At 39.8% G+C, this 576,716-nt stretch overlaps 4 protein-coding genes, 1 non-coding gene and 1 pseudogene across 11 annotated transcripts in view; 5 read left to right on the forward strand and 1 right to left on the reverse strand.

Annotated features, from left to right (window-relative positions):
* Window positions 1-7,637: 7,637 nt before the first annotated feature.
* LOC121151402 lies at window positions 7,638-7,744 on the forward strand. Its single transcript, XR_005883164.1, has one exon. It is a non-coding gene; the product is annotated as a U6 spliceosomal RNA (small nuclear RNA).
* Window positions 7,745-13,320: 5,576 nt separating this feature from the next.
* Window positions 13,321-309,292, forward strand: TOX (thymocyte selection associated high mobility group box). 2 transcript variants are annotated; one of them, XM_040972532.1, is made up of 9 exons: window positions 13,321-13,571; window positions 163,759-163,824; window positions 183,233-183,475; window positions 260,460-260,741; window positions 274,525-274,755; window positions 286,183-286,263; window positions 297,936-298,322; window positions 306,495-306,646; window positions 307,003-309,292. In XM_040972532.1, exons 1-9 carry the CDS (start codon window positions 13,470-13,472, stop codon window positions 307,037-307,039), a joined length of 1,581 nt encoding a protein of 526 aa, XP_040828466.1. In that variant the 5' UTR covers window positions 13,321-13,469; the 3' UTR covers window positions 307,040-309,292. The 2 variants fall into 2 exon arrangements, with proteins under 2 accessions (XP_040828466.1, XP_040828467.1); XM_040972533.1 differs by lacking the exon at window positions 13,321-13,571 and adding an exon at window positions 14,616-14,928.
* A 133,604-nt stretch (window positions 309,293-442,896) lies between these two features.
* NSMAF (neutral sphingomyelinase activation associated factor) lies at window positions 442,897-507,179 on the forward strand. The gene is made up of 31 exons (XM_040972534.1): window positions 442,897-443,018; window positions 460,249-460,338; window positions 467,216-467,294; window positions 467,389-467,456; window positions 467,533-467,569; window positions 472,810-472,860; window positions 475,797-475,868; window positions 476,147-476,194; window positions 476,303-476,355; window positions 483,454-483,583; window positions 486,066-486,137; window positions 488,109-488,217; window positions 490,306-490,482; window positions 491,467-491,546; window positions 492,082-492,172; window positions 492,270-492,333; window positions 493,113-493,164; window positions 493,261-493,381; window positions 493,715-493,846; window positions 494,704-494,746; window positions 495,045-495,208; window positions 497,053-497,152; window positions 498,867-498,925; window positions 501,468-501,535; window positions 502,273-502,340; window positions 502,723-502,846; window positions 503,571-503,654; window positions 504,510-504,660; window positions 505,352-505,454; window positions 505,571-505,680; window positions 506,490-507,179. The coding sequence occupies exons 1-31, from the start codon at window positions 442,960-442,962 to the stop codon at window positions 506,582-506,584; spliced, it is 2,754 nt and encodes a 917-aa protein (XP_040828468.1). The 5' UTR covers window positions 442,897-442,959; the 3' UTR covers window positions 506,585-507,179.
* LOC121151260 lies at window positions 485,061-485,964 on the forward strand (annotated as a pseudogene).
* Window positions 507,180-507,758: 579 nt separating the features above from the next.
* LOC121151259 (syndecan binding protein) lies at window positions 507,759-531,366 on the reverse strand. 6 transcript variants are annotated; one of them, XM_040972539.1, is made up of 9 exons: window positions 531,284-531,366; window positions 522,807-522,876; window positions 518,510-518,588; window positions 517,067-517,176; window positions 514,377-514,538; window positions 512,535-512,710; window positions 511,558-511,729; window positions 509,635-509,726; window positions 507,759-508,890 (listed from the first exon to the last, which is right to left on the reverse strand). In XM_040972539.1, exons 2-9 carry the CDS (start codon window positions 522,855-522,857, stop codon window positions 508,836-508,838), a joined length of 897 nt encoding a protein of 298 aa, XP_040828473.1. In that variant the 5' UTR covers window positions 522,858-522,876; window positions 531,284-531,366; the 3' UTR covers window positions 507,759-508,835. The 6 variants fall into 6 exon arrangements, with proteins under 6 accessions (XP_040828473.1, XP_040828475.1, XP_040828470.1 ...); XM_040972541.1 differs by having other exon boundaries at window positions 522,807-522,871; window positions 531,278-531,347; XM_040972536.1 differs by lacking the exon at window positions 531,284-531,366 and adding an exon at window positions 523,953-523,976 and having other exon boundaries at window positions 522,807-522,871.
* Window positions 531,367-573,904: 42,538 nt separating this feature from the next.
* The window catches only part of LOC121151355 (cytochrome P450 7A1), an 11,430-nt gene continuing 8,618 nt past the window's right edge, over window positions 573,905-576,716 (forward strand). Inside the window, exon 1 of the mRNA XM_040972697.1 lies at window positions 573,905-573,984. Within this exon, the coding sequence (XP_040828631.1) occupies window positions 573,905-573,984 (80 nt within the window). The remainder of the gene's footprint in view (window positions 573,985-576,716) is intronic.

Consider the following 576,716-nt stretch of genomic DNA (forward strand, 5'->3'; position numbering starts at 1 on the left):
AGTTGCATGTCATTTTTGTAGTGTGCAAATATTTTCTTCCATTCTATTGGTTGCTTCTTCAGTTTGCTAATAGCTTCCTTTGCTATACAGGAGCTGTTTAGTTTGATGGAGTCCCATTTGTTTATTTGGACTTTGACTGCCTGTGCTTTTGGTGTCTTCCAAGAAATCTTTCCCCATTACTTATGTTGGAAAGTGCTTCCTATGTTTTTCTTTAATAGTTTGATGGTTTCTGGGTGCACATTTAGATCACTGATCCATTTGGAGCTGATCTTTGTATAATGTGACAGGTGTGGGTCTTTCCTCTTACCTCTACAAACATAAAGCAGCCTTCATGTAAATTTTAAGATCAATAACTTTTCCATACTGTTTTTGTGGAAACCCATGGGTTTTGATATTTGTGGTTTTTGTTTTCATTTCTTCCAAATGGTTTCTTTTCTCTTACCAAATTATCTGCTGACTCATAGATCACACAGTAACATCATTTTACCCAATAAGCTTTTGTGTTAGTTCATCATTTCTTCATTTATTCACCAGTTATTCAGTAACATGTTGTTTAACTCCATGGTGCTGTAATTTTTTTTTTAACTTCATTCCTGTTGCTGACTTAGTTTCACGGCTTCTCAGTTAAGGGAACATACAGTGATGGTGTAATAGATACTGATATACAGATATGAAGATACAGTGCAGTATGCATCTCCTCTTCCAAATCAAAGATAGACTCTCAATGAAACTGTTGGATGTATCTTGACAATAGGATGCTGGAATGTCTGGCATTGTCTGTTCCAGCAATGTCAGCAAACACTTAAATAACAGACTGATGGACATATGACTATTTATGAAGGACTATACTACTGTAATAATATGGGGAAAATCAATCAGGGAGTAGGAATTTGGGGAGGGAGTAGGGAAATCACAGACCCAATGGAATTATACCATATTTTTTTTTAAGTTTAATAAAAGAAAAAGAAACCAGAATCATAAAAGAAAGAAAAAACACCGTTTGGGCTACTCCTGCCATGTTGATGTGCTTGGGTTTGGGGACTGGCTCCACTCCAGAAGTTCCAGCTTCTTGTTAATGTGCTTCCAGGGATGATGTCCACCCTATCTAATCTTTCCAAATTAGATTGGAGAGGGAACTGCTTCCTGTCTCGTCTTAGGCTGCCCATATTCCTATCATCATGTCATACTACTGCATCTATAGTACCTCCAGCCATGTTTTTACATCAGGTAAGTCTTATCTATCTCTAAAAGTGAAACTTAATTTATGTCATCTTGGACAGTTCCCTATTGCAGAATAATTCACCATTTTGTGGAGTACTTCATATGATTTCGTTTCTTAGAACAATAGTCACTTTATAGTACATCTTGTCTCCTTTTCTTAGAGAGTGAGCCTCTTAGAAAACAAATGAACAAACAAGCTTGCTATAACAAAAAAGACAAAGATAGTGATAAGATTTCATTGACTTTATAAGTTGTTTTTAACAGAAGGATGGAAGGGATGTAACTCTACATTTATCTTGATATTCCTGAGCTAATCCCAGCAACTGTTTCACAGCATGTAGCACGCATGCCTTGTATATATTTTTGTGGAATTTATACTTATGTATTTGATGCTATAATAAGTGATGTTTAGAACGGTCCAATTAGTATATTTGCATATTGACCTTATATCTTGTGATTTTGCATTTTGATAAATGACTTATAATGGACCATATAAAGAATGCAAACAACGCAGTAATAAGTGGAAAAATGACATAATTCTAAGGATCCAAAAATTTTAATAGATTCTTCTTCAAAGAAGATTTGCTAATATGAAAATATCATTAGTACTTACAGATACGTAAATTAATATATATGAAAATAAATCCACTGAAATATCTAATGTTGAATGAATTATTGCCACAAACCAACCAGAGTGGCTAAATGTAAAAAGTCTGCTAATACCAAGTGCTGACAAGAATTAAGAACAAAAGTATTATTCATTCTTATTTTTTCAATGATTTTTTTATTTAATTGTTAGGCAGATTTTTGGAGATGATCAGAAATAACCATTTGCTCTTCCATTAGTTAAATAAACAAAACTGTTTTATGTTCATAATGGAATACTGCTCATAATAAAGAGGGATTAATAAAGACACACTCTGGGGGAATTTCAGACACGTTACACTGATGGAATGAAACTTGACATAAAAGACCAGTTATTTCATGGTCACTTTTACATGATGTTTTGAGAAGACAGGAGTTAGAACAAACAGGTCAGTTGTTGCTGGGGACTGGTTATTGACAGGGAGCACTGACTGCTCAAAGAGCAGTCAAAGAGGACTTGGGGGACATTTTTTAATTAATGTTTTTAGTGTGATTAAAGCAATAGTTCTTGACTCCATACAGTTCTCAAAAATCAAATTTTAGTATTTGGTGTCAGTAGCTTTTTATATGAATCATTGCTTGATGAAATGCTTTACTAAAATTTACAATGAGTTCTGATTAAAACAAGCAAATTCTATAGATAATCCTTATGTTTTAAAATTCACAATTTTTTTAAGTTTTGGAAGATTTTATAAAATATTATCATATAATAACCCATTCAAAACAAGAGTTTGAGACAGAACTCCATAATCAAGCATAACACTCATACAGCAAAAAAAAAAAAAAAAAAAAAGAGAATCTTCATTTAGTAGTACTGGTAAATTCTATCAACTGTCTCACTAGCACAAATTCAATGCTGGTTCTAGGTTTTGCTGCTAACATATGACGAAGCAGTTTTTAGGTCTTCAGATCTCATTGAGTTTCAGAATTGTGATTAAGGGGCTGTAGTCCTGTCCAAATGTCTGTAATAATTTGAAATACTAAGATTGATGCCGAAGGAAAGGATTTCTAAAAGGTATGGAGGTATGTGGCTGAAAAGAGAGGTATATCACACAGGGTCAGTTAAATATTATCAAATATAGATTATATATATATGTGTGTGTGTGTGTTTGATTTCCTATTTTTCTGGCGATATGTTAAATTGTACATTTACCGGAACTGCTGCAAGGATAGTAGACAAAATCTAAGATAAAGAAACATCTGGTCTCAAAGATGGACTCCCAATGAAACCATTAAATACATATTGACAATAGGATGCTGGACTGTCTGTCATTGTCTGTACCCACAATGCAAGGATACACGTAGACAGCAGAATGATGGACTTAGGACTGCGTATGAAGGATTTTACTATTGTTTAAATATGGAGGGAATCAGTCGGGGGAGGAGAGCTAGTTTGGGGAGGGGGCAAGGGAAATCCCAGAGTCTATGGAATTGTATCATAAAATAAAAAAGAAAATTAAAAAAGAAAAAAAAAACCAGAAAATTGAAAAAGAAAACACAAGTATCTGATTTCCCCATCTAGAGAAAGAATTTCCCAAAATTGCTTTTGTAATCTACACTATAATAGAAATAATGTTTGGAAATTTTACTGTGTTTGAAATATAATACAAAGCTACCAAACTCAAGACACCCCAACCCTTACAGACATGATTAAAATAAGCACATTGGTTAAATGAACTAAGTTTCAATTATGAGAACTGCCTTTCTACCACTTTTCTTGTTGTTCTTGTACTAATTCTCTTTAAAATCTTCTTTGCATATAAACTGTGCTCAGTTTGACTGCTGCTTTCTCCATTCATTCTCTGGCCAACTCTTATTCTAGAGATTACCGATGTTTAGAGATATCACATGAAAAACATAAATGAGCAACTCAGTCTATGGGAGAATAGAAAGGCAGGAACACGAGCATTATCAGCAACAACAGTTAACACGTGAGACTTCATCAAAAGTTCATGTAAAAGGATGGAATCGAAAAGTAAGTTCAGTTATGGTCGCATAATGGCTCAAACCACCACTTGAGAGATCCACCTTCTATGTAGGAGTGATTGGGTGAAATTCTGCCTCTGTTTCCAACCTACCTTTCTGCTAACATACTTAGAAAGATGTACTTGAGCCCCAGCTGCCCACCGGGGCGACTCAGATGGAATTCTCTGCTTCTGGCCTCAGTCCTGAACCAGTGCTGACCACTGCAGGCAGTTGAGATGTGCAGATGGGAATGTGCCACTTTTCTCTTCATGTCTTTCTTCTTTAATTAATTTGTAAGTTTTGTAAACATAAAAAAATAAGTATGGTTCAAAAATTATTTTTTATTTTTTTTAAATATTATTTTTGTAAAATGTTTGTTGATTTGAAAATCAGAATGACAAGGGGATGTAGGAAGAAAGAAAGAAAGCAACAGTGATCTTCCACCCCTGGTTTCTGCCCTCAGACGCGGGGAACAGCCCTGACTAGGTCAGACGATGTTGGGAGACCTAGACTTGCCCAAAGCCACTCGCTGCAGGCATTTGGGGAGTTTGGGAGTATCACAGCAAACTGGGATTTCTCTCTCCCTCTTTCCTGCCTCTCAAATAAGCATATAAATAAAAAGTTTTAAAAAGAAATTTAAAAATCAACTGCAACTAGGTCTGTCATATGACCTACTCTCTTCTTGCCTCGGAGCGAGAGACAAGATTCTCTAGTGTCTTCTTTGCCGGGCTCAAATCCTCTTAGGCGGGTCCCAGCCTTATGACTTCATGTACGTCTCATTATCTAACAAGGGCCTCATCTGCAAATAACACGATGTTGGAGGTTAGGACAGGAATGTGTGAACTGAATTTTGGGGAAGCACAGGTAAACATATGGCAGTTGTATTCTTGCAAAAAGGACTTTGACTTTTTTTAATAAATCAGTGCTAAATGGGGACTGAAAGTCCTATCACTGAGACTTACTCTCTTCCCTATTGAAGCTTGTAATTAGCTTCCAGCACATTAATACAAATAGACATGCTCAAAAGCCACTAGAAACAAGCCAGAAATGTTAAAGCAATATATGAGTAGACTAATAGCTAATCATGTTATGCAAAGGTCAAGTGTAAGTGCACTTTCAGTGGAAACAGTGGGTACCTCTTCCTAGGGGCAGGAGAAGAAAGGAGGCATGTTGACCTAATCAACTCTAGAAGATTTCGTGGGAGGAGTGGGAATTTGGTAGGAACTATTTGCCAAAGTGTGAAGCTGGTGGTCTCTTGATATCTTAAAAATACATGACTGTGAATTACTGAAATGAAGGTTACTCATTGAAACACACTATAGTCAGGCAGGAGGACTCCTTTTCTTTTACCTTTGGCTGTGAAATCATCCTAAAAGACCATCCTGGTCATGAGACTGACCTCTCACAAAAGTGACAGTCCAAATATGTATTCATTATTGCAATTCCTTGTGATATATCATATTTTGCCTATAAACTCAGATTTTTAAATTCTTATTACAGCAATTACTTTATTTTACTTTTATTTTTTGGTTCATAAAGTCTTTGAAAATATTTAGGGTGAAAGCTAATTTTCTATTTTTAAAGAGCATTTTTTGAGCTTCAAAGAGCTGTAAGAGGACCAGGAACGATGGCTCAATTTGCTAATCCTCCTCTTCAAGAGCCAGAATCCCATGTGGGCACCAGTTCACGTCCTCGCCACTGTGTTTCCCATCCAGCTGTGCTTCCCTTCCAGCTTCTTCCCAGTGGCCTGGGAAACCGGTGGAGGATGATCCAAAGCCTGGGGACCTTGTACCCACATGGGAGACCCAAAAAAGGCTCCTGGTTCCTGGCTTCGGACTGGCTCAGTTCCAGCCATTGCAGCCACAGAATGACAAGATACTCTGGCTCATTACCTAAATGTACTTCACTGTATGCTATCCAAAATTTGTGAGAACAGGAGCCGATGCTGTGGCTTAGTGAATTAAGCTCCTGCCTGCAGCATCAGTATCCTGCAAGGGCACCAGTTCCAATTCCAGCTTGTCCCTTTCTAATTCAGATCCCTGCTAATGTGCCTGGGAAATCACTAGAGGATGGTTCAAGTTCTTGGGCCCCTTTACCTATGTAGGAGACCTGGAATAAGCTCTTGGCTGCTGGCTTTGACCTTGTCCAATGCATAGGGTGTGGCCATTTGAGGAGTGAACCAGCAGATGGAAGAATTTCTCTCGTTCTGTCTCTATGTAATTGTGCCTTAAGAAGTATTTTTTCTTTTAAATTTTGAGCACAGAATCTCTTTAAGATGATTAAATAAGTTCAAACTCTGTCCTTTCCATTTTAATAAGGAAGGTGTATTTCACAAAGGGTGTCAGTAGGGACACATGTGATGACAAACTGTCATTCATTGGTTGCAGTGATTTTAAAAGCAGTGCTTGTGGGAAGCTCACAGCTCTGCTTTGGTGGTATGGTCAAGATCGTACAGATGGGGGAGGGAGGATTCTTTAAACTTTTGACTAAATCATTCATGCTCCAGCTTTACATTCGATTCCTCAGGAGTGTCATTTGCAAGTTTTTTTTTTAAAAAAGACTTGATGTGCACGGTTTGAAGACATTGCTCTCTAGACAGATCATCTCTCCTGATGCTTTAGTCATCTCTATGGTAAAAGGGTTTTGCTCTGTTACTTTGTTTTGTTTTAAAACAACAACAACAAACTCCCATCCCAGTTTGTCTCATTCTGGATATAGTTACTAATTTGTGTATGTACTGCGAGTTATGCTTTATATTTTCCTACTGAGGTTCAATGGGCTTAAAAACGGTAGAACATGGAAATAAAAGTGTACTTTTCCCACAAGCTCTTTGAAGCCTCATCGTATTACCTTTCCTGTCTAAATTGAAATGTTGCTGCTGATTCATCATCTGTTTTGGAAAAAAACAATAACAAAATATAGCAATGAATAGATCTCAAAATAAGATACAGAGTGCACACATAAAACAGAATTACCCTCCTCTTCTTTGTATTACTCTGGTTCCTGTTGAGGCCACCATTTCGCAGAAAAATATGAGCCTTGATTGTCCATTTTCCCCCAAAATAGCATTTACTAAGGCAGGAATATCAACTCAGGTAAGCATAATGATTGTTCCTTTCATCTCAGAAATTCCACACCTACTCACCTTCCAATTGACCTTTTATAGATTATTAGTTTGTGTTTTTTTAAAAAAAAATCCAGTTAATTGCGTTGGAAAAACACTTCACTGCTATGCGCCAGCCGGTCCCATGATGCAGCTGCTCCTATTTAAAGGATAATTGTAGCCTCACTCCCCTGCAAGGAACTAATTCTGATTTTGAAAGGATTTGTCTTTACAGTTTATCCTGATGAGAGAGGACTGGATTATTGCCATGTAAAATAGCTGAATAGTCCTATTACAGTTATTATGCCACAAATGTTGTATATTGTTGAAGATCAAAGTACTGTACCACACTCAGTGGTGAGATGCGCAAGCATGGCTCCCTCCCAATATATTTGTAAAAAAAGAAGAAAAAGTGCTGCATTTTATGAGTCATTTAGTACCATGTGAGGTATCTGTGCACCCTGTATCATTTCCTTCAAACTATTCTCATCATTCTAAAATCCTTTATTTTCTGGCTGAAACACTTACAATCCAGTCATTTTTCACTAGTTTCCCTAGGAAATAAACTTCAGCACTCTAGGTTCTCTCATTGTATGATTGCATTTATTGTGTATTATTCTATTTTATATTAAGATTATTTCAACAAAATATTGAATGACCCTGCACACCGATAATTCCTAACGGGTAATGATATGCACATCTGCTGCTCGCTTCGGCAGCACACATACTAAAATTGGAGTGATACAGAGAAGATTAGCATGGCCCCTGTGCAAGGATGATATGTAAACTTGTATGTATGTAGTTGTGCATAAACATATCATTAATCATTAATGACTAATCACACGATATAAATATTATATAGTGAATATATGTATGCAAATTATTAATGACATTCATAGATATAAATATCATCAATGATTTTGAGATAACATACATGTGTACATGTGATATATATATGTATATATATTCTCTAAAACATGTAGAACTCAGTGTCAGTTACCTTCTAAATGAACAAGTAGCTTTTTTACCCCAAAATCTCATTGGAACCACATACATAAAAATGCCTCATGATGTAAGGTGACTCAGAAGTGCCAATGAATGAGATTATCTTCAGTTAAAGATTGTGGCTTCAACTATAGTTAAAATAGAGATAGATTTGCTGAATAATAATTTTGTTCGGTAACATGATTTTAGTTTTAATATTGGGTATTTCAAAATAAATTCCTCTAAATTCAATTTCATCAGCATAGTCAATCTAGAGAAGGCCTGAACCTTTGGAAGAAAAACTCAAAAATCAAACAAACAAAAAAAAAAACTTGTCAAGAAGTGCCATTTTTTGTTGAGTGGCCTTTACGAGACTCTCCTAAATCACAGATAGGATTAGCTGTCTAGCAGATATTTGCCTCAAAGTAACACATTCTGTGAATGTGACTTGGAGACAATTACTGCAAGATTTAGGACTTAACCACAGAATACAAAGAATCCCTAAACACAAAGTGTGTTCAATGAAAACAGCTGAAAGTTTGAAAACACAACGTTTTTGGAAACCATAGTTAAAGATGACCACTCTTGAGGGGACAACAAAAAAAGGAATTGTTTGTAACTTATGGTTGGGTTTTGCAATGTAATGCATAACATTAAATGAGATGACAATATTCAATATAAAGAAAGTAGGACCAGTGCAGGCATTCACAACGTGTGAGTCTTCATGTTATTGCATTAGTGCTGGTACAGACAGGCTTGATTCACAGACACACGACGTTTGCTAATTAGAATATGGAGAGTTTGCTACAGTGGTACAGCAAGCTACTCCTTCATCCTGTGGAGCTGGCATAATATACGGAAGCCAGTTCCAGTCCAGACTGTTTCACTTTTGATCCATCTCTCTGTTTATATATAGCCTGAGAAAGCAGTAGGGGATGGCCCAAGTCCCTAGAATCCTGCACCTATGGGGGAGACTTGAAACAAATTCCTGGCTCCCAGCTTTGAATAAGCTCGGCTGTAGCCATTGCAGCCATTTGGGGAGTTATGAGCAGATGGAAGACATTATCCCATCTCTCTGTAACATCTGCCTTTCAAATCAATCAATCAATAAAACTTAAAGAAAAAAATGTGAAATTCCCAATAAATCCTAATCTGCACCTATATTGAAAAAAAAGGGGGGGTGAGTATTGTCAAACTCCTTCTGTCAAAGAGCACAGCGGACAATGCCATCCTGGGTGTGATGATCTTCACTGTACCCTCGTTAGCATCAGCACAAAATGACAGTCTGGCCTATTTACTAAAATTTCATAATATTATTTTTTCTTTTTGCTCATTTTATCTTTTATGAACCAGTAGCTCTCAATCTTTCCTGAAAATTAAAACCAATTAAAAATTGTTGTGATCAGACACTATCCAAAATGAATGGAATCTGTGAAGATGGAACCCAGGTATAACTACATAAATCGGGCCCGGTGTGGTCGCCTAGTGGCTAAAGTCCTTGCCTTGCACATGCTGGGATCCCATATGGGCGCCAGTATATATCCTAGCTGCTCCACTTCTCTTCTCACTCCATGCCTGTGGCCTGGGAAAGTAGTCAAGGACAACTCAAAGCCTTGGGACCCTGCACCTGCATGGGAGACCCAGAAGAACCTTCTGGCTCTTGGCTTCAGACTGGCACAGCACCAACCATTGCGGCTACTTGGGGAGTGAACCAGCAGATGGAAGATCTTTCTGTTTTTCCTTCACTCTGTAAATCTGTCTTGCCAATAAAAATAACTAAATCTTAAAAGAAAAAATAATTACATAAATGACTCCATGAATCAGACAAGCCTGAAGAAGGGTAGGAGGGGTGGTGCTCCAAATTAAACTGCCACTTCAGTCACCCTCATCTCACACAGAATGCACATTCAAATCCAACCTACTCATGTACAACTCCACTTTGTGCCAATTGCCTAGGAAGGCAGCTGATGAATTCCCACGTGCTTGGGTCCATGTCACCCACATGGGAGACCCTTGGCCAGGTGCAGTTCTGGTTGTTGGGGCAACCTGGAGGGTGGAGGAGCAAATGAGAATCTTTGTCTCTTTCTTTCTCTCTGATGTTGTACCATTCAAGTAAGTACACTGAATACATTTTTTTAAGTTGGAGAAGATTAGAAGACTATAAACTCATCTAAAGTGTGAATTGTATTAAATTGTTTGTGTACTCTCATTTCAAACAGGTACACTCTGCAGAGCATGAGCTTTGCACAGCTACCTGTTTTGCTTTGTTGATGATACAAATGAATGAATGAATGAATGAATGAATGAGTAAGTTCATCCACTCTATGGACTTGAATGTCTTAGAGATTGAAAAGTAATACAGTGTCTCTCTATTCATTTATTTCACAAATTACACTTTATTCTGAGGTTTACTTAATCAGCCCTTCCTAAGTTTTCCTAGAAATATGTGACAGGCCTTGGGAAGAACATTATATACACACAGCATTGGTTTGGTTATACTGAGATGACTGTCCAAGTCTATTTGCTTGTCTCAGTGATTGGGCCGACAGGTTTGTTTCCAACAGCTTCTGCTCCCCTTTACACCATGCCATGCACACACACACTGGCTTCATTTCCTATACATCACATGGAAGAAACCAGATCATTCATTGAGCAGTGGCATGTACAGGTCCCAGACACTGGGGTTTTCTGGGAAGACAGTAGAGAATATTTATAATGGGGAGCAAAGGGGGAGACTTGATTATGTTCTTGGTGTCAGCACGTTGGTTGAAACATTGTCTAGCCCTGAACCTCTTTGTTTCACTTTCCTGCTACTCACAGGATCCTCAGGCAGAAATCAAACATGATGCTTAGAAAGTTTCTAAAAAATCTAGCTTGGACATGATGTCCTAAGTTGTTAGAAAGCATTGAATTAACAGCATTTATGCTTTTAAAAAGTTACATTTGGGACTGGCACGGTAGCCTAGTGGCTAAAGTCCTCATCTTGCATGTGCCAGGATCCTGTATGGGTGTTGGTTTGTACTCTGTATGCTCCACTTCCCATTCAGGTCCCTGCTTGTGGCCTGGGAAGGCAGTCACGGATGGCCTAAGACTTTGGGACTCTGCACCCCCATGGGAGACCTGGAAGAAGCTCCTGGCCTCAGCATTGGCTCAACTCCAGCTGTTGTGGCCACTTGGGGAGTGAACAAGTAGAGGAAGATCTTTCTGTGTCTCTCCTTCTCTCTGTAAGTCTGACTTTGAAATAAAAATAAATCTTTAAAATAATGTTTAATTTGAACCCAAATATTTGAAATCATTATTATGAAGGAAAACACATATGGCCACATTTTAGAATTTACAATTGGATTTTTGAAGTGGATATTAAAAGTTACAAAACTTTATTTACCTTTTATCACAAACATTTTTTTATTATGAGAGTGAGTACATCTGTTAGTTCGTACTTTATTCTGGGTATGGAAAGGAATTCTTTTTCTTACTGATCGCTCTTCCCACACCAAAGTGCACTGTGTCAGTGTGGAAGAAGCGCAGCCTTATTTTTGCTATTTAGAAAATTATTAACTGGAACAAACAAAAAGTAATGAGAGAAAGAGAATGTAAAGAACAAAAAGCAATGTTTAACAAAAGAGTTCTGGAAAAAAAGAAAAAGACTGCCACGTAGAGATGTCCAGTGATATAAATTTGATCAGCTCTTCCTGACTTCACAGCCCCGGCCATGCCCCAAAGGTCTGCTTGTATTTGTCAGCACTGTCCACTGCAGAAGGCGAAGAGACAAAGCTTTGGTCAAGTTGCACAGAGTTAACTTGCAACCCACTTGTGTTAGTGTAGGATACTCTCTGGCTCCCAGGACAAGCAGGACAGGCCAAGAACTTGCAGTTTCCATTCTAGAACCTTCTGCACTCTTGGGTCCTGCGGCACGGGGCCACTCTCTCCACGTAAAGCAATTATCCTTCGCCTCTATTTGGTCTTTTCCACCGAGGACACCGGTGCACGGGATAAGTGTCAGATAGCAACCAAGAGAAGACAAACTATCCCAGCCATCCGGAGACCCGAAGTTGCAAAAGGCCAAGTTGGAAAGCTACAATGGGAAGATTTGGCAGGCTGGATCCTCCTCTCATTTACCTACCAGAAAAATGGGAAGGTGGACTCCGGGTCTTTCGTGGACTGACAGCCAAGAGTGCCACAGGGAGACTAGATGGACAGAGGAGAAACCCACACACCCTTGCTTGCTCATCTGGGCATGTGCTGCTAAATGTGTCCTTCGTAATCCCGCAAATCACTTCTGTGGTCTTTTTTGAGTCCCTAGAGCAGTCCTGCCTCAGCTGGCCTTCTCCAACCCTCCAGTGGGACACCAATCCATCGCTCAGAGGTGCGTGGTACAAGAGGGACAGAGCAACGGAAGCGGGGCGAATCCCACAGGCCATCCGGCAGGTTGGGAGAACTCCTCACCCTGCCATCACCTGCGGTCCTCGGAGAGCTGGTTGCCCACTCACAGCGCACACAGATGTCGCGCTCCCTGCGGGTTCTCTGCCCATCCCCAGGAGCGGTGCTGCGCAGAGAAAGCGCCTCCACCACGGGGCCCGGAATATGGGGTGGGACGCAGGGACGGGGACTGGGATACCAGCCACTGGGTAGGGGGTGTAGAGGGGCACGGAGAAAAAGAGGTGGAGTCGGCGGCGGAGGGGGTGGAGGGCGGGGTGGGGCTGGCCGGGCCCGGGGGCGGGGCGGCGGGCTGTGCCAACAGCGCCCTCTCGCTGCGCCCTCCCCGCCGCGCCCGCAGGCAGCCCCGGGCTCCGGCTCGCAAAGCCCCTTTGTGTGCATCGCACCGGCCCGGAGGAGCGAGGCTCCCGCACCGGGCAGGCTCCCCGGAGTCCCGCCGCCCCTGCCCGGGCCGGGTCGAGCTCTCCACCTCCAGCCGCCGCCGCCTCCTCCTCCTCCACTCTTCCCTCCTCCAGCCCCGACTCCGAGCCGCAGCCATTGGGCCGCCAGCAGCCCGCGTCCCGCGCGCACCCCACCCCGCCCGACCTGGGGCGCTCGTCCCCCCCCTCCTGCCCTGTCCCTCTCTTGAGTTCTCCCCCCCCACCACCCCACCCCTCACCCCGTCTCCAATCCCGGGCCTCCAAGGTGGAGAAATAAACTCAAAGCAGAACAACTCAGAGTCTCCAATAAAACGCCCAGTACCTAGAGCCCGCGCGCGTGGACCAGGCGGCACGGGGCGCGGGAGGCGGGGATGGGGGGCGGGGGACCATGAGCGCATGAAGTTACCTGCCCGGCAGCGGCGGGGCCGGGAGGCGGCGGAGCAGGATGCGCGCTCGGCGCCGACGGGTGCGCGCCGCGGCTTGGGGGAGAGTTGAGCGCTTTTTCCCCCCTCTTTTTTTTTTTTTCTTTTCTCCTCTTCTTCTTAAACAAACCACAAACGGATGTGAGGGAAGGAAGGTGTTTCTTTTACTCCTGAGCCCAGACACCTCTCTCTGTTCCGTCTAAGCTTGTTTTGCTGAACACTTTTTTTTTTTCAAAAAGGAGAAGAAAAGGAGTTACTTGATGTAAGAGTGAAATGGACGTAAGATTTTATCCACCTCCAGCCCAGCCCGCAGCTGCGCCCGACGCGCCTTGTCTGGGACCTTCTCCCTGCCTGGACCCCTACTATTGCAACAAGGTGAACGCTCTGCTTTTGTTTCCACTGTGTCTGGCTGCTCGGTCCCGGGAGGGGGGCGGCGGCTGCGGCCGGCTGGCTCAGCGAACGGGCCCGGAGCGGCGGACCGGGCCAGCGCGGCGGAGGCCGATCCGGGCGCGCTCGGCTCGCAGACCGCTGCAACTCTGCGTGCGCGTGGGGAGTAAATATTATGGAACAGGTCCGCGGGTTTGGTAAACACCGTGGTGGTGCAGAAAAGTGACACGATTTGCTCGGATTCTTTCCTTCCTGCTGTTTGCGATTTAGGATCCCAGTCTAGGCTTGATTCGGGGAGGTTATTTATTTATTTAAATAAATAGCGGTAAGCCATGGAATACTTTGGGGGTGTGTCGGGGTTCCGGAACCGAGGCACAGTAAGAGAATTCTGTGTACCTCCCAGTTCCCGCTCTGCCTCCTTCTCTGTGTACAGCGAAGCTGGGGGGCTCGTGGCACCGCTTTTCCTGCCCAGTGAGAGTTGCTTGGGAGCAGCTGGAGTCGGGGTGCCAGAACCTGAAAGGGTCCCAGCCTCCGCCCCCTCTCCCCCTGCGCAGGGAAGATCGCCCCCGGAACTCTTGGTTTCTCTGACCAGTTGGGCATCTGAGCCCCCGAGTTGGGACGCTGGTCTGCCGACCCGACGCGCAGCAGGCCACCCGAAGCGTAGTTTGAGGGGGCAGATCCCCGTTTGGACGTGCGCGTGAAAATTACCAGTTTGTTGCTAGTTTGGCTAGTGGGTCATATTTAGGTTCAAAGTTCCTGCACTGAGTACAGGGCTGAAGAGGGATTCCAGGTTGCTCCGTACCCACACGGTTCGCTGATTCCGGGCCTTGGGATGGCAGGGACCCGGGGGCAGGAAGATCGGCCGTGACCCGGTGGAGGAATGCCAGCCCTGGTTGCTGCGGAGCCGGGACCGGGCCAGGCGTAGACTGTGAGAGGTTCCTTTTAACTTCCAGCCTGAAGAGGGAGGACAGGAAGGGACAGGCCCCCAAAGCAGCTCAGGGGCCACCGCTGTCCCAGCCTCGGGCTTACTGGATGTGTCTAAGCGTTCTGCCGGGTGACATTTGCCGCAGAGAACTGAGTACTCTGAAATGGAGCGGGACCGGCTAGGTGATGAACCGGCCCGATCCTCAAAACCCTGCAGGCACTTACGGGTCGCTCCCTCTGTGAATTCCCTGGGCGGTGGGGGAAATCAACGGGTCACTCCCCTCCAAAGAGCTTTTTCTTCTTCTTCTTCCTTTTACGCGGTATGGAGGTATTTAGCTGGCTGCGTCTCCAGCACCACGCGACAGACTCGCAGCTCCAAGTTTCGGTCACTTGGGACGCACTCGCGCGTGCACACACAGCGGTGAGTGGAGTGAACCCCACAAAAACATCCACTCCGCGGGGAATCAGTCGTGTGCGACCCGCTGGAAAGGCTGTCCTGTGCGCTGGTGATGCTCAGGCGAGTTGGAAAGAGGGAGATCTTGTGCTAGGCAAGGCAGAAAGGCATTCATCACGGGGCACTCTAACGCGAGGGGCTGGTGGAAAGCAAGGGGGGACTTTGGCAAGCACCGAGGAGTTTATGTGTTGAAGTTTCATTGTTTGCTGGTAGCAGTTCTTGCACTCTCCAACCTCTGTTGCTTCCACATGCAAGGATTGACTGTTTCCCTTCACTCTGCTTGTCACACGAATGCTATTACCACCACTATTACTAATAAAAAATGTCAGCTCTGTCTTAAAGAGTAAAGGGTACCAACAGTAGGTACCACAACCGTTTTGGCAATGAAACTGGACAAGTCTTATTAAGTTTATCAGCGATGTTAAGCTCCGAAAAGAAGCTAATGGGTTGGATACATGTTTCACTTGTCATTCTTGGGATTGTAGGGTCAGATCTAATGTAAAAGTTAAATGCTTTGGAAAATCAGGAATTACTTCAATATATTAAATCATTTTCCAATTAAGTGCTTTAAGTAATGTTAGTGAGTTGTGCTGCGAGTTGAATAAATTAATTTAGAAAGTCCTCAGAATTTCTTTACTATCTTATTGAAGTTCCTTTTAAGTCATCCCAAGTATAAGAAGCAAACTGTTCTTTTTAAATGCAAATGAACCACCCTTTCTATAGACTAGTTGCAAGTCCTCTATTTAACTTACCCAGGGAATAATGGATTTTAAAAATGCAAAGTCATAAGACATGCTTCTAATAGTAGCAAAAGACTTCATGGAAATGTTTCTCCTGGGACCCCTTCTCTTGCCCAACCCTGTGTATAGCAGTCCATCAAATATATTTGTCACTGATCGCGGTAGTATTAAATGTTTCTAGGACCCACAAAACTCAGGCACTTGTGTTTGCTACACCAGCAGGATCAGCATGGGAAAAAAAAATCTCTGGCCTGCCCCCACTGTTTTAGTTGCTTAGAGGGTAGTCAGCCAGCACTCATTTTCTTGATGACTCAAATGGTTTGGTAGGGAGAGAGAAGGAAGGGAGAAGTTTGGAAAAGATGTAGGAAGAAATCAGGACCTCCATTTAGTAAAAAGAAGTTGCCCCAAACTTCCTGGAAACAGAGGACCGCAGAGTGAGGCTTGTCTGCTTCAGAGGTGTGCCGAGTATGTAGTTTATCACAAAGAGCAGTCACTTTGTCAGCCCATTTGTTTTACATGGGGTGATAAGATTGAAAGTTACTAATTATCTTTATTTTAAACCTGTCAACACTCTCCCAAAGTTGGTGGGCTCACTCCCAGTGGCACCAGTGTCTTTCAGTGTTTCAGTACCATGAGACTGTAACTCTAGTTTCCCAGTGATATTTTTTCAACGTCAGAGGAGATCCTAATTGAGGTCAATTGCCTTTGTATAGCTTGCAATCTTTAGGAAAGATTTGGAATCTGGGCAAGAGAGGATATGTTATAACAGATAGGAGATATGTAGAATTGTATTTGAGTTTTGGTAAAGCTAATCAGGACACACTGTATTTTTAGTGTAAAATGACGTTAATAAATACACAAATGCTTAGTGCTTGGAAAAATGACTTCTCAGTTATAACATAAAGGTCAAAGATTCTTTTTTTTGCTGTCATTTCTTGGCCAACATGTCATGGTGGTGATGGCCCGTGTGTCGTATTGAGATGTCTGAAACGCAGTCAATAGCTGAACAATTGGAAAATGAAGTAGAACTTTCTTGATAAGATAATGTTGGCCACAGTAGCCCTAGCCTGATCAGGAACATCTTCGTGTAAGAACAGAAATAAATATTATACTAAACATGTATGCTGGTGGTTTGCAAATTTGGCACATAGCTATTTCTGTATGTCATTTTCAATAGGTAAGGAAAAAATTAGTGCCTGGATTGTTTTAAATATAGGCATAATAATAATTGAGGTTATGGAGAAGGGATGGTGACTTAATAATGGCTTTAGGTGATCCCATGGGGACTTGACTTTGTTCTGGGCACTAATATGTTATCTCAAAAGATTTGAGAGCATGCCAATTTGCAGGCTGGTGATTCCCCCTCATTATGACAAGCAATACAGGGTGATTGCTATATGAAAGTACTACTGTACCTTTAAAATGCTAAGAAAGAAAAATCTATTTTATTTTAAAAATTCAGCTTTATGTATGGGTGACATTTTTCTAATGTTATGGAAGACTATTTTGTACTTTATACTGAGAGTTCAGGCAAGGAAAAAAATCTATTTACAAAATGAAAAAAGTGCTCAGCTGAATGCATTTCACTTTTAAAAATGATATTCTGGTAATGAACTTCATCAAGCAGAGAACATTTCAGTAAAAGTATTAAAGTAGTTCTTATTTCAGTTGCTTCACTTAAAGCTGTGTCACGGTTTCCATTATAAGTTCTTATTTTCAGGTAGCTCCAGTGCAGTCTTCATACAAATATTTGCCAAGGGATAAAAATGAGAATATTTTAGCTTAACAAGTAGACTTTTAAAAACTGGAAAGCACTTGTTAAGAAGCATTGAGCTTATTAATAAAGCACATTTAGTTCATTTTTAGAACTCAAAAGGCAGTTACTGCATACCAGCTGGGTGCAGAACTTTATTCTGAGTGTTAAGAGGGGCAGAGAGAGGAACAGAAATGAGTAAGATCTGGACCCTGACTCTACATGGCTAATCAAGAGAGCAACACACAGACTCACCATGCAGCTGTGTCATTATTGTTGGGACATGTAATCAAGCCAGTGTTCTGGGAATACAGTAGGAGAAGGAACGGGATGAAGCTAGAGGAATCTCCGTTGCTTCTTCAAGTAAATGGCATTTCACTTGACCTTGTAAGTGGACAATAAGGAAAGGGAATATTACTCTTAGGTTCTTGAATTTTCTTTTTTTAACTTCCCATTTCTTTTTATCAAAATAACGTGAGACAGCACAAAATAAGCAGCACATGCATGTGAGAACTTTAGAAAGATTGTGATAAAAATGACATTGAGAGGCATGTTCCTTTTGGTCAAAAATGGTAGCATGTATCCTTACAGAATTTTGAAAAGGTTCATGGAATTGTCTAGTAAGGACAAATGAGGCATGAATTTCGTATTCATGTGGAATGTGATAGCCAGTGAGGACCACGACACACTTTTTTGGCATACTGATTAATTAAGCTATTATTAAACATCTTAAGTTAGGCTCTCACCCCTGCCCTCTCTCCTTCCAGGTGGAGCTAAACTACAAATGCAGTGAGTAACCAAATTCTCACTCTGCGCCACATGGCAATACTGATTCTTCATGAGTAAGAAGTTCTCTCCAGTGACAGCCAGAAGACTTTAGTGAAAGGCTGCAAAAAGCAGGAAATGAGGAACTAAGTGAAGGTGTGACATCACATGCCTGCTGTCTGAGCAGGAACCTGCTGTGGTGGCGAAGGCGAGGAAGAAGGCCTCCCCAGAATAACTAGAGTAGGGAGAATCAGGAACAGTTCAGGGACAAGAGGAATGGAAAGATCAAGCCCGTGTTTAGAACAATCACTTGTCATTTTACAGAATGGGTTGGAGGAAGTTTGAGTGGAATTCAAGATGCGATTGTTAGCAAGTGGGTTAAATGTTCATTCCCAATGAGAATTTACCAAAGAGGACTTTCGTGGCGGTAGTCACATGTTAAAATGAACAATTGAGTATGTATTTTTTTTCTAGTGACTTCTAATTACGGATGAATTATAGTGTACTTTCACCAAAAGGCTGAGTTATGTCAAAATCTAATTTCATAGAGCATGCTGTAGTATATTAATGTACATGTACATTATTTCTTTCATTGATAAGGCATCCATAGGAATGCTTTATGTGTGGTATTAGAAGTATACCTGTTGAGTTAACATCTAATCTGTTATAATTTGATGCAATATTTACTGAAGCCAATAGTAATTGCTTCCCTGAAATTTCTTGCTCAGTGATAGATATGCGTAGTATTAGCAAATTTGTGAAACCTAGTCAACCCTTTGTATCTGTGAGTTACCAGCCAGAGAAAATGTGTTTTGGGTCTTACGTTGCCTGAATTTCCAAATATCAAAACAGGGAACCCAGAGCATTTGTTTAAGGGACTTGGGCATCCTAGGATGTTTGTATCTCTGAGTAGTTGGAGTCATTTCCCCAGAGATACTGAAAGTGCAGGCATATTCAGAGGTCTCTATCAGAACTTTTCTAGATTATCTGTAATCTCTCAAGAGGTCACATAGCAATATTCTTAAAGTTTTCCACAAAAATTCCCTAATGAATAACAGGGACTTTTTTTTACCTCAGGAGTTTTCCCGGGGGGTGGGAGGAGGGAGCTGAGGTGCCTCTGTAATCTATATAAGTTCACATATACTAACATTTCATCTTTAAGAAATACGTAGATTCTGCATTCTGTGGCAAAACACACCCATGTGTGTTTTACTGTAAATATGATAGTCTAAATCACAGCTGAGTCAACTCTGTATCCGGGAAGACAGATCATGATGTTCTGTAGTTCCACTATCTTGCTATGATCTTCTTGGTACCTAGTGGGGAGTTTGAGATTCTGGAAATTACATAGTAGTCTTTGTAATTATTGAAAGTTAGATTGGAGGCCTCGAAGGAATTCCTCTGCTAGGGTGTTTCTTTCATAGGGAATGGAATATTTTGTTCAATCTCAGTCTTTCCCTTTTGATAAAGAATCTAAGGAAAGTACTTGGTGTTAGTCTAAACTGAAAGACAGTTAGCTGCCTCTCACTCGTTGCTCTTACCGTAGGCAGAGTGATATTATGCTCTGTGCTTTGAAAGGAGGTGGTGGTGGAGAAAAAAGAAGATCACATGTCCCCTGTGTAGATGAAAGAAAAATTCTTTAGTTTCTGCCACAAACTGGTGGTGGTAAGGAATGGAAGCAGGCAGTCAAATCAACGTGTTTGAATTTGTTAGCCGTTAGTAGACAGCCCAACCTGGTGAGGATTTGGGAAAAATCTAAGGAAAAAAAGGCACCAGGAGGGAACAAACGAGTAGGGTGTTAACTTGGAGGTAGAGTTGGCTCAGGTGTAGGACATAATGAGGCCTGTTACATAACCCTTGGATATGGGTTCCTTCCTGCCTGCCTCTCGTGGGAGACACACTTTTAAGATAATTGACTTTAAGATCCCTTTAAATTCCTTTCTTCAATGCCTTTTCGCCAGATCGCTCCCATCCCCCTCACTGTCTGTCTGCAGTGTGCTTCTGTTTCAGGGCAGAACCCTCTGCTGCTTACTCCATCAAAAGGACACACTTGGGTGGGCCTAAACCTGTCCGTGAGTGGCTTGATGGGTCTCAGGTGTGTGTGTGTATGTGTGCGTGTCTCTGTGTATGTAAGGATTATCCAGTAAATGCCAATCTACTTGCCCTCCACAGGACACCATTCAGTCATGGGTTTGTTTGGACTCATCTTTATCCCTCAACCCCTTAACCTATCCCTACAACATTTAAGCCTGAATCTCTTTTTGAAATGGGTTCTTTGAAAACAGGCATGTGTAAAGATAGGAAATTGTTTCAGTGGCAAGATTTTTTTCATCTTCTGGAAACTCATCTTAGAAGATAAACATATTACATATTGCCTTTACCTAAACCAAGATTATTTCCTCATCCTTAATATATTTTAAACATTCATCTGAAATGGCACAGGAGGAGGAGGGGATGAATAGGATAAATGTGTAATTTACATACATTATTTCAAAGATTCTCCTAAAGGTGGAACAAAATGCTAATGATAAAGATAGGCAGACTTCATATATTGGATTATAAATCCTGTATTTCTAAGGGTGTAAGAGCACAAACTTCAGGATTCTCTTAGATTCTTGTGTCCTATGGTACTTGTAAATATAGTCATGCATTGCTTGAAGATGGAACTTGCTCTGTAAAATGGGTATTAGGGATTTGTAAAGATATAGACTGTGCTTATACAATCTAAGGTGACTGCAGTGTCATTTAGTGATGCAGTCTTGTAGACCCGCTCCTGTATATAAGCTTGATCATTGGTCCAGACATTGGCATACAGCATCTTGACGGTATTGGCTATCACTAAATATATTTGAACGGTTGCTTTGTGTCAGGAACCACACTAACTTCAAAAAGCTTACAGAAAAATCAAATTGGGAATTTAAATGATGGGACAAGCATTTGGCATCAAGATGTCTATACCCCCTTAGAATGACTGAGTTCAAAACTCACCTCTGGCTCCTGGCTGTGTGCATCCTACATCTCAGCAGGAGATGCCTCAGATGCTTAGGTCCTGGCCAGCCAGTTAGGAGACCTGGAATGCGCTGCAAGCTTTGCCTGTGGCCTGGCCCAGACCTTGCCATGGGCAACAGCAGCTCTGCCTTTTTCGGTTAAACAAATATATTTTAAAAATTCAAAAAATGATCTGTAATTTTTTTTAAAATCAGTGTAATTGTAGTACAGAAAATTTTGAGATACATGCTGAAGTTTTTTTCTGCTATACATTTCCCATGAGCTTTCCCTGGATGCTTTGTGTATGTACTGATTATGGTAATGACCTTAGCGTTGAGGATCAAATAGGCAATCCGATTGTTGAATCTAACCATGATTCTTGAGAGGCTGAGCCTGTCCCTGTGCTCACTCTTCCATCATCTTCTGTGTGGAGGATGTGTCTGTGCCTGAGATCCATGTGCCTCGCCTCTGCTCTAGTCTTGCTTCTGCAGCTACTGATAGCCTAAAGAATGTGGTCACTTGTAACTTTCGTCTTTAGTGATTGTCCATGTAACAGCCAAAAGAATGAGTCTTTTAACATGGAGATGTTAGTCATGCAAATATTTGAATGTTTGGATATTTCATCTAGATGTCATTGAAAAATAAACAATGGGACTCAGTCCTCTCCGTTGTTTGACATTATTCAAAACTGTTTTTACATCTGAAGCTGTTCATAAGTTGAGGATATTTTTAGAATGGTAAATAATCAAAGTTCATTTTATTCAGGTTCATCATAATGGCTCTCTAAAGGTGAACACCACTGCACATTTTAAAGTTGTTTTTCTGAGAACATTTTATGTATTCTGAGGGACCATCATTGCAGGAATGGCAAAGCAATCCTGTGAATCTCGTATTTTCTGACCATCTCATTCCTTATCCTAATATGGTATGGAGCCAGACTGCAATTACACTTTCACAATTACTTTATTATATGGGCTGAAATATACTCCTAGAGCTCTTATTACCTTTTCCATACACCATTTGAACAGATCTGCTGAAGGCTGTCAGCAGCGCTTCCTCGGGACAATCACCCATTCTTAGCGGGCTGTGTTTAAATTCAGAATACCCCAGATAGAAAGCACCTCTCTTGTTGCTGGTGCATTTTTAATGTTTGGGTATTTATAATAATTCAAAGGATTTCATTATTACAGCTTGTGGAATTAAATCCGTGTGTTTTAGGATATTGGATATTTATTTGTGATCTTTGCCAAAGGGAAAAAACAGTGAAAAAAAAAATCTCACTATCTTAGTTGTACATGTTTGTGTCCGAATCAACCTCAGAATTATGATGTCACCTGGTGTTAGAGTTCCTTTTTCCTGAAAGATTGTTTAAGGTTTTCCTCGCTCAACTAATTCACTCAAAAGCTCTTCTATTCTCCATAATTGCATTTTCGGGGGGGGAGGGGAGTGGAACTCCACTTCGTGTCTTTTAATAGAAATTGGAATGCCATATATTGAAATGTGGAATACATTTACATTAAATAACAAAATCAAGAAGCTTTCTTTGACATTGCAAAAGAGAAATATTCTCTCTCTCTCTCTCTCTCTCTCTCTCTCTTTTTTTTAAAATCCATTTCTTAAGGACTTTGAAAGTTTTCCAAAAAGAGATTTGGTTGATTTCTGAGAGCCATATGGTATAAGCGTTTATCTTCCTTGTGGGATTTTTTTCTTTACCATTTTATTTCACTCCCAAATTTTATTTACAACTGAACAATCACATATTAGACTAGTCTTTATAAATGTAGGCCATTTCAACTAAAATAATAAGAATAGCTAAAGTATAATCACCTTACATATTTCCTACTACTAAATGGCAACATAGAATTACTGCTTCCTCTTTGAAAACCTAAATGTGATTCAAACATTAATATGCTATAATTAGGCTTATTCCTGTACATCTATAATGTTAGATACTTAGACAACTGATGGTGTAAGCTTTTTACCCTAGAAAGCTTAAATGAATCAACATACTTGCTTGAAATAATAGTTATTAATTTATGTGGAGACAAACAGTTTGGTGTCAGTTCTTAAGATAACCTCTTAGGTGTTTTGATGGCTTATGATGACAGTGAAGTCAATTCATTTAGCGGTCTTGTTTGTAACTTGATGTGGTATTAAGAGGACAAATATGGAGCCACAGGAGTAGGTGTCAGATATAGAACTAACTCACATTGTATGGAGCAGGTTAGTCACTCTTTATTTCTAAAATGAGGGTCTCCAAGAAACAAGGGGTGTTCATTGGTTTGTTATGTAGCTAAGTAAGTAAACTTCATAATGTCAAGAGTAGTGAACTTTATCTTGTCTGAAAGCTGAAAGCAACAAGACACTGCATTCAAAACTTATTTATTATATAGCACAAAGACAGCATAGCATCCAGCATTACACAAGCACTAAAATGTATAAAGCACAGCCAAGCAGGATTCCAAGAAGTAAAACTTAGCTTCTGAATTTGGTTGTAACATCTTCACCGTTAACATCTTTGTAGAAAACTGCGCCTTGGGGACTGAGGTACACCAGAACCATTTTTGGGTTGATCTGGTGGAAGTGGTAAATGACCATTTTCCCTATGTTTCCTTGGACTGATTGGGCAAGTCAAAAAGCATTTGGGAATCAGAGATCAAGAGGCTGTTCCAGGACAAAGATAGCTGGAGGTCCCAGAGAGCTGATAAAGCATCCTAAGATTTAGCAGGACCAGGAGGAGCAAGCCAAGCAACCAGATCCAGGCATCTTCTTAGAACATGTTCCTGCTCTGCTCACAGATTTATTAGCATCATTACTAGGACGCCTGCATTGGCTGTTGATCAGGCAGCTTGAAAGGCCCTGTTTTAAGTGGAGTGTGTGCAGGCTTCCAAAATGCACCTGCCTTCTATTAGTCTGCTCTATCTTTCACACTTAAAATATCATCAGGATTCAACGACCCTGAGTTTTCAACTTTAAACTTAATTAAAAAAAAACTATTCTATTTGAAAAAAATTCAAAAGGTATAGACATAATAGCATAAAGCAAAAAATGTATTCTTACTGCTGGGTTTTCAGTGAGTTTTTGGCCTTTTTGGGTCACATGTGCAAGTGAGTTCTCTAGCGTTTCTGATATTGTACTTGAAGGAATTAATATGTCAGTTCCTTAGAAACAATTTCAGAAGGTGTGAAAGGGTGTCTTTCACAGTTACCCTGCCATCCCTGAGTTTATCATGCAGCTGGTCCTGGCCACTGATGCCCCTTTGGACACCCAGTAGGTTATTTTGCTTAAGCGTTCCCATTGTTATCCTTTTTGTTTTTGACGTCAACTCATTATTGCTCTCACATTTTTGTATCTGTACTGGCTACTTCACATTTCACTCACTGTTCCCTCTGACCAGATACTGTATACATAATTTATCTCAAAATATGAAAAGTTTAGGAAAAATGATCATTTATCTCAGTTATGGCAACACTTTGGTCATAATTAAGGGACTCACCATGAGAAATTAGAAAATAACAATGTTCTTTCTTGAACTGGTTTGACCATCACTTATTGAAGTAATACCAAAGACATCCTTATGTTTATAATAACATGGAAACCAAATATTAACAAAATACATTCTTACCATATAATTTTGAAAAAAATATTAAACTTATCCATTAGCTTATTTTCAACTCCCAAGAAGACATTGAAATTTTCCCAGATCATTCAATAGACTTACTCAGACAAGACAAAAGCATTGTTCACTCACCTGCTCTTGAGTTATCCGTGCTGTAGAGATGGATTTTGTCCAGTAGCTTTGGTGAAGAATGTGCAATAAATGACACAAAGGATCCTATTCATGAAGGAAGTAGAGGAATTAGAGGAAGCCATGGGTGAGTGTATTTACTTTTGGGAGTGTCAGTTGACCATCTGGAAAATGGAAATAATGGTAGCATGTATATCATGTATAGGATTTCTGAAGGAGGATTAAGTGGCAAAGATTGCATGGGGTCCCATCCAGGTTGCCTGGAGCATCAGTGTCTAGTGAACATTTACTGCAGCAAGTGCTGCAAGACCACTCTACCTGGAACAAACCCTTCAAATTGAGACTGGCTCTCTATAAATTTTAACTCTTGAAATTCATCAGGGAGGGTTGCTGGGAGACTCTCACACTGGTGTGGAAGCCACTAACTCTGTAAAAGTGCACAGTCACAAGTCTGGTTAGGCCATCGCCTCAGAGCAGTGGTCAGCACATTCCAAGGGATCACAGCACATCAGGGACACGCAACCTGCAGGAGCCACCAGAATTCCTGATTAGATGGACCTCACAAATGTTCATGGGCAGCTTCAGCTACTTATGAGCTGAAGTATTGTCTATGGTTGGCCATTATGAAATGTGCCTGTTGCCTGGTAATGCTGTCTGGCCTGAATTCTTTTGGGCACCTACTCAGAATGATGTATCACATCAGTAAACTCACCATGACTTAGGGCTCAACAGGAACATGATAATGAACATCCAACCCAAGATACCTTTAGAGTTTTGTCCAAAAATACAGCATTTGAGTACAGGATCAGAAAGACCGGGACATAATGTGAGTCATCTTTGAACCTTCTCCCAAATTTCTTGACCATTTTATTATGACCATTGTGGATGAAGCAGCAGTCCAGTTGCCTTTGTTATGGGATTCCAGCTTGGGTTTTAATCTTTTAATCTACATTGTGTACTCTCAATTTTTGTGTTTGTATTTTAAAAGCAGTTTGTAAAATATTACAAGATAATCTGGCTTGCTTTGAACATGGCGTCATTACTTTGTGTTCCAGAAAACAAGAGACAATTCACTTTCAAATTGGAAATATATGTTGGCTGAACTGATTCAAACCTTGAGCCTTGCTGTGCAATTAGTTAAAAAGTAAATTGTCACAGCGCAAAGAAGTTAAGGTGCATTGGTAATTCCCTGTGTGTTGGAAATTGGGCAAAGCTCATCAAATAGCCACTAATATTCTTAGGAGTGCTAATGGGTATTAGAAAATTAAACTAATCAATGTCACTTTTGAAACCATGTTAGTCTATTTCACCAGGTGATAATGAGAATGTGAAAAAGATATTATCATTGCACTTATGCTTTTATTAGTAGTTTGATAAGGAGCAATTATCCCTTAATTATAGTTTTCAATATCCTTACAGATTTCAGGGCATTTGTACCTACATTTGAAATAGATCTCAGTGCTGTAAGGGAAGGGCATGTGGATATCCATTTGCAACAAAGAAGACTGAGGTTCATGCTGTGGTTTCAGTGAATTATTTAAAATTATGGGCTCTGCAAGTGATAGAAAGACAGCTATGCTAGATGAGTGAGCTGGAACAAATACCTTTCCACAGTGCATTCCACTGTCTCTCACTTCTTCTGAATCCTTGAAGCCATTGATATTCCCAACATGCCTGCCTTGAATGCTTGTTTAAATCATTGGCTCCTTGAGGGTTTCCAGCCATGCTAAATGATTTCGCCTTCAGCCTTATTTTAAAAGAATATTTATTTATCATAATTGCTAAAATGATGATGGTGATGACAATGACAAAGATGATACTGATGGTTTGGGAAGCAGAGAGACAAAGAAAGCTAGTCACCCCGCTGGTTCACTGAACAATTGCATATCATGCCACCGAGTTCCCCTCCATTCTCCTCACTGTGGGTTGGCAAGAACTCAATTACTTGAGCGATCACCCTTACCAGGCATCTGTTTTGGCAGGAAGATGTAGATGGGAGCTGGTGCCAGGATTTGACCATGAATACCCCATGTGGGACATGGTTGTCTGTCAGGCTGAACAGTGGATTCCTATTATTATTATTAATAATTATTTTAGTATGATTTTTCTATTGGAAGTTGCTTTTATTTTTAAGGTTTATTTATTTGTTGTAGGGCAAGAGTGACGAGGATGAGGAAACAGGGAGGCACATTGTTCAATCCCCAAATGGCCTCAGTAAGAACTCTGTTCTTTAGTCAAAGGTGCTAAAACCTGAAGCATATCACAAGTTCTCCTGTCTCACCACTCATGCCACTTGCTGATCTGAAATGTTAAGCCTTGGAGGATAATCTTTGAAACTCAGTTGTGAATATTACTTACAATGATAACAATAAACACAATAATTAAAACCTCAATTAGTAGTACAAATTCTTCAACCTCAATAGTAAGATAATGCTTTATTATGATTATGTTGTACTATAGTATGTTACACTACAATAGTATGCTGTTATACTGTTACAACTTACATTTGAATTATATATTATATCATATAATAATTCATTTGTGTGTTTATAAATACTAATATATTTGTTATGATTTAAATAATTTAGAAATAAGCAAAATTAAAAGTCTAAAGCATTATCACTCTCCCTCTAATTCCTTCTCCAAATGCTCTCTGTTGCTGCGGCTATTGCTTCATTCTTTTTGTTATTTTTACTTAACTTGAGTATATATGTTATTAGAGATACCCTTAATGTAGATTATTACAGAACCTGCAAAGCACGTGGCATTTTATCCAGATAAGAATCATGCTATATGTCATATTCTTCTCATTTATGGTAACTTTTTAGTAAGTAATAATTCAATGTTGTTTCTGCCTTCACAAAATATTGCTCTTTGGATATCCTGATTTGTTAGTGAATATTTGTCTTGTGTAATGCGACGGGCCAGTGGGTACATGCAAATGATTTGAAATTCCCTGCAGGAAACCTTGTTATTGGCAGTTACCAACATGCCAATAAAAGTTGATCTAGTCTAGAATTAATTCCTGCTGGTTTATTTTTAAAAGGTTGAATTATTATGGGGAAAATGATCATTTATAGCTTACCAGTTAAGTTACCAGTAACTGTAAGTGCTTAATTAAGATCTTCTGGGTGCAAATGAATATGAGCCAAAAAGTTTGTACTGTATGGGAGAAGTAGACTTCAGGCACCTTTTCTAAATAGGCGTTTCCCTTAAGATGCAGGTATAAAGATAGCTGCAAATATTTAGTTATTTTACTGGATTGAGGAGAACACGACTTGATCCAAGAATTTTTATAGTAGCCAAAATATTCCAAATAAAAGTAATGCACTCAGCACTTAGAATTTGTCTGGACATAGTGATCATTCAATCGATATTAAACTGTGCTTGGTTCCATTGGAAACAGAGGACAGACATAGTTTGTTCAAGGACTTCACCATCCTCTAGATGTGTTCTTTTTTAAAATATTTATTTATTTTTATTGAAAGGTGGATATACAGAGAGGAGGAGAGACAGAGAGGAAGATCTTCTGTCCTATGGTTCACTCCCCAAGTGAATGCAGTGGCTGGAGCTGAGCCCATCCAAAGCCAGGAGCCCAGGAGCTCTTCCGGATCTCCCACACGAGTACAGGGTCCCAAGGATTTGGGCCGTCCTAGATGGATGGATGGGAAGCAGGACTGTCAGGATTAGAACCGGTGACCATTTGGGATCGCGAGCGTGCAAGACGAGGACTTTAGCCACTACGCTATCATGCTGGGCCCTAGATGTGTTCTCATATGCTGTTTCTCAGTGGTTCTTATGAGAATGAGCACTACTGTAGAGAAATGAAGATTGGGCATAACAAACAACCCACAACCAGTAAGTGAGGAAGTCAGAATTGAAAGGAGGTTCTCACCTCAGAGTCTGTGTGTGTAGGAAGTATACAAAACTCTCAGCTACAGTAGCTCTACCATAACCTCATTCTATGCCCATAGAGAACGTACTAATAGAACTGTCAGTTTTTCTCGTTCTACTCCACTAGAGTCTCAGATTACACTTTCAGACATTTGCTACTTGGGTTCATCTTTTTGTCAGTCCTGTATGGCATTGTTTCCCCCTGTACTTTCATACACTATAATTTACATAAGAATACCATGTATTCTGTTCTAGGCATAGGGGATTAAAGGATGCAGTCAACATGCAGAAAGGGTCGTAGTCTGATATGTAAGCATACATCACAATATATCTTGGAAGGTGCTTAGGTAAGATGGCATGCAAGCAGTGTAAAACAGCACCCTCACATGGCTTGGATTGTTTAAAAAGTTTTACTTAAGAGGAAGGGATAGAGAAAATGAGAGCATCAGTAAAAATTAACCAGCAGAAAAGTGGTAAACTTTTCCCATGTCAGTAGATCAGAATAGTTCTGGAAGTAGGTGTGAATCCTTAGGAACCTTTGAATTGCTTCTTGGAGGTTGTCTGCTAGAACACGAGAGATGGGATAATGTGGAGCTAGACTCTTTCTTCATGAGTTAAGGCATTTGGAAGTGGATTGCTAATATCCATAACAAATCATTCAGAGGTTTATTGCGTACATGAGATGCCAGTTGTAGAATTTAGAGAGATTACTTTTGCTTCTGTTATGATTTGTGAGTTTGGGATAGAAATCAGGATAACCAGTTAGAAATCCTAGCCATGAACTAGGATTGCTATTCAGATCTCCCACATGGGTAGCAAGAGCCCCAACATTTGTATTGTCATCTGCCACCTTCTCGCGTGCATCAGTAAGAAACTGCTTTGGATGCCTGAGTATCCAGTAATAGAACTGGCACTCTCATTTGAGATAACAATGCCACAGTGGTTTCTCAACTCACTGTTCTGTAGAATTAGTCCCAAACTCACTGATCTTGGTGAATATGTGGGGAGAAAAGGGTGGAATCACTGATATAGCAGGGAAGAGATTAATGGAATGATTTCTGATGTTTGTAGGAGGGAAGATCAGATGTGGGTCATTAGTTGGATTCCAGTCATTGAGAAAGAAAATCATTTCCAATATAACAATTTTTAATGATAAACACATAGCAGGAATGTAGGAAGCTATAAGTAGATACTCTACATGGATTACTACAGTGATCTTTTAAAATTTATTTTTTATTGGAAAGGCTGATTTACAGACAGAAGGAGATACAAAGAGGAAGATCTTCTGTCCACTGGTTCACCCTGGCTGCAACGGCCAGCGCTGAGCTGATTTTAAGTCAGGAGCTAGAAGCTTTTTCTGGGTCTTCCACATGAGTGCAGGGTCCCAAGGCTTTGGTTCATCCTCTACTGCTTTCGCAGAAATAAGCAGGAAACTAGAAGGTGAGTGGAACAGCCAGGACATGAACCAGTGTACATAATGGATCCGGGTAATTTGAATGTAAGGATTGAGGCCCTGAGCCATTGTGCCCGGTCCCACAAAGTTTTTTTTTTTTAATAATAATTATAATCTCATGAGACTTGTGCTGCTCTGGACTGCATTTTATATATGAGAAAATGGTTGTTTGCCTGTTGAGTTCAGAATAACTCTAATATCTGCCTGGTTGTGTATTTCAATGAGAGCTTCTTGGGGATGAATCCTAACTGATCAGGAATGGAATCCTGGGATAGACCAAATCTGAAGAAGTAAGTAAAGGCAGAAACCCTGGAAAGGAAATAGAAAGGAACTAGCAGAGAGAACCAAAATAGAGTGGTGTCCTGGACGCCTTGGGAGTGTGTCATCAACAGGGACTATTATTATAACATAAGGACTGAAAGATAGCCATGGAATTTGCTAATGCAAACATCACGGTCTCCTTGTTGAAAATAGTTTTGTTGAGTGCTGAGGCTTTTAGTCACACAGTGGATAGCTCTTTGTGTATTTGAGATGATAAGGAAAAGTGAGCAGTAGACAGGGAAAGCATTACTTCAGTGGTTATTTCTGGATAGGAGAGACTGAGCAGATTTACATGTGAAGGATCAATGTCACTAGAGAAGGAACAAATAGAGTAACCCATGTTGGTGGAGACAACCTCAGAACCCCTTGGGAATGGAACGGGGCTGCCCTCATTAAGGTGAATGCCTGGCAACTATGGGGTGGTGAGGAAAATAAGAACAGATGTTAAGGCAGACTGATTTGCAGTATGGGTTTTGAAGACCCTTTTCAAACCACTGTACATGGTTATGCTGTGATGTAAGGACTGGAAGTACGGGCTCAGAGTAATGAGATGCAGTTGATTAGTGACCTTGAAGAGATGGAATTGGAGCAGGTGCTGTAAGATGAGGAATAAAAAGCAAACAAAGAACAAAAATAAAATAGTGTGAGGAGTGTTTAGAACCCAGCTGTAGGAAGGAACTGTTGACACTTGAGGTCTTCTCTGAAGAACCCTTTTCCCCAGCATCCTGGATTGCTCCTTTTTCTGGAGATGGTGATATCAGTAACATCTGTAACACTGTTTGGTTTGCGTTTGGAAACACACAAACAATACATGGATACATGAGGTGCATCATGCCTATCTCCTGATGTTAGGTGATGTCTGGTCATGTGATGAGATTAATGGGAGGGCTCCTAGATTTAAGTAAAACTTACAGCATTACAGGGCTATTTGTGTGTATAATTTAATTCAATTCAGTTATCTCACCAAGATTTTCCAGACTCTGTAGGCAAAGATGTGTTTTTTTATGAAACTACTAATAGTTGTGCTAGAGACAAGCTTTCTATGTCAAAGAAATTAAAACATTACCACATTCAATATTCTCCTCACTGAGACACTATGTACTAACTTAATAAAGGCTCTGAGAAGATCTTTATCATTACCACTTTTTATTTTGCGTATTCCAGTAGAGCATAAAAAACTGATTAAGTACCTGACCATAGGAAATTACACACACCCAATCTCATTAATTGTCAGCGTATTGAGACTGGTGGGGAATTCAGCCAGAGTGGCCATCACTGGAGAATGCTCTCAAAGGAACCCTAGATCACCAGGGTGGATGGTAGGGTGAACTTAAAGGATTTCCAATTTAATGATTCTCGCTTCTCTCAGGCTTACATGCCATGAAAAAGTGAATGGTATTCCGTGGAAGTTACTGAAAATGGGAAGGCACTTCCAGTGCACACCACTGTAAAATGGGAGCCAGTTGAAGGACCTGACAGAACTCTGCACGCATCATCTAGACAGCTGAAGAACTCGAAGAGTTCACTGGGATGATTCTCAACCAAGTGATCTTGAACCATTACCCTGTGGAGAGCAAGTTGACTAAAACATAATGATTATTGCATGCAGCATTAAATACTTACACTATTTGATCATATATCCTGACTACATTCTCTGTGTCAGGAATGTACATGTTTATGTCAGAATCACATATCCAACCTCATATCTCATATGCTATACCCTAGATACATATACCACGTGTATGATCAGCATGAAGCTCTCAGCAGGCTTTTTCATTATGAGTCAAAAGGGAATTCAGTTATATTATGATTTTGTTTTCCAGGCATGGAGTGTGGCTCTGGCATCCTATATGAATATGGGTTCAAATCTAGGTTGCTCTACATGTGATCCATGTTCCTGTTAATGGGCAGGCAGCAAAAGATGGAGAAGAAAGTTCATGTGTTTAGGTTCCCGTCACCCCTGTTAAAGGCCTAGATAAAGCCCCTGCCTTCTGGCTTTGGCCTGGCTCAGTTCTGGCCTTGAGGCCATTGGAGGAGTGGTTGGAAGATCTCTCTCACACTCTTTTTCTCCTTTCTGCAGCTGTGATTCTTAAATAAATGAATAAATCTCTAAAAAAAAATTCTTGATTTTGATTTTCAATGTTTCATGAAACACAGTATTTGTTATATCTAAATAAACTTGGATGCTGATGTAGTTTATAATCTGTTTAGGTCTTTATAAGTGTCCTGTTGCAAAAATTGCAAATAATACTAAGATCTGTATTCATTTTAGTAAATAAAAGGTCATTAGTATGAACTGTAAGTGGTAGCTGCTAAAACAGTGTGTAATCATGTCACTGTGCAGGGGTACCAAATGTCATCAGTTTGTTTTGATTTGCAAGCGGTGATGCATTGTCTGTGAATACTCCAGCTTTTCTTACACCACAGCTACCTCATTTGCCAAATATGGGAATGATGCTTTGTTCATGTTAATTGAAAATGACGTCCTTATTCATCATATGCAATTTTTTCGTCATTAAAATTCTGTTCAAAGCCTATGCAACTAAGGGGAATAGCTGAGTAATACCCGGGGCTTGTTCCTCTATTGTTATCAGCCTTCTGTTTCATTCCCCTGACATAAATAGAAACAGAAGAATGATGCCAAACTTTGCCTCTGATTCTGCACCCACAGTATAAGGTTGAGGATACCACAGTTGTGATTTAGACATATTTGGGCCTGACTCATCGAGACAAATGCTGAAGTCTTTCATTTTACTTGGAGATTGAAACACTCAGATGGAGATAGAAATTTGAAATACAAATATTGGTCATAAATTTTCCTTATATTATTCCTTTTATCTGCATAAGTTTAAAACATATAATGATATAATTGAGGAGAATGGAAAGATGAACTCTTGAAAGATACTTTTAAAATACACGTCTGAGTTGAAATTACACCACTAATCATTCGTCACACAAATTAAGAATCAGCCACAGGCTGTGTCTGTTTAATGTCTTATTTTTCCCTGTGACCTTCTGAAAAGTAGTGAAAAAAACACATTAAAATAATTTATATGAGATGCCAAAATAGTGTTTATTTTTTTATAATAAAGGTTTCCATCCCTTTGATTAAATTTATGTTTATATTTGACACTTTCTGGAGATACATAAATTCACGTGACAGTGGGAGTCCACACACTCACAGTACCCAGGGCCAGGTTGAGTTGAATTCGGACACACGACATAAATAAAAGTGGTTTTATGTTTCACCTTCATCTGGTAGGTGAGCTCTCCACCTTTTCTTGTGAAACATAATCGGTTGTGACATGGCAAAATTAGATCCTGGCTGTTTATTATCTTCTGAAATCAAACCCCATAACTGGGAAAGCATGTGGTAGGTCTGCTGGGGCAGCTTGCATGTAGAAACAGAAGGGGCTTGCAGGTTGGTAAGCTCAAGGTGATTTTCTCCAACATCACGAGCATTTTCATTAATTACCCTGAAAGACTGAGTAAATTATTATTTGAATACTTTATGGCGTTACATGTTAACATTTCAAGGACAAAGTGCTGTACTTGGCTTTTCAACAATGCTTCATCTGTCAGAATCTATCTGGGAAATTTATGTGGTTTGCTACTAAGTAAAGGAGGGACAGACTGGGAGTCCTATGAATTATAAGGAGACACCGGAGTCAGATGGGATCTATCTCCTAGTAAAAGGAATATTTATTAGTATCTAATTTCAAGCTAGAATTAATAAAATTAATGGCAAATTGGATTAGTGGGATTTCCTCCAAACACACAGGGGACAAAATTTGATTTTTTTGGAGGATGTTCTTCTGTTATGCGTCTGAAACCTTTGGCAAAGCCAAAAGGCTAAGCAAATGCCTTCAAATCAAAAACAACAGAATGCAGGGCAATGCTGTGGCCCCAGCTGCAGCCTGCGTGCCGTGCTTCACGGACTGTGGATGTGCTTGCTCTGGTTTATGTTTACAGATCAAGAAGTGTTTTGGCTTAGATATTGACATCTCTAGAAATATATATTTCCTTTTCAAAGCCTCCTTCAGCCTGCAGAAAGTCTTGCATGCTGGGTTTGACAAAGTCTGTTTAAATGCAGAAAGTGCATAATATGTCATAGGCTGTTTAGTTGATCTTGGTGACCAATAACAAGCCTCCATTTACAGATATAATCTTTCTTTCTCCATAAGGGCACTCAACCTTTTACTAACTTCATCCTACCATCAGTAGATTAGATTAAATCCCCATTTACTGCATTATATTAATATTTTCAATGGCACACTAATCCAAGAAATAAATGTGTCAGTTTCTATGGCTACATTGTAATGGGCACAGCCATCAAAGAGTGCCTTAAGGCCACATAAAAGACTTAATGTACAGATTGAATAGAAGCACATTATTTATTACGAAGCTATCAAGCCAAGAAATTTAGCAATCTCATTTTTTTAGATTCGCTCATTTGACCTGGGCCAATTTGCCTGACTGATGATATTGGATATTTAGTATCACAATGTTTTTTCAGTTTCAGGAGTAAAGTGTGCACACTAATTCGATTCAGAACAGTTTGTGGACCTGAATGGTTTTCTATCCTGAGATGTTCATAGGTAACTTCCTTTTTTAGTTTTAGTCACTTCAAACTTGGGTGGCACTAACCAATAGGACTATTTAATAGAAGTAGTGACAGAGAAGAGGAAACAAACCATGAGCTGGCTTTTTCCCTTGAGTATGAATGGACTTAGGGGTGGACAGAAGTGGAGATGGAGGTGAAGAGTGAGAGGATTGTGCTTCCATGGACCAAACACCCAAGAGTCAGATGAGGCTTTCTGCTTTCTCTGTAGGTTTGGGTGGGGTGATTGGCTTAAACCTGAACATTTGGAGTAAGAGTTTCAGATGAACAGACATTTGCAAAGAATCTGATCTCTCCCTCTCTAAGCCTCATATCCTCCCTTCCCTTTCCACAAAAATGAGAAAAATCCTGGGACTGTTTGCTACCCAGCAAGCTGCCAACACATAGCCAAGTGGACACCTGCCTTCAGGGTATTAAGCTTTGAACCAAAACTGAAATTCAAAATGACAATTTCAGATCAGTGATTAGGCATCATATGATTAGCAAAAAAATGTGTTTGTGTGCATTCACTTTTTCTTAAAAAGAAATGCAGATGAAACAATTATTTAAAAGTTGAACGCAGCTTGTGGTTGGTTAGTAGATAAAATTGTGCTATTAGACTCTGACTAAGTTATTGTTCCTTTGTTTGGTGAACTGAACGTAAAATTCAAAGAGAATGCTTTTCCTAAAATTGGGTAACAGAATCTCTCTCAGATCACAGGCTGTTTTTTTTACCAATGCTGAAGTGTAGGACCTGGAGGCTAGTGAAATTTTTTTGGACAGATGCATGGTTCCTATTGCTCTCTGTTTTTTGTATCTCTTTCTGTGGCTTGTTTCTTTATTATTGGTATAATTTATCGTTTAAGCAGGCATAGGATACAGAATTACTGCTACCGAACACTCCTGGATATACTTGACTACATTTTTACTCAGCATTACGTTTGGAAAATTCTTTTAGTTTGGGTTTCGGAGAGAGAATGTTTAAAATTCATGGATATTGTATTGTATTCTACAAATCTGTTGAAGCACAAAATAATTCCTTTCTAATATTTCTTTACTCTTCCTAAGTGAGCTACTAACAAAAAGTATAAACAGTACCACTGCCAAAAATGGACATTTCTAGAATTTCACATGTCAGTAAAACTGTAAAACAATGCAAGGAGCCAGTGTGAAGACAAGAGAGACTTAACAGAGCATCTCTCTGGCTTTAAATAAGCCTTCCCGATCTACTGAAGTCTTAAAATTTATGTTCTGGAAAAGTCTATTTCCAGTAAGCCAAAATAATCCTCATGACAACATTTCATCAGCATTAATGTTAGGGAAAAGTCAAAGATACTGAGAGTAGGTATCTGAAGTAGAGACTAGGCAGAGTTGTCACCTAAGAAATAGTTTAAAATAACCTGTATTTGCAAGAATTTGATATCCTTTTCATTTCATCAAAGAGTAATGCTTGTCCTACAGTTAAAAAGTGACCCATAGAGGCTTCTGTGGCTATTTCACAGCACAAATTCGTCCCTTCATTTTTCTAAGAAGTGAATTAAGGTGTCTTTATTCTTGAAGAAACATGTATCCTTATTTTTCCTTAGCCCTGCAGTATCTGGATTATATTTGACTAATGAAATCATAGTATACACACATATTTACTATATATATATACATTTATATATATGGTAAATGGAGTAAGCATTTTAGTAAGCACATTCTGTGGTGTGGTCATATGGAGAGTTATTTCAGCCAGTGTATAAAGAAACTTAATGTTTCCTAACATAATGTTTCTTTACAGCCTGGATATTTAAAAGATTGTATATACTGGGATTCCCTCAAGTACTGAGTATAGCATTATGATAAAATTTAACATTCCAATATCAACAAGTGCTCCCTGTACTAACAATATTTTGAAGTCCAAGTTTAAACAAAAGTGTTTTCTTTCATTTTATTTCTAGTCTGCTACCAAGGGTTCTTTATAGATTTAGAAAGGATAAATGTAAGGATTCTTTCAGTAAAAAACGTGCAAGGAAATTTCTGCAGCATTTTAGCCTCATGGTTTCTGAAAGAGTGAGTTACTGTCTCTCTCTCCCATGGTCATTAATAATGACTGATGTGCACGGCGCAGAGTTCACGTACATTATTGTCAGTAGCAGGGCTGGCAAGAGAATATTTATTGTAGAAGGAGGAGGGACAGAGAGACATGATGTTGAAACAGAAGACAAGACCAGAGTTCAATTGGTTTTTTTTTTCTGTTGAAATAAAATATAATCATTTTCTCTATTTTCTTAGTAGAATTTATTTTGAAGTATTCTTGCTGCAAATATATTTTGTCTCCATAAATGTTCTTTGTGCTGCTGACTTAAAAACTGAAATAACAAGGCACTTATTTTATTTTTCTAGTAAACTGCTTTAATAGCCAAATATATTTGAATGACTATTATACTATTTTTAGAATTGGCATTGGGAGGTTCATTTTGAATGTTGGGGTCCCCTTCCCCCCCATGATGTTCAGGAGTCAAGAGCAAGGCCAAGACAGCTATCATTTACATAGCAATTAGAAATTTTGCTTAAGTAAATATTATAATGTGAGGAAGAAATTACAAAATATATTTATGAAGTCTTTCCTCCACTCTGTCCCTCACTTCCGTACCCTTTCTTCCTCTGCCCTTTCCCCCTTCTAATTTTAGCCTATTAACACAAACTCACTAGGAATTCCTTTCCTGGGTTGGTCTGTTGATTGTCCATGGAGGTACAAAGGCAAGTCTGTCCTTGGGCTTTCTCTGCCTGCCCACACGTCCCCACCCCCCCCCCCCCCCACAACAGCCCAGAAAAAGCCTGCTCAGTGAAAATACCTGACCCACTGTGAATTCATTCTAACAAAAAGTGATGAAGGGCCAGTGTAGGGTGAAATGAAATTGGAGAAAAGTGAAGTTCTTGTCCTCTCTCATTTCAGGATAAAGGAAAGGAAGGAATGAGAGACACAGCTTCTGCCTCTGATTAAAATACAGATAATTTACAACTGCAGACAATTAAAGATATATTAAAACAGAGCTTAAAAGCCATTCTGCCTCTTACCTTACCATGGTGTTTCTAACAAAGATACAATATAGAGGGCCTGGCACATGGAAGGCATTCTAATACTGGTTTCCTTTTCTTGCAAGAATCCACATCTTGTTCATTCCCCAGCTTGGAGCATTGTGCCCACTTCAAGAAGTCATTTAACAAATATGTATTTAGCTTGTGAAGATTCGAGATTGAAAACATATATGAGCATTAATTAATTAAAATTCATATCTATTAAATATGTTAGGATAGTTCTAGCAGTACAGTCATAATGTTTGCATGCAACCTAAGGAGATTCCACATCACAGTTTAGCACAGGAGACCCCTACATCCTGCCTTCCAGGCCTGTAGCTCCTTGACATTATGGGTTTCAATGGCCACACCAATTCATTGAAGAGTGATTTGTTAATTCCCAAATCTCCATGGAAGATTTTCTTTAAAAACAGTCTCTAAGGGTCCAGCGTGGTGGCGCTAGTGGTTAAGGTCCTCGCCTTGCACGCCCGGGATCCCATATGGGCGCCGGTTCTAATCCCTGCGGCCCCGCTTCCCATCCAGCTCCCTGCTTTTGGCCTGGGAAAGCAGTCGAGGACGGCCCAAGGCTTTGGGAACCTGCACCCGCGTGGGAGACCCGGAAGAGGCTCCTGGCTTCGGATCGGCATAGTATCGGCCATTGCACTCACTTGGGGAGTGAATCATAGGATGGAAGATCTTCCTCTCTGTCTCTCCTCTCTATATATCCGCCTTTCCAATTAACAAACAAACAAACAAACAAACAAAAAACAGTCTCTAAGTCAATGGTGATCTAGCTCAAATTTTAAAGAAAGAGAATGTAAGCTTTTTCCAAATTAAAAACATGTTACCCACATAAAGAAAAAAATCTTAGGAAACAAAATCAAACCAATATATAAATGTCACTAGTTATAATTCCATCACAGGGCATTAACAAGGTGAGACTGACTCCAAGCTAAAGGGATGCTACAATATCAGAAATGAACTAAGAGACAGAATAAATTAAGCTCTTGTATTAGTTAACTGGAGACATACAGATCAGAGCACCAAATTAAGACAGATCTCTGATTATTATGGCTCAAGGTAAAACAATTGTTATCTTTATTCCATTTCATAACTATTTAATGATCAAACTTCAGTTGCGTGAAAATGGAAAAATATCTACACACCCTTTTTAAATAAAAGTGTAGTGTTTTAATCGTTAGGGAGTGTCCATCATGCAGCATTTGCCTTCTGAAAATTGTTTCCATTGTCAGTCATCTGTGGAATTACCTTACAACAAGTGGAATTACCTGTTCTTTGCTGGAGTTTCATCCACTGCCTCACTGTTGCTTTGAACATGATGCCAGAGGAAGCTGGTGCTTCATCCTGCCTGACAAGGCATAGTTTTAGAGCTTTTTTTCTAAGTAGTATGATCAATATCTTTGAAAGTGCTTTATTCTACTTTTACGAGCACTGAATGATGCTCTGAACATGCAATCAAAACGTGAAACATACAGCCATCAACACTTGGAGCCCCTCTTGCATTGCACAGTAGCTGAAATTAAGCAAAAAAATATCCTGAAGCAATTGAGTTTCTCTGGAGTCACACCTCTCAATTCATTTGTATACTATGAACCTAAATTCACTTGAAAACTCCTTTCTAATAGAATTAAATTCTTCCCAATTACAAACCATTGATGTGCAATGTCAGATAGGTGAAACATGTAATATTTCTGATTTCCACCAACTTAGCTACTCGAGAAACCAACTAGTATGAAAGGCTGCTGTTCCAGGCTTTTCTAGAAGGACTGATGGCTGGCACGTGTATCTATACCCCTGTAGAAATGATGACAGCTCAAGCTATTTGTGTTCCATATTGACTCTGTTGCAACATTCATAAGACTGTACTTGTTCTAAGTTTGGGATTTAAAAGCAAGAATTGAAGTGGATGGTTTATAATGATATTACTAACATCTTTCATTATGCTGTTGTGTTTGTATAATACTTTTTGCTTACTTTCTTTTTTTTTTCGTGTTTAATTTTCATTCACCTTCTCCCTGTGCCAGGGCATGCATTGCCTTATGCAATCAAAGCCTTAATAAGAAGCAAGGAATTGCCTCTTATTACATTTAACATTTGTCTTACCATGATTAAGGGACAAAATGATTGTTCCATATATAAGGTTGCCAGTCTTTGAATTGCTTCTATTCTTTATAGTCCAATAAATAAATTTTCCTCTTTTAATAGCACATTTTCTACACTATAGCCCTTAGCAAACAAGCATGAATCAATAAATATTGAACTTCATTCAGTATCAACCATGTGAATAAAATGTCAGTTGGTTACACTCCTTGTCTGGAAAAGTTTTAGTCTTTCATCAGGGCTACCTGGAATATTAGGACTCTCACCAGAAGGAACTGGTGCTGTAACAGATCTCTATACCAGAATAATGGCAGGTGTATGCATGTGGAGATGCTGTATCATTCAGAAAGTTCTTTGCGAGGGACTTCAGAGACCGAGGGATGAGAACCATGGGACACACATTCTTACAGAGCATCATCATTCTCCAGATCATGTTCCATTTTAGAAGTGAATGGTCTCACTTCTACGAAGGCTTAATGATAAAAATAACTGAATAAAATACTCAACTTGCAGTGCCTCCAGAATACAGGGAATGTTTGCTTCCACTCTTACAGGGAGGAAAGAGAGTTTCAGTCAGAACATGAATACTTGGTGTCTGAAGCAGTGCTAGAAAACAGCGCATTGTCATGGCAGAGCTCATACTCCCATGGTTGTGGATTTGAAATTACAGGGCAAACACAATGTAGTGAGAAGTGGTTCTATGATTGCCTAATATTGTCTCAGAGATGCTTATCTGAGGCTGGAGCTGCTCTGAGCAGCCAGTGGGATTCTAATACAGTGCGAAAGAACTGCCAGAAACAGGCATTCAGGAACCATGGCTCTGCTGGTTCTGACTCTCTCTGCCTTCGATATTCTTTTCTCCTTAAAGGTTTATTTTCGTTTTATTTGAAAGGCAAAGTTACAGAAAGAGGAAGGAAGCAAGAAAAGAAGGAAGGGAGGGAGGGAAGGAGGTAGAGAGAGAGATCTTGCATTCACTGGCTCACTCTTCAAATAGCTGCAATGGCCAGAGCTGGGACAGACCAAAGCTAGGAGCTTAGATGTCTATCCGAGTCTCCCACGTGAGTGGGCAGGGACCCAAGCACTGGAATCATTTTCCACTGCTTTCCTCGTGCACGTTAGCAGGGAGCTGGACTGAAACCAGAGCAGCTGTGACTTGAATTGACATTCATAGAGGATGCCAGCGTCATTGACGATGTCAACCATATGCCTTTAGTATTCTTTGTAAAGTGAGAAAGTACTACTGGTCCCTTTCGGTAATTGCTTGGGACCTGAAGTTTTTTCCAAACTCAGATTATTCAGATTTAGAAGTATTTGCACAGATTTATTGTCAGATGTCTTGGGTATAAAACCCAATTCTGGACGTAGGATTCATGTGTTTGATATATACTTTATAGGATTTGTCTGAACGTAATTTAACACAGTACATTTAGTTGTTTAGGGTATGAAACAGCATTTGTGTAATATTGGACCATAATCAAATGTGTGTCATTCTTATAAAGCTTTAGATTTTGTATCATTTTGGGTTTCAGAGTTTTGGGTTAGGGGTGCTCAATTTGTACTGTTTTGGCTGTTGAAATTAAGTTAAAGCATGAAGTTAGGTCTGTGAAACTGCTGTGTACTATGTGTTACACAAATGATACTCTAGTCTTGCTATTGAGTGCATCATGACTGTTAGCTGTTCAAGTTTTTCCTGACTTTAAGTATTTAGCATTTGATACATTATATAGTGGAGAACATGCAAGGCAGAATATACTTAAATGTGGTCTGAAATTTTGAATGCTATATCATTTGAGCTAACAAGCTAAAATGTAGAGTGTGTGTTTTTTAATTAGAAATGTTCTCCTTTAAAACACACTTGAGAGGGATGATCACTTGTCCTGAGTGTTAATGTATGACTCAAGTTCTCTGAGACCAGATTTCAGAGTGCCTGATTTTGATACTTGTGTTCCTGAGTGTCTTTCTGCTAGGATGGGCCCTTGGAGGCAGCAGGTGATGGTCCAAGTATTCAGTTCCTTCTACCCACATGACATAGGCTACCCTACCTGAACTCTCAGCTCCTGGCTTGTACCCTGTCAATCCAAGTGAGTGGGAGATCTCCCTCTGTGTGTGTATCATGCTATCTCCTAAAAAGTGGTGACATTAATATAGAAGAATATTTTTAAGAACAATTAGCTACCCTCACAGCAAAAAAATTATCAGCCTGAAAAATAACCATTATGTTAATGAAATAGTGTGTTATTTCTCCTGTAAGGAGTAGAACTATCCACATGGGAAGAGTCTAAAAGCCTGGGTGTTGAGTTTAAAACATCAACATTATCTCTTTCGGGTTGGGCAATTGTCTTAGCAAGAGTCTAATTGGGACTCTTGAATCCTGAATCAGAATGTTAATATTTTAGTCTCGGGCTTTGGTTCCAATTTCAGTTTCCTGCTACTGCAAACCCTTGTAGACAACAAGCAACGGCCCAAATACCTGGGTTTTTCTTACCCACATGACAGATCAGGATTAAATTTCCAGTTCCCAAAACTAGACTGGCCTGTGCCTGGCTGTTTATAACAGTCACCCTGCAGATGGGGGCTCCATCAATCTATGCTTCTCTGTTTTTGTCTCTTAAATAAATAAATTTAGAAAAGTTATCTCTGGCTTTATTATTTTTTTAAACCTAAATTTGAAGCTAGATTAGATTCTAATTTCATGATGTGAAAATTCATGTTGTGCATTGTAGGTGCAGATAGAGCCAAAAGAAATACCATTCAGAGCGCCTCCCACATCTCTAGTTGATCTGATATTTCCATGTAGTGAGAAGTTCTTTATATCCTTGCACAGTTAAGTTTAAGTTAACCTGATTTCTACCTCCCATTTCACTTCTTCCCTAGCCTAATTTTAATCAACTTCTTGAGGCACAACTTTCATTGAAACCTTTTTGCTAGTAAGCACTTTGGGAAACTTCTGTGAAAATCTTGCAGTTAGGCTATTTTATCCTAACTGGATTTTCTTGAGTGCTGATTGCCTAGACGTCTCTGCTTCTCTTGAAAGAGTCTCTCACTTGGTCTGCAGTGCCTTGCAGTGGGTTGGCTTGCCTGACACTACAGCCATGCTCTCTTTTCCCTTGGCCCATACCCTGCTTGGCCGCTTCATGATGGTAAGCACTTTGACCTGAGCTTTCCATGCCCACCTTCATCTATTTTGTTTTGCTACTCTGGTGAGCACAGATATAACCAAAATTTGGCACATTGGCATAAGTTGTAGTTAGGCAGAAGTGGAAGTTTTCTAAATTCTAAACTTTCAGGAATGCTTATAGTGAGACTTTTGCATTTTCAAGTTTTCTGTTGGGATCCTTGTAGCAAACAAGACAAACGCACACAGATGTGTTTAGTGATCATTTAATATAGGAATCTCCATAAGGAACTGAAAACATGAAGATTTGGTTAAGCCTGAGTGCTTGGGGCTGGGTTTGATGGAACAGCCGTGAGTGGTGGGAAGGCACGATAGCACAAAGGAGTATCAGTTGAGGTATAAACTGCAACAACAACAAAGAAGAGGCCAAGGTCTTTTCCTCTGAGTCTCTCCCTGTCCTCCCACAAGAACAAGGATAACCATGGGAGGGCATATCTCACATGAGGCCGAACAATCCTCCCTGTAGCTGCGGTTTGTTAAATCCTTTCAGCGTCAATTACTCAGTATGCCAATTCTTCATGTTTTACAGTTAGTGCAATCTGAACTGTATTTACAGATAGTTTTAGGCCAACATTTCTATTATTCCTTTACCACTTTTGTCATTAACATTTTTGTTTTTCTGGATAAAAAATCTGAGAATCTTTTTGGCCACACCCCTTTCTTCATCCTGTTAATGAACTTTACCAATTTGTGTTATTGGATTGTATCTGAATTCTTCTTTTCCCCTGTATTGTCACATGATTGTGTCACCACAGGAGCTTCCTCTGTAGTCCCTGCTTTCTGCTCTACTTACAGAAACAAACTAAGAGGTAGTCCGATCTTTCTTAGTCACAATTTAATTTTCTCACTCCTCTAGAGGCTGCTTGTTTTGTCTTGCATGAAATCTTAACCCTTGCTTGGCGTCCACGTTAGGCTAGCCCTCTGTTTGCAAAATCTGCACTCCCACCCTCCCTCTGAGCATTTAGCATTCTCATGTCCATGTCCTTTTTGTGCTGCTGTGTCCCTCAGGTCGCCACATTAGTTTTTCTTCTGTTTGCTTCTTAGGTGGTACACAGCATCAAGGGCCACATCTCCCAAACTTTTCCTGAGATTTTAGTTTACTTGGTTGTTTCCTCTTATTTCAGTCACTGTCTCTAACATTCTTGAAGCAATCCACTGTATCTCCTGTACTCAAAATTATACTATTTTCACACTAAATTTTATTGTTATTTCAGTGTGTGTGTATGTGTGTGTGTGTGTGTGTGAAGAAGTGGTGTCTCAGCGATTTGGTTCATCCCTTAGGGGTTCTTCTGGATATATCAGAGTATTTTACGAGAAATTTGGAAGATGAATACTAATCTATATTCATTTCTTTTATTTGAATATATAAGTATCTATATATTTATTAATTAATTTATTTATTTATTTGAAAGGCAGAGTAAAAGAAATAGAGGCAGGTACAGAGAAGAAGACCTTCCAACTACTGATTCATTCTGCAAATCGTTCAGGCTGAAGCCAGGAAATTGGAACTGTATCCAAATCTCCCACATGCGACTGGGGTCAAGTACTGAAGGTATCCTCTGCTGCTGTCCTAGGTACATGACCAGGGATCTGGACTGGAAATGGAATCGTTGGAACTTGAACTATCGCTCATATATGATGCGAGTGATGCAGGCAGTGGCTTAACTCACTGTACCACAATGCTGGCCCCATCCACATGTAAGCAGTTGATCAGGATGATTAGCAGGGAAGGGAACATGAGTTCCTTGCTCCTCTGCAAAAATTTGCAAGGTGTTTGTTTGGGCAGGTTACACAGCATTGTTGAAAATGGGTCTACTGTTGGAAGAGTAAAGATTGAGAGGTTGGGCTACTGCCCAGGATGACTCCATCAATGACTGATTCTTACCATGGATTATGGTGGGAAATTGAAGTGATCTGTAAGAGGCAAGCCTCAAAACAAAGCAAAGCCAAAACAAAAGCCCAGAGACCATCAGAAAATTTGTGGAAAATGCGCTTGAGAGTTAAGTTTATTTGATATAAAACATTTCTATGGGGCTGGCACTCTGGTGTAGTAGGCTGAGCCTCGGTCTGCAGTACCGGCATTCCATATGGGCTGCTGTAATGCCTGAGCTACTCCACTTTGGATCCTGCTCCCTGCTAATGAACCCAGGAAAGCAGCAGAAGATGGCCCAAATATTTGGGCCCTTGCCACCCATATGGAAAACCTGGATGGAATTTCAGTTTCCTGACTTTCCTGGCCTGGTTCTGGCCATTGCAGCCATTTGGGGAATGAAATAGTGATATCTCTCCATTGCTCCTTCTCTCTGTAAATCTGATTTTCAAATAAAAAATAAAAAATATTTTTTGTAATACTCATTTTCACCAGCTTTTGAGGACCTCTTAGATAAACAGATTTCAATATTTTTTTACTATCAAATAACAATGCTCTAAGCACTCAAGTTCTATAATAGAAAAGCAAGACAAAAAATCTTCTACCCCTATGTGGTTGCCTTACAAATAATCAAACTCTATGACCAAGATCCCCACACTCCATTAACCTGCTGTCTGTTTTTTAAATGGAGTGTATTTAATGTGGTTTTGTGTAATAACATCCTGGATATTTGTTGTTACTATTTTGTTCTCATTTATCTGTGCAAGGTTTTACTAATAGTTTCTTGTGGCACAAGTTTTATTTAATAAATTGCAAAAAGTATACTGGATATAGTGTCTTAGTAAAGCTCATATGATGCTAATATCCAAGATGTTTCTAATCCCTCCTAAGAGAATAAATACAATTATAGAGAGGTTTATGCATTCCCAGTTAACAGTTATGTGTGCTATTTGTTAGTACTTGAAGCACTGATTTAGAATTTCAACTCGTTTGTCACAGTGAAGGTGTAAATCAGACATTCATAAAAGGGGTACTTAATTTTAATGTTCCATTGAGCTTCAACCTTCTTAAACATTCAGAGGAAAATCAAAATGTGGGAGAATCATTTAATTCTGAGATTATTTTTACATATATTGACATGATATGTCATGCAATTTTATGTAAATCAGCCTAATTTCAGAATGGTGCACAAAATGCAAATATTTGAGTTAAATAGTAGTCTTAAATCATTGCAAAAAAGTTTTTAAAAATTCTTGGCAATTTGAATGAAAATGGAAAAATGCAAATGAAATCCCTAGCATCTCTTCTTACATGTTGCCGATAACAGATTTTGTTGCTGCCTAACAATATTAAAAATAAAGTATAGTTCTTAAAATAATGATAGTGTAGGAGAACCAGTGATAATAGAAGTGACAAAAAATGACTGTTTTGTTACATTTCTAAATATATGGCAGGGTATTTAGTTTCAAAATTTTGTGGATGTGTTTAGAACAAGATATTAAACAACCAGGCCCTTCATTTCTGACTCATATATGGGAGTGCTGCACCCAGTCCTGACTACTCCACTTCCAATGCAACTGCCTACTAGTGTTCCTGCCAGACAGTGGAAGTTGGCCAAGTGCTTGGGCCCTTGCCACCCCTGTAGGAGGCATGGTTAGACTTTCTGTTGCTGGCTTCAATCTGGCCTTGGCCAGGCAGCAGTTGTTTGAGAAGTGAACCAAGTGAGGGAAAACTTCTCTTTCTGCTTCTCTTCTCATTCTGTCACTCTGCCTTTCAAATAAATATTTTTTTTTTTTTTAATAAATTTTATTTTGACATTCTTTACATAGTTAATTAGGGTAAGAAGGTTCAAGGGCTACAGGAAAGTGGATAATACTAATATGTTTTCCATATTGTTACCTTCATGTTTAAAAGGGGGGTTTTAAGGGAGAAGGCCCACCCAATTTCCCACCCTCCCCAAGTCCCGGGTGTAGGGCATGCTCTGAGGTTCTTGCTCAAGTGGTTTTGATATTGCAACAGTTATGAATCGCTGTCAATCTTGCCGCTCCAAGCACTATGAGGTCTTTGAAAAATCCACTGATTGACATAGTCCATCATAGCTTAGATGGTTGGTTGACCCGGTCTGTCTTCGCTCTTTTCTTTGTTATGGTTCTGAGTCCAGCATTTAGATTAGGAAGATCTCCAAAGAAACTTCTTGTATGTGCTAACAAGTACAGGGCCTGGCACCGTCCATCGCTCCAATCAGCTGGTGGTTGCAATTCCTGGGTTGGTTCTGTGTTCACTCCCGTCTTCCACTGGAGCCAATGGGTGTTGCAGTCCAGTCTGGTTCTGCCCAGCACATACTTGGCCCTCACATAAACCAGCGGGAGCTGTAGCCTAGGTTGGAGCGACCCACAATAACCCCAACCAGGCCCACCCCCTACCCTGGTTTGCCAGTAAGTGTAGCAGTAATCCAGTCTGTCCCACATCCCATTCCACCCCAGCCGCTGTCTTAGTTTTATGTCCTCCCGTGGAAGTGGTAACCCAAGAGGGATGAGCCCACTATTTCCCTCCCAGGCCTCTCCCACTCCCAGATTCCAGTTGATGCTGCCCAAACAAACCTCGCCCACTTTAATTTTGTTTGCACCAGTAGGAATAATCCGCCCAGCCTGGCTTTTCCCTGATCTAGTCCACATGAGGCGCACAGGTGTGGTAGCTCTGCCTAGTCTGGTCTGCCCCCATCCCAGCCCATGCTCTCCTGCGGAAGTAGCTGTCCAGCAAAGGAACCCTCCCTTATTCCCCTGCCAGCTCTGCCCACTTCCTTTCTTGTTCTCAGGCTGGTTGGGCGCTGCGGTCCCTTCTGGTACAGGCAACCTCACCTCGGCATTCCATAATGTGCACTAGTCTTTGTTGCGACCGACCCTGGGTCGACCCACACTGGTGCCTGGATTTGCCAGTGGATGATGTGGACAGATTCAGCCTGGTCTTGCCCCCACGTCTGCCAACTGTATGCCAGTGGGTAGGTTTCCATGGCCTTTTCTGGGCTGTTTCCTATCATGTTTCTTGCGTTTACCTGCTGGGTCTGTGTCCTGCCAGAGGAGTTGCCCAGGCTCCTCCATCAGAACCTCTCCCAATGCCAGGTTTCACGCTTACCAGTGGGTCCATGAGCCAACCCTACTCAGTCCACCTCCTGTCATAGCAGGAACTGTGGCTTTTCCTGACTGGCCTTCAACCCAATCTGGTGCTTGCTGTTGGATGTTCCAGCCCAGCCATGGTTTGTCCATACCCACGTATGGCTCACACATGGCTCAGTAGGGGTTTGAGACCCTGCCTAGTCCATCCCACATCTGCCCTGGTCCTCCAGAACACCAGGGGGAGTCGGGGTCCGGCCCAGTTCGGTGCATCCAATCCCAGTCCACACTTGTGCCAAGGGAGACTACAACTGTTTCCAGATCAGAACGCAGCCCCCTTCCAGGCCACGCGCCTCTTGGTGGGAACCTCAGCCCAGCTAGGGTTGTCCCCTTTGCTCCCCAACCGGGTCCGTTCCCAGGCATAGATCACATGCCTGCCAATGGATGCTCTGACTCAGCTTGGCATAACCCCTCCCCTGTCCCGAACTCTGCCTTAGACACTGTGACTCAGCGTCCCAGGCTCCCACAGACCAGCAGGTACAAGAGCCTAGCTCGGCATGACCTCTGCTCCCTCCTGGTTTCTAGTTTTACTTGTGGGCTAAGGTTTGCTCAGTCGTGCCTAATCTACTCTGTTCCATTACCAGTTGACACATTGGCCAACTGTTGGAGCTACTTGTGCAGGGCAAGCCCCAAGCCATAGCTTCTGCATGACTGGTATTTGGTGCTCAGAATTATTACTGATTACAAGTTTTGCTAAGGAAGAGTTACTGCCTCTTTCAGGTCCAAGAAGCACAATGGGTTCAGCCTGGAGCTAATTAAGCAGCAACTCAAAGAACCAAATCCCCAGAGCTCCCCAGCCGGGCGGCCAGCAGGCGGAGCCTGGCACCAATGGCGCACTGGCCGCCCGAGAACGGCTCACCATGTGCCCATGGCGGCCGTCCGGAATCCAGGCATGAGACGCCCCGTCCTGAGACCCACCAGCTGCCAGGAGGCAGCTGGAGGTTTAAAATTCCCAGGCCCAAGGTCGCGCCCCTCCCAAATCCCCTTCACCGCCCAATGAGGGCGGTGGCTGGGTGCCGGACCTGCCCAGTCCCGGAGGCCTCCCCCCCTCGGTCTACTCACCCCGAAGGAAGCGGCCCCCGAAACCCAGCAGGCCCGGGGAGGACGGCTCACCATGTGCCCATGGCGGCCGTCCGGAATCCAGGCATGAGACGCCCCGTCCTGAGACCCACCAGCTGCCAGGAGGCAGCTGGAGGTTTAAAATTCCCAGGCCCAAGGTCGCGCCCCTCCCAAATCCCCTTCACCGCCCAATGAGGGCGGTGGCTGGGTGCCGGACCTGCCCAGTCCCGGAGGCCTCCCCCCCTCGGTCTACTCACCCCGAAGGAAGCGGCCCCCGAAACCCAGCAGGCCCGGGGAGGACGGCTCACCATGTGCCCATGGCGGCCGTCCGGAATCCAGGCATGAGACGCCCCGTCCTGAGACCCACCAGCTGCCAGGAGGCAGCTGGAGGTTTAAAATTCCCAGGCCCAAGGTCGCGCCCCTCCCAAATCCCCTTCACCGCCCAATGAGGGCGGTGGCTGGGTGCCGGACCTGCCCAGTCCCGGAGGCCTCCCCCCCTCGGTCTACTCACCCCGAAGGAAGCGGCCCCCGAAACCCAGCAGGCCCGGGGAGGACGGCTCACCATGTGCCCATGGCGGCCGTCCGGAATCCAGGCATGAGACGCCCCGTCCTGAGACCCACCAGCTGCCAGGAGGCAGCTGGAGGTTTAAAATTCCCAGGCCCAAGGTCGCGCCCCTCCCAAATCCCCTTCACCGCCCAATGAGGGCGGTGGCTGGGTGCCGGACCTGCCCAGTCCCGGAGGCCTCCCCCCCTCGGTCTACTCACCCCGAAGGAAGCGGCCCCCGAAACCCAGCAGGCCCGGGGAGGACGGCTCACCATGTGCCCATGGCGGCCGTCCGGAATCCAGGCATGAGACGCCCCGTCCTGAGACCCACCAGCTGCCAGGAGGCAGCTGGAGGTTTAAAATTCCCAGGCCCAAGGTCGCGCCCCTCCCAAATCCCCTTCACCGCCCAATGAGGGCGGTGGCTGGGTGCCGGACCTGCCCAGTCCCGGAGGCCTCCCCCCCTCGGTCTACTCACCCCGAAGGAAGCGGCCCCCGAAACCCAGCAGGCCCGGGGAGGACGGCTCACCATGTGCCCATGGCGGCCGTCCGGAATCCAGGCATGAGACGCCCCGTCCTGAGACCCACCAGCTGCCAGGAGGCAGCTGGAGGTTTAAAATTCCCAGGCCCAAGGTCGCGCCCCTCCCAAATCCCCTTCACCGCCCAATGAGGGCGGTGGCTGGGTGCCGGACCTGCCCAGTCCCGGAGGCCTCCCCCCCTCGGTCTACTCACCCCGAAGGAAGCGGCCCCCGAAACCCAGCAGGCCCGGGGAGGACGGCTCACCATGTGCCCATGGCGGCCGTCCGGAATCCAGGCATGAGACGCCCCGTCCTGAGACCCACCAGCTGCCAGGAGGCAGCTGGAGGTTTAAAATTCCCAGGCCCAAGGTCGCGCCCCTCCCAAATCCCCTTCACCGCCCAATGAGGGCGGTGGCTGGGTGCCGGACCTGCCCAGTCCCGGAGGCCTCCCCCCCTCGGTCTACTCACCCCGAAGGAAGCGGCCCCCGAAACCCAGCAGGCCCGGGGAGGACGGCTCACCATGTGCCCATGGCGGCCGTCCGGAATCCAGGCATGAGACGCCCCGTCCTGAGACCCACCAGCTGCCAGGAGGCAGCTGGAGGTTTAAAATTCCCAGGCCCAAGGTCGCGCCCCTCCCAAATCCCCTTCACCGCCCAATGAGGGCGGTGGCTGGGTGCCGGACCTGCCCAGTCCCGGAGGCCTCCCCCCTCGGTCTACTCACCCCGAAGGAAGCGGCCCCCGAAACCCAGCAGGCCCGGGGAGGACGGCTCACCATGTGCCCATGGCGGCCGTCCGGAATCCAGGCATGAGACGCCCCGTCCTGAGACCCACCAGCTGCCAGGAGGCAGCTGGAGGTTTAAAATTCCCAGGCCCAAGGTCGCGCCCCTCCCAAATCCCCTTCACCGCCCAATGAGGGCGGTGGCTGGGTGCCGGACCTGCCCAGTCCCGGAGGCCTCCCCCCCTCGGTCTACTCACCCCGAAGGAAGCGGCCCCCGAAACCCAGCAGGCCCGGGGAGGACGGCTCACCATGTGCCCATGGCGGCCGTCCGGAATCCAGGCATGAGACGCCCCGTCCTGAGACCCACCAGCTGCCAGGAGGCAGCTGGAGGTTTAAAATTCCCAGGCCCAAGGTCGCGCCCCTCCCAAATCCCCTTCACCGCCCAATGAGGGCGGTGGCTGGGTGCCGGACCTGCCCAGTCCCGGAGGCCTCCCCCCTCGGTCTACTCACCCCGAAGGAAGCGGCCCCCGAAACCCAGCAGGCCCGGGGAGGACGGCTCACCATGTGCCCATGGCGGCCGTCCGGAATCCAGGCATGAGACGCCCCGTCCTGAGACCCACCAGCTGCCAGGAGGCAGCTGGAGGTTTAAAATTCCCAGGCCCAAGGTCGCGCCCCTCCCAAATCCCCTTCACCGCCCAATGAGGGCGGTGGCTGGGTGCCGGACCTGCCCAGTCCCGGAGGCCTCCCCCCCTCGGTCTACTCACCCCGAAGGAAGCGGCCCCCGAAACCCAGCAGGCCCGGGGAGGACGGCTCACCATGTGCCCATGGCGGCCGTCCGGAATCCAGGCATGAGACGCCCCGTCCTGAGACCCACCAGCTGCCAGGAGGCAGCTGGAGGTTTAAAATTCCCAGGCCCAAGGTCGCGCCCCTCCCAAATCCCCTTCACCGCCCAATGAGGGCGGTGGCTGGGTGCCGGACCTGCCCAGTCCCGGAGGCCTCCCCCCTCGGTCTACTCACCCCGAAGGAAGCGGCCCCCGAAACCCAGCAGGCCCGGGGAGGACGGCTCACCATGTGCCCATGGCGGCCGTCCGGAATCCAGGCATGAGACGCCCCGTCCTGAGACCCACCAGCTGCCAGGAGGCAGCTGGAGGTTTAAAATTCCCAGGCCCAAGGTCGCGCCCCTCCCAAATCCCCTTCACCGCCCAATGAGGGCGGTGGCTGGGTGCCGGACCTGCCCAGTCCCGGAGGCCTCCCCCCTCGGTCTACTCACCCCGAAGGAAGCGGCCCCCGAAACCCAGCAGGCCCGGGGAGGACGGCTCACCATGTGCCCATGGCGGCCGTCCGGAATCCAGGCATGAGACGCCCCGTCCTGAGACCCACCAGCTGCCAGGAGGCAGCTGGAGGTTTAAAATTCCCAGGCCCAAGGTCGCGCCCCTCCCAAATCCCCTTCACCGCCCAATGAGGGCGGTGGCTGGGTGCCGGACCTGCCCAGTCCCGGAGGCCTCCCCCCTCGGTCTACTCACCCCGAAGGAAGCGGCCCCCGAAACCCAGCAGGCCCGGGGAGGACGGCTCACCATGTGCCCATGGCGGCCGTCCGGAATCCAGGCATGAGACGCCCCGTCCTGAGACCCACCAGCTGCCAGGAGGCAGCTGGAGGTTTAAAATTCCCAGGCCCAAGGTCGCGCCCCTCCCAAATCCCCTTCACCGCCCAATGAGGGCGGTGGCTGGGTGCCGGACCTGCCCAGTCCCGGAGGCCTCCCCCCCTCGATCTACTCACCCCGAAGGAAGCGGCCCCCGAAACCCAGCAGGCCCGGGGAGGACGGCTCACCATGTGCCCATGGCGGCCGTCCGGAATCCAGGCATGAGACGCCCCGTCCTGAGACCCACCCTCAAATAAATATTTAAAAATAGAATTATTAAATTATTTGAAAATCAGAGAAAGAGAAAGGTTACGCTCTTATTTTCACAGGTTCACTCCCCAAATAGCTCATAACAAGGTTGGTTCAGGCTAGGCTCATGAGCCACTCAGTCATGGTCACCTGTAAGGGTGGACAGCTACTTGGGCCATCCTGCACTGCTTTGCCATGTGCCTAACCAGAATCTCGGGTCTTATTCTTGAACAGAAACTCTTCCCAAGTGTGTGATTTATAATGTTATCATTGATCTATTGGAGGCCAGCAGTGGCAAAACACAGAAAAGAAAGAGAAATTCAACACTGTTGCTATCCATTTGACTTATATTTTGGGATATTGTATGCAAGCTGATTTCTTTTTTGTGTGTGATCATGGGGGGATATGATGTAAATTGATATTCATACATAGATCAAAAATAAAGTTGTGCTTCCTTTTTATTAGAATGTTAATTTGTTTATATGATCACACATTAAAAGAAAAAATGAACTAAAATGAATTTCAGCTGCTTGAACTATTGCTTGAACATGCAGCTAATTGATCTCTGGAAATTTGATGGAGAAAGAGAAAGAATATGAGAAAAGTCGAAGCCTAGACCTTCTGAGAGTTTGAAAGCTGATCATGAGTCTACACCAGCTCGTTTACCTGCATGACAGTTCTAGGTTCCTTTCCCCTTTGTGTTTTCATGTACTACACTGATTTAATACTTTAAAGCGTTGTTGTCACCAAATATAAGAAAATGTGACTTTCTCCTCATTCTAAGATGAATGCACCTCAATCCAGCTGCAGCTGTTTCCTTTTGATTGTAGATATGGTATTCTTATATTAAAAGATACAAGAGCAAGAGCTGCTATTCAACTTGATCACTGAGCCATGATTTTTTGTTTCTGAGGATTAAAATCAGAGGTGGGAAAAGGACCAGCCTGGAGGACATCTCACATAAATCCTTGTAAAGGACTTCATAAAAGTGTGGCAGGTGTCTGGCACTTGGGCCATGGAGGAAGGATGGAAAGTATGTGGACTGTGGGTGCCCTGAGCATTGAGACTCACTGTCTGTCCTGTTGCTGCAAAGTCCTCCACCTTCCCCTTCCTCTTCCTGTCTGTGCGTCAAGTGTAACGTAGTCATTCAGACACCAAACGTGCCTTTGTCCTGAGGCTCTTCCCATATGTCTGGACTTCCAATGATTATTATAAAACAAAAAATTAATATCCATCAAAAGTGTTTACCAAATTGCAATTTCTAATATAGCTAGTGATTATCTGCCTGTGTAAGTGCAATTCTTGTCTGAAAAATCAGAAACTGTTTGGTTTTCTGATTTTGAAAGAATAAATCTGTGATTAATTTTTATCTTACAAGTTTTTTAAAAAATCACTTTTATTTGTACGCGGTTAGGTGATAGCATCACCAACCTTTCCCATTACCCTCAGACTTAAGTATTTTAACTTCTTTTTCAAAATTTCCATTCCATTAACCTCAACACCTTTCCTAGACAGGTGTCAGAGAAATGGATACCACTCACTCATGAACAAATAACTTCTTGCCACAACATCCAAACATCTGCCTGCACATACTTTATATCCTCCCATGATGCTTTTACTTTAGCTGGGAGGCACAGCTCCAGTCGATGGCACATTATGTTGAGCTGCTGCCTCCAATGCCAGCATTCTGTGTGAGCACTTGTTTGAGTCCTAGCTGCTCTGCCTCCTCTGTATCTCCATGCCATGTGCCTAGGAAAGCAACTCATGATTGTGCAAATATTTGGATCCCTCCCACCTGTGTAGGAGACCCAAATTGGGTCCCAAGTATCTGAGTTACCATGGTTTAGCTCCAGTCATTACAGCCACTTGGAACACAAACCAGCAGATGGAAAAATCTTCCTTTCACTCTGTTTTCCCCTCCCAGTCTCTGTAACTATTCTTTTCAAATACAACCTTAATTCATACAAAAACATTCATACAACTTTATAAAACTTGTGTGAAAGTATTACATGAATATGTAAGAAAGTGGAATATTTGAAACAGTTTTTGTAATGTAAGGTTCTCCTGTTTTTGTAATGAAAGAAGCCCAAGTATTTATTAACCAAGCTTGGTAATAACAGGGCCCACTAGAAACTAGCTAACAAGTCCATTGGCAATCTAGTCTGAATCGAAACCTCAAGAGGAACAAATGGTCATTACTATGAAACCCATCCATTATTCTGAAGACCTATATTCCAGCTTCCCCAGCAATGTAAGTTATCCTGAGAGACACACAGTGAATGACTTGGACAGTTAGAAAGCTGCAAACATTCACCTTTTCCTGGCTTCTCTATCCATATTCCATTACTGCTAATCCTCACCTTTCCTGGAAATCTTGAAAGTACACAAATTACAAAGCATCTTAGCATGAACATCTTCACTGTCCCACCTGAGCAGTAAACAGAGGATGAGGAATACACACATCCAGGGGCCATGTTCAGAGGCTACCTGTCCTTGGAATTTGTCCATGGGAAGCCAGAGAGCAAGCAGGTACTGGGGAGGACAGGAGTCGGAGAACCAGAGCAAAGGAAGCACAGGACCAAGACAGAAAGCCCCTCCCCATGCTGGATCTTTGGGGGGCTTGCCAGGGGAGTGTTTATGTAACAATACTGCCCCCCTTCAGGTTCCACATGAGCATCACAGGTGGGCAGAAAGGATTTTGTGGGTGGGGAAGGTGTGGCTTCCAAGCTCCTGACCCTGAACTAGCTGCCTATGACCACAACCTCCCTTCTTGTTCAAATGCTCCTGTTTTCCCCTACGCGCATTTCAATGATTTGGCAAGGTTTAGTCTTTCCGGAGGATTTCGGCATTTAGGATTGGGTGTTGGCTTTATTTCCTGGAAAGTTTTGTTCTCACCCCCAGCAAATCATGGAAACAGGTTGTTTGCTGATGGATTTTGCCAATGTATGAGGCCCAAATGTGATTCTTAGAGAAATTTTTCTTCTTTTGGAACAAGAACTTTGGTTCTGGTGTGAACTTCTGAAAGGAGGGAACTGAGAGGGAAAGAAATTCCATTTTGGCTTGGAGAGGCTTTTGTTGTTCTTGTGTTTGCTTGTCTGTGAAGTGCAACAGTGCTAGGCTGTGCAGTGCATGGCTACAGAGTTCCAGAACTAGTCCTGCCAAGGAGCTAAGTACTAGACAACAAATTGGCCAACTTTCCTGGGCCTCAGTATCTTCCCTTGTAAATAGAAGAAGCCAGATCAGATTACCTTTAGCCTAAAAAGATATTCTGCGATTCTGCTATGCAGTAATGAAAATGAAGATATAAAAGTTGTGCTAAGTAACTTCCTTTAGGAAAGCATTAATAACAAAGCTGGCTATCCACTTAATATTAGCATTACATGGAAACGGAATAAAGGCTTCTGAACTGCTAAAAACCATTGAGTTAATGTGTAATTGTAATCCTGATCAATCACATTTAATAATCCTTTTACTCCTTTTTCCATTTTTACTCTGATGACTCTTTGCTACCTCTTTGGGAGAAATGGGATTTTTTTGGGTTGTTGTCTAATTATGAAAATTATTTCAGTAGATAATTTAATTAAAATGAAAATGTCTGTCAACTGTTCAAAAATAAATGCAGTTTTCTTATATTGGTGTGAAAGAGTTACTATTTGCTGTCTCATTTCCTCACTTATAAGCTGGGGTGTTTAGCTTGAACCTGAGCTTCTGGAAGTTTATTCTTAACCAAAGCAGTTCCTTTTTCATGTAAGTAGGTTAAATGTGAATTGGGCACTTTTTTGTTCACTTTTAAAAAGTCCCCTTAAGTGGGCCCCTTTCAGAACCCTAGAATCATATGTTTGGAAGATTGATTCAAATTAACATTAGAATGGCACTTTCATTTTTAAGAAATTATACAGACTTTAAAATATGCTAAATTGACATGGGCTGAAGTAAAACTCAATAAGGGAAGTAACATTTCTTGCCTGATTCTACTTCTCTGATGAAAGAACTGAAATTAGAGAGAAAATGTTGAGTATGTTTGAGCATAATTTCTGCCCTCCGCATGCAGGAGGAAATGTATTTGTACAAAAGGAAGAAAGAAATGTCATTCATTTACTTGTGACTTAATATGCCCCAGGATGTGTAAGCAGAGCAGGTGTTTATGTATGTTTCAACTTCAGAAAAGCTTGTTTATGTATTTTAAAAGAAATATTCCATTAATAGATTTTTAGAATTGCATGTTAAATTATCTTGTTCATAGAGAGGTTGGCACTTGATGAAGTATGTTAATGTGCTTTCTCATTTGCAAGTTACGTAGCAATTTTGTCCAGAGTTAAGACAATGCAAACATTTTAATTTATTGGAAAAAACTGAGCCATTACGTATGTGGAAAATTGCTTGAACTGATTTTTGAAAATATACTGGAAAACTGCAGGACCACAAATTACGTGTTGGCTCCAATTCAGGACCATACAATAACCCAGGTCCCTGAAGGTCTCCCAAGAATGACAGAGAAGCCATGATATTTCAGACATGTGCATTATATATGCTAATAGCTTTGCAGTGAGAAAGGTCTATATCCTTGTAATAGAGGAAACATTCATTTTTAGCATTTCAGACCACAGGGAACATAGTAATTACAACAGCACTAATATATGGCCCCTTTATTCCCTGCTTTCACCTTCCCCCAACCCCCACCCCAGGCTCTTGAACAATCCCAGTGGAATCAGGCAAGACCTTTGAATCTATGTCATTTCCAAAGTCTTTTATTCTTTTCTTAGTACCTTACAACAACCTTAGTCCTCCAGGAATGCATAGTATGCCACACTGCCAAAAGAATTAAAACTGTTTTCTTTACTTAAATATGTCTATGCACATTTCCTTTTATTTGATTTACAGTAATAATTTTTAGAAACACAAAGCTGGAATATTCTTTTATAGTTTATATTAATGCTAAAGCTATAAGTCTGTATCCTTAGTAAAATTATCCCAGTTAGACTGATTGGCTAATTTCATTTTTTTGAAACCAAATAAATTTGCAAATTTTATTTCTGGATGAATGAAAGATACAAAACTAACCAATTCTCAGCAATTAATATAGAGTCTTTGAATTACTTATTTATATATATATTTTTATTTATTTATTTATTTAGGTTCACAACAAATTCTTGTGTCTTACTTTCTATCAGATGAACATCAGTGGACAATGTACAATATTTGATTGAGATTCTTTCTTTTAAAGATTTTTATTTATTTTTATTGGAAAGTCAGATTTACAGAGAGAAGGAGACAGAGAGAAAGACCCTCCATCCACTGGTCTACTCCCCAAGTGGCCACAATGACTGGAGCTGAGCTGACCCGAAGCCAGGAGCCAGGAGCCTCCCATGGACCTCCCATGTGGGTGCAGGGGGCCAAGGTCCTAGGCCGTTCTCTACTGATTTCCCAAAACACAAACAGGGAGCTGAGTGGGAAGTGGAGCAGCTGGGACTAGAACGAGTACCTACATGGGATCTGGCACATGCAAGGTGATGACTCCAGCCACCAGGCTACTGTGCCAAGCCCTTGGTTGAGAGTCTTTAAAAAAATTTTAATGACTTAATTGCTAGTTAGTGTGCATGAGGAAAGGGACTCAGTAGCCAGAACCCTGTAATAATATCAGCTAAAAACATGCATTTGCAGAGTTTTTAAAAACCACCTTTTTGCATTTGGATTTCTTGCAAGATTATTTTTATTCAAAACAGAGCTGAAATAAAAATATAGAACAAATTCTTAAGCTTTTTAACTGTGAAGGATTTATACAGGTTTACTTCCTTGTTAAAAGTATTAAATTAGAGCATTTAAAGGAGTTAATCCATATTATCAGGGGGGAAAAAGCTGGGTTAAAGCTTAATGATAGATCTGCCTTCCATTGAGTCTGTAATTTTAACTCTGTCTTTCTAGAAGCACACATTGCACATACACACACACACACCCTTTCTTGCAAATAATTGTCATAGATCATATAGTTGTTAAGGAAACAAAGTATATAGGTGGCCTTGACTTGACCAGTGAGAAGTAAAAGAGAGAAGACTTTTATGATTGTTTCAATCTGTCACCAGGAGCAACTGTAAAACAACACCTGGTCTTGAATATTTTTTTAAGTGGCATGGTTGATCCATCAGCCATAACTCTTAAAGTGCTCTGTTTAGAACAGGCTAGAACCATCATCCTGAAGAAGCATTCTTATGAGGAACATTTATGTAAAGGTTTGAGGTAGAAATGATCTCTTCCATTCTGCTCATGTATCCTCCAATCTTCATTTTTCCTTAATTCGTCTAGTTAAAATGTATCTATGCATGAAATGATCGTGTTTTTCTGACTGCTCAGTCTTTCAGCCCTGCTGTGTCGTTGCTGTTTTCTTTGAACAGTGCCTTATTGGACCTAACTCGCCCCTGTCTACATGGCGGCAGCGTTCTTCCTTTCCATCTCCCTTAAGCAGTCCCTTCCACAGAAGGCCTCCCTAATACCTTCTTTTCAACGCTGGCCATCCCCAACCTCCATTAGAACACATAATCACATTGCCTCGCAATTTTTAGCCAATTTATTAATTTCATCACCTTGGCTTTAGTTCTCAAGGCAGAACATCTTTATTCCCAGATTCATCAAGGTACTGGGTGAATGGCATGTACTCAGTGAGTGTTTATGGAAGTCCAAAGAACGATTTCAGGTCATATGAAGAGAGATAGACATAGACAGAATCAATGAAGGTAATATTACACATAGATATTTGTTATCCTCTTTCTATTTGGCTCAGATTACTTTTTAAAAAGTATTTATTTAGTTATTTAAAAGGTGGAGTGACACAGAGAGATCTTCCATCCGCTGATACATTCCCACCCACACGAATCCACATAGCAACTGAGATTGGACCAGGCCAGAAGCAGGAGCCAAAAGCTCCTCCACTCATGTCTCCCATGTGGCGGTCAGGATTCAGGCACTGCAGGCTCTATCTGCTGCCTTCTCGGGCACCATAGCAAGACGCTGGATGAGAAACAGACTAGCGAGGACTAGAAGCAGGCACTCCTGTGTGTAATGAGTACATCTCAAGTGGTGGTGACGTCTGTTGCCCCACAGCACTAGGCTGAGTTTAGATTTTGAACATAAAACTTTAGGCCTATTCTAGAAACTTCTCTGGTTGCCGCAGCCAAGTTTACAGCAATTGGAGACATATTGGAAATCTCAAAATGCTATGGTGGGCCCTCTTCTTGAAGTACTTAGCTTAGGAAATGAAGTGTTCCCTCAAAATAAGATTTTGCATTTCTAAAAGTGATTGAAAATAGATAAAAAAAAAAAAATTAAAAGTAAGTAGATGAACTCCGAGTCTGATGACAAGCACAGCTGCAAAGAAGGGTGGAGAAATGACACTCATTTTCTCCTTGCCTTGTGTCCTCGGCACAGGTGGAGTCTGCTGATTTCTTAAGCTCTGTCTTCCCCTCATTGAGTGATGTCCTGGAGCCTTGAATTCCAGGCCTCCTGTGCTGCTTGTTGCTTAGACTTTCATAGTAAATGGCCAGGGGTGGAATGACGGAAGGATAGGAAAGGGCTTGATTCAGACCTACTGTCTTCTTGTCCCGAGCTTTGGTCACCTACTGTGAAACCGGTGAACAGTTGAAAGGCCAGGTGGGGGTTTCAGTAATAGTGAAGGATTCTGGGGTGGGGGAAGAGTGGGGATTTTTATCAGATAAACACTTTAAAAATATATTTAAAAATTGTGGTAAAGGAAATTACAGAAGGGTAGACTATCAAAGAGAGGAAATGCCAGGTAATTACTAAACCTTTACTGAAGCTATTTTGTAGAGATACAGGCAGTATCGCCATTCACAGGGGGTAAACTACTTCATGTCAATGCTTTTCATCAGATCTTTTTATCAAGCGCCTTTAATCATTGCAGTCAGTACCAATTGCTTTGGTTGCATTTGTTGTCTGGGACTCACACTGATTAATTAGAAGCTGAAGCACTGCCACTCACAACCACCTTGATCCTGCCATCTAATAGCATGTTTTAGGGCACCAATGCACTCGCACGCACACACACAGTCACACACAGATTTGTTCTGTAATTCAGAAAATATCTTCTGTTTTCATCTTTTGTTCTGCATTGTATACAATCTATCATCGTTACCGTACGTTCTCTTGGTAATTTCCTGTAATCTTTGCTGACTCATTTCTGAGTAAATCCAAAATGATGCAGCTTTATGGAAGGTTTTGAAGAGGGAGTGACAAAAGGGAAAGATAATCAGTATAAAAAATTCTTAGTGCATTTTTCGGTTTAGCTTCCCGGCTACCCCCTCCCACCCCAGGAATAGTTATTCCACAGCTAGCTTTGATTGGTTATGAGTAGTTTAATTTCTCACACTTAATATAAACTATCAAGGACACTAAACAATGAGATTCTGTTGGCAAGTTATCAGTCTTTCTGAGTCCTGGTTTCCTTATTTGTAGCCCGAGCTCATGTTGTTACTTAATTTATGGTGCCACTAACATTTGTTTGGCATAACATGTAGAGAATACTTTAGAAAGTTGCTGTCACTCCAAACCCAGACCTATTATTACAATTGTATGTATTTTTATCAACATAAAGAGAACAGATTCTTTTTTTTTTTAAAGATTTTTTTTTTTTTGATTGGAAAGGCAGATATACAGAGAGGAAGATCTTCCGTCCGATGATTCACTCCCCAAGTGAGCGCAACGGGCCGATACTATGCCAATCCGAAGCCAGGAGCCTCTTCCGGGTCTCCCACGCGGGTGCAGGGTCCCAAAGCTTTGGGCCGTCCTCGACTGCTTTCCCGGGCCACAGGCAGGGAGCTGGAAGGGAAGTGGGGCTGCCGGGATTAGAACCGGCGCCCATATGGGATGCCGGGCGTGCAAGGCGAGGACCTTTAACCACTTGCGCCACCGCGCCGGGCCCAAGAGAACAGATTCTAAGAATATAATGATACCTTCTTTTCTTCCTCCCCTCCTCTTCTATCCTCTCTCTTTTTCCTTTCAAATTTTTATAATAACATACTTGAAATTTACTTTATAATCACAGGCCTAATGCTCCTCTAAATATAAGGTTCTGTGAGTACGAAGCAGAAAGGCAACTGTTCCACACGAACATAGACAAGGGTTAGAAACAATAATCAAAACACAAGATGTCGATTTTGTAATATACACACACACATATATTTTGTACTGTCTATACTAGTTACTAGTTACAAGTGGAAAAAAAAACATGACATTTGTCTTTTTGGGCCTAGCTAATTACACTAACATAACATGTTATTATGAGCAGTAGTAGAATTGGAAGCAAGAAGGATAAGAATGAAGAGAAGAGATAAATAAACCAATTAGGATAGCTTTGACTAGTCTATAGATAAAAATGTGTTGATCCATGAGGATACAAATTTTACCTTGACAAAACTAAACACTTATCAATGATTATTAAAATGGGCATAATTGGAATGACAAGGTTTTAACATCCAAATCAAATGCGAATAGTTAGCCAATTTGTAATTTTGTCAAAGAATAAATGCTGACTTCAATTTCAGCTTTGTTTCTGATTAAAAAAAAAACTTGTGGTTAATCAGGGGAAAATGATTAAAAGATAAACGTAAGTTAAGTCAGGACCAATTTATTACCAAAACCCAGATGATTTTCCTTCTAGAAAATTTTTTTCTATTGTTTATCATAAAGGGTGGAAATACCAATTCAGTCACTTCCCAACACCACTGCAAACTATTTTCTAGATGTTCTCTGCTCATTTCTGGCCACAATAACAAGAGTTCTTTTGAAACATTGCCACAAAGCACTAAAAATGTGCTCTCCTACATGTTGCATATAAGGGAAATCAAGTAGAGAACAATTTCACTAACAGTGTGCCAAGGTCAACTTCTCTGTTTTTCAAAGAGTAATGTGTTTTCCTTGACAAATAATGTAATCCTTTCTGCATTGAAATATGGGCCTCCTGATATGAAATTCTTAAATGATAATATAAATCCATGTTATCTGAGTTGACATAAGACCACTGTCTGGATACTTAAGAAACAATATTAGTATTAATGTTAAGAGGAGGTATAATTTGTACTAATCCTTTTTTTGTCTTATCCCAGTCAGCATCATAAGCTAAGAGATATTGCTTATGAAAATATTTTTTAAAGCAGTAAAATGTCTGTTTCTACTTTCTAGTTAGATTGTTTTTTTCCCATATCTGGAATCCATAGGCTGTAGGAACCCATCTAATCTTCAGTTAAATATCATCCCAGGCTCTTTGCATGGAGCTACGTTGCATTTTAATTGTGATGAAGTGGAGGAAGAGGCATGAGGACACCTCAAGGATTGGAAGCTCTCCTCCCTTTAGAGAACACAGCAGCTCCAGCATTTGGGTAGCCGTTAAGTTGTCGCTTGGGACACCTGCTTCTCGTATTTGAGTGCCTGCGTCAAATCTCAGCTTTGCTTCCTGTTGTTCTGCACACTGAGAGACAGCACGTGATGAGTTAAGTACTTGGGTTCCTGCCACCCAAGTGGGAAACCTAGATTGGGTGTTTACCTTCCAATTCTGGCTTGACCTTACCTTTTTGTTACATGCATTTGGGGAATGAATCAGTGGATGAATGATCTCTTTCTCCTTTACCCACCTCTCTTTCAAATAACTGAAATTTTAAAAACTATAGCAATTCGGCCATGACATCCTTAGTCATGCTTATTTGTTGTCTACCTCTCTCTTGCCCCTTGCAAATGTATAAAGAAGTTGGTGGCACACTTGAATATACTAAGAGTTCAGCTTCTTCTTAGCCAGGTTGATCTTATAGTTCTCCAAGAAAGTTGGCCCAGATCCAGCCTTCTCCGTTTGCTCAGTGGATAGGCCTGCCTTGGCTCAATGAGAAAGACTAAAGAGCAGATCTGTTTTTCACTGAGGATACTCTGATGTCTGTGTTTAGTTTCTTTATTGAGGAAAATTCTGTCCTTTTTTCATGAACATCTTTAGAAATAGCCTGGGTTTTTGGCTGGTTTGTTACTGAGGCACCATTGGTGCAGGAGGATCTTGCTAGGCGGGGCTATGGAAGAAGCAGTTTTGGGTGGTGAAAGGCACTATGGAGTGTGCCACTCTACTTGGAAGTTGGTGTGTAGCATGCAGCATGTCAGAGACCACAAAACGAATAGGAAGCAGGGTAGCTGGTCCTCAAACCGGAACTCTATTGTGCAATGCTGGCGTTCTAAGCAGCTTAACTTATTGTGCTACAACACTGCCCCCAAACCAAAAATGCTTAGAACAAGGCAATGCTGTGTGCCTTTCATTTACAAAACACATCCACACTCTGTCTTCTGCCCAAACAGCAAACAATGACTGACTCATGGTCAACATGAATGTCTGGCTCTTCCCAGATAGCATTGAGCATCACTGGTATGCTGCTGGTTCAGGAATCAGGAACACTTCGAGAGTGCATCACATGCTCTCTTTGCTCAAAAGAGACCCTATTAGCACTGAAAGGAATGATTTACTATAAGTTACAGAAAAAGGGAACTTCCTGGTAGCATAGTAAATAGTGAGAGGTATCCAAACTTCTGTTCTCCAAAGATCTTTGTAAAGCAGTTGATTTTTAAAGCAATATATGTTCCTTGTAGAAGAGATGGAAAGTGATATAAAAATACAGAATTCTGGGCCTACTGCAATGGCTAAGTGGTCTGATCTTCCCCTTTCAAGCACCAGGATCCCATATGGTCACTGGTTTATGTCTCAGCTGCTCCACTTCCCATTCAGCTGCTTGCTTGTGGCTCACAAAAGCAGCAGAGGATGGCTCAAAGCCTTGGAACCCTGCACCTACATGGGAGACTCAGAAGAAGCCCCTGGCTCCTGGCTTTGGATCGGCTCAACTCCAGCCATTGAAGCCACTTGGGGAGTGAGCCAGTAGATGAAAGATCTTTTATTCCATCTCCCTCTCTCTCTGTAGATTCGCCCTTCAAATAAAAATACATAAATCTTTTTTAAATATTCAGAATTCTGCCACTCAGCATTTACATTTGTACATACTCTACTGTTCATATATTTATACCACATAAATATAACGTTCATACACATAGTGATTTGATTCTGTTGACGGAGATGGAGAACTAAACTACAAAGAGAGACAGAGATGAGAGAATCTGCTTATTTTATTTTATTTTTTTTTTTAAAGAATACAGTTGCAAACTTGGGCTCTGGAGCTGCCCAGTGCCCCCTGTGTAAGTTACTTAGTATCTATGAACTTCCTGTGTTTAGTGTACAAGTTAAATGAGATACTGCGAACTAATACTTGTTGAATGATTTTCCTACAAATAATAACTATCTTGAATTCTCACAATGAGCCAACAGATTATATCCTACGGAACTTTGCATCCTATGTTTGTAAAGACATCTGTGCCACGTGAGAGGTACAGTTAAGCCTAGCAATTTATTTGTGATTTTTTTTTTCTTTTACAGGATGAGACTGGTTTGTAATATAAAATTTTGTGACGTCTTTTTTCATTTTATGTTTAGATATTTGATCCAAATGGCGTTTTTATTTAAGTATAAAGTCATTAGTGCCTTTAAACAGACATCGAAATCTATCTTTCATATTCTCTTTTCAGGATAAAATTGAGAGCTTTACATAAGAAAAGGGTAAGGGTGCCTTGGGTTTTCTTGTACTTTCTTTTGTTTGAATCAGTATAGAGTTTTTCCAGACATATCAAGACATATCAACTCTTCCAAGTGATTAAAATGGAGAGAATGAACTTGTTACCAATCAAGAATTCATGTTTTTGCAACTTGTCTTGTTGTCTCTTCCACCAGACTTGAGAGTAGAATGTATTTATTTAGTTAGTTAGTTTTTTCCGTAACTAACAGATTCTTCAGTGGGTAGAAAGGTACCTCAAAAATTTCATAAAAATACCATTAAAATAAACATGTTTTGTTGCAAAACAGTTTGAAGTATATAGTTTCTTTGTTGTAAGCGTTTTTCGCAAACTTTGTTTGAAGACCCCTTGTCCCACATGGACTGGGGATTTTTGCGTTGACAGACAGGCTTGTCTTCCCTGTAATGAATGGCACACGCCACCAGTTATTTTTCCTTGAGTTTCTGCAGGGATCAAATTCAGCCCTGGAAGCAAGAAGCACTATTAATATTCCCATTTTTTAATTCTTTTCAACAAGAGGATCATGATAACCACTGTTGCAAGAATATTATAAAGAAACCAAGCAGTATGAGTCTCAAATATTTGACTAATGGGTCATTTTGTCAGTTTTAATGTAACGTGATTGGTATCATTTTGGGGGCACTTAATTTGGAAAAACTTCAAAGAAAGTTTCAAAATGATTTGTTTTTACTAATTTTAAGAGAAAGGTTAGCAAACTGATCTCTTTGGTAAGAGAAATGTTTATGAGCCATCTCATGGTGGCATTCTGTAATTACTTTAAGTTATTCTAGGGCTTAATAAGGGTAACATAAACTATGGCATTTGGTTGCCCATGTCTTCTAGAAAATCGGGAAGGTTACTGTTCTCTTATCATGGGTTGTAGCTGTGTGCAGTTTGGCTAGAGATAGCTGCAGGTTAGGGCATGCAGGACTTAATCATTAGACTTTTCCAAAACGTGAGTAGTACTAGAAGTTCAGATAGATATTGGCAGTTTTAGGAAAACAGTTTAAAACTTTGAGGAGAGTTTGGTGTTATACCCTGAAAGTCATCCCACATGTTGAAAAAAGAATTAAGTTCTTTTCTTAAAGATTTATTTGCTATTTTTATGGAAAGAGATTACAGAGGCAAAAAAAGACACAGAGAAAAATGTTCTGTCTACTGATCACTTCTCAGATGGCCTCCCCAAAGTGGCTGAGCCCCAGTGGCTGTATCAGCAAAATTAACATATTTTCTACTTTGTTTTAATTTTTTTAAACTTTTTCAATATTTGATCCTTCCAGTTTGACAAAGGTGTGAGGCAGGGAAATCTCACATTTCCCCTTAATGGCTCCCCAATGACACCTTTATCATGAATGAATTTTCCCCTATGGAGTAAGATCTGCTTCTGCCTTTTTTCTAGGATTCTGTTCATTATGTGCACTCCCGTATGGTGACCATGCTGCACTTCCCATTTGCTCACTAGTGCTTCTCAGCTGCTTCCTGTCTTATTACCTTGAACTGCAGTAGGTAAAAAGCTAACAGGCTGAAAACAAGGGGCGATATGCGCTTGGGCCCTTTCTCTTTCCCTCCCAGCTGAAGCATGAGAAAACATTTTTTTGTGCAGAAGGCAAGAATAGGCTTCCTCTGGGTTTACAATAGGGCATGTCTCCTGGGACCTGTTTGCAGCAGATCTGCGCATTGGTGTCCCTTTGATGTCACAGCATGCTAAGCCCTGAATCAGCTCTAGCAATGTAGAACGAAAGAAGACAGCTAACACTGATCAGTGACACAAGGTGAAATCCCAGAAAAGTCCCTGGAAAACTGAGCCATTACAGTGAAGCCCAGGAGATGGGCTGAACTTGCTTTCTCTCTCCTCGCTGAGCTCGTGGTGGCTGGTACATGGTGAACATTTCTATAATTTATGAGAATGTACATTTAGAGGAACATGTTTGGTTTGTGGTGAGGAAACTTCCTTTTTCAAATTTATAACGAGCCACAGTCTTTAATATAATTCTCAGAACTATGCTTTTTTTTGTTGTTGTTGTTCCTGGAAATGTTGCTAAACATATTTCTGAAATATTATATTTGTATCAAATTTTTAATGCCAACCCCCAACCTTTCAACCCTTTTATTGACTGGATCTTGACAATTTTGAATTATGCAAGCAAATCAGAGAAGCCATTTCCAGTAAATTGGAAATTGTAAGGATAGATTAGAAGGATAAAAGAAAACATTTAGTAATCTTGGAGTTTTGGAAGTAGTGGACAGTGTTTTGAAATTGTCATGTAGTTCGGTATGCTTCTCCTGTTCTGTTTCTGCCAGAGGAGAGACTGCACGGTGATTGGAAGGGCGCCTACCTGCTCAGGACCCCCATACTCATGTCTATTTATGAGCTGCTCATAATAGAGCTAATTATAGCATCAATTATTAATTGATATTATAGTGTAAGCATTTGATTAATAATTAAAATAAATTGATATTGTGCATATGTAGCTCTAAAATTCTGTGGACTATCTTAGATCATTTTAGTCATTTATTATCTCATGTGCAACCATCAACACTGAGTAGCAGATCAAATTTCAAATTAGTTACAAGTGATTAATCTGACCATTCTTCCTTCATTTACTGCTTTTTTTTTCTAATATGGTTAAAATGAATCCTAGATTCTAGATGCAAAGTTGGGAAAAGGTACTTAATAAAGTACACTTAGTTTTCTTTTTGGAAACAGTGTGTACACTTCTTCAGACTTGGGAATGTTTTCACTTTACATAGGAGTAGACAAGACTCTTGCTCTGGAATTACTGTAATTCTAAGAAAAGATACTTTATCATTACTGAGTCTTTTATTTTCATTTTCAATAGAGATTGATTGAGCATTTGGATATTACAGGGCCAAAAATAAGGTCCAGCTCTTAAACAGCATACATGTGCTCTCAATTCCACTTAACTCATTGATTCAAATTCCCTGGATTCCATAAGGAAGGCAGCGACTCTTGAGCAATAATTCTTACTGTAAGCCCGTTTGAAATGCCTGACACTTAAAGAAAAATGGTATAAAACTGTCACTCTGAATAGAACATGTTATAAAGACTATGTTTCTGGATGTAAGACAACTGAATTATTGGTCTTATAAAGGGAATGAAACAATAGTCAAGATTATGTTTTATGCTTTTTGTAGTTGAGGCAGACCAATATATTTCTCAGACAAACCTGCTGAGATGCTGGAGGCTGTTCAGTGCCAGTGATCAACCACTGTAGAATGCGGGCAAACACGAACCATGTGTGTGTTGATTCCTTCCCTGGTCATAGCAAGCCCTTAGAGCTATGTGAGAGATTTTTTTTTCATTGTAGCATATTAGCAAAGGCAATAGGTTTCCACAATTTAGTGAACATTGGGAGTGGTTTTATTTTAATACTGAATGACTTACTCAATAGGATTATATGTTTCTGCATTGAGCAAAACATGTTTGAACACTTTTACCATTGACTCAGAGGGTGATTACTTTGGTAGTATCAATGATTTCTCTTCATTCATAAAATACCAAGGACATTCATTGAAAGTAATAATTATCAATTTTATTGCTATGTGGATTTCAAAAGAATAGCCAGACTTATTTAAGCCTTGAACTATTTTGGTGTATGTTTGTCATTTTGGGGGCTCATATTTAGTTCTAAGTAAGCAAACCTAAAAAAGGAAGATCTTTAAAATTTTATTTTCAAAGTTTAGAACATTTTCTAAGAATTTTGCAAAGTTACTTCATTTAGTCTTCATGGTATCTTCCTTGCATTTTGGCGGCAAGTTGCATTACTGACAATTTCAGGCATGCTTTATTAATCCTGTGAGGTGCAAGAGAAGAAACTGAGGAACAGAGATGTTAGGTGATTTGTTGAGACACCCACCTAATGAATGGCAGAGCCAGGTTTCAATACAGGTAGATCCTGATGCCTCTTATAAAAATATAACAGCATATAGGGAAATATTTAATTCAAGTAATATCATTGCTAGAGGAAACCCTTAAAGTTCTCTAGAAAAACTGGGATTTTTGTTTTGTTTTGTTTTAAAAATAGTCAGCTAAAATCCCAAATTGAATTAATTCTGAAGATTAAATCTCAAAATTATTGATGCCATGCATGTCATTTTAAGGCCAAGTTGTCATAATATTCAGTAGAGAAAATATGATTCATAAATAATGTGATTTATCTCCACATCGTACGTGACATTTGATTTTATTAAAGTGATCTGTTCCTTAGCCTAGAATTTCAATGCATGCTTTGTAAATATACTAAATATTCATTGGAAGATGTAGTAAATTGCAAGTCAGTATGTGGGGATACAGTTTTGGCGTGATTGCAGGTTTGATGGCATAAAGATATTTATACTATAAGATAATACTACAAAGTTACATTAATGTGTTCCAATTACATTTTCTAAATATACCACTGTCTCATCTATATCAAAGTATATAGCAAAAATGTTTTCTGCAATGATTCTTCACCTATTTAGATTTCATATAAAACAAAGTCTTCTTTTTAAGTATAGCATCATATAGCTTTTTTTTGCATATAATTTCTAAACAGGCTTGGAATTTTTGAAAGGATTTATTTGTTTGAAAGGTGAAGTTATAAACAAAGAGGCGGGGAGAGAGAGAGCAAGCTTTGATTTTCTGGTTTACTTCAAAAATGGCTGCAACAGCTAGGTCTGGGCCAGTTTGAAACCAGGAACCAAAAATTCCATGTTGATCACCCATGAATGGCAGGGGCCCAAGTACTTCTGCTGCTTTTCCAGTACCAGAGCAGAAAACTGGATTGTGCTCAAATGAGATGCATATCTCACATAAGCAACTTAACCCATTGACCGCAGTACTGGTCCCAGGTTTATGAATTTTAAAGGAAAAGTAAAATACAGCGTTAGAACTGTTTGCATTGGACCAATTTTGACACAGTTCAGATTCTGCTTGGGGATCCACATCCTGTATCCCAGTGCCTGGACACTACTCCAAATCTGCCTTTAATTCTACCTTTTCGTGGACACCCTAAAAGGTAGTTGGAGACAGCTAAAGTAATTTGGTTTTGTCACCCACATGGGGCACTTGAATTGATTTCTGGGTCTTGATATCATTTTGGGCTAGCCCTGCCTGTGACTGGTATATGGGAAGCAAACCAGTTGATAAAAAGATCTGTCTCTACTTCAAATAGGTGAAAATAAATATATAAAAATTTAAGAGGGTCCAGCATTGTAGCACAGCATGTTAGCTGGCTTTCTGACACATCAGCATCCCAAACAGGATCATTGTTTTGAGTCCAGGATTCTTTGCTTCTGATATATCTTCTTGCTAATGTGCTTGAGAAGGCAAGTGGAAGATGTCCAAGTACTTGGGTCCCTGCCACATCTGTGCTCAGAATGGAGTTCCTGGCTGCTAGCTTTGGCCTGGCCTAGATCTGCCTATTGCAGTTCTCTGGGGGTGTGAACTAGCAGCAGTGTCTCTCTCTGTCCCTGTCTCTGCCTTTCAAACAAATGAACAGATACATTTTAAAACGTTGGGGAAAAGACTTTGGCAAACACACCTGCTGGTGAGGCAAATACATTTAAGATTATCCAGATGAGCTCATTACATGCATTCACTAAACAGAGCTGATAAGCGTCTGCATTTAATTTCAGAAAAGAGACAGACAAACCAAAAGAGAGTATGTTGCTGGAAGTTTGATAATCTTTTCTTCTATCACCTTCATGATTTTCTAACTTTGGTGAGAAACCCAAGGATTCAGTTTCATCCAAGTTTTTTCAAGTCATTCTCTAGAGATTCAGATTATTTACAGAAGTCTTAATAATTCAGAATGGACATTCTTTGTTAAGACAGACTGTGTAGAAGCAATGTTTATAATAAATATGTTTTCATTTTAAATTGAAATGCAAAGTATTGTAGCTTATATTGCTGTCTGAGATATGCTATGCCCCAAAGTTTATATGGATTGTTTCAGACTTACTCATTGGCTTTGATATGTTATTAAACTTTGTACTGTTTTCTGCTTTATTACACATTAACTAAAGGAATTACGTCCTTATCACAACAGTGGGAAATTTGCTCCTTTACAAAAGCAGTTAAAAGAGCTCCCATTTTTTTCCCAGTTTTCTCCCAGTAAGGACTGTAATTTATTATTTCCTATCTGACCACTGTCATCCATATGTTGATGTCAAACATGTTGGATACAGCCTCAGCAAATTTCCCCTTTCGTTCTCAAAGTCATCTAAAATCTTCCTGGCATAACTAATAACTTTATGCTATTGACCATGAGAAAATTATATTTTCATTTTATTTTTTTTTATTTTACAAATATCCATCATGTCTTTCTCAAGTTAGATTCCAATGTATGTTTAGTGATTTGGAAATGATCCTTAAAGAATGAGGGCTTGGCACAGTGGTGTAATGGCCAAAGTTCTTGCCTTGCATGCGCCGAGATCCCATATGGGCAACAGTTTGTGTCCCAATTGTTCCACTTGCTATCCAGCTCCTTGCTTGTCACCGGTGGATGCAATCGAGGATGGCCCAATGTCTTGGGACCCTGCACCTGCATGGGAAACCTGGAAGAATCTCCTGGCTGCTGGCTTTGGTTGGGCTCGGTCAGTTTTGGCAGTTGTTGCCACTTGGGGAGTGAATCAGCAGATGGAATATCTTTCTATCTCTCCTTCTATCTGTAAATATGGCTAATCAACAAATTTAAATAATTCTTTTTAAAAAAATCAAAGAATGGCTTAGTCCCTTTATCAGGTTTAGCATAAAGATTTCTATCTTGGTGAAATACTACAAAGGGCAACAGGTGCTTTTTTCAGTTTTGTTCTTACGCATGTTTTGCATCAAAAATAAAGACAATTCAAATCTATCTAAACAAAGTTACATGGGATGAAGAAAAGTTGACCCCAAATGGGAGCTGAACAAATATAGGGTCCAGAAATGTAACTTGAGCTTAACATTTAAGACATACAGAGATTTTTATGTTCAAAGAGTTTGGTTGAAGTAGAAGGGTAGGATTTTCCTCTTTATGTTAGTATTTTAAAGTCTGTGGTTCACAAAGTTCTTTCAAACTGTATATACTTGTTCAAACTACATATATTTGTAAGTTGAAAGTTTGTAAGTTGAAAGTTTGAAATATCATATTTATTATACATAGTTACAAATATAGCTATTTGTCGTTTCAACTATGAATACAGTTCAAACTATAAAGTTTAGACTTTATAATAGGAAAAAAAGCCTTAATATTATACAACTTTCACTTTACTTAATAGTCTAAAGGCTCTTTAAACACTGGATCAAAGAAATAGAAAGTGTTTGCTGATAGCATATGTCGGTGCTTCAGTTTCTGGCTTATCGTTTTCAATATTTGAGTAGTGTCATGCAGTGCCTGCAACATCATCACAAGCGTGCTTTTTACAACAATCTTGTAAAGGGGAACAAAACTTCTCTGGGATTCCAACTCCAGGTTTCATTCCCTTGTCAACTGAGCTGTGGCTTCATTAAATCTGCCTTTCTTATGCACTGGCATTAATCCTGACTGTATAATAAACTTGACAATGGGACCAAAGTTACAATAAATTGTCACGAAACTTCAACTTCCAAGCTTTCCTATATTTAGCACAAGAGTGCCATGATGGAAAATGCACAAGGGAACTGGTTACGGCAAAAGCAAACTCACTTGAAAAGAATCCAGAGGTCGATTGCAGGCTTATGAAATTGTTCATGTCAGGCATCCCCTGGATGTGTTTTATTGCTTTATTAGTGTGACTATATAACACAAGAACATATACTTCTGTGCTTTTAATTTTCAAAGAATGCTTAGTATAGAAACCCCCGCCACTCCACTCTTCTCTCTTTGACTTCATTCCAAAAGAGGAGCGAACTTTCTAAATACTCATATATCAAACAGATTCACTTTCTTTTGGGAAAGTATAAAGCACTCTGTGATCCATAGAAGTGGTTCAACTCAGGAGTTCATAAAGGTATCAGTAACCAGCAGAAATGGTCTTTTACCTCAGTGTTTGAAAACCATTGTTTGAAATCCTATTGAAAACTCTTTAGAAGGAATTTAAAATAATTTATAGATTAGAAAAATAGAGAGCCAGTCAGGTTCACCACACTGGTGTTTGCAGCTGATTGAATAATTGCTTGATTATTGGTCTGTTCTGGTTATCTTATTCAGGAAAGGGATTTGTTTTCTAAATCCAGCTTATAGCACCTAATATTTTCATGTATCATTGATATGATCATCAATACATTGCATTTAACTTATATATATGTGTGTGTGTATATATATGCACATATATATATACACATATAAATAGAACAAGATGCTTAAGTTTCAAGTCTTTTCAACTCAGTATGCTGATAAAAAAATGTTTCCTGCAGCAGCTTATTTAAAATAACATAAAGTTAAAACTTTGGAATCTTTCTTACCCATTGAAGAAGAGAGCTTATTGATCATTTGCTTAACTGTCATTGAATTTCCACATAATTGCTAATTGAAGTACGGTTTACATGTGTTAGCAACTGAGTGATTTCTTAACTTTTTATGATCCTTAAATTGAGAGCAATCAGGTTTCTGATTGACGGATCTAAGTAGAGTATATATTCTGTAAGCATATGTCTTATAAATTTTCTACATTTTTAATCTCATTACTTAATCAAGTAATAATTTATAGGTAATTTCTTTATATAAACAATGAAAATATGTCAACAGAATAGTTTGCAAACAAGCTGGAAAAAGCTTATGATATGTTCTCAAGACACTTTTGATAATAAAATATACTTTAGTCTAACATATGTATTGATGTGAATTATGTTTGCATTCATCTATATAAACATAAATATTATTAAACATGTTCTAAATACAAAGGATGTTGAATAAAAATGTCACATCAAGATTAAATAATGTCTCTGGTGAAAATCAGCAGTAGGTTCCCTTTAAATTATTTTTGGCTTAATTCACTTATGATAATTTTTAAAATGAGAACAATTCCAAGGAAAGTGCTTGCTTTGCCTGCTTCTTAGGGGAAGGCATATTAACTTGAAGTCAGATGTCCACAAATTTTGCTCTGCCTGAAGTTCTGTTTTGGGAGATAGGCTGTGTTTCTGGTGTCAGGGTCTTCAGAGAAAACAGGAATAAATAGCCACAGTGTTTAAATGCTGAGTGTTGAAATGAGGGGTGTGAGTGGGAATATTTCTGGCTGTGCACAGGTTTCTGACAATTTGGAAGATACAGACAGAGAATTACTGCACCAGACACTCGAATAAATTTGTTAGTCCAGCTGCTGCCTTGTTATAGCTACAGATCATGACAAAGAACAAAATTTGCCAGTTAACTTTAGAACCAAACCTGCTGCTGTATAAAGATACTGTCAAAACCTCATAGTGTATAAAGATATTGTCACTGGTCTAAAAGAGAAGACTTTAAAATGAAAGCAAATCTTGAGATTCTGAATTGTTGTCTCTGACTACAGGCTTTCAGACCACAGTCACGTTCATTTCATGAACAGGAGAAAAAGGACACAATTACTTTTAGAAAAGCAGTGATTAGTTTCTGTAATGGTTAATTTCATATTATATCTAGAAGTTACACCATCACCATAATATCAGTATCTATTCAGAATTAAACACTATTAAATTCATTTCTGTTTTGAATATTATTCCAAATGTTTTATGCTAGATTTTTAAAATCCTTGTTCCTAAGCTTGCAATGGCATGGTATACTTAAATAGTAGTATTTAAAACTTGTAATGGTTACTAAATGACTATTATGCTGTAATAATATGAGGGGAAACGGTGGGAAGGGAAAATGGGGAAAGAGAAAAGGGAGGGGGAGATGAAATCTTTATACCTAGAAAACTGTGTCATGGAAAATAAAAATAACAGAAAAAAAAAAGAAAAACAGAAAAAAGAAAAGTAGAAAAAAGAAACTGTATTGTAAGACTTTCTATTAAAAAAAAACATTCTTTTTACTCATTGAGGAAAACAGGAATTTTGAATAAAGTGTTATCACTAAATCATGACAGTTACTTTCTGATAATTTAACATTATTATCGCATTTTGTGGTGCTTGGATATTAGTGTCAACGGTAGTTTTTCTATGATTTATTTATTTTTATTGCAAAGTCAGATATACAGAGAGGAGGAGAAACAGAGAGGAAGATTTCCCGTCCATTGATTCACTCCCCAAGTAGCCACAACGGCTAGAGCTGAGCCAATCTGAAGCCTGGAGCCACTTTCAGGTCTCCCATATGGATGTAGGGTCCCAAGGCTTTGGGCCTTCCTTGACTGCTTTCCTAAGCCACAAGCAAGGAGCTGGATGGGGAGTGGAGCTGCTGGGATTAGAACTGGCGCCCATATGGGATCCCAACACGTTCAAGGCGAGGACTTCAGCTGTTAGGCTATCTTGCTGCGCCTGAAGGTGTTTTTTAATGGCTTTCTATACTTAAAATTCTTGAAATTGTCTCTAAGGGGCTAGCTGTGTTTGCAAAACAATTTTCAGTTTTATACTAGATTAATTATGAAACTATCCCATCAAAACAAATGTAGTTTTAAAAGACTTCACATGATGAATTTGTGCAGTTATTGTGTGTAGGTGTTGCTGCTAGTTGTAGGCAGGCATAGGGGAGAGCTGGAACCTTTGCTTCTTCCCTTTGTTGATGCACACATCCTCCTCTGGCAGGGTCAAGCCCTGGCACAGGCCTTGCTTACTGGGAAGCAGCCTTGGACTATATGCTGTGCCATTTGCAATTTTAAAACCATGTTAGTGACTTATGGATGATGATGCAGAGCACTCGGACCTATGGCTCAGAGTTATTTTCCAACAGGAAGATGATGTTTGTTCCTTCAGTGCCTCAATTGCTCCCAGTTTGTGAATTATGAACCCCTGGCAATCCCGAGTTTCATTAACACCTGGGTTATTATTTAGTTCCCTGAAATTGCAGCTCATGCAATAAGACCCTCCGGACTGAAAATGTTGATACAGCATGGGCGCTAGCAAAATGTGGTTGTCTTAAAGAGCAGGGTAAAACAAAATTGAGTAAGAGAATTTAAACAAAGCTTCTGCAGTGAAATTTTTAATTCCTACTAAAGGAATTTCCAAGTTGTATGAATATTAATTATAGAGTTACCTGCTATATGGTATTGCCAATGTGGAATTTATGTTCCTATAGGTTTGTTTTGCTGTTGCCAAATAAGTGATTGGATTCCTGCAACATGGAGGTTAACAACATGCTAGCATCATGTTGCTCTAAATGTGTAGAGTCAGTATACACAAATGTGTTTATTGATGAGATGGAAAGAGAACTAAAGAGTCACACAGGCAAACAAACGGATTCATTCCCCAAACTTCTGAGATGGCTTAAGGTGGGCCGGACTGAAGCTGAGAGCTGGAAATTCAATCCAAATCTCCCACGTGGGAAACAGGGACTCGAGTGCTAGAGCATCACCCGCGACCTCAGAAGAAGCTCAGGAGTTTAGGGCTGAGAGCATAATCAGAACTCAAACGCAGGTACTCCAACCCTGGGTGCAGGGGGCGAAGCAGTATCTCATCTGCTAAGTCGAACACTCATGTCTGGAGCCCTATTTTACTTCTAACTTTCTGGTAAAATCTTTCTGAAGTCAAGAGCAGAAAAACACTCTTTGAATGTTTGGTCTCATTTCAAGATAACCACAGTGAATCAATTTAAAAGGAGAAAAACACACACACGCACACACATTACAATCCTTTAAAAGCCAGGTGGTTTTGTTGTTGTTTTTTGTTTGTTTGTTTGTTTAGTTAAATTATTTGTTGATCTTTTGCCATGTTAGCAGAGAACCTAGTTTATTCCAGACAGGAGTGAGAATAAAGCATACGATCTGATAGAGGTGGGTTTTGAATGCTCATTGTATCTTGTCACCAACGTGATTGGGATACATCTTAAGATGATAAGTGTTCTGCAATTGATCAAGAGCTTCTGTGGATTTAACTACAATGCATCTAGACTGTCCCCTTATTCAAATAACAACTATGGGTAGAAAATAGAATCCTGGGTTTTAAACATCAAACACAATTCCATGCATCTCAGTCAGTAGCAGAATTATTTTTCACACTAGTTACAAGTCTTTCCTATGAATTATTTAAAAAATAAAATCTTGAGCTCTGAAGCATTTTGAAAAACCTTTTATTACTGCATCGTATGAACATAGAAAAGAACAGATGTGTGCTAGCAAAGGTGAAACCCTTTCATATTTTAAGAGGAACACAGTGCATTTGCTTCTAAATATAGTTCATTTAAATAATAACTAAGAATATATGTATTTGCAGGTAATTGAGGAAGTAAAATTTAAGGAGAATCTTGTAATAGAAACAAAGAAAAGGTAACTATGTGATAAAAGAATTATATTATGGAGGAAAAACCTCAGTCTGATTTTCACCTAAAAAACCTGGCACATAATAAAAATCCCATCCTTATATCACTTTAAATACAATTCTGCATAAACTTGTCTATACTTTTTGATTGGAGGGATATCAGGTATAGAAGTAAACGAATCAGTGACCCAAACTTCCTAACCAATTCACAAGTGATATTCTAATTATATTTATTTTTTAAAGACAGCATATTTCTAATCTATATTATAGCCAGAGGTTTAGTGGCTCCATTCAATAAATAGTTCAACTAATAAAAACTAAAAAGACCATAGTCTAGAACCAGTGGATGGAAGACTTCTCCCTGTCTCTGATAGCCTAGCAAGTAAAGTCCTCACCTTGCATGTGTCAAGATCCCATATGAGCTCCAATCTGTGTCCCAGCTGCTCTACTTCCCATCCAGCTCCCTGCTTGTGGCCCAGGAAAGCAGTTGAGGATGGCCCAAAGTCTTGGGTCCCTGCACCCGTGTGTAAGACCTGGAGGAAGCTCCTGTCTCCTGGCTTCGGTTGGGCTCAGCTCTGAAAGTTGCCACCACTTGGGGACTGAATCAGCAGCAGATGGAAGATCTTTCTCTCTGTAAAACTGATTTTCCAAGAAAAATAAATAAATCTTTAAACAAACAAATATGAAAAGATATTTAATTTCAATCACGTAAAGTCAGTTCTTAAAACGGTCACAAAACCATCAAAATTATTCACATTGTATGTTGATGCTAAAATATTTAAAAAGGAGAAATGCCAGTATGTTTCAGCTTTTCTACAAATATAATATGTTGCAAAACTGTTATAAAGTTGTCAAGTAAATTGATAGGAATTGCAAAATGAATATATGAGATCAGTAAACATGAGGCTTATCAATTACTCATAATACTAATATGCTAGTTTTCATTTCATATCTTCTTGGTGTATAGGTAGATATTTTGTCTGAAGAAGATATTTGACTGATGTCAGATATCCTTAAAATACATTGTCTAGTCTCTATTTATATATGAGCAGGAAACAGGATACATTTAAAACATTCCTGCTGTGGGACTTTAAAACATTCTATTATAATAACATAAAAGTAAAATTTAGGATTTTTTAATTACGTGTACTAGGTAAAAAAGACTATATATCTGGGAAATAAACTGACCTATTTTAGTTTATAATAAATTCTTTACAGAAAACTATCTAAACCACTTTGAATATAAAATGCTCTAAATATCTTATTATCTCCTCTAGGATTTCAAAAATATCATTATAGAGTATGGAAATACGGACAAGGGATGAACTCTCTGTACTTAGCGGGGGACAGGTGGGAAATCCTGTTTTTGAGGAGGGCACTTGTGGAAGCAAGTTACCATGATCAACTTTCACCTCTGCCAAATGTGTGATTGGCTTAAGCTTCTTACAGATTCAGATCTGTTAATTATTCACAGTTGCTTCACATAGTGTTGGTGGCTGTCATCCACACTCTGTTCTTTTCTTTGATGAGCATCATGAAATAGAAAATGGGATTTTATTTTTCCTTCTAAAGCTTTTCATGATACTACTATGTCTTTTCTGAATTTTAAAGCATTTTACAGTTTTATTATGGAATGAGTGCTAGCTTCCAATCCTAATTCCGTAGGGCTTTTGATTAAAGATTTGTGTCTATGTCTGCCAAGTGTCTGTCATGCAAGAAGAGTCACGGTGAGAAACAAATCTTCCATCTGCTGATTCACTCCCAGAATGACCATAAGAGCCAGGTTTGGGCCAGACTGAAGTCAAGAAAAGGAACTTTTTCCTGGCCAAGGGTCCAAGTCCTTGCGGCAGCACCTACTGCCCTTTCCAAGCACGTTACCAGGAAGCTGGATCAGAAATGGAGGGACTTGGATTTGAACCTGCACTCTGGAAGGGGACGTTGAAGTGGTTACCCAGTAGATTAACCCGCTGCACCACAATGCCAACTCTAATTCTGTGGTCTATAAGTGTTAGACCAAGCTGGCTCCGGGAAACATCTATATACAGAGGATCTGATGAGCTCGAAAGAGAAAAAGGAACAGAAAAAAGGAAGAGTAGATTTTGTGGTTGCAGGACTGATGGTGTAGGACTCCCCTTGAGGTTGAATGCCACGCAGAGACAGGAAGTCTCCATTCATAAGTCTTGATCTCTCTCTACTGTATTTGGTATCATAATTTAAATCAATTCAGGGCTGAATGGCAGTGTCAGCCGGTTCCACATGTTTGATCAAGTCTCATTTCTTTCTTCCATCACCCTCTCAAAAACATGTTGTGGTAATATGGGTGGTAGCAATCTAGCATTTTTGGCAAGTAGAAAAAAGTCATAAAGTTGCTTCTAAATGCAGTAAAGAATATAACTGCAGGGATTATGGATCCACATATATAGTATTCCTTCAAAAGGCTCACAGTTAATCCAAAGTATTGCTGTTGATTGTTGTAAACATGTTTGGAACACTTACTAGAGAAAAAGAACTTATGAGTCATAATACATGTTGTAATTAATTCTGTTATTTAGTTCATGTTCTTGTATAGGGCCAGTCTATTACTCAAAAGATTGCTTCTCATTTTTTTCTATAGCTGAATAAAGTGAAAATATTCAAACATACAGAAAATTTTGAAATTTTTGTTTATGTAGCTATGTATTTATGTACTTTATGGTAGTTATTTGAAAGAGACATAAATCTTCTATCCAATGGTTCATCCTCTTAAGGGCTAGAGTGGCTGGGGCTGGCACAACTGAACGCAGCAACCAGCAACTCCATCCTCATCTGGTGGCAGAGGCTTGGAGACTTGGTCCATCCTCTGCTGCTTTCCCTGATATGTTAGCAGGGAGCTGCTTCAGGAGTGAAGCACCCAAGAATGCAACCAGCAACTATACGGGATGGCAGTGTTAGAGACAGGGTCTTAATCCTCTGTGCCACAATGCCAGGCCAAGGTTGAAAGATTTTTTAAATGAAGCTACATTATAGCACAAAAATTTTACCATGCTTTTCCTAACACATATCTGATTGACTTTTTGGGTAGTTTCTTCAAGTTTAATTCACCGTACACACACACACACACACACAGAGGAATTTAGATAATTCCAAAGTAAGAGTTTGAGATAAAGAAGGATTTGGTACAATACTATAAAGATAACTACAGATTACTTTAAAAAGGATTAACTAATGTCTGTGGTTATGTTTTAATACATTTGTTTAAACATGAGCTATATTAGTTAACTGCTACTGTATTTGTAGAAAAGCATGGGAAAACTTCAAAACTAATATTAGGTATGAATGGCTTCTCATACATGGAATTCAATTTAGAATGTTTGGAACCAGGTATGTAGATTTGATAATCAGTAAAGGTGGATTTATTGAATATGTGTTGTGCGATGCTTTTGGTCCTCCAGGCTTTCCCAGAGTAATAAAATTTCAAGTAGTTCCTGTAGAGAAGCAAATCATCTTCGCTGTTCTTCTGTTAATATTAAGGATTAATATATAAAGGTGGCATGTCTCATAAATGGAAAGTATGCGTGTTTGAAGTGCAGAAGTTTCCTCTGACTCTTACATTTGGTAAGCTCTGAAGTGACTTCACAACTTTAGGATCTGGTATTTGAAGAACAGCAATGGAGATGTAAATGACAGGAGAGGATATTTGGCTGACCAACTTCTGATCCTTGACAGGTAATTCTGTGGGTTCCTTGACATGTAAGACAAACACCCATAAATATCAAATTCCTGTAATCTTGGATTTGTTGGGTTCCTAACCATTTCCTATTAGCGGTCAGAATCCTTTAATACTTGAACACAGCTTGGATTTTATTGAAAATCCCTTTGGCTGAAGTATAAGTCCTCTTTACTGAAGGAGGCATACCATGCAGAAAGGAAAATTAAAGAGAATTTTATTTTTGGTAGTATTTGATTTGGCAAGCCATTAAGAGATTCTATGGGCATTTTGATGAGAGAAGAATTTACATAAATATTTCTTAAGGATTATAAACAGATTAAAGGCAAATCTTAAAATTTTAAGCATAAGCATTAGAGACAACCTAGACTCCTTTGTTCATTCCCACTCACTTTGCCTAGAGCATAATGGCTGGTCACCCAGTAAGACAGTCAGTGTTGATTTCCTCAATTTGCTTGAGTTTCTTCATGGATTAAGGGGTAGAACCAACAACTGCCTTTGCATTTCACTTTCCCTACAATCTGTCAAATACTCCTATATGTCAAATAGAGTCTTCACCTGTATTTTGCCACTAAATGCACAAGGCCACAGAGATTAAATAACCTGAATCTTTACTGCTAGTGAGTAGGCATAATGAGGTTCGAGTAGAGCTGCTGGCTACCCACTCCATGCCTCTAGTCTTTAAGTAGAGCTGCTCTCAGCAAATGAATGGAGTGAATGAATGGATAGCTAGGCTACAAGGGCAGGCAGGAGGTGTGACTTCTGGAAGCTAAGGAAGACACAGAAGCTGATATTAAATGAATAGATGTTTTCAAGGGAGAAGGCATGGCAATGACCCCTCCTATGTTTGGAGCTAAGACTCCTGCCAGTGTGTGGTATGTTTGGGAACACAGATGTTCCTGAAATGGGGTTGGAGATGGGGTACAGAAAGAAGATGGCAGAGCTGTGCAGTTTGGTTCAGATGGTGAGAGCTGGGAATGCCACGTTAAGATATCTGATATCAATCCTGCCATCAAAATGAGAAAGAGAAAAAGATACAATTTGTATTTTATAATTGCTATTAAATAAAAATGAAAAAAAGATGACTAAATGCTTCCTTCACAAATCCTCTCTTAGAAGGATGGCCAGAATTCTCATTGCCAAAAAGAGATGGGGGTAGCATTGTGTCCAGTTGCCCTAATGCCAAAGTCTGGAACTCATGTGGATGCAAGGGGCCAATGGAAATTTTGAAGCAAGGATGTGTTCTGCATACATGTTTATGCTTTCCAGCACCTGCAAAGGATCCAGGGAAGGTAGATTAGTGATAACAAGGGAGGGGGTCAGGGACCAGCAAAGCAGTAGTAGTGCAGACTCACGAAGACATTTTTGATTTCCAGTTCTTTCCAAAATACCTTTAGACCAGGTGGTCAAGGTGTGGTTTGCCTGTTCTGTGTTCACATGCCTTGGCGATCCAGCCGCTCTGTGTAATCGGGTGAATGGCACTTTAGTCATTGGCGAGGCCATGAAGTCCATCCATCTTGGGAGCAGATTCTGGTTCTGTTGACAGTTTGTACACTCAGTGGTTTGTTTATTTAACTAATGATTAGTGCCTTTAGCACAGAATATTAGCACTCAACTTAGTATTTGTTGAGCTTAATGTTTCTCACTGGTAGGCTGGGAGGTTACTGCAAAGTCTAATTTAAGGGACTCTAGACTTTAAATGGCTGCTGGTGTAGAACATTCGAATTTTCTGAAATGAAATGTACATCTCCCAGAGTTCTGTTTTAACTAAATCACTTTTTGTACTTGAAAATCTCTGTGAATTTCTTTAAATAAGCAGTACTTTCATGGAAATTTTAAGTTTTCTCTTAAATTAGTGTAAAATTTTCAATGAACCACAATAGTGTTAATCCATTAAAGAAAATATTATTTGATTTTTGAGGTCATGATTTTGTAAGTTTAAATATTTATTTTCTTATTTGGGAAGCATCAGGAGACACGCAGACCTAGAGAGAAACAGAATGCTCCCATTTGCTGCCTCATTCCTCAACTGCTCAAAATGGCCCCTGCGAGGCCAAGCGTCAGCCAAGAACTAGGAAGTCAACCCAGCTCTCCCATGTGGATGCAGGCGTCAAATCACTTGAAACATCCACCAAGGCCTCCTGAAGTAGCGAGAAGCCGGATTTAGGAGATAGTACGGGGACTTGAACCTAGATACTCCTTAAGGGTCTGACTGTTTAAGGTGCATCTTAATCACTAGGCCATCTACCTCCTCCCTCCTCAAGAGCATTTAAATCAGTTCTTCGCTGTCCAAAACTAGAAAGTAAATTTCTCAAGGCCTTACTAAATATTTTTTTCTGTTGGAAAAAAAAACTTTTCAGCAATTTATAGAAATGTCTTAAATTTGTCAGGGTTTAGCATAGAAAGAATTTAGTGTTATGTCAGAATGAAATATTTAGAATAATAATAAAAGAAAAGAGACAAAGGGAGAAAGGACACTGGCATCACTGTCTTGTTGGAAAGATAATCACAGAGAATAAGAAGTTTTAAAAAGGAAAATGAATGAGGACATGAATTATATAAGAAAATTAAGAAATACACACACAAAAAAATCTAAAATCTTTAGTCCTTCAGCCATGTTCTTATTTTTCACTGTATAAGCAATTAAAGAACACTGTTGAACAGGAGGAAATCCAAAGCAACTATGGTAAGGAAAAGGAAAGAAAAGAAGTATAATAAAAATCCTTTCCACTCTATGAAAACTTTTAGATTCATTAAAAGACAATTTGGAAAATATTTGATAATTGCTATTTGCAGTCATAACAGATATGTGAACAATATACTTGCAATTCATATTAAGTTCATTTGATTAAGGTTGGTTGAGTTTGACATTCCTAGCTTAATCAAACTTCCTCTTACTCTTTAGGTAAGTCCCACTAATGAATGATTGATGTGAATTGACATATGTGACTTCAGTGAATTTTTGCAATGTTTTTGTAATTCCAAAGTAGGAAAAAAAAGAGCAGAGGTCATTTGGGCCAACAGCATTTCATAGGTGAAAAAAACAAAATCCTGAAGAATCTAAGTGCCAGTGTCTAAGGCTGAAAATGGGTTGGGACAGCAACAACCTTAACCCCACTCCTCCTGCTACTCTGGGGAGCAGAAGAGCCTGGATAGCTTCCCCTTGGGTTGTCATTTGACCATTCAACTTGTTGTTAGCTTCCTGTGGAGCCAACACAAATGAAAAATGAGTGAAAAAATTAAAAAGAACAAGATATAGCTGCCCATGAGGGAAGAAGCACATGGTAGAGGGGGGTGAGGCTAACTCAGAAGTAGGCATCTTGTCTCCAGGGTCCCTGTTAAGTAGGAACTCAGGGAAGTAGCAAAAAGCTTCCTCCGTGGGAGAAAATGGCTGAATTCAAATCGCAGTTTTCCTCCAGCTTTAAAATATCACTATCACTGGTGCCAATGATAACCTTAACTGTGTGGCTTATACCTTATCAAAATCAGGAAAAATAAGACCTGTAATCTCCCTAAAGTGGCTATTGCTATTGAAAAATGATACTTTCGCTGACTATCTCAGTAGGACTCTGAGAAAAATGCTGGTAGCTCAGCTCTACATAAGAGAGAAGATAGCACCAGTGAAGACACATTTTTGATTATTAAAGGGGAAGCAGAACAGAACAGCCTGATCTTGTTGCTGTTTAATCATCATCTATCTCTTTGGTGTTGCATGGACTTCTGTTTGAGTCAAATGGAAGTTTAGGAAAATTCGCCTCCACTTGGTGCTCAGGCAGCCATAGCACATGAAAGTATTGAAACAGTTTTCTTTTTTATAGTCAAATGATAGATTCACTGTTATGACAGGTGAGATTCAATATTTTAAAGGCTTCAGTTAAAATAAATGCTGGGTTTGCCATGAGAACTGTAGTATATAGTTAAGGCAGGTGCATATAAAAATACCACTGATTTGTATTGAATACCTGTTTTGTTAACCCAGTCATGTCATTGTCTGGAAATTCTTCCACAGGAAAGTCTGAAATTGCACTAGTCATGGTCCCCAGAATGCCCTGGAGACTTTAGAGTTTATGATTATCTTGTGTTAAGTTATTATTTGTGATGCCTTTTCAACATTAAGAAAAGTAAGCATGCAAATATGATATCCTCAGAAAGTTTTTTCAAAAAGTTTTATTTATCTAATTGAGCAGCGGAGAGACAGAGACCACACTTAACAAGCACAGCTGCCATTTGCTGTCTCATTCCCCAAATGATCACATTAGCTGGAAGTGAGCCTAGGCCAACATTGGGAACCAAAAGTTCAACCCAAAGTCCTCATATGGAATTCACAGGTTCAGCCACTTGAACCATTGCTGCTGTGTCTCAGCACTCGCATTAGTAGGAAGCTGGAATTAGAAGCCTAAACCAAACCTTGAACCCATCTGTTTGATAGAGGAGTCAGGCATGCATGCTGAAGTCATTCCTTTGTTAGGATCTAAAGAAAGGAAAAATGGCATGTTAGGATAACAGTTCAGGAAGAAAAAAAGATTAGTAGGAAATTCTTACCATAGAGCATAAAGAAATCTTTAGTTTCAAAGAGTGGGAAAAGAGTTTTATTTTACATTAGCCTAGCTTGTTTCAAGCACAGAATTGTGTATATAGTGGAAACAGTTCATAGGAAGACAGTGCAAGCTTGTAGACTCACAATGAGACTCTATTTTGAAATATAACAAGAACTTCAGAAAGTGTAAAGTGGGGATAGGGGAAATTCTTTGACACAAAATTTAAAAATAGATTATAAAATACTGCACATTCATAAAAAAAATAAAAAAGGAATGTGAACATGTTTGAGAAACTATGAAAAAAGCTAGCAGTCATGTGAACAGCAGAGAAGCCAAGGTTGCAAAGGCAAAATCAACAAAGGACATGGAAACTTTGGGGCTTCTGATAATTGGGTCCTAAAGCTTGAAAATTTATTTATTTATTATCTGAGGAAGAGGCAGAGAGAGGAAGACACACACACACACACGCACGCACGCACGCACACACACACAGAGTGAGTGAGAGAGAGAGAGAGACAGGGAGAGAGGGAGAGAGAGAGAGAGAGAGAGAGAGAGAGAGAGAGAGAGAGTAATAGGAAATCCCTATCCGTTGATTTGCTCTTGGAATGCTTTTAGCAGCCAAGGCTGGGCCAGAAGAGAACAGGAACTAGTAAGTCAAAACAAGTCTCCCACGTGCATGGCAGGAAGTTAGGATCAGAAGCAGAGCCAAGAGTTATACCAGGATGGAACTCCATCCAATAGAGAACACCAGTGTCTTAACTGTTAGGTTCAGCATCCATTGAAATAAAAAAAAAGTTTTGAATGTTCTAATTCAAAGATTATCTATGATTACACATTCGCACTGTGAGATATTTCCTACTGCATGTGAACCCAGAATCCTTGTAAACCTGCCTTCCATGTAGGAGTCTTAGATTCAGTTTCTCAATCCTGGCTTGGACTGGTCTAGATTTGGCTATTAGTGGGCATTTGGGGAGTGAATTGGTGAATAGGAGTTGCCTCTCTGCTTTTCAAAAATAAATAAATACGTGAATATTTAACTAGCTAGGTAACTAATAAATAAATACAGAGAGAAAAAGTAATGTAAGTATAGTAATCCATTGCCAAATGATAATTTTTTCCAGGGGGTATTAGTTGTTTTCAGAAGCAATAGCACTCTTTTGACACCTTTAGATAAGTCATTCCCTTTCTACAAGTGCAGACTGTCCCATGTCATAGTTTGTTCACCTCATTTCTCTTATTTTGACTCAAAAATCAGCTCAAAGAGCACTTCCTCTTGGAAGCTCTTCAAATACTTCCTTACCCCAACTCCCATGGAAGATTAACCTGCACCATGTGCCGGGTAGGAACAGAGGTGAGAGCAAGGGTGTTGTCAAGAATGGCAGCCAGCACAATGGCACAATGGCTGAATTCTCACCTTGCATGTGTCAGGCTCCCATTTGGGTGCCAATTTATGTCCTGGCTGCTCCATTTCCCTTCCAGCTCCCTGCTTATGGCCTGGGAAAGCAGTAGAGGGTGGCCCAAAGACTTGGGACCCTGTGGAAGACTGGGAGGAAGCTCCTGGCTCCTGGCTTTAGACTGGCCTAGCTGAGGCTATTGTGACCATTTGGGGAGTGAAATAGCAGGTAGGTGGAGGATCTTTCTCTCTCTCTCTCCTTCTCTTTGTAAATCTGATCTGTCTTTCCAATAAAAACAGATAAATTAAGGGAAAAACAAACTAAAAAAGAAAAACAGCCTGACCTGTTGCTAGCTGAATGGCTAGCTGCGTGACTGAGTTTTCTGCTCACTGGACTGCTTCTTCATGAGAGATAAAACAGGGCCCTTTTTGTGATTACAGTGCCTTAGGGAGCCCATGCATGTCAGGTTGTCAAGAGTCGATCTCTATGGCACACTATATGGCTGTGAGTATGAGGTGTGCACTCTTCCCCGATTTCTTGCCTGTATCATCGCCTTCACACCATCAACATCATTATGATTATTTGTCACTCATAGATTATGACTGGCAATGATCTCAAAAACAAGGCAAGATTTCCAGCCCTAGGATCCTAATACATCATCAGGACACAATCTTTTTCACCTGATGCCTTGTTGAGTAAATGAAAGCGGATGGCTATTTATGGGCTCTTGGAGATTATGTCAGCAATGGAATGCATTACTTTTGTTTTCATGATTAAGTCAACAAAAAAATAGGAATGGAAGTTAGGGGTAATCCGAGAATTACAGTTTTATTGCATCCATCATAACTTGCATTAAGTTATTGCTTCTAATTTTACATCTACACTCACTTTTTTTGCTTAGCAAAAGAAATCTATTGTTTTATTAGATATGTGGGCTCATATTTTTATGGTCAGTACTAAGCTGCTGGCAACTCTAGAGGACAGAACAACAGTGACAGTGCCATGGACGGGAACCCTTCCATAACACACAGTGCCTGCCATTGCTTTAATGAGTGTTCAGATCTGTGGGCCAGAGGATATATGAGAAAACACCCATCAAGACTTGCTTTAGCAGGGGTTTTAGGAGAGCAAAAGCCTGGTTTTCCTGTAATACAGTCTGAAATCCCACAATGTGCTTAGCTCTGTGTGTTTCTTATGAGAAAGTTTACATACATTCTTATGAGAAAGTTTAATTTCCAAATAAGGCATAGGAAGAGGTCAGCAATACTAGCTAGTAATAAAACAGGTAATTATAGTAATGTACCATCATAAAAGATTTTTTAAATTTATTAATTGCTTCTTTCTGAAATTTTTGTTGAATGATTTCAAACTGCATTTGACCATAGCTATCTATAAACACGGGATGTGAAACTGAGCCTAAAGGGGGGATTACTGCACATGCGTTAGTTCTCTTTGTTTAAACTTAGTGATTATATTTTCTACCAAAATCTTGTTATTCAAATAATTAATAAATGAATGTTGTAGTAGGATAATAAAGAAGTATGTGAAAAATGCTGCTCTTGATAGGCTGGGGTAGAGGGTGATGTTGGTGGTGACGTTGAGCCTCACTTTTACTTGTGGCTCTTCGACTCTTCCCCAAGATGTGGGAAGGTCAGAGCACTCCTTTGCTTCCTCCCAGGATCCCTGCTAACTCCTTCTCCCTTCCTTCCCCCTTACACTTGCTCTGCTTCTTGCCTGACTTCTACATATCTAGACTGGCTCATCTACAGCATGAGGATGATACTCGTTCCTGCACACAGTTATTATGTGATTAAAGTGAGTTGATCTTTGGAAGCCCTCAAACAACGTGTAATGTATTGAGAGCTGTGCAAGCAATTATTCTAATTCTTATTTCCTGTTTTTTCTTTTATTTTTGTTTTCTTCTTTTGCTCTGAAAATCCAAATGTGAAGTGGGAAGATGCTGATGTGATGGGGTATAGGTGGGAAGCTGAGGAGAAATTCAGTTCATCTGTAGATTTGCTTATGGTAAGAATGCAGGGACTTTTTCCATCTCCTTTACCTTCTGCCCTTAATAGCAGGGCCTACCTCTTACACTACAATGTCACACATGCAGAGACACAAGCCATTCTGATGTAATTTGCAAGGAAATAGGGAACTGAGTAAAGTACCAATGTCACCTGCATTGTATTGCAAGCACTATCTGTCGCTCTTCATGGCAGTGGAGGGTAAGGACCAGGGAAGGGTGCAGAGATAAGCCATCCACTCCAGTTAAGCCAGGAGTGGACAGACAGACTCACCTCCTCCTCTCTGGTTGCAGTTTGCATTTCGGCAGCAGATTGTGTAGCAATTATAGAAGAGATTACTTTAAAATAGGACTGGCGTAGATTTCAATCTTATCTGGTCACAGTTAACTTATTAATAATTCTTGTGGCCCGTTGGCAGCCCTTCTGTCTTTAAACTGTGAGAAAGATACAATCTCTCACTCTGTGAGGGATAAGTAATTGCATAGGAGACCATGAAGAACTCCTGGTTTGTGCAAGAGGCGTGTTCAAGAAGCTGGCCTCTGCCAGTCAGCTCAACTACAGTAGTCTGGAAGGTCCCTTACAGTCATTACATGTGCAAATGTCAAACTCTGGGCTACTTTCATGTTTGTATTTGCACATCTTTTCTCAATGTACTTCTCTTAGGGTTCAAAGGATTTTTTGAGTCTGAAAGTACATGAGAAATTCACAAATTACTACAGAAATACATGTTCACAAGGAGAATTCTGCCATAGCAAAATGGCAGGAACAAGCCCACCCTGATCTTCATACTGCCAGAAAGCATGTTCTCTGTAAAAGATCATTGTAAAGGTTATATAGTCAGATTGATGCACAATATTTAGATATGAAAAGATTCTCAATAAGTTCATGGAAAATAAGTATTAGAAATAAACTGTGCATAGATTTAAAAAAGTACACCAAATAAACTTAGTTTTAATGCATTTTTCATGAATTCTTTAAACAATTATATCATATGTATTTGCTTTCAGAGAGCACGCCCATCATCTGGTTCACTCACCAAAGACAGGAAGAATCTCAAGCCAGGTCCCTAAGTGAGTGGCCGAGATCCAGCTCTCTGAGTTGTCACCTATTGCATCCCAGGGCCTGCATACCAGGAAGCTGGCATTGAAGCAAATCTGGAAATGGAGCCTAGGCAATCCTACATGAGACATAAAAGTCTACCCCTCCAAGAACTCGTTGATAAATCCTAATAGTTATCCCATGATTGGTTCTATCATAAAGACTTTTTTTCCCACTCACCTAATGGAAGCATTTTGTAGCTCTACAACCACTATCTGTCCCAATTTTTTAACACTTTTTTTTATGATAGATTCTCCATATGCATGGGTTAATAGTTATTTATTTACCTGTGTATCTGAAATAAGTTCCCACTCACTTCTGCTGCCTTGCAGTAGTGGTGACTGGATACTGATAACTTACTATCATTATATTATTATTATCCCGTTAAAATATACGTAATATGTGTTGTGTTAAAATGTACGTAATACAGAACTTACAAGTTTTGCACTTTCACGTTGCGCAATCATCACCACCAACTCTCCAGAAAGCTTTCATTATCCCAAATGAAATTGTATCCATTAAACAAGAACTCCCATTCTTCCCTCTGCATCCCTTGTAGCCACTGAAGATATTTTTATCAAGTGTTTTGTACTGAGAGTCTATTGTGTGGTTGGACCCTCAACCTGGTAATGGGAAGATAAGTTGTGTGTGATCACTACCCTCAAGGCTGAGAATTTGGAAGCCATATCTTTAGTTGTTTTCTGATTTATAAGGGGAGAAACATGTCCAAAGTACTTGGAGGGTAAGGGGTCTAGCGTAGCCCTGACAATCAGAGAAAATTTCTTAGGAGAGACATCCAAACTGAAACTTAACATCTGTTACATTGATATCTCCTTATACAAAATTGAAATCATCTTTATCTTACAGAGTTTCTTTTAGTGCAGGCATGTCATTTAAGCACTTAACGCCACCCTCCTTCAGGGCTGGGGAACAGTCATCCTATATCAGGACAGTAAAATCCTTTGTTCTGACCATGTCAAGACAATAGCAGGTGAAACTCAAAATTCATTGAATCTATAGCAGGCTAATTTTTTTTTTACCTGGTAGTTTTCTGTGCCCTGAGAATGATACTATAAATAATACAAATGGCCCTTTGGCAGGAAAAAGGTCCCCCACTCTTGCCGCAATTGAAGTATCAGCTTTCACTATTATTTGAGAAAACATAAATACTAGCTAGAGGAATGAGCATAGGGAGGCATTGAGCCTTCAGAAGCAATGGCACAAGCAACGATCTGGAGGATTCATACTGTGGGATGTGCTAAGAAATTACAAGAAACTAATCCTAGCAAAAGCTAATTGTTTTTTGTATAATCACTGATTATGATAAACATAAAATAAGTGACTTGATAATAAGTATAATCAGATATTAAAATATGGAACAATTTTTATTTTATTTTACTGTGTCCCAGTTCCACCTGTAAGCTTCAAGCAGTCTAAAAGAACTCCATGTGTTCCCTCTGCACTGTTCCAGCTTGTGACTTAGGACAACATCCTTGCCGTCAACCTGCTCCCTCACTGCTTCCCCTTCACTCTTGCCATTTTTCTCCCTATCTACCTTTCCAGCCAGTTCCCAGTGAAGTTCCTGGGATTGCTGTGAGAGATAGCTAACATAGTTTTCCCCTTTATTCCTCTTTCACTTTCCCACCAAGGTGATGGAGAGGAAACTATGAGTGAGTGAAAGTCACTGTTTCACATACAGCCCTCCAGTTCCCTCCGTTGCACTTGGGAGAAACAATCCAGTTACTTTTCGTGAACACAGGACAGTGTAGTTTCCAGCCTTTCTCTTTCTCTCCAACATTCTATGTGGTTATTTATTCACTTACTTTGAATGTTCCTCTCTCTCACCATGGCTGGTCCAACCAGCTGGCCTCAGTTCTCAGCATATTGTCACTGTGTACCCTGTCCACTACATACAAGATGTCCCTACCATTTAGTCTGTATCTTCGCATCTAACTCTGTATTCTTCATAGACTGATATGACCGAAAATTATCCCACCTCTCTGTTATCTTTTAAAGTCATCTGTCTTTTCACATTTTGGTTTAAACTTCTTCAAAGCTGGGACAGGCCTTGCTTTTTTGTTCATAGGTTGATTTTTCCATGATTAGACCAATCCCTGGAACATTGCAAGTGCTTCGATAAGTATTTGAAGAATGAGTACATAAATCTTATTATAAGTAGTAAAAGCCTGAATTGAGCCCAGTCTGTGGGACCCCAGCTGCGTGGTGGCTTGAAGATGAGAGATTGTGGATCTTGTGCTAGAAGTCTCCAAATCCAATGAAGTAGCGAACATAGATATGATTCCATTGTACTCTTCAAAGAGATGAATAAAGTCTTAGAACTTTAGCTATGGACTTATCTCTAATAATGCCTCACCCCAAACTCTTTCCTGCACTGTGGTTTTTCTCTTTATTGCACTTTTCACACCCATTGCACCTGTGCCTACTTGTCCTGCCTGACCCAAATGTGTCCCCAATCCTGTGGGAGCGTGTAAGTGGACAATCCCCTGTTTTTTGCATCTCAAATAATTTCTTCTTTTACTGTGGATAATAAATTCTACGCACTTAATTAATCCTTCCATTGATTGGTAACTAATATGAGTGTGATATTTCATATCCAATAGCTACTGTCTATGATGCTTCTCATCCAACAACTGAGCAGGTAAAATGGCTCTCTAAGGGCAAGGAGTGGTGATTCTGATTCTTATTTTAAACACACGCACAGGTAATGCTTGCCTTTTCAGGAGTTAACAGAGGAAATCCTGTGGCCATAGTGTAAACATTGTAAATAAGCAATCTGTTATCAATCATGTTTTATTGCCTTTGGAACATGTTGAGTGCTTTGATAATGACCTTGGGAGCCAATAGGCTCAGTCATCTAGATGTTACCAAGGAACTCTAGAACAGCTCTGAGCCTAAAACGTTGACCTTCAACCTGCCTGGAAGCAGATGGAACACTTTGTGAACAACTGGCCATGTGTAAATGTTAACCTGTTTACTTTGTGACGTGAGAAGCAGCAAACGAACAGTGCATGCTTATGTTTTTCCATTGCTAAGAGCTCCGGTGGCTTTTGTTAAAAAAAAAAGAAACAAAAAAAAAAACTTCTTCAAATGCTAAGAAAAAGGCTGTGAGATATTAGACGCATTAGAAATGTGCAACTTACTACTGTTGGTTTAGCAGCAACTGCGCAGCATGTTTCAGAAAAGTAACATTAACAAACATTACTTATTTCTGTGGTTGTCAACATTTAATTAAGCAGGGCCCCTACATCTTAAGATGTCACTGTTTTGTATATGTGCAATAAAAGGTTCAAATTAAAATACTGTACAATTAGTTTGCATAGAAAAATGACTTTTGCAGACCTTGACAATAGACAGTTTAGAGAAATAAGCATTTTGTGTTTAAATTGTGCTCCTTAGTATTTTAAACAGATGGCAATGGTTTTCCTCTTGATTATAACTTTGAGGCATGCTTTACTAAATGGAATCAGCGGGGTTCATTAAGGTCCCATTTGATGTATCAGTATTATAAAAATACCATGTTAATTATCCTCAAACGTTGCAAGTTACCTCCATTTTCCTGCAATCAGAAGATGAGAGAAACCCTGTGAAGCAAATTAGTCCTAATTGAAAGAGGACTGATTAATATTTAAATAAGGCATTGTGTGAGGGATTCTGCCATGAGAAAAATAGGCTGAACATCTGAATTAATTGCATAGCAGGTTAAATTAAATTTCATATAATGGGTTGGAAGATGAGTTGGCACAGTGCTTTAGCAGTGAGCACAATGGCAGAAATACCAGTCTTTTCTTTCACTCTTGGCTGGATTCCATCGAGGTCCTTGTAGCCATTACCTCTTTGTTGTCTCTCTTTCAATGCAAACAAAGGTACTAACAGAAAATTGCTACCACATTTTAAAAAATGTTAATCCTTTTTGGGAGACAGCACCTGTCTACATTTTCTCCATTTCTCTTCCACCTTAGCTGTAAAATTGGGAAACATTAGTATCTTTTTCCTTGCCAGGTTTAATGAGGATTGATGTCATAAAATGCTAATGGCTGGAATATAGTTAGAATTGTGCTATTAGTGGGTTATCACTGTCTGACATTTTCAGTACGCAGGAGCATGCATGTGGAGCCTGTTTAAAGTGATTGGGTTACTTAAGGGTCCCTGTAAGGGATATTTAATCCAACATAAATTACTTATGCACTTTGTTAGTGTTCAAAGGAAGAGTGTCACGTTGTCCATGCTGGCAGTCTTCCAGTCAAGAGCTGTTAATTACTGTACAGTGAGTGAATACATTTTGTGGCAGTGTAAGATGTGGGGGTGGGGGGACCATATCTCTATTCCATCGAACTAAAAATGAATAGATGAGACTGTAGAGCAGAAGAGACAGACTGAAGTCATCTTTGCCTGCAGGAATTAGAGTATCATTTGTTTTCATATTGAAAATAAAAACAAGTGACAGTGCCATTCCCTCCAGGGGAAAACTATTTTAGTAATCAAACGTACCAGCCACACTCCCCTCCCCCTCCCAGCAATGCTCTGTGAGTTATTGATAATCAAGTAAACTTTGGCGTACCTCAATTTAGAACACTAGAACTTGGGGAACCTCAAGGTGTGCTAACATACCAGTTAATCAAACCCAAAACTGCAGCAATGATAAAAAGACATTAAAAAGAATAACTTATGGTTCACCTGGTGCTTCTGAAGTTACCTTCTGGCAAGTTTGTGTAGATCAGGAACTATCCATCTAATGTAATTTTGGATGACCAAGCAGCCTGTTTATATGATTGTTATAAAATGTGCTATTGTTAAAAAGCTTGGGGCCCGGCGCGGTGGCGCAAGTGGTTAAAGGTCCTCGCCTTGCACGCCCGGGATCCCATATGGGCACCGGTTCTAATCCCGGCAGCCCCGCTTCCCTTCCAGCTCCCTGCCTGTGGCCTGGGAAAGCAGTCGAGGACAGCCCAAAGCTTTGGGAACCTGCACCCGCGTGGGAGACCTGGAAGAGGCTCCTGGCTTCGGATCAGCATAGTATCGGCCCGTTGCGCTCACTTGGGGAGTGAATCATCGGACGGAAGACCTTCCTCTCTGTCTCTCCTCTCTGTATATCCGCCTTTCCAATGAAAAAATAATAAAAATAAATCTTTAAAAAAGCTTAAGTATGAAAAAGAAATATTTTTGAAAGGCTTATTTTTTTTAATTGGTTTTGGTTGACAGTGTGGACAAATGAAAGAAATGACCTAATTTGCATTTCTGGATTTGAACCACTGAAGTTGTCGACAAAAGTGTCCTCGGGTCTTGATGTGTGGTTAACTCTCTCCGTTACTATCCCTGAATTAAAATTATGGGAAGGTTGAATTTTTTTGTTTATTTTTGCAATCCATTTTCTGTATCTAAGAAGATAGAAAATATGTGGTATCCAATGCTTTGTACAATTACCATCTTTCTCAATTATGGCTCACAAAGAAAAATGTTTCATTTTTGTAGTTCTTGTAATGGTCATCAGTTTTAAATTAAGAGTTATAAATATAGGCTTAGCATGTTTAAAAGTTTCCCTTGAGAAAGAAAATAAAAGCCCTTTGTTAGTGAGGAATGGTAAGCTAGGCACTATTGATTCTAACAGGTGCTACTATTTTAACAACAATCTACATTTTCATTGGTGAAATTAAAAGGAAATTGTTACTGAGGGAAGCACATTGTTGTCTTATACAAATTTCTGATACAGATACAATCTCTTACAGTTAATTCTAAGGATTAGTATAGCACCTGTTAATGAAGACATGCCTTGAAGGATTTGAATAGATCATTGAAAGGCCTGCTGTTGGGAGTTCATACCTAATAATTCACTTGGGACAGCAGTGAAATGTGAGGCTCTCCTAAATTCAACTGGCTAATAACTCACGTGATCCAAGAGCGACAGATCACAGTTATACAAGAAAGGATCCATTACCAAGTCCAAATATATAGAAGTCTATCTTCATCTTTTGGTGAGGATCATATATACTCAGGTAACTCCTCATAAGGAAAATGTGATTTCATCAGAAACATCCTTTGTGCACTTCTGGGCAACGAACCAATATCGAGTGTGCTCTGAGTGAGGAAACTATTTCAGTGAAGTCCATGAAAAACTCATATTGAGCAATGTTAATAATTCCTTCATAATTGGCTTAATGATGAAAGGGGACATGAAGGGATATAAATCTGTGCAACAAATCAAGAATGTTTTAGAAAGGGATTAAAACCTGTTGATACTGTCAGTGAGAAAGGCTAGTTATTTTTCTTTTTAATTTCCATGTTCTAACTCATCTTTAAGTCATTAAAAATTAAAACAAACTTATTTCTACTATATAAGGAGGTAGCTTCAGGTAGCTAAATAGAAACCCGGTGACTAAACTATAATAGTGTCTTCTGTTCTCAAAGATGACATTTTTGGTCTAAAGTATAATTGAAGAATGATTTGCGCTTTGAAATTCTAATATATCACATACATATTTATACACATTTTTATTTCAAAACATTCATGAAACATGTCATTGAATCATACCTTGATATAAATATTTTTCAAAATCCATGTATGGTTTTCTCATAATACACAATTTTTCATGATCTATTTAAAATCATGTGCATGGATTTTAACATATTTTGTCCCACAATAAGCTTATCTGCTAATGTCACTTTCTGTGAACTCTTTTGAGGTATTCATAATTTGCAGCCTTCTCTGTAGCCTTGCGTTTTCCCAGTTAGCATAGCGCAGGGCCTAGGATTTGGTCATGGGGACTCTTTCTAGCACCAAATCATGAACTAGGAGCATTTCCTTTGTAGACTGGACTCACTCTCTTTTTCTTAGTAGAATGTAACTTGTATAGTGAGATTGCATGCAAACAGGGCTAGACTAGTAAGTGGATTCGCAATCACCCCCTGCCTCTGAACTCACCTCCCAGGCGTTCCTCTTCTCCTTCTGTTCTAAATAATAGGGATGCTAGTTTTCTATTCACCTTTATAAAAAAAGACAAATTTATATAAGTGAAAGGTAGAGTTAAAAAGAGATACAGAGATGCTATCTTTCCCTTAAATATATAGGTCTCCACTCAAATAAATAGGTCTCTCTTTTAATGAGAAAGAGAGAGAGAGAGAGAGAAGATAGAAAATGAATTATTTCACTTTCTCTGCTTCATTCCCAAATGACCACAATGGGCAGAGCTGGGGCAGACCTAAGTTGAGAGCCAGGAGCTTCTTCTGAGTCTCTCATAAAAGCTCAGGGACCCAAGCACCTGTGCCAGCTTCTGCTGCTTTCCCAGGCATATCAGCAGAAGCCAGATTGGAAATGGAACAGCTGAGACTTAAACCAGTGCCCACAAGGTATGCTCAAACTCTGGCTGTGGCTTGACGCACTATGTTATGGTGCTGGCTTGTGTTGCTGTTTTTTTTTTTCCCTCTAACAGATTCTTTCCCTCTGTTAAATTGCCTCACACTATCATGGAAATTTTGTCTGTAAATATTTTATGCTCTTGAAACACAGGTGATAGAGAGCTAACATTTGTTAAATATCAGGTCTTAAGTGAAATATTTCTATCCAGTACCTTGAAAATTTTTGAGAAGTTGACTGATACAATTGCCCTTATCCAGAACATGGTGCCTGAGTGTCACTGAAGGGGCAAGGCAAGCGCTGTTAATTTCATTTCTTGGTGTCCAAGGGTCACAAACTTATGGGACTGACAGTTACAGTGGATTCTAGACCTTTTAAGCTTTCTCATTCAAAACTAGTTTATTCAAGGGAGCAGTTCATTTATGAGATTCAAATAAGTCTTTGCAAAATATTTACCTTGATGTAGTCATGTGTATGCACAGGTAGTCTAGAAAAGTGACCAGCGGGTTTCCATTTTTCTCTTTTTATTGATTTGATAGGCAAATGTATCAAGTGTCAGAGAGAAAAAGAGAGAGAGGAAAACTCCTGTAAATTGGTTCACTTTCCATAGACACCTATGACGAATAAAGGACAGCAGCTGAGAGCCAAGGAACCAGAAACACAATGCAGGTTTCCTGTGTGTGTGGCTGGTCTCTTACTGGAGCCATCGCCACTGTCTCCCAAGGCCTGCATTAGCAGGAAACTGGAATCATGAGCCCAGCTGGCACACTAATGTGGGATAGAAGCATCCTAACTGGTGTTTTAATTCCTCTGCCAAATTCTCATTTCTCTATCCCCTTCTTTCTTGGTTATAGTCACATTCTTGGTTTGCTAAATTTCATTTCTCTATTGTGTTTTTTACATATTCCTCTCGAACTCTTCTATTGTGTTTCTTTTATATTCCTCTCAGACTTATCGATATGTAGATGACTTGAATGGTCACTAAATCCTCTTTGACATGTGAAGTCATCAATGACATAGACCCAAGGACTATATGTATATAGAAAAAAGACATGCCAAAATGTGCAAGGAGAGTTCACTGTTACGGCATAGGCAATGAAGCCACTGCCTGTGGCGTGAGCATACCGTGTGGTATGGTAGCTATTTTTATCCCTGCTGCTCCATTTATAATTATGGTCCCTGCTAATATGTTGGAAAAGCAGCAGAAAATGGGCCAAGTGCTTGAGCTCCTACACTCATGTGGGAGACCTGCAAGAAACTCCTGGCTCCAGACCAGACCAGCTCTTGCCATTGTGTCCTTTTGGAGAGTGAACCAGTAGCAGAAAGACTTTTCTCTCTTTCATCAACTCTGCCTTTCAAACAAATAAATAAATCTTTAAGGAAAACAAAGTGTGCAAGGTTACTTAGCAATCTGTGTATTGCACATTGATGACATAGGGGTCAGCTTCTTGAATGAATAAAATTAATTGAAATCTGAAGCTCATTGATGAACTTGAATGAGTGAGGATAATTTGTAAAATCTTGTGTCTTTTCCTTCCCTCTTTAAAATAACTCTATGATGAAAGGCTGAAGTTCTTGACATCTGCTCTCATTTCTCACCACCAACTAATTTTTATTTGTTCAAGCTTTCTGTAACACCTGTTCCATGCATGGGACCCCCATATTCCTAGAGGTAAAAATGGAGTGAGATGAAGGGTCTGTCATTGACATGGCCTCCCACTGGAGGAAGTGGGCATGTGAACAAACGATGCCACTCTGGTTGGAAAGTGCAGGATGATGTTAAGGAGTGAGTGTGAGGGGAACACAACGAATGAAAAATCTTGCCTGTGGAAAAGCAAGTTGGTGTGTGAGTTGGGCCTAGAAGAGGGAAAATTGGGGAAGGGGACAAAGAGGGAATAAAGAGTGTGCCTTGGCAAGAGTGATCAGATTGGTACGTTTAACAGGTAGCATTTCTAGGGCTAGGATGATTATAGAAGTGGTTAGGAAGGTAGATTGGGATGAGATTACAAAAGTTTTGTGTGCCTGGCTAGGATTATAGGTGTTGATACTCTCTTTGGACTCTGTGTTACCTTCTTGCCTGGATAATTATGAACATCTAGGGTTGAACTTCAGTCTCAGATTGACTTTACAATAGATGCTTAGTGACTGTCCAGTGAAGTTAATTTCATAAACAGCTGCTGAATTTATTGATTATAAGAAAATAACTTCCTTCCTTTACTTCCTTCTTCTGTCCCTGCCTCACTAATTTATCTAATTTCCTTCCTTCCTCTCTAGTCCCATACACACACCCTAGAAATCATAAAAAGTCTTCACTTAAGAAATGGGGAGCAGAATCAGACAGTTTCACTCGGGGAAAGACTTTTATGGTCATCTTACCCAAGATATAAATGTTTTATTTAAGTTTTTATTTACACATTTCAAAGTGCATGCCGAGAGAGCTTTCATCTGCTCATTCATTCTACAGATGTTCACAATAGACAGGGCCAAGGCCAAGCTAAAGATGGGAGCCAAGAATTCAACCCATGTTTCCAACACATACAGCCTTCCAGAGGCTATGTGCATGGGAAGTTAGAGATGGGGAACTGGAGTCCAGGAATTGAATCCATGCACTCTGAAATGGGACAAGAACATCTTAACCACTGGGCCAAATGCCCACTCTCAGGGAGTGAATCTTCTAGACAACCTTAGTGACGTGCATGGAATTTAGTAGCAGGGATTGCTAGGTCTGTGGCTTAGGGCTTCTATGCGTTTTCCCACCCTGCCATGTGCCACAAATATTGTCAGCGCTATCACTAAGAACCAAGTGGATTAATTTTTTCTGGTGGAACATGTATTTGTATATCCAGGATTATGAAGATGATTTCATAGTGGGTAAAGAACATTATGGTAGAAGTCTGAGAATTGCAGGCAACCCTTGTTCTGTGAATATTGGTGTTTAAAATCACTTTATTATTATCTGTATAGCCCCATGCACTGAAAATGTGGCTGAATTAGACTGTCTTTGGACTTCATACCTGAATATTTTCAGTTTTAAAAGAAAATCAGACAGACATGTTGCTGTTACTCTAGTTCTATGGAATGACAGGATTGCCATTCGCTAGAGCTCAGATTCTTTCTCTCTTTTTGGGGCGGACAAATTAAGTCATATAGAGAGAAGATAGTCTTTAAACAGTAGAAACTAAAAGAGAGAATCCAGATTATCTGAAACTCACATTCCGTGTGCCATCAACCTGGCGTGGTGACAGGGTTTTTGAGGCCACTGTGTTTAGAAATAGCAAGTTCTAAAGAGGGCTGATGGTTGCCAGTGTCAGCCTTCAGCTGACCACAGAAACATGACAACCTGTCAGGTATGTAGGATCCTCAAAAACTGTTTTAAAAATACCCAGTTCTGAGAACCAAAGAAGCTTTAAGGACTTGGGGCCTTTTGCTATATCCCTGAACACAGACTTAGTAAATCTCGCAAATGGCGTTCTTAAATAGCAAATTAAAGTAATTATTGTCCAAATAAAAAATTCTGGCTCAACAGGAAGAAGACCTAAGCATTTTAATACTGTAGTGGTTCTGTGGTTTAGTTTCACAGTAATTCCACCCAAAAATATTCCAAGTGTTACAAAATGTCTGTTCATTTGAGTGAATAAGTGAAGGACAGAGATTGGGATGGTGTGTCTGTTAATGTCGACAAGCCGGTGTTGGATGCTTTTCGAATGTCAGATGCTGTGTTAACAACTGGAAAATTGCAAGATTAACAGGTCTTAATGTTGCTTTCAAAAGTTAATAATCTAATGGAAGACACCTAAAGGTAAGGTAGGAAGTATCGCAGGGAGAAGGTCCAAGGACAGCTTTGTCCAGAGGGCTCCATATAGCATGCTCATTCCTTGTCTCTTCCTCTTATCCTACTGCTGCTCTCTCTCTCTCTCTCTCTCTCTCTCTCTCTCTCTCTCTCTCTCTCTTTCATTCATTGTGATGATTTGAAGTGTTACATCTGAAACTATAACCTCACTTTTCCAACTTGAAACCCTCCTCTCTGGTTTTCCAGTACTTAACTGACATGCGAAGTTTGATAAATGCAAGAAAATTTCATTACTTCTTTTTAAACTTAAGGATAGCTATCATCACTTTGGGATGGGACATGTTTTTAGAAAGGCAACAACCTGTTAATGTTACACTGTCATGCTCCATGTTGCAGTCCATATTATTATTTCTGTTTTGTGGATTAAAAAACCAGATTCAAAGAAGTCAATTTGTTTGATTTCATAGAAATAATTAGTTGGATTGTTGTATAGCAAAACCCTCAAAAAAAAAAAAAAAAGAGTTCTGGGTGCTCTTCCAAGGTGTCACAGTAGTCACCAAGGAGAGAATAATAGAGCTGTTTATTTGGATATAGTAGAAAGAGCCCTGGGCTGCGGCTGCTGGGACAAATTCTTTTACTAAATGGTTGTGGGCCTGAGCAAGTTACTTATGTTCCCTGAGTGGATTTCTCCAACTTTAAAGTTAAGGAACTGACTCTACAATGGCTGTTATTTTTGTAATCTGCTATAAGATTATCAACTATTGAAGATTGTATTTGGAAATATTGAAAACCAGAGCTTTAGAGAATCTGTAGAGGTTTGTTTTTTTTTTTAATAAAAATGCTCCATCAGGTACTTTCATAAGTTGTAGGCAAAGAAGGATTCATGTAACAACATTCCTGAGTTTATAAAATTATGAGAGTAACAGGTGGTAGGAGTAGAGGGCAGTAGGACGTTAGCTGTGTACTACGCTAGATTCATACGTTATATTCATAGAGGTATAAAATGCCGTGGACACCTAAGCCATGCTACGAGTGCAGACGTTTTCTCAAAGACCTCTGTTTCTCAGCATCATGGGATCTCACTTAAAGCAAATTTGCTGAACATGATTTACATGAGCTTCAGCAGTCGCACTGTGAGCTTGTCATCATTTCAGTGTAACTGCAGCTAAAGGAGTTGATGCTCTTGGTTGAGAGTAGTTTCACCTGCACCACAGTCACTAAGATCTCGGTTTCAGCCTTCAACAAGTAAGGCTCTGCTGTCATCCCTCAAGACCGTGCCCCCTGGAGCCCAGTGGGCCTGTGATCATGACCACTGCCATCTCCTCTTCAGTTTCTTTGCCTTTCATGGCTAACCCTAGGTTGCTCACCTGCCAGTTTCTACTTTCCAAGTCATCTGTCATCCTCGTTAAAGTCTCACCGTGTGATCTGCCCCCAAATTCTAGATATCCTGAATGATACCTCCCACACAAGGAGCGGTTTCAAGAAATAGAAGTAACGTGTAATGACGCAGATAGACTACGCTGCACTCTCAAAAACAGGTTTATGGAATTTGGGAACCTGTGTAACTGCACTGGAACAGAATATATTAAAAGGAAAAAGCAAGAATTGTGGAGCTAGGTGCGGGTGGGCTGGAAGGCTGGCTTTTCTGTCACTGGCTCTTTGGAGTCAGGGACCCTGCTCCAAGTCCTTAGTTCCTTCATTTGTAAATGGGATTGAGAGAGAAACCCCACAGCATTGCTGTGTGAACTCAACAGCATCGTGGGTAAAGCCCTCCCACCCCTGTCAGAGTTGTGACACTGCTCCTCCCCATCCGTTAGCAAGATAATTATTGCTGACTGAAATGATAATCAGAAATGTAAGTCCTGGAAACATAGGATGGAATTCACCAAACTCGCAAACTTAAGCTTAATTCCATGTATTCTATGATTAGAGTTTCAAATTTGTAGTTAAAATATTCAGTCTAAATTAGAGCATCTAAATTAATACGCTGATCGCTCATAAACACCTTCTCCATTTAATGTGGGGTGCAACCTAAATTTTCTAATTACAAATGGTGAAACTTCAAAGGGCAGTAGGTGACAAATGGCTTCTCTAAGGATCCTTTATCAGGAAACATGAATTACTGCAAAACACAAAATAATGGCTTACATGGAGACTTAGCATATCTGGCTCATGAGGTCCGAACAGAGGCTACTTGCGACATGTTTTTTTCCTTTCTCTCTCTCTCTCTTTTGTTATACATCTATTTTGAATTTTTAAATTTTGTGGTACAATTTTGTATAGACTGGGATTTCTCCCCCAAGCTCCCACCCCTGACAGATTTTCCTCTTTCTCTTTATTAGGGATTGCAAGTAATACTGTAGTATTTATCACATAACAAAATTTAATGGAAAGTTTAGGAAAAGTTACTAAGACGCTTGCAATGTTAATTATAATCTTGGCTCTTTGCATATGAAGAGTTTGTATATGTGAAGATTCTGAAGGTGCCTACAGTAGCATCAGAAGCTAGTGTTAGGGTCTGCTACTCGGAGTCCACCAGTCTGTATTTGTTCCTTTATCAGCTGGCGAATTGTGGTCCTCATGGAGACCCTTTCCCCCTGGAGGATGAGCCACTAAGATCAGAATCAGTGTCACGTATGTTTTTTCTTCCTTTGTGGAAAACCTGTTGCCTGGTAAAGTTTAACAAGTGACCTTTTTCTTCTGACGACAGATGGCAGTGTTTTCAGAGACAACAGCCCTGTGCTTTAGTTACCAAAGAATCTTGCGCTACATTTGTCTCCAACCTTCGCTGTTTTCTCCCTATCCCCTCATCAAGAGCTTGTACCCAAGAGAGTACAGTCAGAGCTTGACATCACTGGGCATGTTTTCAATAAGAAAATAGTGGTTTGAATGTACTGTCCAGTGTTAAACAGTTTTTGATGCATTTTCTGCCTTATATGTGTTTTTGAAGTTACATTTTCAAACTACTCATAACATGAGGGAAAGTTTCTTGGTAAAGAAGAATGGCTATTAAACCATATTCTATAAGTACAGCAAATGAAAGTGAAGTTTATCACTATCAGAACACATGTTTGTAGTGGGAATTTTGCTACTCTTGTGGCACTTTCAGAAGGAACTTAAAAATAAGTCCTAATACGTCTGATGGTCCAACTAGTTGACACTGTCTTTTTGCTCTGTTGCATTTGTTTAGTGCATGTTCATGCATCATAGCCTTGGACATGGGGAAACACTGACCCTGACCTGCATTAGACAGTAGGGTACATTTTGGGCGTGCGGAAAAGAAAGAGATAACATTCCCAGTGAAAAGGAGCCATACAAGACCCAACAGGGAGGTGAGAAATTACGGAAGTAGCACAGTTCACGTGTTACATCACTGGTTTTCCAAGTTGTTAAGACCCAGCCAGCCAGCTGCTTTCACATGAAAAAGTGAAGCTGTGATTCCTCTTAAGGGAAGCAATCTTGAATGGAATCTCAATTTAGTTTATGAAACGAAGCAGTTGCTTTTGAAGGCGCAGTGAGAATGGTCACTGTACAAATAACTCATATGCAAGATATGCATTTGTTTGTCTGTTCATTCCATTATTATGCTGAATACCTACTACATGCCGTGCAGTTATTCTAAAAGTATATTTTGTTTAATATTTACATTAACTGGGAAATAAGAGTACCTGAAGAAGTTAGTAGAAATGGGATTTTAATGAGCGGGCACTGTGATGGCTAGGTTAAGCCACTTCCTGTTATCCAGCATCCCAAAAAGGTATGGGCATAAGTCCTAGATGATCTACTTCCGTAGTAGCTTCTGGCTGTGACCTGGCCAGTCCTGGCTGTTGCGGGTGTTTGGGGAGTAAAACGTGGATGGAAAGTCCTCTCTGTCTCTCCTCTTGCTTTCCCGCTCTCTGCTTTTCAAATAATTAAATAATTTTATTATTTTATAAAAATTATTTTAAATCCATGTATACAAGGATTTTCAAGAAGGTTGTATATTATGAAAAAGACTAGGTATGGGTTTCAAAAAATTTCGCACCAAAATAAACTTCCTTTTTAATTTGATTTTTCTGTGGACTTTTTGAATGCCCCTTACACAAACAAATTTTGTCAGGAAAAATATTTTGCATCAAAAATCGATGCTTTTATCTTACATAGCCAATTTGTAGGATATGCTAAATATACTGTCCACATAGCAAAATAATCTGTAACAATTCCAAAATAAAAAAAGAAACAAACCATGTGTTTTCTCATTGCATTTCCTGTACTTCAATATAAATGTCACACACATGCCTACATATGTACATACATGCATGGAAATAAATATACACTTTTGATCTAAATGATTTTGAACTATATGAAAAGATTCGAGTAAGCCCTGCTAAGTTACAGCTTGTTTTTATTTTACTGAGAAATGTTTTCTTAACATTTTTTTCAATTGAGATACAAATTAAATTTTTGTCTTTGGCTAAGTAATCATTTTTGTATGCTTTTCAACTTTTGACAGTAGTTTGTTTCTGCTGTGTAAAAAGTAGAATGGTTGTCCTATTTCTGTCTGTTTCCATTACGTTCCCTTTCTGTGCTGCATGTTTTTTCTCTGTGCCTCATGGGACATTAAAGGCTTTGTAATTATTTCAATAAGATCAGGGTTGTAGATTCTTTTTGGTTCCACTTAGCTGTTCGCTAATAATCAGACGTCACTGCTAAAGGCTAGCCGGTTTCTTATTTAACAATGTGTATGTAAAATACAGTCCATTGAAAAATACTGTAGTCATTAATCTGTTGCATTTCTATTTTCTAGGTTATTCTGAGTTTAGGAGATACGCTTTAAAAATATGTATTTGTTTGAAAGGCATGCAGAGAGAGAGAGAAAGAAAGAGAAAAAAGAAGGGAAAGAGAGAGGGGGAGACAAATAGAAAGAGATCTCCCATCTGCTGTTTCACTCTCAAATGACTACCAACCCCATGCTGGACCAGGTGGAAGCTAGAAACCAGGAACTTAATCCAGGTCTCCCATGTGGTTGACAGTGACCCAGATATCTAACACCATCATTGCTACCTAGGAAAAAGCATATTAATAAAAGAGGGATTATGAAATAATACTGTTTCATATTAAGAAACTAAAACAAGGGGCCGGTGCTGCAGTATATAGCAGTTTAAGTCTCTGACTGCCAGTTTGTGTTGCAGCTATTCCAAATCTCATCCATCTCCCTGCTTATGGTCTGGGAGAACAGTGGCTGATGGTTCAAGTCCATGGGTCCCTGCACTCATTGGCAGCCTGGAAGAAGCTTCTGGCTCCTGGCATCAGATTCACCCAACTCTGATGTTTGTGTCTGTTTGGGAGTGAGCCAGCTCATGAATGGAAGACCTTACTCTCTTTCTGTGAAGACCTCTCTCTCCTTCTCTATGTAACTCTGCTTTTCAAATAATGCCAAACTAAATCTTAAAAAATAAAAGAAACTGAAGCAAGATAAAAATGGATATTACCTGGGCCACTATAGAAACAGAACTCTTAGAAGCCTACTGATCGATCTCGACAAAGTAATTCATTTAGAATAGCCTATAAATCATGGCAACAAAAATCATCTTTGCATATATTACTAGTTATAATTATTATTATGCTTCCAGTCCTGATTAGTTACAGTGAGACAGGTGTTTGTACCCTGAAATTTAGTTGTTTTTAATTCAACAAGAAAGGCATTACTTAGGAATGCATTTAAAAATCAAGAACCAAAACCAGAATTTCAGGTCCCCAGTTAGAGAATTCATCCTATGGATCCACAGTAGGCCTCAGGCTGGACCAGGCTTGAGTACTGCAGCAGCAGGAGCAAAGTAATTCATATTTAGGAGGTCCAGAGGCAGAAAAGCAAGTGGAATGTATGGATTTATAATCCTTTCACGTGACTTAGCACACTTGGAAAATCTTTCAGTGAAAACATTGGCCTTTTTGTGAACTAATATGTCCCAACTTATTTAACCTGCTTGAACACAACGTAGTATCATTCCAGGGAACCTACTTCAGAAACACTGCTGAAGAATATTCTTGGTCCTGAGGAAATACAAGGATTCCTTTCTACTGCTCAGCCCAACTGCCAGAGCCAAAGGGAGAAGGGGCAGGAAGGTTAGAGCACCAATTCCCCACAACCTTCCCAATTCTCCACCCTCTCTGATGACCACACTTCAGTCGTCTCTTTTCTATCTGGGCTCTTGTCTACAAAAAATTCAATTATGCTTCTCTGAGAAGCTGCTGTGAAACTACCACACTGTGTCATCAACCAAGAACACTGCTGATTTCCTTTAAGATGTTACCGTTTTAACAGATTTTGTTGAACAGTTTGTCTTGCTGAATTCACTGCATATTTGCTTGAAACTTGATGTCCTAGATACAACTAAAAGTCAGATTATTCATAAAATTGTAAGAAATAAAGGCCCTTTGTTGCCATCAGGGAGTTCCAAACAATATTCTGTGTTGATCGTTTACCATTGTGGTTTTTGGTATAATGGAGAACATACACTCTCTCTCTTTCTCTTTTTGACTTAACACATCAAGGTGAGCAGTTGGTTAGACGGAAACCAACTGTTTTTCCATTCACCTTATTATTGAGCTGTGGTTATAGAACTTCCGTTTTTGTTATCAAAAGATCTTAACTAAAGCTTCGGTTATGCAGGGAGAAAGAGTTAACATTTAAAAGTGGAGGGAAATAGCTCTAGACACCTGCTCCGTGTTTATAATGTGAAATTCATAATAATATTATTTGATAAAGTAAAGTTTAAAAATGGTGTAAGAAACTCATCCTGTTATATTGTCTATCATGTATTTCATGTCCTTATCCTTGCTCATTCCTGGCACTTAAACCTTACTGAATGTGTTCTTCAGAGATCTAGCCCCTGAGCAGGGATCTGATCTTGACCCGTCTCCATGAAAATGATCTCTAAGGTACCCTCAGCAAAGACTGAAGGAGTCATGAAATACTACTTTAAAACTGACCCCGAGGCTTCACAATTAACCAAAAAGGCACACTTGTTAAGCTGTCTTCCTCCAGGCAATGATATGATGCCTGGGGTAGCATTTTGAATGGGACAAGGGAAAGCTGAAGGTGTTCAGGAAAATTTCTCTGATGCACAGTCTTATTTAAAAAGAAAGGTAAAAGAGAGAGACAGGAAAAGGTGAAGTGGAAAAAGGAGCAATTTGGCATAATCTATCCTAGACATACACTCTCCAAGATAATGTGGTAAGCAGTGTGTTTATTACAGCTGATCAGAACCTGAGCCTCTAACTGGTGTAAGATGGACCCTCTGTCCGAAGCCACTTGGTGGAGGCACCTCACCTTCGGGAGGTACCATGTGAGCTCTTCATGGAGGAAGGATGCTTTGAACCCTGGTGAAAGTGTTCATGTCTGTGAAGGGTAGAGAAGCAGGAGGTATGTCCAAAGAGACATCTTCACGACTGAGGGGGAGACACAATTTTTGGTTTGGGGGCCTGGTTCAAAAGTCCACAGAGCTATGAAAGTCATAAACAGAAATATGTTATTGAAAGCTCAGCATCTTGGACAGATAAAGCAAATGCAAAGATATCATAAGATAAAAAATAATTTATTCATATAAACATAGCTTATTTTGTTACACAAGCTTAAATTGCCTTTCCCTCTACAGCTAGTTTGGATCCAATTTAACAAAATGAATGTCTTATGACAGGGCTTGCATTTTTTTTTTTTGCTTTGTGATTTTTGAGCCAATACAAAAAGATAACGGATGCATTTCTAGGAGAGAAATATGATCTCTATTGATTGAGTTGACATGATAAGCAATGGTTTTACATATTAATATTTATTTAAAGACGTGATTGCATCTATTATAAAAATAAGTGCTTATAGGACCATTTGTTTGTTGCCATTCAGTTTCAGTAGGGCCATAGTCATCATTAGTGCTCTTTCCATGAACAGACATTTGATACTTGAACACAATGTATACTAATTGCCTTTCGCCTATATAAAGAAGTATAAAATTGTTTTGTTTGTGTAATAGATCATCCCAGTTTGGGATGTAAAGGTGAGTTTACAAATAACTGTACTTAAGGAAATATATAATTTATTGTGCCTGATTATTTTTTAAAGCCCTGTCTTTATTATTTTAACCAGCAGTGAGTAAACCCAGAGATACATATTTTCTGGTGTACAGTCTAGCATCCAGTACAATTCTTGGTAGGCTCTTAAGTATTGGACATATGTAGCAGATTATTTTGAGAATACAAATTCCATGACTACATTCCACTAAAAGTGGATATCTTATAAATATGGATTTCTTTAAACTTAATTTGTTATTTAGGTCATCAATATTAAACAGTCTGACAATGGCTGACTAGAGATTATCTTTTAAGAGCATAAAACTGAAAGCTGGAGGAAAAAAAAAAGATTAGTAGGACCCAAGTATTTTTTGTATTATTTTTAATGCTAACATCTCAAGGAGCTGTGGCAATAGAAAACATCTCAAAAGACTAGCCATTAAAGCTCAGCCTCATCATGAATAAATGTGTATGTTCTAGCACTTCTTTGAGCCAAAGAATCACTGTATATATTGCATTAGAAGAGTTGATTCTTTTATTGTCTTCCTGGCTTTCATTCGGCATTTTTGCAGTTGTCTTTACTGTTTGTTTTTATTTCAGGGTTAGTCAGCTATTTACTTCATTAGTATCAAGCTAAGCAAACCAACAGAGAAAGCCCTGTCTTTTAAATCTATGTCTTTTATAATCACTTCTTTTTAAAGAAATACATTTACATTTTATAATCATAATCATGAAATTGCAAATGAAATCAGTTCTAGAAAGATTAATTCAGTCATGCTCACAGCTGTGAAGATTGTGGAAATAAATATCATTTTGCAATAATGTATTCTTGACAAAGGGCATAACAAAAGAATGATTTCTATTCAGAGATAGTGGGGATATTTATTTTGCATGTTGGGGGAGGGGCATGCAGCTCTAGCTTTTCGACCCTGACCTAGTTTTGTAGCTGCTTATTATTCAGCTATATGTTTGAGAAATCTCTGTAATTTAATTTGGCATCCTCTTCTGCATGTCTGCACCCAACAGTGGGGGCTCATGATATTAGCAGTGTCCCATGCTGAATTGTATTTATTTTAAAATATACAAATGCACTTATAACTCAGAAAGAAAGTGTTAATTGTTACCAGAGAACTGCCTGATTACAGACTGGCTGTCCCGTCCAGGGCCCTGCCATAATTAGTAACCACTGTTGACATTTAGATTTAAATTGAATTTCCTTCTAATTAAACCCGGAGGGGGTTGATCCTCTCAGATGTACAGGTTAATAAAATTAGTCAGAAACTGTTAAACAGTAAGCTGAATTCTCCAAGAGAGCTGTCCCAATGTATTGTTAAGAATTCTGTAATTAATATTAAAGGCATTCATTAAATTTGAATTGTCTTTTTCTGGTTTGAGTTGCATATGGTTTTGTAGCAGTTATTTCTTTAATTAGGCCTGTTTCCTTTGATAACTATAGTATTACTAATTTCTCTCATGTTTATAAATTTAGCATCATAAACACTATTCCCCTTCCGTTCTGCTGTGCATAATCACATCACCATTATCCTAGGAATACCCAATGAATAATAAAAAATGCTAAAAATAAATACATTGTGGAATGAGAGGTTGGGATAGCAGAGGACTCCTGACTGCTCTGTCTCTCTTTGTCACTGTCATTGCAAAAAAAAATAAATAAATAAAATAAAATAAATAAAGTAAAATGAGTGAGCTTTGGAGCAGGTCATCAGTGTTCCCATTTGTGGGTGTTTACACCTGCTCTCCTCAAATTTGGACATACTGGCAGCTTAGATTTGGATTGTTTTATGTGCCCAAAGGGAGCATTGCCAGTTTCTGGCTACTCTGTAGATTCTACATATCAAGGTTAGCTTTGATTCTGCCTTCCTTCCAGAAATTTGGAGAAAAGGGAAAAGCTGAATACTCAGGATGAAAAGATGACAACACAATGTTGAAAGATGGTTCATGAGAGAGCAGGTAAACTAGATCATTTTATAAGGGGATGTCTAAACATTGACGAGCATCTGGATTTGAAGGGATTTGGGAGAAGAGCAGTTTCAGGGGCTGCTACCAGCATTTAGTTTCTGAACGCATTGATGACTTTCTGGCATACTGCATGGAGTAAGAGCATCTGTCCACTTCGCCATTGTGCAGTCTTGTTTCCAATCCACTGCTAAGAGTTTTGTGCATTAATTCTTGATAAACAGCACTTTGTAAATAGGCTGCGTGACTCCAGTTTCTTTCTTACATTATTCATTTCTAAAACAATGACTTTTCCCTTCTCCAGCCTCCATAATAAAAACCTCTAGTCAGAGGACAACCAGTCCCTTGGGATAATGGGTTTTGGGAATAGATTAACGAAGCGTCTGTCATGGCACTTTCATGTTATACTTACTTCTCAAACATAGACATGATTGTTCTGTAAAATGCTTCTTAATTTTCTAATCAAAATAAACAGAAGGAAACAACATGACTCCATTTATCTTGCTCAATCTCCTTAGCCAAATTGAATTAAATAAAAATGCTTCTAGTCACACTTGAGTTCCGATGGGAGAAATTTCAGGACAGAAAATGCTCAGCACCAAGTAGCCTGTTGGATCATTAGAACTTAAAAAGCCTTTCACGTTTTACATTATGGAGTGAGATCTTTAACATCGTCAGAAACCTCAGGCCTCTGTCTTTTCAGATGGAGTCTATCATATGGAAATAATTGCTGATAGCCTTGTGCAATCAAATCCAAAGTAGATTGGGGCTGGAGAGTTCTGTTAGAATCCAGAATGAGAAACATGCCTGTGACTGCGTGGTTTCACAATCCAGATAAGTAATAGTCAGTTCATGAGACAGATTGTTCTCACCTAGGAGCCTGCTAAAAATCCAAGGATTGAGAGCCCAGTGTGGTGACCTAGCAGCTAAAGTCCTCACCTTGCACACACCGGGATCCCATATGGGCGTCAGTTCTAATCCTGGTGGCCCCACTTCTCATCCAGCTTCCCACTTGGGGAGAGAATTATCAGTTGGAAGATCTTCCTCTCTGTCTCTCTTCCTATCTGTAATATCTGTCTTTCCAATAAAAATAAATAAATCTTTAAAAAAAAAGAAATCCCAGGATTAAGAAAACGTTGCTCCACAGAGGTTCTATGAGCAAAAATGTAAAAATGAGGAGAGGGTTGTATGCTATAAGCAGCAACTAGTGGAGCACGGGAGGAATGTTACAAAGGGATGACTAGACTGGTATTAACCACCAATTTCATTTATTTGTCACCAGGGTTTCCTCGGTGACTTTAGGGTGTTTGTTAACCTCTGGGACAAAGGTGGTTGGGCATAAGGAGCAATGCAAGTGTTCTGCTGGCCAGCTGAGCAAAGGAGGGTGAATCATTCCACTCTGTGTCTCACTTTCCATCTTGGTAAGTTTCAGGGACAGTGAGCCTCTTCCAGCCTCACCCTGGTTCTGTCATTTTTAAAGTCAAAATGAAAGTGATGCATTTGCAAAAAAAAAAGAGAGAGAGAGAGAGAGAGAGAGACTTTTAAAGATGTGATATGACCTCTACTTTCTTAATGAAATATAATGTTATGAGGATAACTAAGAATTACTTTCCTAATTTAGGTGCTGTCTTTTAGAAGTTCAGAAGCCTTTTCAAGAAAGGAAAACAATCTGATTCTGGATTTATGGTGGAATAGTAACTGTATTTTTTTTTAAATATGTGATTTCTTGTAAAGTTTGGGGTTGAAACTTGTGTTGTCCACCAGCCATGGATGAAGCACAAAATTAGATCAGGTTTTCTGGGGCCATCCCCATGTGGTAGAGCCTTAACTCATACTCCCCAAATGCAGCTTAACCTTGGGCCTTTTGGCCCAGTTGCAGCTCTCTAATATCTCTTGTTAATATCCTCAATGTGCTCTAGACTTACTGCTGAATGTCCATTGCTTCCACACATGGAATTTGCTTCTAGTTCTACTGTAACAATCAGTTTCTCCTATATTTTTAGCACCAAATATCAGATTGATCACTGGCTTCATTCACCATCCAACCCAACCAGTTCTCCCACTTGAATAGCAAAGATCCAAATATTTGGGCCATCATCTGCTTTCTTTCTGGCTATCTGATATGGGATGCTGGCATCATAAATAACTGCTTAGCATCTCCTAATCCTGACCTTCACCTTTAATTAACTCCATTCTGTAGCATTTGTGTTTCGATCACGGCACAGCAAATTTTCCTTTGAGGAGTGTCATTAGGTTGTTCGTTGTATCACGGTGGTCTACAAGAGAAGGCTAGTACAGAAGCTAGAATGTTTTGTTGTAGGGTGCTGAGGCTTGTCAAAGAATAGGAACCCAAGCTTCTCATCACACTCGGCTTTCAGGCAAATCCGAGAGAGAGAGGTGCAGCATAATAATTAGTGTTATGATTCCCATCTTTACCAATGAGAAGACTGACAGTGAAAGGGAAAGTTCAATTCCTTGATGAAAGTTCCAGACAATAAGGCATAGAGGTAGTTACCCTGCAGCCCAGGGTTTCCTTGCTTTGAAAGACAGAATGAGCAAATATAGATATTAGTAAGAAGAAATCAGGAGGCTTCAAATTTGCTGAGTGTTGCTAACACCGACTGGGGTGCCAGAAGAGCTTAAGTTTATTGAAAAGAAAACATGTAAGCAACCATGCTTCTTTTTCCTTTACTCCCATGCCAAGGCTTTTCAGAGAGAACAAGCCTGAGGCTATGGTTTCTGCCAGGTAAATTGAGGCTACTTTCAGCAGACTGTGTCATGGGTAAGTCTGCCTCTCACCGGGTGGGTTGGGGGTGGGGAGGTCAGGGATACTTCTCCACTGAAAAGCTGCTCATTGTGCTTAGGAGATAGAGTAGAAATAAATAGGATTTTCCTCCAAGAGAAAGAGTTTTTGATGGATTGAAATCACATTGGTGGCAGCCTAATCCTTGGTCTCTTTGTTCACTAGGCTTTTGTTAAACAATGTCCAGTTACTACCTATATCTTTATGTTCTTTAGATAAATTATGTGTAATTGTCAATCTTGACATGTTCCATGAGCCAAGTGAAAGGAGATCTAAGAAATACAATATATCTGAAATTAACTTCAGGTTTTCCGTTTACTCGGCAAACTTCTTTGCTGGATGACACTGGCTTGAAATTTCATTTCCCAAAGCAATAATGAGAAACACCCTTTCTGACTCTCACAACTGTTAGAATTGTGATTCAGCTATGCAAATGGGTAAAGTACCAGCAGTGGCAACTATATCAAAGAGGGCAATGGAGGGGACATGAACAATGATCCTTTGTCAACAACCCTGCTGGTCCTTTCAGTTAGCACTCATCTGTTTTTAATAGAGGTTGTGGCTATAGGAGAAATATACTTGTGTTATTTTGGTACAGAGAATGTGAGTGATAATGGTTCGCTCATTAAGCAGCATTGTCACATCCATTACTAGAACTGATCCTCACAATAACATGATGTGGTAGTTATGATCCCAGTTTTGTTGATGAGGTCTGTTAAGGACTGAGATTCAAAAAGGTTAGGGGGCTTATGGAATTTCAAGTGGTAGTCCAGGGATGCCCCTAGGATCACAGTCCCGTCCAAACATTTGCACTCTGGGGGAGTTCAGCATGATGATGGCAGGCCAAGAGGCAGATGGATATAAAATCTTCACAAATTCTGTATTTCCACTTTGGTGGACCTCTTCACTCTTAGAAATTTTATGTAACATTTTAATATTATCTTGTCAGTGATTCCCAGCCCAAGATAGGTATAACAGCTAACTCTCATGAACTGCTTCTTTTGAAAGTAGGCCACTTGCTAGCCATTTATGTACACTATGTCATCAGACATTTCCAATGATCCTTTGATTAAGTTCCTTTGATATCCTAATTTTATTCTTGAGGAAACTCAGGTTACCAGATAATTAACAAAGTCATCCAAGAATTCACAACTGGTTCAGTATTAGAAGCAGGCCCTTATACTCATAAATTCTATACCATTTTGTATTGTAACTTCAAACTTGGAAGATTGTTTTTATCTATTTATTTATCTGCTTATTTATTTAGTTTGAAAGTAAAAGAATTAGAGGGAGAGCATCTATCAAATGGTTCACTCTCCAAATGCCTGAATCAACTGGGCTGGCCTAAGTTGAAGCTGGGAGCTGAGAACTCAGTCTGGGTTTCCTATGTGGGTTGCTGAGACCCAAGGACTTGAGCCAATGTCACTATTTTCCAATGTGCACATTAGCAGGAAATTGGCATTGGAAGCAGAGCTAGGACTAAGTTTGAGCCATCAGACCATTTTAAAGTTGAGAATCTATTTTCTCCAATAGAAACTCCAAATTTAAACACATTTGACCCTCTTCTTCCATATTTATTCCAAAACTTGGCTACAAGGTGGTCAGTTTTTTTTGTTTTGTTTTGTTTTTGTTTAATACAGTTTTGTTTTACATATTTTTTGCTTACTTTCCACCTGCCTTTTTTAGCGCAATACAGCCAGTGAGATGTAATGGCAGTGTAGATGCAATATTAGGAGTCATTTACCATTTATTTAAATACTCTGAGGTTGTGGGCAGAGCTTATGTTAGAAAAGGAGGAGATGTAACAGGAGGAAAAATGGAATGTGCATGAAAGAGAGGAGGTGAAAAAAAGAGATGAGATATAAGAATTGAGGAAGTATAAAGCTGAAGATGAGAGCAGGTGCTACTACCAGGCCTGCATTTATTAAGAAAGAGAAAGGAGGGGAAGGAAAATGTAGGAATGAAGTAGGGAAAGAAGAATGGATGAAGCTGGAAGATGGAAAGAAGAGAGAAAGATGGAGAAGGGAGAGAGAAAAGAATGCAAGTAGGAGAGAGAAAGAAGAAAGGAAGGTGGCTTTGAGGGAAGGAATAAAAAAGAGTCAAAGGAAATGAAGACAGAGGGGAGTGATAAAGGGAGACAAAGACAGAAAGGGATCAGGAGAAGGAGAGGAAAACAATTTTTTTAAGAACTAGATGAAATATCTACTGGAAATCTTCCTGAATCCACTCCTACTGTCATGTTCCCTAGGACATCATTTATAACCTTAAAGCAGGTACTGTCAACTTGTAATGTGTCAAAATCTATTAAGAAATTAATTTATTGATGGCCCTAACTTGAAGTTATCTTGTTAGCCTGCCTATGTGATTTGCTGACTAGTCTTCCATGGGATAATGTCACAAGACAGACGTCTAGAGTGATTTGGTTGCCATCTCAGAGGCTACTACTTACAGAGATTCATGTTGGCATGGGTCATTCCTATCAATCCCAGCAGGACTTATGACTGGTTATTCTAATTATTGTTTCAGAGAGAGAGAGAAAGAGAGAAAGAGAGAGAGAGACTGCTAGAGTTTCCATCTGCTGGTTCAGCCCAAAGCCAGCCCAAAGCCAGATGAAAGAAACTCAATTTAGGTCTCCGATGTGGGTGACAGGAACCCAAACATTTGAGCAGCTAACATACATTAGCAAAAGCTGGAAATGGGAACAGAGTGAGAATGTGAATGCACTTTAATATGACAATCAGGTGTCCCAATTAGTAATCTACCTACTGGGGCAGTTGCCCAACCGAGATGTGAATTTGAGAGCAATGATCCTTTCTTGTCTATAGGAATGTTTTTCCATACAGAAGGCTTTCTAATATAAAGGAAATGTAGACACACAGTAGGCTGTCCCTAAGTCCTGCTTTCCCTTGCAGGCTGAGGCCAAGTCCATTTCATAAAGCAGTTCAGCAGTCTTCTTCCCACAGAGCCTGGCTTAAGTAAGCGCAGACGTTTCTCCCTTAATTGAAAGGTGAGTCCATACAATAAAATGCCTATAATTTCTTTTTTTTTTTTAAGATTTTTTTGTATTTATTGGAAAGTCAGATCAGATTTACAGAGAGAAGGAAAGAAACAAATCTTCCATACACCGGTTCACTCTCCAGGTGACCACAATGGCCAGAGCTGAGCCAATTCAAAGCCGGGAGCCAGGATCCTCTTCCGGGTTTCCCACATGGATGCTGGGCCCCAAGACTTTGGACCATCCTACATTGTTTACCCAGGCCACAAGCAGGGAGCTGGATGGGAAGTGGAGCAGCTGGGACATGAACTGGTGCTCATATGAAATCCCAGTGCATGCAAGTTGAGGATTTAGCCTGAACCATCACGCTGGACCAAATGCCTAATATTTCTCACTTATGTTTTATCCATTCAAAATCTTGTCTTATAGGAAGAAACTTTTAGCTTCTGCGGTTTCTTCAAGAATTCATCCTACAACAACATTACCGTCAAAGTAGGCACAGAAAAGATACTTTATAAATCTGGGCAGAGTTGGGTCTTCTCATCCAAACAAACATACAGATAATTTAATGGCTATTTAACCACAGACCAGTGGAAAATATAAGTCACACCAATAAAAGCCGTTTTATTTAGAAAGTAACAGGAACGAAAGGGGAGAATTTTTATCTATGAAAGCGATAAAAATGCATAGCCTATTTTATGTTGACTTCAAATTTAAATTCTGTGGAAGTGATACAGATGACAGGTAAATGCGCAGAAAAATAATTATGTAAGTAACTAGTATCTGCTTTGAAAATAAACTTTGTCTTCAATTATGTTGAAGCTGATCATCCAACGTTTCAGACAAGCTGTCCCAAAGTCTATTTCTTCCATATTGGCAGAAGACGTTAGAATTGCTGTTGCTCATCAAATTTATTATCTTTGGAGAATGTCAAATAATATCAACATATCACACAATGTCCTAGAATGATTAATAAATTTAACAACTTGGAAAACAAAACTTTTTGATATCTGTCTTCCCTTACACACACATACACATACTTCCAGAAGTCCTTGGAGTAGGCCAGTTGTTCATTCAATAATAGATACACTTCTGAAAGAATGATATGGTAGTGAATAAATCAGATTACTCTGGTATCATTGTTAACCCCCCCCCCCTTTTTTTATTCCTAATCTAAGTTGAAATTCTAGATCTTTTCACATTTTACATATTTATTTTTTGAACATTAAGTGCTTATATTTTTGATGTGTTCTCTTTGTCCTTCTTTTACCTGTTTATTTTAGATACAGAGAATGAGCTTCTCTGTTGATTCACTTTCTAAATGCCTTCAATGATTGGCCATGGATCAGGTCAAAACTGGGCTCCAGGAACTAAATCCACGTCTGCCCTGTGGGGAAAGCTCAACTACCTGAGCTTTCATGGTTGCCTCTCAGTGTCTTTATTAGCAGAAAGCTAGAGTCAGAGAGCAGAGCTGGCTGGTGAACCCAGATACTCCAGCACGGGATGCAGGCATCAACCAAGTTAGCTATTAAGCAAACACCTGCTGTGGAGATCTTATTCTTATACCCTAGGAGCTAGTTTACAGCCACAATATGCTACAAAAAGTTATAGTACTGCCTTCATTTGAGTGCTTCAACATTCAAACACCACTGTTTTGGCAGTACAATGTGTCTTTCTTTCTGACAAAACCTACATATCCTCAGTAGGTTAAATTAATTTTTCAGTGCAGAATTTTATTGCACTTTGTCAAAGTACATAAAAGGAGTTTGTATAATTGAAGAAAATGATGTCAACCATATATTTTCCAGCACAGCAATAGTGATACTGACAGTTATGAGACTGCTGGAGAAGTTGTGGTTTGTTTTGTGTAGAAGAGGCTGAGAAATGCACTAGTGCTAGGCGTACGATGATGGCATAAGAAACTTGTAGCTTCTCTTAGCCTCAGAGCCCAGCGATTTGCTGACCTGTTCCAACATGATTTGTCCATCAGCAAGTGTGTATTTACTGAATCCATGCCTGTGTTCAGCATTATTCTTTATGGACATTATGAAAAGAAAGGCATTTGTTCATTCTGGAGTTAAGAAGGAAGCTTCAGGAAAGAACCAGAACTGAGCTTTGGGAGACACTATTACCGTTCATTTGTAGTGCTTATTTTTAAAGAGGTATTTTTTCATCTGTGGGTCTGTGGGCCAAAATATCTCATTTATTGCTAATTTTGTTTAGATTGCTGCAAATAGCTCTTTACAGTTAGCAGCTCAAGAATGAACAGCCAGTGCTGCACCCAAGGCCCACGTTGATGCTGTGCTGGAAATAAGGTCTGTGGTCTTGCTGTCAGATGAAATCTGTATTAGACGTTTGGTGATATCTATAAAGAATGGAAAAGATTGGGCTACTGTATTGGGTTAGCTTGCAATCTAGTAATCCTTGGGAGTGGTGGTAGAATTAACTTATTCAAAAACACCTAAGCATAGAACTAATCACAACTTTGCCTCCTGTCTCCTGTTCCTTCTCCCAGTGAAAGCAGACATCACAATAGCACAACAGTTTTCTTAAAGAGGAAGTAAATTGTTCAGCACAGAGAATTACTATAAAAGCTAGCGATGGAACCTAGCTGGTGACGACATAGCCTCTCAATTTTTCTGAAATGCTCTCTTGTGTTCATTCTCAGGAACTTCATTGTACATGTTCCTGCAGATGTGTGTAAAGACTGGGGGCTTAGGAGTAATTTTCAAAACCCTCTTTTCAGAAAACAGACAGAATGAACCTAAAACATGAATGTTCAGAGAACATTTGCTTTTCTGATAAATGAAAGTGAAATGCATTGCTAGGCTTATGTGAGCATTAGGGAATCTGGAATTCATACAAAATGTGTCTGTAAGCAGGAGCATATGACAGAGATTGCTTTACACCAGCGCTCTGTGCACATTTGGCAAACTGAGGCATGGAGGGCAGCCAAAGGCTGTGCCTATAATGGTCTGACAAGCGCAGACCCTGGAGTGTGCTGCTTTACTCATAAAAAGGTTTGAGAAAGAAAATGCATCAGAACCGCTAAACTAATGGCTTTAAATCCACCCAGGATAGCAGTTTTCTTTCAGCCTCAGCCAAGGGGCTGGTGGATACCAAGAGGTTGGGCTTTGAGCTTCGCTGCAGTAGGGTGGAGAAAAATAAAAGGCACTGTGTTTCAATTCCAAGAAGGTTGTCAAAGAACAAGTCCATCGTTCCCGAAACCAAGTTGATTAGTAGATCTTTCCTCATTGTTTCATGCTCTTTTTTAAAAAAAACAGTTACTAAGAATTGGTGATGAATGGCTGCAAATGTAATAAATTCTACTGAAAACTATATAGTTAAACTGATTATGAAAATCCTTACTTTTTGATGTTGTTAATATAGTATTCTAAAAATGCAACATTTATCTATCTGGTTTCATTTATATACAACTGTTACTTCTATGTAGATCAATTCTTTCTCTTGGATGTGTCTTGTATTTAAAATGTTTAAACAAATGATACATAAGTGGCAATCCATGCTATCATCCTTTTATTGATTATTTATTAAAAGCTGCTTATTATATATTCATGCTAAGATTCACTCAATACATTAAGATGTTTAAATATTAGTATGGCTTGCAAAATTAAATCAAAATCATACGTATTCCAGGCATAGGCGATTATGTTGGATTTCTTCCAGTGCTGGAATAACTAAAGAAACATTGTTATTTTCTACAGGTACTATAAACTGTAATCCTTTAATATTCCAAAATTCATAACAACATATAACCCAGCATTAATAAGAATAGTCAGTACATCCTAAGTTATCCAGAGTATATGCCAAGACTGTACTTATATTAGATATCCATGTGGTTTCAATCTGTAAAACTGTCTCTGAAATATAGAGATTTTTATGTGCTTTTTCAGAAAACTTACTTGACTCCCATAGAGGTTAAATAACGTGGTTCAGTTTTCACAGTTAATATGTAGTAGAACCAGGCATTTTACACAAAGGCCATGCTGTTCCTACTCAAATAAATTTTCCCCCAATGCAATATGAATCTTTACTTATTGCAAGACATACTAATGCTAATTCCTCTTTTTATTAAAAGTAAATTTCATTTATGGGTTAATACCATGTTAGCCATTGGAATTACGGCTCAAAAGGTTGACATACTTTGGCAACAACCAAAATTGAGAGAGGGTTTGTGGATATTCCTAAAAAGTCACCTATGTCCGAGGAAAGATAAAGCTATAGAAAATCGCAGTTGACTTGAATCAAAATACACCAGTTGCTTACAATTGATTGTGTGTTGTTCAACCACAAAGATAAATTAGAACATGGAATCCTGCAATAGAAAAGTGGTTTAGATGTCACAGAGCCAGTATGACTGTTTTTATCTCTCAGTTGTAAACCATAGCTTACAGTGGCTGAAATGCCATTGAACTGTTTTTCTCTTTGATGATTTACAGCCTGTAGAGTGCATTTGTAAGAGCAGATGTCACATTTTATGTATTTGAAAGTGTCAACTGTGCTGACTTATGCCTGAAGATTCTGTTCTTGAATCAATAGAATGCAGTCATTTCCATTCCTTACAAATGATTTCCCTAACATCATAAAAACACAGAGTGAATATTGGTCATTATAATATCACAGTTAAACTCTTATGTTTGGTCTTGTATTTTACACAAATTATAATGTTAACCTTTATTTGTTAAAAATCTGACTTGAATATGCAAGGAAACTTCTAGTAAGCTGGCTATGTTTGTGCTTAAATAAATTTAAAATTGTTTGCATTTCATCCCAGACATAGCTGTCCAAAGTCTAAGATGGATGAAGCAAAGAAAAATACATCAGGGTTTTCATAATAAAAAATTATTCCCAGAAAATCCACATATACTTTATCCAACCCATATTTCAAATTGATTTTCATTTTACTATTTAGGGTGCAGCTACTGGTAGTCCCATCTTTTAAAAAGTCAAATTTGCATTTAAATAGAAACTGTTTCAATCATTTAACATCCGAAAATCTGAACATTTTATTCATTCTTTTTTTTCTGCCTTTCACTGTTGAGAAAAAAAAAATCTTATGTTGTACTTTTCCATAACCATCATGAATTCTGACCTTCCATAAAGAATGAAGCACAGTTTCTCTTACATCACTCATTAAAATTCCATTGTTAATGGATCTTTGGGAATAGGCTGGGTTCAGGTAACATTAGACTATGTAGGATACAATAAAGAATTTCAGAGCTGACAAGTCCTAGTAACAATATTCCCTTCAATCCTGTCTGAGAAATAAAATGAATTAATGAATAGAAATTATACAGCTAAGTAAACAAACAGTAAAAAGATACCGAAAGTTATTTTAAAAAAACATTGAAATAGAACTAACTTGATAGCCAGAGACTAACAATATTATTACATTCATTAAAATGCAGATGCTTCAAACTAATGTGATATTTGGTGTATTTACATAAAATGAATCCAAAGCATTTATTTTTGCAAAAAGATGACACCAAATATTAGATGTATCAACATGTAATTATTCAGAACATTCAAGTCAGAGATATGAAAAGACACTGATGCTTAGCTATAGAGGTAACACATGTTTCAATGTAAAGTGACCAAATTTTCCTCATCAGCATTCACAAGCATATGTCCCTTTTCATTCAACTGAGACACCATTTCCAAAAATTTAGGAATACCAAGAAACGGCACTAGTTGACTTGAAATTTAACACATTCCTTCTGCAAATAAATCAATGACAGATTTATTCCTGGCAGAAAGATCATTCCAAGAAAGATTATTTCATTAAAAAATAAGAGTTTTATTTTATTGACTTTTTTAAATAAATATACAAAAGAAAGGCATACTAATTTTAATTTACTTAGTGATAGCATAAGCATACTAAATAATTATATTTTAAAATGCTGTTATTTTATTATATTATATGCCTGCATTTTAAAAGTATTTTAGTGCTATAAGTTGTACCAATTTCAATATTTTCTTGATAAACAGTAAGTTAACATGTCTATTACTTATAAAGCCATGTTTGTTCTATGAGTAATTTATCATTGATTTTGCCTTTTGGATTGGTATTTATTTTACAACTGATCAATTGATCAATGAAACCATGTCGTTTTTGTCATCTGACTAAAGGTATAAGTTATTTGTTACTTTTTGAATATGATAAACATTTTGAATAATGTTTAAAATACATATATTTTAATCTTTTTGTTTTGTTATTTTGCTTTGTTCCGTTAATGACGTATTGTCTCTATAAGTCTGTATTGTTTTGCTCAAATTCAGGACTATCTTGAGAACCCACAACCCCAATTACTGGTAATCCTGTGTGTTCGTGTAACTGAATAAGGCACGCAAAATACCACACACTCAGCTGTTCTTGGTCCTGTCATTACATCCCATCAAAACTGATGATTGATTGTGATGAGTAGCTAACACCAGTTTTCCATTACTAGATGTTTGCTTAGTTATAACTATAGTTTACTAGGTGGCAGTGGCTGGTGTGTATCAGAGAGGTGAGTGAACTTGAAGCTCACGTGTTTAATACCACTTAAGTCAGTCAAACTATCAGTATAAAATTAGAAGAGAAAAAACAAACAAACAGGATTGAGTGGCTCTTATTGCTTCTTTGATTTATCAACATCTTAGCCTGCAAACAAGAGATCCTAAATTCAACACTCAGGCTAAGTGTAAGTAACCTGGGTAAGGTCCCCTAGGCTGTGTCACAGCTAATAAAAGGAGGCAAGAGAGTAATCTCTGTCCTGCAGATATCTGGCTGACAATTGGACCATGTCTGATGGAGAAATTATTACAGAAATTTCTATTGGGCATAGATGACTATAATTACCAATTTTACTATCCTCGCTATCATAATTCTGTTATGAGTCCATATTCTCTTTTCAAATTAGAGAATATAGATTAATTGGTGGGAAAATAGATGAATATAAAGACAGATACACAAATGAGTTAAGCAAGCACCTTTAAATTTCCTAACTGAATTGCTTGGCTTGAATTTAGTGTCAATATATTCTCAATGTTCTGAATTTTTACTATAACTGACAACATATGACAAAAAGAATGATGGCCTTCATGGCATGTTTTTATCTCTGTAATTTGTGTCTGTGTTTCTGATTACTGATCTAACATTATTATCCAAACATCAAACATTACAGAAATCTCAACTCTCAATTTCTGCATATGATTATATGAAATGAAACAACAATTATTTTTATTGTCTACTAACAACAATGCTAAAATATTCAAGTCAAGTTGATTATACATGCTGGTGGTGAAGTTCAATGATTTTCACAGAAATAGAATCTGCCTGGACAAAATTCTGGCACTGTTGGGTTGATCTACATGATGTTTACAGTGAACACTTTGGGGTCAATTATAGATCCATCACTTAGGACATCACCTAACTACATTTTCCTGTTGCATCCAGCTCTTTTTTTCCAATGAACTTTAAATAATATTCATCTAGCCTCTAGCACCTCCTTTATACAAGCTGGGTATTCCCATAGTGTCTTCACCATAATTACTTTATTATTTCTAGAGTATATAACCATAGACACAATTTCCCTTTCTTATCACTGTCTATTTAATATCATTTTTCCCTTGCTGCCAATCAACTTGATTTAGTTTTATTTTATATAACCCCTCAGCTATTATCTTTAAGAATTGAATATACACACCCATTCATTTCATTTCCTCCACAGGATTTTCTACTATTTTACCCTGAACATTGTAGATGCCTTTAAGTCAAATTCTTTTCCATATAAAGACATGATGTATTTTAACAAAGTAAGGGAATCCAAAGGTTTCTGTTTGTTTTTGATCAATTCATAGCTCTACTAGTATTTTGACTAAGTGTCCGGAATCCTGATTATTTACTTTGTTCTTCCTGTCTTGATTTCTGTGACTACAGAAACTCAAAAAGCATCAATTTCACACTATTTTAAGTTTTAAATCTATATTTTAAAACTGCCCCAGCACCTCCATGTCTATTATGTAAGTTCCTGTGTGGATCACACAGAATGGCGTGGTATCTCTTCTTCCACATATGACAGGATAGAAACCCATTCAGGTTAGTAAATCTAATTTTCTCCATAAATCCCTAGAGTCACCCTGTGACTCAATAGCTCCCTACATCTCTTTCTACGAAGTTGATATCACCTCGACACTCTATCTAACGTGCATTCACTACCAATGATTTGCTGTAATGGGGCATTGTCACGCAAGAGTCATTCTGCTGCAGAAGCCCATGCATGTATCTTGTTTCTTACTGCACAGTCATCCAACATGTGTTTAGTTCATAATTCATATTTCACATTAAAATATGCCTTATATAATATCCAACCGAGCAAGTCCACACCCTTTATTCATTGCTGCTATCTGGTCTACAAGTTGAGCTTCTGTAATCTGACATCTTAAGTGTTCCACAAGTGGAAAATTCCACACCAGGAAACTTAGTCTCATGTACAAAATTATTGAAAGCAATGTATTAAATTACCTCAGGCTGTAAACCAATGGCATATATGAAATGTGAATAGAAGTTCGGTACCTGAGATCTGCAGCCTGTATTTCCACAACAGTCTTTGACAATCTTTCAACTCGTATTTTTAGCTTTCATAAGCTATGTCAAACTAGAATTTTATCTATTCCTTTTCTCTTTTGACCATGTTGTAGCTTATTGTCTTTAGGTCTTAGTTCTTCAGTTTCCTGTATTTTCCTGAAATTATTTCCTTATGTCACAAAGATTAAAAAAGTATATACAGTTTTCATTGACGTTGGGGCTTTTTTTTTACCAGACTTATTTTAAATGGACAGACTATTGGAGTTGTCTTTGAATCAGTGTTTCTTCACTCATGTCCATAATATCAAAAGCAACAATATTTTAATATTCTTTTATGCTAGTTAGGTTACCAATGAAAATTACCAAAAAATTTCAGAACAATTTAAATTTAGTTTCTTTTCAATTATTGAGAATTTCAACTAGCCTTGGAAACTCACGTCACCAAAACAAATGTCTTAATTTTAAGGAAAACATATTCATTATAAATGTGATGCCAGTTAAAACATTTGGTAGCTCTATAAAGCAACAGATTGCACAGAATTAATAAAATGAACTAGTAGCTACTGATTTTGTAGTACTGTTGGAAGGTTTCAGGAGGTTTAGAAAACTCACCTTTTTTTTCTTAACTATGAGATCATGTTCAGTCTTTGAACTTTCATTCCCAAAATAAGAAAATTATCTGAATAAATTTTTCAGTAGACTCCGTAGGCAATACATTTTCATCGTGTATTCCTAATTTTTTTGGGTAGCCAGATACAATTTAACAGATTTGAACTCCATGCATATGAGGAATTATGAAAAGTATGTCCACATCTTTCAAAACTTTTCTTTTGACAAACTAATGTAAGTAAATATTGTGAGCTATGTGAATTCACTTTCCTAAATGGGCTAAGAAAAAGCAATTTCCTGATATATAATCTCAGTATCAATGATAAGTCTATATTTTGGAGACATATTGATTGGCTTGAATGGCAGGAAGAGATGGAGAGATAAGAGAGAGAGATAGTAGAAGAGAGAGAGAGAAAGAGAGAGATGTCTTCCACATGACCACAGTGACTATGAGTAGGCTAGGAACCTAGAGTCCCAGCTGTTTCCCCCCTGGGTGGCCGGGGTCCAGATTCTTGGGCCATCCTGTCTTGTTTTTCTAGGAGCATTAGTGAGAGGCTGGATGGAAACTGGAAACAAATTAAACCCCAAGTACAGCTCACGCATTTGAGTTACAAATGCAGACATCTGTCTCTCATGTTTGAGTCCTGGTTCTATTCTAATTCAAATTCCCTGCTAATGTGCACCCTGGTATGCAACAGATTGTGGCCCAAGTAATTGGGCTCCTGCAGCCTACCAGGCCTGGACTTCTAGCTCTGGCCTGGCCCAAGCCATCCACTGCAGGCATCTGAGGAATGAATTAGTGGGGGTGCGGGGAAGGGGGGAGGAGTGCGGGGGGGGGGGAGGGTTGCTCCCTGTCTAGATTGGTGTCTCCCTGCCTCTCAAAAATAAATAGCAAATTTTAGAAATTATATCCCAAACATACAAAATTGGCGTCTTGAGATATGTTTTGGACATGCCCAGCATTTTCCAGGAAAGATGCACTTTTTTTTTTTTTTTTGCATTCTCCCTGGCTCAAAAGAGAGAAGAAATATGCTTGTCAGAGAGAGTAAAACTGCTATAAAAATTACAATGTTCGAACTGGTCGAGGAATAGATTTCCATATTTATTGAGTAAGGGGAGAGAAGCCCAGGAACGGAGGGAATACCAACAAGATGAGATGTGGCATCTGGGACAAGTAAATTAAAATGATTCCCAGCCCCAGGAAAAACCCACTAAAAACAACTGCTTTTTACTCTATCTCATTACTGAGTGAGTCACCTCAGTTTTGAAATGGCACAACGTAATCGAAATGATATTTTACTTGTTGGTAAAGGATTCATTCAAGCAAGTGCATCAGTCACCGAGGTACAAAATGCTCCAGTCTATTTTTCCTGATGGAAAAGATGACCAGTGTATGAAGGGATAGATTTGATTGCTGTCCTCCATTTCCCTGTGTTCCAACAACATAAAATAAACACATTTATTTTTCCATTTTGGAGGTAATCACTTTGTGTGTTTCTAGCTTTATTGTCACATCATGCATTCTTAGTCATCTTTGCTATCCAGAGCGATGTAGAAATATTGATAAATACTTCCCGTGTGCTCCGTGCATTAGCCCAATTGGATAGGAATAATAAGGAAACTCATGGTGACATTAAAATGAAAGAAGATGATTGTCATTTTAGCAATCTTTATTTTGCTTTCCAGCTTGTTGGCTATTTTCAGTTTGTTCTCTTAAGGATAAAATCAGAAGATAGTTGGGATTCAACAACAGGAATTTGTTATTCAACTTTAAACAATCTCATGTTTGTTTTTAAGAAATTGAAATAGAAATTTATCTTTGGAAAATAAATCTGTAGCTTCCATATTAGGAGAGAGTTACTTGTTGGTACTTAGCTTACGGAATTAAAAAAACCACATCAGGGGCTAAAATGGGATTTGCAATAAACGCTGCACTCTTACTCCTATGCCCTCATTACCGTGACAGTTCCTTAAGCGAGGTTTAAATAAAGTTAGTGGCAGAGGATGATAGACGGTAATGGGAGGTTTTAAAATTTAGCTTTGCTTGTTAAGTAAGCTATAGAGAAGCAAGAACATGTTCAATACCACGGAGGAGCTCATGGTCCAATATGAGACTATTGTATGAAAGAAAGTATGGGCTGTTACTGCTATGTGTACAATGATGTAAAGATGCATAATATGTAAAGGTATGGTGATATGAAAGTGGATAGAACGTGACAAAGACTTTGAAGTGACCAGAAAATACTGAGGAATCATCAGCTGTCTCCAGTGTTAAGGCATTGGCCAGCATGTCATCCTGGATAGTAAGCTATTCTTATCATAACCTCTAATATGGAAGTCAGAAGAGGGGATAAAGGTGAACAGTTACAGAAAAGCCAGGGTTTTAGGCCATCTCTGAGAGTTAAGGAAACTTCAAAATTTTGTTTTATTTTATACACCTTTAAAATACAATGAGCTTGTTTCCCATGTATTCTCTTATAAATGTTACATGATTGTACCATAAAACTTCTGTCATTGGGTGCGCTTAGGGTTTGGCAACTGGAAATCGGCAGTCATGCTAAGACATAAATTTGGTATTCTAGAGTATAAGACTCTGCTGCTACAGGGATGTGATGTTCCAACATTGTAGAGATTTCATCTTTTATAAAAATAAAAGTTTTGTATATATAATTTTGTGTATTTCATATACATATATAAGTTTTATGGATATTTGAATACTCTATGTGGATTATATTTTATGTATCATTTGCTTTTATCTTTTATTGATTCTTTGTATTTTTTAATTTTTGTTTTTCATAATACAGTTCCATAAGCTCAGGGATTTCACTTTTGGTGGAAATGTAGGCTAGTACAGCTACTTTATGTATGATTTGTAAGCCACATGTGTACATACTTGGTACTTTGAAAGCTAGGGTCTTTCTTCCTTAATAGAAATGTGTGTGTGTGTGTGTGTGTCCATTTGTCTGCTGCATTTATTCATTCCTTGTAGAAATGTGAATGAATTCATCTACATTCTTTTCTTCATGACAGTTTGTGATTATTTCTCTAGCTTACCTTCTCTCTAGCATTGTTATACCACTCAAGTACTTTTTCACCAGAAATGAAGACATGCCTAGACTTAAGTTTTCACCAACTATTACCTTGAATAATCATTTAACATGGGTCTTCATGGAAGGATAGAGGGACAAAGAAAGTCATGTCCACTTAACCATTTTTGGATCTTCTAGCTCTTTTGACTAAGCTCGGGTTACTGGAAAGTCTGTCTGAAAACTGTCAGAACATATTTAGTTCTGGATACAATAAGCTATATTGTATTTTGACATTGTTGCTCACAGGTAGAAATTTTCACAGTGTTTGTAATTTGGCCAAACTTTATCCTACCATGGTACTGGTTGCCCAGCTGTGCAGAAAATGCTTTTCTCTGTGCTCTCAACACAGTAAGATGAGATGTACCCTTCTCCCTTAGGTCATAAGAGGATGCATGAATTTCCAGAAGTTCTATTATTAGCAAGCTGTGGATGTAAACCATGTAAAAGATGAAATTAATGATTCAGGCAACGTATTGTGATCTGGATTTAAAGGGATAATTCAGATTATGCCCTCACTTTGCTTAATAGCAAGAGACTGGAAAGTGAATGACATGACTGAAAGCTAAATTCAGATGGTCCTAAAACTCCAGCTTGGTCTTGCCTCTCTGAGTGTCGCCCCACTCCCCCCTTGAGATATTGTGGCCTCAGGTTGTGGGACATCCTATGCCTACTGGTGGCTTCCCCCTGATGTGTTTCATAGTGGTAGCCTACAGCATCAATTTTCCTAATCCTGGTCAGTCAGTGTGTCTCTTGATGAGGGAGCTGGTGTAAACATTCCTGGGCTAGGAAGTCTCATCTAACCTTAATCAAAACAGTGGCTTTGTTATGAAAGTGTAGTTGAGAGACAACGAACTTAGAGAAATTCTGGAGTCCACATTTTTCTGTCAACCTCCAGAGCAAGGCAGGTGACTCGCCTGAGTTCAGAGCAGTGCTCCCTGGCCTTGTGGTTACTCTTGCTCCTCAGGCTGCCTACAGAGCAGAGATACCAAGCACTTCCCCAGTCCCATGGCCAACTGAGCCTTTTGTGGCAAAAATCCCATACTCACCTACCCACTTCTCCACTCCCATTTTATTGTAGTTCCCCTGATTGCTGACTTCATTCTGTAACTGGGAAACAGCCCATTCTGACTTGCATTACTCGAATTTTACAAAAGGACAATGTCGAAAAGGGAACCAATAAAACAAGAATAAGACCACTTGCAAGTTAGAGAAAAACAGTTTCTTCACATTTTTATCAGGTCTCTACTTTCATACTTTGTAAGTAAAAAAAAAGAGAATTGAAATGAAACATACTGACCCAATTTGAGTTCTATTTAAGAGTTACATTTAGTTGACTTCAAAAAGAGATAAGCGTTACCAATTAAAAATGGTGTTTTTGCTTAGCGAAAGTCCTTTGTAACTTGAATGAGCATGATTGATTTGGAAATGGTGTATATTCTTCACATGAAGAGATGACTGATATTCTAAGTGAAAGACTAATGAATGTCAAAGATTCTTAATTTAAGTCCAGAAACTGACAAATAGGAGGAGCCTCCAAAATGTTTTCATGAAACGGAATTAAAAGATAAATCTATTTTAGTACAAAACAAATGAAACCCACACATCATTTTTTCATAGTATGCATTTTCATGAACTTCTTGAGACCTCCTCATGTGTGGATTTCAAAGATGTTTTGCATCAACATGAACATTTGAAATTCCATTTCTATGAACTTCTGGAAGTTCCCTCCTTCTGTTGATGATGACTCCGCTCAGGAGGAGGCAGGAGTCTGCTACCCATGTGAAACGTTGTCAGGGCTCTAAAATGTGCATGCGATTTTAAAAGAAAAATCCATTTAGGAATATATAGGTATGATTAGAGTGTGCACTGTAAAAGCAGACATCCAGTGCCAGTGGAACATAGAGAAAAAAAAAATTCCACGCAGTATCTTGGCATTTGCATTTTTGAAACGCTGTTACATTTTCACCTGTAGTAACCATATCTGTATATCCACAGACCCAGACCTAAAGCAGAACAAAGTCATGGGGCTGCCTCACTGCTCTCAGTGGCCGCTAAGTAACTTGCCCTTCAGGATTCCTGCAGATGAAGGCTTGTGTTTCAACTTCTTTCTCAGTTGCAGTCTCAGCTTGCTACTCTTTGCTTGGCTTTCATTCCATTTCAGAAAACAACTATTTTTACATAAACTACAAAGTCACAGCCAGCAGCCTGTGCAGCTGAGACAGATAGCCTGAGGTTGCTCAGGGACTTTTTATTTTATCTTTTCACGGAGCCAGTGCAGCCTGCCAGGTACAACTAGCATAACGAGGGCTCCAAAATCTCCCCCACGCTGTCAACCCTGAGATCCACATGCTGACGACTGGTGGACTGACAGTCAGGGCAGAGTCTGTAGAGCTGCTGCTCCGGTTGATGACAGTCTGCAGGAGCATTAACCTGCCGCACAGGCTGCAGATAAGGTAACTGCTCCACAAGTGTCTGTAACATCCATGTATTACGGAGCTTTTAGAAGATGAAGTCATTGGTGGAGATAAAACTCTTTCACAGAAGGTGGAAATAGGGAGGCAAGCCTAAGAATAGTCTAACATTCTCTTGTGGAACAATTGCTAGTTACGAATCTTATTTGTTTTGTGTTACTGGGCCAGAAGGCTGTTTTGAAACACATTGGATTTTAGTGTGAGGCCAAGACATTTTTAAAAAGCTAAATATCAGGAAAGATTTAGGTTTCAAAGAAATACTTCAAAAAGGTATTTATTTGAGAGAGTAAGAGAGAGAACGCATCCCCTGGTTCACCTCATGTGCGCAATAGTCAGATTTGGACCAGGCAAAAGGGCAAAAGCAGGGCTGAGCTCCATCTGTGTCTCTGCCATGGGTGGTAGGATACCAAGCGCTCGAGCCATAACCTGCTGCCTTGCAGGGTGCGCATTAGCAGGAAACAGGAACACAATGGAAGCAGGACTCATCCAAGCATTTCAATAAAGGTGTAAGTATGCCAAGTGGCATCTCTTTCACCGTATCAGATGCCTGCTGCTTAAAAAGTGCGTTTTAACTAGACATTCATTGTCAGGAAAAAGTTCTGAACAGTAAACTGATCAGAATAATTGTATTCTGAGTAAGAATCCTTCACCCTCCAGCCCTCTGCCTCAAACTTACTGAAGTTGTTCTTCTCAATTTATCAGCTATCCACATGGTATCTGTGTGATCATTGTGAAACTTTCCTAAATACTGCTATGGCTTGGGAAAATGAGACTATATCCAGTGGTTGGGGAAGAAAGCAAATCACTCTTCCTTTTTCTAGCTTGAAGGCCAGTGCTTAACTTTCTTGTTAATCACATCATAAATGAGCAATTCCCTTCAGCTTCACTCACTAGGATAATTTGGATTGAACAATTATAGATCATTGGTTTTATCCCTATTGTCATTTGTGTTTGTCATCCCCTTTCTCTATTCGTGTCCACCTGCTGTGGGGCAGAATGCTGATATGGCTGACAGTTCTGGGAGTCACCTGAGTTTCATCCAAGTGGCTCCTTCCTTTTTACCTTAATTTCCCTTGTCTGTGTATTTCCTGCAGTTGTTACCATGCTTGTAAGATTATTGCGGGAAAAGTGATTCCAAGAGTGCACAGTTTTGTAACAGCTCAATAAATATTAGATTAGAAGCAAAATGAAAGCTGTTAGACAATGGAACAATTTTTGAGAAACTAAAATATAGATACTTATTGCTCCAGAGGAAATTGCCACCAAAAGACATGTTTGGTTTAACTGTGGGCCTCATTGTAGGAAAATTCCGAATGCCCACGCAGATGCAAGCCATGACTCTGCTCATGTGCAGAATAACCTGTTCAACAGCAGCACAGTGATGTGTTTCCCAGGAAGCTTCCCACAGGAAAGGCTTCCATGTCAGGCAGCAAGTATGCACCAATACATGGTCTCAACTTTGTGTTGTGGCATCTCGGCACTGAAGGTGGGTCTCATGGCAGCCTTCCAAGGTTTTGTGTAAGTTTCCTTGGGAAAACAGTGAGTCATTTCTTCCATGTTCTGCAGGTTGCAATGCACAGAAACCAACTCTGCCACAACTTTAATAGAAGGATTCAGGAAAATCTCATGAATTCAAAGTACTGAAACGACACATCTGAAAAGGATAAGAGGACACACAAACCTCAAGGCCACTAGAGCAGGCCAAAAATCTCAAACCCTGGAGACTAATCCTGTCTGACTTCATATTTTAGCTGTTGATCTACTGAGTTGTGCAATCACAGTCAAGTTCTATACCTCAATTTCTACAACTGAAATAAAAAATGGTAATGGTATCCATGTTACTTATAGTGCGGTTAAGTGAATTCCATGCTGTCTGAAGGGACTTGCACATAGCAGGGCATAAGTGTTGCGTGTGATCTGGTCAGGTTGAAACCATGGGTACTCTTGGGTCCTCCCAATGGAACACAGCATTTCTGAGACTCAGCATCAGTCAATTTGTGTCTCTGAGTCTATCTGTTTGGTCCTCTTGTGTCCAGCTTCAATTCCAGATCAAACTGAAGTGGTTATCATGTGAGAGGACCGGTGTGTTTGAGTCAGGTCGCAGTAGCTGGGAGTGGGACAGGGAAGGGGTGGGGTTGTGTCCCAAGTGGGGGATTTATTTATCTTGATATCCATGTTGAATTTTCACCCTTCTGAATTGCAAAGGAAGAATATCCCCTAGAATATTTTATGTAGTAATAGTTTACATTAATAACTAACACACTGTCAAGTAAAGCTAATGGGAATACACTTAATTTTTTTTCCTGTGGAAATACAGACTCTCCAACAAATCTAATATTTGAAGAGCTTAATGAGATGCAAGTGCAATAACATATGTTCTTTTGTTAACACGAAAGAAGAAACAATTACTCAAGCAGACATTTAGCTCCTAGATAATGGGAACAAAACACTCAAGGCCAAATGTGTAAAGCTGCTGCAAAAATACACCAAATGCAGGTCCATCCTTACTTAGAGGAATGTTCCCTTAACCTACAGATACTCTGCCTCTCAACACCACTTGATTTCTAGGGAAACTCAAGTTTATAGTGAAGAGATATTTATAAAACTGTAGACTAATCATAGCTATAAGAACATGTGTTTCCTAATGTTTTGCAATAGTTGATCTCCACTAGTTCTTGGTGCACATTTTGAATATTTCTATATTACATATTGGAAATCCAGTGAGCAAGCAAGGAGGTATATGACTGTTCTTGACAGTTTTTCCCCTCCTCTTTCTCGAGATCCCACTGTTGCAGGATCAACAAAACTGGGTGATCATTATGAGACTGTTGGCTTGGTTGTGGGTGCACCCATCACTGGTGAATTAAGGGAAATATTGCATACAATGACATACTTCTTCTGACCTTGGAGTGCATACGGTCATCTTGAAGACTGAAAAATCCTATAGTAAGCTTTTCAGAATTAGTGTTCTTAGTCACTTTGTTAGCCTTCCCTAAATTAGTTAATAAAGATTTACTTTATTTTGATTTGAAAGGCAGAGTTACAGAAAGAAGGAGAGAAAGAGAGAGAGAGATTGTCCATCTGCCAACTCACTCCCCAAATAGCCTTAATGGCTAGAGCTGAGCCATTCCAAATCCATGAGCCAGAAACTTCTTCTGGATCTACCAACTGAGTGCAGGGGCCGAAGGACTTGAGTCATCCTCCATTGCTTTCCCAGGATTGAAAGTGGAGCAGTTAGTACTTGAACCAATGCCTATATATGCTGCCAGTGCCAAAGACAAAAGCTTAGCCTAATAAAGCCACAATACCAGCTCCAACCTTTCTAAGATGATCGATTTATTAAAATAATTTTAAGAAATTATATATAAAAAGGCTTAGTTCTGTGGGTCCCAGTTGGAGAATCATCCATTTTGCAGAAGAAATATTACTAGCTGACTTCATCTTTCCTGTGTTGTAATTTCATTGTGACTTAGCTCGGGGGCTGGGAGGTTTCTCTATAAAGGGCCTATTGGTAGAATGTTTTGCCTCACTAGCCAGCTAATCTTTGTGACAAGTACTGAGCTCTACTCCTGTAGCACAAAAGCAATAGAAGGCAATAAATAAACTGATTAGCATGGCTGTGTTCCCATACAACTTTACAGAGGCCAGAGCTGTGGCATGATAGGAATTAAGCCACTGCCTGTGATACTGATATCCCTTATGGAAGCTGATTCATATCCTAGATGCTCCACTTCTGATCCAACTCCTCAACTTTCAATTAACCATCCTGGTTTTTTTAAGCAGATTTGGTATATTTTAAGAAACTGAAAAAAATAATATTAATTAAAACTCTTGGGCTCAGTACAATGGCTTAATAGTTAAATCCTTGCCCTGAATCCAGCAGGATCCCATATGGGCACTGGTTTGTTCCCTGGCTGCTTCCCTTCCCAGCCAGCTCCTGCTTCTGGCCTGGGAAAGCAGTCAAGGATGGTGCAAAGACTTGGGACCCTGCACCCATGTGAGATATGTGGGAGAAACTCCTGGAACCTGGTTTCAGCTCAGCTCAGCTTTGGCCTTTGTGGCTACTTGGGGAATGAACCAGCAGATGGGAGATCTTTCTCTCTCTGTCTTTGCTTCTCTCTAGATGTCTGCCTTTCCAACAAAAATAAATAATTCTTTTTTAAAAATCATCTTTATGTATAAAAGCAGGTAGGTGGTCAGGTTTGGTTTGTAGATTTAGTTTTTGGATCTCTCAGTTCAATGGACAAGTTTCATTTCCAAAACTTTCCATTTCTCTGGTTGCTCTTGAATCAGTCTTAATAGTTGCCTCATTTTAGTTTGAATAGTTACAATGTTACCTTAGCTCTCATTCAAAGTTCCAGATCACTCTTTATCCAAAGGATGCTTTGGAGACAGCATTTCTCCAACACTATGTTGCAGTTACCTGGCTCTTCTAGGCAACAGCAGAGAGTAACAGGCTTATCTGAGGCTTAGGGGTACAGAAGACCTGACTTCTTATGTCTGAGTATTTCCAGCTTATTTGGTGATTTGAACTAAATTCTTATTTTCTGAGAATTAGTTTCTGTAGCTTTGAGTCTCCCTCTGAACAAGTAGGTGTGGGGAACCACACAAGGTGTGACATGAGAGATACGAGTTTGCCATCACCTCTGCCAACTGCAATCCACCACACCATGACTCTTTCAGTGCCTGTGGTAAATCAGCCTGTTGACTGGTTGGACTTATCAAGTCTTGCACAGTCAGTTGCTAAACACAAGCTATTGATTTTATTTGATACCAACCTGGAGGCATAGGTGGTGATACTTGCTATCCAGCATTTAGCTGAGTCTCCTCTGCCTGACAGCATAGTGATATGTGGCAAGTTGCATTCTAGGACTCCATAGCCTTGGCACACAAATGCCCAATCCCTTTGGTTCACAGATGCTCCTGGAGCACCAGTGGAAGGGGCAGAATCACCACAATGTGCATCCCAAACTACCGGAAACCTTAGTGATTTTTCTACTGTCATTTGAAAAGCCCCAATTTCTACCTTGTCCTCACATTAAGAACCCAGCTCCCACAGAACAGCAAGCTCTCCCAGACTGAAAGAGAGCACAGTTTCTCTAAATGGATTAATGTAAAATGTTAAAGTGTTTGAAACTGATAGGAAGTTCAGAATATAAGCATCTGTCTTATATGCCATTCACTTTTCCATCCTAAAACTTAGGCCTTTCCTCTCCACGGCAGAATAGGCAAAGAGGGAAGCCCCAAAGTTTGGACAGTGACTGGATCACCTGTATTTTTCTTAGTCTGTCTTTTTGTTTTCTTCATGCCTTTTCTTTCTGTACTGAAGACATCAGGTACTTCTATCATTTATCGACTAATAAGTTGTCGGAAAAGTTAGCTACTTTGTACCTAATTGTTCAGCTTTTTTATGTTTTATTGATGAGCCTTGACTTGAACTCTGTTTTCCTTGAAGGTTGCTTAATAAATCTCTTTGCTAATCCCGAAATGCTAAATTACCTGTTAGGGCATAATGTATGACATTGCTTTTACTTTGCCCTGGAGATAGATATATAGATTAGATAGATAGATAGATAGATAGATAGATAGATAGATAGATAGATAGATAGATAGACAGACAGACATATGTATTGGTGTATATGTATATGCATATGTATATGTATATATATATTTCAACATGTTTAATAGCAAGAAATAGAATAGGATGTATAATTCATATTGCTTTCTGAGCTTAAATCAAAAAATGTATAAAACACATGCTTCACATCACTTTCTGATATGGAGGCTTAGTCCATCCACAGGGCTCAAGTTATTTGGAATTGCATGTACCAAGCACTGACTTCTGCAGTTACAGTTGCAACTGGTAGGCCTGTGAGTTGTTAAACTTGGAGATTTGGAATTTGAATTCTATGTCTAAAACCTGTGGTCATATCAGCAGATAGCTTGGCAAACATTAGAGCATGGCTCTAAGTATTGTAAAGTTTTCCTTCATTGTCACAATGCTTTCTCTTTTTAAATTTTTAAAATGTTAAGATTCAACAGTTCTTAACATTTTTATCATATTCAATGCACAGGGATGTATTAGATGCATACACATATACTATTTTGTCTGAAAACAAGGGTATTCATACCACAAAATGTTGGATTTATGACAGATTGTAAATTGGGGAAAGAAGTGTCCACCATTACATAACCAGTGGCTCTGAACTGCAACTTGTGCAGCTGTCTGATTAGGCAGCTGTGAGTGCTTCCCTGAAGTACTCTCTCTGTCCTGTTTCTCCATCGGTGAATTTAAGTGACAACTCTTCAGCTCCATGTTTTAAAAAGCAGGGAGGACTCTTAAAGTATCTTAGCCAAGTGCACTGATGTTGCATCATTCCATTTATTATGTAAGGCTTAACATTTGCAATAATCAGAGAACATTTGTATTAGATGGACAAGGAGAATCTTTTGTCCCTTTACTGATGAATCCACAGTGCCCTTTATGCTGTCATAGGGTAAGGAAATATGGGCTTCTTTCCAGCTTCCAATACATCCCTACCTAGGAAGACCCAACAAGCAAAAGATTCTTTCTGGAGGCGCTAGAACACCAATCATCTACCCTTGGGAAAACAGCAGGATAGCTCTGTGGGTTGAACCAGAAAAACCTATCAAAGCATTCACATTGATCCTGCTTTTTTTTTTAACATTTTGATCATTGTTAATAAAGGATGTCTAGGCTAGTTATTTAAGAAAAAAGTGTGGAGAAAGTCACACACAAACATTAAATCATCTTAACCATTTTAAGTGCCCAGTTCAGTAGTCTTCGTCATTGTGCAATGATGTTCCAGACATGTTACATCCTGTACAACTGAAACTCTGTGTCTATCAAACAGTAACCACCCCCTCACCATTCTCCCTCTTCCTGGGAACTGCCATTCTACTTCTTGAATCTATGAATTTGCTGAGTCTGCACATATGGAAGGAGAATAATGCAGCATTTGTCTTTTCTTCCTCTGGCTTATTTCACTCAGCATAAAAATTTTCAAGTTTCAGCCACATTGTGGTGCGTATCCTTTTTGAAGCCAGGTAATTTTCCTTCTATAATTGTGCCACATTTTGAGTGCACACGCATCTGTACACAAACAACTGGATTGATTTGAGCTGTGCTGCTATGGATGATTCTGTGTATGTGTATATAGAATCTTACATACAATGCCTTTGGAAAAGAACTCAGAAGTGAGATTGTTGAACCACATATTAATTCTATTTACAGTTTGTCGGGAGCCACCATAGTGTTTTCAACAACAAATACATCATTTTACATTCTCACCAACAGTGCAAAAGCATTCCAGTTTCTCAGCTTTCTTGTCAGCATCTATTAATGTCTAGTGTTAATTTTTAAATAACAGCCATTCTGTTATATATATGTGTGTGTGTGTGTATTCTTACATACATATGTATATACATATATACACTAATATATGTATACATAGAAGTATATATATTCTTTTTCCTTTCAGCTGATGATGGACATACTGGCTAATCCCATATCTTGATTATTGTGAATAATTCTACAATAAACATGAGGTAGCTGGTATTATTTTTTTTACAACGATTTCATGTCTTTTGAGTGTATGACCTATAGTAGAGTTGCTAGATCATACAGCAATCTATTTCAAGCTTTTTATGCTATCTCCATACTATTTTCCACAGTGGGTGTACTAATTTTCATTCTTACCTGCAGCATAGGCGTTTTCTCCACACCATCACCAGTATTTCTTAATTTCTGTCTTTTAATGGTAGCTATGCTGATAGGGATAAGGTGATATTGCATTGAAGTTTCAATTTGCACTTCACTAACGGCTAGTGATATTTTATTTTTTAACTTATATGTTGGCCATTTGAAGCTGTCTATTCCTGTCTATTGCCCATTTTTTAGCTGGATTAGCTTTTTTGTGTTGTAGAGGGTTTTTTGTTGTTGTTGTTGTTAACTTCCTCATGTATTTTGGATATTAATTCTTTGTCAGATAAATACTTACTAGTATATAATCCAGCTCTCTCAGATGTCTTCTCACTCCATCCATTCTTTTGCTGTGCTGAAGCTCCTGAGTTTGCTATAATAACATTTGTCTAGTTCTGTTTCTTTCTGGGCTGCAGCTTTGGAGTTTTATCCACAAAATCAATAGCTAGCCTACTAATTTGTATTTCTTCTTTTCTTTGCTTAGTTTCATAGTTTCACATCTTATATTTACATAGTTTGTCATTGCTGATTTGCCAGTCTCCCCATAGCTGTAGTTCTGAATCCAGTGGTTTAGTTGGGGAGAACCTCAAAGAAATCTTGTCTGTGGTGATCTCAGACCTGTCTCTTGCATGTGCGCCCACCTGTATGGGATCCAGTGCATTCTGTCACCCGCATCAGCCTGTGTCCACACTGATAATTACAGTTGCCCTGTATTTCTACAGGCGCGCGCGCACACACACACACACACACACACACACACACACACTCACTTCATCCAGTGCCATGTATGGGTCCTTCTGTTGTATGTGTTTCCTTCTTTGTCAGAAATCAACTGCGTGCATGTAATAGACAAATATTTGGATTCTCTAGTTTGTTCATTGATCTACATGTTGGTTTTTATGCTGATGATCTTTCAACTACTATAGTTTTTAAACATGCATTGAACTCAGGAATTGTGATGCCTCTAGCTTTATTCATTTATTTGGACATTGAATTTTCTGTTCTGCACTCTGGATTTTGTAGATTTTTTGTTGTTTCTATTTGAAATTTAGGATTTTGTTTCTGATTTTGTAAGCAATGCTTGATATTTTGGTAGAGATTGCATTTAATCTGCAGTTTGCATTAAGTAGTGCAAAGATCTTAGACATATCGATTCTTCTAACACATGCACAAGAAAAACCTTTCCATTTATTGGTGTTCTTGATACTTTCTTGCAAATGTTTAATAATTTTCACTGTACAGTACTTTCACTTTTTTGTTAACTTTATTCTCCCCTTTTTAGCAGCTATTGGTAACAGTATTCCTTTATTGGTTTTTCTTTAGGTAATATTGTTATCAATGCCTAAAAATGCTGTTTAAAAATATTAACTTTGGGGCCCGGCGCGGTGGCGCAAGTGGTTAAGGTCCTCGCCTAGCACGCCCGGGATCCCATATGGGCGCCGGTTCTAATCCCGGCAGCCCCGCTTCCCTTCCAGCTCCCTGCCTGTGGCCTGGGAAAGCAGTCGAGGACAGCCCAAAGCTTTGGGACCCTGCACCCGCGTGGGAGACCCGGAAGAGGCTCCTGGCTTCGGATCGGCATAGCATCGGCCCGTTGCGCTCACTTGGGGAGTGAATCATCGGACGGAAGATCTTCCTCTCTGTCTCTCCTCTCTGTATATCCGCCTTTCCAATAAAAAAATAATAAAAATAAATCTTTAAAAAAAAAAAAATAAAATAAATACATCTTTTAAAAAAAAAAAATATTAACTTTGTATATGGCAAATTTACTGAATTGGCTTATTTATTTTAATACTTCCTTGATGGAGTGTTTAAGTTCTCTCATACACAAAATCATGCCATTCCAAGTGAAAGTATTTTTGCTTCCTTCTTTTAAATTTCAATATTGTTTGTTTGTTTCTATTCTCTAAGTCCTCTTGCTAATACTTCTAGGCTTGTTCCACATCTAAGATTAGCTATAAGTTTGATGCATATTGCCTTTTTCATTTGAAATAGATTCTTTCTAATATCAAATTTGCTGAGAGGTTATAATGAAGGGATGTTGAATGTTATCAAATGCTTCTACTTTATCTCTTGAGAAGATGGTGTATTTTTTCTATTAATGTGATTTATTACACTTATTGACTTGCAAATGTTGAAGCATTCCTTGCATCTCGGAAATAAATCCCACTTGATCATTACATATGATATTTTATGATGTAGTATTGAATTCCATTTGCTAATATTTTGTTGAGAATTTTTGCATGTGTGCTCATCAGTAATATTGGTTTGTGTTTTTCTCTGTGTGTTATACATTCATTTATATATTATCTGAGTAGTGCTGGCCTCATAAAAATAATTTGGCAGTGTTTCATCAATTTCCACAGCTTGAAAACATTTGAAAAGTATTACAATTATTCTCACATTCATCTCATGTTCAGTGCTTTGTAGGACTCAGTAGTAAAGTCATCATTTTGGACTTTTCTTTAATGGGAGACTTTTTTTCTTTTTAAAAATTTATATAAAGGGAACACATTTCATACATTTCACACATGCACTTTTAAGAGCATAATGCTTCCCATTTAACCTGATGAGAGATTTTTTAATTACTGCTCCAATCTCATTACTCATTATTAGTCTGTTGAGATTTTCTATTATATTCTTGATGTAATTTGGTAGGTTGTGGGGACTTCAGCTTTCCATTCGATGAGTATATAGTTATTCATAGTAGTCTTATGTTCCTTTACATTCCTGTTGTATTGGCTTCAGTGTGTCCTTCTCCAGCTCTATTTTCACTTACTTGAGGTTTCCTTTTTATTCTTTGTCAATCTGACTAAAGTTTTCCCTCTTATTACTTATCTTTTTTAAAAAATCAACTATTTATTGATCTTTTGTAGGTTATTTTAATATTGATTTCCTATATTTCTGTCCTGATCCTTAGTATTTTTTCTCTAGATACTTTTATTAGATTCATTGAAATATTCTATGTATGCATTTACTCACATACACTTTTTTTTAGTAATGCTTTTTTATATTCCATAAGTTTGCATTCATTTGTGTCAAGGAGTTTTTAATTTTTTCACTTTAAAAAGTATTATTTCATTAATGTAGACAGAACAGATTGTATGTGTTCTATAGTTATAATTCTAAAAAGACAACCACATCTTCCTCATTCCCATGTTCTCAAGTATTCCTTCCTCACCCCCTGTTTCCATCAGCTTTTGTAAAGACATAATGTTAATCCACTCTAAATCCACAGGCTCAATTTGCCATTAATCATAATATTCGACATGTAAAACATGTAAAATTTAGGAGGGTCACAGTTCCCCTGGAGTGTAAACACAGGCCACTGGAGAGTAAAGATGGGCTTAAAATGACTATCATATCCAAAAGTAATGATGTTATTGCTATACAGCTTCTATAGTCTATGTTAGCTGTCACAAATCAGAGAAAATGCATATTTGACTTTTGGAGACTGGCTTATTTCTCTAAGCTTGATGGCTTCAATGTTAATTCAAGGATTTGTGGATCATTCTGTAGCATGTTGTTCAATTTTTTTGTATTTGCAGATTTTCTATTTGTCTTGTTGATTTCTAGTTTTATTCCTTTATGGTATGAGAATATACAAGCTACAGTTTTCGGATTTTTCAAAAAAAAATTGAGATTTCATTGGTAGACAAATTAATGGTCCATATTGGATGATATTTTATGTGTTAAGGAGAAAAATACACATTCTGTAACTGTTGGATGAAATGTCTGTGAGGGGTCATTTGCTTGAAAGTATGGTTCAACTGATGTATCTTTGTCAATTTCCTGTTTAAATGGTCTACCCTTTATGACGATCAGCTGTTGAGATCCCTCACTTGTACTGAAAACTATCTTGCTATTTAGGTTTATATTTACTTAATATATTTGGATGGTTTGTGATAGATACATAATATATCTATGATTGTTGCATTGTATTATTGAATTTGTCCTGAACATATAAAGTCCTTCTTTGTCTGTGTCTACAATTCTGATATCTATTGTATTTCATATAAGTACAGCACCTCCTGCTCATTTTTGGTTTCCATTTGCATGGTATATCTTTTTTCCAATTCTTCACTTTCAGTCTATGTGTGAAGTTAGTCTTAGGCAGCATATAGATCAGTTATTTTTAAGAATTCATTCAGCTAATGTATACCTCTTGTGTTAATCTATTTATATTCAAAATTCACATTAGTAAAGAACATCTTTTGTTGATTGATTACTAATTATTTTATATATTGTTTCTCCTCATTGTTGCTCTTTGTTCTTTAATACATTTCTATCATGATAAACTTGGATTCTCTTTCTCTTGTGTGTCTACTGTGTTGCTGAGTTTTGTATCGTCTTCTCTTTTCATGTTGATTACTTCTGTTATAGCACTCCCTTCAGGAGTTCTCATGTGGCTTGTTTGGTGGTGATGAATTTTCTGGTTTTGCTTGTCTTGGAAATGCTTTATCTCCTTTCCCTCGCTTCTAAAGGATAACTTTGCTAACTATATTATTCTTGGTTGGAAGTTTGTTTTCTTCTTTTTCTTCTTTCCAGACCTTAAATATATCATCCCATTCTCTTTTACCCTTTGGAATTTCTGCTGAGAAATGTGCTTTTTATCGAATGACATTCCCTTTTTATGCAGCTTTAAACATATTTTCTCTTTGTCTTCAAGCTTTTCTTCTTGTCTTTAATTATATACTGGATTTTAATTCATTATCTGATATATGACTAAGAAATTTCTCTCGTTTTGTGGTTAGCTCTTCACTCTGCTGAATACAATTTTTCATGCATAGATATAGTCTTATTTATCTAATTTTTCTTTTGTTGTCTGTACTTTTGCTGTCTCAAGTAAACTGCCAGATGTGATATCATGAAACTTTTCTCTATCAGGATTTTTTTGTTGTTGCGTGTGTTGACTTTGATTTCAAAAATACTGTATCAAAATTAGTTTATCTTGGACAATTAGTGTTTTGATCACTTTCGCATTTTCAACTGAGTCAAATTTGCCTCATCCTACTGCCTAACTTTCATCAATAAAGCCATAATGACCTGAATCTCCTAATGCAATGGAGGGACCTGTCCATCAGATGAGTCAAACTGCTTCCATTTTACCTTGCAATACCTATTGGCAATCAAAAGGTAAAATATAGATTTAGCCTCAGAACTTTTAAACTTTTGCCAGTCATTATCAGTGTGCAGTGTTTGGATAAGCAGTATTATCATCACTTGAGAACCCATTAGACAAATTCTAAGGTCCCTTATTTGTCCTACAGAATCATGGGGAGAACAATAGTCTTTAATATGGAAATTCTGTGTGTGTTGCAAATAGTAACCATCATTCCCCCCAAAGGTGAGCGTGTAAAGCACTGAACCAGACTCAAGTCCTGCTTTCACTGAATCTGTGAGCTGATGGAGAAAGGAAAGCGTGTGCACATGTATTTCAGGCAGGTGGTGATACCCATGTCAGAAATACAAATGGAGTGCCTTCTCATTCAGACTAGTGTTGAAGATCATGGAAGGATACGGAAGCATAGTGGAATCTGGGTATTTGTGGCAAGAAAAAAAAAAAAACAAAAAAACAAAAACAGACATTGCAGCCAGAAGAACTACATGTATAAATACAGAGATAAGGAGAATGTTTGTCTTCAAGTTCAGTTTGGCAATTGTATTGGCTTTACTAAGTTGAAAGCAGATGGCAAAAACACCTTGGATATCAAAATAAAATGAATGTACTTTATTAAATGGGTGTTACATAATTTTTAAAGGGAGAAGATCCATGATCAAAGTTTTAATTTAAAGAAATTTTTCTAATTATATCAGAGGTACATCATTAAAAGTAGCTAATCAATAGAAGACCAATTGGGTGATGATGGAAACAGTTTGGACAAATGGCAAGAAGGACATAGATTGGGAGTGAACTCCAGAAACAGGAATTTAACATCTGCAATCTGTAAAATTTTCTCTACAAAAAGCAGAAAGTGACACATGAAATATTTAAATTATGAGCCTCGGTGACTAAGGAGCACGAGTTGTACTGTGTAAATAAAAATAGAGGAAAATTGTTAGAAGTAAAAAAAAATACTGTGTCTATGTTTGGAAGCATAAAGAATAATCTGAGCCTCTTCATAAACTAGGGGGATGAAGGAAAATGAAAAATAACTCAGGCAAGCTGGTAGAAGGGTTACAGTTAAAAATGAGAGGGGAGAGATATTCTTGCAAAGGGTGGAAAAGATACATCTCTGAAGTTAAAAAAGAGGAAAGAAAAGAATTTAATATCAAGCAAAAGATTAGCAATGAAGAGAAAGGAAATATGTCAGGTTGGCAGTTCTGTATGATTAGAGACAAGGTCATTGCCAGAGAAAGTTGTTGAATATTTGAAGATCAGAAAAGGGGGTAGAATAAACAAAGTGGGGGGATGCAATGGAAATTCATTGGGAAATTTGAGCAATAAAATTAGAACCCAGGTTGGAAAATGTGATTTCATGATGGAATTAATCAGCTCAAATTCATTACTATGTTTAGCAGCATTGTGTGGCTTTGAACCAAGAACTAATACAGTAAGAGAGTGGGATTTCCCCAGGATTGAAGAAGTGTAACACAGGCCAGGGGGCAATGAAGATGTCAAAGATGTGAAAAGACATATGTATATAAAAAAGCTTACCTGAAATGGTCAAGTGTCAAATATTGCCAATGGAAAAAACTAGAGAGAGGAAGAATGTTTTAAAGTAATGGAAAGGACAGATAAAAGACAGCAGGAAGTTAAAGAATGGAAGAAATGGGAACGTGGAAAGTTTTAGTTACAGCAAGGAATCTTACAGCTTGGTACCCACAAGGGTTTGTTCTGCATGATGACTAGCCGATGCTCCTAACAATGCCTACGGGGCAATAAATTGCATTCATAGTGAAAAATGCAACATCAACAAAAAAGTGAAGCTAAATTTGAAAAGGTCTTTGAGGGAGATATGGAAATCAGAAAAGGTAAATGTTAATGCAGATACAAGTAGGAAGTAGCCTAGAAAATGAGAAATGACGTTTGTTAGGTTTAATAAAACATGTGGAACAGGAAAATGGTGTAGATTCCAAAAGAAGAGAGGTCGGAAATGGCAGTGGGATGATGCCTGATTTAAATTTTTACTTCTTGACCTATGAAATAATGGGTGGGGGGGATTATCTACATTGGAGAAGTGGAAGCAGCTTCAGAGAATATGTAAGCTAATGAGTAAACTTGAAGAGGTATAGATCTTTCTGGTAGTCACCAAAACTCGAAGGGCAGAGGCCACACTATCTTGGCTTTTCTTGTCCCCTTCTAATCTTGGAATACTATCTTATATGGAGGTAGTGACACAAAGGTTTGAGTTAATGAGTAAATCAGTGAATGAGTTTTAAAAATCATCTATCAGAGTGAAGTGACACCTAGGGTGCTGTTAGTTTCTCCAAGATTTTAAAGAACAGAATTGAAAAGAAATGGAGGTTTAGTAGTATATTACCAGCATGTTCTAAATAGAACAGTAATCTATGGGGCTTTAAAACATCAACTTCTTAGGCTGGGCAGATCATAAATGCAAGTTCTTGGCAGTGGGAGTAGAAGCTAAGGTACAAGTCTAAGGGAAAGCTAGTGAGATACTGTTTGTTAAATACACCGTGGTTAATAGATCAATAACACTGTCCATGGCCCACATCAGAGAATGTGGTCTTAGTATCCTATTCCAAATCTTGTCTCCAGGTTTTTGCTCAGTTAGCCCATGTGAGACAGCAATGATGGCTCAGTAACTGGGTTCCTACTGTCTACATGAGAAACATGAATTGAGTTCCTGGCTCCCTCTCCCGCGCAGTGGGGCAGAAAAGAGGAGATAAACATTAGTGCCACCAGACTGTCTCTCATCCTTCAGGTGTTTCTCAGTTTTTACTGTCAGGTTAGCTAGAGCCTAATGCTATTGATTTAATAAAATCACTAGTCTTCATTAAATATCAGCCTTACTAAAGTAATTGAGGTAATTATCACAAAATCCCTTTGTGTCATATGACAGATCATTTTTATAATCAAATTTACACTTACACAAGCATCTTGAAAGCCAGTTTTAGAGCATTATCTTAGCCACCATGCTCTAAAATTATTAATATATTACGGCTATAAGAGAAACCAGACAAAAATCACTGTAAATATCTTCCATCTTAGCTTCATTTTACTTCATCAATATGGAGTGAGAAATGCAACGTTAATGCAAAAATATACATACATTTACATACATTTCCCTTAGGTAGCTGCTACAGAAAATACTGAGGAATTGCGAATAATTTCATTCAGAACAAAATGAAGTTATCAAATCATATCTGGTTAACAAATTGTATCACTGAGACAAAAAAATTCCAGTTAGTGGTTTGAAATGACCATCCATATTCAACAAAGTAATAGGATAATTGTCAACTGTTTATTTTATTCTGTTTCAACCTGGCCTGAAACACAAATGGAGTTTTATTTAAATAATATAAATTTAGTCACTTGTAAACATTTCTGGTCATGAACCTGGAAAGACTGTTGGGGATAGTTGGAAATATTTCCAGAAATTAAGTTTGAACATGAAATAGTGCAAGAGGAATAATTGTGACATTGACTATGAAATCAATGCTTGACATTTAAATCCATCTAAAACCCTGTGTCTAGTTATAAATATTTCTGCAAGGTATCATGTCAAATGAGCAAGCATTAACTAAGCATATCATTTTCTATAACCCTTCTTTAATGTTAATTTAAGAAAAAATCCAGTTAATACTCAGTGTGGTAGGGGCTGCAAGTGGGAGTTTAGAGCAGAGGTTTTATTTTTAGCAACAATATTTTTGGAGATGAATAAAGGTAGCATTGACTGAAAAGAAATTTTCCATGCATGATTTGTGTAGACAGAATATACTTTAAAAAAAAAAAAAACGGGCCTGGAGTGATGGTTCAGTGCCTAAATGCTCACCTTGTACTTGCTGGGATCCCACATGGGTGCTAGTTCATGTGCCAGCTGCTCTACTTCCTATCTAGCTCCCTGTTTGAAGCCTTGGAAATCAGTAGAGGATGGCCCAAAAACATGGGAAGCTATGCCCACATGGGAGAAACAGAAGTTTCTGACTCCTGGCTTCAGATCGCTAATCTCTGGCAGTTGTGATCATTTGGAGAGTAAACCAATGGACAGAAGATCTTTCTCTCTATGTTTCTTTCTCTCTATAAATCTGCCTTTCCAATAAAAATTAAATAAACAAAAAAAATTAACCCTGAGCACAGCTCTTTTTCTCCCTGATACCTATGTGGTAGATACAATGTGACTATACATTTGTCAAAACGCATAGAATAAACAGCATCAAAAGTTTGAATGGTTTTAGATACCTGTGTAGATTACTCCACTCCAGTTAACCTCCCCTCACCAACGAGGCTTTTGATAATAACAGAGATTAGAATAGAAGATACATGGGAATTCCTTTCCTTCCACTCAGCATTGCTTGGCATCTAAAATTGCTCTTAAGAATAAAAGTTATTAACTTTTTCAAAGGCTAAGCAACATAGTATTTTTAAAAGTGAAATTTATTAATCATTTTCTTTCTGGTGTTTACATTCTTGTAAATATTAGTTTATGTTTTATTAGATTATGAGAACAGTTTGCACGCACATTTCTTGCCTTTTTCATGAACATAACTGGCCAAATTTTGAAAGTGGGTCCTGGCTGGAGAGTTCCATGTAGTGTCTTGGAGGAGAACCCAGGCCAGATTTTGAAGTATGTAGAATTTCTTGTTCCGTAGATACTTCTGATGCACTGACTCTCTCTTCTGATTCCACTGAAAATGAGATGTCTCCAGGTTCTTTTCCTCCCTTCTCGGAAAGGACCCCGGGAATCTTCTATTTAGTTGTTGCCAGGTGTACTTTGAACTTCTGTTGGTTCCCTGGCTCCTTTCTGCGCTCAGTAGTCTTCTGGCACACCCTTGCTGTGCCTGGCCACTGACTATTGAGTCATACTCCTAATGTCAGTGATCAATCAAATCACAATCAGGGCGACAGATGTCACTCCTACGCAGTGTGGAATTCACTCCTAATCATGGCTTTCATCGATTTTACATTACTTTCTGGTTTATAAAATGAGCTGTCCACAGACTCTCCTTCCTTAAAAAAATTGAAATGCTGACTCTATATTGATTTAAAGTTGTGCTTATCCTATGATCGTGTTTATACATATTTCTATATAATTTTATATGTAGATATTCATATTCATGTTGGAGTAATATATGTATATATTCACACATGTATCTAGTAATATTTCTGGAAAAAATAGCAGATACTATGAATGAGGTGCGTTAACCTTGGACTACAAGAACAGTCCAAGGAAAAAAGTAGCATCATCTTGTGAAATATTTCACTTTTTCATGAAGCTATTTGAAACATGACAGTGAAATCCAACTGCATTGATAAAATTAGTATTTCCAGCTACTTAGAATATTAATGAAGATGTGGCATTTACAAATAAATAATTAGCTTTGTGCATTAATGGATAAATAAAATCCTAATTAACAAATCACTGATTTAGGTGAAAAATCACTGTTAGGTTTAACCATAAAAATTGGTAGTTTTTATGTGTAATTGGAAGAATTTGTTATTTCGTATTTAATGAGAAACTGTAACTCTTAAGTTTGTAGAATACAGTGTACATTTATTCTGAATTAAGAAATTGAAAGTTTGTCATCAACAGACCATTTTTCTTCTTCGGAACACTACAGTCAAACCAACTGTAATAGTGATAATAGGATATATGTATATACATATATCCTATGTATCTATATATCTATATTATCTATCTCTATATATCTATATTCTATAGATATTCTATAGATATATAGAATAATCTATCAATATAGAGAGATAGATAGATATCCATAGATATAGATAGATAGAGATATAAATATATAGATATAGATATAGATAGGAGAGACTTGAGTAATCACATTGCATTAGAGAAACCATAAGTGATATTTTTAACAGGTAGAATCATTTTGGTTTTGAGCCACCTCTATGAGTAAAGTTGATCTCAGCTCTTGTCTCACATAGTTCATCATTAAAGTGACCAAAGCTATAAATTTGCATATGTTACAGAGTAAGCACGGCTCTGTTGGCCTGGTGCTGGTTTGTGCTCTTCCTGGGGGCTATCCTGGGTATTGTACAATGTATGGGAGTAACTCTGGGCTCTACCTACAGGTGCCAGAAGTATTCCTCTACCTTAACAATTGATATTTCTCCAAAAACAGTAAAATATCAAATGGCCTTCTTCATGGTGGAATAAAGTGTCTCTAATTAAAAAGCACTTCTATAGATGACATGGCATCTATCTTGGCATAATTAAATTAGAGTGCCAAAAGCGATAGACTAGCAAGAAACAGAATCAAAACAAAACTGTGAATTTAGAAAGAACCAAAGAAATTCTAATAACCATCTAAATAATGGAATTGCTTAATGTACAGTAGGTACTATGCAAGCTTTTCATGAAGTAAGCCTCACATCTCAAAGAACAGTTAGTGGAAAGCAGTGTTCAGCAGCTGTTAATGGACAAAATACACAGAGGAGTCTTGGAGAAAAGAGCAGATGCTTGGTGCATCATAGATTTTTCTAGAAGAGAATATCAGCTGTAAGCCTGATTCTTTTCAATTATCTGACAGTGAGAAAACACACTAGCTTTAAAAGCATAGTTTACAATCTACATGAAGATTGGAAAGTACATGTTTTGAGAAACTACATTAGCTTTTGAAACCACTAATACAAATGGACTGTTACAAATGCGGTTCATTGCCTGAAAATGGCATGCAGTGGAATATTATAAAATATAGATTTTAAATATTACATGTTTGGTATTTCCTATCATGTGGCCTAAATTAGGTATAGTGGGGAATAGATGCTATATCTTGCTGGGAAAAGTAATATTAGTGCTATAGAAAATGCAACATTGTTATGCTCTTTAAATACAAATTCATTTTCGGTAATTTAATATTTTTTCAATATTTAGTTTCCACACTCTACTTACTTCAATACATATATAAGTTATTGGTTTCAGGTTTAATGTCCTAAATGACACTGAAAGATATCTTAGAGACAAGACTCATGAGATGCATTTAAGTATGGATATTCTGTTCAGCACTCCGCAGAAGACATTTCAAGCAAAAAGTTCTTAGATCCACTTAATCTAACATTAATATTAATTTGCTTAATGGTTATCAAAATACATTGTTCCTGATATTTTCCTAGCAAATATGAAATGTGAAAAAATATTAATAATGTAATGTTTCTTTCAGAGTCTGTATAATGGAAAACTATATGGTTGAAATTACAGAATTTGTTTGGTGTGAACATTTAAGGAACATTAATCAATTACTAAAAGAGCTTAGGGAGCCATCTAGGTTATGTGATTGGTCAACTGGAACAAAAATTGTTATACAGTTCAATGAAACACAATGTTATCTTATGGCTAATTCAAATCATAAAACTAATAATCCATGGAAAATAAAATAATATAGGATGCTTATATCACACTACTATATTTAACAACAACCTTCCATTTTTCATGCAAATTTACTTGACACCTTCATTTTATGATAGTAAATTAGCCTGAGGCAGTTTTAGTGAATATGGCATGATGCAGTTTGCTATGACTGGGTCATATTTTCTGTATGAATTGAAAATAGTGCTTTCTATATTCACATAGCTTTTCTTGCAGTTTTGTATAGCAGCTTCTCATATTATGTAAGTAGCTGCTCCCCTAGATAATCTAAACTAGCCTAAACATTAGCCATATGCAAATATGATGAGAGAAAATATTTTGTACATAAATATTGGATAAATATGTACATATTTGGAGAATATATATAAAGAACAAAATTGCATCACAAAGTTCATGGAAAATGAAACTAAAAGTTATTTATTTTGGCACAACTAATATTTTGAGCTGCGTGCTTATCAGGTTTTTCAAAAAGTTCATGGACAATGTGTAACATGAATAAACTATAAGTGGATTTCAAAATGTTTTGCCACAAAATCAAGTTATCTTTAAATTCTACTTCCCACAAACTTGATAAATAACCTAATATATATACATATAGATAAGTGTATCATGATCTAGACAACGTTCATTGATTTGGTCATTTTACTGTAATTTTTCTTTTATCGCTTCTATTAGTTTCCTCCTATCACCTTACATTTGAGCTGTGTTCTTTTACATACCTAGAATTTTAGAAACGATGCCTGCATATCATTTTCCATATTGAAGTCTTCTTCACAGGCAACTTTGAGGCACATTGAGGCTGATTCTTTCCACCTCTTTCCGTCTTTTGACCTTTCCAATTAATGATGGAAACACACAAACTTACTATGAAGGGGAAGCACCATACTTTTTAGAATGCAGCACTGCATTGATAGGTGGGGTGTATTACACTGTCCAATTTATAAGGGAGTGCTATTTCACATATCTCATTTGAATGTCACACAACTGCAAAAACAAAAAGTAATATGAAATCTCTTTCCCAAATGCAATCTGCTAGCAAATGTTAAACCCAAACTCGTTAGCTCAGTCTTCTTGTTTCAAACCTCTCATGATGGAATTTCTACTTATTTCTGGCTTATTATCCCTTACCTACAAGGAACAACAGTTCTGAATTAACTACAAACCCTGTAAGGGAAGGGAAAGCGTGCCCTGCTCTGTATTTGTCACTCCACCCAACATTTCCTTAGCCTCTGGGTACAGATTGCCGCAACCCAGAACTGGCTGAAAATATAAACTGTGCGTGGATTGTCTCCTTGCTGAAATAGACTGCCAAGACTGAGGGGACTTACTCTCCAGTTCCATGAAACGATCAGCTATTATCAAAACTCTCATAAAATGAGCTGTTTCAAATTATTCAAACCTAGAAGAACTGAAAAAATTTCAGTCCCTGTAGAACAGGAATGAAATGGGAAACTGGAGTGTGATCTGGTTCACAGAAGCTTTTGTCCAATGCCCTCTGGAGCACGAGTTATTTTCAGGGGCAGAAATTGATTTAGAAATGAAAGCAAGTGGAATAAATGTTACTGCAGAATAATGGAATGGTGAGATATCTGAAATGGCGCTTGGTTCTCACATTATTGCATTGAGTTCACTTAGTCGTTTGCTGATTGTCACCGAGTAAATAAAATGTGCTAGGCATATGCTAAGTGCAAGCGACAGGAAGGTAAGTAGGCCAGTACCTGCCCTCCAAATGCCCATAATTCAGTGTAGAAGAGAGATCCGGAGCTAATGACAGTGCATTGAGATATGACATGTGCACACATAGATGCCATAGGGAAGTAACGTGGAGGTACACAGAATGGATTGGCTGTTATCCATGGTGTCGGGGAAGGTTTACCTTCTTATGAGAAGATTCTCCTAGCCCGAAGTTCAGTCGTGGTTAGAATATTTCCTCCTTTCATTCTCCAGGGTGTTCTGAGTTTGATGATGTTTCTCTTATCAACAGAGCAGTATCAGGAAGTTGGAGCCTGGAAAGTATTTGATGGAGAACAGATATTGGTAAGGCACCAAAGGCGAGGACTATCTGGCCACATGCAGTGCACTTAGCAAGGAAAAAATACTAAGTAATGTGAGAAAGTAGAGGGGCAGGTGCAGAAAGCAGCAACATTAAATATGTTACCCAGTGGGTCTAAATATAAATCCTTTGTTACTTAGGCTTATACATCTGTCATTCAATTCCCATAGCTTTCTCATGCCCTGAAATTCTTCTAGTCTTAGATTTCCCTTGTTTTAAATTTGTTAGAATGGATCATGCCCAACCAGACTAGAATTGTACAGAAAAATAGTCTTACCTTTTTCCTCTACTTGTCAAATACTGACAAATGTTCCCTGTGCTTACAAAGGAATGCCAGCAATAAGGAAGCTACCCCCCTGCCGAAGTAATTGCTTCATACTTTTCATTCCACATCTGGGTAAGATTCAGGTACTGTGGTAAGTGGAGGTGAGAACTGACATGATGTGGAAATAAGTGAGCTTAGGGAAGGATTGCCAACAAGTTCGAATGCACTTCTCAAATTGTTCCCTTCATAAATGGTTTCAGAAAATGTATCTAAGACATGACAAGTCAAAGAAATGTTCAAAACCGATCATTTGAAGCTGTGAGAAGTTGTGACTATTCAGCATGGTCTTACAGCTTTCAGTGTTATATAATCTCAGACATTCCTTGCAAATTCAGTTTAAAAAGCAGGGCTTCTGTATGGATCCAGAAATCTTTACACTTGACTTTCTGATGTAAGGCAGTTTGTGCATATCTTCTAGTAAAAAACAATGAGTGCATTATGCATGATTTGATTATTTAAATTATTTCCATCAAAGTCACCAGAGTGGTTCACTAGGCTTTCATCCACACAACCATCATTTGTTACTTTCAAATGAAGATATGTTTTCATGACATAGGATAATGTGTTTATTGCAATTTTTAAAAATAATACAATGAATCATATCTAAGATGGCATGCAGTTAGTGAGGCTTTGAAGTTAAGAAGGCTGCCACCGCCCAGTAACATTGGGTACCGTCAAGTTCTTCAGAGAGCAAAACCTGCAGTGAAAGCTCTGGGTATGTATGTCAGGAAACCCAGAGTGAGGGGAAAGAAGCTAGGAAGAGAGTCAGCAAGAACAAAGCTCACTGTGCATATTTCCAAGTAGCCACAATGTTACAACACGTCATCGCTGGTTGCTGGACATTGGGAACAAATCCAAAGAGGTCAGAGCAGATACCCTGGGGAAGCCCTTTTCATTGGAAAACAAGTTACCTTCCTACATGTAGATACCGGGGAAGTGGAACCTTCTCACATCTGACCCCAGTTCAGTTTTTCTAAACTGCTACCATAATGAGAACCCCTTGGGCTATAGCTTGATGGTAGCAGACATGGGACCCAGGGGATCCATGGTGCTGATTATGGTGTAAGCTATTCTTGGAAGCAATGTCAGAGGACAAGGCCTCCTGGACATCAGACCTAGCAAATCTGGAGAACATGTGATTGACTCACTATGGTAAAGTTACCAAACTCCTTTGTGACTAAGTTTTGCCATCTACAAAGCATGAAGAATAATAGTCACCTTAGTATAAGGTGGATACTAAATCAAAAGGCTTAATATATATAATAGAATTAGAAAGGAGAAAATTAAAGGCAGTTTGAGCCTTAATGGCCACATGACCATGTATGTGCAGGTTGTTGACATGAATACAATGTTTGTGTGAATCACTGTCCTGTATGTCAAACATTAACCCCCAAATAAGCAGCATTTCATAATGGGCAATGTCCACAAAGTCTGGAGAAACCTGTGTTTCCTTTGTTAGGATTCATACCACTGAACCACACTGAGGAAAGCATCGACAAGGACAGACTTAAGAGAAATGCACAGCATGATTATGGCTGAGAACTTAACTTTTTAGAGTTTGCATAGGGAATTGATATACAATCCTTTCCCAAATAAAGATAGCACAGGACAGAAGTGAGAATCTAAATTCAGGCCTGCAAGAGTGGATTAAGACTGAGTTTTGAGTGCAGTATCCTCTCTCCACCCCACTTTACTCGGAGCGCCTCCTACATACTCTGCAACCCCCCTCCTGACTTAACACACACTTTCTACTTCCTCCTGTCTCCCATGCCTGTGGCAGAATCTTCCAAACAGATGTGTGCGCCCAGACTTTACTTCCTCTTCATCCCATTCAGATCTGTAACGATATATTTTTTACCCAAGTTGAAGTGACAGGAGCCCTATCCAGAGGGACATCTCTTGCTTAATTCTACTCTGTGGTCTCCCACCCCTGGGTGGGAGCACACATCAGTACAAAGTACTAAAAGAGGAACTCCACTTTACTTCTTTGGGTGTGGGTAGCATTGGCTCTGCCTGATTGTTTTTCCTTTCCACAGGAAGCACCTCTGCTGGTCCTCTGGGCTCGGTATCAACTTTGTTTGGTCACCCTTGGAGTCTTGGAGTAGACACGGTTGTTTTCCATTTATGTTACGTCCATACATTCAATTTTCACATTGGGAAATAAATAATTAACGATCCCTCTCCAGTGCCTCCTAAGTTTCTCTTCAGATGATCAAGAGGGGGATGTAAAAATGGGGAGCTTGCTTGCTCTTGATTTGATCCTTCGTCTAATATGTGTAACATAACAACTATACTTGGCTGTACATTGTCAGCCTCATTCTATGCTTTGCTTTAAAAATGCTTTGCACTCTATGAAATACAAAAAGTGTTTGACTTTGTTGCACAAATAGTACTTTTTCCATTACAAAAAAGAAAAGAGAGAGAGAGAAAGGAAAATAGATGTCCTGTAATCTTATATTGAGCCAAGCAATACAGAAATTTTATTCCTGCATAGTGACTTCTAACAATACGTCTTCTAAGAAATGTCAAATTAATTGTTATAAACATTTCCATTTTTAGTTCTTTTTTAAAAACTTAAAGTATCAAATACGCCAGCAAAAAAACACTCACAAATGCAAGATTTTTTCCTTTATAGGCAATACAATTTGGTACTGTTTCACGAATGCCATGGATTTTATTTTCCCCTTCAACAGCTGTTCAGCTGCTTTTTTGTTTGTTTTCTTCTAATAGTCTCCCTAAAAAGATACCATTTTCTGTACTAGTGCCAATGGTTAATTTATCTGTCACATGCTATCTTTGATTTATCTTGTTTTAGTGGTTTTGGTAGCCTGATATTGCCCATTGTTGCTCATCATTCGTAAGTTCAGACAGTGCTTCTGGTCTGCTTTTGGTTCTTAAATAGAAGAAATAACAACTACCTGGTTTGAAAAGCTCTTCGGGATTATAGGTTTGGTTAATATCCTCTAAAAACAATTTTAAAAAACCACTGCACTAGGATTATAAATGACTTTTTATGTGATTGCATCCGCTGGTGCTTGGAAATAAAAACACAACAGAGTATGAAAGCACTTGGTCAGAAGGACTAATCCTGAGTTGACACTATTTACATTTAGATTTAAATAAGTCGGTCTATTTATTCCTCCACACTTCACTTCAGGTTTTAAATGCAGAATACATAGATACTAAACGAACCTTAGTATGCTTAGATTATATTTTTAAAAATTATGGTGCCTAAATTCAGTTGACTCCCCAAAAATAATGAGAAACACAAAATGAATCGAATCTCAGTCATTTAAGTTAATGAAATAATTTTATTATAAAAATTATCAATACAATTTATGTAGTATGTGATTCAGATATAGTACATTAGGGTCATTAGAGTATAATTATGTCAAAACTGCTGTGCTTTTGATTCTGCAGGGGGTGCAAGCATGCTGTATATGCACCGATACTGACAGCTCCCACTTACAACGGTTCAACTTATGACTAATGAACTTGACTATGATGCTAAAGCAAGACACATTCAAAAGAGACTATATCTGGAATTTTAAACTGGAATCTTTTTGGGGAACTGGCATAGTACCACCTCATTCTCTTTGGTGATGCTGAGTAGTGGCAGTGCACATAGCTCCCAGTCAGTCCCAGGCAAGCAACCCACATTCTTCATGTACTGCTATGTATAGAGTTAGGATGGCCAATGAATTAGGTGGGGTCAATGCATTTTTCGCTTTGAAGGTATTTTCAACTTTCAGTGAACTTATTGGGGGTGTTGCCCTTTATTTATTGAGAAGTATCTGTGGCCCTTGAGTCTAACCCTTTCTTTTTATGGTGACAGTGTAAGAAGTGTGTTATAGTGGAAAATGTTTCTATTAGATATCCAGACTTCATTTGCACTTCCAGATACATTGTTGGACCAATAAAGTCAGTTTCTTCAAACATGACAAGAGATATTCAGATACGATATCTTCAGAAAATTTCCCCAAAATGGAATTCTAGGACTCTATGAGATCTGGTTCTGTTTCAGCTACTCATAAGCCAGTGTATGAGATGCATTGTGAGACTTTTGGGTCATCAGAAGGCCTGCTGCTGTCCTTGGCACACGTTCCTGAACAGTATGTGATTGGTTAAGCCCAGTGATGACATTAACCTGATCCTGGGATCCCATGCTGGTCTCTTGGCTGACTATTCCCTGGGCTCAGGAGCTTGACCAGCTATAAGCTTTCATCTGCAAAGGAATGATGACATCTCTCTGACATATACATAGCTTTTGTTTTTTGTTTTTTGTTTTGTTGTTGTTTCTGCAAGCCCAACATTGTTCAGAGAACATTCACTTTTTTTTATATCTAGATCTTTCGATTTGTGGCTTATCTGCACCTTTAATGTTAAATAAAGTCCTAAAGTAAAAATCGAATGGAAAAACTGGCTGTAACACCCTGACCATTTCTGTTCTTAACTTTCTCTTCAGGGTTTATTCCTGTGTCACTCCGTTTAACCCACCATTGGACTTTGAGTAACATTCTTTTTAAATCTGAATCTTGTGTACTTCGCAAATCACTGCCTTCTCTAGGAAAATCACCTATTTACTTGAACAAATAGGCTTACAAAACAACTAACATTTCATAAAGAATTATTGCATGCTGCACTTAAACTAAGTAGACACTCCAGAGAGTCAGGATGGATTCTGCTCTGTGGCAGCTCATAGTCCCATGCCATGAATCCCTTGTTAACACCCAGCACAGCAACAAGAGTTGTCTCTGAAAGCTCAGAGGTTAGAGAAACTGCCCATCCCTCCCTGAGTGTAGCTGGGGGAAGTGGGCCTTGGAAACTTCCCAGGGAGTAAACAGGAAGGGAGGTATCCGGAAAAAGTGGTAAGGCTGAAGCAAAGAATATAGCCATGGTGGAAAATGAGAACAGAGACACCCAAAGAAAAACCAACATGGCTCTTCTATTCTGGAAGGCAATTGATAGCATGAAACAGCTGCTGCCACATTGGAAGCTCTGTAGAAATATTCTTTAGAGGATTTAGAACATCCTGAATAGCAATATGGGAATTCTTTTGAGTCAGGGTTTTCTAGAGAAATTAAACTTTAAAAAGTGAAAAAGACTTGCTTTTAAAAGTTTGTGGAAAATGTAATAAAGTGATGCATTTATTTTGGTATAAAAATTTTTGAAATCTGTGCGAAATCTTTTATAATGCATGTTTTCCATGAGCCTTTAATGCTCCTCCACATGCATCAAGTCCAAAACTTTTTACACCAAGAAAAATGTAGGTTTTAATTCCTCTTTCCACCAATATTGGTGGATAGGTTTTGTAGTACCATATGCATATATATATATATATATATATGATAGTATATATAGTATATATGGTATATATATAACATAATTATATTCATATTTTATATTATACACATGTATAATATGAGGATCTTACATAGCATGATTTAAGAAGCTTCAAAATCTACCGTCAGCAAGATGGAGACCTGGGAGAACTGGTGCTGTGACTGTGAACTAAAATCTGGCAGGCTTGATAGGCATGAAAAAGCAATCTGTTGAACCCAAATACAGGACAGGATGAATGCCTCTGCCCAAGACTTAGGCAGAAGGAATTTCCTTATTTTGGATATAGTCAGTTCTTCTGTTCCATGCAAGCCTTGTGCTAGTACAGTGGTGCTCACTTCTACTGGGGAACGCTATCTCTTTAACTCTGTCTACCAATTTAAATGTGACTCTCACCCACAATCACCTGTTACATAGGCATGCTATGGCCAAGTCAAATTGACACACAAAGGCACACAAAAAAACTAAACATATTCTCTCAGGCATTTAGACATTCAGTGACATTCTGCATAGCTGAATTGTAAGTTGACAGCTCACCATGGTTCTTCTTTTTTAAAATCTTGCAATACCACAGAAATGCTGGAAGATATGGCAGTGCTACTGGAATATTAACATTGCTTTACTTAGGCAACTTGATAATATTATTATGAATCAGAACATATTGCTATTCTATGATGGTTAGATGTGTACTATAAAGTCAGTCTACCTAAGTTTGGATCACAGTCCTGCCTCTTATGAGCTATATAACTCGGAAAACACAGTTCATTGTCTTCTATCTTTATTTATAAAGTGTAGGTAACAGTAGCACTGAACTCTTGGCTGCTGTGTAGATCAAATCAGGTCATTCAAGTAAGGGTACAGCTTGGCAGAGACATGGAATACACAGCAAAGTTATAAATCTTATAGTCATGTAAGAATTATTGCAAAATGTTGTTTCAGACTCAATTCAGCATTATTTAAGTGTTGGTAAGACTTTAGGGAAAAGTTCTTATCTGAAGCAGTAACATTGAATGTACTCAATCAGTATACACTTCAGACAGACTAAAACCAAAACTTCAAAGCCTTAGTTGGCTTAAGAACGAAACCAGATTTAGAAAATGAGTTTGAGAACATGAAATAGAAAGTAACACATTTATAGAATATGCATAGGCAATGGAGCATTTGATTCACTTCACCATTTCTGTTCAGTTTAGTTTGTTACATTCGGAGAAGCTGTCCATATTTTAAATGGTTCTTTGGCATCTTAGCATTAAAAACATTTGCAAACAAACCAGTGCACTCCAATTGTGGATGAGGAAACAGAAATATTGGAGGATATATTCTTTGTCAGGTCCTGAGTTTCAGGAATAGCAAGCGAATAGATTGGGGCTGGACAACATTTGGGTTGAAGCCTACCTGACTGATGGAAAAACTCACTTTGGTAAGTCACTGGGTTTTGGGGCCCATGGCCTTGTTGACAACACCAAAAATAGCCATCTCTGCTTGTCTAGTTATGTTACTTTTGATTGGCATCCACATCATTGAATAACCAACTTTCAAAGTTGAATCATTGAGCAACCACAACATTGAATAAGCAACTTTATATCTCTTTGTAAGAACTAGCCCCTTTGTGTAAAATGGATTTACAAAGTGATGTGTGAAGAATGGCTTTGATCATATGAACTTAACCTTGGGTATGCTTCATTGTCTTTAGGGAGGTTCTCTACTTTTACAGCTTGTGTCTATGTGGATTGTCAGGGTATCTGCTGCAGTTGCCACAGTTTAGAAACCTTGGTGCTTCCCTAGAATTTGTGTTTATATTCCTTCCGTACACCAGCAACTTACAGGTGGTGGAATGTGGCATCTGTCACACCTATTTTTCTGAGGCAATTTTTCATTGTTGTTGTTTTGACGGTATGCGTTGTTTTGCCTGTAATGTGCTTGCTTCTCTATCAATAGCACTGGTTTGGTTTTTTAAAAGCAATTTTTCAGAATTTTTAGGTGTCCACGTCTAGCATTATTCCATCTGCAAGAGTATAATAAAACCCAGTTCTTTGAAGTTGCTTGTATTTGTCCATTTGATTATTATTCTGAGAGATTGCTTCCTCTTACTAAAAAGGAATATTTTTCCTGTTTATCAAGTCACTAAAGATAGGCAAGATTACATTTGAATGGAATGATTACTCTTTCAAAAACTCAAAAAAATGAAAAGTATTCTGTTGTTGCTGTGTTTGACTTGAACTATTTGCTAGGCCTGCAGGTGTGCTGCCCCTGAATTTCCTCCTTCCAGCTTGTTCCTACCTTGAAAATTCATGTATGAATTTCTATGCATTTGTAATAATTCCATGAATGCTATGTCTTAGAAACATTTCAAAAAGGAAAGTCAATCAAGGCACCTGCATATTTTATTGTTATTCATTTTATTAGCATTTTTAGACATGCTTCTACTTTCACCAGTTATTTTCAAATATTATTATGAAGTTAAAATTTTTAAAATCATAAATCCATTCTATTAAAACTAGTTTGAGCCTATTATGAAAACTCTGCATTTTCTCTTTTGAGAGCTAGATTCAGAATGCACTGAGCTGTGCCTTCTCGTGTTTCCCATTATTCTTTTCTTTCAAAAATCATGCCATTCATTTAATACTTCATTACAGACGAACAGCAATATGTATACATGGTGTGCAAAATGAGCCATTTTGTTTCTAAACAGATTGCAGATGAAAGGAAACCATTCATTTCTTGCTTGCTTGCTGTAATTACTAGAACACTAATTACTCCGAATCATCGACATCCAGGGTCAGGAAGGATGACAACAGAAACATCAAAGAAAAGATGTGGCTCGCTTGCTATGACAGATTGTCCATATTCCCAAACATAATTTTTTTAATGGCTACTGTTTTCCAGTTTGATGGTGAAAAAGAAAAGAAAAACACAAAACATACACACAGTCAAGATTACTGAATGTTTACTGTTATTTCATTCACAGTTTGACGGTGAGAACATGTATATGAGCATGACAGAGCCGAGCCAGGACTATGTGCCAGCCAGCCAGGTGGGTTAATTAATCTTCTCTGCCTTGTTTCAAATTGTAATTAAACAAATTCAAAGAGTTGCATTGCAAATGAGTAGCACTATCAGTAACTGCCGCAATCAGGAATAATCATAATTTATAAACAAAGCATTTAAGCCTTGTTTCCAGTTAATGAGATAGAGCTGATAAAATACCAGAGTTGGCATTTGTTGGAAGATTCTACTTGCTTCCTCTCCAGGATGACAAGCAGCTGTTTTGCCAGCATGATCTTTCCTAAACAGTTGTTTTACCTTTAGGAAATAAAGTCTTTACAGGTGCAGTTTGTTTGAGCTCCTGACTATAGACGAGTTAATCATTATCAGCTACACATGTCACAAATAGCTTTAATTATCAACGGTTGGGGCCACGTTCAACAAAATGGGATGTTCCCAACCCAAATTGCATGGCCCTTAGCCATTACTAGAAACCACTTTCATGGTCTTCATGTGGGGGGAGGAAAAATGAAGGAGTTGATTTCAGGCCAAAAACTGAGATGTGACTGACAGCTTTCAAGGGCACCTTTGTAGCCATTTCACTAGGAAGGGCTGACAAGGTGTTTAATCATGAGCAGTGACAACAAAAGTCCAATGAGAATGTACATGGCTACATTTATAAAAGTGAAATGCTTAGCTATTTATTTTTAGGTACTTAAGACCAGACCTTATAAACCAGAGAGGGTTTAAGGCAAAATTATCACTGCTCTAGGGTGCCAGGATAGCATAAAATATAAGAACCGTGTAAGCAAAAATAAATAAGAAAATAAATGAGGGTGAGGAAGGGTTCAGGGGAGGATTTTGTGGATGTGAACTTATTTTTCCAGGAATAGTTAGAGAAAGGTAGCTTTGAATTTCCTACATCGGTAACTGTGCTGTAGACTTGAACAGAATATTTTTGAAGATTGCCCACATGTCTGCCCTAATGGATTTGATAACTGGGAGCAAGAGGAGAAGAAGGGAGAAGGGGACAAGAGAGCTTCCATTTTTCTACATTGCAGTGGTCAATGAATTGAATCTGCTGTATATGAGAGTACTTTAAAAGCTCATAGAGAATGAAATTAAGAGAAAAATGTTTGTTTTGCTACAAAAATGTTTGAAATGTATGCATATGAGGGATCTTCAAAAGGTGAGTGTCAGGGCAAAGTGTGCGTGAAGTTCCAATTTCTTGTGACCAAATAAAGTTATCTTTAACTTCCTTTTCACAAGCCTTTAGAAGGGCCCTTGTGGGTCAGGGGTGCACTCTGTAAACACATGTCACCAGCTTGACCCGGACCTGAGACAGACTCACACCGCTATGAACTTGGTGTATAGTTATCACAACCATGACTTCTCTCGGAAGTATTCTGGAACCTACCCTGCGTGCTTCAACATAAAAGGTCATCTTGGGGTTCAGAGTCTCTGCCTACATTTCCTCCCATTCAGCTGAGTAGATTCCTTCAAGAATCCCTGTGGAAGGCTGAGCTTTGCATTTAGCGTTTTTGCTGAACTGAATTCAGTCAGCTAAGTAGCCTCCAAGATCCATAGGTAGTTCTGAATAGGACTGTTTGATTAAAAAATGAAAAATGTTACTATTAATTTTCTTCTAACCATCAATCCCAAAACTGTACTGACAAGTTTAGTATTACTATTAGATTAAACCAAGCCGGTATCATCTCTTTGGTGCCTTTAGGGTTTTGAAGTGTAAGAGCTAATTGAATTTGTTTGAAACAGTAGAAACACAAACTCAATAAATGATTGCTGTTATAAAGCAGCTGCTCCCTTTCAGAGAATCATTATGTCGGTCTTAAAGAGTTTTGGATAAAGGATTGGAAATCCAGAGTCTATACATCATAACAGCTTGGTGCCTTAGATTTTTAAATTCAAATACAATGGATAAAGTTGTGCCCCAACTGAAATCAAACAGCCAACATTATTTTTCTTAATATTTCAATCAAGAGTAAGAACTTTTTGGGGAAATTACTTTTATTTATTTGAAAGGCAGAGGCACAGGAGGAGAGGCAGAGAATCAAGGAGGGACAGAGAGAGAGAGAGCACCTACTTAATGGTTTATTTTTCAAATGCCTGCCACAGCCCCAGCTGGGCCAAGCCAAAGCCAGGAGCTTAGAAATTAAGTCATGTCTCCCATGTAGGTGGCAGGAACCTCAGCACTTGAGGAATTATCTGCTTCCTTCTTGGCTGGGCATTAGTAGGTTGCTGGAACTGCGAGCCGAGCTGGGACTCCAACAAAGGCACTCGAATATAGAAGGCTGGTGTCCCAAGTCACATCTTAATCACTATGCCAGATGCCCTCTTCCCCACAAATGTTTTAAATAACAATGATAATGTACAAGGAGGGAGTAAAAAGCTCCATATATTTTTATGCTTTATAAAGATATGATAGGTTTGTGAGCCAGAAGTACTAATTTTTAAATAATAGAGTATGTATGAAAATGTTTTTAGAATGTTCTGTTTTAAATATTAGGCTCATGGAAGATATAACACCTATCCTAGGGGGACATAAACTTCACAAATTACATAAGTTGAATGGCCTTAGCTAAATTTTACATGTAAGATTCCTTTTGTTTACTGTAATATAATGTGCTCAGGAATTCATTACCTGATATTCTTTTAAGGAAATTTAATCAGTTTACCCCTTTAGGCGACCATAAATAAGATTTTAGTCATCCTGCAGGAAAAAAAAATAGTTTAGCTCCTTTTCCTACATAACATCAAGCATCTGCATAGTTTAGTAATCCAAGACAACTTGCCTCTTAGCATCACTCAACAATTATAATTCCTGTTCAATTTTCAAATCAGTACATGCTTTGGGACTTATAGACTAAGTTGCTAAGTAGCAACATATGGTGCACTACTGCTCCTGTGATGTTGCTGCAAGCATATAGCATAATTCTAAACTTGAAATGATTTTTATAGAAAGCCAATACTGGAACTGCTCCAGGAATGGAAGTACACTGTAAAAATTAATGATATTCTTTTGGATAGTCCCAAAGGGTCTTTGGCACTGTATACTGTGTGCTTTCTTTACCTCTTAAGCCAGTATACACAAGTCCCTGAATTTTTTGCATGTATCTTCGTAATTGATAGACAACTTTTAAGTTGAATATGTTGCCCTATAATAAGTCTGACAAGGACATTGCAAAAGCCCTTCACATTTCACACGTCACTCTGGTGCTCTTCTTGGATTATGAATTATTTTCTTTCATAGTAGCTATCACTGTGCTGGTCAAAAAGTACTTTCAAATAAGCACCATTAACTTTTTCTCTCTCTGGATAGAACTCCATCCTTGCACTGCAAGGTTTCTTTGTGTGTTTCCAAACCCTGGCTAAAGGGGGCATACTGCTTGATAGCTCCTGGATACCAAGGACCCCTTCTGTCGACTTGATACAAGCGTGTGGGTGGCTCAAGAAAGAAAAGCCAGAGAAGGGGGCCTGTGCTCCTCAGCAGCTCCCTGGTTTCTTGTTCTAAACTTGTCATGTTTGATTGAGGTGACAGTATCTAGACAAAATGAAAGGAATTAGATGAAACATGTGGCAAACAACTCTAGAGATCTAATGTGCAATGGGAGGCCTGCAATCAGTAATAGTGCATTATACTTTGAGATTTTTGCAAAATAAGAGATTTTAGTTGCCCATGCCATCCTCCCTACACCCCTTCCCACATGCAAGAATAACAGTATGAGATGATGGATCTATGAATTTACCTCACTGTAGTAACCACAATACTACCCATGTATGTTTCATAACATCATATCACATTCTTTAAGGTATACAATTAAATTTGTAAAAAAAAAAAACAGTGTTCTAAATCAACATGCCATGGAACACAGAATGGTATTGGATGTTCTATCCACATGCTGACTTTTCTCCAAGAACTTTCTCATTCCACTAAGATACACAAGCTCTAGGGCTCATTTCTCCAGCTCCTGGAATAATTATACTACCTTGCATCATTCCTTCTTTGTTAACTATCTTCAGCATACGTACATTCATCTGAATTAAAATAACAAAGAAAACACAAATGGTCCCTGTTTATCAGAAATATTCGGAGCACCAGTTATTTTTATTTACCTCTTCCTTTCTCTGGCCAGGGCAGGTTCAAGAATATTCTTTTCCATGGCTCCATCCTCAATCTAATCCTTCACAAACATGGGCTGAATTTCCTATGAATTTTCTGCTCTGCCCGTCCTTATCTCAATTGGGCTATCAAGTCAAAAAGTAGAAAAATATTTTACAATAGGGCAAATCAGAATATTTTTTCTTATCTCAGGCTATGGAGACACTTGGGCTGCTCGAATGAATATAATCTCTCAATGAATCACTTTCTCCTTTTTCTTGGCCTTTACTCAGCTAAACCATTTGCTTCTGTTTGGTTTCCCTCCAGTCCTCCTTCCTGTTTTTATTTCTTCCTTTCTCCTTGTTTCTAGAAATAGTTATCCGTTATGCTTGAGCTATTCTTTGTTTTTAATGCCAACCATCACAGTAAGTTTAATATTTATCAAATGTTACAATCCAAGACTACATCTTAGGAATTCTCCGTTTATGACCAGTTCTTTCTGTTTTATTACCTACTCCCACCAGAATCTTCTGTCTTACATGGTCCCTCAGATCTCAACAGTGAAAATAACAAACACAAAATATAGTAATACTTTGTTTTCCTGAAATTCCACAGACAAGCATTTGATATGGTTTCATACAGGATAATTTGAATATAAAAATTGAAGAGCATTCATATCTAGGAACAACGTTCTCACCTGAGATTTGTGCCTGATTTTCAGAATCCCAGGGCACCTGTCCCTGACAGCAAATCAGACCCAACGTCATAGCTCATTGGAGGACAGTTAACATCTCCACCCCACTTTCTTGCTCCCAGAAAATTCTAAGCCCACTTCCTGCTCCCCCAAAATTCCATGAGTGCGAACATCACGTGCCCAACACCAAGAACAGAGTCTTGGGCAGTCTCGTTTACCACTCAGACTATAGCTAATTCCAGAGAGTATTGATTCTCTTCGTTTATAGAACTTTCGACACTGTGTTTTCTTTGCCAACTGCATAATGACTGATTTACTTCTGAGCTTCAAAGCTTCTCATGAACATATTTCTTTTTACTTCTTTACTCTCATTTTTACATTATGCTGACCCACACTTTATCACCCCACCAGTGTTTACAGGTGTGAGTCGTCCCTCTGTGGCAGGTGGTATGTTGGAGTTGACAAAAATGCCCCTGACTTGATCATCCGATTGTGAGCACTTAAAGGGACCAGGGACCGAGCAACTCTCCAGATACTGTTAGACATTTTAGAGTTACTTAGAGTTGTTTGCTGAAAGATGTGTAGAAAAAAAAAATTTTAAGATGTACTTATTTTCCTTGGAAAGGCAGTTCATATTTGCATAGAAAAGGAGAGAGCAAGATCTTCCATATGCTGGTTCACTCCCCAAATGGCTTCAACAGCCAAAACTGACCCTATCTGAAGCCAGGAGCCAAGAACCTCTTCCAGGTTTCCCCATTGTGTGCAGGGTCCCAAGGCTTTTCCTAGGCCATAAGCAGGAAGAGAAATAGAGCAGCCAGGTCACAAACTGGCACCCATATGGGATCCCAGTGCTTGCAAGGTGAGAATTTAGCCACTGAGCATTCACACTTGACCCCATGAGTAAGAACATTTTATGTATTTCTTTATGTTACTTCTTTGCATAATCTTCTTGTAAGGATTCTCAACTCTATGTTACATACATAGTAAAATTAGTTCTGCTTGGTCTAATGTAGTAGCATCCCTCCTCTGGGTTTTAGAACTTTACACAGTAACGGAAAGTTTCAAAACTCCTGCCTCCTTGGTGAATCATTTCAAGTAGAAGATTCCAAGATATAGCAAAATAATGAAATACATAATAAGGCAGTTATTGCCAAAACATTAACATGAGGTTATTTATCATTAGCAACGCTGTGACAGTAGGACCAACTGGATTTTCCGATTTTTTTTTAAGATTTACTTATTTTTATTACAAAGTCAGATATACAGAGAGTAGGAGAGACAGATCTGTCCAATGATTCACTCCCCAAGTGAGCACAACAGCCAGTGCTGTGCCATTCTGAAGCCAGGAGCCAGGAACTTCCTGGTTTCCCACACAGGTACAGGGTCCCAAGGCTTTGGGCCGTCCTCGACTGCTTTCCCAGGCCACAGGCAGGAAGCTGGATGGGAAATGGAACCGCCAGGATTAGATCTGTCACCCATGTGGGATCCCTGCGTGTTCAAGGTGAGGACATTAGCAGTTAAGCCACTGCATAGGGCCCCAATTTCATTTTTGTGGAATATTTTTTTCCATATCTACTGTTAAAATTGTATTTTAGAAATTGCAAACAGACTAATGACTATTTAGAAAAGATTTTAATTTTAACATCTTGGTATTTCATTTTCCCAGTGAAAAATTCTCCAGATAAGAGATGACATATGACACAAAGACCCTAGAAAGTATGTTTTTAATTTTATTTTTTGAGCAGCAGAAAGAAACAGAAAAAGTAAGAGAGTACTTTCGCCTCTTTGTTCACTCCCCAAATGCTCATGAGGCCATGATGAAGCTGGGGACCAGGAATCCAATTAAGTTCTACCCTGTGGGAAGCAAGAACTCAATCATTCAAGCCATCACTCTTACCTCTCAGGGCCCGTGTTAGCAGGAAACTGGAGCCAGGAGCCAGATCTGAGTGTTTATCTCTAGTACTATTTTTTTGTGAACCCTGTGTCTTAGGCTGAGCACTAACCTCTAACAGTATAATGTATTTTGAGAGTGTTTTGAAAGAAAATTTCTTTTTACTGTGGAACATAAAATTTCCACAGTTGCAACATAAATCGAAACAATGAATTAAACCAATTACTTTTAGATTGATTCTTTTTGGCAGAATTTTCAAGGATAAAGTCAACTTGACTTTTTGACCATTGACCAAATGGATAGAGCTTCTATGCTTCGAGTAGTCTAGTTAGTTCAACAAAGTCTGGCAGCTTAACAAGCCCAGACTAGTTACTTCAACCAGTCTTCGATGTAACACTCAAATGATTACTCTGTGCTGTCCCAGAGGTATTCATTATAGACCAAATTGCTCTTGTTGCCTTACATACAAGCTGAGTTTTCAATGGGAAATGAAAGAAAGCCTGGAAAAATAGGCCACCTAATTAAGTTAAACTACTCTAGCATTTGGCTTGACATCTTCATTACTCAAAATTAAAAAGATGCTTCACTTGAGCACACAAGTTACTATTGTTTATGTTGTTTCCTGCTTAAATTGGCTTCTTACATAAAAGTCTGTTTTTCAGCATTATATCTTGAAATATCTCACTTATTTCTTAGAGTTTATAAAAATGTCTTAATAGCTGTGTGATGCCGAATACAGACATCATGTAAATAAATAATTTAAAGCTTATGATAGCCAAACCTATATTCATACTTCTACATATATTCTTAATCATTTACATGTCAGTGAGGCTGAACTTCAAAAGATTCTTTACTCTCCTAGCCTTTATTATTTCTTCTCATTTTGAGTTCAGTTGACTCTGTGAGCTATAAATGGTCATCTATAAGAGAAATAAAAATTCCTAAAAATGTAAATAGGTCATAACATTTAAACTGAAATCCATTTGTCCAGTAGAAGTGTTTTATAGCAACTTCTCTGGCAGGAGCTATTTTAAGAACCTTTTTAAACATAAACACATGTGGAGCACACCATCCACTGATTGCCAGTTTCTATTCATTGACACTAATGAGGCTGCTGACAGGTTAAATGTTGTGTATCATACACATTTCCAAGCTGTGGGATTTGTGAATATAAGACTCATTTTTTATTTTAGAAAATGAATGTTTGTTACTGTGTATGCTTGGGAATTTTATCATAATTGTCTAATAGTTTGCTTTTTCAGGCATTAGGGAAATGTATCTCAGTGATAAAAATATGAAAATATCTGAATGGAATAGGTTCTCCAAATGTCAAGTTCCGTTTAGAGTAGCCTTTACTCAGTAGGCAAGTGTCAAGTGACACCAAGGTGCTGGGCGAGAAGAGATGTTGCGGCTTTTGCCCACAGGTCTACCAGTTGCATGGTGACACTTGGCACATTCTGAGAACAGCCGTTTGGCTTGTTCATGATTGTTTTTAGAAGACTTTTTTCCACTGGTGCATGAACACTTCTGAAATTTAAATGCTCTCTCCTGATATATTTTTGCAATAATATCATGCTGTATTTTTCTCTGGCAGTTGCAATAAAACTGCCACTAATGACTGCCCCAGAATAAATGTAGAATCTCAAGATAAGAGTACTGATATGCTCAATAATGTCTCCAGTTTATGCCAGCCTCATTTCTGAGGCCATTAAGATTGTTGTAAGCAAGTACTGAATTTTTACTATGTCAAGTTGAAATGATTTTGTCCATTTTCAGAATGAGAACACTGAGGCTTGGAAAAGCTGAGGCTTTTTCCACCCAACCCTGTCTCTTCTTCATTTCTTCCTTTCACCCCAAACACCTTTTACAGAAGTCAAGTTTCGCTTTGCAAGTTTCAGTCCATAGGTATTGGAGCAAACCTTAGCCAGACTTCCTGGAAAGGTTAAGATTTTGCTTTAATCTATATCCATATTTTTTTCTTTGTCTTGTGTTCTTTCTGGTGTTTATTATTCCTCAGCATGGATAATTTTGACTATAACTCTAACAATTTGCAAATTAACTGGTGGCTATCTCAGAAAACACTCTTCTGACATCCTTTGCTGCTCATAAATTATGATAATTGAGCCTGTTGGTAGCAAAGCCAAACAAGTGACTTCTGTGACCCTGCATTGAGTTGCTCAGCTGGAATAGCATGGTCTGAAACCCACAAGATCACAATTTGAAACCAATGAGTTATTGGAGACATTCCTAATTGATATTGGGCATAATGGTATTCATGAGAAATCCCTTCTCTAAGAATTGATGAACTTTCAATGAGTTTGTATTTGCTTTTTTATGTACTTATTTTTCAGAAGTGACAAAGTGAAATGGCCTTTGTGCATATGGGGGTGAAGGACAGTATGACTGCAGGGTGGCAGGCACATCAGCTGTGTTCAAACATGGGCTTTAGAAAAGCCTGCAGTCACCTCCATGGTGGATAACGGAGCTATTTCTGTGAATTCAATGAAACTTCGTGCTTATAATGAGACTGGAGTGTTTCAGTAGGAAGCTTCAGCTTCCATATGCACACCTATTCTCTACTTCTATGAATTTTCATGCATGATCTCAGTGAATCATTTAAGAATTTTTGTGCACTATCACATTAAATCCTTGCAAGGATGCAATGAAGATGAACGGAGGAGTGATCTACCAAAACATCTCAAGAGCAATCAGTATCCAAGCTCCGACCCTGGCCCAAGTCACACTGCACCATGGGTCACTTAAGATTAATTTATGTTCATGTAGGTTTTCTTTTAATGTATTTAATATCATTTTATTTGAGAGACAGCAGGAGCGAACACTTTCCTTGCAGTAATTTACTCCTCAACAGCCTCACAATAGCAAAGATAGCTCAGGCCAAAGTCAGCAGCCCAAAATTCGACCTGGGTCTTTCACATGTGTGGCAGAGACGCAAGCACTTGAGCTATCACTGGGTTCCTTCCTGAGCGTGCATTGGCAGGAAGCTGGACAGGAAGTGGAATAGCTGAAACTTGAAGCAAGAACTGTGATGTGAAATGTGGGAGTATCACTGCATTAAATGCCTGCTCATTAATTTGTTTTAAAAAACTTTAAGATCAAGATATTGAAGTGAAGCTTCCAGTCCTTTTTACTGGTGAAATAATTGCACGATACATCATGTGTGAGGTTCTTGTTGGAAAAATACTCGGTTGAGACAAATGAAACCATGAATATTTAACCAGCTTTTGCTACAGAGGCAACAATTTCATAGCAGTTGACATGTAAAAGCTGCACAAATAAGAGGTGGTTTTTCCTGTCCATTGATTTATGTATCCAGAGTAGTGATTCCTCCCTCCTGCTTTTTCCCAGCCCATGAGTAGGTGTGTTGTTCTCCCCGTTCTATGACTTCCTTTCTCCAGATCAAAACCTTACTCCCACCTTGATGCTCGTCCCTCCCTTCTATCGAAACTAAACAAAATATAGGACATCTTTACATAAAGGCCATCCTACCACTGCTCCTTTCATCTCCACGATAGCACTTGCTGAGGTGCTGAGTGTTGACAGCTTTAATTTTCATTGACTTGGGAAGCTTATGCAACTTTTTGTCTTCCAACTTGCTATCTGCAGCGCATGCTTTCTTTGTAGCAAGATTGTAGGAAGTGAGCCTCTTGCAGTTGCTTGCTGATAAGGAGAGCCAAGGGTAGAAACTGTCTATGTGAGTGGAAGCATGGAATGTTTTTCCTGTTTCTGGAACTCCTTCACTGAGGAGCCAAACCCTAAGAATGGGCCATCTGTGGTGCTCTGGCTGTCACCAGTTAGTCTTCTTAATACAAGATGAGAGTTTATAACTCCAACATTAATTAAGCTCTATGCAATACACAAAAATGAAAAACAAATGGCCACAACCATATTTACCACACACTGTAAGTTTTATTTGTTAAGTATATACATCAAAACCAGGCCAGCACCGATTGTGCAGCCTCATGGTAGCATATAATTTAGTCAGCACATCCTGACCATGTGTAAAACCCATTTTAACACAGGTCCTTTGCAAATTGTAATGTGAAAACTCAAAGGCTCCACATATGCAAACCCTATGTATGATGCTATCTGGATTGTCCCTCTGCTCAACTAGATTTATCTGCACAGTCACAGCACTGACCAAACTAGCCTTCATTTTCCTCATTTAAAAAGTGGGAAGTGACTGCTGAGGTCTCGTCCTGAGCAAGCTTTCTGTGATTACATTTATGCATGGAAACAGAATTCTAGACCATCCTACTAAGGCAATAAGTGAGCAAGGGTATTTGTCACAGGATGATTCATTAGCAGAATGAAACACCTTCAATATTCAAATTATAAAAATGATGGGTAAATGGTAAAACATGAATAAAATGATATAAAATGCAGCCATTTAGACAGTGTGGATTGTATTTATTGGCATGAGGAATTACTCCTAATTTATTGCAAGTGATGAGATTAAATTGTGACTATAAAATGGTGACAGTGTAGCTATGAAACAGCGAATCACCCAAAGTATTTACAGTATTTCAATTGATTTCATCTTTATGTGCTCTAAATGAATTGAATTCTATTAGGATCCCTATTTTGCTAATTTGGAAACTGAGACTTAAGGAAATTAAGTAACTTCTATTAAAAAATGACCGGAGTTTTACACATGCTATTTCTAGCTCCAAAATCTTAACTTTCTGATCCTGTTTTTGTTGTTGAACGCAAAAATGAAAGCTCTCAAAACAAAATAGCAAATGTGCCCTAAAGATAACTTGAAAGATACATATTAAACAATGACTTTTTGGGAGGGGCAAGTTGAAATAAGGATGATTTTTTGATGCATCTTTCTATATTTGTGGATTAATATGGATCATTTATAAAATACAGCAAAGGTAATATAGAGCTAAACCTCCAAATATGCAAATGCAGAGTAACAACTGAAAAGTTACTAGTGATTTATATATAAATCGATTGCATTTTATATAAAATATATAGCACAAAACAAAACTATTTCAGTCATTTTGAAACGCTGAGTATAACATGGTGGCCTGGCCCCTGACTTGGCTCTCAGGAGTGGCTCCTGCACTTCACCCTGCTCCCATGATTGAACCACGTGTACATTTTGGGCTATGGGGGATGTGCAGAATTTGTTTTCTGGAAGTTTAGATTTTATTTATGTATTTATTTATTTGAAAGAGTCAGAGAGGGGGAGGAGAGAGAGCTCTTTCATCCACTGGTTCACTCCCCAAACGCCTACAATAGCTGAAGTATTGCGATCTAAATCCAAGAGACAAGAATTCTGTCTGGTTATCCCACATGGGTAAAAGGAACCCAAATTCTTAGGCCATCACTTAAAGGAAATCTTACACTAGTGATTAGTGCAGAAGAATTCTAGGTCATACCATAAGTCAAATGCTTGGATCACAGCTTCACCTCACCTGAATGCTCATAGCTTCAGTCTATGAAGCCTGATCTGGAAGGCTAAAGCTCTCAGAATTCCACCCTCAGGAAGAACTGAGCTCAGGAATTCTGTGGGGCAGGCTCATCTTAATCCTGTTTTCTGGTCTTCCCCATCTCATTCAGATTTCACTGACTGATTTTTTTTTTTGGCACCTTGACATTCATTTTATATCTCAGTCCCACGAGAGGCCTGCAGTGAACCCAGTGCCCCAGGCCTTGATTGGCAGGAGAATTCTTATTCTTGAAGTAATATTCAGAACTCATGGCTTTACCTTGCTGTTGAATACCTTGATGCTGCTCTCCATTTGCCCACACTCATTCTTTTGCAGGTCTGTGGTACTCTCCTATCACTTATCATATCTCTGCAGATGTGTCTCATCTTCAGGTCCTGTTACCAGTGTGAATATACCTACAGCCATCCCTTAAGCACCCAACTCCAAAGTAATTCCTCTATCCTTTATACTCTGCTATCACTTAGTTTGACACCTCAAATGCACTGTTGTTACTGGGAGTCTAAATCCATTATCTTTCTGCTAATGTGTTCTCTGTAACAATTTTCTTTGTATCTCACAGCATAGCTCACAGGATGTGTACACACATTGCATGTGCAATGAATGCTATGCTGAATCTGAGACTCTTGCCTTTTATTTCGCAAACCAAAACAATTAATGAGCAATAGTTTCCACCCAAAATTTTATTTTGATAACCATTGCTTGAAAAATTAGTACATTGTGTGTTTTTAAATGAAGATGATTTATTGCTATTGTCTAACATGTGAAGAAAGACAAAAAAAATTGTTTGCAGGATCATTGGCTGGAGCACAGCAATGGCACTGTTGGACAATCCTTGCTGAGTGTGAAGATGATTTATGGAACAGACTGAAGCTTTCCAGAGTAATACATTATACTCTCAAGCTATCAACCCTTGTTCATGAGAGACAAAGGAATCTAAAAAATACCTACTTCTGAAGGGCTGCTTAAAGGAAATTGGAGATCACATTAATGCTTTTTAAACTATAGCAGAAAAAAATCACCATTACATGTAATATTTTAACTTCTGAAAATGAACAGAAGTTTATTATTGTAATAAGCATTTGAGTTTACTTTGTGTTCTGTTCAGTTATCTGAGGCATGCAGCAAGAATGTTAAATGGAAGATGAGACATGCTTATAGATGGCCATTTTTTACCCATAACTTTTAGGAGCTATGTTACAGATTGAGAATTAAGGAATTCTGTATGTATTTAATGACACCCTATGTGTTTATCTCTATAATAAGAGATTTCTATGAGAAGCATATTTTACAAAGTCAAAACTATAGGCATATTTTTAGCATTTGCATGGCTGTATGAACCCATAACAATTTAAAATATGCACAAGATGATATCTTGAATCCTCCAGAGTAATAAGACTCTTTGTCACCAAAGATTGAGTGTTATGTATAATGATTCCAATATGTGGATAGAGACCCAGTAATAGAGTGGCTCTCTGGTGGAGAAATTAAATTCTAGAAAGAAAAGAAAGAGTCCAGATAAGACTTTCCACTATTTGTTCCTATCAGCATATTTTGACACTCTTTAAGTAGTAACAAAGCATAAATTCTCTAATCAGAGGAAACATCTCCCTCCAGATAGAATAATACAAAATAATAAAAATAAGAACCAACTATAGTAAAACGATATGTGGCTTGGAGATGAAACAAATAATGTGAACAGGATACAAAACCATGAAGTATGTAAACCATTGTTATTAAAAAGGAGTGTGAGTTTGTGTTTAAATAGACAGAGGAAATAAGGTCTTCCAATAACCAAAGAATAACTCTCCCACTGAAATAGACTCTGAAAATTGTACCTAGGAGAAGGACCTTGGCAGATGGCTGAGATGGTATTCACACAGAGCTATCCACAGCAAGTCAAAGGCTCCCTAGTAACCCCTCTAACCCAGTATCTTGACTTTAATCTCTAAAGGGGTCACTATGATTAGCAACTTGACTAACTGCCAAGAATCTCCAATGCAAGTAGCCTCTCTTTCTTTTTTTTTTTTTTCCTTTCTTACGATTTATTTGTTTGTATTTGAAAGACAGAATTACACAGAGAGGAGACAGAGAGGGCTCTTCATCTGCTAGTTCATTCCCCAAACGACCACAATGATCAGAGCTGAGTCTATCCGAAACCAGGAGACAGAGCTTCTCTTCCAGGTCTCCCAGTTGGGATCAGGGTCCCAAAGGTTTGAATCATCTGCTGCTTTCCCAGGCTGTCAGCAGGGAGTTGGAGCCAAGGTGGAGCAGCTAGGACAAATCATATGGGATGCTCGTGCTACAGACAGAAAGGTAACCTGTTCTGCAAGTGTCCTATCCCCACAAAATAGCCTAAGGACACAGGATTAGCTAAGAAGTACAGGTTTTGTTTCTTTGCTTGTTTAACATCTGGTCTAAAATTAGTTGTTCTTTTTACCTGGCTGGGTGGAATGGGTCACCAGGATTGCAGGTCCACCAGAACCAGTGGCGCTTCCTGAGCGACTGAAGTAGATGAACCTCTGCTCATTTGGTTACTGTCAGCACTCTTTTCTGATTCATTGTCTGCCACTGTTCTCTGTCTTTTTAGTCTTTGATATTCAAAATTGAAATTTAATTCAAATAAAATAAAAGTGATGCTTCATGTTGGCACTTTATGGGAAGGACTTAGACAAAAGTGTTATATATGAATTGGGCTATACTTTTCTCCATTGTGATGTATGATTCATGGCAAAAGCATGAGGTTTCTAATACTATTGTTGTGGGAACACATCTAAACTCTCAAAAATTGTTTGTTTTCTTGGGCATGACCCAATCCATAGCATGTATAAATCCATTTAACAATAACTGTAGTTGTGTCAAACTGACATTTATTAAGACTTTTCTGTCTGTCAAATGGATTAAGTTTTTTACATGTCTGCTGTGAGTGTCCTTAAGAAGCCTGGGAAGCAGGTATTGGAATAGAGTTTTACTTCTTTTTTGTTATTATTATGATTTTATGATACAGTTCCATAGGCCCTGGGATTTCCCCAAGTTCTCTCCAGCACCCCACTGCCTGAGTCCCCTATATTATTACTATAATATAGTTCTTCGTAAACAGTCATGTGTCCATCATTGCAGGCATGAACAACGCAGAGAGTCCAGCATCCTATTGTCAAGATATAGTTAACACTTTCATCGGGAGTCCGTCTTTGATTCGGGAGTAGGCATGCATATTGAATGTGTCCTCACATCTGGATATGACAGTCTCCATTGCACAGTTACTATACATCCCCCTAAATGAAAAGCAACAATACAAAATCAGCAACAGGAACAAAAATAAAATTTTATAACGCCATGAGGTTAAATAACATGCTACTGAATGACTAATGTGTCACTGAAGAAATGAAAAAGAAAATCAAGAACCTTCTTGAAGAAAATTATGCTACCGCATGGTCTATGAGTCAGTGAAGAATTTAGTGAGGAAAAAGAAGTGTTCTGAAGAAATTAAAGTAAAAAAATAAATAAATAAAATCCATGAGATACAGCTTCCACTGATCTGTGTTAGTGAGATATGTCTCATGTAGGCAACAAATAGATGGGTTTTATTTTTTTAATCCAGCCTAGTTATCTATGACATTTTATTAATGAGTTTAATCCATTTACATTCAGGGTGAATATGAATGAGTGATAATTTGGTCCTGTCATTTTAGCGTGGGTTGTTCATTGATTTAGTCTTTTGTTGCTACTTTATGGGGATGTTCTTCATGAGCAGTTCTTTCTCTGGGTTCACCTCCTAAGCTTCCAGTGAACACCCCTTCCCCTTCCCTTGTTGCTGGTGGAGTTCTGGCTGCCAGTGGAGTTCAGATTGCCACTTGCTGAATGTGCCTGGGTATCAGTCACTGCAACACCACACAGTTGTCTTTGCTGCTATCCCGTATCTGTCAGTCTGCAGGTGTCCCTGTGCTTTCATTCTGTCCTCTCATTTCCTGCAGTGTGCCCTCACTGCTTCACACTAGCTAACGTTTCTCCATCTGTTTAAAAGTGTCCTTACCCGATTTTGCAATCTTAATTATCCAAGCACTAATTCTATCCAAGCAGCTTCAAAAGGAGCAAGAAAAAATACTGAATTAGGTTCAATTGCACCGAGTCCCCTTAAACTATAATTTCATGCAGTGTAAAACTGAGCTATTGTTAAATGTATTCCTATTAAGTTTTTTTCAAAAATCAAAATAAAATATCATGTCATAGAATTCAATGTTAAGGAAATTGCTAATACTATTTTTAAAAATAGTAAATAGTTTAGCATTGGCCCTTAATGAGACATTTTGACATTTATACAATTACCACAATACTTTTATATGGTATCAGTTACACTCTAATTGGGCTCATGGCAAATAACCATATCCTGACTGTTAATGTAAAGAACAGAAACTACTAAGTAACCTTATGTTGTTAAAATTCTTGACCCACATAACTACCCATTACCAATTAAGTTGCGGAATCTGTGGTTATGGTCTATAATTGCATGGATTAAATAACATTAATGTGTAATTACATGAAAATAAATTGTATAGCCTGGTTGAATTGCAGTACAATTGTTATCAGTGTGTGTAAAGTGATATCAATTAAACCTTCTTTTGAATCACTGCAAATTCGGAGTTAACTGCTGAAGAAATTTTAGAATTGAGAGGTAGATTATCATATATTATTTTTCAAAGGTTTGATGAGCTATCTAAAATTAAAAAACATCTTTCTTTTTTATCACTTGCATTAATTGTATGTTGGGTTATCTGGGTCTCGTTCAAGCATTAAGAAACTTCTTACATTTATATAAAAAATTCAGTATTTGCTGCATTGATGAAGACAAATTTCTGTGCTCATGTGAAATAAAGACGTAATTTTTGTGACTGGGCATTGGGATAGCATTTGGAACACTGAAGAAACTCACTAATGTTAATCCTAATTCTTTCTTAAAAATTGCTTATCAAATGAAACTATTGAGTATTGGTAATTTTTTCTATCATCCAACCTAACAAAATAGTGGAATTAAACTTATATAAATTTCACAGCACTGAAAATGTCTTCTTTTGCCATATATCCATTCTCATGGATCACGCTGAAATCTGACAATATAACTTGTGAACCTTGATTTTTCTCTTCAGGAAAATGGGGTTAATAGTAGCCAGACAAAGATTAGTGTAAAGGTACAATTAACACAATACGCTGTGCCTTATATGAAACAGGCATGATTGAATATGCTTCTCCTCCATCCTACCTCTTCAATGAGCATCTTTTATGCTGTTCTTATACAAATATTTGTACAAGGAACTGATAGCTCAGTTCTACAGACTTGGAGTCTAAATCGTATTAGGCATGCAAGAATTTAATCAAACTGACTCTGACACTGAGCCCTAATAAAAAATTTTTCAGATAACAGAAATGTATGTTAACAGGCAGCTTTAGTGGTTTAGAGGTGGTTGAACTTTTAGAACTGCTGTTGCTATAGCAAAACTTTAGATACTGAAAAAAAAATTATTTGCAAGGATGAATAAAAGCCTCCCACTCTACACCCCCCGTCTTTAAGTTACATGTGCCTCCACATGACCAGGACTAAATTCCAGATGTCCCAAGAAGCCTTTCATTTCATCTTGTCTTCTGACAGCACCTAAACAAATATATCAAAACTTGTAGAACATTTAGCAAGTGCAACTTGAAGATTTTCTTTCTGTTAGACAAATAGACGCCATCTGGAAAAAATAACCCCAGGCACTTGGACACAGGAGCATGCAGTTTATTGGCTAAACACCCAATGAATACTTTACACTACTTTCTTTGGCTCATACTCTCTGCCTGCTCATTTCAAATCGTGCACATTTCAGCAGGCACTGTGCCGTTAGACAAGGGAATCCTTGTTACCCATTCACACAGATGCTCTGAAAGGTCTACTAACTGGAAAGATAGGCTTGCAAGATTTATCTGCACCAAAACGTTTCCTTTATATTGGGACACCTGTTCTAAAATGATTGCTGAACACATCTATGTCTTGATATAAAAATGGTTAACAAAGTTTCATTCTTCACTTTTCCCTTATATTTTCAACTACTTTCTGTTTTGAAAGACACTGCCTCATGCAATTTTTTTCTTCCTTCTGTGTTTCCTCTCTTCCTTCTTTGTTTAAAATTAGTTTATAAAATATTCCCCAGACATGCCAATGATATTTATCTTACTGCTTGACTTTTATTCCAGTATTTGTATTTTATTAGTAGTATTATTTTGCCTTTCAAATGGACCAAACTGAATTTAACTGATCGGAAAAACGATTTATCAGGTTCTGGGAGAAATCACACAAACATTCATAGCAGTCATGTAGGTAATCTATATTTTTATTTTAGTGAGATAATATTTGTGGTAAAAATAATAATAATGTTCCACTGCATTTTTTTCATATGTAGGTCTTCAGGGCATCCTCACTTATCCAATACACTTCTATTACTTCCTTTTAATAACTTGTCCTTTGTCTGTTGTGAACAGATAACATTTTTAAACCCAAAAGCAATTGCCCCAAAATTTCCGGAATTCATTTTTTTTTAAGATTTTTTTTTTTTTATTGGAAAGGCGGAGAGACAGAGAGGAAGATCTTCCATCCGATGATTCACTCCCCAAGTGAGCACAACGGCCGATGCTATGCCCATCCGAAGCCAGGAACCTCTTCCGGGTCTCCTGCGCAGGTGCAGGGTCCCAAAGCCTTGGGCTGTCCTCGACTGCTTTCCTGGGCCACAGGCAGGGAGCTGGAAGGGAAGCGGGGCTGCCAGGATTAGAACCGGTGCCCATATGGGATCCCGGGGCGTGCAAGGCGAGGACCTTAACCACTGCGCCACCGTGCTGGGCCCTGGAATTCATTTTTATCACATCTTAGGATCTAAGTTGTTGAGTCCTATGAACATGTTTGACCAAATATTAGTTTTGTAAACTGACATTTTCTCCCACAATTTCCACGAACCAAGGTATTTAGTTAGATCTAAACTCTGGAAATTTTTAATTGAATCTTTGAAATCTGCTTGAGTTCAACTTCCTGGAAAAATAAATAAATCCATCTAACAGAAGCAGCCTTTATCTCAGGAGTGGATACACCATAGGGTCTAATAATGGGAGGGTAGCAAAATAATCCACATGTTTGAAATGTCTTTGCCAAATCCATATGCTGGCTGGGAACATTGTGAAAAGGATCATGTCTGTTTGTACCTGATGAGGAACAAGAGGATGGTAATTTACAATATCCCTCTGGTCTTTTCACAGTCCTACCCCGGCCCAAGCCTGGAAAGTGAGGACTTTAACATTCCGCCCATCACACCTCCTTCCCTCCCCGACCACTCGCTGGTGCACTTGAATGAAGTTGATTCTGGCTACCACTCTCTGTGTCACCCGATGAATCACAACGGCCTGCTACCATTTCATCCTCAAAGCATGGACCTACCTGAAATCACCGTTTCCAATATGCTGGGCCAGGATGGAACGCTGCTTTCTAACTCCATTTCTGTGGTAAGATTTAGTCTACCTGTTTGATTGGGGTTGAGACACATGGCAAGGAGAAAAATGTGTGGGAATTTACACTGTGATTCCAGTATCCTAAAACTAAGACTTCCATAGTTATGGAAATAATTCTTTGAATAACTAAGGCAATTTTCTTTCTTATAAGTAAAGGCAAAAATCAATGAATGTGGGATCACCTCTATTGATAACCCAAATACTAAACACATTTTGATGCTGAAGATACTGTTGTAAAATAATGCTGGCTTGTCTTTTGTTAGATAAAATGTTTCCTTAAAGACTCTCCTCTCATCAAGTATAGGATTCCTTCTCATGACAAAAATCCCTACACCTTCTGAACAAGAACTGACATTGACTTTGATTTCTCCCTCTATTTTCCATACTCAGATTCTACAAGTTAACATCATAGGAAAGCAACAGAATAATTTTCATTTTTCTGTATGAGGTATAATTCTGATTATCAAAATATGTCTCCATGAAAATATTTCAGCCCATCAGGCCTGTTCTTACTCTGAGGTGTCCTCAACAGTATGAGTTTCTTGAATTCACCAGAAAACTAGTAAAAAGGCAAGTTCCCAAGCCCTTCCCAGGGAATCTAATGGTTTACATTTAGAACAAGCATCCCATATTTGAAAGACACCAATTAGGAATAAAAACTGTTATTCGTATGTTTATAGCATCTAAAACCTTAATAAATACTATCTCTGGGTCCTTAGCAGTGAAAAAAAGTCAGTAGAGTTTTTGACCCTGTTGTAAATCCCTTTCCCTAGGTTAACAGTGTCTTTTAGTTAGTATTCTTTGGTTTTATTATTTAGTAACCTTACAGTCTCTCTTGTCAAAATCGTAATTCACTGAACAGTGTTGTCATGTTCACTATAGCAAATTAACTTGTTCATATTATGTTGCTTCTCAGCTTTTTTTAAAAAAAAAAAACATTTCATTTCACTTATCTAAACCCTTTGGGAATATATCTCTAACTTGAGTGACTTCACAGGAAGACTTTCTACTAATCATAAAAATAATGGCATGGGTCTGGGGGAATGAAAAGAAAGTTGAAAGGAACTCGAGTACTTTCCTTGGAGAATGAAGCCCAGAGACTAGTGCCACAATAGTATATTGAATTCTTTTAAAATCTGGCAGCCACCTGGGTGGCCAAGAGGAAAGAACTCATTTGTAACATTAGCAACAGCGGGAAACTCAGCACTGTAACTCCAGTATTTTAGATTTTATTCTACCTGTATGGGCTTAGTCTGCAGGTATCAAGTATGACTCCATAAAATAGAAATTGGGTTTTTTTTAAAAAAACAAACATGCTAAATGCACAGTTCTCAAAAGTGGTACACTTTGGTGTAGTCACTTTAAAACTCACATGTATGTTTCTCATTGGGAAAAAGCTACCAGTCCCAATTCATGAGCCAAATAACACATCCAGGTCATGCCTTTATGAGGACTCCTAGTCCCTATGAAAGAGAAGAAGGTTACTTTCAGTATGCCAAATACCAATCTCGTCTTCTCTGCTCTTTTCTTATAGTGAGAATGAGAGTTAGACTGTAGGAGGGATAATGAAATAGTCAATTATTTAGTCTATATCTCAAGGCCATTTGCTTTCATAGAATTAGCTTACTTTTGAGTCTTGTTTTACCTCCTTAACATTCCTAGGACTCTTAATACACCATTCACTATTTAAGCCATACTTGTGAAATTTTAGTAACTATGGTTCTGGGACTTTTTTCCAGTTTAGCTGCCCATGGCAGTTACTCCAATTCCAAATAGCACACAGGAGACTGGACTTTGTGTTGGCCATTAAACAGATCACTTTTAGGGCCTATCCCATGGTGCCTTTCTCTTTTATATCAGAAACTCCTGAACATAACATTTATCATCTTCTCACCCAACCCACTATCAAAAACTGGACTTACATATTTTTGTTTCAACATGATGTCTCCTTCCAAACTTATAACACTGTACAAGGAAAAGTGTACACAAATCCTTTCTTGGCAGAGGATAAAGAATAAAGCTCTCATTTGCCATGGTTATGAATAGTGAGTCTATTAGGATTTTTATAAAATTCTGAGCCTGTCCAATAACTCTGAAACCATACCCTAGGGGTGTACTTCAACATGTCATTATTCACAGTACTGAGTAGAGCAGATAACTACTCAGCCTTTGAGGCTTTTGATGCGTCTTGATACTGACCAGTAAAACTTTGTGTGATGCCATCCCGTAAAGATAGTCATCAGTTATGGTCATTATCTTTTATTGCTCATTAATTTATTTTCATTTTGTTTGAAATGAAGAGGAAGAAAGAGAGTGAGAGAGTTCATTCATTCATTCATTTTTGTCTTATTTGAAAGGCAGAGGGAGGGATTGAGGGTATGTGTGTATGTGTATGTGTATGTGTGTATGGAAAGAGAGAGAGAAAGAGAGAAGCAGAGACAGAGATAATTCTTCCAATTGCAGTTTCACTCCCTAAATATCCACAATCGGCAGAGCTAGGCCAGGCAGGTGCTAAGAGCCTGAAACTTCAGCTAGTCTCTGTTTTGGTGGTAAAGACCCAAGCAGGTACACTAACAGGATCCTGGATCAGAAGCTGAGTAGCCAGATCTTGAACCAGCATTCCGATATGGGATGCTGATATTCCTATAAGTGGTCACTGCACCACATACCCACTCCTACTGAGTACTTTTAACTAAATTTTAATTTTATTTAAATTTAGTTATCTTAAACTTAAGAATCACGTGCTGCTGGAGGACAAGTATAGGTCTAGTTGATGCAGCTAATGTTAAGCATTGAATTTAAATTAAGATCTTTTTTTATAGCAGTATGCTATTGGAGAAAGTAGATCTAGAGATTAAATGTGTATTTCCTGTTTCAAGGCTTGGATTCCTCCTGGGTTCCAGGAGCAGAGTGTGCTGTAGCACAAACTTGCAATAGAAATCTAATACAGTTGGAAGATCCAAGAACTATCTTTTGTCTACCAGTTCCTTTGAGAAACAAAGAGTCTCTTCGTTTCTTGTTTTGAGCTATCATGTGACTAGACAGCCAGTCCTCAATGAGTGCCTTATGAATGCTTACCCTGGTCTAAACATATGAAAAGGCTGAAATGATTCAGAGGGCATCAGCAATGTGCTTTAGCAGATAATAAGCTACAAAGAAACCATAGATGTATATGAAAAACAAAGAAACACAAAGCAATTAGAGACTAAAAGAAGTGCTAATTTTAGAGGTACTGGCCATGAATGCAGTAATAATTTCTAATTTAAACAGATAACAGTAATCTGATTTGGGAATAAAATTCAGCAGAAAATGTGTGAGTACAACTAAGATTGAAACAGTAGTTGCAATTTGGATTTCAAAAGTGAGCGGAAAAAAGCCTTATTGGAGTGTGTTCAAAACTCAGGTTGGGCACTCCAGATTGGGATTTTTGAGCAGAGCTTTCAAAACTCAGAGGACTTTATATTTAAGAGGTTACATTATTAGAAACCATGGTCATTTTTTTTTCATGCAAAAGCAGTAGGAAAGCAGTCTTGTAGGAAAATGTAGCAGCAGTAGTACCAGACGGGGTAACACGGCAAGAAACTAGAACAGTGCAATGCTTTAGAAGCCTGTTACCCTCACCCAATGAAGAGGTGACAGCAGGAATAGAAAGATGGGCCATGAACCTGTTCATACATCATCTTCAAATGTTTGGCTTTCAAGATGAACGGTCCTTCCATATTTCCATAAAATAGCACTGAAGTTATTTGCTTTGAATGAAACTTCAAGTTTAAAAATTGTTCCTCACCCTTCATTACAAAAGCTCATGAAAAGTTGTTTCAGTCAATTTTGTTCATGCCTAAAAATGGACACAAAACTTAACTGAACTATTGCTGGGTTGCACATTGTTGAAATATGTATATGAATAGTGATTATTGAGACATCAGTGCTCATAGAGGCCAGAAAATAATGACTACAGAAATCAGGAAGATCTTCTTTCAAGGTCACCTACAAAATGGAACTAAGAAAAGCTAACATTTGTCAATTCTAATAATGAACTTGCTGTGGATTTTTAAATCCCAGGATTATAATCCACCCTGGACAGATTTATATATAGAGAGAGGATCAACTATCTCCAATTGTATTTTCCAAAAACTCTTCAGGAATATTAAAGCCGAGCCTTTTTCTGTTAGCTTTATGATCATGCCTTTGTGTAACATTTTCACATTGTTGAATTTTAGTATTTGAGCAAATCAAAGAGGTAAAAATATGTATATCTCATTTATATTTTGTATATATTAGATGTTATGAGGTTTAATATATGTTTTAGCACTTGTTACATGTTATTACTTTATATGTTATAAATTATATCTCCTTTACTGAGATTTTATTTTTAATGGAAAGTTTCTTGTATAAACTTTTTTTCTTATGCCCACTGGCAATGTAAGTGATATGATTTCACTCAGTTTCTGACAAATGTCTAATATATTAGACTTAAAAATGTGATCCATAATTAAAAACCAGAATCTCAGTAAAATTTCAGAATTCCAGTTTTGAAAATGGAAAAATGAAAGTTTAAAGTGGTTATATGATTGCTCAATAGACAACCCATAAATACCTAGCCTCCTCTAGATCATGAGGATAAAAATAGTCCTCTTACGGTGTTCAAGGAATTCTTAAGAATTTCTCAGACCAGAGGCTGGCACATAGAAAGCAATATGTAAGTGCTTGTTAAGTAAAATTGGGAAAAAAGCAAGCTTGTACAATTCTTTTGGAGAACTTGAAATGCAGGAAAGGTGTTCCAAAAGAAGTTATTTATACCTAAATTCTCAATCTTCACATTCATCAAAACAAGACAGAAGCAAGCTAGCTGTTAACCAAGGAATTCTTTGTCTTTCACCAGATGTTTCTGTATATCACTGTGATTCAAAGAGTTGTATTTGGATTTGACTGCCTTGGTTCACATCCTAGTATTGCAGCTTACTAACTGTGTGTGACCGTGAGCAACTTAGAGCACCCTTCTTCCCTCTTGTGTGCCTTAGTTGCTTTATTGACAAGATGGGTAGAAGATAATTAACCCAACAATATCATAAGCATGAGAATGGTTGACATTTGGGAAGTAATGCCTACACTATACACTAATAGATGTGGTAGCATATCTACAGAGCCTTCAAAACTTATCAAATAATTATGAAAGGGTTTCAAAGATCTCAGAGAAGACGAAACCAAAAGATATATGGTTTTGGTTCATTAAGTTTTCAAATTCATGCAGTTTTCTCATCATGCACATTTTTTCATAAACTTTTTAAAGCCTTCTGATATATATAATTTTCAAAACTATTTTGCACCAAAATAAACTTTTCTTTTAATTCCATCTTCATGAATTAAATTTTAAAGATGTCATTGTATACAGGGTGCAGCAAACCTGGAGTGAACGCGCTTCCTTTTCTTTTTTGTGTAGTGTTGCCTGTGCCATTTTAAAAGGCCAGTTGGTATTCCTTACAGTCAATCAGGATTCTTGCAACAACTTAGATTTCTGGCACTTTAAAAAAGACTCCACTTCATAAAGGCCCTCTTTCCCAAGGACAGACTATAAAACAGGGTAGAATTTCTCTAAGTATATACTGTCAAGTAAGTGCCAATTAGTTCTGATTTTCCAGGTCCAAGTTAAACAGACATTCATGAGCCAATATGCAAACGTTCCAGTTTCTCAAAACTTCCCTGAGTTATTTTGATGACGGGTAATTGATTTGTCTGTACTTCTCGGAGAGTGGACTGTGGTTGGAAAAGCAGTGGAATGTGAGCCCCAGAGAAGTTTTTTAACCATGAGAAAATCACTTGCTCTGCAGCAGCAGAGTTGGATTTGCTCGGTGGATCCTTGGGGCTGGAGAAGCCAGAGATCAACCAAAACCAGGGTGACTCTTATTTTTCTTATTTGTTCACATTTCTTTTTAAAATGTCTTGCCTTGTTTTTAGTTACTTGGAAGTCAGCAAGACAGAGAAAGACAAAGACAGACAGATCACCTATCCACTGGCTCAGCAGCTAGGGCTAGATCAGGCCGAAGGTAGGAGCTGGAAACTCAGTTTGGACCTCCCATGTTGGTGACAGCAATTCAATCACAAGCACCATCCTCTACTGCCTCCTGGGGTGCATGCTAGCAGGAAACTGGAATCAGGAGCAGTGTAATGACTGGAACCCAGGCACCTCCATCCCAAGCAGCATGTTACCTGCTGCACCAGACATCCGTCTCATGCTTGCATGTTTTTAGGAAAGGTTCCCTGACCCAAAAATGATGATGAGCCCAATTGATTTCTGCCAGCCCCCTTCCCCAAAGCCAGCGTTTTCCATGATTATTCTTTGAACTCTGATCCTGACTCCCAGGCTCACTTGAACAGTCAGGCTAGTTACTTCATAAAGCTTTCTGCCACGACTTCAATGTTTTCACAGTTCCCCCCTCCAAATCCTCTCATCAGTTACTAAGATAAAGCCAGATCACTTGTTTTTCCTAGAGGTTGTTCCTCTGCCTTATTAAGAAAGGGATGTTGCTTTGTATGGGCGGATGATATTTGGAAGAAGCTACAAAACTATTTGGAGGGAAAGTAGAATAAGAAGATACCTACATATTAAACATCCATAGCTTAAGAAAAATCTTTTGATTCCTACAAACTGAAATCTCTTTTTTTTTCTTACAATTCTGGTACATTCACTGCTGGGTTTAATCATGGCTTGGTGCAAGGGAAAATGCAACCTTGTGTAAAGTCATCCAAGCCTTGCTGCCCAGCCTATATGTGGCAATTGCTTGTTCTTTGTGCAGCCAACAGAAGCTCTTTCATACAAAGAAAAACCATGCAAAGTTTTAGAATGGCCTCTCATAAAGGATTCATTTAGAACCTGGGCTATTTTTTTAAGAGTGTGGTTCCTAATGACACATTATAGGAAATTTACAATAAAAAAAAGCAACAAAGGAGATTTCAATTTCTTTGAATGCTTCAAATTTCCAGCCCTGGAATTTAAAATGGAAAAAAAGATGTTAAAAGGCGATAAAATTGGGGGGTTTATTTCCCAAATGCCTTCTTTTCCCAGGCAACAAGAGCAAACATAATGTATATACTCCGATTTATTGTCATTTTTAGCATTCAGTCATGGTACACTTTGCATTCAAAGGCCACTGTACAACTATTTTGACAACCATCTCTTCTGTAGGTACCATACAGGATGCATGAAACGGAAACCAGAGTGATCCTGAGGGCCTGTAGGGAGAGCTGCACATCAAGGAATTCAGATGTATTAGAGCAGCATGCATTTCTAATACGCTGCCTTTATGGAAAGACCAACGGCATATTGAATAATGCCGCTTTCAAAGCCAAGCAGAAAATGTGATTACAGACAATTTGATTGCTGTTTTTAAAATAAATATTTTCAAAATCTTGAGGTATTTTATTTCATGTAATGCACAGAGTCAGTAACAGTGGAAGAGAGCTAAAGATCTTTCAGGACACGATAAAGCTGATGAAATTTCAGCGTGCACAAACAGAAACATTAGTCTAAAATGGGATGGATGCCACAGAGCTTGTTTCTTTCTATTAAAACATGGAGGGAAGCAATAAATAGAAATAATTTTGCCCACTTTGAAATAAGAAAAAGTTGAATGATTATCAGAGTTATGTGCTAGTTCATCAAGTTTTTAGCCATTTTAACCTGGGTTTTCTACCCACAAATTACCCATTTTTGTTCCTATTTTATACATACATATATGTATATATGTACATACATATATATACATATATAATGAATGCATGGTATTTTAGGGGATGGGTGAGGTTCAAATTATTATCCTAATAAAATCAGACATAAATGTTGTTTGTGATTTAGTTGTTAAGCTGCACTTAAGCCTTTTCTCAAAACAGACTATGTTTGAATGCAGCACTGATAAGTATTTCAGTGAACTCAGTTTAGTAATGATTTGGGGCTATCTTTCAGTGGCATAAAAAAATATTGGAAACTCTAATTCTCATTCATAGTGCTCAGATACAGAGCCAATTTAAAAATAATACTTTTCTTTCATTATGCCAACTAATCAAACTTAAGGTTCATTTGTACATAGGATTTGTTGTGCTTTTTTTTTTTCAACTCTATAGTTTGCATGAATGTGTGCCTCACCCGTGCATGGAAGAAGTCAAAAAGCTATAAAAATCAGTTACATGATATGCTGTCAGCCAACTCTGGGAGTTATTCAATCCAGTCTCTTAGTTCTGGGCAGTAGTAAACCTAAACCATTTCAGATATGTGTGTTTTGTTTTTTGGGTTATTTTAGGAGCCAAGATTCCACCAGTTTCTTTGGTAGCCTGTTTGTGCTTAATTAACCTTGTAACATTAAGTTAAATTGCAGTAAGAGATTTAGATTCCTTTCAGGAAGTTCCTTATTAAAGTTAACCCCAAATCTCCTGCTGTTGGTTTAGCAGCTTTGTCTGCCTCATATCTGAGTGCTTGGAGACCAACTGGCTTCAAGGTATTGAATGTTTATGAATTCAGTCTAGTTGTTACATGGGTTTTTAAAATAATTTTTTAAATTTATTTATTTTTATTGGGATGTCAGAATTAGAAAAAGAGAAGGAGAGACAGAGAGGAAAAGTTAATTCCCCAAGTGGCTGCAAGGGCCAGAGCTGAGCTGATCTGAAGCCAGAATCCAGGAGTTTCTTCCAGGTCTCCCCCATGAGTACAGGGTCCTAAGGCTTTGGGCTGTCTTCGACTGCCTTCCCAGGAAGCTGGAAGGGATGTGGAGCATCTGGGACATGAACTAGCACCCATGTGGGATCCTGGGCGTGCAAAAACTGAGATTGCAGATTAATTTCTGAATGTTTCCAAATAGTCTCTGCCCCCATGTGAATGTTTCCAGACAGGATCTGTAACAACAACATTGATTGCTGATGTTTCTATTTACTGTATGTTCCACTGACCACTCACACACGGCTTTGCTTGCTGCACTGGTATCAAGCAAGCAGTTCTCCATTTTGTATTTGTGTAACTCATTGGATGAACCTAAATGCAAACATCTGGAAAGGCCATATTGATGTTGCTCTTCAAGTCGCTTTTTTTTCCCCCCTCTAAATAGTCATTACTTCAAGAGTTGTTTGCCAAATTAAGAAAGAGAAGAACGCTAATGGTTATGCTCACATAATTGTCTCTGGACAAATGGATTCTAAGTAGGTCCATTAGTAAGATTTCCACCTTCTTAGCCATCTACCTTCCATCATGAGTTATAACCTCAACCCGGGGAGCAAAATGTTTCTGAAAGTGTTGAGAAGGGAGATTGAGAAATACATCACAACTTAAAGTACAAACAGAGCCCTTGTCAGGGCCAAGGTGCTGCATCCAGGGGTGCCATCTAAGTGTGTGACTGCAGCTTGCCAATCCCCTCCCAGGCCCCTGCCTGTAACAGCCATGCACTATACCCATTATTTCCTTATTCTTTGAATCTCCAGTTCAAAGAATGCCCTACCCTCATTATCCTGTCCTGAACAATAAGGTGTTGCCCCTTCACATACCAAATTTTGGTTTCTCTCTCTTTTTATCATTCAGCATGAAAACCCAGAACATACCTCCAGAGAGAGGAAAATTACTTGTTTCCTTGGCCTTATGAGCTCATCCCAGGAAAAAAGACCTAGACAACCTGGACATTTACTTGCTTTCTTTGTCCAGACCTTCATTCAGAAATGACTCATACCTATACTCTGTATTGCATACATGGTAACTATTTCTGGTGGAATGAATGAATAAGCCTTTTGGTCTCCATTGGAAATCATAATCTTTCCCCCAGACACAGGACCATTACAGCTTTTCATGATGACACATCCTAGCAACAATTTGATTTTCTAACATGATGCAAACACTTCAGTCTTTAAAAATGGGCAACATTGGGACTGATGTCATGGCTTATGGGTTAGTTAATCCTCCGTCTACAGTGCTAGCATCCGGTATGAACTGTTCAAGTATTGGCTGCTCCACTTTCAGTCTAGTTCCCTGCTGATGATCTAGGAAAGCAGTGAAGAAGGACCCAACTCTTGGGCACCAAACCCACATGGGAGATGCAAAAGAAACTAAAGACCCCTATCTTTGACCCATTGTAGCCACCGGGGGAGTGAATCAGCAGATGGAAAATCTTTCTCTCACTGTCTGTCTCCCCTCTTTCTCTTTAATTCTTACTTTAAAATGAAAATAAAATTTTTAAAAATCAAAAAATAAAAACACGATGTTATGTATCATGGAGCATTCAGCCAGCTGTATTAGGGTGGGTGTCCAAAAACTTCCTAGAAAGTATGTGTTATGAAAACACTACATGTGGATTTCAATTTTTTGTATCAAAATAAGTCATCTTTTAAAATATTTGATATTATTTATTTGAGAGGAACAGAGGGAGTGAGACAGAGAGCTCTCCCATCCAGGCATCCAATCCCCAATTGCCGCTCTAGTTAAGAGCTGAGCACTCAGCCCACATCTAACACATGGATGGCAGGGACCAAGATTCCTGAGCCATCATGATCGTCTTCTCCCAGGGTCTTCATTAGCAGGAAGTCAGATCCAGAACCAGGTATCAAATCTACTCACCCACTTTTTATCTTTTCATTCCTTATTTCTACAAATTTTTTTAACTACGTTGCACATTCGATGTAATTAAGTGAATTGGAATAATAAACATATATCATATATCTGCTATATTGATATGTAATGAGTTTACTGCTGATTATTCCTAAACTGTACCACTATTAAGTTGATTAGTTGATAATTAGTTACTATTATTGTTCATTCTTCTCTTTAAAGAGATATTTTTTATTCCTGGGTAGAACTATTTTTATGAAGGAAAAACCATCAGTAACAGTCTCTGTCTAGCCCTCAATCTTAGAAGACAGGGAAAAAGTAGCAATGTGGAAATTTAGTGTCTGTACAAAATTTGATAATAGAATCAGTGTCAATTTTCTTAAATTACAAAATGATCCCTCCTATGACTTGCCTTGTCTTCGACTTGCCATTTGCTTGATTTGTGCAAGTAGATTATTAACATTCAAATGTTGCATTATAAACCCATAAGAGTCATATGAGAATTAGTCTGAAATGTATTTCAGGAGAACAATGAACGATCTCATTTCAAACCACCACTTCCTTCATCACTCATTAACTGTTCTTATCTAGAGCACATGGGAACGTTTTAAGAGCAGGTTTTGGTTTTGTATTTTTTTTCCATTTCAGTTTTTTTCCCTAGTTTGAAAGACTCAAGTTCTCTTTTGTGGACAAGTATTGCATACAAAAACATAATAATATTTGGCTTTTTACATTAGTCGTTTATATACTTCCTTCTTCCAGCATGAGAGAAACAGAATGAAGTACCACAGGCTCTTTACATTGGTATAGCTGCTACAATATTAGGTTCAACATTGTTTTATCACACATGCCATAATCATCCAGAGAATAAATATTTTTTTCTTCACCTAATAAATCTATTTAGCATTTTGATAAATACATAATCATAAAATTGATAGTTGAACTGCTCTTTATTTATTGGACTGTGCAAATTCCCTAGGGAAATCTAAGCACTATTTGACAGAGAAGATTAAATTCCTTTTTTTTGTATTTCAAGATAGCTTTCTAATTTTGGATAGGAAAGCAACACTCACAAAGTGTGTTGTATTTGAAAACCATTCTCAACATTTAAGGAGCTATACTTTCATTAATCATGACCTTTATTGTTTTTAATTATAAAGAAACTACCCAAACCCAGAAAAAGATTACACTGTGAACATTGTTTTGTACATTTATATCTATCATGTGTTCATCATTCTCTACTAACCAATACATATCATTCATTGATTACCAAATTGAGATAAGACTCTCCTTCATCCATAGTGAAACATGCAAATAGTATCCATGAAAAAATAATCTTTCATTTCTTATGATATTGCATTCATTGCTAAAAAGACTATATTGTGAGACTTAAAGAAGACAAAATCATTCGCCTTCTGAAGTAGCTTATTTAGATTATACAAATAGTGTTTGAAAAAAATCAGGTTATGATTGTGCACTGTTAGAGTATTGGTATGTTATTTGCATCTGTATGTAACTTTGTCTCTCCTTCCACATAGATATATGCAGTCACACATCCATGTGTTGATTGTATTTGTGTCCTTTGTTTTTGGTTTTAAAATGTAACTGCACTGAGGTTGAAGGCATGATTGGTTATCAGTGGCCACTAAAACCACATCTCTACCAAGCACTGACACAGTGGGGTCCTTAGTTAACAACTGCTATTACATGGGTGTTCTCTCGTGAGTGAGAGCAAATTTCCTGCCTTCTCTGAAGCTGACCCTTCCTGACGTATCCCCTGTACACATTGGAAAATTAGGGTCTCTCTTCCTTGTTTCTCAGATCCACCAGGTTTTATATGCCATAACTAATGCTTTATTGGGAAAAGTGACAGTTTCCTATTACATATGAACCATGAAAATATGATACCATGACAGGTCAAATGCTCCAATATAGGACACTCCTTAAATCCCTGTAGAAACCTACTTTGAGAAGCACTGAGTGGAGGACACAACTGTAGTACATTGATTTGATAAAGGTAAAGAAACAGGGAATGGTGATTCCACTTCAATTTTTGTTATTTGTTCTTGTCCAGCAATGATCAGTTGGTGAGGATGGCATCACATCCCACTTTCCCTGGCATTCAGTGCCCTCTTGAAAAGCAGAGATAATGCTGGTCCATAAATGTGATATTCTCCTTCTTCTCATCTACCAAGGGAATGTTCCAGTCCCTGAAAGCAATGCCAGGGAGATCTGATGGGTCAGAAACTTGTTGCAGGTTTACTCTGCATGCGAAGACTGAGTGTAGTTTTCTCAAAGGAAGAGCTGTAGGAGTAACGTATCAGCCCTGTGTGAGATTGTCCTAGTAGTTGACCATCTAGAAAAGCATGGGCATTACATGGTCTACTTAGGTCTGAGCAGCTTCTGGCATGGTGTGGAGCTACCATGGAAGTGAAGGGGACCTGGATGCCTCCATGGATCACATACTTACTGTGAACACATACTTACTGTGACAGGATTCTCTGGTTCATTAATAATAGAAATTGACAAGTGGTCAAATTGTAATCCAGGGAAGGTTTATGGGAAACTCTTGCAGGAGCACAGGAATATATATAGAAAGGCAGAGAGAGGATTCCCTGGCTGGTTCTCAGAAGAGAGCCAAACAAGAGATTTAGTAAGATTGGTAGGCCAGGTGTGTGCCTTTTCAAACTCTAGCTCCATCCACTAATCTCTTTTCACTTCCATTTCTATTCTGTTCAGTGGTCTTTTTGCACATGACACACAATGGATTCTCACTTGTGCCTCCAAAGGAAGATTGTTGGTTGTATTGAGCTTCTGTAGGCATGTACATGGTTTGGGAAGGTCCTTAATGGTGCTAAAAGCATTATTTGTGGTTAGAGTTTAAGACTTTCTTACTCTCAACTGGCTGGATGCTGGGAGGGGTAGCTATTCATTGCAGCAGGTGAGTGGGTACCTACTTGATACTATGTGTTCTAGCTCATCAACACAAGTCCTGAGACTTAAAATTCTAGTACTCATGCGGTGATTAGAAAGATAGACCCATCCTAGCTGCAGGATTTGGTGCAGGTACTTCATGTGCTTCCACAGTTGTGAGATGGAGAAAATAGTTGATACATTATATTCACTTCCTCGGTTCTTAATAGGATTTGATGAAATATGGTGTGTAATAGAAGTGTTACATATTCTTGCACATAATATATTATAAATAGATGATAAATGCTCATTTTTCTTGAATATGTGCTAATGTTCTAATCTTTTTATTCCCATGTGAGTGTTTATAAAAAGCAATGAAAATTTTCATACTGTTTATCACTGACATAATATGTGAAGTGATGCTTGGTTTTCTCGTATTTATTTAAAACGTTGATATTTTTGAGTATAAAAGATGATAGATTAAAATTTTTGAAGTTTACAAATAAGATTACTAATGTGTAGGGTTTTGTCTAATCCTGAATTATGCCCTAACTTACCTCTGAAGGAACTGTTGCCTATAGGTGGAGCAGCTGGTTTCTTTCGTTCAAGTGGGCAGGAAGGTTATGGGTAGACCAGGTGGGTATACACTGTGTATGTAGATGAGGCACATTCAATGGAAAACCAGGAAATGCTCTTTGAAAGTGAAAAAGACTACATGATGGAAGGGGAGCAGCTAAACTGTGCCTCCAGTTTTGCCACATCATTTTATGATCACTGTATTAAAAATAAAGGACACAACATATGTAGAACTATTAAAAATGCCCACAAGCAAAGTAAAGTAGGCTGCATTGACTACAATATGTTCTTTCTGAAGAGACCAGAGGAAAAAGAATGTAGAAATTAAATCTACCTGAGCAATCAATCAAGTTGTTAAAAAAAAAACTCATTACTAATGAGAAATATCAAACACCTCTTTGGAGACAAATGCATGTAACTATGAATCATGGGTCACAAAATGCTTTCCTCAGGCACCTCAGTGACAACTGTATGATGCATCAAACCATGGATTTGCCTCATTACAGATTTTGGGTAGGCAGCTCCACAAATACAGGGCTATTGTCTTCACCGGCAAAAATCTTGCCTGGAAGATTATTAGAGAAAGCTATAAGGAAGATATCACTCAGGTATAAATTGATTGAGATGAGAGCATGAGCAGTGTTTTGTCCACAAGAGAGCAAGCTGATGTTTTGACTGGAAGTAAGTCTGGTTGTGGGTCCTTGGCACTGGCAAACTGTGAGTGTGTGCATGTGACCATAATCCTTCTGACAGCACAGAGATTCATTTTAACCTTCACTGCTGCTGCTTAATATAAAAACACAGAGGTGAGAACAACTCTGGAATAAACTACACATTTCAAGTCTCTCTTTATACCTTCTGCAACATCACATGCCTGTGGAAAACTACAGAAATATGCCTGAATATCACAAGTGCATATTTGTCTAAAATAGCAACATATTTTAAGCATAAAGTTCTTCAAGTATCTGTAATCCACTATTCTGTATTTCATTTCCTATTTATAGACAGAGCTTGAATTTCTTCAGTACAAAGGTTCTTAGCTTTCTGGTTTCTTCCTCAGCAGAATTTTACCTTAGAGTTTCATGGAATCTGTAAGATTTCATTGCTGATCCTAATTATTTTTGTATTGTTTGCTTTTCTTTTCTCACACGTGTGTTTTCAGTGAAGAACGGTTGGACAATTGAGTATCTGCTACACAAGTAAATGAGAGATCTTCACTATGTTCATGGAAATGCTTATTATGGAACAAAACTGTACATGGATGTCAATTTTTGCATCAAATTCAATTATCCTCATTTCTTTCCTCTATAAACTCTATGAAACTCTATGATATCATGCACACAACACAGTCTTGAGGTACTATGTAGGTTGATACTGGAAATGCAAAAAAATGTTTTTAAGATTTATCTTATTTATTTGAGAGGTAAAGTGGGGAGGCCAATGTTGTGGCGTTAATCTAAGTGTAAGTAAGTAATGTAAGTAAGAATGTGAGGAATCACTAATAATGATGAATCTTATTAATAGAAATATTTACACAGTATATCAAAGGAAGTTAGTATAGTCACTCACAGTGCATATGCCAAACATGCTGTTGGAATGAGGGAGTTTTACTGATGTAATAGTGTATGAAATGAATCATCATCCATTTGGTTTCCTTAACTATAAAATCCTGGTACTCCTGTAGTTCCCTCACTTCTAAATCCATCTTATCAACAGGCCTTAGCCAATCTATATCCAGAATTTGTTAGACTCCGACCTCATCACTTCTTCCTTCACTACCCACACAGATCTGCTTTCTGGATATGGTAACCATATCTCTATTAGCCTCTCTGATACAGAGTATTTGACATGCAGGAGACACTGAGATCTTTTTAGTATGCATTTGATTGTCTTCCTTTCAGTGGCTCCTCCTTTTTTGAAGATTTAATTTTTTTAAATTCATTTGGAAGGCAGAGTTTCAGAAAGTTAAAGAGAGATGGAGATAATCTTTCTTCTGCTGTTCCCTCTCAAAATGGCTGCAGTAGCCATTGCTCAGTCAAGCCAAAGGTAGGAACCCCAAGCTTCTGGGTTTCCCAGATGGATACAGGGGCTGAAGCACCTGGGCCATCTTCTGCTACTTTCCCAGGCACATCAGCAGGGAGCTGGATGAACACTGGTACAATCAGAACTCAAACCAGCAGCTATGTTGATTACCAGCATCTCAAACAGAGGCTTAAACAACTATAGCACAATACCATCCCCAGTGATGCCCCTTCTATATTAGAAAAAAGCAAAGATAAAGCCCCTGTTTCTTAGGGGGATCTTCAGGCTTCTTACAGCTCTGACCTTGGTTCATGTTTCTGCTTCCCACTGCCTCAAGTCACACTGATTTCCTGTTTTCCACCTTCCACTTGATGACCTTTGTGCTGGATCTTCCCTCTGTATGGAACATTTCTGTCCAAGATCATCCCAGTCAGGTCTCAACTCAGATGTAACTTCTGGAAATAGGGGTATAAGGTGGCAGCAGGTTCACCCTGTTTTATGAGATAACATTGTCAAGTACATGTATAAGAAGTCATTTGGAGCATTGCTACTCTCTGTAATTGTTTAGTTCATTTATTGACTTGGCTGGCTAACTGCCTCCCACTGCTGGACTGGAAACTTTGTGAGAGGTGGGGTGTCTTGATTCTCTAACTGTCATGTATTCTCTGAATCTGCAAATACTGTCAGAGACACACACTTAGCATTTGTTGAGTGACTCTTGATAAGTGGTCAGGTGTCTATGATAGTTAAAGGAGTCCTTGAAAAATCATATACATTCCAATATTGTTTTGTGCTGTTAATATTCTGTGATTATAAGCAACAGTTTGGAGTTTGAAAAATTGTCACATAGACCCGTGTCTTCAAAATTATTATCAGGGTTGGACTGCATTGATTCCTATCTAGATTGAAATATCAACTAGATATTTGTTTGAAGTTGATTGTGGACTTTTAAATGGTTTGATTCTTATTCCATTCTTTATGTCAATAGGTCAATAATGAAACTCCAACAGCAATCATTTTCTATCACTTGAATTTGAAATAAGTGTTTTTAACAATCACAACTTCAAGAGATGGTGAGAAAACTTCAATCTGCAGGCTCAATCTTACTTTTTACTTTCTGCATGAAAAGCACCTCACGGCTTTGTTTCCTTCTTTGGCCCCCTTTGTCTGCATGGAGGACAGGATATGTCCCAATAAATGACTGGACATTTTGTGGAATGACAGGCTATGTGTCACCTGACCACAAGCTTAGAAGCGTTTTTATGGGAATCTGCAAAATCTTCTCAAAGTCATTGATGATATGGAATACCAAGGACTTTAAAAACACATAAAATTATTTTAGATCTGTAAGCACATATTGTACTCTCATACTGTTCCCAGAACTATTTTGAGATGCTACAAAACAAATTTTTCACAGAGGAGTTATTATCTAACTTGCTATTTGTATTCGAGATTCTTAACTTTGGAACTATTATCATTTTGAGCAGAATAATTCTGTGTTTGGATAAGGAGTTACTGTCCTTTGCTCTGCAGGATGATAGCTGCAGCTGTGACTTCCACCTACTATATACCAGAGATCCTCCCAACCTCTAGCAGTGACCATAAAGTCTCTAGACATTGCCAGATGTTTTTAGGGGGCAATATACATCTGAATGAGAACTGCTGCTCTAGATTAGTAAGTTCAGTTACTGAAGATTGGGTAGCGATTGGAGATTTGTACAGGTCTTGTCTCAAGGGACATCACAGGAGGAAATGGGGGTCCTAGCTGTTTGTACTATGAATCTTTCAGGAACACTCATAGAATTAGAGATTTGAGCTGGAAGCAATACAGTTCACGAGGCAAAACCTTTACAGATCCGTGACTTTAAGTCTCAGAAATGCTCAGGATTGCCTAAGTTTACAGTTACGTCGAGATGCAAAGCTAGACCCATTTCTTCTGACCCATCTCTTCAGCTTCTTCCCATCTCAGTTCATTGCTTCTGGATAAAAGAGGCATTGATACTGACAGTCCAGGGCTTGGAAGTATGACTTTGACCATTTTCCTTAGGGAATCGTTTTGACAAACACCACTTATGCCAGTTTCCATGATTTAGTCAATATCAGAATGAGGCCAGGTGGGCCTCCTGCCACTTCAATTCCCTCCACTCTGTTGAGCACACTTTTGCCTTGCGCTTTCCATTTCCTGTCATTTCAGTAACCAGGGCATGATTTATAGTTTTCTTGAAAAGTAGCTAAGTGAACACTAATTTTAAGCAAAACTCAGTGATTCCTATACTAATGTAAAAAAAAATCAAATCCTTCTTTTTGTCTGATCATCTAAAACTCTGTCAAAATTTTTCACGCTGTTTAGTGGTGCTTTGTAAATTATTATCATGGTTGTAAGTATTGGTAGTAAAATCTGTGACATTTAAAAACATATTTGTTAGCTTCAAGGCACATTACTAGCCACTGAAGAAGATATGAAAAATCAATGAATCACATATCCAGGAAGGGATGCATTGATAAATCAAACTAAAACAGTAATTAGAAAATGGATTTTGCTTGATAACATAGCTAAAACACTTGGAGCATGAAGAAAAAGAGAGGAGATAATTGAGTAAGAGTGTTCATCACAAACATACCATGCCAGGCACTGAGTGACTTTCCAATACTCCCAATAAGTATGTGCTAAAGCTATATTGTGAAATTTGTTTGCTTTGCATAAATAAAATTAGTTAAAACATGAAAACTTACAGAGAAAACCATACAAATGAAGACACATAAAAAGCAAAACATAAGGTGGGAGCATAGCACTGTCTGATCATTAGTTCAGTAGATATGCATGCAAGAATGGAGATTAGGGCCAGTTCATAGACACCCTTGAATGTGAGGACAAGGTCTTCAAACTGCATCAAAGTTATGGGTGAGGATTTATAGTCAAAGGAGAGGTGACTGAAGTGATACAATTCCTGAATTACTCTGTGGATTTCTCATGTGGACAGAGGGACCTGACTTAGATGAAAACATGACTGAAGTGCATTGGGAAGATCAGCAGCACCTTGCTCTTGGGAAGGAAGGGGATGATGTGTTCCTTTGGTCCAGATAAGATCATGGTGGTGTAGCAAAAGAGCTGTACATTCCTGTACTGTATGCCCCATGGGTCCAGACAGTCAAGTTCATTCGAAAGTGAGGACTGCCTCGAAGTGAAAATGAAGGATGCGGTATCAACAATCAAGAACTTGTTGATAACACTAACCGTTGGGGGCCTCCCGACACTTGCAGAGTCAGAATCTCTGGTTGGTGGGGTACCAAGTGATTCTACAGCTTGCCAGCTTGAGAACCTCTGTTCTAGAGGATCAAACACTGTTCTTAATATGAAAGGAAAAATATATGCTTTTCCACTCAAATAAGAATATCTGGTCAGCTTGCATTTAAAAAAAACACAAAGGAAAGAAAATATATATATATATAACTAATGTCTTAAAATATGTATGAAGAAATTTAGAATGTATTTGAATTGCTCATAGTTTAAGATATAACCTGATCATAATTAATAGGGGAAATTAAATATATTCTTCAGTCAGCATGTTTCCTTATACCTATGATAATGCAAAACACTCTGTTGAAAACCTGATTTAAATCTGCAAAAAAGATACTTTGAAGTAGATTGTTACTTCAAATTTTAAAATATGAACTGGCTACATTTACGAAAAATATTTGATAGCACTTAGGTAGTTACACACAGTAATGTTCTATAACCAGAAGGAATTATGATAAAAATCAAAGTCCCCCTTGGGAATATTGACTGAGACGCCGGAATCCCTTGTTCCTTTTAGCTGGAGCCTAGATGCAAGCAGGAAGAGTTACATGGGAAAGTAATTGAACTTGAGTGTTATGTAGTATTCTTTGTTTCTGTGCAAGGATGACTTGTTCTTCTTTCAGTGACATTCAGAATGATGAATTGCAGTTCAGCTACGTCAACTTTTAATAAGTTCAGAACTATATGTGAGCATCAGTGAAAGCTTCTCTCAAATAATGTCATAAAATTCTGCATTTTCTGAATTTAAGCCTTACATTATTAAAACTAAGATTGACAGAAAAAATACACAAACTAAACATGCCCACAGACACCAACACACAAGTATCTGTAAATAATAAGAGAAATAACATCAAAAAATTAAAGGTACAACAACTATTAACTATGAAGAGTTAAGAAGCTCATAGAAAATTAGCATTATGAAAAAAGCTGCATGAATTTCAATTTTTTGCACCACAGTAGACCTTAATACCATTTTCCATGAATTTTTTGCAGTATGCCTTTATATTTCTTTAGTACTTCAAAAGAACAGTTGAAGAGGCTGAAGGTTTCTAATATTCTCTTTGTCCGGAAGTCCAAGAATCTAAATAGAACAGGCATCCTTGTCCCAAACTGAAAGACTCACTTAAAACTACGCCCATTGCTCGCTTTCAAAGAGAACCGCTTAGAATGTGTTCTTCCATAAGTCAAGAGGTAAAAATATATATATATATATTACATAAAATAAAACAAAGGAATTTGGAAGACATCCAAGAGCATGTGCCAAATGAAAGTTAAAAGGGAAAAAATATTGCAAACACCTCAGGGTGATGAATGCTTCTCTAAAGGAAAAAAGAAACACTGAGAACTGGATAAAATTTTTAAAAGGAGTCAGACATGGAAATATTTTTAGGAACAGAATATTTGGCTGTCCAGGATATATGTTCTGCAGTCTCAGATCTCTCGGATTGTTGGGCCCTGGTCATGCTTATTGTCAACTTTTCATTCAAACTCAGTGACAAACTGAAGTGAAAACTTCAGACTCAGGCGTAGGCCTAGGGTTGGAGACACAAGCAGCTAAATTAACAAACACAGGAGCAGGAGTTTAGTGTAGCAGCTAAGAAGTTCTTCCATACCGGAGTACTTGGATCTAATCCCAGTTCTGGCTCCTAAGATTTCTTTCAAAGATGAGTCTTGAAGGAGCAGTGATGGCTCAAGTATTTGTATTCTTGCCCCTCATGTTGTAGACTTGCATTAAGATCAAGCATTAGACAGAAAATTTTTGTCTGTCTCTGCCTCTCAGACTGCTAAATAAATAAATAAAAGCATACAAAAAAAATTAAATAGGGCCCAGTACAATAGCCTAGTGGCTAAAATCCTTGCCTTGCATGCCCTGGAATCCCACATGGGTGCTGATTTGTATCTTGGCTTCACCACTTCCCATTCAGCTCCCTGTTTATGGCCTGGGAAGGCAGTAGAGGATGCTCCAAAGCCCTGGAACCCTATACCCATGTAGGAGACCCGGAAGAAGCTGGTGGCACCTGGATTTGGATCAGCTCAGTTCCGGCCATTGCAGAGACCTGGGAAATGAACCACCAGATGGAAGATCTTTCTTGCTCTCTCTCTAGCTGACTTTCCAATAAAAATATTTTTTTAAAGATTTATTTATTTTTACTGGAAAGGCAGATATACAGAGGAGGAGAGACAGAGAGGAAGATCTTCTGTCCAATGGTTCACTCCTCAAGTGACCGCAATGACTGGAGCTGAGCCAATCCGAAGCCAGGAGCTCTTCTGGATCTCCCACGTGGGTGTAGAATTCCAAGGCTTTGGGCTGTCCTCGACTGCTTTCCCAGGCCACAAGCAGGGAGGTGGATGGGAAGTGGAGCTGCTGGGATTAGAACTGGCAACCATATGGGATCCCAGCACATACAAGGCGAGGACCTTAACCACTACACTATCACGCTGAGCCCTAAAAATAAGTATTTTTTAAAAGAAAAAATTTAAATAAATATAAGCATATATGAAATAATTAAATAAAAGCATAGATCAATTTTGAAACAATAAAAGCAAAGGAATAAAATTAGTATTCCCACAAAACTTATTTCTTCTTTCTCAAAAAAAGTTTACAGAGCTATACTACAAAGCAAATGGAATTATTGGAAATTAAAGCAAATGAAATGAATTGAATCCTATTCTTCAATTAACTTATTTATACTTCTCAATTGTATTCCAATGGAAAGAAGTCAGTACCAAAATAATGCAATTCATATAGCTGTAGCATCATCCAATAAAATGTAAGCCATGTACTGAATGTGAGACCATGGATACCGCAGAGAGAGCTGGATGCCAAATTCTACCTCATGTTGTTTCGTCTCATACAGGGTCCAGGAAAAATCAATTGACTCTTTGCTCTTTCACAAATTTATCAAATTTCTTCAATCCAATAACAATTAAACTTTCAATATTCTTTTTTTTTCAAAATTTGGATAATATGCAAATAATGTAATGCCAGTAGATTAATGTTTTATGAATCTCAATAACATCTATATCAACTCCAAAACCATTTGTCAAAAACATCTATATGTTTCATGTTTTATAATTCCTACTCTACTGCAAAACTCCAACCAGTCATATCAAATTTGAGATTTTATTACACACTATGTCATAAAAAATGGGGTCAGTTTAACATGATGCTGAAACGGTCATTGATGATATGATCAATTTCTCTCACCTTCTTTACCATGCTACCTGTTGGAAACATGGTCTGTGCCTTAATGGACACTTTAAAAACCTGAGATCAAAACAAGATTAAAAAATGGCTGTGTACTTCCCACACATCACTGTTTAAACCAATCATTGGGAGTTTGTTAAAATGAAGACAATAACTAGCAAGAAGGGAGTGAGACTTAGAAAGTGAGGCCAGTGCTGTTTGCCCAGCATCATGTTTTGAATATAAGAGTTAAACCGTCAAATCTACACGGTACAACATGTTCCACCCCCAAGTCTAATTGGTCTAAATGTTCTAGAGTGTTGTTCAAAGAATAGTGCTTTTCAAAATCCCCCATCTGATTCTAACAGACAACCATGGTTGCAAACGACCAAAGTACAGTTTGTATTCTCTAAAAGCTCAGTAATCTCCAAACCTACTAGTTATAAAAGGAATGCTGGTCAATGCCAGTTGGTGTGAGAAGTTCTAGAAAACAAAAGGATGAAAAGGGAGAGTGCTTTAGACAGTTTTCAACTATTTGTAAGAAAATAGTAGAAAATGGAGTTGTCCGTGTCCTGAGCAGAATGTCTTGAGCTGAACTAATTTTTGTCCCTAGAGATAGATTGAGAACTTTTCATCAGAAACAGACAAGACTTTCAGATTAATTCATTCATAAAATATGTATTTTCTTCTACATTCCAGGTGCTACACTTGACAATGGACTTGCTATAATACAATGCTCCTGCTTTAAATTTCAGATAAGGAGACACAAAAATAACAGAATGCATTAAACGCATTATGATCACTGCTTTGAAGGCAGCATCTACAGATTGCACACAAGTATAGGAGAAGTTGCTTGTGAATCTGCCAGCCAGATTCACTTGTGTCTTTCAAGAGACTGTTAAAGCTAAGGTGGGCAGTTTTTGAAGAAGGTTAACCAGAGGAACAAGAGGAACATAGCACCCTGCACAGAAAAGAGTGGTATGTTTGGGAAACAAAAAATAGGTGCTTGTGCATAAGGTGCATGAGAGGAGGCAGGCCAGTCCGATAGGCAGGAATACCATTTTGCAGGTTTCATGGACCACACTGAGATGGTCCACGTCAGTGTTGGCTAATGTGAAAGAGGTTGGAGATGAGGGGCTCTATATTCCTGACCCATAGTATCTATAATGGCACAGTTCTTAAGGAGAGATTTTGAGTTGTCCAGGGGTTTTGCTTTGTGTCATTCTTCTTGCCAACCTTTGTGTATATTTGAAGATACCTGTCATATTTGAAACTCAGTGTATGGAATCCAGTTAACTTGTTTAATTTTTTTTTCATTGACACATAATAATTCCTCGTGTTTGTGGAGTGCTCTCATCATTATGCTTCAGTGGATGTATACAATATGTAAGCATATCCATCATCTCATACATTTATTATTTCAGTGAGCACATTCAAAATGCTCTCTTCTGGCTATTTTGAAATACATTCACCATGATATTGTTAACCACAGTGACACCACTGGGCAAGAGAACACCGTGCTTCTTTGTACCAATACCAGTCTTTGCTCTCTACCCTTGTCTGTTCAATCATGATATTTATTCTACTCTGTTTCAAAGCAATCCCTTTTTTGACCAGTTAGTATGTACTCTCCAGGATTGCCTGTGTGTTTTATTCTAGGCCGGCATTAATGACACCAATTTGAAATGGTCTGGTGATATATTTAGATTCCATAGATACTTGGCTAGATGGTAGGACATGAAACCTTAGTGCTAAATTGTTGTATATGCTGCCTTTGAATTTGAAAATGACATTCCTTTTGCTAATTCACTGACTTCACTAGAATTCACTAAGTGTAAGAATTCACTAAAACATCATTTTTACAACGCTCAGAATAGTCAGAATACTAAGCATTATAACCATAAACATCAAATTAACAGGTCCTTCATGTACCAGAATCCTCAGAGAACGTAAGTAGGTATTTTATGATTTGATAAATCTTCACAATTTGGGGCATTTCCATGCAAACTTGAAAATCACCAGAAGAAAGGAGCAACTGAGTGTTTTGAAACTAGATGGGCAAGGGAAAGACAAACGGTTCGAAAAGGGGGAGGGACTTCAGGGCAAGGTCATCTCCACTTACCCTTTTCTTCCCTCCTGGGTTCCAGTACCTGGGTCTTCCTTACATCAGTGGATGATTCCTGGCCCTCGACTGTCAGGCAAAATTATGAAAAAAGATTTGGATTTTCTTTGCTTTCCTGATATGCAAGACAGAGTGTTGCCAGCAGAGTCCCAAACTGTTTTTTTTTTCTATAATCTCATGCCAGAAGAGAGAGGGACACAAACAAATATTTATATATTTTGAGAAGGATGTTTTATTTTATAACATCTTGAAGGAAAGAAAGCAAACAAGCCTGGCTAATGCCTTTTTAAAACAGAGAATATGTTTTTGCTAGTTAACGACAAAGATTCCACTGAGATGGAGAAAAAAAATGTAGCATTTATAAAAATGTTGATGTAGATATAATTAGATCCATTTTAGGACCAAAAGTTTTACACAGAAACTGACAGAAGGATACACAATAATTATAGTTTCCTGACAAGCTGAATAGAGTTTTCTTTTTTTATCTTATGGTTTTAGAAAACCAAACTGTAAATAAATATGCAGTTTGACAGATTGTAATTGCGATCAACAAGGCGTCTTTTCATTTAATCAGATGGTGTTATTAAAATGGGGTTACAATTAAACATTTTATAGTGTGACGTAGAATTCCATTAAAATTCTACAGCAAATAGCAATTTACATCGAATCCTTCAGCATCCCTCTTCTATTTGCAGAAATGTTCTTGGCTATGACCTTCCACTGGATTTGCTTCTGTTTTTTTTTTTTAATTTAATTTTATTTTTTTACTTTTTCTTCATACTCTGATAAATGACAGGGATCAGCCATTCTCTCTCCTTCTTTGCACAATTTAGTGTTAGTTTTGTGTGTTCATTTAGATTATTGTGACCCTTCTAGTAGACATCCTGGACCAAAGTGCAGTTCTGCAAAAGCATGTTTATATAATACCTATCACATCAACTTCAAATTAATATTTGTTTCAGAGACATATTAATAGGAAGATTTTGCAATCTGTAAATATCGGTTAGTATTTTGTATTCCTGGAGAAATGCATCCTTAAACAAAGAATGAAAAGGTATGAAACTGAATTTGATAATAATTAAAAGGAAAATGGCCTCAAATGCTGGCAGGGCAAAATTATGAGGCATTGTACTGTTTGTGTGCAGTCTTTGGCATGATTATAACAATTCAGCACCCCATCTTCCTAAATAACATTCAGAAATGCGAATGAACATTGCTATTAGGTCATAATTCAATGATTGGAAAATGGGACATAATCAAAAATGGAATGCAAATTGGAACTCTACACTGGTAACAATAGTGAAATAAAACATGCATACTATCCTTTGTGCACTTTGTGTGTGTGTTTTCTTTCTCTTTTATTTTTCTTTATTATTATTTTATGATACAGTTCCATAGGCTCTGGAATTTCTTTTCTCCCTTTCTCAAGTCCCCTCACCCATGCTGATCCCCCCCCCTACGTTATTACAATACTAAAGCCCTTTGTAAACTGTCCAAAGTCCATGATTCTATTTTTTAAATTTATCCTGAGATTGTAGGAATGGACAATGGTAGAGAGTCCATCATCCGAGTGTCAAAATATATTTGATAGTCTCATTGAATGTCCATCTCTGATTTGAAAGTAGAGATGCATACTGCATTGTATCTTCATATCTGGATATGATAGTCCCTATTACACAGTGACTACACATCCTGTTAAATAAGAAGCCATAAAACAAAATCAACAACAGAGAGAAAGATAATTTATAACAACATGAAGTTAAATAATATGTTACTGAATGACCAATGTGTCACTGAAGAAATGAAAATGAAAATTTAAAAAATCTTGAAGCAAACAATGCTTCTGTATGCCTTATGAGTCAGTGAATAAATTAATTAAAAATTTTTGAAATGAAACTAAGAACAAAAATATCAAAACCCATGAGATGTAGCAAAAACTGTATTGAGAAAGAATATTGCATGAAAGCTGATCTATATTCTGTATAGTTACTGAAATTCTATCCCCCAAGAAAGCCCAGGGAAGAACTGGGTTGGCTTAGACAAAAAAACAAACAAACAAAAAAAAAAATCAGCAAGGCCTTTTTCAGTGTTTACCCTAGCATCCCCACCTGTAAGTCCATCTTACCCAACCAAGTAGATAGAGCCTACTTGCGATAATGCTGGTTGTCCTCTGAACACTTCAGTTTGGGGAGTATCTTCCACTTTGAAGGACAAAGATAAGCTTCTGTAGTAACTTGCCATTAGAGATTTTTGTCAATGACAACTTTCAAATTAGAAAATGTTTTTAAGGGTAAGCCTGTCTCTCTATATGAGACCTCCCAAGCAGAGAACTCTATAGGGAAGCAGTCACTTGATTCATAAATATAACTGTTCCTCTGTGATCATGAAATAAAATAATCTCAGATCACGTGATGAATAATTATGCCTTTTAGTGTGATCAGACATTTGATTTCTCACTCATCTGCTGCCTGAGTTTTAGCCACTTCAACATCTCATTGCTTCTCACCAGGCTCCACTTAAAAAGAGAAGAAAAATCTGAGAGTCAAACCTTTTCATTCTTTTAGAACTGAGAAGTGCCTTGTTGATCATGTAGCCAACTCCCACCCCATTTACAGATGGAGAAGCAACTTGAGTAGCAGGACTGTAAGTGGTGACACGGCTAAGTCCTGGGCAGGCAAGAATCCAGACCGAGAGCTGTCCTGTGCCTTGTTGGTCTTCTGCTATATTCTCCCTAATCATTAAACTTGGATTAATTTCATTCATCTATTCACTCAGTAAATATTTGCAGAGTTTCTCCTATTTGGCAAGATGTAGAAAGCATAGTGAATTTGTTGAAACTTTTGAGTGTAATTCATTACTAGCTAATGTGATATGTGAAAAGAAAAAAAAAAGTAGGGTCATTGCCATGATAAGTCCATGCTGTCCCAGTTCAAAAATTTAAAGAAGAGATTAGTTGCTGAAGTGTGGCTATTATCTCTGGGCCTACCAGGACAGAGGTTGAACTTGTCACTCCGCATCAAATGGACACAGGGGAGGGCTGTTTCCAGGGACTGGCGGAGCTCACCTACAGGTGAGCTTCTAGGACCAAGAAGCAAATGAGAACAAAACTTCCTTGATAGTCTGGAAAATCCCTCTAAATGACCTCAGAGCAAGTACTTATTATACCCTTCTCAGGAGCCAGTTTCTGTGCATAAGTAACAAAGAGAACAGACAAAATAGGAATATGGATCTTACAATCATGAAGTTTGTAGTCGCACATGAAAGATAAACACTAAATAAATACACAAAGAAATCATGTTTAACAATGTATATGTACTTTTGCAGTTTTACTCACTGTGAAATTCTGTGGGTCCAAGATTTTAGTATCTCTCATTGCAAAATCATTCAAATCAACGAATATGTTTTCCTTGGAACAGATCACGTATCTCCTTTTAAATATGATCTGGGCCCAGATTTGTAAGCAAAGCATATATTCTTTCTTCAGGGCTTAAACTATGCTTTTGGTGAGATCTGTGTTTTATTTTCGTACTACTTGCTCACCTAACCTCTATAACCAGAAACTGAAGAATCTGCTTTATGGAAATGTATACAGACAATAGCAGTACGGAGAGAAGAGCTCTGGGTGACCAGGCTGGGTTCCAGTTTTAAGGTTTCCAGATCTGCTTTTGTGTGTTTCTGAAACATTGGGCAATCTCTGCATTAAATGTCTCTGGCTCCACATAATAGGTGCTAGATATATGTTGACTCACTAACAATTCAACCATCTCCCTTAAAGGAAAGATGGAAGAGTAGGCAGTGCCTACGGTTGCTTCGTATTCACGAACTGTCTTTTTACCAGGTATTCCCAAGACTTTGTTGTGTCAATATTAATAGGTACTCAAAAAGGACTCCTACTAACCCTGAAAGACAAAGATGAATATTCTTGGGATTGGTGAAAAATCCTTCTGGGTCCAGGCCTCAGTACCACTCGGGGTAGGAATGCTGCAGCTATTTAGCAGTACAGAGGAAAACCATCCGAATTTTGGATTCAAAGTGAAAGATACTTTATCCAGATGAGACTACAGAGGAAATTTAGATAGGATGTAATTATGAAGTTGGAATTTGTCCAGAAGCTTTTGATTAGCCCTCCTCCTAGTACAAGAAATGCATTTACCAGATCTTTATTAGTACATGTGATCAAAACCCTTGATTTTATTTATTTTTTGTAAGATTTACATATTTTTATTGGAAAGGCAGATATACAGAGAGGAGGAGAGACAGAGAGGATGATCTTCCGTCCGATGGTTCACTCCCCAGGTGAGCGCAATGGCTGGAGCTGAGCCAATCCAAAACTAGGAGCCAGAAGCTCTTCCAGGTCTCCAACATGGATGCAGGGTCCCAAGACTTTGGGCCATCCTCAACTGCTTTCCCAGACCACAAACAGGGAGCTAGTTGGGAAGTAAGGCCACCAGGATTAGAACCAGCAACCAAATGGGATCCCGGCGCGTGCAAGGCAAGGACTTTAGCCACTACGCTACCGCGCTGTGCCCAAAACCCTTGATTTTAACACCCAGTCTAAAACAACCAAATTCACCATACTTCTGTGATATAGTGAATTCCCTTTACACTCATTTGAAAATACTTGTTTAATACTGTATTTCAACATAACCAACTCCTATAAAATCATGTCTTTCCTCAAGGGTCTCTAATCTCACTCAGACTTAATTCTGCAATTCTTAATTTTCTTCGATCAATGCTTGAAATGTATTATATGAAATCTGCTTTCTCACTGTTCTTACCAAAGCTTAAGGTACTTCAAGGGCATTTATTTCATAATACACACTATATATTTTTTTTTAATTTAGAACAGATACTTTAATGTTCGGGATTGAGGCTGGGCCACAAGCCAGCATTTAAAGAGAATATAGTAAATGTGAAGTCATTTTAAGGTTTTGCAATAGAGGTGACACTTACCAGGAACTAGTAAAGTTGGAATTGTTCTAGGAAAGTAGATCCTGAGTTTAAATTCATAGGAGTTCACGAAAAATTGCAGTTTTCAAACATAAAGGATATTCAGCATTCTTTTAGGCATAAGGATAGAATGAGGAAGAAACAAAGAATTGCAATTCACTGTGAGATAGTACAGCTGTTGGTAAAAGAAAAATGAATTCAAATAATTCAAGTGACCAGTCTGAGTCTCAAACAACATTTTACCCCACCAGTATTCATCCAATTTCCAGCAATTCTGATTTGGTATGTCAAGAAGAGCCAAACAGCTCTGTTACAGAATTCCCCTTTGATTGCCACCAATTAAGAACTGCTTTGGATAAACATATAAAAGATGGATTGAATTGTTCCATTTATACACAAAGACAAAGGCATAGTTGTTCTTTTACAATACAAAAATTGTTGTGACCAATAAGTACATGTGTGAAGGACATAGCCTGTTTTTTTCCATTGAGAATATATATCCAAGTTAAGGAAAATAGGGAAGAAAAGCACACTCATTCTAATGAGGAATTGAAAGCCTGGGATTTCTATTAATACAATGAAATTAATATCATTATAAAACTGTAGACATAAGTCAACAGTATCAGGAAAATTAGAATAAAGCTTGGAGTAGAACAAAATATGGTATGCTATACATTGAATGTTACAGGAAAATACTATAGAATATCCCTCTCATTTGACAACAAAGTGGAAAGTGTCTGTGGTGAATTCTCATTTCTATTCAATAAAACACAGACACATGAATGTTGCCAGCATAAGTATACCTATTTGTAAAGTCTGCCTGGGTTATTTTAAAGCTTGCTATGTATTCTCCTTTGTATTTTTACATTTCAGCTTGTATGTACCACATATTTATAAACCATCTGATCAAGTTTGAACCAGCTTGATTACTTTTGATTTGTGCTGTAAGATTTCTTCATTCTTCCTGGAAATTTCAAGACATTTTACTCTAAACCTATTCTTTCTTTCTTTAGATTTATTTACTACCTTTAGAAGTAGAAAAGTCCAATTTCAATCATGTTTGAAATAACTCATTTTAGACAAGTACGTGCTGCTCTGCTTACAAAACATATATGAGTGGAATATGCAATTACTACAACTCAGTTTCCTGCCACAGGAACATTTCAGCATTATAGCATTACAGAAATAGAATGACATGCATAATGAAAGATTTCAAGATTCACCCAAGGCATTTATTCTCTTCACCTTAATGTTCTCAGCAGTAGCAGAGTATCCATTAAAAGGTACTATGAATTATGGTTGCCTAGCAACTGGAAGGAGCTTGTAACAGCACCAAAGAATGAAATGGCTGGTTGATAAAATGAATTTTCTCTGAGCATTAGCCTGTTGAAACTGCCTTTTCTTGTGGAACATAAAGTGCATTTATTTGTCTCATGCATTTTTTATTAGAAAATTATTTGAGTTCCAGGGACTTGAATCGTTTTGCTACAGGAGATATTTGATTTTAATGTGTTGTACTAAAATAAGTAATAAAAGACATTTTCTTCAAAGCAAAGTCACCAAATAATCCTATGTGGATTTTTGAAGGAAGAAATAAAATTTTGATAAGCTATTCCATTATTAGTTTCTAATTAAGAATGGCCTTAGATAGGTCAGGGTTCTGTTGATGCTGTTCCAGGGATAAGGGCAAAGTAGTGGGATCTTCTTAGATGAATCATAGAAATATTCTATTAATAATGAAATAAAGAGAATATTAAATTTTAAAAATAATATGCCTTGCCATTGTTAAGCTTATTTTAAGAAATATCTGAATTTTATTTAAAAAAAAACCCTATGTTTGTAGATGATCTTCATTTTATCCTGACAATATGGTTGTAAACAACATTGCAACCTTCTGTCCACTTGGGTGAATACATATATTTCACTGTCATCACCAGACTTTCCTTCTTTGTAGTGATTAAATTATGGTCTGCATAGTATTGCCTTTTGGATCTCTTGCCCCAAGAAATACATTGAGATGACATGAATACATGTTGTCAGCAGCTACTAAAAGTACATATCTGAAATTGTTGCATTGTATGAGCATTTTTTTCAATTTAAACTGTATTAGATCTGCTTAAGTTCATTGAAACTGTATACAATCGAAAATGGGGGGAAAGGTAAAAACAGCCTAAAGCAGAAATGATTAAAATAAAGATCGATGGCTGTGATATCTTTGGACTACATATTTTCTGTATTTGTATATTATCGTGATATATATACCTATGGTGTTCCACATACTGTTTTTATCTTGCCATGCAAAATATAGTATCACATATCTTCAACTTCTTGTGTGTATGGAAATTATATTTCTTAAATGCCAAGTGTTTCGTTTCATTTTTATTGCTATTTTGTATAATATATGGCCTCTACATGTTCATTACATGACTCATTTTTGTGATAATATAATATCTGGTTGAAAAAATACAGAGTTACATTGAGCCAATGTTTATACCATTGGGTGGGCAGTAGATACTTCTTTGTCCTAAGTAACTGGACAGTTCAAAGTTGGCCAGAAAAAAATTTCATCCAAGAGAAAAGGTCAAGTGAAATTGTTATTGATTAATATAAATGGGAATAATTTTATACAGAGTAATTGCTCATACATATATCAATAAAAAAATCTGTCTCCTCAAATAGCAATCTTAGAACTGCTTTACTAAAAAAGGACATTGAAATGCATGTGCTGATAATTTTTAAATCATGGTGTCTTTATCTCATTCTTCGTTTTTGAATTTTATTTATATATCTTATTCATTTATTTGAGAGGCTGAGAGACAGAGAGTGATCTCTTATCTACTATTTTGCTCCCAAAATGCCCACATGAACCAAGGCTGGCCAGGCTGAGGGCATAACCAGGAACTCAGGGAGGGTCTCCAACATGGGTGGCAGGAATTCAACCACATGGCATAATCAACTGCACCCCCCAGGGTGCACATTTGCAGGAAGCTGGAATTGAGAGCAGAACCAGGACTGCAAACTAGACACTGAAATGGGAATGAGGCTGTGCGAAGAAATACCAAACAATATCTCAAGATATACTTGTATAAATAGATCAATGTAGACAAACAAGCCAGTGGTTTGCACCAGTAACACTCATAGATCTTCAGTTCAATAAGGGTTTTTGTTGTTGCTGCTGTTTAGCTTTTCTTATGTTATCCCCTTAACCAGCATGAGGACAATTGTATTTCCATCTAACCTCTGTAATTGATTGAGTTTTCACATCTTTAAGAGATTTTCATCTGGGTAGTCTGTGACAATTATGCCTGAAATTCAGATAGTGTTTTGTTTGATCAAATTTCAAAGCACTTACCTAAAGAGAGAGGTTTTTTGCTTTTGTTTTTGTTTGGTTTTCTGTTTTGTTTGGTTTTTACCTCTTAAAAAGACTAATATCTAAAGCCCAGTTTGTAGCCATGTTGATTATTAGTGTTTTTCCTAAAGTGGTTGTCTTCACGAGTCTGATTTCCCCAGTAAAGAATGAAAAACTTATACTACTGCTAACCAGTGAGTGGGAAATAAGGAAGAAACTTGAGAATTGGTCATTTTAGCCTGAATCACACAGCTATGTATAGCTTACCAAAATCCTCATATACATGATCATATTACATTTGCACAGGCAGCCAGCAGTATCAGTAGAACAGAGCTCTCATGAGAAAAAGCACTCTACTGGAAAGAGGACAAGATTTGAATAAGACCAAGTGAGAGATGTACCTGACTCTCCTCCAACAAGCTGAGAGTTCAGAGCTGTGACTTCATTTAAAGGGAGTGTCATAACCTGGCTAGAAGAGATTAAATGTGTTAAGCATCTGACACATTATGGATGCTCAGTAAATAAGAACAAACCGTGAATCAAAATCATCAGTTTGCAACCTTGAGCTTGGAGGAAGTGATTGCCTTCAGGGTTGCTGAGCAGCTAAGTCCCACTAAGAATATTAGCAGGATTCCATGCCAACCGAGGCTGTTGCAAAGGGATCATGTGACTCTTCACCTAAGAAGCTGGAGTAGAAAGGAAGGAGAAAACTTACAAAACTAAGCGATCACAAGCGATACAGTTATTCACTACCATGAGCCCCAAACCTCCCATTATCCCCCTGTCAGAAACCTTTCCCTGGAATCGCCTGCTTTTATTCTCTGACACTTTTGCTGTGGTGCTAGCTCCTAGATTACCACCACTTCTGAAGCAAGTCCAATATGAATGACTTCCTCAAACCAGAAATTTTGTCAACTAAACTTTGCTTCAATGCTCAATGTATCAGTAGTTATAAAAGTTAATTGTAACTTATCGAGATTAAAATAAATCATTTTTCCAGCACAAATGACAAGAAGGTAGTTTTGAGATGCAAAAGCAGTTTCTATTCCTCTCTTTTAAAAGAAGCTTCTTTTTAAAGTTTCATATGAATGATCAAACATGAATATATCAAATATTAATCATTGCTAATATTTTGCAAGGTGTAAATTGAAATTCCAGAGAGAGCTTGACTAATTTGATTAACAATGTGTTTAATACAGCGGAATCCCACTTGAACATAAAACTGTTACGCTCTTAATAATCCTATGTACCTATTGAGAGAGCCAAATTGTAAACTCTTTGTGATATTTGCATAGAATTATGAGACACAGCCTGTAGGTGTTTACCATGTACTTAACACCTAAAGGATTTAATGGAGAAAGGTGCCTGGGAATATTTTTATATTTTTGTCAAATTTATTTATTAAAAGTTAGGAGTATTGCTACAGTTTAGTATTAGTTTATGTTGTAAATATGGGAAATGAGCATTAAATTCAAAATAAATGTTTTTCTTTAATATGAAAACCCCTCATTTAAAAATGTTTTTTTCTCCAGACACAATCAGGAGCTAGCCAATATTTTGACAGAGCCTCTAGGAAAAAAAATAATAATGAATTGTAGAGCTGTGCAAAGAAAAAGACCATATGTATCATTCATGAAAATTACATTCATGGTTCATCCACAATTGTTACGGACTCATGTATGTAGATGTGTTAAAAAAAAGACTTCTATTTAAATGAAATCCCACTTCTACAGCCATCTATGAAAAAGTGGCAGAATCTAACATTTTAGTCTTGGAATGACTAAAGCCTCATGAATATTCCATCACTGACAGTTGCCAGGATCTTCAAATAAGCAACAACAGAAGGTCAAAATGAAGCAGAGAACACAGTACTGAGTTTTAGTTGATGTTGCAGTTTGATATTGAGCAATAAATTTCTCCATACAGAGGGTTTTATCACACCTCTGGCTGACATATACTTATGATTTATGCCTTATGCCCTCCTGAAAATATCTTAAAGGCACTATCTTCACAAGGTATTGTGGTTTTTTGACATGCTAATTTGTTTCATGGTATTTGGAAATTCTGTGTCCAAATTCCTGAGTTCAACCTTTCATAAAGTAAAATTTGGAGGAGTGTAAGTTGAATATTTAATTTGAAATCAAATATTTGCAGAGTGAGATATAAGTGATAATTAGTGAATGTGGTGGTCAGAATTTGGAAAAGACAACAATTTCATGTAGGTGAATTAGCTTTCTATTTCTAAGTGAACATTTTATAACTCGGGATATACATGCTCTGAATTGTGACGTCATCAGTGATAAAACTGAAAGGCTTATGCAAGTGTTGGGAATATTTTTAATTATCTCCAGGGTTAATAATCTAAGGGTGGCAAATTTTCAAAGCTATAGTCTAGGAAAATAAATGTAACAATCTGACAAATGAAAGACTAAAGAGATGTTTTATGAGAGCACTTTTAAAAGTTCATGGGAAGTAGAATGAAAAGATCATTTTAGGGGCAGGTGATTAAGATGCTGATAAGATGCCTACATCCCATACTGAAGTAAGGTGACTGTGTTCTTGATTCCAATTAATATGCATCGTGGGAGGCAAGTCGTAATTCAAGTTGTTGGCCTCATGCCCCGCCTATGGGAGACCCACTGAGCTCTTGACTCTTTACTTTGGACTTGCCCTGCCTTGGGTCAGTCTCTCTCTTTCGTATAAATAAAATGCATGAATAATATTAAGTCATAGGGAAGTCTTCAAAAAGTTCTTGAAATATCTGTGTTTTGAAAAAGCTGTGCATGAATCCAAAAATATTTTGCATGAAAATAAGCATTTTTTTCCTTGAACCATTTGAGATACTTTTAAATATGCATTTATGCCACATGAGACAAGTTCAGTACATAAAATAGTGAAGTACTTCAGTGATATTTGTTCTCTTTGGTTAAAAAATTGGATAGTATGACATTCTGAAAGCTGTATTAAGGAATATCACATCCTCATTTGCTACCTGAGACTCAGCAGGAGAACCACGAGTTTGATATTGTAAGCCATCAGGGCCCTGTTTGTATGTGAGCATGTTATGGCCTGACCCACCTGTTAACTTCATGCAGCAAGGTTTTCCCCCATATTTTGACATAGCAAATACAGAAAACAATGAAATTCGGGAATCAGAAATATGTGAATGCTAGACTCTGACTAATATTGACAGAAAGGTAGAATAAAGAAAAGGGACCAGAAGTCTAACATTTATTGAGTGCTCATTCAAATCCTTTGTTTGAATTAATCTTGGTGTGTAATAAATCATTGTTTAATAATGTCAAAGTCACCAGTTTGGGTCACCTCCATGCTAGTAGTGTTCTGGATGCAGAAGGGTGTTTAATATTCACAGCATCCCTTGGAAGCATGTACTCTAATCTCGGTTCTTGTAGACAGAGAACGTAGATTCTTTTGTAGGCTCAGAAGAATTAAAGAATGTGAAAGTTAATCCGCAGTCTGTGTCTCTGGTGGTCTTTCCAGAGCAACTCCAACTGGAGCAATTGGCTGCCTTAATGTAACAAACACGAAACTGTGACATCTTCCGTCACAGGACAGCTGCTGAACAGAAACCTGTAACTGCAATTAGGCAGAGTTAAGCAGATTCGCACGATGCTCACACCAGACAAACTCAATCCAATCAGATTTGTATTGAAGGTAGATAAACTTAGAATCTAATGCTTTAACAGCGTGATTAAGAATTGTGGAAAGAATTAACTTACTAAATCACTAGTATACGATAGCAGTTACACTATTCAAGCTTCCCTTTTTCCAAAAATCTTTGCTGTTTCTTAGTCTTACATTTTATTACAGAGTATTTATGTAAAAACTAGGCAGCATATTAAGGTTCAATATAACATTTATATTTTTACTTATGTGTGGATAATCCTATTATTGTTCACTATACTATTCCTATTACAGCAACAGCAGCAAATTCTTGAAACTAGGAAGCAATGGTGATGACATGATTATCAAAATTATGAATATGAAATATTTTGTAAAATATGCAGTATGATTGCACCTAGCTTCTCTGATTTTCCACTAATATATTTTTAAAAAACATTTTTCTAATTTCACACCCACCTTTGCGAATAATGCATGTCCATCTGGGAGTGTGAGTCGTCTGTCATAACATATATAGCGTCTAAGGATTATAAGTTGGAGACCTGGCTTTTGTAATGTTAAGAAATCACTTGAGTCATGGTTTGTTGGTTTTGAAATACAAATGTAGCGCTTTTGTAGAAATTATGGGCTTTCTGAACACAAATGTTTTAGTGTGGCAATTTCTTTTTCTTTTTGGCCACAACAATTCACTTTTTAAACCACAACTTCTGTTATACAAGCTCTCTCCTAAGAAATAAAAACTTATCTGAAGGCATTTATAGATTTGTTTTGTTGACCGAATTTCATAATGTGCCATTTTTTATTGATTTAAGCATTGTTTATAAATTAAACATTTGAAGCAGTAATAGTCTTATCTCCAATCTTCTATTTTGGCTCTCACCCCAGAAGACATGAAAGCTGATTATGTGTCTTCTTTCTCCAACCAGGGCTTATAGATTATTATTTCTACTTTATGTCTTCCATATTTTCTTCTACACAAAATGATATGCTCCTTGTTCTACACATTTCCCACTAAAAGACTGGTTCTTTGAAAATCTTCTGGAAATGTACTTTTTCATGTGATAGCTGCTTTGGTTTTATTTTGGTTGTATGGATGCTTTTATAATTCAGTTAACTGGCCCTCTACTGATGGATTTTCTGTGTTCAATTTTTTTTATTTTACTATTTAAGACAGTAATGCAATGAAGCATTTTATGCTAATGTTTTATGTGAATTCAAGTTATTGGTAGATTTTCTGAATTCAAAAATATATGCTTACATATATTTTTACTTTTGAAAGATATACCAAATTGCACTCTGTATATGTTACCCTATTTTATACTGTCATTACTTAGCTATGAGAATGTCTGCTTCCATTGACCTTATCACACTTTTGAATTTTGAATAATCTGATAAATGAAAAAACTCTAGGCATATTTCTGACATAACTGGAAACCATTTCATAGTTGCTGCTTGCTGAACTCTCTGAGTTTATCCTGGTGTCAGGAAAGAAGTGTAAATTTTTTTTAATGTAACGCATCACATGACATGACATGCCTTGAAAAGTCCCACCTCACTGTCCTGGGTTGGATCTAGAAGGTTACAGGATTTATTTCTTTTATGTAGTAAATTCAAATGTAAAATTGAATCTATTTCCAAATCTTCAGTTCTTTTTATCGTAACATTTATTTATTTATTTGAAAGGTGGAGTTGCAAAGAGAGAGAGAGAGCCAGAGAGACAGATTTTCCATCTGCTGGTTCACTCTCTAAACAGCCATAAGGGCTGGAGCTGAGCACTCTGAATCCAGGAGGTTGGAGTCTCCTCCATGGTTTCCACGTGGATACCGGGCTAAGCACTTGACCTATCTCTTCTATTCTCAGAGACACACTTTCAGGAAGCTGGATTGGAAGTGATACAGCCTGGACACAAACCAGTGTCCATGTGGCATGTTGGTACCACATGAGCACCAAAGTGGCAACTTTACGCACTATACCTGTACCAGCCCCCAGATCCTCAGTTTCGCTGCCTTTCTATTGTGTTATCATGATATATTTACTGCATTTTAATATATCGTATTGTCTAAGAGTGAGTCCTTCATCGTTGTCCCAGTCACTTCTCTATTTTTGCTGTTTACCCCATACGACAGCTTACCTAATTTCATAAAACAAAACTGAAACAAAAACACTGACGGAGTCTTATTTTGGTATGACTCCATATTTATAAACTATGCTGTAGAAAATCTGCACCTTGTTAATATTGAGTCTATTAGGCACAGGATATGTATTTTCATGTCTTTAAGTCTGCTTTTGTGACCTTCAGCAATATTTTAATTTTTATTTTGAAAGTGAGAATTACAGAAAGAAGGACAGGGAAAAGACCAGGAGAGACATATGCACACAAAGACTGATCTTTCATCGATTGAATTATCCTCCAAGTGCCTGCACCATAGGCTATAAAGTCAAGAACCATGAACTCCAGCCATATCTCTCCATGGCTGACAAGAACTCATGTAATTGGACCATCACCTGCTTCCATCCACGGTGCACATTAGCTAGAAGCTGACTGGGAGGTGAAGGCAGGAGTCCATTCCAGGCCCTCTGGTTTGGTATGCAAATGTCCAAACAGTGGCTCAACATGCTGCAACATCACACCTAATCCTTTATGAATTTTCTTACATAGCCACATATTTATTGTTAAATGTATTATTAGATGCTTGTTACTGAATATATTCCATGTAATTATAAATGTTATAGTTTCTTTCATTATACTTTCTATAGGAGATGTTCTAAAGAATTGGTACAAGAAATGTGCCATAAAATAATGCACAAAAATATGCTATGGTATTTATAGGAAAATCTATATCCTTCAAAACTTAACAAGTATATAAAATGTACAAGCATAAAATTTTAAAGCTAAATTTAAGAATTAAGTAAACTGGAAAAGGAATAGCAAATTAAAGAAAGCAAAAGAAAGGTATTAAGGTTAGAAATAGAAAACATGTTAGGAAATGGAAAAAACAGGAAATGAGAACTATAATCCAGCTTTTTGCAAATTCAATGGAATAGATTGGTTGAAGAAAAGAGTAAAGTATAAAATATCTGAAAATGAAAGCAACGTATGTAAAATTGTGAGACTCATGGAGTAGACTAGGTTCAACTTGTTAAATTAGAAAAACCTAGAAAATATCATTTGTTTTTAAAAAATGGTCGAAGAGAAAATAGAAACTTAAAATAAACTGATATCAAAAGAGAAAGGTTGAACCACTCCCTAATGTAAACAGCAACATACTAAAGTGGCTTTAGAAGAAAATTTTCATAAATGTTAGTACTGTCAAAATTGAGTCCAAAGCTGTAGACACTAAACTACAACTCCCTTTGTCTTAAGTGAGGATAAAATTGTTAATAAAAATTGACAAGAATTGCATGGAAATAGACAAAAAGACCAATGTCATTAATGGACATTAACACAAAAACCTAAATAACATATTAAGAAAAACAGAAGTTAGGAGTCACAATACTTTCTCACCAAGAATGCCTTCTTCTGGGGAGGCAACAGTGGCTCAAAATTCAGAAATACATTAATTTTACTTAAGTTGCATGGTAACTTCATGACAGCGTCGCACAAAATTCAATACTCATTCTTAATTCTTTAATAAAATAGGACTCAAGGGACAATTCCTTGATGCAATGGAATGCATTTATCTGAGTGTAACAATCAGCCTTATGTTTGCAGGGGAAACATTAGAACCCACTCATTGAAGTAATAAATGAAACGGGGACGTTTCCTCTATCAACTGCCTGGAGCACATAATGGGAATCAATACAATTAAGTAAAGAAAGAACTTCAAGACAGAGAAACTGGGAAAAACAGGGTAAAACTCATTTATGTAGATGTTTTTATTGTATACTTGGAAAATGAACTATAACTTTACAGCAAAAAGTAAGATATTTAAATATAAATTAAGCATGGAAAAAATAGCATTTCTCATGCATAATTGCCCCAAGTAACTTAACTCAAAGAACTTATTTGGAATGCCTGGATTGTTCTGCAGGCAATTGGGAGAGTTGACCAGAGCATGGGAACACTATCTACCTTTGTCAACTGACAAAATGTTAGCAACAAATCATAGAATAATGAATCGCAGACAACCTGAATTTAAAAAGTGCTCTGCTTGTTCTACACCTCAACTGTTGACATATGCCTTGCTAGAGTTATAAGCCAGTTTAGACTATCCTAAAATCTGCCAAGTTCAGTAGAATTATGCTTCAATGCTATAGACTGCTAAATACTAAAATGAGGATAGACGCGAGACAGCTGAATAGTGTCCTATAGCCATGTTAAGGTGCAAAGAAGCTGGTTGTATATAAACTAAAATTGAAATGTCAATGAAGTAGTCACAGGATGTGGTTAAAAACTTGCATTTTTTAACATATTGGTTACTCAATACCATGTCAATTAATCCCATAAAGTTGTAAATTGTTGTTGATGTTATGTTGGGGCTTTTAATTGATCAGGATGATATTCTGCCAGCACTACCTTCAGACCAGAGATGGTCTCCCCAAGAAACCGTTGAATTTATCTGGACAATTAGATGCTGGACTCTATGCTTGATATATGCTTGTAATGAAAGAATCTCAACTGAATTTGATCTGTAATACTGCAACAAGGTGGAGGAAACCTTGGGGGGGGGACTTATGGGGGGAGGTTATGGAGAGGGGTTGGGAGAATCCCAGAGCCTATGAAACTGTGTCACATAATGCAATGTAATTAATAAAAAAAAAAAAGTGTCTGCTTAGATTTGGTGACACTGGCAAAGAATATTTGTTTTTTTCCCCACTAATATAGTAAAACTTTGAAAATACCCAAGTATGTTACCATTCCCATGAGAACAAGCTCATTTAGTAAGAACAAGTTCATCAGCCAATAAAGGTAATGTGTCAGGAGTTGTGATCTGAAACGTAGCTTAAAGGTCCACAGGGTGCACCCTGCTTGGAAGCAAGCGTGTCTATGTCTTTCAGCCAGAAGTAGCAAGTCACAGTTGGTTCCAACCAAAAAATACTATGTATTAAGTAACTTAGTTCAGCTAGGATACCAGCAGCCATAAATTACTGTTGTTTCCCAATATAAGATAGGAATAATAGAAAACACAAATTTTTTCTCATTTTCTGAACTCAAATACATACACATCATCTACAACCCATTTCTCTGCTGTAATGTTGACTCACCCTTACTTTTACAAAACCCTTTCTCTTGTCTGGAAAAAGGCTAGTAGTGTTTTAACTTCAGCTTATTCCTCTCGAGAACAAATAGTACCTAATTTTGCAAACATTGCAAAAATATTAAAGGCATTGTTAGGCATGTTTGGAAGTAAACATCTCAGCCCATATTCAGCCTCGTTACACATCACTACAGTTTTAGGTAAAAAACGGAAAATGCCGGGGACTCTGTTTACGGTAGAAAGAAGTATTCATGCACACAACTTAAAGGTGAGACCTATGTTCTCAGCGTGATTTGGTAAAGCTGAAAGCAGTGTAAGGAAGGGCCATACTGAACCATTTTAGAGAACATGGAGAAAAGAGGCATATGGCAAACATTTTTTTAAGACAGAGGGAGTTAAAGTAGGCCTAAGGATGTGCTGAGTTAAAACTTGGTTTAATGCAAACAGGAAATGCTCACGGAGTAGATTTTGTTGTATTGTTGTTGCTCTTTTTGTTATAAGCCATTGGCGTTTGCACAGAAGCACTGGAGTAAACCTTTCTCAGTCGGGAAGCTCTTTGGCAGTTTATTGTAATGCATTTCAGCCAACTTATAAATCATTTTAGGGAGACTAATGATTTATTACTGCTGTAATGAACTTCACAGGCATCAATACATTAGTATCCACTTTGAAAAGAAACTTGTCAGTTCCCATTGGAATGATGATCAGTTTACCATTGTTATTAATGACCCTGATCAGCTCCTTGGATCTATGAATCACCTTTGTAGATGACAGAGGTCTTCCATTTGGCGGGGGAGGGCAAATCAATGCATATGTAAAATAAAAGTATATGCACTTACTCATCCCCAAATCCATGCCAGAAATTGTTGTCAGCTTTCAAAGCTTAAAGCTTTAGAATCATTTTAAAATCTGCTTCATTCAAATCTATTAGAATACTGCTGAATGCCTCGTATAAAGGATACTGTCATTCCGATTGCTTGTCTCTGCCTTCCTAAATTACGGTGTTTTCTTTCTTCCTACTTGAAGCCTCAGCTGGACCCTGGTGGTTTGACTAAAACAGAAATTACCGTGTTCGGGCTTTCTTCTTCTCTTCTTTTTTTTTTTTTTATGTTCAGTGATGTCAGACATTTGACCTGTGAGGCTTTTAAAAGTGACCTTGTTGCTTCTCTCCATTTATTAAACTACCACCTTTGCTCTCTTGTCATAAAAGATAAATGAAGATTCACACAATCTTTGTTTAAGAGAAGATTTATTGTTTACATTAATGTAGATTAAGTGGAAAGATACCAATTATTTCTCAAGTCAATCAGACGTCTTCTTTGAGGTTTCAATTTGTGGACCATTTCTCATTATAATTTCCATATATTCAGTGGAACTTTAAAAAAAAAAACAAAAGAACACTTTTCAAAGAAATCCTACATTCCCTACTTTGTCTACTTAGCCAGATAAAGAAGTTCTCAAATATGTTTCTTGGATAAATGATTAAAATAGGCTTTTAAATGGTAGCTTTTATTCCATAGGCTGTCATAATGATTAATTTTAATATAGGATTAAAGCTCCAGAGAAAAATTTTGAAAGCATAGTAAGAGTATTTGTATAAATATAGAAAATATGTTAAAAATAGAATCAATATGAAGCTTCGTCATCAAATAAAACTTCCTAAAATGAGCATTTTGATCATTAGTCACACACATGAAAATTAAAATAGTAATGTAAGTCATTTTACAGTTTTATAAAAATGTTAATGGACTGCGTAAAGGAATAAACGCTATTTTCAATTTTTGACTTAGAAGATCCCAAACAAGCCCTGTAGTCTGACTTTGATAACTAAGAAAACTAAGGCCATAGAACTTAAAGCCGACGACATCTGTTTCTGCTTCTTCTTCTTCTTCTCTTTTGTTTTATTTTACTTGTTTAAAAGACAGACTGACAGGATGATCTTTCATCCTCTGGTTCACTTTCCCAAATGGCCTCAGTAAGCCAAGGCAGGGCAAGACAGAAGGCAGGAGTCCATAATCCATTTGAGTTTCCTACATGGATGGCAAGGTTTCAAGCCCTCGGGTCATCTTCTGCTACCTTCCAGACACATTAGCGGGGAGCTAGAGCAGATAGTACCAGAGCTGGCACTGTAATATGTGATGTGAGTACCACACCTGACAGCACACCCACATCACCACAAGACCAGCCCTAGGCCAGAGTTTTTAAGACATGACCTTCTGTCCTAGTTTCACAACATGCTAGAGACAAGATGCCTAGGCAGCTGCTAGAGAATCTTATGCTGAACAATCGTGGACCTGAAATGGAAACTTCAAAATCTTTAGTTGGACCCTAGAATTTAGCAGATGCACAGATGCTTAACAGCTTTGCGGAGAAAATAATTAGTAAACAGACCATGAAGAAGATGGAAAAAATCAAAGAAAAGGCACAAAGCAGGTGGATCCTGGCATACAACCTTAGCACCTAAGCTGCTGTTTTCTCCTCTAACTTAAGTGCTTTTGCTATAATCTAATGGTTTCTCTTTATCTGATGATTTTTGTTCCAAAGGGAATATTTATGATGAGATATGTCTTTTCTGTACCTAAGAGAATGGAATCTCCAATTTGTATGGATATGTCACCCAGAAATTCCAGATCTCATCAGTTAATGAAGTTTGCCTGGGACAGTTTAAAGAATCTCAGAGTTGACAGTAACATCATGCAGTAATTCCCTAGGGCATTCCCCTAGCCTGCAATGTCACCTTAGGAATTTTTCTAGACTATGCATTAAAACTTTCAGTGGTGGGAATTTACCCTTTTGTATGGCAAACCAATCCAATTGCTTGCATGTAGTATTATAAAGCCACCTTTTTTGTGAACTAGAAACCTACTTTTGCAATTTTTTTTTCATAAACACTGGCTGAGTGTTCTTAAAGGAAATGAGTCAATTCCTAATGAAACCTGCGTGATTACAGACATACGTGCCCTCGAATATTTACATAATTACAAAGCACATGGCAACCAGTCTCAGTGGCACTCATTTTGTGAGCTTCTCCTGAGGAAGTCAGAACTATACTCCAGGCTAAAAAGCTCTGTCTGAATTTGAATCACAAAGAAAAGTTGTTCAAACATGACATGAAGTTATGTTTTCTTATTGTTGCTCGTGATGATAGATGTTTCACTTACCCAGTGTAAGATAAAGGCAAGATGAAGCAGATCACAGATTACTGCAGAAAGTTGTAGAAACCAAGATTTCAAAAATGGGTGAGATACTAGTATAATTTTCTTATTCCATTCTGATGCCATCTTTATGGCATTTAGCATTAGGCATTGTTACCAGTCATGGCCCTCCAGACATGTGCTGAGCTGTCCTGAAATTGTTCCTGGAGTGGGAGAGAACTTGTATTTACTCACAATTTGACGATTACAGGAACCCCAAACAAGGCACTCTACTTCTCTGAGTAGAGTTTCCTCCTCTGATAAAAAGTCCCCACCTTATACTGTAGTTGAAAGATTGGTATGATAAATAATTAAATCACATAGTACATGCATAGCATCAGGCCTTCAATATACTCCTGATACTGTGCCTCATGGTGCATGCTAATTTTTCTGAACTAGACTGTAAGCGCTTAGTACTCAAGTCAGCACTTCACATGTGGTCACCTCAAGTTCTTACTGCTTGCCATGAGAGTATGGGAAAATACATGAATTTTTTCATAGTGTGAAATTTGTTTTCTTTTGATAACAATGCTTTGTTCACAGATAATCTCATTCTTAGTGCTAAAATATCCTTTATATTGTGAAATGCTAATTAATGCATTAGCAATCATACTAGATTATACAATGTACTAATTTAGCCATATGAAATCTTTGTCATTTCTTCAATCATTACAAAAAAGTAACTAAAAATCCTTTGTTAGTGAAATCATAAAGTCTTGGTATCTACATTTTAAATCCTCTTTTATTGGTAAGACTGATTTATAGAGAGAAGAAACAAAGATTTTTTATCTGCAGGATCCCAAGATTTTGGGCCATTCTCTGCTTGTGCAGGTCACAAGCAGAAAGCTGGTTGGGAAATGGAGCTTCGAGGACATAAACTAACACCCATATGGGATTCTGGTGCTTGGAGGTGGAGGCTTAGTCAAATGAACCATTATGTTGGCCTTTAAATCCTTTTTTAAAAAGATTGTTATTTGTTATTTTATTTTCAATTTTTATTTTTCATGATACAATTCCATAGTCTCAGGGATTTCCTCTTCCACACCCCCATTTCCTTTCTCCCCTCCCCTGTCTCCCCTATATTATTACAACAGTGTAGTCCTTCAGCAATAGTCACAAGTCTGTCATTCCACTATTTAAGTGTATCATGACATTGTGGATCTAGACAATGGTAGAAAGTCCAGCATCTTACTGTCGAGAAATGATTAGTCGTTTTATTGAGAGTCCATTTTTATTTTTCATTACTCCAGCTTTTAAAATTTTTTAGATTTTTCATGAATCAGTTCCTTAGGCTGAAGCATTTCCCCTTCCACTCTCTCCAACCCCTCCATTGTTTCCCCCATATTGTAACAATAGTTTAGCCCCTCAACAACAGTCACAAGTCCATCACTCTGCTATTTAAGTGTATCCTGACAGTGTAGGTATAGAGAATGGTATAAAGTTCAGCATTCTAGTGGCAACAAAAATTTAACAGTTTCATGGAGAGTCATACATTTATTCAGAAGTAGAGATGCATATTGTAATGTAGCTCTACTTCATGGTATACTTCATTTCATTATGCAGATACTCTAGATAAATATATATATGTGTGTATAAATGTACGTATACATACATATACATGTATATGTATGCATATACATGTGTATACACACAAATACAAAATCAATAGGTATACAGATAAGCATATGCATGTGTGTATATATATGCTTATCTGTATATCTATTGATTTTGTTTTTCACATGAAGGTTGCCTTATATCAGAGAGAACATGTGATATTTGTCCTTTGAGGATTGGCTCATTTTACTGAGTGTAATGGTCTCTAATCGGGACCATTTTGTTGCAAATGGTAGAATTTCATTCTTTTTAATGGCTGAGTGGTACTCCATGGAGTAGATGTACCACAGTTTCTTTATCAACTCCTCTTTTGATGGGTGTCTGGGTTGTTTCAATGTCTTCACTACTGTAGATTATGCTGCTATAAATATAGGATTACAAATTTCACTTCATTTGGATAAATTTCCAGAAGTGGGATAGTTGGCTCATACAGCACATTAAAATTTCAGTTCTCAGTACTCTCCATGCTGACTTTATACACTCCTACCAACAGTGAAGGAGGGTACCTTTCTCGCCATATCCATACGAGCAGGTGCTAGTAGGGTTCTTAATGTAGGCCAATCTCACTGGAGTTTGGTGGAACCTCAATGTAGTTTTGTTTCTGTAAGAGAGGAGGAGAGGGGAGGAGAGAGAAAGACACCAGAGAAATTCTTACATATCTTTCATCTGATGGCACAATCCCTAAAGGTCCACAAACACCAAATCTATGACAGATTGAAGCCAGGAGCCAGGTACTTTCAACTGGATTTTCCATGTAACTATAGGGACCCAAGTAATTGGTCCCTCCTCCAGTTCTTTCCCAAATAAATCCACAGATACAAATGAATCCGAAATGTAGCAGCCAACACCTGTATGAAATACCTGCAATTAAAGAGTAGTTTAACCTGCCATGCTCTATCACCCAGCCCCTGTGTTCTGAAACTTTACAGCTCAGCTGCCCCTAGCTCCACTCATCCACTCAACAATTCTCAATCCTGGTCCCAGGCTATAAGCACAGTATCTCCTACAAGAGATTTTATATTGTTGGTGAAAATGCTTACTATGAAAAAACTGTTTTCAAAATGTTTTACACCAAGACAAATTAATCTTTCAGTTTAATTTTCATGGACTTTTTAAAGAACCCTCATGTAGATGAACTTGAGTGATTTGTTGAATAGATGAATCTATTGCTATGTTTCTTTTAGGCTAACTGTCATATGATTGACATTTTAGTACAGCTAATCATGAATGCCTTGAATATATGCAATTGACTTGGTGCGATGTATGATGAATGAATACAGCTGTGTCTTCTCAAGTAAAACTGTAACAGTACAAAGATAACTCAGATAAGTAACATACAAGTATGATTTGGTGTAAGACTCAAAGATTCTGTTTGGTCCATATAAGTTCTTTTTTAAGTCGTAGTTTTGCTGTGAGCTCCTTTACCATCCCAGGCACATGCACAGCCCTATCCCTCTCATATTGCTGTGACAGATTTATCTTTGGAATTGTACTCTAATAGAAGGTCAGAAGGTGCCTGAATTTCCTATGATTTAATCATCTAGTATTTGCTAAGGGAACATTTAGCTGCTATCATTCTGATCTGTCCTCAAGATTATTTCTCTTAGAAATAAAGGCAGAGTCATTTTGAGAAAAAAAGTTTATACAAAAATAAAGTGCATCAGAACTCTCTCCAGCGACTGGCTCTCATAGTACTGCTGGTTAAAATCTTCATATTTACTGTATAATTTGCTTATGTTACTTATCCCTCACAGCTCTGTGAGTGAGCTTTATGAATCTCCATCTAACATTTTCAGAAGTTCAGCTCAAGAACATTATATCAAACTCCCAAATCTTTTCCCTCTTCCTATGGCTTCACTCTACTAAACCCTCCCCCAGCTATACCTTGCCCTGAACACTAATTTCTTAGCAGATAAAATCAGCTTACACACAGCTGCCATTGCTCTGTCCCCAGGGTTTCCTGTGACTGTCAACTAGTCCATCCATGCCCAGGAATAACCTCATGTTCAATAGTAGCTGTGTCAGTTGCCCTGGGTTTCTACAGAAATGAATTCCTCAAAGGACCAGTCATTCTTTCTCTGAATATTCTAGCATGGATCTGAGCCATTTTTTAAAAAGCACTGAACATAATAAACATTGTAATCATTTATTCAGTGCCATCGTTTGCAATGAACAGATCAGGGAGAGAAGTGTCAGGAATGTGTTGACATTCTGCCTAGAAGATAGCCCCTGTTTCATGATAGTATAGAAAATACCATTTTAATTCTCAGGGATTGCTAACTAAAGTACTTCTCCTGTGGTTTACTGTAGACAACACATGCTACGGAGCCTTGCTTGTTTGCCACTTGGTCCATTACAAACCCAAGGTTTGGTTTTGTTTCATTTGGTTCTGTTTTCAAGGAATGCTTTGCTTGGTAAAAGCCAGCTTTTTTATTTTTACAGGGAACATAATGTGACATCTCCCAAAAGACTAGTCAAACATAGTAAAGAATTTTTTAGACGGCTAGATTACATGGTTGAGCACTCTTGGGGCATGTGTTTTTTTTTTTTCACTTTACAATAAAGTATATTTGTTTGAAGTAATAACTATAAATAAGAATATGTTGCTTACTGTAATCTCCAAGTCACAAAATTAGGTGATTACTTTTGATTTTTAAGTAGGAGTTAGGGAGGTTTCCTTGAAATGTGGTAATGCTCCTTTAGAGAAAATTCATTTTTATTCTGTTGGGAGAACATCTGACTTTTATTTAAAATTCTGCAAGGCATCATTATAAATTCCAAATTATATTCACTAATTGACATTTCATTTTAGCCATCATGGCAAAGCTATCTAACATAAATTACCATAGAAACAGAGAAATTCTCAGCTCTCATGCCAATAGCTGAGTATGGTTTCTGTAGCAAATATTAAAACATCACTGATTCTATAGAATTCTAAATAGAGGTCTTTGTACATGAATATAAATCTTAATGGAAATGAGAATTTATTCATTTTCCTTCCGTTGCATTTACACAAACACAATTTTTATGTCAGGATCTGTCTTCTGGTAAAGGATATAATATTCTCAAAAAAATGTCTTTATGAAGATTTGTTTGTTTTCTTTTCATACATGAGAAAGCCATAAGCTACAAAAAGACCCTAATAATGCTACAGGGTTTAAAAAGTGGTTAGAAAAATAGAATTCTTATGAAGACAACCCAAGCTGACTGTGTTAGGCCAAGAATACATTGCCCTAGTGTTGTAAAATAGACTTTGATAGATGATTTCTCCCCTTTCACATGACATAGTCTATCCCAACATTGATCTAAGGATTAAAGAAGTACTTCAGAGTAAATTAAAAAGAAAAATGGGTATGCCTCACTGATCTTTGGGATGGCTGAAAAGAAAGGTGGCAGATCAAATATTCTAAAATTTCATTAGCATATAAGCAATTTCATTTAGAATATTATGAGAGACTGTTATGGAAACATATTCTCCAAAGAACAATGCTTGGACTTGGCTGTAGGCAGCCTACTCATTGGATGTTGGTTTGAACTTGAGATGGTAAAGGATAGTCTAGACTTCCTTTTTTCCTTTAAGAATCACTCAGCTTTGTGTCACTTACTCCTTCTACCTTCCTATAAACAGGAAGAAAGAATTGTTAGATTGGAATAAACTGAAAGCTGACTGTGATGCGTGGTGGGAGCAGGGATCTGGATTTCTGTATGTACCATGGCTGTTGTAAACTTTTGGATTTCTGGCCCTCTGAGTTTGCTTCTTTCATTGTGCTTCCACAGCAGGATAACGTACATCATCCCCTTCTCATCCTATCCTGAGCTGTCAGAACATGATATTGATAAAAGGTCAAAATAATTGGAATGTTTTCTGTGTTTTTTTTAAATGTGTAGGCCTTTCCCCAATATTTTGCTGCTGCTGCAATGAAACAGAAGTTGTTGCTAGGATTAAAAAACATTTCGTAGGCCTGCACAGTTCAGTACACTGCGTGACTTCATGTTTGCCTAGGATGACAGATACACATTTTTCTTTCTGCCTGAAGAGACTGTTTAGTTTTTTGGGTTTTTTAAAGTAAAAGTTTAAAGAGACTGACTCTAACCTGGAGGATGTTCTCTGAGACCCTTGATTACACACATCTTTGGTGCTGTGAGCTTAGTTGGATTATAGGCAGTACTGTGATTCCTCTACCTGAGTGAGCACACAGTAGACAAGATTGAAAGGTTATTAAGAAGGTTTGTTGACTTTATTTCATGACATTGAAAAGTGAACATGTTGATTGTAGGCAGAATGTGCCAATGCAGAATTAAGAAGGTTTAGGGAAGTTTGTGATGCACATACATTCCTAAAGCTCCACCATAATCAGCAACATTTGTGCTTTTATTTTCTTTTCTTCGATACATTCATTTTCATAAAGCATAGGCCACTGGCCATTGTTGTTAATGTACAGAGACCATATGAAGGTTTTCGGATGTAAAGAAGAATGATTTGGAAATCATGTGCAATATTGTTATAAGCCATCTAGGCTCATTATTACAGAAATTAATTTAAAAACGTAGACATATGGAAAATCTTTTCCTAATGAAAAACACAATTGTGAAAATTTGGTTTCAGTTTTGATTCTTTTTGTAAACTGAGATCTCAGGAGTTAAGACATAAATCATTCTGGAAATGCAATTCTGTAGTCAGGAATACAGACTCCATAAATATTTTAACAGCATTTGTGATACTTTTAATTCTATATCATTTCACTTTTACTCACTTCAGAGCTAAATTATTAATGTGACTCTTTCTAAAAGTTTCAAAATGTAATATACTGAATACTTTGCTAATTGGGATTCAAAACATTTGTTGAGTGTCTGAAAATATGTTTTCTATTCCTAGGATAAAAACATAGAACTGGCTGGGCAAAATCATCATTATTTGCTTTTATTCAACAGGATATCTGGCATGGAACTGGTTCTCCATGAATAGTTGTGGATTTGTGGATTGAAAGTTCTCAATCATGAGTTTATTCCAACCTTGGAGCTGTTCATTTTTGTCTCTTAAAAACCCAAGCCCTTTATGCCACTCACTGATTGCCAGGAACATGCCCTATGGCCTCCTTGTCTCTCTTCAAAACCACATTTACTCATTGAAACTCATCACATGGACTTTCAAAGGAAAACACTCAGACTAAAGCAATTCGAAAGGAGACATGAGTGATTGTGAGTCATTCCATACATTTAGTGTTGCCCTTTTTACCCCACTTTAAAGAAAGTTGTGTTCACACAAATTAACGGATGCCTAAAGATTCATTTTACCCAAGTTAACCGGAGTTTGTGGAACTTACATTAACAACTTCAGAAATCAGTTCCACCTCCCAATAACCAAGATTGGCATAAAGCAATAATCTTATTCTAATGACAAATCCAGACTGATTAAAAGTGGATAGGTACACAATTTCTATCTTATGTTATTAAATAAATGTATTTTCATTTACAGGCACATTAATTCATTGTCTAGCCAACTTTTCTCTTAAGGAAAAAGCAAAACTCTAATATGTATCTTGTGAAGATATTTATGTTTCTGAATATATCTATCTCTATTAATAGTTTATTTACCAAATAGTAACAAGCAGCTGAAAAATAATGGTTTCTTAAAAGTTTTATTAAATATCTCGGGCTAAAAATACAAAAAATGATCTAGAGTTTGGGAGCCTAATGTGTCTTTCTTAATCATCAATTGCAACATTTGCTTAACTCAATGTTCATACAATATTTTGTTGATATGCAATATGCTCACTGAGCCTCACTTCTGTATTTTACTGAACAAAGATGAGGTTTAATAACACTTTGTGATGAAAATAGAACTAAATCCAGTTGTTCCGACCTTCAGAGGGCTGTGCCAGAATATGAACCATGCTCTCTGCTCACTGCTTTTCCATCCATCCTAACAAAACCAATTGACAAAGGATGTCACCAAAAATACTGAAAGTTTTACTCTTAAAGGAAAGGATCAGTTCTCTGAGATCAGGGTTATTTGAAGTTTACTCTGTAAAAAAAAATCCTTGGACTCAAAAAATTCCTTTTGAGTAATGTCAAAGTAAGACGCAAAATATTAATGAGTTACTATCTACCTGTAGACTCCCTTTGAGACAGGCAGTCATAAAATACATTCATCCTTCAGATGTTCAGGTAACACTGTACTCTCAACACGTGTGAGTCAAAATTAAGAATATTAGCACTGGATTTTCGTCGCTGTCCAGGTACTTACTTTGTTGGCACATCACGGAGTTTTTCAAGAGGTATCAAATGTTCTCTAAACATCTGTGGAAGGTATCCAGTGAAAAACACTTTTGCCTTTGGTTTTTGCTCACTAGGCAACTCCATTTAGCAGTCTGCTACTAATTGACTTAAATTACTAAAAAAGATTGATTGTTGGTTTGGTAGTCTGTAAATTTCATGATCACTCACCACGTGAGACATTTCTACCTCTATTTTTATAGTAAGTAGAAGGGGAAAGGGAAAAGGAAAAAGAAATGAGAAGTGGGAAGAGGAGGAGTGGAACAAGGGAAGTGGGATAAGGAAGGGAAGAAGAGAAAGAGGATGTAGAAGGAAAGTCTGAATGAAAGAAATTGCATGTATGAAGAATCAATGACAGAATCACCACTGGTTATTTCATATGTGCATTTTTCATAATGTACATTTATCTTAGACACTAAAACCTGTCATTGAAACGTGCTATGACTTGTGGATTGTATGCAAAAGCTTCCTACATACTTACTTGATCCTAGCACAAAGAAAATGCAAAATCTTCCTCTGGAGTGTTTAGATATAGCATTTTTAAGACAAAACAATAAGGATAGTACTACAAAGATCTTTGTGATGGAATCTTTTAATGTTGGACACCGCACAAACCTTGCATCCTCAGCATCCCTGATTTCTACGCTAGAAAGATTTTCATAGTATTACATCCATGTTTAAAATTATGTTGGCTTAAGATTAATTTTGACTTCCTTTTGTCTTTTGCAACCTTCTTTGAGAATTTTTTTTTTTAGACATCCTATTTTGGGAATTGAATCCAATACAAACAGACTTTCGTTCTTTAAGAATAAATAGTGTATGATTCTTGTCCTTGGCTCTGCTTTTCCAATCTTGGCTCAGTAGGCACAGTGGCAAAATTAGAAGCTGGTATTACCTTGGTGTTCACCAAGTCTGAGGAAGCTTAAAATGTTCTTGGGAACACATATTCCTACCACTGTCTGCCCACACATACTCAAAACATCGCTCATGCTTTCTCCCTCCCCCAAACAAAATAAAATCTCATCACTCTGAAAAGACACTCCTGTACAGCTATGGAAACCAAAAAATTTCCTGCATTACAATTTTTATTCCAAACCTTTAAGATACACCAGTGGATAAAGAGAAACAAGAACAAAAACATGGATTGGCCAGTTAATACACTCCCACCACTTCCACATCTGGTGGAATAGATGCCAGGCATAGACAAATGAAGTCCCTCACAGTAGATTCCATAGGTATAAGGAATACTCTGGAAGTTTGTTTGCTTTCAGCATGATTAATGATGGGACCCAGCTCTCGGTCATGGTTGGCCAACAATAGACCCTCATCTATCACCGTGAGAAAAGCTTCCTGGCATTCCGATTGTGTGCTTCTTTTAGGAAGGATAAGTCACTCAGGAAATCTCTGGTTTCTGCCATGAAACAGATTAGGGAGAGGAAATATCCAATATTCATGGAGCCTCTGGCAGCAAGAAAGCTAAACATAGTTTCCCCCTTGTGAGTAAAGGCCAAAGGCAGTGAGATATTCCACTAAATATCTTGCACAGATGCTAAGTAGAAGTTTTAACACCCTTTTTTAAAGATTCCATCAAATGTCAGTATCAAAACAATTGGAAAATGACAAAAACCCAGTGCTGACAGTCTCAGCCTCACTTTGACTTATGTATGTGTGCTGGTGGTGAGCAGAAAACTTCCCTTCATATGTGAGGATACTTCCACAAGTTGTGGAAATTAGGATTGAAAGATTACTTCTGTGGCAAAAGCTTGAAATCTACACCTAGTTTTGTCATAATGTACATTTGTTTTGAATTTTTGGAAGACCCTTCATATAGGTCATTTCGGGGCGGGAGAGGCCGAAACAGTTACCTTTTAATTCCACTTTCCTGGCACGTTTTAAAGAATCCTCACATAGTTAACTTCTTACCATATAGAAATCACTTGGTTCAAATGACAGTTAAGCAAACAAACGTCCTGTCATTTAGGCATAGTACTAGGTCACTGGCTTGTAATTTGATCATTCTGTGTGGAATTTGTAGGATGAACAATATCCATAAATCACAGTTTATGAAAATTTTCCCTTTATCTTTTCTTAAGATGCTATATGAAGTTAAAATTTCTTTAGGGGGAGGAATTTGAGCCATTTTCCACTCCTTTCCCAGGTCGTAAGCAGGGAGCTGGATCAGAAGTGGAGCAACTGGGACATGAACCAGTGTGCGTGTGGGATGTGGGTACCACAGGCAGAAGATTAGCTTGGTATATCACTCTGAAGTTGTAAGAAGCCATTCCAAAGAAGATTGTTGGTTGATTTTTTTCAAAAATTTCCATAAATTTTGGCATATCATGTCACAATTAAGTGGGATTTTTTTTTTACTTTTTAACATTTTTAACATGAAACTTGTAGATATTTATAAACTATAATGTAACAAATCAGTATGTGTATCTATATTTATGTATATACAAAATTTAAACCAATCAATCCAAGAAACTATGTGTTTATAGCCTGGCAGCTCCTCTCTATACAAAATCAAATATATTATTGTGAGCTATGTTCAGGAACTTCTTTTTTTACTATTTGCTTAATTTTTTAAAATTTTTATTTTAGGTGATTACATAGTTGATCAGGATGGGAAGGATTGAGGGCTAGGGAAAAGTGAGTATGATCATTGTTTCCAAATTTTGTATTTCTCCTTCCTGTTTCTGGAGGAGGGGGAAGATAAGGAGAGAAGCCATACCCTGCCACCCTACTGCCCCAATACCCTGAGTTGGGGAATAGCCACTCGATATCAACCCAGGGCCCAATGTGGCAAATGCTTTAGGGGTTCTGCTCAGGTACTTTCAATAGTTCTAACATGCTGTCGATCTCTCTGATCCAAGGATGAGGAAACTCTTCCAATGTCCGTTGGCTGACACAGTCATACTTGAGTCTCCATTCACCCAGATATTTGCTGTCATCACTTTGCTGGGGTAGTTGTCCAATTTTTTCTGTTCTACTTCCTTTGCTATGGTACCAGATGTCCTCTGCATGCCCCAATGGCTGCCATATCCTCCATGCACATCAGGGCCTCTTCCATTTTTTCCATTGATAGGAGGACTAGTTCTTGTAGCCAGGCCTAAGGACCCAGGCCAGGTGATCCAGGCAGACTGGAACCCTCACTCTCAGGGGACAGAGACCCAGCACTCACCATGCAGGCAGGGCCAGGGTAAGAACTTCTTTTTAAATGTTTATTTTAAGGAAAGATTTTACAGAGAAAGAGGAAGAGACACACAGAGAGAACATCCATCTGTTGGTTCACTCTTCAGATGGTCACAAACAGCTTGAGTTGGGCTGAATCTGACCTTGGAACAAGGAACTTCTTCCAGTTCTCCACATGTGTACAGGAGTCCAAGACTTTAGCCAACTTTTGCTGCTTTCCCAAGCCACAAGCCAGAAATAGAATTGGAACTGGGGCAGCCAGGGCAAGAACTGACACCTAAATGGGATGCCGGAACTGCAAGTTGAATATTAGGCAGATACACAACCCTATTGGCTCCCACTGAGAACTTTATTTTTTATCAGTATATGCTTTATTCAGTTTTTTCCATAGTATTATCCTTCATTATACAGAAAAATCATCTTCGCTTGCACACAGATTCCATTCTATCTAAATAAATGTTGTGATCTCATTGACAAGAACAAGTTTGACCTAACAAGTGTAAACAGTTTAAAGACTAATATACCTGATTTTTATAGCTTACAATCAATGATTGAAGGTAAAACTGAATTTTTTTATGAAGTAACCTTTTTTATTTTAGAAATACTTTTTTCTTAAAAATTTTGGACAGATGATACAGGTAGTTCCCATATGACCTAAACTTAGTTTCTTCTACATTTTGCGTTAGTGTGGTTCATGTGTCACAATTAATGAACTTATTATTATCGAATATCACTCTTTAATTGGGTATCATTGGTTCCGCTCTAAAGTTGCTTTTCCAGAATACCACCTTATCATACTTTGGTTGGGGCTCCTTAGGCTCCTCTTGATGTGAGTTTCTCAGACCTTCCTTATTTTGATAGCTTTGACATTGTTAAGGAGTCCTGCACAGGAATTTCATAGATTTCCCCTCTTGTTTAATGTGTTTCTTCTGACTACTCAGAGGTTTTGCATCTTGGGGAGGGAGGGTCGTGAAGGTCAAGTGTAATTTTTATTACTTCATATCAAGGATTCGTGTTATCAGTCTCATCCCTGTTATGTCATCCATGGTCACAAGCCTCAGGTAGTGTTTGTCTTTTTTTTGGTGAAATTACTTCCCCCATTTTTTCCATCCTGTTTTCCTTGGAGTACAATAATTGCGCTTAGCCCACCATAAGGATTGAACGATTATGTTCCCCCTTCTAGAAGGTGAATATCTACACAAATTATTCACAATTTCTTTGACTTAGGAATGCATTAATTACACTCGAATGCTTGTTTGTTTATTAAGTCATTTGGATTTAATCTTCCTGAATTCAGGAGTATTTCTTTTCATGCTTTCATTATGATCCCATATTATTACCTGGCGGGGGAAGGGAGGGAAAGACTTGCTCAAATTGTCCATGCTTTGGCCAATGGGAATCCTGTCAGTTGGTTCTTCGAGTCACTGTGTGTGCTGTTCTATTTTTTTTTATTTTGTACTTTGAACACTTTCTTTTGTCTGGCACGACAAAATTTCACAATCACATTATATATTTCTGCTCTGTTTAGTAACAAGTTATTTCCCCAAGAAGCATTCCTGCTTGCATCTGTGGAGATGGTATCAAAAAGATCTGGATGTTAAGGCATGTTCCTTGCTAGTGAGGTTTCCTTGTTTCAAAGGTCTTTTAGCTCGTACAAAATGGAGCTATGTGTACTGATATCTCTGTGTGTATACATATTTATAGCTATTTCTATGCTTAGCACATGTATCTACACCAAAGTACATCTCCAACTCTAATCTGTTGATTCTCTTACTATAACTTCTGACTACAGTAGCGAGAAATCTGGTCCACACCATCCACTGTTCGTTGATTTCACTGTTCCACTCATGGGTTATTAATTTTAGATTTGAATGCCACTTCTGCACTATCATCAACATGTATTAAGTGGTGCTTTCATTTTCAAGTAAGGCTGGCAAATACCAGGAGTCAAATCACCTGAGATGTCATCAGAAAATCAGCCTCAAATGGGAGTGGCTCAGAAGAAAGCTTTATTTACTTGTGACAACTAAAATAGACAATGGAAAGGTATAGTTCCTGAAAAGCAGGTGCCTTCCGAAGAAGCAGTTTTCCAAGACTTTTATAGCAGGGTTAAGGCCATGTACTGGACGTAGGAAAGGTTGAGAAGAAGAGTCCTTTCAGCTTGCATTGCATAGCTTTACATATCCTTACTCAAAACTCTGATTCACATCCCTTTCTCCTAGGATTTTCTGTTTGAGGTAATTCAGCTATGCAATAATAATAATAATAATAATAATAATAATAATAAAATGCTTTCCTAGAACATCCTCTGGAAAATCAGCTGTGATGAGTGAACAGTTCCAGATTGTCGCTGTCCTAGTGTCTTACCTTTTGTCTATGTCATATACTTTTTGTGATGATAGTTCTATTTGAAGTTATCAATATGTCAAGAAATTCTAATAACTATTTTAAGTACCTTCAGAAGATTCTCACTAAATTCTAAAATATTTTGATAACCACAAGTCATAATTTAATTCCCACATTAGCCAATGAACTCAGTCATCTCTGGTAGCTTTCTTACACACTGCTAGTATGCAGCAATCTGGCACCACCAGAGATAAAGCTCTCAGTAGTCCACCTCACAGAAAATTCGGGTTGACCTGACACATGGGCAGTTGGCAATTCTGGGCCATGTGGAATTCATAAACAGTTGGCAAAACTCTTGGGGAATCATGAAGATTCGGCCAATTGTTCTGTAGTTCAGTAGTTAATACCTAAATCTCTCCTGGGGCTAGTTCATCAGTGGTCACCCAAGTTTAGCATTGAGATCAGAGCAGTAAGAAATGCAAAAAAGGATGCTGACCTTAAAATTTAGATTTCTTGTCTAGCAAGTCTAACAATAAATGCACTGATTTTTGCCTTTTTTCTTACACTGGGTTTTATTCACTATCTTGGAGTTCACTGGAAATGAAGGATCTTGGACCTTTCCCTGGATTTCTGAGAATCAAATTTCTAGTTAAATTCATATTTATATATTTATTTTTACCTTATTTGAAAGACAGAGAGAGAGGCAGACAGAAAAATCTTCCCAAAATGTCTGTAATAGCCCAGGTTGAGCCAGGAATGCCATTCATATCTCACAGGTGGGTGACAGAGACCCAAGTACTTGAATCACCTACACTTTCAGGCTGTGAATTTTCAAGAAACTGGATAGAAAACAAAGGAGCTGGGACTCAACCCAGACACTCTGCTGTGTATAGAGGTATTGTATGCAGCATCTTAACCATCCTGACAACATCCCACTACCAGAATGACATTCTAAGAGGATCCCTAAGGAATCCGTGTGCTCGTGAAAGTTCTCAGAGACTTTATATTAACTATGGACTGTGCCAAAAGCTGCCTGCATTGGGAAGAATGGATCTTTTCATGGGCTTGTCAGGGAAATCTCTCAAGAAATTGCCCTTGAGAGAGACGGAAGGGCAAAGCGTATTCATCTCAACCCCTCCTCTTCCATACAATTTCCGAATTTGAGGCAGCGTCTGTATCACCAATAGTCAACAACCAATGCACTTGGAAGTGTGGAAAGACAAGAAACACAGGCCCCTCTCAACCCTGCAAGAAAAAGAATAACAAAAATACTACCTCCCTGTTTCATAAAAAAAGGAAAACATTAAAATATGTGTTTATGTTCTTCAACTAAAGTATTCCTGCCAAAAGAAGGGGAAATATAGGATAATGTGTTTCGAAAAACTTGGACTTCTGTCTTTTCCAAGACCATTCCTTTTTTTTTGTTTTTTTCATTTGGAAAATAAATTGTTACTGGAAAATTCTATTAACTTTTATAAGTGTAGATACAGAAATGATCAGACAGTTTTAAATTTTAAAACTGCTGAGTAGATCGACTTTCTTGTTCCTTTTATAATAAGCTCTAATCTTTAATAGTGTAAGTTTCTCTCTTTACTGTCAATTGATCAATGTAATTGAGATTTTTCCCATTTATTGGAGTTGTCATCTAGTGGCCATACAATTATGCTCACAATATTAAATATGTTATAGATACAAAATTGTAAATATAATACATAGGAACCATGAGCTTATTTCCATATCATTAAACTCATTTTTACCCATGGGCAAAGCACATTTTTCATAACTTACAAGAAATGTCTTGCCTCGCAGTAGCACACATATTTAACATTCTTTAAAAAACCACTCAATTTGACATTGGTATTTGAATTTTTTTATAATCATGGAATAAGCAGATAGTAGACCTATAAGTAAATATATAAATGACTAGTGAGAATAATTCTACTTATATTCTGAAGAGCTATTCTACTGATAAAGCTTTTTTATGGAAGGCAAAGTGCCCTTTTTTGAAATATTACCTAATTTGAGATGAACTAGTGGCCTTGCTTAAGGAAAAGATCAAAAGCATGAAAGCTTGTGCCCGAAAGTGAGCTTCAACTAACAAACAGCTGTTTCTCTCCGTTACCTTGTTGTAATTAAGTGTTAGCAATAAATAGTGCTGCTATTTATATTACCATGACATTAAAGGGTTTGGGGTTCATCATTCCAGAAATTATGCAAATTCCAAAAATAATTCATTATTTTCCATGTCCAGAACTCCATCCCTATCCCTGTTTAATCAGTGCTTGGTGAGACCATGTCCCTTCTGATTCCATTTTACAACACAGGATATATTGTTTAACTAGTTTTGTGAGTAAAGAGAATGATCTTCAAATAGGCTTTAGGTTTTACCTTAGGTATAGGTTGCTGTGGTTGTTAAAATATGTCAAGGGTGGGCATTTGGCCTAGCACTTCAACAGCACATCAGAGTCCAGCTTCTTGCTAGCGCATACCCAGGAAGGCAGACATGATGGGTCAAATAGCTGAGTCCCTGCCCCAGGCTATGTGTGAAACCAAATTGATTTCCTGGCTCCTGGCTTCTGCCTGGTCCTGCCCCAGTTGTTGCATTTGGGGAGGAAATCAGCAGATGGTAGGTATTTTTCTGTCCATCTGTATGTGTGTGTCTCAGATATATACAAAAAAGTCAGTGCTGTTACTATGACTTATCAAAAAAAAAATTATAAGAAGTTATTGCTACTAATATTTAAAAAATTAGCCAGTTTTAAATATCTTTCAACAAAAACCAATCCAACTATTTTCTTAATCAGTTGGTTACTACAGAATTTCTAGTGTGTTCCTTTATGTCTTGTTTTTCATCTCCTCCTATTCTTTCCTTCCCTCCTCTTTTTCTTCCCTCTCCTTCCCTCACCTTCCTTTCCTTTTTCTCTCTTATTTTCCTTCCCTTTCTTTCCCTTTCTTCTCCCTCCCTCTCTCCCCTCCACTTTCTTTTCTTCTCCTCACCTCTCCTCTCCTCTCCTCATACAGCACTTTAAAAGACCAGAAATATGTTTATTAAGAAAAGTGTTTGGCACACTTTGTGACACAATGCTTTAAGACATCACTTGGAAAGCTTGTACTCCACAGGCTACCTGGGATCCAGTACTCCTTCCACTTCAAATCCAACTTGCTGCTAATGCACATGTTGGAAAGGAACAGACAATGGCTCACTACTTGGGGTTCTGCCACCATCATGAAATTCCAGGCTCCTGACTTTGACCTGACAAACTTCATTTTCTGGTAGAGCAAACGCAAGCATTTGGAGAATGTACTTTGATTGAAAAATATATGTCTTTGCTTCTCAAATAGGAAACAAAAAATGTATAATCTAAAAACAAAATAAAAAAGAAAAAAAAATGTGGCCACGGATCAGCATACAGATAGTCCAATCTAATCCAATTTCCAAAACCACAAAACTACAAGGTGATTATTTAAACAATTCATGCTCTCAAATTTCCTTAAGATTTATAAAAAATATAGATGTACAGTGAGTTTCATTTAGAATTAAGGCATTAACTTGGACAGAAAGTGGACAAAGCATTCTAGAACAGTTTTGAACAAGAATAAAAGCAAACGGTATTCAAGGTACTCAACTGAATCTTAGGAGATATCCTCCTTCCTGAGGGTTGTGTAGGCATCTTGTTGAAATTATGTTGTCTAGATTGCTGACATGAGTACTCACTGAAACAATGGACTGAATCCAGTGCTGAGATGTCTCCTTGCTTGGTAGGACCAAGTAAGAGATGTTGGAAACAGACATGTATTTAACCTTCTTATGGGATTCAACTCAGCACAGACCATTTAGGAAACTGAAAATGGCCTAGAAAAGATTCCTACAGGGACATCTCATATGGAGTATGTGAGTTCAAGTCCTTACTCCACCATCCTGTTAACACAGACCTTGGGAGCTGGCCATGAGGGCTCAAGAGACCTCGACTGATTTTCTCACTTTTAGGCATTCACAAAGTATACCAGTAGACGAGATGTTTTCCCGTCGCCATCAAATTTTTTTTAATTATTTTAAAATAAAGCAGATTTTTACAAAAACGAAGAAATCTGATCCTGTACATTTTTCTGTGGCCTTAAGAGCCACAGCTCCCCAGGTCTTCCCCAAGCCACCTTCCTTAGGGAGATGAAACAGAAAGATGCCACTTCGTGATTAAGCAAGAAAAGTTGTCTTTATCTAAATGGAATGTAACGCACAGGGGAAAGTCATCTTTCTTATAGGAAGTTCTTTGATACCAATCCTCAAAAGCCCATCAAGAATCTGTTTAGTCTTTTATTATTGAAGGGAAGGGAAACATATTTTAGCTGCTCATTTTCAACTGATATATAAAAACTGTACATATTTATGGAGCAACACTTGATATTTCATACATGTATACACTGTGTAATGTATAAATCAGAATAAACATACCATTTGAAGGGTGAAGACACTCAAAATCATTTCTTCTTTTTAAAATACACATGTATAGTGCATTGTCATTATCAAAGAAAACATTTTACAAGCAGATGATCAACTCAGTGCTTATTCCCCATAACTAAATGGATTTGCTCATGCTTTTTGTCTCAGGGTGGGGTTCAGCTTTCATGTGATTAATCCAGGAGCCCAACCTGGACTCACACTGAGACCTGTACACCTTCCACTTTCTCCTGCAGTGTCTGATTCTCTTCCTCTCTCCTGTAATATACTTTACCAACAAGTGAATGGTGCAATTTGTCAAGATGAATAATGTAAGGAAATATTTTGGTTATAATGGTTAAACTGACATTCTGTGAACAACATTCATGTGGCAACATTCTGACTCGCTGACATGAATGTTGATTTTGTGGCTCAGTGGTTAAGTCACTGCTTGCAATGCTCGCATCACACGTGATCACTCGTTCCAAGTCCTTGTTGTTGCACTTCTGATCCAGCTCCTTTATAATATACTTGGAAAGGTAGCAGAAGATGGCCCAAATTGCTTGGGCCTCTGTACCACATGGGAGACCCAAATGAAGGCTCAGGCCCCGGATCTCTGCCTGGCTCAAGTACACCCACCCAGTTGCTATTTGTGGAGTGAACCAATTTTCAATCTATTTTCTCTCTATGTCTTTCAAATAAACAAAATAAATTTTAAAAATAAGCAAACAAAAAAGGAAAAAGGAATGAATGTGGAAGACAGCCAGAAAAAAAAAATGAATGCTGTTGCTATATCCATAAATGTATTTTTAGGACCCAGGTTATTTGTGAAACATTAGGTCCATATTGAGGACTAGTGCAATGATTTATCAACTAATGTATAAGCAGATGTTAGTCAATTTTTGGTTTTTGTCGCCTTCTGTTAGAACAGTTTTATGCTTCAGCATGTAGTCTCGAAGCTTCAAACTGTTTCTGTCCTTCCTAGGACTTCAAGAATAAAATTCTTGATAATCAAATTGATAATTCCCTAACAAAAATCAAGCTGTTGTATTATTCTTCATTAAATATTTGAAAAATGTGATTTGAGCATCTATTCAATTTGTAAGACTTAAAACTATCCTTCCAATGGAAAGCCGCATGCTTACCTCATTTTTGTTCAATTTTATTTCACATCATTATTAAAAATTAATTACTTGTTTGAAAACATAGCAGATGCACCAAGTGTCCAGCAATGACATGATTTCTCTAGTGTCAACTATATCCCTTCCAGGGGAATATAGTTTGTGTGACTTCCTATATAAAAAAATTCACTCTGAATTCTGAGTGCTGCTCCCTGCAGTTCACTGCGGTGCAGGCACAGCAGTGCATTTTGGATTGCAGCCATGAAGCCCCTCTGATTTGTGTTATAGTTTGTCTTCCTCCCAGGAAGATCCTCAAGCATAGGAATCACACTTTCTGTCTTTCTTTATTCCCTCTAGAGTCTCCCATACTGACCAGCATAGAGGCAGTGGTCAGCAGAAAGATTTAAGCTGAATTTCCTACCCAAGGAATTAGTCGCACTACATTCAGCCATTGTGGCTTCTTCTGACTCTTCCCTTGCAAGCCCTTCCAATTATCCTCTGTCAGAAGCACATGTAGTAATGTGAGGTCATACACTGGGTTGTTAGTATAGGTGTCATAAGTTAATGATGCTTTGAGAGCAGACAGCCCATGACAAATTCCAGTTGATCCACTTATAGAGTAACTAACACTTTTTCTTGTGAACCTTTAGTTCCCATTGAGTACAATGGCAGTTAATCACTGTAATCGTCTTTCAGTGCATGTAAACTTCTTAGCAAGGTACTGTTTATAAAGATGTCTTTAGTAAATACTACATATTAATAATAAAAGAACTTCAAATTGGTGGCTGTAGGCTGGACCGAGCACTTGGCGCATTACTTACTTGTTAGAGACAAGTTTTTAAATAAAAGGAAAATTCTTCTTTGTCTATTCATTTTCATTTTATCTGAAAGGCAAAAAAAAAAAAGAAGAAGAAGAAGGAGAGAAAAAATCTTCTACCACTGGTTCTTTCCCTGAATGCATGCTGCAGCTGAGGATGGTCCAGATGGAGACTGGGAATACTGATTGGGTGACAGGGAAAGTACTCAGGCATCACATGCATCCCAGGATGCACATTAGCAGTAATCTGTAATCAGAATTAGACCCAGAATGTAAACCCAGACATTCAAGGGCGTGGATATACAAATTGCGATCTTAACTTCCAGACTCTTGCCATGATAGTAGTTTAAGTGAATCTAGCCAATGCTGGTATTTTGTAGAAATAGATTCAATACATCAAAGGTATATGTACCATTTTTAATAATTGATACCCACATTTATTTTATGGAATCTACCACATAGGGTTATCATCTTGCAGGATTGTGGTCTTTCCTTTTTAACTTCCCATTGTATAATTATCCAATTTCAGTGTCTCTTTGGCAGGTGTCAAACTTGTAAATTATGGAATTCCAGTTATTAACATCAGTGTTTTAAAATTAGTTACCACTGTATCTAATCATTGCTCGAGAGAGTCTATGTTAGTGGACATGGAAATATTACAAAAAAAAATTGAAGAAATTTACCCAAATTAAAATTAGAATGTTAGTTCATATTTTCTAAATAAGCCTGTGTGCTTCTGTAATAATAGTTTTATTATCTCCAAGTTACAGGATAGAATTTTAATTATGACCTTTATATCAGTAGGAGCCATATATTTGGGATTAAGAGCCCCCAGTTTTAACTAGTCTAGTTAAAGACTATGGCTTGATATATTCGAAACTCCAACTTTTATAAAAACCAGAGAACACTTCTAATAACGCTTTTCTAATTTCATGGTTCAATGCACAGTCAGTAAAGATTTAAATAATTCAGAAAGAAAGCCTATTCTCTTTCTTTATTAGAAGTTTGAGTCAGGCAAATTCTTTGGCATTTAATAGGTTTTTAACCCTTTTAATAACTTTTATAATGAAATTTATTGGCAGTTGTTTTAAAGAAAGAGTTATTATATTAGCATGAATAGAAATCAGTGGTTTTATGATTAGTTTTAAGACCTTGACCTTCTATGACTGAAAGTATATAAAAAGCTCAAATGAGTGAGTAATGTTAATATTAACTAAATTAGATATACCCAGAAATATAGAAACTGTATATAACTCCATTCATCCCATTATCTAACATGTTATAAATTTTTGGCAGACAAATATTTGAAGCTTTTAATTGTTTTAAAGGAGCTTAAGGTCACTTACAGAGTCAGGCACTTTGAAAGAACTGAGAGACATTGTAGTGTTCTTAGACTGATTTTTCCCAAGTCATTAGTGCCATGCTCAATAGGACAGGACTTCTAACCTATTCCTGTCTTGGGTTCATACTATTTTAATGTTTTATCCTGTATTATTAAAAGGATTGTTATATAATTTCTATAATAAAATATTAACTTAAAATTGTACTTTTCTCGAGCTCCCAGAAACTTAAGAGCATCTGAATAGTGAAGGAAAGCGTTCCCAACAGAATCTAAGGTTTCAATGTTCTTTCTGGAGATGTATTTTTAGGTTATCATGTATATGTAATAATGTAAGAGCCTCCAAATAAGCTCAAATATCCGTGTTCTTAACTGATGCTAAGAAGCCAATATTCCACTTGAGAACTTGTTATTAGCATCCTATTAACATTCCAGTGAAAATATGAAAAGGCAAGTTGAATTCTCAGGTTTAAATATAGAATAAGGATGCATTTTGGCTGCCTTGTACTGCTATAAACATCCAGAGCTAGTTCTAGAAGCAAAGCACAATTCCCAAGGGACACATCTCCCAGCACTTGCTATTTTTTTATCAACTACCATTCCAATCCATTGTTTGTGTCTCAGTGCACACAATCCTTTGCAAATAAAGCACGTTATTGAATCTCTTCTCTGGGGATGGCAAATCAAAAGGGATCTGAATGGACATTATTATGTGTGCGTATAGTTTCAATATCAGATTAGAGCCCTGTGTGACCAAAAAAAACTCATTGCCTACAATATGTAGTACAGATGCAAAAGGCATGTTCTATACAAATGAAGAACCTCACTGACTCCAGTTGTCAAAAGACAAGGAACAGATTCATAAACTCCTGTCCCAAAAGGTGTAAGATGTTTTATAGGAACTGTTAATTCACATAGTTTGGGAACCTCAGAATGACATGACATATTTTAGGAACTGCAGAATGGCATGACCCCTGCAAACCCTTTCAGACAAGACAGAGCATTTAGTACAAGAGTCTGTCAAATCCTGCCATCCATCGGAGTTACAAGAGATGCTCTCTGCCGTTTGAAGATAAACTTTACATCGTGCCCATTTACATGTTTCCTTTATTTGTGCTGTGCAGGGGAGCCCTTTCCGGGGCTCACTGAAGCACAGTTGTTAAGCTTGGTAATATTGACATTGATAGTTTAAAAATCACAGCAGGAGGCAAATAGCATTGGCATGAAGCAATCTGAAATGGGGCAGCTTAATCTGAGTCACAACATCTTTTCCAACTGTGCAGTTAAAAGGCATCACTGTACCCCATAACCTCCTGGCCCTTGTGGTGATCCAAAAGGAGATTATATGTGCAGAGTTTATGAAATAGAATGCTCAACTATGCCAGCAATACCTTTTTATACAGTAAAAATTTTTGAAACATCTATCTATCATTTAGCCTATTAACCTTGATCAGGGAGCTATTAAAATCTAGGTTATAAGTTCAACCTTTATCAAGGCCGTTTGCTTTCTCACTTGAAACCTCGTGCTCTCAAGATAAAAGCAGCCACACCTATCCCAAGCAAGATCCCAAAATTGCAAACTTTGGGCTACCAAAATGCACTGTCACAATTATGCCAGTGGCTCACTGGGAACCATAATTAGCCATGGGTAGCAACTCAATGATGATAACAAAAATAAATAAATAAACATCAGTGTGAGTCACAGTCACAAGCATGAGTTCATTTTGGAAACCAGTCTCATAGTCCACATCTTAGTTAATTCTCACAATATGCTTTTTAAGGCAAATATTGGAAGTCATCTTCTTTTGTACTTGTCTGCTTAAACAAAGGATGCATAGCATTTATTGTACTTTCATTTCCCCCATAACAAAGCGAGCTGCACAAGATCAGGGTTTTTGGTGTCTTCATCACAGCAGCTCACTTGGTTTATGGAATGGGATCCAGTATATTGTAGGCACTCATTATATCTTTGTTGTTCAAAAATCTCCCTTATTTCACTAGCTAGTAAGCAAGGATCAGATGAATTAAAACTAAAAAAGCTCTTTACAAACAGGTAACCTGATATCATGAGCAGGGTTGCCTCAACAGTCACACACCATCTGCACCTATGAAAAAGAAATCAAATGAAATTGAATGTAATTTCTCTTCCTGTAACATATGAAAATGAATCCAAATGCATACACTATGACAACTATGGTGCTTGTTTCTGGATCTGTTGTGTGTAACTGAATAGGAAGTGGGGAAGCAGACTTGAACCAGACAAGCATATTGGCACCTTGAGATCCTCCCTGCCCTCTGCTTCTTTCTGCTCTTCTACATCTGTACAATGAGTCTTCCCTTGAAGAGTATTACAAGAACAAAAGAGAGAGAAAGAGGGAAGGAAGGGAGGAATTGGTGAAATTTTTCACTATCACTTTTAAAACTCTTCATTGATCTTTTCCTCTAAAACAGAATCTCTTGTGGAAGCATGGTCTCATTCATGAAGGAGGTTGTTGTTGATAAATGGTCGCGGTTTGGGTGAAGATGAACTTGTCAAGCGTGATGGTAGCCCATGTGGGTGGAAGTGCTGCTTTTTCCAGGCAGTATCCTCCTTCCCTCAGATGAGGGCTCCAGGCAGTACTGTCTGACCAGCTGGTAAATATCTTAACGCTTGCGCTCCAAATTTGAAGTTTTGTTGTGATTAGATACAGAATGACTCTTTATACTCTTTCCAAAGAAAAGATATTCCATTTAAGCATATTGTGTGGGTATTTAAGCATATTGTGCCTTGTGAAAGAAAAGCAGAGATTATAAATGTGAAATACAAGACAATTTTGATTTTAGAAGTATAGAGATGAAAAAATGAAGTCATTCTGACTTAAAATATTTAGGCAAAAATGCATTTTCATGAAAACCCAGTCTTTCTTTTGAACCTCACATTCCTTAACCTTTAAAAACAACATCATTATGCCTATGTGGTTCTTTTTTCTTATTTTCACTCTTTTAACACTAATTATCAGTGTTCGATGTCAAAGTCTAATAGCAAAAATGTTTAAACGTAATTTAAGGTGCACGTTTCTAAATAATAAGTAGATCACACAAGAACATTTATGGACAATTCATTGAATTTGGGCAACAAATACTTTCGTTCTCTCCCAGAAGTGAATTTAGGAAAATAATAAAATTTTATTATTAAATTTACTTACACATTTGTTCTGAAATATACATTTACATATTAATTGAATCCCTGGCCAAAAAAAATGTGTAATCAAATTGGGGACTTAAATAATAGCAACATTTACATTCTTCTCATAGAGACTTGGAGAGTATCATTCCCAAGGAAAATACAACTACTCTGCCTTCCTGCCATAATTAAGCTGCATGGAGGCCCGAGAGCAAGACTCAAAAGTTTTTCTTAGATGCTAAGAATGGTGAATGCTTAACAGCATATATAAAGGAGGAAGGAGAGTATGTGTTTGTCATGGTGGAAGCCAACAGGGTCTCCCATTGCCCTGGAGAAAATTCAGTGGTGGAGGGTGCCATATGCTAACAGACACCAAGAAATAGTAGGGTTTGAGATTCTTCATGTTCTCTTGTTCCTGCCGCAACTGGCAGACTTCCAGGCTTTGCCTGCAAAGACCAGAAAAAGCAACAGCTGGTGAGCCGCATTAGCAAATAAGGCCTCCGGGCTACCCATGTTCCAGCGCTCTGTTCACCAACTGCTCTTCATTCAAACAGCTGGATGGGAGCAGAGAAAGCCAAGGCACCGTTAGAATTTTATGTGTACAACTGTTTTGATATAGATTGTCTGCTAGAGGCAGAGATAATGATAGCTTTCAAGGCTGGCGTGTTGCATGGGAAGGTTGCTGATGTTTGAAGGGACAATGAGAGTCTGGAAGGATTGTGAAACACACATGCTTTTAAACATAGATACGCGTGTCTCCAGCTCTGAAGCCAGTAAAGCATTTGATTTCAACACCATTTAGTCACTAATACAACTGAAATGCCATTCCAAGGATTTTTTTCTTCAATCTAATTACACCAAACTAATACTCATTTTTTTTTAATAATCATCTGAGATGAGCAACAAGAGCATTTTCTTCTGTTCAAAGAGAAATCGAGTGAAGTACAGGTAGAAATATGTTTCAAAAATTGTACCTGAAGTTCCCCATTTAGGTGCCAATTTCAACCTGGCTCTCCAGCTGCAAATCAGCATGCAGTGGAGGCAGGAGTTAACGTTTGTGTCAGGCTGAGGTCATAAGGCAGGGTGGGAGAGGACATACATCTTTTCTTTAATTTTCAAAATGATTTTATTGGAACTTTTGCTCTTAGTAGAGAAAAAAGATTTGAGTGAACTTCATAGGAAATCTTTGCTTTGACAACATAATCCTCCATTATTTTAATTGACATACCGTGGCTCCCATAATTAATTTTTTAAAGATTTAGTCCATTATTCAAAAGGAGAGCTACAGAGAGGAAGAGATGAGGAACGAATTCCTCCATCCATTGATTTGCTTCCCAACTGCTTGCAATAACAAGGGTTGCACTGGGTCAAAACTAAGAACTAGGAATTCTATATGGGTTTCCCATACTGAGGAGGCAGACACTCAAGTACTTGGGCCATCATCTGATGCTTCCCTTTTGCAGTATCAGGGAAGCTGGGTCAGAAGCAGGGTTTCCAGGATTCAAACTGGTTCTCCTATATATGTATGTGTTTGTGTGTGGGGGGCGGGGGGAGAGGGAAGGGTGATACTGGTTTCCTAAGTGGAAAGTTACCCTGTTGTTCATGGATCTTATAATGTTTAAGCCACATCAGTTAGGATGATGCCCTAGTGCATATAACAGAAAGCCCAAAGTGACAATGACTCTGCAAAGGTGGCTATTTCCATCCCTTTCACAAGAAAGATTTCAGTAGTAAAGTAGGGTCTGCAAGCTCCAGGGTCATCAGACCCTCCAGCTGCTTCCTTTTATGTCTCCAACATCGTTAGGGCGCTTGCTACCTCATGATCCAAGATATTTTCCCAACTGCTACATTTTTGCCATCAGGAATGAGAAAAGAATGAAGAAAGTTAATCCCTTCCTTTCAAGGGAATGTCTTGAAAAGTACCACACAACACTTTGACTCACATCATGGCCTCATCAGCTGCAATGGAAAATACAAACATCCTCCATTAGCCTGGACACAAAAGGTTTCTGCCACAGAGGGAAGCATATAACTAAAATCTGTTTATCCAGTTTCTAATTCTAGATAAAGTTTTCATGATAAAGGAAAAAGGATAGACCTGGCACATACTGATTATGTCCATTCTTTCAGCTAGGTACTGACACAGAAAATATCCATTGAATGCTTGGAATACTAATTATCTAGAAGAGATCTCATGAGGGATTGGCAAATGCATTAGACATGAGCTAATCAAGGAGATTGTTATGTTCAGAAGACATACACAGGAGACAAAATTACAAGTGCTGCCCTTAAAGGAAGTACAAACAAAAAGCATTGACAAATCAGAATAAGCAAGTTCTGGGGCTTTGCGATGATCTGACTTTTGACATAGTTTTCACAATATATTTAAGGTTTAGATGTGTGAAAATTGAAAGAGCATCATGAAGTTGTGGGGAAAAAACATACATGTGTAAATAAGTATATTTCATTTCTGAGACAATCTTGGTTTATAAAAAGACCTGAAATCATTTAACTTTTCCAGTAATTTGCAGGCATCTTCTAAACAGTCACCCTGCCTAACTACCACAGTTGAAATTGTAATGCTGAGTATGTAAAAGACCTGGAAAAACTAGAAAAAGTGGGTTTCTTCCCCTACTTTTATAAGTTTTTAAAGAGCATATGCTCACAAAATGGCTACTGGACAATGAAAGAGGAGCACAGAAGATGCATGATCCAGAGAGATATGAGCAAAGAATAGCAATTGAGTTTGGCTGAGTAATGAGGTTTTTGAGGCCATTGTAGGCAATGAGGTCGATATAGAACTGTTCGTGTAAGATGAGGAGTCTGGATTGTGTCAGGTAGAAAGCAACTGGAGCCACTCAGAGTCTATGACACATGAAGACTGACTTAGTCAACGGGTAGTCTTTACTTGAGCAGCTGTGCAAATGAAGAGGTAATGAAAACCTGAAATCAGTGAAGTGGAAATGAAAATGGAAGGGAGTATGAGTAGTCTTCAGAACACACTCAAATTGGTAGAAAAAGGAGAGTCAAAAATAACAATCATTTTGAGTGTAGGTAATAAGGGATGAAAGTGTCATCAACAGAAACTGAACACATGGGAAACATTTAAGAAGGAAAATTTTGTTATAACCTTTCTACCACGAGTCATATCCAAATGATGATGTCTAGCAAGCAGTTGCAGAATTCATCTTTCATTCTCATTTATAACATCCCCCAAGGATAAGACCACGGTAAGTGCCATTGGGGTGGGAGAAAGGTGACTCAGATCAGAACTGCCGGAGAACATGAAGGACAGGGAAGTGTTAGCTTCTGAGGCAACTGAGAGTGAGAGGGGCTTTCAGTTCAAGCAAAGGATTTTATTATTCAGGGGAGAACGTCTGAGGAACTTGTTTCTGGTAGAAGATGGCCTGGGACCACCTCCATATGGAGAGAAAGGGCCATCCAGGGTCCACAGCACTGGGCCTTTATACATCTCAGCTGCAGGGGATACATCATGGTGGGTGTTGATCTTCTATGTAGAGACAAAGTTAGAGTGATCTGACAAAGTTAGAGTGATGGGAGTGTCTGCTTGACTTCAGCAGAGTGGTGAAGTCACTTCTGTTCTACCCAACCTAACAGGAAATTGTAGCAGGAAGAGTGATCAGTGAAGAACCAGAAAGAATAATCATCGCTGTTAAACATGACTTGTGTTTATAATAAGTTACGCATATTGGGGGTTAATGCGAAATGGGATTTTGCTCGTTGAGGATTCGTATTTGGTATTAAGAAGGTGTCATCAATCAATATGTTTCTAGAAGGAAATTAGCAATCAAAACATTTGCTTACCTGCATGAGTTAACTAATCATTCTTATTTTCAATAATCAGACTCCATCCAGCTTAATTTTCCCCATATTACCCATTAGGCAGTGATTAATACTGTACTGCTTCCTATGAAAGCATGGTAAAATGAAAACATTTCAGAGTTGTCACCAGGGTGTGGAGTGGCCGGCTGTGGGTAGTAACTGCATGCACTGCCGAAGGGCTGAGCTCCCTCCCTGTGCTCAGCACATCCCATCCAAGAGAGCTGTGCTCCACGCACCTGAAAGCTTGGGAGACTCCAAAGTTCTGAGTACTTCACCTTCCATCCCCAAATTGTTTCATTACTCCTCTGTGGCCATGCCTTCTTCTACTTCTAGTCTCATTGTGGGAATGTGCATTTGCAAACACTGAGATTCTACCCAAACACAAATTAACAGGAGAAAAGAGCAACAGCAGCCAAAAAAAAAAAAAAAAAAAAAAAAAAAAAAGTTTGCAAAACAGTGATAACAGTGTATCAGTGCTGTAAAGTGAAATTGCTCTTGGCTCTTGAAACTGTCTTAGTTATGACCATACAGCTAAAAAGCATGTATGACAGTCAGTTAGGAAGCATCCGCTGTCATATGTTGAAACTTCAAGGTTTTTGATAGAATCAGACAAAGTAGACTCAAAATGACTGTGTTATGAAACAATACATGCTTGGTAATATGGGACCTGTGTGAACGGGAAATTAAGATAGCGGATGGTTAAATGCTTTTTGGAAAGATAATTTAAAATTCTTTCTTCTGCCTTTCAAATAAAGAATTAAATCATTTAAAAATAGAGACAGAATAGTTTACATCATTGTGCTTTCAAGTTATCCCTGATTTTTTGTGATGCTCTCTGTCAATGGCACAATGTTAAAGATATCTATGAAAATTGGATTATTTTGTAAGAAAGATCAACTGTAAAAGAACATCTATGAAGAAATTAAGTGGAATTAATGGGTACTGACTAGACACAAACAAGCACTAATTTAGGTGGAAACCATTCAGAAAAATATTTTTTATCATGTTTGATCATTGCATTGTCTATGTGTATGTGTAAAATGTTGAATTGGCTCTTGAGTACCTGGGCAGAATTAGGAGATGCAGGTTTTAATGATCGCTTTATGGTCTGAGAAAGTCATTTAAGTTCTATGGACTTGACCTGCTCATTTATGCTGAACTATATATTGACTCAACAAGCTTGTACTGTGCCCCCCCACTCCCACTTTCCTCTTTTCCAGACTCAGGTCACTAAGGGTGTTTGCAACTCAAATATAAGCTGCTAAATAATAGTAATGGCTTAATGAGGGACTTCATGATAAGGAAAATTACTAGCTACTTTGAAGCATTAAAGGATTACATTTTGGATTTTTGAAACAAAGGTTGGAGTAGGAAATCAGCAGAGATAGGACAACACTAAGCTACCCCAGAAAAAGCTAGAAATCTGGGATACCAGGAACTAAGCCTAAAGATGGGGCAAGGACAAGTGTTGGGAAAGGTCTAATGAGGTGAAATTGACTAATAAGAAAGCCTTCCCTGTAGAAGTCCAGAATGGAATTCTAGGTTACTGGTTTCTGCCTTGTCTGTGTGTGTATATATATGCATCTATAAGGTTGGGACGGGGGAGGGTCTCAGTATCCACAAGCCGCAAATAAATTAAATTTAAAAATTATTTAAACCCCATGCATACGAAAGACCTTCAAAAATTCTAAAGAGCCCAGTGCAGTAGCCTAGTGACTGAAGTGCTCTCCTGCATGTGCCGAGATACACTCTGCTTCCCATCCAGCTCCCTGCTTGTGTCTTGGGAAAGCAGTCCAGGACGGCCCAAACCCTTGGGACTCTGCATCCCTATGGGAGACCCGAAGGAGGCTCCTGAATCCTGGCCTCGGATCGACTCAGTTCTGGCTAAGTTCCAGCTGTTGGTGCCACTTAGGGAGTGAACAAGCAGATAGAATTTTCTGTCTCAACTTCTGTCTGTGGATCCATCTAATAAAAATAAATCTAAAAATTTAGAAATTAAGTAAGTCTAAGAAAATGTGTCATGAAAAGTGATAAGCATTGGCTTCAATTTTTTGCACCAAAATAAACTTGTTTTTTAATTCCATTTTACACAAAGCATTTTAAGTCACTTCATATCAAATCACAGTAGCATTTGCAGGCAAATAATTATTAAGCATCATTGCTGAAGAATTTTTATGAAACAGAGTAAGATAAAATTATTCATTTGATGTTTACATTCCAATATTTAGTTATAACCATTTATTCCTTTCCTGCAATTCTTCTTTTTCCATGCTTTTTTTTCTCTCTCTCCCTCTTTTGTGAATCCATTCTTTGCATGAATTTCCCCAGTCTCCCTCTGGATGACTAAAGGAACTTCTATTAGCACGACAAAGTGGTCCCCATTATTTTAAGTTTAAAAATGCGGCAGATATGTTAAGTGAAATCCACCAGACTTCTCTTCTACAATACTTTTGACCTCTAGATATGTTAAGAGCTTCATCCTCCAATGCTTTTAATTCTAATCCTTGCCGAGACAAAATTCATTGCTTGAATTACAAGAGTGAGTCTCATTAAAGCTAAAAACCAGTGACCCAGATAGTATAACGGATTAATATGGTGACCTTGCAATTTAGAGCTTTACTTTCAAATCTGACTGTACAGTCAAGTAATTTCAATAGTCAATTAATCAATTGGTTAATACCAGTCTATAAATGTTCTGAATCTGAGAGTCAGATCATTTCAGCCAGTATTACTCTATAAAAAAATTAAGTGGAGAGCACTGGTACATTTATTAACTCCCAGAACCTTTATTAAATGATCAAATATAATAAATAACATTTAATGAATTTCTGTAGATTTTTGAATCACTAACATAAGCGTTTATATGTATATATATATGATTTTAATAGACATCAACATTTTGAAATCTACATCAGATTCAATGGGGCTTCAGAAAATTTCTGGAAATTTTTGATTAAAGTATAGTTAGTTTTGGTACTAAAAATATTTGAAATTCCTATGTAGGTTTTTCATAGTACACATGTTCCAATGAACATGTTTTTAAAATTTTTATTACTGTCAATCAATAATGTTTTATTATTGATTTTCATTTTATTTGAAAGACACAGGAATAGACAGAGAAACAGACAGGCAGACAAAGAAATCTTCCATTCACTAATTCATTCTTTGAATACACATGACAGCCAAGAAGGACTATATCAAGGTAAAACCAAGAGCCTAGAACTCAGTTCAGGCTTCCCACATGGTTAACATCGACCCATGCAGTTGACCATGAACTACTGCCTCCCCAAGTACACATTAACGGTAAGATGGAACAGAGGCAGAGAACAAGGACTCAAACCAGGCACTCCGATTTAGGAAGACAATGTCTACAACCGGAATGTACTGTGCCACTATGAAGTTTTTGGAGAGTTCCTGGGCCAAGGCATTTCCAATTGATTTGCTCCAATATTAACTTAGCTCCACTTTCCCACAAACTTAGTAGACATAAACATATTCTGATTATACTGTAATATGTAAATATTCAGGATATAGGTCTATATGTCTTTATTACAGACAAACCATAAATACAATCAACACAGGTCTTAAGCTGTGATGTTGACTAAGTTTTCCAACTCTGATCATTGGTACTGTTTTGATATCCTTTAAGGTGATATTTATTGTTAGGGTTATTTTACTGTGCAGAAAATAAAACAAATGTATATGTACTCAAACAGATATACTGCAGTTTAGAGAACTTGCTTTTTAAAAAAAAATTTGCCAGGGATATGTTTCTAAAAAATTGTTCCATATGTGTTTCCTGTAGATGCAAGATATCCGGACCCCAGAAGGGAGTCAGTACAACTCCCACCCACAGATGGCAGCCATGCGTCCCCGGGGCCAGCCCACAGACATCAGGCAGCAGGCGGGGATGATGCCACCCAGCCAACTGACCACCATCAATCAATCACAGCTAAGTGCACAGCTTGGTCTGAACATGGGAGGAAGCAGTGTTCCCCACAACTCACCCTCACCACCTGGAAGCAAGTCTGCAACTCCCTCACCATCCAGTTCGGTGCATGAAGATGAAGGCGATGATGCCTCTAAGGTATGGCTAAGTTGTTCTTAGGACTGAAAGGCGTTGTGACATCTTAAGAATTCCGCAGTTTTCACAAGTTTGGATGATCCCAATGAGGAGCATTGGTGAGGACTGAACACTTCATTAATAAAACGTGAGATTACAAATGAAATGTATGAAATCTCCTGCTTGTGAAGGCACATTTTAAAATCCCTGCTCCTTTCAGAACAGATGAAACGTAAAATCCAGACCCACAAAATATGAGGTTGTGTTATGAATAAAATAAAATTAGCCTTACAGGACTCAACATTCAGAATCAGGTTTAATTTAACACCCATTCAAAATTATCTGCTTCAGTGTAATCATTTATTCCATTTACATCAGAGGCAGACTGAATCCCCACCCATAAGTTTACTCCGCAGACACCTGCTACACCAGGGCTGGGCAAAGGCTGGAGCCAGGAACCAAGAACTCCAGGTTTCCCATGTGGCTCACAAAAGCCAAATTACTTGAGCCATCACCACTGTCTCCCAAAGTCAGTTTTAGTAGGAAGCTGAAAATAGGAGTAGAGCCAGCATTGCTACACTGATACGGGGTTGCAATTATCATAATTGCTCAGCAAAACACCTGTTTTTGCTTTTAAGGCTCTATCCTTACATTATGAATTCATATTCTCTCTCTCTCTCTCTCTCTCTCTCTCTCTCTCTCTCTCTCTTTCTCGCTAGGGGTGGGATGGAGAAATAGAGTTCATGATGAAATATAAAATCTTGATATTATCTGACTTTTTCATACTGAAGATGAGGAAAACGAAGGTTGGAAATGTGAGATGCCCCGGGAATCAGTGGCCCAGATGCATTAGTCATACCCTGTCTTAGTCTCGCACAACACAGTTCTTTGTCAGTCATTAGCAGAGCCACTCTTTTCAGTTATTTAGGTGGGAGGTTATAACTTAAATGCCATTAATGAGAGAATTAGCTGCAGAATGTAGTAGTTCCTTAAAGTATTAGAGTAATTAAATTTAAGTTCTTTAAACTAGGTGATTACCTCAAAATGAAATACATTCTCCTCTGAGAACACTAAAATAACCTCTGATTGCCTTGACATCCGTCAAGCATCTTCCAAGTCCATCTCAACCAGTAGTCCTGTGCTAATGCACTTAAATGATACTAGGTATTAAAAGCCTTCTGTGCATTCTTATTTCTTTCTTTAGAAATATTGCTGTTGAGAATTCCCTAATGTAAGCCAGTTTGCCTTCTTTTCGCCTTGGTGAAAAATTATTTTGGAGGAATTAACCTGTCAACATGATACCAACGGCAATGCTGAGAGATTCTCATCTACGTATTCCTAACTTCCCAATAGCTACAATATTTTTAAAGAACCAGATAAAGAGTGATACCTAGGTTTACTTTAGCCTGATGACAAAGACAAGATGGTTGCTTTGATATTTTCTTGTCTATTTTGTGGGTGCTTGTTGATCTGGTATTTGGGACCTTGATCCTGGAGACTACTCTCAGCCCCTAGAAGCTAGGTTGTTTCTACATGTAGCATAGAGCTCCTCTGTGACCACCCTTCTCTGAAATACAGATCATGAAACCTGAGCCCACACTCCCACACATCCCCTTTAAAAAGTCCTCATGCACCAAGACCATAGGCCCCTGCCCCACATCACCCTGATGCCAGATATTGGACAAGGAGCGAGAAGCCACTTCTGCGATTGTGTAAACTTTACAGTCCTAATACGCCTCATTCAGTCCTTCCCATAAAATCACCCACACTGGTGCTGAGTCATACTCTGACTCGCCCTCTTCTGTCTCCTGACTACTCTGGCTGCTTCTCTTGGTAGCCTTGGACTGCCTTTCCCATCCTGGGATTCTGTGAGGATAAACTTTTCCCTTCCTCACAAACATTTCTAAGTCTGCTTTCCCACTGTATATGATGAAGTAAAACACAGACACGAACTCCAGAACGGTTGCACAAACACAGTGACACATGTGAATCCCCTCCACCCACTAACCGGACTAGATTCCCTATTGTCATTGAGTAGGGGAGAGGCCAGAAGGAAACTAGTTAACAATACATAAATAATTAGTCAAGTTAGTAAAACCCTAGCATTTTGCTAATAATTTAGAGAGGCAAAATAATGTTCTTCAGAAAGTATGGATTATTTTAATAGCACATAACAGTCAGTAAGTCACCTGGACATAAACATGAACACCAAGGATTAACTTGTGGCCAGTGATCTAGATGTTGGACTGTACATGGATAAAAATGGGGAAAAAATTCCATTGGTGCATCTGGATTCTTTATCAATATTCCTTACTGCCATTTAAGGAAATTAAGTGCAAAATCACTTGCATCATCTGGCAGTACATTTGATATAGGACCAATTTTAATTACCATAACATGATCCACACTCTTAAACTTCTGCTAGAAAAGTGAATAAAAACCTGAAATTCAAAGAATTAACGTTTGCTTATCAATCCCAATAGGTCCTTATTTTATCAGTTTCCAGTAATATAAATTTATGTGTTATAGGCTTCCATACAGGAATGAAACTTTACTATGAATGTCTCATTCAGTCACTTGAGATTCATACCTCAAAGTGATTTGGAGTTCTTTATTAATGATTGTGCAGGATAATTCATGTTCTAGAGTGACATTCTTGAACTGTTACTTTGTGAAACTATAGGAAGGATTGCTCAAGCATACACCTGCTAACCTCTATTTTTGTCCAAATATTCACAAGTTCATCTCAAGAGGATGTACCTTCCCATTCTTAGAACATAGTATTTTCACCTTCTGTCCTGTGCAATTTCTTCCTGCCCAGTATTCACCTAATGCTTGTTAAATGCCTAGTAAAATCTTCTGGTGAAAGCACTCAAGTATTTTTCATCAGATTGGAGGGTTACATTGGAATGTTTCCCTTTATGTGTCAGTAGAATTTATGTGAAATGCTGTGTTTCAGCAGTTTCAGGTAAACGTGGAAGAGCATTAAGTCAAAAATATAATTTAAATCATTTTCTGCAAGTAAATTTCAAAGGAGTATTGAGTTCCACACAAGATAAAGCAGCTTCTAAATCTTCGCTCTTGTACTCTTTAAGCAATTACATATTGATTCCAGTTTATCTGATTGAACAATTAAATGAAATAATTCTATTTGACAGAGAAAAATATTGTAAATACAACAGTAAAATTAATTATCACCTCATAAACCCTAACCATGGATTTGATTTCTCCAAAGCTATGTTGACAACCTTAAGTCATAAAAAGGCATGCAGTAAAGCATCAAAGAAATACAAACTCAGCTTGTGGTTATAGGCTTGTAATCCAGTACTTGTAACTTAGCAAACACTTTAAGACACTTTAAAGTATCTGGCATTACAAAGATGTTTTTGGCACACTTTTCTCTTTGTAGAAAAAGTGCAGTTTAAAAAAATCATAACATATAATTTTCATTATTTTTTATTTCAGTTTTTTGGTGGAAAGTATTCTTTTATATTTTCATCTTACAGATGTCATGTAACCAAATGATGTTCTACTTCCATTATGTATGTGTTTGTTTTTATTTATTTGAGAAGGGGAGAGACACATAGGCTCACTCCCCAAATGCTAACAATATCCATGGTTATCCCGGCCAAAGCTAGGAGCTAGGAACTAAATGTAGGTTTTCCGTATGACTGGCAGGGACCCAACTACTTAAACTAATACCTTCAATAATCTGAGTAGTAGAACACTTGAATGGAAAGTGGAGTCAGAATTGGAGCCCAGGCCTTACAACTGGCCAGTGCGCCAAACATCTATCTCAGATCCCTTAAACAAAGCATCCGTTGCATTTACTTTAATATAGCACTGAAATATTTGGGTTACATTTGTCACACAAATGTTCTATGTTTCCCAGCTTCTTTAAGTTTGATCTTATTTTTCTCATCTTATTACTTCCCATTTAAGATAAAATAGTTGTTACTTCTTATAGTGATTATCTCTGGCACACAACCACATAAATGTAAAAAACTTTTCAGTGTCTTCTTCCTCATTCTTAGATTATTTCTTATTTGAACTTGCCTTCCCATTTATTGCTGTTCCAAATCTTACTTGCTAACTGAATTATTTAATATAATTGATTAAGCATCAATATCTATGATTTTATTCAGTTTTTCCACTAGATTTATTCATGTAAGTATTTTTTTCCACTTCACTTTTTTGTGTCTTTAAAATGTTTCTTCAAGATTTCCTGGGAACATGATTACCCCACTAAATGCTTTTGCTGGGTATAGAATTCCAGATGAGCGCTTTTCCTCTGTTAGCATTTGGAATCTTTTATCCAGTTGACTCCGGCTTGCTAATTCTGTTTTTAAGATCATTGCTGCCTTCCTGCCTTTCTTTTAAGTCATAGCTCTTTGCCCCCAGAAGTGTTTTATGATCTTCTGGTCTCCTGCAGCTTCAATATGATGTGTGTGGATTTCTTCCAAAATCCCTGAAATGTTTCAGCCGTTGTTTTTCCTGGTCTTGCCCTTATTGCATTCCTGCTCCCAGCTCACTCTGGCACTGTAAGATCAGTGTAAACCTTCTTGACCTATGCTCCACAATGTTTCTTTGCATTTTTCCCTCTGTATTACATTTCTCATTATTCAACTTATATCAGTTTTCCACCTTTTAATTCTCTTTTCAGCTGTATCTATTATGACAATCAAAATGATCAATTGAGATTTTAATTTCAAATAGTTTGTTTCATTGTATTCTTTTTTACATCCGGATTTTCTTATTTGCTTATTTCTTACCCATATATTTAATTTCTTTTATTCCTTTAGGCAAACAAAACATAATTATTCAATACATTTTTTTGCCAACTCCCATACAAGAAAACTTTTGGTACCTTATTTTGTAGATTTAATAGAAACTTTCATTTTGCTTTTGTTTCTTTTTGTGTAAAAACAGATATTTACTAAAACGTTGGATAATTTTTTAGATCTTTTCTAGAAATGGATTGTGTTTCATTACAATCCAAACACACTTGACTTGAAATCTTCAAGATCATCTATGTAGTGCTAGAAAATCCATTCAGAGATGCAAATGCTGGTGTTTGTGAATTGTCACAAGGAATCCATATCCAAACACACACACACACACACACACACACACCCCTGGGCATATGCAAAATAAATTGTTTTACTCAATCCATGACTTGAGAATGTAATCCTCATACATCCTGACATCAACAGGAAAACTTACTAACTGTTCTGGCACTGGGAGGCGTGCTGTTTGTTTTCTGTGTCCTGCATCTTTAACTGGATGTCACAGCAGTTTCAACAACTGTCTTCAATGTGAAAGACAGCCTAGGTACTCTGCTTGTATCTCTGGTTCCTGCATTCACTGAGATTTTTACCATTATGAATTTCTTAGTAACTCTAGTCCATCCATCCGTTTGCTGTGCCCTGCTAAACAGAAAGTCTTTTTCTGAGAGCAAATAGAATGAGTCACCAGAGCAGCAGTTAAACAAGCCTTCGGAGAAAATGTACATATTTACTGCTCTTTGAAATGAAAAACAAATCTTGGAATAAAACAAAAATGATAAATAGATTTCCATATGTACTAAGTGTGAAGAAAAAGTGTTAAAAGTAAATGTTATATCTCTTTACCCATCTATGGGTTAGAATATTAAAACTGGAGTCTTGAAATTCCAGTATTTTCCGCATTGAACTGTATTTAGTAGGCGACTCTTTAACATTTTATGTGATAAAATGTATGTGAAACCTTTAGTAAATACTTCAGTGGTTCGTGTTGTGGTGCAGCGTGCTGAGCCACTGCATGTAGTGTCAGCATCCCATTACCATGGCTCCAAATCCAGAATTCTTTATAATGTACCCAGCAAGGCAGCAAAAGACATCCCAAGTACTTGGGCCCCAAGTCTACCCATGTGGGAAACCCAGAATGCGTCCTTGGCTCCTGGATTCAGTCTGCCACAGACCTGACTATTGCAGCTATTTGAGCACTGAACCTGTAAGTAGAAGATCCATACTCTTTCTTTCATACACGTTGGAATAAAAATAAAATGGAAAATAGCACTTGGCATTTTCTGTAGCTAGGTCCTTCCTTAGCAACTTGCGTTCTTTACAAAGCAAAGGAACTCATAATCTCAAAGAATGAGAGGGAAACATGCCCTGCACAGGCAACTTTAAAGATCAAATGGCATAGTTCCAACAAAACGAATAACAACTGCAACCTTTCCTCATACCAACAATCATAGTCAGCTATGTTTGGCTGAATCAACGATCCGTAAAAAGGAATTTGCTTTACAAACTCTGATACTGATACAGCGGCCCATACTTGTGAGTCACTTCGGAAGTAAAGCATTTCTTAGGCGTTTCTCTACTGTTGATTTTTTTGAGTCACTGACTGTCCTGTTATTATTAATGATAGTAATAAGCCCAGTTGTAAAATGAAAGAAATATTACAGCCGTGCTGATTTCACAGTAACTAGATGACTTACTTTCCGTGCATACTTGAATTTATTCTCATAAGGGGATTTTGGATGACATGGTTTAGAAAGAAAAGGGAATGAAGTGAAGTAGCAAAATTTTTCACTTACAGAAACAGTGCCATCACCAAAAGTGCTGTGCTATGCCCTGTTTCCATGGTGAAGATTTTATAATATTTACTTTATATGATAAGAGTTATAAGTGGAGTTCCATGTTGTTTGTTCAGCCTATTATGCAGATGGCGCTTGATTAAAATCTATTTTAAACTACAGCGATTACTGCAAGATACTGTGCATTAAACAGCTCTCCCAGCTCCATTAAAGGCTGTGGGACCGCAGCAGTTTATTTTAAATATGCTTATAGACGTTTCTGACTTCTCCTGGGGTGTTTCGCTACCAATGTTTTTTCATAATCTTCAACGTGTGTACTCTGGATTCTTGAGAAGTATCATCTAAGCAACCCTGGTACCTGCTTTTTTGAAAACAAAACGTTATTATTTTCTTGTGATAAAGTCCATCCCTATAAGTAAACAGGGAAGTATGCCATGAGGTGAATCACTGGATCCCTGTGGACTTCTCTAGGGATCCCAGAAACAAATCTATGTCTCCAGCAAAGTTACAAGATGCAAAGGCATTTGTGTGAAGCATGTGTGTGAAGTTTATTTATGAGTTGCGATTATTCATGTGTTTGTGCTTGTATTTACTCACTAGTGCTTTAATTCAATGTGAAGTAAGTTGTAGATAATCAGTGCTATATTCCTGACTCCCACACAGCCATGTTCCCAGTAGCTGTGCTTTTCCTGAAGCATTTACATGCATTTCAGATGGGCTTTGCCTGGCCCAGTGCTGCAGAACAGCAGAGTAGAAATGTGTGATGATCTACTGAATCAAAGGCATTGTATCGCTTCTGGGAAGGGCAAAGCGATGGGTGGCAGCTCCTCCATTCTTTCATTATGTTTGTCATTGTGGGGAGTTTATCTTTTTACATGTGTATAATATTGTTCTTCTAAACCACATCATACACTAAAGGTCATGATGCTGGAATGAAATTTAATTCACCGGCCTTAGAACCCTGACAACTTCAGAAATACCATACTTTGGTACAAACTCCAAAATCTTTTACTGTCCCTTACAATAGCTACTAATCATGCATGATTTTTTATATTCAGATTTAACTAATTAAAATCAAATTTTAGAAATTCAATTCTTCAGTTGCCCTTAACCATAATACAGATAATCTATAGCCACATATAGCTAATGGTTGCCCTTTTGCACAGTGCCAAGAACATTTCTGTGATCCCAGAAAGTTCTATGAGACAGTGCTGCTCTAGAATTTAGTATCTAGGATTTATGTGAAAGTTGAGAAATGGAAGTATAAGCTTTCATCTGTCTCATGAAGACAGAGGCCTTTCAAGAGAAAAGCTTAGGCTCAGATGATACCCAAAATTGAGATCCAAGGACACATTACAATTCCATTTAGCTGATTTTCCACAATAAATCATATTCCTCACTGTTTTCTCTCCAAATAGTTTGTGGTTCAGAGTCAGGTATCTTCAGGAGTAGAGTCCATTACTGGCATGTAAGTGAATCCAAATTACAGCAACTTTTATGTCTCCAAGGAAGCTTTGCGCATGAGGAATGAGCATGGGGTTTTCACATACATATTGAAAGTACACAGAAAGTAAGTCTTGCACATCCCCAGTTTGTTGTAGTAGATCTAAAATGGCAACTCATTTCTTCACAAATCCCTTACAACGAACATGCAAACTGAAAACTGAGACCTCACAGGTCAGGTGGGAATCCCCGTGCGCATGAGTTAAGCAGTCTTACACTTCATAATCGCACTGCCCAAGTACTTTGGTATGCCTTCAAACATCAAATCAAGGCATGGACATGTCTTCCTATTATATTGCATCCTAAAAAGCAAAGATATTGTAAACTCTGAACAAGCCTTTATACAAGAAGGTTGAGCAAAAGATTAAACCATACCATCCAAACCATGTTTTATTTTTAAATAAACGGATATGACATACTTGTTCCCCCGCCTTTTGTGTAACTTTTTGGGTAAAAGGAAATTATGTGAGATTATAGCTCAATTATTCTTTTATTCTAACTTTTTTTTTTTACTTTTATTTAAAAGGTAAAGTTGCAGGGAAGAAAGTGATGGAGGGATCTTCCATCCACTGTTGCACTCCACAAATGGCTGCAGTGGCCAGAGCTGAATTGATCTGAAGCTAGAAGCCAGAAACTACTTCTGGGTCCCCCAAGATGATCCAGGAGTTCATGTACTTGGGTCATCCTCCACTGCTTCCCCAAGCTATAAGCAGGAAGCTGTATCAGAATTAGAGCAGCTAGGAATGAACGAGCACCCATATGGGATGCCAGTATCAAGGACAGAAGCTTACCCTACCATACAGTGACGCCAGCCTTCATTACTATTGCAATGGGAAATCTTCACCCTTTGATCCCCTCCATTTTTAATATTCTGCATTGTGGAACTGATTGATTACTCTTTATTTTCTTTTTAAATTAATATGATTATGAATATAAAATGATTGCATATAAACAATTTGGAAGTTATAAAACTACAAAAAGGAAAATCACAAAGATATATTCTATATCACAATGAAATTAGTTCTTAGCATGTCAAATATTTTTATAAAATCTGTCTTCTCCCTCATTGAGTATTGTTCAGTATTCTAACGTTTGTAGGTAAATTTGTGAGGCGTAACTTCCCACACCAGATTCAGACACTACCTTCCTAGTGCTTATCATCTGGGAAAGGTCAAGAGTTCACTGTCAAAAAAGCACGTTGACATGGATTAGGAACAAAAATTCACAGAGTAAATTGAGTGAATGGTAGGGGCTTCACTGGACATGGAGATATCTTTAAAACCTGTAAATAGAGATGCTGTAATGATTTCTGTGTGTGTGCAAAACTCAGGGGAGACAAAAGCCTAACCATCATCCACACACAAGTGCTAGTAGGAACTCTGCATCCAAATGAGATTACCTCAGTACAGACTCACAACAGAACGAGCTTCACTGCAATTATTGACCAGGTGAAGCTGACAGTGCACCAAAAAAAATGGTTCTAAGAACAGTACAGCCTGAGAGAGAAGAATAAAACCCTATCATGATAGTGTCATTGAACCAGTGGGACAGAATACAGAAATCTCAGAGAGGAGGCTACCGTGTGCCCAGGCTCAGGAGTGTGCACATCGGCAGTCATCTGGAGAGTGAAATGATGACAAGCACACTGAAGTGAGTTACAGACACTGTGTTAGCCAGCAGGAACAACCACAGGAAGATTTAATAACCCTTGTCAAATAAGGCCTAGACATCAGGGTAATAAATCTTTCAAAGTGTCACCATCCCATATGGAAGCTGATTCAAATCTTGGCTGTTCCATGTCTAGTCCAGCTCCATGCAGATGTCTCTAGAAAAGTAGTAGAAGCTGACCCAGGTGCTTGGGCTCCTGTCACCATGTAAGTGACTCAGATGAAACTCCTGGATTCTGGCTTTCGTGTGGCTTGGTCATGAATGTGGCAGCCATTTGGAAAGTGAGTGAACCAACAGATGGAAGATCTCTCTCTCTCTCTCTCTCTCTCTCTCTCTCTCTCTCTCTCTCTTTCTCTCTCTCTCTGGCTCCTGGCTTTTGATTGATTCAGCTATAGCTACTGTCGCCATTTGGAGAGTGAACTAGCAGATGGAAGATCTTCCTCTCTGTCTCTTCTACTTTGTTAATCTGTCTTTCCAACAAAAATAAATAAATCTTCAAGTAAATAAAGAAATATTTTTAAAAACTTTCCAGATTGTTGCAATGTGCAGCCATGCCAGGAATCACCATGCTAAGTGATGCCTGTTTCATGTTTAGTGCCAGCTGTCACATTAGTTTTCCCAGTGTCAGGCCTGCAAGCCAGTCCTCTGCCAAATTTGTACAGTGGCCCAAAGTTTCACAGGACTACTTCTCAGTTCCTTCCTAGAGAATTGCCTAGCAAGTGCACCATTTAGCATGCTAACTTGGTTCAGAACATCCTTTCCTTATGAGGTGCTTTGAACTGCTTCTGTAGACAGTTTGAGAGTCACAAACTTTCTCATCTCTTTTGGTACAAACAAAGCTAAAGCATTCACTTAGGTTCTTTCCTACATCATGTGCTATTGGGGTATGGTTCTCAAAGTGAATCTAGGGGGTCATACACTAGGCTCCTTGCATTTATTCAATGAATTATTCTAAAAGTTTAAACCATGTAATAGTTAATATTTAATAGCCTTTTATGTGTAAACATATTCCATTTCAGTAATCATAAAATGGTGCCATGGCTGGTTTATAGTAGAGGAAACTAAGACCCAGGGAAATTAGTGCAACCCAGATAACACAGCTAAAAATAGTGAAAGGAGGGCAAGAAGCTTCATCATCTGATACCATATCAAAAGCCTTCTCAGTGGCTGGTGCTTCCTCTCCAGTGTTGGCAGTTATTTTACACAAATAAGCTACCAGCAATTGATCTGAATCAGATATGCATTACATCGTATCTGCAGAGAGGCAAAAGCAACCACTGTCACCACAACAGAAGGTGAGGGTGCAGAGCCTATAGGATGGAAGCAACTCCACCAGGCAGCAGTGCATGTGGGAGTTTATGTAGGTGGGAGAGGCACGAGGGAAGACAATCGTTCAGATAGAGAGGAACTTTGTATTTGTATAGCTTCGTGTAATTTTAGACTGGACATAAATCTGAGCCCAAATCATTCATTTTATAGAAGTGGATGAAGTGAGAGCACACATCTAGTTAGTAACAAAGGTAAAATGCAGGCATACATTATTCCTAGACATCAGAATAATGACTAAAATTATCCAGGAATGAGCATTCAGCCTTGTGGCTAGGGTGTCACTTAGGATGCTCCCACTGCATATTGGAATGCCTAGATTCAGTACTCAGCCCAGGTTCCTGGCTCTTTTTTCTTGACAGTGCAGACCATGGTAGCGGCAGCGATAGATCCCTGTCTCTCAGAGGAGCGACATGCCTTGAGTTTTCAGTTTGCATGCTCCCTTGTTGCAGGCATCTGAGGAGTGAACCAGCAGATGGAGCCCTCTCCAAATAGCTGTGCAACAAAGAAGTTAAATATCTAAACTATCATAGCCGGAGAACATGGAATCTATTTTAAGCGCCTTTACTGAGTAAAACGTATTTTAGAAATCTCTAGAATCTGATTGACTGGAGGACACACTCCAATCAGGTAGCCATTGTTTATATGTAGCTATTTAAATTTCAAGGAAGTTTCAAAATTTAGCCCCTTACTCCATTTAATACATGTCATACCATCTCCATACTGTTGTTGACTACCATACAGAATAATGTAGAATGTAGTAGACATTTTGCATCATTAGAAAAAATCCACTGGACAGCACTGATCTAGCATCTAGACATTGCCTTTTCTAAACCATATGTATTACTACATTTTCCCCGACAGCTTTTCAGAGACCCAAATACAAAGTAAATATCCAGTCAGCTTTATTTACTTGACAAATTGCCCTGTGGTTTTAAAGCCATGATTAGCAAGACAAGAATTAACTACCCATAAGAAAACAAGCTGGATGAGGTTGTCCATCCACTAGGGCTGCTGTAAAAGAAATCTGATGCCAACATAGTTATAATGTAAGAAATAGGAAATAATGGGTGTCCTGTCCAGCAGGACAGTCAACGGGGGTCGCAACCACCTAGGAGAGATTGGGGGACAAGAGACACGAAGAATGGACAGCAAGACAGGATGTCTGATCAAGCTGTCAGTTTATTGATTTTAGTTGAGGGTTTTTATATTCTTCAGTAACTAAGGCTCAGGGAGGAAAGGAGAAGCTGCTAGGACGCAAGCCATGGTCTCCAGACCAATTGTTCTTGAGCAGCTACCATATCCACAATAGTAATCAGCATATCAACAATAGCATAGGTAATCAGTAACAAGATGTCGGCAGGTACAGCATAAATCACATTCTAAAACAGTTGCTAGAAACAATTGAAGCTAAGCGTGTGATTAGTTTCATAACTTCTTTCCCAAGCATCTAGCCAAGCGAGGGATTTTCCACTGGCCCATAGTTCTATATTCAAAATGGCTTCAGTGTGGCTATAGTGCACTGCTCCTGACAAATGGGCCCAGTGCAGTAGCCTCATGAATAATGTCATCACCTTGCATGTGTTTGGGATCCCACATGGGTGCCAGTTCGTATACCGGCTGCTCCACTTCCCTTCCTGCTCCCTGCTTGTGGCCTGGGAAAGCAGTAGAGGGTGATCCAAAGCCTTGGGACCCTGCTCCAGCATGGAAAACCCAGAAGAATCTACTAGCTCCTGCTTGCAGCCTCTTGGGGAATGAACCAGTGGATGGAAGATCTTTCTCTCTGTCTCTCCTTCTCTCTGTAAATCTTCATTTCCAATAAAAATAACTAAATTTTTTTATTAAAAAATTAAAAGAGTTAAAAAGGCAGGCTCCGTGATGTAGCCTGTTAAGCCTCTGCCTGCAGTGCCAGTATTCCATTTCAGTCCCTGTTTCAATCTTGATTGCCCCACTAAAATTTCAGATTCTTACTGATGGCCTGGGATGATAACAGAGGAATGCCCAAGTGTTTGGGCCCCTACTCCCATGTGGCAGACCCAGAACAAGCTCCTAGTTCCTAGCTTCACTCTGTCCTACCCCAAGTTGTTGTAGCCATTTTGGGAAGTGAGCTAACAGTTGGAAGATCTCTCTCTATTTCTGCTCATCTCCCCATGTTTCGCCTTTTGAATAAAAAAATAAATCTTTAATTTTGAAAAAAGGCAACAAGAAATTGTCTGAGAAGCTGAGAGATACAGAAAGACAGAACTGCCATCTGCTAGTTCACTCTCCACACTTGCAGCAGCCCGGACTGTACCAAGCCAAAGGCAGGAGCTGGGAACTTAATACAGATTTTCCGTGTGGGAGGCAAAGAACAAAGTAGCTGAGCCATCACCTACTGCTTTAAGAGATGTGTACGTTAGCAGGAAGATGGAATCAAGAGCCAAAGCTGAAAATCAAAGCCAGGCTCTCCCACGTAGGATGCAGGCATGCTAACCAACATCCTAAACACTAATCCAAACACCTACCAGAACAAATCTTCTAAAACTGTTAAAATTCAGGTTAAGGTATGGTGAATATGGTGACCACATGAAATAGAATGTTTCATTTGAAAACTAACGCAAGTGTTCCTATGGAATGTCTGTGTTTGTCCAATGCAGGAATGTTGAGTGTGTGTGTAAGTCTCCAAGGAAAATAGTATGATTTTACTGCAAATTTTCTTCCTCTGTAACCCCATTTTAATCTTTATTTCAGATCAATGGAGGAGAGAAGCGGCCTGCCTCTGATATGGGGAAAAAGCCAAAAACTCCCAAAAAGAAGAAGAAGAAGGACCCCAATGAGCCCCAAAAGCCTGTGTCTGCCTATGCGTTATTCTTTCGTGACACTCAGGCCGCCATCAAGGGCCAAAATCCAAATGCCACCTTTGGTGAAGTCTCAAAAATCGTGGCTTCCATGTGGGATGGTTTAGGAGAAGAGCAAAAACAGGTAAGGGAGTCGAAGCAACATGATTCAAGACAGTATCTGAACAGAAAGAAATAACTTCTAGGGGTTTCTAGTGAATTCTTTGATCAGAACCAGGCTTCAGCGCTGGTCATATCATTTCATATTCCTTTATGCGCCTTTGTGAATAGCCTGTTAGTTTCTCTGTTTCAAAGTTTATATAGTCTAGTTACTTTTGGAAGGACTTTTACATATCGTAGCCAGGATTGCATCATTCCTTAATGCTGCCAATGTGATCATAAGAAATTCTTAGCAGTATTTTCAAATCTGTCCACACCTCTCTTCGACACTTATTGTTTACCCTTTTGTCATCAAGACCCTTTTCGCTATTTGCTAAATGAATGTCAGATTGAAGGGTTTCTAACCTTAGCCATTCCATTATACCGTCAGGGTATGTTATTCAATTCCCCATATATATTTAGACCATATTTGGAAGCTGTGCTAAATGGGACCAGATGCCTGGTCGTCTCTTGCGGGTTGTCATGGTATGACCGAGGACCAGGCTGAAAAATAGCTATGTGAGACAACTCAGTCATAGCATAAATAGCCCAGGAGGTTTCAGGATGGAGAATCACAGAGGGAAGGTGAGAGTTCTGAAGTGGGTGTAACCAGCATGAAGAGAGAAGCAACACTTAACCCCAGGCCTACGTGCTGTCATCATCTATAATGTCATCACAAAGAAAAAAGTAATCAACTATTAACATTAAAATAAACTATTGAAAAACAGGCTGTAGCCCTCATTTATGATGCTGTTTAAGACAATTATGCTCCATGTCAAGTGTCCAGGTTTGAGTCCTGGCTCTCTCCCTCTTCCACATTCTTACTAATATTCACTCTGCAATGCAGCAGATAGAAGCTTATGTATCTGTGTCCCTGCCACCTATGTAGGAGAATTCGAGTGAGTTCCAGGTTGTTGGCTTCAACCTGGCCCTGGCCAGTGCAGATATTTGGGGTGGATAGGAGTTCTGTATCCCTTTTATCTCCCTGTCTCTTAAGTAAATAAAATTAATCCATTAATATATCCAAAGTCTTGACATAATGATGTAGCTACACCTTTAACTACTGTAGGACATTTTCTACTCTTTATCAGCTAAAGAAAACAATGAAATGAGAACATGACAAGCCTGTTCATAACCCTTGAAGGACTATACCTTAACATCTATAATTTTTAGTGTTTTCACTTTCGCACTATTTATCTTACATGTTCTACTCAATACTTACAGATGTATAGAAAAATGATTTTAAAACTTCAAGTTATAAAATGGAACCAGATCAATTTAGCTTGTTTGGCAAATACTTTTTGAATGTGTTTGTGTGCTAAGCACAGTCACAGGTATTGGAGATACAGCAAAGACATAAACCTGCTCCATTTGTGTTGAATCTTTTCTCAGATAAACTGTGAGTAATCATAGAATCACTGTGACTACAATCCGTTATTCAACTTAGAACTCTTGTCTATGAAATCAATGATGGTTGCAGTGATTAGACCAGTTGCTAAGAAAACAGAACTCTTCCTCCTTCCTCAGTTCCCTCCAAACTCCCTTTTCTGAGTCACTGTTGCCTTCTCCAATCTGATACTATCTCTACATATTTTATTCATTTTCATGAATGCCAGCCTGCAGAAATGCCTTCATGGGAAAGCATAGGACTACCATATGGAGCACTGTATTGCAAGAGTCATCTTCAAGGACAGGAAACACATCACTGAAATTTCTCTGTGCACTCAATTAAAATGTGTTTTCCTGTTAGGATGATTACTAACACTGCGTTTTGTGATTTGAACTGAAACCTAGTAGAGTTGTTTCAGGATTTCAGCGCTGTCTTCTGTCCAAACTCAATTTAGATTGTTCTCACATTCCCAAAGCTGAGGTATGGTTTCCAACCATATATATCTCTTCTCCAACAAATCCTCTGTGTGCTTAGATATATACCTATCTTCAATCCCATACATTCCTTTGCTTTTAAAGAAAGGTTTATGTATCTATTTGAAAGATAAATGAAGAGGAAGATTCTGCATCCCCTGGCTCACTGCCCTGATGACTGCAAGAGCCAGGGCTGAATCAAGGAGCTTCATCCCAAATGGGTGGCAGGAGCCAGGACACTTGCACATCTCTGCTGCCACTCCCAGCTCATTAGCAAGGGCCTGGATCAGAAGTGGAGCAACTGGGGGCTATGAACCAGTACCGGTATGGGATGCTGGCATTGCAGGTGGTGATGTTACCCACTATGCCACAATGCCATCCCCTTCTTCGCTTTTTGAATCAAAGGTTTCTGGTGAGAGCCCCCAGAAAGTGATGTTTCCTTACTAAAGATTGTACACAGCTACTCTTGTTCATAAGGTAACAGTCTTAAACACTCAGCCCCTTGAGAGTCTCGTTCCAAAGCCTGCTTGTGCTGTCTTGGCTTATACTGTATCTAGAGTTCTAGTGTGAAACACATTAGTTACCTGCTCTACCACTCATCTTACTTCTCTTTCCTGTCTCCCTGAGATTAGGTACTTTTTCAGTTAATTTCAGACCAGGGCTTTTATAAGAACGGAGTCTTGAGGGCCCAGCGTGGTGGCCTAGTGGCTAAAGTCTTCACCTTGCACACACCACTGGGATCACATATGGGTACCAGCTCATATCCCAGATGCTCCACTTCCCATCCAGCTCCCTGCTTGTGGCCTGGGTAGAGGATGACCCAAAGCCTTGAGAGCCTGCACCTGCGTGGGAGACCTAGAAGAATCTGCTGGCTCCTGGCTTCAGATCAGCTTGACTCTAGCTGTTGTGGCCACTTGGGGAGTGAATCAGTGGAGGGAAGATCTTTGTCTCTCTTTTTCTCTGTAAATCTGGCTTTGCCATATAAATAAAAATAAATAGATAAAAGTAAAAATTAAGATTGAGGTCTTGAAAGACGTTTTTAGCTCCTTTATGTAGTGATATTAGAAAAAATCAATGTCTTAATTTATGCTACCAATCGAAAAGAATTATGATGAAAGGTAGTTCCTTAAGGCGTAAATACAAAGCAGCATGTTTCTTTATACTAAACCTATCATAATAAGACTTTTATTTGAAATGTCACAAAAAGAAGATATTAAGGTACTTTTCCACATTCTTTTTGTCTGGCCATGTAGCATGCTTACAGATGCAGGGAATGTGAGATTAATTCTTCTCCACTGTCATGTTTTGAAGGAAAATTATTCCCATTCTTACATTTTGGCACTCAAGAGAGAGACGAAGCTTTCCTAATGTAGATATTGCAATTATGATGAAACATCTAAACCTTTTCTAATTGCACCCATGTGATGATAAAATGTTTTCCTTTTTCTCTTATATTCTATTTCCCATTTAATAAGTAACTTGTAGTGAGTCTACTTTGGGTACTCTCTTAATGGGAATAGCTATGACTGTGGGGAGGGGATGATCTGTTTTGTATTATAGGATAAAATCATATAATAATTGACCTATGTAGCTCATTAGGTAGTAACAAGCAATTTCATTAAAAAAATCCAGTTGCAAAAAAACTATGCCAGTTCTGTTTAGGAAAATAACTGGAGAGAAATAGTTCCGTTTTTTCTTGTGAAAAGAAAATATTTTTAAAATTGAGCACTTGTTTGAGAGCTGCCAAAACAGTATGGGACCCTTCCAAAATGAATTGTCTCCATATCAGTTTCTCCATTTCCTTAACAGGAATTCAACATAACCTTTTGTTTTCTCATCAGAGATGCTCTGGCTTAATAAAACAAGTGAGACTGTGGATCATCCAGATAGGTCTGGTCTCTGAGAAACGCAGCATGCAGACCCTCCCAGGCAGAAGCAGAGGCAGGGTCAAGTGAATGAAATCAGACACTGCTGACAAACGGATGCATGCTGCCTTGGATGGGCCGTACTTCTGCTTTGACAAAGCAACCCTTCTCTCATGCTTTGCAAGAATTGCCAACAAAGCAGACATGCCTGCCTCAGTTGCACATGTGGGCTTACAGAAGATTTCTACAAAATGTCCCAAAGTGTAATTATGCTGTCTTAACACCTGTTCTCTCCCTTTGTGTTGACTCAGTGTGCCAACAGGCTATCATATCTCTGGCTTAAACTTCAATAAATTCTATCTTGCTCTCATTTAATATTCATGTAGGGAAACACCCATACTATGGTGTTTTGAAAGCAATATTCCAAAAGCAAGTCAGAGGCTGACTGTTAAACGTTAAAATTTGCAACAAACATCATGTGAAAGAAGCAGGCGATGTGACACTGTCGCATCGCATAGGTAGCTGGTTGGAGGAGAAGGCTAAGATTCCATGTGCCACAATTCTTTAAAAATTCTGTCATCATAATAACCTGCAACCACAAACAGCTACAAATATAAACACAGATTGAGAAAAATGAACAAAATTATCAATGACTTATTTGGGGCTCAGAAAATTACAGTATTTGCAGCCAAACAGCTATTAGCAAGATGACAATTGAATGTTTTCGTGATAGCCAGAGAAGGCATGACTAATAGAGCTGCTGTATGTTTATGTCACATGCTTCCTGGTTGTGGCGTGCGGGCGGGAACGTGAGGCCACTGCAGGAAAACACATCAGTATTTCAGAATCCTTGAAGGTCTGTGAGAAACTGTGGGTACTTCATTTCTGTGAAGAATCTTTCAGAGAAGAGCAATCAGAGGAAAGCTGAAAGAAATGATAAAAGTCCTCCAGAATCCGAAGCTTCCTGCGCAAATCCTCTCTGTGAAAGCCACTGGACAATCTTTGTATATCAGAGATCTCTGCATTTTTGCACGTGGGACAATAGTGCTGAATCCAAACTGGGAGCAAAATTGTGGTTGGCATTGCAGCCAGGGTTTTCCAATGCTAGTAATTCCGAAGACAATGCCGAGCCCCTTTCAGAAGCATGCTAACTTGTTCAAAAGGCACCAGATGGGGAAGGGAACGAAAGCACAAGTATTACTGTGATGTGGGACTCTGCCCCTTGTCTTTCACAGACTTCAACCAAAAAACAAAGAAAAACAGTGAACGATAGCATCCCCTGGTAGTAAGTTCCAATCACCCTCAGCAAAAATTTTTAAAAGGTCCCAACTACATTTCCTGTCTACTTCTGTCATTTCTGAATTGTCTGATTCTGCTTATTGTCGTGTAGGACGTGGGTACATAGTGACACCCTACAAAATCCAAAAGCAGGCTTGGCTTTGAGGCACAATCGTTTGGTCCAGAGTGCTCTAAAGGAGTCCTGCGCCCTTTTTTAGCCACAAAACGGCACCTTAAATCAGAACCAGATGTAAATCACTAAATGAACCTTAAGTTCCTAATTGGAGACACAGTCAGGCTGTAAGACATTTAGCAAATTACAAACAAAATGTTCTTGTTTACATTACATTAAATGGCTTTAAAGCTGCAGCCAAAGAGCTAAATAAACATGCTGTTATGCTAAAAATGGAGTGGAAAGCCTGTTCGGAGTGTGTTGCATTCAGGAGAAACCGCAGCCTGAGGAGCTGGAGTGCAGTTCCCCAAATGCCAGCTCTGACATGGGCCCAGAGTGTGCATTTTCCAGAGCTCAAGGAGCAGATACCACTTTCAGGGAAAGTGACTGAATACAGTAACATACGCCTTCTTTCAGGATGCATAATTCATATCCAACGATATTAGCCTTAGCAGTTCAGCTCAATAGCAACACCTCATTATTTTATCTCTCAGTATTTATTCCTATGTTTGACGCCTCATGAAATTACTGTTAATGTGTTTATATAAGGGCAGATCTGACACAAGTGGGAAGAATGTAATTTCCTCCTCATTCTTCCTGCTGCTGTGTCCTCTTCCCTGGTAGAAGTGGCAAGTGTAAATAGTTAATTTGCTTCAATTATGAGCCTGTCCTGCTAAATTAGAAGCAGCAGGGATATGAAGAGCCAGAATTATACTTAGGAGGCAGCTGACAAATCCTCTGAGCCCACAGAATCAAATCATTCACTCCTCATTGGAGCTCAAACACCCACTGCATAAATGCTCCCGGGTTGTTCCCCCTCTTACCGTATGATACAATTTGGATTTTTATGTCAACAATACTTAAGGTTAACAAAAATCCTGCTGCACTGTGACATTCACACGTGTGCTTACCTTGGCTATTTCCTTCTAACATGATACATTTTCACAATTTCTACAGAAATGTAGGAGTCAAGGATGTGTATAATGATTGTTCACTTAAGATCTGTAGACTAGGAGCCAAGTTTATATCAATGCCCATTTGAAAATGAGTCATCAAATGACTGGATAAAAGGGTGAGCATGTTTTCCTTCTAAAATCCAGGTACCTGTGTGCGCATAGAAGTGTTAGCACATATATGAGATTGTTGCATGCATCTGTGAGTATTAGATATGTAATACCCATGTTTAAATTGTTCTGTGCTTACACACTGAGAAGGATGTTGTGTGAAAGCTCACTCAAGTCTATTGTGAGTCATGTATTCTTTGTAAAAATGTTTTGGATGGACTATACAGCTGTGTAGCAAACACTGTATTTCTGTTGATGCACACTCATAGTTTAGAAGGCACAGTTCAGTAATTTACTCAGCATCCGTGCTTATGCTGACTCATAGAGGAGAAATCTTGAGTTCAGTGATGATGTGAGTTAATATTTACTGGGCACTTCCTGGGGACCAACAATACCCTTTAGCCTGGGGCTTCTTCAATAAACAAGAGACCCAGCAATGATGCTTTGTGTCTGAAAGAAGCATCAGATGGATGGAGTTCTCCAGGCTCGACAAAGATGGGTTGTCTGACATCAGCTTGACTTGATTCCCATTTGGGGTCTGCCATCCACTTTCTGTGAGATATTGAGTAGAATAATTGCCCCCTTTTAGTCTGTATTTTCTTAGCCAGTACAAAATACAACATTCATGTTTAAAGAACTTAAGCTGTATTGGGGTCTGCCATCCACTTTCTGTGAGATATTGAGTAGAATAATTGCCCCCTTTTAGTCTGTATTTTCTTAGCCAGTACAAAATACAACATTCATGTTTAAAGAACTTAAGCTGTATATAAATGAAGACATAAAAAATGTATACCAAAAAAGAATACCTATGGTGATGTCTGGATTCCATAGTTTCAGTTCATTCACATCACAGAAAACACATATTGGACATCCAATATAGTGATTAAGTGTAGTTGAATAATTTGTGCTTTCCCTAGTTATCCTGCTTGAAGAAGTCAACAGACACGATTTTTAGCCCTTTGTCTAGGCAAGATACTTATTTCTGATTCCTGCTGCCTTAAGAATAAGTTTTCAGTTTTGTTGAGACCACTGGGATGGATCTGGCAATTCTCAAAAGGAATCAGTAGTAAGAACTTGGCCACATTGTGTGATATTCGCAATCCATTTTATAAAATCCTTTAAATTTTGAAATACTTAGAAAATGTTGAACAAGTTACACAAGATGGAAATTTAACCACATGTAAGGACTAAAATTTATATAAATACAGATGCACATGTTCCAAGTGACCAAAATAATAGCAGTCTTGAAAGAAGCCAAAAATTTTAAATCTGTAAAGGATATTTCAGAAAAATGTAATTAAATGCTATCTTCTACAAATAGGAAACTTAAATAAAAAGCTACATCTGAGGTTAACAAAAAAGCAAAATGATTTTTAGGTTTTTAGTTTCAACAGTGTTTGAATAGAATCCAGAAATGGAAGAATTTTGCATTTTTTATGCTACTACTATAAAGACTGTTGAAATAAAACATAACTAGAGATGAACCAAGAACCAGAGTAGAAAAGGAAGGAAGTAGGAATTAAATGGTATTTGTATGATGTTGGTTTTCTGTGTGAGTTGGATGGATTGTTTGAGGAAGGAGCCAAAAGTTAAGGAGTTAAATGACAGATTGTACAATTTTTTTTCTGTTTGTCATATTCATTGATATGGACCTGTTAATTTTAAGTAGGGATTGTCAGGCAATAAAGATATATGTACATGCTATATTTAGAGCATTTCACAAAAGGCTCAGTGAAGCATTCAGTCACATGAACAGCATTTGGATTCTCTAGAACTGCTATCTGATGCCCATCAAAGTATGTTTTAGCTTATCCATTATATGTGTTTTAGTTTGAGCACTAAGATGTAATCCTCAGAAAGGATATGGTTGCTTTCTTGGAATAACAAGCCACAGCATATTACTAAGTTAGGACAGGATGAATTCAAAAGTGTTTGGATGAGTTGGGGCAGATGATAAATGATGTATTATGATTTTTAAATCCTCATCTGGCCAACTTTGCACTTTATTTCAAACAGCTGTGGACCATTTGGAAGCCATTTTGTAGCTCAACTGAGTACTAATATTTACTGTGTGAATCACATATCTTTAAAATATTTGTCTTTCCCTGAGAGAGAGAGCCCGTTTCTTTCCCAAACTTATCTTTGACATAAATCAGACCCATTCTCATAGGTTAGGTTTGTGCACTTGATCATCACAGTGGTTGTTCATTGCCAAATACAGTCTTTTAATATCTTAGATTTTTGCAAGCAAAGGATTTTCTTCATCTATAGTTACAGGCTTTGAAAGGTATTTAAAGTTTTACAGAGAGTTTTAAAATATCTCTTCTATATTAAGAAATTCCTTCACTGCATATGAAATTCATGCATGTAATTGTTATTCTATTGTAGATTTGCTTTTGGACATTTCCATTTAATACAGAATTCAAACAGCATCCTCGTCAAATTTTAGAAGGTAGCATCAGAGAAGACACCTACAGAGTGTATAATATTAGAGCCATTAGGTTGCTCTCAAGGTCTGGGTTTTAATTATTGTTGGGGATACTGCCTCAGATTTTAGTTCTGACCTGGCCTACTCCCCTTTCAATCCAATTATAGAAACATAGCTCCTGAAATTACTCCCCTTTGAAATCTCCCTCCTAACATCTGCAGCTATTCAGGAAAGAGTAAATCCATCAATTCTCATAATGTGGCATGATGAGTTGAATGGGTATTTGGGCACTTAGACAATGATCCCACATAGCCAATCATCAATAGCCAATAGGGAGCCATTTGTAGAAAACAGAAGACTCCAGCTGCTAGTCAGGCATCCTGTAACAACATCGATCCTGGAGCGAAAGTAGGGACACATATTCAGCCTGCAATGCATGAAGTTAGCCACCTTTCCCTATTGCTAATGAACACATTTTAGGAAAGTTAACACTTTATGTGAAGTTATCTCCTAGAGTCCAGTGGAGCAACAGCCTCTTAGTATTACACCACTGTGTCTGTTCCGGTGGAGCCGAATGATCGAAAGATAAGAGCTGCTACAATAAGGGCATCATCAAGCAACACCATCTTCTTGGCTGCGGGTTAACTTTGAAAATGAAAAAGTGGCCCATGCCAAAGGTCAAAGTACATGATCTGCCTTTGGAAGCTCACTGAATCCTACTTAGCGAAATGGAAGCCAGTGGGGAAGTATTGAAACAGAAACACAATAGAAATGCTTATGAAATACAATTGTCTTCCCAGTTATTCGCTATTTAGTTCTGAATAGTCTTGTGGAAGTAACATCTCTGGAAAGTGTATTAAGGTATTCAGACTAAGTGCAAACATTGTCAGTTGAAGTTATTAATTATGAATTATGTCTTGAAGAAGAGGTTTAAGGGGAAACTATGAGCAGAAATCTCTGAACACAAAGCAAATCAGTCAAGAGCAGAACACAGTGTTTCTGTGGCTACAGTGTGCATACAACAGACACGGCTTGCAGCATTCAAAGGCATTCTGTCTACTCAAACATTTTTTCTCTTTTTGCATGTAAATTTACAAAAAAGAATCTAAATGTGCCTTCAAATAATTTTCCAAGTAAATTTAGAGCACCTCTATACTTGAATCAAAAGATCTCTTGGTGTTTTGCTAAAAAATAAAAGTTAAATACAATATTTAACATTTTAGATTCATGTTTTGTAAAATTGCCCTGTGATTATATGATAACATTATAATAATTAATAATTCCTTTAATCTTGTTTTAACTGACTTTTATTATACTGAAAGGCCAAATATAAAAGCCAGGGCTTCAGACATCTTTCAAGGAAGATAATTATCACATTCATTTCTGAGGCCCCTGTTCTAACTTTGTTGGCAGTTACTCATTTATTAACCTTGAATAAAATGTTTTGTTTTAATTAGCATATTCATGAGTAAGTAATATTTCTCACATTTTGCAGTTCACAGTAGGATACTGAGCTAAGCAAACCACAGCAAGCATTAGAAACCATAAACTGACCCCTGCAGCCAACAGGCAGATTGGTCTCTAGATATAATTTATATTTAACTCCTCCAGTTCTAAAGCCACTTTTGAATACTGTCTGTGTCTGGTTTCGAATAAGAAAATATTAGCCAAGCCTTGTAAAATTCTGTTCTGTCAAATTCAGTACTGGGAAAATTTCAAACACTTGTTATTGATGAAAATATGTCCCATGTTCACAGTAAATGAGGAAAAATATTTGGTTCTTTTGGACTGAATGTAGAAGAATAGCAAAAATACACTTTAAGCCTTGAAATAATCAACTTAATAATAGCAGACAACCATGTGTCTTCACTTTGCTAATCTTTCATTTTTGACTGTAATGATTCCTCTCTGTGTAACTTAGCACTGTGACCTTTAGCATTCAGTAAGTCATTTTTTGGTCCTTTTGCTCAATTTAGGGTGATTTTACTTTTATTTTCAAGATGATTCCACCTCAAAAATGAAAAGTCTCTGCAAACTGAAATTCATTCCAGAACATTCTTACTTTTTCAAAGGAGGGTGGCCATAGATCCATGTCATTCGGTGTTTTTGTTGGATAGGGCATGACCAGTGCAGACTGCACTGCATGGCACACAGCGCAGACCTCAGGCTGCTGGATCTCCATTCTCTCCCCTGTGCGTTCTTGAATCACTGATCCCAGAGTCTCTGAAAATCGAGTTTCGAGCTCGAAATTGGAAAATATTGAGCATGTGAACACCATTGTATTATGCTGTCATTTGCTTACTGAACATGATTCATCATCTTTGAAATCTGTTCTTATGTTTAGCTTGAGACATACTGGTGTGTATCAGGATATGAATGCACTTGGAATTATTTTACCATTATATAAATACAATTGCCTTATTTACTCACATGTGGTTTCCCTGGAAACCATCATCAATAGTATCTTTCTGAGCCAACTACCTCCATTCTCAAAGTAACCCAGATAAACCCTTTTATATATTTTATGTAAGATGCACACCTTTTACTGTTGCTAGTCTTCTTATCTAATCTCTTGCTACCTTTTTTAAAAAATCTGTTTCAGTAAGAGAAAATAATTTTTGCTGAAATATATAGTATTACAAGCTATAACTGTACATGTGTGCAATTATCATTATGCCTTGTACTTTTCTGAAAACAAAAGCAGATGCACTTTCTAATTTAAGACTCTTTGTTGTTGTTTCAGGTCTATAAAAAGAAAACCGAGGCTGCAAAGAAAGAGTACCTGAAGCAACTCGCAGCATACAGAGCCAGCCTTGTATCCAAGGTAACGTGCAATTGTGTGGTATTGTGACGGATTGTGGCCATCTCGGTGCAGGCTTTGATAGTCATTGAGAAACATAAAAGATCACTTTAGCATTTCTGCACAACCTTCTTTGTGGCAAGAAACCAGCAGTTCCTAAACAAAGCTATATGTAACAAAAATATTTGTTCCTCATGAAAAGAGTAGTACGGAATCTTCTGGATCTTTTAGAAAGCACGCTGTCCACCTGTGGGGTAATGCTTTTGTGGATTATTCAACAACACCTTTTTAGTACTGAGTTGAATTTGGATTTCTACATAGTCCACTATCAAATGACCCCAACCCAAACTGTTGGCCTTGGCTAAGAAGATACCAGATGTTTTAAGTTGCAATCTTGGTGTCATGAGAGGTAGGCTGCCAAAATAAAAAAGTCGCATCGTTTTGTTAAAAAATAGAAACACCACTTAAAAAATGATACTTGTTGTTTTAGAATATCTCAAGCACCAATCCTTCCTGTTATAAATACTCAAGAATTGACTCTCTTCAGTGTCTCACTATTAAAGATACATTACTTTTTATATATATTCTGAGAGAGTTAACCTTGGAGTGACGAAATGAGTCTATGAGTACTCAATTCTATGTCATCTGAAGTTCAAATCTTCTTTCCCATTTATATCAATTAGTTTTTATTGAGGAAGATATATGCTGAATATTTAGATACAGATTTTTTTCAAAGGGGAGAGCAAAATGCAACAGCATTCTCCTGGTCTAATACAACCACATGTTCTATTTCTGAAGCATGATGTTGTGAGAAAGCTTACTATTTAGGATTTAACTGTTTATATTTTCTGCTGATGCAATTCTGCATTTATGTACATTTGGAAAATTCAAAGAATGAAGGTAAAATTGTAACAAAAAAAGCATAAAACATTAGACCGTTAATAAACCATTAGTTATGTTGGTATTTTTAGATTGTAGCAAATATAAAGGGAATTTTTAAAACCAGTAAGTTATTTTTAAACATTTCACATAGAGATTTAGTCCAAGCATTTTACAAGAAAATCAATGGCATGAATTCTCAATTTCAGTGCAATGACATGCAGATTAGAGAAAGCTGTGTTACTGACTCAGCCCCTAGTGTCCTCAGATTTGCTCTTAGCTGCAACTTTTCCTACTATTCAGGCTCAGAGTTGCAACCCACAGTATACAGCAATTTGTGTAAATGCTCTGAGTTGCCATTTAAAAAAAAAAGCGCTTTTTTTACAGCTTACCCTGACATTTTTCTTCTCTTTGGCTGTAGGAATTTTCCTAAAGTTGTTGAATCTTTCTTTGTATGTAACTTTCTATTGTGAGTACACAAATGAAAGGAAATTGACAGACACCCTGTCTGGGATAGCAAAATTACTCCCTGGATATTATCTAAGTGGTGGTTAAGACTCTTGTTGGGATGCCCACATCCTTCATTGGAATAGCTCAGTTGAATCCTCAACCTGAGATCCCAGTTGCAGTTTTGTGCTAATGCGGATCCTGAGGGCAGTGGTGATGACTCCAGCAGTTAGGTTCCTGCCACCCACATAAGAGACCTGGACAGAGATGGCATCTCCTGACTCTGGCCTATCATTGGTTGTAAGCATGTAACAGTGAACTAGCAGAGTGAATCAACACATGGAAATTCATGCTGCTTCTCTCTCTCATTCTCTCTCTCTCTCTCTCTCTCTCTCTCTCTCTCTCTCTCTCTTCCACCCTAACTCCATGAATAAATACAACTTTGAAAGTCTCAATTCCATTTACTTTCCATTCGGAATATGAGAAAGAAAATAATAGCCATATATATATTTATTTATATACATATTCAGAACGTAGTTATGAATATGTTCTGAATTATTATCCCATTCTAAAAAATCTAAAGTAGGAAGCAGAAAATTATTTCCACAGATTCACATATACAGCAATGCTGTATTTTTTTCCCTTTTTTTTTTTTAACTGTTCATGCAATGGTTAAGGTTAATCATGACAGATTTGCCCTGGCATGCTCAAGTTCTGGTTAAAGAACTGGACCAGGCTCAGCAGATGTAGCACAAAACAAGCAAATTCATTCCCCGCACTTAAATTTCTCTTTAGTCAAATGAGACTAGCAGTGTCAGTATGACCAAACAAATCACAAAAAAAACTTTAAAAATCTAAGTGTTCTTGATGAAATCAGGCAAAATTTCAACTAGGGTATGTCAAGGTCTTCATAAGGAGATGCCGTTGGAACTGGGTCAAAGGAGGATAAGCATTGCCATGTTCAGCTTCACTGCAAGGGCAAAGACTTTGAGTAGCAAAAATGTCTCACTGAGTTGAGAAGAGAGCAGTGTAGATGGAGCTAACTGAATGTGGTTTGCGATGATCTGAGAAGACAAACAGGATTCAAATCATAATGGTCTTTCAAGACATGATAGTATCTGTTCTTCTCAAATTGAAAGACAGCCACTGAGTTTCAGTAGGGACAGCAAGATCAAATTCGTATGCATCCATATATGAAAACTGTGGCTAGCCTTGTGGCATAGTAGGTTAAGCCATAGCCCGTGGCTCCAGTATCCCATATGAGCATGTATCCTGACTGCTCCACTTCCTATACAGCTTCCTGTTTGGAATGTACTTGAAAAGCAGAAGAAAATGGCCCAAATGGGAGATCTGGATGAAGTTCCAGGATCCTGGTTGTGGTCTAAGCCAGCCCTGACCATTGTGAATTGTGGCCATTTCAGCAGTGGATGGAAGATCTCTCTCTCTCTCTCTCTCTCTCTCTCTTCCTCTCTCTTTTTAAAATATATGTGTTCATATATTTTCAGAGAAAGAGGATTCCTTTTACTATCATTTGTTTGACTGTTTTAAAGATTTGTTTATTTTCATTGGAAAACCAAATTAACAAAGAGAAGAAGAGACAGAGAAGAAACTGGTTCATTCCTGAGCTGATCCGAAACCAAGAACCAGGAGCTTCCTCCAGGTCTCCTAAACAGTTGCGGGGTCCTAAAGATTTGGGCCATCCTCTACTGCTCTCCTAGGAGCCTGGAATTCAGTTCATTGTTAGTTCTTCTGGGTGACAAAAATCCAATTATTTGCGCTATCACTGTTGCTTCTCAGAGCCTCAATTATCAGAAAGCTGAAGCCAGAAACAAAAACTGGGTATTGTACACAGTCCTTCCAGTGTGGAAAGGCATCGAAGTCAGCATCTTGAGGGCTAGCCCAAGTGCTGACCCTTGGGTTTATGTCTGCAGGACCACTTTAAGTATATGAGCTCCCTTAATGTTCATGCCTTACCCCTGCAAATGGGCTTGATCATCAAAATTGCACTGAAACATGTAGGTAACTCATGACCAAAGCCAGCAGTGGCCTACACTGTCTTCACATTTTCTTCTGAGCTATGCTGCTCATGCATCTAGAAGTCTGTATTCCTAAAACACCCATTGCCCTGAAGTTATGGCATAGCATCGACATTCATTCTGTCTTCCAGGGTCATTTCTGTCCATGGGAAATGGGGCCAGAGCATCACATCCATTTTCCTAAATTCTTCCACCACGTTGAATTTCCTCTTCCAGGGCTACATGTTATGGGTCCCATTTGCCATGCAATGCACTTATTACACCAAATTAAGCTTTTTGCTCCTAGGCCCCTAGATTTCACTGCTTCCACTCCAGGAGGTGTTCTGCACCCACTCCAGAGCTGCAGGGCACCTGTTTTGTGTCAAGCTCAATGCTAGGTGCTGAGTGGCAAGGATGAATATGACAGTTCCAAGAGGAAATTTTTCATGATACTTGAAATTGTTTGAGGATATACTCTAAAATTAGCTGCTTCTTACAGAACATGATCAAAAATAGAAACATCTAGAGACCACAGACTCTGTGATACCGAGTCAGAGGATATAAACAGTGCTCTTCCCTTTTAGTTATTACTTCTTTTATTTAAATGTAAGATATGCCATTGATTCCACTGTGTTCTTTAATATGACTCTAGGTTGATATCCATCATAATCCATTCAAAATTTTAAAAAATCAGTCCTAAGAAAAAAATCCAATGTTTGTATTCCAAATGACATTTACACACTGTTTGATATTAATATTTTTTTAAAGGTAACACATTATAAATTATATATTATTATTGAGAAGTTTCTTGGTGCCATACACTGTGCCAGTCAATGTGTATGAATTGTTCCCACCATCATCCCACAGCAGCAGGCAATAGCAGCAGGCATCCAAAATTGTCATAAGTATAGGTTCAAGAAATGTTGAGTGGGAAATGGATGTTTTCCCTACACAAGATGAAAGAGCAGTAGAGATCTGCTCTACAACATTACACTTCAAGTCAATAGCAATGTTGACATGAATTTGCTGAAAGGGTAGTTCTCATGTTGACTGTCAATACCACAGTAAAATATGTGGCTTAAGTGAAGATGGATGCTGGTTCAAGACCCAGCTGCTCCACTTCAGATCCAGCTCCCTGTTGACACACCTGGTAGAGCACTGGAAGATGGCCACAGTGCCTGGGCCCTAGTAGACCTTGAAGAAGCTACTGGCTTCTGATTTCACATCAGCCCAGCTATGGCCATTGTGGCAATCTGGGCAATGAAATGGATGATCAGTCTCTATACCTCTCCCACTCTCCTCTCTCCAATTCTATTGTGCAAAATTTTTAAAAATCTTTAAAAAAATTAATTTCTAAAAAAATTTTTAAATAGATGCCATAGTTTAAGATCTTAAACTAAGAAAGCACTTAATAAAATGTAGTAGTTGTTATTACTTGTTGTTTTTCTGTTAATGGTTTGATCATTATTTCTTATTTTTAGTATTATTGGTAGGTGGGCGAAGAAAGAGGAAAAGATAAGTATGTGGTTGAAAAATTAGCTAGATCAATCTGATGAAAGGAATTTTTCATTAATAACAGTGACATTAAAGTGAGAAAAAATGTTATCCCATAGACAATTTGCTTCATTTAGATTAAAATTGATCTATAGTGGTAGGCAGTTTTCCTAGTAATTAAGATGCCTGTGAACTTGCATCCCATGTTGGAATCCCTGGGTTTTAGACCTGACTCCACTCACTCTTAGCCCTAACTTTTTGATAATATAGATCCTTAGATATAACACTGATGGTTGAGTATTGCTATCCACATGGACATCTAGATCCTGAATTCTTGGTTCTTAGCTTGATCCTGATGCAGCCCTTGCCACTTAGGATATTGGAGGACAACAGTACATGGGTTATCTTTCTGTGTCTGTCTTGGATTCTTTTGACTGACCCCATGTTTCTGCCTCTCAAAAATTAAAGAAAGAAATACTTTTAAAACTTAAAAAAAATCTAGATATAGGGCCCGGCACGGTAGCCTAATGGCTGAAGTCCTCATCTTGCACGCCTGGGCTTCAATATGGGCCATGCTTCCCATCAAGCTCCCTGCTTGTAGCCTGGGAAAGCAGTTAAGGATGGCCCAAAGCCTTGAGACCCTATGCCCACATGGGAGATCGGGCTACTGGCTTCAGATCAGCACAGCTCCCACCATTGCAGCTGCTTGGAGAGTGAATCAGTGCATGGAAGATCTTCCTCTCTGTCTCTCCTCCTCTCTGTATATCTAACTTTCCAATCAAAATAAAACTAAATCTTTAAAACATAAAAATATAGATATAAACAAAAACAGATGTATCTACTCAGGTTTCTTAATTGAAATGGTCTTTATGAAGGCTGCCAAACAACACCCGTATATACGTTCATGAAAGAACTTCCTGGCTTAGCCAGTTTTACATGCTATTGGAGGTCATTTGGGGTTGGACTATTAAATAAAGCTTAAGGAAATATAGTTTTTCCATAGACTCAGGAATTCCTAGACATGGATCTAAATTATTATGCTGAAAACAACGAATAACTTTAAAGCAATGGAACTAGTCTCATTTCACCATATACACCAGAATTTATATTCCCACAATGAGCATTGCATTCAAAGAAGTTGCCCTGGGAGGCTACAAACGTATTTTATTATTGCTCCCAAAGTTCAAAATATTTTTTGAAACTCCTCTTTTAGAACTGAAGGAAAAGTTTATGAGCCAGGCTAGAAAATCAATCTTGTTACATTGTTTTCACACTTCATTCTTTTCCCCAAACATCACCTAGAATTAAGCTACAGACTTGGCTTCAAGTGACTATTAACTGTTTCCCTAACTCAAATTCACCAATGAGAGACAAAGAGTTGTCTGAGTATATGTAAAATAGTGCCCCACAAGCTCTCCAGTTGGGAAGTTCCCAAATGTCCCCAGGTAAAGCAACATTATTGGAAGCAGGTTACAGACTCTGAGACATGCCAACCTGTGAGGAGAGAGCATGTGAATGGCTATGTTCTGGTCTGTTAAATCAAAGATCACACATCAAAGATGAGATTTTGTTTCCACCTTCAGGAACAGTTCATTAACTGTTCATAAGGTACCAAAGCTTATAAAGGACAATGAACCTTTTTATTATGTTTTAATGCACAGTCCAGCATAATATTAAAATTTGAATTAAATTAAGGGAATTCCTGTACCATAATCAATAGAGAATGAAAGCTAAATGGAGGATCAGGCATTTGGCCTAGTGTTAATGACTCAAGTTGGGCATCCCTGGCCACTATTGAGTGTCCCAGCTCTGCTTCCTGCTGAAATGCCCACTGGGAAGCAACTGACAATGGTTCCAGAATTGGCTTCCTGTTCCCATGAGGGAAACCTGGATTGAGCTCCCCGTTCTTGGCTTCAAGTCTGCCCCAGTCTGGGCTGCTGTGGACATTTAGAGTATTAACCAGCCGATAAGAGCACTTTGATCAGTTCAATTAAAGAGGAGTTACTTTGAAACAACTGCACTTTCCCCCCTCCCACACTAAATGAGGCATAGACTTAGAGAATTCAGGCTGTTTAGAATTACTGAGACAAACACTGAGTCTGAATTTGCAAATGGAATGGATCATTTTATGACTGTTAACAGAAAATTTGCAGTGTTGTAAGTCCAGATTGTGATTCAAAGATAATAAAATCTCATGCTTCAGGGTATAAGTTAATCACCTGCAAGGACCAAGAAGAAATTTGCTTCCACAAGTACCAATACACAGTTGAGTGGACACATAAATCATGTTTAAGTTCCAATGCATCATGTATTGGTCAGTACTGAAAACAAGAACCAAATTAGATGGACTATTAATTTTATTTGGTTCAGCAATTCTTGTATTGTTACTTCTACTCAATTTTATATCTTGTGCTTATACTTTGCTATTTTAAATAACAATTGCTTTGCCAATCATTCATTTTTATAGCGCATATCATCAGAGACTGGAGACATTTATGCACTATACAGTATTATATTCATTATACAGTGTAAATGGAATTGAAGCTATCTTGTATGACCAACAATTTGATTAATAAGATTATCTTAGGTGATATAGAGTTGTGCCCTTTGATACCTTTTTCATATGTCACAGAAAGCCTCTGTTGATAAAACCCAAGGGGTCTCAGTTTTCTCTGCTCCACTTCTTTCCTTGGAACAAACATCTTTCAGAATACGTTGTACATAAGCAAATAAGAAAGAGAACGTTCTCAGAATGGAGCAGGAACACAGACACATTCCTCCCTGGAAACGTGGGACTCAGTGTTGATCCGCAATTGTGTTTACTCTGGTTAAATCACACCAAGTAACCAACATAAGACACATTTGTTTTTATTTTTTTAAGATTTATTTGTTTTTATTGGAAAGGCGGATATACAGAGAGGAGGGGAGACAGAGAGGAAAATCTTCCATCCAATGGTTCACTCCCCAAGTGAGTGCAATGGCTAGAGCTGAGCCAATCCAAAGCCAGGAGCCAAGAGCTCTTCCAGGTCTCCCATGTGGGTGCAGGGTCCCAAGGCTTTGGGCCGTCCCTGACTGTTTTCCCAGGCCACAAGCAGGGACCTGAATGGGAAGCATGGCTGCCAGGATTAGAACCATCACCATTTGGGATCCCAGAATGTTCAAGGCGAGGACTTTACCCACTATGCTATCACGCCAGGTCCAAGACACTTTTATTAATGTATGGTTAATATGTTTGAAATAAATTTGAATTATCTATTACATCTGGGAAAATAGTTCTATTTTTCTGAATGGTATGTGTAGATATTTTAATATGCAGAATAATTAATGGACAAATTTTCATCTTATTTCAATAGTTTAATTGGAAGAAATAATAGATATTTCTTCATATTTTCATTTTATCAGATTATGAATTCAAAACCTTTTGATACTAAAATGTATTTCTTCTTTCTTCCAAAACAGAACAGCTACATACTTAAGATGCATCTATATTGATCTGATTAATAATCAATTGGAAGTGAATTTATAATCAGATTTTAGAAAATATTTAAACATTTTATAGTTTTTTAAGAGGTACTGTGAGAGAGAACTCTCTCATTCATTGGTTTATACCCCAGGTGTCCACAGGGCTAGGGATTTGCCAAAAGTAAAGTTGGGAATCAGAAACCCAACTCAGGTGATTCACTTAACTGGCAGAAAGCCAACTCCTTGAACCTGGGTCTGCATTAACTGGATGCTGGATATTTGGGAGCCAGAGAGTCAGAGGCAGATATCTAATTCAGGTACTTTGATGTGGAATGCAAGTGTGCTAAACATTAAATAGAACACCAATTTTTTCCCAGTCTTCACTTAGTGAGTGAACCTTTACATAAAAATATGAATTCCAAAAGTGTGGGTTGAACAGAGCAAGCTCCTTTGCTGCTCCCATCCACCCAAAAGCTAGTGAGGCATAAAGGGTGACAGGCTCTCTGACAAATAGGGTCAAGAACTATTATTTCTCATCACTGCAGGAAGGGCAAGGTGCATGCTGTGAGCAGAGGATAGAGCAAGGAAGATGGCTCCTATAGTCCATGTGCTTTCCAAGCCTAGAGATCCTCCTTTCCTCCTCGGGAAGAGGAATGGCATGATTTTCAAGAGGTCTCAGGAAGGGCAATGTGACCAAAGGGAGTCCTGCTGAAGTCATTCAACAAACAGTATACTTTTGTATGGTACCAGATCCATGAACTATAAAGTCTGAAATCCCTGCCCTAAAACAGGATCCTTTCTTAGACCATTCATGACATCATTGCAAAAAAGAAAACTTGGGGAGGAAACTGATATTGGAATACGTGCCATGCACAGGCTGAGGGCTTGACATGTTACTTATCTTGTCACACTCAATAAATTTACAAAGGAAAGAAAAAAATGTAACTTCCCAGAATTCTTCCTGCCTATATGATACAATTTATTTTGTGTGTGTTCTGAATCTTTATCTTTGGAGATCAATTTAATTTGACTTTCCTAGTATTACTGCTATTATTCTTAAATAGGTATAACAATACTAGTCTAAACATCCTTTGGTATGAAAATGCTAAATGGGAAATAAGTGACTGGATTGAAAAAGTGTTCTGTGTTCAATTCTTCATGAGCAAAGAGACTTTACCATGTTGGTAATAAAACATCCCAATGTGTGTAGGCTTTTATTTATGTAACTGTTTTCTATCTATCTGTACACCTGTCAGTTTATCTGTCATCTGTCTATGTGTGGACCACACAATTACTTAAAAGGTGGAAGTCAGGGGAAATGATTCATTGTTTATTTTGAGCTTGACCTTTATAGTTCTGCAACGAATAACTACCTTATTATCTAGTAATAAGGCATATAGGAATAAAAATTGAAAAACATTTTTATAATTGCATGTATTTCATAGGTTTCTTCATGTTTATTCAATGTGAATAATTTTATTCTTTTTAAATCAGAAACAACTAAAGTAAAAAATAGATTTATCCACATGTATTAATTATTACAGGTATAGTATTTCCTGGTGCTAAGTTGAGGCAGCCTGTGATGAAACATGAAATTAACCCTGTTGCCAGAGGCTAAGAGAGGAAAAGCAGCACACTAAAAAGACTTTCCCAGATGTATTAAACACACTCAGTAAACACAAAGTGTTGGCATATATGAAAAGGTTCTTGAGTCTTATCCTTTGCAGTACATAATATTCTGATGTAGAAATTATTACTGTTTACATAGCCTGCATTAACCTACTTGATGTTGCCCTCAAATTGTTAAATATGAGAATTTTTAAATGAAAGCAAACAAAGCCCACTACTTAAAATTGATTTTGTTTCATTTTAGCTGATGCTACCTCTTAGGACCTCCATCAGTCTAAACTTCCTCCCTTAAAACTTCCTCCCTTAAATATTTTTGTCAAAAACTTTTGATACTTGCAATGTGAGTACAGACTATGAGAACATGTTTTGTGTTACCAATGTTGACATGGAGAAAACCAGTTTAATGAAAGGACTCCTTGGATAATTCTTTTAGTGCCCATGACTATGTTCTATATGGAGTATTCAGGCTCATGAGATCCCAGTTTACCATGGTTTGGGATATTTTAACATGTGTTCTTTCCATCTAGAGCTCCTGGTCACCCACCCCAGCCACACATCTCAACCAACCTGCCCAGAGCCAGTATACATATGCAGCATCTTTTTTACTGGGGCTATTGTTAAACCTGTCTACCTTCTTGGATGTCTGTAGGATTATATGTTGACTTGTGATAATGCCTTGGCTGATCTGAGTTTTCTAGAAATGTGTAATGCATCTGCCTCACTAAGCATCTTCATGGACAGCTGGTGGCAGTGCACAAAGTGCAAACCACTGGAAATCCTCACAGGCCTGGCAGAGGGGACATGCATCTGCCCTGGACGTGGGAGCTGACTAGGCATGACATTAGGTCACAGGCTGAGGGTGTAGATAGAGCCTCAAAGCCTTGTCTTGATAAAGTGACTTTGTTTCTAAAAGGAGATTGGTATTTCTCTGTAGTAGGTTTTACCTTTCACCATTTGTTGTATCCATTTCTTCCTCTCTGCCAAAGTATGAGTAGGTTCATGCCCAAGAGAAAATGCCTTTAGATTAATTCTTGATTCCTTTCAGCTTCCACTGAAATATCTATTCTTAAGTCAATTAAAAAGTTATTAGAAAACGACCAGATGAAGGTGTGGAAAAAATTAGTGTAAAATGATATTAATTTATGATAGAGTCTAAAAAATTTCTGAGAGATTATTTTTATCCACTTCATTAAGGAGGATCAATTCATCACCAACTTAAAAATATCAAGCTGAGTTATATGGTTACTTTGAAAATGTTCTAATGTAGCTTGTATGACTTCAGAAAGGTATTTTGGAACTCCTTTTATCTGCTACCACTTCCATCAGCCAGCTTTGTTTTCTTTGTGCAAATACCTGGGTCAGTGCTCTTTGAGAAGATAAAAAGAAAAAACAAAAATGAAATATATAATCAATAGAGAAACTCCAGAATTGAATCATTTTCGGAGTGAGCTACACTTACACTCCCCATTAGGGAAGTGAAGTCATCTGTTCTATCCCTTATCATTTTATCTCAGTTTGGATGATGAGAACAGTTGCCAAGTTACAGCTTAGCATTTAGCCAAAGGAACAAAGTTTGAAATGTCATGAAATAGAATAGGCTCAGTGTTGTATAAGTCATGCTATGAATATTTATGCAGGAATTGTTAGACAAGCAAGTTAAGAACTGACATGGCTGCTGATTCATGTGACAATTCTTGGGTGCACCCCCAAAGCATCACAAAATCAACACTGTGTGTTTCTCTTAACCTTGTTTGTTTCTCCCCTCCACAGAGCTACAGTGAACCTGTTGATGTAAAGACATCTCAACCTCCTCAGCTGATCAATTCCAAGCCTTCAGTGTTCCACGCGCCAAGCCAGACCCACTCAGCTCTGTACCTAAGTTCCCACTATCACCAACAACCAGGAATGAATCCTCACCTAACTGCCATGCATCCAAGCCTCCCCAGGAGCATAGCACCCAAGCCGAATAACCAAATGCCAGTGACTGTCTCTATAGCCAACATGGCTGTGTCACCCCCACCTCCCCTCCAGATCAGCCCACCTCTTCACCAGCATCTCAACATGCAGCAACACCAGACACTTGCCATGCAGCAACCCATTGGGAACCAGCTCCCCATGCAGGTCCAGTCTGCCTTACATTCACCCACCATGCAGCAAGTAAGTGCTACTCTTCTGCGCTTAGCTATGGCACCCCTCTACTCATGTGTTGGCTAGCTCGGTGAAAGTCTGCTAATCCTGCAAAGGATGGTGGCAGGAGGAGAGGAGAGGTGCATGTTCTCCATTCCTCTATTTAAATGGAGAGAGAAAATTGAAAATACTCAACAACTATCTGCTTTTTGCAAAATGCAATTGGGAAGTGGTGAGTTTGTGCAGCGTTCTACTGTCACAAAAACTGATAGTTGCTTCTTTTCATAACTGTTGCTTTATTTGGATGCTAACCATCTAGCTTCACCTTCTAGTCCCCCCACCTCTTTTCTATTTCATAACTAGCTGCTATTTTTCATTTTGTGATGCCAAGTATTATTTCAGATGTCATCGAAATTAAAAATTCCTTATTTGAAAAAAGCATTATTGCAAATGAGAAGTCTTGACCAATATGCCTTTTGAGTCCAGTAAACACTGAAAATACAATCAAGTTCCATAACAAATGTGGTGGAACCATGAAAACCTAAAACTGAACATTTTTTAAATCATTTATTTATTTTTACTTGAAGGAATTAGAGGAGAAAATAAATAGAGATCTTCCATGGACTGGTTCACTCCCAAATGTCTGGAACAGCCAAGAACTGGGTCAGTGTGAAGACAGGAGTCTCCAGATCTTCTATGTGGCCCAAAGCCTTGGCCCATCCCCCATTGCTTTCCCAGGCTATTAGCAGGAAGATGGATCAGAAAAGAAGCAAACAAGACTCAGACAAGTGCCCATATGGGATGCCAGTGCTTCAGGTGGAAGATTAGTCTGACATGCCACCATGCCAGTCCCTAACACTGAGCATTTTAACAAGAGGTTTGTTTAAAAATGGATATCTGTCTTCCATATAAATTGGAAAACACAGGAGGATTGGAAGCTTCCCTGCCCACTCCCTGATTATTGAGACCATTTGCAGGCAATCTTAGCTTAAATTTTTTAAATTATTGTTTACTTTTGGATATTGACAAAATGTTAAAATTGTAAGGCCCAGAAAAAAATGACAGAGATGCTTAGAAAATGGAATTAAGATAAAGGTGCGAATAAATTTGAGATCGTGTGTATTTTCCAAACCATGCATGCTTTTCATGAGCTTATTGAAGACTGTTCATATAAGCTAAACTGAACATAGAGTAGTCAAAAATGCTTAAAACTTGTCTAAACACCAGGTGAAGGTTGGAATGCCTATTTGGCACAACAGCTTAAGTTGCTACTCGGGATGCCTGCATCCCATATCCCCGGTTTGAGTCCCAGATACTAGATCCTTGTGGTCTAGTTTCCTACTAACATGCACTCTGGGAGACTGTAGACAATGGCTCTAGTGCTTGGACCCATTCTCCCATGTGGAAGATTGAGATGGAGTTCCCTTCTCTCAGCTACTGCCTAACCCAGCCTGTCTCAAGCTTTTCCAATGACTGGAAGATCTCTGACTTTCTACCTTTCAAATAAAGTGTAAATAAGTTAAAATATTTAACAAAATAAGTAAAAGTCATATCAAAATCAATTCTGTTAAGTGTTTCAGTGCTAATATACCATCAGTATAATCCAATTACTCTTGTTCTCAGAGCTTCATGGAAGTACAGAATTGTAGACTTCCTGTTAAATATTCCACCTTTGGAATTTGAGGATATACTTAAACCAGTCAGAGAGAGTGGGAAGGGAAGCAGAAAGAAGATTCAAATGTATGATATTCCAAATTCATTATGATTGTTATCACAGAAAGACTTCCTAGAGCAGTCATAATCAAACCCAAAACCTTGATGCAAGCCCGCATCATTAACTCTCAGAAAACGTAAGGTGTAGGCGTGAGCATCGTCTTCACTTGCCAGATGAGGAAACAAATGCTTTGCGGAGTTAAGCAGTGACTCACAAGGCTGGGCAGTTCAAACCCAGATTTGTCTAGAAACCAGAGCTGGATTCTTGGTTTTGAGGCTTGCTGCCTCATTCAGTCAGTCATGCCTATACATTAACTGTCTCGTTCTCTTTGTTAAGATTTATTTACTATCACTGGAAAGGCAGATTTATAGAGAACAGAAGAGACGAGAAGATCTTCCATCTGCTAATTCACTTCCCAAACGACCTCAGCAGCTGGAGCTGAGCTGCGCTGAAGCCGGAAGCCAGGAGCTTTTACAGGTCTCCCATTACGGTGCAGGTCCAGTTTCTTACTAGAACCTAGTAGGAACCATCCTTTGCTACTTTCCCAAGCCCAAACCAGGAAGCTTTATGGGAAGTGGAGCATCTGGGACATGAACCAGTGCACATATGAGATGTCCGTGTTTGGAGGCTTAGCCAGTTGAGCCATTGCACCAAGCACTATTAACTATTTCATACCACAACTGTGGTTTCTCCTCAAAAGTGGGTGCTTGCGTAAAAACAGCAGTTAGTTCTAAAATGAGAGTTGTTACCAAGAGCAAATGGGCTCAGAATGTTGATAAAGTAATGTTGAGTATCTGACCTGGTTGTTGACTCACTAGGAACAAAAACTATAAGTAAAGACAATTTCAATCATCCTACCTTGTCTGTAGCAGTGTTTATGACCAAGTAAAAATTCTCTGCCAAATTTCCACTCTCCCCATCAGATACTATTCTCAAAAAAAAAAAAAAAAAAAAAAAAAAAAACATTCTTGGGTCCAGTGTGGTGGCCTAGTGGCTAAAATCCTTGCCTTGAACATGAGCCCTGCTTCCCACCCAGCTTCCTGCTTGTGGCCTGCGAAAGCAGTCAGGGTCAGCCCAAAGCCTTGGGACCTTGCACCTGCATGGGAGACCCAAAAGAAGTTCCTGGCTCCTGGCTTCAGATCAGCTCAGCTTTGGCCATTGCGGTCATTTGGGGAGTGAACCATTGGGTGAAAGATCTTCCTCTCTGTCTCTCCTCCTCTCTGTATATCTGCCTTTCCAATAAATGTAAATAAATCTTAAAAAAAAAAAAGGAAGGAAATGGTGTAGGGTAGCTTTACATTTTAATAATCCCTTGATGTTTGCATGAAAAGCCAGTATTCTGAGAGACATCCCTTCCGGTTGGATAGATTGACTTCTGCCTGGGTAAGGGCCCTTGTTTTGCTTGCAATGCAATAATCCAAGGCTCCCTCTTCGTCAAATTAAGCATTGCAAGGTGCAGTCCCCTTGTTGATCTTCAGATTGGAGCTTTGTCCAAAGAGGATGTTTCTTAAGTTATCTGCCAGACAGAATTCCTTTTTATGCTTGTTCTAAAACTTCAGATCAACTAGTGGGTTATTGAATAATTTTCAAGTGTTCCAGAATTATACAGGGTCACAGGTAAAAATGCAAGAGATTTGTCTTTTCATATGGACTCTTAATTAGCAAAATCAAACAAAAAGAGCAATCAGATTACATCAGGAAATTTATTTGTCAAGCATTAAGTCAGTTCTGTTACTGTTTCTGTTAATTGGCCTTATGGAGCTGGTAGGTCCTGACTGCAATTCACATAATGAGGGTAACTTCATAATGGTTGTGAAGAACAGAATCCAGAGATAAGTTTATTTTGGTGAAAACAAAAGTTAAATTCCATACATGAGTTATTTTCACAGTGCATATTTCCAGGGACTTTTTGAAGACCTCCTCTTTTTGTTTAAACTTCTAAGCAGTTAATATTTTCTTGCACTGAACTTATATTTGAGTTCTGTTTTCCACGTACTTTTTCAGATTCCCTTGAGGATGATAACTAATGTGAACCTGACATGAAGGATAAATAACTGTACAGATAACATTGACTAAAATCACTTTTAGGGGCTGCTTCAGGGGCCTTAGAGTAATGTTCCACCTGCAGTGCCGGCATACTATATGGTACCAGTTCTAATCCCAGCTGCCCCACTTCCAATCCAGCTCCATACTTACAGCCTGGGAAGGCAATGAAGGATGATTCAAGCCTTTGGGCCCCTGTTCCTACAAGTGAGACCTAGAAGAATCTCTTGGCTCATGGCTTCAGACTGGTTCAGCTCTGGCTGTTGTGACCCTGTGGGGAGTGAACACAGATAAAAATCTCTGTCTCTCTCTCTCTCTCTGTAACTCTCACTTTCAAGTAAAAAAAAAAAAATGTGTGTGTGTGTGTGTGTGTTTAAACCACTTTTAACAATGTCCTGATTGTGGTAGGTAGTCAATGAAATAAATGTTCACTAATGAATCAACTGAAAAACAAGTTATTTAAGCATTAACCTGTTAAAAGGGATCATAGTTCAAGTTGCAGAATCCCAATTTTTTGTGAGCTTTTATAAAAATGTGAATGATTCAAAAGATAATAATTGAGTTCCTTCTGTGTGCCAGGTAGGCATTCTCCAGGCTCTGGAAATTAAATGACAAATGAAAACATGTAATGAGCCTCCTACCCTCTTGGCATTAACGAGTTGGGGGTGGGTGACCTCAGGTTAAACAAGTGATCAGACATTATAAAAATAAATAAATAAATAAAACAGGGAGGCAGGCTGTCCTGAATGTGGAGAAAGTGCAGAATCGCACACTGGCATGGGTAATGAGGCCCTCCAAAAAGCTAGCACAATGCCAGGAAGGATGGATGTTCGGGAGGAGACCAGTAACAGAAATTACAGGCTGGCAAAACCAAGAGGAAGAGTGTGGCTTGCCCAGGAGATGGAAAGTATGGAGCAGTGGTGGGTGATAAGCGCAGAGGAGAAGCAGGTAAATAGAGGGAGAACCTACGGACTAGGGGGATTGCAAGTCCCAGTAAGTGGACAGTTCTAAAGTCAAGATCAAACAGTCCATCACCCCAGGATGTCACTTAATTTACTACAATCACAGCAGCCTGTGGGGCCAACATTCAAGTCATCAGTGAGTCTTTAGCTGGTAGATCTAGTGCTGGGTAAAATCTGATTCATCAACTAAGCAACTATTTCCCAAAGATGTTTGCTTGCTTGTATGGAAACCATCTTCACATCTTCAAGCACCAAAAACAGAAAAAAAAAAAAAAAGAGAGAGAGAGAGAGAGAGAGAGGAGAGAGAAGAAAGTTAATGGTTACCATATTTTTGAAATAATGTGGATGTTTTCAGTATTACTTTAACAGTGTTATTGGCTTTTGGAAAAATGAATGTATCCTACAGAAATGATTAGATAATTCACCAGAAATAATAGTTTCATTTTTTTCTAGAATATTTTATACACAGAACCCACCAGCCCGCATTTTAAAATCCAGTTTTCCTTCTTTTTTTCCTGCTCACTGTATTGTTGAATGAGGTCAAGAGAAAAAAAATCATTAATATCTGTCAACTTCCTTTATAACCTTAAGAAAAAAAATCTTTGTATGATATCACACAGACAGATTTTCAATTTCCTTGTGTAATAAACAGCTGCTTTAGGATTTGGGTGTAATTTAAGGGTTTAAAAAAATCACATTGAGATTGATGAATAAATCAGTCGTGAAGACAAAAACATTGATGCCTGTTGAAAACACCTCTCCAGACAGGCAGGAAATGAAATTAGTTCCCAGTAAAGTGTGGATATGAGGGGCACTGGTTTGCTGTGCTGCAGGCTTTTTCGGACTTGCTATGGTGGCAAAACAAAACTGCTAGGGCTACAGAAATCTAATTAAAGAGCAAATGTCCCTTCTGACATCAAATTAATCTTTATCATGTTTCCTATTTTTATTTCAATCTGGCACCAGAAAATGAAATTTAAAATTCCAGGCATGCTACAAAACAGTTGGTGATTTTTCTCCTGAGCATTAAAATGCTAAATATTCAGTCTTCTTTAATTAGACTGCTAAGCAAACATTTTTCCAAAAATGTGTATCATCATTGTTGTTCCGTGTTTACATCAATAATAAAAATGTACTTAGCTCTAAGTCTGACCTCAGCATCTCTTTATGTAGAGTTCAGAAAGAATATCTCATTTTCCAAAGCAAGTGGGATAATGTGAAATAAGATTTCTTCAGGCTTTGCTTGTATATTTCTTGGTCCTTGGTTGTTTTAATAGATGATATTCTCGAATTTCGCTGATATTTCTGAAGCTTTACACTTTATAAATAACACACTAATTTTGGTCTTACAAACTAAAGTTTCTCATCTTAAATGGGTAGCTTAAAAAATAATGTTTTCCTGAGATTTTCCAGCCCTGCCTGAGGAACCAGTTTTATTGGGTAGAAAAAGACATTGGTAGTTTTTGCTTATTTGCATCGAGGTTAGGGGTAGGGATGGAGACTTTCTTGGTTGGTGAAGGTTTTTATTCATACGTAATCTGCTTTTTTTGTTTATTTTGTTTATTTTAATTTATATTTTATTTACATATTTTTGTTGATTCCTGTTTTTCCATCCCTTCAACTAACCCAAGATATTTTTAACTATACTTTTTTTTTAGACTGCTTTACTTTTGGGTTGTTCCACCTTGTTGTAAAAATCTGATATGGACAACTTCGTATCCCAATAGGAAAGCCCCTGGCATTGACACTGTTCTCTACTCTGTGTCTTCCCACAAGAGCACACTGAGTGGTCTGTTCTAAGCTTTATTGAAAAACTTGATTTACGGAGCCACTACTTCTGACCAGGCCTTGACAATACCCATTGTGTACTTAAAACACTGTGACCTGGGCCTTACAATGACCAAGCTAAGAAAGTGCTTAAGAGGCTCCTTTCCAGTTTTCTTTTTTCTTTGCCAGCCTCAGGCTAGACCCTGGGGGGGAAAGAGGAGACACTTGAGCAAAGCTGATGATTCCCTGGTGAAGACTCACCCTGCAGGCCTCACTTTCACCTTCTCACCTGGGAGTAGGCGGCTGGGGCTGCAGCTGCAATTGCTGTCTGCAGACATACTCAGTCCCCACTGCCAACCTTTGGTTCTGGAGATCTTCTCTTGCTTTTTGTCCGTGTGTGGTCAAGTACCCACACTGTCTGAAAAGTTCTCCTCTCTATAATTTCTTTCCAATCACTCAAGAGTTCTGCCTTCTTCCACGATTAATGTTGTCTTGGAACGTTATCATTGAATGGAAAAGAAATTAATATCTTAAAGCTAATATTGAGACTTGAAGATATTAGATAATTGATATCTTTGTCTTTACCCCCATGGGACCCCAAAACCATGCATAAAATCTGAGAAAAATATCTTTAGTTATTTTTTAAAAAGAAAAATCAGCTCTGGTAAACTTATGACTGCCATGCCCCCAGAAGTTTCCTGAAGGTCTTGAGAAAAGATGCCACTTTTAAATCGCTTTGTTTCTCAGTGATTTAAAACCATGGATTGGAGTTGGGCTTCAGAGTCAACCACGAGATTAATTAAGTCGCCTTTCTGGTCATTTCCAGAAAAGCCTGCTTGTGCCATGCTCTTGAATTCACCAGATAAGCGAAAGATGAGTCTGAGTAGAATGTTTTTTGTTTAGCTGATATAGCTATGTACTCGTGAGATTTTTTTTTCTTGTCCTTGAATTTTTAATCGCTTTGCTAGGAGTAAAAGTCAACACTTCATCAGAGTAGTGAATTAAAAGAATCTTCCCAAACTCTGATTCTTTGTTTGCCAGTTAATAGACTTTTCAATTAAAAAAATATTTGCTCTGTCTTGGGCGCCCTTCTCCCCTCCCCCTCCCTATTTTCTAAGGGTGAGCCGTTTTGCATCTCTTCACTTATATTAGTCCAACAACTGTTAAAAAGCTTTGGTTGAAATTTTTAGTTGGAAGAGAAATACAAATAAAAGAAGAAGCAGATGGTCCCTTTGTAACTGAATGAAGAAAAGGGGTTTTTGAGAACAATGTGTGAATAGGTGTAGTCTAATAGAACACTCAGCCACCTGCTGCCTGGATCCTTCAAAAACAGATTCTGTTGCATATTCTGCGGATTAACCATTAATGTATCCCTAGGTGTCACAGAAAACATAAACTTTGAGCGGTTGGGGCCCCGTCTCGCTTTGTTCTGAGTTGCCTTTTCTAAATGTGAAGTTGTTTCTCAGTTCACTTTGAACGCGCAAGCGTCTGATGAAAGGATTTTCTGGCTTAGGATGAAGCGAAGGAAAGCTGAGAACGGGCTGATGGTGTTCCTTTGCTACCGTGAGGTTTTCTTGGTCTTTTGCTCTGACTTGCCCTCGCAGAGACAAAACAAGGTCCCATGTGTTGGTCAAGAATGGACCTGTAAAGATGTAGGTGTTTTTCTTCTTGAAAGGGATATATGACCCTGATGTGTGGTCCCACCTCTTCTTTCAGGGATTTACTCTTCAACCTGACTACCAGACGATTATCAATCCCACCTCTACAGCCGCACAAGTTGTCACCCAAGCAATGGAATACGTACGTTCCGGGTGCAGAAATCCCGCACCTCAGCCCGTGGACTGGAATAGCGACTACTGCAGTAGTGGGTAAGCGGCCGTCCACCGCCACCTGGTGGTGTAAGCCACATACAGCATGCTGCGGTCTTGCTTGGCTCCCTAGACCTGCGCTTGAGCCTTGCAAAGCATGGTCTGGAGTGGTTGCAGACACCTCAGAACACTGAAGCTGTCTTCTAGCACTTCCAAGAATAAATGTCGTTTGAACACCAGCAATAGATATTAACTTACAGCACTTGCAGGTTAAATAGCTGCATCCTTTACTAGGCCACCAACCCTATCCATCATCCCCCAGTCTACAACCAATGCTACTGAATGACCCATCAGCTGCTGTCACTTGTAGCACAGATTGTCTTCTAACATGGATTGTCTGTTTTCTCTCCATCCAGGGGCATGCCGAGGGACAAAGCACTGTACCTTACCTGAAAATCTGGACTCCTCTCCTTTCCGCTGAGGAATTCAGGGAAGTGGCTACACTTGTGGATTGTTTTGGGCAATCAAGGCCGTTCTCCATTTTGTTAGAAAATGCAAGTTGCTAAGCACGTAGGACCATTTGAGCTTGTGGGTCACCCACTCTGGAAGAAATAGTCATGCTTCTTTATTATTTTTTTAATCTTTATGGACATTGTTTTTCTCCTTCCCTGAAGAAAATTTGGACCATTCATTCAGACCTTACTGTTTTTTTGGTTGGTTTTTGTTTTGTTTTTTTGTTTTTTTGGTTTTTTTTTTTTTGCTGTGAAGTGCTATGCTCTAGTAACTGCCTTAGCAACTGTAGATGTCTCGGATAAAAGTCCTGGATTTTCCATTGGTTTTCATAATGGGTGTTTATATGAAACTACTAAAGACTTTTTAAATGGCTTGATGTAGCAGTCATAGCAAGTTTGTAAATAGCATCTATGTTACACTCTCCTAGAGTATAAAATGTGAATGTTTTTGTAGCTAAATTGTAATTTGGAACTGGCTCATTCCAGTTTATTGGTTTCACAATAGGGGTTAAATTGGCAAACATTCATATTTTTACTTCATTTTTAAAAACAACTAATAGTTCTATATTTTCAAAATATTTGAAAAAAATAGTATTCCCAAATGATTTTAATTTAAAAATAAATTGGCATTGTCTCATTGACCAGACAAGAAGAAGTTAGTGTTAAGGGAAGCGCAAACACATTTATTTTGTACTGCAGAAAAATTGCTTTTTTGTATCACTTTTTGTGTAATGGTTAGTAAATGTCATTAAGTCCTTTTATGTATAAAACTGCCAAATCTTACCTGATATTTTATTAGATGCAGAAACAGATTGGAAACAGCTAAATTATAGCCTTTACATGTGGCTCTGTGTTATGGTTTCTTCATACTGTGTCTGTATTTAATCTTTTTTTATGGAACCTGTTGCGCCTATTTATGAAATAATAAATATAGGTGTTTGTAAGTAAATTTGTTAGTATTTGAAAGGGGTTTCTTTAATGTTCTAACTTTTGCTGGCAAAAAAAAGTCACGCTTCATGTGAATACTTTATGATTTAGTTTTTAAGGTGACATGAATAAAGCCAAGCCTGCTTCACATTTAGCAGCAAGTTAAAGTAAGCAGTCCTCATTTCTACATTTCCTTGGTTGATGCAAACGAAAAACTCTTATAACCTAACACTTATTTCTCATACTGTAAGAGGTTTGTCCACAAAGACACAGAAGCTGCAAGGCTAGACAGACAGGTCCTCCAACAGAGAAGGGTTGCCAGTGGATTCTGGAACATCAGTCCCCATGCCCCCAAAGTAAACTCCAGTCAACTAACACTCCTCAAGCTGCACACTTTTCAGAAAATATTTAAGCATTGAACCAGGGATGGGAGGACATAAAAAGGAAACAATATGTCAAGAACACACCTCTAATGAAAGGTGAGTGACCACATAGCACAAGAGGATGAACACGTAAGCCTTCCTCAGCTGACAGCATTTTGGATTTTTGCTGTCTTTTCTGTCTACAGATCACTTGTCTTTCCAGAATTCCTGAATCTCCCGAGAGAATTCTGGGGATCTGAGAGATTTGTTGGGACCCCAGAGCATGGAGAATCTAGCTGGGGGTTGCAAAACTTTTATACGAACAAAAGCTGGGAAATTACCCCCTAGAGAAGATTATATCCAGCAAATTGGTCTGGTTGGAAACAAAAAATGGCTGACATCTCTTCCATGAAATGTATGAAATACATTTAGCAGTTTAACTAAATACAAATATATGCATTGTGTAATCCCATCAGAATTTAAAAAGACAAAAGGTATGCTTGCTTTGGAATGATTTTAGGCATTGTACAACCTTAAATCACTTGAGCATGTAATAACTAATAAATAATGCAGATCCAATGTGATTATGAAAATGACTGTAGCTGAGAGCGCTAATTTTCCTGTCTTGAAACTGTATAGAACTCATGTGATTAAGTTCACAGTTTATTGTTTGTCTGTTTAGTATTTTAGAAATATACCAGCACTACTAATTAACTAATGTCTTTTATTCATTATATTTTGATACAGTAAGATTTTTGCTTGCATTAAGTCTGAACAGAGAAGGAAATTACCAGGAGAACAGCAGTTTTGACTTTGACAGGCAGTTTGTACAGCAAAGTAGCATGTTGTTTACAGCTTTTCCAGAGCAGGTGTACAACCAGGGTAGACAGTGTTGAAACTCAATACCAAAAACCAGTAAAAAAAGCAAATGTAAATAAAAGAAAATACATCACCAATAAAAATTCTTACCATGCCTGACTGTATTCTATTTGGTGATCTCTGAAAACCAGATCCAGTTACATGAGGCATCCCAAACCCATATCCTGACAGAAGTGGTGATGCACACTGCTTGTGACTGGTGGCTGCTGCAGCCAGAGTTCTTCCTTGATGTTTCATGACTGCCTCTCATCCAGATGAGGCTCCAAGATGGCAAGCTATTGCCTCAAGGAACTCATCAACTTTAAGGAAGCCAGAGTCCGGATGAGGCCCATGGCTGGTGGTTGGTCCCTCAGGCCAACAGTGGCATCGCCAAATGCCAAGGTCTAAGCTAGAGGACTCTGACGAATTCCTGGACCACCAATAAAGTCATTTTGAGAGAGTCAGCACCAAAATTCATCCCTACAATGCGTAAGCACCATAGCTACTTAGGGGCAGGTGTATGGTCTAAAAGATATGCACATTCCATATATCAGAACTCCTGGGTTCCGTGCCAAACTCTGACTCCTGACTCCAGCACCCTTCCCATGCACATCCTGGAAGACAGCAATGATGATTCACATAACTGGATTCCTGCCACCCTCCTGGGAGACCTGACCCGAGTTCCCATCCCTTAGCTGTGCCCTGACTCTGCAGTAGCCTCAGTAGATGAGAGCTCTGGCTGGCTCTGCTTTCCGCCTGTTTCTCTACCTCTCACACAAATACTTTTTATATAGTATATAGCTAATTGGAAAACGGCAACAAGTGTGACAGTGGATAGAATCTGGTGGCTTGTTCCTTCAGTGTAGGAAAAACAATCCTCAAGCCATTGCTGTGTTAGTGATCAGCTAAGGGCGCAGCTGATGTCTGTTATCATGCTTCTTTTTTTCTTTTTCTGTTGCCTTAAAGACAAAGAGCCCCACCTGCACTAGATGTGAATGTTCCACAGGAAGTGAATGATACCCAAAGTAAGGTCATTGCTCAAACTCATTACTAAGAATAATCCCATCATCCCATATAGGAACGGTTCACATCCTCACTGCCACACTTTCCATCTAGCTCCCTGCTTATTGCTTGGAAAAGCAGTGGAAGATGACCCAAAGCTTGGGTCCTGTCTCCCACTGGGAGACACTGCTCGCCCACTGCGGGATGAGAAAGAAGCTCCTGATTTCTGTCTTCAGATCAGCTCATTTCCAGCCATTGCCATTTGGGGAGTGAATCAACAGATGGAAAATCTTCCACTCTATATCTCCTTCTAATCCTAAGGGAAAACACTCAAAGAAATGATCAATTATGTTTTTTGAAACAGCATGCCGCTTGAACTAAATCTGAGATAGTTACGTTCCGGTTGCAATATTTTAAACTACCAGATTTCAGTAGATGTGAGTGATCACCTAATATTTTTAAAATTACAATAAACATTTCCTGTGGAATTTTGTGCTAAATAGGTTGTTGGGATAAGGATACATTTGCTACATAGGTGTTGTCATAATATGTATTTGTTTTAGTAGGAATTTGACCCAGGCTGTCTTATCCTACACATAGCCCTCATTTTAAAGTAAGAATAGAAACACTGAAACACAGCATCTTTTCTGCTGATGAGTAAACATTGAAATCGTGGCAAGGCAAGGTATAAAACTCATGTCCTGAGTTTAAACTCCAACTGTTTACTATACTGGGTCACGCTTCAACTTGATCTGTAGATGCCATGTGAGTCATCTCACACTGCAGATGTTTGTGTGTCTCCCTGAAATCAAATACCTGCCCTTATCCAGAGAACAGCTATGTCACAGCACAGACTTGGTGCATGATCAATTCAACGGGATCAGTGAAACATTACATGGTGGTTTCTTGATGCTTGAAGGCTCTTCAAATATACAAGAGAGTTAAATATGACAAGCAAGGGTCAGGAAATAAAGAAGATGGAAATGTTTTATTGAAAGTAAGATCACCAAAAGACTAAAAGAGTGAATTTCAAAATGAGTTGGACCATATTTTCTGGCCTACATGACTAAATAAGAGCTTTTCTGGTTGAAACAAAAGTAAGCCATGTGCACGTCAACAAAATCAGAAGCAAAGAAGAGAAAAGGAACCAGACAGGCAGGAGTGTTCTATGCAAGAGAGCTTTCCAAGAGATAAATGTTATGGAACACCAGTGAATAAGATGTTGATTTTTTTTTTCTAAGTACCAAGCGTTAATATGACTTGCTAAAGCAAGTAAATGGCAGCATTTCCTAGACTGAACCTAAACTACAGTAAAATAAAAAGAAATTATTCTACATGATTAAAAAAAATTTCAAAGTAAATATCCCTACTTTATTTGGAACTCTTCTTCAATGCAGGAAAGCAGTCTCTAACAAAAAGGCTTACGCGTTCCTTACCCATTACTGTTGTATGGAGATAGGACAAGGAGTGTCTCTCCTGTGCTCACCACGCACAAAGGAAGACATCTAAGAGCCTCCTAGGGAAGGAGAGTTCTTCGGCAGCAATTTAGATATGTACAGAAATTAGAATTTGCCTTCCTATTTCATCCTTAAGCAAACATCTCATCCCTAGGCTGCATCATAGCAAACAAGAAACAGTGCAGATGAAGTTCTTGTTGCTGGATAGAAGACCACTGAGAACAAAGATGCATTATCTTTCCAGCAGAGTTGTGCCTAATTCAAGAAGCCACCAGCACAAATCATTTCACTTTGTGTTAACAGCTTGTTAGCAAAGATACTGTGATGTAAAATTTCATTCACACCAGCTTGAGACCAAGAAAAAAAAAAAAGACGAAAAATAGTGGTGTAGAAGTTTAGAGACAACAAAAATACCATTCTAAAGCAAGGTGATGAACCAACCAAGTACATACAGTATTTTAAAATCTGGAGTGTCCCTGTTTAAGAATTGTGTGTTTAGAATAAGCCCAAACATAATTGCTCTGATGGGTTGTCAGGGATAAGATTAATTTGGCAAAGATTAGTATTGACTTGCTGTTTATTAAGGCTTTTAAACAGCTGTATCTGGCAGCATTCCTGTAAGTGGCTGTCATATCTGAAAATCAGCCCCACACCCTGGTGCTCGCCAGCTGTTACTGAACAATATTCTACCACTTTGAATATCTTTCTCCAGGCCAAACAACAAGAGCAAACTATTGCCAAATGTGCCTTTTTCTCCTCTTGTCACTTTTTGTGGGGGAGGGTGAGGAGCTTAAAAGTGCTAAAATGTCAGCTCGTGGCTGATGGCTTAGCTGATAAGAGGCACCGGAAGCCAGCAAGTGGTTTTGGGTGCTGGGTGAACACATTCTCCACATAGCAGCAGTGCTGTTAGTCAACTCGCACCAACTAAAACCACAGCTTGTAACTGTTGTAGGCCAAAGGTTTTAAAGACAGTTAGGAAGTGGTGATCAAAGGTGTAGAGCCAACACAATTCCAAAATGTTTTATCTCCTCTGACCTGGCACATGTGTGCCTTCCTTGGTGCTAGACAAGGCCGCCAGAGTGAGAGTGGGAGAGGTTCAGCAGTTCACTAACCTTGAGTCCAGTAACTGAGGACATCTCCCTAGGACTTAGAGGAAGGACAAGCCATTTGGTAAAGCAGGCACCTCACTTGGTGATTCAGTGGAAAACAGTAGAGTAAAACAGGTGTGACTGTTTTGAAGTCTGTAAAAGAAAGGGCAAATTGAGTTGTTTTGTGCTGGAATTAGACCCAGTGGTTTCAAATCCAAGTCCAGTTATAAAAGCAATGGAAAGAACAACATTCCGATGTGGTTAAACATCAGACCACAAAGGGCCCAGTATGTAGTGAAAGTCACTGCAGCCTTTCCAGTATGACTGTTTTGGGGGAGATCAAACTCAACCTTTTCCATTTTCATCAGACTGGACTAAGATGTCAGCACAAATAAAAAAGGACACTGTCATCTCATGGTCCTTCCTCTGCTGGCACTTCCCATCACCTGTGGGAGTGGGGGAAGGGAGCTGGCCCAGAAGCTGAGCTTTCTAGAAGGACACTCCAAGTAGGTATTTGACCAAGAATATCTAAATAATTTTGTCTTGAGGTCTTTACAGTTAATGCAAATCTGATGCTTGCCCTTTAATTGAGCTGTTTCGGCAGGATTCCTATGTATAAACAGATTCATTTTCCATGAGTGTGTGTGTATTTCTGCCATGGATGTTAAACAGCTGGATGTCTCTAGCTCTTTCTACATGACCTGGAGGAGTTGGAGATAATTGGATAAGAATGTATGCTAAATTAGCACTTGCTATCAGGAAACAGAAGAGAACATACAATGGAAACAGAATATAAGATTATGGCCCCAGTTCTCATAAAGCCAAAGCTGTGAACAAAAGAAAATCAATAGCACAAGACTCGCCTAAAATAAAGTCTTTGACTGTAGGTCTCATGGTGATCTAAACCACAAATCAGCTGTGGACTTTTGAATACTGTGGTCAGTTTCTAGGACAAGAGTCATAACTGTGAGGACCTGCTCTCTCCGAGAATTTAGGCCAAGTACCAAACTTACACTCTTATTTGCACACCCTCTTACTTGGTCCAAGAGTTTATAGAACTAACATAATGCACTGGAATTAGATTAACAGGATACAGCATAACCTTTCATTCCAAAAGTCGGAAAAAAGCACTGCTTTTAATAGAATCAGAGACCAGAGCTGTCAGTGCTACATTAAACCACTGTCTGCAACATAGGAATCCCATATATGCACCATTCAAGTCCATGCTTCTTTGCTTTGGATCCATGTTCCTCTTAATACACCTAGGAAGGCAGCAAAAGATGACCCAAATCACCCACATGAGAGACCCAAATGGGATTCCAGGCTCCTGGCTTTGGCATGGCTGTTATGAACACTGGGGACTAAATCAATTCATGGCAGATTCTCTCTCTCTCTCTCTCTGTCTCTCTCTCTCTCTCTCTGTAATTCTGCCTTGAAAACATATGAAATAAATCTTTTAAAAAGTAAAAACAGAGTAGGTACACTGAAAATAATTTATATATGCAAGGACATTTTCAAAGATTAGTGCAAAATAAAACTAAAACATAGGTTTATTTTGGTGCAAAGAAATCCTGAAATGTATGCATAACTATAGCATAATGTGTGTTTCCCAAGAACACCCCAAAGTTCATGGATGAATTATCATATGCATGGGTTTCAAAACTTTTTTCACCAAGATTGTCTTATGATTTCATTTTCCATCAACTTACTGAAGTACCCTTGAACTCTCATGCTTTTCAGGAGAATATCTGGTAAACTTTTTTTTCTCAGAGCTTGAATAAGTTTGGATGATCCATATGGGACTGAAATTTTTTTGTTATTTGGTTGAGTTAACTGAGAGAAGGAAGTAAAAATTTGCATTAACTCCAAGACCCAAAGTGAATAAAAGCCAGTGTGCCAAGTGATGAGCTCACAGCCTATCAGGCACTCCATGGTGACTGTACACTCACCAAAGAAGCTGTCCTTGTTGCTGCAGTATGAGGGTCTAGTTCCTCCACACACCCAATATTACTGTATAATGTGCAACACGTGGAGACTATCCCACAGAGAAGTAGGCAGAGCAATGCTCCTGCCAAGTTTGTCTTTTAGAAGACTATGCAATGTCTCCAACCTGAGGCGAGCCCACATAACTCAGCTCTCTGTAGGGTGTAACCAATTCTGTAGAATGTTTTGTATTTTGCAATTTTCACTTTTAAACCAAGGTAGACCCACAGAAGCCTAAGCCTGTTTGGGGGGAAAGGTTCATGGAGGAAGCACAGAACGATATATTTAAAAGAAACAACAATTTCTTGGCGATATTACAAAACATAAAGCCAACTTATCACCTCAGTGGGGCAATGCCTGGTCATTAGCACCTGGTTTCATCAGATCAAAATGACGGAAATGAAAGTCCTTGTAGAATTATGTCATTGGGGAGTGTTTAGAGAGTCTCCTCTCACCTGATTTCTCCTCGCAGGGCAAATCATCTACGTCTTTCTGGTCTTCATTCTAGAACATTCACCCTCCTTGTATCCTCTGTTGGGGGGGTTGAATTGCCTGCAGCCGGTGTGGTTTGACTTCCATCTTCCCTTGCTGCTCACTTTGCTAATTCTCAAATAATTGGAGAGAAAGCCCATTCTCTGTTCTTCCCCTCCCCTTTCTACTACGCAGCCATCAGAAGTCTCTAAGGACTCTACTATACGATTTCCTATTTCGCATCACAGATGGTTTAGATAAAAACTATTAGTTTCATTTATTCAAACTGCTTCATTTCACCAAAATGACCCTATTTTTAGTCTTTTGCCTAGAGGGTTGTTTTCACATTTTTGTAGATGTAAAGGAGTTTGCTGATGTCTCAGATTTTAATCATCATCATTCCTGCCACCCAACAAGCTTTTGGACTACAGTGGAGCTGATGAGTCCTCCAAGAGGGAATATACTTTAGGAAAAAATGACATTAGAATTGCTTTACAAATATGATTTATGTATATTTTCATGCAACCTTTGAGTGTTTGCATTTTTCCATGAGGTTCGTTCTGATCATTTCCATTTCAGCATAAGCACTATGTATGCTCTGTCAAACATAATGATGCCAGCTCTTTATCTTGATGCCATTGCTTTGGAGAATGCTACCATTTGGACAACATACTGTACTGCAAAAAAATTAGCTGTTCAGAGAATACACTTTCAAAGGGAGAAAGTGCAAATAAACAAATCAAAACTTTACCCACTTTTGGATGTTATGCAGAATTGATATAAATGCTTATACCATGACATCTTAAGTTTAGTTCCTGTATTAGTACAAGAAAAACATCCAGTAAATTACTTAAAATGAACATGACAGGTGAAAATACCCATATAATATTTGCATAGAGGAGCTGGCACTGTGGTGAGGCGGATTAAGGCAACATTTAAGAGAGGGATGACCCCTTACAGAGTCAAGGTTCAGGTCCCCGCTACTCTATTTACAGTCCAACTTTCAGCTAACGTATCTGAGAAGGCAGGGAAAGATGGCCCAAGTGTTTGAGGCCCTGCCATCCATGTTAAAGATCAAGGTGAAATTCCTCGCTTCTTGCTTCTGCCTAGCCCAGACTCACCTGTTGTGGTCATTCAGAGTGAGTAAGCATTGGAACATCAGTCTCTCTCGCTCCATCTTTCCCTCTCTCAGTCATGTCGCTTTTCAAATATATAAATCTTGAAACAATGATAGTATACTATAATTGATTGCACAGTAAGAACAATATAGTAGTGTGAGTATTTGAGAGAAATCCTTAAGTGTAACTTATGTGAACTACCTAATTTGGCTTCCAATTCCAATTTCCCTCCCAGCCAATCTCCCATATCCCCTTGCTTCTATGACAATATTTCTGACTTTTTCCCACCAGGCTATCATATAGGTATAGACTCAATGATGAGCAAGATGGGAACAATCCTCCTCAACTGTTTCCTTTTCAGTCATTAAGTTGCCCTCAAGACCTCTAGTACTTTTAAAGACTGTAAAAGTACAGAGCAGGGATGTCATATAGAATCAACCCAGGGCATGTCAGCACCTTTGCCTGACTAGGCTCACCATTAACTCTTAATGATTTCTTCAACCATCCATATGTAATGTAGTGGACGTGAGGTCACTTCCCCAGGCTGGCTACAGTATAGAATATATGTCTGCATATGTGAATATGAAAGTAGCACAAGGGAATCCCAAGCTAATGCTGTATTTCTCAAAATTGAAAGTACTAAGAATGTATTTCCAGGTTCCATTCCAGGATAATTTGATAAAGTTATTCTGGACTGATGCTCAAACATCTTAATTTTTACAGCTACCCCAAGTTGCTTCAGTATGTCTGTCCATAGACTAGTTAGAAATTTTTCTGACCATCCACTTGGAAGATTCAGACTTTGCATTGTGCCTCAGGATGATATCAACTTAAAAAATTAGTAATGAAACCACACTCAGCTAATATTTTCTGGATGATCCGATCAAAACTCTTGATCTGTTTTTAAGGTTGATTTATCTATTACTTGAAAGTCAGAGTTACAAAGAGAGAGTGGAAGAGACAAAAAAAAAGATCTTCAATCTACTGGTTCACTCCCCAGATGACTGTGACAGCTAAGGCTGGGCCAGGCAGAAGCCCATAGTTAGGAGATTCTTCCAGATTTCCCATGAGAGTAGCAGGGGTGTTGTATACCTGGGATACCTGCACAGCTTTTCCCAGGCCAGTAGCAGGGAGATAGATAAGGAAAGGGTCAAATGGTAGCTTACTTACTTCTCCGCAGCACTGGCCTCAACAATTGGTTTTGTTGCATAAGAACCCTGGAGGCAGGTAGACCAGGATTGGAATGCTCATCCTTCTTAGCAGGTAGGTTTTAATCTTCATTCTTGGTGCTTCTGATACTATTTCAGTAAGAGAGAAGGAAGAAGAGAAAAGGGAAAAGAAGCATAGTAAATGTATGTCAGGAAACAACAAGCATTCCCAGAAATTCCCTATAGTCATGCAGTTCTATTTCATTAGCCAGAGGTGTTTCATGTGATCAGCCCCCACTGCTCCATGCACCTTGGACAAAACCAGGATTCTATTGGTAAAAAACACAGAAAGAACCAATATCTGCAATATTATTAGCAATAATCATCATACTGATTTCCATTAATTCACCTGAGTCTTTTTTATCCACTACAACTGCCTTTTCTCTTTCAAAATATCCATAGTGGGAATGGGTGTTTGGCCTAAAAATTAAAGTGGTTAAGATATTTAAGTGGCCTATATTCCATATAACATGAGTATCTGGGTTCAAGTCCCAGCTCTGGTTCCCAATTCTACTTCCGTTCTGATGCTCACTCACTGAAACAAAAAGCAATGGCCAAGTGGTTGGGTCCCTGCCACACTGTTGGGAGGCTTGGATTGAGTTCTTGGCTCTCAGCTTCATCCTAACCCATTCTCAGCCATTGCAAACATTTGGGAATGTACCAAAGGATAAGATATGTTTCTCTCTCTCTCTCTCTTTCTTCCCATCTCTCTCTCTCTCTCCCTCCTTCTTAATAATATACACACACAGGGCCGGATGTGATAGCCTAGCGGCTAAAGTCCCAGCCTTACACTCACTGGGATCCAATGTGGGCACCAGTTCTAATCCCGGTAGCCCCACTTCCCATCTAGCTCCTTGCTTGTGGCCTGGGAAAGCACTCAAGGACGGCCCAAAGCCTTGGGACCCTGCATCCGTGAGGGATACCCAGAAGAAGCTCCTAGCTCCTGGCTTCGAATCGGCTCAGTTCCAGTTGTTGTGTAAGACTTGGGGAGTGAATCATTGGATGTAAGATCTTCCTTTCTGTCTCTCCTCATCTTTGTATATCTGAATCTCCAGTAAAAAATAAATAAATCTTTAAATACATACACACACACACACACACACTTGCACGCTGGCTGGTATGGTGGCATAGGATACTGTTCCTGTGCCTGAAGGAATCTCATATGACCACTGGTTCACACTCCAACTGTTATTTTCTATCCAGCTACCTACTAATGCACCTGAGAAAGCAGTGGAGGACAGTCTAAGGCCTTGGGATCCTGCACTCATGTGGGAGACCCAGAAAAAGTTCCTGGCTTCAGGTTGGCTCAACTTTGGTCATTACCAGCCATTTGTAAACTGACAAATGGAGGACTTCTTTTTCTCTGTCTATCCTTCTCTCTCAGTGATTTGAGATTTCCAATTTCTTGTGATTTAAATACTCCATTCTATGTCTTGATTTCTCTACTGCTTTTGATTATAGAAAAACTCACTTTCAAATCTCTGTCTTCAATCTTATTTCTCCTAAATTCAAAATCATGATTCTACTGACTACTATCCTATTTCCCAAAATGCTCGACATCAAAAACTGTCTTAGTTACACTTTAACCTACCAATATAGATATATTCCTTTTTCTGAGCTCCGTCTTTTGGAGTTTAGCATCCTGAACTAGTTTACCAAGCTATGATTTTTCATATTCTGAGCTATTCATCCCTTCCCTTCATCCCTCACAGATAAAATCATTATGTTTAACAAAGCTAAATCATGATTAACTATTAAATTGACTCAGTTGTTTTCTACCCATAGCCTCAGTTCAGTCCCTCTACTTCTTCCTTGGAACACCACAGTAATGATTTAATTGGTCTCAGAGTTTACACATAGTTGTCAGTTTCTTTTTTACAACTCAGATTGAACATTATAACACCTTCATTTTTAAGCCTCCTGGGGCTCTTCCATGGGTTTGGAAATTGAAATTTCAACAGCTAAGCCTGGTGTGGACAACTATGAAGCGCTTGGCACTTGCCTACCTTACTTGTGGATGCTTACCAAGTTTCCTTTCAAGTTTCTAAAATCTGGCTGTAGAATTCTTTGCCCATCACAAACACATTAGACTATTGGACTTAAAATGTTGCAATTATTCTTTTGGCTGCCTTCCTTTTTCTAAAGACTACTCCTGTCTCAGTAAAATTTATATACTCCTTTTTTAAAAAATTCCACAGCATTCTGTTCATTCGAACAGAAGTATTATACTTGTTTGCTGATGTGCCTATTTTCTTGATGAGATTGAAAAATGCTTAGGTCCTCTTCACCCTTGTAAGCATTCTGACACCTGCATGTGCAGTGCTATGTACACGTTTGTCAGAAACAAACACTGAATGGCTTCACAGGGTGTTTCTACTATTTCTGATAAAGTCTCACAAGCACATGATGATCTCTAGGCCAGGAAATATGGGAAGATATCATCCTGTAGAGTCCTTTCCCATTTTTACAAAAGATTTATTCATTTTTACTTGAAAGGCAGATTTACAGAGCAAAGGAGAGACAGAGAGCAGGGTGGGGTGCTGGAGTGATGCTTCATCCACTGGTTCACTTCCCAAATGACCATTAGAACCAGAGCAGAGCTGATCCAAAACATGGATCTTGGAACTTCCCGAGTCCCCTATGTGAGGACAGGGGTTCATAGAATTCAGTCATTCTCTGCTGTTCTTCCAGGCCATAAGCAAAAATCGGGATCAGAAGTGGGGCAGCTGGAACATAAATCAACAACCACAGATGCCAGCACCACAAACATAGGATTAGCCTACTCCGCCTTGGTGCCAGCCCCTAGAGTCCTTTCTCAAAAGTAACACAGAGAGCAGATTCCCTGTGCAATCACAACTTCCTGTCGAAAGGAGGTTTTTGTTTTCTTTTGCTTTGCTTTGCTTGGTTTTGTCCGGAAGCATATTGTAATACAATTTCATATACAAAAATAAGCCCAGGGCCTGGCATTATGCTGTGGTGTTAAGCTGCTACTTGGGACACCAGATTTCCATACTGGAGAACAACTAATCTTGGCTGTTCTGCTGCTGATAATATGCCAGAAAAGGCAATGGATGGCCGTCCAAGTACTTGAACTCCTGCAAAGCATATAGAAAATCTCGGTTGAAATTCCTGGCACCAGGCTCCAACTTGGCTTACTCTTGGGTATTGTGGCATTTGGGGACTCCAGCAGGGGATGGAAGATCTCTCTCTTTCTCTCTCTTGCTCTACCTTTCAAATAAACTAGTGTTCAAACAAAATAAGCCCATAATAATTTGTAGGTAACAGCCAAAAACAGTTAAGTTGCATAGCTAGAGAAAGCAGAACAAAACCCACCAGATAATCTTGAGTAATGGGATATTTTATACAGAAAGCAGTGAAGAAGAGAAATAAGAAGGGAAGCAACAATGTTATAACCAAAGTCTAGGGGCTTTCTGGCTTTAAGATCTGTTGTCTAAGGTCATTAGAACACAAGTGATCAAGAAAAAAAACAGAAAGATTGTTCATTGCCGCATTATACAAGTGTTCACTAGCAAGAAGACAGATAAATAATTGAACAGCCATAAAATGGAATACAATGCTGAACAAACAATATGTTAAAGAAAAGTTAAAGGTTAAAACATGTAAAACAGCAATATTTATTAATTGTGGCTATATATATATATATATGTAAAGGAAGTATAAAAAAACAGGTGTGAGAATGACAAAGCTTCAGTTTCTGGGAGTAACTATAGGAGAGGAGGGAGGAACAAAATTAGGGAGTGTTTTGCAGGAACCTCAACTGCATATGAGATTTTTAATTTAAGTTCCACATCTAGATCAATACAAAGGGGAAGTGATAGCTTGCATGAAGTGACGAAGCAATCAGGAAACTCATAACTCTGTACAGCAGGAAGCTGAAATATGAAATATAAGCCCTGTTTCCTCACTCACCACTCAAAAATCTCATTGCAAGCATAGAAAGACCTCTGGGTGTTCATGGGGAGTAGAAAGGAAGCTTTGTGCAGATTGAACCAGGCCTTCAAGAACAAACAAGATTCAGATGATACACAAGTAATGCACACATTATCAGTATTACTGTAATTAGCCATAAAGAGATCTACAAAATCTTTGGGTAAATATCTAAAGATGGATTTGACAATGAAGATTTTTCCTTTTTCATTCTGTTTATTCCATAACAAATTACAGATTTTTCTCTTATATAATATGGGTGGCATGAGAAAGAAAATAGCATGAAAAATTTCCAGGTTCTTATTCTTTCTTTATTTAAGAAACAGAGATATACAGAGTCATGTATGTGCACAAAAGGAGACAGATCCCAACTGCTTGTTCACTATTTTCAATGAATGGGTCAGGGCTGGGGCTAGAGCTGGGAGCCAGGAACATTGCAATCCTGGTCTCCTTCAATGGTGTAAGGAACTCAATCACTTCAGTAACTACTGCAGTCTCCCACAATCTGTCTTGGTGAGGAGACCTGGGCAAAGACATTGGAAACTTAGCTGCTAAGCTAAATGCTCTTGTTTCAGATGATATTTTTTTTTCTCCCTGAAAAGATACTGCATACTGACTCCAATAATCTTTCCCATACAATTCAGAACATCATGAATGGGGTAAAGGATCAGCTTCACAATAAGAGAAATATGTCTTTAAAATACCAGGCCCAGTGTGGTACTTCATGGCTTAAGTCCTTGACTTGCATGTGTCGGGATCCCATATGGGTTCCAATTTCATGTCCCAGCTGCTCTACTTCCCTCCTGGAGATGTGCTTGTGGTCTGGGAAAGCAGCTGAGGACAGTGCAAAGCCTTGGGACCCTGCACCTGTGTGGGAGATGTGGAAGAAGCTCCTGGCTTTGGATTAGCTCATCTCTGGATATAGGCCCACTTGGAGAGTGACCCAGTGTATGGAAGATCATTCTGCATCTCCTTCGCTCTGTGTATCTGTCTTCCCAATATGAAAGTGGAAAGAATCTTTAAAAAAAAAAAAAAAGCCAAAAGATAACATAGTTTTTCACAATGCGTTCAGAACTTTTGTCACAATAAGGCATTGCTCTAATGTACACATAATATCCCAAAGACCAATAATTCAGGTTCTTGATATCCACAGTATTCTATAATGATTGATGCATTAGTGTAATGGTTAATAGGTTAAGGGTGGAAAATTAATCCAATTTGGGGATCTTAAAGTGGGGTCTTTCTTTAGGAAGTGATTAGAGTAAATTGGATCATGAAGGCTTTATTTTTATAAGGCACATTAATGAGCAACACTAGTATGCTGTGTTTTGACTTCCTGGCTAGCCCTGTGGTCCTCCCTCCACTGTGTTCTCTTATCAAACATCCTCATCAGATACCAGACCAGACTGACCACCCAATATTAGACTGCAGACATCCAAAACCATGAGCTAAAATAAACTTTTCCTGAGTTGTTCCTTGCTGTTACTTGAGATAGCAATGAAAGCTAATACACAGAAGTGGGAGTTATTTCTATTAACCACACCTGGAGATATGGAGAAGATTTTGGACTTGATTTGTCAGAAGCAGCAAACTCCAGGTAAGTCTGCTCAGAGGCATGGGTGTGTGAATCTCCCAGTCACATGGCTGTGGCTTGGGGAATCCAAGCTGGGCCAGGCTTCCTGCTGGGGATCCTAGCTCCCCATCCTCTGTTGCCAAGCAATGGGCAACTCCTGAGATTGGGAGCAGCCAGAGCACCTACAGCTCCGGGCCTAGCCACCAACCACCCAGTAACAAGCCCTAGGGTCTTGGGGGATATGGAATTACTGCCAAGGGACATTAATGGATAAGGCGACTGTATGTGTAGATGAGGAATGAATCCCGAGTGACACCAAACTACAGGGCCACTGTACTTGCAGGCCACTTACTTGCAGGTAAGCAAGGGGACTGATACCTGGTGGTTTGGAGGGGAGAGACCAGAAAATCTGTATGAGTCAGACTGATACACCAGCTCACATTGGAGTCCTCAGTTGGGCTCATTAGCATGGAACATTGCTGACCACCACATGCCAGTCCACATGAAAGCTAGGGCTGGGACCTGACTAGCAGGACTAGATCCCAGTACCTGACTGAATGTTGGAACAGGGGATGGGTCACATTAGGCATGGTCATGTCACCAACCAGCATATGAGAAAATGAGGCCTGGGGGTAGATTCTGTGGGAGATATGTGGGCGAAACCATGTGGAAATATAAGCCCCACTGGTTAGCTCAAGAGTTGGTGGGTGGTGATGGGATGAGCTATGTGTGACCATGGAACCTGCCAACACTGATGAGTACAATGACCAAGAATAGTCTGGCAGGTCCAAGCTGCAGCACATGCATGTGCACCCTAAAACAAGGTGTGAGGAAGACCGGGCTGCAACATTCACCAGCTCATACAAAGGCCAAGATGAAGGGCCAGACTATGTCAAGCAAGTATCTAGCACCCACTGGCATGCATGAGATCTGGTTCTGGAAGTGGGCCAAGTGAAGTTGGGAAATATCCCTAATGGGTCATAGTCTCACTGTGAAGTACATGGTCCAGACATGGAGGTCAGGAAAGCTGGGCAAGTTAGCTCCAACTGCTGGTAAATATGTGGGTTGGTTTTTGAAGGGAGCAGACTGGGCAGGGCTGAGAAAAGCTTAGGCTACTGGCAAGTGCAGAATCCAGGCTAGAGCACAGGTCATGCCTGATTAGGTTATCACACCTACTGGTTTGCATGAGCCAGGGATGGGAGCAGACTTAGTAGGAACAGGTTCTAGCACCCACCAGCATGAGTTGGGACTGCGGACAGGCCAGTTCTAGCACCCACCAGCATGAGTTGGGACTGCGGACAGGCCAGGTCAGCACTCAAAGGCAAAGGCCAAGACAGGTGAGGGACTATGTCAAGCTGGGTCAGACCAACTGCTGGTATACACAAGGTCTATGCTGGTAACAGGCCTGGTTATGGAGCTAAGCGGACACCCTGGCTGGGTTGTGGTTGCCACTGATGAGTGTGAGGGCCAGAGTCAGGGCTGCTATCTGGTCTGGACATGGCTGCAGTGTCCCTCAGCACAAGTGTGGACTGAGTCTTGAGTGCTCCAGACTGGTTATACCTCAGCACCCACTGGTGCCTATTAGAACCAGGGTAAGGTAGGAAAGGCTGGGTTTGGTCTCTGCCCCTACTGAGCCATTTGTGAGCTGTGTCTGGGTGTGGGCCAGGCTTGGCTGGGCTGTAACACCCAATAGTAAAAATCGGAATGGGTGAAGCCAAGTCAGGAAAGGCCACTGTTCCTGCTAGGAGAGGAGGTAGACTAAGTAGGGCTGGCTCATCGACCCACTGATGGGTGTGAAGTTTTGTATTAGGAGAGGGTCTGAAGGAGGAGTTTGGGGAACTCCTCTGTCGGGACATAACCCCTGAAAGTGAGAACAAGAACCACAATAGGGAGCATCCCACAGCATACATTTGGCACAGGTCAGGGATGAACTAGACTGGTCCAGTTCATATCACTCACTGGCGAATCCAAGCACCAGAATGGAGTGTGGGTCAGGCCGGGTTGGGCCACAACACAAGCCAGTTCATGTGAGGGCCGAGATTGGGGGCTGGATGGACTGGGTTGAGCTACGTGGTAGGCCCCCCCAGAGTGAGCTGGAACTGAGCGTGGGCTGGGCCCGACCAGGCTACAACTCCCTCTGGAAAATTCTGAGGAAAGACAGGCCATGCCAGACTGGGCTGCAGCATCCAATCAGCACACATGGACCCAGCAGGAGAGGGGTTAAATCTGGTAGGGGGACTGCATGGGGTTCCCCTGCTGCACCACCACTCCCACTAGTGAGTGTGAATGTTGGGATAGCGGAAAATCAGGTCAGACAGGGCTATAATACCTGTTGGCCTCATGTGAGCTGGATCAGAGGAAAGCCAGGCTGGGTTGACTGTTCCTACTAGTGCATACAGAGTGGGTTTGGGTTGGTTGGGCTTTGCCACAGCAGCAGTTGACAGATGCTGGCAAGGGGGGCAAAGTCTGTCAAGTTAAACTACAGGACCACCTGGAGAGTACAGAATCCAGAGTGGGAGTGGGCCCAAGTAGAGAAAAGGTAGGCACCTCCTTCTTGGGTTGCCACTCCAACTTGTGACCATTAGAATCAGGACTGGGGCAGGCATGGCTAGACAGAGAATGGCACCTGCTGTCAGGTGTGTCGACTAGATAGTAGGGGTTCTTTGGTGGAACTAGGCTTCAAGGCCCATTGACATGGGTGAGAGCTTAATGGGATGCGGGACAGATTGGACCAGTCTGCTGTATATACTGGCAAGCGCAGGAACCAGGGTAGAGGTCGGGCCTGGTCGGGGATTATTGCAGTTCACTCTGACTAGGCTGCTACTCCCACTGTTTTGTGTGAGGGCCGAGTGTGTGGTAGGCAGGATTGGGTTGGGTTGCAACAACCATTAGTTTGTGTAGAAGACAAGTGTGGAGACAGAACTGACCCAACAATTGCAACTACCAGCATGCGCATAAGCTGATTGGTATGATGGACTGTGCCAAACTCTTTACTGACAAGCACACACAAGAATCAGGTCTGGAATCACCTCAGACAAAGTTTCTTTGGGGATACCCCCAACTGAATTGCTGGACTCAGAACCCAACCACGGAGAGATTTTCAGGTTCCATGGTCTGACTGTGGAGTGCATGTGTCAAAGCTGGGCTTAGACAAAGCAGTGGCAACATATCCAGATCCACATGGAGAATATAGCAAAACACTGGAGCCTGCAGAGGACACCTGGTAACACAACAGAGGATGGAGAACAGAACAAATTGATTAACGACTGCAACCAAGAGTTGGCAGTGAATACCTAAAGAAACGGAGACTCTAAGGTAGACTATGTCAGACAGTGGGTTCTAGAGAGATCTCATATGATTGGAGTGGCAAGACTGGCAGCAAAATAGAACTATTTAACTATCAAAACCACTTGAGCAGGGCCCTCAGAGCATGCCCCACAGTGGGGACCCCGGGATGGTAGGGAGGCTGGGTATGGCTTTTCCCCTTATCTCTCCTGTCCCCCCAGATACAGGAAGGAAAAAAGGGAATTTCAAAACAATGGTCTCACCCACTTTCCTAAAACCCTTGACCCTTCACACCCTAATAAAATATGTAAAATTATCAAAAATAAATTAATACAATAAAAAATTCGAGTCTGGGAATACTTCAGATGAAGTGTCTTTGGGATCCCCCAACTAAACTGCTGGACTCAGAATCCAACCATGGAGAGAATCTCTGAATCCATGGTATGACTGTGGACCACATATGTCAGAGCTGGGCCTCCTCAGTGGCTTAGAAAGAGCAGTGACCTGCATATCCAGGTGCACATGGAGGATATGGCAGTATATTGGAGTCTGCAGAGGACACCTGCTACCACAACAGGAGAGAGAGGACAGAATAAATTGATCAACTGCCCAAGTCAAGTGCTGGCAGTGAATATTTGAACAAACAAAGACTCTAAGGTGGACTGTGTCAGCCAGTGCATTATGGAGAGATTTCATTGTGCTTAGAGTTGCGAGAATGCCAGTAATTCAGAACTGTTGAACTATCCAAACCTCTTGAGCAGTGCCCTCAAAGCATGTTCCACATTGGGACCCTGGGGTGGTATTGGGTGACTGTCCTCCATTCCAGTGAACAGAAGCGTTTGGAAGGCTGGGTGTGGCTTCTCTCCTTAAATTTCCCTTCCCCCAGATACAAGAAGAAGAAAAAGAGAATGTAGAAATGGTGGTCTCACCCACCTTCCTGTAGCTCTTGACCTAATCAACTATGTAAAAATCATCAATAATAAGAATAATTATTGGGAAAAAAAAAGAGAGTTGGAAGAAGCAGGCTAGAAAAAAATGCAGAGTGCTGGAAGCAGACCACTGTGAAGGATCTTCTGATATCTTGGAGGATCAGCATTCAGACACCAATATAAACAGTACAGGCCTTACTGATGAATTTCAGGGGAACATTGGAGTTTTGTTGGGAACTGGATTAAAAGCCATTCTTGCCTATGGAATGGTATCATCAAATAAATAAACAAATAAATAGCTTTTAAAAATCCTTGTTGTAGCAAGAAGCTGGCTTGATGGTGTCTGTTGTGGTACTTTGTGGGAAGACTGTTGTGTATTGGACAATATTTCAAGGCATCAGAGCCTTCAGGTTGCAGCATGGGCATCAGTAGCTGCAACTGGCAAGTTCTTAGGAGCAGAAAGGAGGGCTTTGGGACTTCACAATCTGACCAGAGGGGAAGAGAAAGCATGTTTAGGATAGAATGTCATGGACAAGCCACTTGCTACAGGCAATGAGTGCAAGTAAAAAGGGAACTTGATCATTTAAGAACATGAAATGACAACTACAACAGCATTTCAGACATCTTCAGGATCCTTCCTTCCACTGACAAGCTCAAGAGCCTAGAAAGACAGAGCTGTTTTGTGAAACAACAGTGCCAACTCCACATTCTGGCTTTCCGGCAGAGTGCTGTGTGACCACTGCAGCTCTGGTTCAAGTGAGTCCTGGCACAGATTGTGCTGGTGGTGTCTACATGATGCTGTTCTGTGGGTGTGTAGAATTCAGGAACTGTAGGCTTGCAACAGCTTCCACCAAGAAGTTCAAGGAAGAGTTGTGCAGCAGAGTTTGAGCCCCTGCATGGAGTCTCTGATGGGGTACTGTATAGGAAAATTGCGGAAATGAAGCAATGGTGGAGAACCTAGAAATTTCAAGGAGCTGATGACATCAAATGCAACAGAGAAGCTGTAAGAAGAGGGCACCAAGCCTTGGAAGCTGCAGGCATCAGCATGCATCCTCAGAGAGGCTGTGTGGGCAGAAAACAAAAGAGTCAGGGAGGCAAAGAGGTCTACGCTGAGATTTCAAAGAGTAAGTTGAACAAGCTAGCAGTCCCAACAGATGACTGTCACAGCAGCAGAGCTGTGGCATGCAGCTGCTGTTGGTGGGAATATGGAGTTGGATTAGCTGCAGAGAGTCACCAAAGATCATTGCCCCGAGGAGGTGCACAGATAGGACTCCAAGCCTGTGCTGTGACCAGTACATTATCACTTCCCCCCCTCTTTTTCTCTCTCTGATCTTAGTTATTCCAGAGGCAACCATCCAGGTAAAGATAATCTGAAAAAGTTACATTAAAATAGCTAAGTGATGGCTAGATGTTGTGAGGCAGTGGGTTAAACTGCTTCTTAGGACACCCACATCCCATAATGGACTGCCTTGGTTTATGTCGAAACTTCACTTGAGATTTTACTAATATGTACCCTGGGAAGCAGCAAGTGATGGTTCAAATACTTGGTTTTCTTCCCAACCATGTGGGAGACCCTGATGGAGTTCTTAGTTCTGGCTTTGGCTTGGCCAGCCTTAGCTATTGTGGGCATTTAGGAACTGAACCAACACAGGGAAAATCTTTCTTTCACCATAACCCGAGTAACAAATAAACATGAAAGATAAAAAGTAAAGGGCAACCTAGGTCAGTGGGAATGTAAAGATAAATCTGTTATAAACTCAGGTGCCCTGTAGACATATCTCTCCATTCCTGAGTCCTTCCCCCAAACCAACCTTTGGTAGGTGCTGAATGAAGGGGCAAAAAATATAAATAAGGCAAAAGTGTTAACATGTTAACTGGTAACTTAAGGGCTTGATCTTTTAAAACTTGTTTTTTAAGCCCTACCAAAATGGGCTCTCCTCAAAATAGCCTCATCAAATTGAATTCACCCAAAAGACTGCATCAGAAAGGCGCCTACCTACATGTTCTGAAAAGCTGAAAGGAAAAAGGAAGAGTGGAGGCAAGGGGGTGTGGTCCTGAATGTAATCCTTAAGACAGAAAGTTGCTAAAATGGAAATAGGAAAATGGCAGTGACTAAAACATTTCAGACCTTCCCAGCCCCGACTTATTAAGATAAGAAATCTCTCAGTGACATTTCTGTCTCTGTCAAGCATAACCCGTTGCCTGCACTTTCTTCTTACATTGCCAGGTAAGGAACTCAGGAGACAGTTGACCAATTCTCCTGATGCTTCTCCTCTTCTTTCTTTAACTTCCTCATCTCTTTTGCCATTTTCAATGCTTTCATTTCTTAGGCAAGTCATTGATTTAATTAAGAATACTGTTCTGGGCCCGGCGCAATGGCGCAGTGGTTAAGGTCCTCGCCTTGCACATGCCAGGATCCCATATGGGCGCCGGTTCTAATCCCGGCAGCCCCGCTTCCCTCCCAGCTCCCTGCCTGTGGCCTGGGAAAGCAGTCGAGGACAGCCCAAAGCTTTGGGACCCTGCACCCGTGTGGGAGACCTGGAAGAGGCTCCTGGCTTCGGATCGGCATAGCATCGGCCGTTGCATTCACTTGGGGAGTGAATCATCAGAGGGAAGATCTTCCTCTCTGTCTCTCCTCTCCGTATAGCCGCCTTTCCAATGAAAAAATAATAAAAATAAATCTTTAAAAAAAAAAGAATACTGTTCTGCAAATACCATACATTCTATCTTTTTTTTTAAAGATTTATTTATTTTTATTACAAAGTCAGATATACAGAGAGGCAGAGAGACAGAGAGGAAGAACTTCCGTCCAATGATTTACTCCCAAGTGACCACAACGGCCAGTGCTATGCCAATCCAATGCCAGGAGCCAGGAAACTTCTTCTGGGCCTCCCACATGAGTGCAGGGTCCCAAAGCTTTGGGTCGTCCTTGACTGCTTTCCCAGGCTGCAGGCAGGGAGCTGGATGGGAAGTGGAGCTGCTGGGATTAGAACCGGCGTCCATATGGGATCCCGGCACGTTCAAGGCAAGGACTTTAGCCGCTAGGCCACTGTGCTGGGCCCCATATATTCTCTCTTACGTAAGGAAACCAACATGGAAAATGTAACTCTAATAATCTAATCCATACTGTTTTTTTATTGTTTGCTTTTTGACTGTATCTCATGTATTTTGATGTTTTTTATTTCAGTTTGGTTCATTCCAAATAATCTTTTTTCTCTAGTTAAATTCATCATGGACTCATGAATTATATGATGGCATCATTTTTCCCAAGAGACTTCTGTGTTCCCTTTTTGTCACTCATGTGTTGGTTACTGAGTGCACATTTTTTGTTTTTGTTTTTGTTTTTTTGCATGGTACTGCAATTTGTTGTCAATCTTGTTGTTGTTGTTGCTGTGGCTGTTCTAACTCATACCGGTTGTTGACCTTATTTCATGGCTTCTCACTTATGGTAATGTATAGTGATGGAGTACTGGGGTCTATCATATACAGACGTGGGGGTATAATGGAACATGCATCCCTGCATCCAGACAAAAGAAGGATTCCCAATGGAACTGTTGGACATGTGTAGACAATGGGATGCTGGACTGTCTGACTCTGCCTGTACTAACAATGTTGGGGGACACTTAAATAAAAGACTGATAGAATAATGATTCCTTATGAAGGACTACACTATTGCAACAAAATGGGAAAAATCTAATGGGGGTGGGAGTTTGGGGGGAATCCCAGTCTATACAAAATTGTACCTCACAATTAAAAATAAAAACATATTTTAAAAAATACTGTTCTGCAGTGTGCAGAAAAATATTACTTGCAAACTAAAATTTACCCATTTTTTACAGAAGAGTGCCGTATTTTTTTCCTTTGTACATCTCATTCAGGAAAACATCAGAAACCCTCCTGGCTGACCTTTTGGGAGGGACTGCCTGGTTTCTGACTTATATTTTTTAGCATCTTTTAGAGTCTTTAAATTGGGAGCTTCCTAATTTAGCTGTGTATTTCAATAAAATCTAAAAGCTCAAAAGAGACTTTGTTGTTTCCACTCATAAGAGACCCCAGTTTCTCTCTTCTAAGTAACTAAAACAAACAAACAAAAAAAAACTTAGAAAAATAAATCTCCCTTTCCTCCTTCAACTATGTGATGGAGAAACTATTGAATGTCATGATTTTAAGGTTGTTTTTGGAACTGAAGGACACTTTACGACGACTTATGCTATTCCAAACTAAACTCTAACCAGAAAGCTTCTTTGTTTAGACTAGTACTGGAGGATCAAGAGAATGCCATTTTGAAAAACCTAGAGCTGATATTAAAACAAAGGTGAGCCTGAAATCCTTAAAGTGACGTCTATTATGAATAGATTGTTGAACACTGAGTCCATCAAATAGTTACTTTGAAATAGAAGTCATATTGAACTAATAGTATTTATTTTTCTGAAGATAAACTCCATCACAGCTTTTATAACTGTGAAACTAGAGATTTGATAACACTTAGATTGCCTCTGGAATGGGGACATTTTTAACAATAATTTTTCAAAAAATTTAGTTTTATGATATGCTAAAACTATATGTACTGAAACATTTGTGATTTCTTTACGGTGAAAATATTCAAGATTATTTATTCCAGTTTTTTTAAGAAAGTTATTTTTACTTGAAAGAGTTACAGAAAAAGATAGGGAGACAGAGAGAGAGAGAGATCTTCCACCATATGGATCACTCCCCAAATGGCTGCAATGACCAGAATTGGGCCAGTCCAGAGCTGGGAACCAAGAACTTCTTCCAGGTCTTCCATGCAAGTGCAAAGCCCCAACGCCCTGAACCATCCTGCACTGCCTTTCCAGGCCAATAACAGGGAGCACATACACTGGGGTACAGTGTACTGATCAGCTATTGTGACTTTGAGTTCTGTGGTTCCTCTTATTTGATTAGGTTGGTGTTGAACACATATGATCCTAATGCATTGCTCACTGTGTAGATACTCCCCAAAAGACAACCTCATGTCTAGGGTGCCGTCAAGTACTGGTGACAACAGTCCCATACCACAAGGGCAATGTAGGTTCTTCACCATTTGCTGAGAGAAGACAAAGCATATTTTAAAGGGCAGAGGGGTGAAGTTGACTTCCAGAATCTAATCTGTTAATCCATTCACCAGAAAGCAAACCCATGAGAACCAGCACAGAGGGCCAATGTTAAGGCGTAACAACAAAAGTCACGTCCTGCAACACTGCCATCCCATCTGGGCACTGTTTGTGTCCCAACTACTCCATTTCTGATCACATTCCCTGCTAATGGCCTGGGGAAAGCAGCAGAGAATGATCCTCCAACTGTTCAGGCCTCTGGCATCCATGTGGGAGACCTGGATGAAGCACTTGGCTCTTAGCTTTGGCTTGGTCCAGTTCCGCTCATTGCAGTCATCAAGGGAGTGAACCACGTAATGGAACATCTCTCCCTCCTCTCTCTCTCTCTCTCTCTCTCTCTCTCTCATTCTATATGTGTCTCCTTCTTCCTCTGTGATTCATTCAAATAAATAATCTTATTTTTTAAAAAATCATCACAGGTATAAGAATTCATCTACAGAAATAATGCAAAATGGCCATCTTAGTATTTCTTTTTTTTTTTAAGATTTATTTTTATTGGAAAGGGAGATATACAGAGAGGAGAGACAGAGAGGAAGATCTTCTGTCCGGTGATTCACTCCCCAAGTGAATGCAACGGCCGATGCTATGCCAAACCGAAGCCAGGAGCCTCTTCCGGGTCTCCTGCGCGGGTGCAGGGTCCCAAAGCTTTGGGCCATCCTCGACTGCTTTCCCAGGCCACAGGCAGGGAGCTGGGAGGGAAGCGGGGCTGCCAGGATTAGAACTGGCGCCCATATGGGATCCGGGTGTGCAAGGCGAGGACCTTAACCACTGCACCATCGCGCCGGGCCCCATCTTAGTGTTTCTTTTAAAAACATTCTTAGTGGGGGCTGGCAAGATGGTTCAACAGGCTAATCCTCCAATTGCAAGTGCTGATATCCCACAGGGGCATTGGTTTGTGTCCTGCCTCCTCCATTTTGGTACACCTCTCTGCTTATGGCTTGGGAAAACAACAGAGGTATCTTCACATCAGAATAGCTCTGGTCATTGCAGTCATTTCGGGAGTGAGCCAGCATATAAATATCTTTCTATCTATGCTTCTCTCTATAAATCTTCCTTTCGATTAAAAATAAATAAATCTTTTTTAAAAAAAAAGCATTCTTGGTAAAAGTGTGCTTGAAGCTCTTTTCTGCTGGTTCATGAAACCTAGGGGCAGAACCTCTAACACTACTGCCTTGGAATAGTCTAACCATGTGCACTTAGCATGCTGTAACTTTCTGAATGCATTAGCATGATATTACAGAACCCTGTGAGATGGAGTCAGTGTCAGGAGACCCAGCCTGAAAAAAAAAAAAAATAGATTCCTTGTTAACAGAACAAAGAAATGTGTGAATGAAAATTGAGTACTACTGATCATCACACTAGAATGATATTGTAAACAGAGAAAAAGAAGGAAAAAAGAAAGATGGACAAATACCTTATTTCCAAGCCACATGTGCAACTCGCTTAAGCTCTATTTTCTCATTCATAAAATCATATTAAAAGGATTTCAACCTCTCAGAGGTTGATAGCAAGCCCAAATAAGACAATGAGATGTCATCTCTGGGACTGTTCATATTAAAGTCATTGCACACCGAATTACCTTTAAAAGCACTGGAGTTCATCAACCCTGGAGCAGCTTTGAGTCCTCCAGCTTTGCCCACATAGAACGTCATAACAGTTCTCTAGAACTTGGCCATCTTCTTTGGCCAAGGACACTGAGCCAAGACTCCTCAGGAAAGGGTGTGATTCTCTTAGTGGAAAAACATGTTTCACTGTCCAAACTCCACAGAGTGACCAAACTACTTGAAAAAGAGCATGTTTCCTTGTCATCATAAGACGAAAAACACTCAGGCAGCTATGGTCGAGTGCCTTCTGGCATGTATGGCAATACCAAGACCTGGAAAGGTGTTTTTAAAACAGGGTAATTTTTTTTTAAAGCACTTGTTTTAGAAGTCCTTCCTCTCTACAGACTTTTCTCTGCCTGGAAGCACTATGAAGAGTTGTAAAGTCCTGAGAATAACCACAGTAGCACTTCTGGGTAGAACATAGATGCAGATCACATAGACATAGCATGATGTATCTATAATAGCTATACAGAAATAGAGAGAGAGAGCATGTGGGGGAATTCTAATCCCCAAATCAACCATGTAAATATATTGTAGGAAACAGTACCATGGGAAAGAGCTGCACTGGATCTGGTAGGTAGAAGGAGCCAAAGCCACATAAGGGATGTGTAGTAAATGCAGTGATCTGATACTGGAATGACTCCCTGAATGACTGTGACATTCATTCTCCCACCAGCTTAGATTGGCAACTTCCAGGCCCTCATCTGCCACTCTGAATCAATCTTTATCTCTCGGAGAGAATCAAGATGGTGGAATAGGGTAAGGACATGTTTAAACAGACAGAAAAACATTTAATCAGAATGAAGCACAGAGGACGTATATCAGGAAATAGGAAAGGACAGAACAACAGCAGAAGGGTACCTGCAGACTGACAGACACGGGAAAGCAGCAGAAACAACAGTGTGGTGCTGCAATGACTGATACTCCAATCTTTCTCTCTCTCTCTCCCTGTCTCTCTCTCTCTCGGAATTCTTTTAACCCAAGGAAGCTGCCTTCCCCAGGAGCATGCTTACTCTGCAGAGCAGCACACACCAAGCAATAACTGCACATGGTTGGAATACTGCCTGCCTCTCCATACCTCTGTAGTGCCAGCCCAGAGATCTCCATGGAATCAGGCCAGGTTTCCTCGAGGACTGCATGGTGGCCCCTCTCTGTCCTTTCTTCCTTCCCTGTACTTCATTGGTGTTCATCTTCAACACACTTTCCAACCATATCCTCCTGCAGAGTTTCATAAGATGACAGTCTGTCTTCTTATTATCTACAGAGATGTGGGAGTTCAAGGGCCAAAAGACAGTACAGAATAAAAGATCCTGAGTGCCCTTTTGAAGTTTCTATATGCACTAAAGACTTCCTTTTTAGTTGTGAACTATAGTGCATTAGTTGTGAAATTATACCTAGGTGAATGAAATTCAAAGGACCAGAAACTGCAACTTCATATTTGTCACACTGGGCCTTGTCTATCTGAAAGACCTACAGGGTGAAATGAACATGAACTAGACAGGTAAACTCACAGGAGATCTCTCACAGGAAACTCTACAGGCCAGAAGAGAATGGAGTGACATATTCCAGATCCTAAAAGAAAAAATAATGTCAGCCTAGGATAACATATCCAGCAAAGCTGTCTTTTGTCTTTGACAATGAAATAATATTCTCCCACAGTAAAGAAAAATTAAAAGAATTTGTCTCTTCCAAACCTGCCCTACAAAGGAGACTTCAAGATGTTCTCTTGACAGAGAAGAGGAATAGTACCCAACGAAACCAAAGGCAAATGGGAAGAACATCCCAGTAAAATGACAACAGAAGACTAAACCAATGAACAACCCATTCCTAAAATGACAGGACCAAAGTACCACCCATACATATTAACCCTGAATGTAAATGGCTTCAGCTCAATCAAACATCATAGATTAGTAGACTGGATTTAAAAAACAAAACCCATCTTTTTGTTGTCTAGAAGAGACACATTTCACCAACAAAAATCAGCAGAAACTATATCGCAAGGGTTTTGATTTTTTTTATTGCTTTAATCTCTTCAAAACACTTTCTCCTGATTAAATTATTCAATAACTCATAGACCATACAGTAGCATCATTTTCTGCAAGAAGGTTCTTGATTTTCATTTCTTCAGCTAAACGTTAGTCATTTAGTAGCATGTTATTTAACTTCATAGTGTTGTTAATTTCTTTTTTCTTCCTGATGTTGATTTTGTTTTGTGGCTTTTCATTTGAGGGGATGTATAGTAGCTGTGTAATGAAGACTGTCATATCTAGTAACATGTTATTTAACTTCACAGCACTGTAAATTTCTATTTCTCTTTCTGTTGTTGATTTTGTATTATGACTTTTCATTTGAGGGGATGTACAGTAGCTATGAAATGGAGACTATTATATCCAAATGTGAGGATACAATGTAGTATGCATTTCTATTTCCAGACAAAGATGGACTTACAATGAAACTGTTGCTATATCTTGACAATAGGATGCTGGACTCCCTGCCATTGTCCATGACTGCAATGATGGACATATGACTGTGTATGAAGAACTGTACTACAGTAATGATATTGAGAAACTGGGGGGTAGGGTGATTTGGTCTGGGATAAGGAAAATACCAGGAGTATCATACAATGATAATATTAAAAACAATAATTACAAAAAATCAAGAAGTGCGAAAATCGAAATGGCCTCCCACTCGGTTCGGTCTCCTGTCTCTGTATGCTCATATTGTTTCTTGAGCCCAAGAGGTACTGGAGACTCAGAAAATCTGAGTGTCTTTGAGAAACATTCAACAGAATATCCCAAAATAGATTCATTTAAAAGTGGAACTGCTGCAACCAGCCTTCTCCGCATTTCGTTCCTGAGGAGGGTACCCATCAACAGTTGAAAGCCAGGATCAGATCCACTGAAATGAAATGCCAATAGAATCAGAAAGAGCATTCTACACACAGAAGTCAATGCAATGGTATCAGTTTCACCTCTTGGACCTGATAAGGGACAATCAGATAATTCCATTCCAACTGACTCACAGACTCCTCAAACATCCAGCAACACAGGTGCTGGCAACTATAAGTGAATTTTAATGACAGGGGGACAGAACAAGCTTTCTAGTTCTACATCCCCAGGGTTTTGTAGGACATGTCTTACATTTTTCTGTTTGACTTTCATTTGAACCACATTGTCAAAGATAAACCAAAAAACATGGATGGCATAGGGAATTTCAAACCAAGCTTTTTGGAAGAATTATGTAAACTTGCTCCCCTTCACTCGCCTTTTGTTCACCTCTACCTGTGGGGAGTATCATGAAAACAACATGGCAAACAGCTAATTTTGTTTTCCTACCCAGAGGACAGGTTGCTATTACATCACAAACCCCCAGAAACCAGATGTCTACAGGCTGCTCAGACGTATTTTTATCTAAAAAAGAATCTCTCCATCCATTATACCATCCAGCCAAGATGGTAACTCCTCAAATTTGGCTTGCATTTTCTAATGTAATCAGTACTGATCTCATTAAAGAGGCAAAATTTTAAAAGTTGGCCGCCTTCAGGAAAATCAATCTTATAGAGGAGCAATTTCTGAAGCAGGAAAGTTCTGCTTGGAGAGTAGTCATCATGCAGCACCATCATCTTCAACAATAGAAATTTTAATGATGCTATATTTTCTTCATCATGCTAGTACCCTGTCATAAATTCTGAGAACTGCTTTTGCAAGGTCATAGTTATAGTTCAGTAGAAAAGAAACAGGAACAAGAAAGGCGGTATCTCTACAGAGAGTAAATTTATCCGAGAAAGGAGCTTTGTGTGTAGCTCCGATCCACAATGAAGAAGCCTGCTTGCTATTGACAGTTGTGGGAAGAAGCCTCAAACTCAGCCATAATCCTGTCATCACAAAGGGCATCCACAGGAAGAGCACAGAAGGAACGCTCCTTGGGGAACCAAGGAATGTCATTTCAGAAACAAGACAAACCCACAAGTTCTGTATCTATTTTTCTCACTTATAGACCAGGAGAAAACAATCAGTTTCTGATCCTACCAAGGTTCAGTCTACATGGTTCTAAATCATTTGTGTGCAACAAAATTGTGTGTACTTCAGGGCCCAACAGTGTCTGAGAACTGCTTAAAACTAGTGTCTGGAAATTTAAAGTGGAGAAGGGCAAATGCCTGCAGGTAATAGCTGTGTGTCCTAATGATGAAAACTCACATAGCATATACATACAATATGTATAAGGTCTAAAATGTCCCAGGTTATTGGAAGGCAAACAGATCCCTCAACTGGTGAAGAAACGGAAACACAGGAGGGAAAAGATGAATTAGAAAGATCACAACGACAATAGAAAGAGGTCCTGTACCATGTGTTATCAAGCATACATGCGGTAAATACTTCTAACACAAGAAAGAATAAAATGGGGAGAATCAAGATGGTGAAATACGGTAAGGACACATTTAAACAGTTGGAGAAACATTAGCAAGTGTGAAGCAGAGAGGGCTACAATCCAGGAAATAGGAGAGGACAGTGACAGTAGAGGGGCACATAGAGACTGACAGACATATGAAAGCAGCAGACACAATGATGTGGTGCTGCAATGACTGATACTCCAGTGGCATTCAGCGAGCTATCTGAACTGCACCAGCAGCTGGAACTCCATCAGCAACCAGATAGGAAGGGACATTCACCAGGAGTTCAGGTGGTAAACCCAGACAAAGAACTGTCCATCCTACTGGTCTGTTTGATTTGACCAGGAGCAAAGACAGAGCAGCAGGTTCTAGGAACCTGAAAGTTCAGGAACAGGATGTATTTCACAGCCCAGTCTGCCCTCTTGAGCCAAAATGGGTGTTATTTGTTTAAGGAGGCAAAGGCTATGGGACAGGACTAAGCATGCACTGAGCTGGGAGTGAACTTGCTTCTGGCTCAGTGAACTGCAACAACATGGCTTCCTACAATTTCTACCCAAGATAGGTCAGGGTAGCCGTCAGACCTGACGACTAGAAAATCAAGAACTCTAGTAGTGGCATATCAAGTGCCATTTTGTACGGTTTGGCAAAAGGTTTAAGACTGCAGGGACAACAGCGAACTGCTCATGCACTGAGCTGGACACAAATACACAGATCTCAGTTCATTGCACTGGTCCCACAGGGAAAATAATACCGACTTTCGCAGCAAACAGGTTTAAATAGGTCCTTGTGACTCTCAGACCTAACATCCAACAGGTTCCAGCAAGATCAGCACACCAACAACCTAGTTATATAAGACACTTGGCATCTCCCTAATCCTGGGAACTGCTCAAACTGTTCTTGGGAGAAAGGTTGTACAGACAATGGTGCAGCCTGGGCACGGTATCACAGGAAGTAGAGACTGGTGAGCCAGGAGTTGGGGCTATGGAGATCATGGTGGAAACCTAACATAGGAACCCGGGCCTGGAACTCACTGGAGGGAGTGGCACAAGTGCCTGCCAACAAAGAGCCATGTACCGATCACAATAAGTAAAATAGAATTGTAGACCTGTGGGAGACACACCTTAGAAACCTGCCCCAAGGAGAAGACTCTGCTAACCAGAAATACAATGACCAAGAGCAAAAGAAAGACCGAGGCACAATGAATATTACTGAAGACTCCCCTGCAAAGGAGTAAAAGCCTTTGCCTACCTCAGAATTAACCTAGGAATACCTCAGGAAAATGGGGGATACAGAATTCAAAACACTTGATATAAAGCTTCTTGCAAACAATGAGAAGCACGTAACAGAGGAATTTAAGGAATATGTTGCAGGAAATAGCAACACTGAAACAAAATCAAGCAGAATTATTGGAAATGAAGGATTCAATAGAGCAAATGAAAAGTACAGTGGAGAGTCTTCAAAATAGAATGAAGCGGGCCTGGCAGCGTGGCCTAGCGTCTAAAAGTCCTCACCTTGAACGTGCCAGGATCCCATATGGGCGCCAGTTCTAATCCTGGCAGCTCCACTTCCCATCCAGCTCCCTGCTTGTGGCCTGGGAAAGCAGTCGAGGATGGCCCAAAGCTTTGGGATCCTGCACCTGTGTGGGACACCCGGAAGAAGTTCCTGGCTCCTGGCTTCGGATTGGCATAGCATCGGCCGTTGTGCTCACTTGGGGAGTGAATCATCTGACAGAAGATCTTCCTCTCTGTATATCTGACTTTCCAATAAATAAACAAATCTTTAAACTAGAATGACGCAAGCAGAAGAAAGAATCTCAGAATTGGAAGATATTTCCTATTACTAGGGGGAAACTAACAAAAGCTGGAAGCATAGCTGGGTCAAACTAAAAAAAGAATTCAAGAATTGAAAGACACTATTAAAAGGCCAAATATAAGAGTTATGGGAGTCACAGAAGATGCAGAAACAGAAGCTGGTCTTAAAAAGGTATTTAATGAAGTAAAAAGGGAAAATTTTCCCTAATCTAGAGAAAGAATTGGAAAGCAACATCCAGGAAGTGCACAGAACTCCCAAGAGTTGACCAAAAGTGATCTTCACCAGGACACATGATAGATAATCAAGCTCTCTTTAAATGAACATTAGGAAATGATCCTTAAATGTACACATGAAAAAAATCAATTGATATATAAAGTTAAATTCACAGGAGACCTCTCAAAAGAAACTCTACAGGCTGGAAGGGAATGAAGCCACACATTCCAGATTCTAAAAGCAAAAAATTGTGCACCAGGACAACATACCCAGCAAATTTTTCCTTTGTCTTTTATAATGAGAAAGTAAAGAAAATAGTAAAGAAAAGTTTAAAGTAATAGTAAAGTAAAAGTTTAAAGCAAAGAAAAGTTTAAGAATATGTCTCTCCCAAACTGCCCTACAAAGGATATTTTTAAAGATTTTCTCTTAATAGAGAAGTGGAAATAGCACCCACCAAAGGCAAATGTGAAGAACATCCTAGTAAAATAACAAGATTAAATCAATTAAAAACTCATTGCTAAAATGACAGGGCCAAATTACCACCCATACATATTAACCCAGAATGTAAATGGCTTAAACTTATCAATCAAACATCATAGATTAGTAGACTGGATTTAAAAACAAAACTCATCTATTTGTTGCCTACAGGAGACATTGCTCACCAACAAAGATCAGCAGAAACTCTATCTCTTGGATTTTGATGATTTTTTTTTTAGTTTAATCTCTTCAAAACACTTTCTTTCTCATTAAATTCTTCTCTGACTCATAGATCATACAGTAGTATCTTTCCTTGATTTTCTTTTTCATTTCTTCAGTGACTCATTAGTCATTCAATGCAGCATGTTATTTAACTTCATGGCCTTGTAATTTTTTATTTTTCTTCCTGTGTTGATTTTGAATTGTGGCTTTTCACTTAAGGGGATGTATAGTAACTGTGTAATGGAGACTATCACATCCAGATTTGAGGATACAATGCATGATAAATCTCTACTTTCAGATCAAAGATGGACTCCCAATGAAACTGTTAACTGTATCTTGACAATAGGATGCATGCTGGATTCTCTGCCATTGCCCATGCCCGCAATGATGGACATATGACTGTTTATGAATAACTATATTATAGTAGTAATACAGGGGAACTCATTGTAGGGGGCGGTGAGGGGACGTGGGGAGGTGGTGAAGGGAAAACCCAAGGCCTATAGAACTATCATAAAATGATAAAAATAATTTTAAAAAGTTTAAATATTTTTAAAAATTAGAAGAAAAAGAATAAAATGGGTGCTGGTGTTGTAGTGTAAAGCCAATGATTGTGATGCTGGTACCTCTGTCAGAGTACGTGTTTAGACTCTAATTGTTGTGCTTCCAAGCCTGCAACCTCTGAATCCAGAAGAAGGTTCTGGCTCCTGGTTTTGACCTGGTTTAACATTGGCTGTTGTGAACATTTGGACGTTTGGACATTTGGACATCTCTTTCCCTCTCTCTGTAAAGAGCTTGGTTGGGGGTTTAGGTAGATAATAGAAAGATAGATGATAGATTGATAGATAAATGCCTCTGAAATAAATAAATCTTTCAAAAAGTAAGAGTAAGTTCCTTGATATTCCAGATTCAGAATAAAATGAAAGATTGGCAAAAGTATCAGAAGGAAAAAGAGCAAGCTGACATCCTCAGTGAGGCTTCTAGCAGTTATGATAAAGTTATCCTGAATTAGTAACAAAAATGAGGATTGCCACAACAGCAAGTTAACCACCAAAAGAAAAGTGAGGAGGTGCCAGATGGAATGCCTATCGGTGCAGGTAAGTTTGCTACAAAATGCTGCCGAAGTGACAAAGAGCGTGCCTGATATGGTCACATTCAAGAATCACTCTGAAAAAGAGCATTGCCTGAGGAAAACATATGTTCCCGATTATTTACAGGTTTAATTGTGAGGCTCTTGTCACCCACAGGTGTTTGTGCACAAGCCACCTGCCCTTCCTTATGTTTCGTTTCAATGGAAAATCTACCCAATCAAGAACAACCTAGAAGAGCTGATTAGTTAGTTGATTCATAGACTGCCTCTTTCAACCAGCCTGGTCAGCTGCCATGTCAAGGAGGACAAACACAGGAAGGCAGACTTTAGAATGTAAAAGAATTGCGTTGATTTTTTTTTTTTTCTTTTTAAATGCAATGGCAATCAGCCAGAAACTTTGAGAAAATAAAATTTAGCCCATGTTCCTGCTCCTTTTTCCTAGTGGTAGTTTCACTCTAAATGGATCTACAGATTCCTACCACACCATGAGTGCTTGATGTACAGTCACCCAGATCCCCATTAAACCAAAGTGTTTTACAAGAATCTATACGGAGGCCAAATAAAAGGCAATCAGCTTCTCCTGCCAGTTATTTACAGCCCTCATTATGCTGCCCCACTTCCTCTCTGTGCTGAGCACTGAGAATTCAAATTAAAGCTTCCTAGGGACAGAAGCTAGGTACATCATGTAAGATGTACCTTGGCTCAAATCTTGGCCTCCATTTTTGATCTAGTTTCCTGTTGCTGCAGACCCTGCAAGGTAGTAGATGGTGACTCCAAGTAGCAGGGATCCTACCACCCACATAGGAGACAAACCCATAGAAAATTAGGGAATGAACTATGGAAAAGGAGCAGTCTTTATCTGTGTCTGTCTCCTTGCCTCTCACACAAAGTTAAATAAGTAACTCTAAAGTTTAAAATAAATATAAAGACCAGTTTCTATGCATATCAATTCAAAGACAAAAGTGTTCACCAGGGGAATGTATGAACTTTCAGCAGATGAATCTGTATGAATCATTCATTTACTAAAGCAACCAAATTATTCACTGTTTTAAAACACTAAATAATTTTGGACAACCATAATTGTCAGATGTTGATTTTTCTAAAGTTCTAAATTGATGTGATCCTAATTCCGCAGAGTTAAATCACTGTGATCCTTTGGGTTTTTTTGAAGTTGCACAAAATATTACTTGGCACTCAAAAAAAAAAAAACACTTCCTTTTCTCAATTTAAGATTTACTGGGTAATTATAATGAGAAAGGGATTATCTGAAGTGCTGGAGATATAAAAAAGCTGAAGAAGACCATCTTCATTTATTTTTATTCCTTTATTTTCTCTCAGACCTCTCTGCTTCTCTCAAACTTTCTCTCTCTCCATCCCTGTCTTTATCTCATTACCACTAGACATCCCAATCAACAAATCAAGTGACAGTGTCTTTGTTACAATTGTGCAGCTCATCATGACCATCTTCCCTGAATTTACTAATATTCTCATAGATCCCAACTGAGAGAATGACATCATCATAATCTTTGGTCTCTTCTCATTGATCCAACACAAAACCTAGAAGTCATCTCAAACCCCTCATCTCTTTCATCTCCTGTAATAAAGCATCACTAAAATCCATTTTTGTAACCTACCCAAAGCCATCTTGATGTATCCTTTTCTCACCACTTACGTGTCATTGCTTTAGTTCTAGTTCTGACTCTTTATCATTTGGACCACTATAGTAAATGACTGATCTTCATACTATTTCTTAACTCTGATCCATTTTTATGTCATTTAAGAGAGCTTTCTAAAACAAGAAACTGATCATTCAAAAACGAGAAATGGGTCATCCCTGCTTACAACTAACAATGGTGCTTTATTTACTGTATGTGTAATTCAAACTCTTCTGTGTAATAGATATGAATTGTTGGGGTCTTCGTCCTTTTGCACTTCCCAGCTTTATGTACCCATATTCTTGAGCCATACGTAGTATTTCTAATGCTTCATTCCCAACTGCCAACACCAACTAGAGCTGGGCCAGGCTGAATTCAGGAGCCTGGAATTCCATACAGATCTCCCTTGCCAGTGTTAGCAACTCAAGTACTTAAACCACCATCCCATGCTTCCAAGAACATTATCAGGGAGCTGAGTCAGAAGTGGAATAGCTGGGACTAGAACTGGAACTGGTATCCCAACCACAACCTTAAGTTGCTGTAAATAATGAGTCACAAGTCTAAAGATATTTCCATACCGTGACAATCAAGAAAAAATTCAATGTGAGACTAAGAGAATTCTGACAGAAGTCTAATCCAGGGCTCCTCTCTTTTCTGTTTTGTACATGAGGCCATTCATGTCAACCCATTGATGGTGCATAAGTCTTAGAAGAATTATTCCTAAAGGTAAACCTCACCACCTGGGCTATTGTGCTATCTTTTGAAAACACCCTGTTGGGAAGGCAGAAGCAAGATAGAATTCTTCCCCTAAAAAGACAGGCTTGACCACTTGGTGGCCAAATTTCTTCTTCTTTTTCTTTTTTTTTTTTTCAGCTACCCCTTCAACAAGAACTTCCTCATTTGTCTTCATGTGATTTAAAAGGCAATAAGCATATTGACTCGCCACTAAACTCACAGCTTTATTATAGGCAGTTGTTTTGCTTTAGCATTGGGTTCAGGTCTGGGCCTTAAATAGAAAAATTTTAGTTTCTGAAAGAATGAGAATTATCCGCAATTTTGTTTATTTCCCCTGATGGATGAAACATAATTGACTAAAAGTTCGAATATTTTAGTGTATACATGCACACATGCTTTATAGCAAACTCCTTCTCTGTAACTACCTAGCTTGTCAATTTAAAAATATTACTGATTATTTCTTTGACTCATCATAAATTGTGTCTGACCCTGGGAACACAGTCATCAGTAGAATTGATTTCGTACAATGATGTAGTTCCTCAGTGGTGTTTTAAAGTGCCCTGTCTTCCCTTCTCAGATGTCCAGTAACCTCAGATTTGCTCTATAGCATTGTACTCAAATTCTGATTTAACTCATGCTCTACAGAGGCATAACAAAAAGGCAGAACAAAATTCCTTCCAATAATTCTAGGATGAATATCCCAACAAAGTAAACTGTCCAATCAGCCATGCTTAGGAGTCTTGAAAATGTTCATATGGAGCTGGAATTGAAGCACTGGCGGCAAAGTCTATACCTACAGCCATGCTGAAGCAGCTGTTCATGTTCCAGCTGCTCTGCTTATGATTCAGCATCCTGCTAATGTGTCTGGGAATGCAGCAGGAGATGGCGCAAACGCTTGGGCCCCTGCTACTGATGTGGGAGCAGGATCAAGTTCCAAGCTCCTAGCTTTAACCCGACCCAGCCTGCCCTTGCAGTTTAGGGGACATAAACCACTGGTTAGAAGATCTCTTTCTATCTCTCTCCTGTTTGCATTGCTTTGCCTTTCAAATAAATAAAAATAAATCTTACAGAAGTTTTTAAACCTTTCATGAAAGACACATATCATGGGGCCCGGTGCAATAGCATAGTGGTTAAGATCCACGCCTTGCACATGCCAGGATCCCATATGGGCACTGGTTCTAATCCTGGCAGCTCCACTTCCCACCCAGCTCCTGCTTGTGGCCTGGGAAAGCAGTTGAGGACGGCCCAAAACCTTGGGACCCTGCACCTATGTGGGAGACCTGGAAGAGCCCCTGGCTCCTGGCTTAGGATTGGCTCAGCTCCAGGCATTGTGCTCACTTGGGGAGTGAACTGTTGGACAGAAGATCTTCTCTGTCTCTCCTCCTCTCTGTATATCCGCCTTTCCAATTAAAATAATTATCTTTTTAAAAAGACACATATTATGAAAAACTTGTGCATGATTTTTAAGAATATTTTGGACCCAATAGAACTTGAACTTTAATTCCCACAAACATCTTGCAGTAGCATCATAATGCATATTTATGAGATATGCAAAGTTGATATATGCATGTAATGTATAATAATCAAATCAGGGTAATTAGGATTTTCAACTTATCATTTATTATTTCTACCTGCTAGAAAAATTCTGACCCCTTTTCTAGCCATCTTGAAATACATGACAAATTTCTGTAGACTATAGTTACCCTTCAGTACTGTGGAACATCACTTTTTCGTGAAAACAAAAACAACATACACAAATGTCTCCCTGTTTTTCTGGCTGTTCTATATGATATGATATTTGTTTTGGGAAGTACTAAAATAACAGACATCAAAAACATTAGAAATTTTTGGCAATCGTAATCTTAAAAAAAAAACAGGTATTATGTGAAAACTATCAACCCATTTAATTTGATATAATTAGTGACTCCTATTAAGATGAGGTTTGATGAAAGTAGGAAGTAAATGTCAAGGGAAGGGTCTTATTTTAAGCCACGGGATAACCGGGCTTCGTTGTACCCTCAGGAATGAGGCAGGCAGGTAACCTCAACAAGGAACCTGAGGATCTCTCCGATCTCCGTGGCAGTGTTGATGTAAGGAAGAATTAGGTCCAGGCCATTCTCAGAGTCATTTTTTTGTCTTTCTCTGTCTGTGATCTGGAAGCCAGGATCAAGAGCAATGTAGATGGCAATGGAGCCATGACTGAAGCTGAGTGTCTCTCTCTCCCTATCAGGAAGCTTGGACTCACTGATACAGGAGTCATTCCAGTCACAGAACCCTTAAACTCTGTGGCATATTGACCAGTGCACAGCAATCCAGAAGGGAATCCCTGGTCTAAGATAGCAGGGGCACAGGAAGCATGAGGAGAGACTCTCCAACTGTTGGCATACCTCTGAGACACCTCATTCTTCCACTTCCAAGTGAATGAAAATCTTAATGAAATATGTACCTCGTTCCACTCAAATTCCTCTGCTGCCCTAAGCTTCTTGAATGGCTTTATCTTCTCTGCTCACTAGCAGTATCCAGCAAGCAGAGAAAGACAGGTGGGGGAGGAAGAGAGCGATCAGAACTGTACCCAAGCAAAGAACAGGGAACTGCTGAGGTGGTCCCTCAACTCCAACCCTCCTGGAAGCTAGAACTTTGTGCAGCTGAGATGGGCTCTGTTTCTATAGAGGATAACTTTGGAAACACCAGTGCCTTTCTCCATTCACTTTGTAATGGTGCTATTTGAAGGAAAAGCATACCCCTCACACCCACCTTAGGTTGGCTAACTGGATGTGACCACTGGCTAAGCTGTGATACCCAGGTTTTGGTGCAATAAGATTTTGATTGTTGTTGTGAAGACATTTATACAGTGAGATTAACATGCTGATCAGTCAGTAGGCTATCAATAAAACAGATTATTCTTCACAGTGGGAGAAGTGATACACATCCAATTAGTGGAAAAATGTCAGAGCAAAAAGACTGAGGTCTCTTGGAGAAAGAAAAATCCTCCAGACAGCCCTTCATCCAGTACTGCAGCCTTCACTCTGCCCTATGCTTGCAGCCTGAAGGCCTCCTGCAGAGTGGGACTTAGATTTTTCAGGTCCCATAATCATGGGATCCAATCCCCTCAAATAAATATGCTTGCCTCCTACTCTCTCTCTCTCTCTCTCTCTCACACACACACACACACACACACACGCACACAAACACATACCAACCCCATCCTGTTGTCTCTGTTTCTCTGGAGAACTCCAACACACCCCTAATGGCAGAAATCCAAAGCCCCCTGAATCCAAGGAAGAGAATCCATAAAACCAACATGTTTTCTGGCTCATTAGTCCCTCACCTGCTTTCCACACTCCACCAATTATACTGAGTACTTTTGAACAATTATCCAGAGGCATCTCCAAATCTCCCTGGAGAAACCACTTGATTACAATAGGACTAAAGCAAGAAATTTGATTTTACATCTAAATTAATTTTGCAGATATGTTGGTCTGCTAAAGCTGCTTTTTCTTGCTGGATTGTTTCTTGGATGGTTTTTTGTAAAAATGCACGTCTTGTTTTTCTGTTGTGTTGTAGGAAGCAATTTCTTTTTGTTTTCTATAACTTGACTTGATCTTAATGTTCTGCCTATTGTCTTGCATTCTTTTATTATAACTGTGCATAGAATTAATGGATCCATACAAGCATGCTTAACAAGTGGGATGGAAAAATGAGTTGACAAATGAGTTTATTTTGCTGCAAAAAAAAAAAAAATGAACTTGGGGCCTGACAATGTGAAGAAAGCAATAAACCACTCTCTCCGATGCTTCCATGCTGAAACTTGAACACCATTTTGAGTCCTTGGTTCTCTGTTTCTGATCCATCTCCTTGCTGCAATGCATGAGGAGGCAGTAAAATATGCCCCCAAGTACTTGGGATGCTGCCACTTGCTTGACAGACCTAGATGGAGTTCTGGGCTCCTGGCTTTTTCCTGGCCATCATAACCATTTGGGAGTGACCAGTAGATGGAGGATCAACTTATCCTTCTATCTATCGTAACTATCTGTCTCACAGTCACTCTTTCATACAAGTGAAATAAATCTTACTTTAAGTCAGTTACAGAGAGAAGAGATAGACAGCTTCCACCACCTGCTTCACACCTCAGATACTCACAATGATTGAGGCTGGTGCAGACTGAAACCAAGAGTCAGGATTTTCCTCTGGTTCTTCCACATGAGTACAGGACCCAAGTACTCAGACCATCTTCCATTGCTGTCCCTGGCACAATAGCAGGGAGCAGGATCAGAAGTGGAACAACCGGTTGTCGAACTAGCACTATATGGGATCTCAGCATTACAGGGGTGGGCTAACTCATTGAAGCACAATGCCAGCCCCTTCCATGAACCTTTGGAAGTATCCTCATATAGATGTAAATAAAACTAATATATAGAAGCTAGGAATCTAGAGCAAAATTGAATCTATTGCTCAGAATAGTCACAAAAATTATGATTCAAATGAGTTAATCCCCCTAACTTGTTACTTGGCTTAAGCAGAAAAATAATAAATTAAATAACAGGATGTACGATCATATATTCTAAACAGATCTAGTCATGAAACCTCCAAGAAAATAAAATGTCTGAAAACATCCCCAGATACCTGCTCGTTAATTCTTCTTTTTAATTTGGAGCCTATTTTTTTATTGTTAATAACATTATATTATGTGATACAGTTTTATAGGCACTGGGATTTCCCCCGCTCCTCCCACAACCCTCCCCCCGCTCCTCCCACAACCCTCCCCCCATGGTGGATTCCTCCACCTTGCTGCATAACCACAGTTCAAGTTCAGTTGAGATTCCTTCATTGCAAGCATATACCCAGCATAGAGTCCAGCATCTTATTGTTCAGATAACTTTAACGGCTTCTTGGGGAGACCTTCTCTGGTCTGAAGGCAGAGCTAACAGAGTAAAATCCCGGTCAGTTAAAAGCCCCAATACTAAAACATTAACCATTTAAAAAAATTATCCTCTTGATCTTTCACCCACTGCTAAAAACAAATAAAGCAGTGAGTAGAGTCTGACATTTAAATACCTGTCCTGTTACAAAATCCACAGAAAGAGGAAGCTGAGTGTTCCTTTATTCAAAGATGGGACAACTTCAGAATCCCCAAAACTAAGCCAATTATTAGAAAACCCAGAGTAAGGTTACAGATTATTAATAACCCCCTAGCCTTCTTAAATTAGACTCCCCAGCACCTCAAAAATCAAACCAAACTCTCCTGCCAAACTATGACCACCCAGTCTTAAGTTCCATTCACTGATGACAGATGTAAGGAGGTTCTGACTTAAAATGATTTGGCTTCTTTTTTTCACTCTACAATAGTAGCTATCAAACTTTGATTTGGAATTTGATCTCTTCCAGACTGGGGTCCATTCCGTTCAAATAATGCTGGACAGCAGCAGTGAGTACAGTACCCAGTCAGTCCCACAGTCATAAAGGAAACAACCCATGCTCTACAGTGGGCTGTGCTATTGGGCTCAGAGGCACCAAAAAATAAGTGGAGTCAGTGTAGTCATGATATTTTCAACTTATGAAGCTATGAAGGGGAAGCAGCACCTTGTAACGGGGACCAATTGTATCTTCTTTTTTTTTTAAGATTAATTTATTTTCATTGCAAAATCAGATATACGGAGAGGAGGTGAGACAGAGAGGAAGATCTTCCTTCTGTTGATTCACTCGCCAAGCAGCCAAGACAGCCGGAGCTGCGCCAATCCAAGACCAGGAGCCAGGAGTCTACTCTGGGTCTCCCATGTGGGCACAGGATCCCAAGGCTTTGGACTGTCCTTGACTGCTTTCCCAGGCCACAAGGAGGGAGTTGAATGAGAAGCAAGGCTGCTGAGATTAGAACCGGTGCCCATATGGGATCCCGGCATGTGCAAGGCGAGGACTTTTGCCACTAAGCTACTGTGTCGGGCCTCAACTGTATCTTCTTAGAGTGAAGACATTTAGGATTTTGCAGAAGAAAGATACTTGAACATTGCTCTTATCTCTTTAAATTTAGTATAACAATAGAATTCACAAATAATTGAAAAGGAGAGCAGTGCAAAGATGAGGATATGGTGGTGCAGCACATTAAGCTTCTCTTTGGTATGCCAGCATCCTATCCTGGAGTGCCTGCTTGAAATCCTGCATACTTGCTTCCAATGGAGCTGCCTGCTAAGGTACATTCCAGGAGGCATAGATTATGTTCCAAGAACCTCAAACCCTGCTACTTTAGGTGGGAAACCTGGAGTTCTGGCTCCTGGCTTTTATCTGGCCAGGCCTGGATGTTGTGGGTATTTTAGAAGTGAACCAGTGAATACAAGACCAGTCTTTCTTCTTTCTCTCATTTCCCTTTGCAAAAAATAAGTAAACTTATTTTTTAAACACAAGAAAAATACCATCCTTGTTTGTACCATCTTCAAAGGTTGTTTTAATTTTTCTGTTTACTGGAGACATTTAGGAACTGAAATATCAACTGCAAGTCAATATTAGGAAACTGTTTTATTTCATAAGGTTGGGGTTTGAGGTCTCCTTTGCTTCAGAAACAAACTCCTCACTGGATCATGGCATAGGGTGTAATGAAGCAATGCCTGCCCTCCTCCTCTAGCAACTCCCAGCCATTATAACCTGTCCCCCCGCCCTTGTCTACAGGAAGGCTCCCCTGCTTCTGTCTGGGGCACAGCATTAATTTTGAACCTCCAGCTCTGCTTCAATTTCGTGGCAAAACTACCTCCTCCTGTAGGAATTCATCTCTGTAGAGGCTGATTGAATTTTACAAATAGTATTGGCTGAAAATCACATATTGGAAGTGGGTATGATAGAATTTATGTTTTATATTTCTGCAGTGTGTCTCAAAGTACCTAGCTTAGAGTTTCATGCCATTTACTGAAGTAAAACACTAGAAAAATAGCAAGGTTTGATCACTCCTGGCTACCTGTCCAGGATTAAGCATTTGCCAGTGACCTGTGGAGTTTTCTGGACTCCTATTTTGTGAGACTGGTATTTAAAATTCCTCAAATATCTCTACTTCAAGTAGCATGGATTATCCTGCCAAATGTTACTGAAGTCTTCCTTGAACTTTGTACTTCTAACTCTCCTTGCCTTCCTGTTGGATACCCAACAAGATCCTTTGACTTTCCATGGAAGATATCTTTTCATTGGATCTGAAACGACACCTCTGTTCATGTCATTTTTAGTTAGTTACTTGCAATAAACCACAGCCTAAAAATATTAATGGAAAATCCCAGAAATAAATGTTTTACAAATAAATGGTATACTGTTCAGTTAACACACTGATATCTTGCATCGTCCCACTCTATCTCACTTCAAATATGATGCTTCCCTTTGTCTAATATATCCATGTTTTGTACATTGCTTTCCCAGTGGCACTGAGAGACCACAGTCACATAACTTTTACTTCAGTGTGTTGTTTTGTTAATTCTGTTTTCTTAATAGTTGTTATTTTTAGTTTCTTGTTGTATCTATTTTATGCTTCATCATAAGGATATTTATATGGAAAAATATAAGATATTCACATAAAGTTTTAAGCATCCAAAGTTGTCTTGGAATGTGTCATTCTTGAATAAAGAAATCAACTCTTGGCATTCTGATGTTGAATTAATCAGTTCCTATGCACCCTGTCTATCACCTCAAGCAATAAGGTTATACAAGGAAAACAATTAACCTCATATACTACTTTAAATGACTTTAAATGACTCATTTAAAGTAGTATATGGGGCCCGGCACGGTGGCGCAGTGGTTAAGGTCCTCACCTTGCACGCCCGGCATCCCATATGGGCGCCGGTTCTATCCCCGGCAGCCCCGCTTCCCTTCCAGCTCCCTGCCTGTGGCCCAGGAAAGCAGTCTAGGACGGCCCAAGGCTTTGGGACCCTGCACCCGCGCAGGAGACCTGGAAGAGGCTCCTGGCTTCGGTTTGGCATAGTATCGACCGTTGCGTTCACTTGGGGAGTGAATCATCAGACGGAAGATCTTCCTCTCTGTCTCTCCTCTCTGTATATCTGCCTTTCCAATAAAAAAATAATAAAAATAAATCTTTAAAGTAGTATATGATAAAACTTTGAATGCTGTAGGTTCCATGTTTTGGGGATTTTTTTAACTTTTCATTTTTCTCATTTGTAAAACTTTCAAATTCTTTTATTGCTCTACACTGTTTTCTTGACGAGTATTCTTTAAAATCCTTGTGTAAGGAAGTACATACAAAGTCACTGAGCATCACAGGGAATGGGCTGAGAACCTCCCCACAGATATGAGAATCTGATCAACTCTTTTGTTTAAGATTTATTTATTTTTATTGGAAATGCAGATATACAGAGAGAAAGAGATACAGAGAAAGAGCCCAGCTCTATTATATACAGTGGTGTGGTAATGCCTAGGTACTTCCTCATGTGTACTTTAAACCATCTCCAGGTTATTTATAAAATCTAATACAATGTAAGTGCTATGGAAACAGTTGTTATACTGTGTTATTTCTGAGATGAGTTTATACATTCTCATAATAGAGGCAATAATTTTCTTCAGATATTTTTGTGTTTGACTGTGTTGTGGAGCTTGTAGACATAGCTGGTCAATTGTATTTGGGATATCCTTCAAATATGACCCTCTCAGTCTTCAATGGTAAATACCACTTTTGTTCCAGATGGTTTTCCACCTAGGATCATCTACAATCACCTTTGCCAAAGTCTTTTCTAAAGACTGATGAGCAGAAGTGTCTATGTTTGTGTGGTAGGAGGCCTCAGGCCCGAAGAGGCAGAGTTGGAGAGCTCCTTGACAGAAGTCACCCCTGGGTCTGCCCAGCAGTTTCTTAGACCCTCTGACTCATCACTTTCACCCTTCTTCTTGTTAGTTGGGATGCAGGATTCAGATACTCTACACCCAGCACACTCTGGAAATATCAAGAAGAATAAGAGATGCGCTTGAAGTAAAAGAAAACTCTGACTGTTTTCAATGATCAGTTGAAACCATCCCCTCTTCAGCCATTCTTTCCTAAGACAATACAGACACTGCTGGAGGCTTTATATGTTTTAAACCTGCAAATTGTTCAGGAAAGAAGCATGTTTGTTCTTGATTCCAGAGAACTATTTCACTGTCTGATACATGTAACCAAAAGGAGTGACAGTTGCTTAACACAAGAAGTTGATGGCCTAGAGGAAATAAAATGCATTCCTTAAAAAAAAAAAAAGCCTATGTTACTAGGAATACATGAATAGGTTTGTCAAGAATGGATGAAGAAAATAAATCTTGAGAACATGCAAAGCATTGATCAAAGCTTACTGTTGGCAAAGGTATTTTCAAAAGCGATAGTCCCACTGGTGAATTGGGCTACTTTAACAAAACATCATAAACAGAGCAGCTTAGAAACAACAGATACTTATTTTCCATAATTCTAGAGGCTCAAAGTCCCATAAAAAGACACTGGAAGACACTGACTGATTTACTATGCAATGAGGATTCATTCCTTGATCACACATGACACCTTGTCACTGTGTCTTCACAAGGAGAAAGGGCAAACAGACTCAGCTGAACCTGTTCTAAGGACACCAGTCTTGTGTCCAGGACTCCACCTTTGTCATTTAATCACCTCCCAAAGACCCCACTTGCTAATACCACCACAGTAATGAAACTGGGGGGACACAAGAATTCACATCACTTCAGGGACAATATCCATAGCTACACTCAATCAGAAAAGGAAGTTATCAGCATTCATCTTTGAGGTACATTTTGTTTGTTCAAGCGATTTTACTTCTAATCACTTATCTTAAGGAAATAATGAGACAGGAATGGAAACATATATATGTAATTTGTTTGATTATAGTAAGATACATAATTAGAAAAATAGAAACATTTGAATATTCATTTAAAAAGTAATGATTAAATAATTCATGGTACAAACATATAAAGAAGTGACATGCAATCATTTTATTTTTTAATAGTTTCTTTTTGAAAGGCAGAGTGATAGAGAAAGAGAAGAGGCAGGGAAAAAAAAAAGAGTGTACAGTCTATTGACTGATTCATTCTCCAATGCCCACAACAGCTAGACTGAGCTAAGTGAGGCCAGGAGCTGGGAACTCCATCAGACTCTCTGCCTGGGTGGTCAGGGTCCAAACTCTTAGGCCGTCATTCATAGCCTCCCAGAGGCAAGATCAGGAAGCTGTAGCAGAAACACTGAGTAGCCAGGATGCAAATCCATACCTCGATGGAACTTGGGTGTCCCAAGCAGCAGCTTATCCTGCTGCACCATGAAACCTACCCTGTAATATTTTTAAAGCATGAAATAGTCAACATGCATCAAAATGTGAAGGCATCTATTTTCATACCAATTGATGAAAGTGAATTATTTAAACATGGAATGTTACAATTGGGAAAAATTATGTTTATAATGCCATTAGAATGTCCAAAGGGATACTTACTAAATTATGCACTACAATAAGAAGAGGAGATTTTATGAAATGTCAGAGTTATAATTTTATCGTTATAATTATATTCCACCATCATCATCATCACCACCATTTGTTGGGAACATACAATGTGACACTAAACTAGGTAATTTACAAACAAGTTTTCATTAATTCCACTGACAATGCTGTTAGATATCATCGTGAAGAACTGAAATACGAACAAACTAGGCACAGAAAGGTATCCTGTCCTCTTTGTACTTTTCTCTCTCTCTCTCTCACCCCCTCTAGCTTTGCTTTTTAAAAATGCATCTTTTTAAAAAGGGGCAGAGGGACTGCATTGTTGTGTAATGGGTTAAATGCCAGCTGCGATGTCAGTGCCTCATATTGGAATTCCAGTTTGAATTCCAGCTGCCACTGTCCACAGCAACATGAACAAGTGGAGAGGGAGGTTATAGTTAGTTATTACTGAGGAGAGCCAGCAGATGAGGGCTTGCTCTCTCTCTCTCTCTCTCTCTCTCTCTCCCTACTTCTCAAATAAATAAATTAATATTTCAAATATTGTATAGGCATTTTATATGTTATTTGATTGATTAGCTGACAAAGTGGTATTTTTAAAAAAGTGTTGGAAAACACGAGCTTATCTGATACATCCATATTATCAGTTTCTGAGAAGAGTATTTTTTAAAATCTCCCAAGACATAGTAAGAGATTATTAATTTACTCATTACCTTTTCATTTTGTGATTTCTTTAAACCCAGAAGACTTAGAATTATAACACATTACCAACACACCTGTCAGTATGATATTGTCCAAAGTTAATTATTAATGGAACCTACATTTGCTCTCAGAAATGACCCTGTTGAATGGCATGCTTCATGACCACCTGAATTTCCATATTCCAAGCAACACATCATTGTTTGAATCAGGCTGAGAAACATGTCTTTATTTCGTATTCCTAAGAAACATAATGACAATGTGATTTACATATTGTTCTTCTTTATATAATTTGTATTTGTTAATATTTAAGAGAACAGATTCTGCATGTATAGTTCATAGAAAGAAGGCTAAGAATTATAATATTTCCCACCTTCCCTCCCCATTTTTTCCTTTTTAAATTTTTTGAGATTTTTTAAATTAGCTTTGTAGTCACAGATATAAATATCCACTAAATAAGGAATTCAAAAAGTGAAAGTAGAAATATCACTGTCCAGTAGAAATATAGACAAGGGCTATAAACCATAATTAAATCCCAATGTGTTAATCTTCCTTCATCTATATCAAAATTTTGTGCTGTATGTATATTAGCTACCACAAATCAGAGAAACATGGATTAGGTTGTTCTTAAGCAAGCACATATTAGGAAAGAGTAAGTGTGAACACTGAAATGTGTTTTGTTCATTAAAGCCACCAGCTTTCAAGCAGAGTGAGAACAGCTGACCGAACCCCACTGCTATTATTTACTGCCCCTTCTGCATTTCCATCAGTAGTAATTGTGCTTTGCCTTCCAGTGAATTCAATAGACGCCGTCAGACTTTCCACTTGGTACTTCAAAAGTTGGGAACAGAAGAAGTCAATATACACATATTAACACTTAAACCAAAGCCATGGTGCTTTATCTAAATTTATACATTTTGATCCTTCACAGAATTGTAAACAGAACTGTGGCTCATTAAACTGGTAATGGCTCTTCCCTCTGAGAACATTTATTTCTATTTAGTCCTAAACCACAGGTTCATTCCTACTCATAAACATAATGATCACCAAAGACTAGTTGCTACCTGAGATTCTCTGAAAGTTTTGTCCCCAGATAGGCTCACTCTTTATCCCACAGTGATTTATTACAACTAAGGTGCTTCAATCAAACGGTGATTCTCTAACTACCAAGGCATGTCTTTCATACAAATGATTACAAAATCTGAATAGGGGAAAACCTTTCAACACTGTGCACTTATAGAGAAAAGGCCAACAAATGAAGGCCTTATCAATAAAAACAGTACTGAATTTTCCTTTTAATTATGCAGTTGCATAATAAGGAAGAACCCAAGAAAGAAGAGAGAAAGGCTCTTTTCCCTAATCCCCTCTGCCGTAATGACACATCATTGATTAGGAAATGAAGAGGAAACTTGGATGGTCAGTGGCATTGAACAAAATTATCTGTTATAAACAAATGTTCTATATACCCAGATCAGTGCATTGAATGCTCTTGAAACCTCACAAGGATAGAAGCTCTATAAGAGTTAAGGTTGTTTTGCTCTAGTAGAGCTTTCCAGTAATTTGATGGACTCGGGCAACTGGGATCTACTAGTGCTTTCTGCCATGGTCATAGTGAAGGCAGAGTCAAGGCACACAGGTATGCCACACCTGTGCTCCACAGTGACATTTCAGGCAGTGAAACTCTGAAGTTGGAGAACTTTCCTGTTCAGAAGGTAGAACCCTTGTATCCCTAGCAAGTGAGATTCAATTATATGATAGATCATTCAATGCACCACCATTCTCTTTTCCACCACGATCATCCAACGAGTTGTTCATTTCCTATTAGTGGACTTGATGTTTGCATTCCTTAAATAAGACTGCAGAATATATTTTTTTAAACAGAAAAATCTTCAGTGTTTAAGTGTCTTAGTTCAAGTAAAACTTGTCAGTCTTAAATAATGTAATTCAGTGACTCAGAACATTTCACTAAATCATCAATTCATGCAATATAAGCAAAAAAGTCAAGCAAGTTCCACGCTGAACTGGCTGGTTATAATAACATACAGCAGGTAGGATTTCTACGAGGAACCAAGTCTGCAGCCATTATCTGGAGTCAGCATGTTTGTTGTGTGTTTTTAGGAAAACTGTTAGATTTTGTTAAGCTATGTCACTCCTGATTATTGTGATGATTTCTTCTCTGTATATCGTTTTGAGGAAAATCTAGGATAATCCCGGTAAGCACATATTGCACATTCTACATGTTCAATAAATATTGGCTATCATTACTAGATTATAAAAAAAAAAACTTGGAAAGCTATATTCATCTCATTAAAATCAAATGGAGGGCTCGGCGTGGTAGTCTAGAGGCTGATGTCCTTGCCTTGTAGGCACCAGGATGCCTTATGGGTGACAGTTCTAATTTCGGCAACCCTGCTTCCCTTACGGCTCCTTGTTTGCAGCCTGGGAAAGCAGTCAAGGACAACCCAAAGCCTTGGGACCCTGCACCTGCGTGGGAGACCTGGAAGAGGCTCCTGGCTTGGATTGGCTCAGTGCAGCTCTGGCTATTGCGTTCACTTGGGAAGTGAATCAGCAGACAGAAGATCTTCCTTTCTATCTCTCCTCCTCTCTGTACATCTGACTTTCAATAAAAACAAAAATAAATCATGGACCCTGCGCAATAGTGTGGTGGCTAAAGTCCTCTCCTTGAACACGTTGGGATCCCATATGGGGTGCTGGTTCTAATCCTGGCTGCCTCGCTTCCTATCCAGCTCCCTGCCTGTGGCCTGGGAAAGCAGTCGAGGATGGCCCAAAGCCTTGGGACCCTGCACCCGCATGGGAGACAAGGAAGAAACTCCTGGCTCCTGGCTTCAGATTGGCTCAGCTCCAGTTGTTGTGGCCACTTGGAGAGTGAAACATCAGACATAAGATCTTCCTCTCTGTCTCTCCTCTCTGTATATCTGACTTTCCAATAAAAATACATAAATCTTTAAAAAAATAAATAGATCTTAAAAATGAAAATATGATAAATTTGGCTTAACAAATTGTTTCACATTTTGACATTTCCTCATTTTTTGAGGATCACAAACAATTAAATTCTGGCTATGTTATGAAGGTTTAAAGTACATTTATGTTTTACTCAGGACTACCATTGGCAGAGAGGTAAGCTACCTCCTGCAGTTCCAGCATCCCATGTGAGCATTAGCTCAAGTCCTGGCTAATCCTCTTCTAACCCAGTTCTTTCCTAATGCACCTGGGAAAGCAGCATCCGCCCATCTGAAAGAGCTGGATATACTTCCGGATTCATGCCTTCAAGAAGTCGCACCCCTATTTGCTGCAAGCTTATCAGGAGTGAACCAGTGGTATAAGATGCAGGCCTCTTCTCGCCCTCTCCTTATGGTACTCTTAAAGAAAAAAATGGAGGGTCTTAAAATATCCAAATCATTAAACCCAAAATGAGATAGAAATTGGGCATAATTTCTTTCTTTTTTAACTTTCAAATTTATTTTCATTATATTGGAGTGACAAGGAAAGAGAAGGAGTGAGAGCACCCCTCTCCTGATTTATTCTTGAAATGCCTGTAACAATTGAGCCTCGACCATTCCAAAACCAGAAAACCATAAATTAATCTGAGTCTCCTGTAAGGATGGCAGGTACAAAACTAGCTGAGCCATAATCTGCTACCTATCAGGATGCACATAAGCAGGAATCTGGATTCAAAGCAGAAAATTGGACTCAAACAAAATTCTCCAATGTGGGATGCCGGTGTCCTGAACAAAACTTAATTGCTGTGCCAAACCCTCGCCTAACATTATTTTATTTATTTGAAAAATCAGAGAGAAAAACTAGGATCTCTCATCCACTATTTCACTCCTCAAACACCAAAAACAATCAGCACTTAGCCAGGCTGACACCTGGACACAGAACTCAATCTGAGTTTCTTGTATAGGTGCCAAGGATCCAAATACTTACATTGTCAGCTTGCGCTTCCCAGCATGTTCATTAGCAGAAAACTGGATTTAAAAGGGAGCAGGATCAAACTAAGCAGGAATTCTTTTCTATTGTGTGTAAACGCAGCCTTAAAATTTATGGGCTATGAAAGGATATAACTGTATTTTAAAGATAATACTAAGGAGGCTGGCACCATGACATTGCAGGCCAATCCTTAGCCTGCAGCTTCAGCTTCCAACACAGGTGCTAGTTCATGTTCCAGCTGCTCAACTTTCAACCCCGCTTCCTGCTTATAGCCTGGAAAAGCAGCGAAGGACACAGTTGAAGTCTTTGGAACCCAGCATCCATGTGGGAGACCCAGAGTAATTTCCTGGCTTCAGCTCAGCTCAGCTCCAGCCTCTGCAGCCATTTGTAGATTCAACCAGTACATGGAATCTATGAAACTCTCTCTTTCTCTCTCTCTCTCTCTCTCTCTGTTTCTCTCTCTTCTCTTCCATCTCTTCTCTGTAAATCTGCCTTTCAAATAAAACTGAGTAAATCTTAAAAAGTAATAATAATAATAATACCTGGTGCATTCCACCTTGGCCTTCTAGGCCTATTTTGTCTTCTCTTCTGTATAACTGTAACCTAGTTTGATCAAGAATTCACCTATTTATCATTACCTTCTTTCCAACTTATTGACCACTAGTTGATACTAATTAGGTGAGACGATTCCCCTGGAAGACACATGCAAACATCAATGTCTGATCATACATACTTTCGTACAACAAATTAACTTGGATTACAAAAACTGTAGCTTACAGAGATCAAGTTTCTATTCTATTCATAACATTATGTTTAGGGCCCGGCGCAATGGCGCAAGTGGTTAAAGGTCCTCACCTCGCACGCCCGGGATCCCATATGGGCGCCGGTTCTAATCCCGGCAGCCCCGCTTCCCTTCCAGCTCCCTGCCTGTGGCCTGGGAAAGCAGTCGAGGACGGCCCAAAGCTTTGGGAACCTGCACCCGCGTGGGAGACCCGGAAGAGGCTCCTGGCTTCGGATCGGCATAGTATCGGCCCGTTGCGCTCACTTGGGGAGTGAATCATCGGACGGAAGATCTTCCTCTCTGTCTCTCCTCTCTGTATATCCGCCTTTCCAATGAAAAAATAATAAAAAATAAATCTTTAAAAAAAAACAAAAAAAAACATAATGTTTAATATTTGTCTGCTTGTATCTATGCCTGTGTATGTATGTGTGTGTGTGTGTGTTTCTGCCAGAAAACAAAAAGCCCTTAATTTTCCTATTCAGAGCATTAACTTACTTTACTCTTCAGTTGGAATGGCTTAAAAACAAGCTTACTGGAATCAAGATGGCAGAACAGGGTAACAACACATTTAAATGGACGAAGAAACATTTAATCAGAATGAAGCACAGAGGACACAGTCCAGGAATTGAGGAGGACAGAACAACAGCAGAGAAGTACCTGGAGATGGACAGACACAGGAAAGCAGTGGACACAATGGCGTGGTGCTGCAGTGACTGCTACTCCAAGACATTTCAGCTAACAGTGATCTGAACTCCACCAGCAGCCAGAACTCCATCAATAATCAGGTGAGAAGAGACTTTCACTGGGAGCTTGGGAGGTGAACCCAGACAAAGAACTGTCCCTCCTACTAGTCCATTTCACCTGACCAGGAGCAGAGACAGAGCAGCAGATCACAGATGGGCAGTGCGACAACAGGGTGGATTTCACAGCCCAGTCAACCCCCTAGAGGCAAATTGGGCGCCATTTTGCCTAAGGAAGCAAAGGCAAGGGAAAGGACTGAGCAGACACTGAGCTGGGAGTGAACTCATTTCTGTCTCAGTAAACTGCATCAATGTGGCATTCTGCAGGTTCCATCCAAGACAGGTCTGGGTAGCCCTCAGACCAGGCAGCCAGCAGATCAAGAACTGTACTAGGGGTACATCAGGAGCCATTTTGTACACTGTGGCAAAAGATTTAGGACTGCTGCAGACAACAGTAAACTGCGCATGTGCTGAGCTCACCAGAACTCACTCAGTTCCGTGGATTATGCTGGTCCTTCAGGAAAATAATACTGACTGTGGTTCAACATAGGTCTGCGTGGCGCCCAATCCTAATGTCCAACAGGTTCCAGCAAGAGCAGCACCAACAACAACCTAGCTATACAGGACACCTGGTGTCTCCCTAATCCTGAGAACTGCTCAAACCATAAGTGGGAAAAGATTGTACACACAGCAGTGAAGCCTCAGCACCAGATCACAGGAGGTGGAGATTGGTGAGCCAGGAGTTGGGGCTATGGAGTTCTTGGTGGAAATCTAGCATAAGAACTCAGACCTGGAACATGCCGGAGGTTGTGACACAATTGGCTGCGAGCTAAGAGCTGTGTACCACCTGCAGTAAGTAAAATCAAACTGTAGACCTGTGAGTGACACACCTTAGAAACCCGCCCCAAGGAGAAGACTGCTAACCAGAAGCACAATGACCAAGAGCAAAAGAAGACACAAAGGCACAATGAATATTACTGAAAACTTCCCTGCAAAGGAGAAAAACCCTATGCCAACCTCAGAGTTCACTAAGGAAGACATCGAGAATATGGGGGACACAGAGTTCAGAAAACTCATTTTAAAACTTCTGATCAACAATGAGAGGCACATACAAGAGTTCAAAGAATTTAAGGAATATTTTACACAAGCAAAGCAGCAATAAAGCAAATCAAGGCTGATATATCAGAAATTAAGAACACAGTAGAGGGCCCGGCGCAATAGCGCAGTGGTTATGGTCCTCGCTTGCACATGTCGAGATCCCATATGGGCACCGGTTCTAATCCCGGCAGCCCCACTTACTATCCAGCTCCCTGCCTGTGGCCCAGCAAGTCAGTTGAGGGCGGCCCAAAGCTTTGGGACACTGCACCCGCGTGGGAGACCTGGAAGAGGCTCCTGGCTTTGGATTGGCTCAGCTCCAGCCGCTGCGGCCGCCTGGGGAGTGAATCATCAGACGGAAGATCTTCCTTTCTCTCTCTATCCTTTCTGTATATCCGCCTTTCCAATCAAAATAAAATAAATCTTAAAAAAAAAAAAAACACAGTAGAGCAAATGAAAAGTACAATGGAAAGTCTCCAAAATAGAATGAAGCAAGCAGAAAAAAAAAATCTCAGAATTGGAAGATATTTCCTGTCATTAAGAGGAAGCAAACAAAAAGCTGCAAGCAGAGCTGGATCAGGCCAAAAAAGTATTCAAGAATTGAAAGACACTATTAAAAGGCCAAATATAAGAGTTATGGGAGTCGCAGAAGGTGCAGAAACAGAAGTTGGTCTTAAAAAGGTATTTAATGAAATAATAAAGGAAAATTTCCCTCATCTAGAGAAAGAATTGGGAAACAGCATCAGGGAGCAGCACAGAACTCCTAACAGACTTGATCAAAAGCAATCTTCACCAAGACATATGATCATCAAACTCTTCAGTTGAACATAAGAAAAACATCCTGAAATGTGCACGTGAAAAAAATCAATTGACATATAAAGGAATGCCAATTAAACTCACAGGAGATCTCTCACAGGAAACTCTACAGGCCAGAAGAGAATAGAGTGACATATTCCAGATCCTAAAACAAAAAAAATGTCGGCCTAGGATAACATATCCAGCAAAGCTGTCTTTTGTCTTTGACAATGAAATAAAATTCTCCCACAGTAAAGAAAAATTAAAAGAATTTGTCTCTTCCAAACCTGCCCTACAAAGGAGACTTCAAGATGTTCTCTTGACAGAGAAGAGGAATAGCACCTCCCAAAACCAAAGGCAAATGGGAAGAACATCCCAGTAAAATGACAACAGAAGACTAAACCAATGAACAACCCATTCCTAAAATGACAGGACCAAAGTACCACCCATACATATTAACCCTGAATGTAAATGGCTTCAGCTCAATCAAACATCATAGATTAGTAGACTGGATTAAAAAAACAAAACCCATCTTTTTGTTGTCTAGAAGAGACACATTTCACCAACAAAAATCAGCAGAAACTATATCGCAAGGGTTTTGATGTTTTCTATTGCTTTAATCTCTTCAAAACACTTTCTCCTGATTAAACTCTTCAATAACTCATAGACCATACAGTAGCATCATTTTCTGCAAGAAGGTTCTTGATTTTCATTTCTTCAGCTAAATGTTAGTCATTTAGTAGCATATTATTTAACTTCATAGTGTTGTTAATTTCTTTTTTTTTTCCTGTTGTTGATTTTGTATTATGACTTTTCATTTGAGGGGATGTATAGTAGCTGTGTAATGAAGACTGTCATATCTAGTAACATGTTATTTAATTCCACAGCGTTGTAAATTTCTATTTTTCTTTCTGTTGTTAATTTTGTATTATGACTTTTCATTTGAGGGGATGTACAGTAGCTGTGAAATGGAGACTGTTATATCCAAATGTGAAGATACAATGTAGTATGCATTTCTATTTCCAGACAAAGATGGACTTACAATGAAACTGTTGCTCTATCTTGACAATAGGATGCTGGACTCCCTGCCATTGTCCATGCCTGCAATGATGGACATATGACTGTGTATGAAGAACTATACTATAGTAATGATATAGAGGAACTAGGGACAAGGAATTGGGGAAGGGATAAGGGAAATACCAGGAGCCTATGGAACTGTATCATAAAATGATGATGATGATGATGATGATGATAACAACAAAATACTTTTAAAAAGCCAAGCTTAGGGCCCGGCGCGGTGGCGCAAGTGGTTAAAAGGTCCTCGCCTTGCACGCCCGGGATCCCATATGGGTGCCGGTTCTAATCCCGGCAGCCCCGCTTCCCTTCCAGCTCCCTGCCTGTGGCCTGGGAAAGCAGTCGAGGACGGCCCAAAGCTTTGGGAACCTGCACCCACGTGGGAGACCCAGAAGAGGCTCCTGGCTTCGGATTGGCAAAGTATCGGCCCGTTGCGCTCACTTGGGGAGTGAATCATCGGACGGAAGATCTTCCTCTCTGTCTCTCCTCTCTGTGTATCCGCCTTTCCAATAAAAAAATAATAAAAATAAATCTTTAAAAAAAAGAAAAAAGCCAAGCTTACTCATGCTTACAAATTAATAAATTTGTCCTGGCTCCATGGCCCACAATTAAGCTGCCACCTTGAATGTCTGCATCCCAAGTGAGACTATTAGAGTGTCTGGGAACAAGTCAGAGCTGTTCTCCTAAGTCCAGCATTTTCAGCACTTGCATTCTGAGAGTTAGCAGGTGATGATTCAAGCCGTTGGACTCTGAATACACATACGGGAGACTTTGACTTAGTTAACTGATTCCAGTCTATGTCTACAGTGCCTTTTCCTTATCCACGTGGTCTTAGTTCTCATATGCTAGTATAACAAAACATCAGAGAACTGACAAATTGAACAGAACTTTATGTTTCACAATCCTGGGGCTGAAAGTCCAAATTCAAAGCACTGGCAATTTCAGTGTCTGGCGAGGACCACTCCCATCTTTCAGGATGCTCTGCAAGAAGGAATGCTATGTTCTCACACCACAGAGATGAAATGAAAAGAAATCTCCCTCTTTCCTCTTCTCTTCCACTCACACCCCATTATGTGGACATGCTAACCCCAACCTGACTGTGTAGTTTAATGACCTAATCATCTTCCAAGGTTCCCACTTCTCACCATCATTTTTTTTTTGTAGGTGAAGTCCTAATATCAGTTATAGCCCTTGCCTGTTTTCCTGCTGGATTATGATTGGATTAATAATCGTTATACATGACATTTATTTATAATATAGTTATTATTATTATAATTTATTTGTTGAAATCTTTATTTAATAAAACCATTAAGCCCTTGACTTACACACATTTAAATCCTAGTGCCACATATCTGTTGATGGACAGCAGGTTGCTTTGACTTTTTGACCAATGAGAATAATCCTGCTATGAACAAGGGTATACAGACATCTCTTTAAGATCTTGCTTTCCATTCTTCAGAGAGACTGAGTAAATTGTTAAATACATCTTCAACTGATGAAACGTTGTGCCTTGTTCCACAATACCTGCTATATTTCACATGATCAACAGCAACATACAAGGCTCTCAAAATCTCCCTGTGCTTGTCAATGCTTGTTTTCTTTTTTTATCTGTTTCTATGTTTTGTATAGTAGTCTTCCCATTGGGCCTGAAGAAATACTTCATCATGGCTACTTTGTCATTGTAAGTTTGCCTATGACATATAGTATAAATATTTGGACACTGGCAGATATATATATGAATTCACATATTCAATAAGGAGGTTTGAGCAGAAGCAAGTGCCAGAGTACATTCAGTTCTTGGGCTCTGAAAACACATTTCAATGTCTCTAAGCCAAACTAGAGACTGTTGATTTATATAGGTCATGAGTGTGTATTTGAGTGGGGCTTAAATGTTTTACAATAGAAATTAAAGGATTAAAAAAAATCCAAGAGACAGCTGCTTAAAGGGGAGGACTTTGAGATTCCAGAAACAAAGTCTAGAATCCTCAGATGCGATCTTATTTTGTGATTCTCTGCCAAAAGCCCACATGAAATTGCTGCCGTTTGGCTCATACCAAGAAACACACATTAAAACCTAAAACTAAAATTAAAATGGGAAAAATTCACTTTTGGAAGAAGGGTAAAAGTTGAATAAACTAATAAAAGTACAAGATGTTTAATTTAATATTCAGAAGCTAAACAAAATAAACCCTGTGGATGAGAAGAGAGGCATCTCTGCTTAATACTCTTTCTCGTTGTTCTCTAAAACCAAAACTAACATTAGCACACAGAATGTGTCAGGGTTTAGGTGTGAAAGGCAAAGTTGAAATGATCTACACAGGATTTCTGTGTTTTTGGAGGCTGATGACTTAAATAACTGCATGCCAAAACCAGCATTGCAAGATGGTTATAAAACATAAATAGAATCAGACAGTCCTATTAGACACGGCTCTCTCCGGGTAAGTTCACCTACTGAGCGAATGTCAAAAGATACAAATGCACAAATGAACTTTTCGAAGGCTCTTTTGTGGGTTTTGTACTAAAAGCCAAGTCATCTTTCTCTATCCAATTCCTTTCAGACAATAGAGTGCTTGCATAAAATTAGAAGTATGTAGAAGATTTTTAAGAGATGCTAAGAAAACAATAAGTGTTAGATACCCCTGCATTTGAACTACTTACAAAAGTGTGAAAGACTAATTGAGATTAAGCAACTTACACTTTAAATCCTACAGAGAAGCTACCTTCATCCCATCCGAATGCAACAAGAGGACATGAGGCCAGTGACGTGCTCCAGATGGAAGCCTTAGCTTTCATGGCAACCAACTCCCCAAATTTTATCCTCATTTATTTACAAGGTATCAACTGTGAGATAATGCACTAACAAATTTGGTGTCTTAGATTTTACTCGCACTTGCTTTTCATGTGCTTTTAGAAACCCAGTAACTCCAATGACTGCTTGTTTCAAAAACGTATATGAATAGAAAGCTGTCAGTGAAGTATGAACCATTCATGAAAATCCAGGTGTCTGAAAAAAGCATCTGGAGTTATTGGAGCCTTTGTAATAATAGCATAATGTGGATGTCTCCTGGGATGTAGAACTGGAGTGTTTGTTATTCTGCAAGCTACCAGATGCAAACCCAAATGTGCACGTGTTCATGAAAAATGCATTTTGAGTTGTACATATTCATAAACAATATCTGTATGCATGGATTTTTCCATTTCATGTAATATTAGAGTTGTGACAAAGTAGCAAAACTATTATCCTAGACTATGGTTAAAGGAATATAAGCTTTTACAAGTTATCTAATACTATCCTGAGACCAAAAAATAAAAAAGAAAGGATTGAGTTTGGTTTTTTTTCCCCCTATGATTTAATTGTGGGAGAAGTAAATGCAATTCAAAATTTATGGTCACTTCAAGTCTCCAAAGGCTAGTAATTTTATTTTATCAGATTATTCCAATCTCTTCCAAAATACTCAACAATATTACTCAATTAAAGTGAAGTTACAGATTGTCACAAAAGATTTTAAAACTAGCATAAGAACATCCACAGTGAACTCCAGAGAGCTTGGCATGGAGTTGTTGTATATAAAATGCAGCTAATTCACATACTTTGGGCTCCAGCCAAAGCATGTCAGCCACCAAAAGTTGCACTGAACCCCTCAACCTGCTGCTGAGTTCCCCAGGCTAGAATCTAAAAGCTGTGAATGAAGTCTTATGTTTTGTAGAACCTCAAGCCTTGCATTTATCATAATCCATACCCCACGTGATGCTCAAGGGTGCTACCCAGGGATAAAAACATTGGTGAGGATTTCTTGAGTGGAAAGTGAAGGTGGTGTCTGGACCAATGTGTGTCATTGGGAATGCAGAGGAAAACACTAAAGGGAATCTGATCTGACCGGGCAGGCTGATTTTGTGTCAATATGAATTACACTGCATTGTCTGAGCACCAAGCTGTAAGTGCTCCTTTTATGTCCATACAATGTTTTTTTTTTTGTTTTGTTTTGTTTTGTTTTTTATTGGAAAGGCGGATATACAGAGAGGAGAGACAGAGAGGAAGATCTTCCGTCCGATGATTCACTCCCCAAGTGAGCGCAATGGTCGATGCTATGCCAATTCGAAGCCAGGAGCCTCTTCCAGGTCTCCCACACGGGTGCAGGGTCCCAAAGCTTTGGGCTGTCCTCGACTGCTTTTCCCAGGCCACAGGCAGGGAGCTGGATGGGAAGCGGGGCTGCCGGGATTAGAACCGGCGCCCATATGGGATCCCGGGCGTGCAAGGCGAGGACCTTAACCACTTGCGCCACCGCGCCGGGCCCCATACAATGTTTATTTACTTATTTTCATCTACCAGAAAAGATTGACAGACATAAAAAAAAAAGAGAGAGGCACACACAAATTTGCCATGAACTTGTTTACTTCCCAAATACATGAAACTACCACGGTTGAGCTAAGTCAAAGCCAGGAGCCCAGAATGCCTTCTGAGTCTCCCATGTGGCAGCAGAAACTTGAGTTTTTGAGCCATCTGCTTCTGCCTCAAAAAACTGGATCAACAGCAGTAGCCAGGACATACACTGGCAGTCAATCCAGGATGCATGTGTCTTAAGCAGTCACTTCACCACTGTACCAAAACATTTGCTCTGACTACATATACTTCTTAAAAACCATGAGCTAATGGATCAAGATACTTGGTTTCCAATTTTTGCTCTATGATTGCTTTGTGTTGATTTGGGGAAGATAAATGTCCAGAAGGACTCAGTTTCCTCCTTTGTAAAGTTGGAATACAAACACTTTTTGTTTTTAAAGATTTATTTAATTTTATTGGAAAGTCAGATTTACAGAGTGAAGGAGAGAAGAGAGGAAGATCTTACATCCCCTGATTCACTCCCCAAGTGGCCCCAATGGCCAGAAATGAGCTGATCTGAAGCCAGGAGCCAGAAGCTCCTGTATCCCACGTGGATACAGAGTACCAAGGCTTTGGGTCATCCTCAACTGCTTTCCCAAGCCACAATCAAGGAGCTGAATGGGAAGCAGAGTCGCAGGGATTAGAACCAGCCCCCATATGGGATCCTGGGCATGCAAGGCGAAGACTTTAGGCATGAGGCTACCATGCCAGAACCCACAAATACCTTATTATAGTTAAAGTAGATAGTGTATGAAAAACCCATAGAAACCCTGGCATATGAGAATTACCTTGTAAATGTTTCTTTTCCTTTTAAATATTTTAATACTGTAACACCAGCTTTGACCTTTGCTCCTCTCTGAGAGTCAAATTGATTGAATACTGTGGTCATTTCAGTATACAAACTCAGTCTTTCTTTCCCCTTACTGCATTTTTAATTTATGTTACAAATAAAGAACATTAGAAGCTTGAATGCATTTTTAATCATATATAATCCCTGTGGTAGTAATTACTTTGGTCCTTGACTATTGGATTATTTTAGACAGGTCAAGGAAGATTTTTAAATATTGGCCCAATTATGGATGGCAATTATTGTTTTTCAGAAAAACCATTTTTGAATTTTGACATACTTAGTTTTTTTTAAATTCTATACAAAGCAGCAGAGATCACAAAAACATGTTTTGGAATGAAAATGACATCTTCTGATATTTGTGTTTTTAACCCTTGTGGCACTGAAGTCTTCCTAACTTCCAACTTGTTGGATAGTAGTTAATGGTAGTTAATGGTTATAGCTAATAGTGAGTTAAAATTGTGATTATAGAAGAGATTTAAATCATGTCTTTATAAAAATTAAAAAACAAAAGGAAGGAGAGATGGAGAGGCACACAGAGAGAAAAGGAAAAGGGGAAGTATAATTATCATCCTAGAACTTGTACCTGTGAAACACATAAAATCTGCTATTTTTATATTAATAAAATCTGTTTAGATATCTGCCTTTTAAAAATTGATAAGGTCCAATAGGTTTCTTTTCACTATTGAATAATCACAGTACTCAAATGCTAATGCCTGAAGCAATTTTTCTTCAAGGGCAAAGAAATCTGGCTGTCCATGCACCCTTACCCAGAAGCGATTATTTCCAGTTGTTGTATTATTTTTTTTTAATTAAAAAATCATTAAGCTAGGGCCCGGCGCGGTGGCGCAAGTGGTTAAAGGTCCTCGCCTTGCACGCCCGGGATCCCATATGGGCGCCGGTTCTAATCCCAGCAGCCCCGCTTCCCTTCCAGCTCCCTGCCTGTGGCCCGGGAAAGCAGTCGAGGACGGCCCAAAGCTTTGGGACCCTGCACCTGCGTGGGAGACCCGGAAGAGGCTCCTGGCTTCGGATTGGCATAGCATCGGCCGTTGTGCTCACTTGGGGAGTGAATCATCGGACGGAAGATCTTCCTCTCTGTCTCTCCTCTCTGTATATCCGCCTTTCCAATAAACACATAATAAAAATAAATCTTTAAAAAAAATCATTAAGCTAAAGAGGAATATATATGTGCAGACATATGGCTACTCCATCATGATCCAAAAAATTTACATGAAAAAGCATTCTCCTAGGAATATGTCCAAAACACCTGCTACACCAGAAACCAACATGCACCCCCATGTTCATAGCAGCACAATCAGTAATTGCAAAAACATGGAAGCAACCGAAATGCCCATCAGCAGAAGATTGGATAAGAAATCTTTGGTTCATCTACTCCATGGAATACTACTCAGCTATTAAAAAAAACCAAAATGCAGTTATTTGTGGCTAAATGGGCCCAACTGGAAACTATAATGCTAAGGGAAATGAGTGAAGCCCAAAAGGTTAGATACCACATGTTTGCCTTGATTTAACCTGTAATTTTTGCTTGGTTGTTTGTTATTTTTTGAACCTGTCATTGATACTGTCTCAACCCAGATGTTTTGAAGAATGGAACTTGCATTATTTTTAACATATTGTTTACTCAATACTATGTCAATTAATTCCATAACGTTGCATATTGATGCTGATGTTTTGTTGGGGATTTTAACTGACCAGAACTTTATTCTGTTAGCTCTACCTTCAGACCAGAGAAGGTCTCCCCAAGAGGCCACTGAACTTATCTGGACAATAAGATGCTGGACTTTATGCTAGGTATATGCTTGCAATGAAGGAATCTCAACTGAACTTGAACTGTGGTTATGCAGCAAGGTGGAGGAATCCACTATGGGGGCAGGGATGTGGGAGGGGTGGGGGGAATCCCCAGTGCCTATAAAACTGTATCACATAATACAATGTTAATAACAATAACAATTTAAAAAAAAGCATTGTGTGGATGGCCTTTGGGCCAAGCAGTTAAGATGCTGCTTCAGACACCTGCTTCTCACATAGAGTACATGGGCTTGTTTTCCAGCTTGGGGGAGGATACTCCAGTGTCTCTTAATGCAGACCCTCAAAGTTGGTAGAGATGACTTAGGTGGTTGGATTCCTTCTTAAGATACATGGATCTAGTGCCTAACTCCTGGCTTTGGTCCTCTTGGCTCTTGTGCGCTAGTAAACCAGCAAATCAGAGTTTGCTTTCTCATGCTCTTTCTCCCAAATAAATAAAACTTTGAAGAAGAGAAGAAAAACATGGAATACAAAATGTTCTGGCATTTAAAATGAACCTTGAAGTTTGTCATTTCACTAGCTTTTTCTTGGCTGCATTTATGCTCTTGGACTGATTTCTGTCCAAGCAGACTGGCATGAGCTGAGCTAGGTCAATAGCACTGAGCCGTTCCACATGACGGCAGCTGCAGACCACAGACACACACAACAGGCTTGTAGCATTATTCCCTTCTTGTCACAGACTTGCCAGGTTTTCCCACCTGTGAGATCTATCAAGGGCCACAGATTAGAGAAGCCCTCCCACTGAAACCATACAAAGCTGTGGATCCAACTAATAAGGTTTTTTGAGTAGAAATTGCCACTTTATTCCCCACTTACATGTTGTGAAACAGAGGCTCTTACTCTTGATTTTTATGGTGGGCTCTGTATCTCTTCAACCTTTCTGTCTCACTCCCAGATAATGATGCAGTAACTCATCATTCTGTATCCCATCCCAGACAATTTTTTCCTGTTCATGAATCTGAGCTCATCCCTGATCCTTGTTGCCGATCAACAGACCTCTCTAGTCTCTTTCTTGACACCTGATTGTAATACTCATTGCTACCCATAAGTCAGGTATCTGAGGACCCCCGTATAGATCTCTTGATGCTGACTCTTAACTGTGACTTAATGCTGAAACATTACTGAGGCTGACATAGAGGAATTTGTTAGCCTAATGCTTGGTGTACTACCATGCATTTATGTACCAATTATCTATGGATGAAGGTTGCTATCATTGGAATTTCATTATTATACACACTATTCTGCAAGAAACACTCTTCTGCATGCCTATCCTCTACACACATATGGATTTATATTTTCAATTTACATTTTTGAAAATGAAATTTCTGTATCAAAATATGTGATCAGTTTTAAGGGTATTTCTAAAAGCTTTTGGAAAATGGACTTAGAAGATAAGATTATTTTGAAACAAAAATACTTTGGTGGTTTTTTAAAGATTCATTTTGTTTCATTTGAAATATTTTATGAACTAGAAAGAGAAAAAAAGAAAGATCTTCCACCATCAGATTTGCTGCCTCCAAATGACCTCAACAGCTAGGATTGGATCAGGCTGAGGCCAGGAGCTAAGAACTTCATTCTGTCTTATTCATGGATGACAAGGGCTGACAGATTTTGGCCATCATCTGCTGCCTTGTCAAGCACATGAACAGAAAGCTGTACACCAAACAGAGCAACTGGGATTTGAACTAGCACTGTAATATAGGAGGCCAACAAAGCATGCAGTGGCTTATGATTATGCATATAGCACAAGCACCTCAATTTGTTTTAAATCCATATATACAGGGCCAGTATTTGGCCTGCAGTTACAATATCACTTGGTACATCTACATATCATGTTGCAGTTCTTGGATTCATGCTCCAGCTCCACTTTTAACTCAAGTTTTCTAATGTACACCCTGGGAATCAGCAGATAATGGCCCAAGTGCCTAGATCCCTGACACAACGAGGGAGGCTTGGACTAAGTTACAAGATGCTTGGTTTTAGTCTGACTCAGTTGGATTGTTACATGTGTTTGGGAAGCAAACCAGTGGATCAGAGACTGTCTCTCTCTCTCTCTCTCTCTCTCTCTCTCTCACACACACACACACACACACACACACACACACACTCTTCTTCTCTCTTGTTGGGACCACCGAATAGATTAATTGAAGGTCTAGCTCTTACAGACTACTGCACCCTCTATCCTCTGCTGAAGTGTATTTGATTGAGCTACAAAGTGGCAAAGGTAAGTTGACACATATGTTAAAGCAGTTAGTGAAGTGCTATGGGCTCAGGTAAACATCTAGTTGGCCCTAGTTGATCATTATTTGACAATAACATGTCAAGACTTCATGACACTAGAACTGTTACCTTTGTTCGTACTTTTTCAGTGAATACATATGTATTCAAAATATGTTATTGCAAACAATGAAACTCCCTACTCTTTCCTGTCTGTCTATGTCTGAACCTTCTCATCCCAAGATCCTGTTTCTCATAAAAGTGCACATAACTGGTGATTGATCACTATGCCACTCTGACAAAAAAAAACCTGGAAAAAACAGACTTCTGGGATGGACAGAATGCCCCAGATGTTCCCACAATGAAAATTTTAGCCTGAGTTTGCGTCTCTGTTTCATGTGTTATTGCTCTTTTGTGTCAACTTGACACCCTGCCATGCTGGATGCTTGCTCTCTGTCATTCTGATTTTCAAATAAACACAGAACATGTAAATTTCAAAATTAATACATACCAGGAGTCTTCAAACATGGAAGAATGATATCTCAAAAACTGTAAATGTATTTATAATTTTTACACTAAAATGAAAGCACCTTTTTTATTCAATTTTCCCAGAAAATTTTGGAAGTACCTCATATATAGTCCTATAGAAAGCTAGTTCCAATTCAGAATATTCAGAGTATTATGAGCTCTGGAACACTAGAGCTAACAGAAACTTGAAGAATCTGCTGTTTAATCTTTTACCTTTTTTCTTATTTCATCTTAAATAATCTATTAATTCTTTAATTATATTATTTGAAATGTACACAGAGAGCAATAGTCCTCCCAAATGCCTGCACCACTCAGAACTGGGATAGGGTTAAGCTGGGAGACAAGAACTAAACCTGAGTTCTGCATTCTCCATGTACAGGGGCAGGAGTCCAGGCACTTGAGTTGAAACCTAGTACCTCCTAGGATGTGTGCTGGTGGAAGGACAGGATAGGCAACCTAGCCATGACTCAAACCCAGTCACTTACACGTGCCATTCACGTTTGCTAAGTGGCATCCCAGTTGGTGGGCCAAACAACCATCATTTCATTCTGAAGGTGAGGATTCCAAAAGCAAAGTTTAACCATTTACTAAAGGGTGAAACTTAAAGTGTAATTTCTGACCTGTGCTTTTTTTGAGGGGGACACTCATTTCCCTGTGTTCCAGCACAGCCTGAACTCAATAGCCAGATGTATTTTCCATAGGAGTTGCTGTTCTGGAAAACAGAATGCCTGACATGCGACAAAAAGTAGAAATTTGCTTGTTTATGTGAGTTGGTAAATGCGGAACAAATCAACAATATGCCTCTTATTGAAAATGCTTTGGCAGTCCGCAGCTTGCTAACATAATTACAGGATTGCTTTCCTTAAATATCCTAACTTGTTGTTAGCTAGCCGGCAGTTCCCAGAGTAGAGCCCACAATCCTGTATGCTCTGGTGGAAAATTTCACAAAGAGGAGTAGTTGCAAACAAATGTGGTTTCTTGTCTTTGTTCTGAAATAACAGGGCTCATGGCCAGGAAGGGGCAAGTTCCCAATGGTCACATAAGGTATTGACGTGTCAGAATTAAAGGAAAGGTAAGCAGGTTGATCACTCTACACATTAATTTATTGGAAACTGAATCCTAACTACATACAAGGATGCCTCAAAATTTGCATGGAAAAATAGTGTGCAGTTTCCAGAAACTTTTTGCAGAATCCTTCTTGCAAGTATTATGCTAGTTAATAAGACAACAATTTGGTGTTGAATAAAATATATATCTACAGAACTTAGCACAATGAAACTTTTTTGTTTTGGATTTCTGTGTGTGTGTATGTGTGTGTGTATTTACTGTTTTGCTTACGTATATCTAGTTTATAAAGAACTTTATCAGATTATGTCTGGTTTTCTCCTGGTACTTAGTACAATATCTCATCAAGGAATAAATCCTGAGGTCCTTGGGGAGCACTTCTTTCTCTCCTGCAGCCTGAAAGCCTGAGGGCCTCCCTCTTTTTTAGGTGGAAAGTACACAGGATTTAAAGAACCTCCTGCAGAGCAGAACTGGCAGCTCTGTTTTCCCCCATGTTTATTTCAAGAAAACAAAATAAGTTCCTTTTATTGATACAGGCGCTGATCTTCATAGCATGAGGAACACCATTGAGTAAAGAAGTGATCTTGGAGTGTAAATTTGGCTTATTCCATGTGACCAGAAAACTGTAATTTCAAAATGGCCTTGGTTAATTCATGTTCTTTTAAGTTTTGAACGTTCTTTCCATGGATCATTGCAATAAGCTGTTTGAATCCAACTGATATTCTTTCAAAGATGGTGGCTGCCAGACCAAACAGCAAATTTGTTGTAGGTGTGGGCTTAAGTAGATTTGAGCCAAATTTTTCCTTGACATTCAGAAATTTTCATTTGGAATATCTTTTGATAAATTAATGCATCTTCCCTCCACAGAAATTGAAGATTGAATTCAGGTACTCAAATATGGGATGTGATCATCCAAATGAGCATCATCCAAATTTTAGCTGCTCCCTAACCAAGAAAAGACAGAAGACAGAACAAGTCAATCAACCACCTCAGCTATTTTTTTTAAAGATTTATTTTATTTTCTATTGGAAAGGCAGATATACAGAGAGGAGAGACAGAGAGGAAGATCTTCCGTCCGATGAATCACTCCCAAAGTGAATGCAACGGCCGATGCTATGCCAGTCCGAAGCCAGGAGCCTCCTCCGGGTCTCCCACGTGGGTGCAGGGTCCCAAGGCGTTGGGCCGTCCTCGACTGCTTTCCTGGGCCACAGGCAGGGAGCTGGAAGGGAAGCGGGGCTGCCGGGGATAGAACTGGCGCCCATATGGGATCCCGGGCGTGCAAGGCGAGGACCTTAACCACTGCGCCACTGCGCCGGGCCCCCACCTCAGCTATTTGTTGGCAAAGAAATACTGGGCAAATGGAGACTCTATGAGGGACTGTGTCAATCAGTGGAATCTTCAACGACCTCATTGTGCTTGGAGTGGTGAGAATGGCAGCGATTCATAAATGGTGAGCTATCAAAACCACTTGAGCAAGTATCTCAGAGCATGCCCCATATCCGGGACTTGGGGTGGGTGGGATATTGGGTGAGGCTTCTCCCTCAATATCCCCTTTTACCTCAGATACATGAAGGAAACAATATGGAAATAATAGTCTTACCCACTTCCCTATAACGCTTGAAACTTTTTACCTTATTAACCCTAAAGATTGTCAAAATAAAAAAAAAGAGAAAAGAAAAAGAAAGACATCGATAAGGTAGCACCTAACACCAGTAAGTTTGGCCCACATACAAAAAAAAACACCAACAACACTTGCTGGCAAGGATATGGGGAAAAGGGAACCCTACTCCACTACTGGTGGGAATGCAGGTTGGTGCAGCCTCCATGGAAATCAGTATGAAAAACACTCAAACAACTCAAAATCTGCATACCATATGATTCAGCAATAGCACTTCTAGGAATATATCCAAAACACCTGCTACACCAGAAACCAACATGCACCCCCATGTTCATAGCAGCACAATCAACAACTGCAAAAAGTTCGAAGCAACCAAAATGCCCATCAACAGAAGATTGGATAAGAAAGCTACGGTTCATCTACTCTATGGAATACTATTCAACTGTTAAAAAAGAAAAAAAATGAAATGTAGTTCTTTGTGGCCAAACGGGCCCAAGTGGAAACCATTATGCTAAGGGAAATGAGCCAATCCCAAAAGGCTAGATACCACATGTTTGCCTTAAGTTAAGATGAAATTATGTCAATCTGAAAAAATAGTACCTGTAAATTGTAATATTATGTCAAACTCAAACAGCCTGTATCACATGCAACAAGATATTGTGATGTAACCAATGGACCAACAATCAATGTGAATCAGCCTGCTTATGACCTATATCAAAGAAATGAAAAACCTAATTTGCTTTTAATACCCTATGTTATTCCAAATGGTTTGGGAGAGCAGAGAAATCTTCCACTTTCTTAGAATGTGTGAGGAAGACCTTAAGTACAACCTATCAAGAATATAACAGGTAGCATAGACAGCAGAATTGAATCTGCATGACACATTCGCAAAACTATAAAAACATACAGTGGGAATCAGAAGCTATCCTGACAGCTGCTTAACAGGAGGTCATGTGCACAGGGCAGGAGGGGACTCTGGAGTGGAGCAGGAGGACGGGCGGACAGGTGGAGGCTCATATCCCCACCCTGGAGACTCTCGGATCCTCACCTAGGACTATGAGCATGGGCTATACCCTAACTGCCGAGATTAGTGGGAAATGGAATGCCCTCGTAGGGCGAGAACTCTGAGGTCATCCATTCCCTTTCAGAACTCCCACATGGGATAGAAGAAGCCCAGATCCTTCCTCACAGGATCTAATGTCATCGGAACAACAGCCAGGAGCCCTGAGCAGTCCTCAGAAACAGAAGAACAGTAAACTTTCTTTGGGTCTTGGGAGAGGAGCTTTCTCTAGTTCTTACATAGTTCCAACTTTGGATCCACACCCTCTCTTGCAATGATCAGCAGGGTTGCTCTGGAGCCCTCTCCCCACCCCCGCCCCACAAAAATTAGATTAGATAGACAGAGACCAATAAGGAAAGCTTAGAACCAGGTAGGAAATATTCAGCTTAGACTCACATATACCTTGCTACGTAGGACACAAAGATTAGTAACTCCTGAGCAAGGTATTGAAGATTTCTCTGCACATCCCTCCTAAAACTATTCTGTGCCCTAATTGTTAACACATGTCTTGTTAGAGTTATAAGCCTGTTTGGACTATCCTAAATTCACCAAGTTCAGTAAAAATCATGCTTCAATACCATAAGCTGCTAACTACAAAAATTAAAATGACACGAGACAGCTAAATAATACTCTATAATCATTTTAAGGAGTAGAGCAGCTGGTTGTGTATAAACTAAAATTGAAATGTCAATGAAGTAGTCACAGGATGAGGTTAAGAACTTGCACTTTCTAACATATTAGTCACTCAATACCATACCAATTAACCCCATAATGTTGTAAATTATTGTTGATGTTGTGTTGTGAGTTTCCATTAGAGGGGATGATATTCTGCTAGCTCTATTTTCAGACCAGGGATGGTCTCCCAATGAAACTTTTGAACTTATCTGGACAATAAGATGCTGGACTCTATGCATGGTACATTGCTTGTGATGAGGGAATCATGACTGGATATGAACTCTAACACCACAACAATGTGGAGGAATCCAACAAGCGGGGAGGGCATGGGGAGGGGATGGGGAAATCCCAGAGCCTATGAAATTGTGTCACAAAATGAAATTTTAAAAAAAAAGAATGAATTAGGGAGGCAAGTCCAGTTATCTTAGAATTATATCTGTGAAATACAGGAAATATATTCTCTTTATATTAATAAAATTAAATTAATAATCTATGGTTTTCAGAGCAGGAGAGGACCCCAGAGCAGAACAGAAAGATAAGAGGAGGTCTGTATCCTAATTCCAGAGACCCCCGGAAACCTCCCAAATGCTTTTACCACAGAAGCAAGAAATCATCAATGATTGTCAGTATGGGCTTCAAGGACCATATCCCAACTACCAAGGAGATCATAGGAAATTTGAGTGCCTTCGTAGGCTGTGGACTCTGAGGTCAGCCATTTCCTATCAGATCTCCCACACAGAATTGAAGCAGCCCAGAAACCTCCTCACAGGGTCTAATGACATTGGAACAACAGCCAGGAGACCTGGGGGGGGGCGGGGGGCGGGGGGCGCGCGTTGTCAGAGATAGAAGAATTGTAAATTTACTTCTGGACTCAGGAGAGGAGCTTTTTCTATTCCTTATTTAGTTCCAACTTTGGCTCCCCATCCTCTCTTGTATTGACCATCAGTGTCACTCTGGAGCCCCAAAATATGCTCAGATAGAGAGACTAATATAGAAAGCTTAGAACAGACAGGAAAAAGTCAGCTTGGCTTTTCCTAGGCCTCACTAGGTAGGATGCAAAGTTCAGTTATTCCTCACTAGCTAAGTTAGTGGAGATTTCTTTGCACTCCCCTCCTAAAACTGTTCTACCCTTTGATTGTTAATATATGGCTTGTTAGAGTTATAAGTCTGTTTTGATTATCCTAAAATGCACGAAGTTCTGTAAAATCTCACTTGAATACTATAAACTGCTAAATATAAATAAAAAAAGGTAGTGTCTACTAAAAAAAAAAAAGAAAGAAAGAAAGAAATCAAGCAAGCCAAGACTCAAACCAGGGCTGGGGTATGGGATGCAGGTGTTGTAGGTGGCAGCTTAACGTGCAGCACCACCTCACTGGCCCCTGTATTTTTTGTGAGTGTTGTTTCAGATAATTTCCTCGAATTCAGAACTCTGGGCATTGAGTGAACTCAAGCTACACTGCATTAGCCCCTTGTGGAACTGTTCTCAGTCTGAAAAAACAGTTTAAGAATGTTTTTTAAGTGAGTGATAGTATTTTTTTTCCAGCATTCATGGAAAAATTTAATCACATAAATTTTGTAATTGAATTTAGGTCTGTGTTTTTTTTCTCCTGCAATAATAGAGGTGATTTTTAAAACCACCTTTAGAAAGAAATTGGATGTGTGCAACAAAGACAAAGACCATTTGGAGGCAGCACACATCTGTGGCTACTGAGTGCCTGTTTTGAATTACATTTAAATTGCCTGAAGAGCATTTGGCAAATGGAAAATTTTAAGTTGGTTTAAGCTTTTCCATGGACAATTTAGATTTTGTGCTGTTATTGTTACATCTATGCTTCTGCATTCAAATCTTTTCAACTAGCTTGGAAAAGAGAAAAACATTGTGTTAAAGGCTTTTTAATGACACAGTAACTCCCCTTGACAAACAGTGGCTCTGTTCCATTATCTTATCTGCCAAAAAAGAAATATCTTCCAGGAGAATAATATGTGCTTAATCATGAAAGCCTTCAGCTTTGAAAGCTTCAAATGATAGCATCAGCAACAGAAACAAGTACTCTACATCCCCAAATTAGATGTGTTCTTTTGATTATCTTGCAGTAACATCTGCAGTAATAATACTTTCTGGAAGCCACTGCTGATACACTCAAATAGCTTTACTAAGCTTGCCTGGCTTGTCAGGCAAAAAAATCAGTGACTTAGGAAGCACAGGCAAGCCCTTCCTTTCAGCATTTGCTCCTTCCTTTTCCAGAGCTCAGGGTGGTTTCTGTGACCTGTGACCTCAGAACACAATGGGTCCTGGAACCTCTCAGGAAGGGATCAGCCATTTTCATCCCATATATGATGAGTTCAAACAGCTCCAGGAAGATTTTCATTGCTGCTGTTGCCTTGGTGATTGCAGGATCACAATTACTTAATTTAGAAACATACAATAGATTTATTATCCTGCCTGAAGACAATTTTTACCATTTTCTTATTCCATGACCAGGCTAATCTGTAGATAAGAACTCAGATTCTCAAAGTTCTATCATACCTTGGGCTCAGATCAGAGGTAGCACAAATACATGTTACTCTGGTAACCTCTGTGAACAAGGAATTCTAGGATTTGTCCTCATTGGGAAATTAGAGTTAGCCTTCCTCCAAATTTATGGGGTTTGTGCATATATTAAAATTATAAGACTGTTTTGGTGGAAAATTCAGGATCTACTTAGGTCAGTATAGACTTATTTGTAGGCATGGTTTACTAATTTGGGGAAGGGGTGATTGACAGCTGACAAGATGATATTAACAGATCAGATTCATGCTCCTGGATGATAAATGTTAATATTTTAAATTACTGAAAGATGTTCAGCTGGTGAGACACCAAAGAAGAGAATGCTAACAATTTCTGCATTGTTGACTTAATCCTTTCATTCTTTCCTTACCGTTATCACTCTACATCAGAAAGAAATACCTTGTGCGACTGAGCTAGAAGAATGTACTCGTTCATCCAGAAGCTGAAGTAGTTAATCATGATCCTCACAAGTGCCAAGAGACAGAACAGAGCTATCCTATGTCTTCAATGAAGTATTGTGAGTGCTAAAACATAGTCAGGCAACTTGGTCCCCACAATGTTGTATTTCATAAGAGAAGAACACAAATTCAGAAATAAAAATCCTTCAATAAATGATAAGATCTGAATAACATTCCATCCATTCATCAGTGGACACCAAGTTGTCTCCATATTTTGGCCATTGTAAATAATACCAGTATCGAACTATAATAAACACGGAGAGTACTGGTATCTTGATACACTTATTTTATTTCCTTTAAAACAAAAGTTACAATCATAATAGGATCAAGCTTAATATTCTAAAGAACTCTAGAGCACTTGCAGGCAAATCGAATTGGTAGGATTAGTTATAGGCAGTTTTTCAGTAGGGCAGGATTGTTTTTTTAAGATTTATTTATTTTTATTGGAAAGGCAGACATACAGAGAGGAGGAGAGACAGAGAAGAAGATCTTCCATCCGATGGTTCACTCCCCAAGTGACCACAATGGCTGGAGCTGAGCCAATCCAAAGCCAGGAGCCAGGAGCTCCTCCAGGTCTCCCAAATGGGTTCAGGGTCCCAAGGCTCTGGGCCATCCTCAACTGCTGTCCTAGGCCACAAGCATGAAGCTGGATGGGAAGCAGGGCCGCCGGGATTAGAACCAGTGACCATGTGGGCTCCCCGGAGCGTGCAAGGCGAGGACTTTAACCACTACACTATTGCACCGAGCCCAGGCAGAGTTTTAATAGGAGTCCATTATGTTACTCTATCTTGACAATAGGATGCTGGACTCTCTGCCATTGTCCCTGCCCGCAATGATGGACATATGACTGTGTATGAAGAACTATACTTTAGTAATGATATAGAGGAACTATGTGGTGCGGGGGATTGGGTGGGGATAAGGGAAATACCAGGAGCCTATGGAACTGTATCATAAAATAATAATAAGAAGAAGAAGAAGAAAGAAAGAAACAAATGCAGATAAATTAAAAAACTTACATGTGACCATTTGCAATGAACTGAAATGTATTCTCCAAAATGAGTAGTACTAATCTATATGCCTTTTATGTCTGAGTTTTAAAAAGCAAAATAAAAATAAGCCTGTGGAGCATACTTTTGGGAAACAGAGATCGAGAACACTTGACTTAATTGATTGTAAAAGACAGCTAATGTGAATACAATTTGAGTAAACATTTAGGACATCACAATCTCAATGGTTTGTAAGGAAATGATGTCACTCTTTTCATTTAAACAAGGTTAATACAGACATTTGGGCCATTTCTAACTGGGGAGTTTTGGTTTGGTTCCCTCAGTTACCGTAGAAGCTGATCAAAGAGCCTTCAAATTACTAGCTAGTGGTGGGTCTCATCTGAATGTCAAATTTTTCTAGATAAACCATAGTGTGACTCAATTGTTTAACAATAAGAATTGAATAAGTGGCATGGTAAAATAAGCAACTATATTACAATTATCAGGAAACTGGTTGATTGCAGAAGCTGTAGGTAGACATGGATATTTTCATCTTGCAAATTCCAGTAAAGAAATCAGTTTCAAGATTCTAACTAACACTAATTATCTTTTGCTGCAGGTTCCCTACTTCCCGTGGTAAAATCAATGGCACATATTTCCTAGACACATTGTGTGGTTAAAGATAGTTCCTTCCAATGAAACTGATGGCGTCCTGATTACAGGACTGAATGTAATACTGTTCCCCTCCTTCCCCTACCGCCCCCCAGCTTTTTAGCACTGCCCAGTGTGGAAGCATTGGATTGTTTTAAATCATACCAAAATTCTCCATACACATTTACCAACAACACTAGATTAGGGCAGAGGAATGAGAGAACTCACCAAGATACTATGCACAACAGCCTGCAACAAGCTGGGACAGCTTAACAAATCTTGATCATCCAGACAGAGTTAAGTATAAGCAAGCAGGCAAGGGTAAAACCTCTTCACCTCTTACGTTAGATTTCCACCATGGTCTCCATAGTCCCAGCTCCTGGCTCACCATTCTCCACCTCCTGTGATACCATGTTGAGGCTGCACCGTTTTCTGTACAACCCTTCTTCCACTTCCAGTTGAACCAGGTCCCAGGATTAAAGAAACACCAGATGTCCTATATAACTAGTTTGTTGGTGGTGGTGATCTTGCTGGAACCTGTTGGCCCTTAGGTCTGGGTGCTACACGGACCTATTTTGACTGGTATGATGCCATAGTCGGTATTATTTTCCTGTGGGACCAGTGCAAGGCACCAAGCTCATTGAATTCTCACCAAGCTCAGTGCATGAGCAGTTCATTGTTGTCCCTGCAGTCTTAAATTCTTTGCCACACCATACGAAATGGCACCTGATGTGCCACTGGTTGAATTCTTGATCTGCTGGCCACCTGGTCTGAGGGCTACCCAGACCTGTTTTGAGTGGAACCTGTAGGATGCCACATTGTTGCAGTTCTCTGAGCCAGAAATGAATTCACTCCCAGCTCAGTGTATGCTCAGTCCTGTCCTATAGCCTTTACCACCTTAAACGAAATGGCACCCGATTCAGCTCTAGGAGGCAAACTGGGCTATGAAAGCCTCCCTGTTCGTGCACTGCCCATCTGGGATCTGCTGCTCTGTCTCCACTCCTGGTCAAATCAAACAGACCAGCAGAAAGAGCTGTTCTTTGTCTAGGTTCACTGCTGGAGCTCCCAGTGGATGTCCCTTCCTACCTTGTTGCTGGTGGAGTTCAGATCACAGTTCACTGAGTGTCTCTGAGGTATCTATCACTGCAACACCACACCATTGTGTCTGCTGCTTTCCTGTGTCTGTCAGTCTCCAGTTAACCCTCTGCTGTTGTTCTGCCCTTTCCCATTTCCTGGAATATGCCCTCTTTGCTTCACACCGGCTAATATTTCTCCGGCTATTTAAATGTGTCCTTACCCTCCTCCTCTGTCTTGATTCTCCCCCTTTTCACCTCTTCTTTCCTTGGCCTCCCTGAGGATGTTTAGACAGCAGAGCATTGGGCTCTTTTCCATCTGCTTTTTAATTTTGTTCTTCAAAATCCGCTAGGCCAACCATGGATGGAGGGTGAAATCTGGTGTAGCCTCTTCATCTCATTGCACTTACACAGAGAAACCATCACAGTTGAAAGCCATATTCTGTTGCTCCAGAAATCACAGTAAAAAGTGAGCCTCAGTCTGTGATAAAGAAGGAGTGTATCTTCAGAGGAGTGAAATCTCACATCTTGCCTCTACAGGACAGGTAGTTAATCAGACAGTATCTAACTGCCAAATAGAGAGAGGAAGGAAGAATACTCTGAACTCTTTTGGAGTGACTGAATTTCATGGCCAGTCCTATTTTTAGATAGACACTTGAGGAAAGAATGAGTGAACCCTTCAAGATGGGTACTCCAAAATATTATTATTTTTCTGGGATTTTTCCATGTTCATACATACACACACACACACATATATATATAATACATATATATATATATCCACCCACATATATATAAACACTCATGTATATACATCCATATGAATTATATTCTTTATTTTAGGGGAGTTTCTGCATTCATGTTCCTATATATACATACATATATACCTATATGTACCCATATGAATTATATGTTTGTATATATTTATAACTATATATAAAGAAAGATTATATATAGTAGTATGTGTATATGTACGTGAGAATATATATATTCATTAATCCTCTGTCTTACCCCACGAATGCATAATTTAAGTAAAATTAAACACACAAATTGGATAAGTCTGTTCTTTTACCTTCCTTCTTAATTATGGCGTGATTAATCAACATGATTAAAATATTGTATTATTCTAAGGTCACATTAAAATTCAACATGTACATCTACAACTAACACTGGGAATCATAAAATTTTTCAGCAATATTTAATAACTACAAAATCCCTGAGTGAAAAGTGGTTATGTCATCTGAGGTTATAACCTCTGGGGAGAAGTCTCCTTACAGAGTGCCATGGCTATTGTCGGGAAGCTGAAGTAGTAAACAGTATGGAAGGAGGAAGGCTTTCCTCCATGAATTGTTACAAGAGGAGAGTAATTAACACGTATTATCCCCACCACTCAGAAGCCTGAGTAGTTAGACCAACATCCTGTGTTAAAATTCTCAATGCTTACCAGCCTAAGAAAGTACTTAAAAATTTAACTGTTGCCTTCCTAAGGAAATAATCTAGGATGCATCACGGACAAATAACCTCTTCCATTGTCTGCTTATTGCTACATTTCATGTTTTGTTTATGGGTCTAATGTGAGAACTGACTTTGAACAGATCTGTCTTACTTAAAACTCCTGAAATCATCATAAATTCCCCCCACTCCTTTTTATATACCAATTAAATATCCAATACTGGAAATCTGCAGCCTAACTAACTCTCAGACAAGGCACAATCTATCTACTGCCAGTGCTTCTTCCTTAGTCTGTGTAGGTTTCCACAGCATTTCTCTCCAAAACATGATTCCTTCTTCCTGATTCATTCACCATTATCACTTCATCAGTCCCTGACTACCGCCATGATACACTTATGTAGCAGAATGTTGGACTTTTGACTGTTGCTGAATGACTATACTGTTGTAATAATATGGGGAAAAATGATGGAAGGAGAATGGATAGGGAGGAAGGTGACGTGTAGGGGGAAGCTTTATAACTTCAAAATTGTATCATAGAAAATAATAATAACAATAAAAACACAAAAATGCAAATCCAATCACCATTCCATCCTCTTCAGTTTTTAATGGGTTCTTTTGTCTAAACTCCTTTTTGAGTTTTACACAGCCTGCTATGATCTATCCCCTAGTTACCAATATAGTCTTGTCTCACACCAAATTCCCTGCCCTGACACCACCTGACCCCAAGGTAACTGTAGCACCCCAAGCATTCCATGTGCTTTTTTGTCATGTCCATTGACATTATTCTACTTGTCTTCCTCACATGATGTAATTTACCTCAAGCCTTTTCTGTCTTCTACATGCACCTGTAACTCTCACTGTCCACATGAACATTCCTTCCTGTGCCTGCAATTCCTTAACTGAAGCAACTACACATTTTCATCTGTGAACCTATTACTCAGGAATTCAGTAAATAAATAAATAAGCATACACTTTACAACTTCCAATCATATTGTCAGCTTTTGTCTCAGTGGGTCCTCCTCAGGAGTGGTAGCTATGATTAATTAATAAGTAATTAACTATAGCCAGATTGTTAGGAGCCTCGGCACATTAACTTGGTGATGAAGAGCATAGACTCAGGGATTCTACAACTCTTGAACACCCTTTTCAAGACTTCATGGCTTCACTCAAGATACCAAATCCTTCAAGTTCTAGATTCTTCTCATGTAATGTTAATGACTACAACCAAGAAGCTACTGTGAAATTTATTTTAATTTTTAAAGATTTATTTTTATTTATTTTGGAGGTAAGTTACAGAGACAGAGAGACAGACAGAGAGAGAGAGATCATCCTATCTGCTCACTCCTCAAATAGCTGCAATGGCCACAACCGGGCTGGGCTGAAGGCAGGAGCCAGGTCTTCATGCAGCTGGGTGCAGGGGATCAAGCATTTGGGACATCTCCTACTGCTTTTGCTGGATTTTGAACTGGTACCGATATGGAATGCCATCATCTGAGACAGGGCCTTAACCTGTTACACTACTTCCTAGTTATTTGTGTCTTTCCCAGTAAGTTGTTGTGATTCACTAATTGATCATCTGTAAGAGATGGATTGCTTGTAAACACCTGCGATTGTAAATGTCCCTTTCAACGCTATTTTGCTATATTTTATGAGTAATGAAGTTCTAGTTTTATTGTAATTCCTTCAGCACAAGGGTCATACACTAGCATCTCTTCCTACAAGAAGGTTTTTTATTTCATCACTCTTGCAACAACACATTTGTATTTTATAGCATGTTTGTTAACTTCAGATTGATGAAAATTTATTATTTTTCATCCTGTTGTTGGCTGTGTATTTTAGAGAATAAATAATGGAGTGTGGTAGAGACTGATATGTTCAGATATGGAGACAAAATGCCATATGTATCTGTGCGTACAGACCGAAGATGGACTCCCAGTGAAAGAACTGAAAATATTTTAACAGTATGACGATGGACTCTGTCCAGGCCTACTTTGTCAGGAAACACTTCAATAAAAGTACAATGGACTTATAACTTCATGAAGGATACCCATTGTAAAACTAGAGGGTAGATCAATGAGCCAGAGGAGGGACCTTGGGGTGGGGCACAGGTAGCCCCAGAGCCTATGTAACTGTATTATAAAACAAAATTTTTTAAAAATTTAAGGAGGAAATGTGTGCGTAGTTCCACACCTGAGACAAGAGTTTCCCTTTACAAAAGTATATCAGAAAGTTTATGGAAAAATAAGATTGAAAGATTACTTTGTTCTGGTTCAAAAATACTTGAAATTCATGCAGCTTTCCATAATCATAATATAATTTCCATGAGCTTTTTGAAGACCCATATGCTTGTATTTCAGAAGTTTTTGCACAAAGGATAAACTTACCTTTAATTTTTTTCATAAACTCTTTGAAGTGTTTTTATTAGCTATTTCTGCCTCTTCTTTCACAGTTCCACCACAGCTAAGGTTATTCTTTGTTGAAAAGATCAGAAGATACAGAAACCCATAATTTATGCCTTAACTGCGAATTACTACCACTAGTAATCAATAGTATTCTTAGTCTGCTCTGAACGGCATTCCTACGTTATTCAGCCTGTAGGACTGTAATACATGGAGAGAGAAAAAATTAAATAATAATATGGGAGAGAGCAGTGGGATGGGTGGTAACTATATCATAAAAAAAATAATAATAAAATGATATTTTTAGAAAGCAACATTAGAAAGAGAAGAAGCAGTTTTATGGTTTGAACAGCATTTCCATCTCCAAACTCACACAGATATTTAATCCCCTGAAGTCTTATGGTAAGAGTTAATGAGTAATTAGCAGTTAATGGATTATGGTGGAGTCTTTATCCAAATATATCTTAAAATCTTATGGTGGCACCTTTGGGAAGTGATTGAATGGGATTGGATTTCAAGGTAGAGTTCCATGATTAAACCATGAAGGCAGTTTAAGGAGAGACCACATAAAGGATGGAGGAAAAATGTCTGCTCCCTCTGTGTCTGCTCCCTCTGTCTCTGCTTCCTGTCCTACCATGTGATCCTCCCTCAACACACACATTCTGCTGCCATGCCCATCCTCTTCAAAAGCCAAACAAATAGGGTGCCCTGCTCCTGGCCCATGAAACTCCAACCTTCCTTCCCAGGAAGCTGGTCTGGTATTTTAGTTAAATTTTTAAAAATTAAATGATTAAGTGCATGGCAAACAAAGGAAGGGGAAGTCAGCTGTTGTGGCTCCCAACTTGCCCTTCCCACAGGAAAGGCTCCGTGAAGCTGAAAGCATGTTTGTCCGTCCTCTCAGAGGTGTCTCTCTTCAATTCCTCCAGACAGAATCAAAAGCGTGGTTTCATAGGGTATTAGGCTGGACATTGAATGCAAACTACACAGCCTCTAGACTCTTCCAGAGCTCACACTTGTTCCAATTGTCAACATTTATGATAGCTATCTTTAGCACCTCCAGCAATTATAAACTAAATGCTTCCTACCTCTGTTGCAACAAAGCGCATTGTGACAAATTAGCCATTTTCCCCTTTAAAAATCACATTTTTATTGTGTATAATTAGAAACTTCATTACCATAGCTTTTGTATATCTTAATCACACAAACATTAAGAATTTGTCTGAACTTTGAGAGCAACTTTCCATTTTCCTTTGTCAGTATAAATGCCTCCTTTATACTTATGGAGCCACACAATGATCTTGAGACAGGTAGCAAAGAAAGTAATAGTAGTGCCTGACATGCCTCTCATTTAGTTAATGGGTTTCCATTAAACATGCTTGACTGGGAGGAGACAGATCCAGGAGCAAGTAATGGCCATAGAGCCTTTCACAACTGTGTTCGTGGTTCAGAAACTCACTTAGAAGGGCCTGACCACATGACTAGTTCTCAGTAAAATCAAGGCATAATTCCAGTAGGCTTCCCTGTAGACTTGGTCATTTAAAGAAAAGATCATTAGATTAGCAGTTATTTATTTCAGTCTCATTTAGCTCCCCAGAGAACTTAATTTTTCTCTTCTATCAAAAGAATGCATGATTAAAAGAAAAATAAAACTCTTTGCATATATATGATGTTCTTCAGATAATCAGATTTCCATCTGGTCTTCTTTCTGTTCTGCCTAAAAGATTTCCTTTAACATTTCTCACTCTGTCACAAAAACTCTCTGAACCTCACAAAAGCAAAAATGTTTTGAGAAGCATTCATTGCCATGCAAATTGCAATGCTGTATTCCCAAAGTGAAATGACTCCACTCCACTAATCCTCCAGGCTTAGAAGCACCTGAGCGGTGTCCAATAGTTTGTGTTCACCAAGGTTCTAAAAAGCATACTCAGAACCTCCTAGCTGGTTTATGCTAAGTTGAGTAAGCAGAACTCGTAGTTCAAGAAATTGTTACAGGGGATGGATACACTTGATGTTAGCCAAAAGGCTGAGAAGAGATACAGGGGGTTGGATAAATGGACTTTGGACTCATCTTGGAATTTTCAACATATCATCACCTACCTGGGCCATCACCATGACTGCTTCCCCTTCTACAACCTACCACATCAGTGCAATGAGATCTGGACACACAAACACTGCTACATTCACCTGGGCACTGGGGATGCCTCACATTCTGCTTATCTTTGCTGGGACTCTTTCTATTCTCTTATTTTCTATAGAGAAATAATAATTATACATATATATGTGATACAATGTGAAGTTAGAATATATGTATGCATGGTGGAAATATCAAGTCAATTTACATATTTATCACCTCACATACTTACCATTTAGAATCTGCTAGCAATTTTCAAATATGCAATACATTGTTATTAACTATAGTCAGCTTTTTATAATAAACCTAAAGTTGATTTCCCCTTTCTAGCCAAAACTGCTTTTTATTATTTTTTTTAAAGATTTATTTATTTATTGGAAAGTCAGATACACAGAGAGGAGGAGAGACAGAGAGGAAGATCTTCGTCTGATGATTCACTCCCCAAGTAACCGCAACGGCCGATGCCATGCAAATCCAAAGCCAGGAGCCAGGAACTTCTTTCAGGTATCCCGCACAGGTACAGGGTCCCAAGGCTTTGGGCTGACCCTGACTGCTTTTCCAGGCCACGAGCAGGGAGCTGGATGGGAAGTGGAGCTGCCGGGATTAGAACTGGCACCCATATGGGATCCCGGCGGGTTAAAGGCGAGGACTTTAGCAGCTAGGCCACACCACCGGGTCCTAAAACTGCTTTTTAGATTTATTTAGTTTTATTTGAAAGGCAGATTTTACAAAGAAGGAGGGACTGAGAGAAGAGGTCTTCCTTCTGCTGCTTCACTCCCCAAATGGCTGCAACAGCCTTAGCTGAGCTGATCCAAAGCCAGGAGACTCTTCTGGGCACCACATGGGTGCAGGGTTCCAAGAACTTGGACCATTCTCCAATGATTTCCCAGGATATAAAAATGGAACTGGATGAAAAGTTGAGAAGCTGGGACTTAAACCATAATGCTTATGGGATGCTAATGCTTTTAGGCATTAGTCAATTGAGCCATTGGGCCAGTCCCTCAGATTAAAGTTTGTATCCTTTAAGTAACAATTTCCCAATCATCTGACACTCCAGGACCTAGTAACAGCCATCCTACTCGCTCCTTCCATCAGTTTCACTGTTTTAGATTTCACATAGGCATGAAATCATGAAGCATCTTCTGTATCTTGAATTCAGTTTTTGGTTTTGTTTCTTACTGTAAAGTCCTCCAGTTCATCCATGTTGTCACATATGGTAAAGTTCCCCTGGTGTCTTAAACAAGAAACATTTTGTTTCTCATAATTCTAAAGGCCTGGAGTTACAGATCAGGGAACTGGAAAGGTTTCAGCAAGGTCCCTTTTCCTGACTCTTTTATATGGAAAGCAAAAAAAAAAAAAAAAAGAAAGAAAAAAAAGAAATGGAAGAAGAGAGGAGGTACAGTAGAGAGAGAGAGAGAGAGAGAGAGAGAGAGGAGAGATACTAGTTCTCTTATGGCTTTTCTAATAAAAGCATTCAACTCCTTGGAAAGACTCCACCTCTTTGAACAAACTACCTCCCCATGGCCTCATTTTCAAATACCAACACACTTATAATTACAACTTCAACGCAAGAATCTAGAGGCACACACATGTTCAGTCCATCACAGCACTCTTGAGGAAATCTGAGAAATGTGTTTTAACACTTTAGACGAGGGTTGGTTTGTGGTGAGTGTTGACACAGAGCTTGCCATGAGTACTTATAAAGTCCCTGGTACACCACAGACACTGAATAGATCATTATTAGACTGAAACTAATGTGAAATGTAAAAGCAACCAGGCCACAAATGATGATTAGGTATTTATGCTACAAAGGAAATCCTACCTAAGTGAGAAGATACTGAACAATAATCCAGTACAAAACTGTTTCCATTTGCTCAGACACTCCATGGCTTCTGAGTGTTGATCTAAGTTTTGCCAGCTCTGCTCCATCCAATGTTTCCAATGTTGAGTACTTCTGGACCTTTAACCAAGTTTTGCTTCTTTGGGAAACTCCTGCATCAATTTAGATCTTTCAACTGCATGTAATACAATGACTGAAGGAGGCTTAAATAACAGGATTTGGAGCCAGAAGTATGAGCAGTGGGTTAAATCAATGCTTGTAGTGCTGCCGTATCATAGAGGTGCCCATTGGAGTCTCTACTATTTCACATCTCTTCCAGCCCTCTGCTAATGTGCCTGAGAAAGCAGCAGAAGGTGGCCCAAGTCCTTGTGTCCCTGTACCCATATGGAGACCCAAATGAAGCTCGTGGCTTCTGATTTCTGCCTACTCCAACTCTGGCAGAGCTAGTCATCTGGGAAGTTAACCAAAGGATGGTATATATCACTCTTACAACACAAAGAGAAGTGCTTCTTTGTATTTTACTTCAGTCAGACAGAAGCGTATCTTACGTTTCAGTTGTAGAATTACTTTCGTATCTTTTGTTTCCTGGGTTGTGTCACAGACCCACAACTAAACCAGCTCCTGGGCACCAAGATAATAAAGGTACAATGATTGATTTAGACCTGTGAACATTCACTTTCTGGCCCCAGTGATGGCAGAATACTATCTCCAAACCAGTGCTTTCTGAAAGCAAGAAAGAGGAAAGCAGTAGGGAATGATGGCAACAACTACACCTTCTCAACTACAATCTCCACATCCTACTGAACTGTATGAATGCCCTGCCTCGTGCCCTCCTCGCAACCCACAATTATAATAATTACAGCATTTATCTCATTGTCAAATCACTGCTCAGCTCAGCTTCCCAGTGAGTTTCTCTAGGACAGAAGCTCTATGTTATTCATTTTTATCTTCACGTTTAGTTCAATGCTTGCCACATAAACATACCTAATATTAGCTGAATTACATTAAGCCATGATTCTATGCAAGTAAATAGATATTAGGCATTCAGAAGACTTATAGTTTTATTATCTAACCATATCACACATAGGAAGATCATTTGAAATATTTTTGCACAATCAGATGTATTTATTTCAAGGTGAGTGTAAAATAACTTGTAGGATTAATATGAGTAAACAAACCTAGACCTGTCTTACATATCTTGATATTATGAAGTACCAAATCTTTATATAATATAATCTTTATGTAATCTTTATACTTATTGCTTCCTTTTCATTTCTTTCATATCTTGAAACGCAAACAATTTTGAATTAAGCTAAAAATACATAGAATCACACTAAACTTGTGTACTAATTGTGAAATAATTTAAAAACATAGCAAACCATTCATTTAACATATTCTGGACTGAAACCTACTGCCAAAATGAAGAAACTGAACTTATCTTCTATTTAGACCAAAAAAAAAAAAAAAAAAAAGAGGACGGAAGGAATTCTTCCATTTGCCAGCAAATGATCCCAACTAGAGACCATTATGCTCAGTGAAATAAATCAATCCCAAAAGGACAAATATCACATGTTCTCTCTAATATAAGGCAACCCTCATGCTAAATACAAAATCAAAAATATATAGGTATACATGCAGGTACATATAATCATCTAGAGGAATTGTATAACTGATTATCATATTAAGATGCAAAGATACAATACAGCTCATATCTCTACTTCTAAATCAAAGATGACCTCCCAATAAACTGTTAAAAATATATCTTGGCCCCAGCGCCATGGCCTAGCAGCTGAAGTCCTCATCTTGAACGCACCAGGATCCCATATGGGCACCGGTTCTAATCCCGGTAGCTGCACTTCCCATCCAGCTCCCTGCTTGTGGCCTGGGAGGGTAGTCAAGGACAGCCCAAAGCCTGGGGACCCTGTACCCACGTGAGAGCCCCGGAAAGAAGTTCCTGTCTCCTGGCTTTGGATTTGCACAGCACCGGCCGTTGCAGTCACTTGGGGAGTGAGCGATCAGATGGAAGATCTTCCTCTCTGCCTTTCTAATTAAAATAAATAAATCTTAAAATATATATATATACATATATCTTAACAATAGGATGCTAGACTGTGCCATTCTCCATATCGACAATGTCATGATACACTTAAAGCAGAAAGATGGACTTATAACTATTTTTGACGGGCCATATTATTGCAATAAAGCAGGGAAAATCAGTGGGGAGAAGGGATAGGGGAAACCCCAGAGTTTTTGGACCTGTATAATATAATTAATTAATTAAAAAGAAGGCACAAAACATATAACAAAAGACAGTGTTCTTTAAGAAAGAGGAAAAATAAACATCTGCCCCACAACTGCTTAACACATAGCCTTGATACAGTATCCAGGAGGCAAAGTGAGAAGCAAGGGAGAGTGCAGAGAACTTGCTGGACTGAGAATATGAACCTAAAAGTCAAAGAAGACAAAGGCACCGGGGTCCACAGAACTGAATATTGGGAATGAGAAAATTGTACGAATTTGGAGGATTTGTTGAAGAACTCAGCTGAGCACAGATAGGGTATAAAAATCAGGAAAAGAAAGAACCACATGAAACTTTAGAGGTAAAGCATTAGTAATAACCATGTCTAGCACTTCCACTAGACCAGGAATAGTACCTGCTCTAAGAAATGAAAAATCTTATGATTTATGGGAAATTGGGTAGAGTATCTAGAAGAGTCTTGCTCTAGTATTAGAAAAAAAAATCCATAGACTGACCACAGCTCCAATCCTACCTGATGAATATTAAAATCAAAACCCAAAGGATCAGGGCCCGGCACGGTGGCGCAAGTGGTTAAAGGTCCTCGCCTTGCACGCCCGGGATCCCATATGGGCGCCGGTTCTAATCCCGGCAGCCCCGCTTCCCTTCCAGCTCCCTGCTTGTGGCCTGGGAAAGCAGTCAAGGACGGCCCAAAGCCTTGGGAACCTGCACCCGCGTGGGAGACCCGGAAGAGGCTCCTGGCTTCGGATCGGCATAGTATCGGCCCGTTGCGCTCACTTGGGGAGTGAATCATCGGACGGAAGATCTTCCTCTCTGTCTCTCCTCTCTGTATATCCGCCTTTCCAATGAAAAAATAATAAAAATAAATCTTTAAAAAAAAAAACCCAAAGGATCAGGTCTGGTACAGTGGCCTTGCAGCTACAGTGTTTGCCTTGAATGCCAGGATCCAATTTGGACATCAGTTCTAATCCTTGGCAACTCTGCTTCCCATCCAGCTCCCTGCTTGCAGCCTGGGAAAGCAGTTGAGGATGGCCCAAACCTTTGGGATCCTGTACGTGGGTGGGAGACCAAGCCTGGTTTCCTGGCTTCAGATCTGCTCAGCTCCAGCTGTTGCAGTCACTTAGGGTATAAATCATCCAATGGAAGATCTTCCTCTCTATCTCTCCTCCTCTCTGTATATCTGATTTTGCAATAAAAATGAATCTTTGAAAAAAAACCCCAAAGGATCAAGCTTGTTTTGCAATTTAATTATATTCCAGAAAAAGAGCTAAAGAAAACTTATAAAACAAGAAAAAATAAGACTAGCATTCTGTGAAAACTCAACAAGGTAAGACTCATAATGTCACACAACTAAGCAAAAACTATCTGTCATGCAGAGAATGTGAATACCAAAGAGAGAAATTGTTACTCAAAACCAACCTAAAACAGACACAAGTAATAGAATTGGTACGCTAAATTTTCAAGAATTGTTAAAACCATATTCCAAGTACTAAAAGAATAGAGGCATAGAATATATGTTTAAAAGCATAAAAGTTCTGGAGAATAAAAAACACAACATACGAGGAAAATTTTCTCAAATTTTAGTAAAAGCATTAGATGCTAACAATTAAAGCATTGTGTACCTGAAGCCAAAAATGAAAGCTCACTAACATGAAAAAGAGAAAGGAGTATTTAGAAAATGGAAATGCACGTCAGTGAGCTGTGGAACAATTTAAAAGATGAGAGAAGTGAGGAAAGAAAAAATACTCAAGGAAGTGATGACTACAACTTTTCCACATTTGATGGAAAACTCTCCAAGAATCTCAAGAAATTCCCTCTACAAAACTCTCGCAGAGAATCAAAGAAGCACATTGTAATCAATTTATACAAAAATAATCAGCAGCAATGAGAAACATGAAGACCTGCCCAGATAAGAATGACTGTGCAGTTGTCCTCAGAAACAGTGCAAACAAACAGAATGCAGAATAAATGCTTTGAAATCTTGAAACAAACAGAAAAAACCTACAAACTTATAGTTCTCTCAGTTATATTTTGAGATCGACAGCATTTTAGAACTATTGAAACCCCTTAAGCATAACCCTGGGAGCATGCTCCACATTGGGGACCCTGGGTGGCCATTTCCCATCCCCAGTACTGAGGCAGTCGGGAGGCTGGATGCGGCTTCTCCTCTTTTCTCCATCCTTTTTCCAGACACAGAAAGAAGAAGAAAATTTGGAAACGATGATCTCACCCACTTTCCCTAAACCCTGACCCTTCCCACCCTAATCAACTATATAAATCTCATCAAAAATAATTTTTTTCAAAAAAGAAATATAAGCTGACATTTCAGAGTTTATGAAAAAAACCATCACCAACTGATTATAAAAAATGTTAGGGAATACTTTATGTAAATTAAAAAAAAGAATACCAGATGGAAATTTGAAACTACACAAAAGAGATTGGAGAGCATGGAAAATACACAAAATTTTGAAGATCACTGAAAATTACTGTAGGAACAATTGACTGAACAAAAAGTATTAGCAATATAGTATGTGGTTTATAACACATAGAAGACAAAATATGTGACAAAATAGCATGAGAGTTGGGGTTGAAAAGAAAAATGAAGCTACAATCATTTGTAATCTAATATGTTGTTTAATGCCAAGAACTGTATCGTTAGGCATTCTTGTCCTTATGCAGACACAAAATAAGCTACAAACTAAGACAGCTACATCATCACTAAAGTTATAAACTTTTACGACCACGACTATATGTTGGTCCCTCAGTAATTGAAACATTGTTTTTCAGCACATAATAGTCCGCTGTTGTGAACTCCAGCATCCTAGATGTGGGGTGACCAACCGTCCCAGTTTACCAGAGACCAAGCAGACCAAGCAGTTTCCTGTGACACAAGATTTTCACTCTCAATCATCAATTGGTGAACTATCACTGGAAGGCTTCACTTTGGTAGCTAAACTGACTTTAACCAATGCTTAAATCACTCTGTGCCTTTTTCTACTCATATTTAAAAACAAGAGAAATACTACTTTCTTATACTTGCTATTGTAGGATTTATATTATGCAACACTTGGAAAGTATATATGGTACATATAAGGCATTAACCAGGAATAGCTATTAATGTGATTTAATTTTTCTTTGGAAAATATTAAAGTTATATCTGGAACACTGGAATTAGAGACTACATAACAAAAGGCAGGTAATAAATAGACGATATATAATGGAGACCAGAACCAAGAAATTGACCATCAGGGAGGAGATAAATGGAAAAGACACAAAAGAAAGTGGAATCAAGACGGTTTGGTGGTCCATCCTTTGAATAGGTGCTTATTGAGCATCCACTACGTTCCAAGGAGTGCACCAGGCACTGAGGACACACATGCAGATCAGGAGACTTTTGGTCACATTAAATCTGCCATTTAGAACTAGTTTAGATTTTATTTTGACCCAGGAATTCAAATATTTGTTAACTTATACATTCAATCAATGAATATGTTTTCTCATTGGTACCTTAAAATTTTAATTGAAAATAATTTATTTAATTTTTAAAAGATTTATTCCACTTATGCAAAAGAATTACAGACAGAGAGGAAGAGACAGAAAATCTCCCCCAATCTCTTCTCAGCTAAGATCAAGTGTAGAAAAATCTCCCATCTTCCAATTAACTCCCATGATGGCTGCGCTAGCCGGAGCTGGGCCAGGTTGAAGCCAGAAGCCAGGAGTCTCCCAGGTCTTCCTCAGGAGTGAATGCGGCCCAAACATTGGGGCCATTTTTTGGTTGCTTTTCGCAGATCATCAGTAGGTGAGAGGACCAGAGGTAGAGCAGTTCTGGATGATGGTGACATAGTGAGTTACCAGTTACTCCACAATGACAGCCTCAGTTCTAAGCCTAATCATTTAAAGGTTTAACATGGAAATCAAGATTTCACAGAAAAGTATGAAAATAATTTCCTCTTTGGATCTAGTAAGAGAGACTAACAGAAATCATTAAAATTTTACAATTCCTCTGTTTTTCTTGTAGGTGATAAAATTATTTTAGATTTTAGATATCCATAAAAGTATATACTGACAAAATTTGATATTTGTTTGTGAAGATACCTTTTTATATCAGGAGAGAGAATAACATTAAAGATGTAGAATTTTTGATTCCCAGCTTTTAAATTATGTTTTGCTAAATTTTAAGAACACAATGATATGTTTATACTATTTCGATGTTTCAAAAATTTTGTGTCAGATATATGAAACACAATTTTCACTCAATTACTCCTGACGAAACTAACACCAAAGTTACCATGCCTTCTGTGTAATATTGTTTTGGTATTTTAACAAGCTAGTGATGAATCAAGAAACTAAAAGAGCCCTACATTCTGAAAAGAATTGCTTTGTATGTATATTTTGCTTCATCCTACACGGATTTTATTTTGCTTCAGTTTTATATATATTTAACAGTAGAAAAGATCTGTCTACTTATTTTCAAATTGCCATTATTGTAATACAGTTAGTTTTTGCTCATCATGGGTAAAATTTACAGGCAACTAAATTGCTTAAAATTGTCACATGCTGAAGAAGTACTCAGATTTTCATGAATCTGAAGTACAATAAGCACTGAAATATTTTTTAACAAAATTGCTGATCCTTCTTAGCAGAAAGAGAAGGCAGTGGTTACGAAAGCACAAAATAGTGTTTTAATGAAAAAAGTTAAGTATTTGGATTTAAAACCATGCATACAGTTTGTTTCATTTTCTATTCAATTTTCTTTATTTTTCTTTAAAGGATTTATTTTATTTTTATGGAAAGACAGATGTACAGAGAGGAGGAGAGACAGAGAGGAAGATCTTCCATCCAATGAATCCCTCCCCAAGTGGCCACAATGGCCAGAACTGTGCTGATCCGAAGCCAGAAGCCCAGAGCCTTCTCCGGGTCTCCCAAGGGGGTGCAGCGTCCCAGGGACTTGGGCCGGCCTCAACTGCCTTGCCAGGCTGCAATCAGGGAGCTGGATGGGAAGCAGGGCTGCAGGCATTAGAACTGTCACCCATATGGGATCCCAGCTTGCCACATGCAGATGCTGCTGGCAATATCACAATCCTGATGATCCTTACACAGAAGAAATTCCTTGTTGGGATTCACTCATTTATTTTTAAGAATTCAGATGACATTTCCTCACTTTACCATGAATAAAAAATAACAATAATAATAATAATAATAGCCCATGAAGACTAATCCAAGAAGAAAGATTAATGTAACTTTCCTTTGTAATCATTATTGCTCCAATTTCACACAGCACCAACAGGTTAGTCTACAGTTAGGCATTTTCAAGATTGGATACTTTCAAGTGATCACTTCATCTGGAAAACACGTAGACCAATTTCTTTTTTATAACGGTATGAAAAATGAAACTAGAAGTCAAGACCTTATTTAATGTGGCACATATTTTTTGCAGATTTATCCAAAAGAAAGTGCAGTTCCTGCGCTTCTGTGAATTTTTTTCACTGCTCAAAGCCGAAGAGTCATAAACAAAGAAGCCTCATCCTGCTTTAAGAGAAGCAAAGATGCTCCTCCAACAAGGAGGAGCGTGTCGCCATGTGCAAATGTCCTGGCCCTCCCGAATCTGCTACCAGGTGTATGAGCCGCCAGGAAAACTGTCCCTTCCCTGCTCTGCACAAGAATTGCTTTTAAATGCTTGGGGTTTGTGTCTATCGAGCCTCTAATATCATAGAGCCAAAATTATTGATTTTTCTGGGTTTGTAAGTTGGAAATAACGAAGAAGCACAAGGTCAGAAGACTTGAAAAGCCCCATTTGTCCTGGAGAATCTGGATACATCCTTTTATAAATATTCTTATAAACATGGCAGGGCACAGTAGCCTAGTGGCTTAAGTTCTTGCCTTGCACGTGCCAAGATCCCATATGGGCACCAGTTTGAGAGCCAGCTACGCCACTTCCTTCCAGCTCACTGCCTGTGGCCTGGAAAAGCAGTTGGGGGCGGCCTAAACCCTTGCAGCCTTGCACCCATGTAGGAGACCGAGAAAAAGCTCCTGGCTCCTAGCTTCAGATGGACTCTGATTGACTCAGCTCCAGTCATTGTGTGGAGTGAATCAGTGGACAGAAGATCTTCCTCTCTGTCTTTCCTCCTCTCTGTATATCTGACTTTCCAATAAATAGAAATAAAATTTTAAAAATTCTTATAAACAGCTGCACTTCTTTAATAATTTTTAATCCTTTCTCCCCTTGCTGAATATATCCAAAGGGCTGAGCCAAAAAAGACCTTTAGAATTCACAAGGTCTAAGATTATGAAAACACATTAATACATCAAATTTCCATGGAGGGTTAGCACACATTTCGTGTTAGTTTAGTGCCATCAAGTGGACTAGTTGAAAATTTTGCTATTGCAAGTGTTTTTTTTTTTATTACTATCTAACTTGCAGGCATTTTTGGCCCCTCTTGATGCCTGGAGGCAATTACTGAAAATGGAGAAAATTAAGGAAAAATCTTGACTTTCAGTTTCACATTCCATATGCTAACAATAAAAGAAATTGTCCCACACTTTCTACAAGACTCAATGACACAGACTGTCGTTGTCATCAAATTTCATTAAGAATCTTTTCTGTCTACAAATACAATTAAAATATGCTACTCCAACACTCTGGCTTTTCTTCAGATTAAATAAATATTACCAAAATATATGTTCCGTCAAACTTTTGAGAAGTCTAAGTATTCATGACTGTAAGAATTTAATATTTTGGTGGCTACATTTTTCATTAAACATGTTATAGAACCAGGAAGCTTCTCATTTGCCAAAAGGGCAGAATGCATATCATATTATTTCTTTTATTTCATAAATAAATGTGTAATTTAGTGAATGATTATAATATATACACTTATATTACCATTCCCTTAGTCATAAAACAGAATACACAGGACCTAAAAAGACCTCTCATTGTTCCTTCCCTTTTGTTAATAATTTAGCCTCAAATAAACTACTCCTAAATAAAATTACTTGGTTTTGTCTAAATAGAACCAGAATATGTACTCTGAAATTTCTTCTCTTAAAAAAAAATTCTATTTATTTGACAGAGCATCATTGAAAGAGGGACACACACACACACACAGTAGGAGAGAACAGACAGGGAATTTTCCATCTATTAGTTCACTTGTCAAATTTCCATGACAGCTAGTGCTGGCCAGGCCATAACCAGGAGCCAGAAACACTATGTAGCATCTCACATAGGTGGGAGTACTTAGCCCATATCCAATGCCTTTCTTAGCATAGTAGCAGGAAGGTGAATTGAAAGTAAAACATCGGGCCTGGCGCCATGGCCTAGCAGCCAAAGTCCTCACCTTGAACGCACCAGGATCCCATACGGGTGCCAGTTCTAATCCCGGCAGCTCCACTTCCCATCCAGCATCCAGCTCCCTGCTTGTGGCCTGGGACAGCAGTTGACGATGGCCCACAGCTTTGGGACCCTGCACCCACATGGGAGACCTGGAAAGAAGTTCCTGTCTCCTGGCTTCAGATCAGCGCAGTACCGGCCATTGTGGTCATCTGGGGAGTGAACCATCGGACGGAAGTTCTTCCTCTCTGTCTCTCCTCCTCTCTGTACATCTGACTTTGCAATAAAAATAAATAAATCTTTAAAAAAAAAAAAAAAGAAAGTAAAACATCTAGCATTCAAACCAATATTCCAATACTGGCTGCCAATGTTGCAAGCAGTAGCTTAGTACACTACACTGCACCATGCCCTTAATTTTCTCTTATCATTTTATCTATGGTGAAGAAAATAGATTTTGTAAGCTCACTATTGTTGCTTCATACTATTCATGGCATTATTTACTTATGGTGTGTGAGTGTTTCCAATCTGAGTCAATCACGAATAGATGCTGTCACGAACACATACATGCAGGATGATACTTGTTAGTACACAATTCTGAAGACTGTCAAGCAGGCGCATGCCCGTGTATGTGTGTAGGCATAGAAATGCTGAGTGTTAGGGGATGCATTCCTTCCATTTTACTAGCTAATGTCACCATGCTTTCTGCAGAAGTTGGATCAACTTAAATTCCTACCAGCAGCAAAATGCTGGCATTGCATATTCTGATCAAAATTGTTAATGTTAGATTTACTTTTGGCTTAGTTCAGATAATGTTAGTGTTTCTTTTTGGTTTTAATTGCATTTCCAGATTATCAATATGATTAACTATATTTTCATGTGCGTTAAAGTGATTTTTATTGCTCTTGCTTTGAAGAGCAAATCTCAAATCTTTTAGTTATTTAAAATAAAAGAGTGATTTATTTATTTGAAAGTAGAGCAACAGAGTGGGGAGGGAAAGACAGAGCTATTTCATCTGCAGACTCATTCCTCAAATAGCCACAACATCTAAAACTGGGCCAGCCTGAAGTCAGGAACCAGAAATCCTATTGAGGTCAGGGGCTCAGCTACTTGAAGCATTCTCTGCTGCTTTCCTAGGACATACACAGGGAGCTAATTGCAAATGAAGCAAGTGGGACTCAAACTGACACTCATGCTGGTTTTCTGCAGGCAGAAGCTTAACCTACATTTCATAGTGCCAGCCCTGCACACATATTTCTGGTTGACTGATAAATAAAATTATTTATCAAAAGAAAAAAAAAGCTACATATGAAGATGATTGTCCTACCTCCGAGCAACCCTTTCTGTGCATCCTCTTGACCTAACGTCATCTTAGTGCTGGTTACATGGACTAAACTGCTTAGGCTGTACTTTCAGAACTAACTGCTATAAAACTGGATAAAATTTATGTTATAAGCAGCTCCAAAAAAAACCTGACTTTTACATTCAATATGTGCGCTTTATTTAGAATTTATTTATTTATTCTAAGGGTAGAATGACAGAGGAAAAGACAGGGAGAGATCTTCTATCTGATGATTCATTCCCCAAATGGCCAAAATGACCAGAGCTGGACTAACAGGTAGCCAGGAACCTACAAATCTCAATTCAGGTCCCCCATATGAGTGCAGTGGCCGAAGCACTTGGGTCATGTCAACAGCTTTCCCAGGTGTATTAACAGGAAACTGGATGGGAATCAGAGCAGCACTTGGACCAGCACCTGGACTTAACCTGCAGATACTACAAGAACAGGTTTGTGTGGTATTTTTAAAATACATTTCTGCACCCGGCATGATAGCATAGCAATTAAAGTCCTCACCTTGAATGCGTCAGGATCCCATATGGGCACTGGTTCTAATCCTGGCAGCTCCACTTCCCATCCAGCTCCCTGCTTGTGGCCTGGGAAAGCACTCAAGGATGGCCCAGAGCCTTGGGACCCTGCACCCATGTGGGAGACCTGGAAGAAGCCCCTGGCTCCTGGCTTCGGATTGGCTCAGCTCCAGCTGTTACAGCCACTTAACAAGTGAACCATTGGACGGAAGATCTTCCTCTCTGTCTCTCCTTCTCTCTGTATATCTGACTTTGTAATAAAAATAAATAAATCTTTTTAAAAATACATTGCTTACTCCACTGCTCCTGCCTAATTAATGAGGACCTGCAGGAAACATTTTCTGTAGGTTGAGTAAAAACTGTGGGTTGAGAAGTAAATGTGTTTCATCTAGAATTAGTCAGCTCTCATCTTCTGCTCAATGGATCCACTGATATATCACATTTCCCTCCCTGTGTTGTCACAGCTGAACATGCAGCCCACTGCAAGCACACCTTGCTTTTCTTTGTTCTCCCTTTACTTGGGCTCTCTTTGGACAAATCTGCTCACATAATTACACTTATTTTGCCACATTTTTTTTTCTAATGCTCTCCTGTAAACTGCCTTCAGTCTTTTTAGAAAATAAATTGAGCAAAAAGAGGCAGAAAGGGGGAAAGGAAGCCAATTTGGTTTATACATTGAATAAGATCCTTAAGAAAACATTAACATATTCAGGAAATTAAATATAATGATGTAATAGAAACAAGGTCCTTTATGCTAATATATACATGGGAGCATGTACATTGGCCTGATATAAGAGCTCACATTTTTGCTAAAATTTCAAAAGGTATTTTTTGGGACCGGCACCATGGCCTAGCAGCCAAAGTCTTCACCTTGAATGCCTGGGATCCCATATGGACACTGGTTCTAATCCCGGCAGCTCCACTTCCTGGCCAGCTCCTTGTTTGTGGCCTGGGAAAGTAGTCGACCACAGCCCAAAGCTTTGGGACCCTGCACCTGCATGGGAGACCCGGAGGAAGTTCCTGGCTCCTGGCTTTGGATCGACACAGCACCAGCCATTGCAGTCACTTCCCCACTCTGTATATCTGACTTTGCAAAAAAAAAAAGTAAACAAATCTTTCAAAAAAATTTCAAAAGGTATTTTTTAAAAATATTACATCTACAGTTAGAAGTTCTTCATATAAGTTATTTTCAGTAAAAAAAAAAAATCAAGAATACTTTCTATATGCTTTTCCACAAACATTGATAGCCAAAAAATAAAAACTTCTTATACAATTTGCAATCCAACCCTAACATTATGTCAACTGAAACACACTCAGATAAACATAGCGTTTAATTTAGAAGAGCGGGAGATTGCAATTCAGGATATACATGATATGAAATCTGTAGTGACATCAAAAAAGCTGCGCCTGGCCAGATTCTTCAAGGGTGGGAAGAACTCTTCCCAAGATGTTTTGGGACAAACATCATTTGTTAAAAGTATTTACTGCATAATTCATACCTACTCCTGTATCACTGACCTACAGCTACGTGACTTAATCTGGAATTTTTTACTACTTAAGCGGTTTATATGTGCCTGTGGTCCCTTCCCTCATGGACTCACTGTACCATTTTGTTTAGATTGGACAGCTGAAACATATGGCACATACAACTTCCACATTTTCAAAAATGTCTTTATAGGAAATGCATCCCACAAAGCTCAAACGTCAACTCAAGTACACGGGTCTCTGAGAGATCTGAATTGAGTTCCCAGCTCTTAGCCGAGGCCTGGACAAGTCTTGGCTACTGCTGGCATTTGGTGAAGAAATCAGTATAAGGAAAATATCTGAATGTCTCTGTTTCTCTCTCTCTCTCTCTCTCTTTTCACATTAAGGCAGATTTGAGAGAGAAGTCAAGGCATAGAGAGATCTCCCATCTGCTGGTTCCCTCCCCAGATGGCCACATTGGAGTAAAGCTGATCCAAAGCCAGGAGCCAGGAGCCTCTTCTGGGTCTCTCACATGGGTGCAGGATCCAAGGCTTTGGGCCGTCCTTAACTATTTTCTCAGGCCACAATCAGGTCACTGGATGGGAAGTGGAGCAGCCTGAACTTGAACTGGGGCCCATATGGGATAGTGGCTCAAATGGAATAAAAGCAGAAAATTTACCAGTTGAGTCACTGTGCTGGCTCCTCTGTCTTTGTCTTATTTGATGTCTTTCTTTTGAATAAAAAATAAATAAGTGTAATTTAAAGAAAAATTGTAAACTCAGCAAGTTTTTATTTAAAATCTATTCTGCAAATAGCTTTCTGAATATTAATAAAGATATGTTTTGGTTTTAGAAGAAAAAATCAAGTTACTGTTGAGTGATAATATTTGTAGAGAAATAGTCTTTGTTCCTAACAGTTTTTGAATGTTATTATATTTATAGATTTCTGATAAAAGGTGTAATTTTTTTTAAATTCTAACACCATAATTATATTAACTTTTCCCCTTCCATCCTCCCCCCTCTTCCCTCTTGGTGTCCGATTTTTTTAATAGCACAAAATAATCATAAATTCTAACCCAAAATTTTCCTCTGGACAGTTCTTCCCTGAAGGTTATGGTGAAGCTGAAGGAATGCAGTGCTCAGCACCCAGATCTCTGGCTCTCAGGTCAAACGGTTAAAGCCTCCTAAGTCACTTCACTTTGTATTTTCTTATACACAAGCTTGGGACAATGATAACTACCAACCAAATATAGTTCATCTGCTCTATTTGTTTTGGGAAATCACAGTAATAAATTGTAAAGTTGAACAAATAGTTTTCGTATGTCTTACCTTTGATACAAATGTGCCCTCTCCCAGAATATATTTATGTTTCCTCTTTTTAAATTACCTCAGAAACGCATTTCCATGTTTTATCAGAAAAGCCATCTCATTAATACTCAAGGTGAATTTTAACCTAAATTATATATTGTTCAACCAATGTATCTGATGAACCATATTTCTCCTTGTTCCAAAACTCAAATCTACTTCAAAAGGTAGATTACTTTGCAATGTAAATAATATAACTAATATTTATATTGTCAAAAGAAAAAGCCACAATTTCAGGTAAAATCAACCACTTGGGCCTTTTCTGCTGCTACTTTACCAGGAATAAGAAGAGTGAGCCACATCAGAAGCAGAACAAAGCACCAATGTTCAAACCAGCATTCCAATATGGGATGCTAGTGTCACAGGCCTCAGCCCACTGCCTGAACACCAACACCAGCAAATCTTTCTAACAAGCTTTTGACTTCATAGTGTTGACCCCAAACTGGAGAATAGCCATTCTATCTAAGCTTATCACTGATTCTCTGCTAACCACATGGTTTTCTGGCCATATTTCCTAATGTAGATCAACTTTTTGCTATGATCCTTTTTATGCATTTTATTTTATTTCACTGTCTGCACTCTTAGTCCATTTGGAGCGGTAGAACCAAATACCGTAGTTTGGGTGGATTACAAACAACAATGTATTTTTCATAGTTGTTGGGGGTGGAAGTCCAAGAGCAAAGTGCCAGGAGTTTCAATGCCTGTTCCCTGATTCTCACACGCAATTTCTGATTATGACATGGGCCATTTCTCTGAGAGCCTAACCCTCTTCACTAATGCTTCTCCTTATGGACCTAAGTCCCTCCAGAATTCTCACCTCCTGATAATGTCTATTTGGGTTATTGTACTCAGACCATAGCCAACTCGTCAGTGGTATTTCTTGATTTGTGTAAAGTAGCAAAGAGAAGTATATGTAAGACTAATGTTAAAAGACAAAATCAGAAAGGCAAGAAATATACTTCAAAATAGTGAATATGGTGTGTTGTACATATGTTCATACTGCTACAGATACATATCACTCTGCATACGGGTGACCTTCTGAATGTTTAGCAAAAACTGCCTATGAGGAAAAAAACTAGGCCTAGATCTCAGCTTTTGTGCCAAAATAAGTTTATCTTTCAATTATATTTCTTCATATGAATTTTTAAAAATCTTGCGTATAGAAGCACAGTGGGATCATGAGACAGTTGTCAATTTTGAAGTCAGGTCACTCAGCTCTATGAATGTTTCAGCAAGTTAGAAACTGTCTTAAAAGAAGCTGAGATTTAGTCATGTTACCTCACGTGAGCAAAATCAAAACACAGAACAAAAGCCCTCATTTCACCCTTATGTAAAAAGTTAGCCAAATTCAGCAAACAACAGGAACATAAAATGCCATCTTTCAGGATTTGTTACAGTCAAAAAAATGGCCACATACTAGGAGGCGCCCAGCCTCCCCCAGATCTCTCCCACCTTGTTTGTGACAGTCATACATTGAGTTATCATTTTTAATTTGTAATGTGGAGCATCCTTCTGCCTCTCTGAATTGCATACATACTGCTATTATTTTGTTTTGATGAGTAGGTCTTACCAGTCACCGTGCGATGGAAGGGATGCAGATGCTACAGATGGATGTGTCATAATAGCTTCACGCCACCAGAAGGAGCTCTAAAACAGACAACAGGGAACCATTAGGCCGGCTGGCAAAGAAGGGGGAATGATATATCGGCTACAGATGGAGAGTTTAAACCGCATTAAAACTTAATAAAGAATTACAGAGTGGTTGAGGGAATTATAACACTAAAAATTCTTCAGAAGACAAAATACAAGTGCCTAAAGGCATTTAGTTAGTACTGTGCTTTTGTGTTTTTGTTCTAAAGGGGAAAAAAAATACACAAGAAATATTGATTCAATTAGTGAATCCAAACAAGCAGCGAGATTGTAAATGAGAGTGAATTTACACAGAGCTTCTCAACTCTCCATCTGCCAAGATGTTCCTTCCGACGGAGCCAGCCCCGTGCATGAGCATGCAGGGTGATGCAAAGGATGCCAGAAGCTTCTCTTTGTCAGAGCCTGTTCTGATTAACCGCCAACACCCCAAATCTTTAAGATCTGCATTCCACTGTAATCACTTTAATTATACCATTTTAATTACAACTTCAATAGTATGTTTTTATGGGTTAGAGTATAATATTCAGTACATATGTATAATGTAATGATCAATTATGTTGGTTGGCATTACATTTCCTTAAACATTAAAAAAAAAAAAAGACATTATAAATACCTGCAGTTGGACCAAAAGTTACTTCAACTTGGATGGATAATATTATTTATTAGAGAGGCCTGTCATACATATCTCTATATCTTCAAAAACAATAAAAAAGCAACATAGGGTGAGAGTTAGGATAAAGAATTAGACCGGAGTACAGTGTGGTAGCCTAACGGCTAAAGTCCTCACCTTGAACAATCTGGGATTCCATATGGGCACCAGTTCTAATCCTGGAGGTCCTGCTTCCTATCCAGCTCCCTGCTTTTGGCCTGGGAAAGCAGTCGAGGACGGCCCAAAGCCTCGGAACCCTGCACCCACATGGGAGACTCAGGAGAAGCTCCTGGCTCCTGGCTTTGGATCAGCTCAGCTCTGGCTGTTGCAGTCACTTGGGGAGTGAATCAGTGGACAAAAGATCTTCCTATCTGTAGCTGCCTTTCCAATAAAAATATTTTTAAAAAAATAATAAATAGACCGGTATTAAAATTGCAGTTCAACCACTTTCTACCAGTGTGACCTGGAATTTATCTATTCTTTTAGCCTCAGTTTCCCCACTTAAAAAATAAAGGTAAAACAAACCAAAAAAAAAAAAAGATATACAAGAAAAAGCTAAAACTATCTTTCTCATTAGTCAGCATTGTGAGTCAAAGATGCTGATTCACAGGAGTAAGTGGAACAGTGTTTCTTGGTTACAGACCAATATCTCTCGTTTAGTTTCCTGCCACACTGGAAAGATGAATCCTAACCTTTTATGCAGCAGCAAGACTCAACTCTGACCAGCAGGGCCTTTCTGAAGTGACAGGGGGCCAACACGCAATTCCTGATATCTTCCACTACAGGTAATTGAAACTGTTATGTTTATATGCTAACTTGATAAATTAAAGCTGTAAAGAATTCACATATACTATAATTGTGTGTATGAGTACAGCCACAATTAGTGATAGATCAAAATTTACATGTACCAGGACAGTACAACAGTCCCCACCTATTCATTAATAACACTAGTATTAACTGCGGTGTGATCCATATTTGTTTTAGAGTACAGCAAGGGATTTTGAGCAAAAAGATTATATTCACATAACTTTCAGGATCATTCATACTTTATTATTCTAACCTACTTTGTTATACACTATTGTATAATTTAGAGAAGCATTAAGGGGGAAAAGATGTAGTCTACTTAGGGTTCAGTACTATCTGAAATTTCAGGCATCCACTGAGGGTCTTGGATTTCATCCTCTGTGGATGTTAGGGGAAATATTTTATTTTAGTATCAAAAAAATTTGAAATCCATGCATAAGTTTTTTCACAATATTTATTTTTGCATTAGCTTCTGGAAGAATCCTCATATAGCCTCAACTGTAGGAAAGTCGAAAATCTAAGTTGAGTCTGTGATGAATTTGCAGCCAGGGCCTTCTACTTCCTGCGTTCACGCTCCCCCAGGACCTCTCAGCAAATCTGTGCTGCTTAGACTTAGCCTTCTCACCCACTTTCTGCCTCACTCCTTCCTGCTTCTGGACTTCCCTCACAAAACTTCATAACATAATTAAGTGTAATTCCAGGTCTTGGTTCTGACATTACTCTGCCTCCCCAGCTGTTTCATTCTGTGGGAGTAGCTGGGGGTGTCACATACACTCAGACATGGACACACCCCTGTTTATGTCACCTACTTGATCAGATCATGAGTGTTACAAGTCTATGCCATCGGGGTCAGATGCAATGGCCCCATTGGTTAACCCTCCACCTCCAAGCACATGGCATCCCATGTCAGTGTTGGTTTGTGTCCTGGCTGCACCACTTTTCATCCAGCTCCTTGCTTATGGCTTAGGAAATCAGCAGAGGATGGCCTAAAGCCTTGGAACCCTGTGTCCAGGGCGGGAAGCTCTTGGCTCTTAGCTCCTGGCTTCAAATCAACTCATCCCTGGCTGTGACAGCCATATGGAAAGTGAACCAGAAGATGGAACTTCTTTCTCTCTATCTCTCCTTCTCTCAGTAAATCTGACTTTCTGACAAAAATAAATAAATCTTTTTTAAAAATTATGCCATTTGTTATTTTATCATAGGCCACCTATATCCACATCAGTCTTTCTCAATCCTCTATCTCCACAAATGAACAAAGGGTCTCTACTACACAGGCAATCTAAAAGTGCACCTGAATCCATCAGTAAAGGGAAATTAAAGTGAATGCCATTGTTCAGGACTTGGTCCCCCATTTATAGTCTTTTGGGACTGCTCCAGAATTTGGCAACATATGTCTACTTTCATTTACTATGAAAGCAAATTCCTGTAAAACTCCAAAAAGTGCAAGGATGTTGAGGAGCTAGATGGGATATAGGCAGTTAGGGTATGTGGTCCCTGGTGAAGTCATCTTGGTACAGTATATAATATCGTTTCTTCCCATTTTCTACTCTTCCAAGAGTATGTTCCCCCTAGCTACATCTTTCAGGCCTAATTTTAAAAACACAAAAGGAGGATTTGTAGAAGGACTTTGTGACTATAGAAGGTCAGCAAGCATAGGATTATAATTGACAGGATAATATTTGTACGAGAACAACTGAATGAATGTCTTTTGTACAACTGATTGGATATCATTTGTATGAGAACAACTGAGTGGATAGCATGTGAATGAGAACACTTGGTGGGATATGCAAAATAAAGGAGTTCCAAACAGGGTATAGAAATAATTGATGGATTCGGCAGATAAGCTCAATACTTCTTCCCTTATCCTAAGTGACCCTCGTTATATAAGTCTGATGCCACTAATAAACTGACTATTGACCATCAGTTGGTAGTCCACATATGTTATTATCATGTTAATCTCAGGCTCTGTGCACCAAGTACATTGCTGATGGATAGCTAACAATTTGTCTTATATATTTGATCCTGAAGTTGTTGTTAAGCTTGTGCTACCACAAATATGTCAAATCAGAATAGTGACTATTTTGACTTGAAAATATATAGTGTTTGCATAAAGAAATACCTAACCTGCCTTTTCAGCATGAAGCTTACTTTGGAAGGGGCCAGTGTGGTGGTTCAACAAGGTAATCTGCCACCTGTTAGTGCTATATAAATGATCACTATTGGGTTTGGCAGTGAAACTGTGGTCCCATTGGTTCAGACCACACACCACATGAAGGTGAGCAAATGTGAGCCTAGAACAATCTCAAAATTCTCTCTCTCTCTCTTTCTGTCTCTCTCTATCTCTCCCTCCTCCCTCTCTCTCCCATGCTAGTTGCCCCCTGGAGATCAGTTCACCCCAGCTTACACATTTCCTCTGCTTGCCTCCTATTAGCAGTTTTCCATACCTAATAACATTCCATCTTAAAGAGAACCGTTATCACCTTCCTCTAAAGTTGCACATGATACTTGATCCTTATCACCATCCACTCAGTTACCCCAAAATGAACATTCTGCATCGTTCTGTTTCTTTTCAAGATAGTCTCTGCATGAGTTATCTTTTTTAAATATAGGATTCATCATACATTGATGCCTTGTCTGACCCACCACTTTGTCTCCAATCTTTTAATTTATGGAGGAGATTGGGTGGAGACACAAAAGGACCAAGATCAATTAAAGAATTTCTTGGAATGAGAATCATAGTGCCATGAGTTAAACCTCTACTTGGGACACCCATATCCTATACTGGAGTGCTAATTCCAGTCCTAGGAACTTTGCTTCTGATTTGGCTCACTGTTAGTGCCTCTGAAAAAACAACTAATGATGATCCAAGCATTTGGTTTGCTGTGACCTGTATGAGAGATCCAGATGAAGCTCCAGGCTCTTGGCGTCCACCTGGATCGCCAGCAGTTGATGCCATTTAAGGAGTGAACTTGAAAGTAGAAGATTCTCTCTCTTTCTGATTCACATCTCTGTCTCTTTCTCTCTAACTCACACACTATCCCTCCCTACCTCCTTTTTTCTCTGTCTCTGCTCTTCTTTCTCACTATGCATTCCTTTCTCTCAGCACTTATGATCTTTTAAAATATTTACTTATTTATTCATTTGAAAGGTAGAGTGACAGAGAGAATGAGAGAGACACAGACAGTCAATCTTCTGGTGGTGCTCCCCAAATGGCCATTATTGTTAGGGCCGTACCACACTGAAGCTAGGAGCCAAGTACTCCATTCTCACATTCCACGTTGGTGCTAGGGGCCCAAGTACTTAGCCCATACTTTCTTGCCGTCCCAGTCACATTAACAAGGAGCTGGATCAAGAGAGAGCAGCCATGACTCAAACTGGTGCTCTGGTATAGGATAGAGGTTTAACCCACTGCATCACAAGGCTGACCCATCTGCCTTTTAAATAATTGAAAAGGGCCCAGCGCCATGGCCTGGCAGCTAAAAGTCCTCATCTTGAACACACTGGGATTCCATATGGGTGCCAGTTCTAATCCCGGCAGTTCCACTTCTCATCCAGCTCCCTGCTTGTGGCCTGGGAAAGCAGTTAAGGATGGCCCAAAGCCTTGGGACCCTGCACCCATGTGGGAGACCTGGAGGAAGTTCCTGGCTCCTGGCTTCAGATTGGCACAGCACCAGCCATTGTGGTCACTGGGGGAGTGAATCATCAGACAGAAGATTTTCCTCTCTGTCTCTCCTCCTCTCTGTATATCTGACTTGGCAATGAAAATAAAGTAAGTCTTAAAAAAATAAATAGATAATTGAATAAATCATTTTTAAGAAGAAATAAAGCAAGAGAAAGTGACATACTATGCCATGCAGAGCCACAGAGGAAACACTAGGCTTGATTAGAAGGTATAAGCAGGAGTGAGAAGAGATCTGGATGGAGAGTCTTCATTGGATCTCTAAGAGAAAACCCAGACAGGGCAGAGAAAATAGCCTATTATTAGCCAGTCTGAAAGACTCAGATGGGCTCTGAGGCATAATGGCATAATGCTTGTCCCTAGTCTGCTGTGATTTAGTCTTAGATTAAGTTATGGCAAAAAAAAAAAAAAAAAAGAGAGAGAGAGAGAGAAAGAGAGAGAGGAAGGAGGGAAGGAGGGAAGGGGGAAGGAGGGAAGGAGGGAAGGAGGAAAGAAAGGAAGGAAGGAAGGAAAAGAAAGAAAAAACCCACAAATATTGGCTTGCGTGTGCATGAGTTTCATGATGAAACGGCTGAGACATGGTCTTGGGTTGACCGATGTAAATGTGAGCAGTGTGTAAGCTATCACCACACCGAGAAACTGGTCAACTCTAGGAAGGACTGCCTCTTCTCAGATCCGTAAGGCCCCAGAAAATGCCAAAGCAAAGTAAGGTACAGGAAGCTTTTCAAAATATATAAAGGCTGTCATCAGCCTGAAGGAGAAAAGCAGACTTGCATGTAGGTCTCACAGAAAAACAGGCTCATAAACAGTTCACGTAGAGGACGGCTTGCCCTGCAGACGGGGGAGAGGAGCTTGCTGAGACAAGAGGGAGAAGCACACAGTGATGTTTCAACAGCCAAGGCTAACAGCCAAGTCTTTGCTAATGTAGCTTTCTGTGTGCTTGCTCCCACCCACACAGAACCCTGTGCTCTTACCTTATAAAAGCTATGACAAGAAAAAGCCGGGGCTCAGCCCTCGGAGAATGATCTCAGCTGGTGCCCTCTAAAGTCAAGATTACTTCCTTATCCATAAGTGGATATCAAGTCTTTGGTGATTTTATTTCTGTTACAAGTGAATTACATAAAATTAAATCTGAGCTTGTTATCATTTCAGCATCAGGCCTGCAACAAATGGACCTCCCACTCTCACCACATGCACCGTGCATTAAGCCATGTGATTTTCCTGCTCTTAAAATAGGTCACTACAGTCGTTCATGAATTTGTCTTCTTGATCTCCTTCTGTTCCCTCTGCTCGAGTTAGCTTCCTCTCCCTCCGTAGACAAAGAAATCCAAGTTATCTTAACGTCTGACTTCTTGATCTCCTTGGCAGAGGAAAGTGTTGCTGCTTTCACAGTCCTTTGCTTAGATACCTGTTGCAATTCTTACTGTGCTGGCTATGCTCTGTTATGTCCACACATTCCTATCTGTTCTACTAGACTATCAGTTCTTTGAAGATAAGCAATTGGTTCATGCTTAACTCCACATTTCCAAAGTCTAACATAGAGCTTAGCACAGTTGGATGCAGTGTAATTATTCTACACATAACTTTAGAACTAATGTGCTTGAATCTTTTTTAAATTTATTATTATTATTTTTAACTGTAAAGTCAGATATACAGAGAGAGGAAGAAACAGAGCTTTGGGACCCTGCACCTGCCATTGTGCACCGGCCGGGCCCATGTGCTTGAATCTTGAACAATTGTGGCTCTAAACAGTGAGTCCACTTACAGATTTCATCTTCTTCCTTTCTTCTCTTTCGTTCTTAGGGTTGGCATCAGGCCAACCCAGTGGCGAGGATGCAGGTTAAGACATCCAAATTCCAGGTCCGGTGCCATGGCCTAGCGGCTAAAGTCCTCACCTTGAACGCACAGGGATTCCATATGGGTGCCAGTTCGAATCCCGGCAGCTCCACTTCCCATCCAGCTCCCTGTCTGTGACCTGGGAAAGCAGTCAAGGACGGCCCAAAGCCTTGAACTCCTGCACCCGTGTGGGAGACCTGGAGGAGGTTCCTGGCTCCTGGCTTTAGATTGGCACAGCACCAGCCATTGCAGTCACTTGGGGAGTGAATCATTGGACAGAAGATCTTCCTCTCTGCCTCTCCTCTCTGTCTATCTGGCTTTGCAATAAAAATAAACAAAAATCTAAAACAACAACAAAAAAACCCTCCAAATTTCAAATCAGAGTTCACGAGCTTGATTCCTAGATCTGACTCCATCTTCCTACCCTGGGTGGTAGTGCTGCTAGCTCAAATAACTGGGTTGTGGCCACCCACATGGGAAACTTGGATTAAGTTTTCAGCTCCCCACTTTGTGGAATTTTGTTTTTTAACTTTATTTAAATTTTAATTGATTTCTAAAAATAGAATCACAATAATTTAATAATACCTTCTTCCCTCCTCTATGTACCTCCCACCCATTCCCTTTCTTTCTTTTCTTAGTTTTTCCAGCTTCAAAATTTGGACCTGGTCAACTTGATATGAGATGAGGCAGGTAGCCAGCTGGGTACATTTAGTTGGAAGTCACCCCTGAACCCTCCTGCCTATTCCATGTTCTGCCTGCTTCTCCTTGGAACCACCCATTTCCCAAGATTCATCTTCTTCACTTGGGAGTTGGGATGGAGGAGGCATGGTGCCAGATAACCAGCCATTCCTCTTTCACTCTCATAAAAGAGGCCAACAACTGGGAACAGCGCCTCCCCCCTGCTCTCCCTTCCTCCCTCTCTTCCCTATTTGGCTAGAAGCCATGACCAGAGGAGGTGCTGAGGTGTTCTCTCTCTACTACCATGTCACCCCCTTTTTTCTCCTTTCAGGCCTATCTCTCACTCATAATAGGTGTCTCTGTGGGCAGCCTATGCTTACATGTAAGAATATTTCCTTTCTCACCTTTTGAATAAAATTTATTTTATATGTGTCAGCATTAAGAATTCCCTCTATGGGGCAGCACTGTGGCTTCACAGGTCAGACCACGACCTGTCATGATAGCATCCCATATAGGTACTGGCTGAGGTCATGTCTGTTCCTCTTCCAATCCGTCTCTCTAATAATGCATTTGGAAAAACAGTTGAATATGGCTCAGGTCCTTGGGCCTCCGCATCCATGTGGGAAATACAGAACAAACTCCTGGCTCCTGGCTTTGGCCTGGCGTAGCCCCAGTCAATGTGCTATCTTGGAGGTAAATCAGTGGATAAAGCTCGTACTACCCCCCGAACCCTGTCTCTCTGTAACTCTTTCAAATAAAAAAAAAAGTGTTTTGCAAAAATAATTCTCTTTATGCATAGCAGAAGCCTAGAATAAATAAACCCCAACTTCTGCACTCTATGGTTGTTGTGGGCTATTGAGAGAGTGAACCGGGAACTGGAAAAGTGGAAGGTCCAGCTTTAGTTCTCTCTTCCCCAAAAATAAATACACACAAAAAACTTTTATGTGGTAATTTTAAAAAAAAAATCTTAAAAAAAAACTCAGAAGTACATTACCTTGAAATTCTAAAAATACTAATAAAAAGTTAAGTACACCATGAATGCATAAAACTGTTGTTAAGTCTACGTCATCATTTATTGCCATTGAATATACACAAATCTATTGAAGAGTTAAAATTCATCAAAACTAAGGCACACAGACTATACACAAAACCATTCAAAATCAAGACACACGTGAACAAACGTGAACTTGCGGTACTATCATAATTGCACCAAATTCTCAACAGCGGCACCACTATGACAATTTCATGGTGCAATTGTGGCAAGTCAAAAGGTAATGTGGTGGCCTGGTACCCCACTCTCTGTATTGCTTAAGGGTCTCCAACGCCTTTGCTTTACTGAACCCTCGTGGGATTAAATTGAGGAAGTTGTGAGGTGTTCATGCAAGCACTCTCTTCTACACAGCTGAGACTCATGCTCTTTAGGTAATAGATTTAGCACATTTATATGCACTAACATATGCTTAGATGGAGACTTGTTTATATTGGGGATCTTTGGTTACAAACACAAAACAAGATGTTGGGGTTCTGGTTAGCTTGAGCAAAAAAGGGACTTTTTAAAATGTTTCTAATCTACCAATTTATGAGACACTAAATGTGCCGTGACAGGACTTAATGAATGAGCAGTAAAACAAATGGTCAGAAGTACAGTAACAGCAGTAAGTCCAAGCCATCACCATCCATCTGGAGTAGCATTGAATGGTTCCTGCTGTGGCTTAGCTGTGTGCAAATACACAGTACGGCGACAGTCCTTTCAGCCCAGTGCTGTGTAACAGTCCATTTAGCCTCTGCAGGTAACTGTTGGAGCCTGAGCATTAAAGGAGTCATTGACTCAATTAACTGGCATTAAAGCTTGAAAGCTCCAGAATCATAACCAGAGAACATGGTCAGTTACTCTGGAAAACATCAGACATTAAAGTACACAAAATAAATTCCCAATTCTCCATGTGTGAACTATCCAGAACACGGATGAGAAGTTTGAGACCTGCTATTTGTCACCACAGCCATGACCATGATCCTACTGCTCTGACTGTAACAGTTGGGAAATTATATGTATAAAAATTATACTTCTCTTGCTATTTGAATTGCACACTTTTCAAAAACTATAGGAATAAAAAGTGCTTCTTATAACAGAAGATTTATTTTACCTGGTCCCATATTCTTGTTTGAAGTATCTTTTCAGGCACATTAGAAACTCAACTGTTGGGCCTGGCTCGGTTGTCTAGTGGCTAAAGTTCTCACCTTGCACACACCAGGATGCCATTATGGGTGCCAGTTTGAGTCCAAGAAGCCCCGCCTCCCATCCAGCTCCCTGCTGTGACCTGAGAAAGCAGTCAAGGACAGCCCAAAGCCTTGGAACCCTGCACCTGCATTGGGGACCCGGAAGAAATTCCTGGTTCATTGACTTTGGATCAGCTCAGCTCTGGCCATTGTGGCCACTTGGGGAATGAATCAGCAGATGGAAAATCTTCCTCTCTGTCTTTCTTCCTATCTGTATGTATGACTTTCCAATAAAAATCAAAAAATAAATCTTTGATAAAAAAAAAACTCAAGTCTTTTCACGCTCTATAATCTTGATGACAACAGGTTTCCTGATGTATATTTTCTCTAGTATGGTCCCATAGGTGTCTTTTGTTAAAGATATGTTTATTTATTTGGAAGATAGAGTGACAGAGGGGGAGAGACACAGAAAGACCTCTTCAATCCACTGGTTCACTCCCAAATGGCCCAGTCAGAGCTGAAAGCCTTATCCAGATTGTACTCATGGGTGTTAGGAGCCAAACACTTGGGCCATCTCCTGCTGCTTTTCTCAAGCCATCAGTAGGGATCTGCATGGGCAGAAGAGCAGCTGCAACATTTAATTGGCACCTGAGATGCTGGCATCTCAGGCAGCAGCTTTACGTGTTACACCACAACAAGAGTCCCGGCCATCAAACTTTTACTTTCTTATATCAATCTCCAATCATGTTTCTTGCCCCTTCTTGTAGCAGGCACTGTTTCCTCTTACAGCAAAGGGCCAAAATCCCTTTGTGAATCATATTCACCCCTAACTTTGAATAATACGGTGCCCATATTTGCAAATCAGTATATCTTTTTTTAATGATTGATTTATTTTTATTGGAAAGTCTGATATACAGAGAGGACGACAGACAGAGAGGAAGGTCTTCTGTCCACTGATTCACTCCCCAAGTGGCCAAAATGGCTGGAGCTGCGCAGATCCAAAGCCAGGAGCCAGGAGCTTCATCCAGGCCTTCCATGTGGGTGCAGGAACCCAAGACTACTGGTTGTCATCAACTGCTTTCTCAGGCCACAAGCAGGGAACTGATGAGAAGTGGGGCCTCTGGGATTAGAACTGGTACCTATATGACATCCTGGCACATGCAAAACAAGGACTTTAGCCACTAGGCTATTGCACTGGGTCCACAAATCAGTATATCTAATAAACAAAACCCCAACAATTATGCTGATAACTGGAGCTGTTTTTAGACTGTGATATTTTTAGCAATTCCTAAAATGAAGATATTTTAAGGAAGACATACAAACAAATATCTTTCAAAATTTCATTGTCAGAAGCTTTTGGATTTTAGAGATTCTTCACGGTTTCACTTTTTAGGCAGATCTCAAATCCTTTGCTCTCCTAACTCAGCACACTACTAGAATTAAGTGAGGATTTTTGTTTATGTCAGTTATACTACTAGAATTTATCAAATTAAAATAATAGTAAGTTTTTGAATTTGAAAAGAGCTTTTTTAGAATGATTTTTTATTTGTTTTAAAGCTTTATTTACTTTTATTGGAAAGGCAGATATATAGAAAGGAGGAGAGACAGAGAGGAAAATCTTCCATCCAACTGTTCATTCCCCAAGCGGCCACAATGGCTAGAGCTGAGCCGATCCGAAGCCAGGAGCCAGGAACTTCTTCCAGGTCTCCCACATGGGTGCAGGGTCCCAAAGCTTTGGGCCATCCTTGACTGCTTTTCCAGGCCACAAGCAGGGAACTGGAGGGGAAGCAGGGCTGCCAGGATTAGAACCGGCACCCATATGGTATCCCAGCGCATTCAAGGCAATAACTTTAACCACTACACTATTGCACCAGGCACTTTTAGAAGGATTTATGTGTTTCAGGGGCCTGTACGGTAATACAACAGGTTAAACTGCTTGCAAAGCTGGCATCCTGTATGGGTACCATTTCAAGCCCCAACTATCCCACTTCTCATCTAGTTTCCTGTAAATGTGCTGGGAAAGCAGTGGATGGTAGTCCAAGATGAGACCAAAGGAGCAGCTCCTGGTTTCTGGTTTTAGTCTGGCGTAGACCCAGTTAGTACTAACACCTTGGGAATAAACCAGAAGATGGAAGATCTGTGTGTGTGTGTGTGTGTGTGTGTGTGTGTGTGTGTGTGTGTATCTCTGTGTTCGTCTTTCCCTCTCCTTCCATTATACTTTCAGATACATAAATCTTTCAAGAAGTTTTCACCAAAATTAATTCACTTTTACAAAAGATTTATCTATTTAACAGAGCAACAAAGAGAAAGGCAAAGATACAATAAATCTTCCATCTGGGGGTTCACACGACAAACAGCCAGAGTGGGTTATTTCAGGAACCAGAAACTAACTGGATTTTCCAGGGTGGAAAAAAAAAGAAGCAATTGGGCCATCTTCTGCTTCCCAAGCACATTTGCAGAGAGCTGGACCTGAAGAGGATCAGCCAGGGCTAGAACCCTTCACCAATATCGGGGATGCTGCCATCATAAACTGTAGCTCAAACTGTGCCAAAATACCCTTGTGGTGTTTTCCCGTTTGCCTGTTTGTTTCTTACATTATTAACTATTTTTACTGATTTTTATATAGTTGACTAGGCTGATTAGGATCAAGGGTTACAGGAAAGTGGGTGAGATCACCATTTCCACATTCTCTTTTTTCCTTCCAGTTTCTGGGGGAAGGGGAAAGACAAGGAGAGACGCCATGTCCTGCCTGCCAAAGGACTCTGCACCCCACAATGGAGGACAGACATCCAATTCCACCCCAGGGTCCCTGATGTGAGGCATGCCCTAAGGGTCCTGCTCCTGAGGTTCTAATAGTTTAACAGTTCTTAATTACTGCTGATGTCATCACTCCAGGCACAATGAAATCTTTCCAGAATCCACTGGTTGATACCGCGTGCCTTAGAGTCTCTGTTTGCCAATTTATTCACTGCCAACATTTGGCTCTTTAAATGACGGTAATGGGGGTCCAGCATGATAGCATAACGGCTAAAGTCCTCGCCTTGAACACCAAGATCCCATATGCGCACAAGTTCTAATGCCAGCAGCTCTACTTCCCATCCTGTGGCCTGGGAAAGCAGTTGACAACAGCCCAAAGCTTTGGGACACTGCACCCGCGTGGGAGACCCAAAAGTGGTTCCTGGTTCCTGGCTTCGGACCGGCACAGCACTGGCCGTTGCGCTCACTTGGGGAGTGAATCATCGGATGGAACATCATCCTTTCTGTCTCTCCTCCTCTCTGCATATCTGACTTTGTAATAAAAATAAATAAATCTTTAAAAAATAATAAAAAGTAAATAAATTTTTAAAAAAAGACAGTAATGGGACACATTAATGTTGGCACAGTGGGTTAAGCCACCACTGTAGATCAACATTCCACATGGGCATTAGTGTGTGTCTTGGCTGCTACATTTCTTTTTTTTTAAGATTTATTTATTTTTATCGGAAAGTCAAATATACAGAGAAGAGGAGAGACAGAGAGGAGAATCTTTAGTCTGCTGATTCACTCCCCAAGAGGCTGCAACAGCCAGAGCTGTGCCAAACCGAAGCCAGGAGCCAGGAGTTTCTTCTGGGTCTCCCATGCGGGTGTAAGGTCCCAAAGCTTTGGACCATCCTCGACTGTTTTCCCAGGCCACAAGCAGGGAGCTGGATGGGAAATGGGGCCGCCAAAATCAGAATTGGCACTCAAACGGGATCCCAACATGTGCAAAGGTGAGAACTTTAGCTGGTATGCTACAGTGCTAGGCCCGGCTGCTATACTTCTAACCCAGTTTCCTGCTAATGAATTTGTGAAGGCAGCAACTGTGGCCCAAGTGCTCAGGGACCTACTATCCATGTGGCAGTCTCACAGCAAACTTCCTCCTTTCAACTTCATTCTGGCCTAGGTTTCTCCGCTGTGGCCATTTGGTGCATGACCCAGCAGACAAAAAACATCTCTCTTCTCTCTGTAACTCTTGCAGATAAATAAAATAAATCTTAAAATAAATAAAATGGGAATAATGGGGTCCATGTTGTGGCCACTGCTTTCAATGCTGGCATCCCATAATGGCATACTAGTTCATTCAAATAGCTGCACTTTCTTTTTTATTTAATTATTTTTTTGAAGATTTTTACATAGTTGATTAGGGTGATAATGGTTGAGGGCTACAGGAAGGTGGGTGAGATCACCATTTCCACATTCTCTCTCTCTCTCTTTTTTTTAAATTCCTGTATCTGGGGAGGGAGATGAAGGGAGAACCCACACCCAGCCTCCCACCATTCCAGGGTCCCCAGTATGGGACATGCTCTCAGAGTCCTGTTCAAGAGGCTTTCACAGTTCAACAGTTCTGAATTGCTGGCATTCTTGCCACTTCAAGCATGATGAAATCTCTCCAGAATCCACTGGCTGACATAGTTCAACTTAGAGAATCTGTTTGCTCAGATACTCACTGCCAACACCTGGCTGGGGAAGTTGATAGATTTGCTCTGTCCTCTGTTTTCTGTTGTGGTACCAGGTGTCCTTTGCAGACTCCAATGTACTGCCATATCCACCATGTTCACCTGCATATGCTGGCCTACTCTTTCTAAGCCATTGAGGAGTCCCAGCTCTGACACATATGATCCACGGTCAGACCATGGAACCTGTAATTCTCTCCATGGTTGGGTTCTGAGTCCAGCAATTCAGTTGGAGGGATCCTGAAAGAAACCTCATCTGAGGTGATCCCAGGCCGGATTCTTGTGTGTGCTTGCTAATACAGGGTTTGGCACAGTCTGGTGCCCCAGTCAGCTTATGCATATGCTGGTGGCTGTAATTGCTGGGTCAGTTCTGCCTCCAGCCCTGTCTTTTACAGAAACCAATCGGTGTTGTAGCTCAGCCTGATCCTGCCCACTAAGCACTTGGCCCTCATGCAAAACAGTGGGAGTTGCAGCCTAGTTGGAGTGACCTGCAATAACCCCCAGGCAGGTCCACCCCCTGCCCTGGTTGCCATGCTTGCCAGTACGTACAACTGCCTGGTCCAGTACATCACACATCCCACTCAGATCTCATACATGTCAATGGGCCTTGAAGCCTAGTTCAATCTAAGCAGCCCCACTATCCAGCCCACACACATGCTGACGGGTGCCACTCTGTCTAGCCATGCCTGCCCCAGTCCTGGTTCTCATGCATACCAGTGGGAGTGGCAACTCAAGAGGGAAGTGCCCATTGTTTCCCTACTGGGTCCACTCCCACTCCCAGATCCTGTGCTGTCCAGGTGTTTCTGCAGTTTAACTTGACAGAATTTGCACCCCCCCCCGCGCCAGCATCTGTTAGCTGATGCTATGGCAAAGCCTAACCAACCTAAACCCACTCTGTCTTATGCATGTATCAGTAGGAACAGTCAACCTAGCCTAGCTTTCCCCTGATCCAGCACAAATGAGGCTAACAGGTGTTATTGCCCTACCTGGCCTGGTCTTCCCTCATCCCAGCTCTCACACTTACCAGTGGGAGTGGTAGTCCAGCAGAGAAGCCCCACACAGCCACCCTAGGGCTTTGCCCCCTTCAACCCTGTGTCTCATGTGTGCTGCTTGGATGCTGCCACCCACTATAGCATAGCCTACCTCACCTTGACACTTGCCGGAGGGTGCTATAGCCTGACCGGACCAGGTACAACCCCAATTCCAGCTCATGCTGGTTGGGGCTACAATCTGCCCCAGCCCATCCAGCCCCCAGTCTGGGCCCTCATGTGAACTGTAATGTGTTGTGGCCCAACTCGGTCAGATCCATACACCATTTTGGTGTTCGGATTTGCCAATGGGTGATATGAACTGGCCCAGCCTGGTTCGCCCCAACCTGTGCCAAACTTATGATCGTGGGTACCATTCCCCACTGGGCTGCTCCCTACTGTTTGCGCTCACCTACAGGGATTGTGTCCCAACAGAGGAGTTTCCCAAATTTCTCCACCTGAACCTCTCCCAATTCAAGATTTCATACCTATCAATAGGTCCATGGGCCAGCCCTACTTAGTCCACCTCCTCTCCTAGCAGGAACAGTGGCCTTTCCTGACTTGGCTTCACCCATTCCAATTTTTACCATAGGGTGTTACACCCCAGCCAAGCCTGGTCCACACCCAGACACAGCTCACACATGACTCAGCAGGGGTAGAGACCTGGCCTAGCCCATCCTACACCTACCCCAGTTCACATGAGAACCAATGGGGGTAGGAGTCTAGCCCATTCTGGTGCATCCCAGACCCAGCCCACGCTTGTGCCGATTGACACTGCAGCCATGTCCCGACCAGATAACAGCCCAATCTCTGGCCTTCACACTCACCAGTGGGAACCACAATCCAGCTGATGTGTGCCCTTAGCTCCCTAATCAGGCCTGTTACCAGCCATGGATCTTGCATGTGCCAGTGGTTGCTTTGAGCCAGTTTGGCATAGCTCCTTACTTCCCTTTGGCCTTTGCCTTTGAGTGCTGTAGTCTATCCTAGCCCAGCCTGCCCCTAGTCCCGACTCTCACTGGTAGGTGCTGGAACCTGGCCCTGCTCAGTCTGCTCCCATCCTTGGCTCATGCAAGCCAGTAGGTGTGACAGCCTAGTCCGGCATGACCTGTACTCCAGCCTGGAGTCTGTACTTGCCAGTAGGCTAATGTTTTTTGAGCCCTGCCTGGTCTGTCCCCTTCCAAAAGCAACCCACACATTTGCTAACAGTCGGAGCTACCTTGTCCAACTTTCCCAACCCCCATGTCTGGACCACGTGCTCACCAGTGGGAGCTATTATCCAGTAGGGGAATTTCGCAAGTTTCCCCACTCAGCCCACTCCCAGAACCAGATCTCATGCATGCCAGTGGCTCTAGGATGTTGCCTGGGAGGAGGGCGGTGCTGGATTATGCTGGATAAGGACCTAGTGCCTGGTGGCACACATCAGAACTGGGCCTGGGTGTGGGCCTGTTGGGGAATTTGGGGAACTCTCCTGGTGGGCCATAGCTCCCACCGGTAAGCATGTGAGTCAGGCCTGGATGTTGGTGATGTCAGGCAGGGCTTCTCACTTGTCAGCAGGTGGCTGATTTGGCTCTGGAAGGCAGCAGGGCAAGAACATGCTAAACCAAAGCACATTGGCATGTATAGGATTCAGGATGGGGTGTGGAACTTGATGGGCTAGGCTATTACACCTATTGATTTGCCAGAGATTGGGGAAAGCTGGGCAGGGCTAGGCTGCAGCACCCACCAATAAGTTGGGACTGGGGGAGGCCAGGCCAGGACAGGCCAGGCTGCAAACACCCAATGGAAAAGGCAAAGATGGGGAATTGGCTATGTCATTCTGGGTTGTAGCAAACAGTGCATACACAAGATCTGTGAGTGGGAGCAAATCTAATCGGAGATCTAGGAAGATGCATCAGCTAGGTTACAGTTCCCACTTAGGAGAGCAAGAGCCATAATGGGAGCAGTGAACTAGGCTGGACATGGCTATAGCATCCTTCAGCATGGGTATGGACTGGGTTTGAGGTGTACCAGTCTGGGTTAGGGTCCACAATGCACTGGTGCTCACAAAAGCCAAGGTGGGTATAGGACAAACTATGTAGGTTTGGCACCTGTTGAACTACACAAGAGCTGGGTGTGAAGGTAGACCAGGTAGGGCTAAACTGTAGCACCCAACGGTAAGAGCTGGAAAGGGTGTTGACCAGTCAGGCAAGGCCATTTGTATCTGCCAAGACAAGAGGTAGGCCCAGTCAGGCTGGGCCAAGAACCCAGCAGTGTGTGTAAGATCTGCCACTGTGAGTTGACTTGATAGAGGAGCTTGGAGAACTCCTTTGTCAAGACACAAACCCTAAAGGTCAATACAAGAACCCAGGATGGGAGCAGCCCAGACTAGGCCAAGTTACAGTACCCGTCAGCATATGTGTGGGAAGATCTAGAGATGAACCAGGATGGGCCAGTTCATAGCAGCCACTGGCAGATGTGAGAACCAGGATGGGGAGCAAGACAGGTCAGGTTGGGCTGCAACACCAACCAGTTCATACTTAATACGGCCAGGACTGGGGTCTGGCGAGGGTGGGCTAGGTTGCAGCATGGCTGAAACTGGTGACATGCTTGGCTGAAACAGTCTGCAAAACCTGCTGGCAGATGCTGAGGTGAGGCAAGCCATGCTAGACATGGCTACAACACATAGCATATAAGATCCCCTGGGGTGAGGACAAGCACAGTATGGGACTGTGGGGACAACCCCAGTGTACCAGTGCTCCTGCCAGTGAAATGCAGAGCTGGGGCTGGGCAAGGCTGCAAAGCTTGTTGGCCTGCAAGTGAGCTAGGTTAGGGGGAGAGCCAGTCTGGGCTAAGTGACTATATCCACTGTCATGAGCCAGAGGAAGTGCAGGCAGATAGGGCTTTGTCTCAGTACCAGCTGCTAAATGTCAGGAATGGAAGCAAGTCCTATCAGGCTAGACTGCAGAACCACCTGGAAAGTGTAAGATCTGCGGCTGGGAGTGGGCCTAGTAGAGAAATTGTGGGCACCCCTTGGATGGGCTGCAGCTCCCACTGGTGAGAATAAGAACGAGAACTGGGGGTGGGCCTAGCTGGAAAGACAATAGTAGCACATGTTGGCATAACTGTGGGCTGGATAGGCAGTCTGAGCTAGGATGCAGCACCCTTTAATATATACAAAAGCTGAACAGGATGCTGGACAGACTGAATCAATCTGCTGTACATATTAGCAAGCACAGGAGCCAAAGCTGAGAGCAGGCCTGTGGGGATTATTGGAGGTCACACCGATTAGGCTGCAGATCCCACTGGTGTGCACGGGGGCTGAGTGTGTGATAGGCAGGGTTAGCTTGAGCAGTAGCATGAATGGTTTGCATATGAGATAAGGCTGGGAACAGAAGTGACCCTCAACTACAACAACCAGTATATGTGCAGAATGATGTGTGTAAAGGACTGAAAATGACTCACACTGGCTGGCACACATAGGACTCAGGTCTTGGGTCATCTCTGGTGAGTTTCTTCGGGGTCCCCCTCACTGGACCACTGGACTCAAAACTCCAACCATGGGGAAAGTTGCAGGATCTGTGGTCTGACCATGGAGTGCATGTGTCAGAACTGGGCCTCCTCAGTTGCTGATGCCTGTGCAGTGGACAGCATGCCAGGAGGCACATGGGAGACATGACAGCTTATTGAGGCCCTTCAAAGAATGGCTAGAGGATGTACGGCAGAACAAACTGGACAATTCTCCCGACCAAGTTTCAACAGGAATTATCTGGGTGAATGGAGACTTCAGTGTGGACTAGGGTAGCCAGTGGGTCTTGGAACGATTTGCTCAATCTTGGAGCAGTGAAATTACTAACATCTCAGAACTATCAATACCACTTAAGCAGTTCCTCAGAACATGCTTCCACTTCAGTTAGGCAGGGATGACATCGAGTGGCTGTCCCGCATCCAAAGGTACTGATGTGGTTAGCATGCTGGGTGTGGACCTTCTCTCCTGTCTTCCCCCAGACACAGAAGAAAAATAAAATTGGCAGTAATTGTCTCATCCACTTTTGCCTATCTGTTGACCTTTTCCACTCTAATAAGGTTTTCCAGATAGGTATGCATCTGCCGGAGTCCAGCTCCAGCTGAGTTTGGAACTCAAGAAGGGTACATGGAGTAAAGAAATGGACCACTATGATTTCAGGATCATAATAGACAGATGCAAAATGGGGACCCTTTATTTATACAGAAACCCTCACAAGCTCTGGCACAGACTTTTGACATCAAGGTCAAGTAGGTGTATCCAAGAATGATTCTGCCATTTGTTTCACCTAAAAACTCAATAGAAGTTCCTACTGCAATTCTTATTCTACAATTCAATCTTGAATCAGTTAAGGGACAAAATGTATCACAAACCCTAAACACATGTCCCTTGATTAGCATGAGGGAAGAAATGTATCACAAAGAAAAGAAGAACCTAAAGATCAAGGAAAGAGTGAAACCCTAAACATAGGTCCCTTGATTAGCATAAGGTCTACAGGGACAGCATGAATAATAAAACGCCCTTTTGCAAGACGTTATTAGCAAACATTAACCTCCAAACTCGCATTGATAGTAAAAAGCCAACTCCACAGCAGCAAACAATGCCTGAATGGATTATAGAATTCTTCCGCAGGGCAGTCTGGTGTCCATGCAAAGGAAGGTGGAGCTGCATGCAGGTGGCTGTAGAGATAACCGCTGGGTCCTGCCACACTGCAGGAAATGCCTTGCGGCCCTCCCTGCAATGGAACAATACTATTCACATCTTCCTGTTCTCCACATCCACTGCACAGACCCAATATGCATCCTTCTCAACTATGTAGACATCATCCAACAATTTTTGAAATACATTTTAAAAAGAGAAAGATATGTGTGGGTCCACACATAACACAAAAAATATACAAATACAAAAAAAAAAAAAAAAAAGGCTTTTCCAGACCCTTGTGATATGTGTCATTTTGGTTGAAGGATGTGGAAATATCCAGCCTTATATTCACATGCAGTTATAAATGGGAGAAGAATTTGATAAGGAAACAATTCTCCTTTGGTCAAGCCTGGGACTCTAATAATTGCCACTTATTTTTACATGTGGCATCAGTTAACAACCCAACTCCATTCTTCACCATGTACATATTCCATTTTCCCAGCACGAGACTATTCTTCCCTCTACTTTGTAGCCTTGCAAAACTGATTTTACTAGGTGCATCACTATTTATCTCTGGATTGTCTATCCTATTCTACTTACATATGTCTATATTGCACTTCCAAGCTATTTTAATTAACAACGTTTTTAACAAGCTTAGAAATTAGGGGGTGTCCTTAAACCTTGCCCGTTTTCAAGTTTGATTTGGCTAGTCAGGATCCTTTGATATTTTGTGTGAATTTTAGGATATAATTTTCTACTTCTTCAAGAAGTATCATTGAGATTTTGATTGACATCTTAATAATATTAAGAACACAGAAGTGTTTTCATTTAATTTTGTCCTTTCTTAACGTTTCAAACTTCTGTTAATTCTTAAGTGCTTTCTTTCTTTTTTTTTTTTTAAGATTTATTTATTTTTAGGGCCCGGCAGCATGGTCTAGAAGCTAAACGTCCTCACCTTGAACCTGCCGAGATCCCATATGGGCACCGGTTCTAATCCCGGCAGCTGCACTTCCCATCCAGCTCCCTGCCTGTGGCCTGGGAATGCAGTAGAGGACTGCCCAAAGCCTTGTGACCCTGCACCCGTGTGGGATACCTGGAAGAAGTTCCTGTCTCCTGGCTTCTGATCGGCATTTGTTAATTTTTATTACAAAGAAGATTTATTTATTTTTATTACAAAGTCAGATATACAGAGAGGAGAGACAGGGAGGAAGATCTTCTGTCGATGAGTCACTCCCCAAGCGAGCGCAACGGCCGATGCTGTGCCGATCAGAAGCCAGGAGACAAGAACTTCTTTCCAGGTATCCTACATGGGTGCAGGGTCACAAGGCTTTGGGTCGTCCTCTACTGCATTCCCAGGCCACAGCCAGGGAGCTGAATGGGAAGTGGAGCTGCCGGGATTAGAACCAGTGCCCATATGGGATCTCGGGCATGTTCAAGGTGAGGACTTTAGCTGCTAGGCCATGGTGCCAGGCCCCAGTGCTTTATTTCTTGATGTTATTATAAATTAAATGGTTTTCATAATTTCCTTTATAGATTATTTCTTTTTTTTTTTATTGTTAGCACCATCGTTTAAACAATAAGGGAAAAAAATGCACTATACTGAACCTGGCAAAGTAGCCTACTGGCTGAAGTCCTTGCCTTGCATGCGCTGAGATCTCATATGGGCACCAGTTTGCATCGCAGCTGCTCCACTCCCCTTCAGTTCCCTGCTTATGGCCTGGGAAAGCAGTTGAGGATGGCCCAAGGCCTTGGGACACTGAACCTGTGTGAGAGATACAGAAGAAGCTCTTAGCTTCAGATCGCGTCAGCTCCGGCCCTTGAGTGAACCAAGAGACGGGAGATCTTTCTCTGTCTCCTTCTCTCTGTAAATTTGACTTTCCAGTGAAAATAGACAAATCCTTAAAATAATTTTTAAAATGTATTATATTGGCTGAGGGACAACTGAGAGGACAGAAACAGTGGGCAAGGGAATCTGCATTGACAACAAATCACAAAATGTGGAGTCTTCAGTTTATCATGATATGACTAGAAAGACACATATACCCCAGCACACGAAATCTAGAACACAGGCCTGGCGCGGGCAACCTAGTGGCTCTAGTCCTCACCCTGCACAGGTCAGGATCCTATTTGGGTGCCAGCCCCACTTCCCATCCAGCTCCCTGCTTGTGGCCTGGGATGACCCAAAGCCTTGGGATTCTGCACTCGCATCAGAGACCTGGAAGAAGCTCCTGGCGCCTGGCTTCTGATTGGATCAACTCTGGCCACTGCGGCCGCTTGGGGAATGAATCAATGGACAGAAGATCTTCTTCTGTTTCTCCTCCTCTCTGTATATCTGACTTTCCAATAAAAATAAAAGAAAGAAAATCTATACTACCTATGCAGGGCAAAATGTTGTTTGAAACTTGAACAAAGTGACAATAATAAATGGGAGAAAGTCTAGCGTCACAAAGCAGGTAATAACTTAGTGAAACTTTAACTCATGCTTTCTATCAAGGTGAGATATACATGATACAGAACTCTGTTAATTGTCAAGAATCATAAAAAAGAAAACTAAGCTCTTGTTAGGTAGCTCTTATTAGAACAAAGTGAACATGCATATAAATGAATAATTTTGTTTAGATGGCAGATATTTGTCAAATCTCATTCATTTGCTTAAAATTGGTCAAATTCTATTGGATTTGAATTCTATCTCAATATAATTAAAAATTGACTTGTGGGGTGGGCATTGCTGTGCAGCAGGTAGAGCCAGCAGTGTTGCTCCACCTCCCTGCAAGTGACCTGGGCAAATATCAGAAGATTGCTCAAATGTTTGGGCTGCTCCTGTCCAAGCAGGAGACCATGATAGAGCTCTAGGCTCCTGGATTTTATCTGGCCCAGATTACACTGTTGTTCCCATTTAGGAAGTGAAACAACAGATCAAAGATTTCTGTCTCTGCTTCCAGTTTTTAAAAATGGACTTGCAACTATATAATTATAAATGATTATTACTAAGAGAAACTGGGGGAAAAAAAAGCTTTAGGATGTTAGCAGAACTGTTAAACCTGAGCCTGCTACTCTTTTCTGTTGATACTTCTGTTTTCTGCAAAGACTATTGAGATAAGAACTATGAGATAAGACTGTTCAGATCAACTCTAATACATCAGTACGTTGTGACTTCCCATTGTAGATATAGGGAGGATTAGAGAACAATTTATTCCCTGCCAGCAAGTCCCCTTGCAGCCTTATTTTAAGTAATGAGAATTTCTGGTTATCAGTTTTTTAAAGGCATTATAATTGTTGGGGACAAATAATTGCAAAGAATGTAGTCTCAAGCAGACATGGGATCAAATCACATCATTGCCATAAATTGAGTGGTATTGTTCACATTATTAAACTGCACAAAATCTTACTTGTCTTCTAAAAATTGGAAATAATGGAACAATGCCATGAAGGGATACCAAAGATTTACCAAGAATCTAGAATTTTTTTTTTTAAATTTTAGATGATGTTTATGTAGTTGATCAGAGTGAGAAGAATCAAAGATTAGGGAAAAGTGGGTGTGATCACTGTTTCTAAATTTTCTATTCTTGTTTATGGGGGGAGTGAGGATAAGGGGGAGAAGCCATACCCAGCCTCCCAACTGCTCCAGTACCCGAGGATGGGGAATGGCCACCCGCTATCAACCCAGGGTCTCAATGTGGCACACACTCCAAGCATTTGCCCAGGTCCTTATGATAATTCTGAAATGTTGTTGATCTTGTCAATGAAATGATATCCATTCACTAACACAGTCAACCTCAGAGCCTCCATTCACCCAGGTATTTGCTATCCTCCTTTGGCTGGGGTAGTTGTCCAGTTAAAGCCTAGCAGTTTTAAGGAACAGCAGGTGACAGCTCTTAGATGGGTTTTCCAGATATCCTGGCTGACTAGAAGATACACAGTTTATTACTTATGGAAGAGCAGAAGAGTAAGAATCCTAAGCTTGATGTTTCCACTAGTTTCTCTTGCTCCTCAAGCATGATAAGCATGATGCATATAAGGCTAGGTGAATGCTGCACACACAGTGGTTCTGTGTGAACCTGAGGAACAAGCCTTCTATAGGAACTTCTCACAAAATCTCTTTTGGGGGCCTGGCACAGTGGCCTAGTGGGTAGAGTTCTCATCTTGAACATGCCACAATCCCACAGAGGTACTGGTTTTAATCCCAGCAGCCCCACTTCCCATCCAGCTGCCTGCCTGTGGCCCAGGAAAGCAGTCAAGAACAACCCAAAGCCTAGGGATCCTGCACCTGCATGGGAGGCCTGGACAAAGTTCCTGGCCCCTGGCTTCAGATCAGCTTGGCTCAGGCCATTGTGGCCACTTGAGGAGTGAATCACAGAATGGAAGATCTTCCTCCCTGTCTCTCCTTCTCTCTGTATATTATCTGACTTTGCATTAAAAATAAATCTTTTTTTTAAAATGTCTTTTAGAAAGAGATATTGCAATTTTAATCCTGGGATATTAGTAAATATGTCTTGGCATCTTATTTTCACTAATCTTGAATGCAGAGAGACAGAGGGAAAGAAAGAGAAGGGGAGAGAGAGAAAGACCAAAATTTAATCTTTACTATCCTAGAATGTAAATAATTCTAAACAAGATGATTATTGATGTCTAGACATAGAGGAATCTTTGACATTCACAGAGAATTCTCTTACCACCCAATAAGAGAAAAAAATAATGCAAACTATTGAACTCACTATTTTGCTATAATCTCACAATTCAGATAGCAATATTGACAATCATAATGATAATAGTGGAAAATACCATATTTCCCTAAATATGGCACTATCATTATTTATAGGAAGTGAATTATATAAGGAAATTTTTGCCTGGCGGCATGTCCTAACAGCTAAAGTTCTTGTCTTGAACGCACCGGGATCCTGTATGGGCGCCGGTTCTAATCCCAGCAGCTCCATTTCCCATCCAGCTCCCTGCCTGTGGCCTGGGAAAGCAGTTGAGGATGGCCCAAAGTCTTGGAACCCTGCACCTGCGTGGGAAACCTGGAGGAGGTTCCCGGTTCCCAGCTTCGGATTGGCGCAGCATTAGCTGTTGGGGTCACTTGGGGAATGAGTCATCGGACAGAAGATCTCTCTCTCTGTCTCTCCTCTCTGTATATCTGACTTTTTAATAAAAATAAATAATGAATTATACAAGCAAATTTTTAAAGTTCACAGAAATTGGCCCAGTGTGATAGCCTAGCAGCTAACCTCCTCACCTTACACGTGCCAAGATCCCATATAGGCACCATTTTGTTTTGTTTTGTGTTTTAAGATTTATTTATTCATTTGTTTTTAAAGACTTATTTATTTTTATTGCAAAGTCAGATATATAGAGAGAAAGGAGGAGAGACAGAGGAAGAGCTTCTGTCCAATAATTCACTCCCCAAGTGAGCGCAACAGCTGGAGCTGCGCCAATCCAAAGCCAGAAGCCAGGAGCTCTTCTGGGTATCCCACACGGACACAGGGTCCTAAGGCTTTGGGCCATCCTCAATTACTTTCCCAGGTCACAAGCAGAGAGCTGGATGGGAGGCAGAGCTGCTAAGATTAGAACTGGCACCCATATGAGATCCTGGCACATTCAATGTGAGGACTTTAGTCGCTAGGCCATTGCGCCTGGCCCTAGGCACAGGTTCTAATTCTGCTGGCCCGGTTCCCATCCAGCTGCCTTCTTGTGGCCTGGGAAAGCAGTCGATGGCAGTGCAAAGCCTCGGGACTGTGCACCCACATGGGTGCAAGAGGCTCCATGCTCCTGGCTTCAGAGCAACACAGCTCTGGCCATTGTGGCCACTTGGGGAATGAATTAGCAGACGGAAGATCTTACTCTTTGTCTTTCCTCCTCTCTGTATATCTGACTTTCTAATAAAAAAAAGTTCAGGGAAATTGAATTAAAAGTTTTGAAGTACAAAAAAACCTTCTGAATCTGCGCATAATTTTCCATAGTACGAGTTATCTATGAACTCTTGAAGATCTTTATACTTGTTGGAAAAGTGCACTGATCAAGTATTTGTAGCCAAATGTTAGCCTCCAAGGGCTAATATCACAACTATTGAGAAAAGGATGGAACTATTCGCTGTGATATCTGGTGTATAGATCTATACCAGGTGTACTTATAGTCAGTACATTGGTACTACAATACCTCATCCAACTAAGCTCGTGAAAAGATAAGGTCTTTTGGCTCAGTTTTATATGTTCAAGGCCACTCTCAGGAAGACCCACTGGACAGGTAACTGTTGAGGGTGGCAGATGACAATGGTGGAATGCTTAGAGAGGATATCAGAGAGAGGAGAAAGAAAAAGGAGAGAGGCCAGGCCAAAACTCAGGCTTTGAAGTCATGACTTTCTCACTGGAACTACCTTCCAAATTCATATCCCGAATCAGGTCCTGTCCCCTAGATCTCACACCAGGAATAGGTTTCTCTCCTCACAGTACCATTAACATAAAATGTGGGACACTAAGTTCCTGAGTACTTTGCCTTGGAGCAATGCAGACTCAGCGGTGAGCGAGTGGGGGAGCAAATATCAAGGATCAAATTATAGCACCTGAAAAGGAAACTGTGGTTCTCAATGTTTTAAAAAGTGCGCTCTCAAGATCAACGTAGGCATTTCCTGGAGCTTAACAGAAGCGCAGATTCTGAGTTCGTAGTTTGAACTACTCAATCAGAAACTCTAAGGCCCTAGAAACCCAAGTTTTAAACTGATGTTGCAGGTGACCTGAGTGAATCTTTACTCAGAATTGAAGCTACTTATTTAGAGAAGAAATAGAAGTGGATGTGAGAAAAAGGAGAAAGGAAGAAAAGTGGAAGGCATAAGATTGGACTCCACTAAAATAATACCTTCACCTTATTTATTTGTATATATTTATTTTAAAGAGAGATAAATAAAAAGACCTCACACCTGCTTCACTCCCCAAATGCCTGCAACAGCAGCACTGGAGCCAGAAACTGGAATTCAGTCTAAATTCTCCATCAGTGGCAAGGACCTGAGTACTTGAAATGTCACCTTCTGCCTCCCAGGATGTGAATCAACTGAAACATGAAACCACGTATTCTGCTTTGTGGAACACGGGCGCCTAAAGTGGTAAGTTAGTGCCATACCAGATTCCCTGTCATGGACTCTTCATGGGCAAAATAACATGAAACATCTTCACTGGTAGACTAAAGGCCTCAAATGATAGACAGGGAGAATAATTAGTATGCATTTTGAAAAGGAGTTTTCACTCTTGAATATTCTACCTTCTTAGGCTTATGTCTATCTATAGAGTCTAGGATACTGCAGGGCTGGGGAGGAGGCGGTATCTTCACTCATTTTGTTTTGCTGATGCAAGACAACAGGTAAAGAAATGAAGCATATTTGGTTCATGTTTCTGTTGAGAGGAAAGCCGGACAGCTTGGGGCTGGTATCTGGCAAGGGCTTCCTGGCTGTGTCACAACATAGCAGATGGCATCATATGGTGGGTCCATGTAGGAGAACGGTCAGTGGCATGTGAGGAAGACAGCAAATCCACAGCATACTTGTTTTGAAACAACCTGTCCTTGCAACTAATCCAGTCTTGAAAGCCCTAACTCATTCCTGTAACATTAATAAGAGGTAGGTTTGGTGCATGATTATGACACCACGTAGGAGACTGCTAGCATCCCAAATCAGAATACCTAGGTCGGAATCCAGGTTGATTTCAACTCCTTTGTAATGTATGCCCTGGGAGGCAACAGGCTGTTGTTCAAAAGTGCTTTAGACCTGTCACTCATATTGTAGCTCTGAATTGAGTTCTCAGCTCCTGACGTCTTGAGAGTGAAATAATCTCCCACAAACTAATCCACCTGACACTATTTTTACTATGTTACTCTCATTCTTTGGGAAGAACTAACTCCTGCTTCACTCAAGTGAAGGCTCTGTCTCATACCAGAGCATTTATTCCTCTTGCCAGAGTCCTTGTTCAGGGAGGTCAGGCAGCCTCAGAGGGGCAATGAAGGACTGTATTGCTGCCAGGCATGCTATTCTCCATGTGGTCTGAGGAAGAAAGCATATCGCTACTTTGATACTGGCAGCTCTACACCAACAATGAAAAGACAACGGCCAGTCTTACAATGTACTTTGTGTTGAAGGCCTAGCAGAGAAGTAAAAGGAAATCATATTTTTAAAAAAACTATGACCTCATTAGATTAATAAAAAGTGAAGTACATCATGTTTCTGATTTCCAGGTTTCTGAAATTCTTGTGCTAGGTACTTCCGTGTGTCAACCTGACTGATCCTGCTATTAGGTTAAACATGATTCTGGAGTGTCTGAGAGGGTGTTTCTAGATTTGGTAGACTGCGAGCAGCAGATGGCTGTCTCCAGTGTGGATAGGCCTCACAATCTGTTAGAGACTAGAAAAAGGGGCAAAATACGAGAGAATTCTCTCTCAATGTCTCTTTCAGTTTCTCTTCCCAGTAGGCTTGAGTTCAGTTGGAGCTTAAGCCATCAACCTTATTGGGTCTCAGGTTCTAAGATTTGGGCTCACATATACTGGTCTTAGCATATGTGTGAATTATAAATACCCAAGATATAATTTTAATGTAGCCGAATACATAATACCATGTAGCTGATAGAATTTTGGAGAATCCAGACTAATATAATTTCCCCTGTTATTTAAGCAAAGAGTAAAAAAAGTAAACAGATGATAAACGGATATTAACTTTTCATGATGTTCATAGAAAATTCTGACCTATCAGGCTAAACAGTGGCCATATTTAAAATCTGCCTCAGATCATGCCATGCCCTGCTCTTAATCCTCCAGTGGCTTCTGTCGTACATTAATTATGACAACAGTAATAATGAAGACTCTAGTGCTCTTTCCGCCCTTCACACTCTGGGCCCTGGACCTTCAGCACCTCACTCGCCCTGGCTGCTCCCTCTGGATGGAATACCTTCTTGAGATCTTCACAAACAAGTCTCAATTTGTTTAGCTACCGGCTCAAACAGCAGACATAAGAGGTGCCTTCTCTGACCCCGTCATCTAAAGCAGTACTCAACCCTTTCATGCTCTATCCCTTCCTCAATTCTGCTCCTACTCAAGGTACTTATCCTTGCCTGAAATCATCATTATTTTTTTTACGTATTGGTTTTGCGTTTGGGAGGCAGAAAGACACAGGGAGAGAACTGTTCAGACTGACAAAGGGTGGGAGAAGAGAGGGCACCCTCACCTATTGGTTCACTTTCCAATGACCTGTGGCAGCTGAGGGCTTGGGCAAAACCAGGAGCTTGGAATTCATTCCAGGTCTTCCATGTGGGCAACAGAGACTCAGCTGCTTAAGTTATCACAGCTGATTCTCCAGGTCTGAGTTAGTAGAAAGCTGGAGCCAGGAGCCAGAGTCAGATGCAAAGCCAGGTACTTAGATACGGAATATAGATGTCTTAACTGCTGGACCAAATAAATACCTTCCTTATTTATTTTTAAATCTGTCACTCTCACCAGAATGTTGCACTCACCAGAATGTAAGTTCTACAAGGACAAAGATTTTATTTTTCCCATGACTGTGTCTCCAGCATCTAGAATGTTTTCTTGTACACAGTAGATATTTAGTAACGAAAAGAGAATGTGGAAACAATGGTCTTACCCACTTTCCAATAGCCCTTGACCCTTTGAGCCCTAATCAAGTATGTAAACATTATCTAAACAAAAAAATAAATTTAGTAACTATCTGTTGAAGAATATGCAAATGATAAACTGTTGGTTTCAGGTGATACCTTAAAAAGAACTTTCAGTGTGTAATCCTGGCTAATTTTCATTTTAGTAATGGGAAGAACACTGCATGTCAGACAACTTACCAATGTACAAATGGTTTTTTGTTGATGGGAGTTTTACCCTGGTACAACACAACAAACTTAGAGTATCAGACATTTCTTTCCTCAACATCTGCTTGGTTGCTCTAGCATGGAACTGATAGAAATTATGTTAACATTGAGCATAAAGAAGGTTCATTTAGAGGTAGATCAGCAGTGAAACCAGCCAAGGAGTTTGAGGAAGAAAGCAAGATAGGCGATGTGGTAGGATTCTGAAAGTAATGGGGAGAACAGGAGCTATGTTGAATGTGATATCCAACTACATTGGATTCTACTGAGATTTCAGAAAGATGAGGCTACAAAGGTGATCAATAAATGTAGTGACTTGTCAAGGACTGCTTTAGTGAACTAGTAGAAATGGAAGTCCAATCGGATGAAAGAACACACATAATGAGAAAATGGTGACATATCTGGGGCAATGTTTTAAGAAATTCTGCTATGATGCAGAGATGGGGCAGATGTAAGAAAAGGAGAACATTCTCTGAAAACCATGTTTATATTCAGATATAAGGCAAGAAGGATAAATAGACGAATCAAGGAAAAAAAGTTACTAAAAATGGGTAAATTGTTGGAAGAAAGGAGAAGTTGGCCTTTTAAAGGGGAAAATACACTTAAAATAGCAGAAATAAATACCAGGCATGGATGAGTTGGTGGAGGCAAGAGGGAGTGTTAGTCTTGAGTTATCTCTCAATTCTCCACAAAGACAAACTCTGTTATAACAGAAGGATCTCTCTTCTCAGCTTTTGATCAAGAAAATATTTCTAAATGTGTTTCTTCTCATCTTCTTTTGAAAGATAAGACCAGACCGTTGGGAGAAGGCAAAGGGCAGATTTCAATCAATAATTCACTATGGAAATAGGCAAGAGGACTCAGCACAAAATAAGATCACTTCGGTCAATGCAAAGGTGAGACTGAACATCCTGCAGGGAGAATGAGGAAACAGAGAGAAGGGCTCTTGGGGGGGGTTCAACAGAGTCAGGGAAGTGAAAAGTGACATTGTCAGTCAGTGTAAATGTGAGGAAGCCAATGCTAGAGCAAGCTGGCAATGGCCGAATTTAGGTGTCTGTCTTTCCAGAGACTAGGAAAAAGTGACCTTAACTTTCATTGTTGTTACATTGCCAAAAAAAACCAAAGGCTTTTAGGTCCTTGAAAAAAGAACCTGGACATTGTAAGACGCCCACTCATTTCCAAGGGACAAAGGAATGAGTCAAAACTGTAAGCGTTTCTTAGGAAATGTTCTAAGAGTTGGGGCTGAGCTGTTGACTGGAGCTAATGATACAGTATTTGGGTAGCTAGCTCTTAAAGCAGGATGAGGCGTCCCCTAAGAAGTGTGCAGCCTTCAATGGTAGAAACTGCACTGGCATTACAGACTAACACCACAGGGGGAGGGGATGGATGGCATTATTTGTGCTATCTGCAGCACTTACAGGCCAATATGGAGAGGACTTAGAGGAACCCAGCTGGTGTTAGGTCAAAGAGAAATTTCTGCTATTCCTCAGCCATCAAGAACACAGCTGAATTCTTTTTTTTTTTTTTTTAAGATTTTTTTTTTTTTATTATTTTTTTTATTGGAAAGGCGGATATACAGAGAGGAGAGACAGAGAGGAAGATCTTCCGTCCGATGATTCACTCCCCAAGTGAGCACAACGGGCCGATACTATGCCGATCCGAAGCCAGGAGCCTCTTCTGGGTCTCCCACGCGGGTGCAGGTTCCCAAAGCTTTGGGCTGTCCTCGACTGCTTTCCCAGGCCACAAGCAGGGAGCTGGAAGGGAAGCGGGGCTGCTGGGATTAGAACCGGCGCCCATATGGGATCCCGGGCGTGCAAGGCGAGGACCTTTAACCACTTGCGCCACCGTGCCGGGCCCAAGAACACAGCTGAATTCTTGAACTCACAGCATCTACTGTAGTTTCTCTCATAGAGAAATGTATCATATGGCGTTTTTAAAAAAGATAAATTTTTTTAAATTGGAAAGGAAGATATACAGAGAGGGAGGAGAGATAGAGATGAAGATCTTCCACCCGATGGTTCACTCCCCAAGTGAGTGTATCAGGCCTCCCACGGGGGTGCAGGGTCCCAAGGATTTGGGCTGTCCTCAACTGCTTTCCCAGGTCAAAAGCAGGGAGCTGGATGGGAAGCAGGGCCGCCGGGATTAGAACTGGTGACCATATGAGATCCCTGGCGCGTGCAAGACGAGGACTTTAACCATTACGCTATCGTGCCAGGCTCTCATATAGCATTTTGAGGGCAGATTTTATTGAGCCAATGTCAGTCACCTTTTCATCTGATATCGGTTCTATGCAGCACTAGGACACAAGCAAGGGATTAATTCAAACTGCTAGGTTACTGATTCATTCCTAAACTGTTAATAGTGCCTACTCTATGCAACAAATTTTGTCCCATGCTGTTAGGGATCAAAAAGACCTAGGGATAGCCATAGTGCATGTTAACTGCTTAACCTGCAGCAAGTGAACTTGGAATTTGTGCAGTTGGCTTCTCCTATTCCTAGCTACTCCACTTCCCATCCAGCTGCTTGCTATTGACCCTTGGGAAATCAGAAGATAAAGCAGGCACTTGAGTTCCTTTTATCCATGAGGAAGACCTGGACGGAATTCCTGGCTCCTGGCATGGGCCTGGCCCAGCCACTGCTGTTGTGGATACTGAAGGGAGTGAACCTCAATCTTTCTGTCACTCTGCCTTTCAAATGAAGAAATATTTTAAAAGATTCTGCCTGGGTTTTATTCTGTTTCCTCAACCTTTCCTCAAATTCCTACCACTTTCTACAGAGCTGAGATACCATTCACATTGAACATTTACAAAACCTAATCCTTAAGACAACATCAGATGATGTTTTAGCACACCCACAGCTTGGAAGCTGAATCCTTCATGTTAACTGCCCGGCAGTGATGGACTTGGTGCACAGAACTGATAATCACACGCATGGACTACTGACTGATGGTCAACAGCTGAAGGTCATTTGTGGGGTCTGGCCTTTATAGACTGAGGGTCACATAGGGTAAGGGAGGAGGCTTTGAGGAGCTAACACAGTTCCCACAAGCCTGTCTATGGAATCCATCCATTGTTTCCACACCCTGGCCTGGAAGAATCTCTCTGTTTTATATATCCAATCAATCATAGGTAAACAGGCTCATTCTAAGGACATATTAAGTCAAAACCACAAAGAAATACCGCTTGTACCCATTAGGATAACTTTGAAGTCAGAAAGTAACAGGTGTTGGTGAGATGTGAGGACACTAGAACTCTTCTACCCGGCTGGTAGGATTAAATGGGCAGTCATTTTGGAAAATAATACGGCAAATTCTCTAATGTTTAGACTTGGAGTTACCATGTCACCTGGAAAATTCCATTCCTGGATTTTAACTCTCCATTCACTAGAAATTAAAGCACAGGAGTACCTGTGCAAAAAAGTTGTGAGTGTTTATCGCAGCATTATTCATAACAGTCAAATAGTGGAAACATTATGCTCCGTGAAATAAGCCAATCCCAAAAGGACAAATATTGTATGTTCTCTCTGATATAAGCAACTTTCATACAAACTACAATAATGGGGTCTGGCGCAGTAGCTTAGTGGCTAAAGTCCTTGCCTTGCACACATCAGAATTCCATATGCTACCACTTCATATCCCAGCTGCTCTACTTCCCTTCCAGCTCCCTTTTTGTGGCCCGGGAAAGCATTCAAGGATGGCCCAAAGCCTTGGGACTCTGCACCCACATGGGAGACCTGGAAGAAGCCCCTGGCTCCTGGTTTTGGATTAGCTCAGCATCAGCCTTTGTGGCCACTTGGGGAGTGAACCAGTGGACGTCAGATCTTTTTCTCTGTCTCTCCTTCTCTCTGTAAAAACCTGACCTTCCAATAAAAATCAACAAATCTTAAAAAACAAAATACAAGATAAACGGATATACAGGCAAACATGCATATACATATATCTTCACAGATGAACTGCATAATGGAGCCAGCCCACCAGGAAGTGAAGCGATGTTGCAGTATGCACTTCTACTCTTGGATTACCAATGAAACTGAAGTCCATCTTGGACAACAGCATACTGCTCTAGCCTTTATACCAGTGTATGTACCTACAATACCATTAACATTTAAATAGCACAATGTTGGACTTGGTGTCTACTGTTGAAGGGCAATACTGTTGCAGAAACATGGGGGAAAACAGAGTGGAGAAGGGGGAAGCTCTGCCTACGCTGTCGCACTGTGACAAATAAAAGCTTGGGAGAAAAGAAGAAAATATCACATTCAAGCATTTTTACTAACATGTGGATATATACAAAGAAACATTAATAAAATCTCATGTAATTGCTGGTGAGAAAAGTGGAAATAATTGACACACACAGATAAACAAAACGAAGTATATCCATCAGCAGTAAAATGGGAGGAAATACTAAGCCATTTTATCACATGGCTGAACCTTGAAGAATTAAAGAAACTGGACACAGAAGGTCACACGTTACCATTGCATGACTTCAATTATGGAAAAAGTCACAAACAGGTACATTCATAAAAACCAGAAAGTTGCCTTTTGCTAGGAATGAGGCTCAGGGGCAGGAAGGTATAGGAGTGATGGGTAGCTAAGATATTTCTTTCAAAATAAAAAAAATGATATTCCTTTCTAAGGTGATGAAAATAATCTAAAGCTTTGGTTATAGCTGCACCTAGCAGTGGAAATTGTTTACCGTGCGAATAACAACTCAATCAAGCTGCCAGGAAAAGGAAGTCACCCAACCAACCATTTGAAGAGTCCAAGGACTCACAACCGCATTATTTCAAGTTTCTGTGGCCAACACATTGAAAGTTTATAGGGAAACATCCGTTTTCATGCATAAAATATTAAACGTGAGGAACGGCAGCGGTGGTGGGTGAATCGGCGAAAGGTTTGGGGCGGAAGAAGGATCCTGGTCTGGCCTCAGGTCCTTGGAGGGCCTTTGGGGCGGCCCTCTTGGGGTGCCCCGGGTCACCACGCGCCCCTCCTCCGGGCCTGAGTCACGGCACCGCCAGAGTCCCCACGCGGGGATGCTGCGGTGAGCGCGGCCAGGACGCCGCGGGGCCCCGGGGCAAAGCGTCGGGCTCTCGGCCACCCAGCGGCGCCCGCACGGAAAGCCAGGCCCGCGTCCGCCTCGCCGGCGGCGGCTGCTCCGGAGCTCCTCGGCGGGCGGCGGCGGCGGGGCCTGCCCGGGAGCCGCGCGCCCGCCGCACCTGCCCTCCATGGCGTTTATCCGGAAGAAGCAGCAGGAACAGCAGCTGCAGCTTTACTCCAAGGAGAGGTGCGCGGCGGGCCGGGGGAAGGAGTGGGGCTTGGATTCCAAGGCCGGGATGCCGGCCGGAGCGCTGAGGGACGGAAGCCGGCGCCTGGCGTGGCGGAGGGGAACCAGGCACAGAGCCGGGGGGCCGGGAGTGCGTGCAGGGCCGGTCCAGGGACGACGGGCAGAGCCTCGGGTCGCGGTCCACAGCCGGGGAAAGGGGGCCGGGCCGAGGGCCCTGGGGACCGAGCACAGCGAGGCGGAGCGGGCCGGCAGCCCGGTGTGCGGCTCAGCTCTCCCGGAAGGCCGGCGTGGCCGGGGCCCCGCAGTGCGGAGCCCCTCGCGAGGGTGAGTCGGCGTGCTCCGCGTCCTCCCACCTTGCCCTGGCCGCCTTCCCCAACCCCTGAGCCGGCGCCGGGAGCGGCACCGCTCGCTCGTTTGCCGGGACCGGACGGGGCAAACACTGGGGGGGTGGAAGTTGACACCTCACGGCGCGGCGCCCTTTACCCGCCGGCTTCTTTGGGCACCTGGCCGTGGCAGACTCCCTGCCGCCGGAGTGGGCTGGGAAGAGCGCCGCCAGAAAGGTCGCCTTCTGAGGAAAAGCCGCGGGCTTCTAGGTAAACGCTGGCTCCCCGGGCGATTCTGAGTGTGTTCGAAAGACTGCGCTCGAAAGCGCTGTGCGGCGCGGCGGGACTGGCGTCATCGCGGGCGCCCGGGAGAGGACTTGGAGGTCCCGCTAGGGGAAGTGCAGATGGGTCCACAGCAGCGTCGCTTCAGGCTTGTCCCAGCCCGGAGAGAAAGCTCCTTCTGTGACCGAAATACCGTGCTGATCCTCCGGGACTGTGGTCCTGGGTGCCAAAGCAACCAGGACGGTGTTTGGACAAATTGGGCTCTGGTCCCCAGAGCTGCCCCCTTCTCCTACCACTGCAGTCTTTCTTGCCCATACAGGTGCAAACTTGAGGGTGTGTGTGTGTGTGTGTGTGGTTTGGCAGTGTGAATTCCATCCTTTACATCCAAAGGTTCACGGACCTAAAACCACAGGGCTACTTCAGAAAGTTTGCGTTAAAGTAGAGGCAAAAAGATGACTGTTTGGGTGCCAAAGAGATCAGAAGTCCACACATAGCTTTTCTCATAGTTTGTATGTTCCATGTACTCTGAGGTGAGGTCCTCTGGTATCTTGCATCTGGTCTCCGAAAGTGTTTTTGGTAGGGCGAGTCAGTCACAGAAAGGATTTTGTTTGTTAAATAACAACCAGATTATATAACTAAAATAACTTACACTTGAAGATGATGTTGTGCCTGTATTTACATTGTGTGTTTCCTGTGGAAAGAGTTTGCCGGAGTTTCTTTGTTCAGTGTCATCACCACTAAGGCGCGTTGGGATTCTGCATTGAGAATATAAACGACCGAGCCTTAAGCTGTAAGGACTTTGAAACGCCTGAGTTGCCATCCAGCTGTAAGAAGTGTCACTTGTAACAATTCTTGGCTTGCTAAACGAGAAAAGCTGTTTTCTTTAGAGCTGCTTGTTATTTAGGTGGAGGTCATTTGTGTTTGATCAGGTTAGCGTAGGTAGCAGCGTGGTGTGACACAGGTCTTCAAGTCTGCACTTGTCCTTGAACATCTAAGCTGTATTGTTAGTGTTCTATTGATCAGACAACAGCATGACTAGCTAGCAGCTCTTACAGCGACACATTGATGCTCAGGAGGCATCGGCCGCTTCTGAGTTTCAGTCATCTGAAAACGTTGATGCCACGTGTGTTGTATTTCTTTCCTCTTGCTGACGGCTCAGATCCTTTAATGCTGCAGCCTTGGGCTGATGCGCATGCTCCAACTAGGATGGTGTTAGATGCTTGATCCAAAGGACAGGAATCTGTCACACAGTCCGACTTGGACCAGGGGCAAGCGGGCGCGTTCGAAGTCACAGCTTTATTGGGCTTCGATATTGACCATTGCCCTCCCCCTCAATTTTTTTTTTTTTCTGGCTTATTCTTTGGAAATGGTAGGTAGAAATTAGTGAAAATAAGTGATGAAGGTGATAAAGGTGATGCCTCCGATTTTCTCAGAGAACTGTTGCTTTCCTTGGGAAAACTGAAGAGTTTGCCAGGGGTTACCCACTGAGGCCTCACCTTTTTATTATGAGTTCCTTGAAGGTAGAATTTTTATTTTATTTATTTCTTTGTTCATTTTTTACTGGATGTTGCATTTAGAGTAAGTGATATATTTTCCAAGAGAAAAAAAGACTGGGAAATTCTTACATTAGTGGCATAAGCTAAGATGGTGGCAGAAAAAAAAATGGAGACAAGTGCACAGATTTTAGTTATTTGGGGGGTGGAATGGGGTAGAATTGACAGGTTTTGGTGAGGTGTATAGCACAAAGGAGATGTTAAAGAATCCAGGTTCATATTGTCAGATAAAATGCAGGATACACAGTTAACTTTCAGTAAACAGACCTGGTGTGATGGGATGGCTCAATTGGCTAATCGCCCTACAAGCACCGGGATCCTATATGGGCACCAATTCATGTTCCAGCTGCTCCACTCCCCATTCAGCTCCCTACTAATGGCCCTGGAACGCAGTGGAGGATGGTCCAAAGCCTTGGGACCCTGCACTCATGTAGGAAACCTAGAATGGACTCCTGGATCCTAGCTTTGGATTGAGGTCTGGTCACTGCAGCAACTGGGGTAATGAGCCAGTGGTTGCAAGATCTTTGCCTCGCCTTCTCTCTAAATCTGCCTTTCCAATAAAAATAAATAAATCTTCAAAAGTTTTTCAGATAAGCAATAGTGTTTTACTGTAGTCAGGACCTATAGGTATTTTAGTAGAGTGATATTTATTGCTTATTTGAAATTAAAATTTAACTGAGCATACTATATTTTTATTTGCTAAACACTTGATCTTGGCCAAAAATCCAAAAGTAATAGAATTGCTTTTGACTAAGATCAAGTGTAAGTATGACTGTTCTGCCATGTGAATAAACTTACAGTGGTGCCATTTATTTGTGACATTTATAAGTCAAGGTTGGGTAATTTTAGAATTATAAAACACACAAAAACTTGGTCATTCACATTGTATACTGAATTGTCCTGGTTAAGATTTAGGCCATAGGGCCCAATGCCATTGCCTAGCAGCTAACGTCCTTGCCTTGAACACGCCCGGATCCCATATGGGCTCCAATTCTAGTCCCAGATGCCCCACTTCACATCCAGTTCTCTGCTTGTGGCCTGAAAAAGCAGTGAAGGATGGCCCAAAGCGTTGGGACTCTGCACCCACGTGAGAGACCTGGAAAAGCTCCTGGCTCCTGGCTTCAGATTGGGGCAGCACTGGTCATTGTGGTTACTTGGGGAGTGAACCATTGGACGGAAGATCTTCCTCTCTGTCTCCTTCTCTGTGTATCTGACTTTGTAATAAAAATAAACAAAAATCTAAAAAAAAAAAAAAAAGATTTAGGCCATAGCAACCATATTGATTTTATTCGTTTTAAAAGTCCTGTGCAGGTGCTGATAAAAATAGAATAGTTTACCTGTTTTCCTTGATATTGTAAATATTCTGTACTGGTGATAATGCAGTTGTTTCCCTGATGGGAAAAAATGATGTTCAGGGCAAGTTTCTTTGGAGGGGGAGCTGTGTTCTTGTCCTTACAATGCCATAGAATAAATCACTTGATTGTGGTTTGTAAGCTACCATGCAAGGCGAAACCAACTGAGGTCCATAATTCTCTTGGGTGTTTGCATATTATATTTATAGTCTTAGAGGCACTGCTGAGATTTCAACTTTGCTGCTCTTGGCTATTCAGTTATTAAATTTCTTTTACTCAACATGTTTGTTTCATCAACTGAGTTTGTATTCATTATATTAAATAGTTGTTGAGAGGACGAAGTGATTTGTGACACACCAGTGTTTAGTTTTTCATTTCTTAGGCTGATCATATAGACGTCATCTTTTTAGGACATACCAGGTGTTTAAAAATAGATAAAATAGATGCAGGCTTAGACTGCTGTGTCTGCCCCAAACTGTTTTTAATCTTTTGTGTTGTTTGTTGTTTGCTTAGATATGGATTTCTTCTTTGTTCCTCTTACCTGGGTTCCTAAACTGAAATAGTTTTAGAGAATGTGGAACTAACTCTTTGAATGTTACTTCTTACATGTTTGTATATGTCTCAATGAATCTGATATTTTTCTTTTCTGTGGTCCACTGGGGATTACTGAAATCCATTTTATAATTTACTAGCTTTTTCTCCAATTGCCTTATTTGCTGTGTAACCTACAACTTACATTTTAGTCTTAATTATTTTTAAATTTTTCATTCTACATCGTTCATGTTTATGCCTATTCTTTTCTTTAAATTTACAGAATAATTCACATGTTACAGAATATTTGTAGATTATTAGATTAATTTACTACTTCTCTGACTTAGTAATTATGCTTTCTTGTGTGTTGTGATTTTTGATTGTGCTTTCTTTTCTTGAAAGTTTTTCAGTGGAGATTATAACAAGCACAAATTTAAAGGTCATTTTTTCAGAAGGCTTATGTTTGTTTGTGCTGGGTCAGGGGAGAAGCCACATTCATTTTTCTTGCATTTGATTGTGCTATCCCCTTGAATGTCTTTATAATAAATTCAGGGTCACTGTTCCTTGAAAAGCTGAGCAGAGACCCAGGAAAGCCTGCCTTAATGCCAAATTCTCTAGGTTTAGGTTTTATGTTTGTTTTGCACTTCTAGGACACTCTATTAGTTTTCCCTTCATTCCAGCTAAGCATTTTAAGATTTTAAACTAATGTATCCAGCAGTTTCAGAAAGCCTATAGTTAATTGTTTTATGGATAGTTGAACTGATACCACAAATGAAATTCGTAATGATTTCTTTGATCCGTTTTATGTAATAAATCTAAGACTTACTGCTTAAGTAAGAAATTTTGAGATAATTTAATCTTTATCTCTCCCTAATTTTATGTTTGAAGAGCAAGAGACTTAAGTAAGTAAAGTGATCCAGTTAAGGTCAAATAACAATGTCATTTATTGAGCCAAGGCTAGAACAAATGTTCTGGTCCAAGTTCAGTCCCTTTCCACTGAAACATACTGCTTTTGTCTTACACACTAGGCATGTGTGCTACTGAGCACTGCTATTTTTCTGCAGTATCTAAAATTTATAGTGATTCAAAAGTGATTGAAACCTGGTTTATGTTGATGCTAGAAACCTGGTGATGGACCATAGAAAAAGTGAGGGTCTAAATTCCTATTCCAGGTCCTTGCCTTTTACATAGAGAGTCTTTCTAAGTATTGGCATTTAGATGGTATACAAAGTGATAACAATATTTAGAAAGTAAACACACACACACACAAACACACACAAAGGTCATAGATGGAATGGATCAGAGAGAGCAAGTGGAGGAAAGGAAGCAGGGAAGGGTGGAATACTCAGCGCCTTCTGATCCTTGTCTCCAGTCAGACTGAGCACTTCTCAGCATCTGCTTTTATGAGGCTGTGTGATCACCAGGGTGATTTAGGACCCTTCATACAATTGCATGTGGAGCTTAATATGCAAATTTGCATGGTGACCTTCTCAAGGTCCCCAGCAAAAATAGGGCATCACAAGAAAGGAATATTCTGACAGGATAGAATTACATGGGACAGGACAGGACCTTATGGTTTTTTTTTTTTAATATTTTTAATATTATTTACTTAGTTGAAAGGGATGCATTTCATTGTTCCAGGTTTGAGAAAACTTTCCAAGTTGATTGGCTGACAAAGTCCACCTCATTGTGCATCCACAGCCCCAGACACTTGCTGCAAAGCTTGACCAGGAGAGTTCTGTTTTCCTGTTCTGCTTTCCATCTTCTGATGAGATGCTCAGTATCCTTTCCTGGCCTAGATGAGCTGGCTGTCATGTCCTGTCCCCCTTGTGCATCTGGACTTGCTGTCCACTGTACAGGCATCAGCAACTAAGGAGACCTAGTGGCAGAATGTGCACTCCAAGGTCAGGCAATACATCGTTTGATTTTTTTCCTTGTAAGTGGGGTCTGAATCCAACAGTCCAGCCAGGCAGTCCACCAAGAAACCTTGCCTGGGGTGAACTCAGACTTAAGTCTTTTGTGTACCACCCAGTGCAGGGTCAGGTAGTACTAGTGGATGCAACTGCCTGGTCAGTTCTGCTGCCATCCCCATGTTTCATGTAAACTGACAGGTAGGTACAACAGCCTAGTCCAGCCCAGACTGTCACAGGTCCTATCTTCATGCACGCCAGTGGGTGCTACGGCCTATTTGGGATTACAGTTAATAATTTCACCAGGCCTGCCTAGAGTCCTGGTTCTTGTGACCTATCCTGGTCTGTCCTTCATCCCATCTGGCTCTTGTGCACAGCCATGAGTGCTACAGCTTAGCTCAGCCCAACCTGCCCCCAACCCAGCCCATACATATGCTGATGAGTGCTGTATCCTTGCCTTGCCTAGCTTGCCTCCAGCATTTAGATGGAGCTGTTGTGCTCCCCAGTGGGAGCTGTGACCTAGTAGGAGAGTTCCCTATTGTCCAAATTCTACCAGGAGGGCATTTAGCTCCAGATCTCATGAGTGTCTTTGTATGTTGCTCCCCTGCTTGGTATGGGTTGCCATTAGTCCCAGCTTTTGTATATGTTGATGGCTGTTGCAGCCTGATCCAGCCTGGTCTCCTCCTGGCCTTGGCTTCTTCAAGAGTCAGGTGAGTTTCTGTCATGTGAGTTTTGTGGTCCAGCCTCACTCCACCCTTCACCACTCCCAGCTCTCAAGGAAGCAAGTGGGTGCTATAGTCCCACAGAGGTGAGCCCACAAGTCCCCTACAGAATCTGCCCCTACATCTGATTCTCTCATGTTCTGTTTGGTGCTGTGGTTCAGCCTGATGTGGCCTATCCCCTACCGTGACACTTGAGGTTAGGTGCTGTGGCCTAGCCTAACCAACAGGCATCAGGTAATGATATTTAGCCCAGTCCAGGTTTCCCACGTGGGCGGGTGCCTTAACCTGACCCAGGCATGCTCTCCAGTCTTCTGCTCTAAAGCACCATTCTCAACTCCCCTGCCTACCTGCGACTGCTGTGTGTGGCTGGGTCTGTAGGAGTGCCCAGAATTTATTCCTCCCCTGTCAAATATACCCTCAGCTACTCTTACTCATAAATATCTGTAGACCTTCTTCCCCAGGCAGTCTGCAGGCCCTGTACCTGGTAGCCAGCGTGATGTGTTCCAACCCAACGTTCTCCACCTTCCCTACAGCTCAGCGCAGTGGCTCAAAGCAGGCCCCTGCCTTCTGGCTCCAGATCAGCTCAACTCCAGCCATTGCGATCATTTGGGATCGAACCAGTGGATGGAAGATCTTTGTCCCTGCTTCTGTCTGTAAATCTGCCTTCCTGATTAAAACAAACAAAAAACCAAAAACACCTTAAGATATATGTTGGGGGCCCGGCGCGGTGGTGCAGTGGTTAAGGTCCTCGCCTTGCACGCCCAGGATCCCATATGGGCACCGGTTCTAATCCCGGCAGCCCCGCTTCCCTTCCAGCTCCCTGCCTGTGGCCTGGGAAAGCAGTCGAGGACAGCCCAAAGTTTTGGGACCCTGCACCCGCGTGGGAGACCCGGAAGAGGCTCCTGGCTTCGGATCGGCATAATATCAGCCGTTGCGGCTCACTTGGGAAGTGAATCATCGGACGGAAGATCTTCCTCTCTGTCTCTCCTCTCTGTATATCTGCCTTTCCAATAAAAAAATAATAAAAATAAATCTTAAAAAAAAAAGATATATGTTGGTACACTGGTATAGCTAACACAAATTTGGCATTAAAGTGGCCCAGAATGCCTGCCAGCTGTTGGCTGCTCTTCTCCCAACAGTGTAACGCTTGCTGAGGTACAGGACAACCCAGGTAGTTACCTACAGCTGGGGTATGGTTTGTGACCTTACCCTACATCAGTCTGGCAACATGGACTTACCTAGATTTGTTAGCAGAATCCAGAATCCCGCTCCCAACCCCAGATCTGCATTCAACTCTGCATTTTAACAAGAATCTCAAATGTCGTATGCGTAGATGATTGAGAAGCACTGGTCTAAGTAATAAATGATTCCTTTTGGTTTTCTTCTTCTTTCTAACTATACTTTCACATTTTTGATTATAGGAAAGTGATCTGCTGTGATCCTTGTTTAAAAAAAATCTTGAAGCACTCTTATTTATTAAATTTTTTAGGCTTTTTTATGATGTTTATGGAGTTGATCAGGGTGGAAAGGATCCAGGGTTAAGGAAAAGTGGGTGTGATCATTGTTTCCAAATTACATCTTCCTTCTGTTTCTGGGGGAAGGGAGGAGACAAGGGGATGAGCCATGCCCAGTCTCCCAGTCTCCCCAGTACCTGAGGATAGAGAAAGGCCACCCGCTGTCAACCCAGGGTCCCGATGTGCTGCACGCTCTGAGGGTTCTGCTCAGGTGGTTTCAGTAAGGTGCTTTGAATCTCACCGATCTAAAGATGAGCCGCCCCTTCCACCGTCCGATGGAGATTTACAGTCTCCGTTCTGCCAGATTTTGTTGTCATTGTCTGTTTGGGGTAGTTGTCCAACTTATTGAAACACTCTTAGAGAATAAGTTATGTGTTTACCATTTCTCATTGATGGTTGAGACTTGAATGTAGAAAAAACTAGCTTTCTAGATGATGTCCATGTAAGGGATTTTGGTATCTGAACCATATTGGTGGGAAGCACCTCATTTCACATAGTCGAGGAGAGTAAAATGTCTTAGAGTCAGCCTGAAAGACAGAATGGAAGGGAATGGCTAAAAAAAACCCAGACTTTGAAAAATGAAATTTGGGCCCAGTGTCGTAGCTTAGTGGCTGAAAGTCCTTGTCTTGTACTCACCTACATCCCAGATGTATGCCAGCTAGTGTTGCAGTAGCCACACTTCCCATATATCTCCCCGCTTGTGACCTGGGAAAGCAATCAAGGACGGTCCAAAGCCTTAGGACCCACACCTGCGTGGGAGACCAGAGAAGGCTTCTGGCTCGTAGCTTCGGATCGGCTCAGCTCCAGCCGTTGCAACTGTTTAGGGAGTGAATTAACAGATAGAAGATCTTCCTCTCTGTCTCCTCTCCTCTCTGTATATCTGACTTTCCAATAAAAACATAAATGAATCTTAAAAAAGAAGAAATTTGTTTTACTGAACAATAGCAGGCATAAGATGAAATGCTGTGTTATGGAAGGCTGGGCCAGCACTGTTCCTGAGAAAAGAACTGGTACAGGAGCTGCATATAATATTTAGTGACCGTGCTGTCTCTTTGAATATGTGTAGAGCATGGACAAGAAAGTGAGCTGGGCTTTATTACAACCAGACTCATGTCCGTTTTAGGTGTTGTTAGGACTCCGGATTGGAGTGCTGACAAGCTTCAGGCCTCATCCAAAGCAAAGGACTCTTGGGGTGAGAGGCAGTGTACTCTGAATGCCAAGAATATGCTCATCTCTAGGGAATGCAGGACCATAGAGGACACACTCAGAGCAATAATGACATAGTCATGTTGATTCGTTACAGGCCACCATTAAGTAGGTGGGTAACTTGGCAGGTGTGTAGTTGATGTAAGTGGTAAAAGAGGAAGTGACAATACAAACGCCCACAGTACTGGTAGCAGTTCCTTGACTTATCTAGTCAACTTCAGAACTGAGTTACTTATTTTTTTAAATGAAAGATTTGTTTCTTTATCCGAAAGGCAGAGACACAGAGACAAATCTCCAGTCCTTTGGTTGACTACTCAGCTGGGGAGACCAGGAGCCAGCAGCTTCTTCCAGGTCTCCCGCAGGGGTGCAGGGGCCCCAGTCATTGGGCCACCTTCCATTGCTTCCCAAGTACGTTAGCAGAAAGCTGGTTTGGAAGTGGAGCAGCAGGAACTAAAACGAAAGCTCATAAAGGATGCCAATAGCATACGTAGCAGCTTCATTCCAGCCAAAAGCAACTTTACTTAATTCTGAACAATAAAGAAAAATTAAGATGCAGCAAAAGATATAAATTCTCTAGGTGGGTTTATATCAAATTATACATTGGTGAAACTCGTGGGGAATAGATCATAGTAGAACCCAGATTGTTTTAAAAAAGATTTATTTCATTTTTTATTTTATTTGAAAGGCAGAGTTACAGAGAGAAGTCCTTCAGAGAGAGACTTCATCTGTTATTCATTCCACAAATGGTCACAGTAGCCAGAGATGAGCCTATCTGAAGCCAGGAACCAGGAGCTTCTTTCAGGTCTCCCATGTGGTTATAGGGGTGCAAGGATTTTAGCCATCCTCTCTGCTCTTTTCCCAGGCCATAAGCAGGGAGCTGGGTCAGAATTGGATCAATTAACAAAACAAAGCAAAAAAACAATTGAAGCAGCTGGAGCACAAACTGGCAGCCTCAAGGGATGCTGGCATTGCAGGTGGAGGGTTATCCTGTTACAGCATGGTGTGGGTCCCAAGCCCAGAGTTTTAAGAAAACAAGTCATCAAAGTTTCAAAGAAGGAAAGGACACGTATGGATGAGTTGACCATTCTGGAAATCTTACTTACCTAGGAATTTTGTCCAGACTTACTTCAGAAAGTCTGGTCCAAATGGTGTTTTCAGAGGAGATGAGGCAGATCAGAGAGGAAAACAAAGCAATGGGAAGGGATGCTACAGTCAGTGTTCTTTCAGCTTATCTTAAAAATTTATTTTTTTGTCTTTTTTTTAAAAGATTTATTTATTTTTATTACAAAGTCAGATATACAGAGAGGAGGAGAGCCAGAGAGGAAGATCTTCTGTCCGATGATTCACTCCCCAAGTGAGCACAACGGCCTGTGCTGCACCGATTCGGCGCCGGGTACCAGGAACTTCTTTCCAGGTCTCCCACACGGGTGCAGGGTCCCAAGGCTTTGGGCCGTCCTCGACTGCTTTCCCAGGCCACAAGCAGGGAGGCTGGATGGGAAGTGGAGCTGCCGGGATTAGAACCAGCACCCATATGGGATCCCGGCACCTTCAAGGTGAGGACTTTTGCCACTAGACCATGCCACCAGGCTCTGGCTTATCTTAAAAATTTAAAAGCAAAGAAGTTGTATGCAGTTAGCTTTCAGAATGCTAAAGCTTCTAAATAAATATCGTGAACTTAAAAAAAAATAGCAACAAAGATAATCTTCTAAAGCTGCTTTTGAAATGAGGAAGTACTGGGCTACTGCCTGGGGCTAGCATGCTAGTGCAACACTGGTTTATGACAGAAAAAGTGGCTCTCATTTTCTATTCTGCTCCTGATAGCATCAGACTGAAAGAGACAGTCTTTCACAAGATGTAGGAGGGTGCAGAGGGCACCTGTGTGTTTGTGTCTCCTGGTGTTAGCTCCCGGGAGAGTTTGCATTTAGAAACACAAAGCTGTTTCAGTGATCCAGCAACTGTGAAAGTTCCTGAAAGGACATATGGACGTAAACAAGTCTAGTGCTAAATCTGGAAGAGGCAGATTATTTTTAAACTGCTAGAAGAGGAGGTGATCCCTGGACTCCAGCATTAAGTCGCTGCGAAGCCATATCTTGCTAAACTATTAAAGTTCTGGCATGCAGATTGGGAAAATGCATTAAATTTAGTTAATATGAACTTGGGCAGAGAAGGAGGGTTCCTTTTATGATGCCTTAGTAGCAGGTTTAAGAAGGGAAACATTAATGATAGCGCAATTAGTTGGAATAATGTTGTTTGAATAGCTGGATTGAGGGATCCAAGAATGATTCCTCCAGAGCATGGTGCTTTGGCACACTGAGTGCTTCACGCTGCCGGGGGTTAGGACGCCCCAGAAACAAACTCTGATCTTTTCTTGCCTTTTGGTTTCCCACCTTTCTTCCCTAAAGTGAGTCATGGAAACTAGAACTTCTCTTCCCCAAAGGTAACCACAAAACTTGGTAAGGTTGCGTTCACCCTTCTGCCTGTTGGAGATTCTCATTCTAGAGAGGTCCTGTTCCATACTCAGGAAGAAGAAAGGCCACACACAGAAAATTAGAATGAATCTGGACTGACAGGCCTTGCTGGGCTTCTTCCTTCCTCAGTCTGTTGCTATGACATGCCTTTTTGTCTAATTGGATTTGGACACAGAACTTTACTTAAAAATGGGCACCCTTGGGCCCAGTGCAATAGCCTAGTAGTCAAATCCTTACCTTGCATGTGCCAGGATCCCAAAATGGTGACGGTTCATGTCCTGGCTGCTCCACTTCCCATCCAGCTCCCTGTTTGTGGCCTGGGAAAGCAGTCGAGGATGGCCCCCAAAAAAACCTCAGGACCCTGCACCTGCATAGGAGACATGGAACAAGCCTCAGGCTCCTTGCTTTGGATTGGCTTAGCTCTGGCCATTGTGGTCACTTGGGGAGTGAACCAGAGGACAGAGATCTTTCTCTCTGGCTCTCCTCAGTAAACATGCCTTTCAAATAAAAATAAATAAATCTTTTAAAAAAAGTTTTAAAAAGGGGGTGCTGTTCCCTGTGTCGTCTTTATGGCTGAAGCCTCCTGTGTCACGTAAACTTGTTGTACTTTTCTCTTGTCAGCCTGTCTTTGGCTGTACGACAGTAAGGAAAATGATCACCGCCTCCATCCGTTTAACTCCTGGAGCCGTCACACTGCTGCCCAGTGTGTTGCCGAGAAGATGCTTCCAGTGGTTGCAGGGCAGGGTGGTGGTCACAGTACTGCGGTCTTAATCTAGTCCAACAGTTTACTTAAATGTATTGCCTATTTCACAAATAATTTTTACACACTTGTAAATGTGTCCAGGTTGTTTAACCTAATCCTTTAATGAAGAAGTGTACTTCAGCTTGATCTACGGATGCTGTTGGGGAATTCAGAGCAGAGATCGCAACACGAGCGGCCTTTCTGTGCCTCCACGTGTTTCACCTGGGGGTCCCAGAATTCTCTGCCCTTGAGCTGGTGTCAAACTCAAGACACTGCAGCCTGTTTTATATCTCCAATCCAGAGAAATGAGTAGCAAAACCTTCTTAATCCCCTGTCAATACTGATCAACAGGGTGTTGAATGATTTCAAGTGGCCATGAATGTGGTTATTCCATAAGAGCTGAGTGGAGATAGTTTATGTTGTTTCTTGGGTTTAAATAGTATGCTTTACAATTCATCGACATGAGGCCTGGTATCGTGACTAAAGCACTCGCATTGCATGTGTCTGGATCCCATATGGGCACCGATTCATGTCCTGTTGACTCCACTTCCCATCCAACTCCCTGGTTGTGGGCTGGGAGAGCAGTGGAAGAATGCCCAAAGCCTTGGGAGTCCTGGGAGAGACTCCTGGCTCCTGGGTTTGGATCAGCTTAGCTTTGGCTGCTGTGGCCACTTGGGGAGTGAACCAGTAGACAGACACTCTTTCTCTCTGTGTCTCCTTCTCTGTATATCTGCCTTTCTAATAAAAATAAATCTTAAAAACCCAGTAATTTTGGTCTAGTACAGTACTAGTGGCTAAAGTTCTCACCTTGCATGTTCCAGGATCCCATGAGGGCTCTAGTTCATGTCCCAGCAGTCCCGCTTTGCATCTAGCTCCCTGCTTGTGGCCTGGAAAAGCAGTCGAGGACGGCCCAAAGCCTTGGGATCCTGTACCTACATGGGAGACCCAGAAGAGGCTGCGGGCTCCTGACTTCAGATCAACTCAGCTCTAGACATTGTGTCTACTTGGGGAGTCAATCAGTGGATGAAAAATCTTCTTCTCTGTGTCTCCTCCTCCTCTCTGCATATCTAACTTTGCAATAAAAATAAATAAATATTAAGAAAAGTAGAGCAGCTGAGACATGAACCAGTGCCCATATGGAATGCTGGCACCACAGGCAGAGGATTGACATGCAACAGTACTGCACTGGCCCCAAGATTCAGACAGGTTTTAACTTTAGATGATAAAATGTAGTTAGTTTTTTAGTGTAATTTTGCATTTCGTTAAAAATGTGCATGTTGAAAAACTGAGACTGTAATTATGCTTATGAAAATTGTGACTTTAGTTGTAAAATAACTGATTTGATTACATCCTAATAATCATGTGGAAGAGCTAATTGTCTCTGAATACTGTTTGCTTCATAGTAATATAATTATGCGATGGTCTTTTAGGATTTTTTTTTCTTCGAAAGGTACAAGATGGGGGCGGGGGTGGTGGAGAGAGGGAAGGCAGAGAAAGAGAATGAGAATTTTCTGTCTTCTGGTTTATTCCCAAATGGCCACCAGCCAGGGCTGGGCAAGGTTGAAGCCAGGTGCCTGGAACTGATTAGCAGGCAGCTGGATTAGAAGTGAAACAGCTTGGACTGGCATCAGTGCATATGAAATGCCAGCATCACATGACCGAGGTTCAACACGCTGCACCACTATGCTGGCTTGCCATGGTTCTTTAAAAGCTTATTTTCTTGTTTTTCCTATCTCTCCAAGGAGACGGGAGGAAAGATTAGGAGAGAGAAAGGAGAGTTGTATAATTTCCAGCCCAAGCAAAGTGTTTCCAGTTATCAAGATATGAAGTAAGCCATATACGCTAAAAATAAGGGATGAGGTGATTAATGAAGGCATCCCTGATCCCTGCCTTCCTGGAAATCATCGGAGTCGCGGAAGGACTCTTGCTTGCAATCCTATACCTTAATCATATTGACGTCTGTATTATGTATTGATAGTGAGCATTTATTGTTGTACTCTGACTTATTATTAGCTCATGACTCATTCTTGTTCATAGATTTAAACTATGGAGGACAAGTCAATAAAAGTTACCTAGTAGGATGGTAGAACTGGTTCTTGCTATCATTATTTAAAATCTTATGAGTCGCTTTTCTTTCTGTTCACATTTTTAAAATGAGCAATCTTTTGTGTCATGAGTGTAATTTCTTCTATGTAAGGATGTTAATTATAGTCTTTTGAACTTTGTTGTTTGCATTGTCTCCAGGCCTTTCTGTTGATTTCCTGCTCATCTTGGTTTGGTTGTTTTGCATCCCAGGCTGGCAGTCTTGGGTGTCTAGTCATACTCGACTGTGAGGCATGTAATTCTGTCACTGGGAGCGGGTTTTCCCTGTGGGGCTTTGTTGTGGGATAAAGGTGTAGTGACCAGGCTTTTGGAGACGCCCCTTTCTACAGGTGTTTTCTCAGGAGTTATTGATGCCTCCTCTTTAAACTAATTTACCAGACTCCTAGCTGGAGTGGTATTCTGTCTTCCTGCTGGTGTTCCTGTATTCAACAGTTATTTTTATTTGACTTTTTTTAAAATTATTTTTTCATTCATTCATTCATTCATTTATTTATTTATTTATATTAATTACATTGCATTATGTGACACAGTTTCATAGGCTCTGGGATTCCCCGAACCTTTCCCCCCATGGTGGATTCCTCCACCTTGTTGCAATATTACAGTTCAAGTTCAGTCATGATTCTTTCATTGCAAGCATATACCAAGTATAGGGTCCAGCATCTTATTGTCCAGATACATTCAACTGTTTCTTGGGGAGACCATCTCCGGTCTGAAGACAGAGCTGGCAGAGTATCATCCAGATCAATTCAAAGCCCCAGCACAACATCAACAGCAATTAACAACACTATGGAGTTAATTGACATGGTATTGAGTGACCAATATGTTAAAAAATACAAGTTCTTAACCACATCCTGTGACTACTTTCTTGACATTTCAATTTTAGTTTATACACAGAACAAGCTATACAGCTTAAAATGGTTATAGGGTACTATTCAGCTGTCTCATGTCCATTTTCATTTTAGTATTTAGCAGTTTATAGTGTTGAAGCATAATTTTGCTGAACTTGGCAGATTTTAGGATAGTCTAAACTGGCTTATAAATCTAACAAGCCATATGTCAACAGTTGAGGCACAGAACAGTTTTAGGAGGGGTGTGCAGAGAAATCTTCAATACCTTAGTGAGGAGCAACTAATCTTTGTGTCCCACCTAGTAAGGTATGTGTGAGTCCACACTAAACTTTTCCTCCTGGTTCTAAGCTTTCCTTGTTGTTCTCTGTCTATCTATTCTAATTGTTGTTGTTGTTGTTTTGGGGGGTGGGCCTCCGGAGTGACCCTGATGGTCATTGCAAGAGAGGTTGGGGATCCAAAGTTGGAACTAAGTAAGGACCAGAGAAAGCTCCTCTCCCTAGTCCCAAAGTCAAAGTTATTTTTAAATTTTTGCTTGATTGCCCCCATTTCATATCACTCCCCCGCTGTCTGCCTCATGTCTAGTTTGGAACTGCATGTTCAGTTCTTATATAGAAAAGCCATGCGCTGCCATGAGCTAGGGATAATTTATCAGGGGCAGAAACTGGAGCCATCACCCCAGTCATATTTTAACCTGTCCCCCAGTGCTGCCTGCCTGCGCGCTTGGCACCTGACCTACAGTTTCTGAATGCTCATGAAGTCCTTGGTGAGAGTTTGTTTTTTTTGCATGAGCCCTTTTCTGTGAGCACTGGTGATTCCTCTGGTCTGTTTTTTGTCTTAGAGATTTGCACATGCCTCCTGTCTGCTTTGATGTTCTCCACCAACAGGATTTCAGCCACCCGTGGCTATACCATTTAAAAAGTGCGTTTATTCACGTTTTGGTGCTGTTTCAAGAGGAAGTGAAAGAAGCGCGTGTGTCAACTACCTTATTTAATCTGTTTGTATGTCACATCGGAACAGCAGGACACATCTCAAGTGCCTCACTTTTAATGAAGAAAGCATTTCCTCTTAACTTTATGTGGTGTTGTGGTTTTCTGGACCTTAACATGAAATAGATAAAGCACTTGTTTTCACTTCTTTGCCCTATAATTGTTTCTGTGACCACAGAGCTAGATTAATGTATGCTTCTTATTGTTTCATTTCTTAAAGATTTAAAACAGTTAAAAATGAAAAAAAGTATATTTTAATTCTACTCAAGTAAATTGATTTATTTTACTTATGTGTAACACCCGCTGTCAGAGAGGACTAGTTGAATTTCATGGTTGAATAACTGAAGATCTGTCTCCAAATTAAGATAAACTCAAACAGCTATGTGGCGTGGCACTAGAGCAGGCAGCAATAATCTTAATTTCATGAAGTTTGGAATTTCTGTAAAGAATTAAGTACATCCACCTGATGGGTGATTTTATGTTCGGCACAGCAGTGATTCAACACACATAGCAGGCCTGTTTGCATCTTTTCCTCATACTGAATAGGTGGAGAGGAGTGCCTGGCATGAAATAAAACTTCTAAAGTGGAGGTCACTTAAGGAAAAGCAAGAATCATGTTAAATGCGCTGCTTTCATATGCATGCTGAAAGTTGAGTGTAAACCAAAGTGGTTTTCTCTCCCTAATTGTAGATTTTCCTTGCTGCTGCTCAACTTGGAGGAGTACTATTTTGAACAGCACACAGCTAATCATATTCAACACAAAGGCAGCCATGATGAAAGGTAAGAAAAAGTTGGGTTGTTTCATGAACTAACAAGTGTTTCTGATGTCTGGCATTTTAAAAATCAAATGTATGATCATATAGGAATTTCCGCCTTCTTTGTTATGGGGAAAGTAACGAGAAGAGTGGATTTAGAAATTTGAGTCAGGATGCCAGATATTTTTCAGAGCTTTTTTTTTTCTTAAGCGTTTTGGGCTGTGGATATCTTTATTTTTTTTTAAATTTTAGTTTTGTTTTTAGTGTTGTTTACATAATTGAGAGGGATGCATGCCCATGTGGACCTCTAATTATTGTACATCCCGGTGTGGAGGAAGCTGGTTTCATGATTTTGGTTCTCCTGTGTCCACGGGGAAAGGGGGAGGAGGTTGCTCCTTGCTGTCAACCATGGATGTGGGACGGTCATTTGATGCCTTAGAGACCTCAGTGTTGGGAAGAGTGTTCCCAGGGTATTACTTGAATAGTTTTCATAGCTCCATGATGTCATTGGCTTCAGTGCTCCAAGGATGAGAAAATCTTTCCAAAGTTAATTTGTTGACAAAGTCTGCCTTAGTGCATATACAGCCCCAGACACTTGCTGCAAAACTTAGCCAGGAGAGTTGTTCAACCTGTTCTGCTTTCCGTCCTCTGATAAGATGCTCAATGTCCTTTGCTGGCTTAGATGAGCTGGCTGTCATGTTCTGTCCCCTATATGCATCTGGGCATACTGTCTGTCCTCTGCACAGGCATCAGCAACTAAGGAGGTCTAGTGGTAATACGTGCACGCCAAGATCAGACCACACATCTCGTGATTTTTCCCTGTAATTGGTGTCTGAATCCAGCAGTCTAATCAGGGAGTCCACCAAGAAACCTTTCCTGGGATGACCTCAGACTTAAGTCTTTTGTGTACCAGCCAATGCAGGGTCAGGTATGATCTGTCATCTGTATCAGCCAATGCGCATACTGGTGGGAGCAGCTGCCTGGTCAGTTCTTCCATCAGCCCCTTATCTCATGAAACCGATGGGTGCTGTGGCCTGGCCTAGCCAGCCCGCCATAGACCCAGTCCTGACGTATACTGGCAGGTACCATGGCCTAGTCAGGATGAACCTCCTCAACCCCCGCCAGATCCACCTCCAGCCCTGACTTTTGCATGTACCAGCCTCTGTTGCTACCTAGCTTGGCTCACCCCTCATCCATCCAGCTCTTGTGCACACCCACAGTTGCTATGACTTAACTCACTCTGCCCCTCCCCCAAACCCGGTCCTCACATGTTGAAAGGTGCCACTGCCTTGTCCAACCTGCCTCATTAGCAAACCTGATTTTTTTTTTTATGGTACAATTTCATAGAGTCTAGGATTTCCCCTGACAAAATTCCAACCCCCTCTGGCTGATTTCCCCATATTGTTACAATACTATAGTCCTTCATAAGGAGTTATAGTTCCATCACCCTGCCCAGCCCTAATTCTTATGCTCACCAGCAGTAGGCACAGCTTAACAGAGGAGTGGCTGCAGTTCCCCTGCTTGACATGCCCTGGATTTTTGTGTCTGTCAGAAGGTACTGATCACAGACCGTAAGATATGTAAAATCAGCACTCTCTAAATGAATGTTGCAGTCTGAAGTAGAAACAAGCCTGATTTTTCTTTATTTTCATAATTATTGCTTAACACACTGTAAACACATGTTCCATGTATCTAATCTTATCTTTTTTTTTAAAAGATGTATTGATTTTTTTATTACCAAGTCAGATATGCAGAGAGGAGGAGACACAGAGAGGAAGGTCTTCTGTCTGATGATTCACTCCCCAAGTGAATGCAAAGGCTGGTGCTGTGCCAATCTGGAGCCAGGAGCCAGGAACTTACTCCAGGTCTTCCATACAGGTTGCACGGTCCCAAGGCTTCGGGTCGTCCTCAGTGGCTTTCCCAGGCCACAAGCAGGGAGCTGGATGGGAAGTGGAGCTGCCGGGATTAGAACTGGCGCCCATATGGGATCCCAGTGCGTTCAAGACAAAAATTTTAGCTGCTAGACCACGCTGCCAGATGCTGATCTTATCTTTGAAAAGCTGTGTGCAGAAGTATGTAAAGAAATTTATTTGTCTAAGATTCCTACTTGAAATTTGTTAGGATGGAATTTGTTCCAGCTATGATCTGCCCACTAATAATTTCCTGTAGGGAGGTTACCCAACAATAGGCTGCAACTTGGAAAATGCTTTGATATTATTTGAACTTATTTTTTAGTGTTCTTCATGTTTTATCCTTAAGGGATCAAAAACATGCTACTACATTTAAAAACATAAACCAAAATAAAAATGACTTGTTAAAAATAATTTTAATGAATTTTATATATTTCAGAGTCAGGGAAAGAGATCTTATATCTGCTGGTTGACTTCCCAGATACTCACTAGAGCTGGAGCTGGGCTAGACGGAAACCAGGACTAGGGAACTCAGTGTGGGTCCCCCATGACTCTGGCAAGAATGCCTCTACTTGAGCCATGCCCTGCAGCCATGTAGAGTGAACAGAAAGAGCAAACTGAAGTCAAGACTGGAGCAGGGCCTTACACGTGGGCATGCCAGCATGGGACATAGGTGTCCGAGAAGTCTTAGGTGCTGTGCCGAGTGACCATCCCCATGGGCCTTGTTGTTTCATAGCTTATGACATAAGTTGTTTGTTTACCATTGTTGTAGGGTTTTCGACCCTGAGTACGGCAGCAACCTCAATTCTTGTCTCGCAGGAAAGAAGCATTCTCATGCGGACACAGTTTAATTTGTTGTTGTTTTTTTTAAAGATTTATTTATTTATTGGAAAGTCAGATATATAGAGAGGAGGAGAGGAAAAGAGGAAGATCTTCCGTCGATGATTCACTCCCCAAGTGAGCACTGCGGCCAATGGTATGCCGTTCCGAGCCAGTAGCCAGGAACTTCTTCCGGGTATACCACATGGGTACAGGGTCCCAAAGCTTTGGGCTGACCCTGACTGCTTTCCCAGGCCACAAGCAGGGAACTGGATGGGAAGTGGAGCTGCTGGGATTAGAACTGGCACCCATATGGGATCCCTGTGCATTCAAGGTGAGGACTTTAGCCGCTAGGCCATGCCACCGGCCCCACAGTTTAGTTTTAAAGCAAGATTTATTAGAAAAGTTGAGAAGAGAGGCTCCTGTCCTAGCGACGGGAGGGGGCTCTGAGATAGGAAGGACCTGTGCATGGGGGTATTGGGATCTTTTTAAAGCTTTATTTCAGAAGGGAGTTTTCCAAGGACAAAGGAATTCCCTGTCCCCAGGTATCTGGCTTTCAGGCAAAAGACCAGAGAGGTGCCAGGCATAGGACATTCCAGGTCATAGGCATATGTGTATTACTTCCTCCTGCCCTCCTTTCAATGATAAGGACCTGAGGCCCTCCCACACAATGGCTGGAGGTAATGGCTGGTGCTTCAGGTGGGGAATTGATATGCTAATAGTACCCTTGTCCCTTGGATGAAACATGCTCTGGTGAATCTGACATGGTAGGGAAATTCACTTTTATATAAAAAATGACTTTGGGACCAAGAGTACCCTAACTGCCTACTACCCAGTCTAACTCCTCTCACACCATCAAATCAAACTAGACAATTACTGTTCCCTGAAAGTAGTATTTTGCATTTTCATGTCTGGAAGTTTGCTCAAAAAAAATGTTTTTTCTTGATTCCACGCCTTTTGCTGTTTTTCCCACATTTTCTGTCCTGTATCATCATAATGTCTTGCTTACTAGTAAATAAATTTGTTATTAAAACACAAGTCTAAGGTAGCAAACTTAAACCCATTTTTGTGATTTTGATGTTTTTTTTTTTATTATTGTTATTAATTACGTTGCATTTTGTGACACAATTTCATAGGCTCTGGAATCCCCTCAACCTGTACCCCCATGGTGGATTCCTCCACCTTGTTGCAATATTACAGTTCAAATTCAGTCTTGATTCTTTCATTGCAAGCATATACCAAGCATAAAGTCCAGCATCTTATTGTCCAAATACATTCAACTGTTTCTTGGGGAGACCATCTCCGGTCTGAATGTAGAGTTGGCAGAGTATCATCCAGATCAATTCAAAGCCCCAGCACAACATCAACAGCAATTAACAACACTATGGAGTTAATTGACATGGTATTGAGTGAGCAATATGTTAAAAAATGCAAGTTCTTAACCACATCCTGTGACTACTTCATTGACATTTCAATTTTAGTTTATACACAGAACCAGCTATACAGCTTAAAATGGCTATAGGGTACTATTCAGCTGTCTCATGTCTATTTTCATTTTAGTATTTAGCAGTTTATAGTGTTGAAGCATAATTTTGCTGAACTTGGCTAAACTGGCTTATAAATCTAACAAGGCATATGTCAACAGTTGAGGTACAGAACAGTTTTAGAAGGAGTGTGCAGGGAAATCTTCAATACCTTAGTGAGGAGTAACTGATCTTTGTGTTCTACCCAGTAAGGTATATGTGCATCCACGCTGACCGTTTCCTGTCTGATTCTAAGCTTTCCTTGTTGTTCTCTGTCTATCTATTCTAATTCTTTTTGTAGGGGGTGGGCCTCCGGAGTGACCCTGATGGTCATTGCAAGAGAGGTTGGGGATCCAAAGTTGGAACTAAATAAGGACCAGAGAAAGCTCTCCCTAGTCCCTAAAGAAGTTTACTGTTCTGTTTCTGTGGACCGCTCTGGGTTCCTGGCTATTGTTCTGATGACCTTGGATCCTGCATGGAAGGATTTGGGCTTCTTCCATCCCATGTGGTAGATCCAAAGGGGGGTGGATGACCTCAGAGTTCTCGGCCTCCAAAGGCACTCCAATTCCCCATGTTCTTGGCTGTTGCGATGTAGTCCTTGGTGTCCGTACTGATAGTCCTTGGTGATGAAACTGGATTCTCCAGGGTTGGGATACAAGCCTCCTCCTGTCCACCTGCTCCACTCTGGGATCCCCCTGCTCTGTGCATATGACCTCCTGTTAAGAGGTTGTCAGGATCGCTCTTGATTCCCCCTATATGTCTTTGTAGTTTTACTATTGGCTAATATTGATTTGAGTCTGTTGTCTATGAGTTAGTTATGTTCCTGATAGGTTATACTTCACGTGTTCCTCACACCTTCTAAGGAGATGAAAGCTTTCTCTGCTCTCCCACCCCTTTTCTGAGTAGCTTAGAGTCTTAAAAGTATATTAGGTTTTACAATTCTTTGATGCAGATCCAAGTTGAATTTTACCAAAATTTTTTGGCATCTGTTAAAGTGATAATGTAACTTTTATCTTTCATTCTGTGATGTAATGTATTATGTTTGTGGGTTTTTGTATGCCCAACCATGCCTGTATCCTTGGGCTAAATCTCACATAGTCACAGTGAACGATCTTTTTGAAGTGTTCTTGGATTAGATTTAGTAGTAGTGTTTTGAAAATGTTTGAAAATGTCCGTATTTGTGATCACATTGGTTTACAGTGTTTTTGTTATTATGGGGGTGTGCAAGTTGTTTTATTCTCATCTAGTTTTGGAATCACAGCAATTCTGATTTCATAGAACAAATCTGTAATAGTTCTCTTCTTTCACTTTATTATTGTTTTTTTTTTTATAATAGCTTGAGAATTGGCCAAAACAAGCAGTTGCCTCTAAAATGTTTTAGGTTGCGGCCTGACATGGTAACAGAATGGCTAAAGTTCTCGCGTGGAACATGCCAGGATGCCATATGAGTAATGGTTCTAATCCAGCTGCCCCAGTTCCCATCCAGCTCCCTGCTTGTGGCCTGGGAAAGCAGTTGAGGACGGCCCAAACCTTGAGACCCTGAACCCACGTGGGAGACCTGCGAGCTCCTGGCTCTAGCTTCGGATCACCTCAGATCTGGCAGTTGCAAACACTTGGGGGGTGAATCACCAGATGGAAGATCTTCCTCTCTATTTCTACTTCTATCTGTATGTCTGACTTTCCAATTAAAAAAGAAAATCTTAGAATCATATTAAGGGCCCGGCGACTGTGGCCTAGAGGCTCAAGTCCTCGCCTTGAACGTGCCAGGATCCCATAGGGGCGCCAGTTCTAATCCCAGCAGCTCCACTTCCCATCTAGCTCCCTGCTTGTGGCCTGGGAAAGCAGTCGAGGATGGCCCAAAGCCTTGGGACCCTGCACCCGTGTGGGATACCTGGAAGAAGTTCCTGGCTCCTGGCTCGGACTGGCATACCATTGGCTGTTGTGCTCACTTGGGGAGTGAATCATCAGACGGAAGATCTTCCTCTTTGTCTCTCCTCTCTGTATATCCGCCTTTCCAATAAAAATAAAATAAATCATTTTAAAAAAATATTAAAATGAGAAAAATGCTTAGGTAGATTTTCTTCTAAAATTTACTGACCTTGCATAAAAGTCCCAAAAAAAGGATGGCAGTGGTGAAATCTATAACATATTTATTCGGTATTAACGTATTCTTAAATGACTTATCATCATGGGACAAGTTTTTTTTTTCCTGTTGTCTTTATTGTTTCATATCTCTACTAGGAGCATTTCATTTGCAAAATTCATATTCTTCACCTAATCATTTTTATGCTTTTAGTGTTTGCATCTGGATAGTTTTTGTGTGTGGTTTTTGTTGTTGTTGTTTGTTCTGTTTTTTTCAGATATAAAGTACTAAAAACCAACTGAATGCATTAGACAGAGGACAAATGAAGCATGTGTTAGCCTCTCTGGTGTTTTGGTCTTTTTGTTTCCTTGTAAGAGTCATTGTTTTGTTGTTTTCCCAGTGTTTTAAATCCTTATCTTTAATTATGTTGTTTATTATTTTTTGTGTATCATTTTTATTATCTTTACTATGTTGTTTATCACTAATTAGTGCTTTGATTAGTCAAAGCACTAATGTATTGTGATTTAAGGTAAGTTCATTAAATAAGCACTGTACTTCTCCCCCTAGGAAAATCAGAGGTTCCTTAAAGATATGTTCAAAATCAGTGATTTTTGAACCAGATGCAGTATCCAAGCCCATCATTAAGGTAAAAACATCTTAAATCTTAACAGAAACATTTCCAATTTTGTATGTATTTGAATTCTGTGTATTTTTATAATACTTGCTTTTATTTTACCCAGATTCCTTTGAGAGATTGTATGAAAATAGGAAAATATGGAGAAAATGGAGCCAATAGACACTTTGCAAAGTATGTCATTTTCATGATTTAGCTTTATTTTGACCAAAGTATTTTATATATTTAATGTCTTTTATCTGTATTTTAGGGCAAAATCTTGGGGTATTTCACTTGTTTTCAGTCAGGTAAGAAGTAACTTATGAATTCTTTACTAAGATGAATGAATATTATATCATGATGAAATTGCAGAAATATCAAATGAGGATCATTGGAGTCGATGTTTAAAGACTTTTAAAGTTGTGCAGAATTTGTTTTAATAGGATGGGGTTCCACTGGTGTTTATGAGTTGTGATGCCTTGCAGGCCTGCAGTTTTGTGCTGGGTAGCTCTGGCAGTGCGTGGGGGTTGCCACGATTGTTCCTTCTGTGGCTGTCAGGTCACTGAGAGGGTGGGAGGCCAGCACCTTGATACTTACATGTTCTTGGCTGACTCACAACACCCACGGGAATGACAAGGGATGAGTAGTCGTGTATCTTTATGACCCTTGGGTTCATGACCCCCCTCTTCATTCCACAGTTATTCTACATTCATTTAGACACTCACTGCTCTGCTTCATCCTGGGATCTAATACCATTACTGGCGGTTTAAGATAGATTAAGACTTGGGGACTTTACACCTCACATAATTAGCATGTAAATTCCTAAAGAGTTAAGAAGTGAGTAGAGAGCTTTTACCATTTTGATATGATTCTGAATGTCTTTTTCATCTTTAAAATGAGGCAGTTAGCAGTGTTAATTTGCAGGTTAGTTCGCTGGTTTGTTAAGCAGCTCTCAGAGACCTATGGTTTTGCAATCATGTTTGTGAAGTGAAGTGTGGGAATGAAGAGGCACAGATACCTTTAACGTGGGATGCCATTCACTGTGCTCATATATGTGGTCAGTCTTGTCTCTGGACACTCAGAGGGGGACAGGCAGACAAAGCTCTCAGATCACCAGGCCCTTCTATTCTGATGTATTGAAAATTATTTTAAGGAAGAGATAACAAATGGAATGATTTTTCTTTTTAATGATTGATTACTTTGAAAGGTAGAGTAATGGAGAGCAAAAGGGGGAGAAGGAGGGAGAAAGAGGATAAGCAGCTTCTTCCATCTGTTCCCCACGTGAGGTCCAGGCCAAGCTAAACCCAAGAGTCAGGAGCCCTGGGATCCCACAGGGATGCCAGAAGCTGAACCTCTTGGATTGTCTCCTGCTAGTTTCGCAAGTACATTAACAAGAAGTTGATTCTAAAACACAGCAGCCAAGACTTGAGCTACAGCTCCAGTACTAGAAGCCAGCACTGGAAGTGGTGGTTTAATTTACTGTGCCACAACACTGACCCCTATAGCGTAGATGATGTTCTGTATTTAACTTTCTATGATTTCATTAACATAGAAAACATTTCTCAGAATGTCATGAACTTCCTACTATTTAACTGGCATATTTCAGATATAGCCATGTACTGCTTTAAGGAAGCAGTGCCACTACTATGACAGCTCTGGTCTACCCTGTGCTCACGTCTGCCGTATCATTCTGTTATGCATGACTTTAGAAATTCCATAACGTGAAGAGGCACTTTTTCAGTTGGAAATAGGGTTTCCACTATCCAACCATACATTTTTGTTAGTTAAAAAAAAAAATCCTCCACTTTTAGTAATTTGCATATGTTTTTATCAGACATGCTTAAAATGAGCTTAGCATCAAGGAACACAGGAATGCAACTACTCTCTTAGATATTTCTTCTAAGTTTTATTTGTCAGGTCCACAACCAGGTGACCCTTACATGTTTTCATTATTTACAAACTACCTGGTTGCGTGATATGTTATGCTGTTTTACATTCCAACCTCTGCTTCTCAATGTTGCTGCTGGAATAAAAAGGTATATGCTTGTAAATGATCATTTTGGCTCATGCATCCAGTGAAGATTGTGTCCAAGACTCTCTGGATAGAGAGAAGAACAAAATACCCAGAGCAGCTGTCCTTGTGGACGTCACTTTCCAGTGAGGAGGCGGTGACTCTCCTCCAGTGTCAAGTGGTGGTGATTGCTGTGAAACCAGCGAAAAAAGCAGGACCAGAGTCCTGTGGGGACGCGTCCCTAGCTGTATGCATTACCAGAAAAGCTCGGTGTGTTCTTTCCTCAGCTTAATAGAGAAATAGAAAACTGGGAACAGGTTGCAGACAGAGAAGTTTTATTTGCAAAGTGACCAGGTGAACGTGGAAAGAAGAGGGATGGGGAAGGCAGATCCCGGGAGAGAGCCGGGAGATGGGGAGCTCTTGAAGGGAGAGGGAGAGACACCGAAGGCCTGACGAAGGGTCCTGGGATTCTGAGCATTCCCTGACCCCTCCTTATTGGGCCGAACCTACTGGTAAAAGGTTCCCCATTTGGTGGTCTCTTAACCAGTTAGGAAATCGGTGGGCAATGCTTGTGCCACGTACTCTAAGGTGTGACCAAGATTTCAGTAGGCTTGGATGGTCTCAGTGCATGTTTCAAGTTCCTGTTTTGCATAAGAGAATAACTCAAGGCTGAATCAAACTGAAAGCGCAAGAATGGGAGCAGGATTCATTTAAAGGGATGAAGAGGAAGCGTACATTCAAACATGAGTGTGGGCTGCACTGTGAGGAGAATCACACCTACCCCAATTAGGGGTAATACCCTCACTGAATATTCAAATAGGTAGGGTTTGGGTAAATTTTAGTGTTCATGCTAATCTGTGGGAAGGTTTTATGAAATAGCCATGTGGCATTAGCACACCTGTGTTCATTATGGTGTTTTCATGATGGAGGCTGAAGTGCGTCATGGGAAAGTGGGTGTGCTGAATTGATGTAGTAGGGATGTGTCTTTTTAAAGGGTACAAGGCTAAGGCATGAAGACTGCTAGAAACCTACCAGCTTCTTTGTCTTTCTAACTCCCTGCCAGACTCCTACGCAAAGGATGTCAAGTGAATATACTTGTGCTGCTTTAGACACAGTGGCCGCTGCTGCCTCCTTGGGCAGTACTATTTGACCAGGGACCCAGCAGGTGGGAGCGAGGCTAGGAGCCCTGTACTGCTCAGGAACAGAAGTATCACAGGTACAAAGGGAGGTGATGGTGGGATCACAAGTGGGTCTCTCCTGGGCAGGGGAACGGGACAGGAGAGTCAGTGGGCTAGGCCTGAGAGTTAAGGAGAGTGCTCTGAGAGAGGATTGGAGGAGGGGTGAGGACCTTGTCACTCAGGGCAGAGCAGGAGGCAGGGGATTTGGTTAGTAGGTGTTTGTCAATCTCCCAGGATGCTGGTCTGTCCTTCATACATCTGTCCTTCAGAGAGGAGACTTCAGGCTGCAAATTGGGGACCTGGAAGTTTCCAGAGGCTGTGTTGGCTGAGGTTTTCAAAGGAGCTGCACTGAGAGATCTGAGGACTAAGACTCTACAGCTCTCTAACATTTGAGATCGGAAGAGAGCAAGATCTAAACAGAGCAGGCAGAAGAAGCAGTTAGTGAAATCGTGGGTGTTGCGAGTTGACCATATCTATCCCAGAAAAGAGCCAGAGGTAAACTCTTAGAAGCTCAGGAGCCTTTATTCACCAGCTGGCACTGACCAGTGGACAGTCCCATTCCGCCACACGTGGAAGAGGGCAGCCTTGTTCAAAAATTCTTAGGCAGTGATCATCCACTAAGATCATCATCCACTAAGTGATCATCCATCAACTAAGAGAGCACTAGAACATGGTACAAATCATTCACTCAACCAAGCTTACATCAGCACACAATACAAATATCCAATCAACTGCAGGGGTGAGGAGCAGATACTTAGTTTAAGCATCAAGCACTTTAAACTATCCAATCAACACAATAGAAACTGGCAAACAGGACCTCCCCATTCTGTTTACAGAAAACAATTTGGGGCAATCAGCATACTGATTTTACTTGCCAGAGCTGTAAAAGAAAAGCAAGATCTCATCCTGGAATGAGATAAGCACTTTCACTTCTCTTTTGGGACTTTCCAAGAACCCAAGGTTATGGCAGAGGTCAGATAATGGACATGTCCCAGAAGTGTTTCAGAAGACCTAGCGTTACTATCGCCATTTTCTTTTGTGTGGGCTGTCACAAGGGAAGCCAGAACCTGGAGCCAAGGAGACTAGGAAAAGGCTTCAAGCAGAGCCTCAGCTATCAATGGCTCTATGCAAGTTCAAGAAAGACGTAGGAATTAACCCTTGGATTTGGTGACATGAGATCTTGAGTTTCTGCTCTGACCATCTGAGTAGCAGTTTTGATGGCATAGTGGGAATAAAAATCTGTCGTAGACCCTGGAAGAATTATAGACTGATCTTGTGGAGTGTTATCACACAGATGAAAATAAAATGGCATAAAGAGGCTGTGAGACCAGAGGGAGGGCGATGGGATGTCTGGTCTGTGTAAAATGGGAGAGGGTGCAGAGTCTAATCTCAGGACAGATTTGAGTAGCCTGTCCCACTGGCTCCTCCCGTACAGCAGGTGGAAAGGCAGGGAGGAGGACACCGCTGTGACCAGACTGGCAGCTCTGGCGGGGGATGCTGCTGCTTCAACATGGTGATTAATATACAGTGTGAGAACTGCTGCTCATGATGACTTTGTTTTACTCATTTCTTAGAATATTGGCACATAGATTCGCTTGCTTCCTGTGTACTAGCTAGCACTGATGACATTCTTAAAGCGTTTTGGATATTCACTTTCCAAAAGTTCTTATAAACATTATTACTTTGGTGCTTTTCTTTAAACTTTGCTTTGTCATTTTAACATAAAACTTTATAACCATACTACTAATAATGCAAAATTAGGAAATACGGTTTATGTAACAATGATTTAAAATATTCAGTTTGTAAATCGTGCTTCAACGCTATGAACTGCTAACTACTAAAATTAAAATAGACATGAGACAACTGAGTAGTAATCTATAGCCATTTTAAGGTGTATAGAACCCAATTGTATATAAACTAATAATTGTAATGTCAATGTAGAAGTCATAGGATATCGTTCAGAACTTGCACCCTTTCTCTCTCTCTCTCTCTCTCTCTCTCTCTCTCTCTCTCTTTTAACATGCTGGTTATACAATACCATGTCAACTAATTCCATTACGTTACAAATTGTTACTGATGTAATGTCGGGGTTTTTAATTGATTGGGATGATACTCTGTTGGCTCTACCTTCAGACCAGAGACTGTCTCCCCAAGAAACTGCTGAACTTATCTGGACAATAAGATGCTGGACTCTATGCTTTGTAGATGCTTGCGAGGAAAGAATCTCAACTGAATCTGAACTGTAGTAATGCAACATTAAAAAAAAATATTCAGTTTGTAATATCCTAATTTATAGTTTACTCTTTACAATTAAAAATTTTGGCAATAATTTTTGTAAGTATTGGTTTATCCGTTTCAGGTATACTTCATTAAAGAACATAACATTGTTGCACCATATAAAATAGAAAGGGTAAGTAAGTTTTTCATGTGTTCCCAGCAATTTTCTTAGATTTATTTATCTTTATAATATCAAAAGGGAGATTACCAGAGAGAAGGGAGACAAAGAGAAAGGGCTTCCATCTGCTGGCATTCTCCCCAAGTGGCCACAATGGCCAGAGCTGAGCCGATCCAAAACAAGGAGCCAGGAGCCTCTTCTGGTTCTCCCACACAGGTTCAGGTTGGCAAGGCTTTGGGGCATCTTCTGCTGCTGTCTCAGGCTATCAGCTGGGAGCTGGATGGCAAGTGCAGCAGCTGGTACACAAACCAGAGCCCATATGGAGTGCTGTGCTTACAGGCTAAGGATTAGCCAACTGAGCCATCACATTATCCCCACTCCCAACAATTTTATCTTGTAATTTTGAGTAATTGTGAACCTATTAACATCTTTTATAATAATAATAATGGACATTAAAAGCTTATTACCTATGTGTTTTAACAAGATTGAAGACAACCATAGATGTTATAGTCTTAAGAGAATTCAATAAACTTTGTGAGTTAGAAAAAATGTACTTGATAGGAAAAAGTTAAATGATTAGGTTAGAAATTGAAATCCTGGAAGTTTAGCAGCACAATCAATAATCACAAAAACTTGGAGAAAACCAAAATGTCCATCATCAGAAGACTGGATAAAGAAACTATGGTTCATCTACTCTATGGAATACTACTCAGCTATTAAAAAATGCTTTTCTTTGTGGCCAAATGGGCCCAACTGGAGACCTGGAGACTATTATGGGAAGGGAAATGAGCCAATCCCAAAAGGTCAGATATCACATTTTTTGCCTAAATATAAGATAAAATGATTTCAAACCTAAAAAAAAAAAAAGCAACAGAAATTGAAATACAGTGGAGGGGAGGAGAATTAAGGATGGTGAAAAGGGAAATCTCTGAACATAAGGAACTGTCATGAAAAAAAAATAGAAGTCACAGCGTGTCTAAGATTACTTACTGATAATTACTGTGATTTTATCTGACAATACTTTATTAAAATGTGTTTTTAAGAATATTAAAGTTATAAATATTAAGTTATAAAAATGCCTTTATCTGAGAATTTAGCAATAATTCTCTATTCTTAATTGAATAGAAATTATGAGTAGACTTCCATACATTATCTGGTTTTCCAGTAAGCATAGATCCTCCATTTAGTCAATGTGTGCTTTATTTCCATATGTTTTAACTTTAGTTATATACAGTGAAAAAACAACTAGCAGAAGTTTTGACAGGACTTTTGTCCAACCTTGAGGGCCTCTGTTACACTGCTCCCCCTGCTGTCCTGCTGTTGTAACAGCAGCTCCACACAGACACAGAAGCAGCTAGGGCAGTGTGGGACACCCTGTCCACCAAGTTGGGAACCACTGGCTAGAGTGCTCTGCCTCTACTGCCTCTGTTGAGAGTGGCCTGAACTGTAGGCCATGAAAGTTATAAATACTAGGGTTTTTTAGAAAGTTTATGGCTCCAGTGCTTAATGTGAAGAAAGCTACATGGATTTCAATTCTTTTAAGCCAAAATGAGATTAATTTTTCATTCTGTTTTTCACAAACTTTATGAAGCATCCTCTTATATGTATTAATCTTTCTTCCAGGGAAATAGAACTAAAAAGTTATACACATGCCAGGGATCTTTTAAAAATTTCATTGAAAAAGTGCAGTACACTTAAGTCCCAGTGGGAACTTTAAAAATTCCCACTGGATAGGTATATAGACACATATGCATAGGTGCGTGTGTGTGTGTGTGTGTGTGTGTGTGTGTGTGTGTGTGTGTGTGTGTATGAGAAGGCCGAGAGAATGCTTTATCATTGTAAGGGATAGACTCATGAGCCTAAGTGTCTGAGAAGTCCAGACCTAGGAGAGCTGATGGCACAAACGCCCAGCCCTGTGTGAAGTTACAAGACATGTGCTGTAGTTCAAAGACAAGCAGACAAAATTACTTTTTGAAATGGATGTGCCAGCTGTCAGGCAGAAAGCCAGTCAATGGCACCAGGTGTGGGAGGAGATGTTCATATAAGGCACAGAGCAAGGAAACCAGCAGGTGTCGCCGGATTGCCAGACTCCCTGAGGTGTTAGGGATGAAGTTTCTCATGGGTTCTGTCCAGTTTCCAGGTGTGTTTGCAGTGCTCATGGCCCTTCAACTCTCCAAGGGGATGTTGATGATGGCAAAGTGGCTGCAGTCAGTGCGGGGCTGCTGGAGACCCAGTGGGCCGACGGGACATCCACAGGACCTTGTGTCCCTCCTGCAGCAGGGGGACCTGTGTTCTGAAAAATGTGCACCATTCTCCAAGGAGAGCATGTGAGAGCACAAAACAAGCCTCAAGAAATTTCAAAATCAAAATCCTAGATTTCCGACCTCACTGAAGTATAAATAATAGCATAAGGGAAAAAGAAAAATTCACAAATATGTGAGAACTAAATGCACTTGCAGCTAATGGTTCAAACAAATTGACGGAACAGTTACAAAGTGTTGTGAAACAAATGGAAAGTATGGGCTACATCAGGAAGGTGTGGAAGTAGTGGCCTCACCTATTTCCCCCTAATCCTGGACCCTTCCCACCCTAATCAATCATGTAAACTTCATAAAAAAAAATGGAAAGTACAACATCCCCCAAACCCTGTTGGATGCAGCAAAAGCAGCAACAAAAGGGAAGTTCATGAACACTTCTTTAAAAAAAAAAAACCCAACTCTGTACCTAAGGAATTAGAAGGACAGCAAACTGAACCTAACAAAAAGGAAGCAAAAATTGAATTTAGTAGAAAATTTTGTAGACATGCTCTCTAGAACGCTGGCTTCCCAGGAGAGGGCACACGAGGCAGAAGAGTACAGGATTCAGCAGGTGCCCCACTAATTTTCCTGGAGTAATGTGGTTCCACAAGCCTCTTCCCTTCCTTTGTTCTGATATCTTCCTCTTGTTGTTAGGGCAAAATGGAATATGTCTTTGAATTATCCAATTCAGGAAAAGTAGAAGATGTTGTGGAGACGTTGCTTCAGGTAAGCCCCTGACGTAGCAGACACCAATTAAGGCAGGGAATTCAGAGCAAATTTTCTAACGAAAAAAAAAGTAGTTTAAACCATGTTCTTTTTTTCTAAATGTGTAGCAGATTTACTTGAGTGTGTTGAGTTTGAAAAATTAGAACAAGAAACAGTAGATATATCAAAAGTAGTTTTGACCCTTTCTGAGTGGCAAAATAGTTGTTTTTCATGACTTCTAAAGAAATGCTTAACCTGTGGGGGAAAAATTCAGTTTCTTTGTCTTTGTGATATTGTAGCTTCACAGAGCGTCCTGCCTTGATAAACTGGGTGACCAGACTGCTATGGTAAGAGTCCCTCTAATGATTTGTATCTTTGGCTGTATATTCACTTGTATAGACAGTTTACTCCTAAATGCTTATATCTGCGCTTTTTAAACACTTCTGTTTTAATAGATTACAGCTATCTTGCAGTCGCGTTTGGCCAGGACGTCATTTGATAAGAACAGGTACGTTGTTAATGGTTTTGTTTCCTAAGTACAAAAATGGAGGACATCCTCATCTGTGTGCTTCCTTGTGTCCTAAGTGATGCTCTCCTATTTTTCTCATTCCCGTCTTGCTTGTCTTGGAGAAGGTGCCAGCCTTAGTGCAGGAGAGATCTCCTGAGCTGCCTCAGCTCTTCTCATTGCGCCATCCGTCATTCAGACCCCTTGACTGATGTCTCTAAGGTCTCTAGTCTTTCAGCTTCTGTCTTGTACCATGTTATTTTTCCGCTCAGCACCGTCACCTCCCACCCGGAACGCTATGCCAGCTGTTGGTTCATCTCCCTGCATCCAGTTCTCCCCTCTTCTTGAGGATGAAGTGTAAACACCCCATCACACACACAGTCTCTTGTGTGCAAGCTCTTGTTGACTGTTTAAATTTCTGGTCCCTTTTGAATCCCATGCTCTGATCATTTGCATTGCATACAGTTTCTATTGTAGCATGCATTCTCTTGCCTCTAAATTTACTGTAAATGATAACTGTGTCCCTGTGCTCACCAGCAGGGATGCAGAGAGGACATCCTTAACTGTTTATTTCACTGATTTTCTTGTCTTTTTAGGAAAAAAAGTTTACTTGTTTTTACCTTGTATTAGGTAGATTCCCTTATATGGTATAGATATTGGCATTTGTCTCTTTTTCTTTGATGGCAACTTATTAATTTCTATAGTTCCATAATTATTGATACCTGGTATACAGTACTCTAATGCTTTTACCTTTTAAACTTCCATCCTTACTATTTCTGGTCTTAGGCCCTTCCATATACATTTAGAATCAGTTTAGCAATTTCCATTAATGCTGAGGTTATGATGTCGGAAGGTTTACAGCCTTCTCTATTCTTCAGGTCTTCTTTAATGTCTTCATGAAGGTCTTTCCTGTCTGATGTTAATTTCCTACTTCACATTTTTGATGGTTTTCTAAAGTGGCCTGCTACTAATTTTTTCATTTTCTGTTTGTTAATAAAGTGAATCTAGCAGATTTTTGTGTATTTATTTTTTTTTTTCAAAAACCTTCCTGAACTCTATGATCAATTCCGTTAACTTTGCACTTCTGTTTCTATATGTGTAAAATATTATCTATGAGATTTCGGTAGTGTTTCCTCACTTGCATTTTTAGTTTGGATTTGGATCTGTGCTCACTCACACTTAGGACGAAGTAGAAAGTATTGGTTGAATAAATTCATTCATTTCTGTATTGCTTTATGCCAGGCTTTTGCTAGAAGTCTATGTTTATAAATGAGATTAGTTTGTAATATTCTATTACTGCCTGGGAGATTTGGGAATCAAAGTGATCCTGACCTTTTCCCCACATTTTACAGTGTTACAAAAACTTCCACTCCATCTGGTTTGGAATGAGAATTTGAGCTTATGTAAGGTGCTTTCTCTGTTTCGCTAAATAGCATTAACATTCTTTCTTTTTTTTTTTTTTTTTAGTAGGCAGGATAGATTAGGTAACTGGATTGTCAAAGGGAGAATAATTTCTATTTTAGAAAGGAAAAGCAATAGTAATCAGAAGAATTACCTGCTTTTGACCTACTTAGAAACTGTTTCCTAAGCAGCAGTTTATGCTTCAGTGCTGGCTTCAGCATGGCAGTTGCCTAAAAAGTGGTTCACTATGAAGTATCAATTTATCCAGTCTCTAAAATGCTACACTGAAAAATTTGGGGAAAAGTTTTCAAATACTGCCAGGTGACACCAATTTTATTAGCTTTCCAAAGAATCAACTTTTTATACTTTTCATATTTCTCCATTTTTCTACTTTAAAGTTGATTTTCAGTTTTATGATTCGCTCTCTTCATTTTACTTTTGGTGTGGTTTGTTTCATTTCAAGCTTCCTACGGACAAAACTTGGATTACCGATTTTAAGCCTTCTTTTGCAATAGAAGTGCTTAAATGTATAATTATCCTGTAAATACTGCTCCAACAGCATCCCACACATTTTAACATTATATCCCCACTGCATTTATGTTAAAATAGCTTGTAGTTTCCTTTGTCTCTTTTTAGACTCATAGGTTATTTTGAAATATGTTGTTTGACTTCTATATATTTGGGGACTTTATAGAAAATTTATTTTTGTACTAATTTCTGATTTTTAGTACTATCTATCTAACCAGAGAATATATTCTGTATGCTTCAGCCTTCTGTTATTCATTTGCATTAGTTTCATGGTCTGGGTGAACATTCCATAGACTTTTGAGGAGAATGTGTGCTCTGTAGTTGTTGAATAATGTGTGTATAAATGTGATTTGGGTACCTTTGATTGGACACTTGTTGTATAAATTACTAAGATAATGATGTTAAAATTGCCAAGGACCCAGGCAAGGCAATCCAGGCCCCAGTGAACCACCTCCCACCCACCTCCGTCCCCAGGGTTCATGGACCTAGCACCCACCGCACAGGCAGGCCCAAGGACCTGTTGCCAGGCAGCCTGGGCCCTACCACACCCCCTGCCTCTGGGCTCACGGACCTAGCAACCACCATGCAGGCAGGTCCAAGGACATGGGCCAGGTGACCTGGGCCCTGCTGGTCCCATTACCCCCGGAGCTCATGGAACCAGCACCCATTGTGTTCACACTGGCATAGCTTGCCTCACCTTGACATCTACCAGCAGGTGCTTCAGCCAGTTCCAGCTCCTGCTGTTGGGTGCTTCAGCCCAGTCCAGTCCAGCAAGCCCTCCATCCTGGCCCTAATGTGGACTGGCTGGTGTTGTGGTCTGACCTGACCTGACTTGTCCTGCACCCTATCTGGTATTATGAACTAGCCCAGCCTGGCCCACCCCTATACCTGACCCACATATTTGCTGGCAGGTACTATAACCTGGCATGATCTTGGCTACTCCTTGCCTTGGTTCTTGCGCTCACCTGCAGGGACTGCATCCTGACAAAGGAGTTTTCCAAGCTCCTCTGTCACTTTTCGCAGTGGCAGATCTCATGCAAATCGGTGAGTCCTTGGCCAAGGTTGACTTTGTCCACCTCTTGTCCTAGTAAGAATGGCACCCTTGTTCAACCAGCCAACACCCTTTCCAGTTTTTACTGTTGGGTGTTACAATCCAGCCACATCTGGTCCACTCCCAGACACAGATCTCATGTGATTCAATGGGAGCCAAGACATAGCCCAGCCAGTTCTACACCCACCCTGATTTCATGAGTAACAGTGGGTGCTGGAGTCAAGCCCAGTCTGCCGCTCCTCAGACCCAGTCCACATCCATGCCAAGGAAGACTGCAGCCATATCCAGCCCAGCCCACTGCTCCCATTCCGGCTTTCTTACTCACCTGTGGGAACCCCAACTCAGCCAGGGTGTCCCCCTAACTCCCTAACCAGGCCTGTTCCCAGCCACAGATATTGTGTGTGCAAGCAGAGATTGCAGTTGCACAGCAGTGAGCTCACTTCCCCCCATGACATTCTGCCCTCCAGACCTGATTCTCTTGTGTACCAGCCAGTGTTACAGCCCAGCCCAATATTACCCACTCCCTGCTCCAACTCTAATTGGTGAGTATTGTGTTCAAGTCCTGCCAGGCAGACTCCCAGCCCTATATTCAGTTGTATGCTAGCGAGTGGTATTCAGTTATAGTCAGTGCTAACCACCTCAGCTCAGGTCTCGCATGTGTGCTGGTTCTTCAGTCTGACCCTTAAAGGTCTCCCCATTACCTCCTCTAAACTGCTCCGTCTCAGCACCCTCACCTACCTGCAAGTACAGTGGCTATGTTCATGGAGGTCCCTCAGCAGTCATTACTCACCTGGACATGAACCCTCAGGTCCTCACCCGGCCTCGCTTGTGCCATACCCTACAGGCATGCCACCTGATCCAAGGCCGCCTCTGCCATTGCTGAGTAGGTGGAGGCAAGAGGGCCCTGTGCAGGGCCACCTGGCATCACCTGCTCACCTGCCAGGCACACGGGGTCAAGATGACCCCAGGCAGGCCCAATCCAGGACCCCCTGTCACAGCTGTTTTCTCATGTGTGGTGATTGCATGGTGTATGTTTCTATCCTGTTACTTTTAACCAATGTATTTCTTCATTAAACACACACACACACACTTTAGATGTATAATTGAACATTGCCTTTTGTGTGTTCTGACAAATTTCTGCTAATTGAAATGTTTGTTTTATTTTATTAAATTGAGATCATACTTTTTGATATTTTGACATTATTTTAACAATTTTTAGCTGTTTTTAATCTCACAGTCTTTGTTTTTAGCATCTCTCTGTTTCTCTCTGCTTCCTTTCCTGCCTTGCAGTATTTTTCTTTTCTTTCTTTTTTTTGTTGTTTTTGCAGTATTTTCCACTAATCTGTCTTATCTACTCTGAATTATTTTAGATGTATCACTTTATATTATAGTGATCACTCGAGAGATTTAAAATTGATTTTATCATTGCAGACATATGAACGCCCCTAAATTCTTTAAAAAGCTATTGGTTTTTTAAGCCATAAATAAGAATACTGCATTGAGTATTTAAGATTCATGCAGAAGTTAGACAAAAAGCAAATTAAATAAAACCAGGAAAGTGAATATTAGACATGATCACCAGAGGTGGGAGAGACCACAGAGAAATACATAGAGTGAGTCTCTTCCACTATTGTAAAGCAGAATTTACCATCATCAAGATAACTGTGCTGGAAGGTCCACTGCAATGGTAGCCAGATAAAGGAGATTTCTACGTAACACATGCTGGTACTGGACGCACTCATGGGCTCGGTCCTTGTTCCGGTACTCCACGACACAGTGGATGAACTGATCATTCTCCTCCAGGAGCCTCTGGATCGTCTCCTGATTGATTTCAGCACTGTCCCCCAGCCAGTCAGAAACGAAGTCCACCGACATGCTGGGGAGCCCAGCAGGCACTCGGCTTCAGGGTTCTGCAGGGCAGGTGGGCGGCTGTCCACTGACTTACTCTCCAAGTGGCTGCAACAGCTGGAGCTGAGCCAATCTGAAGCCAGGAGCCAGGAGCCTCCTGCGGGTCTCCCATGCAGGTGCAGGGCCCCAAAGCTTTGGGTTGTCCTCGGCCGCTTTCCCAGGTCACAAGCAGGGAGCTGGATGGGAAGCGGGGCTCCCAGGATTAGAACCAGCACCCATGAGATCCTGGGTGTGCAAGGTGAGGACTTTAGCCACTACACTATTGCGCCGGGCCTGAGCCAGCTGGTTTTCAACAGTGTTAGCCACATCGTGCAGCCCTGCATGGTTCTGTTTGGAAGGTACATTCACATTCATTTCCGTATCTCGTCTGGAAACATCCTCACAGAAACAATCCAGAAAATCCTTCACCAGGTTTCTAAATATCCATTTAACTTAGAAACAGGAAATGCATGAATCCTTTCCCTAGGATTTGGCTTTCTTCTCCTTCTAAATAGCAAAAACAATTGCGGTGTGGTGGTTTTCCCAGTGGGAATTGGCGGTTTTGTGGATTTCATCATTTTCACCTTTTAGTTTTTGGGGAATCACTATTTTCAGAAATTTCAACTTGAGAGATCCTGACTTTGGGCCGCTGGCATTTTGGGGTCATGGCTTTGGGGACTGTAGCTTTTGTTTCTGATTGGCAGTGATTGATGCAGGAAGTGCTCACTGATCCATGTGACAGCCAGACGGAGAGGTACACAGAGGTGAGGCCTGGAGGGGCCAAACGCAGGAGCCTCTTGCTGCGGAGTTGGGTGCACTGTGATCCACCAGCCAGGGTCAGGAGTTCTTATGGTGATTCCATCGCACAGGCATGATCAGTTATTGACTCAGTCTCCTCCTGTGGTCCTCTTCGCTGTGGCTAGGGTGGCAGTGACCCTTTCTAGCTTCTGATCGTGACTGTCCAGGGAGCCGTCCCTATCCTGCTGCCTCAGTGGAACAGAAGATGCTCCAATGGATTAGGGGTTTTGTGTCTGGATTCAGGACCAAAGGTCAATCAATGTTATACCAAAAGATGTACCAGACTCCCCCATTTTTTTCATGACTGTTCCATGTATCCCTTGGTTCCACTGGTTTGGGAGAGAGCTTTGAGAATCTCAGCTTTCAAATCTAACTACCAGGGCAAGTCTGTACCTTCTTTGGTCCTGTTGCTTATAAGGAGATTTAGTTTTAATCCCAGATATTAATTAATGTTGGTGATTTGCTTATTCTCTCTCTCAGCAAATCAAATAAAGAATGAAATGTTTTTGATAAAATAATTTGTGGAGTTGGGCCTGGCGCCATGGTCTAGCGGTTAAAGTCCTCACCTTGCAAGCACCGGGATCCCATATAGGCACCGGTTCTAATCCCTGCAGCTCCACTTCCCATCCAGCATCCAGTTCCCTGCTTGTGGCCTGAGAAAGCCATTGAGGATGGCCCAAAGCCTTGAGACCCTGCACCCGCATGGGAGACCCGGAAAGAAGTTCCTGGCTCCTGGTTTGGATCAGCGCAGCACTGGCCATTGCACTCACTTGGGGAGTGAATCATTGGATGAAGATCTTCCTCTCTGTCTCTCCTCCTCTCTGTATATCTGCCTTTCCAATGAAAACAATACATCTTTTTAAAAAAATTTGTGGAGTGGACAGTGGAGAGATCATTAGCCTGATGAAGTGGGATCCATCCCAGGGTGCAAGGATGGTGCTACAGAGGGAAACCAATGTATCTGACTGCTTTTACTGCAGTCAATCCACAGAAGAATGTGCTTTGGAACTGACATTTAAATAATAGTAATTATGTGGTCATAGAATTAAAGGGCACAGTGTAAAATGAATGCCACTTGTGTCAAGTGTCTTCCTCCTATGACTATAAAAATAGGTTTTCATGACACAAAATGGAATATTATGTTAATGTGAGAATGATTTCAAAATCAGTTTATTTGGGGGAGGAATGAGAGTTCAACTGAAGGGTTATTAGTATTATTTACTTGTTTATTTTACTTCTCTGATATATAATCACATCTGTTTCTTACTGGGTTTAATAACTGTATCAAAAAACCTAGATATAAGCAACCTATTCTTACTGCCATTTTTCCTGTATTGAGTGTAATATTTTGACAAATGTTCTACAGAATTATACTGTAGATAAATCTAGCAAGTGGATGCATTTTTGATATTTTTCTGAAAAAAATGTATTTGCAGATTCCAGAATGTTTCGGAAAAGTTGCACATGGAGTGCAGAGCAGAAATGGTGACGCCCCTGGTGACCAATCCTGGCCACGTGTGCATCACAGACACACACCTGTATTTTCAGCCTCTCAATGGGTACCCGGTACGTAGAAGGTGGCGCCAGGGACAGAGCCACTGCCATCCGTGAGCAGCTTGCCCAGGAGCTGGCCTTCGCAGCCACAGCGTTCTTGTGTTTGGACAAGGATTGAAATCCCTTGTCTTCGTTTCAGCATCTGTGCTTTATGAGGCCTCCGTATAGTCCCGGGCCACGGTCGCCCAAGTTCTGGCTCCTACCTACCTGTGTCGGTAAAAAATCAAGGAACCCTTCTCACAGTATTATGAAAATCCCACCCCTCCGACGTTGCATAAAGGGCTGATAGAGATACATCTGAAAAGGATCTACACTGAATAAATAAGCAGATATTTCTGAATAAATAAAGCAGATATTTCTTGAGTACTTGCTTATAAGTGCACAAATGTTGCTGGCTCTGCTACCGAGGAAGCAGGGGGACCTGCCGTCTGTATTTGCACTGGACTACAGTATTCTGGCAGCCACAGAGCTGCCAATAAAGGCTTGGAGTTCTCATAATGAGTTTGGACTTACTAGGCTAGAAAATAAAGAGAAACTCAGATTTCTTGTAAAGGCTTGAGACTTATCTAGATCTGGCGCTTTTTTAAAGTGGTTCCTTGAAAGAACAGAAATCCAAACGCTGGTAGTGCAGCTAGGCCATTTGGCAGGGCAGCTTCAAGCCCTTGAGTGCTTTTTTTTTTTTGTCAGAAAGCTACACCCTGGAAATTCTCCAGGCTGGCTCTAAAATGTCTTGCTCCTTTGAATGAAAGTTGTGCTGTAACAATTCTGCCCACTAGGTGGTGCAGTACACACATCGAGTTTTTCAGTGGATCTGCTGCACTTTGCTGGTATGGCATATTTGGTTTTGTAATAAATTGCCTTGGCTACTACTGTAACTAATGCCTGGTTCCAAAAAAAAAAAAAAAACTTTTAGGAGAATTGGTGAGTATATGCCATAGTACAAGCAGTTAGCCCTTCCCAGGTCTCTGGGCAGGTGTGCTTGCCTGGCTCAGGGTCCTCACAACATTTTCCATTATACACAGTGTGACTTCCACAGGCTGCTTATCCTTTACCCTGTTGAGAAAGAATGTGGAAGCAGTGCCTTTTAGCCAATCCAGTGTCTTGTCTATCCTTCTCCTTTCAAAGCTCTAGAGAAATAAGAAAAAATTGATTCTTCAGTAAGAAATAAAAAGAATAGAGATTCCTGTTTTATAGCACATACATTTTTTAAATAAATACATTTTTACTTGCTTAAAATTATGTAGGAGATAAATGATAGAGTTAGGCCAAGTCTTAATTTGGAGGTCTTAACTACAGAAAATGTTTTCTTATACTTTAAAAAGTTGTTAAGAATACAGTTCCATAGGCTCTGGGATTTTCCCTCCCCACCCCCGCCTTTCCCCACCCCGCCACTGTTTCCCATATATTATTATGATAGTATAATCCTTCAAAAACTGTTACAAGTCTCGTTATGTTAAGTGTATCCTGATATTGTAGGTATAGACAATAATAAAAAGTTCAACATTCCATTGTCAAGATTATATTTAACGGTTTTATTGCGAGTCTTTTTTATTCAGAGGGAATATAAAAGGGCATAAGAGGATTCTAGAAGTGCACCTGCTTGCTGCTGGCGGGTCCTAGCTTTTGGGTAAGGACATCTGGTTGGTGGCCGTGGCCTGTTGACTGGGATGTACACGCTCCTGGTGAAGCAGGGGAAGGCAGGGGAGCCGAGCCATGGCCATTACAGTGGTAGCAGTTGGACTGACTGTTGCTGCTGAAGGATCTGCAGGTCGTTATCTGTTGCGAGCTATCAACTAGATGGAGCCTCATGTAAAACACGTTTTTCAAAGTCTACCAATATCCGCCTTCAGTGGTGGCTATTGCAGAGGTGGATTTGAACCCAAAATGACAAAACAAGAAGCAGTATTAATATCAGGTGTGAGCCCAGCTGCCAGTAACTGAAAAATAAGAGATACACATCAATGAGTCATGCTCTTAAATCACCCTGACAAAGGAGGATCTCCTTGTATCGCAGCCAAAATCAGTGAAGCTAAAGATTTACTAGAAGGTCAAGCTAAAAAAGGAAGTAAACGTAAATTTTCAGTTCACATTAGTGTGTATGAGCAGCAACGTTTTATAATAACTGAGAGCTACACTTTTTAAAGTGGAAAAAGGATTCTAAAAAAAGTGCTAACCAACTTACTAATCTATGAGTAGACACCAACATTCATGAGAATTCATCTGTACTGCCGATTTTGTTCTTTAGCACTCAACAATCTTTACATAACCCGAGAGTAAGATGACTGCATTACCATTTAAATAGGAAGGCTTGTCTAATGGAACAAAGCTAGTGAAAAAAATCCCAAAGCAGGATGTCAGAGCCAGTTGGGCCCTGTTCCCTCACTTCCTTTCCAGGTGTTCACTTACACCACACCAGATTCCTCCCTGTGATGAGAAACCAAGTTGTGATTATGTCAGTGTGTTGACATTTAAGATGGCTTTTCTCCTTTTACAGAAACCTGTGGTCCAGATAACACTTCAAGACGTGCGCCGCATTTACAAAAGGAGGCACGGCCTCATGCCCTTGGTGAGTTGCTGGTTGGGGTCTGCATGTTGGTGGTTATGCCTGATCGTTGTAACTGCACTTTATGAACTTGGAAACTCCTAGGATGCTCCTGAAAAGGGCAAGTATGTTGTATTGCAAGCAAATGGACTCTGGTTCTTGCTCCTTTTTCTTTTGGATACACTTGGAATTGACGGAGAGTAACTCCTGTCCTTGAGACATTCTGTTTTGAAAAGGGTTTTGGCCCCGAGTGCAATGAGTCTGTTGAGATTCTCATAGCTGGAACGTCGGCATTCCTGGGCTTCGGTAATTAAAGGCAGAACCAATCCAGTGCTTCTTGCCCCATCCGCTCATGGGAACCAGGTATTGAGTGGCAGCTACTACATTAATTGGCAGTGTAACTGTAATATATTCACAGATTATGTTAGTTGAGTTCTGCCTGTGGGTCCATTGGGACAGAGAGATAAAGTAACTATTTAGGGGTCAGCACGATAACTCAATTGGCTCATCATTTGCCTGCAAATGCCAGCATCCCATATAGGCTCCAGTCCGTGCCGCTGATGCTCCACTTCCCATCCAGCTCCCTGCTTGTGGCCTGGGAAAGCAGTAGAGGATGGCCCAAAGCCTTGAGACCCTATACACATGTGGGAGATCCAAAAAAAGCTCCTGGCTCTTGGCTCCTGGTTTCATATTGCCTCATCTCTGGCCGTGTAGCTCTCTGGGGAATACACCAGTGGATGAAGATCTTTCTTTCTCTCCTTCCCTTTTTAAATCTGTCTTTCCAGTGAAAGATAAGTAAATCTTGGGCCCAGCAAGTAGCCTAGTGGCTTAATTCTTTGCTTTTTATCTGCTGGGATCCCATATGGGTGCTAGATTGTGTCTTGGCTGCTCCACTTCCCATCCAGTGCCCTGCTTGTGGCCTGGGAAAGCAGTTGAAGATGGCCTAAAGGCTTGGGACCCTGCACCCACGTGGGAGACCCTGAGGAGGTTCCTGGCTTCAAATCAGTGCAACTCTTGCCATTGTGGCAAGAGTTGGGGAGTGAATCAATGGACAGAAAATCTTTCTGTCTCTGTAGATCTGACTTTCCAATCAAAGTAAATATAGCCTTGAAAAAAGTAAATCTTTAAAAAAAAAATGACTGTTTAAATTACATGGACTGCTTTCCTGCCATTCCTGCTGTGATCTTGGGCCCTCACTTGATGTTTATCTTACACACTTAGAACCAGTCCCTATGTTAGGTGTGAGTCCAAAGTGTTTTGTTTTGACATCAGCATAAATTCTGTTATTTATAAATGGAATGAATTATTCAACATTTACATAATTGTCATTTATGTAGGAAAGCTGTATCAGAAGAAGAGGTGTGAAGACATGAATCAGCTAATTTTTTTTTTTACTACTTTTTATTATTATCGTTTTATGATATAGTTCCATAGGCCCTGGGATTTCCCTTACACCAGCCCCAATTCCCTCCTCCATTACGGAGTTCCCATGTACAGTATAGTTCTTCACACAGTCATGTCCATCATTGCAGGCATGGACAGTGGCAGAGTCCAGCATCCTATTATCAAGATATAGTAAACAGTTTCATTGGGAGTCCATCTTTGTCTGGAAGTAGAGATGCATACTGCATTGTATCCTCACATCTGGATATGTCAGTCTCCATTACACAGTTACTATACATCCCCTTAAATGAAAAGCCACAGAACCAGCTAATTTTAAATCTCAAAATAATAAATCCATGAAAGCTGTCATCAGGGACAACATTTAACATGAAAGAGGTTTTACAGAGTTTACGGAAATCTGTAACCTGTTGTCAAGAAGTTGTAACGCAGCTGATACTGATAGAACTCACTGAATCAAACATATAGATGGGAAACACACAGACAGGGCCTAGAGGTAAAACATAGTGATTGAGGGGCTTTAACGCATGTACGTTAGGGTTGCCTGGAAAGAATGGCAATACTTATTTTATTCTTTTCTTTCTGGTCTTAAAGGGTTTGGAAGTATTTTGCACTGAAGATGACCTGTGCTCTGATATCTACCTGAAGTTCTATGAACCTCAAGACAGAGACAATCTCTATTTTTATATTGCCACATACCTAGGTTTGTTGCACATTGTTCTTTATACCTGTTAACACAAATGCTGTTCACTTCCCGAGGAACAGGAGTTGGAAAAAAGAAAAAGGCCTTAGTTCGCATCACCTCTCTGTGATTCCGCTTATTCTTTCTCATCCGTAATTGTAGTTGCCAAAATAAAATTTTAAAAACTAAAGGAGATATGAATTTACTTTGGTAGTATTTCATTCTAATTGTGCACTTTGGAATTCTTGAAAAATGTGTTTACGTTTCTGTATGTTTTAATGACCTTCAACTTGAATGGATTGTAGGGAGTTTCCTGAGATATTTTATATCCAATCATGCTTTCTACTAGTTTATGAAAACAGGCTCCATTTCTTAGTGTGAGACGTTGAGTTATCCAGCCAGATTGTTAGCACTCAGCATGGGCTTAGTCATGAGGCTGGAAAACAAGGCAAAAGGAACTTCAGTGGCAGCTTGCTTTTAATGGATGATAGTTCCAGTCTTTCCTGGAAAAGAAGAATTTCCTAAGAAAGAACATCTGTATTTTTCTGATCAAGCATCTAAATCATTTCTGTTTACATTATTGTTTGATGACAAGAATTGAAAGTTTAAAATGAATGCTGGCATTTTATTCATACCATCTGAAATGGATTTGCTATTCTCACGTAGAGTGAAACCAGGCTTTTTTCTTCAAGTAAGAATGGTTGACTTTCAGTATGGAATTTAAAAAAAAATTTTTTTTTAGAAAGTTTCTATTATTTAAATTTTTAGGGTTTTTTTGACAGATTCATAGACAAAATTCCAAAAATGTAATAGTATTCTTCTGCCCTCCTTTCCTCCCGCTCTAATTAGGGCTATGTTTCATTTACAGTAGTTTTATGGTTGATACATTTTTGCTTTACACATAAAGCAAATCCAGTTATCCAGTCAGTATAAATTCGGTCTGTGTTTATGTTTGTTCCATGCCCCCGGACTGTTTGTTTGTTTTCTAACTCTGTCAAGATTGCAACATAAGATTCAGCTTCGGTGTCGAGTGCTGAAATCTCAAGTGCCTTGATGTGACCTGCAGCAAATGTGCTCCTTGTTCTTTGATTTTATGCCTAAGCTTGTTTATACTGCTCCTGCAACAGTTAAAAAAAAAAAAGGTTGGGTGGCAGAGAGAGGTGTTGATTTTTGAAGCCCTTTCCTGGTAAATGATTAGAGAAGAAACTTAGAAAAGTAAATAATGGTAAATATTGAATCAGCACACGAATTCAGTTGCTTGGTGCTCCCAATAAAAGGTTGAAAGCAGACTTTCCTAAAACAAATGGGAACTGCATTTGCAGGACAGTGCTCCATGCTGTCAGTGAGGAAAGGTCTCATTATGGTGTGCTCCGGGGCCGTTTTTCTTAGAGGTATCTTTGAGTTTGGCCTCTCAAATTTGATTTTTCTGCTGCATAAGTTTTTTTAGTTTGTTTGCTTTTGTCACTAGCACTGTCCTGTCTTCCCAGTCTTCCACTGACATGAGCAGCAGTGCACTTTGTCCATATCTAAGGAAACATAGATGACTTTGTTTTGATTTCATAAAAATTTGGGAAATAAACTTTCACACATGGCCATTTATAATTTTATCTTTAATATTTCTTTACTAATATGCATTTCCTATGAACTTTTTTGAGACAGATAGAAGAGAGAGTCAGAATGAGAGAAGAGCGTTCCTTTGTGCTGAGTTATTCCTCCAATGCCCGAGACGGCTGTGGGCTGGAGCCTGGCAGACACTAAGGGCAGAGTCGCAATCCAGGTCCCACAGAGCCGAAGGAAGCCATCGTCGCTGCCGTCAAGCGGCTGCAGTTACCAAGAGGCTATGTTCAGGCACTCTGATGTGGGATGCGAACATCTTAACCCCTTGCCAAATGCCCAGCCTTCTCATAGTCCTTTCATACATCGAACATCAGCGAATCTACACGGCTCTTTGTAATCTGGTGCAGTAGTTTTACCATGCACCGTATGGTATTTATACATCTGGTCCATACTTTTCTATCTGCTTAGGTTCTGTCATATTTGGGGCTAGAAAAATAGCTCAGAGACTAATGCTGTAGTTCAACAGGTTGAGCGAGGCCCCTCTTTCTGCAGAGCACCACGTAGCTGAGCACACTGCCGAGAGCTACATGCTGCAGTGGCAGCGCGGACACCTCTCCAACTACCAGTACCTCCTTCACCTCAACAACCTGGCCGACCGGAGCTGCAACGACCTCTCCCAGTATCCTGTGTTTCCCTGGATAATCAATGATTACTGCAGTTCAGACTTAGGTAAAGTCCGAGCGTGGATTCTGACAGCAGAATTGAGTGTAGTCATCTTCACTGTTTTCAAAAGGAAAATAAACCATAGGAACTGTATTAAAATTTGTGTAAATTCTGGTGATGATAATTGCCAGTTTCCACTCCAGCATGCTAGATGGTGCTATGCAAATTGTGTAAGTGCTTTATTTATGTATATTTCCAAATGCCATGAAGAAATGCATGGTGAAATATGTGCAGAATTTCAATCCCTTGTTTTCTGTAAATATTATGTTTTAAAATATTCGTTTCTCACTTTGAAAATTTTGCTGTTTTATTTTAAATTTGTACTTAAAATATGGTTACACAAATAGATAATGTCATTATAATTTATTTTTTATTTATTCCAAGGAGGACATAAAACCATTCATAATTATAATATTGAAAAGTAACCATTTTTGTTTTGTAGTATATTTTTTCTCTCAAATGATTTTTAACAGAAATGTGATCATTCCTTAATTAAATTGTGCAAAATTTTAAAATCTTATGGTGAATGATTAGTTCTTGTGACAGTTTACCAAGTTGGATACTCATTCCTCAACAGATAACAGACTTTTCAGGAATATCAGAATTTATGTTTCTGGCAATATTCAGATCCCAGTTCTCAAATTATGCTAATATCACAGAATAATAGCATTCACTATATTGTAATCTTAGAAAATACATCTTAGTAGAAGAATAATGACTTCCTGAAAGTTGTTCTTTTTGTTATTTTACTTGAAACATTTTTAAAAATCTGAATGTCTTTTTAAAATATTCAGCTCATTGTTTTATTAGAGATATTGCATGCTCAGCAAGAAATTCCAAAATTTTTAACCATTTCTTTGTATATAATTTTTCTGGATTTATCTTAGTTTTAAAAACTATATCAGTACGTGTATATGTTTGAATCAGCTCAGGCAGATAATGCACGTGACCAGAAACTGAAATTATGTATATATATTTTTTAACTTACAGACTTGTCGAATCCAGGAACCTTCCGAGACCTGAGCAAGCCAGTGGGGGCGCTCAACAAGGAGCGGCTGGAGAGGCTGCTGGTGTGTGTCTTACAGCTCCGTGGTTTTCTTATTCCAACAGAGCCACGGTTTGTGTGGGTGGAAAGGGATCAGAACGTGCTGCCCTGAAGCTTAGGGGAGAGAACTCACCAAGCAGCCTGGCAGTAGTTTTTCCTACTGTTTTCTCCACTGTGACTTCAATTGCTCACACACAGTTGCTTCTTTTGTCAATAGTTTGGGAAAAGGAGATGTGTTTCACCTGTTCATAGAATTATGTTCACCAAAGTGCTCAGTGGTAAGCTGCAGGGATGCGTAAAATCAGTTCTGTTGAATCCGGTCCCAACAGGTTTGCCAAAGTAGGTTACTAAACCAGGAACCCAAAATGCTTTCCATGGTATTGTCGTTTAGCCACGGATTTTCCTTCCCTCTTTTCTTCTTCTTCTTCTTTTTTTTTAATCAAAGAGAGCAATTAAAAACTGTAGGGTATCTGTGCCGTGATTTCTTTTGGGTTATTGCTTGAGGCATGTCTTATTTTATCACCAACAGTCAGTATGGTTTTCTCCACCCTTTGTTGTAGACACGATACCAAGAAATGCCTGGGCCAAAGTTCATGTATGGAAGTCATTACTCCTCCCCAAGTTACGTGCTCTTTTATCTTGTTAGGATTGGTAAGCTCTTGATTGTTACCTTACTTAACACTTAACTCCACATGGATTCTGACATGTTGCTGTGATCCCTTTTAACTATGATTTCTTTTGCCTCTAGCCCCAGAGTATATGCTGTGCCTACAGAATGGAAGATTTGATAATGCGGATAGAATGTTCAACAGGTTTGATAGAATGCCTCGCTATTTTTAACCCTGTCTGATTCTGTGTAAACAATATGCCTCAAAAAATTAGATATAAACAAAAAAATTCTTCAGGATTTTTCTAGACATGTCTTATACATGTGTATAAATGTGAAAGTGTATTTTAAGTAAAATTTTTGCTCTGCTTTTCATAGCCTAAACATTACATGTCGTATTTTCCATAGAGTTTGACATTATTTGAAACTGACATTTTTTTAAAAACTGTTTTACTATATTCTTACATATGCTATAATTTATTTCAAGTAATTTTATTTAATATTAGACATTTTCTTACCAAAAAAGTCAGAAGCATAAAAAAAAGAATGTTCATTTGGGATTCCACCATTCTACTAATAATTGTTCATTTGGGGTCTGTCTTTCTAATCTTTTTATGGGCTCTACATGCATCTGTTTACAATTTCTTATGAAATGAACTGATAATAACAGATTTTCTAGTATTTAGGTTCATGCCTCCTTTTGTCTATCAGACTAGACTGTGGGGATGTGGTGGCTGATGGTGGAGACACACATTCCATATTCACTCTGTTATTTCAGAGAAATTACGTGAATTCCTCAGGCTTGATTTTTGTTTTCTGCTAAAGGGGCATCCTCAACTGGATGTTGAGAGAACGATGAATGAATATGAACACTGAGGGAATGTGGCCAGAGGACAGAAAAGCAGACGAGTGCATAGGATACATTGCTGACAAATGTTTCATAACTCAGACTTACATACGACTGTTTTTTTTTTTTTAACCTAGTATTGCAGAAACTTGGAAAAACTGTTTGGATGGTGCAACAGATTTTAAAGAGGTAAGAAATGAGTGAATGAATGAGGCTTATGATATCCTTGCCTTACAGCTTCTGCTTTAAACATTTGTTGCTATTTTCCCCCTCTTCAACTTTCAGTTGATTCCAGAATTCTATGGTGATGATGTCAGCTTTTTAGTCAATAGCTTGAAGTTAGATTTGGGCAAGAGGCAAGGAGGACAGTTGGTTGATGATGTGAAACTTCCCCCTTGGGCCACAAGTGAGTACCACTGTGAAGGTATTGTACAGGAAGTGCTGTTTCCATTTTGTTAATTTATTGCTTATGTGTTAATAATATAATTCTCTGTGTAAATGAGAATCCTGTTGCAAAACTGAAATGTGTATTTTGGATACCTGAATGTGAGAATTATTCTTACCTTTTTTTTCTCTAAAAAGCTTGTATTTCACACACACACACACACACACACACAGCCTCATTGAGAAGTATCTACGCCTCCAGTCTATACTAGAATTTTTATGTGTATGTGGGTTAACAAATGGGAGCAAATGCAATGGAGACTATGTGATGTTTTAATCGAGTCTAACCTGCTAGGTCCTGAGGACTTTCTGCAGAAGAGCAAAGATGCACTGGAGAGCAGTTACGTGTCTGAGCACCTCCACGAGTGGATTGATCTCATATTTGGCTACAAGCAGAAGGGGAGTGATGCTGTTGAAGCCCATAATGGTATGTCACGTCAGTAACTGAGGAAGAAGGAGCGTTGTCTGAACAACACCAACATTTCCAAGGTCCTAAGAGCTCTTTTTCTGATGTCTTCTCATTTTAGCCTAGGTACCATTACTTGGACTCCCTGGGAATTGGTTCCAGGACACACAGAGATGGAAAAGTCCACTTAGGCTCAAGTCCCTTATGGAAATGGCGCAGTGTTTGCTTATCACCCCTCACTACTCCTCCCATATACTTCAAATCAGCATTCAGTTCCTTATAATGCCCAGTGCGCTGTAAGGCCAGGTAGTGACTTGGGTCTCTTGCTTGAAGAGCAATGGTTTGTGTTTTTTTCCCCTTCAGTTGGTTCCACAGGGCAGTCACTTGGTTATGGAAGGCTAACTGCATCCTCCATGTTATTCAATCCTTTCAGTTAAAACTCAGTCTAAATATGATGGATAGTGATGTGAATTCTTGTAAAGGGCTCCAGAGTTTCTAGGTGAACAGAAGAACAGCAGGAGCATAACTCATCTTCAGCTCAGCGCTGAGGCACAGTGTCGGTGTCCAGGAGCTCGAGCTGGGAAGTCAGACCTGACTTCTCACTGCTAGAACAGTCAGAGTAGTGCTGTGGCTTATTAATGCTGGCTGAGAACTGCACTCAGGACTGGGCTATAGAACCTGCCAGTTAGATTTCTGTTCATCAAAATATCATAATTCAAGTTGAAAATCATTCAAGTTGTATATTGGTCTGCTTTGCAAAGGGAAAATTCATTACTTTGAACCCAGTTGTAAGTTTTTGGTTGAGTTATTTCAATTCTCAGCGGAGCGTTTAACTAAATAGCACATCTTTCAACAGTGCCTTACTATGTCTCTTTCAGTGTTTCATCCTCTGACCTATGAAGGAGGTGTCAACCTAAACAGGTACTTTCACATTTACAACACATTTTGAACTTGAATTATGAAATACATCTCTATCTGAATCATCGTTGTAGTTATGTCAGAACGTTAAGATACGGCACTTTTAAAATATGTTGTGTCTTGCTTTTCTTGTCATGTTAGCTACGGAGTGAGCCTCAGAGATTTGAGTATGTAAGACATCAGCAGTAGCTGCTGGCCCCTCGTCACTGTTAGCGTTAGAGCTCACCTCTCTTGTTGATTGGCGTTATTTGAACGTGTGCTTCGTGGTGACTCACCACATGCTATTTATTTCATCCCAAAGCATTGAGGATCCTGATGAGAAAGTGGCCATGCTCACCCAAATCTTGGAATTTGGACAGACACCAAAGCAACTGTTTGTGACACCCCACCCTCGAAGGATCACGCCGAAGTTTAAAAGTTTGTCTCAGACCTCCAGTTACAGTGCTGCTGCAGCAGATTCCCTGGGTGAGTCGGGCAGGGAGAATGCTTGCGGGCACTGCATGCTTCTCTGTTGCCATGATGAGGTTTCTGAAAACAAGGAAGCGCGAGTGCTGTTGTGCTGCTAAGGCGTGCTTGGATTTTACTGCTTCACTGCTCTTCTCCCCTAAACAAACACAGGCGTTTTTGCTTAATCAATTTAAAGGAAGTCAAATTGCTTATATTTTCTGGTACCTTAAAATGGATAAAACTTGAAAGAGAGTGTGTGTGTATTCCCTTGCTTTCCTGTGGAGTGTGTGTGTGTTCACTTGCTTTCCTGTGGTGTGTGTGTGTATGTGTGTGTTCCCTTGCTTTCCTGTGGGGTGTGTGTGTGTTCCCTTGCTTTCCTGTGGTGTGTGAGTGTATGTGTGTGTTACCTTGCTTTCCTGTGGGGTGTGTGTGTGTGAGTGATGTCCATGTTTTCTTGCGTCAAGTCCCGGCTGTGATTGCATTAACCATCACTGCCCACCTTTCTCTTCCACCACTGACTTCCTCTACCTCTGCATTCAAGTCTAGGTTAATTCAAATCACTGTGTTTTTGTATGCAACTCTTGACAAGCATTTGGAGAACAAGTGTATGTGCTCTCACAAACATATATAAAGTACTACAATGGGTTTGGCCCAGTTCTTGCATCTGGCACTCAGAAGGGAGGCAGATAACACACAGCTCCATGCAGTGAGCCACGTTTTACATTTCACATAAAACAGCTTCCACCCACAGCCTCATGCAAGTGTGGGACTCTGGAACCTTGGGAACAAAGTTACTTAATTCCCTCTTGCCTCTAGTTCTGCTGCCGGTGCTGGTGCCAAGCACATCTAGCTTGTTAGGCAAACGAAGCTGAGCACCCTGTCAAGCGTGCGTGAGTGGCTGCCTGAAGCTCCGTGGCCCAGGGCCGCCAGGAGTGCTGCTTTGAGAGAAATGTGCTGCATTCACGGGATCATCTTGTGATGTAGTTTCAGCCCCTGCTCTGCTTAGTCACCAGGCCTAACCACTCTCATGTGATTGTTCACAAAGGGTGATTTGTCCTTAAAGCCACAGCAAAAGAATTAGCTAGCTTATCCTGTGCAGAAACACTTGGAGTAATTGATTTCGTCTCTATCTTCTCCACCACAAAATCAAAACTACTGGGTTTTACAAACATTTCTGACCAGGAAATGGTTAGGTCGTCTCACATTTCCTGACATTTGGAGGTTAGCAGCCACATGAAAACTGCAAACATTGATAAAAACATACAAAGACTGCAGTATACAAAGATAGTTTTAATGCTTTCTGTGCACTATTTTTTTTTAAAATCTAACAAGGGGTGATTTCCTTTTTAAGATTTATAGATTTATTTTTTATTGGAAAGTCAGATTTGTAGAGAGAAGGAGAGACAGAGAAAGATCTTCCACCTGTTGGTTCACTTCCCAAGTGGCCATAATGGCCAGAGCTGAGCTGATCCGAAGCCAGGAGCCAGGAGCCTCTTCTGGGTCTCCCACACGCTGTAGGGTCCCAAGGCTTTGGGCCATCCTTGACTGCTTTCCCAGGCCACAAGCAGGGAGCTGGAAGGAAATGGGGATGCTGGGATGTGAACCAGTGCCCATATGGGATGCTGGCGCATGCAAGGCAAGAACTTTAGCCACTAGGTTACCATGCCTGGTCCACTGAACTATTTTTTCCCTTAACTGACATGGAGCTGACCAACAAGCAAAATTCAAAGCAGTCAGATTTTAGTGGGGCTTTTTTTTTTTCCTTGTCTGTTTTGTTTGTTTGGGTTTCTTTAGTAGACTGTTATCTGACATGGTTGTGTTAGCAATTTAGTTGGCTCACTGATCTAATATAGTGTCTCCAGGTGAAGAATCTTTTGAAGACTTGACCGAAGAAAGCAAGACACTGGCCTGGAGTAACATTGCCAAACTACAGTTGCAGGAGCAGCACAAACTGCACAAGGAGTAAGTGTCTCTGTGCTTCCCAGCAACCAGGTGGTCTTGCATGGGATTGAATACTTCTAAACTGAGTCTATGAGGAGATAGGTTTCTGGGTTGACTTCATTGCTTTTTAACCACCCACAACATCTGCAGAGTTCTGCCTCTGAGACTGTGTAACAAAGGCAAGTTGATCACGGAATGATGTGTGGAAACTCGCTCTGGAATGCCACTGGGAATCTGCTGGGGACAGGTGGTTTTACACCTCTCAGACCCTGATGGTGTGAAGCCTTGGGAGAGTCCTCACACATCCTTCTCAGGTGATGAGTTTTCTTTCTGTGATGTAACACATGCTTTGAAATGCATAGCTTTGAAAAATGGTGGCAACCATGGAATACATAGGAACACGCAGGTAGGTGTGGAGAACGTTGTAAAGTACAAGTGAATTTCTAAAACAGTTCTTTAAAGGAATGAGGCTTGCTGCCAGTCCTCAGGGGATGGGAATGCCCCTGCCCGCTGCCGCTGAGGATGTTTGTGTATTCTTATGGAAAGGCCTGAGCAGCGTGCATCATGCCCAGTGCAATCTGGAAGAGGAAGAAAGTGCAGGCCTGGAAATCAGACTGCTGCCTGCTCCCTGCTGTGACTCCTGTTAGCAGTTTTGAGAGTACGTGTGCCTCTGGTTGTGCCTGAATTAGGACATGGCTGTCTCCAACTCGGGGTACAGCCTCCTACGCAGAAACAACTAGGCTCACCTCATTTTGGGGGGCCTGGCTGCCTTTCTTTCCTTTTTTCCTTCCTGCCTTCCTTTCTTTCTTCCTATCTTTTTTGCTTGCTTTCTTTGTTTCTTTATTTCTTTCTTAATTGAAAATTTGTTTGATTTTTTTGGAAAGATTTACAGAGAGGAGAGACAGAGAGAAGTATCTTCCATCAGCTGTTTTACTTCCCAAATGATTGCAATGACCAGAACTGAATTGATCTGATCTGAAGCCAGGAGCCAGGAGCCTCTTCCATGTCTCCAGAGTGGGTTCAGGGTCCCAAGGTTTGAACCATCTTTATTGCTTTCCCAGCCCACAAGCAGGGAGCTGGATGAAAAGCAGAATAGCTTGGTCACAAACAGTGTCCACATGGAATGCTGGCACTTGCAAGTAGAGGATCAGCCAAGAGAGCCATTGCACTAGTCACTTATTAGTGCCTTTCTTTAGTTTTTCTCAATGGCAAATGGAAAGAGACAGTAAAATGAAGGCATGAATAGGTCTTTAGTCTTTACACACGTAATGTTGAATGAGCCATGTTATCTGCTTTAGGAGGGCATTCTAGAGCCAGATGGCTGTTTCATCACTGAGCAGGTGTGAGATGTGAGATGAGTTAGAGCGAGCAGTGAGGCAAGTAAAGCCACATAAAGAAGAGTTCCAGGCAGTTTGATGATGGCTAAAGAAGACGGGCTCAAAGAAGAACATTTTACAATTGTCAGGAAAAGCTAAGTCCTGACTGTGATGGCTCAGCAGACCAAGAACAGGATCTGCTCTGTCCACAAGGGACTCAGAGCTGCTCTGTCCACAAAGGACTCAGAGCTGCTCTGTCCACGAGGGACTTAGCAGAATTGGAGGTGACCAGTTGGTCATTTGGTGGGGTGTGCAGGTACAGACCCAGCAGACAAATTGTGAAGAAAATCATTAAGAAAACTTGGGAATGGGGCAGGTGTTCTAAGGTTGATGGTAATTTATGAATCTTTGTTTAACAGGGCAGTCACTGGGATAGCAGTCACTCTCAATGGGGCTTCAGTCTTCACAACATCACAAGGTATGGTTTCCTGTTTCCTGCCTAGAAAGTGGTTTAACTGCTAACAAAAGATCTAGACTGCTTTTTTTTTTTCTTAAAGATTTTTGAGAGAGAATAACAGAGGAGAGACAGAGATATTTTCATCTACTGGTTCATTGCCCTAGTAACCACGGTAGCTTGCATCCTGGCACTTCCTCCAGCTCTCACGTGTGGATGCTGGAGCCTAAGCACTCAGACCATCCTCCACTGCTTTCCCAGTCCATTAGCAGGTACTGAGTTGGAAATGGAGCTGCCAGGACTTGAACTGGCACCCAAGCTGGGTGCCTGTGCTGCAGGCAGTCTTAAGATATTATGCCATGGTGCTAGCCCCAAAATCCAGGCTTCGTTACTCAGATCAAGGGTTGTACTTGCAAGCACTGCTTCCAGGCAAGGTAAATTCAGAGCAGTTTATTTATATACATTTAATACCATTTAATATACATTTTAGGGGCAATTTTTTCATTGTAGTCATCTCAGAATTGAATTCAGATATTATTAATATGGTTATGTTTTAGCAAAACTGTAATAATCCCTGCAGTGCAGTGCCGAGCTGATAAGGACTTGTAACTATATTTTAGTTGATACATTGGAATTTGGCTGTCTTGGGGCAGGAATTGTGACATAACAGGTTAAACTGACAGTTACAACACCCTCATCCCATGTTGGAGTGCCAGTTGAGCCCCAGCTACTCCACTTCTAATTTGCCTCGCTGTTTATGTGTCTGGGAAGGCAGTGGATGATGACCCCTTGCAACCCATGTGGCAGATCCTGATAGAATTCTAGGCTCCTGGCTTTAGCCAGGTCCATCCTGGCTGTCATGGCTTTTCCAATGATGAATCAGCAAATGCAAGTTATCATTCACTTTCTGTCACCTCCTCCCTCTCTGGAACTCTGCTTTTTCAAATAAATAAGTCTTAAAAAATTGGATATCTTGATCTTAAACAAAAATAAGCCCTTGCTGTATACACTATTGCTTTTCCTAGAACTCTATAATATGATATAAGGCTAATTAATGTTTGTTTTGTCCCTGTTAGGTTCAGAGCCCCTGTCCTGACGCTCTGAAAGGTGTAGGGTGAGAAGGGTGGTGGCTTAGCTCTTCAGCTTCAATGATAAAGTAGCCAGTTTTCACAAAGTTAATCACTGCATTTAGTTAGGCTGCCCATTCTAAGTTTTTATCCCCGCTGGCTACGTTCTGGAGGCATTAACCTAAAGGTCTTATCTAACTGCACACTTGAGCTGCATCAGAGTTACCGGTTTGAGAGTAGAATTACCACCCAATGTCATTGTTTGATACCGGAGGCATTTCATTTTTTTGGCTGCCAAATACTATCTCAGATTTTTAGAACAGAATTTTCACAAAGCAGAGGCAATAAGTCTTACAGGTGGACCAACTGGGAGTTCCCCACTAGGAGCCACTGGAGTTCATCAGGGTAACTCGAATGGATATTCTGGTGGAAGGAAGCCAGGCTCTGCCAGCACATCGGCCAGCCTTGTAGCACCAGGCAACAACAGCAGAGCCTGTGTTTGTACTTGAATTTGTCTGGCATTGTCTGTGGGATTCCTGTACACCTTGTGCCACCATGACCTGGTGAGCCCCAAGTTTTATGAGGTGTCCAATGTCACAGGCATTCAAAGCATTATTTTATCTCTGTGTGGATTTAACCAAGCAAGAATGCTAAAAAATTAAGTTTTTTTGTTTCTTCTTAGATTTTCCCAGTTTGTCCTATGTGTATCTGACCCATTGGTCACCCCAAAGTGACATTTCTTCCTCAGACATACACTTGTTTAAGTGTGCATACTTCACGGAGCCTAGAATCTGTATTAATAAATCTTACTGTAATTTTTGATGCTGTTGTTTGAAGGTTTATTTATTTGAAGCAGACAGCCTGACAACTTCCAAATGTCTGCAAAAGCTGGGATTGAGTCAGTCCCGAGCCAGGAGCCAGGAACTCCGGCTGAGTCTCCCACGTGGGTAGCAGAGACCCAAGTTCTTAAGACATTCTCCGTTGCCCCCGTCATGTTGGCAAGGAGTTGCACCCGCAGCTGAGCTGTCAGCACTGCACTGGCACTCCGGTATGGAATGCAGGCATCACAAGCTGGCCTAACGTCACCCACCTGCCCCATGAGTGTTGTCTGTTGAGGGACTGCTATGAAGAACTTCAAAGCTTCTGTTCATTCATTATGTTAAAAAAAAAAAAAAAGAAAATCTTAATGTTGTCAAGGTCTTCTTTAAAGTTAAAATAGTTATTTTCCTCTTCGTTAAGTTTTACCTGATGTGAACTATCTCTGCCTCAGTTCTTTCGTGTGCTACAGTAGGCCCTGTCTCTGCTGGGTTTTACATGAATTTCCTTGTCACTGAGTTGTGGATGATACGGTCTTGCTATCAGATAAGGCCTCAGATTATCCAGTTCCTCTCTCTAGAATTTTCCTGCCTGTTAGATTACAGGAACAAGAAGAGCAGCTGTTCTTATATGTCTGTAATATCTAGGAAATCTTTCTAATGTCTGTTTTCTTATTTAATCAGATTCTACCCTGAAAATGTTTTCTAAAGAATCTAAAATGTTACAAAGAAGTATATCATTTTCAAATATGGTGAGTTCATTTAATTAGTGTTGTAGAGAAATTCATGCAGTTTTGTGAGACATAATAATCCTTTTATTATTATGTCTCAAAATAATTAAATTTATTCTGAAGTAGCAACAGAATGCCTTAATTAGAGCACTAATAAGTTCAGTTTAAATTTTTTTTATTGAAAAAGAATTTAAACTATTATGGTTTCATTTTTGGTCTTAAATGCACTTGAACTACCCAGTAGAAAGTATTTCCTTTTTCTTTTAACTGTCAAATCCTGTGTTAATGGGCCACTTCGATATCTTTACTTGTTTGAGTTTGTAGGAAGACACCTAATGTTGAAAAGAAAAATTGTCTAAATGAACACATTTAGCTTATTTTTAAAACTAGGTTTCCTTGAACACTTTTGACGTTTCCTAAAGCATTTTGGAAGTTTGCCTTATCCTCTTACTTCTGTAATCCAGTTGTGGTTGTTGAGGGTACTTCCCTGGCCACCAAGGCAGGTGCCTCTGGCCCAGCACAGGGAAGCCACCGCAGCCTGGGCGTCATCAGGAGTGGCCAGGTGTGGTGGCACACCTGGCCGTTTCTCCCTGCATCAGGAATTAGCCATTTGAGAAAATCTGTGCAAACACGAAGAGGGCTATCGCAACAAGCGTTTGATCTTTGATTTGAGGGGCTTGGACGTAAAAGATAGCTTTGCCCTGGTAGGGACTTAGTGGTTATTGTTAATTATACATGTTGGATCGTTTGCATTTCAGGCTTTGTCGTCTTGCTTGCTTTTACCAGGAGATGCCACTGTCATAAGTTCTTCTTGGGATAATAACATGTACGTACCGGTGCATGTTCCTTTGTCTGGCCACGTGCAGAGGCGCTGCCTGGGTGGGTGTAAGACAGAGGAACAGGGTCTTCCCTGGGCCAGATCCTGTGTCATTGTTTGAAGAAAGCAAATATTCTGAAGGGAATAAAGGTGAAGGTGTTGTTGAGGTGCTTAGATGTTTATTGGAATCTGGTAGCTTCTCCAACTGGAGTCCTTTTTTAAAATGGAAAACATTTGCCATAATTAAATACAACCAAGCCATTTGTGATTCTTGTTGGCTTTAGTAAGTGCAGAATTAAACCATAACCATATTATATTCCTTGAATGTGCATTTAAGTGTCTCGTGTCATCAAGCTGGAATACTGTTCTAATGCTTCTCATTATCTTTTAGCTATTTTTATTCCATAGCATTTGGAAGATGCCAAGACACATTAATGGGGCATGATGATGCTGTTAGTAAGATCTGCTGGCAGGACAACAGACTATATTCTGCATCGTGGGACTCTACAGTAAAGGTTTCTTTATCATTTTTAACTTAAGATGTTTGAATGTACAAACATTATCAGCTGTACAACTGCCTGTTAATGTGTTGTCACTTCACTGTTGCACAAAGGGTATGGCATATAAAGATGTTGAATACTATTACCTCTTTTTTAAAAAGAAAATATTACGTATGTTTTACCAAAATGGGTGCATTTAAGTATAAGATCACAATTTCTGCACTGTGAATATATATATATATGTTTATATATATATATATATATATAAAGCTCGTTAGTATTCATCATCCTGTTTCCAACAAACACTTTTAAAAAGAAAGCAAGAATGGAAAAGAAATAGAATTCCTTTTGGAGTTCTTCAATTTTTTTCCCTTCATTCTCTGAGATAAATTACTTGTGGATGGTTAATGTTAGTACATTTTTTTCCGTGACTTCCCTTTGAGTATTCTCAAAGCACAAGGCACCACAAGGCTCCCACACTCATTTCTTCAGTTCGTACGATAGTTAAGTCATGTCATCAGAGCAGCAGGTGCAGCAGGTACAAGGAGTGGAAGTGGACACGGACACCGTGACTCTTCGCAAGCTGGGGATGGAAGCAGGGGTTGGGCCGGAGGCGCGGCAGCACTGGCAGATTAGCTCCACTGGCACATCTGTCCAGTGAAAGCTGGTCAAGACAGTTTTTTCTGAATGCATAAAAAATGATTTCATCTGAAACAGGTAACAGTGCTTTCTATTCTAGGTGTGGTCTGGTGTTCCTGCAGAGATGCCAGGCACCAAAAAGCACCAGTTTGACTTGCTGGCTGAGCTGGAACACGATGTTGGCGTAAGTACCAGCAAAACTTTGGTGGGAGGGAGGAGGTGGTTTTTGGTATTATCTTTATATTGTTTTGCTTACTGGAGAATGTAGTTCAAACTTCAGTTCTTTTCTTTGGTGTGGCTCTTTAGGTTTCCAAGTCTACTTACCTTTTATTTCCCTAGTTTGCCTCTTTGCACATTTCTTGAAAATTATGTGATCCAAATAATTTCCCAACTATCAGTTTCTTAGCATGGCACTGAACTTTTGGGTATCCTCGAACTCTTCAGGGCAACATAATGGACGCAGAAAGTGCAAGGGATCTTCCCTCAGGAAGCCACCATTCCTATAGTTGAGGACAGTGACAGAGATGGCTAAAAACACATGCCATGCTGGCCAAGGCAGCACTTAGCTCTCATTTATTCTGCTCACTGGGTCACACCACCAGGCTGTGTGGTACACAGGGCTCCATTCCCATAATGTGAGTTCTAGTTTAAAATTAACGGAGGTTGTGTGTGAGTTTGACCTTATGGAATTCCCTGGTCCGTGAGGTCCCGCTGTGCTGTGGGCAGTTTGGATACAAACTCCAATCTGTTCATCAGTTATCTTTCTGAGACAATCCACTTTTTAAGATTGGTTTGAAATATTGTGTTTGCCCTTGCATTTTCATTCCTGTTTGTAACCACAAAGTTATGGAAAATGTTACTTTATGGTGAAAGAAATGTTCATCAACAGAATGTTGAAATATGTCAGCACTAGCTACATCAGCATGCTGCATGGTAATTTATTCCACACTACTCCAATTGCATATTTCAGTCAGCCCAGGGGAACACAGCTGGTCACTGCAAACCTACATGGAACGATTCTCTCTCTTTTCTTCCTTAGGTAGATACAATCAGCTTAAACACTGCAAACACACTGCTGGTTTCAGGCACGAAAGACGGCACAGTGACTATTTGGGATCTCAGTACGGCCACCATATTGCACCAGATTCCATGCCATTCGGGGACCGTGTGTGATGCGGCTTTTAGCCCAGGTAGGCATATCCCTTTTTATCCCTTGATCTTAGCCAAAAGGCCGAGAAGCGATACACAACCCTTTTTAAAAAAAAATTATTTATTTCAAAGGCAAAGATGGAGGGAAAAAGAAAAGAAGTGAGAGAGCAGTTCACAGGGACCAAGTGTTTGGACCATCTTCTGGTTTCCCAGGCACGTAGGGAGCTGTCGGTAGCAGAGCAGCCAAGACTCAGATCAGCACCTGTACAGGACACTGGCAGTGCAGGCAGTGAGTTTAATCGCCGTGTTACAACACCGGCCTGCTATTATCCTTTGTGATGAAGATAGTAGATAAATTGAAATTTTGAGTTCATATTTTGAAATAAACATTATTTGCTGATAAAAGGATTTTGGCTATAGCTGACACTGCATTATGCCAAGATACAATAGAAAGGTTCTTCAGAATCTGGTAGTCCGTGCATGGACCTACTTAGAACAGCAAGATGGATATTGTTTGATTGTTCAACTCATTCAAGAAGTTAACTAAGAGGTAAATGAACTCATCCTTAAGCATCATCTCAGTGTCTTAGAATTGTGTCTCAGTGACAGCACAGTCCCTGCTTAAATCCAAGGAGCTCACAGAAAGTGGAGTGTGGCCACTGGACTTGCATGTGCCATCTCAGAATAACTGGCAGCGTGCCATGAAGCTGCCTGTCTCGCCCTGTGTTGCAGATAGCCGCCACATCCTCAGCGCAGGAGCAGACGGCTGTCTAAATGTGATTGACGTGCAGACAGGGATGCTCATCTCCTCCATCACGTCAGATGAACCCCAGAGGTATGGCACCAAAAGATGCTTAGACAGGTTCATGATCATTGCACTTGGGCTTCTCTCACAGCACAGCATGGCTCTTCCTTTGTTAGGATGAAATGATTTCCAAATCATTCTTGCAGGTGCTTTATCTGGGATGGAAATTCCGTCTTATCTGGAAGTCAGTCTGGTGAGCTGCTTGTTTGGGACCTCCTTGGAGCAAAAATCAGTGAGAGAATACAGGGCCACACAGGTAGGCAGTTTCACAGCTGTCCAAAGTCTATGTTCCTAGCAACTTGAACCCAAATCTGTCTTTTCTGTCCAGAAAAACTCTGGTCAGGGAGAAAGCACCTCACATGTATCGCAGTAAACATTTCTAACATCATGGTTGACCAGGTGACCTGCCATCATATACAGTAAAACAAATTAGGATATGTAACACATATATATCATATACTATATATGTATACACTATATTTACAGTGCATTAAAAAAAACCCAAAGTGATAAATTGGAATGAGAACCAGGGCTTCGTCCCTCCACTGACCCCTCTCCTGTTCCTAGAGCACCTTTTCCTGGGTGTGCTCTGATGAATGCCAGCAGGTGTGTGTGTGACACTTCAACTGTGATAGGCTCACCTGCGTGGGATCACCTGGAGACGGTGCTGTGACATTTGCTTGCCTCCTTCCTCATCCACTGCGAGGACAGTTTGTAATTCTTCCAGCTTTGCTTCCCTCCCAATGTGAAGCATCCACCTTCATTGTATTCCTTTGCTGTTTCTTAACGTTATTGTGTTAGCACCTTAGAAACTATGTTATCTATACCTTTCTCCTATCAGCTGGAAAACGAAGTAAAATTGGCACTTTTAGCTCCTCTTTTAGTGCATTCAGTTTTGTAATTCTTGTTAGCTTTATATGTACACTTAAGTGATTTATTTCCAAGCAGTTATTTATAACTTATAAAAGGACCTGTAATAGAGGAAACAAAAGGGAACATACAGTCAAGGTTGTCTTTGTGCGTCTCCCAATTGACTTGCTAACCAAAATGTCCTCTCTCTCTCAGGTGCTGTGACATGTATCTGGATGAACGAACAGTGCAGCAGTGTCATCACAGGAGGGGAAGACAGACAAATTATGTTCTGGAAATTGCAGTATTAAGTGCCTTTTCCTCTCTTGAATATCAAGTTGAACTCTATTTAAAAGTATTTTTAAACCAAACTTTTAAATGGTGAATGTACAATGGTAGAAATTAGAAGTTTTACCACAAGTAAAATTGGTGGGTTTTAAATTTTCTAAATCATAATGACTTGTCTGAAAGCCATCCGTTGCCATCCTCTAAGGCAGGTCCAACATGGCAGTGTTTAGGAGAAAACATTGCATTTGTGAGGCAGCAATAATGGTTAGAAGACAAGACTGCAGGGCAGAAAGTAGCTCAGATACACCAAGTCGGGCTGGGGAAGCATCAGATAGCGGTGCAGTTTACCCTTTAGCCAGCAAATGTGCTGTATCCTCTGCTACTTCTGAATCACCATTTTGTCATCCTAATCTACCCCAGTTGCTGCCCACAAGGTTTTTAGCAGTGTGTTTTCATGGAGTGGTTATTTCCTATAATGCTGTACCCAGATTCTAAGAACCTGGGAAGAATTAGAAGTTCTTGTTACAGTAAGTTTACTGTATATAGGAACAGTTTGTATTTCATTAAGCTATTAATTGCTCATCTTTTCTACATTAAAAATATTTTTCTGTACTGAAAGAAGTTTCCATTTTCTTAAAAAAGCATTGATGAAAACCAGGTTCAGTGATACAGACACAGTTGCAGTACTTTGGAAACCCAAGACTCACATCCAGAGAGCAAGATAATCAAGCTGTGAGACGCCATTTAGGGTTTGCTTTTCTAGACATCAGAACAAGGTTCACAGCACAGCTGCAGCACTGCTGCTTTTATAGCCAGCGGTTCACTCACAGTGCAGCAGTTAGCTGAGTAATTAATTCAGATACAGGTGTGTCTTACAGGCAGTTTGAGATGGGAGAATCTTGAAATAGACCATGGTAAGAATTTCTCAGTTTTAAGTGTCTTAAATACTACCTGGCTTCCTGTGTGTAACTAGTGAAATGAAGAGCCTAAGCATGTGGCCTGACCTGCTCACATGTGACCCAGTTCCTGCAGCCCTGGCATTCCTGGCTGGGAGCCCAGCTCATCTCTGGGGGCTGCTCTCAGGGTCCCTGGCTGGCGGATTCTCTGGAAGATGACTGCTTCCCAGGGGCGTGTCCTTCAAGGCCATACGCAAAACTGAAGCAATTGACAACATCCAAATGATGCAACAGACTAAAATTTCATTTACACAGTATTTATTTAGGATAGGCATAAACCAAAACAGAAAACAAGTCAGGATAAAGCGTGTCATTGTCATTCTGTTTGGAGGGAGAAATCAGGAAATGGAACAAACTACCTGGAAAGCATTTCAAGATTATCCTCAAAGTAGCTACGTTACATAATATTGACATTCAAATGGCAAAATTATTATTTTGCTTAACCTACAAATGAAAAGAGGAATCAAAAGTTTATCCTGTTCAAAGTAGAAACTTTACATTAAATATATAGCGCTTTGTTTCTCAGAAAGCAGTACTGGCGATTTTGGAGAGGAAACATGTTTCCATGATGTGATGTCTAGAAAACGTCAAACACAACTAAGCTGTGCTACAGCTCAAGAAGTACCATCAGCCTCTGGGCTAGTGCACATCTCAGTTTAATACAGAACTACATTTTGAGTTTTAGGAAGGCAGCAATGATTATATTTTGGCTTTCATTCTAGAGCTTACATAGTTAAGGCGGCAGTTGAAGCATATAGGTGAAGGTAGTTAAAATGTAATGACAATCATCATCTCTTAAAACCTACATACACTGAATAATGCTTACATGGAATGAAACCAGCAACTACCTAATGGTGTTTACATACATACAGGGTACACGGGTGGGAGGGCCATCTACAAAGGCAATCATTCTAAATGTACATATTAAAATTGCAAATATACCAAGAACTAAAATGAAGAGCACTACTCATTACCTGGAAGAAAGGTAACTGGTTCTCACACACAGCTAAGCTGGCATCAGCCATCCTAATCAAAATGGCTTATAAAAGCATCGGGTTTCCAGTAGAAACTATTCTAGGAAAGTCCGTCAAATCTTATGAAAGTTTCACAGCCTGTAAAACCAGGATAAGGCTACAACTATCGTGAAAGCTGAAGAACAGATCAGATGAACCAGTGGACCCCAGCCACGGTGGAAGACGGGAAGGCCCTCATGCAGCAGATGCTCCCTGGCTGCGGGCAAGCTTCACGGGCATCACACAGAGATTCTTGGGAAAGGAAAACCAAGCTGCTCAGCAGTGTGGCCGCTGTGCTGCAGCGGTTAAACCTCGGGGATGGTGTGATCCATCAGGCTTTTCATGATGCTTGGTGCCATCCTACAAGAGAATCACTTTGATTATTCACCAAGATTTTCTTTTCAAAAAATGTCACGTTAATCCACGTTCATTCAGAACTTGTGGACATCAGGTAAGACAGGGAGACAGGGAGGGTCACTGAAACAAGCGCAGAGCCAGGAATCTCTGATCCAGTTAACAGTGGGAAGGCCCTCTATATCCCTGACTAGAAGGTTACTAGGTCAGGCGTGAGATTATGTCCTCAATCTAACGCTGGTGATTAAAGAAGGTGCCACGGATGTGCTAACCTAGGGAAGGTATCAGAAAGGAAGGTTTGGTTACCACTGGTTTCAGAAAAGAGAACCCTAGAACAGCGTTCCAGGAAAGCTAAAAAATAAAGGTTATATTTCATTTTCACATTCTTATTAGGATTCTGAAAGGATTTTTCCCAGTTGGCTTAGCTTAGCAAAGACCCCATGATGAACACTAGAGTTTGAAAAGCTCGGGAGAAGGTCACTTGCCAGGCCTGTTCTAGCTTTGCAGCTTAGCCCTTCCCTGCCCCGACATACGGAAGCATTAGAACTGTTCAACATCCCCCAGCTGAGAATTCTCCTTCCTCAGCCAGGACGAAGTGCGCCGGCAGTCACGCTAAAGCCGCTAAAGCCAACAGCATGCCCTGCTCTGCTTGGTACCCTCTTCAACTACATGCTGAAACTTGGTAACAATAAAGTAACAATAGAGTGTTTACATAAATTACATAACCACGTGCACTAATTGTGTACTTACCGTTTAATAATATGTTCAAAGATGAAAGCAGGCATGATTGTGATGGTAACCACAGTCCCAGATGTTGACAGTATGTCTGCAATCTGAGAGTCCTGATAAAAACAGAATGGAAATCAACTTTACCAGGCTTTCATAAAATAAATATATAAAAAACCTGTTCTTGGTAAAAAATATGCAGCATACCTTCTGTTATGTTGTGTTAAATATCTAAAATGCTGACCTCTGATTTCAGATATTTTTGTAGTTTTCCTTACCAAACCTTAGTCTTTGTTTTTTTTAAAGATTTATTTATTAAGATTTATTTATTTTTATTGGAAAGGCAGATATAGAGTGAAGGAAAGATAGGAAGATCCTCCATCCGATCAATCACTCCCAAAGTGACTGCAACAGCTGGAGCTGAGCCAATCCGAAGCCAGAAGCCAGGAACTCCTTCCAGGTCTCCCACATGGGTGCAGGGTCCCAAGGCTTTGGGCCATCTTTCATTGCTTACCCAGGCCACCTGCAGGGAACTGGATGGGAAGAGGGGCTGCCAGGAGTAGAACTGGCGCCCATATAGGATCTTGGCACATTCAAGGCGAAGACTTTAACCACTATGCTATAGCGTCAGGCCCAAGATTTATTTTTATTGGAAAGCCAGCTATACAGAGAGGAAGAGACACATAGAAGAAGATCTTTCGTCAGATGATTCAATTCCAAAGTGGCTGCAACAGCCAGAGCTCAGCCACTCTGAAGCCAGGAGCCAGGAGCTTCCTCCAGGTCTCCAATGGGGATGCAGGGTCCAAGGCTTTGGGCCATCCTCAACTGCTTTCCCTGATCACAAACATGGAGCTAGATGGGAAGCGGGGCTGCCGGGATGGGAACCAGCACCCTTATGGCATCCAGGCATGTGCAAGGCAAGGACGTTAGCTATTAGGCTACAACACTGGGCCCACCAAGCCTTATTCTACAGAAACTATTTTGCAGCTGGTAACAAAACTTAGTTGAGGGCCCAGCTCAATAGCATAGCAGCTAGAGTCCTCCCCTTGAACATGGCACGATCCCATATGAGCACCAGTTCCCATCCAGCTCCTTGCTTGTGTCCTGGGAAAGCAGTGGAGGATGGCCCAAAACCTTGGGATCCTGCACCTGCATGGGAGACCCAGAGAAGGCTACTGGCTCCTGGCTTCGGATTGGCTCAGTTCCAGCTGCTGCAGCCACTTGGGGAGCGACTCATCGGACAGAGGATCTTCGTCTCTGTCTCTACTCTTCCTGTATATCTGACTTTCCAATAAAACTAAATGTTAAAAAAAAACCCTGAGTTGAATATATCAGGAGAAAATAATTTTCAGTTTCCCTCACATACAATGCTACAATATTCTGTTAAATGTAATCTAAACCAAACTTCTGAAATAATGCAGGTCTATCTTAACATCTTCAGACTTTAAGACAAATTTACTAAGGGAATTCAAAATGCTAGTGCAAGTGTGTACTATGATAAACTATACAGATTTAAGCTTTTTGCACCAAAAAACAATTCCATTTTTCTATAAAAAAAAGTTTGAGGTGCCCTCATATTTAGCAATTTTAAGGGGAAAAACAAAACAAAAAGTGAATGTGAACCAAAGCTTTTACTCACTACCCATATTCCCGGATTGAAAACGAATTGGGGATCCATTCAGAAAATCATCCAAATCCTCAGTGCTCCCATCTTCCACCAAGTGTTAACTCCATCACTCTGTCTAGCCCCTCCCACAGGAATGATAATTCCAGGGAAGGGCAGACAGAACCCACGACCAGCCCGGGAGCAGTCAGCTTGGGCCAGAACCCTAGCTCATATCTCTTTCATCGTTCACTTAGTTTTTCTATTTTGAAAGTGTGAAAACTGTCAAAGAGAAAGACATTTGCTAAAGTTAAAAAGACTGAGGCACAAGGTCCGTTCCTTACCTTCAGTCCGATGACGTTCTGGCCATTGACTTCACAGATGTTATGTTCTGTCAGAAGACCGTTTCTGGCTGCAGAGCTGTCTTTGACTATGGATGTTATTTTCCCATTTTTAAAGATAAAGCCAACGTGCCCAGTGCTATCTTTATGCATGGTAATTGTCCGTTCAAAAGGCCTACAAACATGAATTCAGTTAAGAAATTTAAAATCAAGGTGAACATTTTAATGGATCTCATATGCAATGAATTCTGCCATTTGGATAGTTTCTATAACAAAGACCATGTTTCTGGATAAGAACTTACTATAATTGATAGTATATATTGACAGAAAACTTATACTTTTCAAAAAAGAAGTGTTTGTGTTTAGGATCTCTTCATAATGGCTCAATTCACTAATCAAGACTTCCCTTGAGGCTGGCCTTACGGCACACGCCAAGTGGCCACTTGCGAAGCAAACACCCCATACGGGTACCTGGCTCCACTTTCTCTCTGTTGCTCTGCCTTTCAAGAGAATAAAATTTTCAAGTTAACTTTAGTGTCTTGCACCCTACACGGCCAGATGTGGCTTCCAGGATTCTCAAACCACTTTAGAGTTCTACACTGGCTCTGACTCTCCTAAGGGACCCTAGCCCGCACTGTATATAAACATCCCAGGCTGGATGCTTAAGAAGAGGATTTGGGTTGAAACCAGCTACTTTTCCAATACACCTTTTACTATTTTCTGAAGAGAATGGAGAACCCTTCTAGACGACAGATTTCTATAAGCCCAGAAATGAGATGCATGTTGCAAAATCAGAATGCTATTTAACAAAGTTATACTATGTAAAACCAACCTTTATTACATAACTACAAGAATGTAAAACTTATCCATAGCATCTGGTAATTTTCTGCAACAAAATTCTATTTCCACAAAATCCTGGGAGCCAAAGAAAATGGAAATCTGCCTGGGCTTCCCTTTGAACTGTTCACGCAGTGGCTCACCGGTCTCGGATGGTCATGGTGATCTTCTCGCCAAAAGCCTGCTTGAGCACCTTGTGAGCTTTGTCGGAGCTCCAGCCTGCACAGTTTTCACCATTGATCTGAAGTACCTGGTCACCGAACCGCAAACCAACCAAGGAGGCTGGAGAATTTGCCTGGACTAGCTGAACAAATATGCCCTGGATGATAAGAAAATAAGTTTGGTCATTTGCCACTGTTATAATGACTTAAATACACTGAAAAATTAGGAAGCAGCTGTTTGCATTAGATATCTAACTCTAGTAACAAACTGACAACAAAAAGGAAAAAACAGTGTGATTTAATGTGTCAAGTCATCCCCTGACAACAATCTAAAAAATTTATCAAGCCAATAACCTTCTAAAAAGTGAGACCTGAATCATGTACGACCCACGAGGCCAACCTCAATTATTCCTTCACCACCCTGAAATAATTTAATACCCCTAATTCCCACATCATGTCCTGACTATCCCACTAGGTGGTCCAGCCCCCTGATATTGGCCTGGGGATATAGTCCAAGTGCTTGAGTTCCAGGAGAAACTTTTTGATCTGGTCCAGCCTTGGACATCGTGCTCTCTAGGGAAAGGACCAGCATATGTAAGAGATCTAACTCTTTGAATTAAATAAATAAATCGTTTAAATGCCATTCATTAACTAAGCATTAAGCCCTTATGGATATTATATAAACTCTCAAATGTTTAACAAAACATAAATAGGCAAATATAAAGGAAAAGTAAGCCCAGGGAAATAAATCTAAGGTTAAACTCTATCTATACAATTTAAAAGTACATCAGATGAGCTTTCTTCTCTTCTGTTAACCTTGGGTACTAAGAAACAACTAGGTGGCATTCCATGAAGTAGCCAGGGGACAAATGCACTGCCTTGATCCCTACAATGTAGGACAGTTAACCACAAAACATTTTCTTAGGTCAGCACTTTAGTGCAGTAGGTTCAAGCACCACCTGTAACACAAGCATATTACAAGGGTATCAGCTTAAATCCCAGCTGCTCAATTTCTGATTCAGCTGCCTACCAATACACCTGACAAAGCAGCAATAGATGGTTTAAGTAACTGAGCCCTAGCTACGCACATGGGGGATGCAGCCTCCTGGATTTGGCCTGGCCCAATCCCAGCCACTGTGACAACAGTGCGAGTGAGTCGGAAAATGGAGTGTGTGTGTGTGTCTGTGTGCGCGCACGCTCATCAAATAAATCCTAGACAAAAGAAAAAATTCAATAGATAGTGGCTATAAGCTTGAATTGGCATAAACCCCACTATATCTTTCACAATTAAGGATTCCTCCAAGACTGAACCTATCTCATTTCTCCAGTATGATGAGACGTAATGCAATGACCGCCCAACTGGAATGTTTTGCCACGAAAATGACATATTAAATTTATATCTGAAAGGTAGAACTAATGATGCCATAAGATAATCTCAGAAGTCAAATTACCATTTGGTTTAAAAGTGAAAACACACTGATTATCACTGATTAGACATTTCTTTTATGTATGTTGCCCCATTTCTATGTTGGAATTCTGCTATACCAATTACATTACAAAGTACATAGGTCAGTGAACTTTATTTCAGTTACAGAACACAAAATAAAAGACACACAAATGAGTGTGCTTGGAAATTCCAGTTCTGCTTCAAAATAGGGCATCTCTAAGTAAACAAACTTGGATTAGCAGATTTAAAATATTCTCAATTCTAGATGTACCATTATAACCAATTAAAGCATTTTAATTTCAAATTATTATAACATAAATCATTTAATATTCTGTAACTTACTTAGGCAAATTCCAATAGATACTAAACATACTTACATTATCTACTGATTTAAGCCGGAGTCCGATTTTTCCATCTTGATCCTTACATAAAATGACTTCACGGATCCCTTGCTTAATTTCTGCTCTGCGAATCCCAACATCATTTCCAGTTACAGGAGCCACCATATAGTTCATACTGGAAGGCCTTGCTACCAACTGCTGATAAAACATGTGCCAATAGAGTAATCTTTGATAATCTTATCCATTCAGAGCAACATTCTTATCTTCATGTTGGCTGAGGTTTAAAAAGGCATGTTATATATGTTCTAACACACATGAGAAAGTCAACTTTTTTTCCTCATCCCCTTTAATATCAATATGAATTTTAAAAATCAGATATGCAAAGCAGACTGCTTCAGAATGGCTATATACTAAGAAACTTGTGTAGGTATCATGTTTCTCATTTTTTTTCCAAGTTTTCTCAAGAAAAAAATAAATTCCTGTTTTAGATGGACTTTCTCCTCAAACCAAAAAGACAGGTGGAAAGAAAGGGCTTACCAAGAGTTCTTAATTGCAATTTGTGATAGGCGCAAACAAATTTTAATAGATTAAAAGCTCTGATCTGTCACAAACTGTGATGCATAAAGCAGTGGTAACAGGAAAGAGCTTCAGATGAAAATATCACACATTCAAAAATTCTAATTCCATTAGAATTCATAATTCCAGCTGCATAATTCCAAACTGACAGTCCTAACTGAAGTGCCACTCACTCACATAGCACTATATTAGAAATCAGAATACAATCACAGAAATTATAAGGCAAAAGACACTACATCTACAGGAGGTATAATATTAGGTAAAGAAAAAAATTTAAACCAAATTAATTCTTCAGCTATAAATCACATGCCTCGAGCTTTATGAATTTTGAAGGTGACAATCGAATAGGAGGAGAAATACACAACCAAAATCAATGCACAATGGTTGAAATTTGCTGTAGTAATGGATTTACTCTCACAGCACTACAAAAACATGGTAACTATGCAAAATGATAGATGTTCACTAGCTTGATTATGGTCATATCTATCTATCTACGCCAATGCACCACGTTGTACACCTTAAGCATATAAAATTTCCATTTGCTCCTCAGAAAAGAGAGGTTAGAAGGTGGGAGGATGACCTGGATAGCATTGAGAGACAAGAAATATTCAGTGAGATGAAAAATCAGCTAGACAGAAAAGTTACCAAATATCTTTAGCATGAAATGAAAGCAAAAGGTAGGGCTAGCGATTCAGATGCCTCAAAAACAGAGGCTTAGGTAACCCTAATAAATGAAAAAAGGCAACCAGCTCAAGTGCTGGCCGAGGAGCCATGGAAGCCGTATACACTAACTGCAGTCTTGAAGCCCCTTGAGATGATCAAAGCAGCTATGACTGTCTTCTCCGCTTGTATCTGAAAAACACTTGTAAAGACAAAAAATAACCTTTTCTGCTTCTCATACTTCCTTTACACATGAATTGTTGGCCATGGTTAATCCACATTTTGTTTCTTAAAACTATTGGCGTGGAAATGTGAATTATTTAGGGTCGTAATCAGTAGCATGACCACTGTGATGAAAGGCCATGTTAGAACTGCTCCTTTCTGGAGAAATGCTGACGGTACTACGTCAGGGGTCGATGCTTGATTTTATAAACTCCTGAGTTGAAAATAATTTTTATATTGTTTTAAAGTTGTAAACAACCAGGAGTATGAGATAGAGACCACGCATGCTAAAGAAAGCCTAGAATAGCATTATGAGACATTAATGAAAAAGCTTGCTGAATTCTGGTTTTATGAAGCAGAATTGTATCCCTGAAGGGGAAAGTATGAAGTTTTTAATGTCCTATCAACTTCAAATATTTGTTGACATCTGCGTACAGAATAGAAGGAATTAAAGAAGCAAACGGTATAGGCAACTCCAAAATGCATTCTAGACTTCCTGGTGATGCTGGGATTTGAATTTTATTTCCTCTGACAGTGTGTTTCTTGTCAGCTTCCACTACTTAAGAATTACACACTAAAAAACTAAGCATCTTCTTCCTTCCTGTGAGCACTGCCTAGGCCTGTTTGTGAGGACTGCCTGGGCCTGTGTGCTTACTGGGCTTGTGAGCACTGCCTGGGCCTGTTTGTGAGCACTGCCTGAGCCTGGCCTTAGCCCTGAGAGCAGCAGCTGGGTCTAGCTCCAGCCTACTGACCCTCCTAGAGCCAGCCTCTGCACAGCTCCTCAGATGCACTAGTACACTCCAAGCTCTGAGGCCCAGCTCCATGGCTCACTCTCCAAGCTTCCACCTATGCTAGTCTAATCTTTTCCTTGTGTTAAGGTAATCCTACGGGAAAATAGGCAACTTTCTATAATTGCACAGCTACTCCATACTTAACTTGTTTTTTCATTCATTTAATTTATTTTATCTGATTACTTAAACTACCTCTGTCAAAAAGCAGGATTTGTTTTCCGACCTGATAGTTTAATAGCACTACAGTTATGGTGGCTAGACACACATGGAACCTATTTCCATGAAGTATTTTATTGTAATTACAATAAGTGCTATAAAGTACTGTGGTCTTACAGCAATGATTTAATATTGTCAATACATTAAGCCTAATGTCTGGAATCTAAAATACAAAGTGCTTCAGATTTCAGAGAAGGTTAAGATTATAAGCTAAAATTTTATGTAATTCAAAATTAAATCCACCTAATTAATTATACATACCCCCTGAGCTGGTGCTCCAGGGACCACTGCCATATTTGCCTGGATTTCTTCTTCATTTAAACTCAGTCCCATGTATTGAGAAAGTTCTGGATACAGTTTTGGATAAAGACCTAATATAAGCAAATAAAAGAATCAACAAAATAGTAGCACTGGTATGTTACTGCAAATGAAAATGATCATTTCATGGTTTTTACCTGTGCTAAAAGGTACATTTAAGTTAAAAAAAAATCTAGAAATAATTTAAAATATATATCCACAGGGGCTCTTCCTCATCTCTACAATAAAAACTGGAAAATACAGAAAATGAAATCAAAGTCAAAAAACATAAAAACATTCAGATGAAAAATACAGTGATCTTCAATAGTCATAGAGGACTGGTTTGAATTAAAAAATGAAACCAAAAGAAATCAAAGTCTATCAATTTATTTAATGTCACATCATTTTAAGAATGTTAACAAGGGCTGTTGTTGGGGCAAAGGATGGCATTCCATACAGGCACCCATTCAAATCCAGGCCTCTCCACTTCCAATCCAGCTACCTGCTAACGTGCCAGGAAAACCAAATCATGGCCAAGTGCTTATATCCACGCACCCATGTGAGAGACCTTCGTGGGGTGCTGGGCTCCTGGCTTTGGCTTGGCCCAGCCCTGGCCATCAGTCATTCAGGCAGTGAACCAGACATGGAGACCTCTCTCTGTCTGCCTTTGACTGTCTTCTTTCAAATAAGTAAATCATTAAAAAAATGTTTACCCACATTCCAGTGAGATATTACAAATAGCAGTTTAAAAGATTAACTGTGACTTTTTAGTATTTTAGACTTTTTAGTATTTTAGACTTTTTAGTATCCTATTTCCAACAGCTCTTTCCTACAGGATTTTAATTAAAATGGATTTTCAAAAAGAACGTCATAGTTTTAAGACAAGACGACAAGTACAAACACCTGATGTTTCTTTTACATCTGAAGTCATATCACTTAGAGGTTATGTCCTGAGTCCCTCTGAACTTTGAAGTAAGAGGACACAGGCCCTCAAATGAGCCAAAGATTGCATATAGAACATGAACAGCCTCTGGGATTGGGAAAATGCAAAAATAAGGAAGTGGTTAGAAATTTTAGCTCTGTCAGCAAAGAATTTCTTTCCTAACAGCAGTATGGGGAAACTTTAGTTTGCAAGCAAGGCTTTTTTCATAAATGTGATAGCCATATTATACGGCCTTTTGAGGCTAACATCGAATGTCACTAAGCCACAAAGCACATCTTCATATTCAGTTTACTGTACACAGTCATTTTTAACCAAACCCCATAGTTTTCTTATTACTGGACTTCAACCACTGATTTTATATACTATGTCAATATAATTAAGGGTATATTGCATTCTCTATTTCAGTAAAAGAAGATTTGGCAAATATTTGTTTATGTAGAACGAACCCAAACATAGAAACCTACTTCCATCCTGAGGGATGGGAGCAGAAGCTTCGGACAAAATTGCTGGGTTGGCAGGGTTTGCAGAAAAAGCAGTTTGAGCCTGAAAAACATAAGAAAATCCAAATAAGATGCTATGCTATAAATACTTACATAATTTATAAGTTAAACCCAGTACAACCAAAAACACTAACGCACTGCAGTTTTATTTAAGAAGTTTAGTTTCAATACATCCAGTAATACATTTTTTTTTAGGTAAATATCTATTCAAGTTCTTTACCAGTGTCTTTTTTTTTAATTTTTTTTTAAATTTTATGACATTTTATGACACACTTTCATAGGCTCTGAGATTCCCACAGCCCCTCCCCAAATCTTTCCCCATACTGAATTCCTCCATGTTATTACAGTAGTACAGATCATATCCAGTCACGATTCTTTCATCAGCAATACACCTTTAAAGAAAAGTCTGTAACTCAAAAAATGCATTTTGGGGTGGGTGTTTGGCCTATTTATTTATTTTTAATAAAATATACTTTTCTTACATTCAATTTTATTTTTAAAAGACTCATTTATTTGAAAGACAGAGCTCACTAATGTTTTACTCCCAAATGCCTACAACAGTCAGGGTTGGGCAAGCACAGTGGCAAGGAGCTCCATCAGGGTCTCCCACAAGGGTGCAGGGGCCCGAGCACTGCACTGACTGCTTTACCCAGCACAGCAGCTTGATGACAAGTGTAGCAGGGCAGGACTCAAGCCTACACTGACATGGGAGCTGGTGCTGCAGGTGGCCGCCTAGGCTGGGGCACCACAGAACTGGCCCTAATGATTTCAACAGTAGCATCCCACACCAGAGTGTCTAGGTTCATTCAACCTCTGGCTCTGGTTCTTGACTGGTTTTCTACCAAAGACCCTGGTTCACATAGTTGGGTTCCTGCCACAGACACAAGACATGTGGACTGAGTTCCTGACTTTTGCATTAGCTCTTGGAAGTATTTGGGGATAGAAGCAGCAATGGGAGATTTTTCTTGTGCTGTCATTTTCTCTGCCTTTCAAATAAAACAAAGCTGCCAGTTCACTGCTGCAATCTGGCTTTGCTATGGCGTCAAAGGCCAGAAGATGAGAACATGAGTACTTGCTCCTCCACAGTGTCTTTTCAGAGGCACAACAATGACAACAACAACAACAAAAGTATCATTCACCTTAGAAAATGAAGTAAAAAATGTATTGAACAATTTTAATAGCTAGTTTATTTTCAAATCTAGTGGAAACAAAGAGCCGTATTCCATGTCTTAGCACCGTCCCTCCCTACTCTGCTCTCAGTCGGCTGGCGGCCCACCCTCTGCTCTGACCATCAGAGGCGCTCCTAATGGATACTCACGCGAGCTGCTTCTCCCTCAAGATGGCAGCCCAAGAGACACTGGAGCCCTCTTTCTTTTTCAATCTGACATTTGTCAATCTCAACTTTTTTCTGCTATTTTCAAAATTCAAGGTGTCTACTCAAAGCTATGGCTAATTTAATCTCAGAAAAATTCAGTCCTCCCCCGCCTCAGAAAAAAGTACAGTCATTCTTTTATATACACCTGTACTTTCTTACCAGATAATGTACTGATTGATGTCTTATTAATGCCTAATGGTTATTCTAGCAAAATGTTTCAGCTCAAAGCCTTTTAAAAAGGAAGCACTTGTCCAGAAAAACATCAGAGATGTAAGAAAACCACAGGAATAAAAACAGCAGTACTTCAAGGAGGGAAGGGCAGAACATTTAAGGACATCGAACAGACCACTTCCATCAAAGTCCTGCTAAGTGTGGATTTCAGACATGTATGAACATTTTAATGCTCACACGGCAGCTGTATCAGAACGTAACTGGTCACGATTCCCTTCACATAACAACTTTCTCATCCAGTTACAAAGCTATCATAGCAACAGGTTACTATTCATTTCTTTTTCCTTTCACACCAGTAAAGGCTTTTTTCTAAACATTTATTCTTTGCCTAAAAATTCTCACACATTTGTAACACTTTCAACACATTAATGGATTAAGATGTACATCTTACTTGCAAATTGATGTCAGGGGCTCAATGAAAATGATCTTCAGGATAAGGAGTTCTGAAATACTATACAAACCCAAAATGAATTGTCTCACAACTACCATACTAAAACTCTAGGGATAAAGAGTTACAAAATAGTTTGGTTTATCTTTCCAAATTAATAAACAAAAGCGAAACAGGTTCTAAGTTTGCAAATAAAAGTAAATTGTAACCAGATTGGTTCATTACATGTTACAATTTACCATCAGAAAAATGCTCACATTTGTGTAACAATGAGAACTGATTGCCACCCCATACTTTAAAAAAAGAAAAAGATTTATTTATATTTATTTCTATTGGAAAGGCAAATATACAGAAAGAAGGAGATACAGAGCAGAAAGATCTAGTCGCTGGTTCACTCCTCAAGTGACCCCAATGATTGGAGCTCAGTCAATCTGAAGCCAGGAGCTTCTTCTGGGTCTCCCACACGGGTGCAGGGTCCCAAGGCTTTGGGCTGTCCCTGACTGCTTTCCCAGGCCACAGCAGGTTGCTGGATGGGAAGTGGAGCCACCAGAACACAAACTGGTGCAAATATGGGATACTGGTGCATGCTAGGTGAGAATCTTAGCCACTAGGCTACCACGCTAGGCCCATTTTGCTTTGTTGAGCAAAAACGCATGTCTTCGGGCCCGGAGCAGAGCGCAAGTGATTAAAGTCCTCACCTTGCACGCCCGGAATCCCATATGGGTGCCAGTTCTATCCCGGCAGCCCTGCTTCCCTTCCAGCTCCCTGCCTGTGGCCCGGGAAAGCAGTCAAGGACAGCCCAAAGCTTTGGGACCCTGTACCCGTGTGGGAGACCCGAAAGAGTCTCCTGGCTTCGGATTGGCATAGTATCAGCCGTTGCGCTCACTTGGGGAGTGAATCATCGGACAGAAGATCTTCCTCTCTGTCTCTTCTCTCTGTATATCCGCCTTTCCAATAGAAAATAAATCTTTTAAAAAAGAAATGCATGTCTTCAAAGCTAATCACTGCACGAGGGACCATGCAATGCAACGGCGTGAGGAATACTGTAGTTTCTGGTAGTTCCTTAGAGAATAGCAAGGGAAATACCTACTACTTGATTCTAACAGGAAACAAATCACAATTTCCCTGTGCTTTTATGCCACCACTCTATTCTAAATGAAGCATTTACTCTACTATTTGCAACCACAATCAGGAGGTACAAAATTAAAGATTACTTAAAGATTAGAAGAAAGAGGTACTACCAATTTTGCACCAAACTACGAACATCCACAGGATGCATTGCATTTTATTAAATCTATTTTATGTAATTTACATTTTTGTCAGAAAAATCAAGCCATTTTTTTTTTTTTTAAAGATTTATTTTTATTATTTTTTTCATTGGAAAGGCGGATATACAGAGAGGAGAGACAGAGAGGAAGATCTTCCGTCCGATGATTCACTCCCCAAGTGAGTGCAACGGGCCGATACTATGCCGATCCGAAGCCAGGAGCCTCTTCCGGGTCTCCCACGCGGGTGCAGGGTCCCAAAGCTTTGGGCCGTCCTCGACTGCTTTCCCAGGCCACAGGCAGGGAGCTGGAAGGGAAGCGGGGCTGCCGGGATTAGAACCGGCGCCCATATGGGATCCCGGGCGTGCTAGGCGAGGACCTTTAACCACTTGCGCCACCGCGCCGGGCCCAGATCAAGCCATTTTTGAAGAATTTATATCAAATTCTAAAGAATTTATATTGCATGACTATTAATTCTCGTTGAAATACAAAGAAAACTGCTAGGTGATGGTCAGGTGGCATAGCATCCTATTCTTCTATCTGAGGTGCTGGCTTCCCATTTGAGTGCGTTTGAGTCCTGGCTGCCCCACTTCCCATCCAGCTTCCTGTTAGTGGCCTGGGAGAGCAGCAGAAAACGGACAAGGCCCTGGGTCCCTGTCACTCAGGTTGGAGACCAAGAAGAAGCTCCTCGGTACCAGGTGAGGATGAGCCTAGCCAGACCAGTCCAGCTCTGGCCTTTGTGGTCATTTGTGGGTGCGAAACAACAGATGCAAGATTCTCTTTTTCTTTCCTTATTTCCCTCCCTTTCCTTCTTCTCTCTCCGTAACTTTCCCATGTAAAACAAACCAATCATTGCCAGTTTTTCTGTAACTTTTTAAACTACAATAAAACCAAACAAAAGCTTTGTGAAGTATAAAAACAAATACATATGCTATTTCAGTTTCTTCCTTCTGCCACAACTAGAATATGTGCTATAATACATTCTTTCAAAAACCAACATACCTGAATTACTTTGTCTACCTTCAAGTCTTCAAGAGATGGATAGAGAGACATTTTTGCAGATTTTTCTAGAGAGAACAAAGAGTTATTTTATTCAATTGTCTTAAGAATTAAAATACTATGTATAAACCAGGAACAACTGTTTAACACAAGAAGAAGCATTTGAACTATAAAAGGTTTCCAAAACATCCCCTCTGCTACAACATGGAATATATTCAGCACAGATTAACTTTTAACTTTCCTTCAAATGAAAGTTCATTCATTTCACAAGTTTAGAAAACCAAAAAGAATAGCCATGTGACCTAGCTTACACCAGTGCTTGGGGATGAGCCTGGATTAAAGACACTATCTTTGGTACTTTGAATGATCTTAGGCACTGCACGAGGTCTTCTTACAACAAAAGCCTCAAAGCAGATCAATGTATTAAATATATAAAGCAGATGCAGTATCACCAAAAAAATCTCTATACTAAGAAAAATACATATGTATATAGATAAAACAATGTATATAACCATTAATAGTTTTACCTGTAGGATATAACATAATAAGCAATAAAATGTAAACTTTTAGGTACCATGAATTGCTTTTCATAATATAATATTTTAAAACAAAATCTTCTGAAAGCATTACCTGGGCACATTGTTCAGTGCTAGGGTCCGTGCAGTGGGAGTGGAGGACAAGAAGGCGTGAGGGCCGCTTCCCTGCAGCCAAGGCCAGGAGCTTTCCGCTGGCAGGCAAGGCCCAGCGGACACCCCTGCAACCACCTCAATGCAGTTCCACCCCTCTTCGCATGGACACCCGACCACCCCACTGAGAATTCTGCAATCTACTGAGGAACTGTTTGCCTTTGTGGAGTCGGTTTTTACAATCAAAGTAAGCTTGGAAGTTGATGTTGCTGGCAATATCTTGCAAAAGGGCCTTTTACAATCCATGCTGTCTCTGCTGCTCCAGTGCCCATCCTTGATCTTTACGTCCCTCCTCCTAGGATGTATTTCCTCTCTTAACTGATTTAAGATTAAGCTGTAGAATGAGGAATGTGTTACTGATTGATATGCACAATCTATTGACTTCCAGACCACAGGGTCAGGATGGATAATACCCTGCTTTAAGGTGAAACAAAAGGCAGAAATTATCCTTGGAAACACCTACTTGACCATGATGTAAACAGCCTGTGCCAGAGTTTGTGACTGCTTCTGTAAAAATAAAGGGGGACAGCTTTCTTGCATTGTCCATTATAATGCTGAAATTGCCGTGGTCCATTTCTTTTCTCTTTGTGCCTATTCCATGCACCCTTCTTGGCTGGAGCAGGCCTCAAGCAATTCAGTCATTCTGAGATGAATGTCTGATTCAGTCCATGCAACAGATTATACTAATTGGGTTTAGGCTTTGACATATATTCTTGAGCCAGGTATCATTTCCCATCTCCAAATCAATCTAGTTGTATGATCTGCAAAACTGGAACTGTGACATTTAAATATTAATACTCTGCCCATTGTTGTCAAGTCTTGTCAGAGGAGGTACCCTGGAGAGGGACGATATTTCACTTTCTCTGCTTTCAAAGTAACACTCCAGCCACGCTCTGGCAGCACCTTTGCCAGGCACACAGAAGCACACCCCAGCACTCGGTGGAGCAGCTTGGCACCAGTGATGCCAGTGTGGCACTCCCCTTTCAGCACCTGATCTCTCAAGCACTATTCCAGGTGCTTCTGCACCGAACACCAAGGGGGAGAAATGCCAGTTTCACCATGGTCTCGGGCAAGTTCACCATACACCCGAGTTCCATCTGCTCTTTCTAATATGTACTGGATCTCAACCCTAAGAATTAGATTCTTAGTTTATTTACACTGCAGAAACAACACCCGAGGTGGCTCAATAACAATACATACTTATTTGTCACAATTTTGGATTACAGAAGTCCAACAACAGGGTGTCCTCCGATTCACTGCGGTGGGTCTGGAAATGTTCTAGGAATTTATGCACATCTTTTGAGTTTACTTTCCTTTTTTAATTACTTGAGGAATAAAGCCAGGATATTTGAGACCTTTGTTTGTTTGTTTGTTTTCCTCTTAATGGGGGTGGTTACCACTAAAAATATCCCTCCTGGAAATGTTTTTGCTGTGTTTCCTGTTTTTGGCATATTCGTTTCTGCATATTCAAAATTGTTTTTCTAATTTCCATTTTATTCTGACTTCCCAAAATAATCAAGGCTATGTTAATTATCACATAATTGTAAATTTTCTAGTTTTCCATTACTGTAGATTTTTAATTTCACTTTTGTGTGTGTGAATAGAAATATGGAATGAATTCAGTTGTGTTAAATTTGCTATTTGTCCTGTCACCTTGTGTTTCAAGAAAATCTTTCATGCGCACTTAATAAGACACATCCCATTTTACTGAGAACATCGTGCACGCGTCTACATCCACTTGGTCTACAGTATTGTCTAAGTGCTCCGTTAACTTAGTCCTAGACTGCCTGGATGCTTTTTTACCCATTACCAAAACTGTGTTACTGAAATTTCCCATGCATGTGGTATTCTTTCGCCCAAGGTTTCCGTATTTGTGAACTTAGTAAATATAATAATCTTTCTTCCTTCCTGTGAATTGACATAATGAAAAATGTCCTTTTTTATCTCTTGTCACAGTTTTGACTGACATTCCTAATCTGGCTTCCACTTCCAGGGAATATTAAATGATACTTTGCTGGCAGTTCTTTCGGCATTTGGAGGAAATTAGCTCACTTGGTGGCACGCAAGGTTTCTACTGAGGAAACTGTACAAGATTCTTATGAATGTTCCCTTGTACATAAGCTGCTCTTTCCTCTTACAGCTTTCAAATGCTCTTTTGAGTTTTGACCAGCTGATGTTAGTGTGTTTCAGTATGTGTAGACGGCTTTGGATTGCTCCTATTGGAAGTTCGCTGGGTTTTTTTTGAATCCAAGTATCAATTTTACTCCCCAGATTTGGGAAGTTTGAGCTCTTCAAACGGCTACCTTTTTCTCTTTTTCCTACTTCTGGAACTTCCACGCTAGTATATTGGTCCACTAAATGTTATTCCACTCCCATTCTGAACAGTCTTCAAACTTCATTTGTTGTTGTTTGTGTGATCAAAAGATCTTTCAAATGATTTTTGGTTTTGCTGATTATTTCTGTGCCCGGTAAGCATGCTGTTGAACCCCTCTAGGTAAGTCTTAATTTGGTTGCCATACTCTGCACATTCAATTTTTTAGACCCTTTTTAAGATTAATACTATCATTTTGTTTACACATTATTTTCCTGAGGTAGCCGAGGAAACCTTTGTGGACAAACTGAAATACTTGTTTCCTTAGGGACAATTCCTGAAAATTTTGTTCTTGAGATTGTGCCCTGCTCCCCATTCTTTATACATTTCACATTGGGGTATCAATGTGAAAAACCAGACACCTCTCACAATCTTCATGGACTGCCTCTAAAGGGAAAGGTCCTCACCAACCACCCTGGCTAGGGATTTTGCATATTTTTCAAATATTTTATGGTGGCTACATCACCTCTGGTTTGTATGTATAAATAGTCATACAAACGTGTTGATTCTCTTTTTTCAGAATACCCAGAATCCCCCTGGCAGCTGTATGTGGTACTTGAGGTAACCCAGAACTACCGTAAGCCCATAGCTCTCTTGTCTGCAGAGGACCTCAGGCTTCGAGAGTCAGCAGGTGCAGCAGTCAGCTGGGCATGCTCCACCTTTCTCTCCCACTTTGCATCCCAGAACTGCCAGAGATGCAGGACTGCAATAGTCTTGTTAGCTCTCTGAAGTAAAACCAAGTCCCGCATCTCGACAACCTCAAGAATGTAGACTATGCCAGTTTACATAGGGCTCCAAGACAAACAACAGAGAAATGACCCTTTGGATAACAGGCTGAAAGTCAAAACACAGGACAATGCATTGACTCCTAGCAGTGCTCCAAGACAGCCAGGAAAGTCACTGGGCCAACTGCTTATGAGACAAACATTCCAACTTTCTCCTTCTCAAGATAGTAGCAGGCACTTGGAATTTTTCTCATCTTTCTTCAATGCCTCAACACGGAAGGGATCTTGGTGAGTGTACACAACTCCAATTGGGGCACTGGGGGAGAGGGAACGGTGTTGTGGCATAGTAAGATAAGCTACTACTGGAGACACCAGCTGGTATCCCCTAGAAGCACTGGATCAACACATGGCTACTCCACATTTGATTCAGCTCCCTGATCTCCCTGATACTGCACCTGGGAAAGCAGCAGCAAATGACCCAAGTACTTGAGCTGCTGCCACCCACATGGGAGACCTAGACAGAATTCCAGATTCTGGCTTCAGTCTGCCCGAGCTCTGGCTGTTACGGCCATTTGGGGAGGGAACAAGCATATGTAAGACCTCTGCTTCCCCCTAAATCTTCCTTTCAAACACACAAATCGTAAAACATACACATACAGACATAGACACACACACACACACACACAAACTGGTCACCTTTGTTTTCTGTGCCCCACAACCTGCCCCTTTCTCCTCTGTGCTTAAATTCTGTAACAAAAGAAGACAGTCCTTCAGGCATACTCCTAAAAGCACTGGATGTTTAGTTTTTTTCTTTCCTTCTCCAGACACTCAGGAGCATTAGTTTTCTCCAATTCACATTACACCGAAGGGGAATCATTTATAACAAATACGTGCCATGAGATTTCCTACTGGATCACATGATGCGTGTCTCTTAACTAGCTTATGTACTTCTTAAGGGAAATGGTGTAGCAACTTTGTTGAGTTAGTTCCTCTAGTTCCTCTGCAGGGAAAAGGAGGGCCTGGGCTTCCTATGTTGGGTTCATGATGAGGCATCAACTGCCTTTATTTCTATCTTTTGACAGATTTCCCTGGTTATAATCTCCAGTTTAATACTGAAAATGAAGTGGCGTGGGACTTCTTCAGGAAAAAGTAAGATCTAGATTTATCAATAAAATATAGCTTTTAATGAGAAACAATCAAATATTATGTAATTCCATGAATTCCGGAAAATAAAACTGAATACCCATATTCAGCGAGTCAGTTCCCTAGCAGCCTTTCCTTTAAATGCAAGGTTTCAACTTTTGACACTTTCATCAATATGAACAAATACAGTATTATCACAAACAAAATTAGAAGCAAGATACATAAAATCAGCAACTAAAATCCACTGGACAGATATTTCCCAGCAGTCTAGAACTATTTCTATTTTTGTTCCTATGTTCTGCTTTACCACTGGCTAGTAGCAAGATTCCTTTGTCTCCATGAAAAATGAACCGGATGAACACGAATGGTTTTCTAGAAGTTTCTCCTCAACTACCACCTGAAATAGTTGAACAATTCTGAGGTTATCTAGAATCGCCAACTCAAGGTTAGAAATCAGCTTTCAGAACTTTTTGTAAGATAACATATATTACACCAATTTATATTCTTGTAAAAATTTAGTTTTAGGTTTGTTTTAGATGTTCTAATTTAACTAACTCTCAAATTCTGTTGTCAAGCATAATACATTCCTCTAAGACTTAACTTCCGTGACTTAATTTCATCAAATGTGCTTGCTAGCATGAAGTATTTTTGTTACAACCTACCTCCTAGTTGCTGCCAAGGAATGTACCCCCTGTGCCAACTCACCAATGCAGAAGGTGTTGTATTTACCTGGAATGCCCTTCCTGACTTTCCACCCATCAACATCCTCCACAGCCTTGAGGTCTAACTCAAGAGACTTTTTTTTAGTCTGGCAACCTCTGTTCCTCAATTCTGCAGTTTTGCTATTGCCTCATTATGTTAGTAACAAAAGCAAGGACAACATTCAATTTCTTACGAAGTAAATCAAATGCTTCACCCTCCAAGGCAGCAAATATTTATCAACTCCTTTGACAAGTAAGATCAAAGTATTACTAAGTGTCTAACTTAATGAAATCAGATCCAGCTCCCCATTAGTGGATTGGAAAAAAAAAAAAAAACAATGGAAGATGGCCCAGGTGTTTGGGCCCCTGTCATCTTACCTTCCCACGATAATGGCTTCTTTTATCACAATCTTCCTTACAGTAAAAGCTTTGTTTCACCAGGCTAATTTCCTGAAAAGAACTGGTGCTCTCAGCCTACCATTAAGGCAGAACTGGCCTACTCTGCTCCCTGCTGTATCCTGCCACTGCCCTTGCTTTCCAAAAGGCCCCTGAAGTGCTTCACTAGGCTTTAGAAAACAACCTCTCAGGGCTGGCTTTATAGCATAGACTACAGGCAAGGGGCTTGTCTGAGGACCAGCTGTTCCACTTCTGAACTGGTTCCCTGCTACTGTGCCTGGGAAACTAGCAGAAGATGGCCCAAGCACTCAGGCCCCTATCCCCATGTGAGAGTCCTTGATGAAATTCTAGTTCCCTGGAGTTGACCTGGCCCAGTCTTCCAGGGAAATGTTTCTCAAACTTGGTTCATCATCAGATTAGAACCTCCTGGGGCATTAGTTAAAAATAGTTTGCCAGGATGACACAGATTTTATGAAGAGAGTTTAAGAATCTTCTTTTTAACAAATACCTAGGGGAATTCTGCACATCAAGTCATAGGAAATTTCATTTCTAACCTACTGGACAATCAAAACCCCAGTTTAACAACACTCGCTGACAACAAGGACTTGAGAAACATTTACACATTTCCAGCTTTCAGAGTATAAAAAAGTGAGTTGCCTGGTATCTATCAAAATCATAAATTCATTTCCCCGACCCCCAGCAATGTCACTTCATGTCTTCAGTGAACAGATATGCTTATATATACAAAAATTTCAAAAGCTCCAAAATGCTTTCACTGACTGTAAAATAAATGCATGATGCTTAACAGCATACATTTTAATATTCATACTAAAAAGAAAGGCAGAAATATACTTAGCATTTGCCTATACAAGGATAAAATAGCCCTGGATGAGAACCAAGGAACTGAAAAACAGTGGGCAGCCTACTAAAAGCCGATGCAGTCGGCAGGACATACAGATTCTAAACACTATACCCGTTTCCACTGCATCAATCTTTACCCAGTGACTGCTTACCTTATCCAAGAGGAAATACACTTACAAAAATAAAATGCTGGCAGCACTTGGAAAGAAATTAATAAATGATCAAGTTATTATTAGCTGAAGGAAGTATTTTTAAAGTAGTAAGGGGAGTCTTTCTAGAATCTCGACTTTTATTACTTTAAAAAAAGTACTCCAAACTTGCAAGAAGAGAAAAAAAAAAATACAGTCAGGTACATTTCAAGGAACTGTTAATTAAAACTACTTTCAAGCATCAACCAATAGCAAATTCTTTCCCTTTTGGTCTTCATTTGTATATCCTTAGGTATAATGCCCAAACATAACTAAGCATTAATGTTGCCAAAGTTAAATTTGAACTATAAAAAGGTGACCATTCACTGAAGGCTCTACACGTCATTTCATTTCCTCATGTTTATTCTTCAGCTCAAACCATTTGATGTGTTATACTTACATGCCATTTAAAGCACAAAAGTGCACATAGCTGAGTAAAAGAGGTTTTTATTATTTGCCATAGGAGAATGAATACATAAAGCAGATCGGAGATCTCGCCAATCACCCACACGTTTAGAAATCAATCTAATTACAAGGCCTGTGGCAGCTTTTCAACTTTCCCCTTTTAATCAGCAGTTTCCTCTTTTTAAAAAATTAACAATTTGATAACTCACTAAGAACTGCCCTTAAATGGGAAAGAAAAAAAAAGTGAACACAGACAGTACATCTAGACTAAGTCATCCCATAAGCTCTTTTCAAAAATTGGCACAATGCAAAGGCTAAGGATTCCAGAATCCACCGCGGTGAAAGAGAAAAGTTTCCACATCCTTACTTCCTGCAGTTCCCCCAAATACAAAGGAAATCGTGAAACGAAAGCTCTGAGTCACCAGACCTCACCAGGATACGCGCGTTTCCTCCTGAACACACCCTACTGGGAACGTTGCTAGCTAGGCTCCAACTTCTCCAGAAATCAGCTCGGAGCCAGCGACCTCCTCCCCACCCTCTTCACAAAGTCGCGGCTCAGCCCCGCTGAACAAACACCGCCTCCCTCCCGTCCCGTTCCGGCCGCTCCCCACCGGCCACCGCTTAGGTGCTTAGCTGCAGCCCCAGGAACGCCGAGCACCTGGGGCAACCGCGGCCAGCCGCTCCTTCCTCACCGGTCTCCAGGGGAACCACCAGGGTCAGGACACCCGCCCGGGAAGCGCTGCCGGAGCCGGGCCTCGGGGCTCCGCGTTCGGTGGGACCACGACCCCCGCTAGGTCCCCGGGGCCGGGGGCGCGCGTCGCTCCCCAAACTTTCCCTCCTGGGGCCCAGCCGGACGCGGAAGCCCCAAGGAGCGGGCGTAGCGGTCCCCGGTGACAAGGGCGCTCCCCGCTAAGTGCTTCGGCCCCCCAACCAAGGTCCTTTGTTCCCTGGCCCGGAAGGCAGCACAGGCGTCCCGCCTGTCGCCAGGGATCACTCACCTGGGGCAGACGGGCCGCCGCCTGGGTCCCGGGGACCGACTTGGAGACCCGAGAAGAGCGAACTGGAGCTCGCCCGAGGCCCGCCCGCCAGGCGCGTCACGGCGCCGCCCCCAGCCCCGGGCCTGGGACGGCGCAGGCGCACGGCGCCGGGTCAGGTGACGCGGCCCTCTAGTAACCGGATGGTGGGACTGGGAAGGGCCCCCGGGGGCGGGGCGGAGTGTGGGGCCATCCTATAGCTCCAGGGAATGTGCCCGCTGACTGCTCCATGCTTAAACTCTCTCCCCATTCTCCGCAAGCCCTGTGCTCAACCGTGTGTCCTCACTGGTCACTGCCATGTGTACCCTGCCTGCGGTCACCTGGCTCTCTTGGCCTTTTAAATGCCACGAGGTACTGAGAACCCGGGGCTTCCTGTAGGAAGGTTCTAACCCAGCTTTCGGCTTTGCACCACCCTTGTTCAGCAGTCGCAACACCTGGCTTCAGTTGCACATCACAGGCTGGCAACTTTCCTCCCGTCACCCCTTCTTAGCTCCTGTCCTGTTTATCTCTCGGGTTTCAGGGTGGGCTTTTATTTGTTATACATTACTTGTTGGCACCCAGGTGGTAATAATTGTGTATTGGCTGTATCCTAACAGAAAGCCATAAAAGCGATCGTTTCTTGGGTGCTGCATGACATTGTTCTAAGAACTTAACGTATGTAATCTTACTTGATTCTTACATTGGTGATGGCTGCCAGGGTAACCGGAGAAGGACGGAGTTTGCCTCCAACCAAACCTGGAAGGGATGGCGGAATTCTGGCGAGCACCTGAGGCGGAGAGACCACCATTGCACCGAAGAGGGGCACAGACCCATATCCCCACCAATAAGCGCCGAGGTGACCCCGTTTGGCTTCCATATCCAGCAGAGTTTAAAAGGGCCCCTTCCCGTCTCTTCGGTGCTCTTCTTTCTCTGCAGCCTACTCCTTCACATCTCTTTCTGCTGCATGGGAAGGGAAGCCCATGACCCTGGTTCCCTGAAATAAAGGCCATCTAAACTCTTTTTGCATATTTGGCTGAGTTATTCTTTCCCTAGTGGTCGGCAAATCTAACATTTTGGCGGGCGGGAAATCTAACAATTGGCCTGTAAGTTAGGGACCAATACCCCATTGCAAAGAGTCATCATAGTTAATTTGAAATACCAGAGACCTTGATAAAATGTCGCTAATTTACAGGAAGCTTATTTGTAACTAATGAAACTCTGAGCATAGAACACGTGACAAGTGTAGAAGGATGATGTGAATCTTTTGCCAAGCAAAACCTGAGCTGGGGCGATTCCTCCAGAAGGCGCCAGGAGCAGTTGATATGGAGATGACTGAACAGGAAACCTCCTGGTTCATAAGTTTAAATAAAGGACCTGCTAGGTAAGCAAGTTGTATTTTGGTCTCTTGCTTTTGAAATTGGAATGGCTCAAGCCCCCTCCCTGGATGCCTACATGACAACCTTCCTTTCAAAGTCTGATGTTGCTAATACACTTTGGCTATTGACCATCAGTCAAGAGTCATTGTCCTCTGTCTGCGCCAAGTCATTCACTGCAGGACGGTGAACAGACAAGTAATAAGTTTGCCCTTGTGGAGCTTACTGCTTAATTTATGAAAAAAAAATGTTTTGAATAATCACAGAATAACTGCTTTCAGGTAACATGACTGTGATAAAGAAAATTCCGAAGAATTAACTCTTACAAACTAATGAACAGCTGTAGCAAAGTTGCAGGATATGTTGCTGAACAACTCTAACTTGGAGGAATTCATATAGAATCCCCAGCCACTGACAATGGGGTACTGAAATAACTTAGTTACACATTGAAAAGCTCAGAGAAAGGAGCGGGAGGAGTTTGGGATAAAAGTTTTTACAGACTGAAATTGGGGCCGAGAGATGCGCAATCAACTCACAACCAAGCCCCTGGCTGCTCAGTGGTGTTTGAAACTGTCCTATGATTAATCAGCAGTGTGCTGCTTCTCAGAGAGTTGAGGAAAGCCAGGAAGGCTTCAGTTTGCGGGGTGAAGGGCAACATAAGGGGATAGTTATCTCATGCCCCAGACCAGCAATTTCCCTCCCTTGACCTGGAATTTCCCTGAACAACCCCTTCCAGACAATATTGGCCAACAAGGTTGTGTCTATTGGACAAGTAAGTGACTTCTTCAATTCAGGGATTAGTACCTCAGTCCAGCCGTGTCATTCCTTCATCAGTGAATTCCTTTTTGGTAAATGAACGTTCGGCTAAGAGAGACAGATAAGAGCCTGGATCCTACTTTACATCATAGGAGTTTAGTCTCAGAAATAAGGATAATATACAAGAGTTAACTATTTTCTGCTTACTAGTAACAATTAAAATTTACAATGAAAAACACAATATCACTTATTTTAGCACCGATATAAAATAAAATAGAAATCTTTTTAAAAATAGTACCACATGTCCTAAAAGCCAAATACCGTATGTTCTCTCTGATGTAAGGCAGTAATCATGGAAACTGTAAGATCAATAACCTTTTCCGTACTGTTTGTGCTGCATCCCATGTGTTTTGATGTTTTCATTTTCATTTCTTTCAAACAGTTTCTTTTCTCTTGTCAAATTCATCACTGGCTTATGGATCACCCAGTAGCATCACTTTACCAAGAGCTCTTGTGTTTTCTTCTCTTCACCCATGTGTTAGTTCAGTGACATGGTTTTTGGACTCCATTGTGCTGTAAAATTTTTTTGTTTTAACTTCATACCTGTTGTTGACTTTGTTTCATGGCTTCTCATTTAAAGGAATGCATAGTGATGGCATAATAGAGGCTGTGATATTCAAATGTGAAGATACAAGGCAATGTGCATCCTTACTTCCAAATCAAATATGGTCTCCCAATGAAACTGTTGGACATATCTAGACAATGGGATGCTGGCCTGTCTGACGTTGTCTGTACCAGCAATGTCAGGGCACATTTAAATAACAGACTGATGGATTTATGACTGGTTATGAAAGATTCTACTATTGTAATAATATGGGGGAAATCAGTCAGGAGGGTTGAGAGGAGAATTCCTGACCCTATGAAATTGTACCATTAAATTCAAAACAAAACAAAAAAAGTTAAAAAGTAAAAAACAATACCAATTTGGGCCCAGCGCGGCAGCGCAAGTGGTTAAGGTCCTCGCCTTGCACGCACCGGGATCCCATGGGGCGCCGGTTCTAATCCTGGCAGCCCCGCTTCCCTTCCAGCTCCCTGCCTGTGGCCTGGGAGGGCAGTCGAGGATGGCCCAAAGCTTTGGGACCCTGCACCCGCTTGGGAGACCCGGAAGAGGCTCCTGGCTTCGGATCGGCATAGCATCAGCCGTTGCGCTCACTTGGGGAGTGAATCATTGGACGGAAGATCTTCCTCTCTGTCTCTCCTCTCTGTATATCCGCCTTTCCAGTAAAAGTAAAATAAATCCTTAAAAAAAAAAAATACCACATCTATATAAGGAATGACAAAGTTCTAATGAAACACAACAGTGCCTAAATCAACTGATATTTCATGAATTCCATGTTCACAAAGAGGAAGACTTAATATTGATAACATGTTAGGTCTTCCCTGCTTAAAAAATGGACTTGACACAATCTCAGTAAAAATCTCATCAAATCATTGTGTGGCTAGCAACAAACTGATTCTTAAGTCCCCAAGGAAAAGCTGAAGATCCACAAAAGCCAATGCAGTAACAGAGAAAAGTAACAAACAAAACCCACAGAGTACCTGAGTTTGGGCTACTATAACAAACTGCCATTCATTGGGTGGGTTAAATTACAGTTTGCAGCTGCGAAGTCCAAGATCAAGTGTGAAAAGATTTGAGGGACTGACAAGGGCCCACGTCCTATTTGGCAGATGACAGTCATCTCGTATTCTCATCCCTGCAGAGAGTAGAGAGGAAGCAAGCTTTCTGTGTCCTTATAAGTGTGCAGAAGATACTCATCAGGCAGGCTTTTCCACCCTCATCATGCAGTTACCTCCTAAAGACCCCTTCCCAGTGTAACCATCACACTGGGAAACTGAGCTTCAACATAGAATTTGTGGGGCACAAAGATAGTCCATAGCAATACTCAACTTCATAGCTTACCATACAACTAGAGTAATTAAGACAATGTGGTATAGACAAAACAATAACAAACAGATCAGAAAACCTAGCAAATAGGTCAGTAAAATTTTAACAGAAAACCAATCCCATAAATGGCTCACAATAACATTCAAAGGATCTTTGAGAGAAGAGCACAGACATTTGGTGGAGAAAATGAAATATTTTCAGCAAGTGATGTTGGAACAACTGCATAGTTAAAGAATGAATCTGGAAGAAGATGTTTAGTCTAGCAGCTAGATGTCTACATTCTGTACTAGAACGTCAAGATTCAATACACAGCTTCACTTCCTACCAGTTCCTACCATATAAGGCAGCAGTGATGGTGCCAGTAACTGGGTACTTGCTGCTCAGGTAAGAGACCTCGATTGAATACCTACCTCCTGGCTCTGGCCAGTCCAGCCCCAGTCATTGCAGGTATTTGAGTAGAACAGTGGATGAGATCTCTCTGCCTCTTGAAAAATTGTTTTCAGTTAAAAAGTAATAAAGGTGATTCTGGACATAAACCTTACATCCTTCACAAATATTAACATGAAATGGATCTTAGGCTTACATTTAAAATACAAAACTACAAAGTTTCTAGAAGGTAAAAGGGTAGATAACTTTTCATTTTACATAGAAGTTTTAGATACAAAACTAAAAGTACAATCCATGGAAGGAATAAGACAGACTTCATGAAGAACTTACACTAAAATGAAGGTAAGTGTGGAAGGCAGGGAACTCCTGGCTGGGCACAGTGCCCCGGCACCCAGGTGGGAAGCCTACAGATTTCCCAGGAAGGGAGTCTAGGAAGTATTGGAGTGAAAGCAACTGAGGGCATGTTTAACAGGGAAGAGGAATGACTTCTTGGGTCTTCTACAGACTGGGACACTGTACCCATGGTTAGGTGAGAGAGCTGAAACAAAGTGGTTTAGAGGGGGAAAACTGGAAGGCACATCTGGGACAAGCCAAGGCACCCACCCACATGGGAATCATGGGTTGGGCTAAATGGTATTATCTGCTGCCTTCTGGCCTCTACAGAAGTTGGGGCTGGGGCCATGCCTGGCTGGACTAAGCTGCAGTACCCACTCATGAATGTCAGACTAGGGGATAGGGCACATCAGGACAGTACCCACCAGAATGTGAGAGAACCACATCTAGGGGCAGATTCTGTATAGAAATTGTGGACTCTGAAGGTTGGGCAAACTGGCAACATAGCTCCAGTGGGTGGCTAATGTGTGGGTTGGTTATGGAAGGGGGTGGACCGGGAAGGGTTGAGCAAACCTTAGCTCACCAGCAAGAGCAGAAGTCAGGTTGGAGCATAGGTCATGCTGGGCTAGGCTTTTACACCTACTGGTTTGCAAGAGCAGGGATGCCAGGCTACAGCATCTAAGGCAAAGGTCAAGACAGGTTAGGGGCTATGCCAAGTTGGGTCACAGTAACCACTGACAAGCTGGGATCAGGCCTGGTTGTGGAGCTAGGAGTGTGACACCCTTGCTTGGGTGGAGGTTCCTACTGGTGAGTGTGGGAGCCAGACTGGAGGCTTCATTCTGGTCTGGATATGGCTGCAGTATTCCTTGGCACAAGTGTGTACTGGAGCTGGGCAATGTGCCAGGATAGACTCCAGCACCAACTGATGCTCTGGAGGACCAGGGTAGGTGTAGGATAGACAAGGCTAGGTCTCTGCCCCTACTGAGCCATGTGTGAGCTGTGTCTGGGTGAGGACAAGCCATGGCTAGGCTGAAACAGCCAACAGTAAGAACTGGAATGGGTTGAAGGCCGGTCAGGAAAGGCCACCTTTGCTGCCAGGACAGGAAGGGGACCAAGTAGGGCTGGCCCATGGGCCCACCGATGTGCGTGAGATCTTGCACTGGGAGAGGTTCTGATGGAGGAGCTTGGGAAACTCCTCTGTCGGGGCACAGTCACTGCAGGTAAGCATAAGAACCACGATAAGGAGCAGCCCAGACCAGGCTAGGGAAAGGTACCTACCAACATACATTTGGCACAGGTCGGGCACAGACCAGGCTGAACCAGTTCACATCACCCGCTGGCAAATCCAAGCACCAGAATAGAGTGTTGGTTGGGCCAGGTTTGGTTGCAACACATACCAGTACACATTAGGGCTGGTATTGAGTGCCAGCTGGATTGGGCTAGGCTGTAAGCCCCACAAACAGGAGCTGGACCAGGCTACAGCACCCACTGGCAAATGCTGAGGTGAAGCAGACCATGCCAGACTGTGCCCCAATGCGCAACCAGCACATGTGAAAACACGGGAGGAGGGGGCAAAGCCAGTAGGGGAATGTGGAAGGGCCCCTGCTGGAACACCTCACCCATTGGTGAGGTGGGATGAAGGCAGATCAGACCGGGCAGGGCAACAACACATGTGGGCCTCATGTGAGCTAGATCAGGCAAAAGCCAGGCTAGGTTGACTGTTTCTACTGGTACATGCATAAGACACAGTGGGTGAGGGTTAGTTGGATGTTGCCACAGCATCAGTTGGCAGATGCTGGCATGGGGGGCAAATACTGTCAAGTTAAACTGCAGAACCACCTGGAAAGTGCATGATCTGGGAGTGGGCCCAGGAGGGAAATGGTGGACACCTCCCTCTTGGGTTACCACTCCCATTGGAGAGCATAAAAACCAGGATTGGGGTAGACGTGGATGGACAGAATGGCACCCACTAGCATATGCGTGGACTAAATAGTGGGGCTGCTCAGGTCAAACTAGGATTCAATGCCCATTGACATATATGAGAGCTGAATGGAATGTGGGACAGACTGGACCAGTCTGCTGTACATATGGCCAAACATGGGAACCATGACAGAGGGTGGGCCTACTGGGGGTTATTGCAGGTTGCTCCAACTAGGGTGCAGCTCCCACTGGTTTGCATGAGGGCCAACTGTGTGGTGGGCAGTCTCAGGCTGGACTGCAACACCCATTGGCTCGTGTGGAAGCCAGGGCTGGAAACAAAACTGACCCAGCAATTGTAACCACCAGCATATGCATCAGCTGATTGGGATGCCAGACTGTGCCGGATGCTGAACTGGCATGCACACACAAGAATCAGGTCTGGGATCACCTCAGACAAAGTTTCTTAAATTTATTTGGGGATCCCTCCAACTGAACTGCTGAATGAAGAACCCCAATCATGAGGAGAAGTGCAGGTACCATGGTCTGACCATGGAGTGCATGTGTCAAAGCTGAACCTCCTCACAGTCTCAAACAGAGCAGTGGACATGTCCAGGTGCACATGAAGGATATGGAAGTCCATCGGAATCTGTAGAGGACACCTGGTACCACGATAGAGGATGGAGAACAGAACAAATCAATCATCTACCCCAGTCATATGTTGATAGTGAAAATCTGGGCAAACAGAGGAGACTCTAAGGTGGACTATGTCAGCCAGTGGATTCTGGAGAATGGTGAGCTTGGCAGCAATTCAAAACTGTTGAACTATCAAAACCACTTGAACAGTGCCCTCGGAACATGCTCCATGTAAGGGACCCTGAGATGGGTGGGAGGCTGGGTGGGGCTTCTCCCTTTATTCTCCCCTACCCCCAGATATAGAAAAAGAAAAGGTGGGAACAATGTTCTTACTCACTTTCCTGTAGCCCTTGATCCTTTGTGCCCTAATCAAATATGTAAAAAAATAATAATAATAATAAAAGAAATTGTGGGCTCACCACTTTGGGACTGTAGTACCTGTCAGTGTATGTGGAGAGCTTCAGGTGGGTATGGGCCAGGCCACGCTGGACCACAAAACTCAACTGACAGGAACCCACATAACATTCATGGGAGCTAGGGCTGGGAGAGGGCCTAACTGGGTTAAGCTGTAGCACCTGGTTGCACATGGAAAGGCCAAGACTGAGGGAAAACCATGCTAAACAGAGATGCTGTCCCTACTGGCATGCATGATATCTGGGTCTGGGAGCAGGCCTGCTAAGGGAACTTGAAATTCCCCTACTGGGTTGCAGTTTCCTATGGGGAGCACAAGAGCCGGGCTGGGGGCAGGCCATGCCAGGCAAGTCTGAAGTACTCATGAACATTTGTGTGGACTGGGTCTGGGGACAGGCCACATTGGGCCAGGGCTCAGCATTTGCTGTTATGCGTGAGAGGCAAGACAGGGTGTGGGCTGTGCCTGGCTGTGCTTGCTACATCCAACCCAAGTCTCTCCCCAGAATGCAGCCCAGACAAGCAGGAATGTTAATTGAGAAGGCAAGTAAACAGACCTACTGGCTGGGGTCAGCTCTTCTTTCCTTCAGAGAGTGACTCCAGGATGAGGATTACAAGGGTTTTTATACAATGGGTGAGTTTAAGCACCATGGGAACAATGGATGAGTTAGGTAACCATGGGAAGCAGGATGTAAGAAAACACACAATATTAGTTCCTGGAATTGAGGGATACTGGCAGAGCATGTTGTACCTAGTGTTTGATCCGCAAAGCAAGAAGCTGGTAAAGCATTTTGTACAGAAGCAAGAAAAGCAGGTTTTCAGGTGTGAAACAGTGACTCCATTTTGTGCCTGGATTCCACATACTAAGCTACAACCTTCACCAGCAAGTGTTGAAACTGCAGGTGAGATATATCATGGTGTTTAGAAATTGCCTGCCAGCACGTTTAAGACTTGGAGCTGGGGTCAGGAGTGGTAGTGCAATTCTGGGGACTCCAATAATGACTGCAGCTACCACTGCTAAATGTGAGAGCCAGGGCTGCGTGTGGACCAGGCTTGGGCAAGGCTGTACACCCATTGACACATGTGTGGGCTGGCTCTGGGGTGGGATAAGCTGGGCTGACCTGTACTACCCATTGGTGAGAGCTGGAATGAGTACAGATCAGTCAGGGTAGGCCACAGTACCCACAAGTGAGTGTTAGAACTGGTGGCTGGACATGTCAATCTGGATAGTAGTACCCGTACACACACACACACACACACACACACACACACACACACACACACACACACTCACACGAGATCAGTTGCTAGGAGCGGGCCTGGTGGGGGGAACTTGGAGAACTCACCTGCTAAACCTAAAGTCCTGCTCTTGAGCATGGGAGCTGGGGCTGGGAGCAGGCTAGATCAGGCTGGATTGCAGCGCCCACTGGTGTATGTATGAGCTAGGTCAGGCAGGATCTGTCCACAGTACAGAATATTACAAGTGAGAGCCAGGACAGGGTCCAGGCCAGGCTGGGTTAGACTGCAACACCTGCCAGTTCACATGAAGGCTGGGCTGTGGCTAAGCTGGGCTAGGCTGCTGCATTCACTGGTGAGAGCTGGGACTGGAGGCAGGCCAGTCTGAGCCAGATTGTAGTACCTGCTGGTGAATGCTGAAACTGGGGATGAATCTTCTGTACATTAATTAAAGAAATAATTATAAAAATTTAGTGAAAGATGTTTGAAAAAAAGTTCAGAGAACTATGATAAGGTGTTACAGGCAAACCAAAAGGGATTCAAAGGTTTCCTTGAAGATGTGGTTCCTAAATTGCACTGTAGAATTAGCCAAGTGGGGAATGAAATAAAAGTACTTTCGGAAGAGAGGACAGCAAATGCAAAAGCATTTGGACTTGAATGGAAGCTTGATACACTTCAGGAGCTGAAAGGTTACGGTGGATACACCACCAGGGTGAGAGAAGGAATGTTTCTACACGAAGCTGGAGAAGCAAGCGAGGCAGTATTAAAAATACCAAAAGAGTAACCTGATTAAAGGTTTGCTCTTAAACTATAATTTGTCCATGTTTGGAAGATGGATTAGATAGGAGGGCACAGTAAGAGTGGTAAGAAGTTATAGGAAACTAAGGTAAGAGTTTCCATGTGTCATTTACAATGGGGATGGAGAAAAGCAGAGTTTTTTTTTTTTAAGATGAGGATTAAAGAATAGGGGGGAAATTGATAGCTGGTGGGATGTGCATTGATTGTACAGAAGTATCTGAAACCAGGGCCAGGCTTCCGGTGTGATCAAATGAGAGAATTAACACACCTGCTAAAGTCAGGAACAGAGAAGTAGGTGGGCATAACAGGAGGGAGAATTAGATCATTTGAGGATTTATTACATTTTTAAGTACTGAGTTCAGCTGTGGTAGGTTGAATAAAGGCCCACTACCTAAAGATGTCTCCACAGCTCTGTTCCCAACACTGCAAATATGTATTATGCATAGTAAAAGGGAGTTTGCAAATGTGATCAAGTTATGTATTTTGAGGCATGGAGATTATTCTGGATTATCAGTATGGTCCCAATATAGTCACAACGGTTCTTTCAGCAAGGAAAGACTAGAGGCTCAAGGTAGTACAGAAGATAAAGAACACTGAGATTAAGTGATGTGGTAATGAGTCATAGGATGTTAGCAGCCTTTAGAAGTTGGAAAAGACAAGAAACAGATTGTTCTTTCATGAAAAGGAACCCTCTGTCTATGCCTTCCTTTGCCAATCAGCATTCTCTGCAGAAAAAGATCTTCCTCACGAAGAGAGGAAGTGAGGAATCTGTGACCTGAGTGGTGGAACTCCTGGCACACTCATTTTCATCTATCCCTTGGCTTCAAGAACACTGACATCCAGGTCTATACCTGCTCCGCCCCCGCACAGGCGGAAAAGATGCCCCTGGAAAAGCTGAGCAACTCAAAAGACCTCAAGATATCAACAGTTGTCCATATCACTACAAAGTCTCATTTTCTATTCTCACCATCCCTTTAGATTTTCTTTTATTTGCAAAGATTTATTATTATTTTGGAAAGTCAGATATACAGAGAGGAGGAGACACAGAGAGGTAGATCTTCCATCCAATGATTCACCCTCCAAGTTACCGCAAGGGCCAGAGTTGAGCCGATCCAAAGCCAGGAGCCAGGAGCTGAGAGCCTCTTCCAGGTGTCCCATGCAGGTTCGGGTCCCAAGGCTTTCCCAGGCCAAAAGAGGTAGCTGAATGGGAAACATGGCAGGCCTGGTTACAAACTGGCACCCATATGGGATCCTGGCACGTGCAAGGTGAGAACTTTAGCCATTAGGTTACTGAGCTGGGCCCTAGATCGTCTTAATAATGAGTAGATGGCCAGAGATTCTTAACATGCTGGAAAACCTTCTAAAATACAAACAGAAGTCAAAAAAAGGGAAAATCAATCAGAAGAAAAGTGATGAAAAAGTATTAAAAATCCACTATTAATATTTTTTAGAGAAACGCAAAAGATAATTCACTAAAGAGTTCTATTTTGAGGACACACTCAAAATGTTATATTTTGAGAAGCAGATACTAGGGCTGATATTGGCATATAGGTTAAGCCTCTGCCTGCTGTGCCAGCATCTCATATGCACACCAGTTTATGTCTCAGCTGCTCCATTTCCAATTCTGTTCCCTGGTTAAGGCCTGGGAAAGCAGTGGAGGATGGCTTAAGTGTTTAGGCCCCTGTTCTCATTTGGGAGACCTGGAGTCAGCTCCCGGTTTCTGGCTTTGGATTGGTTCTACTCTGGTCGTTGTGACCATTCGCGAAGTAAACTTACATATGTAAGATTTTCTGTCTCTCCTTTCCTCTGAAACTCTGACTTTCCTACAAAAATAAATTTTAGGGCCCAAAGCCTTGGGACCCTGCACCCACATGGGAGACCTGGAGGAGGTTCCTGGCTCCTGGCTCTGGATCGGCACAGCTCCAGCCGTTGAATGTTCACTTGGGGAGTGAGTCATCGGAAGGAAAATCTTCCTCTCTGTCTCTCCTCCTATCTGCACATCTGACTTTGTAATGAAAATAAAATAAACCTTAAATAAATAAATAAAAATTTAAAAGATGATCCTTGAAATTGAAAAATGCCATGATAAAATATGTATATTTCACGGGTTTGGAAGATAAGTTCAGTGAAATCCTTAAGCAGTGATCACTAAAATTTAAAAAAATCAATCATTACAGGAGAAACCAATAAGTTGGTGGGTTCAGTCAAGAAGTTTAGCATCCAAATACCAGAAGACCCAAAAAAGAACAAAAAGAGGAAGAAATTTTTAAATCATTGCAAGATACCTGAGCTGGGCAATAGATATACCACTTTGTTGGTTACACACACTGATTACACAGAATAGTTCATTTTTAAGGAAGACTTCACACCACAGTGCATCATTTTTACATTCTTTTAAAATTAAAAAAAACTCAGATACAGAGGTCTCATCTGTTTTTTCAAGCCTCAGATATTCTCAACAGGCACAGCTAGACCAAACCCAAGGTGGTTCAGCTGGGAATGCAATTCAAGTCTCTGAAGCAGGTGGCAGAGAGCTCAGCTGTTTGAAGTATCACTGCTGTCAGCCAGAGTTTGCATTTGCAGGAAGCTGGAAAGTGAAATCAGGGTCAGGAGAAGGACCAGGCACTCACATGGGTTGGAGGCATATTGCCCACTAAGACAACCACTCATCCCAATTTCACACTTTATAACATTGCAGAAAAAAGTCCCTAAGAATTCCCAGATAGAAAAAACAGTTCACATATCCATGATTAGGAATCAGAATGGCATCGGGCTTCTCAACAAAAGCACTTCAAACTAGAGGAAAACGGAACAATACCTTCCAAATGAGAAGGGAATGTGATTTATAACATACAGGTCTACACCAATCATAACTATAATATTCAAGTGTCATAAAATAAAAGATACTTAGCCTATACGAGAAAGTGAACATTGGGACCAGTGTTGTGGTGCTCAGGCAAAGGAGATGGTTGCACTGCTGTGTTCCATTTGGATACTGACTAGTGTTCTGGCTGCTCTAGTTCTGTTCCCTGTTAATGCGCCTGGGAAAGCAGTAGAAGATGGCTCAAGTGGGTAAACCCCTGTACCCACGTGGGAGACACAGGAGAAGCTCCTGGATTTACCCTGACAAAGCATGGGTCACTGTGGCCACTTGAAAAATAAACCAGTTAGTGGGATGTATCTCTCTTTGTCTCTTCCTCTCTGTAACTTTGCCTTTCACATACATTTTTTTAAAACCAAGAAATAAAAAATTTACTTTTCATATCCCCTTTGGAAGGAAGCTAAAGTAGCATCTGTTTCACAAAAGTACAATCACAACCAAAAAAATGGTGAAAGAATTTCTACTATACAGGGGACCGGAAGGGAGAGCCTGGGACAATTAATTGTCCACGACGTCTGGAAAACATCAATCCTGGCTGGAATTAGGTGCTCAGGAGCTGATGTAAGGAGCAAACATCTCCAAGGAAAGCAGTATGTTTGAACACAGGGTAGGAAGGTATATTAATCCTAAGAACTCAGAGTAAAAATAATTTTAAAAACATCAACAATGTGACCAAATGCAATCTCACCACTCTACATGACTCATCTTTGAATAATATTTCTGTAAACATAACAAGATTAACATACTATTATTAGTTTACGTCCAAACCATAATTCTAGGTTAGCTCTAGAAGCTGATTTACTTAGTTTTCTAGAGCATATTTCTTTTTTCAGAATTTTCAGTAGTGCTCAACGAAAATAAATCCACAAAAACAAATATATTTTGGCAAACATCATGATAGTGTATGTCTATCAAAACAGATTATTGCACAGAAAACCTCTTCAATATTATATGCTACGCCTAAATTATGATGCAATTTATTGCAAGGAATACTTCTTAATCCTCTCATTGATTTGTAATGATGTGTATTGAGTAGGCTATGTTGCACCTGCTGTTGATATTGAATAGCAGTAAGCATGAGATTATTGTCCAACTTTATTCACTCTTCAGAACTGAGAATGTCGTCGTCTTTAAGTTTCCTGAAATATTCATATAATCATACTATCGAAACAGCTTTATTGCTCTTTCAAAAGATTTAATTTCACTATGAAGCATGCTCACACAGTCAATCATTTGCAGATCACTTGCTCTGTTGAAGCATGTAACTTCCTTTACTTATGAAATCTCAGCCACATGACAAACCAGACTTCCCTAAACCGTTTACAACATTAGCCTTTGTTTTAGAAGACATTTCCCCTCTTAGAAATTTATGTTGAGTCAGGAAGATGATGAGTAATGCTTTGTTCAAAGTGAAGCAATCAGTTAAAACACTTCTCAGCTGACTCTCCTGAGTCGAATTTGTTTCTGTCAATTCTAGAGGTTCTCACTTAAACAATTAAATGTTCCTAAAAACAAACATGTAAATCAAATTTTGTATACAAGGGAGCTCAGTATTTGAAAAGAGCTGAACATCAGTCACTTTGAAAGATCCAGCCATTTGCCAAAGACGAATAATTATGTCTTAGCATGATTTTTTTTTAAAAAAAGATTTATTTTTATTGCAAAGCCAGATATACAGATAGGAGGAGAGACAGAAAGGAAGATCTTCCATCCACTGATTCACTCCCCAAGTGACCACAATGGCTGGAGCTGAGCCAATCGGAAGCCAGGAGCCAGGAGCTCTTCCAGGTCTCCCATGCAGGTGCAGGGTACCAAGGCTTTGGGCAGTCCTCAACTAATTTCTCTGGCCACAAGCAGGGAGCTGGATGGGAAGCAGGGTGCAGGGATATGAACTGGTGCTCATATGGGATCTCAGCACATGCAAGGCAATGACTTAGCTGCTAGGCCACTGCACCAGGTTCAATAATTATGTCAGTATGATTTTCAAAGTTTTGATTTAGTGTAGAACATCCTTCATAAATAATAAGAGTCCCAGTTGGCAAAAGAAACACTTTGCTGGCTTCTGTCACAGATTGCTTTTGCCATCATGAAGACATTATCTGGATTAAAGTTTCTATCACAATCACAACCCCTATCTTTTATAAGGGTAAAAAACATTGTTTGTTGGCATACCAAGAAGTTAAACATGTAAATCTAAATAAAATGAACCCAAAGCATTTGGATTTCCTTTAAAAGTTATTTATTGGGATCCAGCTCCCTAGACTAGTGGCTAAAGACCTCATCTTGCATGTGCCAGGATCCCATATGAGCGCCAGCTCGTGTCCTACCTGTCCTGCTTCCCATCCAGCTCCCTGCTTGTGGCCTGGGAAAGCAGTCAAGGACGGCCCAAAGCCTGGGGACCCGGTGATCACATGGGAGACCCAGAAGAGGCTCCTGGTTCCTGGCTTTGGATCAGCTCAGCTCTGGCCATTGCGGCCACTTGGACAGTGATTCATCAGACAGAAGATCTTCCAATCTGTGTCTTCTCTCTGTATAGCTGGCTTTCCAATAAAAATAAACAAATCTTGGGGGAAAAAGGTATTTGCTGAAATCTGCTGTCTTAAAGAGTAAAAACGAATTATACTACATTTAGAAATAAGTCACCTTCATGAAATAGAAATATTTTGTGTATTTACCAAAGGACTGTAGTCTTATTGTTAAAAGTTTTATTTCACCTGAAAGGCAAAGTGATGGAGAAAGGGAGGGACAGAGATGTTTCCCATAAGCTATTTTACTCTCCAAATAGTCATCAAGGCCAAGGCTGAGATGGGCCAAAGTCAGAGGCCATGAGCTCCAGCCAGGGTCGCCTACATGAATGGGAAAGGCCCAAGTGCTTTGGCGTCTTTCGCTGGTTTGCAGGCACTTTAGCAGGTGGGTGGTTCAGCAGCAGAGCAACTAGGGCACAAACTAGTACTTAGATGTTGAGTGTCAATATTGTAGGTGGTGGATTAATTCACTACACCACAACACTGACCCTATGCCAAATAATTCTAAAACAAAAGTAAAATGACATTTAAAAAAATTGGTTTTAAATATTTATTGGATTGTTTGCTTTATTTCAAGATTCTGTTTCTACCTTCTTGTCTGGTCATTTCAAATACTACTAACAGAGGAAAAGAAAATTAAAAATAAATTATCCCACTTGACACAGGACTCCTGTAAAAGAAAATACAAGATGATGAATAATACATACCTCCCACCATGTACAAAAAACCAACTCCAGAATGATCAAAGAGCTGTAACAGCTTTGAAATTGTCATGTGAGTAAAAAGGATATGGCTTTTTTCATCTATGTTAATGTTCAAATCAGTTTTTAAAGGGATACCATAATATTTTCTGATCACATACAATCAGTTTAATGTTTAATAGTATTTGGGATATTTAAGATTATATATGGGACTGATACAATGGCTCAATTGGCTAATCCTTCACCTTCAAGTGCCAGCATCCCATATTGGCACTGATTTATGTCCTTGCTGTTACACTTCCCATCCAGATCCCCACTTTTGGCCCAGGAAAGCAGAAGGGGATGACCAAAGCCTGCACTCTTGTGAGAGGCTAGGAAGAAGCTTCTGACTTCAGAGCAGCTCTGGCTGCTGCCATTTGAGGAGTAAACCAGCGAATGGAAGATCTTTCTTTCTTTTTTTTAGATCTATCTATCATCTAGCTATTATTTATATTAAAAAGTCAGATACACAGAGAGGATGAGAGAGCGAGAGGAAGATCTGTCTGATGATTCACTCCCCAAGCCTCCACAATGTCCAGAGTTGAGCTGATCCGAAGCCAGGAGCCAGGAACTTCTTTGGGGTCTCCCACACAGGTGCAGGATCCCAAAACTTTGGGCCGTCTTCAACTGCTTTCCCAGGTCACAAGTATGGAGGTGGATGAGAAGAGGGGCCGTTGGGATTAGAACTGGTGCCCTTATGCTGGGCTACTCCATTGGGCCCAGAACATCTTTCTGTCTCTCCTTTTCTCTGTAAATATGTCTTTGCAATAAAAATAAATAGAAAAACAAATAAATAGAAAAACAATATTTTTTAAAAGAGTATATGCATTCTGGTAATTGTGAAATCATAAAGGTCTCTGTATCCCACATTCCACAGGGGATATCAGGGTTAGTTGCCCTGTGTTCCATCATTTACTGGCCGCTGTTTATCCACCCCAGCAGCGTGTACTATACTCTTGCAGCATATTCAAATTTGTGTTTGCTTCTCTCTGTGGAATGTGATTCGGCATTTCTCCCTAATTTGTGAATATTCACACCCTTAAAAGATGCCAAGTTGTCAGTTCCAAGTTATCCATGGCCAAAACTGTTCCAGATGTTCCAAATCAGCCATATTAGCCCAATTTACATAGCCAAGAGAATGTGTGACTTAGAAATTGTAAATATATACAAAGTTACAGTTTATTCCATTTATTTAGTTTCTTGTGCATGAACAGTGAGAAAACTGATTCATTTGACCTTTGACTTTCACCCTTTCCTTCAGCTCTTGCTCGGGTCTTCACTGTATAATTTTACATGTAAGCAGAATTGGTGCTTTCTTCACTTTTTTTTTCCTGCTGTTTCTTGAATAGGAATCATTCTTTTAAGCAATGGGACTTCCTCAGGGCTGGGCTCATTCTTTAAATGATTCTTGATCTTGGCAGGATGTCTAAGATGGGTTGGTTCTAGAATTACCATATTTCCTGGTCTTGAAGAGCCAAAGTATTTTCTTCTCATGTTTTTAAAATTTGGAATTAATATTTCTATAATTATAAATGCCAAAAGAATATTCCTAGATGTCAGTTGGAACTGTTTTTCTTCACTCACTTATGGCTGATCTATAGACATGGTATAAAGATGTCCCATCTTAAGATTGTCACCTCAATTTTGTTATCCCAATTCATAACGCTGCGATTGTTGGATTTTTAATTTAAGTTGTGATTCCTTGTTTTCACAGTACATACCTTCAGAAACATCACACAATGGAGTAACTCAAAGCCACTAGGTAAGAAGCAGATTGCCTGGGCAATTAAAGGCAATAGAACAAAACCAGGAAGAAAGTTATCTGCTTCACAGCCATTAGGAGTTTCAGGTCTGTCTCTGGGGATTAGCCACTCCTCTAATAATTGTCTCTATTAAGGCCGAAGCTGGACTAGAGAGATCTAAACCACATTAAACCTGACATCTATACAAGATAAGTGTAAAATGAGCAGGAGGTTCATTCAGCAGCAAAATCTAAAATTAGAAAAAAATGGATTCTGTCATTATTTATAACCAAAAAGGTCTCCATGCATACAGAGATGAAGAGGATTACAGAGGTTTACAGTGATTACACTTGTAAGTAGGTGCAACAATGGGGCTTCCTGGGCAGCATTCAGCCAGTAATGGAGCCCTCAGAGCAAGGTCGCCAGTATAAGACAGTACGGCATTACATGTTGTTGGCAAACAAAGGACATGGGATTGTGTAGAACTGAATTTTTTATTATGCCAATAGGGCAGCCATCATCTTGCAAGATGCTGCAGCGAGACAAAGTGAAGGTTTATATACTTTTACAAAAGCATATAATAAGTGGAGGGAAAGCAGGAGTGTTGAGTATAGATTAGCTAGGTTTATACAAGGTAAGAATGGCCCATAAGAGTTCCAGCACAGGGTAGATAAGTAGCTCTGTGGTGGGGTGTAAAGGATCAGGCAACATTCCACAGGAAAACAATACCTCAGACACTGACGTCAGGCCCTCTGCGACTCCAGGTCTTTGCATACTCTTGCATTTACACAGGAGGTCCTCTTGGAGGGTCTGAAAGCATCCGCATTGCCATGTGCATAGCACAAGCAAATTTCTTATTGAAAGTAGAGGGATGCTTTGGGGATTCTTGAGAAATAATAGGCTGACACCCATTTTTTTATCATTTTAAAAGGCTTTTTTTTTGTTTTTATTTGAAAGGCACATTTACAAAGGGAAGGAAAGACAGAGAGATCTTCTGTCTGCTGGTTCGCATTGAAAATGGACGCAACACTGGAACAAGGCTGGTCTGAGGCCAGGAATCCAGAAGATTCCCCAGGTTTCCCACATGGGTACAAGGACCCAAGGACCTGAACCACACTCTGCTGCTTTCCCAGGTCTTAAGTAGGGAACTGGTTCAGAAGTAGGGCAGCCAGGACATGAGCCAATGCCCATACGGGATGCCAGTGCTGAAGGCAGAAGCTTAGCCTACTACACCTTTGTATCAGCCTCCATTTTTATCATTCTTAAAGCTTAAGAGCCAGCCTAGGATTTTGGCTCATTCAGCAAAGGGGGTTGCATTGCTGTGGTATGTCCTGTTTCTCAAATGAAATTAGAACTGTTTCTCTCATTCTAGTAGTTCATTCTTCTTAGTGTACCAAACACATCTGTAAAACAACTTTAAATTTGGCTGTTCCATATGTTCAAACATATTAGACAATATTGTCTCCCCTTATCCATGGTTATACTTATTACAATCCAACAATATCAATGGAAACTTTTAAAAGTAAACAAGTTGAAAGTTGCAAATTGTGTGTCCTTTTGAGTAGAATGAGGAAATCTTGTGCTGTCTCTGTCATGGCAAGAATGTGACTCATCCTTTCGGTCAGTACATCAATGTGATATATGCTGTATAAACATTAGTCACCTGGCAGCCGTCTCAGTTATCAGTTCAACTGATACGGTATCACAGAGCTCATATTAACGTCACCCTTATGTGTAGTCTATGCAATATTGCAATGCTTGTATCCTTCCCCTCATTTAATCTCATTACACAGGCATTAAAACAGCACAAGGATGGAACAAATGCATCAGGATATGTTAAGGGAGAGAGGAAGGGAGGCAAAGTGAGAGACTAGATTCACATAATCTTTATTATAGTATGTTATAATTTTTATATTTTATTATGTATTAGTTTTTCGTTGCATCTATTTTTGAAGTTAAATTTTGTCATAGCTATGGAATAAAATGTAGTGGTTGTAGCGTTGGGGGTATATTCACGGTTTCAGGCATCCTCTGGGAGCCCTGCTCCATGCAGGTTGCCTTTCCAGAGCCAAGACTCAGCTGCTTGCTGCACAGGTCTTTCCCAGTGTCTTTGTCCACCATTGCCTTGGCTCCAAGCTATGGCTCTCCTGTGTTGACGCCCTGTCTCCTGCAGCCCTTGGCCTCACTATCTCATTTTGGAAGAGCACATTCCCCAGCAGCCTCCTAAGAAATTCAGCATGAAAGACACAAGTACTCAGGCTTTGCGTTCTTCAAGATTTAATTCTAGGGCCTGATGTAATAATGACTCAGTGGCTAAAATCCTCACCTTGCAACTGCATGGATTCCTTATGGGCACTGGTTCCTGTTGCAACTGCTCTGCTTCCCATCCGGCTCCTGGCTTGTGGCCTGAGAAAACAGGAGATGATAGTTCAAGGCCTGGGGACCATGGGACCACATGGGAGACTTGGAGGAGGCTTCTGGCTTTGGATTGGCTCAGAGCTGGTCATGGCAGGCACCTGGGGAGTAAGCCAGCACATGGAAGGTCTTTCTCTCTGTCTCTCCTTCCCTCTGTAAGTATGCCTTTCCAATAAAAATAAATATTTTAAAAAGATTTGATTCTAGATGTTAAATAGAATGAGCAGAGAACCAGGTTTAAAGCCAGTGTTCCCTAAAGAATTCATGTTAAGATGCAAAGATGGAGTATTTTATCAATTATGATTTGCTCAGAAGCTATTTTTCTTACTTTCTTACATACAATGATTCCTTTATAAATTTACATATGCATTTATGTAAAGTTTGGCATTCTAAAAAAAGCATGCACTGGAAATAACAGGACAGATGGCATAAATGGGGTTAGAGACATCATACCATCTGATGTTGTGTAACAGGCACATCAACAAAAATATCTATGCTTTAGAGAGCTATGGCAATATTCACCAGCGATCTCCTTTGAGTTGCTTCTGTATTCCACAGCTTGTGCCATGTGCAGGGCTATTTGCTTTTGGGAGACTGATTCAATCAAAATTAAACATTTGCTGTAAGAGACCTCATTTCTTTTTCTTTTTTTTCTTTTTTCTGGTTTTTTTTTTTTTGAGACTTCATTTCTTAAGAAAAAAAATTTTTCAATTTCCTTGTCTTCCTATGTAAGTCACCAGAAAACTTAACATTGTGAAAAACAAAGTGATTCTTGAATACACTAACTCAGATTTTACATCCAGTAAAGAAAATTAGCATGGTAGGATTTTTTTCTTAATGTGTTTGGTGTTTATATATTGGTAAGACTTGTTCTTTAATGTGGAGAAAGATTGTCCCTGATATATCAAAAACTACATACTGGGGCCCAGCGCGGTGGCGCAAGTGGTTAAAGGTCCTCGCCTTGCACGCCCGGGATCCCATATGGGCGCCGGTTCTAATCCCGGCAGCCCCGCTTCCCTTCCAGCTCCCTGCCTGTGGCCTGGGAAAGCAGTCGAGGACAGCCCAAAGCTTTGGGACCCTGCACCCGCGCGGGAGACCGGGAGGAGGCTCCTGGCTTCGGATCGGCATAGTATCGGCCCGTTGCGCTCACTTGGGGAGTGAATCATCGGACGGAAGATCTTCCTCTCTGTCTCTTCTCTCTGTATATGCGCCTTTCCAATGAAAAAATAATAAAAATAAATCTTTAAAAAAAAAAACCAAAAAACTACATACTGAAAAATCACATGCATGTGAAGCAAAGTAATATTCACACAGATGAGCATCCGTCATTGAAAATACAAAATACTCGACATTCCAAAAGTGTTGACTGATGTCATGTCACCATGAATGGAAAATCCCACGTCTGGTCTTATATGATGGGTTGCAGTTAAATGCAGGCACAACATAAAACTATATAAGACTACCTTCAGGCTGTAAGATACATATGAAATATGAAAGGTGTGTTTAGGCTTGAGTAGCATTCTAACATACTTTACTATGAGTACATGAACATTGCAAAATTCAACATTAGAAGCACTTTTGGTCACAGCATTTTGGAGAAATGATAATCAGCCTGTCTTACACAGACACAATCACCCTCCCAGACATTTATCATTTTTATATGAGCTAATTCACATTGTTGAACAGCATGTGGTAGAAGAACAGACTGGATGCGTTGTTCTGCAACAGGCTTTAGGGAACACACCCCTGCAATCTATTTTGGGTTGCCATTTGTTTCCTTTAAATGTGGCTTTAATCTTCTCATTTCTCCCTCCATTTTCTTTATAACCAAAGGAGAAACATGCTTGCTTTAGTGAGGAGTATCATATATCTAAAATAAAATGACTTAAACAAGGCAGACCATTTTTCTTACTAGAAGGAAAAGGTGGAGGTGAAGTAATCTCATGTTGCAAAAATTCCTGCTCTGCCCAGCCACCCAGCAATCACATCTGCTTTCCAGAAATCAGGAAGTAAAATAGATGGACCAAGTTCCTCCCTCCTCTTGTCACTCCTTCCCAGGTCTAGCTGAGAAGTAGTCTAAGAACTATTGTATTTTAACCAAGCAAATTTTCTACATTTGACATTGCACAAAATCATTCTTAAGAATTCATAGGTAGTCACAGAACAAACTTTCAAGCCCAACCATGGTAAGGTACCTAACCCAAACCGTGTTCCAGCAAAAATTGTTTGGTCAGCTTTTGTCTTCTGTCACAGCCAGCTCCAGAAAACTTATCTTAAAGCAGATTGTTCTTATTTTTTCTAAAGATTTATTTAATTTTTTGGAAAGGCAAATTTACATAGAGGAGAGACAGAAAGAAAGATCTTCTGTCTGCAGGCAAAGCAAGAACTTAGAAAGACTATGTCTTGGACCCAGCAAGCAGCGGTGGACTCATAAGAGAAGTGGACCTAGGATTTTTTTTTTTTTGGCTCTATTTCTCTACCTTTCTAAATAATACACCCTTTATCAGACCCAGTTATGTTCCTCAGTCATTCTACCTTGCTGATAGTCAACAAGACCCACAGTGTTGTTCCACTGCCGTGCAAATAAAAGGGTTTCCATCTGCACCGGCCATTCTTTTGACTCTGGCAGGTGAGGAAACAGAGCTGATGAGCATTGGGTGCTTTGGCCAGGACTGCCTTTCATTGCAGACAGTATGGGTAAGAGGTAACCCAGGAATGGGAATCTCTCTTGTTGGAGGAAGATGCTGTCTTAACTCTTGGTGCAGCTAGAACAAACTGCCACAAATGTAGTGAGTTGAGACACCATCTGTAAAACATTCTACTGCTTTGGAATTCAAAACTCTGAAGTTGAGATTGCGGACTAAAATGAAAGGCATTAGAAGAGCTGTATACTTTCTGAAAGTTTCAGAGGAGAATTCACTCCTTGACCCTTCCCAGTTCGAGAATCTGCCTGCATTGCTGAGCTCATGGTCCATTTCTCACCTTTGAAATGAATCATTCTGGAATCTGCAGTCAGGTCTACTTTTCAGACTTTAACCTTATTGCGACTCTCTTACAAGAAACCTTGTGATTATATTGGGTTTATCTTGATAATACAGGACAGTCTCCCCATTTCACAATTCTTATTCACACCTTCCAAGATCCGTTTGCCATGAAAGCTTGCATATTCGCAAGTTCTGAGGACCAGAGTGTGGGCGTTCTTTAGAAGGCTGTTATTCTGTCTACCTCGCCACACTACAAGTCATGGCCATTAGGAAAGCAAGAGACTAGCCAGCTTTTCTGCTTTGGACATATTCCACCCCAGCATGGCCTCCTCAACTGGCAGCTCTTTTGCTCCTGTGAGCTGACTGAAGTAGGGGCTAGTTAAATAGAATCCTCTCCTGAGACGCACAAAAACCCTCAGTTCAAGACAGAGGAGCTACAGGGACTTAATTCCCTTCCAGAGATACAAAACTAAAGAGATTTTTAGCCCTAGGCGTATTCAGAAGGGCTTTGATTTGAAGGCAGACTCATTTCACAGTTACTCTAAGCCCAAAGTGATAAATGCAAGAAGCAAGAGAGATTCATCTGGTATTTGGCAGCGTTACTCACGAGGCACAGCATGCAGAGAATGTACTTTGGTTCATTCTCCTTTAATGCCTCCTTTGTGGACAAAGGGCACAGTGGTCCCTCACAGGTGAAACACTGAGTGGAGAAACTGGAGCCAGATGAGCTAAAAATTCCTTCATGCAACCGATTTCCAGAAAAATGGAAGCACACTGAAAGACCAGCAAACTAACGGCTTTGCAAGGCATGTTTGTATCTACAAAATCCAAAAATAGAGATGAGTAATACTAGCAAAATGAGTCCTTAAGTATAATTGCTGGTAGTGTGAAAAAAATAGACCATTAGAATAGGAGCTTGGACTTAAATGGCACGTTATCACTATATAGCTTCTGGGATATAAGAAAAGAAATACAAAAGCCTGTTTTTCTCAAGTCAGAGAGGATAAAAGACCATTGAATATCTGATTGTTGTTGTATTAATATATGTTAATTATGGGTTAAAATGTGAGCTTAACCACTAAAATTCCTATGGTACACGAATCTATGAAAATGAAATGTGCGTGTGTGCATATATCCTCAATCCAGTAAAAGAAGGAAGGAGATAGGGAATCAGAAAGTGATAATTACAAAACAAAACCAGGATGGGCAGATGTGAGAAACTGAAATAAACATGAAGATGATAATTTCATTCTGTTAAAAGAAAGGAACTCTCGTATCAGGTTCAAACCACACTCCAGGTCTTAACATAGTATGGGATACAGGCATTCCAAGCAGCTATTTAGCCTGCAGTGACCTGATACCTGCCCCTAAAAACGGTTTTATGTAATGACCAGAAATAATGGAAAAGATATCGAAGGCCAACAGCATTCTGTGAAATACAGCCTAACAATATAAAAATGAAACTAATTAGGCTACATATCATGAAGCCTTATTATTGATGGACAGGGCCGTTCTTTACATATGAAACTGTTGTACCTACTAATGTGATTTCAAAAGCATATAGAGAAAAAACTAACCAAAAATTGACAAACCCCCAACCATAGCAGGCAAATTTACCATAACACAAGGGTCACCATATCAAACAAAGGATATTAAAGATATAAAAAATTTAAATAGAAATAATAATCCTGACAAAACGATGAAACCCTATATCTGCAATGTAGAAATATAAACTCTATTCTGAAATCTACATAGAATCATCACCAAAATTGAGGTCTATTAAATCACAGTGTAAAATCTCAATCAAAAAGCAGACTTCACACAATACCACATTCTTTGTCTCTCCTTCTTTAAAGACATCTGTTTTTAAAATGGTTTTTGTTTTTCTTCTTACAGACAGGAGACATGGAGTGATCTTCCATCTGTTGCTTCAATCCCTAAACACCCAGGGCATTTTTCTGAGCACAATGCAGGAATTGTGAAAATTCATAGTAAAACAATAAAAATAAATAAAAATAAAACAAATGCCTTCCATTTGTAAATTTATCTTTGCCCTTTAAACCTATGGCAATGAGGAAAGAGGGAAAAGGGTTGTAAATTAACTATCATTGGGTTTTATTTTTCCTTTATCATTATATATTCATGTGTATAATTTATATATATATATATGTATACAAAAAATGACATCTTAATGCTTCTAGTGACTTTTAACAAAATCAGTGACCTTGAATTTTATTCTTCATTATTTGGATTAAAATCAAGATTTTAATCTGCTTGCTTAGATCTTGTGGCCTACTGTTTACACAATTGAGGATAATGATCTATTGAACAAACCAGGGTAAGAACTCATAAATCTATAAAATGCCAAAAAGATTTAGATAAAAAAGAAAGTTCTTAGAAACTATCTGGGAATTTAGTGACAACTGGGGAATTTATGGCTGAGTTGTTCTGAATACGTAGACAACCAGCAATGTGGCAAACATACCTTAGAATCCTGCAGGCACTTATGTCGACTCTGGTTTTTTTTTCTTTCTCTAGTGTATTTACTACAATCCTTACTCTTGGTGATGGTAACTACTTTTAGAAGCTGGAGTCTCCTTTAACTGGTCATTGTGGCATAACTTAACAATTACTCATAATCCATGGTGTGTAGGAATGAATGAATCGATAGTAGTCTCCCCTTACATGGTATCCTATTTGGGGAGCACAGACCAAGGAGTGTAATGATTACATATGTTTATTAACATGAGAGAATCTCAAAAAAGTTTGTGGAATACATAATTAAAAATAAATTCATAATTTGTTATGTTGTAAAAATTTTGTATCTATGCATAACTTTTCAAAATACGTACTTTCAATGAAGTTTAAATTGTTTATTTGACAGGCAAAAAGAGAGAGAGAAAACAAGAGAGTGCCACTCTCAACTGGTTCATTCCCCAGATCCCCACTGCACGCTGGGCTGGGCCAGGTTGAACTTGAGCAACAGACACAATCCAAGCCTTCATGCAGGTGTAAGGAACCATCACTTGAGTCATCATGGCTGCTTCCACAGGTCTGCTTCAGCAGGAAGCCGTGATCAGCAGGCCATTCAGGAAAAGAACCAGGTACTCTGATATGCGGTGCAAGCATCTTACCTGTTAGGTCAAACACCCATCCTTCCATGTCTTGTTGACAACACTTTTTATGTTTGGGAATTTACTTGGGGCTGAGCTACAAAAAGCCAAACCTGGTTATAGAGATAATCAAGCTCTTTTCTGAAAAATTAATTACTTTTTCTTGAAACAATACAAATAAGGTTAATCAATATATTGAAACAACTTAGGATCATCATTGTGGCATGGTAGGGAAACCCACTGTTTGCAATGCTGGTATTCCATATAGGTGCTGGTTTGAGCCTCGGCTGCTATGCTTCTGTTTTTTTTTTTTTTTTTAAGATTTATTTTATTTTTATTGCAAAGTCATATATATAGAGAGAGAGAGAGAGGAAGAGAGAGAGAGAGAGGAAGAGAAATGGAGAGGAAGATCTTCCTTCAGATGGCTCACTCCCCAAGTGACTGCAATGGCCAGAGCTGAGCTGATTCGAAGCCAGGAAGTCTCCCACACGGGTGCAGGGTCCCAAGGCTTTGGGCTGTCCTCAACTGCTTTCCCAGGAGCTGGATGGGAAGTGGGGCTGCTGGGATTAGAACTGGTGCCCATATGGGACCCCAGCGCATTCAAGGCGAGGACTTCAGTCACTAGGCCACCATGCCGGGTCCACGACTGCTAAACTTCTGATTTTCCTCTTTCCCAGTGTGCTTGGCACATTGATTACCTGGTTTGAAAGTGATGAAAGATGGCTCAAGAACTTGGGCCTCTGTACCCACATGGGAAATTCAGAGGCCATGAAACCCACATAGGCTGAAGGATAACACAGAATCCTAAGAGAATTTGATGTCTCAGTCAAAATGTAAAAGAAGCAGAAATAACATCATTGGGTCTATGGGCTTAAAATGTTATCCGTTTAAGCCAAAATAAAATAATGTCACCTAATAATATATAATAGTCAATACAATATAAGGGGATCATAAAGTTTATCATTAAATGAACCAAACAACAAGACACATTACATAAATTAGTAACCAGTTCAGAACTTGTAAACGGTACACAAATTGTAAAGATTGCAAAAACTGAGCATGACATCCCTGTCATTATAGATCATTACTGCTCCAATTTTCTGTTGTGCCGGAGACAGAAAACAGTTAACTTCTTTCATTTGCCTTGGCCATATACAAGGCTTCATCATGCCCCAAACAATAAGAAGTGTTAGGGATAGAAGGTGACAAGGGGTCTCTAGAAATTGTATCTCGTAAGCTAGAGATATTTACCAGTTTGCCACAGCACGTAACATCCTTTATTTAAATAAAAAGAATAAAAGGATCACTTCATAAATCAACAGTCAGAAGAGTGCGGAGTCACAACTTTTAAATCTACCCCATTTCAAGAAGGAAGCTTACATAAATTATTGCAAAAAAGGAAAGACACACAAGGAATATGTTATTGAATCATTATAGCTTGGTCTAAGTTGTATTGATGCACACTTCGCAATTTGGACTGTGTGAGTTAGAAAATTAAGGAATATTTCAATGTTCTTTGGAAAAAACCTGAAAAGCTATGCAATTTTAAACATTATTGTTGCCATTACCTCTGGATGTAGCAACTATGCTTTGTACACAATTTGTGAAGCTGTTTCTCTTTGTGTATGTTCCTGCTATGGTATAAAAATGGGGTTTCTTTTTTATTATCTAGGGTTCTGAGACCATGCAGTGAAGCTACAACAGGGCTTCACTGAGAAATCAAAGCTAGGGATATCTGCAGTGATCCCCAAGCATAAAATAGACAAGGCTGTCCTGAACACCGATTTCACCTCCGTCATCTGAGTTCCCAAATCTAATTGCTTGATGACAAGAAGTCATTTTTGTACTACTAGAGAAAGGATATCACTCCAATCTTCAGTCAAGAACAAATTTAACTCAGGACAAAAGTGATGGTCAAGTGAAATAGCTAAACTTAAAGAGTAGAAAACAAGAAAAACTGAAATCAAATCAGGCATATAATTAAGGCAGGATGGCAAAATAGACCTCAGAGAAAATAAGAAATTAATCCCAGATGAAACAAGGAAAGGAGTCAATAAATAGGAAAACAGAACTTACTGAAGCAGAAAATACATATGTTAAAAAACATAATCTTACAAAGTACTGAAATCTCATAAAATATTGAAATGATTGATAAAATGTAAAATCTGAGCAACAAGGGCCAGGCACGGTGGTGCAGTGGTTAAGGTCCTCACCTTGCACGCCCGGGATCCCATAGGGGCGCAGGTTCTAATCCCTGCGGCCCTGCTTCCCATCCAGCTCCCTGCCTGTGGCCCGGGAAAGCAGTTGAGGACGGCCCAAAGCTTTGGGACCCTGCACCCACGTGGGAGACCCGAAAGAGGCTCCTGGCTTTGGATCGGCATAGCATCGGCCGTGAATCATTTGACGGAGGATCTTCCTCTCTATCTCTCCTCTCTGTATATCTGCCTTTCCAATAAAAATAAAATAAATCTTTTTAAAAAATCTGAGCAACAAATAAAAAGAAGGTACATATGAACAATATTAAGAATAAGAAGGGGATATAAATGCAGACCCAGGGGGTTTTTACTATTAAAAGAAAATAGCATACATATCTTCATCAATACACTTGAAAATGTTGGAAAGGTGATTACCGGGGTGGGGGAGAGGGAGAGTGCGCTGCAGTCATTAAGATGCCACTGGGGACACCTGCATCCCGTATCTCATGCCGTAGCTCTGCTTCAGATCCAGTGTGCTGTGAATGCACAGCCTGGAAGGAAGCAGGTGGTGGCGTGAGTACTAGGATTCCTGGTATCCATGTGGGAGGTTTGGACTTGAGTTCAAAGTCCCTCACCCAGGCCCGGCTGTTTGCAGTTGTTTGAGGACTTAGCCCTTCTGTCTCTGCTTCTTTGCTTGTCAAAATAAAATGATAAAGAATAAATAAAGAAATAATTTTATGCCAAAATAATCATGCAAAAAAGTGTCCTGTTCCAGTTTATTGATTCAACTGTTCTCATTATGGACAGTATTTAAAATAGCTCCTTTTCTTTGAATAGTTGAGGTTGCAGGCAGATCTCATAGTTTTGTCTTAGTCTAAATCTGACTGATTTTATTTTGTGTGTTTAAAAATATCTGGCTGTTAAATAAAAAGGAGGTACAGCCAAGGTGTCCAGCATGATTTGATTGGCATACTTTATGAGAGGATCATCACAACCAGTTTCGGATATTCCCAAGACTCAACACCAGAGACACCTGGCCGCACCTGACTGTGAGGGGAGGTGTTGCTATAAGGTTTGCTTTTTCAGGCGATGGCCTAAATACTTGGGTCTCTGCCACATAGGTGGGAGACCTGGATGTAGTTTTGTGGCTCTTTCCTTCTGCAAGGTCCAAGCCCAGCTACTGCAAGTGTTTTAGAAGTGAGCCAGCAGATGGAAGGTTTGTCCATCTAGACAAACCTGTCTCTCTATCATGAAACTAAACAAATAAAATCCTCTGCTGTTGTCCATATCTACAATGTCAGGATGCATTTAAATAGCAGAATGATGGACTTATGACTGTTTTTAAAGGGCTGTATTATTGTAATAATATAGTGGAGATCAGCTGGGGGACGGCATTTAGGAAGAGGAGAGAATCCCAGAGCCTATGTAACTGTATCATTAAATAAATAAACAAATAAAATATTTTCAAAACCCCACTTTTCTCAATCCTCCTTGCCATTCTGTTTTACCACTTTCAGTTTGCTTTCCCCCCTGAGTATTGTCTTCCATTCACTCTCAACTGTCACTTTGCACCCGTTGGGTACACACATGCTCCTAGACTCTTGGAATACAGTAGTAATTAAAACATGTATAAATAGCTGCCCTGAATATAAGAACTGCTAGAGGACCATATGCATGCAAAATGGCTGTGGTATAGGATAGATTCATTTCAAAAAAGATGCACATAGCATATATCATTTTTTAAGATTTAAAATTTTGACCATATTAAATCATTGTCCAAAATCTCAACATAAGCAAAATGAAAACATAAGCCACAAATTGGTCACATACAAATTATATAACACACTGTGTAGTAGTGCTCTTTACTGTGAACTACTAAAATTCAATAAGAAAAATGCAAACAACTCAGGAGGAAATTGAATGAAGAAAATGATTCGGCAGTGCATCAAGGAGGAAATTCAAATGAGTCGCACATCTGGAAAGGATGCTAAAGCTCACTGAGAGTAAAATGAACACTTCAATGGAAATGAGGTAGTGTTTGACATTCATGAGATTTAAAAATTATGCAGTTATGCCATAAGAAGTGTTGATGAAGCTATGGATTACTAGAAAGATTCTTCTACTCTGGAGAACAATTTACAGGCTATTGTGGTAAAGCTTAAAGTATAAAATCTCTGGAATAGCGATCTTAGTCATATTGTCTGCCACACTGCCTGTCAAACTGTTGGACTGAGCGCATCAGTAGGTGGTAATGAAAAGGACAAGCCATGTCCTTTTTTATGGCAAGAAGTGAGATGAGATAAGGAGTGGAGCAAATTTCAACTGGAAAAAGAATCAAATGTATTCCAGTAGGTATGATTAATGGTCTCCCTTCAGAAACTTTATCCTTTAATACTTTTCTTTTTCCTGCATGTATGTGCTATATTTTCTTTTAAACTATTTATCTTATGTATTTGAAAGGCAAAGTTAGAGAGAGAGAGACAATCTCCTCTCCATTGATTCTCTTCCTCCCAAAACTATAAAGGCCAGGATTGGGTCAGGCCAAAGACAGGAGCCAGGAGTTAGGAACTAGGAGCTCCATCCAGGCCCTAACATGGCTAGATGGGGACCAAATTGTTGAGCCATGGTTTAACACTTTCTCAGGAACATTGGCAGGGAGCTGGACTGGAAGTAGACTATCTGGATCTCAGACTGGTATTCACATGGGATAAGGAGGTCTCAGGTGGTGGATTAAGCTGCTGCTTCACAATGTTGATTCAATTTTGGCTTATATTCAACCAGGTTCTAAACACCTCAAAATGGCAATAGATTACTATTCAGCTGTCTTGTGTCTATTTTCATTTTAGTATTTAGCTGTTTATAGTGTTGAAACATGATTTTGCTGAACTTGGTTGTTTTTCGGATGGTCTGAACTGGCTTACAACTCTAGCAAGACATGTGTCATCAGTTTAGGTACAGAACATTTTTTTAGGAGGGGTGTGCAGAGAAATCCCCAATACCCCAGGAGGGGTAACTAATCTTTGTGTCCCACCTAGTGAAGTATGAGTGAATCCACGCTGGCCATTTCCTGTCCGATTCTAAGCTTTGCTTGTTGTTGTCTGTCTATTCTAGGTTTTTTGTTTGTTTGTATGTTTATTCGTTTGTTCTGAGGGGTTTCTGGAGCGATCCTAATGGAGAGGGTGGGGACCCAGTGCTGGAGCTAGGCAAGGACCAGAGAAAGCTTGCCTCCCTAGTCCCAAAGGAAGTTTATTATTCTTCTGTTTCTGCAGACTGCTCAGGGCTCCTGGTTGTCACAGGATGTAGTTAAGAACCTGCATTTTCCTATTAACATATTGGTTAATCAATACCATGTCAATTAATGCCATAATGTTGTAAATTGTTGTTGATTTTATGTTGGGGGGGCTTTAATCGATTGGGATGATACATTGCTGGCTTTACCTTCAGACCAGAGATGGTCTCATCAAGAAATCGTTGAACTCACCAGGATAATAAGATAATAAGATGCTGGACTTTATGCTTGGTAAATACTTCCAATGAAAGAATCTCAACTGAATTTGAACTGTGGTAATGCAACAAGGTGGAGAAATCCACCATGGGGAGAGGTTTCGGGGGGAGGGGTGGGAGGAATCCCAGTGCCTATAACACTGTGTCACATAATGCAATGCAATTAATAATAAAAAAAAAAAGAAGGTGATAATGATTTATGCCATGTTATCCCCTGAACTAGTGTGTCACAGTTATCATGATGTGACTTTTATTTCTCTAGTTTTTGTTCCAGTACTTATATAACTAAATTAGAAACATATCAAATACACTTTTGTAAGTTCTGCTTGTCAAAATAAATGACAGCAAAGATCCATCTAATCCAAAGGGGTCAGTCATGTTCGTAAGCCACCAAAAGGGAAACCAGCCCAAAAACCCATGAGTGGATCCTGGCTCCAAAATATTGCTGCTATGTTTGTGGAAATACCAAAAACACCCCATCTGACAATACCAAATTTTGCTGGGAATGTGCAGCAGCAGAAATTCTCATTTTTGGTTAGAAAGAATGTAAAGTAGTATGGCCCCTTGAGAAAGGCATTAGGCAGTTTACTAAAAGGCTGAATGTAATCTGACGCACAATCCAGTAACTTTGATTCAAGATTAAGGGTGAAGTAAAAGCTGAGGTCCCTGCAAGAGCAGACACTCAGATGATTATGGCAACTTTCTTTATATTTACTGAAAGTTAAGAGAGAGGTTTGCCTTGGAACAAAGGGAGGGATTTTAAATGAACAAGGAAAATTGAAGCTAGGCTTTTCTGATTGAAGCTAGGTAGATGTTTCTGGTATTTTCTTTTTCACATGGTGTAAAAGACAAGGCTACACTGTAGGAAGATTAATGTTTGTCAAGAGTTTGCCAGGGAGCTAGTCAAAACAGGTGGTGAACAATGGATTTTTAGGGCACTGAAACTCTCTCGTGAGGTTCATTAATGGTGGATTCACAACATTCTACTTTCGTCAAAACCCACAGCATTCTGCAAAGAGAGAGAGAACTCCAGTATGAACAATGGACTTCCTAAATAATACTGTAGCAACTGGGGCTCGCTAATTGTTAACAAATGTACGTTCCGATGCAAGTTGTTAATAAACCTGGTAATACTGGGTGGGGTCTGCGAGCTCTGGTCAGCACATACTTGTTTGGCCAGGGTCATACCCAAATTATGCTTGGTTGTTTTCCTTTGTAGGCAGTAGGGGAGAGAGGATGATCATTGTTGTCACCCTTTGTCCCAAGGCAAACCTCTCTATGCCCACACCTCCAACTGGAAGATAAAGCTGTTCAGATAGAATAAAATACCATGTTCAGATAGAATAAAATAAAAAAGCAAAGAAAACAAAAACGGTGTTCAGGATCTTTGAGACACCATCGATAACAAAATATATGTGTCATAGGTATTCTTGAATAAGTGAGAAAGCAGAGTGATTTAGAAAAACGTATTAGGTAAAGTGATAGTGGGGAAGTTTCTAACTTGTACAAAAAATGTGAACATTCAAGAACAGGAAGCACAGAGAACCTCAAATAGACATGACCAGAGAAGATCTTCCCCATGATATATTATATTCAGACTGTCAAAAGCAAAAGTAATAATAATAATAAAAGATCCCATAAAATGCCAGAGAGAAGCACCATATTACTTTTAAAGGGTCTCAAATTAGATTGATATTAGATTTCTCATCAGAAATCTAACAGGCTAGAAGAGAATAGAAAGAAATAGTCTTTAAGTCTTTTTTAAAAAATATTTATTTTATTGGAAGTATTCAGTAGAGGGGAAAACTTACACAGCAGTTCAGCATCACATTGCAGGATCACTAACATCAAACAGCAGCTGCCACTGGTAGGCTGCCTGGGAGGGAGGGGTCTGTCCTATTCACCATAGATTATGAAAAATAGATTATGAAAATCAAAACATTGGGGCAGTGTGATGGTATAGCAGGCAAACCCTTTGTCTGTGCCACCTGCATCCCATGTATTAGCCAGTTCAAGCCCTTGCTGCTGCACTTCTGATCCAGCTCCCTGCATATGGCATGGGAAAGCACTAGAAAAAGGTTCAAGTCGTTGGCCCTTGCATCAGTGGCATCAGTGTGGGAGATCCAGAAGAACCTCTTGGCTTCAGATTGCCTCAGCTCTGGCCACTGTGGTCATTTAGGGAGTTAACGAGTGGATGGAAGAATTCTTTCTATCTTGCATCATCACAACAGAATGGAATTATGAAAGAAAGGTCAAATACTAATAACTTTATCATAGCATATTTCATAGCTTTATTTTTATTAATATTATTAATGTTTCACTGTGTCTCATTCATAAATTAAAATTTATTACATATAAGGATGTAAAGGAAGATAATTGCAGACATACAATTTGGTGCTATTCATTTCATTCATCCCTGAGATGACTTGGGCTGTATTACACCCCTTATACAAGGGACGCTATTACAGCAATAAATTCAGAGGTTATGACAGTTCACACAGTTGTCCCCTAGAGGGCAATATGTCTATTTATCTTTTTAAGTGTGACATTAAATTTCTAGCAAAACATGATTGTATTAGGGGAACAAGAAATGAACGAACTCTAAAACAGGAACAGTTTGCCATATTTTCATATTATCTTTGGTTTTACCATGGTTAATATTTTCCAGAAATATGAATAGGGGGACGAGTAAGCAAACATAAGAAAAAAGAGCAAAGTCACCACCTGCCATGCCTGCATCTCATATGGGAACTGGTGTGGGTTTGGCTGATCCACTTCCCATCCAGATATCTGTTAGTGTGGCTGGAAAAGCAACACAGGATGGACCGTGCTTGGGTCCTATTCCCATGTGGGAGAGTCTGGATGGAGTTCTAGACTGTTTCCTTCAGCCCTAGACATTGCAACCATTTGGGGAGTGAACCAGTGGATAAATTTCTCTCTCTCTTTCTCTCTAACCCTGTCTTTCAAAGCAAATGAAATAAAATGTTTAAAATTGTAGCTAAAGATAAAAGACATTATGTACAAAAGGTCAACCCATCAAACATTCATAACAATTATAAATATGTAAGTATATAAAACACACAATGCAAAATGGATACAATTTAAGGCCTAAAAGCAATTAAATAATAATATTTGAAGACATCAACACATGATTGAGCAAATAGACCGAAAGTCAACAGGGAACTATAGAATTAGAAAACATTATTAATTATAGTATATATGTATATAATTTCCCATCCAACAGAAGCAGAATACAAATTCTTTGCAAATATATGGACAGATACATGCTAAGCTATATGAGTCTCCATACATTGGGTCATAGAAATTATATAAGGTTTTCTAATTATGATGCAATGAAAGTAGAGCTTAAAGCTAGAAATATGGGAAATTAAGTAACACACACATAAATAACCAGACAACGACATTACAGGCAAAATGATCTATAAATGAACATCCTATATAAAACTAGAAGCATAAATATTGTACACACTAAATTTAGCAACATGTGATAGAAACATACACGTAGATCAAGTAGGATTTATTCTGGGAATTCAAAGACGCTTCGTTATATATAAAACTAACCAATGAAATGTGTATTAATACAACATGAGGGGAAAAGGCATGATTATCTAAATGGATTACAAAAAAAGCAATCCTTCCCTCAAACAATTTACTTCCTCTTTAATGAAGCACTAACTGAAGTACACAGTGGTCTGACAGCCTCACTTCGGACTTTTTCCTTCTTATTTATTTATTTGCTTCCTTACTTAGCAATGGGAGCCCTAGAACTCTTGGAGACAAAGCCTAAACCATGAGGGCATGCCCACAGCCCATGGAGTCCTAAAGCAGAAGCCTAGATCTGCAGCTCACACGAACTGAGTTTCGGCAAGTTGCTTAAGTTCTTCAGGCTCCTGTTTTCTCATCCTGATATTCTGAGGGATTATTGTGAATGAGATCATTTATCTGAAGGTCCTGGCACAATATTAAATGCTCTGCTACACGATCTGCCTGTAACTTCATCAGGTATTTTCTGAAATAATTTAGTATTTTTTTTTTATATTAGAAAGAAGACAACAGAATTGATAACCTCTTTAAAACAGGTGCAGCAAGTTACAGGCAAGTAGCTAAATCTCTTTATGTTGCTAATCAAATTACTGAACCTGTTTATGGACATTCACAAACTGCTGTTCCACTAAGATGTAAGAATAACTCTCTTTTTTTCAACTTCATGTAGAGAAAAATAGTACTTCAGTGGATGATCAAGTTCAAAGGAAACTTCAGCCTCAGAAATACGCACAACTATGCTGTGCTCTTTCTATGCTCCATCGCTTGGAGATTTTGGTCCTCCTGGATGCTAAGAAAAAGTTAGAAGGCGCTAGAGCACTGCCCTGTCTTGGCTCAGGAAGACAAATTTTCTCTCTCTAATATTTATTTTTATTGAAAAGGCAGATTTACAAAAAAAAAGAAAGAGAGAAAAATCATTTGCTGGCTTACTCCTCAGATGGACACAACAGCTGAAGCTTAGCTGATCCGGAGCTTCTTCTGGGTAGAGTCACAAGACTTTGGGCCATCCTCCATTGCTTTTCCAGACCACAAGCAGGGAGCTGGATGGGTAGAGGAGCAAGTGGAACACAAATTAGCACCCATATGGGATGCTGGTGATTGCAGCAGAGAATTAACTAATCAAGCCGTCCTGCTGGCCCCAAGCTTCTGTCTCTAACTTATCTTTTTTGGATTAAGTTTCAAAAGGCTGAGATGGAGAGGAGTTGGGGGAGATTTTGTTTTTTTGAGACTCAATGAGACAGAGTTAAGAAAGGGTCACATTCACTGGTTCCCTCTCCAGATGCCAGCAACAGGGTTGAAGAGAGCAAGAGCCAGGTATTGGTATTGGGATCTAAGCAAAGATCTTGCACACAGGTGTGAGGAATTCAATCACTGGAGCCATTTGGTTGTGTAGGTGGGTGGTGAAATGTTTCTCCTCCAGACAATAAACAGATGGGTTTTGTTTTTTAATCCAGACTACTAATCTATGATGTTTGATTGAGCTTAAGTCATTTACATTCAGGGTTAATACATATGGGTGGTGCTTTAGTCCTGTCATTTTATGAATTGGTTGTTCATTGGTTTAGTCTTCTGTTGTTATTTCATTGGAATGTTCTTCCTATTTGTCTTTGTTTATGGTAGGTGCTATTCCTCTTCTCTGTCAAGAGAACCTCTTGAAGTATCCTTTGTAGGGCAGGTTTGGAAGAAGTAAATTCTTTCAACTTTCCTTTACTGTGGAAGAATTTTATTTCATTTTCAAAGACAAAGGAAAGCTTTGCTGGGTATGTTATCCTAGGCAGATATTTTTTTTCCTTTTAGGATCTGGAATATGTTGCTTCTTTCTCTTCTGGCGTGTCAAGTTTCCTGTGAGAGGTCTCCTGTGAGTTTAATTGGCATTCCTTTATATGTCAGTTGATTTTTTTTCACATGCACATTTCAGGATGTGTTCCTTATGTTCAACTGAAGAGAGTTTGATGATCATGTGTCTTGGTGAAGATCACTTCTTGTCAGGCCTGTTGGGGGTTCTGTGTCCCTCCTGGATCTTGTTTCCCAATTCTTTTTCTAGATTAGGGAAATTTTCCTTTATTATTTCGTTAAATATATTTGTAAAACCAGCTTCTGTTTCTGCATCTGCTGGAACTCCCATAACTCTTATGTATGTTTTCTTAAGAGTGTCTTTCAATACTTTTTTTGGCCTGATCCAGCTCTGCTTCCAGTTTTTTTTGTTTGCTTCCCCCTGATGACAGGAAATATCTTCCAATTCTGAGATTTTTTCTTCTGCTTGCTTCATTCTATTTTGGAGACTTTCCACTGTACTTTTCATTTGCTCTACTGTGTTCTTAATTTCTGATATACCAGCCTTGATTTGCTTTATTGCTGCGATTGCTTTTGTAAAATATTCCTTAAATTCTTTGAATTCTTGTATGTGCTTCTCATTGTTGATCTGAAGCTTTAAAATGAGTTTTCTGAAATCTGTGTCCCCCATTTTCTCAATATCTTCCTGAGTTAACTCTGAGGTTGGCATAGGGTTTTGCTCCTTTGCAGGGGAGTTTTTAGTAATATTCATTGTGCTTTGTCTCTTCTTTTGCTCTTGGTCATTGTGCTTCTGGTTAGCAGAGTCTTCTCCTTGGGGCAGGTTTCTAAGCTGTGTCACTCACAAGTCTACAGTTTGATTTTACTTACTGCAGGTGGTACACAGCTCTTTGCTCGCAGCCAATTGTGCCACAATCTCCAGCAAGTTCCAGGTCTGGTTTTTTATGTTAGATTTCCACAAAGAACTCCATAGCCCCAACTCCTGGCTCACCACTCTTCTCCTCCTGGGACACCATGGTGAGGCTGCATTGTTGTTTGTACAACCTTTCTCTCACGTCCAGTTGGAGCAGGTCCCAGGATTAGGGAGACACCAGGTGTCCTGTATAGCTAGGTTGTTGGTGGTGCTGATATTGCTAGAACCTGTTGGACGTTAGGTCTGGGTGCCACACGGACCTATGTTGAACCATGCAGTGCTACAGTTGGTATTATTTTCCTGCAGGACCAGTGTAATCCATGGAACTCAGTGAGTTCTTGTGAGCTCAGCACATGCGCAGTTTACTGTTGTCTCCAGCAGTCCTAAATCTTTTGCCACAGTGTACAAAATGGCACCTGACATACCACTACTAAAGTTCTTGATCTGCTGGCCATCAGGTCCGAGGGCTACCTAGACCTGTCTTGGGTGGAACCTGTAGAATGCCATGTTGATGCAGTTCACTGAGTCAGAAATGAGTTCCCTTCCAGCTCAGCATGTGCTCAGTCCTTTCCCTTGCCTTTGCCTCCTGAAGCAAAATGGCACCTAATTCAGCTCTAAGGGGGCTGACTGGGCTGTGAAATCCACCCTGTTCTTGCACTACCCTTCTGGGATCTGCTGCTCTGTTTCTACTCCTGGTCAAAACAAATGGACCAGCAGGATGGACTGTTCTTTGTCTGGGTTCACCTCCCAAGCTCCCAGTGAAAGTCCCTTCCCACCTGGTAGCTGGTGGAGTTCAGATTGCCATTAGCTGAATACCGCTGAAGTATCAGTCACTGCAACACCAGACTGCTGTGTCTGCTGCTTTCCTGTGTCTGTCAGTCTCCAGGTAGCCCTCTGCTGTTGTTCTGTCCTTTCCTATTTTTTGGAATGTGTTCTCTTTGCTTCATCCTGATTAAATGTTTCTCCATCCGTTCAAACAAGTCCTTACCCTACTCTGCCATCTTGATTTCTCCACATTTCCATCTTCTGAAGCATTTAATGTAACCTCAGAAAGATTCAGAACTGTACTTGAGTGTCAGCTATTTTATATTTCCCATAATTGTTTTTTTTCCTATTGCTTCATGAAGACCTAAGGTATGAATAGACCATAGAGCATGACAAAAACTGAAAATTTACATTAAGTGTTCAAGCCTGTTCCACTAGAGCCTCTCATTGACTAAACCTGAACTAGTCACGTGATGTATAGGCTTGATTCATGACAGCTGTGTGATATCTTGGGCAAACACAAAGGATTGTCTTAATTGAGGCTATCTGTTCTTTACTTAGAGCATTAATTTGACTTGCAAATTTAGGAACACAGCTTATTTAACTCAATTAATTATATTCACAATTGATTTTACTGAAAGCAATCAGAATGATGCACTGAATTCTTTGTTCACTGTTTGTCAATAATAGCTACACATAAATGTTCTAACAGTTTACATAGCTGGTAGCTTTAGTTGTTCTTTACACTTCTCTGGCTTAAATTTCCACATTTAGTGTGTTTCTATTCCAGAGATGGCGTTGCATCTCCGGTTGCGTATCTGCTGAGGCCTAGAGCAAGTTCTTTCTCCACCCTTTAGAAGGTGTAGTCCCATACACTATTCTTTACAAATAGACAGGAGAGTGACAGGCAATGGAGGTGGTAGCGTTTGCAAGAAAGCCCAGTGTATCGTGCCAGGAATTTTGACAACTCTAGACCTTTCTTTTGAGGGCACTTGCCCTTTCACCCTGCTGCAATGGAATTCCACAGGTCAAGGCTTCAGCTGCTTGTTTATAGTTTACACTGTGTCCCTAGAGCTGATTCAGTGCTTGGCATGTAGTTGGTATTGGAGAGAGAGACAGACAGACAGACAGACAGAGAGAATAACAAATTTTACCAGGTGAAGTAGAATTTACATATCCTCACAGATGATACTATGGCCCATATTCATAAAGAGATTCCTCAGGGGTTTCCTTGCTGTCTAACAACAATGTTGACACCTGTATTAAGCATCTGCGTTTCTTCCCACTAGAGTAGAAGCAATGTACTAGGGCTGTGCTAGATGCCATTTGTGGGCATGTGACAGCAGAAAGACGTGACTTCCTCAGAAGGAAAGGTAGAATCCATGTGTAGCAAAAATTAAAAAAAAAAAAAAGGATAATCAAGCCCATGCTTTTCTGGATGTGTTAGTACTTTCTGGACTTCTGTGGTGCTGGAGAAGGGTTATAAAAATAAAGGTATAAGAAAGATAGAACATGAGATAAACCATACCTAGGCTACATTTGAAATATGAGGTGTTCCGACAGACTGAGGAAGACAAAAGCTATGGAACTTTTCATGAGTCTGTGAATGTATTTTTCCTTTACAAATTTGAGAATTTTTTTATTCTAGCATAATGATAAACTTGGAGGTGATTGCAAAGACAGTACTGAGAGGGCTCCCACACTCTGTCCTTTCCACATTTCTTTATTTTCCATTATATGTTTTGGAGGTGACTCTGTGGGCTCACATTTCTTGGATGGCTGGTTTCCCTGTGACTGGCTACTGTATTGATTTGCCACCAACAACTTCAAGTTTTATGGGTCATATAAAAGAAAGGGTAATACTGATTTATAAAATAAAACAATATATATATGTGTGTATGCATATATGTATTGCACAAACCCTGGAAAGCCCAAATATATTCTGAGGAAATTTGTGTACTATCAAACAGTGATTGATATTAATAATTATGATCATAACCTCATGCACAAAAATACTGATGATTTCTGAGGAGACAACAATGATGTCAGGAATCTGTAGTTTATAACCAAATTGGAAACAAGTCAAACTTCCTTCAATAAGGAATGAGTTTAATAAATTATAGTACATATATTCTGTTGAAGACTAAGCAAATAGTAAAAACAATAAGATATGTAAGTTCATGACTCTCAAAATATCATGGGAAAAGCTAGCTATGTACTTCAACAGTTTTCTACACTAAAATTAACTTACATTCTAATTTATTTTTCCCATGAATTTTTTTGGGGGGCGGAGAGACCATGTGAGCGTTAATGTGCGTATATGGATGTTTACATCTCTAAAGCAAGAGAATAAGCTTTTTAAGTATTGCCCTCCATACCCGTAAAGTCTTTAGTATAACCTCATATCTGTGCACATGTTTATGTGTCTCTTACCTACCTACATGTTGTCAGTTTCACGGTCACCTTTTGATTTTCCTTCTTGATTTCAGAACGGCACCTGAAGCAGTACACTCATCTTTTATCAAATGCATTCTACTCTTGCTTTCTGTGTTATAATATGGCCTGAGTTTTTCTTGTGGCTCTCCTTATTAACTCATCTCCTGCATTTCTACGAGTACAGTGCCCTATGGCTTGATGTTGAATTCTGTTCCTTTCTCCCTATATGATCACATATGATCTTTTGGCTTTAAATACTAACCAAATGCTGATGAATTGAGATTTATATCTTCAACCCTAAACATTGTCCTTCACTTCAGACTCACATTCAATTGTCAATCCCACATTGACCCTATAATTTCTAACAGGTCTCCCAAACTGCAGATGTCTAAAACAGTTTTTTGATCTGTGGCTTGGCAAAACCTCTCTTCATACTCACAAGGTATTCTGTATGACTTGGTTCCTAGCTACATTGTAATCTTACCCATTTTCCCCCCATATTCACTGCTCCGAAGATACCATGTTTCTGGTTATTAGGCATACAAAGATTACATTTGAAATGAAATGTATTACTTGCATGATTGAAAAATGATTAAACATATTTTAAGTATAAAACATTTTGTAATCATTTGATGCTTAAGAGAAGCTGTATTTCACTTTCTTGATTATCTTAGGTGAATAACATATTGTGAGCTAAGTAACATGTCTATAATTTTGGAAAATACTGACAGCAAAAGGGCGGGAACCCAATTCTCCTTTGCTTGAACTTAATGGATGTCTCTGGCACTTCTCTTAAAGATAGCAAGATCAAATCATTAGTTTGATGAATAACTTGTGCTAGTTTTCTTTAAATTACGTTTTATGCTTTTATTGCATATGTTCATCATAAACAGATTTGCTTGTTTTTATAAATATACCAAACTTGTAATACTAGCTGCTGTCTCCAGCTCTGAATGTTGTGTCAACATATGTTTGAGAGACCTTCAACTTATCAATTATTGCAGGCTTCTGATTGTTTTGGAAGATCTTCTAGTACCTGTGGACTTAGTTCAAGGCTAGTTTTACCACTATCCTCCCCCCCCCTTTTTTTTTTAGCTATTGGATAAACAAATGGCCAATTGTTTGGTTTCGTCACCAAAGTTCAAATTATTGGATCAGGGTCTTATGCATATAAAAACTCTAGCTTCGCTCTCTTCGGAGAATCTTGCCATTTAATTCACAGATTCCCCTCTCAGGATTTTTACAGATTTGCAATATGCTTGCCATGACTTTGATCTGGGGGATAATCCTAACAGTGTGCTCCTATTTGTGGCTTATCCTTGGATTAAGGAGAAGGTGAGAAAAGACTACCTTTAAATTGTCTTTTAGTTTATTCACTTAATATTCCTTTGCTTTCATCATATGATAGATTTGGTTTGCCATATATGTATACTTATATACATTTGCATTTCTTTTTCCTTTAAAGTTAACAATTTAAATAAAAGTATTATATTTTGACCACATGTAACAGAATATGTGCTAGCTTTCCTTTTCAAAATTTACATATGCTAACGATAATATATGAGTGTGCACTTTTGTTAACTACATAACTGATATAAATTTTTACCAATCTTGTGTGTGTTTTACGTGTCTGTGTGAAAAAGGAGCTCAAATTAGGGATGCTCCAGTTGGCATGTAAGAAACTACAGTGAAAAGAGCTTTTTTCAATCATGTGGACTATATAGCTGCTTTGACTAAATAAATTCTCCTTTAAAACTTGGCTTTTGGTTCTTGGGTGTTCTACAGACCCAGGCTGAACTTGACGAAAGGCCTGTAACCCAAGCTTGTCAGTCTACTACTATTCCCTTACTGAGTGTGGTAAATTGTGAAAATTTGCTAACAATATGTACCACCACTTTGGTTGGTATCTGTCACTCATTTAGAATTTGTTCAAGAAAGCAAGAACTACAAATAGAGTCGGAGCCAGAGCCAATGTTTAACTTCAGAATGGCCCAAAGAGTATTTGGGGGAAAGGCCTAAAGAGATTCTCTGTTATGTCAGTCTTAAAAACAGGGCATAATTCTGAGCCATTGTGAAACTATGCGAATTGCTATTTGCATCTGTCATTTGCAAGTTTTTTCTCTTATTTTCAGGTATTTTGATTTTAACGTGTTTTAGCTATTTTAATTAATTTTTCATCATTTGTCAATCATGTAATTATACCATTCTTATTTTACCAAAAGGGACAGAATTTATATTGAATTTTTTTCTATGTTCTGGTTTAAAAAGTTTTATTTAGTTGAAAGTTAGATAGATGGGATGAGAGGAGAGATAAAAATCTCCCATGTAGTAGTTGACTTTTTTAATGTTAAAAGCAACCATAGCTAAGTCATACTGAAATCTGGAGCCAGGAACCCAACAGGAGTCTCCCACTTAGGTACAAGGGACATACCTACTTGAATCATCAAATGCTGCTTCCCAAATTACCCAGGAGGAAGGCAGGCTTGTGATTCTGCTGGACCTTGAACCCCAGCCACTCTAATTTAGGATACAGTTGTCCCAAGCAACATCTTTTTTTTTTTAAAAGATTTATTTATTTATTGGAAAGTCAGATATATAGAGAGGAGGAGAGACAGAGAGGAAGCTATTCTGTCCGATGATTCACTCAATGGCCAATGCTATGTCAATCCGAAACCAGGAGTCAGGAACTTCTTCTGGGTATCCCACACAGGTGCAGGGTCTCAAAGCTTTGGGCCATCCTCAACTCCTTTCTCAGGCCACAAGCAGGGAGCTGGATGGGAAGTGGAGCTGCCAGGATTAGAACTGGTGCCCATATGGGATCCCGAGGCATTCAAGGCGAGGACTTTAGCCGCTCGGCCACAGCCGCTGGGCCCCCCAAGCAGCATCTTAAGAGCTGTGTCAAAGACCCACCCTCAGGTCTACAGTTTCTAACAAAATATTTAAAATATCATGGAAGAGCATGATTGCAACTGATGATCCTTTCAAGGTTCTTTGAACCCCATTTTATAATAAACTAAGTTCTCGATTGTTACTCTCTTCCTCCTCAATGGTCATTACAGAATAATATCTTTAAATAATTAATCCTTTGAAAACAATAGTTCCGCAATCCTTTCTGATATTCTGTGGTCTACATTTTTTAAAATTTGATTTCATTTTATGACATAGTTTAATAGGTTCTGGGATTCCCCCATTACTCCCCTTCATACCCTCTCCCTATGGTGGATTCCTCCACCTTGTTGCAGTAGTACAGTTTAAATCCAGTCACGGTTCTTTCATTGCAAGCATGTACCATAGAGTCCAGCATCTTATTGTCCAAACAAATTCAACAGTTTCCTTGGGAGACCATCCCTGGTCTGAAAGTAGAGCTGGCAGAATATCATCCTGTCCAATGAAAAGCCGTAACATAACTACAACAACAATTTACAACATTATAAAGTTAATTGACATGGAATTGAGTGACCAATATGTTAGAAAATACAAGTTCTTAACCACATCCTGTGACTACTTCATTAACATTTCAATTTTAGCTTATACACAACAGGCTGCTCTGTGTCTTAAAATGGCTATAGGGTATTATTCGGACGTCTCATGTCTATTTTCATTTTTATATTTGGTTGTTTATAGTATTGAAGCATAATTTTTACTGAACTTGGCAAATTTTAGGATAGTCCAATCTGGCTTATAACTCTAACTAGGCATATGTTAACAATTGAGGCACAAAACAGTTTACAGAGGCATGTGCAGAGAAATCTTCTATACGTTAGTGAGGAGTAACTAATTTTTATGTCCTACATAGTAGGGTATATGTGAGTCCAAGCTGTCTGTTTCCTGTCTGGTTCTAAGCTTTCCTTATTGATCTCTGTCCATCTGATCTAATTTTAATTTTTGGGGGGTGGGGCATCAGATCAACCTTGCTGGTCATTGCAACAGGGGGTGGGCATCCAAGGTTAGAACTAAGTAAGTATCAGAGAAAGCTCCCCTCCCAAGTCCAGAAGGAAGTTTACTGTTTGTCTGTTCCTATGGTGTGGTCTATATTTTAAACAAAAATGTAAGTGATATATTTTGAT

Source organism: Ochotona curzoniae, unplaced genomic scaffold (genome assembly GCF_017591425.1).
Source record: "Ochotona curzoniae isolate NIBS_2020 unplaced genomic scaffold, NIBS_Ocur_1.0 contig_2318, whole genome shotgun sequence".
Taxonomy (NCBI): domain Eukaryota; kingdom Metazoa; phylum Chordata; class Mammalia; order Lagomorpha; family Ochotonidae; genus Ochotona; species Ochotona curzoniae.

Bases quoted from the DNA above. Each gene is read 5' to 3' on its own strand.
- TOX (XM_040972532.1), top strand. From the start codon at position 13,470: ATGGACGTAAGATTTTATCCACCTCCAGCCCAGCCCGCAGCTGCGCCC. The intron at 13,572-163,758 runs GTGAACGCTCTG...TTTCATTCACAG, and splicing joins ACCCCTACTATTGCAACAAG to TTTGACGGTGAGAACATGTA. The intron at 298,323-306,494 runs GTAAGTGCTACT...CTCTTCTTTCAG, and splicing joins ATTCACCCACCATGCAGCAA to GGATTTACTCTTCAACCTGA.
- NSMAF (XM_040972534.1), top strand. From the start codon at position 442,960: ATGGCGTTTATCCGGAAGAAGCAGCAGGAACAGCAGCTGCAGCTTTAC. The intron at 490,483-491,466 runs GTAAAGTCCGAG...TTTAACTTACAG, and splicing joins TTACTGCAGTTCAGACTTAG to ACTTGTCGAATCCAGGAACC. The intron at 498,926-501,467 runs GTATGGTTTCCT...TTATTTAATCAG, and splicing joins AGTCTTCACAACATCACAAG to ATTCTACCCTGAAAATGTTT.
- LOC121151259 (XM_040972539.1), bottom strand. From the start codon at position 522,857: ATGTCTCTCTATCCATCTCTTGAAGACTTGAAGGTAGACAAAGTAATT. The intron at 514,539-517,066 runs GTATGTATAATT...ATGTTTTATCAG, and splicing joins CTGGAGCACCAGCTCAGGGG to CAGTTGGTAGCAAGGCCTTC. The intron at 508,891-509,634 runs GTAAGTACACAA...ATTCTCTTGTAG, and splicing joins TTTGAACATATTATTAAACG to GATGGCACCAAGCATCATGA.